Here is a 508,874-nt window from a genome sequence, read left to right as displayed (position 1 = left end):
CTTAGCTAGAAGAAGGAATAATATGGCTGCCAATGTCCAGGGGTTGGATATGACAGTAAGCTGTATGTGAAAAAGATAGAAATTCCTGAACTTACATACTAAGAGCATTTATCATGAATTGTATTAGAATTGTGATTTTCAGGTTAAATTTCTTTCTCAAGTACCACAAAGAACAAGAGATTGATTAAGGAAAAGGCAGGCAGGAGAAGAAAATAGTATAATCAGCCAGCTGAATGGGGCAACTACTCAAATTCTTGCTGCCTCCTATCCTCAAGTTTACAAGATCAAAATCCTGGTGTTGAAGGGCACTTACATGCTACTGTGTAAATACACATTTGAGCATATTAGAAAGGCTTCTTCAGAGCAAAAATATGGTTGCTCTGGATCCCTTGAGACTATTTATAGTTAAAAGACTATGAAACACATACTATCACCCCCTAGTTTACTGTATAATATTTCTGCTGTACTAATATTACCTGCACATATTTCTGAGATTTTTCAGCTGCTGTTCAGTGAACCAGGTGGCAATGGAACCCACAATAATGTAGTACCGTACTTCATATTGAGTTTTCAACATATTTTAGGACAAATTCATAAACACTCAAATGTGTTGTAAATATCAATTACAAGTATAACAATTAGTGCTGAAATTTTTCAATTTCAAGTCACTACTGTTAATTTTGAGTCTATGGAGGAATCATATTTTTGAATGAGGTAATAATTATTTCATCTGTGATGATTTCCAAATAATAATAATAATAATAATAATAATAATAATAATAATAATAATAATCAGGCAAATGATAGGAGATAGAAAAGAATTCAGAAACAAAATTAGAAATACGAAATTTATAGTAAATGAGAAGAAGGAGACAGGAACATTGTGGACAGAACAAAGGAAACAGGAGCACAGCCAAATGATGAAGAGATTTTGGGAAGAGAAAATGAAGAAGGGAAAGAAGTGAAAATTGTGTCATCATGAGATATTCGAGTTCAAACACTGTCAATAAGGGCAAAAATGATATGAATGAATAATAATAATAATAATAATAATCTTCATCTTCTTCTTCAGTCTTTTTTTTTCGGTATCCCTCCCAATTCATGTGAGTAATGGAAGGGAATGCATCAGTACAGTAAAACAGACTGGACCAAAATTTTGTCTGTATCTGGGAGGTGTCCGTTAATTGAAGGAGATGCTTACAGTCCACGAAACTTTTAGTGATACTTCATTTTACTGGGGTGAGGAGTAAGGAGGGAGCTACCCTGGTTCCGGTAATATTGCCAACTGAATAGAAATGAAATCTGAATTGAATCAATAGTATGATCGATATGAATTTTCTAAACAGTCGTTTCTGTGTAGGAGTTCTAGGTTGTTCCGGTGATGTACTTTGATTTTCCTCACTGATGTTCAATCTTAACCTATATTTTGACTCTGCTGTATAAATAACAGCAGTATTTAAAGTGTTGCAATTATACCGCCAGATGTCTCACGGCGATGCATAATCGATTCATATTTTTTGTCTCAGAGGTTGCCAATACAGATCTTGAAGATAACCGAGGTCTTCAGATTCAGCACTAGGGAGCCGAAGTATTACTTAAAATTTTGCGTACTGTACATAAGCAATACTTATCCCTCAAATGCATATACAGTACTATCTAAAAGACATTTTAAGAGATAGTATGTACAGTATTGCAGGTTATTGCAGTTTTTTGAATATTAGAACTCTGTTTCATCATCACTTTTGTAATATACTGCACTTCTCTATTGTTCCATTTTCTTGTACAATTCTTTAGCCTCTTCTATAATCATGAGCCCAGAGACTGCCATACTCATTCATTAATTAACATTAATTAAGGTTTTTGCTATGTTCAAGTCTAGGACATATACCATTTTTTTCTTTTCTTGTTACCACCATTTCTTTCCTCCCCTTACTTTCCTCTTCCGTGAAATTGTAGTTGTGACCAGATGATGAAATGACATAAAACACACCAAGACAAAACTATAATAGCAGAAGCAACAGTTAAATTAGTTACGCCACACCATCTGGCAGGTACTCGTAGAATTGCGTGGTATTTTCAAATTTTTGCTGCCGGTTGATCGGGATCATGAACCAGGATAAAGCACTTGATGATTTTCCAGCTAACAGAACTTTCCAGATGATCGATTACTGGATAAAACAGTTTCTACTGCACTTCATCATCATCATCATCATCAGTCATCTTCTGGGGGTCTTTCCAGCAGACCGGGTAGGATTTGAGTGGACGATATGCCTCCATTGAACTCTAAGACTTCTCCTTAAGTTTCTTGTAATATCGTTCCTCTTGTTAGAAGATCATTTTTAATTTGGTCTAGCCACTTTCTTCTGGGACATCCAACAAGTCTCTTTCCTGGTACCTTCCTTTCCCAAGTACTGTCTGGGAATACGTGTCTCTGGCATCTTTGTACATGGCCAAACAATTTCAGCCTTGCAGTGCGCAGTCTTTCTTCCATTGTTAAGGTCACCTGCATATCCCTCCTTATATAGTCATTTCTGATTCTGTCTTCTTGTCTTCTTCAATGCAGATCTTAGAAATTTCAGTTCACATGCCTGTAATTTGCTGATGTCTCTCTTCAATAAGACATGACTCCCTAAGCTGTATGTCATGATTGATTGAAGGTATTGTCTCTTTAGCTCTTATGGGACCTGTATTATCCCAAACTAGATTCTGTGCTTGGTGGAAGAAAGTAGAGCCCTTTGACACTCTATTTTGGACTTCTAACTTAGCACTTCCATGAATTTGAGATGATGCTTCCATAATAACCAAAACTTTCCACACATTCAATACTTTCTGCCACAAGTTTTAGGTTACACTAGGTAGATGTTCTGCTCATTTTCAATGCCACTGTTTTCTGCTTACTAACCATTAATTTAAACTCATTAAACTTTTTACTCGAACAATCCAACTTCTTCTACACCTTATGCTCTATCTCTCTCCAAATGGCAACGTCATCTGCAAATACTAATGTGTTCAAATTTTTGGAGTCTGCAGCTTTGATTTTCTTTTAATAATAACATCCATGAGAGCAGTGAAAAGAAGTGGAGAGAGTGCACTGTGCTGTTGAACACCTCTCTTAGTTCAAAACCTTTCTGACCTACCATTTCCAATTTGAATACAGCCTTCACAATCTTCATATAACAATAGGATTTTATGGATTAAGTAATTTGGAGCCCCCAGTTGTTGTAAACCTTTCCATAGTTTACTTCTCAGCATGCTGTCATATGCCTGTTTTAAACACAACAATTAGATTCTTTCCCCTTCGCAGTATTTTTCCATTAGTTGTCTTATGGCAAAAACAAGGTCTGCTGTTTCTCTGTTACATCTATATGCTGTTCTTCCTCAAATCAGTGCTCTATCTGTGTTCTTAATCTTTCTCTATGTTCTCTTCTATTATCAGTGTGACAACAGGCCAATTCTACTATAATTCCCTTCTTCCAGTCATCTGGTATCTTATTTTCTTTACAGATTACTCCTAGTGTTTGATGCAACCACTGTAGGCCTTGTATGCCTGCTGCTTTGATATATCTGCTGACAGTCCATCTATTCCTAGTGACTTTTGTTTTCATGAGTTTCAAGGCATTTTCTGTTTCCGCCAATGTAATAAAGCTTCCTTCTTCTTCTTCTTCTTCTTCTTCTTCTTATTTAATTTCATTAGATTCATTAATTTCACTCTCTTATATCTCCCCATTTAACAGTTTGTCAAAATAGTTCTTTATCTCCTCTCTTATATCTTCTACATTCCAGAAAATAGTTCCATCCTCCATTTCAATTGCCTAGATACCCCTTCTGGCTGATCTTCTACTCTTCAGTATTCTGTACAACATTTTCTGATTACCTTTACAATCCTCTTCAAGGTTTTGTGTGAATCTCTCCCAGGTTTTAATCTTCTCCTCCTTCACAATTCTTTTTTTTTCTTTTTTTCCTTATCTCTGTATTCAGCTTTATTTTGGTAATATTGTGGTATGATACCTTGCATTTGTGTTTGTTTTTCATCATCCTTATTTTTCTTTTCTACATTTCATAGCCATTTTCACTTTTTCACTCCACCAACTAACTAGTTTCTTTCTCTTTTATGTTTCCTTTAATTTTGCCATAAGCTTCTACTGCACAGTCCACTAATGTTGTTTTGAACACCTTCTATTCCTCCTGAGCTCTGTGTGTTCCATTCCTTGGTAGCTTTTGGATTATCAGCTTTTTGAACCCCTTTTTATTTACCTCATCTTTAATTTCCACTCCTTTCTTCTGGGTGCTTTTCTTTTACTTGCTGTATGTACAACCTTATAGCTCAAGTCAACCACTAGGAGTCTGTGATCACTATTTAGACACTCCCTGGGGATAACTTTTGTGTCTCTCACGGTTTCTAATGCAGTAGTTTATCTGTTATCACATAGTCAATTACTGTTTTAGATCTTCCATCCCAGCTGTATCTGGTTATTTTATGACTATCTTGTTTCTTTAAGATGGTATTTTTTATTATCAGGTTATTTCTTGCACAAACATCTAGGACATTTTTGCCCTCAGTATTTTTAACACCATAACCAAAGGGCCCCATCACCTCTTCATAACCTGATCTGTCTACTCCAATTTGAGCATTGAAATCCCCTATTATCATGATATTATCTTTTCTTATTTGGTCCTCCAGGTCTTCCAGAAACTCCTCCTCCTCAGCACTGTCACATTCTTGCTGTGGGGCATATATCTGAACAACTGAAAGACTGCTGTTACCCATATTTACTCTAGCTTTGATGATTCTTTCATTTACGTATGAAACATCAGTTACAGCTTCAATATCTGTATGTAGTACAAAACTGACTCCATTCCTGGCTTCTTTGTTGTTCCCGTGCCAGTTTAGCTTGTACCTCTTCTTAGTTTTTTGGAGTTTGCCCCTTTTCATTTTGTCTAGTACGTGTATCTTTCTCCTTTCCATCATTTCAACTATCTCCTCACATTTACCTGTCACTGTGATTATATTCAGAGTTCCTAATCTCAGTTTGTTTTTCTGGTGAAGTTCTATCCTGTTTTTGGGTCTTCTGTTGGTATTTCTTCACATGTTTCTAGGATGAACATAGCCTCCGAAGGGTTATCATTAATTCCAGAAATGCTGGCTCGTCCTTTAGTTGAAAACATTTGCACGAGTACTTCTCTACTGACTCACTAGGCGTAACATAAAGACTACACTTAATTCGGTAAAGATGTATGAAATCACTACTTATATACAGTAAATGAACAGCAGAACAAGACTAATCACAATATCTCCTTTTGCTTTTTTTTGCTTTGCTACCCTCCTCTTCTCGAATAAATCTCACTGGTTTTTTTTATTTTTTAGAGAGAGAGATAATTTTTATTTTCTTTAAGTAAATCATGGGTTCTGTAGATCAATCATCTGTAATAACATGAAAATGAATAAACTTTTATTCCTGTGTTATATAGTGAAAGTATCATTTGGGCCTACTGTAGTAAAAAGTCACCTCTCAGCATTTTTTCTCTCCCTTTGTATACCAGCACTGTTAGTGTAATATGACTTCTCTCTCTTCTCTTTTAGCCAGTTCCAATTATGCATGATAACATATGTTCTGTGTTCTAAGAACGAGATTGGAATAGCAATACATACAACTTAACTTTGAGCTTTAAAATATGTTATGCATAAATCAGAATTCCGTTCAAATCAGTTACATATAACTCTGAAAAATAATGTACTTTAACACAATGCTGTTTTGCCAGAACCTGTTAAACTCTACACTTAATTTAGAACGATGTATCATCATCAGTGTACCTGTCTGCAGACAGTTATCAACAGAACGGCACTCTCCAATTACTTTTATTTCGAGCATATTCTTTCAGCTGAACATATATTTAGCCCCTCTTTAAATCTTTTATCATTCCAATTATTATTCGTCCTCAACCCCGCTTTTCATTTGTCTTTCCCTCTTCTTCTTATTCTTCTTGAACCCCTTGGTTTGTTGATTTCTTGCTAGGAACTGTCCAAGCCTTGCGGTCCTCCCAGTACTTCTTCATACGTGTTGATATTCTTGCCCTTTCTTGTGTAGAGAATATTCTAGTTGGGATTTTCTTCTTTGTAAGTGTAAAGTCTTTCCCTCTACAATAGCATTTTGTATTCATTCTCTCCTCAGTATGTATCCTATCCAACTAGCTTTCCTTTTTCTTACTGTCTCCAATATGCCTCTTTTTTTTTATTAATCCTCCTGAGAACTTCCTCTTTCCTTGTTTCATCTACCCATTTTTATTCTTTCCATCCTTCACCTTAGCCACATTTCAAAACTTTCCAGGTATTTCTCTTTTTTCTTTCTCAACGTCCATTTTTTGCACTACAGTATATGAAATGACATTTCATACAAAATATTTAGCAAATCTTTTTCGTAGCCATAAAATGATAGTTCTTGCCATTAGAAGTTCTTTCATTTTTCCTTATGTGAGTTTTCCTTGTGTTATCCTGCTCTTTATCTCTTCTGTACAGTTTCCATTCCATATAACGACACTTCCAAATATCTGAAAGACCGTACTTGCTCCAACATTTTCTTTCTGTCTCTACGTGGATACTTTTAGGTTGTTTTGAGATTTTCGTCACTTTTGACTTAGTGATGTTAATTTTCATTCTATATCACTGTCCACTATTTCCTGCAATTCTTCTTCACTTTCTGCTAATACTCTCCTCTACCTTTCCTGTAGTCAGATTGGGTTTCTCCCACATATTCCTCTACTTTTCCCTCCATTACTCTCAAAAGATCATTTGGCCCGGTCTCACACTTTCATCATAAATTTTGTTGATTAAGTCTGTAAGCCTTCCTATCACGTTCACTCCCAAAACCTTCCGTACTTCTGCTGATATCTCATCACATCTGACCACTTTTTTATCTCTTAGATCTGCTGTTGCTCTGCTAATCTCTTCCTAAATTATCTTTGGGCCTCTATTATCCTCATTATATTCCTCCTCTTCTTCTAAACCAATGATTAAGTCGTATAGTTCTTCTATGTACATTTTCCACACATCCTTCATCTCTTCTACATCAGATGTGACACCCTTCTTGCTTATTTGTCTTATTTCTCATTTAGTCAGGCTCTTTACTAATCTACAGTGTACATTTTATCCATTTTGCCATTCTTCTCAAATTTTTCTATTCCTAGAACTGATTTTCCACCCATTCTTCTCTATCTGGTGTTCTCCTCTGGTCATTTTTCAGTCTTCTTCCTTCTTCTGTAGGATCACATTGACATTGTCTGACTCGTTGGCTTAATGGTCAGCGTACTGGCCTTTGGTTCATAGGGTCCCAGGTTCGATTCCCGGCCGGGTCGGGAATTTTAACCTTCATTGGTTAATTCCAATGGCCCGGGGGTTGGGTGTTTTTGCTGTCCCCAACATCCCTGCAACTCACACACCACACATAACACTATCCTCCACCACAATAACACGCAGTTACCTACACATGGCAGATGCCGCCCACTCTCATCGGAAAGTCTGCCTTACAAGGGCTGCACTCGGCTAGAAATAGCCACATGAAATTATTATTATACATTGCCATTTCCTCCTTTCCTCCATCTTGTCAAGGATTTCTTGAGTTATCCACTTATTTCTGTTCCTGTGATCTCTTCCATGTCCTGTGTACTAATTCAGTGTTTCTACACAGACATTTTCCATATTATTCCATTTACCTGCCACTCCTCCAGGGGCCTTCATGGCCTGTACAGAGATGACTTGCTTGCTTTTGCTTCTTCCCCCTCATTTCTGTTACCAAGAGAGTAATCTCCGACCACATTACGTTTCCTTTCTTTCCCAACAACACTGTTCCAATCACTCATTTAGAACTTACTTGTCCTTGTACACTTTCTTCATAAATTTGTGAAATTTGTCCTGCTCTGCTGTAGATGTTGGAAAATATACTTGCATTACTATTGTGTCCACTGGATTACTTTTTATTTTAACAGGTAGTACTCTTTTCAGTGTATATCCTCATCATTATACCTATCTTTTGTTCTTGCTCTTTTCCCCTATGTATATCATCTTATAATCTCCCACTGTTCATTCTCATCCTCATCTCTAACTTTGCTGACCTCAAATATATCTATAACTGTAAAGTTTCTCAGTCTGTCAAAAATAATGCAGGAGTAATAAAATTTGAAAATACATGAACAAGAAAACAAGTAATAACAACTATAGATTAAGTCAAAACTAGAAAGAAATGGCTTCCATTTCAACTAAAGATCCCAAGTGTAGCCACTAAAAAAAAAAAAAAAAAAAAGGAATGACTGTATGGTATTGAATGTTCTTCCCTCACATTTAATATTTTATCAGACTTAATTTTAATTATTATCAAAATATAATTCACCTCCTCATGTAGACACAAACCCTGTGGCTGTCCACAACAAACATTATATCTGTAGGATCAGTTGATCTGAGAAAAGTGTACCTGCAAGAAGGTTATACACTACTCATTCTTTCTTTGAGTGACTGTGCAAGTAGGTTACGTATAAATCAGTTTCAACTGTATTTAGTTCCTTTGGTATTTATTCCAATCTGTCCTCCTCTATGTAAAATGATATAGACAGTAAAAAGTTTCTAATAATGGCAACGGTTAATTTGTGTGGATTTACACCTGAGCAAAATAATTGTATTTAGATTTTCTACCTCCCTTGTTGCCGAAAGGGTGAAAAGATACCTTGATGAAAATATCACATCAAAGAAAATTACACATTCAAGAATAAAATATGCATTTAGAAAATAATGCAAATATGGCTACCGAAACTGAGAATTTATTAATTAAGAGTTAAATATATACTTGCAAAATGTAATTATATAATTTATATTCTAGTATAGAGTGACCAGACTTGCTGTGCTATGATTACCTGGTATGCTAACAGTCTTATTGTTACACAGCAAGCACACAGAATCCTAAGGAATACTTTTTCCACTTAAAAATTATATTAGGTCATAAAATAAATTAATTACTGTATTCAAATTATTTTCTAACTATTCATTGAACATTGTATTACCTAAGATATTTAGAAACCAGGAAACTGCAAATCACTTCTTATTCTTCCTCACTTTGTCCCAGTTAAATAATGACAGTTTTCCTAATCACGAGGTGTCACCATTTTCCGTCCGATGCTCTTTCCTCTCCCTGTCCAAGGGTCTTAATTTCTTTCTAGACAGTTGTCAGTCAGATAGCTTGAGATGTACCCTATCTTCTTTTGCTAGTGAGTATGGAGAGGCACTTATTGATTACATAATCTTCTGCTCAGCATGTTATATGACCTTAAGTGTGTCTATGTTTGTTTTCAGTGATGGGTATGACCTTCAAACATACTCTTTCCGTATGTTGGGCCAATGTCCTAGATGTAGGGCCCCTTTAAACAATAAGCATCATCATCATCATCATCTGTACTTGGTCTTTAAGCAAAATTCCTCCTGGCTAGCTCAACATACACATCCCAGGAATGTGGACTTTATTGAAAGAAATGCACATGAATGTGCAAATAATTATAGATTATATAATTATAGATTGTTTACTTGCAACTTTGAGTGTGGTATGATCCCACACTTTGCCGCATAACAAGCAAATGCAGTTCTCGTTCACTTCATGGTATCGGGATATAGCACAAATTTTGTGGTGGAATCTATGGATGGCTACTCTCATGTTTACGTGGCGAAGCTCCTGGTTTGCATCCATCCACTTCTTATTCAGTATGACATCCATTTTGTAAAATTTCATCCAAACGTCCTCTTTTTTCTTGTGTCCTTCGGTAATCATTTATGCGCTTGGTGTCTTGTATGCTAGAGAGCAGTTATACCGTAGATCTTCGAAGTAGAAAGTTTTGTTCGAAAATTCTTAAACCCATATTTAGAAACCAGGAAACTGCAATATCACTTCTTATTCTTCTTCCTCCTCACTTTGTCCCAGTTAAACATTCTCATCTTCAAAGGTCTTAAAACTAATAAAAGGTTCCTCCTCAAATAACACTAAATCATCAATCATCATCACCACCTTCTTTTCTTGGGCTGTTATTTTAATTTCATGAACTAATAGAGGCTTATATCTTTACTTAAATTAGAGCTAAAGGGAACTGGATGAGAAAACAGATGCATGGTATCAGTGCTATGATCAGCCTGTTGTTACATGGAGATTCATTGCATGGTCAAAACTGGAGATACAGTAAATACAAATACAATATTTATATTCTTTGGAGTCTATGCAAGTGGGGTGTAATTGAAAAAATGTGCATCTCTTAATATTTTATGAGACAGGTAAAAGTTAAGAGAAAATCTTGTTAAGTGTGGGATGTCTGGTGTGTTATAAATATAGGAGTAGTGTGTGGGTTTTCCAGAAGTCTGTTATAGGAAAGTTATTCTGGTTTACTTCCATATTAGCTCAAACATTCTACTACAGTTGAGGAGAAATACCAGTAAATTAGTTCATATGTTCACATGTTTAGCATTTATTGAAATTGACAGCTATTACATTCAGTGATTTACAGTATACTGCTTGATATTTTATGTTTCTGTACTACTTTACTTTTTTTTTTCTGCCTGCATTTAAAATGTTAATTGAATGACTATGGTGAAGCAAATGAAATTTTTCAGTTCAAACAACATTCAAGTACCAACAACCCCTCCATATAAGTATAAAATAAGTCACTGTGTTGTGCCTGCCATTTGCCTCTTGTTACTGTTACAGAATACTTTGATGATTATTGAAAAACATTATTTATAAAATCAATCCAAGTATCTATACAGTATTAGTGGGGTTGGGTTGATGTCGCCTTCTGTACTGTTTCAAGTGTAACATTTCTTCAGGCCAAACAAGCGCACAATAATTATATATAAAAGATGAGGAATAATAGTATAGCAATTTTATTCTTACATTTTTTATTCAGTAATGTGAAATTTTAATATGATAAGAACTAGTTGTTTTTTCAGACTTTTGCCTTCTAAAAGTGTTTGAACTGTGATACAGCAGTGGGAAGAGGCTTTTAATTTGGAATGCTGTTAGAGCTATGTTTATTGAAACATTGTTTGAACAGTGCATTGTTATGTCTTTCTATAGTACAATAGAAGAAAATGTAAGTTTGGTGTACTCTTCCCATATAGGAATTTAAGTTTTAGAATAAACCTGTAAGTTATGTGTTGAGTTATTGTCTGTATTGTTTGTTTTTTATTTGTTTTAAAATAAAATAATATATATAGTCTTTCAAGATGGCATCACTAATTTATGAAATGTACTTCATTACCTTTACAAAATAATTTTGGGAACTGTGTATGAAAAGAAAATACTTTTGTTCATTATTTCAAACAGCAGAAGATAAATAACAATAATATTATGCTGAGAATGTGAAATAATGAATACCACAGGTTTTTCTGATGCTATCCCCATAAAGTTGAAGTTTTATCTGTGGTGCATTTCCTTTTCATTACCTATTCATCATTTCAAAATATTTCAACCTTCTGAACATGCATTTAAGAGGGAAAGATGAAATGAATTAACTTTACGTTCAAGGGTAATTCCAAAAATAATTTTTTTTGTATGTATGTATGTATGTATGTATGTATGTGATCAGATAGTTGACTTTAAACAAACGGAAAGTGTGCAGGTTACTGTTCATTGCCAGAGGTGGTATAACTAAATTTATCTACAAGATACTGACCGAACTAGCTCTCCCTATTAACGTCCTCAACAACGTGAGCTTAGATATGATAAAAGATTCCTTGAGTATTCTTCATCACTATCTCAACTTCTACATATCACTCAGTCCATTAATTCATCAATTCCTGTTGGCCAGTCAGTCAGTCACCACTGATCTGCTACCTTTGCATTTAAGAATACGAAGTCAACCGCCTGGTTTGAACATGGCACCCTTCCAAAACAAGAGAACCGATCAACCAATCACGTGCAGAATTTTAACGAGCAGTCTTCGCATCCTCTTACATGAGGGCGGAATATTTCCCACACTCTCTGACAATTGCCAGAACACTGACTCTTGTCAAACCCCAGAATTCTTTCTGGCATCATTCCCACACTCTTTGACACAAACCCGAACACAGTAAACAGAGTTCTTTCTCGTGCCAGCAAGACATGAGAGTAAACTAACCAGGCCTGCTATAGGGTGTTCCAACAGTTGTCACCTCTCTATTTTACTGAGCTGAACAAAGATTCCATTTCTTTCTTCTTCTTCTTCTTCTTGTTGTTATTTTATGACAGCATAGGATCACTTTAGTCAGTCCATCGTTCAGGTCTCTTTGAAGGGATTGTTCAGGCTTTGCGATCCTCCCAGTACTTCTTCAGACGCTCCGATTTTCGTGCCATTTCCTTGGTTGAAAATGTGCATGTTGTTGGTTTGTTTCATGTAAGGGTAAAGCCGAGGTTTGTATTCTTGAGTTTTGTATTCAATTTTATCTTATTTGTAGTGTCTTGTGTTGTAAGGCCTATTTCCTTCAGACCCTTTCTTACTTCCCTGATCCATTTACATCCTGTTGTGTTATTTTTTGAGACAAGATTGTGTTCTACTAGTTGTTTCAGAAGTCTTGAATCCTGCATCCTCAGGATATGTCCAAAAAATCCCAGTCTCCTCTTACGCATAGTATCTCTAATGGGTTCTAGCTCTTTGTACATGACCTTCTTAGGTATTATCCGCAACTGTCCATCTTTCTGGTATTTTTTGTTGATGCAGGTTCTTCCAAACTTCCCTTCAATTTTCTGAAGTCTATCAGTATTTGATTGTTTATTCAGGTGAAAAAGTGTTTCTGCTGCATATGTAGCTTCAGGTTTTATAACTGTGTTGTAGTGTTTTATTTTTGCATTTATTGATAGACATTTCTTTTTGTAGATGTCCCATGTTAATTTTTGTGCTTTAGCTAATCTATTTGTTCTTGTTTGGATTGAGATTTTTTAAATTTAGGTTATGTGTTATTACTTCTCCAAGATATTTAAATTGAATTACTATTTTGATTTTATAACCATTTATGGTAACTTTTATTAGTTCTGTTGGTTTTTGGGACATAATTTCAGTTTTTTCAAATGGCATTTTGAGGCCAATTTTATTTGCAATGTTTTGAAGTTCTTATATCTGGGTTTTTGCATCTTTTATGTCAACTGCTAGTAATGCCAAGTCGTTGGCAAAACCCAGGCAATTGTTTTGATTTTTTTGGCCAATCTGTATTTTTGAGGGACATTTCCTAAACCATTCTCTTATTACCATTTCTAGACCACTATTAAATAATAGTGGTGAGAGCCCATCTCCCTGCCATAATCCAGTTTTAATTTCCATTTCACCCCTAAACTTACTTTTGATTTGGTGTTAGTGAGGGTCAATTTTATCATGTTTATTAATTTGGGATGGATTCCAAGGTGTCTTACAATTTTAAACAGGGATTATCTATGAAAGCAATCATAAGCTTTCTTGAAATCTGCAAGTGTTATTACCATATCTCTGTTTCTTCTCCTATTATAGTCCATTATCAACTTAAGAAAGGTGATAAGAAAGTTTTGAAGAACTACAGGGGAATTACTCTAATATCCCATGTTGCTAAGATAATGGAAAGGATACTGGAAAGTAGAATAAGGTTGAGGGTTGAGAAGCAGATACAGGAAAATCAGTTTGGTTTCAGAAGTGGAAGGTCAACAATAGAGCCCATTTTCATTATGAGACAACTAATGGAAAAGCATTGGGAGTACGGGAATGATATGGTGATGACATTCATTGATATTGAAAAGGCATATGACAGTGTCCCTAGGACGAAAGTTTGGGACAGTCTGGTGCAAAAAGGAATTGGACAGGGATTAATAAAAATGATCATGGCATTGTATAAGGAATGTTGTAGTTGCGTGCAAACACAAGTTGGCAGGACAAGTTGGTTCAAAATAACTAGTGGGCTGAGACAGGGAAGTGTTCTATCACCAATCCTGTTTACAATAGTAATGGATGACATCATGAGAATGGCAAAAGCAGCATATGGAGGAAGAGAAATGAACATGATGTTATTTGCAGATGATATTGTGATTTGGGGAGAAGACGACAGGAAGTTTCAAGAACAGTTGAATGTGGTGAATGGGAAGATTGAAGAATGTGGATTGAAAATAAGTGTAGAAAAGAGTAAAACTCTTGTTATGACTAGAGGGGAGAAAGAAGGGAAAAGTCAGATTAGACTTGCAGACAAGTCCCTGGAAGTAGTGGAAACGTTTAAATACCTAGGGAGTGAATTAATGGAGAATGCTCAACTGGATGCTGAGATTAGTAAAAGGATTCAAGCTGGAAGTTGTTTCTATCATAGTGTAAGAAATATGTTATGGAACAAAGATGTGCCAATGGAAGCAAAGGATACTATGTACAAGATGTATTACGTACCCATAACAACTTACGGAGCAGAGACTTGGACAATGACAAAGAAGGATGAGAGTCGAATACAGGCAGCCGAAATGAAATTCTTGAGGAGTATGATACAGAAGAGTAGAAGAGACAAAATAAGGAATGAGAAAATCCGGGAAGAAATTGGAGTGGAAAAAATGAATGATAGAATAGAGAAGAGCCGACTAAGATGGTTTGGGCACATAAAGCGAATGAGCGACGAAAGAATGCCAAAAAAGGTGATGGAAATGCAAATTCAAGGAAGGAGAGGCCGTGGACGACCACGATTGAGATGGAAGGATACCATCCAACGCAGCATTATAGAAAGAAACCTGGACTGGGACACAGTGTTGGAAGAGGAGTGGTGGAAAGACCGAAGAAAGTGGAGAGGAACCATATTTGCCCCTACCCGGCTACAGCTGGATAAAGGGAAATGATGATGATGATGATGATCAACTTAAGACCCATGATCCGATAAGGACAGCTCCTCCAGGGTCTGAAACCACATTGATATTCTCCTAGTTCTTTCTCAAGTTGTTAACTTATTAAGGATAATTATTGAAAAGATTTTGTATGTTATGTTTAGGAGTGAGATTCCTCTGTAGTTATTAAGGTCAGTTTTGTCTCCTTTTTGTGCAGTGGGTGAATGAGGGCTGTTGTCCAGTGTTCTGGTAGTTCTTCTTTAATCCAGATGGAGAAAAGTTGTTGATGGAGGGCAATGTTTGCTGATCGTCCTGCATATTTCCAGATTTCCACAAAGGTCTGATCTTCTCCTGGCACTTTGTAGTTTTTTAATTTATTCCGTGCTTGGCAAAACTTCCTTTATTGTTGGGGGGAGGATTGATGTCCTCTGGTGGTGTATTTATTGGGGTGTTGGTGTCCAAATGAAGGAGTTCTGTAGGTTCCTCACAATTTAGAAGCTTGTTGAAATATTTGGCCAGAATTTCTGCACTGTCTTTATTGTTATGAGGCAGCTTACCATTTTCATCCTTCATCAGCAGGGTCGGGGGTTCATATTTTCGGAGCTGCTTTCTGAAGGTTTTGTAGTAGTCCCTTGATTGAGTTTTATTGAATTCTTCTTAAGACTTGGGTAGTTTCTTTTCTCTCTTTTACTAGATTTTGATGGGATATTTAATTTTTGGTTGTGTACTAAGTCTTCAAGTTTATTTTTTCTGTTGCTCTTTGGTAATTTGCATTGTTGATTAGCTGGGTACGATCTATTTTTCTTTTAGATTTATGGGCTTGCTTCTGTTGTCTCCTCTGGGGACTGAGCTTAATTTTTATTTTAACTACGTTGTGATCTGAACCTGTGTCTATTCCTCAGAGGATTTTTACGTTATAGATCTCTTTGTGGTGGTATTTGTCCATGCAGATGTGATCCAGTTGCCATTCTCCTTTAGTGTAGTCAGGGTGTTCACATGTTTTGAGTTTTTGAGGTTTTCTCATAAAATATGTAGATTTTGAGATTAAGTTATGGTTTCTACACAGGTCATCTAGTCTCTCTCCATTTTTATTTGTTGTCTTGTGTGCTGGCCATTTTCCGATGGTGTCACGGTACAGTGGCGAAGCATGACGTTTTGAAAAGTTTTATCACACTCCTTCTGAGAGTATATTGTCGCTCACACTCCAGCACTTTTATGAGCAGTACAGATGTCACTTTATAAAAGTGAAAGATTTGATCATTGATATTACTTTTGTAGAAGATAACATCATTTGAAAATGATGAAATGGCACATAATATAATGAACACTACTGAGCATCAACATCGTAGAAATTAGCAGTTACAAGTGATTATTTTCATTGTTTAACATTTAATAAGAAATTAGCAGTCTCGATCATGCACTGATTGAAAATAGTTAACATCATGCAAAGCATATGGCACTCATAAACATAAAGTTTAAAATTAATTTCTAAAGGAGTTTTAAGGCTTACCTCAGTATTTCCTATTTGTACTTCAGGTCAGTATGGCGGCATGCTGTAGCATCTAAAATCTCTATCACAGCATTATAGAAATTAGGCCTCTTCGTTAAGTCACTCAGAAATTTCTTCTCAATCGCAATCAAAGAAAGTGCCGAGAGCCTGTCCTGTACTTGTGAATTTCTTTGGAAGGTGTTGTCCCCGTTTTACCATCAAGGTAATTTGCCCCAGACTAGTCAGCCAATCCCAGGCGTGCTCAGTCCGAAATATGATAAAAATAATGCCATAAAAATACTTACACCCTGGATCGTGATGGGGAACATATAACTAAATACGGACACTGTGAGGTCAATCAAAACTACAAATAACGCAAGGCTAAGCATGACGTCCGTTTTGGAGGAAAATCTGTTTATTAAAAGTAAACAAGATAAATATTTTTTTTAAATACCAAAGTATCAAATAATCCAGATTTACATGACACAGATTTTTTTTCTTTTCATCTTGAGAATCAGAATATATTACAAATTTACAGTGTATGCCGACAGACATACTTAACATATAAAATCAAAGCCGTCATTTTAACACATGGGCTTGCGTGCTCGCACCACGCTCAGTTGTAAAACATACTACGCACAAAATATACCTCTCGAGCCATGAACAATTTCATGAGAATAACAAACAATGTGGATAGGAGCCACACAAACAAAAACATGTAAGTGGCAATATACATTCCAAGAAACAAAAACATGATGTCATATTTTCCAGGGCTCACTAAGAAAAGCATGCGGCATTCACGCAACATGCATCCACTCAAAGCCTCAATGGAAATAAAGGAAACATAATTACACGTTAAGCAACACTTCCTATTCAACGCAGGTTCCTGAAAAATTATACATGGCACAAAATCAATAAACAGGTGAACTTTACAGTATCACGCACACAACGAACGTGGACTCCTGAAATGAAATTTTTGGACACAAATACATAAAAATGATCTAATTCAGCGTTGTATCCTGGAAAAGATGACATGACACAAAATATTCCTCAGCGCGATTCTATCGTAAAACAAAAACTGGAACAAACGTTGTAATATAAAACTCTCGTCAACTACAACAACCATAGAGACATGTACAGAAACAATAAAATCACGAAGTATAGGCCACTCAAATAAAACTCTCCTCGGTACACAAACATATCACACTCACCAACACACGGCGGAATGACTCAAAGTGGAAATCCACGTCTCCCAAAATAAAGCAGCAAATAACAAAACCACAGGGTCCAACCCTTTACACACGCTGCTCAACAGTCTACCCGAGGAAAGTCACACAATCAAAAAATGCAGGCCTTTCAGATGAGGAAGGCGTCCTCTTACTCAAAATCACACAAATAATATCTCATGTCCTAAAGTTGCGTAAAACTTAAGAAATATTAAGGACGTCGTCTAACATCCGCTCCCATGAAAAGAAACAAGACCGCGCTGGTCACAAATAAAGCACTCGTGCACAAAGTAAACATGAATAATAAAGTGGCCAACTCTGTAATAAATATGACGAACTGAAACTAAGAAATTGCCACATTGACAATCGAACATATCTGAACATCAGAAAGTTACTGAAATATCTCAATCCAACATCGCGCGAAGCTCATATTGATGAAAATAATAATAATAATAATAAATATTAAATTGATAATAATAATAACAATAATACATTTTACAGAAATTTTATTCCGATACTTGGAACTCGAAATACGAAACTGCGTTCGTAGAACTCGTGAACCAATAATTAATTTACCACCTAGATATACAAAATAGTTGTGAAGATGACGCTATCAACTTCGTGGATCCACACTCCACCGTCTTCACACTCTCATTCACACATCATGCAATAAATTCCAGAAAACGTGATGGCATGTTTACGTACACTTTGAGCTCCCATTAATAATACATTAATCTAGTCCTTCCTGACTTTAATTTGAATCCTTATATACAATTACAATTAAGCCCCGAGACGTACACAGCGTCTCAAACATCTAAGAAAACAAATCAAAATATTATACCAGGCTAAAATAAGAAACTGACTCGTAAGGAAATGACGCTAACCACTCAGCTAAATAAATCAGAATAAAATGTAAGAAAGCAAGCTGCGACCTCATGCAAACGGTCCACATTTATGTTACAATTTATATTTACATTAACAAGCTTCTTATCATTTACTTTAAATGGGACGTAGTCCTTCCAAACGAAGCTACATTTACAGAAATTAAATATCAAACTAACCTATCCCCTTTTGCAACATTAAACACGTTCACACTCACATAATTACATTAAAACACTGTATCATCTGTTATGTTGACTTATGACCGCTCGTCCTCAGGAGACAGCCAACCCCATCTTGCTTTTAGCCCGCTATATCGATGATAATGCTGCCTTCAGAAAAGACTTGGATCAGTCCTTTTGTCTCCATCGAGGGGTAGAAAGGTGATGCCGTATTTTCCGTTGCTGCTTCTGCTTCAGGATGTCGTCTAAAACATCCCCTCGTTCACAATGTAGAAACTAGGTCAAGATCAACCGCCCGTTACGAGAATACTACAGCCGGGGTAAATTCCACCGACCGTGAATCCAGTTCCCATTCCGTCGCGGAACCGCTTCTCTTATCTACTCCCGTAACTAGGTCAAATATTTTCCATTTATTATAGGCTGGACTGGAAATTGTTAAAGTTTACGCCCTCGGAAAACTATTTACACAGGCAGGCTACTATGCGTTTTGAAATGATTAAATGGAACTGTTCTCTCCCTTTGGTAATCTTAAGTTAAATGCTATTCTCCCAGTATTAGAAAACTTGAGTATATCAAATGCAGACTGAGCGTCTTCCAACAAAATCTTACGAGTCCCCACACGATCACTCGCGTAAATAAAAACTTCTTCTTACGATGTTACCTGCACAGAATCTCGCCGAATAATAGGGTAACTAACTGATGCGGTCATCGTTTTTATTAACTCGTCCTCGAAGACGCCGTCGTATCCTCGATTGGGGCCATGTCTTCCCTAGACCAATGCCTCGCCATATCGACGGTGGCTCTATCGTTTCATTAGCTCAACACATCGCGTACCTGACGCTTACTTCAAACATCTCTTATAAGTGGTCCTAGCCTCTCGCCCGGGCATCCGAAATGTTGTCCGTTGGAATTCAATTCTTCCCTTGTTCGGCTTTGTGTGCGTCATGTCGAAATTCCACCTTCCAAACTTAGCTGGCTATAGTCCATCTTCGTAGTAAGCGTCTTTCTGGACGACCGGAGGTGTGGCCTAGCCTCGTGTGCGAGGAACTATGGGAGCGTTCGCGCTGGTGGTGGGGGAAAAACTTGAACCTTTCCTCCAGCTGACACAGTCGAGTTCAGGCAGCGGACGTAGCCCTGGGAACCGACTGAAATAGTGTGGAAAGCTTAGGCGCGATACGTTCCCGGGTCGGGGTGGTCATTATGCAATGGCTCATCGGTGTACATACATCACACTAACTCAAAGGTGTAGGAATTACTTAATATGATAAACTAGTGAAAATAAAATAGTACCGTACATTGTACAAATCGAGTCATATTTCGATTGTCTGCCTTAAAACTTTGTCAATTAACTACACAGGCCTTTGAGCATAACATTCTAAAATTTCAGTTCTATTCCAGTACGGAAATACTTCGTAACTTTTGTCGTAAATGTTGGTGACGTCAAGAAATCAGAGGGTCATGCCTAAAAGAATTCATATCGGATGATGCTTTCGACACAACGTGAAATAAATCACAGTGTATAGTAAAAGTGGAGGTCAATATTTTGGCACTCTGTAGCCTTTCATTTATTCTTATACATTCTTACGAATATGAAATCTGTTATATAAAATTGAAAGGTTTGAACCATTTGGTAGAAAATCAATTGAACATAAGACAGTAACTTGCAACTGGTAATACTGCGAATAAAGGAAGTTCGTTTGAAACTGTACTGTACTGTATACCAAGGAAAGGCGCATCGGTACGCGCTATCAGTTCATCAATCGCCTAACGAATAGGAGGAAGTTGTTTCCACTGACAGCCTGGAGATATAATCTACTTAACGTGATTTCTAGTGAAATACGTATAAAAGAGATTAATTAATGCAAATTTGTCGGGAAAATGCAGAGAAGAAGCATTAGTAGAAATACTTCAGCTACTTTCATAATAACATTAACAATGTCTACTTTTCTTGTCCATCAGAAGAAATATAATAATATATAATACTCTTGAATAACCTGCTATTGTTATGACTGAGAGAACAGGTCTCTTACAGCAACAGCAGCAACAAAAACAACAACGAAAACAGCAACAAAATGCTCCGGAACAATAGACAATATAAATCTGTCTCATAAAATCAGAGCAAAAATATTATCGGACTTCTTACGTGTTCTATGATCACGTTTGTTTAATATTCGGAGTTCAGGGATCGTATTTACAAATTATTCAGAATAATCTTCACTCTCGTCTGAATCAGTGTCATCTGAAGTTTCACCGAGGTTGATGTCGGACTGGTCTAATTCTAATTCCTTATGCATGGTGTTGTCACGCTCCCAGTATTCCTGCTCAGTGTCTTTTACGTGGTCGCAACATTTTTTCCGTTTGTCATGCGAATACTGTGCAAGCAATATCCGCAAAGAGCTTCAAGACAGAGAAATATTTCGTACAGAATAAGCATTTTTATTTATATTGGGAGTAGGAGCGCCTCATTTATGAACAGTGAAGGCATTAGAGATGCTATGGCACACATTTTTATGCTAAAAAACTAATTATGCTGTATTACTTTTAATTGAGATATATTCTTTTTTTGCTAGGGGCTTTACGTCGCACCGACACAGATAGGTCTTATGGCGACGATGGGATAGGAAAGGCCTAGGAGTTGGAAGGAAGCGGCCGTAGCCTTAATTAAGGTACAGCCCCAGCATTTGCCTGGTGTGAAAATGGGAAACCACGGAAAACCATCTTCAGGGCTGCCGATAGTGGGATTCGAACCTACTATCTCCCGGATGCAAGCTCACAGCCACGCGCCTCTACGCGCACGGCCAACTCGCCCGGTGAGATATATTCTTATCACGGACCTCTCCTTTGATATCTCCCCAAACCGACTCAGTGTGATTGAGATCTGGATGATATGTTTCATATGTTCACTCATGGTATAAACACTTTCACGTGCCTAGCCTCGCAGTGGTCTCCCGGATTTAGAAGAGGACCTAGCAGCCATGCTCGTCACTTCAGTAATTTCAACTTAGCCCGCACGTAACAACACGCGCCGCTTGAGAGACGTTTTCACTTCAGCGCTAGCCTGGCGACTGGACCTGCTGTAGGAGTGGGGGGACGATAGCTCCCACCACTGCATGCGCAACCATTTCTCGCGCAGGACGCTTTCAACCAAAACGGACTATAGCAAACAAACCCGAGCTCCACGCTCCCTGCAGAAATTGTGACTTGTGCTGCTGAATGTAGATGTTTCTTGCCAGTTACTAGTACTTAATAAAATGATTAATATTCTCTGTACATTCGAATAAATAATGATTCATTAAATAAGCACTTCAATAAGGGCTCATATCCTCCGTACTTCGGCAAAACAAGAATCTGGAATGATTTTTTTTCATCTCCATGGTATCTCATTTTAAACTGGGCATGATTCCTGTCTCCCCCTGTGCTGTCTTCTGCTTCCGCTTGAATTCCTCAGCTAATATTAGAAATTGGCATTCTTCCTTAAGACGTGCATTTTCTTCCAGTGCCTGCTTACACCATAGTCGTAGTTGCCTTCGTAACTTCTCGTCGTCCTCACATGCCTCACACTCAGAATTTGTTTCATGCACTTCCTGGTCGAGACGTGCACGTTTACTTGGCTTTGGTCCACAAGCGTTGACCACCGCTCTGATTTCTTCGTCCGCTTCTTTTTCTGCTCCTTCTTCCAGTACATCTTCTTCTTTGTCCCCTTCTTCTACTATGCTGTCAGGTCTATAATAAAGCTTCAAGTTAGCAGCGTTGTGAACTGTTACATTAGCGCCGTCCATGCTCCTGACCGTATAAGCATTGTTGTTTAAGTTCTCTATAACTTCGTAGGGCCCCACATAAAGTTTACAAAATTTGGCATATATCTTGCCTGAGGCATCGCATCCCGTAGGCCTCCTGATTAATACCAACTCTCCGACTCGAAGCGGTCTATGGGAACGATTATGACGTAATCTTAGTTTTTTCTCGGCCTGTTTCTTCGAGTGTTCAGCGGCCGCTTGGATACACAGCTCGTGTGATGGTCTAGGGTCTTGTGGACGTGGAAGTTTCTTATTCCAGGGTCTTTCTGGGTACCGGTTGAAGTGTATAACGACAGGGATTTGACCGGTAGATTCGTGCACCGTGTCATTAATGCACTCTGTAATAATTGGTAATATGTCAATCCAACGGAAGTGGGCTTCGGATACATAAATCCTGCAGAACTTTCCTATCTCAGCCATAATACGTTCGCTAGGATTTCCCTGGGCGTGTCGAATAGAAGACAACACATGCTTAATTCCTAGCTTCTGCGTAGTATCTCGGAAAACTGCTGACGTGAACTGCGAGCCGTGATCCGTTAGCAGGTACTCGGGCGTGCCTAGCTTCGGTACCACGTTGTTCTTGAGACGGCTAATGACTTGCTTGCTGTTGACTCGCTGTATAGGACTAAGTACAGCCATCTTCGAAAATACACCCATTACTACTAGAATATGCTTGCAGTTTCTCCTACTGGCTGGCAACGGACTGTGCAGGTCTGCTGCGAATAGTTCTAGTCGCTTGGTAGGTAGAAGAGGCTTAGATGGTTGTGATAGTTAAAAGGTTTTAGGCTTCACTCGCTGGCAAGTGTCGGCACGTCTTAATTACGCTCCGAATCGTGTCCCTGATCTTGCTCCAAAAGAATGTCTCCTTCACTACATTCATCACCTTGTCAATACCTCCGTGACCGGTTATTCTGTGCCGTTAAGTCTCTCTGTAAATCCTTGGGTACTACAATACGGAATTTAGTGTGATCCGGGCGATAAATTTGTGGAGCATATTGTTATGGTACTGTGGCGCTATCCTTTTCACTAGCAAGAATTCTGGTGCATCTGAATTTAGCTGCTTGGTAAGAAATTAGATCCTCGCGCCGTTAAATGCGTCCCTCTGTTGTTCTCGTCCGTTAGCTCAGTGTGATGGATAATAAGCTCCCCTGGGCTGGGATTCCTGCTCAATGCGTCAGCTAACACGTTCTCCTTGCCTGCACAATGTTATAGGGTTAAATCGAATTGCTGCGCGAACAGCGCCCACCGCTGTACTCTATCGGAGGCCAATTCAGCTTTCAAAATGAAAGTGAGAGCTTTATGGTCCGTGCGGTTAGTCACGGGAAAACCATAAACAACTTTCTTCCATTACTGAAGTGCCGTAACAATGGCTAGCATCTCCAGTTCTGTTACCGTGTATTTCATTTCATGGCTACGTAACTTTCTACTCATGAACCCTAGGTAACTCCGTGTCCGCTCCAGTCCTTCCTCTTCCTGATACATCAGCCCTCCTATTTCTACCCCTGAAGCGTCTGTCTGGATTTCTGTAGTCTGGATACCCTAGCTTTACGCTGCTTGCTAGCATTTCCTTCGTGATGTTGAAAGCCTTAGTGCAGTCTTCATTCCACGCCCATCTTGAATTCTTTCTTAACAGCTCTTGAAGTAGAGCTACAGTTTCGGATTATCCTGGACAGTGATTCGCGAAAAAACTGAGTCATTCCCAGAAACTGACGAGCAGGTTTTACCCTGACTGGTGTGGGAAAATTCTGGATCACCTCGATCTTTAGTGGGTTCGCTCTCACTCCACATCCGTCCACAATGTGTCCCAAAAACAAGACCTCTTCCTGACAAAATTGTGACTTTTTCAGGTTAATCTTGATGTTGGCCTCATTTAAATTTCGCAGCAACTTATCCAGCTGGTCTAAGAGTCCTTCTACGGTCTCATCTGCCAATATGATATCGTCTATATATGTGATGGTGAACTTCCTCACTTCTAGTATTAGGTTCCTATCGAGTGCTCTGATTAGTGCAGAAGAAGCTGTCTTAATACCGAATGGAAGCCGTAATCGTATAGGTCTGTTGGTCAAACAGGAAACCAGTCATCAGTTGTGATTTCCCATCAAGTAAGATGTGGTGGAAAGATGCGGTCAGATCAATGGTAATAAAATGTTTCTTGTTTCTGAATTTCCGTAGGACTTCTCTTATAACCGGAGCTTTGTCATATTCCGGAACTAGGCGCTGATTTATTGCTCTAGCGTCCAATCACACTCGCACAGTGCCATCAGACTTAGGTATCACCACGAGTGGGTTTAGGAACGGGCTGGGGTGTTTACAAATGAGTCCATTCTCCTCCATCTCGCTGATCGTCTTTTTACTGCCGCATAGTGCTTCTCGGGTATTGGATAAATCTTCTTCTTCCACGGACTCCAGTCGTTAACGTTCAGAGAGTATTTATAATTCTTCACCATTCCGGGCTTCGAATCGAAGACATCCATAATGACCTTATAATATAGTCTTCAACTTATCCTTACCAGGCGGGCTGAGTTTCGCTTCGCTAACTTTCTTGTGAATCGTGGTGATGTAATCCGGTTCTTTCTATCCTTCCAACACAGCTACTACCTGCTCGAGCTGACTCATGACCTGTTCCACGTCTCTAGGTAAACATTGCGATCCGGGCTCGTCCTTAATGAGGTGTAATGTCCAGACTTCCTCTCCCTCGGTGGGTTTATCTCCGCTTGAGTCGACCACAACCTGATCTGAGCTCTCCGTCCCTTTAAACTTGATAACGTGCTGCGACATATCTATGACAGCCTGATGTGTCTTCAAAAAGTCTGCCCCAATATTTAAGTGGTAGTGTATCTTCGGCATTACGATGAATGTATGGTTAAAATAGCAGTTTCCAATTTCTAGTTCTAGGAACACCTGTTCCTTACAGACAGGAATCTTATCTGGAATAATCCCTCACATTTTCACACTTGAAAGCGGTATGGTAGGCACATGTATTTCCGTCCTTATGCGTTTTATTAAGTCTAAGGAGATCACGCTAATTGAAGTCCCCGTATCAGTTAAGATTTTAACAAAAATATTGGCAATTTTCACATGTATAATCGGCAATGTTCTCGTGGCTATCTCGTCCTTCCTCTGGATATCGGCAACCAATTCTTCTGGGTCGACTACCCACGCATCAATCTGCGCGATGATCCATACTTCATTCTTCTGCTGCTGTTGCTGTTCCGTCTCCTGCTGCCCTAAGAATATTGGCGTTTTTTCCCTGAGCAGACTCAAATCCCTGAGCTAGCGGAGTTAAATTGCTCCTCCTGTTCCCTTGTTTCTCGTGCTGAAGTGCCTCACTCTCGGCTCACTCACATCCTTCTTGCGCCGCTCTCTCCAGAATTGCCTCCTTCCATTGTGCGTTTTCTCGTTCCTTCCCGGCCAATTCGTCTAAGTATTTCTCGGATTCACTTCGTCTCTCATCGATTTCGTCCCTGAAGTTACGGCGTGGTTGGTTCCATTCTCGGCCTCCCGTCCCTGTGCGGTTTGTGAATACTCTGCCATTTCTGTAGGGGTGGCTAGAATTTTCTTCCCTTCTCGCTGGTCTCCTATCCTGCCATCGCCGATTTCCTGCGTTCCATCGCTCGAATCTAGCGGGCTGCCTACTGTAGCGGTTCCCTTCGTTGTAGCGGTACTCCGGCCTTGACTGCCACATCCCTTCGTGCCTAACGAACGTGTTGGTCCCCTGGTCTCTTCCGTGTGGTTTTTCCTCTTTCACGGTGACGTTAATTAAATTTAGCTGATGGTCGTGATGTCTAACGTTCCTGTGGTGCTATGCGTGAGTCGTCTGGTCTAAGTGCCTCAGAACGGCCTCAGTGTCCACTAGCGTCTTTATAGTCGAAGCGATCATGATCCTTTGAATTTCGACTGGCATCTGCGTCTCTATCGCGCTAATCAATTCCTCCTCCGTGGGTGCATTATCTAATGCTTTGAGCTGTTGCAGCTGTGCCGCAAAGAACTCAGATTACTTAGATGGAGAATTTGCCGGGTACTTTCTGGAATATAGCTCCAATCTTATGGCCTGCTGCGTTTGGGATTCCAATACTTCCGCAGGAACACTTGCTTAAATTCTCGTAGTCACTGAACGAGTAAAGAAACGCCGTAAACCAAGTTAGGCTGTGTCCGTCCAGTAGCTTGTCCACGGTCCTGAGCTGTTTTTCGCGAGGTACTCTGTGGTCGTGCATGTAGTCTTCTAGCTGACACAAGAAATCCTTGGGCGTCACTGCTCCTAATCCGTCAAATTTCCTGGGCACGTCGTCCCCTGTCCGAATAATATTAATTATTGGCGTTGACACCTGTGAATTTCTGGTCATGCGCGCCCTCTCTATGTTACTGGGTATACTCTAACTATCGTGTGCTGTGTCATCTGGCGGCTGTCCTAGCTTACTGGCTTCATTTAATGGTTCCGATCCCAGGTAACATTGCTGGTATGACATAGACTTTATGTTCGTCATGGACCTATCATCCTGCAATCTTTACTGTGTCATCTCCCTCTGGAGGTCTAGTATTATACTAGCGTGCTTCCCTAAATCACGCTTAAGGTCCGTTATCGGGCCGGTGTTGCTATCTATTCTGATCTCGGCCTTCTGCTGTCGCTCACCCCATGACGTTATCCTTTCTCCTAGCTCTGTGCCGTTCTGGCTACTATCTTCCTGGTTTTGAGCGATCCTGCCGTTAACTTTCTTCCAGAGACTAGACTTTTCGCCCCTGATTTCTGTCTTCACACAGCTGACTCCTTCCTCCGCGAACTGTCTCACTTCTTGGACATCTTTCTTGATCTCAGCTGTCATCTCTTCTTTGACCCAGTTTATCTGACCTTATCTCTTCTCTTGTATTGCCTCTACGACCGTCAACATCTCCGTCTTAAAACTTGATATTCTGTATTTAAAACTTGAATTGCGTCATACTTTCTTCGAGTGTCCCTACCTCGTTCCGTACCCCCATTTAAGCTTTTTACGATGACCATTAAGTCAGCCCTAGTATCAGTTATCTCTCCGTTCAGTTGGGCCACCTGCTCTTGACCTTGCGCAAGCTGTTGGGATAGCTCGTCCCTACCGGCGTTATACTCTACTTTCAAGGTCCTTAACTGTTCTAAAAGTTTCTCTTGTGACTGCCTATTCTCCTCTTTAATTCTTTCCTGCGCCTGCCCAATGTTTTCTTGTACCTGCCTAATGTTTTCATCACTCTTCTCCTGTGCCTGCCTAGTGTTTTCATCACTCCTCTCCTGTGCCTGCCTAATGTTTTCATCACTCCTCTCCTGTGCCTGCCTAATGTCTTCGCTTAACTTCCTATTGTTCTCCTCCAACAGCTTCCTAATCTCCTCTAACGTAGCCATTATTAAACACTTATTAAAGAGACATATGGGAATGGCTGTCCTTCAGACATAGCGACCTAGTCATTCAGTCGAAAGAGTCAACAAATAGCCAGTGCCCTCACGTAAAATAGGAAGAAAATCAGCTCACTTAAATATTATTGTTAGTGCCAACGATTATCTCACGAGATAATCGCATACAATTTGGGAAAATAAAATAACCTGTTCGCATAGGTTTTATCAGAGCTGAATAGAAGAAAACGATGAACTCTATCTCGCTGTTATAATCAGAATTATCCTTAAACCTCGACGTCACCTAATAATAATAATAATAATAATAATAATAATAATAATAATAATAATAATAATAATAATAATAATCTGGTCACTTTTATCTCGGGCGCCACCTTCATTCTGCGTCATGCCCTTAATTCTATAGCCTAACTTGAACCAAATTGAAAGAAATACCTCCCGACAGGTTTCATTGCGTTACAATTTACCTGGAGAAAACTAGAAACATACCCTGGTGGGTGAAAATATCAAATCTCTACTCTGCTATACGGTTAGTTCGCGTACTTCATATGTTCAACATGCTTTGTGACATATAACCTGCCTGACTTTACCGTGTCATGTTGCCCATCCTATCCCCAAATTTTGACCTCGTAGCCTCGCTCTAAAAATACTTGAAAACACTCATACTAGGCATAGCCTTTCGTATGGTAAAAGTGAAATAGTATCTAACTGCGATTACACTGGCGTAGCCAAGGGGGGGGGGCAGTGGGGCCGGGCCCCCCCAAAAAAATATTTCCTGAAACTAGAACGATGATCACCCGTTGTTTTACGTACGGTACGAACAACTTAAAAACGTACGCCGAAATGTTAAGTTAACGCAGCGACAAGAATCTACTAGCAGGGCTCAATAGGGCCATACATAAGTCTCCACATTTGTACTGCTTGAATGAAAGGAAGACACTTAGGATTGTGATGCGTGGGGATATTTACCTGTAGATGTCTCAGTATTGAGAATGTAACCGTGTGTTGACAAATGTCAAGACATGGAGAAAGGGGCAATTAGGAAGGGATTACTCAGTAGGGGGCCGGAACGTGACCACCGAGATAACAACATCATGTCAGCTTTTGCATATCGGTTCCAGGAAACAACAATGTCCTAGGGATCCTCGGGTTGTACCGTGGTTGAGAGATGTGCTGTGTTTAAGTTGCAGCGCTGGGAAGACTGTAACAGGATTGTGAGCTCCACGTTAGTTCCTCATTTTGTGCCATATAAGTAACTTTTTTGAAGAGGGGCCGTTCTGTCACTGAGAAGCCAACACCATGTGCATCCTCGGTAAGTTATGAAAAAGTTTTTTTTTTACTTTTAAAATAGCAAGACAATCGTGGAGTCGTGCCTAAGTTCGATAGGTAGGACTATATATTTTATCAAATGCCCGGGGACTGATTGGAACCTCAAATGGCACCATCAAAAGTGCGGGTAACTATTTTGTAATTAGCGGGCGTGATAACTCAGTTCCAATGGTTCTATCTTCTCATCAGGACGGCCCAGGCTTGAATCGCAGTCGATACATGAAACATTTTTAAAATCGAAAGTCACGTTCTATTGATACGGTTTCTACTTAAAACACAGATCCCGTCCCTTACGTTTCCTTACACATTTGAGCCAGAACCGCATCATTTATGGTGGCGAATTTTGAGTATCCAACCATTCTTCGGACTTACCTTGTACCTTAAATGGTGAGTGGATGCAGTGGCCTACCCACAAAATAATTTCAGTGGGTCCAGGCCAGTAGTGTGGATACAACTTTTCCTTGAAAGGGGGGGGGGTGAAAATTTTTTAATTTTTATTTAGAATTTACTTTACGTCGCACCATAGATCTTATGGCGACGATGGGAAAGGAAAGGGCTGAGAGTGGGAAGAAGAGGCCAGGTAGATATTTCGATTACGGGAGATTCAAGAAAAACTCCACTGCACCCCAAAACAAGGTTGTATCCTCCCGATCCCATGACTTTCTTAACTCTGTCAGTGCCGGGAATCGAATGCAGAATGCTTTAAGTCAAATTCGTAAATAAGGAGACCTAAAAGTAACCAGCCGGCCCCACGGTGTAGGTGTAGCGTGCCTGTCTCTTACCGGAGGCCCCGGGTTCGATTCCCGGCCTGGATCTGAGGGCTGGTTCGAGGTACACTCAGCCTACGTATTCGTAATTGAGGAGCTATCTGACGGTGAGATGGCGGCCCCGGTCTAGATCCCCTGTGGGTTGGGGCAGTAGAATAACACCCACGGTATTCCCTGCCTGTCGTAAGAGGCGACTAAAAGGGGCCCCAGGGGCTCTGAACTTTGGAGCGTGGGTTGGCGACCACGGGACCCTCAGCTGAGTCCTTACATTTCTTCCACTTACTTGTGCCAGGCTCCTCACTTTCATCTATCCTATCCGACCTCCCTTGGTCAACTCTTGTTTTTTTCCGACCCCGACGCTATTAGGTTTGCGAGGGCTAGGGAGTCTTTCATTTTCACGCCCTTCGTGGCCCTTGTCTTTCTTTGGTCGATACCTTCATTTTTCGAAGTGTCGGACCCCTTCCATATTTTCCCTGTGATTAGTGTTATATAGAGGATGGTTGCCTAGTTGTACTTCTTCTTAAAACAATAATCACCACCACCACCATCCTGGTCTAGAAAGCCAAGAATAACGGTGGAGAGGATTCGTCGTACTGACCACACGACTCCTCGTAATCTCCAGGCCTCCGGGCTGAACGGCCGTCGCTTGGTAGGCGATGGCGCTTCGGGGCTGTTACGTCATGGAGCTTGGTTTGGAAAAGTGAACAGAGAAGGAAGCGACACCCCTGCAAGGCTCCTTAGCTTCCAGCTAGTTCTTCTGTCCGGCCTCGTGCATTTAGGACAGTAAGAAAACGTACGACTTGATAAATACTCCTCATAAAACTAACTCATACTAACTGCATCTATTTATAACAATAATCACAAACGCCTTCTTTTCATGTGGCTCAGTTGGTTGTGTCTCTGTCCTTCTGAGTCCGAGTTCACAGGTTCAAATCCCGGCTTGGATCGGTAACCCTTAAAACGGTGTTGAAATGGCAACAGCTCAGTGTCGTTTCTGACACGTTAATAAAAATTATACATACGAATATTAGCGTCACAAAACTCTAACTTTATACTACTATATTCTGTATCCCAGGCTTGCGAGGAAAGTAATTAACAATTTACTTTACGTCGCACCGACACAGATAGGTCTTATGGTGACGGTGGGATAGGAAAGGCTTAGGAGTGGGAAGGAAGCGGCCGTGGCCTTAATTAAGGTACAGCTCCAGCATTTGCCTGGTGTGAAAATTGGAAACCACGGGAAAACTTTTCAGGGCTGCCGACAGTGGGGTTCGAACCCACTATCTCCCGGATGCAAGCTCACAGCTGCGTGGCCCTAACCGCGATGGAACTAATAGGACAAGGTAAACCCTACATAGCATATGTTGTAACGCGTGTTTTTCTTTACCAACTAACAAAATATCTATACCCATACGCTTTATATTATATTTATTTATTAGTGCCTTCAGCACAGTGGCGAAGTTAGGGCTCCAGGCCCTCTCGTACACTTAAGCACATACTAATCAGAATCTTAAATAAAATACTGAGACACTTAAAATAGTTAAAAGTACATAAATTAATAGAATTGAAAATACATTTAAATAAATTACTAAATTAATATTAGAACTAATTCATATTTAAAACTCTTAAAAATGGCTAATCCTCAGGAACGCACACACTCATACTTCAACCATTCAGTCAGCTGTCCTCAGCAGGTAGTCTCGGCAGGTGACCTTAAATCGTGATTTTAAAAAGCTAGTTTCTCTGACCTGAACTGGCAGGGAATTACATAATCTGGCGACAGTCACCACAAATTGTCTATTAATTTTGTTTGTGCGGTGCAGTGAAATAGAAATAATGAATCTAGAACGTGTATTTAAGTTGTGAAATGGTGATTAAAGATGAATTTAGAAGAAATATACATTGGCTGACTTTCAGCTACCACTCTGATCACCAACGTTAAAGTGTGTAGCTGCCGACGTTTATCAGACATCAGCCATGAGACAGCCTGATAGTATGGGGTGATATGAACATCGTACGCGATATTGTAAATAAATCGCAGGCAGGAATTCAGTGCTCGTTGAAGTTTAAGTGTTTCTTCTCTCGTCATGTCAACTAAAACAACGTCACAATAACCAACAATAGGGAGAATGAGTGTCTGTATTCGTTTGACCTGTAGGGGCCGCAGAATACTGCCCTGTGGGGCAACACTAAGTTACATTTTCCATTTAGAGGCCTTGTCGTTTACTGTTACACGCTGTTAACGGTTACTCAAATAAGAACTAAAAACCTTAAGCACAGCCAGGTCGAAATTTAGCAGTTCCAGTTTCTTTATAGTCGGAATTACTATAGTGTCAAAGGCGCTACTGAAGTCAAGAAGGATACGTATAGTGAGCAGTCGTTTCTTCCTAGCGTTTCTAATGTCTTCAGTAACCTTCAAAAGTGCTGTAGCGGTACTGTGACCCTTCTCAAATCCAGATGGTAAAGGGTACAAAAGAGCATTTTTATTTAGGTATTCCAGAACTTCCTCGTATACTAAACGTTCAAAGTCTTTAGAAAGCGCAGGGAGTACGGACATAGGTCGATAGTCAGAGGGTGATTGTGGGTCTAAACTCTTATGTTCCGATATAATACTGGCTGTTTTCCAGACAGTAGGGAAAGTTCCGTTTAGCAAACAGTAGTTCAGTATGTGCGTCAGTATAGGCGAGATAGCACCTATAATGTTATGTAAAAAGTAATAGGAATATCATCTACACCTGTAGTCTTTGATTTAATCGAGTACAAAGCCTTTTAACCTGATTTTCTGTGACACTGTGAAATGTGAATGGTGGATTGGCTGGAGGAGAGTGCGTTGAGTCGGTGCAGTTAATTTGGGTAGGTTGATTATTTATTCTACTAAAGTAATCGTTCAGTTTGTCAAGTGGAATGTCAGGAGTTGTCTGTCTGTTGATGTTTTCCTATTCCCAGAGCTCTAAGCTGGTCCCGTGCGCGATTAGAATTTAAGTTGTTAGCTAAATTCCGAAAATATATACATTTTTTAAAATTTCTGGATTAACTGCTTTGTGCGATTTCTTAAGATGCGGTAAGATTCGAAGTCTGTGTCATCTAGGGTTTGTTTATAATGTCGAAATAACGAGTCACGGTGGGCCCTCATTCTCTTGCCTTCATCGTCTAGCCATGGACAAGAAGGACGAGAAACCTGTATTGGACGGGTGTGTGTGTGTATATCTTTGCCGCATTATTTATATAAAATGTCACTTCTTTATTGCTTATCACATGGCCATTATTATAATAACATTACCGTATTTATTCTAAACCAGAATATTGCATCCTTACTCAAACTGTTTATTCTTGCATTCATTTCACTTGTACTCGGAATATGTGAAATGCTGCAGTTATGTTGGGACGGGCGTAACAGAGGTAGCCGTGGGACGGGCGGGGGGGGGGAGGGTTGTCGCTGAAGAAGTCCAGACACCCCAGGAGTTTTAACGAATGTACTTTTATTGAGCATTTTATATATAATGTACATTAATATTAGCTTACGGAGTCCGACTCATTGGCTGAGTGATCAGTGTTGAGGCCTTCGGTTAAGACGGTCCCGGGTTCGATTCTCGGCTCCGTCGGGGATTTCAATCGCGTCTGATTAATTCTTCTGGCTGGAGACTAGGTGTTTGTCCCAACATATTCATATTCAGACAACATACTACACCACCAACCACCAAAGAAACACACAACACTGATTACATCCCTCTATATGGAGCTGGCGTCGGGAAGGACATCCGGCCTAAAACAGGGCCAAATCTACCTGTGCGACACAGTTAGCACCCGCGACCCCACAGATGTGGGAAAAGCGGCGGAAGAAGAAGAAGAAGAAGAAGAAGAAAACTACTATTAGCTTTCGGAATCCGCACGAATCTACCACTCTTACTTGGATCCAAGCACACCCATTTCCTTTTTCGGTATTCTACACCACCTAAACTATGAAAGTTTGGACACCTATCAAAATAAAATTCTGGATGAACGAGCCCCCCCAAACTGAAATCCTGGCTACGCTACTGTGCGATTAATAAGAATTTACATTTTACCTTCACCTCTTGCTTGTCCATCCTATAGGTAGCGTGGATTCTATTTTCAAACCTAACTTTATTTTACTTAATTTCCACGTTCCTCACGTTGTTCGCATCCGGTAAAATGGATAATTCGAATTCAAAAAAAGTACAATAATATCACACATTGGGCAAGCGATTCGTATGACCACCGTGTCCAAAATACTAAAAGGGTGTGAGAAGCAAAAACAAAAGCCCTACGTTGGCTGCGCCACTTATATGTCCCAGTTTTACCATCAAGGTAATTTGTCCCAGACTAGTTAGCCGATCCCAGGCGTGCTCAGTCCGAAATATGATAAAAATAATGCCATAAAAATGCATACACCCTGGATCTTGATGGGGAACATATAACTAAATACGGACATGGTGGGGTCAATTAAAACTACAAATAAAGCAAGGCGAAGCATGACGTTAGTTTTGGAGGAAAATCTGTTTATTAGAAATACACAAGATAAATATTATTAAAAAATAGCAAAAGTATCAAATAATCCAGACTTACATGACTGAGATTGGTTTTTTCTTTCCAGCTGGTTAGAGTCCATCTTGAGAATTAGAATATATTACAAATTTACAGTGTATGCCGACACACATACTTAACATATAAAAACAAATCTTGAAGTTTCACTAATTTTAACACGTGGGTTTGCGTGCTTGCACCACGCTCCTGGCTTTTACTTTTTGTTAACGCTTTTAACTGTAGATGAGTATGTTCCCCATTTCTGTGCACTTGACATTGCAGTGGGGTCCCTAACCTTAAGAAAAGACGTGATCTAATGCGCAAAAGGGGTGGGGGGAACTAACCTTACTGTACAATATACACTGACTGACAGAGCAAATGCAACACCAAGAAGGAGTGGTCAGAACTTTATGCCAATTGCAGGGTAGACTGACGTCACTGAGGTATGCTCCTGATGTGAAATGCGCCGCTGTGCTGCGTACGTAGCGAACGATAAATGGGACACGGCGTTGGCGAATGGCCCACTTCGTACCGTGATTTCTCAGCTGACAGTCATTGTAGAACGTGTTGTCGTGTGCCACAGGACATGTGTATAGCTAAGAATGCCAGGCCGCCGTCAACGGAGGCATTTCCAGCAGACAGACGACTTTACGAGGGGTATGGTGATCGGACTGAGAAGGGCAGGTTGGTCGCTTCGTCAAATCGCAGCCGATACCCATAGGGATGTGTCCACGGTGCAGCGCCTGTGGCGAAGATGGTTGGCGCAGGGACATGTGGCACGTGCGAGGGGTCCAGGCGCAGCCCGAGTGACGTCAGCACGCGAGGATCGGCGCATCCGCCGCCAAGCGGTGGCAGCCCCGCACGCCACGTCAACCGCCATTCTTCAGCATGTGCAAGACACCCTGGCTGTTCCAATATCGACCAGAACAATTTCCCGTCGATTGGTTGAAGGAGGCCTGCACTCCCGGCGTCCGCTCAGAAGACTACCATTGACTCCACAGCATAGACGTGCACGCCTGGCATGGTGCCGGGCTAGAGCGACTTGGATGAGGGAATGGCGGAACGTCGTGTTCTCCGATGAGTCACGCTTCTGTTCTGTCAGTGATAGTCACCGCAGACGAGTGTGGCGTCGGCGTGGAGAAAGGTCAAATCCGGCAGTAACTGTGGAGCGCCCTACCGCTAGACAACGCGGCATCATGGTTTGGGGCGCTATTGCGTATGATTCCACGTCACCTCTAGTGAGTATTCAAGGCACGTTAAATGCCCACCGCTACGTGCAGCATGTGCTGCGGCCGGTGGCACTCCCGTACCTTCAGGGGCTGCCCAGTGCTCTGTTTCAGCAGGATAATGCCCGCCCACACACTGCTCGCATCTCCCAACAGGCTCTACGAGGTGTACAGATGCTTCCGTGGCCAGCGTACTCTCCGGATCTCTCACCAATCGAACACGTGTGGGATCTCATTGGACGCCGTTTGCAAACTCTGCCCCAGCCTCGTACGGACGACCAACTGTGGCAAATGGTTGACAGAGAATGGAGAACCATCCATCAGGACACCATCCGCACTCTTATTGACTCTGTACCTCGACGTGTTTCTGCGTGCATCGCCGCTCGCGGTGGTCCTACATCCTACTGAGTCGATGCCGTGCGCATTGTGTAACCTGCATATCGGTTTGAAATAAACATCAATTATTCGTCCGTGCCGTCTCTGTTTTTTCCCCAACTTTCATCCCTTTCGAACCACTCCTTCTTCTTGGTGTTGCATTTCCTCTGTCAGTCAGTGTATAACACGCTGAGTGGTAAAACATCCTACGCACAAAAGATACCTCTCGAGCCATGAACAATCTCAAGAGCATAACAAAAAATGTGGATTGGAGCCACACAAACAAAAACATGTAAATAGCAGTATATACATTCCAAGAAACAAAAACATGATGTCATATTTTCCAGGGCTCACTAAGAAGAGCATGCGGCATTCACGCAACATGCATCCACTCAAAGCCTCAATGGAAATAAAGGAAACATAATTACACGTTAAGCAATACTTCCTATTCAACGCAGGTTCCTGAAAAATGCTGCATGGCACAAAATCAATAAACAGGTGGACTTTACAGTATCACGCACACAACGAACGTGGACTCCTGAAATGAAATTTTTGGACACAAATACATAACAATGATCTAATTCAACGTTGTATCCTGGAAAAGATGACATGACACAAAATATTCCTCAGCGCGATTCTATCGTAAAACAAAAACCGGAACAGACGTCGCAATATAAAACTCTCGTCAACTACAACAACCGTAGAGACATGGACAGAAACAATAAAATCACGAAGTATAGGCCACTCAAATAAAACTCTCCTCGGTACACAAACATATCACACTCACCAACACACGGCGGAATGACTCAAAGTGGAAATCCACGTCTCCCAAAATAAAGCAGCAAATAACAAAACCACAGGGCCCAACCCTTTACACACGCTGCTCAACAGTCCACCCGAGGCAAGTCACACAATCAAAAAATGCAGGCCTTTCAGATGAGGAAGGCGTCCTCTTACTCAAAATCACACAAATAATATCTCATGTCCTAAAGTTGCGTAAAACTTAAGAAATATGAAGGACGTCGTCTAACATCCGCTCGCATGAAAAGAAACAAGACCGCGCTGGTCACAAATAAAGCACTCGTGCACAAAGTAAACATGAATAATAAAGTGGCCAACTCTGTAATAAATATCATGAACTGAAACTAAGAAATTGCCACATTGACAATCGAACATATCTGAACATCGGAAATTTACTGAAATATCTCAACCCAACATCGCGCAAAACTCATATTATTATTATTATTATTAATAATAATAATAACAACAATAATTCATTTTACAGAAATTTTATTCTGATATTCGAAACTCGAAATACGAAACTGCGTTCGTAGAACTCGTGAACCAATAATTAATTTACCACCTAGATATACAAAATAGTCGTGAAGATGACGCTATCAACTTCGTGGATCCACACTCCACCGTCTTACACACTCTCATTCACACATCATGTAATAAATTCCAGAAAACGTGACGGCAAGTTTCCGTACACTTTGAGCTCCCATTAATAATACATTAATCTAGTCCTTCCTGATTTTAATTTGAATCCTTATATACAATTACAATTAAGCCCCGAGACGTACACAGCGTCTCAAACATCAAAGCAAACAAATCAAAATATTATATCAGGCTAAAATAAACTGACTCGTAAAGAAATGACGCTAACCACTCAGCTAAATAAATCAGAATAAAATGTAAGGAAGCAAGCTGCGACCTCATGCAAACGGTCCACATTTATGTTACAATTTATATTTACATTAACAAGCTTCCTATCATTTACTTTAAATGGGACGTAGTCCTTCCAAACAAAGCTACATCTACAGAAATTAAATATCAAACTAACCTCCAGTGATGTAGTTGGAACAAAATATTTACAGGAACTCACCTTATTAATTCAGCAATTTCCAAATGGACTCGTATTAGGTGTCAAAATCAGCGGCCTTATGTTTCCGACAAGTTGTTTCGTCAGCTGAACGTTTCCCCTTTCGTAGCCATGACTTGACATATGGTTGTGGGTTAAATATATGCACAGGGGGTCCAACGCTGCTTATGAAAATAAGTCCGCTTGATCTTGCAACCAGCAGCCTATTTCTCTTTTCGGCGTGGATCTCATTGTACACCTATGACGTTTCAGTGCTATGTATAGATTATAAGATATTCTTACTGAATGTAAAAATGTTACGTCACTCTAAAGCGGCAAAATATTTTCCGGAACGGCGTTCCGGCCCGTTCCGATCCAACTAAACCACTGAACCTAACCCCCTTTGCAATATTAAACACGTTCACACTCACATAATTACATTAAAACACTGTATCATCTGTTATGTTGACGTATGGTCGCTCGTCCTCAGGCGACAGCCGACCCCATCTTGCTTTTAGCCCGCCATATCGATGATAATGCTACCTTCACAAGAGAAAGGTGATGCCGTATTTTCCGTTGCTGCTTGTGCTTCAAGATGTCGTCTAAAACATCCCCTCGTTCACGATGTAGAAACTAGGTCAAGATCAACCGCCCGTTACGAGAATACTACAGCCGGGGTAAATTCCACCGACCGTGAATCCAGTTCCCATTCCGTCGCGGATCCGTTTCTCTTATCTACTCCCGTAACTAGGTCAAATATTTTCCATTTATTATAGGCTGGACTGGAAATTGTTAAAGTTTACGCCCTCGGAAAACTATTTACACAGGCAGGCTACTATGCGTTTTGAAATGATTAAATGGAACTGTTCTCTCCCTTTGGTAATCGTAAGTTACATGCCATTCTCCCAGTATTAGAAAACTTGAGTATATCAAATGCAGACTGAGCGTCTTCCAACAAAATCTTACGAGTCCCCACACGATCACTCGCGTAAATAAAAACTTCTTCTTACGATGTTACCTGCACAGAATCTCGCCGAATAATAGGGTAACTAACTGATGCGGTCATCGCTTTTATTAACTCGTCCTCGAAGACGCCGTCGTATCCTCGATTGGGGCCATTTCTTCCCTAGACCAATGCCTCGCCATATCGACGGTGGCTCTATCGTTTCATTGGCTCAACACATCGCGTACCTGACGCTTACTCAAACATCTCTTATAAGCGACCCTAGCCTCTTGCCCGGGCATCCAAAATGTTGTCCGTTGGAATTCAATTCTTCCCTTGTTCGGCTTTGTGTGCGTCATGTCGAAATTCCACCTTCCAAACTTAGCTGGCTAGCAAACAAACCCGAGCTCCACGCTCCCTGCAGAAATTGCGACATATGCTGCTGAATGTAGATGTTTCTTGCCAGTTACTAGTACTTAATAAAATGAAATATTCTCTGTACATTCGAATAAATGACTGATTAATTAAATGAGCACTTCAATAAGGGCTCAGTGTGTATCCTTTTTGGAGACCGAGAAGCTTCTTTCAGCAGAAGTGCTTTTGCTGGGATGGTGAGAATAAGGTCAATCAATTTCTTTGTTTCTTCATATGCTTTTTTAAGACCACTGGTGTTCAAATATTGGTAGAGATCATATGCATTATTTTTCACAAGGTCCGGCTTCGTGTAGAAGGCAGACAGTTCACTTTTAAGTTTGATGCAGAACCGGGCGTGTTGGCCGTGCGTGTAGTGGCACGCAGCTGTGGGTTCGTATCCCACTGTAGGCAGCCCTGAAGATGGTTTTCCATGGTTTCCCATTTTCACACCAGGCAAATGCTGGGGCTGTACGTTAATTAAGGCCACGGCCACTCCCAACTGCTAGGCCTTTCCTATCCCATCGTCACCATAAGACCTATCTGTGTCGGTGCGACGTAAGGCCCCTAGCAAAAAAAGTTTCATGCAGTCAAAATTTTGACCATAGGTCTTCACTAACGATTGATAGGCACTGTTTGGGAACTTCTTCACGAAATTGTTAAACTGGTCAATATCAATTAACTGAAGGAACTTCAGCTTGTTAATATCAGAAAATCTATCTGATAGTTGCATGGATATGATGTCAATTATTTCCAAATACAATCAGAGGAATGTTTTCTTGGTTCCTATCAAATCAATTCTCTGGTGCCTTTGAGGATAATCTTGCCTCCCTTCATTGTCTTGCAACTTTCACTACATTGTTTCAAAATTATTTCTGGTTGTCTGTAAAAAATGCTTTAAACTGCTGGATCTCTTTGGAGCGGAAAGCAATATCACATGTTTGCTTCTGAAGGATCTGATACAGAAGATCATATTGAGGGAGCTCTTCAGCAAATAAATTTAATAGGAAATAGAAATCAAAGTCTTACAGGGCAACATAGTAACCCTTAGCTTGCATTCTGGTTCCACCATCCCATTCGCCTGCGTTATCTTTCATTTCTCTGAAGAATTCACGGAGATCTGTATAGACAGAGAACACAACTTCAACCAGCCTACCAGCATATATCCATCGGGTAGGTGCTACTTTGATAATTGTCTCTGTATTACTTTGTCAAGAACAGCAGCCCTTTTAGGGGATGATGACAAAAACCCCGGTAACCTGGACATGGTCTGAAAAAATACTTTGCATTCCTTGATGTGGTTAACAGATTGCTGTAATATCAAGTTAGCCTATGACCAAAGCAGTGAACAAATATAGTCTGGTCATATTTATCCCTGACTAACTTCTGCAACCCACTGTGCTGTCCTGCCATCACTGCTGCGCCATCAAATGTTTCTGCTACTAACTTTTCACCGCACTGAAATTCTTGTAACACTCCAGAGAGATGTTTAGAGAGAGAAACAGCAGAACGTTCACCGCTTACATCACTGAATCTCAAAAATCTCTCTTGAATTTTGCCTATGGAACTAACACATTTAAATACCGTCGAGAGTTGTGTTCTGTTAGAAACGTCCATACTTTCATCCAAAAATTATAGAAATAAAATTTGCTTTCTTAATTGTCTTTAATTTAGCTGGTCATAAAAGCAGCTGTGACTATCAGATGAAAGTCCTGAGAAAACTGTAGATGTTTCTAAGTGGTGCCGAAATACGTCATCTTTCTTAGCAATTAATGCTAGTAACTCCATGTAATTACCTCTGTTACCAGATCCTTCAGTTTCTCGATGACCCCTGAAAGGTAATTCTTGCTTTGAAAGAAAACACACAGTATCTATTAAAGTGCTGACAATATATCTGTTATATTTTACTAGCTCATTATGCTCGTCAATTTTCTTTCTGTAAGCTGTACTCAAACATAACTCTATTCTGGACCTTCCGAACTGAATCATATCGGCAACAGCATTGATGTGTGCTTGAGACACCTCATGGTGTCTCTTTAAAACTCTGAAACTATCTAAATTGTCCACACCGTCTTTATTCCAAGTATTATTTTCTGAGGAAAATAGAATACATGGCCAACAGTACAGTTTATTCATTTTTCCACAACCACATAACCAGTCCAGATTTATGTACCATGAGTTATGAAAATATTGTACTGTTCTTTTTGATTCCTTACTAAATTTTTAAGGGAAGCCATGGGTCTACCTTTTTCAATTATGTTTTTCTTTTCTTCAACATTTCTCAACGAAAACGGTGTTTTCATTAAGCTTTCTATTATTCATGAACATTCTGGGCCTACCAACTCACTTATTTATGAGATGAAAGCGACAGCACTCATTATGATGTTTAATACGTTGTGCAGTCCTATATGCTATCCTTACCTAAAACCAAACCAAACCCCATGGCACTACAGGGCCTTGGCCTACCAAGTCACTGCTGCTCAGCCCGAAGGCCTGCAGATTACGAGGTGTCATGTGGTCAGCACGACGAACCCTCTCGGCCGTTATTCTTGGCTTTCTAGACCGGGGCCGCTATCTCACCATCAGATAGCTCCTCAATTCTAATCACGTAGGCTGAGTGGACCTCGAACCAGCCCTCAGGTCCAGGTAAAAATCCCTGACCTGGCCGGGAATCAAACCCGGGGCCTCCGGGTAAGAGGCAGACACGCTACCCTTACACCACGGGGCCGGCTATCCTTACCTAACATAAATTAAATATAAATTCATACTTTAACAAGAGAAGTCACATCATGTTATAATAGAAAACAATAGCACAATAATATAACAATGCACTGTTGAGCATGGCAGAAAGAATGGACAGAACAGCTCAGCTCCTATGTTATAAGCTTTTGTTTCCACTTTCCACAGTGGTAACATGACCAGAGAACGTTGCAGGATACATCTCAGTGCCGAGGGGAGAGGGGCTTTGCTTGGCACAGGCGCAGCAATACTCGCCTAGCTGTTAGAAGAGATGGAGTGGTAACAGCCTCTCACTCAGCAATCTGATGCAATAGAGTTTTCGCGACACATCCAGGCATAGAAACAAAAATATTCATATTAAAGAATATTCTATTTTTATATTTTCAAACTGTTACCAGTGGTAACAGTGGATACTAGCACACTTCGTCACTGTCTCACCTATTAATAATTTTACATGATGGTTAGAGATGTTATCTATGGTCTGGTCCAACAGGTCACAAAATTCTTCTGTTTTTTCACGGTCTTTTGAGGAGTTGTTTTAATCATTAGTGGAAGCATGGACATTTGTTATAGTATAGATTTTATTAGATGCCTTTAAGGTGAGCATTGAGAGTCGTGGAGACTGTGATTTGAATTCTTGAAGTGAGTTTATTATTTTAAGGCTGACCAAAAATCCTGTTCCAAATTGTGGGACATTCTTCATCACACTCTTCCTGGGTATACCTTTATAAGTCTGTACCCTTGAGATTCCAAGGCTTCCTGGTCAGTGTTTCTCATTTCCTGTAATCCCACGATAAGAATTTATGTTGGTCCATTATGTCGGTGATCACTTTTAGTTTACCAGTTTGCATGAGTGAGTTTATATTGTGTGTAGAGAAGTAGGTCATCTGCTTTGGTTTGATTCTTGATTTTGTCTCGTTCGTGTATGTGGTACTGGGGTATTATTGTGCCTCCAACTTCACGTATATTTTAAGTAGCAGCCCACCATATCCGAATGCTGCCTTCTCTGAACTCTTGGTTCAGCCGGTGGAGTATTCCTTAAAAGACCTTCCATGGTTGACTGTCAAGGTGTCACCTGTGTGGGACTAGGTCCCGAGTTACGACTTTGCAACAAGACTGCATTGTTGAATGCTCTTGAGAACGGTTGGCTGTTGAGAGAGGTCTTGCATTATTGTAGTGATAAAGTATTTAAACCTAGAGAGAGAGAGAGAGAGAGAGAGAGAGAGAGAGAGAGAGAGAGAGAGAGAGAGAGAGAGAGAGAGAGAGAGAGAGAGAGAGAGAGAGAGAGAGAGAGAGAGAGGAGAGAGAGAGAGAGGAGAGAGAGAGAGAGAGAGAGAGAGAGAGAGAGAGAGAGAGTGAAGAGAGAGAGAGAGAGAGAGAGAGAGAGAGAGAGAGAGAGAGAGAGAGAGAGAGAGAGAGAGAGAGAGAGAGAGAGAGAGAGAGGAGATGAGAGGAGAGAGAGAGAGGAGAGAGAGAGAGAGAGAGAGAGTGAGAGAGAGAGAGAGAGAGAGATGAGAGAGAGAGAGAGATAGAGAGATAGAGAGAGAGAGGAGAGAGAGAGAGAGAGAGAGAGAGAGTGTGTGTGTGTGTGTGTTTTTTTCATTTAGTGCTATTTATATATTGGTGTTTAGTGTTTGTTGGTAGAAATTGGGAGTAGTGGTATTTATTTGAATTTTATAACAAGTTACGGTAATTCAGTTGGTGATCAGTAGATTATGTTTTCTAGCTTAAGTAGGCTAGCGAATTTAGGTTTAGGAAATACTTTAGGTAATAACATTAACTTTTAAAACAATATTTTTAAATATCTGTAGGTTCGTTGGTAAAATACTTAAGAAGGTAGATTATCATAAGGAGTTGTAAGATATTGTAACTTCTGCCGCAACTTTTCCGAAATTTCTTATAGATATCCATTCAAACTATCACAAAGATAATCATTTATTAAATCAAATAACACGATACACCTGTAAACTTCAATTTAAAAAGAAGTTAAAGAGAATACTCAGTAATTTCACTGGATAATTATAGTACTTAACAGTTTTTGGATTGTTGGCGATTCTATTAGAATTCTATTAGAATTGTTGACGATTGTTGCTACATGCACATGGTAGTTGTGTAAATAAATAAAAAATCAGCTTAGTTCCCTGCACACTTTGTACTTTCCACCTTCGTTTATTCATTGAGTAAAAGTTAAAAAGTTAATAATCAAAATCCTATATCCCAATAATATTGCAGTTCAAGCCCCCCGGCATAGTTTTGACAGAAATTATTGTAGAGAAACCTCTCATTTTTCAGCATTTAAGGATACTTATTCTCCGTCCCGTGCAGTAGGGAAAATAATAGTAATCCACCAGCGGTAAAATTTCATATAACCACATTTCAGCTGAGAATTGTAGTGTAGATACAGTATATTTAGATAGTAGGTACCGTATCTTGCCTGCTATATTTGTGTGTATCTATTAGAGCATAGTACTAATAATAACCTGTCTTAGCATTTAGCTTTGTTGGTAATCTTTGAGTACATTACGAGTAGTTCTTGCAAATTTCAAACTTGCAATTTTCATTTCTGTTTGTGCTTAGTAGTGACATATGGTACCAGTATTGTAATTAGGATACATCTGAACATAGTTTAAAATTATTTTAGCATACAGCACAGTAGTATATGAGTAAGATCTTATTAGAATTTAGCGTGCTTATTTTATTATTGTAAAATATTTGTGTAGTACCAGTATAGTAGGTGTAATACTAATATAAATGGTCCATTATTGGACATTATAAATTTTCCAGCCAACTCATTCCTGGTTGCCAGCGTTTCGCCCTCGTGTGCTAGGTTGGTCTCATCAGTTGGTACCTAGCACACCTACCAAGACGCTGGCCAGTGCATACCGTGGAGGCCACTGCATAGGCTACTTAGAGCCACTGGCAGTGCCAATGCACTATGAGAGACTTTGTCTTTTTACCAAAAATTGATGCCTGCTTGGCCATCAGATGATATAGATGTTGATTCCCATAGTAACTGATGAGCCCAACCTAGCACACGAGGGTGAAACGCTGGCAACCAGAAATGAGTTAGCTGGAAAATTTACAATGTTCAATAATGGACCATTTAAATTGGTATTATAACTTCACTCATTCGGGACAAATATTTCAGATTCCCTATGGGAAACAACATCTATATCATAGTAGAGGTATCTGTAGAAACTCTCTTACTAAAATTCTGTTGTTGTAATTAGGATAGGCTTAATTGCAGTTTAGAATAGTGTAATTCTTGCCTATTCCTTTCGGTATTCAGTAATTAACAGCAGTTTTTATCCTCTTAGGGTGTTGGATAAAAATAGAGTCGACTAAGTAGTATTGTAGTGTAGTCATATATTAATTACCTTATTGCCATGTGATCTTCGAGTACTATTCCAGACAATATATCCCTTTGTTCGTTTTTTTGCACATAAGTTTTTTTAATTTTCATTTTTCTGTAAAGAATGGCTAAGGAGTGCAAGTGTAGGAACTGTGGGTGTGGCGAGGCATTGAGGGGTATGAGGGAGGAGTTGGAGAGTTTGAGGAAGATAATTAGGATTCTCACAGAAGACAGGAAGGATTATAGGCCTCCCTCAAACAATGTACAGGTTACAGTAGGTGTACAAGAGAGAGAGAGGAAGGAAAGGGGGGAGTTGTAGAAGACAGGTGGTCTAATGTTCTAGGGGAAGGAGATTGCGGGCTAAGGGCTCTCTTCAGAATCAGAATTCAGGACAGGTGACTGTGCGAAATCGGTACAAATCACTCCAGGTAGAACAACAGAGGGAAGATGAGGAACAGGGAACTGTTGCTGAGATGTGTGGAAGTAGGAAGAAGGGAAGAGGTAGGAAAGGGAAATGTAGAGTAGAGGATAGGAAAAGACAGGTGGAACATGGTCATGGGAAGGAGAAAAGGGAGGAGGAAGTAGCTTCTGTAGCTATCAGGAAAGATAGGGCTCACGAGGAGGGGAGGGGATCAAATGAGGTGGGTAGGGTTGAGGCTCTGGTCATGAGGGATTCCATCATTAGACATGTGGGGAAAGTGTGTGGAGGAAAGGGAACCAGGGTAGAGTGTTACCCAGGAATTAGGTTGAGGCAGATGTTGAGGAAAGTAGAAGAGAGGGAGTAGGGGAAGTAGAAGGTGGTAATGTTTCACGTTGGTACCAAGAACGTAAGGCAAGCTGATATAAGTACCAACACAGTTGGGGATGTGTGGGATCTGGTAAATGCAGCACGGATGAAGTTTAAGGAAGCAGAGATTGTTATCATTGGAATACTGTGTAGGAGGAATACTGACTGGAGGGTGATTGGGGATTTAAATGAGACTATGGAGTGGGTATGTGGGAAACTGGGAATGGAATTTCTAGATCTTAATGGGTGGGTAGGAGATAGGGATCTGCGCCTTCACTTAAGCTGCAGTTGTACGTATAAGTTAGGAAATTTCTTTGGAAGGGTAATAGGGAGGTACATTCAGAGAAATGGGGTTATCTAGGGAGCGGTGATAAGGGTACAGAGATCTGGAAGTCAAGCAGGGATGACATAAAAATGTTAGTGTTGAACTGTAGAAGTATTATAAAGAAAGGAATAGAATTAAGTAATTTAACAGATATATATTTACCAGATATTCTAATAGGAGTCTAATCATGGCTGAGAAATGATATACCGGTAATGGATGTAGAAATTTTCTCACGGAACTGGAGAGTGTATCATAGAAATAGGATAGGAATGATGGGAGGGGGAGTATTCATTCTGGTGAAAGAAGAATTTGTAAGCTACGAAAAAGTTAAAGATGAAGAACATGAAATTCTAGGTGTAAGGCTCATTTCTAAAGATAATAGGCAACTTGATGTCTTTGGAGTCTACAGACCGGAAAAGGGTAGTGCTAACACGGATTCAGAATTACTGTAATGTGATTTCATGTAACTTACAGCATAGGTAAAAATATGCACTGTCTGTATCTGCAACTTTGAAAGATTTGTTTCCAAATGTTTCCAAATTCTGAATTTGCTGGCGCTACCTAGAGAATAATCACCAGTTGCCACTGGATATAAATCATAGATAGGAAAGTAGAAACACAGGACACATAGATGCTGATTAGAGGCAACAATAGAAATATAAAAGAACGATGGCAAACTCAACATCTTCATTCAATGTCGCCTTCATATTTGGACTCTCCCCTTATCAAACCTAGTTCTTCTACATCTATTCCTTATCATCATCTGAGAGGCTTGTTTCTGATTTCCAGGTTCATAAGGGGAGCTTGCTTCCACACTTCCTGAGTAGGCCAGTCTTCACTTTTGATTTGAGAAGTGTACAGAGACAAGAAGGACAGATAAATCCAAGAAAAGGGAAAGGTACAAGTAGTAGACAAGGAACACAAGGCAAACACAAGAGGAGAAAAGGAACTGAAGTCAATATGCATAAGGCTATGTGGGTAGAGAGAGCAATAGAAAGGGAAGACAAGGATAAACATGTACATATAAAACAGAAATTTTAAATTTTAAAATGTTCTTTAAGAGCTAGATACTCATTATAGAGGATCCCATGTGTGCTTGGTCAAGTCACTGTTTAAACAAAAAATGTTTACATTGCCTGAAACACCCATTTTCAAAGTACTGGCAGCAAAAGCTTCATCAATTTTACACCCCTCTAACTATTTGTATGGTTTTCAAGGGTGCAGGGGAGCAGGAAATTTTGTCACAATGGACTTCTTTTATATGCCAGTAAATATATCAACATGAGACAGGTATCTTCAAATACAACTGGACTGAAGCCAAAATCAATCTGCTGTCTGAGCCACTCAGCTCAATATTGTTACTGTTGTTACATTTGTAATCATATGTGGGAATGGTATATTAACACATTCATGCCCGTATCCGAGTTACTGCCTATATAGAGCGTGACCATGCTGTGGACCGCATCCGAGTTAGCCCGGATAAGCGCAACCTTGAGCTGGAGCCGTTCCCACGCAGCTGGGATCTATTTTGGTCACAAATATGTGCGAGAGAGATGAAGGTAATACCCTTATGAATGCTTGTACTCACCAGAAACCACATGGCCACGACGATTTTCCCTCCCAATGCACTTCTTTTGTTTTGTTTCTGAAGGTAGCCTAGCACTGACCCAACTAGCTGCGTAGCTGGTTTGTTATTGCACAAGCATGTGCATAATCGCGTTCTGAATTGTAACCATGGCGTGTAGGAACAATATAAATGATGTAAGTGGTGCGAATTTATAAAACATAGTTTTTCAGCTGCTTGAAAATTATCTTGGCCAGGGGTATACAGTCTATATGGACAATTATTACAATAGCGTTGAACTTGCGGAACATTACGGGAATAGAACACTGCCGTATGTGGAGTCAAGTAGGGGTGTACCAAAAGATCTAAAGGAACATAAGGGAATTCTCAAACGGGGGGAAAAGTGAACCCGAAATACAAGTACAGTCACCCCTCTCCGACATCTCAGTTCCATCTACTTCATCAGCTCCAAGTCAGCGTCCCACGATTTTGCCGCCAAAAAGGGCACCGGCCAAGGATAACCATTTAGGTTAGATGGGAAGAGAAAAGAGCATATTCTCTTGAAGATTCCACCATCAAATAAAGTCAAGTTCTTCTCAAGAAGGCGCAAAGTGTGCTTCAAAAATAAAATTATTAGTGAAACATGCTATTTTTGTGGTTCTGAAGCTATGGAAGAAGAAATTATTCATGCAGTGTTTCAAAGAGAAGAAATATGGAACCCAAGACACAAAAACTATAGAAATGTAACTCTTTTGCAAAATAAGTGGACTTAAGTATCTACAACAGTTTTATCGCATTCCTACAGTAAACATATTTCTTCTATTGTCACACTTTACTGGGCTTAACATTGTGACAGGACGAAATTGCGTATGGATTTTAGTGTCGGAAGTGTCCGAGGAGAAGTTCGGCTTGCCAGGTGCAGGTCTTTCGAATTGACTCCCGTAGGTGACCTGCGTCGTGATGAGAATGAAATGATTATGAATACACACATACATCCAGCCCCCGTGCCAATGAAATTTACTAATTATGATTACAATTTCCGACTCTGCCGGGAATCGAACCCGGGACTCCTGTGACCAAAGGCCAGTACGGTAACCATTTAGCCATGTAGCCGGACACTTTGCGACAAAGTGCATACAATCTCCCAGACTCTGTCATATCGGTTTATAATTTTGCCAACGAAGGGTGGTAACGTGAAGAATATCACTCTGCAGGCTAGTAGTGGGGTTGGAAGTAAATATTTCTGTTTATGAATTATATTTGTCACACATTTACTCCACTTTTGTTACGATGATAAATTGTGCATGCTAACTGTAACAATATAGCAAATATTTATAATTATTTGTATTTATAAATAAATAAATAAATACAGTAAATAAATAAGTAAACAAATAAATATAAATAAATATTTGTAATTATTATATAAAGAGCGTGATTTAGTCGGAAATTTATTTTTCACGTGTTTACTGCCCGGTGCTCCTAGACAATTGGGAAAATTGAATTTCTCCCAATATTTCTCTGCTATTAGTCACCACATTTCAGTTGCAGGGTTTGGAAGGTCAAGGGTATTTTTCGTCATTCTTAAATAATAAAAAAATTTATCGTGATAAAGTCTTGCATCTCTGCACAAACGATGGAATTCTCCGAAAATAATTCATGAACCCACTTTCGATTCTCTTTTATCATTTTGAATTTTAGGTAACTGCTATCCTTCAGTAAACAGTTTCTAGTGTACTTGGATAACGGCATTAGTTTGTGACCACCCTAAAACTCCTCGCGCCGAACTAAGCTGAGAGCACGGCGTAGTTTTGGTGTGAACAGCAAGCACGCCTTGCGCTATGCATAGCATTTCACGCTACACGCCACACGCCACACACTATGCGAAGCGCGCACGGTGTGCACGTGGCCTAACAGGTGGAATAGCTGGGCCAGCCCTTTAAATAGTCCGCTCAGATGATGGTCGTGAATGTGTTAATACTCTGGCATATTGCAGTGTTTGTTTCAGGATGTGTAATTTATCACCTAAGGGATGAGAGTGAGAATACTGGCCTTGAAAAAAGATGCTATCCAACCATCTGCATGGAACCATGGAAGAACAGTGTGATATTCACACTCTGCATGACACAAGGCTAGGATTGAAAATCATTTGGGTTTTGCCCACATGTTTAATCACTCAATGTTAGTGTATTTTGTTGCAATAGGTATTTGGTACTTCACTACTATTTAAAATATTTATTCCCTCTCTCTGAACTACTACTACTACTACTACTACTACTACTACTACTACAATAATAATAATAATAATAATAATAATAATAATAATAATAATAATAATAATAATAATAATAATAATGCTGTGTGGTCTCCAGAAAAGTCTGTTGGAAGTCTTTTGAGTTGATGCCATATAGGCGACCTGTATGTCAGTGAGGAAGTGGTCTACGAAGGTGGTTTGAAAAGTCCGTGCAAAGTCTGAGAGATGGCACCAAGGTCATGTTTAGTTAGTAGCATCTCTTGAATGAATGCACACCAAGTTTCAGCCATATTGGTCTATTTCTTTGTGTTTGGCATTCGTGTGAATCAAGGAAGTCGAGTGATTTTCAAGAAGTGGACGAAAAAGAATTTTGTGTGGTGATTAAACATTACTTTATGAAAGGCAAAACGCCTCAGGAGACTAAAGAGAAGCTTGATAAACATTATGGTGACTCTGCACCTTCGATTAGAACAGTTTATAAGTGGTTTCAAAATTTTCGGACTGGCCATATGGGCACAAGTGACGCTGAACGTTCTGGACGGCCTGTGGAGGTTATGAATCCAGAAATCATAGATCAAATCCATGATATGGTGACGGATAACAGAAGAGTTAAGGTGCGTGAGATTGCTAGTGCTGTGGGCATCTCGACTGAACGGGTACATAATATTTTGCATGAACATTTGGACATGAGAAAGCTATCCGCAAGATGGGTGCCACGATTGCTCACACCTGACCAAAAATGGAATCGTGTGAAGTGTTGCAAGGATGGTTTGCAGCTGTTCCAGAAGAATCCAGAGGACTTTAAGCGTCGTTTCATCACTGTGGATGAAACACAGATATATTACTATACTCCTGAGACCAAACAACAATCTAAAGAATGGGTTACCAAGGGGGAATCTGCACCAAAAAAGGCGAAGACCGTTCCTTCGACCGGAAAGATTATGGCGACTGTCTTTTGGGATCCGCAAGGGATAATCCTCATAGACTATCTGGAAAAGGGTAAAACTGTTACAGGTGCATATTATTCATCGTTATTGGACCGTTTGAAAACCGAGCTGCAAGAAAAACGCCCGCGATTGGCCCACAAGAAAGTCCTTTCCCATCACAACAACGCACCAGCACACACCTTAGCAGTTGTGGTCGCAAAATTAATGGAAATAGGATTCCAACTCGTTTCACATCCCCCCTATTCTCCGGACTTGGCTCCCTCGGACTACTATTTGTTCCCCAATTTGAATAAATGGCTTGCGGGACAAAGATTTATTCAAACGAGGAGGCGATTGCAAACACTAATGGATATTTTGCAGACTTGGACAAATCCTATTATTCGGAAGGGATCAACAAACTAGAACATCGTTGGATGAAGTGTATAAGCCTAAAAGGAGACTATGTCGAAAAATAAAAAAGGTTTACCCCAAACACATAAGTAGTTTTTATTTTTGCACGGACTTTTCAAATGTCCCTTGTATATATGATGAATTCTAATGCTGAAAACAGTCCAAACACCTCGCCCCCGATATATCGGAATTAATGAAGGTTAATCTTGGCCAGGAATAGAACCTGGATCCCCTTGAATCAAAGGCCAGCATGTTAACCAGTTTGCCATGGAGCCGGACATTCCTACTGTTACATGGGGTGACAACTTTTCTCCTAGGAAGGATACTTTGCTCCATTTCTTATGTTTTAAAGCCACCTGGATGTGTAAGGAATTTGTCTTAATGTTAGTAGTTTTCACATATTGGCTCGACTGGAAACTCGTAGATAAAATTTCTTTGACTTAGCACACTTTTGGGTGGCGTGTATCTGCTTCAAAACTTTGTGTCTGAATATTCAACTTTTCCGTGCTAAAGAAATTCTTGCTCTGCACAGGATATGTGCAACCTGCCAGACATATCCTTAACGAGCTCGATAGTGCAGTCGCTTAAGTGCGGCCAGCATCCAGTATTCAGCAGATAGTGGATTCGAACCCTACTGATGGCAGCCCTGAAGATGGTTTTCCGTGGTTACCCATTTTTACACCAGAAAAATGCTGGGGCTGTACCTAAATTAAGGCCACGACCGCTTCCTTCCCACTCCTAGCCCTTTCCTGTCCCATCGTCGCCATAAAACCTATCTGTGTTGGTGCGACGAAAAACAAGTTGTAAAAAAAAAAAAAAAAAATCCTTATTCAATTTTAAACGTGATTGATCATCTTTGAAGGTGAAAGGAGCCATCTGTACACCAATACTTATTTTAGACTTAATTATTGTTTTTCTCTCACAAGACTCATTCTTTTATACAATGGGGATACTTTACACCACAATAGAAGTTGTGCAAAATATCCTATATATAAAAGGTTGCGTATTATTGCAAAATTATAGCTACTAACTATATAACTGAAGAAATAGCTGTCTGTTATTGAGATGCTGAACAGACATCAGTTAGACAAATTAAAATGACATTTATCTTTATCTTATGTTTCTTCCCTGTTCCTATCTTTATCCAGCTTTCTTTTTATCATTATATGTAATGAATTAGAAGTTTACTTATATTAATATGTATATACATATAGTATTGAAAAGATGGACGAAATACTTCTCTTTTAAAAAAAAATGCATTTCTTATCTATACTTCCTGCATCAAGACTGAAGATCTGTCAGAGACACCTGTTGTAGGTGTTTGAAGTTGATGCCTTATAGGCGACCTGCATGTCTGTGAAGACAGGGCCGTACTTATCATAAATTCTAATGCTGAAGATAGCACGAACACCCTGCTCCCAACCTATCAGAATTAACCAAAGAAGGTAAAAATCCCTGACCTGGCCTGCCTTCCTGATGAAGCTGGGAAGCAGAAACAAACTTGTCAGGGCTGAGAAGAGATATATGTAGCAAAAATTGGATTGATGAAGGAAGAGCCTACCTATTCAAAGACCAGTGTATGAAGTTTTAGAGATTGTTTTTGTGTTTGTTCATGTTTGTCCTTGATTCCTCTTCCTGTTACCCCCTCTGCCCACATGGACCAGCCCTTGTGTTCATCCTATTATTTGACACTTGCTTATTCCTTTCCAATAGATATATAAATTGTGAGTGATTTTAGATTTCTGATTACTTCATATAATTTGTACAAATCTACCTGGCTCTGATAGGATGATGAGAAAGCAAATTTTGTCGCCATAAGACTTATCTGTGTCAGTGCGATGTAAAGCAAGTTGTAAAAAGAAAAAAAGTAAGCAAATTAAAGGACTACTTTCCTGGTCAGGAGTAGGTTGCAGGATTTCTGCAGTGTCACAAAATACTCTCAGTGTGATTTGCATCTAACATTAAATAGAGTAAGGCTGCAATAAATAAAGAGATTCTGTTAAAATATGTCACAAATCTGGGAGAAGTTTTGATCAATCTTCCAAGTGAAAATATATGGAATTAGGATTAATCAAATATCACCAATAATCCTGGACTAAAGATAGTGATAGTAAGGCATAAAGTATTTAGAAAAGATCTATAATTCTTCCAAACTGAGCAGTGAATGTGATTTTGTCAGGATGTTTTTTCTAGTTTTCTGTACGGAAAAGGCTTAGTATATGTATACCTATACTAGTAAATACTACAATCCTGTGATGCAAATATACTTTCTTGTGAATCAATTATATCATTGTTTCACTTGTAATGTTCTATCATTGGTCCATGCCCTGGAAACTATAGTGACGTTCCATCTGGAGCAAAGTATCCCCACCCCACTTTCTGGTATGGTAGAAAAAATATCCATATCCAATGCTATGTTTACTAGGGGTCTTCCCTTTGATGCTTTTATTATATATTCAGGAAAGTAACTGTCAGCTTGCATTCAGAAGGTAGTGGGTTCGAACCCCATTGTCAGCAGCCCTGATTATTATTATTTTTTTTTTGTGGTTTCCCATTTTCACACCAAGCAAATGCTGGGGCTGTACCTCATTCGAGGCCAGGTTTGATTCCTTCCCACTCCCAGCCCTTTCCTGTTCCAGTATCACCATAAGACATATCTACATCGGAGTGATGTAAAGCAATTGTAAAAAATATATCCCAAAAAAAAAAACAAAATTTCCTCTGACACAATGTGACTTCCATTTCAGGTAGAATATAAAAATTATTCCTTAAAGTGGAGTGAAGTGGAGTATACGATTTTTAAAAATTAAATGTGCCAATGTTTGTGCTTTTTACTAAAGAGGCACAGTAGTTCAGGAAAATATCATTTTTAGATTTTAATCAAATTAGCATAGTTCAAAAAACAGTGTCAAGCTTCTGAAAACGAAGTCACACTTATAATCACCAAACTTTACTTGCATAACAAAGTTTACTTCTGTACTTCAGGTGCAGATGAAGTGAATGCAGACATGATAAAGGCAGCAGTCATCCAGGGTATACAATGGCTGTAGAGAGTACTAAATGCCGTATGGACAGACAACAAATTACCTGCAGATTGGAACAAGGGTGTTATAAACCCCCTGAAGGCAGCAGACAGAAACCCACCAATTATAGAGGAATAATACTGCTGTCTCATGGGCTAAAAATTCTAGAGAAGATCATAGAAAGAAGATTGAGAACCATCATTGAACCACAGTTAGAGGAGGAGCAACATGGATTCAGAACAGTGGCGATTTGTGACATTTTACTCTGGCAGGGCTGTGCCCCGCCATCTCTTTCCCTTCCCCAACCAGTCGAGTTTTCACTGACCAGATTAATAATAATAATAATAATAATAATAATAATAATAATAATAATAATAATAATAATAATAATAATAATAACAACAATCCATTGGCACTAGCTGAATAGAAATCTGCTTGCATTACAACATTAATTAATAAATTAACTATACTACAATGGCATTTATGCACACACATTAATAGGCTAACAGCTAATGCAATCCCGACCATTATGGAACTGCAGTGTTTCATCCCAGTTCCAGGAATATAATCTCAACATCAGTGAGACCAAGACAGTGGTGATGGCAGTGAACAGAAAAGGGCGTCCAGCAAGTGTAAAACTAGGAGACCACCAGCTAGAGTGTGTGGATAGTTTTCCTTACCTTGGAAGTGTAATCTCCAGTGATAATTTGGTTAGAAAGGAAATTACAAACAGGGTGCAAAAGGGATCAGAAGTCTACCAACAAGTAAGAACACTTTTATGGGATGACATGATTTCAAAACCGGCCAAACTGATCATGTTAAACAGCTATTTCATACCAATATTGACCTATGGTATTGAAGCGTGCACCCTCACAAAAAGAGATTTATCAAGACTGCAAGCATCAGAGATGAAATTTCTTAGATCCACTATCCAGAAGACCAAGATGAACAAGTTAAGAAATGAGGAGGTGAGGAAAGAAGCCAGAATAAAGACATCCCTATTAGACCAAATCGGCACACTACGGTGGTATGGGCATGTGATAAGGATGGAGCCTACATGAACAGCCAGAATAAATTTGGAAAGACAGCTGGAGGGGAAGAGACCTCCAGGAAGACCTAAAACCCGATGGATGGACATGATCAAGGTTGATCTAGTTACCAGAGGATGGACAGTGGATGATGTTCTCTAGACAAGTTGTATATGGACAGTAAGAACTGGAAGAGGCTCATTAACAGTACCCAGGAAACTGGAACTGTAAAATGATGATGATGATGATGACTTCTTTGGTCTGTTTTTCAGAAATATTACAGTATGTTGGTAATCTTAAGCTTGGCTACAGAAGCCAATGTAAAAAGAAGATAAGTGATGTCATCCACAATAACATTTATAACAAAACTCTCAAAATATTTTAAAGAATATTCAGTAAATTTATGCTCCTGATGGAAAATGATCTGAAAGTGAGGTTAGATGTTGAACCAATAAAGGCACACACAAAAAAATTTCTTTTAACTTTTGAGATTTTTTCTTCTCCTTTTACTGTACATTTAAATACAATTTTTTACAGTTTTAACTGTACCATTGCTGGTTTCGATTATTTCACTTTATTAAGCCTGAGTTTCTTCTTGTTTTTAGCAAGATTTTACTGTAATGACAAATGATGACAACAAATACAGAAGAATAATGTTGACAGTTTGACACTTAAGCTACATACAGAAAACTTTTTGAATAGCAGACACAGGGAGGGGGAATGGGACTCAAATAATTCCACAACCAGTCAGCATTTTATAAGGCAAATCATACAGTTAATTTAAGTTTCTATTCCCCATAACAATTAACAGAATCTTCTGACTACAGTACCGTACTAAGAAGAAAAATACAGGTAACTGAATTTCAACCATTCGACCAGTTTCAAAGATTCAAAAAACAAAGTAAGCTATACATTAAAGGTATTTTTATAACGATACTCTGTCTGCCCTCAAATGGTTATGTAGGTTGGGAAGGAGAATTCTAATGTTGTTATTCTAAGCATAGCTCACCTTTGCTCCACAGTAGGCTGTGGTATTAAATCCTGGATTATACCACTTCTGCATATAAAAGGGATGAACACCTTACACTATGGATCAATACATTTCTGAAGAAACGCAACATTATAAGTGTGTGTAAAATTCATGTGCCATGTTTTGGAAATTCATGAAGGCAAATGACTTGGATAAATTTTCTTATATTCATTCATTCTTACATTAATCATTCTTGTCTATTAACAATGGCAGATAAATAAATAATGGCATGACAAAGGTTGATTATCGCAGGAGAAAAGATCTTTCAGAAATCCAGTAAAGAGAGGGTTTACATGAAATTCATTCATCACCAGATATGCCTCCACCACCTTAAGAGAAGTCAGCTCTCAAACTTCTAGAAGGGTTTTGGTTTAGAAAGTAGAATCTCTTAATCCAATATTGATTAACTACCACAGGAGAACTTTGGATTAGTGTTATTTTATAGCTTACTTCTATCATGCAATCAAGACTTTCCAGTAGAAAAATTAGCATGTTTAATGTTCCTCCAACTGCTTTCAACTTTAGGAGCTATTGACAGAGTGCCAGGATTTAATCCTGTTCTTTGTATTAGTAGATTTACATACTCACATCCAAGCAACTCTCACAGCCAGCTACTTTGAAATTTGACAGCCTTTGGCAAAGTAGATGAGTATCTAGAAAATCGCACAACACTACCAGTAGAAAAAAAATTCTGTCTACCTGTCATTATTAACAATATTCACTGTATTAACTGAAATGAATTACCTTGGGGTTTAAGGAGTTGCATAGTAGGGATGTATTCTAATAAGTATGCCTCTCAAAATAATTAATTGTAATATAAGAACATGTTAAGAATATCACCAATTTCTAAACATGTAAAAATATTTTCCTCACTAATCCCAAGAATTTTTCTTCCTTTCATGCTACAGAAGCAATGCAGAATGAGGTACCGGTAGATGATCATTTCTGTAAATTAGATTTCAAGAAGCCACCATCATCATCTCCTTCATTCAACCTTGTTAATAACATGTTTCCTCAAATCCAGCTCAAACTGATCCAACCATGGATCTTTCCCAGGATTTTCCCTTTGACTTTCAAATTTAACATTGTTTTTGTGAGCTTTAATTCATACGAATACCATTACAAAGTAACAGAAAATTATTCAACCATGTATAGTAGAAGTCTGATATGGGGGACATTCTTCACTCCAATGTTATAGGTTAACTGCAATATATCAGAAGGGGGCTGTACAGTGACAAATGACAGGACAGGAAGATAAGAAAAAATACAACATACTCCTCACATGATAAATGTGCCTTTGATTGTCTGTTCTTCACACAATCAATTATTTTCAATTCATCACTCGTAGAATATACTTTCCTTTTCTGTGACATCATGCACATGCAGTGAACAATTTTATTCCTTAATAGAAGATAAACTTTCGGATCCACCTATTCAATACTTCATTAGACCATTTATACTTAAACAGTCATTATATAAACTAGGACATGTTTCAGCCCATACTGAGCCATCTTCAGCTAGAAAAATACAGTTGTTCTTGAAATGTTTACAGAACGTTTAGCCAATAAACTGGCATGTTATAATAATGAAAACATATTTAAAAATTACAAAAATGAAATATGTGAGTAATTAAAAGTCTTTAAAATATTCTCTTATTATTAGATGAATGTTTGAGTGTGACACCACTATTAAGGAATAAAATTGTTCACTGCATGTGCATGATGTCACAGAAAAGGAAAGTATATTCTACGAGTGATGAATTCAAAATAATTGATTGTGTGAAGAACAGACAATCAAAGGCACATTTATCATGTGAGTAGTATGTTGTAGTATTTTTTCTTATCTTCCTGTCCTGTCATTAATAACTAGTTTGACAGAAGGCAGTTTGGATTTAGGAAAAGTTATTCCATTGAAGCTCAGCTTGAAGGATTCCAGCAAAATATAGCAGATATCTTGGATTCAGGAGGCCAAATGGACTGTACTGCAATTGACCTACCTAAGGCATTTGATAGGGTAGATCATGGAAGACTACTGGCAAAAATGAGTGCTACTGGACTAGAAAAAAGAGTGACTGAACGGGTGGCTATATTTCTAGAAAATAGAACTCAGAGAATTAGAGTAGGCGATGCTTTATCTGACCCTGTAATAATAAAGAGGAGAATTCCTCAAGGCAGTATTATTGGACCTTTATGTTTTCTTATATATATCAATGATATGTGTAAAGAAGTGGAATCAGAGATAAGGCTGTTTGCAGATGATGTTATTCTGTACAGAGTAATAAACAAGTTAAAGATTGTGAGCGGCTGCAGGGTGACCTCGATAGCGTTGTGAGATGGATGGTGGGCAATGGTATGATGATAAATGGGGTTAAAAGTCAGGTTGTGAGTTTCACAAATAGGGAAAGTCCCCTCAGTTTTAATTAATGCGTAGATGGGGTGAAAGTTCCTTTTGGGAATCATTGTAAGTAGCTAGGTGTGACCTTTATTGGAGTAATCCCATAAATATGATTGTTAATAAAGGGTACAGATCTCTGCACATGGTTATGAGGATATTTAGAGGTTGTAGTAAGGATGTAAAGGAGAGGGCATATAAGTCTCTGGTAAGACCCCAACTAGAGTATGGTTCCACTAGCATTACTTGATTCAAGAACTGGAAAAAATCCAAAGAAAAGCAGCTCGATTTGTTCTGGGTGATTTCCGACAAAAGAGTAGCGTTACAAAAATGTTGCAAAGTTTGGGCTGGGAAGACTTAGGAGAAAGGAGACGGAGCTGCTCGATTAAGTGGTATGTTCCGAGCTGTCAGTGGAGAGATGGCATGGGAGGACATCAGTAGACGAATAAGTTTGAGTGGTGTCTTTAAAAGTAGGAAAGACCACGATATGAAGATAAAGTTGGAATTCAAGAGGACAAATTGGGGCAAATATTCGTTTATAGGAAGTGGAGTTAGGGATTGGAATAGCTTACCAAGGGAAATGTTCAATAATTTTCCAATTTCTTTGCGATCATTTAAGAAAAGGCTAGGAAAACAACAGATAGGGAATCTGCCACCTGGGCGACTGCCCTAAATGCAGATCAGTAGTGATTGATTGATTGATTGATTGATTGATTGATTGATTGATTGATGTGGATAAAAAAATTTTATAGAATGTTCATCTAAGTTAGATCTGAGAACTCTCTCTCTCTTTCCTAGCGTTTATCCCGAAGTATGGGGTCCGCTGCTTTACTACATCTCCTCCATTTCGTCCTATTGCTGACATCTTCAGGTTTTAAACTAACAACGTGCATGTCGGCCTTGATATTGTCAGTCCAGCACTTTAAAGGCCTTCCACGTGGTCGTGTTCCTCCTGGATCAACTTGGAGAGCTGTTTTAGCAACTGAGCCATCCTGCCTTTTCATAACGTGACCGTACCAGCGGAGATGCGCTTCCCTCACTTTCTCCACAATTGGAGCGACGCCAAGCCTTTGTCGAACATCTTCATTTCTTATGTGATTACATCGAGTCAGTCCAAGAGTCCATCGAAGCATCCTCATTATTTTCAGTAAGGAAGCACGTGAAGTTTTTGTTATTGTTAATGATGATGATGATGATGATGATGATGATGATGATGATGATGATGATGATGATGAAATTGGGTAGTTCTTACATAGGTTATGTGAATATTCTGTCTTCTAGCCCCTGTTGCTGTAGTCATCAGATGAATTTAGAACTCAGTATTCAACACTATGTATGTCAATACTACACCTGCAGAAATGAGGCGAAGTGGAATAAGCACTTTGTTGGCTGGTTCCAAGAATACCACTGCTTGCCTTTGACAAGAATATGAAGGCTAAGACATGGACGCCATACTGAAGTATCCTATAAGAATGATAGGATCATTAAATTATCTGTGCAGCTGGAGTGCACAAATTACATGGTAGAGCAGGTATATGCATCATAGGTTGGATGTAGTGCACAAGAGAAGGAACAATTCTGTCAAGATCCTTCTTACGGTGACGATGGGTCAGGAAAGGGCTAACACTGTGAAGGAAACGGCCGTGGCCTTAATTAAGGTACAGCCCCAGCATTTGCCTGGTGTGAAAATGGGAAACCACGGAAAACCATCTTCAGGGCTGCCGACAGTGGGGTTCGAACCTACTATCTCCCGAATACTGGATACTGGCCGCACTTAAGCGACTGCAGCTATCGAGCTCGGTTTGTCAAGATCTAGAAGATATAATTGATGAAGAAAATGTCATCGTCATTGGGGACTTCAATGCACAAGTTGGGACAGACAGACTTGGTTATGAGGAAATCATTGGACCACATGGGTTTGGGAACAGAAATGCAGGTGAAAAAATGCTTGATTTGTGCTGAAGAAATGGATTGATCATCAAAAATACCTTCTTCCAAAAACAAGACAGCCACAAGATAACAAGATATAGCTGGGATGGGAAACATAAGTCTTTCATCGACTATATCATCATTAACAAAGGAGGAGGGAAATATGTAACCGATGTCAAAGTTATTCCCAGTGAGAGTATGGACAGCAGTCATAGATTATTGATTGCAGACGTAAAACATGTGGCTAAGACAACCCCGAAAAAAGAGAAAGAAAACGTTAAGTGAAGACTTGGAAATTAGAAGAAGCCAAGCTGAAGGAAGAATATAAAATAAGGATACAGAGACACTTTCCAAAAGGGGAAATGAATACAGTAGAAGAAGAATGGAACATTTTTAAAAGATACTTTGGTGGGTGAAGCTGAAGACCTATGTGGAGTAACAGGATCGACCATGGAAGAAAAAGAAACACCTTGGTGGAATGACAGTCAGATTGGCTATAAAAGAGAGAAATTGGGCAAAAAAGATACTAGACAAAGAAAAGAAAAGAGATGCACAAAATCCAGGTGGCCAAGAAATAACTAAACTACAGGCACTCTACAGGGCAAAAAATCTTACAGCTAAGTAGTAAGAGAAGAGAAAGAGAAAAAATGGAATGAGTTTGTGGAAAAGCTGGAAGAGGGCAGCAGAGGAAACAAGAAACTTCTTTACAGAGTAATTAAAAACAAGCGAAATAACCTAGAAGACTTCAAGGTAATAGAGAAGGACAATGGATCAGTAGCACGAGAGGAAGAAGGAATCAGGAGAGAATTCTTTGACAAGTTCTTGAATGCAGAGGCATCAAATGTAATTCAAAACAGAGAAAAATCTGGAAAAAGTGAAGAGCCCAGTAAAACTATGGAGTCATTAATCACATGGCTGGAGATAGAGAAGAGCCTTAAAAGTATGAAGAAAGGGAAAGCTGCAGGAATAGACGAGTTAAGTGTGGACATGTTGAAATCTGTCACAGTATAGTTTTTACCTCTCCACTGCATCCCATGTTACTCCCCTCCTCTTGAGATCTTCATTAACCTGGTCTGTCCATCTCTTTCTAGGTCTTCTTCTGGGGACCTCCATCTCCAGATACTGGTGTGGAGTTTGAGTTGGGTGCATTCGCTTCACATGACCAAACCACTTCAATCTCGCAGCACCTGTCCTTTCCTCCATGGTCAAGTTCACCTGCAGGTCTCCCCTTACATATTCTTTCTTGACTCTGTCTCTCCTGGTTTTTTGTAGAGCTGACCTAAGGAATTTCATTTCACATACTTGCCTCACTTCTCTCTTATTTATGACAAAGGTCTCCAGACTACACGTCGATTGCCAGAAGATAGGTTTTATACATTGTCTGTAATAGGTACTATACTGTATTGTTTCCTATTGGCTAGAGCCTTGAAAGGATGAAAGAATTGCTTGAGCTACAGTATTAGCATGATTGTTGTAGCGAATTGACAACATAACATAATAAAACAAGATTTTTTTACTGGTCACCATACCACAGGGCATTGATGCGTTATCTGGAACTACCATACTATACGTATAGCTGGACTCGAGGGAAAGTGTGTTCTAAGTCCACATTGGCTGTCTTGAAAATTGTATTCCATGGTTTACCTTTTTAAGCAGATTAATGTACTGACTACCAAAAGATAAATTTAAAAAATAAATTAATACCATGTATTTTACCATATTAAATCTGAATCCATGGTACAATGGACGATTTTATATTGAGCTTGTACTGTATGTAGAATATTCTCCTACATACAGTACGAATTATTTTGTTTGTTTGTTTGTTTGTTTGTTTGTTTGTAAAGCACAGGAAAAATATGTCCTCCTGGTGCAAGAGGTGTGTGGCACAAGTAAGAACAAGTGCTGGCATGATGAAAAATATACCAGTATGACTAGGTTTGCACCAGACATCACTAAATCCATACATCTTCCTCCTGATGTCGGAGAGAATCAGAGACCTGTCACCCTGCTGCATGGTGTTTGCAGACATCATCATCCAGTTCAGTCTGAAGAAAGCACAGGTAGAAGACAGGCTGGAAAACTGGAGGATGGCTCTTGAAGAGAGAAGACAGAAAACTGAGTATATGGGATTTGGAATGTCTATTGATGGGAATGGAGGGATTCGGATGAATGGAACAAGGCTGAAGAATGCTAACACTTTCAAGTACCTGGGATCAGTTGTGGCCAAAGATGAGATCTAAGTTCAGAAACAGCCAATGGATGAGCTGGAAAAATATATCTGGTATGTTCTGTGGCAAACAACTGACCACTAAACTCGGAGAAATATGGAGATGCTACAGTTGATGTGTATAGGGGATAGAAATATCAAAGAAAGTGCAGGAAAGACAGTTGCAGTAGTAATGACGATCATGGTTATATTATGAGGAAAGTATTTGAAATGAATGTGAATGGATGTAGGAGGAGAGGAAGACGAAGGAGATGGTGGATGTATTTTGTGAGAAAAGAGATATGAAGAAGGAGACTGAAGAAGATGAAGAGGCCCACCAGAAATGCTGACCCCATCTGAACGGGGAAGAGGCGAAGTGAATGAATGATTTAATTAATTACTTCTTCTCTTTTCATCATGCATATACAGTTATTAATTACAAGCATATGAAACAATGAAATATGCTAATAATATCAGCATCTTCATAAATTAGATAACTTTTTTTGTCTAGATAATTCTGCATTTTTAAAACTAATACTGGTTTGTTGCCTTAGGCTAGTTGTAAAATGATCAATTTCATATGTTTAACCGGAGTGGTAATGAGCAAGTTGGCTATGTGGTATGAGTCACATAACTATGAGCTTGCATTTGGAAGATAGTGGATTTGAACCCTACTAACACCGGGCGAGTTGGCCGTGTGGTTAGGAGCGCGCAGCTGTGAGCTTGCACCCGGGAGATAGTGGGTTCGAACCCCACTGTTGGCAGCCCTGAAGATGGTTTTCCGTGGTTCCCCATTTTCACACCAGGCAAATGCTGGGGCTGTACCTTAATTAAGGGCATGACCGCTTCCTTCCCATTCCTAGGCCTTTCCTATCCCATCGTCGCCATAAGACCTATCTGTGTCAGAGTGATGTAAAAAAAAAAACCCTACTATCGGCAGCCCTGAAGATGGTTTCTGTGTTTTTCCATTTTTACACCAGGCAAATGCTGGGACTGTACTTTACATGGCCATGATCTCTTTCCTTCTTAGCCCTTGACCTGTCCTAACCCATCTTCATCATAAGACCTCTCTGAGACAGTGCAACATTTAAAAAAATGCAATGGTACTGCACTAAAATTACCAGAAGAAAGAACATAAAAAGTAGTATATAAGTACAAGACATCCTGAAAAAGGAATGGAAAAAAAGCTAAATTGTTAACAAATATGGCACCTAAGGAAGATGCATCCAAGTAAGCGCTGTACTTCTTTCCAAAACAGTTTTATCTTACGAAGGAACCATAACAACATTTAAAAAAATAATTAAACAATATTGAAAAAATATTTTGATGTTTTACTTCCTTGCAGCACATACTGTTCCCGACATATCAATGGACAATCGTGCCAAAATTGAAGCTGGTATCCCTCTATCTGATGCTTTTCATCTTTTGGCAAAGTTATTATGCAAATGTATTCCAATGAGAACCACAATTAGTTTCTAATGTAACTGACGGAATTCGGTATCTCAACAGTGAAGTTCAGCAAACATTGAATATCGTCCCTGGAAAGGCAAAGTATCGTAAGCGACAAAATATAAATTTTACAGGAGTTGATAAAAACTATTAGTTTAGGCAGTTATGGTTTTTATTCTACTCCAGAAATGAATTTTTCACCTCATTGTCATATTAGGTTACATATTTATTCAATCGTAGCAAAAAGGAACTTATTTTAAAGTTATGAATGTCGCTTACGATTGTTTGCCGGTCATTGTCGAGTGCATTATTTAACAAAGTGGTCCTCTTACGATAGCTTTTGTAGCACTTACATTACTTTGGAAGGATTGGTTTGAAGGAATGTAAGGCATGAGAATAATAAGAGATTCTCTTAAATGATTTTATTAAGAAATGTAGATAAAAAAAACAATAGGAAAATGACTTACTATACTGCAGTAAGAGAATCAAAGTGAAAATTATGACTACAGTACTGTATTTAAAAGGAAAATTTTTATCAGTCCTCCTCGTCTGTTTGTGGTAACAGACCACTGTGTTTGGAGTCGTAAATAAGGTTTAGATACCCATCTTGTGTCACCTAATAATCTCCTTGTTGGATATCACCCATCAGTCGTCAAAAGTGCACTCGGTTTCTGCAGCAACTCACTCACAATTTTATTCACAAGATAACTACTATCATGTCATGGCATGTGACCACACAGAGAGGTCTGGTGCAGGTCTTTCAAGTTGACACCATATAGGCGACCTTGATTAAAACCCTATTATTTCTAATCTTCCAATTGAAGCCTAACTCTTTTACAATACTTCTCAAACTGATACATCCTCCTTGGGAACCAATCCTGTTTTCTGACACAGGTCATCATTTAGTCATTGATGGAGTTGTTTTCTGAAGAATGTAAAATTCAAGGATTGTGCGTCAAAATCTTTAAAATCCGTTCCACACCTTTTCCCTTTCCATGTGTTTCCTGGTGTACTAAATGAAGTTTCTTCGGCCTTGCGCTGTCTCTGTTCTACTATTTTTTTTCTTTTGCTACTTGTTTAACGTCACACTAACACATTGAAGGTTTTTGGCAATGGAGGGGTGGGAGAGGGTTAGGTTTGAGAAAGTAGCGGCTGTGGCCTTAATTAAGGTACAACCCAGCATTTGCCTGGTGTGAAAATGGGAAACCATGCAAAACCATCTTGAGGGTTGACGCTAGTGGGATTCAAATCCACTACCTTCCGAATGCAAACTCACAGCTGCATGACTATAACTGCATGGCCAACTTGATTGGTTAAAATTCTCTTGACCGTCCTCTACAACACTTTTGTTGTATCTGCTATTTTTTGTTGTACTTTCAACTGCTCCCTTCTATACTGTTCTTGTGTTTTATTCTATCTGTCCTCAGCTTCCTTATTCATAAAACTATAAACATTGAACAATCTCTCGTGTTTCTCCTCTTGCTGTCTCAAACTCCAGTTTAGAATTTTGAGCGGCATAATTCACTTCGTGCACGAATGGTAGGAATATGTACTGACAATGAACCGATTTGTTTGGCTACTGATCATACTTGCTCGGTCAAATCTGTCACAAGAAGAAGCCCCTTCTCTTCCCTTCCCATTCCTCCCCTGCTTCTACTAGTATATTAGCTACCGAGCTCGATAGCTGCAGTCGCTTAAGTGTGGCCAGTATCCAGTATTCGGGAGATAGTGGGTTCGAACCCCACTGTCGGCAGCCCTGAAGATGGTTTTCCTGGTTTACCATTTTCACACCAGGCATATGCTGGGTCTGTACCTTAATTAAGACCACGGCCACTTCCTTCCAACTCCTAGCCCTTTCCTGTCCCATCGTCGCAATAAGACCTATCTGTGTCGCTGCGACGTAAAGCAACTTGCAAAAAAAAAGTATATTAGCTGTTAATCAGCATGCGATAGGTCCACCAGCAGGCTTTGCCTTATGTTTCTAGTGCCAAATTGATTTGAGGCAGTTACAAATCCTGTACTACAGCAATGACTGACAACAGTCACAAACAATGAAACTGACGTATCTCACATTCCCTCCAGAATTAAAACTTGTCACTTATGATAATATATGCACAAATTTACAACATTCTAACTCTGGCACTTAAGATGTAACGATTGGTGCTCACAATAACTTGGTGTTTTGTATATTACTGATAGTGAAAATCCTCAGTCTATTTCCAGTCATTCAACTGGGTCAGGAATGGAATGAATGAAACCCCCATCTAGCAGTAAGGATAGGAATTGTGCCGACACCTGTCGCACTCCTCAGGAGCAATGATTAATGGCTGACAGATGAGATGAAATTATATTGGAGAGTGTTGCTGGAATGAAAGATGATAGGGAAAACCGGAGTACCCGGAGGAAAACCTGCCCTGCCTCTGCTTTGTCCAGCACAAATCTCACATGGAGTGACCAGGATTTGAACCATGGAACCCAGCAGTGAGAGGCCGGCGTGCTGCTGCCTGAGCCACGGAGGCTCTATTACTGATAGTGGTTACGATGATTTCTATTTTTACATGGTTTTTACCCTCTACATTCATTTGACTCTTATCTTTTGTTTCTTTATTTATTCGTGTCAGAAGTACTAACTTTACATACAGACAGATTTTTTTTTTTTTTTTGCTTTATGTTGCACTGACACAGATAGGTCTTATAGCGACAATGGGACAGGAAAGGCCTACGAATGGGAAGGAAGCAGCCGTAGTCTTAATTAAGGCACAACCCCAGCATTTGCCTGGTGTGAAAGTGGGAAACCATGGAAAACCATCTTCAGGGTTGCCAGTAGTGGGGTTCAAACTCACTATCTCCCGGATTCGAGCTCACAGCTGAGCACCCCTAACTGCACGGCCAACTCGCCCAGTTTTATACAGATATTTAAAAAACATGATATCTACATTCCTACTATACAAATATACAGGTCTATTATACAATCATAGATAAAGTAACAATTTGAGAGCTAGATGATTCTTGCCCAGTATTGGTCAACATCAATAGAGTTAGGGGAGGCTGCAATCAAGTCTTTCAGAGTGAACATTGAAGGACATAAAACACACTGACATAGATGTTGAATCATCTCCTGCTCTCCGCAATCACAAAGTGATGAATCACTTGAGAACCCCACTTCCGCAAATTAATTTTGTTCTGCCGACTTCTGTATGGAATCTGTTAGGGGCTTTCCAGATTGTCCACTTCTCCTGGTGTCCACATTTTCCTTTGACTCTATCCAGTTGGAAAGGTGGTTGATTCCTTCTTTCTACATTTTGATCCTAGCATTCTGTTTTCCCCTCGAGCTTAACTGATGTGCAGAAAACTTTTTCTAGATTTTAGTCTCTGTGTGGCTGGGTGGTATCCATAGAGAGGATGTGCTTGAAAAAGATGATTGGAGCCTTTCTTTGTTAGCTGCTACCTCTCTACGAATCTCGCCGGGAGCAATACCAGCTTAACATTGGATCTTCTCAACAGAAGTAGGTTTCAAGCATCCAGTAATGATCCTGCAACTTTCGTAGAGAGCAATGTCAACCTGCTTCGTATGCATTGACCTGTACCAAACTGAGGAGGCATATTGACGCTTATGATACTTTGCCAGCATGTGCAGTGGAGGCCGATTGACGTATTAACATAGTAACCGCAATTTTGATAAAAAATGTTGCTTATGATACTTTGCCTTTCCAGGGACAGTATAATGATTCAAGTCTCTGCTTGCAGGATATTCATATTTATAAATTCACAGAGAATCCATAAAATTCAGTGTTAAAAGAATCATTCCCAACTTCATTTTTCCACTTCTAGTAATATTATATCTTCACACAAAAAGCAATCTTCAACATGAAATTCCAAAACAAACATAATAAAAGAAAAATTGAGCAGCTGGAATAACAACATAGAAATCTTCATGAGATGATTTTCTGATGGGATATAATAGGACAGCTTCATCAAGAGGAAAACCCAAAACATGGGAAGGGATACAGGTGCTATCATCAATGGACACAAGTAATATCACACTTAAATTTACAACACAGTACACCCAAGATCATTATGTTTCCATTTTTTACAGATTACCCAAAGATTATAATATAAACATTTTGCAATATTTTTAAATGTATTTATTCTAAAAAATGTAAGTTAAAACAATATTGCAAAGATACAGCAACTGTATGAACAATTTTTACACACTTAAAAAAGAACATTTATTGAGTCTCCTCTGGAATGGCTGGCTCATGACTAATTACAAACATACAGTACGTCCACTGTGATGTATGATACATTGTTATATTACACTACAACAGCATACTGAACAAAGGAGCATTTACCTTGAGTATTAACAGTTCTCAATATTATGAACTTTTAAGATCACAATACAACACTGCTTGTAAGCAGTAGGCAGTGTCCACAAAATTGCAGACACTTTTATCTTTGGCTTGAAAAAGGAGGATGGGAGTTACTTCTTCAACAACCATATCAACTCATAAAAATAAATATGATAGAGCTTGGTTCACTTCACTCCAAAACAAAATATTGATTTATCTATACATTTTAACTACTATGAGCTTGGTAAAAATCATACTGATAATATGAGCTTTCATTCTTATTGTTGCGTTTTCATCCATAAAAGTAAGTAAAGCTCAGCCCTCATGAATATACAGGAATTTTAAGCACATCACTTCCCTAATTCATGGCAGGCATGACTTAATATCATGCTTTAATATTAAATGCAAAAGTTTAAAACATAAAACCAATCAATTTATGAATTATTATATCTTAATAGTGAGTCATTCAAATTTACAATCAACAAGTATAAAAATTTTACAAAATAAGCTATATAAGTTTCATCAGAGACTGTCTCATAAGGTATGACAACTGTGTTATACCTTAGGAACATATGGGAACACAGTAAATCCAGCATATATGTTTGAAAACCTGTGCCACACACTACTGAATTTCGCTGATGGATGACATCTGTGCATTGGTGGCTAGTTAACAACGCATATTTCAGTAGAGTTGAAATGGGAGATATCACACAAAAGAGGAGATGGTGTATATGGTCTTCTGATTTAAGACAGAAAGGAGGGGTACACTGGAACATCCTTTATGTTAAAATAGTATTTACAGTATATATGCGAATACTCTGCACATATTTTTTTTCTGGAATTTAGTGAAGAAAAGCTTGGGTAAATGCATTGTTTAAAACAAGGTTGGCACAACTTTGCTTTAAACAATGGATCCCGTTATACTATACTGTTGTCCGGCCTTGATCTGTGTGGTGTCAGTAACATGTTGCAAGTGGAGTGTGAATCACATATTAAATATGCTTATAAGTTCTCATAATTGCTCATTCATGTCCAAAGATTAGCTTAGGGTTATTAAAAATGCAGAGAACATTGGAAACTGTGCAACAGGAAGAAAGTACGGTCTCAGAGAAATTTGTCCTCAGGACTGGCAAAAAAAAAAGAAAAAAAAAAAAAGTAATCGCCAGGCTTTTTGGTTAACTTTTTCCTACAAAGCTATTACCATACAGCCGATTGCAAATATCAGGGGAGAGTAAGCAAACCACATGACAGTTCTGATCACCAGATTGCCTACCCAACAGCATGTGAAGATAACGTTTCTTAAAAGAAATACTTGATATTTTACTGTATTCAGTTTTTAAATACTGTACATCGTAATGTAGGATTCATTTCTTATAAATGAAACTAAAATTAAAGCCAAATTTTCCTTTTTTAAAATTTCTCTCTTAAAACTAGGGTGCACAAATTATTTGACAGTGTGGATTATTTGCACATATACAGCATTTCCATCAGAAAAAATCCTCACAATATGAAGGGAAAAAAATAAATATTATTCTGGCAAATTTCCTATAGATACAGTTCTATGTTTCTAAGAGTACAACAACAAATGACCAAAAAATTTCAGGGATGAGCTTTACTACTGTATTAGTTTCATACTAAAAAAATCTCACTTCAACCAAGCTCTGATTCTGAAACCTTAAAAACTATACAAAACACCAGGGACATTCAATACAGATATTGTAACATAGTAAATCAAGACTAAAACAGTCTTACCTTTAATAATGGAATTCCCTTATTCCATTGATTACAGCAAGTGCCAGCAAACACTACCCACTAAGTTGTATTTTTCACATATGTAATATGTATATATATATAAAATAATACAAAGGATTCACCCCTTTTAACTCATCATTTGTTAAATGTATGTACAGAAATGTGCCTTGGAATTCTAGATTGCTTCACCTAGTTTTTCAAACGGAAGATTCTTGCTGCACAATGAGGTACAAAATTCTTTTACTAATTAATTGTTCTCTAATATGTTTATGGAATAACAATAAGCATGTATTGTCCATGCACTCTACAAAGGAGAATTACACCTGTATAACAATGGGACTGAAGAAAGACACCGTCTTCCTTCAACTACTCAGTCGGTTATGCACTACTAGTGCAAACCATTTCAGCATTTTGCTCTCAAAATGTACAGAAAACAATTCAGTGAAAGTCTCAGTCTACCATGGCATACAGCAGGCCAGTCAAATCTCTGAGAAGGCAATGCTCAACAGAAGTAGAAAAAATAAGATCAAGTAGAATACATCAACAATAACCCCATTTTAACACTTATTCAATTCATTTGTTTCTAGAAAAGAACTATAAGGTGGGATATATAATGTAGCTCAAAAAACTCAAGAAGAAATATGAGGATTAGAATGTTCCTAATTAATAAGCAGTCACACTTTAGTACCTTCTATTTCTGTCCAAAATCCTTATCAGTAATATTCAAATAATGAAATAAACTAAAGATGAAAGCAATAGTTTAACTCAAAAAATGTGATGAACATTTGCTGTTTGGGGCAAAAGCAGTATCTGTACAGTAAATCCCTGATTATTATTCAAGAACAGATAACAGACAGACTGTCCCGGCATATTGGTGCATTATTTCAATTCTTACTTTTGACTATTTTCTAAGAAAACAACATGATAGATATCTTTTGATCATGTAAAAGCAGAATTGATTTTCCAATTTTAGCATCTGTGATCCATAGATTTCAATTCACAGGAAATTGTCCTCATTATCATGGGCTTTGAAAAAGCAAACAAGTGCCACATCAAATACTTATTCTTTTCTAGAAGAAAGTTAGGCAAACAAATCGAGAATGATAAAGAAGGAGACTTATAGTAGAGAATGAGCATTATCAAAATATTATCCACACATTACTTGATATCACAAAAACCGAGCTCGATAGCTGCAGTCGCTTAAGTGCGGCCAGTATCCAGTAATCGGGAGATAGTGGGTTCGAGCCCCACTGTCGGCAGCTCTGAAGATGGTTTTCCGTGGTTTCCCATTTTCACACCAGGCAAATGCCGGGGCTGTACCTTACTTAAGGCCACGGCCGCTTCCTTCCAATTCCTAGGCCTTTCCTATCCCATCGTTGCCGTAAGACATATCTGTGTCGGTGCGACGTAAAGCAAAATAGCAAAAAAAAAAAAAAAAAAAAAAAAAAAAAAGATATCACAAAACAATAACTATTTTTAAATAAAATTATTGTCAACTAGTATTTCTGATACCACAAGCATACATAATCAACGGACAAGTTTCTGATTACTTACGATTATGAGCAGCTCAAAGCAAAATAGTGTTCTTATGAATTCTTCACTGATAATCAAAATTTCCATAAATAAAGAGTACATCTCGTATCATCATCTTTTAGAATAGCAAGCATCTAGTTGCTTACTGGCTAGTTTTACATATGCTTAAAATTTGATAGGGCACAGTACTAACTGAAATTGCATAACCCACATGGGAGGTAAATCAAAAAACCCAAACCCCACGGCACTGAATGCCCTTGAAAGGGCTCTGGCGTGCTCAGCGACTGCTGCTCAGCCCGAAGGTCTGCGGATTACGAGGGGCCATGTGGTCAGCATGACGCATCCTCTCGGCCATTATTCTGGGCTTTTGAGACCGGGGGTAAATCAAATATAATCAAAATTTCTAAAAACGGTTCTAAAAAAAAAAAAAAAAAAAAACAAGAGATGACTTATATACACTAAATAACTTTAAAACCATCCAACCTAAATTTATGTTACCCTCCTGGTTTGCTTATCTCCATAAACTTTGTACGGTTTCCATTTCTCCTAAATTACTGTGTCAAACCACTTGATCTTCATATTGTGCTTCTCTGCTAGTCATCATCATCATTTCCCCTTATCCAGTTCCTGCCGGGTCAGGGTATTTATGGCACTTCTCCATCTTCCTCTTTCCTTCCACCATTCCTCTTCCACAATCTTGTCTCAGTCTAAATTTTCTCTTCTTATGCCACTCTTCACTAATTCAATCCACCTTGTTCTAGATCATCCTCATGCTCTCTTTCCTTGCACTTTTCATCTGTCTTGGAATTCTATTCTCCTCCATGTTCTTTATATGTCTAAACCACCTTAGTTTATTTTCAACTCTCTCATTTAGCTTTCCTATCACAACTTCCTTCCTAACATCTTCATTTCTCAATCTGTCTTTCCTTCTCTTTCCTATCATACTTCTTAGGAATTTCATCTCACTGGCTTGAATTCTACTCTCTTGCCTGCTAGACAAAGTCCAAGTCTCAGCTGCATGAGTCAGTATGGATAAATAGTACACTTTGTACAATATCTCTTTACTTTTCGTTGGTACTTATTTGCTCCAAACAAGTTTTCTTATACTTTGGCAGAATGCATTACCCTTCTATAACCCCCCCGTGCTAATCTCCATGTCCACCATAGAATTTTGCATTAATTTACTTCCTAGGTATTTAAAGCTGTCCACAATTTGCAGACTCTGACTTCCAATTTTCATAGTGCCCTTCCCTTTTCCCTCTCAACATCACCATAGTCTTTCTTTTCTATGTACTGATTTTCATGCCACACTTCTCAATTTTTTTGTTCAATACATCTAGTTGCTGTTGCACTTCTTTGCTGTTGTAGGTGGATGACGATTCCAAAATGATAAGGAGGTGAGAGCAGCTGTCTCCAGGTGGTTACATAGCACTGGAGGTGATTTCTGCACATCCAGAATCGAAAAGTTGGTTGACCGTTCCTAGAAATGTTTACAGTCTATGTGGAAAAGTGAACTTACATTGTATGTTGTCATAGCCGTGTTGCCTATGTGTAGGGGTTTCAAAAAGGGTCATAACTTGGGTGTGTAACTTTTTGATTCGCCCTCGTATATAGGCTACTGGTATTTTACCTGTCATTTTAATGTTCACTGTAATATCTCACAAAGCAACATTCAGTAATTCTTATAATTTGATAATTAAACTAACACTTTCATAATCGTTCCACAATTCTCTTTGATTTTCACCATTCTTTTAAAAAGGTCTCAGCAACAAACTGTAACTCTACATCATATTTTATGCAGATACCTCTCCATCCTCATGTGATATATAAACTCACTTGTTTTTTCCTTTCATCTTTCCTTTCCATCTTGTTTCAGCCTTGTTAAGAATTGCAAAACAAATCAACAAATTCAAGTTACTCTACTTTAACAAAATATCATAAATTCATGGTTGTTCTCAGATTAGGCCAATTGCTGCCATTATTTCCTATACCTGTTATTTAACTCACTATTGTCCTATCGGTCACAACAAGTTGTTTGACTTTAATGAAAGGAAAATTTGTTCAGGTCTGAATTTCTGACATCTGTCAGTTCAAGCTTTCTTTTATTCTGGATTAAATACACTACTATCCATGTACAAAAACCTCTTGCCTGTTTCACAATTATGTATACAGAAATAAGCTTATCAATGTTCTTTCCTGCATAGAATTTTCTGATAGCAGTGTGTCTTTTATTCTTTTCTAGTCTGCTCATTCTACTTTAATTTGTCTCATTCTCATCATCTTGTTCCTCTTTCTAGCTCTCATTTCCTGTTTGCAGGGAAATGGAAAGGTATGGTGTAAAAGATAGGAAGTTAAAATGAGAAAATAAAACAGGAAGTTATAAGAAACAACAAAAACTATTGGATTAAATACGCTACAAATATAAATCCACTGAGGCAATGCTAGTTTGCTTGTGTGACAATGTAATGGTCCAGATTTATAATGCATTCCAGGGACTGTCTCATTACTGTATATGATATTTACTGAAAGGCCATTCAAGAAAAATACTTCATTTGTAAAAGAGTATGGATTTTAAAAATGACTGACTGAAATGGGAAGGCATTTCAGAAATATTCACTACATAAATAATCATCATAATACACGTTTCTTTTTCCCATGAGGAAGTGTCACTCATTTTGTGTAGGCCTATATCAGAGGAATTAATAAAAATATATTATATCTCATAATCTAAGGCAAAGTGAATGAAAATGCATACAGAACTTCACTGTATTCAAGAAACTATATATTTATACCACAAGGAGAGTGTAAGAGGAAAGACTGATGTTACAGGCCTTGCAAGAAAGCACAGTGCTTGCTTTGTGGATACAGTACTGGGTACAGGGAACTGCCAAGAGGAAGGGCAACTGTAGACACTTTTTTGGGAGGGCTGTAACAAAAACTGATTTGATTTGTTAGAAGCTTGCCAAAAATGAGAATGTAAGAATTTTCAGTCAGTCAAATATATTTTCACAAAATCCTTCCTGTACCCACATTAAAATAAATTAAGAAAGAAAATGAAGCAATTCATTTTTTCCCACTACCATACTATACAGGCCTATTTCAGACAAAGATACGGAAAATCTCAGTGGAAGACAACTACCTCCTCCTAGCATGCAGCCTAGCTGATTCTGAGATGCCTTCAGTTAAGAAGACTTGCCTGCTAGTCCACTCAATCTGGATGGAACTGGCCTCAATGCAGTACTCTCACAGGTTTCACTCACATCATGCCTTCAGTGTTCAAATTCTACACTCAACTGCAGAGATAACTCAATCACAATGACCTCTGCCTGCTGCCAGAGATGATGGAAAGAGTACTATGATGGTAATGAGATGGATCTGTGACACTTCAATTTTAATGCTTCCAACCCTTATCCATATAACTTCTTTAGTTAATTAATACTAATGCCCATTGCGGTTTCACCCTAAAGGAGACAGATAAGTTTTAAAATGGTAGTAATGCTCAATCTGTGGATCACAGTCAACAATTCATCAACAGTGAGACTGCAGGCAGCCAGATTATTACTGCAATATAAACAGTAAATGATACAAGTTTAGTAGTCCATCTTTCAACTGTACAATACTACTATCAGTTCAATACAGCTGTTGTCATGTTGCATTTTTGCAGACACCCTTCTGCAGCATTTCTGAAGTGGGAACAGCTGGGTAATTACTAATTTTGAAAAATTATGACTTTTGCCAATTCCATGCTCATGTTTGTTTCTCAGCAATACTAACTGCATCATCATCATCATCATCATGAAAAAAATATATTAATGCCTACAACAAAATGTTGGCAGTAATCATAAATTCAATTCATCATAATACTATCATACTCATGTGCTCTCTATCATTATTATACTGGCAATGCTGTAGGAATACCAAATTCTATAAATGTGAATCACATTTAAGAAAAAGGCTACTTCTCCACCAGAATATGCACTTGTTTCAAAGGTTGACAGACTGCAACAGTGTTTCAATCAATCGGGAAAGAATAGTTGTTAATAGCCAATTGTCCATAACTCTGGCTGTTATTCCTCTCAGCGATCTCAAGGATCAAGTAAAACATTCTTCACAGGATAAATAAAAACATGACCAGTTCTATCACATGACGGTGATTTAAAACAGTGTTAATCAAAGTCTGTCTCTGGTAACAAACAGTTTTAAACCATCAAAGAACTCAGGACAAAAGTGTCACTTTTCGTACCACAAATGGGTGTATCTGATACACCTACATACATGGCCCACATGGCAATGCTCTTCCACTGCCTTGGATAAACTGTCCGCCTGACCCAAGACTAGAAGTACAGATCGTCACCAATGCTGTAAAGGGCAAGGGTCACACACCCATTAGTGCAAATGATAGAGACAGGAACCAATGCGAGCTGAACCATGCAGACGTTACAGACCCCCTTCTGGGAAACTGAATAGGCTGACTGGAAAGTGCTTAATGTGTGTCTGCCACTGTGCAGACAGTTGGAAGAACTTCACTCCCGACCATTCGGTGCCATCTATCCAGACTGGAACAAAAAAAAAAAATACAATACAAGACTGTGAAACAGTAAGTAAAATGATGATGATGATGATGATGATGATGATGATGATGATGATGATGATGGTGGTGGTACAGGAGAAGTGGAAATGCCTTTACTTCAGCCAATACTGTATCAGAAAATTTGTCATCATGTCATTTGTAGCTTTGGATGTATGCTAGGATAAAGGACATTACTGGATATTTAGGAAAATTTTTTTGAATACAAATTAAAATTAATGGAATTTAACCCCCTGTTTAAAAAAGTATGTATGCAGATTCTGAAATTGGACATGCACATGTGCTCAGGTCTAGGAAAGTGCCCAGTCTTAACCACAACATTTCTTTTCCATTATCCTCTCTCTACTATCCTCCTCTTCTTCACCTGATAGCATTATATATACTTTTCTTACTCTATCCTTCACTAATTAATAAGGCTGCTGCCAAAGATTTTGGACAAGTGTAGTTTCTTTCAGCCAGTCTCATAGTCCCTAGTGACAGTGAGTCTGCCTCTTACCCAGTAGGCTTGGGTTCAAATCCTGGCCAGGTCAAGAATCAAGAATCTTTATTTGCCATGGACCATAAACGTGCGTTCCATAAGTAATGCGACCAATTTTTTTTTCTGACGCAACTGTACACCGCAGCGTGTTCTAACCTGCTGGGCTAGGTGGAGGGGGGGTATTAGCTTCAAACGCTCTTTGTCTCATTCGGCAGCGAGCTGCCGGAGAGTCAGTATGTGCGTTTCCGTCAAGCCCGTTTTGAGTTCATGTAACACGGCATGATGGATCGTTCTGTAGAGCAACGGTACGCTATCAAATTTTGTGTTAAACTTGGGAAGTCTGCCACCGAAACGTTTCCATTACTTCAGCAGGCCTTTGGAACTGATTGCTTGTCCAAATCACAAGTTTTCCAATGGCACAAATCGCTCATGGAGGGCCGAGAGGGGATCACCGCCGAACCTCGCAGTGGACGGCCATCAACCTCACGAGTCGACGAAAATGTGACGCGTGTGCACGACTGTTTGAACTCTGACAGACGGCTGAGCCTTCAATTGATAGCACAAACTCTAAACATGGCAAAAACAACCATTTTCCGCATTGTGACTGAAAAGGAGGGTCATGCGCTGCCGAAGCGACATCAAGGACACGTGGAAAGTTCATCGCGACAACGCGCCGAGTCGCAGCGCCTTCATTGTCAACGACTTCCTCACCAGGACCAACACCCCATTGGTTCCCCAGCCTCCCTACAGTCCTGACCTGACTCCCGCTGACTTTTTTTTTGTTTTTTTTTGTTTCCTCGGTTAAAAGGAGTCATGAAAGGAAAACATTGGGACACGATTGAAAGAATCCAGGCGCATATTACATCGGCTCTGAAGGACATTCCGGAAAAGGCCTTCCAGGCGTGGAAACACCACCTCCAGAAGTATATCGACGCAAGGGGGTGCTATTTTGAAGATTTTTGATTATTTGTACGAATATATTCAATAAATAATTTTTTTAAGAACTTGGTCGCATTATTTATGGAACGCACCTTGTATACAATGAAGTAGGATTCATCAACTGATAATAATTTAGTACTTAATATTCCTAAGGCTAAGTGAACATACCCCTTTTATTAAAACTTAATACTAACATTATGCATTTCTAATCATTTAGAGGTATTATAAAATGTATTTTCTATTAACCAATCATACATTTCCCTTTTAAAATTACTTGAAGGAGTGGACCGTGCAGAATGTGGTAATTTATTAAATAATCTTAAAAAACTGATTTTATGTGAGTGAGCAGTTTTTGACAGCCTGTGAATTGGAATGTCAATGTCTGCCTTGCCCTGAGTATCATGAAGGTGAATGTTTTCCCTAGTACTGAATTCATTTATGTTGTTTTTAACATATGTCAAAGATATATAAATATACAAATTTATAATTGTCAGTATTTTAAGCTTAATGAAGAGAGGTCGACAATGGTCAATTGCACCAGCCCAACACATTGTTCGGACAACCTTTTCCTGTATTAGAAAAATATTATACATGTAAGAAGAATGCCCCCATAATAACAGTCCATAAGTAATGTGTGACTGGAAGAGACCAAAATATGCCGTCCTTAGGTAGTCACTGCTAACTAAGTTCCTCAATTTCCATATCAAATAGGCCACTCGTGGTATTTTTTCACAAACATGATCAATGTGTGTTTCCTAGTTCAATTTGGCATCAATATGAAAACCCAAAAGTTTGAATGACTGACTTTCAATATCTTTGGATAATCCTAGTGTGAGAAATTGAGTTTTATTCTGATTGCACAACAGCCTATTGGATGAAAAGCAATGCATTGCAATTGCAAGAGCTTCCTGCAACATCTGATGCAAACCTGAGATGTTCTGATGTTTTGTAATTAACGTAGTATCGTCCGCATAGGATATAAGAGCATGAGCCGAGACATTTTGCGGTAAATCATCGATTGCAAGATTGAATAAAAATGGACCAAGGACAAAGCCCTGTGGCAAACCAGTTGTAACTTTCTTCAAAGTGGAATACCTATTTTTAATCAAGACAAACTGATATCGATTATTTAAGTATGACTTAATTATATGCAGTGAGGGATACTCGACACCATACACCTCAAGCTTTGCAAGTAAAATTTCATGACTAATACAATCGAAAGCTTTACTTAGATCACATAACACCAAAGAGATGTTTTCAAAAGCTGTTAATATGTGATTAACAATTTCAAGAACAGTAGTAGTAGTACATTTACCTTGTCAAAACCCAAACTGACTGTCAGATAGGAGATTGTAAGTTTCAAAATATTTGCAAAGTTGAGTGTACAAAAGTGATTCAAATATTTTACAAATTATTGGAACAATTGAGACTGCACAACAGTTCTGAAGAAATTGTTTGTCCCCACTTTTATATACTGGAATAACTTTAGAAATTTTAAGTAAATCAGGAAAAACTCCAAACTCTAAACACTTATTAAAAATAAAAGTTAGAGGTTCAGAAATCAAAAGTATTATTTTGGTGATGTAATTAGATAACCAATAACAATCCATACTCTTAGAGTTTGATCATTTTAAGCTAACTTTAATTACTTCATCAGATGTGATGATTGATACTGATTGATTCATATTGATTTTACCTAATCAGAGGTCTGGTTTAGGGTCCATTCAGCCACTTAAGAACTATTAAGGAGGTCTCTGACAAAAAAAAATAGCAGCCCTGGTCTAGAAAGCCCAGAATAATAGCCAAGAGGATACATTGCGTTGACTACATGTCACCTCGTATTCTGCAGGCCTTCAGGCTGAGCAGTGGTCGCTTGGTATGTCAAGACATGTCAGGACTGTAGTGCCACAAGGTTTGTTTTGGATTCTGTAGTTATTTTATGTCTACTCTACCTATGCATGCTAACCTACTAAGTCGCACCTCTCCATCTGTTTCCTATGCATATACTGTAAAGTATATTTTCCTCTTGTTAGCTTTGAAACCTGCACAAGTTCACAGCATTTCTGTGTTCTGCTTTGTAAGATACTAGTAGTCTTCTACTACTACTACTACTACTACTACTACTACTACTACTACTACTACGTTGGATGAGGCGCTGGACATAACCATGGAACTACAGAGTACGAAGACTACAAACCAAAGAGTAGGATTAGAAGAGATGAGACTAGAAATTGAGAAGTTGGTCAAGTATAGTGAAGACTTATTAGCATTTGTTAAGATGATTCCTAATACCAAAGTGGAGATAAAGAAAGGTATTAAAGAAATGGGACAAATGGCAGAAATCATTCGTAATCTTTCGTGGGAATGGGAACAATTTGATATGAATGAAGATCCAAAGGTTAGGAGTGATTTGGAACAGAGCTCTACCTCTAGTAAGAAAATAACCCGTGATGTTGGGACACAGGCCCAATTCAGTGACAGAGTGCTAGATATAGAGCAGACCAACTTGGAAGCTACGTGCTTTGAAGATTTTGCGAAGCTATTGGATAAGGAATGGCCTGACTGTGTTTACGGTAGCACGCACGTCATCTCTGGAAATATAGGGAAATTGACTGATTGGGATATATCAATGGTTGTAAATCCCAAACATCTTACAGAGGAGGATGGAATTATGAGAAGCATGAAGAATATGCATTCAGAAATCTCGGACTTGCTGAACTCTAATCTGGAGGAAGGTAAGACGGAATTCCTGCGCACTGTTACGCAAATCTACCAGAGTCGCGGAGGAGAGCGGGAGAAGCTGTGATATGTGTATGTAATACCATATTCATTTAATCAGGATGGAGTAAATGAGCTGCAGAGCCTGTATTCACGTTTCACCCACTGGAGGGAGATAATTGAGACTCATGCAAGAAAGAAGGTGCTAATAACTATCCCGGACACCCTTGACTGAAATTACACAAGGCAAATCTTGGAATGGATGTTTCATAAGAGTGATATCGAAATAGGATGCTTGGAATCGGGTAAAACACAGGTAAAACAGGCTGTTTCTGTGGGGGTAACATCAAAAAAGAAATCCTTAAATGATAATACTCAGGAAAGAGTTATGTGCAAAGCTGTGGGAAAAACGTATGCCGAATTGCTTAAAACAGTAAAGGAAGGAGTAAACATCGAAAAAATTGGTGTTAAAATAAAACAAATAAGAAAAACAGCAAAAGATGACCTTATACTTACTGTAGAAGGCAAAGGAAAGGCTGACGTATTACAACGTGAGATGACCAAAAATGTCAAGGAAATAGAGGTTTCAACAAAGAGGAAGGAGACAACAATTCTACTGTATGGTATGGATCCAGATTTAAATGAAAATTATCTTAGAGCAGCACTCTCCTTAGAAGCTGCTGTTGAAGAATCACAGATCAATATTACGTTAGTACCGAGCTCGATAGCTGCAGTCGCTTAAGTGCGGCCAGTATCCAGTATTTGGGAGATAGTAGGTTCGAACCCCACTGTCGGCAGTCCTGAAAATGGTTTTCCGTGGTTTCCCATTTTCACACCAGGCAAATGCTGGGGCTGTACCTTAATTAAGGCCACGGCCGCTTTCTTCCCACTCCTACCCTTTTCCTGTCCCATCGTCGCCGTAAGACCCTTTCTGTCGGTGCGACGTCAAGCAACTAGCAAAAAAAAAATATATATATTACGTCAGTAAGACCGGGGAGGTTTGGAAATCTGAATGCTACCGTAATCTTGCCAACGGAACCATCAAAAATACTGTTAAAGAAAAAGAAAAATGTGGGATGAGCAACCTGTATGGTGAAGGAAAAAGTTACAGTTGCAAGGTGTTTTAAATGTCTTGGATTTGGACATAAAGCGCCACACTGTGACGTTAAGGAAGACCGGTCACGGAGCTGTCTAAATTGTGGACAAGAAGGCCATTTGGCGAAGGATTGTGGGAATGATTCGTTTTGCACCACGTGCCAAGTGGAGGGCCACCGCTCAGACCAAATGTAATGCCCTACTTACAGGAAGTTAATATTAGAGGCAAGGAAGTTGAATTTGAACGACCAATAATGGACATACTGCAGGCGAATCTCATGAGAAAACCCAACAGAATATTGGGCGGAATGGATAGTGACCCTAGATTTGGTGGTTCACAACACTGGAATCTTACCAACTTCTTCCAGAGGGAGCTCCGAGTCTTTCATAAACGTCACCTGCTCAACGCATGGTATAGCATTATGCATTGTTGACTGGGAGGTTATGAAAAATGAATCTCTCAGCGACCATCGTTTCATTTATTTTCAAGCTAAGGGATCGAAGAAGCTTAATGATATCATGAAAACGGTGAGGAATTATAACTGGGGAAACTTTTAAAATTGCAATCAAATGGATGTCACAAACTGTAGATACAGTGCAGCATACTCTAAAAGATGTAACAGCTGTTCTTAAAGATGCTTGTAGGACCAGCTGATTGAGGGGATCAACAAAATATAAAACACGTGTCCCTTACTGGTGGAACAATTAAATAGTCATGCGAAGGAAAGACTGCAATCGCAAGAGATGAATTCTTACAAGATCTAGGAAAAGAATCAGCCAGGTCAACTTAATACAAAGAGAAGATGACTATAAGGCATCAAAGAGGCAACTAATGAAGCTAATAAAGGATTCTAAGAGAAATCTCTGGCAAGAGCTATGCGAAGATCTGGACAGTGATATCTGGGGGGCGGGATATAAGATAGTGACTGGTTGATTAATCAACAGGGTACCAGTTCAGCTCCCAGCTGATAGAAGGAAAGCCATAGTGATGGAGTTGTTTCCTTGTACTAATGACAGACTTGAAATGGAATTAGATTTTAGTGTTGCAGAACCGTTTACTGTGGTTGAGTTGCAAGAGGTAGCATGCAATATGAAGACTGGTAAGGCACCAGGTGTAGATGGAATCCCACCAGAAGCCATCAAGTATGCAGTTGAGGTGGCACCTGGCTGGATCTTATCAGTCCTCAATGTTTTACTAAAAAAGCGTGAATTCCCCGATGAATGGAAAGTAGCCAAGCTAGTGCTGTTATTGAAGGCAGGGAAACTATCATTAGATCCATCAGCGTACAGGTCACTTTGCTTATTAAACACCTTGAGCAAACTTTACGAAGGATTGATTAAAATGAGACTGGAGAAAGAATTTGAACAACAGGGAGGACTTTCTTCGAACCAGTTTGCATTTAGAAAGGGCAGAACCACAACCCAAGCTATTGAGAGAGTGATTCAAATACAGGCAGAAAGCAGTGAGAAATGGGCTGTTTTGATAATGCTAGATGTCAAAAATGCTTTTAACATTGCTTCTTGGAGCATTATTTTGAGAGAACTTTGTAGGAAGAACATTTCTCGGTATCTACAACAAATAATTGCTAAGTACTTCAAAGGATAAAGAATACGACTTGATGATTTAGAAGACCTTGAAATGAGTGCTGGCGTTCCACAGGGATCTGTCCTAGGACCCACCTTGTGGAACATTCTATATGATGGCGTCTTACGCCTGCAGCTGATAAAAGGGACAACATCTATCGGTTATGCAGATGACCTTGCAATAGTGATAATATCAGAGAATGTAGAAGAATGACCTTCCGAGTAAATGAATCACTGAGACGAGTTAACCTTTGGATGGTAAATAATAAACTGAGATTGGCTCCACATAAGACTGAGGCTGTAATTTTGAAAGGGTCCAGGAATTGGAAGAATGTCCGCTTCCTTATGAAATGATACAGTGATTATCCCAGGGAAGTCTGTGCGATACCTTGGGGTTCTTATTGACAGGAATTGCACATTTGGTGCACATGTGAAGGCAGTAACTCAAAAGGCAGAGAAGAAGGCATCAGCATTAGCCAGACTTATGACTAACATCGGGGGACCAAGAATAGTTAAAAGACAGATTATCTGCTCTGCAGTATATTCCATTTTACTTTATGCTGCACCTATGTGGCACAATGCACTCAGGAGGAAGATTCACCGAAGAGCTATGGAAAGAGTACAGAGGAAGATGCTGCTCAGAGTTATCTGTGCATATCAAATTGTTTCGAAGCAGCTTTACAAGATGTAGGTGCCAGTATTCCCATAGACCTCCTCGCTGTAGAGAAAAAACTTTGGCATGAAAGGGGTGCGGCTATATCTGCTGAAGAAAAGAAAGCCTTGAGGAACCAACTCGTACTAGACTGGCAAGACCGATGGGATGGCACAACCGATGTTGGCCAATGTACAAAAAAGCTAATACCTGACACAAGAGACTGGCTTAAATGTAGACATCGGCAGGTAGATTACTATCTGTTGCAGATCCTGACAGGACATGGAAGATTCGGCGTATACGCCATGAAGATGGGAAGGACGCAGGGAGATGGTTGTCGGTACTGTTCTGAAAGGGATACAGTAGAACACACTTTTTTCTACTGTGTTCGATGGGAAGAAGAACGAAGGAAAGCCTGCCAACAACTTGGCCGACGACTCACGCCAGGGAATCTGGTTCAGATTATGCTGGAGAGCCCGCTTGCCTGGAACACAGTAAAGGCAATGGCGACAAGCATTATGGTTTACATAAAATCAGCTTCATGGTCCGTATTGCACTTCAATAGATTCTCTTGAGTTATTTGTTTGTTTTAATCTTGTCAATCTTATGTTAATTTTAAGGACACTTCCTCTAAAGCATTACTTTGTCAATTTTATATATTTTTCATCTAAACAGTGTTATGTGGCTGAAGATGTTGATAATATACGAATCATGTACCACTTTTGACCATTAAAAATTGCCTTAAGCAATCATTGTATCGACTAGGTGGAAAATAAATAAATACTTAATTGTGAAGCATTATGGGGACGAAGGAAAAAGAAGAGAAAGGAAGAACTTAATAATATACACCACTCCATTCTGATGTCATGCCGTCAAGCAGTTCCAGAATGGGCTGAGTGAAGAGGGCAGGGGTTTTTAGTTGGTGGAAATCCAACTCCCACACAGAGTGGTGTCTTTAAAAGATTTCCCCTGCAACAACAACAACAACAACAACAACAACAACAACAACAACAACAACAACAACAACAACAACAACAACAACAACAACAACAACAACAACAACAACAACAACAACAACAACAACAACAACAACAACAACAACAACAACAACAACAACAACAACAACAACAACAACAACAACAACAACAACAACAACAACAACAACAACAACAACAACAACAACAAAAAACCACCACCACCACCACTACTACTACTACTTTCACTCCAGAAACATCAACGTATGAGCCCTTTCCAGGGCCACAATTAACTATAATATCTGTCAACATAAAAGGCATAACATCAGCCAAAGAAACAATCCAACAAGAACTTTGTAGTCAGCATAAGAGCCATATATTTTGCACACAGGAGGCACACAGGAGATGTGACATGAGTTGACCCAAAATAAACAGAATGAATCTTGCCATCGAGAGACTGCATTACAAATATGGAAGTGCTATCTTTGTTCATGCAGATATACAGATTCTCTCTACAGTACTTACAGAGGAAAACAACACTGAAATTCTCACTATAGAAACAGCTAATTGTACCATTTCATACCCTTACAAACCACCCAGTACTGAGTTCATTGTTAATAAACCATCCAATTGCCAAAATAAACACGAGCAGATTGTGTTTGGCAACTTCAACAGCCACAGTAATGTTTGGGGTATGATCATGAAGATGAAAATGGGCAGTGGTAAAACAATGGACAGAAATGAATCAACTTGCTCTAATACATGATACAAAACTACCTGCATCATTTAACAGTGCCAGGTGGAGATGGGGCTACAATCCCGACCTCATATTAAGTTCTAGTAATATCAGCCAACAATGTGTAAAATCTGTCTGTTCTCCAATACCAAATTCTCAGAACAGACCTGTGAAATATTTGCTGCTGTTAGATATGAGAAGGTGCCTTTTCAGAAGAGGTTTAATTTTATAAAGGCATAACTTACTGGTCGAAATTTTCAGAATTGCTGGATGCCGAGGTGTCATCTATAGAACCAGTACCGGAATGCTACGACGCCTTCACCATGACTGTGAAGAGAGGTTTCAGAATGTCTATTCCTCGTGGCTGTTGAACATCTAATATCCCCAAGATTAATTCACTTTACTCACAGAATACAGCAACTTATTTGCAGAAAATCCTTTCAGTGCAATAACTGTGGAAGCAGGAAACAAACTCATTTCCACTATAAGAGAGACAAAAAAGGGATGAATGGTTTGAAACAATTTGGATATGAAAAGAGACAAGTCATAAGGCTTGGAGACTTCTGAGATGCCTATGTAATGATCCAACTAATACAATGATCTGTATCATAATATCACTGCCAATCAAATAGCATATCAGTTACTGCTGAACGGGAGAGCCACTCACAAATCCAAAACACCAAAATGGGAAAGAAGTGAACAAGAGGTAAATAACAACCTTGCACCTTCATTCAGTGTGGGAGAATTGGATAAGACTACCAAAGAGAGTAACATTGCAAAAAACCAGCCGGCTTGGATGACATATGAACTGAGCAAATTAAGCACTTTGGCTTAACAACACAGGACTGGATTCACCAACTATTCAACAATTGTACGAACAGTTGTGAAATTCCAAAGATATGATGGAGGAGCCAAGTAACTGCTTTGCTGAAACCTGCTAAAGAAGGAATCAATCCAAAGAATTTTAGACCAGCTGCACCTGTGAAATATTTGCTGCTGTTAGATCTGAGAAGGTGCCTTTTCAGAAGAGGGTTTAATTTTAGAAAGGCATAACTTACTGGTCGAAATTTTCAGAATTGCTGGATGCCGAGGTGTCGTCTATAGAACCAGTGATCTTAAACCATTTCTTGCCTATAACTGATCCCCTGTTTATCCCTCCACAAGCTGGACTTTGTCCTGATAAAAGCTGTACAAGATAACTGCTTTATGTTATGCAGTTTATAGAAGATGGTTTCAAAGCTCGAAAGGTGACGAGTGATATTAGTTGATTTAACAGCAGCGTATGCCACCAATCATCAGCTTTCACTAGTTAAGATCTACAACCTGATGAAGAATTTTAACCTTAACAGGTTCATCACCAGTCTCCTGCAGAACCTCAGGTTCTTCATCAACTTGCAAGGACAGTGCAGTCGATGGAAATTACAGAAGTACAGCCTCCTCCAATTGTGTTCAATATATACACCAATGATCAACCTATCGCCCCCAACAGCAGGAGTTCTTTGGATGCTGATGATCTCGCTCTGGCCACTCAAAGCACAGACTTTGAATCAGTTGAGAACACCCTAACAAATGCACTTGAAGGTATATTAAAATATTACAGTACAAACCAAATCCATCAGACAAAAGCATGTGCTTTTCATTTCAGAAACAGGAAAGCTACTGTAGGTTAAAGATAGTATGGTCAGCAGTCAAACTGGAACACACTGACAATCCAAAATACCTAGGAATGATGCTTGACAGATCTCTTACTTTCAAGAAGCAAGTTGAAAGTTTCTACCAAGAATAACCTGCAAAAACTGGTTGGATCACAGTGGGGCAGTCAACCTGAAACCATCCAAACTTCTGCAATGGCGTTATGTTACTCCGTAGCAGAATAGGCCTGTTCTATCTGATATCATTTGACACATGCCAATCAGGTGGATGTTACAGGTTGTCTGAAATCCACTCCAGTCGAATGGCAGAAATAGCAAAAATAGCATCACCCCGTGCTCATAGAGAAATAGCCACAAATAAGGAAAGACACAAAGTGGAACAGGGAAGAACCAATCCCTGCATGGGCAAGAACCACAAGAAGTCAAGAAAGAGTTTTCTTCGAACATCGAGGGTACCGGTACTTAAGGGGCCCATAGACGTGCAATATTATTGCACAAAATTGATTGTGCAATATATTGTTAGCTGCCCATAGACGTGCAATATCATTGTGCAATATTGGGGTTTGTGCAATATAACTGATAGTGTGTACTTAATATTGAAGGGTTGTACAATATATTGTGCAAAGCGGTCACAGACGTACAATATGCGTTGCAATATATAGTCAGTCCATGCCGTTATTTTGTTTGGTGAACATGTTGAGTGACACTGATCTTTGCTGTGTTTTGCTCGCCGTGGGCGTAAGTGCCAAAAAGAAGCAGAAACGGAAAAGGAGGACATGGGCCAAACAGTGATTCCTGGACAAAGAAAGGTACACTCATGAACATTTACTCACTGAACTGAGAAAATGCGAGCCAAATGATTTTTGAAACTTTCTGCGCATGAATGGTGAATTATTTGATGAACTTATCGCTTTGGTTACGCCTCAAATCGAGAAAAAGAATACTATTACGCAGAGAATTGATTTTTTTAATAACTTCTTGTTTATCGGCGTTCGCGTATTTTTCGCGATATTTATCAATAAGCACCTCGTACTGTTCACTTTTTTAACGCGATTACTGTAATCTTTGCTCTTAACGTCCCATAGAGCCAGAAGGTCATGGTACACTTCGATAAACTCCAAAAGAAACTTTTTCTCCTCCTGTTTGTCTGCCATCGCGATACGTTCTCCCCCACCTGTTGATAACAACTGGCGGGAGGACGGGATATTGCACAATATTGCCAACACACGGCACAGTATTTTGTGGTTTGTGCAATATATTTCAAACTTCTTTGATTTCGTACAATATATTGCACAACCCTTCAATACGAAGTACACACTATCAATTATATTGCACAAACCCCGATATTGCACAATAATATTGCACGTCTATGGGCCCCTTTAGATCCACTGCTGAAAAAACCAGATTGGTACTATGGAGGGCTAGGACATTTCTCCTTCCTGGTTGGAAATGAGTTTCCAAATCTTTACCCCTGGTCTGGCTAACTTGGAAGGTTCTGAATAGGTTGAGATCAGGTGTGGGCAGATTGAGGATTAATTTGGCAAGATGGGGCTACATTGAAGAAAATGGTATTCAGTGTGATTGTGGAGAAGATTAGTCTGTTCAGCATATGCTTCAATGTCAACTGTATCCAGCTTCCTTCACAGAAGATTACCTTGCCACAAAAGTGGCAAAGTTTTGGTCAAAAAAATCTCTCTGTCTGTCTCTCTCTCTCTCTCCCTCTCTCTCTCTCTCTCTCTCTCTCTATATATATATATATATATATATACACACATTACATACATACATTATCATTATAGACTGTTATGCCTTTCAGTGTTCAGTCTGCAAGCTTCTGTGAATTTACTAAACGTCGCCACAATCCTCGATTTGCAACTAGTGTTGTGGCCTCATTTAGTTCTATACCTCTTTTCTTTAAATCGTTAGAAACAGAGTCTAACCATCGTCGTCTTGGTCTCCCTCTACTTCTCTTACCCTCCATAGCAGAGTCCATTATTCTCCTAGGTAACCTATCCTCCTCCATTCGCCTCACATGACCCCACCACCGAAGCCGGTTTATGCGTACAGCTTAATCCATCGCGTTCATTCCTAAATTAGCCTTTATCTCCTCATTCCGAGTACCCTCCTGCCATTGTTCCCACCTGCTTGTACCAGCAATAATTCTTGCTACTTACATGTCTATTACTTCTAACTTATGATTAAGATATCCTGAGTCCACCCAGCTTTCGCTCCCGTAAAGCAAAGTTGGTCTGAAAACAGACCGATGTAAAGATAGTTTCGTGGTAAATGTATATTTCAGGTACAAAAATATATAGACTATTTAATATTAAGTGTTGTCCTACTTCAGTGTTGGATCCGCTACTCTAATCTTGGAACGCTAGTTATCATGGTCATGTGCATCCTCAGGATGAAGGCCAATGATGGATTTCATATCTGCAATGACTGTGTCAATCCAGTGCTGGTTTGGTCAGCCTCAGGGGTGCTGACTGTTAACTTCTAGGTGGTGAGTGGCACCAATGACAGTGGCTGGCGCAGCGCAAGTTACATAACCAAACCAGTGAAGTCTCCATTCTCAAATCTTGTCAGTGATTAGCACAATGCCCATCTACTGTCTAATTTCATTGTTCTGTATGTAGTCGAGCAAGGGGATGCCGAGTGACCATTGGATCATGTGCATCTCCATTATGTGGAGGTGGCGTTCAGTGGATTTGGTGGCTGACCAACACTTCATTCCATACAGTACTACTGGGCAGGAGATTATACAATAGACCTTGGATTTCAGTTGGAACGGCATTTTCTTGTCACACAGGACTCCTTGTGACTTCCTTCCATTGTAGCCAGGTCATCTGACTGTCATTATTGCTTCACCGTCAATATCACTATCACATTGTTGTGTGGATCCCAAGTACCAGAAATAAGTGTCCTTTTTGAGTTCCTCACTGTCTACCATGATGGAGCGGGACTGGTTTCCAGGTATTCAGTTTTAGGAATGCTCAGACGGAGATCGAAAAGGCTGAAACGGTCATGCCAAGCCTGGACTTTTGTTACAATTCTTCTCTGGTGATAGCTGTGTAGAGCAAGTTCCATGGAGCACTGTATTGTACTGTAGGTCTTACAAGATAGTGTCAGGGATCAACATAAAGAGCAGAAGTAAGATGTACTCCTACGTTCACAGGAAAGCTGTCTGATGTTCCAGCTGCACATCTCATTCTGCTGCTGGTATTAACGTACAACATCTGAACCCCATTTACAAGCAGAAAGCTATGTGCAGTGGCATTTTCTTTTCACAATGTTTTTCCAGCACCTCGCAAGAGGCAAAAATTGCATTGGTGATTCTGCAGTCTTTACAAAACCACTCTGGTTGGTGTACAGCTGGACGATTTCATGCATATGCTGATCGATAATCCTTTCAAATATCTTCAGCATATCTGACAGTAACTGGAGTACAGTGCTGGATCACCCTTGTTCTTAAATACAGGCACCTGCGATACTAGTAGCCCAGTCCACGTGCACATGGCCGCAGTCTACAACAGCATTTAAGAAATCTGCCAGCACGGTGGGAGCAGTGTTACTAAGTCCATTCAGTTTCCACAGGTCTGCCAGCAAATCATCATGGCCAGATACTTAGAAAATTTTCATGCTATTGATGGTTCTAGCAACTGAGATTTGAGGACGGGACTCAGCTTATAATACTGGTAGCCTTCTGGTGTTGGTGGATGTTCGAATTCAAGATTGAAAATTTTGCTGAAATGTTGTTGCCATCATTTCAGAATTGTGTGCCTGTCTTGTGTCCTTTGTGCTCAGTATCTTGTGCTGCTTTGGCCCTTGATTTAGTCAGCCGATATATACTTCTTTCACAGTCCTTTGTGTCAAGCTGCTTGTATAGACTTTTGTAGTGGTCAGCTCGAGCTAATGCAACCGACGTTTTTGCATCTCTCCTCATTGCAACATATTTTTGCTAGTTCTCATTGCTCTTATCCTTGTGCCAATTCTTGTACACCATCTACTTTGCCCATACTTTCTGCTGTACCTCCTCATCCAAAGCCATGTTCGTTTGTCTATGATTCAGTGGCTAGGTTTCTTCACTCAAAGGATGGCTTTCGGTGCACATTTAATTGTGCCAGGGCTGGTACTGTTTAGGACCACTGTCTGATAGTTACTGGGCATTTAACACCACCACTTCATCATTTTGTGATCTTCATATCAGTGACTAGCACATAAGTGTTGTGGGGCCAGACATTTAGATAGAAAAACCTTTGTGTTGTAAGATTCACAAGAGGGCTGATGAGTGGTTAAGAAGGTATATGCAGCTCACCTCCACTGAGGGTGTAGGCCTACCTGAAAAGAGCTGCTTCAGCTCAGGACAAGAACGTGAATTTACTTTTTACCTTTGTGTCAACTTGTAACCTGCACTTCTACTTACTTTCATCAAATAAAATATTTACCTAAAATATTAAGTAAATTTAACATGAAACAAGTATCTCTAGGGGTGTATCATGAACTGATAAAATCCAGATCATTCACTTGATCTTACCTGAATTCCTGTTCAAATACATATGTGACTAGAAGTTGTGGCAAAACTGAACATAACTTACTGAGTAAGTTTCAATTGATAACTTTTTATCAATACTTTTATCAATTTTTATAATTTGGAAATAATAAAAATAATAACAATTTATGATCTACTAAACATACCTTGTCCTTATACTTTAAGATAAAGAATCTGTAAGCAATACCTACTTTTGATGATCTTCCAGGAGACTTACTCATGCTGTCAAGAATTATTATTTTAAAAATCCTCATTCCCAATTTATGTCCAGTAATGCAAAATCTCTGCTAAGAAAGTGACCAAAAATTCAGAAGAATGAAAACTTTCTCAGCCCAATGAAATGACAAAGCCTTGATAATAAAAAATTCCTACTGGCATAATTACAAAAGGCACTAGGAAAGTTTTGCAATATGCAAAAACAGTTGGCTGGACACCCCTGTCTTTGTGAGGGATGAAAAGAGGGGTGAAAAGCGGTCTAGAAGACAGCAAGGCATGACCTTCACACCAGTTGTTACCAAGCTTCTTCTTCTTTAAGACGCCGTCTCCGAGCGGAGGTTGGCGATCCACGTAACTAGCTCTGATCTTGACAGCGCAGAATGGAATGCCATTTCTGAAGTACAGCAGTGCCATCTTTGAAGGTCTTTCAGCCATGAATTTCTTCTTCTCCCAACTGATCTCTTCCCCTGTATCTTCCCTTCGATAATAAGCTGTAATAACTGATACCTCTCACCTCTCATGATATGTCCTAGATATTGCGTTTTCCTCTGTTTTGAGATTTTCATTACCCAGGATATCTGCAAGAGACGGCGATACAGGAACATTTCGAAGGCATCAATACGTTTTTCTATGATTGGATCCAGAGTCCAGCTTTCACATCCATATAGGAGAACAGAAAATATATAGCAGCGGATCATACGAATTCGTAGTTGGAGACTGAGATCTGACCTCACAAAGAATTTCTTCATGGCAATGAATTGTTTCCTGGCCTGCTCAATTCTAGATATTATCTCCCGTTTGGAGTTACATTGGTCATCCAAGATGGTACCCAGATATTTGAGAGAAGACACTTGCTCAAATATTTTATCTTTTATTGTGAGATTTGTCCGAATTGTCTTCTTAGAGAACACCATCAGTTTCGTCTTTGAGGGGTTAACATATAATCCAAACTCTTCACTGTGCTGAACTAAGGAGTTTATCATGCACTGAAGTGCAGGCATGTCATCAGCTATGACAACATTATCATCTGCATATCTGATGTTGTTGATGATTTTCCCGTTAATTTTGATCCCACCATAGTCTTCCAATGTTTCTTTGAAGATTGCCTCTGAGTAAATGTTAAACAACAGAGGTGACAGTACACAACCCTGGCGGACGCCCTTCTTGATCGAAGCAGTTTCTGAAGTTCCTTGATCAGTTTTGACATTTGCAAACTGATTCCAGTACAGGTTACTGATTATACATAAGTCGCCCGGAGTCAATACCTGTTGAACTCAGAATCTCTATCAACTTATTGTGCCTGACACAATCAAAAGCTTTTTTATAGTCTATAAAACAGGCATAGACATCAACATTCATATCTCTGCACCTCTGTAACAACACATTTAACGAGAAGAGTGCCTCACGTGTACCAACGCCATTTCGGAAACCGAACTGATTCTGATCCATGTGGGATTCACATTTTTTGTATATTCTAGTGTGAATGATTCGCAACATTGGACAACAATTTCCCGCTGGTACAAAAAGTTCCAGAGGGGAAATTTTGGGGTTGAAGACAATCCTCATTCTGGGCGACCGTCTGAATCAGTGACAGACGAAAACATTGAAGCTGTGAGGAAAATGTTGCAGCAAGAGAGGCGGTTGACATATCGGCAGGCAGAAGAGACCCTTCACATCCCTGCACCAGCTACTCATTCAATTCTACGTGACCATGTTAGAAAGGTTTACTCCCTTTGGTTGCCCCATTCACTTTCAGAGGCACAAAGGGCACACTGAGTGAAATGGTGCCAAGAAATGCTAAAACAGTTTGAAAACGGGACTTCGCATAACGTCAATAGCATCATTACAGGTGACAAAACATGGCTTTATTATAATGATGTCCCGACAAAATCCCAGAACAAGGTGTGGCTGTTTGAAGATGAGGGTACTCTTGTGACTATGTGAAAGTCAAGGTCAGTGAAGAAAAGGGTGATTACAATATTCTTCACTAAACTGGGCATCCTGACTCGGGTTGTGCTAGAAACACAAAGGACCATTACTGCGAAGTGGTACAGTGAGACTTGTCTGCCCCAGGTCATCCAGGCTCTCAAGCAGCTCCGTCCAAGGTCACGGCTCAACCCCTGGCTCTTGCATCACGACAATGCTCCAGCATATCGTGCTAATGTAACAATGGATTTTCTTGCCAGATCAGGGTTGACTGTGCTTGATCACTCTCCATACAGTTCTGATCTTGCCCCATGTGACTTCGCACTCTTTCCAGATGAAGCTGAAAGGGCAGTGTTTTTCATCTGATGAGGAGCTTCTGGCAGCATGTGATCGAGAATGTGAAAATGTAACCGAAGAAAAGTGGCAGAGTAGGTTCAGTGACTGGTTTCAACATATGGAAAAGTGTATCAGGTGTGGTGGAAATTATTTTGAAAAAGTCTAAAGCATCCACTCACATTGCAAAACTTTCCTAGTGCCCTTTGTATTTAAAAATTTAATTCTTCAAATTCTCAATCGATAATCTCATGTAGTAACGAAATGGACTTCAGTTTTTGAAATTCTTTACTTTTTACAGTATTTTTCTAGTATTTTAAAAACACTGAATATGGCAAATAATTTTTGCTTGCAAAGTTAGTCTTCTGTACAACTTGCATACTTCAATCAATGATTTACAGGCTTATCCTAGTACTTACTTAATCACTGTCAAATTATCTTCATGTTGATAGTCTTCAATACAACATTTAATTACCTTTATTGATGACTTACAAGCTTGTTTACCACTGACATCTGTTTAATTATCGTCTGACACATTGATATCCTTCCGCAGAATTATTTTTCTTATTACCTTTGCCGGTGATTCATACGCTTGTCCCACTCACACTGAGATCTACTGGATGACTGTCAATAATAATAATAATAATAATAATAATAATAATAATAATAATAATAATAATAATAATAATTGTACCGGGCGGTACACCTCTACGACGCAAGTTCAAATCTTGCGCCAATTTAATCTACTCTACAGGAGAAACCCTGAACTTTAAAAACCGAACTAACTCTACAGTTTATCAGAAGATGTCACTGAGTGTTTTTGATTTGCTTTTGTTTTCCATGGATCAAGAAGTGTGGACATTCTCTAACAGATGTCTCTACTAAAAACTATGATTATGCACTCTGATGCGAAGGAATGAACTTTCTTGAAGAAATTTTGTATTCAAAAGTTGTTGTCTTTTACTAAATTTTGTTCTTTTATGTTTTGGGTTGGCAATATTAATCCTTCCTTCCGCCAATTTTGAACTTAGCCAATCCCAAATTTCTTTAATTTATTGTCAGCCAATCATGTATGTCTTCTTCGATATGGATATGTAGCTCTAAGCTATCCAATAAAGTTGAGGGGGTGTGTCTACTCATTCTTGAAAGGTCTCGAATTTTCCGCGAGGGTATAAAAACTGCTGATTTTCCTGTCTCCTGGCCACTAGTATAACATCTAACTCAGTGTGTGAATATGTAGCAGGGGGCGGGAAGCGCCTCGTTCTTCAGACAGCAGATCTTCAACAAGGTAATGGCCTTTTAGCATCTTTATTTCTTGCTAGCTCAGCAGTTTAACTCTCGGGGAGGGTTCGAAACCTTTAATATGTGACCTACCACTTTAAAATGTAAATTCCTCTTCTGTCTATGTGAAAACTACAAATCTCTTTCACTGTAAAGCGGGGATAGAGAGTGCTTTACCCTCTCGAACTCCCCTTCATTTTGAAATTGAGGTGCCCACGTTTTTATAACCGTTTCTTCTCTTCCTTAATGTATTAAAGTTTTCTCATAAGGGTCACCTCCCTAGCTTGGGACTAGCCCCTGTGTATTGGCCTAGAACCACTTAGGTTTTAAAGGTGTATTTTGGAGTGCAAGTTCACGCCTCCAGTTCTTTCTGTACTTTGGGCCAGTAACTCATCCTGATGTTTTGTTTTCTTCATGCAAAGGCCCTGTAGGTTGGGTATTAGATACCCCTGTTTCACTGTATGTGTGCCTTGAGGGCAGTTAGGAGTAAGGGTTGTTGGTGGCCTTTGATAAGACTTGTAAAAAATCGAGAGCAGGTCAGCTCTTTCTGGTATTTTGGAAGGTGCCTCTAGGAGGCCTGACATTATTAAGCGGGAGCAAGAGCTCCACGTACTGAAGGGGTTTTCTGCCCTTTGTTAAATTGTGGGTGTGAGCTGGGAGCTCAGACTTTGGGGCTTGTAGCCCAGAATTTGTAAAATTGCTGTGTACCTGATTTAACTGTTGTTATTTGTTGTACGCTCAAAATTCTATGTTACCATTGTTAAGTTTTGAAAATATAACCTTGTTGAAATTTTAATTCGAACTTTGTAGTTGGACCTATTCCAGCCCGCACCTTCTTTCACCTCTAACTACCACGGAGATCTCAATAATAATAATAATAATAATAATAATAATAATAATAATAATAATAATAATAATAATAATAATAATAATAATAATAATAATAATAATAATAATGATAATAATGATAATAATGATAATAATAATAATAATAATAATAATAATAATAATAATAATAATAAAAAACAATAATAATAATGTTTACATCCCACTAACTACTTCTATGGTTTTTTGGAGACACCGAGGTGCCGGAATTTAGTCCCACAGGCGTTCTTTTACATGCCAGTAAATCTACTGACATAAGGCTGACATACTTGAGCACCTTCAAATACCACTGGACTGAGCCAGGATCGAAACTGCCAAGTTGGGATCAGAAGACCAGTGCCCCAACTGTTTGAGCCACTTAGCCCGGCACACTGATAGTCTCTCATACAATTCTTTTATCATCCATTTTTCAATTGAAGACTTTAATTTTTTTACATCGTCGTATGCTGTGAACTTTTCCAAGGCTGCATATATATATATATTGCCCATGCATACAGAAATACAACATGATCACAGTATGACATGAGTATATGTAAATTAATATAAAAATATAATACAAAATCCTAAAATCAATAAACATAACACAAATTATATACAACACAACTGATAACTAATCTGTAACTACCATCAAACATATTGTCCCTAGAAAGGCAAAGTATCGTAAGCGACATTTTTGTCAAAATTGAGGTTACAATGTTTATATGTCAATCCGACTCCACTGCATGTGCTGCCAAGGTATTGTAAGCATCAAATGAATGTAGAGAACAAAAACAATGCTAAATTTTTAAAAATTGTAACCACCATCAGTAATATACAGAACACCAGGTTATCGTATGCACCAGTCATTACATCTTAAGTGCCAGAGTTAAAATCTTGTAATTTGCGTACAGATTATCATAAGTGACAAGTTTTAATTCTGGAAGGAACATCAGATGCGTCAGTTTCATTGTTCCATTGTCCACATTTTATAACTGCCTCAAATCAGTATGGCACTTGAAACATAAGACAAAGCCTGCTGACAGACCTGTCACATGTTGTTTGACAGTATACTAGTGGAATGCAGAAGAGGGGTGGTAAGGGAAGAGAAGGGGCTGCTTCTTGTGACAGACTTGATCATCATCAGACTTGATTGAGCAAGTATGTCAGTAGCTAAACAAATCGATTCATTGTCAGTACATATTTCTACTGTTTGTGCACAAAGTGAATTATGCCACTCAAAATTCTAAACTGAAGTTTGCGACAACAAAGAGAAATGCAAGACTGTTCAGTGTTCATAGTTTTACGAATAAGGAAGCTGAGGACAGAAAGAATAAAACACAAGAATAGTATAGAAGGGAGTTGTTGGAAATACAAAAAAATTAGCAGAAGCAACAAAAGTGTTGTAGAGGACAGTCAAGAGAATTTTAACTGAGCAAGTTGTCCATGCAATTATAGTCGCGCAGCTGTGAGCTTGTATTAGGAAGGTAGTGGGTTTGAATCCCAATGTCGGCAACCCTGAAGACGATTTTCCGTGGTTTCCCATTTCCTCACCTAGCAGATGCTGGGGTTGTACCTTAATAAACACCAAAGGCACTACCTTCCCAATCCTAGCCCTTTCCTATACCTCCATTGCCAAAAACCTTCAATGTGTTAGTGTGACATTAAACAAGTAGCAAAAAAATATATAGTAGAACAGAGACAATACGAGAATGAAAAAACTTCATTTGGTACACCAAGATATACATGGAAAAACAGGGGAAAAGTGTGTAACAGATTTTTAAGGTTTTGATGCACAATCCATGAATTTTACATTCTTCAGAAAACAACTCCATCAATAACTAAATTACGGCCTGTGCCAGGAGGATTGGTTTTGAGGATTGGTTTCCAAGGAGGTTGTACGAGTTTGAGAAGTACTGTAAGAGAGTTAGGCTTCAACTGGATGGAGATTAGAAATAATAGAAGGGTTTTAATCGAGGTCACCTATACAGCAAAAGACCTACAAGAGGCCTGTCTGAAGGCCACACACCATGACATGGCAGTGTAAGTGAGTTGTTGTAGAAACTGAGTGTACTTCTGACAAATGATGGGTGATATCCAACAAGGACAATAGCAGGTGGCACAAGACGAGTGTCTGAACCTTGCTATGACTCCAAACACAATGATCTATTACCACAAACAGATGAGGAGGACTGATAAAAATGTTCCTTTCTAAATACTGTACAGTAATCAGTGTAATTTCCACTTTGATTCTCTTATTGTAATATAGTAAGTCAATTTTCCTATTGTTCTTATCTAGCCCTACATTTCTAAATACAATAATTTAAGAAAAATCTCTTATTATTCTCATGCCTTATATTCCTTCAAACCAATCCCTCCAAAATATTGTGAGTGCTACAGAAGCTATCGTAAGAGGACCACTTAAACAATGCATTCAACAACGACTGGCAAACAATCGTAAGCAACATTCATAACTTTAAAATCAGTTCCTTTTTGCTAAGATTGGTAAAAATACGTAACCTAATAAGACAGTAAGGTGAAAAATTCATTTCTGGAGTAGAATAAAAACCAAAACTGCCTAAACTGCAAGTATTTGACTCATTAATAGTTTTTTATCACCTCCGTTAAAATTCTTATTTTGTCGCTTACGATACTTTTGCCTTTCCAAGGACGGTATGTTCAAATGAATGCCAATTATAAATACATAAATTGTATAACATTTTTTTATTTTTAAGTTGAGATTAGGAGTTTGGTTTCAATTGTCACCACTAGTGTATGTGATCAGATGACCAGGACATTTCTTAAAGGAAATGTTACTGATGACAAGATTGCAAGCTTCAGCAAAACTGAGGATTTGACATCCATGATTGTTGCATGTCGCAGGTCGCCCATGAGCGTCAAGCAGAAAGAGATGCACCAGATGAACCAACATATCTTTGGACACTCCAAACACTAAAAACTATATGTTAAGTAAATTAATTGTGTGTGCTTGCCTCTGTTCCCATGGCAGTCATACCCATCTGTACCAGTTTCAATGTGTCCATTAAGGTCACCACATAGCATTAGCAGGTTTTCAGTGAGGCACACAGCAACTTAATGATACGCCTCTTCCAAAATTGAATCTGCCTGAGGTGCATATGCAAAGGAGATGCACAGCCGACGAGCCCAACATCGATGACCAGTGACATAAAGCGATTGGAATGATGTTTAACCTCAGTGACTTTGTCATGCAGTTTATAACAAATTTTCAGATTTTTAGGATTTATTGCACAGGTGTGATACTAAGTAAAAGCCGTGTGTTACATGTTACCTAGCGGGTCAGTGTGTCGTATATAAATTACTGGGCTGCATGGTTGAATACCCATGGAGGGAACTGGGAGTGGCAACCTGAAGCAACTTCGTCTGCTTGGTTTGGGCTAGCTTCTTCACCTGACTTTGTCCTAGAGTCAGTAGCCCTCGCATATTTCTCACATTAGTTGGTCAAAGTCAGTACATCCTGAAGTGCAGTGCAGTGATTGCTTCTTACACATTATGCATGCAGAATACGTCCTGAAGCTGTAGTGAAGTTATGTGTACAGCAGGTGGTACAAGCCAAGGAGCAAACAAAGCTACAACCTACCTCACAAACGCCACACTCTACTTCAAGCTCTTCATAATTTGAATACAATCAAAGAGTAAAGGCATCAGGGACCACTAAGAGAATTTGTGCAGGTTATGGGAATATTATTTATCATTGATGAACACCATTTAAACATGTTAATTCTGAAGGATATGTCTATAAATTCAAGAAATAATCAATATTACGATTTGAGCGTGGTTCTTACTATTGCGCTCTATCCTTTAATGGGGCCATGCACTGAAAGATGTAAAGTAAGAAAGAATATAATATATATCTGGGACCCTTAAAATTTATTATGGTACACTGTCTAAATAGTTAGTCTTGTTATAAAATGGAGCACACAGACAAACCAGGACTTAAAATTCAATTTCCTACAAGTAAACAACAACAAACAAATCATATGTATTGCCTCCCTTATCAGTTATCAGTTCTGTGTGAAAAAAGCCAAAGCAAGGGGTAAGCAGTTAGTCTTATTAAAAAAAGGAGAATGTTTATAGGATTAAGAATTAAATTTCCTACAACAAGGTTCATATGCATTTTCTTCATAACTCTTGTGATTTGTCAGGAAATTACACCTTTATGTTAAGGGAGCATTTCATGCATGTTGTTTGGAGAGCATGGTATAACTGGGTAGTTTAGGGTAAAAATCATTATTTGTATATGTCAGTAGTGCAGTTCCATCAATCGTTATAATTTTTTATTCTGTGAGAGAAAGTCTGAAAAACAAATGTGGGGGCAATGAAGGACAATGTGGAGCATGCCAAAATAAATAACTGGGATGTTTAAAAGAGAATACACTGCCTGTTTGAAGTACACATTTTGGAACAAGTACTATTCCCTGACTATGACTTTGATGTAGTGGCTAAGAGGAGCGAGATGAAACATGACTGAGAGGTTGACCATAGGTAATTTATTATTGGACTTACAGCGTTTAAATCAGATTTCTAATTAAGTTTGAACTTCAATGCAAATCTGCAGGAGCTGCTAGTGAGAAATAAAAAGGAATGAATTACTATTTGTTTTCCTCAATTGACTGGGTGTTCATATCTCCTTTTATCAATCTTTATTCTTTCCTGCATGTTCCACAAAATTAAAGTCAATGCAGTAATCAGTGAAATAAATATTATTTCCAGTATGATTCATATGTTATTCTGCATTTTTGCCTTGTTTATGTGGTGAGTGAATCTCTAAATTCTACATCTTCACAGAGCCTTATTTTACATTCCAGCCCAAACACTAATCAAGCCCTTTATATGAAACACCATTTGTAGAATTCTATCACTAAGAAATACATGCTATTACAAGAAAATTATGATACTAAATCCCATCAGAGACTATCCAAAAAGTCTTTCAGTACTCAAAAAGTGAGAAAAGGTACAAGAGCATGTAAATAAATCAAGCTAGAAATCAAAAGTTAATCTTTGAAATTAGTCATTCATTCAATTTTAAGGCATTAGAACCTTCAGCTTATTCAGCTTATTGTAACCTCTTCTTTTTCTCTTTTAGCATTTTAGTCTACAGGATTAAGCAAGCGGCTTGGCTCTATAATGCTACAGTAAGTAAATGTATTCTCAGGCATAACAGATTAAATGATCACAACAAAAAGAGTCACAAGGTACAATGTCCACTATAGTCATTTTATGACAAGAGTACAAGATAACATAGGTTATACACTTAACGACGCTACTCAGAGTCTATATAAACACATATAATATTACATAGTGCAAAACAGTACATGGGATGTGTTCAGTTTCCAAATGCTGCCAAATCACCCCCCCCCCCCCCCCCCCACCACGAAGAAGGAAATTTCACAAATCGAATGGATGGGCACAGCAAACTCTTTGTCCTGATCATGTTGTGTACTTCCTGGGTGGTGATAATACATTGGGTAAGTCAGGTAAAAGACAAGTGCTAGGGGATAGTAGAAGTGTCAAGTATGTTGGTGGAGGTAGAAACAGGAATGTTTGTCTCTGTGTATGCCGGCTTCACATGGTCTGTACTTGCTACTACTTCCGTATTTCCTGACATGAGCATAAATATCTTCTCATTATGGCTAACTACAGGCTAAGGACCGCAGTAGGGGGACTAAAAAATAGGTTTTACGTGGCCAGTTCTCAGAGAAACATAAGAAACCATTGCCAAGTCCTTGAAGATGAATACTTTCTCTTGACTATGGTGAGAGGCAGGAAAAGGTCTGAGTTCCATTAACTTACATTAGCCATTACATTACACTTGATCTGCAATATCTGAAGGATCAACTGAAGTGAAAGAAATGGGCAAAGAAACAACCATTTCTCCAGGGAGGTACAGCGGTTCCGCAATTGTTTGGCAGAAGAAGCTTTCTGATCTTCCTTTAGCAACGCACACATACAAAGCAATACTAAGGGTAAGGCTTTAATCCACATTGCACCATAACACATCAGGGAAGCTTTTAATTATATGTGAAGACGCTCTACCACGCCGTTAGCGCATAGTTGGAACCTCGTACAGATTTTTGTTGTATCGAATTGTGTCACAAGTCTGCAAAAGAGTTTCAGTCAGCACAATCTATTGTGTGTTGAGATGTTGGCCACAATAGAATCTCACCATACAATTCTCTAAATTCAAGAGCAACATACACATAAAATCCTTCGCAAATCTAATACTTTCTTTTATTGGAACTATACCTATAGAAAATGCTTTGGTTGATGGTAATTAAATAATACTAGACTTTGTAACAGAAATGAATGAAAATCGTCTGATTCCATCACTTGCTTCAATCACTCCTTGTATTTCTAATGTGTACTCAAGTAGTGAAAATTTAAAATATTGAAAGGTAATCATGTTACTTTCCACTATGTATCTTCTTAGTCTGCAATAAAAATGAGAATGCTGATGTCTAATGCTACCAATATATGAAATGTTCCAGTGAAGCCAACATTCTTCTTCTTCTTGTATGTGGGGTTGCGGGTGTGAACTGTGTCACATGTGGATTTGGCCCTGTTTTACGGCCGGATAACCTTCCTGACGCCAACTCTATGTGGTGGGACGTAATCACTATTGCGTGTTTCTGTGGTCGTTGGTAGTGTAGTATGATGAAGAGGAAATTGTTGGGACAAACACAAACACCCAGTCCGCGAGCCAGAAGAATGAATCAGATGTGATTAAAATCCCCAACCCAGCTGGGAATCAAACCCAGGACCCTCTTAACCGAAGGCTTCAATGCTGACGATTCAGTCAATGAGCTGGGTTGAAGCCAATATAAAGTGTAGAAAGGTATCTAAGTCATTGACTCAGATCCCTTCCTATATTAAACCTCATATACACAAAACACATTTAATTTACTACAGAAGTGTCGACAGAGGCCCTTGTTAACACTCGAACATAAAGCTATCCTAAACAAATATTGATTCAACTCAAAATTACCAATAAGGTTGACTTAGATCCCTTCCTATAATACCAAATTCACTTACAAACTGTGTGCATTTTATTTTAAAAGTTTCATCCTTAGTGTATTCCACTGCAATGGAAAGAATTAAGAACATCAAAGGTACAGTTCCTGTGTTTTTATGACCTGAAGGGGCATTTACATTTTTGGAACCTTGATTATCTCAAATCAAGAAACAAGTTAAATGTACCAAAATACCCAATTAAATATTTTATTACATATATGAAAGGAGACCAGGATTTGGATTTTTCAATGATTTAGACATATTGTGCTGAGCTTGGCTAAAATGGACATAATTGCTGAACCAAAAGCCCAGATAACTCATGTAAGGGTTATTCTACAGTAATAGAAGGAAATATATGCATTATTAGATTTAACTCAGTACACAGAACTTGACAATACAATTTTAGATCAAGAGTTTCTATATCTAGCTACATAATGGTAATTCCTTGATTTGATCAAGAACTTACCTTTAAGGGGAATGTTGTGCGTCTTGGCAGAGCAGATGAGCCTGGACACGCCTTCTACAACCTGACTTTTTGGTTCCGTCTCTTTTTCTTTTTCCTTCTTCTTACCCAACCTCATGACTGAAAAAAAAATATCATCATCTGAAACTTTTTAATAAAACTACTTGTAAGAGTATCATTCCCAACGAGGAACCTATTGCATTTCGAGGTCACGAAAGCATAATGTTGTAGATGTCATTAAAAATGACACAAAACATCTACTTCACTTATGCAATATTAGCTACTAATGGAAAACCTTGTCCACAGCAGAAGGATGGACAGAGAATTTTTTATTAGAATAATAAATTGTAGTGTAGTTCTTTTATCAACTAGTATCTTGCTTGCATTACTGTCATGAAATCTTTGTATAGTATACAATATTTCCTTCCTCTGACATACTTCTATTCATAGAATATGCTTTCTTATTTCTTCACATTTCTTTGAAGAGATTGAAGAGATAAAAGAATTGCTGAGGGAGGCAGGTGTAGGTATTGGGATGCGAGAGGGATTTAAGGAAGATAAGGGAAGAAATAGTGAGTTTGAGGGAGATAATCAGGCCTGTAACGTAAGACAGGAATGAAGGTAGGTTTCCCTTAATCGATGTACAGGATACGGTAGGTAGGCAAGAAGGAGGAGAAGCTGTAGAAGACAAGTGAGCTTATGTTTCAAGGGGAAGAAAAATTAGGGCTAAGGGTTTCCCTCAGGGAACGAGCCCATGAGAGGTATCAGTGGGGAATGTGTACGAGTCACTTCAGGCAGAACAGCAGAGGGAAGATGGAGGTCAGGGAAGTGTTACAGAGGAGGGCAGGGCAAGAGAAAAGGGCAAGATAAGAAACGGAAATACAGAGTAGAACAGGGTAGTGAGAGGGAGAGAAGGGAGGAGGAAGTAGGTTCAGCAGGTATAGGGAAGTTAAGGGAGATCAGAAGCGAAGGGGATTTAATGAGGTGGGAGAGGTTGAGGCTCTGGTCATGAACAACTTAACTGTTAGGCATGTGGAGAAAGTGTGTGGAAGAAAGGGAACCAGGGTAGAGTGTTATTCAAGAATTAAATTAAGGCAATGTTGAGAAGAGCAGAAGGGAAGAAGGAGGGTAAATAGAAGGTGGTAATTTTCCATGTTGGTACCAACAATGTAAGACAAGCAGGAATAGGTACCTACTAACATACAGTAGATGGGAATGTGCAATCTGGTTATGGCAGCGTGGGAGAAGTTTAAGGAAGAAGAGATTGTTATCTATGAGGTACTGTGTAGGAGGGATGCTGACTGGAGGGTGATTTAAATAAACTATGAAGTGGGTATGTGGAAAATTGGGAGTTACATATGTAGATCCTAATGGGGAGTAGGAGATGGAGAACCACTTTGAAATATTATTAAATTAATGTAGTAATGGTCCACCTTTCAATACTATAGTATTTAACCCAAGATCGGTCGAGGGGGGAGCGCAGCACTAACAAAAGATTTTATCTGGCCACTGCTTGCTTTTCTTTTGTTCTGCTGACGTGTGCTGCTATCTAACTGACCGGTGATATGTCAACAATCGAATAGTGCTGTTAACGGCTGCCAAGTTGTCATCAGAATGACCTAGACTGCTTATTTGTGAAGTCGTGAGCGCTGCGCTAACACCTCAACCGATGGTGTTCGTTTGAATTCTAAGTAATGTTGTGTCGTGATTATTGAATTAGAAGAATTTGAGTAGATGTTTTGAGCTCATTGTTTTCTATTTCAGTGCACGTGAAGTTACATGTAGTATTCATCAGGAACTATGGATCGTTCGGATGCTCAGGTAATCCAGTGGCTACTGGAAGAATCTGATAATGACACTGAAATAGGCTCATCTCAAGAGTTAGATGATTCAGTTGATACAGACACAGAACAGTCAAATAACAGTGACCATGACAGTGGAAGTAAACAATCTGCCGGTGATGAGCAGGAAATAACAGACCTCCAGTGGAGTATATTGATAAGGACCAACTGACCGTTTTGCATGCTCATGCATCACGCCAACAAGTACGTAGGAAGCACAGAAATATAGTTATTCATCCACCGGGAGTCAAAGGAGAAATTGTAAAAAACGCTAGCACTGTTCTTGATGCATGGAAAATATTTTTCCCTGACGAAGTGATTGAAGAAATTACTGCGTACACAAACGATTACCTTCATAAAATTTGAAGTAACTACAGCAGGAAAAGTGATGTTATAGATACAAATCCTGATGAAATAAGGGCAGTTCCAATTCTGTTGTATTTAGCAGGCATGCAAAAATCGTCCCACCAGATTGTGAAGGATTTATAGGATAAGGATGGGACTGCTCCAGAATATTTTTGACTTACAATGAGTTACCAAAGATTTCTGTTACTGTTGCGAGGTCTTCGTTTTGATGATGCACGGACAAGGTTGACAAGGAAAGCACTTGATAGACTAGCCCCGATCAGAAGGTTTCATAGTAACATGTGTGAACAGCTACAGCATTTCTGAATACGCTACAGTTGACGAAATGCTTCAATCATTTCGTGGTAGATGTGCATTTAGACAGTTTATGGCAAGGAAGCCAGCCAAATATGGCATAATGAGGCATTATGACTTACGTTACTTAGGGTTTTGAGGCCAAATGTGATAAAAATCAATTAAAGTGCTCCATAAGGTGACAAAAGAAAAAAATAGAAACTTCTTTTACATCAGTGTGAGCGCCGCGCTAACACCTCGACCGATGATGTGACGTTTCTAAGATCGACCGATGTTGGGTTAATAATAGTGTTTAATAATTATATTGATCTGAACTTACCAATGCTAAACTGGGAGGGAATGCAAATGACAGAAAGCATGTCCAACAAATGTTGAATAAATGAATTTGGAAAGGACAGCTGAATCAGAGGGAAAGACAGCTGAACCAGAAAGTGATGGAAACAACTAGAGAGAAAAATATTCTAGATGTGGTGCTGATAAAACCAGATGAACTCTATAGAGAAACTGAAGTGATAGATGATAGAAGTGATCACGAAGCTGTTTTTGTTGTAGTTAAAAATAAACTTGAAAGGGAAGTTGTAAAAGGATTCTTAGGTAGTACGATATCTTTGTCCAGCTCCATGACTACATGTTTGGCATGCTGGCCTTTGCTCACAGGGTTCCTGGGTTTGTTTCCTATCAGGATCGGAAATTTTAACCATAACTGGTTAAATCCCCTGCCACGGGGACTGCGTGTATGTGCTGTCTTCATCATCATTTCATCCTCATCACAATGCGCAGGTCACCTACGGGAGTCAAATCAAAAGACCTGCACCAGGCCTCTCCGGAGGCTAAACGCCATCAAAAATTAACCACATCTTTGATATGAGAGACATGGAAGAATTTTTTAAAAGCAATTATTATGATCAATGGAAAATGGTAAATAAAAATGTAAACAGCCTATGGAATGGGTTTGAACCAATTGTTGAGAAGTATGAAAAACAGGTATGTACCTTTAAAGGTGATAACTGATAAGGAATGGTAAGGATGCACTACAATATAATAAGGAAATAAAGAGATTCAGAATAAGGTGCAGGTTAGAAAGAAACAGAGTTGGGAACGGTTGCAGGTGTAAGGAGAGATTGAAGAAACTTGCTACGAAATTGAATATAGGAATAAAAGTCAGCTAAGGATAACATGATGGCAAACATAACTGTCAGCCTTATGAATTTTAGGGAACAATGGAAGGATACGTATAGGTACTTCAAAGACAGAAACAGGTTCTAGGAAGGACATTCCAGGGATCATTGATGAACAATGTGAGTGTATATGTGAGGACTTATAGAAGGCAGAAGTATTCAGTCGGCAGCATGTAAAGGTAGTTCGGTATAAATTTAATATTCAGGTAGAGGAAACAACTAATTTTGGCAAATTTCTAAAATTTACTTATGAATATAGGTATTTACAAAAAAAATACAAAACTTGAAAGTTAGAAAAGCAGCTGGGATTGATAAGATTTCTGGGGATACACTTACGACAATGGATTGGGATATCTGAAATACTTATTTGAACACTGTTGGAATGAAGGAGCAATACCAAATAAATGGAGAGTTGCTATAGTATCCCCTGTGTATAAAGGAAAGGGCGATAGACATAAAGCTGAAAATTACAGGCCAGTCAGTTTGACATGCATTTAAGCTCTGGGAAAGCATTCTTTCTGATTATATTAGACATGTTTGCGAAACTGAAATTAATAACTGGTTAGATAGAGGGCAGATCGGGTTTAACCTGGTTTAAGAAAGGTTATTCCACTGAAGCTCAACTTGTAGGATTCCAGCAAAATATAGCAGATATCTCATTGAACTCTGTGACAAGTACAACTTAGTCCTGAAATCAACAGCCTTCAAACATCTACCTAGAAAGGCCAAAACATGGAGGAGTCCAAATCCTATGCTTGGTGAATTCCAGTTAGACCCTGTTGCTATAGCACGGCAACATCATACAGACATACAGAACGTCAAGGTATTACGAGGAGCCAACATAGATTCTGATCACTACCTTTCACTTGTTAAGATTAATATGCAACCCTTTAGAAAAACACCAACTCTCCAAAGTAGTCGTAAGATACCCAGGTTCAACACTCTGCGACTGCACGATGAGGATTGTATTTTCAGGATACCCTCAGGAAGAATACAGAGAAAGAAGGATGGCCTGCCTTACAAAAGGCGTTGCTGGATGCCGCTCAAGAAACTATCCCTGCCTCATCAACCAAAGGCAAACACCCATGGTGGAGTTCAAAGTGTGATGAGGCTATAGAAGAAAGGCGTAAAGCCTGGACTAGGTGAAACCAACATAAAACTGAAGCCAATTATGAAGCCTTCCTCATGCAAAGAAAAGCTACAGCTAACACCATCCGCAGTGCCAAGAGAAATTACCTCAGGAGCCTAATGCAAGAGGCTGAAAATAATTTTCAGAGAAACAACTCAAGAGACCTGTACAAAGGACTTAAGAAGCAAACGACCCAGTACACAGCTCCTACCCTCATCCTCCACGGGCCAGATGGAAAACTTCAACTGAACAATAAAGACTGCACCAAAACTCTTGCAGATTATTTCCAGAAGCTACTAAACGCAGAGGAACCTAAAGAAAAGCTTATTTTCCATGAGCCTTCACACAGGAACCCTGATTCTCAACCACCTACGAGAGAAGAAATAAAGGACATCATCGCTGGTCTCAAGAACAACAAGGCTTCAGGTGAAGACGGCATAGTTGCCGAGATGTGGAAACATGCAGATGACCAGTCTTTGGAGAGCATCCATCAAATCATAAAGGACATATGGACAACAGAGTCCCTACCCGAAGGATGGACGTCTGCCGTGATTCACCCCCTCCACAAGAAGGGAAGTAAGACAGATCTCAACAATTTTTTTTTTTTGCTAGGGGCTTTACGTCGCACTGACACAGATAGGTCTTATGGCGACGATGGGATAGGAAAGGCCTAGGAGTTGGAAGGAAGCGGCCGTGGCCTTAATTAAGGTACAGCCCCAGCATTTGCCTGGTGTGAAAATGGGAAACCACGGAAAACCATCTTCAGGGCTGCCGATAGTGGGATTCGAACCTACTATCTCCCGGATGCAAGCTCACAGCCGCGCGCCTCTACGCGCACGGCCAACTCGCCCGGTGATCTCAACAATTATAGAGGTATTTCCTTGTTACAAATTACCTACAAGATCCTCTCTGTAGCTCTGCTTGATAGAGTCACCACACAGCTAGACTCACAGTTAGGTGAATACCAAGCTGGTTTCCGTAAGACTAGATCTTGTCCAGAACAGATACACAATCTTAAGACAGTTCTCAATTACAAAAGCCGAGGTGGACATCCCTGGGTGGTGGTCCTAGTAGATTTTCAGAAAGCTTATGACTCTGTGGACAGAGACACCCTTTTCTCCATACTATGGGAACTTGGTCTGGATGGGAAGACCCTACGATTGATTCAAGCCACTCTGAGGAACACGACGTCCAAGGTCAGGTTCAGAGGTGAACTATCTGAAAGCTTTCCAATCAGAACAGGAGTTAGACAGGGTGATGGTCTCTCCTGCATTCTCTTCAACTGTGTCCTGGAAAAGATCATTAGAGAATGGAGAACTATGCTACCACCGGGAGCTGGACTGAAGCTTGGGTACAAGAGAGACAACCTCATTGTCCCGTGCCTAGCCTTTGCCGATGACCTCATTCTACTGGCAAACAATATAGAGGAGGCTACCTACAACTTACAGAGTCTTTATTGTGTAACAGTTAAGACTGGTCTGAAAATCAGCATCCAGAAGACTGAATTTATGACCAATATCAAGGAGGCCCCTTCTACAATTCCTCTCACAGACGCTACCATACAAAAAGTACCTGCGGTTAAGTACTTGGGAGAATGGATCTCTGCGAATCAGAGCGAGAACCCAGCCATAGATGCCAGATGTACCAAGTTTGAAAGGGCTTATCACTCGTGTCGTAGTATCTATTCATCTAAGTGCTTCTCCAAGAACCTCAAGCTCAGACACTACAACTCGGTAGTCAAACCATCTGTTCTGTATGCTTCTGAGTGCCTTGTAATGGCTAGGAAGGGCCCACTCAGAAAGCTGGAGTTAAAAGAGAGGAAGATGCTGAGGAGGATATTAGGACCAATCAGAGAGGAAGGAGGCACTTACAGAATCTGCCATAATAATGAACTGTATGAACACCAGGAGGACATCGTCACGTCTATAAGGAAAAGGAGCCTGACCTTTTATGGACACTTGGCCCGTCTGGATTCCGAAAGACTCACCAAAAGGATATTCACAGTAACAGGAAGAGGCAAGGCTTCTAAGAACAAATGGATCACGTCAGTTAAGTCAGATATGGAACAACTAGATATCCCACCGGGACAAACTCATGACCGACTACTGTTCCGTCAAGCCATCCGACACAGAGTTTTCCCAACGTCCCTTACAAGTAAGAAGACTACAGGAACTAAGTGGACCGAGGAGAGAAAGCTGGCTCATAGTCAGCAAATGAAGGAGTATTGGAAGAAGAAGAAAGCAACAACTTTACCCAAGAGTAGATACGAGCCCCGTGGTCTTCAGTAGGCCTAAACGACAAAGAAGAAAAAGAAGAAGCAGATATCTTGGATTCAGGAGGTCAAACGGACTGTATCGCGACTGACTTATCTAAGACATTTGATAAGGTAGATCATGGGGAAACTACTGGCAAAAATTAGTGCAATTAGACTAGACAAAAGAGTGACTGAATGGGTGGCTATATTTCTAGAAAACAGAACTCGGAAAATTAGAGTAGGCAAAGCTTTATCTGACCCTGTAATAATTAAGAGGGGAATTCTTTTATGTTCTCTTGTATATATAAATGATATGAGTGAAGAAGTGGAATCAGAGACAAGGGTTTTTGCAGGTGATGTTATTCTGTATAGAGTTATAACTAAGTTACAAGATTGTGAGCAACTGCAAAATGATCTTGATAATGTTGTGAGATGGACAGTACGCAATGGTATGATGATAAACGGGGTCAAAAGCCAGGTTATGAGTTTCACAAATAGGAAAAGTCCTCCCATCTTTAATTACTGCACTGATGGGGTGAAAGTTCCTTATGGGGATCATTGTTAGTACCAAGGTGTTAATATAAGGAAAGATCTTCATTGGGGTAATCACATAAATGGGACTGTGAATAAAAGGTACAGATCTCTTCACATGATTATGAGGGTATTTAGGGGTTGTAGTAAGGATGTAAAGGAGAGGGCATATAAGTCCTTGGTAAGACCCCAACTAGAGTATTGACTCCTGTGTATGGGACTCTCACCAGGGCTACTTTATTCAGGAACTGGAAAAAAATCTAAAGAAAAGCAGCTCGATTTGTTCTGGGTGATTCCCGACAAAAGAGTAGCGTTACAAAAATGTTGCAATGTTTGGGCAGGGAAGACTTGGGAGAAAGGAGAAAAGCCGCTTGACTAAGTGATATGTAAAGTCAAAGAATAATACTAGATTAAATTCCACCTATTCAATACATAAGAGTTTTTTATTTAAATTTAAGAAATAGATCTTAACATATTAGATGGAGGGACATGCTTTGCCCATGTTGTTTGAGTCATCAGTCCATAGACAGGTTTGATCCACCCCTCCATGCCACCCTATCCTGTGCTAACCTTTTCATTTCTATGTAACTATTGCATCCTACATCTGCTCTACTCTGCTTGTCATATTCATACCTTGGTCTACCCCTACCGTTCATACCACCTATACTTCCTTCAAAAACCAACTGAACAAGTCCTGGGTGTCTTAAGATGTGTCCTATCATTCTATCTCTTCTTCTCGTCAAATTTAGCCAAATCGATCTCCTCTCACCAATTCGATTCAGTATCTCTTCATTCGTGATTCGATCTATCCATCTCACCTTCAGCATTCTTCTGTAACACCACATTTCAAAAGCTTCTATTCTCTTTCTTTCTGAGCTAGTTATCATCCATGTTTCACTTCCATACAATGCCACGCTCCACACGAAAGTCTTCAAAAACATCTTTCTAATTCCGAAATCAATGTTTGAAGTGAGCAAATTTCTTTTCTTAAGAAAGCTCTTCCTTGCTTGTGCTAGTCTGCATTCTAAGTCCTCCTTACTTCTGCCATTGTTAGTTATTTTACTACCCAAGTAACAATATTCATCTACTTCCTTTAAGACTTCATTTCCTAATCTAATATTTCCTACATCACCTGACTTTGTTTGACTGCACTCCATTACTTTTGTTTTGGACTTATTTATTTTCATCTGGTACTCCTTACCCAAGACTTCATCCATACCATTCAGCAACTTCTCGAGATCTTCTGCAGTCTCAGATAAAATACAAATATCATCGGCAAATCTCAAGGTTTTGATTTCCTCTCCTTGGACTGTGATTCCCTTTCCAAATTTCTCTTTGATTTCCTTTACTGCCTGTTCTATGTAAACAATGAAAAGGAGAGAGGACAAACTGCAACCTTGCCTCACTCCTTTCTGGATTGCTGCTTCTTTTTCAAAGCCCTCGATTCTTATAACTGCAGACTGATTTTTATACAGATTGTAGATAATTCTTTGTTCTTGGTATCTGATCCCTATCATCTTCAGAATCATAAATATCTTGGTCCAATCAACATTATCGAATGCCTTTTCTAGATCTACGAATGCCATGTACGTGGGCTTGTCCTTCATGATTCGATCCTCTAAGATCAGATATAAAGTCAGGATTGCTTCACGTGTCCCTACATTTCTTCTGAAGCCAAACTGATCTTCTCCCAACTCAGTTTCAACTTGTTTTTCCATTCCTCTGTAAATAATACGTGTTAAAATTTTGCAGGCATGAGATACTAAACTAATGGTGCGGTAGTTTTCACACCTGTCAGCACCGGCTTTCTTGGGAGTTGGTATAACAACATTCTGCCGAAAACCGGATGGGACTTCTCCTGTCTCATACATCTTGCACACTAAATGAAATAACCTTGCCATGCTGGTTTCTCCTAAGGCAGTCAGTAATTCAGAGGAAATGTCATCAATTCCAGGTGCCTTGTTCCTATTTAGGTCTCTCACAGCTCTGTCAAACTCTGACCTAAAAATTGGGTCTCCCATTTCATCAGCATCAACAGCCTCTTCATGTTCCAGAACCAAATTATCTACATCTTTACCTTGATACAACTGTTGGATATGCTCCTGCCATCTTTCTGCTTTGTCTTCTTTCCCTAGAAGTGGTTTTCCATCTGAGCTCTTAATATTCATACACCTAGATTTCCTTTCTCCAAAGGTTACCTTGATTTTCCTGTATGCAGCATCTACCTTTCCCAGGACCATACAGCCTTCGACATCCTTGCACTTCTCCTTCAGCCATTCTTCCTTAGCTACCTTTCACTTTCTATCCACTTGATTCTTTAATCGCCTGTATTCTTTTCTTCCTTCTTCATTTCTAGCATTCTTGTATTTTCGCTGTTCATCAATCATATCTAGTATCTCCTGAGTTATCCACTGATTCTTAGTTGACCTTTTCTTCCTTCCTAACATTTCTTCAGCAGCCCTACTGACTTCATTTTTCATGACTCTCCACTCTTCCTCTATAGTGTTTCCTTCAGCCTTTTCATTTATTCCTTGTGCAACATGTTCCTTGAAACAATCCCTCACACTCTTTTCTTTCAACTTGTCTAGATCCCATCTTTGTGCATTCTTTCCTTTCTTCAATTTCTTCAACTTCAGATGGCATTTCATGACCAACAAGTTGTGGTCAGAGTCCACGTCTGCTGCTGGGAAAGTTTTGCAATCCAACATCTGGTTTCTGAATCTCTGCCTAATCATAATGAAGTCTATTTGATACCTTCCAGTGTCTCCAGGTCTCGTCCACGTATACAGCCATCATTTGTGGTGTTTCAACCAAGTATTGGCAAGGACTAAATTATGATCAGTGCAGAATTCAACTAGCCGACTTCCTCTTTCGTTCCTTTGTCCCAATCCAAATTCTCCCACTGTATTACCTTCTCTTCCTTGGCCTACCACTGCATTCCAGTCTCCCATTACAATTAGATTCTCGTCACCTTTTACATATTGTATTAAATCTTCTATCTCCTCATATATTCTTTCGATTTCTTCATCATCCACTGAACTAGTAGGCATATAGATCTGCACTATTGTGGTGGGCATTGGTTTGGTGTCTATCTTGACGACAATAATTCTTTCACTATGCTGGCCGTAGTAGCTTACCCGCTGCCCTATTTTCTTCTTCAATATTAAACCAACTCCTGCATTTCCCCTGTTTGATTTTGTGTTGATAATTCGGTAGTCGCCTGACCAAAAATCTTGTTCTTCCTGCCAACATACTTCACTTATACCAACTACATCTAACTTTAGCCTATCCATCTCCCTTTTCAGATTCTCTAACCTACCACAACGATTCAAACTTCTAACATTCCACGCTCCGACTCGCAGAATGTCAGTATCCATCTTCCTGATGATCGCCCCCTCTCGTGTAGTCTCCACCCGGAGATCCGAATGGGGGACTAGTTTACCTCCGGAATATTTTACTAATGTCACAAGTGCGAAAGTCAAGAATACAGTTATACTGGAGTAAAAACAGGTGTATAAACACTCCTATTTTTCATGAAACCACGAGCAGGGGAAGATTTATTATAATTTCACAATTTTTACATTTTCTGACGATGAACAAGTCGATAGTAGTGACAAACTAAGAAAGATTAGGCCTATAATACAACATTTCTGCTCCAAATTTTCAGAATTATATTTACCTTCACAAGACATTGCTCTAGATGAAAGTCTAATGAAATTCAGAGGCCGCCTTTCATATGTCCAGTGTAATAGGTCTAAACGTTCTAGGTTTGGAATAAAAATTTACAAAATTTGTGAATCAAGTTCTGGCTACTGTCTGTCTTTCAAAATTTATGTAGGTGATGATGTAACGGATCCAAGTCTGCCAGCAAGTACAAACGTTATGCTCAACATGTGTGAACCCTTGTTAGGCCGAGGACATACATTGTTTTTTAGATAACTGGTATTCTTCCCCAGATTTATTCAAAAGGCTACACGACAAGCAGATGAATGTAATTGGAACTGTTAGACAGAACCAAAAAGACATGCCTCACGACATCAGCAAGACGAAACTAAAATGTGGAGAGTATGAGACGTGGGCTGCCAACAGTATGTTGTGTGTGAAGTGGAAAGATAACAAGGATGTTTACTTTCTCATCACTAAACACAAATCAGCTGACATGACAGGGACAGGCGCAAACTCAGAAAGAAGTGATAAAGCCCAAGTGTGGCCTTGAATACCAGAAGGGGATGGGTGGTGTTGACCTTCAGGATCAGGTTACAGCTCTGTTCCCCGTCATGCGACGCACAGTGAAAGGGTATAGGAAAATATTCTTCTACCTCCTAGATATGTGTATTTTCAATTCCTTCACTGTGTATCATAAGATCGCTGCTAACAGAAAGACGAGCTACATGGACTTCAGAACTAGCATTGCACAGCAGCTACTAGAGACTGTTCAGTTGCCAGAGTACTCAGTTCGAGGTCGACCTTCAGCGAGCACCACTCCCACCAGATTACAAGCTAGATCATGGGCCCACTTTCCCATGCTTATTCCCCCTACAGAGAATAAATCAAAAGTCAAAAGAAGGTGTGTTTTGTGCTACAGCCGGGGTAAAAGAAGTGAAAGTTGCTGGCAGTGCAAAAAGTGTGGTGTAGCTCTTCACTTAGAAGAATGTTTTGAGGTGTACCACACCCAGCAGACGTACTAAAATAGTGGCATTGGTAAGTTTATTACTTCGTTATCATGCAGGCAAATTTTCAGAAAGGAATATTTACTGGTTGATTTTGTATGATTTTCTAAATAATAGTGTGATGACGACAGCTGTAGAGCGGTATTTAAATGTGATTTCTTAGTACACTCCTATTGGTATTTAAATGTGGGGCGAATGGGTTAAAAGTGTCAAAATAGCTCTACAAATATATCTATAAAGTACATGATGCCAACATCCTTTAAGCTGGAAAATGAAAACAGTAAGGGAAAACTCGACCATGATGAAATTTTAACATTCATTACATGTAACATAATTCATCTAGCCCATATTGTCAACTTTGAACAGTTTTATGTTATTATCAATAGAATGTTCAAAATGGACTGAGTTTAAAGTGTGTATTCACACTTCTGTAGATGTATCAAATTACAATGTGCATGACAAAAGTATAGGGTCTTTTTTTTGGCTGGCTCCATGTGTCAGGGGAACATGCATGGAAGGCGATAGCGCAGCCGGGTGACTCATTTGCTGAGAGATATACTGCTTCATGACTGGCTAAGATAATCTAATGCAGTATGGTACCGATAACCATTGCTTCACAGCAATAGTCTAGTTTAACATCTGTGGTATTGGTACCGTGTTCAATGTGTTCACTTTAAAATTGCATCGTTTTCTGTAGGAATATTCCCTGACAACCTCCCTCCCGATAGGAGTACGGTATGTAAATTAGTAAAGAAGTTCCGCACCACTGGGTCCATTCTTAAGAAGAAATCACGCAGGAGACGAACCGATTTAACAGAGGAAAAGCTAGACGAAATAGGAGCTCTCTTGGAAAGAACTCCAACAAAATCCCTGTTGCGCCTCGCTAATGTGTCATTATCTTCTGCCCACAAAGCAACAAAAGTGTTAAAAGCAAAACCGTACAAACCCATCCCTGCCCAACATTTAAGAGGACCTGACAATTTTGCAAGGGTTTGATACTGTAACTGGTTGCTTCAGTCAGTTCACGATGGGTATGTTGACCCAGAACTTTTATTTGTTTAGTGATGAAGCATGGCTACACTTAAGTGGCTATGTAAATAATCAAAACGATTGCTACTTGTATGCAGAAAATCCCCACCAGTTGCATGTCCGTCCACTTCATGATGTAAAGATAGGAGTTTGGTGCGCAATAAGTGCTCAGAGAATTATAAGGCCTATATTTTTCCATGAAACAATAAGCGCTGATCGACATATAGACCTCATTCTCACATCATTCTTTCAGAGCTGATGGAAAAAGAAAGGAGTAATGGTTACTTCCTGCAAGATAATGTGAGGGCACATACTGCTAATCGGTCTATGGAGGTAATATGGGAAGTTTTCGAAGATCACGTGGTTAATTATTCCCCTATATCTCCTGATTTAAATCCCTGTGATTATTACCTGTGGGGGATGCTGAAGGGAAAAGTGTATGCGAACAACCCTCACACAAGAGAAGAACTACAAGAGAACATTACATAAGTTGTTTTTAACATCACATGGGCCGAGATTCGCCAGTGTCTGCAAACCTAGTTACGAGGTGTCAGGCGTGTTTGACAGCTGAGACACAACATTTTGAACATCAAATGTAATGCCAGGTAGGTTTTAGATTAATAGAGTCACTAGAAATGGATTTTTAAAAGTGTGAATTGCCGTGAGTAGTGGGGAGGAAAAGCGTGCGTTATACTGGCTAGCGATGAAGTGTCATAGCACCAAACGTGACGTGCTCTGAGTGGTACTGTGAGCAAGCCAAAAAAAAGACCCTGTAGAACAAAATAGAAATGACAAAGATCAGAAGGAGAATGGCGGTAGTTGGGAGAATACCATTCGTTAGTATGCAGGGTAAGGAAAGCTACTTTACATGAATGTTACTAGAGAGAGATAAGAGAGCAGAAAGATTTAAGATTATGAGGGGGTATCATGGAAGAAACATGCAAACAATGTGGACTTCTTCACGGAAATAAAATTTTACATGATTCTTTATTGAAGCAGGTTACATCATCTTTAAAATAAACTATGCTAACTGCTTCGATCAAACTTGATCAAAGTGTGTATCCACACTTCCACAGATTTACTGAATTACTATGCGTACAGTAAAAGTAGAACAAAATGGGAATGACAACAATGGGGAGGAGAAGGGTTTAATTTACCAGGTGTAAAATTGTACAAATGCAAGCTAGGACCACGAGCAATAGACAGAAACTTATTGAAATTAACGGCTGTTGATGGGAACTTTGATCCAACACTCTATGAAAACCAAATACATTTGTCGAAACAGACCTGTTTTCTTTTAGATGGACCAGCAGGTACAGGTAAAACGCTTATTTAGTGGCATGCTATAGATTATCACAGGAGATGGGAATCAAGGAAATTGCCTAACACGGAAATACGACATGAAGAAGAAGAGTGGAACAATTTAAGACAGATATTTGTGGAAGCAGCAATTGAGGTATGCAGGAAAACAAAAGCAAATGTTAAGGGAAAGGAGACACGGTGGTGGACAGACAAAATAAAAAAAGAAATGAAAGAAAAGAACAAGGTAAAGAAAGAAATGGATAAGGAAAAGCAAAAAACATATCAGAGGAATGGGAATAAGAAAGGTTATATGTGGAATACAAAAGATTGAAACTACAAGTAAAAAGGAGTATCAAAGAAGAAAAGGGAAATGTTGGGGAGAGTATAAGAACAAAATTGAGCAAGATAGTCGAGGAAATCAGAAACTATTACACAGAGTAATAAAATCGAAAAGAATAAATCAAGAAAATATCAAGGCATTAGAGAGGGAAGATCAATCCATAGTACATGAAGGAAAAAAAAAAAAAAAAAAAAAAAGGTCTTCAGAAGGTGATGGCAAAGTATTTTGAAAAACTTTATAATGAGGATGACTGCTTGGAGGAAGAAGGAGATAAGAAAATGGAAATAATAGATGGAGAAGAGAACCCGATAACATGGTTGGAACTTGAAAGGGCAGTGAAAGCAATGAACGAAAGTAAAGCAAGTGGAAAAGATGAATTCAATGCTGATATGATTAAGGCAGCAGGAAGCATTGGACTACAGTGGGTATACCGAACCCTCAATGTCATATGGAAGGATGAAAGGATACTTGAAGAATGGCAACAAGGAAGCAATGTACCGCTGTTCAAAAGAAGAAATAGGAAGAAATGTGAAAATTATAGAGGTATAACCATATTACCACATGGGCTAAAAATAATGGAGAAACTCATAGAAAAAAGACTGAGGGATATAATAGAAACATAGTTAGAGGAAGAACAACATGGCTTTAGACCAAATAGATCAACAATAGACTTGATATTTACAGTGCAAACAATAATGGAAAAACATCTAGAAAGGAACAAGGAAATCATCTTCACATTTTTGGATTTGGAAAAAACTTATGATACAGTTAAGAGAAAACATGTATGGGAATGCCTATTGAAAAGGAATCTACCAAAATCATTAATTAACAAGATAAAAATGTTGTATCATGAGAGTAAAAGCAGTGTACAAGTGAGGAGTGGTGACTCTGAAACATTTTATACAAAAAAAGTCTCAAGCAAGGAAGTGCACTGTCACCATTACTGTTTATTATATTGATGGATGAAATCATAAAACGTGTAAAACAGAGTATCAGTAGTGATGAAGTGAATGCTTTGGTATTTGCAGATGATGTGGTGATTTGGGGAAAGGGAGAAAAGGAAGTACAAAGGAGAATGGACATTTGGAATGAAAATCTGAAGGAGTTTGGAATGGTAATTAGTAAAAAGAAAACTGCAGTCATGCACTGTGGAAAAGAGAAAAAGAGAAGCCAAGTGAACATAGACGGAGAACAGTTAGAGAATGTAGAACAGTTTACATACCTGGGTAGCATTATTAATGCAAGTAATGAAATCAACCCTGAAATTATTACCAGACTAAGTAAAGCTGTAATATTTTTATCATCAAGTCAGAGAGCTTTTATGGGATGACAAAGTACCCAAGAGAATGAAATTAACATTCTATAAACCGTATTTCATACCAATTGTAGCATATGGACTAGAAATGCTGGTAACTAATAAGAGACAAGATAGTAAGATCCAAGCAGAAGAAATGAATTTTTTAAGAACATCGGTTAAAAAGACAAGAAGAGATAGAATTCAAAATATTAAAATCAGAGAAGGGCTAAATATAGAACCGTTAGTACAGAAGATACAGAAAGCAAGACTGAGATAGTTTGGACATGGAAAAAGAATGGGAAAGGAACAGGTAGCAAGAAGGGAACTGGAAAGAGAAGTTAAGGGAAAGAGACCAGTTGGAAGACCGAGAAGAAGGTGGATGGATCAGATTTGGAAGGACATTAGAGAAACTGGATTGGATATGGTGGAAGTAATGGAGCAGGAAAAGTGGAAGGACAGAAAGGAGTGAAGGAGGCTTGTTGAGCACACCCAGACGACTGGAGTGGGACATTGATGATGATGATGATGATGATGATGATGATGATGATGATAATGATGATGGGAATCAATTACTCCAGTAGCATCTACTGGAATACAAGGTATACTTTTACCTGCAGGAAGAAGTGCTCATTCCTTTTACAAAACACCATTGATTCTGAAAGCTAATTCTATCTACATTATAAATCCAAACACACCCACAGCAAGACCCCTTTTATATACAAATTAAAAGTGTGGGATTAAACACCAATGACATATGTGCATACATTTTCAGCAGTAGACAGACACATTAACGATCCCACCCTATGTGCCAAACTCTTTGTTGGTAAGTATTCCTAATGGATAGGGATATCTGTCAAATACTACCTGTAATGAGAGTTTTACGTCCTCTGATTGTTACCAGTTGTCTGAAGCAGCATAAACTATGAAATAAATTTCATGTATTGAAACTCACCCGGAACACACGTGTAGTGGATTCTGAGAGAGAATTTTCAGAATGTGTTTTAGAAGTAGGATAAGGGCAAAAGGCATGACAGAAATGATGATTTCGATACTTTCAAAATGCTACCAACAAACTGAAGATCCATTTGAAATATCATAAAATGATGATACTGACTTCACTACCAAATTGTCACTGCTCAGCAGCTTAAAGCAAGAGCAGTTCTTACTATTACTTACAAAGAATCAAATTGAAACCATCAATTGTGTGCTTCAAGGTTTAATTGGGCATTAGATAATCAACAAAACCGTAGACAGTATTGTGAGTGAAGATAAGAGAAGATAAGTAACTTACCCTAAATAATTTCTCACCAGCTTGACACCAACTGGGATGTTCCACACAAAGTGAAAATAACGAAAGGTGGTATAACAATGTTGCTAAGAAATTTCCTACCCTTCAAGATGATTATGATGATGATGATTGCTGTTTTTTAAAAGGGCTTAACATCTAGGTCATCAGCCCCTCCAAGGCTTAAGAGTCAAACAGTTACAGAGTAATATAACAGGGGCAACTGTTATGAATTCCATTACTAAAGAAACATCCTCATGTAAAATAACATTTAATCCCCTCTGATGCATCCCTTTTAAATGTAACAAAGACAGTTTCCTACACTGTCAGTTTTCTCAATGACGATCAGTAAGTCCAATTCTCGACAAAATCTGTCTTTATTTTCCAAAACTAGTCTTCAACCACAGAAAACTTTACGTTGGTCTTAAATGAGTAAGATGGTTTAGCTCACTGTCTATTGTCCGGAAGTAATAAATTGAGAGGCCTATTCAAAGAAACTTCTGATGGTGATTGTCATGAAATACTTTAGCAGAATTCTAGGATTGAATGTGAATGTAAGTTAAGCTTCAAATATGGTTTCCATCTTCAAAGAGAATAAGAAGGAAAAAGTAAATGTTTGTTATAAGAAAATTTACGTACATCCTTTATAATATTTCCTAATCGTACACGACCTAGTGCACAGATGAAACCTTTTATGGTTTTCAGAGACTCTAAAAATAAATCTAAAAGGTTTGGACTGTATGTCTGATAAAAGTCTTGGATTCAAATTATTATCAAGTATTAAAGGAATACTCACTTTTCTGTTTCTTCTCCTTGGTGGAGTAACTCATTAGAAAATGTTGTGAGGGCGGTTCACCAGGCAGAGGTAGTCGCTGAACTTGTAAAGCACGAAATGTAGTCTTGAGCGTTGACTTAGTTGTGTCGCCTTTGCTGCTTCGACCCTGACCAGGCATCTCGCTAACCTTACCAGGTACAAGCCAGTAGTCTAACTGTAACTCCATGGGCTCAGACAAAGCTTGATCCCTGGATCAATAAGGCACAACAATCAATAAATCTCCTTTCTACAGACACAAAATGAATAGAAGATATTTCTCATTAAAAAATTATACCTGTTCTGACCGATGTATAGGCTGTTAATATTTGGTGAACTTGGTGGAGTAATACGTTCCTTCTTGTCTGGGACAGTCCCTAATGAGGGAGGAGATCCAGACAGGAGAGGCGCAGACAGCTGAGACTCATCCAGATCAACAGATGCTGAGGTTGAGCCATCAGGGGATCCAAGTCGAACATCCTGAGGATATAAATAAATTATAACTCTTATACAAATGTAGTCATCAGGGTTCCATCAATAATTTTCATAAAATCTACCTTTCGATTGGAAACTATCACCAAAAGGATAAATATTTTCCTTTAATTTGAGAAATACCGGGACTATGTAGTACTACCAAGATCTTTCTAGTCAAGATCTTTTCTCTGAAGATCAGAAAGTAGATTATAAGGGAATAGCAAAAGGATTACTTCAGTACTACCAAACAGGAGGAGAGCAGTTTCAAAACAGTAATGGTTTCATAGATGAAACTTGGTTATAAACATTTTAGCCAGAACTGAAATCTCAGTCCTCTCAGAGGAAACATACTTAATCTCCCTGCCTGAAAAAATGCCACTACGAACAATCAAAGGTGAATTAATGATGTTCACGGCTCAAGACAAAAATTGAGTCACACCAAGGAATAACATGCTGCAGAGGATGTCTGTAATAGGGTCATGTGGCAATTAGTTTCTGTAAGATGTTTTATGGCTCAACATGCTCACAGCTTTTGCTTGATAAACAAAGCCATATGTTGCTGAAAGAGTATGAGAAATTTTAAACAAGTACAGATGGGAAGAACTTCCGTACCCACCAAACAATCTAGTACAAGCCTTCCAGACTTCGATTTGTTTCCTAGCAACCACACTATAGAAAATATTTTGGTACAAATGAAAAATCTTCTGGTAAGGTAACTAGAGTTGTTGGACAGCTCAACAGTGAAGGTTTCCTGTCCAGAGTAAAAGACTTGTCCAAACTTTGGGAAGATAAGATAAGGAACAAAAGATATTACTTTGAAGAAGTTGTTTTGTACAATAAGTTTGGTTTTCCAATGTAATTTTAAAGTCTGTAAAACTTCTGATGACCGGGCGAGTTGGTCGTGCGGTCAGGGGCACGCGGCTGTTCGAATCCCACTGTCGGCAGCCCTGAAGATGGTTTTCCGTGGTTTCTCATTTTCACACCAGGCAAATGCTGGGGCTGTACCTTAATTAAGGCCATGGCCGCTTCCTTCCAACTCCTAGGCCTTTCCTATCCCATCGTCGCCATAAGACCTATATGTGTCGGTGTGATGTAAAGCAACTATCAAAAAAGAAAAAAAAAACTTCTGATGCATTTTTATGATTTTTTGAGCATAGTATACTTTCATCTGTTGGCATTTCAAAAATAGATCTGTAGAGACAAGTTGATACTCCAGATACTGATCAGCCAAACATATAGTGAGTGAGTGACTTTGATGGCATGATTATCTCTTAAAAGTTACATTGGGTACTGGTTTAACCAGCTACTTAGAACATGCATGAAACAATTAGCCAGCCAATCACTGAAGAAGCTCACAGCTTCCCACATATCAGACAAAGAATTTGAGATAAAGTCTTGAGTTCATACCATGTGAAATGAAACAAACTGTTGGAAAACTTTATGTTTCATGAATACTTTGCTCTGCTTTCTCCGAAGGGAACACAGGTCTACATGTTCGCTACAAGACCATGTGAAGTATCATATTCTGAACATGACGTGATAGGGATTGCCATATAAATGAAGCATATTTGCTCAAAGACAGCACAGTGGCTGAACACGAAAGTTACTAAAGACTGTGATTAGAAGTCTGGTTAGAACTGGGTGTGATAACAGACAATAATAATTAAAATCATGTTCCCAAATATTCATATCCATTACAGCAGAAGACCCACCCCAATAGAAAAAATGTGTATACACAGGTATTGAAAATGAAATGATGTATGGTAGAAGCAGTATATTTTAAATGCTGCAGTTGGTTCAAGACACATATGAGCAAGACGATGGTCTGAAATTGGAACTGGACTAAGAACAAAGATATGTACCGTCAACTTCATTGTTCATATTAGAGAGAGATGTTATCATAAGAGCAGCAAATGTAGAATACTAACACACAAGAATGAATCTAATGACATTTACCAATGATAAATGATTAGGAATAAGGGTGACAGAAGGATCTAAGGACAGCTTGATAAACTGACTAAACCCTGGAAGTTCATGCCCTAAATATCTAGGAAAAATGCATGCACATACGCTTTTAAAAACCTAAAAATATGCTGATAAATATGCACCGTTAAACTGAAATAATGAATGCCCCTTGGTAGTAGAAAAGATGAGTTGGTATTAAATGAGTAAATTTACATTATTCACTTGAGGATGAAGCTGAAATGGCCCCATTGTTAATGTTGCAGTTCACAACCATGACTTTGCACAAATTTTCAATTAAAAACTTCCATCAGTTGTCTTGCAAAACCCTTTTGTAACTTAAAAAACTTCTCTCTGCATCAATAAGAGGAGGTTAATGGGGCATATTTAAACAATGTTAACCACTCCACAGAGAGAGGCAAGTCTCTTTTGGCATGATAGACATTTTCCTTCGAGAATGTCTCGAATATCACAGATCTGTTTGTAACCAGGATTTTTTGATATTGCATAATTCACTATCTCTTTCACTTTTTGTCCTATACTACCAGGAACAGAACTTACATTGCTTGATGTTTTTTTTTTTAAAGTAGGATCTATCATTAAGGGAAATCCTACAGCTTCCAGTAACGTTATGGCTCTAGGTAAGAAAGAAAAATGAGCAGGTATGAAAACAAGATTCTCTTCCAACTCTATGCATGAGAGAATATTTCAAACTGTTTCTATTAATGCAGCAGCATTCAAGTCCAATGAATTAACAATCTCTTTGACATTCTATATGCTGAGCATAATACAATGCTGCCGGATGCAGTCATGTTTCCCAACAAGTTTGGAACAGGAGGAAGTGGAATATTAAGTGCTGTTGATCTAAACAACTGGACTCTCGAAGGAGATTTAAGAAACATTTTCATTGTAGAGACCACAAATCAATCTACCAGTTGGAAAGAATTGCGTATTGTCTCAGCAATGCAACGAAGAGCATGTGCTAAGCAAATTATGTGAATTAAGTTTGGAAAAATGCCTTTGAGTGTTTGTCCTGATTTTACCACGTAGGTACCAGCATCTGTAACAAATAAAAATAGCCAGTCGTATGGCCATAATAATTTCAAGGAGTCCGTCACACACTCAGTCACAGTTGCATTGATAGTGGCCAGCAATTCATACACATTAAGAAGGTAAGGTATCGTCTTTTGTTCCTTATTTGAGGCACTGACACTTACATTAGCAATAAAACGGCCCTTAAAATCAGTGGTTTCATCAACAGACAACCACACAAATTTATCCACTAGTTTATTCTGTAAATTTGAGATTAAGTTTTTGTAACAATGTAAGTTTTACATAACGTACTTTCTTAAGGCTCCTGCTGTTGAGTGTATTTGGCAAGAAAACACTGTAATGTGGGATTATTAATTTTCCACAACCGAATATCAGCAGCTAAAAAATGCTTGGTACAAGTCGTAAGAAAATTCTGTAACCCTACTTCCTTAAGCACCCTACTTCACAAAGGTAAAATAACCACGATTTTCCGATATTACATAATTAACTTTCTCTTCACTTTTGTCCTATACTACCAGGAACAGAACTTACATTGCTTACTGTATTTTCTAATCTAATATCTTGTAATAAACACCCTACTAGTAGCTTTTGAATTTGAAGAGGCTCTTTATTTGCGAGTTTTCTAGTTAAATTCCCCTCATGTTTTCCTGTGTTTATGTGCTTAACTACTTGAAAACTTTTCTCACTCCTTACATATTTTTCACATGCTTTACAGAACAGTACCCTATTATCTGTAGATCGCCAGAAAACTCTTTCTGTAAATTAGTTAATCTACCACTCAAAGTTGGTCTTATGTTCGGCATTTAAAGGACTTTTAACACACTCTTCATACGCATAACTTAGTATAATTTGTCTGGTACGCAACAATTTCACATCACCGTTACAAACTAGAGCTCTAATGCCAAAGGCCAGTGAAAGCATGGAAGGCTGATGCAGCACTGTCACTGCATGACATGTTAGTGCCAATATGATCCAGATTAAAAACATTAAAATAAAAAGCCTTAAAATTGCTAAAATATGACATATAGGCACTAAAATATTGAAAAATGTTACATTTATCCAAATCAAAAAAATTAAAAACCTGTAAACTCATTAAAATATGCCATATAGGCACTAAAATATTGAAATATGATGCATTTATCAAAATCACAAAAATATGCAAATAACTGAAAAATCCATCATTTGTACACATAATGTATCAGCATACATTTTAAATTCCTAAGAAAAAACATGCAATGAATGAACTTCCGGGTCCTACTCATGACTATTCACATGTTGAGAGATGTATTACAACCACCTTTTCATATAATTTTTGTTGCATTAGACAAAAATTTAACAAAACTTATTTAAAATTGTAGTACATATTTCATCTCTACAAACTGTATTAAAAATGTGCTTCTAATAATAAGTGAATAGTTAATGTCAATATGGAACTTAACATGAAGTCTAACATACACAAACTCATGACTACTTATAGTATGTTATAAAAGCCATCCACAGTTCAAAACATTACAGTTGAGATCTTTATCTCTGAAAGCACAGTAGGTTCTCTCGTGAGTATGACAGAAAAACTAAGCAATTATAAATAGGCAGGTTATGGAACTCCTAATAACTGCATTAGAGAGAAGACAACATGAGGAAGTTTAAAATAAACATGAACTTAACCAGCATCCATTAAGATGAATACTAATATTATAAAGGGCATACTTACATTTACAAATGGAATAAATATTTGGGAAGACTCATCATCTGAACTGAAAGAAAGAAAAAAAGAAAATGTTTACACAATTTACAATAGAAGTTATGGCAGGGAAGGAAAATAAAGATTACTTTTAGCTTTTCACTTGCATGAGAGCTAGATTATAAACAACCAGAATAATGAAAAGGAAAAAATGAGATTTTCAGCATATCAGTGCTCAGTTCAATACTATTACAAGTCTAAAATTGTAATTGTTTTTAGGTCCCTGTACCCCTACAACCTATATATCTTCCTCGTAAAACAAGCTGCCAGTGTTCAGCTGAAAAATGAAGACTTTCAGAAAGATAACTTCTTGATGAACTGAGAAATTAATATCTTAGTTCTAGTACAACAGCCATACAATAGAAATAAATACATGATAAACATGATAAAATAATTTGAAAAATGTTTATTGTTATTTCTGCTGGAAATGGTGAACCTTAAAACCTTTGTACTGGACAATCCCCCTTTTTCTTGAAGGGGTAGTAAGTACTATTGAACTGAACCATCGATATATTCTCATCCTCCCATCTACTGATGAGAGAATATAAGTAATACTCAACTGTACTACATTTCTTCCTGTGTCATTCATAACTGATTCATGCATAAAGGAAATAATTCCCTGCCATTATGTTCCCTTTTGAATGTCTTCTACCAATCTCATGTTTTCATAAATATGGTGAAGTAATAAGTTATTTTACTATTATAATCTATCTTTAAACGAACTAAACACACACAAGCATATTTTTCTTTTGAAATATTGCTACATGAAGGTGGTAGTAGAACCATGAAACTACATGAAATACACCATGACTACGGAGATTTCTGAGGGAGGCATTCACTAATAATTTAAAAATAATTACAAAATTATTAAAATGAAATAATTACTTACATTTATAACTTATAAAGGAAAGTGTACTCTTATGCCTTGTTTGGAATATGCTACAGATCATTCCCAAATGGGAAGAAAAACAATACTCTATACAGCAGGACTGGGGATGAGAGAGACCCTGTATGTGGGACAATTCTATCTACTACTACCTTCATAATTACGGATAATGTATGTGAAATCCCTTACTAAATATTTCACCATTTCCAAAATTCTGGTAATTATGCAGATTTATTCACCAACCAAAACAGCATTCAGAAATCCTAATCCTAACTGGTAAATATTAATCCTCCCTCTGTTATTTCCTGACAACTAGTAACTGTTATTTCAGTCTTAAAATAGGGAAAGTACAGAATCACGCATCAAAAGAACCAGTGACTCATGGAGATTATCTCTCAGTCATATGTTTGGGGAGAGAATAAAACTTCTTTTCAATCTAGTAAGCTTGAGAGAAAATGGAAACCTTCACCATCAATTCAATTGTAGATAACAACAAATAAAAACGTAACTGCTTGCTAACAATGCATTGTATATACAATGGCAAAGTTATTTTAAACAATTTAGGATAACTGACTTAGTTCCTTTATCCACCAACTGAGTCAATTACTATTTAAGTTAGAAACAGAAGGGTTTACCACTACAGCATTGTGAATCAAGCATATTTCACATTTCGCTAAGGAAAAAAAAAAGGTGGTTTAGACAATCATCCTACTTATTACACTGGTAATTCTCAAAGTATGCGCCATGATACCATGGTTTCCTCACTGGTGTGTCGTGGAGTTGTATGAAGTTTAATGTCTCTTTTCTTTCAGTTTCCAAAGCAATATAATAGGGTGCAACATATAACAGTTCTTGTGCAGCCCAATATCTCAACCTGTCACTTCCTTTGCTAAAGCCTCCACTAGATAGTGTTCTGCAATAATTATCTGTGTTCCTAGATTGTTCTAAAAATTTACCAACCTTTTTGTAGATATACAGCTTTCAATTTTACATGGTGGTGTAGAGTTGGTGTTTGAATCAACTAAATGGTGTTCTGATAAAAATGCTAAGAAATTGAAGATACTTTGTATCTTGTGTTGCATCTTTTAAACTGGATTGGTATTTATTGAACAATAATAACTGTTGTGAGAGTGAAATATACCAGTGTGCATAGTATGAAGAAGTATGAATGTAATAAATGAGTTATTTGAACTTTGGTTCTACATTAATAATAGATGAATATTTCTTTCTAAGTAAGAAAAGACTGTACACGTTAGTTTCAGAAAGGGTGGAAAACAATCAGTATTTACATACAAAAACAAACCCCTAGCCACTGTGCTGCACCTAAAATATTTAGGTGTGATTCTTAATCAAGTGGAAATAAATTCTCATTACACATCAAAGACAGAATCACTGCTGCTAACAGAGCTATGTATGATATAAATCAACTGAGGAAATTATCTCTAAAAACTGTGATGCAGTATCTGTTAAAGTATCCCCAGTTTGTTTTTGTCCAGATGCTACTATGAAAATTCCAACTAGAATTCTTACCAAAAGAATATATCAGCTGTCAGACGAACATATCCCGGAAGAACAATGTGGGTTTAGAAGAGGAACCTCAACAAACAATGCGATAAAAGCACTCCTAGAAGATGTCCAGGCAGCACTAGTGACTCCAAGAGGGAAATACTTTACAGTATTTACTCACTTCCAGAAGGCTTTCGATTTGGTAAATATAGAGATCCTACTACAGAAGTTGGAAGCCACAACTCGACAACACAATGAGCTAAAACCCATCATGAGCAGTATTCTAGGAGTGCAGTATTCTAGCCCCGAACAACACAGAAGTCATAGACACAGTAGACAAGTCCAAACCGATCAACCAAACTAAAGGAGTTTTACAAGGGGATCCACTCAGCCCCATTTTATTTAACATATTCACCATGGATATAATAGAAAGCAAAAGGGAAAAGGAAGTACAGTAAATACATACATGTATGCTGATGACATAGCCATAGGCTCAACTAACAAAGAAAAACAACAGGAGGCACTCAATAAAATGTCAGTATGGATAGAGGAGAATGAATCACAAATAAGTAAAAATATAAAAAAAACTGTGCAAATGGTTTTCCGTAAAGGTGGTAATTAGCACACAAAGATCACTTGGAAATAGAAAGCAAACCACTTGAAGTTGCAAATCAGTTCAGGTATCTAGGACTCGCTTTACAAACAACAGCAAGATTATTCAGACTTCACATCATAGAAAGAACAAGCGCATCATTGAGAGCAATCTATGATATAAAGGAACCTACCAAACTGTCAATAAATACAGCCATCAGACTATTCCACGCAAAGATCATACCAATAGTTACCTACTGCCTAGAATGAATATACCGAGCTTGATAGCTGCAGTCACTTAAGTACGGCCAGTATCCAGTATTCGGGAGATAGCGGGTTCGAACCCCACTGTCGGCGGCCCTGAATATGGTTTTTCCGTAGTTCCACATTTACACACAAGGCAAATGATGGGGCTGCACCTTAGTTAAGGCCATGGCTGCTTCCTTCCCACTCCTAGTCCTTTCCTCTCCCATTCCTGCCATAAGACCTATCTGTGTCGGTGCAACATAAAGCAACTTGTAAAAATAAAAAATAAAAATTAATATGGGGAAAAATTAACAGTAAGATATCTGAACTCTATAGAAAATGTAAAAGCAAGATACCCGAAAAGGATTCTGGGAGTATAAAAAATGACATCTTCAAGGGTGGGTTATGAACTGGCGAGGGAACCGTTTCTAATAGAAGAACTAAGGTGGAAGATGTTGCATCTACAAAACAAGAACAGGAGCACCTAAGAATCAGAAGATATAAGCAGAATGAAATTGACCCAGATTTCTATACTTCGGATGCAATGATATAAAGGAACTGGACTGGGCCCAACAACAGTACGAGGAGTGCTATTGACAGACTAGCCATACATGGCTTTCTTCACAAATTATGTACAAGACCAGGATATCACGAACCAACAGAGGAATGCGTGTGTGCGTTATGTCAAAGCAAGTGTGAGCATTATCATTTTGACAAATGTCAGAGGAGAACGAAGTCCCTCAACGAATATAGTACTGAATAGAATGTATGTAAATATGCTGTATTATTACAAAGATTAATTTCTAAACGGAATATGTCACATATATACCACTATGGCCATTCGACCGCAATAAATTCTTTATTTAAAGTATTCCCAGTTGCCACATATTGACTAGAAAATATCTGGCAACACTTCAAAAAAGCTCATCTGAAAAACTTGAGAAAGTAAAGCCAACTTTCCTCAAAAAAGTACAATGTGTGTCCTAGTTCACACTGTCTTGCCTGGTATATGTCCTGGTCAGAGGACAATTTTATGTTGAGGAGTTGAGGTCAAATTTCCTACTCCCAGCTATTATGAGATAATGAAAGAAATTACCAATAAAAGAACAGAAATATGGGATGATTTCTTTGCAACTGATGCAATGATATTAGAAGACAGAAAAGGACCAAATTTTGAGCTAAGACATTTGATGATCAGATTTGCAGCACATGGGTTTCACCACCGAATCTGCAGCACAACAAGGTACCACTTACTAGGTACATGTAAATGCAAATTATGTGGAGATTGGTGCAACAAATATCATGTAATGTGGTGTAGGGAGAGACATGAAACTATGGCACAGTTTTGCACATCAAATCTCTAAAATATCTGTGTGTTTTTGTTTCACTGGAACAAAGAGCTTATAACCTGAATCTGATATGAACATATTTGAAATTCTGTACAATTATGTGTTATATACATTATATTTTACATGGACATTGGCTGCAATAAATACTTCATTCATTTCTAAGTAGTGAAGATCAGCAAATTTGATATTTTATTTATGATTTCTTGTTTGTGCAAAGCTGGGTTTTGGTACTCATTGTGTTGAAAATCAATGTAGAGAAGAAAATGTTGATGCATTTTGTATGATTCCAGGATTTTGATAAAATGGACAGTGAGAAACAGAATTATCCATCCCATAAACTGTGATTAGTTGAATTTGTGATATTTGAAGCCATTTCTTTTCAGTGTTGATGTAGTCAATTTATAACTACTAGGCTCATCAGTCTGTCAAAATTAATTTATGAATAAACAAATTTATAAACTACTTGATAAAGAAAACATATAACAGAATTACATCTATTTAGATCTGTTTTTAATTAAGCTGTTTGATTTTCAGGTATAATTCTGTTATCATATGTTTTCTTTATCAGGTAGTTTATAAATTTTCTCATTCATTAACTCGCAAGATACCTGTGCTTCGCTACGGTATTATACTGACATTTATAACTGAATGCTTAACGTTTTATATATAATTCCCCAAAATTCATGATCTGACTCGTTTTCTGAGAGATTATGGCAAAGTTCCTCCAATTTTTCAATCTTTCTTTCCAGCAGTCGATTTTGTACTTCCCGGGCTAGGTCCAGGTATTCCACCCGGTCAGTTGGGTCCCTAAATCTTTGCCATCTTTTCCTATAAGCATTTTAAATATGGATCAAATCCTTGAGGAGATCCGGCGTGATGTCATCTTGGGTGCCTTGGCGGTACTGAACCCACAGCCGGACTGTATTCGTAGTCATTACCTGGCCAGGACCCGTTTACAACGTGCTCCACACATTTTGACAACAGTCCAGAACATTTTTATTATTATTGATGTTCAGGACCCCACAGCAAGATGCAAGACCGCTACTTGGCAGTAAATTACATCTGCTGCCATTATCATTGCTGACTATGTGACCAGCACCATCGTCGCACGTTGGCAAGTACGCAGGATTTCTGGCGATACGAATGATATACTTCCGTGCATTGCTGACCTTATTACAGAGGTGAACAATTGCACCGTCAATATCATTTCTATTGTTTATTTCAAATATGTTTAAATTTTTATTTATTTGCCAGGAGAATCAACTGTAATCTAAGCACGTTCTCCAAAGGAAAAGGTGGCTCTTGGAAACAAACCCAGGAAAGATTAAAAATAATCATTTTATGATCATAATAAGTACAATGAAAATCCACAGCCTCTTTCCAGTCATTCGACCGGGTCAGGAATCGAATGAATGAAGCCCCATCTAGCGGCAAGGATAGGAATTGTGCCGGCTGCCGAAGCCTGTCACACACCTCTGGGTTAATGATTAATAATAATAATGTTTTAATGCAGCCACTGGCCATAAAACAAGAATACAATCATATATATACATCCATACCTGCTTAGTTAGGGCGGAAATCACTATCACTATCAGGCTTTCACAAATTCACTAATTGAGCACTTTCTCTCGGAGCATTCCTGTATATGATATCGCCCGCAGATTTGACCACAGAGCTTGCACACACACTGATCACTTGGGTCATGGAATTTCTTCTCTGAGCACAACTTAAAATGGAAACCATGGACCGCCATTCTTGTAGCGATGTGACGCAGCTGGTAATTTGTGCCCATCCACCTTCTGTCCATCATGGCTTCGGTAGTGTAGAAGGAATCCCAAATTTCCATTTTCTTGGCTTTCAGATCTTGTAGAAGCTTCTCGTATGCCGCATTAACTGGCAGTATCAGCTCGTTCCGAAGGTCCTCTATCAGGTACGTTTCCCTCATTAGCTCATATACAAACCGTGATCGGGTTGACTTTGATACTCCCAGGACCCTTTTGAGGTAGCGAGCTTTGATTTTCTCCAGTTCCTCCAGTTGTTTATAAGTAAGGTACTCTCCTATGAGTTCGAGACCATATGTCAGCACCGGTATTACCTTTGCCTTAAATAGCTGCATAGCTGTCTCTACTGCAATAAGGGTAATATTCCCTATGTCGTTCATTGCTCTCATCGCAGCAACCATCCTGGATCTGATGTGTATTCAGAAGCAATGCCCACTTGTTTGCAGAGTTAGCCCTAGATATTTGAAATGATTTACTCTTCTTAGACGCGATCCTCTACACATTATTTGGTCAGCCTCCGCGAATTTACCGCCCTTCCTGAAAATCATCATTTCTGTTTTGTCCTCGTTTATCCAGATTTCATTTTCTTCTGCCCATTCCACGAGTAGGTCCATAGCTCATTGCAGTTCATCGATATTCTCTGAAGCGATCGCCATGTCATCCGCGTAGATATACATTTTCGCACTGGTACTTTCTTTTATCTTTACCCCTACAACGCATGTGAAGGCGTTAAACAAGATTGGACTCAGTGGATCTCCTTGGAGGACCCCTATTTTCTGTGGTATCCACTCTGATACGCCTATCCCATCGTCCATTTGCACATAATTTTCCGCTAGTATATTTGATATAAGCGTCGTCATATTAGATCTTCCGGTCAATTTCTCCAGCTTCTTGACTAGGATCTCCCTGTTCACTAAATCGAAAGCCTTCGAGTAGTCTACAAATATCACGTAGAGTTTTCCTCCTGGTGTTTCCAACGTAGATTTGATGTGTCCTAGCAGATTTTCCATAGCCATGATAGTGGACCTTCCTTTTCTGAACCCGAACTGTTCGTCGGGTAGCAATGGATCTATCATTTCCTCTATTCACTTGGTCAGGACTCTTGTTAGCAATTTTAGGCCTGTGGACTCTAAGGCTACTCCTCTGTAGGAGTTAGGGTCATCTGTGTCTCCTTTACCTTTGTATAAAGGCTTTATTGTGGATTTCTTCCATTGTGTTGGTATTCTGCCTAGTTCTAGACACTTATTAAGCAGTGCAGTCCATATAGATCTGTCTTTTGGATATGCTCATTCCTAATACCATCTGTACCTGGAGCCCTGTTTTGCTTAGCTTTACTGATGGCCCAACTTACTTCTTCTGTTGTCAAAGGCTGGGGCTCATGACAGACCTCTGACTGTCTGAACTGAGGCCTGGTTTCCTTCGAGCAGATGACCTTGCGCAGATGCTCCTCCCAAGTTTCCATCGGTATGTTTGCCTGGAATCTTCTTTCTTTGGGGCGTAGTGCTTTATATTGGTCCCTCTTGGCTTCCTCTATAATTTTCTGTTTTTCTCTTTCGATGTTGTAACTTATTTTCTTTTTCAAGAGCTTTTTGTACACCGTTCTTTTGGCTCTATATTCCTCGAGTACTTCTGTAGTTTTTATATTCTTAGCCTTGTGGAGTGACTCTATCGTTTGTTTTCTTTGTAAGTAACACTCTTTGTCAAACCAGGGTTTTCCTTTCCTTTCAGATCGCGGTAATACCGCTGCCTTAAGGAGTCTTTCTAGGGAGAGAGCTGCTTCATCTAAATTTTCCTTCTCTATCAAGTTCTCGATATATCATTTTTGAGTAGCCTCAGCCTTTAATTCCCAATGTCAATTTTCTTACCAAGTGTGTTGTCTTTCATTATTTCTTTAGTCTCGCTTATACTTGAGATGATCTCTGTGCTTACCGGGATGTGTTTTCTCACGACGGCTTCTTCTGAGCAAACTGGTTTAGCCGGGCCAACTATCTTGAATCCCTTAGTAAAGATGAGATCTATAGTACTCCCTCCGTTTGGACAGACATACGTCCAGTCGGATTGTCAGTTTAGCAGCTGTAGGCCTTGTGATTGTAGGAACTCCACAACTTCTCCGGTTTTCCCTTTTTGCTTATCTATGGCACAGTTTAGATCGCCTGCTAATATAATTCTCTCATCTCTTTTTATCTTGTTCAAAGCTATGCCGAGACTGTCAACAATCTCCACTGCGGAGCATTCGGGGTTGAAATACGCTGCCAAAATTACTCCAATCTTAGTCCGTATTACGAGTATGTCACCTTCTCCCATTAGCTGTTTACAGAGGGAGAGATAGGGTTTAACCAATACCAATTGCAGAGTGTTTATGAAATGAATGATGACAGGGAAAACCGGAGTACCCGGAGAAAAAAATGTCCCGCCTCTGCTTTGTCCAGCAATCTCACATCGAAAGACCGGGATTTGAACCACGGAACCCAGCGGTAAGAGGCCGGTGCACTGCCGCCTGAGCCACAAAGGCTCCTAATAAGTACATTATGAACAGTAAAATCAATTTGTTTCAACTCATTTTCACCCCGCCGCCGTTAAGTTGATTCCTCCCCCCCGCCACAAAAAAGAGAGCGTGTTTCTTTATGCTTAAAGGAGATTCCAAATACCAATGTTAACGTCTGTTACCTTCAGTTTTTAGATGTAAGTATCCCCATAAAAATTAACTTTCTTTCACTCCTTTTCACTCTCATCCCCCCCAGAGGATTTACCCCCCAAAACACGTTTTTCTTTGTTTTTAAAGGAGATCCAAATACCAATTTTCCTGTCTGTAACAACTTTAGTTTTTATTAGATGTAAGTATCCTCATACAATTAACTCAATTAATTTTCAATTCTTTGACCTCCCCACCATTCATTGGATTTTCCGAGAATTCGTGTTTCTTTACTTTTAAAGCAGATTCCAAATACCAAATTTCACGCCTGTAACATCTTCACTCCTGTTTAACCCCATTAATTGGATTTTCCAAAATAAAAAAAAATATGTGTTTCTTTATTTGTAAGGAGATCCCTGATACCAATTTTCATTTCTGTAATATCTTCAGCTTCTGAGATAGAAGTATCCTCTTTAAAGGCATGCAACCCATTTTTCTTCCTTTTTCACCCCTCTTATTGGGATTTGCAAAAAAATATGGGTTTCTTTATTTTTAAAGGAGATTCTAAATATCAATTTTTACATCTGAAAACTTTTAAAGTTTTGAGATATAGTTACACTCATTTTAAAATTTTAACCCCTCTTTTCACCCCCCCCCCCCCCCAATATTTGTATTTTCCAAAAATAAAAATTATGTGTTTCTTTATTTTTAAAGGAGATCCCAAATATCAATTTTCACGTCTGTAAAATCTTCAGTTTATGAGATATAAATATCCTCATTAAAGGATTAAACAAAAAATACGTTTAAAAACGAGATTCTAAATACCAAATTTTACATCTGTACACTTTTAAAGTTTTGAGATATAGATACACTCATTTTAAAAATTAACCCCCCTTTTCACCCCCTTAGCGACGGAATATCCAAAAATCCGCCCTTAGCAGGCACCTACATTGTAATATAAATGTATCCTCAAAATTTCATTTCTTTATGTCCAGTAGTTTTGGCTCGACGATGGTCGGTCGGTCGGTCAGTCAGTCAGTCAGGACATGATCTTTTACTTATACAGATTAGTTTTGACAGACTGAAGAACCTAACAGTTATAAATAAGTCAAATTTGTTCGACAGTGCTACTGTTCAATGAAGCCTATGTTTAATAAACTTTTTGTAATGTTGCATACTGCAGTTAGTTTTATCCAACTTACCTAATCACATCAACAAGGTGCAATTATTAGGCATGTTTTGATCTAGGGCACCATGTGAATACTCTTGTTTAGTAAGGCCTCATGAACTCAAGATGTCTGGGAACCACTGCATTATACGGTTGTAACATTACCTACCCAGAATTAATTTCATTTCTATTATTCAAATTATCTGATGGTATTGAGAAAGAAATGAAATGGCGTATGGCTTTTAGTGACGGGAATGTCCGAGGACAAGTTCGGCTTGCCAGATGCAGGCCTTTTGATTTGATGCCCATAGGCAACCTGCACTTCATGATGAGGATGAAATGATGATGAAGACTACCATACACCCAGCCCCCATGCCAGCAAAATTAACCAATTATGGTTAAAATTCCCGAACACGGGACCCCTGTGACCAAAGGCCAGCACGCAAACCATTTAGCCACGGAGCCAGACATAGTATTGAATAATAATAATGTTATTGGTTTTACGTCCCACTAACTACTCTTTCACGGTTTTCGGAGACGCCGAGGTGCTGGAATTTTGTCCCGCAGGTCTTTTACGTGCCAGTAAATCTACCGACACGAGGCTGACGTATTTGAGCACCTTCAAATACCACCGGACTGAGCCAGGATCGAACCTGCCAAGGTGGGGTCAGAAGGCCAGCGCCTCAACCGTCTGAACATAGTATTGAGAAACCTGCCCAGATCCATCTCTGGTGGGATACAATGTGCAGACTGTACTGTGTCTCCTGTTATGGGCTAGACTCAATTTGTTACTTTCATTCATCTATCTCAGTCTCATCCTTGGCTTTGACTATCAGAAAGTGACTGAAGTATGTGCGATGCTAGTAACACCATTCCTTACAAAACCAGCCGCTATGATAAATGATGTGAAAGTGTTGCTTATAGGGTCAGTTGGTGTATGCATTCCACTGGGCTTGGCAGAATGATACATAACAGCTCTGCCTGACTCAGTGATGAAAGCAATGGGAAACTACCTCAGTTCTTATTTCCCTAGTAGACCTCTTCAGTGATTCCTAGGCTACATACAACAGCAGATGGTGGATCTGTTAAGGATCCAACCAGGCTTCAGAATAACGACTCAACATATACTGAGAAACTATGGAGTTTTTTTATTTGAGAATAGGTGTGCCAAATTTTGTTATAAATAATAGAAAATACAAAACAGAGTTATTTTACTAGCAAGCAAACATCATAGTATCAGAAACAGAATATTTAATTTAAGACTGAAAGAACTGCTACAGGGAAAAGAGATTCATATATTTTTCACGTAATTTTGTTAATTCACAACATGAGAAGAAGTGAATTTTATTTGTTTTACTTTGAGGGAAAGGGGGGGGGAATAGCATCAACTCACGTGAACACACATCACAACAACAGGCAACAAAGACAAAAGACAACGAGCATCTTCTCACACCAGCACAAGACACAGAGTTCACTGTTGTTACCACAAACAGGGAAAGGGATTAATACATAACTAACAGAGATGAACCCATTTTAAAGGACTGATTCAGTAATGTAGGATGTATTTTAGAGGTCCCCCTTGAATGAAATATGAAGATGAAATTACATCCTATCCATCTGAAAAGTTGCAGGTAGATAAAAGGAATGAATATTAAGCTTCTTCCATAGAAATCAGACATATGAGAGTAAGTCAAAAGAGGTATGTTTTTTCATTTTAATAATAATGTTATTTGTTTTACATCACATTAACTACATTTTTAAGGTTTTCTGAGATGACGAGGTATAGAATTTCATCCTGCAGGAGTCTTTTAATGTGCTAGTAAATCTACCGACATGAGGTGACATATTTGAGCACCTTCAAGTACCACCAGACTGAGCCGGAAAATTTGAGCTCAGAAGGCCAGTGCTCTACTGCCTGAGCTACTCAGCCTGACTTTCCTAATTTTATTGCTCAGAAACAGACAAATGATGTTCGCTACAACTAATGAATTCACTAGTTTGAAGGTCCACCAATAGGTGATGTACGGGTGTACACTTTGGTGAAACAGAACGTTGGCGCAGTGATGATTGCAAATTGTTGAAGGTTCTGAATGAGAGGTCACAGGAGAATTCCATGTAGTAATCTGTTTTCTGTGGGTCGGAAGCTCAGAACTTCTTAACATTCACCTGACGATTGTGTCTGTATACAGAGAGAAAATTATGTCTGTCCAACAATGCAGAAATGATGCCATGAATTTGCAGAGGGTCGAAAGAAGAGCAGAGCAATCATCCATATAAAACAGAAATATGTACTTGTAATATTAAACATTTCTGAACTTGTATTATAAAGGTGGGACTTTTCTGCTATTAATAAGCCCAGCAATGAGATGGTAGATTCTTCATGAATGCTCTCATGGTCTTCAATATTCTTGGATAGCAATAAAGGCAGTTCTTACTGAATTTTTAAAGATGTTGGCCAAAAGCCAATGGCGAGACATGAAGCTGTTTCTCTGTTGAGCAACCTGGAGCAAATGGAAACTGGAATGATGACAGCTCTTTGGTCAGCAATTCTTGGAAGATTTCACTCTGCTTCAAAACTAATCTAATCAGTCAACATTTCCCTCGAGACTGTCATGGAAGCTTATTGTTCACTTTTATTTTCTTGGATTTTGTGCGAGACAGGTGTGTATGTATTAACAATTATACCAAATGCAAAATAACTACACACATTAGTTATTCACTGAAATATACATTTTAAAAAGGTAAAATTTTAAGGCAAAATTAATATTGATCTTCAGACAGTTAAAGTACAGAATAACTTTCCCCATATCTTTTCATAGATATGCAATGATGGGAAAACTACAAAATAAAAGTAATTGGGCTCAATTACAGTTACTTAAGAACAAATTTACTCAATTACAGTGACTAATTACTTTTTCATAAAGTAATCAGTAAAATTACAATTACTTCACAGAATGCGAGTCTTCAGGCAATCACTGACATTTTTTTTTTACATGGGGATGGAAAGATATGTAAGTTGATAAGGAAAAATACGATACTCAATTTTGTGCTTTTAAGCATACAGCCATTACTGTATGTGGCTATCCTCACTAGGCAAGACTAGTCAAACTTTCAAAATTATTGCCCCCAAGCAAAATTTGAATGTCACTTTCGAGTTTTCAATATTTTCAGGATAACTAATTCAAAGGGAGGAATGGAAATGCCTTAACCCCATCGCTGTCACAGGGTGAGGGTGGTAGAATAGCATCCATGGTATTCCCTGTCTGTCATAAGAGGCGACTAAAACGGAGACCAAGGACTCTCCAACTTGGAAGCGTGGGTTGGCAAGCACGGTTCGGCTAGGTTGAGCATGGCATCGCTTCTACTTACTTGTATCAGTGTTCTTGATTTCATCTTTCCTATCAGACCTCCTTTGGTCAACTCCTTTCTTTCCTGACCTCTATGGTACTGTATTAGGTTTTCAAGGCTTAGGAAGTCTCATTTTCATGATCTTCATGGCCCTTTCTTTCTTTAGCCGATACCTTCACTTTCTGAAGTGTTGGATCTCCTCCATTTTCCTTCTGATTAGTGTTAATAAAAGATGGCTGCCCAGTTGTACTTCCTTAATCATCACCATCCTCACCACTACCATCTCGAAAATGTAGCACATGATTGCCTAAATTTCAACCAGTAACCACAACAACCTGCGAGTAAATGAACGAGTGCACGACGAATCTTGGAATTATACCCTTAGCGCAATGCCTTACGAGTACTGGGGCTCCAAAGTTGCTAGGTTCTCGATGCTACTGTATGTACGTCGATTACTAGAATGTAAAGATTACAATTTTATTTCCAGAAGTAAATTATGAGTAAAAATTACATTTTGTGAAAAGTAACGATTACAAGTAAAAATTACTAAAAAGTAATTGTTACAAATAATTCAATTACTTTTACACAGTTATTTCCCAACTCTGCACATATGACCTCTACGAAAAAACTGGAATCGAGTTTATTTACAAAGTAACATGGTCATAGTCATTTACCTATATATTTGTTGTTATACTGAAGTTCGTATTCTTCAATTCTATTACAGTTGGATTTGGAGACAAAGAAAGTAACATGAGTTGTATCCCATTTACCCAAATTCCTCCTCTCACATAAAATATGTGCACTAATTAAAAAGAAGGTATAAACAATATATTTTGTACAATCAAGTGTTCCGAACAAAATTTTATAAAATTTGATACCGTACATAATTTAGACCAATTTTGTTGTATAAAGTAAGGAAATATGTGATTACATATCTTTATCACGAGTTTTATAAGTACACGGCTAGAAAACAGCTGTTCAAAGACATGCCCCTTTCCGCCATTACACAACAGAAGACAAAAAATGTTCACCGCAAGGTTGTAGTGATTACAGCCGTCCTGTCCATACCGCTTCGTCAAGTACAAGGCATTTAAAATGCATACATTACAGCAATCCAGTACATAAAGCACTTGCACAGGAGAGCCAGCATAGATTTCTTCTTGTCTTTGGATCATATCTTTTCTTTTTTCTTTCATTGCATGGGGTTATGTTTGCCAGTGAGTTAAACAAGTGCATTATTTGAATACTGTAAATGTGCCTTATTGGATACATTTTGGAAATAGTTTTTCAGTGGCATCTGTAAGTTTTAAACTGTGAATCAATGTTAATTGAATGCAGTAACGGGTCTTAGAATATTTAGTTACGCGGCAAAGGTTGGCATTTCTGAATTACAGATTATAAGTTATGAATTTCATTATGGTCCATATTGACAATTGATTACTATCAAAGGGTAGAGAAGGGTCCATCTATTCAATACCATTAGTTTGTATACTGTCCTATAACTGGGTCTAGTTTCGACCCCATATATATTGGGTCATCTTCAGCCATGCTCCGATTGGAAGATATATGCCCAAATATAACCAATAATGAAGTAAACCACTTTGGGAGTGGTGACCCCATCGTACTAATAGCCTATATCTGCTTCATTCATTCCATCCTTGATCCGGTCAATGACTGAAAAACAGCTGGTAGGTAAAAAAAAGAAGTAAACAATCTGATATGTCACAATTTACAATCCAAATTTAAAACACTGATGAAGTCCGAACAACACATCCAAACTTGAAACCAACTGACACATCAAAACTGCTGCGGTTGGTGCCAAACTATGTCGTCGTTCCTACAGCATCCAAACGTTCCCGAGTTGATCTGGGAGTTGGCATGCCTATCTGTATAGACGAGCCACTTGATTTATATTACTACTGTACAAACATAATTTATAAATCAAGTGGCTTGTCAATACAGATGGGGATGCCAGTTCCCAGATCAACTCTGGAACGTTTGATTGCTGTAGGAGCAATAACATAGTTTGGCACCAACCACACCAGTTTTGATGTGTTATTTTGTTTTAAGTTTGGATGTGTTATTCGAACTTCATCAATGTTTTAAATTTGGATTGTAAATTGTGATATACAAGATTGCTTTACAATGGCGAAAAATGAAAGTATCCTCCTATTCAATACATCATATGATCATATGTATTGAATAGGAGGATACTTTCATTTTTCGCCATTGTAAAGTGAAAACCGTCAATACGGAATGATTCTAATATCTTGTAATAATATACAAGATTGTTTACTTTATTATTGGCTGTATGTGAGCATATGTCTTCCAACTGGAGTGTGGCTGAAGATGACCCAATATATATTAGGGTTGTAACTAGTCCCAGTTACATAGGACAATACACAAGCTAATGGTGTTGGATTGGTGGACCCTTCTCTACCCTTTGATAGTGAATTACAAGTTGGCGATTAACTTGAAATCACAAAATTCGAAGTCACATCTTTGCGTCCGTACGACTTTGAATTAACGAGTTTTACTGTATTGCAAAACTAACAAACATGTTTGCAGGTGTGCCCATTTCATGTCTTTACATTGCACGTAAAGAATTATCCACCACTGGTTGTGGTTGTGTTACTATCCAAGTAAAAAGAGACAGCGTGTGAGAAATGTTTTAGACGTGGAGTGTGATGAAGTTGTAAGTAATTTAGGAGAGGATTCTAGTGATGCAAGAGACCAAGAATCTTCCGATCTACAGCGAATCGAGCCTATTGTAAGTTCAGATTAATGAAATACTGGTCATGTAAGACGACTTATTTGCTAATTTTCATGGCAAATATATTTTATAGCAGTGATAATGCATTTTTATCATCTTAAATATGGTCAGGCAAAGTAGCTATATCTGTCATGTTCATATTTGCGTAGTAAAGACCACCTGGAACTCGAGGAGTGATATGAAATGTTTGCTTATGCCTATGTTACTCCTTCAATGGAAGGAATTTTAGTTCATTTCATTTTTTCAAAATGATCCTTTCGAAAATTAGGGTGAAGAGATTATTCGGCGGCAGGGATTATTTGCGTAAATACAGTATTTGGGCCTACACTTGGGACTTGAAATACATTACAGTTCAAAGCTGAGTTACACTCAGGATAGACACTGACAGAGCTATGATTTGATCTCCAGATTTGTCAACAGTATAGTTTTTCAGTCCTATTGAAAAATGTAATTTAAGCATTCAGCTACAAAGATAGTATAAAATAACAATATATCCCATGAATCCAGAATATACCAAGAGATGATTATTTCATTTTTACATTAGTTTTCTTTCATTCTCATCACATGCACGAATGCTAAAAACAAAAGCTACAATAGAGTGGATGCCGCACACTTACCGAGATAGCATCACAGCAGAGAAAATGTACATAATGACAAATGTTCAGCAGTCCTTGTCGCTTTTCCCAGCCGAAAGAGAAGAAGAAATGATGGTGGTTGTTGCCATTATTTATTGTTCAGTACTCTCAATCAAGTCATAAATCAGTCCATGTCTTCACTACCTGTTAGTCAGCATGACTATGTTGGCACTAGATGCTACTCTATGATGTCAGTTTTTAAAACCAATAACAGCTGAAGGAATGTTAAAGCTATAGCATATATTATCTCAGTAGGAGCAGGTATCCCCTTTTCTTCATGCCCCATATAAATCCTGTTATTGCCAGCTTCATCGCTCACAACTCAACTTGCATTTGGCCATTTTTAATTGAGCATTCTTTGCAGATCTCCTTTTTGTAACGCTGAAATATTATAAAGCCTTTCTCAAGTAGAAGGCTTAAGCTATCTAATACTGAAATAATTTTCTAAACCGGTAATGTAGTTTCCATTATCACCGATTTTTAATTTACACTATTACATCATAAATGACAGGAAAGATAAACAAAACTATTGACTGGCAGCTCTGGAAGCAATAACCATTAAGGAGCAATAGCCCACTCAGTTTATAATGAGGAACTTCACAAACTGAAAAGATGTATGAATGTCAGTCTTGAAGAATTTCACTTTAAGCATTTTGTGTTCCCCCACCTTTCTCCTACATGATCAGGTTCTAATTAATGACAAGACCACTAAACTTTAAAAGCTGTTTCAAGAAGAAAGAATCTGGATATAGACTGGTTTCTTCAACACATAAGCTACTCTGAGAAGCTGGGAAACATCTTGTCTTTTTATGAGAATCTTTGATAAGCTCATGAATCCATGAAACAAGTCCTGCAGACTTTCTACAGTAGCATCAACAGTGAACCCTTCTAACACTTCTTGTACTAACATGCACATGTGATTCCCTTTATACAGAGTAGAGTTCTTTAGGTGTTCTCTTAACCAGACATGTCCAAGAGCTCATTATGTTTTATTTTACTCCAATGTTATTATACAGTATTTGTGATTACATTAGGAAGTTGATTATCCAAATGTCAGTTATCCAACACGTCAAATATTCAAACTCACATTTTCCTCCGTTTTCTCTCTGTTATTCTGTAATAGTTTGAGAAATGCGTGTACCAGATGGCAAACACAGTATAACAATTAAATAATTACAGTACAACCACGTGAAAGATTTTGTTTATATTTTCTTGGAAACCTTGAGTGCCAGACCCTAGTGTTCTAAACAGTCAATCATCTGACGCTACTTAGCTTTCGGCCCAGTCAAAAATCTCTCATAAGAACAGCTTAATATCTCTCCATCTGAAGGACTATTGTTTGTGGAAATCCAAGTTCCTATCTCAACCTCTTAGAGCAGGTAGACTATGTACATTGACCATATGACTTCAACAACATTTTAGAAATTTTTCAGTTCAAGAAAGGTACTGTGAGTGAAGTGCTGTGTCATGTTGTGTTTTGTTGTATCCTGTGTATAATAAACTTATGATCTCTGTGTGTCATGTGCAATGCAAGATATGGCATCTTCCATTAAACCTAATGTGCTTACAACAGAAACAAAATTTGAAATACAGTACATTTCAACAGGTAAGCCAACTGTGTAATTTATTTAATTTAGTCAATTTGCATGGCAAAAACATTGAGACAAATTTCGTGCACTTTATGATGTTTGGATATCCAAACAATTGACTATCTAAATTATATCTGGCCCTAACTGGTTCAGATGATGTTCTTTAATATTACTTTCCGAGGCAATTTTATTTTAATAAAGAAATAAAACGTTTATGTTCAATCTATGGTCAGTATCACAGAATTTTACTTGTGGTATATTTCTTGGCATTCTAGTAGCAACATTACACCATTAGCACAGCTTACAAACAGGAGGCAGATTACGTGGATATAGGCATTAGTATATTTTTAAAATTTCAGTCTTCTTTAAATGATGTACCCAACAATGTTCTCATCATTTATCAGATTGTCATGATTATCTGGGAGTGTTTTATACTACAATAACTTGTCACTTTAGTTCTTTTCCATTCTCATTCTTCTTCTTTTCATTTATCCCTAATTTTTCTAATCATATATCTAAGGAACTTGAACCTAAAGACTCCAACATGTCCTGCAAAGTATATCTGATATGGAACTAACAGCTTGAATACCCTCCAAATTTTTTACTTAAAAGATTTCTGGAAATTAATTTATGCATTTAATAAATGTTAACAATATTTTCTTACTTCTGGTTCCCTTCCTGTTGTTAGTTCACAAATAAATGTTTTCAGCCTGAACATGTCTGGTCAAGATGCCTCTCTTCATGCTTTTTAGTAATAATGCTCGTAAGGACAACCAATACCACAACTAATAAAAGTGACAACATAATTGAACATATCTGCCCACCACTGTCCATGTATTAATTGACGTAGACACATATTTATGGTTTCAATTTATACTTTCACAATCCAGTCTGCTTGACACTATAGTCTTTTTGGATTATGATGTGTGAAATACAGACTACTAAGTCTGACACATTTACTGTATCTAAACAAGAAAAAGTTTCAATATTGTGTCTCTTCAAGTGTGGAAAGTATTTTATTCTCATGAACAGCTTTAAAAAAAAGGAGGCATATAACAACAAATATAAAAATAGCACTTATATTAGTTGTGAATCTTATCTAAGTGCAAAAATACCACTATTTCTCATTATTTCTACACAAGTACACTCAAAGTGTGAACTCATGATGCATGGAAAATTATTCTCTTTTTTCATACAACACAAAGGGCATAGATCTACCTAACAAAACCTTACACTATAAATTTGTAAAATCCACTAGAGAATCACAATGAACTGTTTGATAAAGATGTGAATGTATTAATATCAATGACTGTACAACATACTGTGAAGCATATTATTTCATTATGAAAATAGCACATGATTTCAACATGGCTGATAGGTTTCAGAGACTATCTTCTTCATACTTCAATTTCCTATATGATATTTCCTGGTTAGAATGATTTTTAACCGAGTGACCTTCTCACATGAAAGTTCAGAAGCATGGTTTTACAAAACTATTGAGATCGTGATCGCAGCCACAGAACCTCCAGTTTTACATTAAATTCACACCACAAGGATGCAAATTTTCTTTTTCAAAAATACCATTTGTATTGGCCAGGTTTCAAACCACAACCACTTTGGTGAGAAGCCAGTGACTACGATAGAAGTTTAGCTTATATATTACAGATATGATGGGTTAAATAAAATAGTTTTGATGAAGTGACAACAGTAAGTGTGTTTTTATAACATGATACAACCGTTGTTTAAATGTCTTGATGGAGTGAGATGATAATAATAATTACTACTACAACAACAACAACCTCTTCCTTGAGTGGTTCAGCATAGCGGCATTTGATTCAGAAGGTGCCAGATTCGATTCTCAGCCAGGCCGGGGATCTTAGTCACTTCCAGTTAATTCCTCTGGCTTGGGGACTGGATGTTTGTATTAGTCTCAACACTATCTCTTCATTTTCACACAACACACCACACTATTGACCACCACAGAAATGCATAATAGTTGGGTTTTTCCTACCCTCCCCTGCTAGTGGTTTAATGTTCCATTAATTCAGATAGGTTTTTGGTGACAATGGGACAGAAAAGGGTCAGAGGGAAGGAAGTAGCGATGGCTTTAATTAAGGCACATATCCAACATTCACCAGATGTGAAAATAGGTAACCATGGAAAACCATCTTCTGGGCTGCTGATGGTGGAGTTTAAACCTATCCTCTCCTAACAAAAGTTCATAGCTATACACCCACACCACACAGCCATCTCGCTCAATATGTGATGTGAATACATCCCTCCACATAGGGGTGACATCAGGAAGGGCAAGCTTGCACCTGCAACCCCATTAGGATGTGGGAAAATTGGTTCTACCACATTGCAGATCTTTGGAAGAGCACCACTTAGGCAGCCTGTATACCAATTTTGATATTTCAATTGTGTTGCCTTTCAGACATTGAAGCAGAACTCTGCTCCTAAGGCTGAACTAATTTTGTTGGGTGAGTGGAGAGGCTCTACAGTTAGTATTGATGTTTCAGCCAGTAAATGTCTTCCACAATGTCCCCATTTAATGTATCTCAAATTTTAGATATTGCCTGTTTTATTCTTATTCCTCTTAAACTCTTATATTCCTTTGAACCATCAATTTGGTTAAGCCAAATAATCAGTTTTGCTGATTTCTTTTATTGTATCTGCCTACAACTGTTGTTTTTTTTATTTTGTAATGCACGATAAAACATAAATTTGCATCAATGAAGGATAAGTCGGTTTTAAATACATCATCATCATCATCATCATCATCAGTTTTTAAATACAGTTGGCTCATTTGACATCACTCTGCCTACAACTATTCTTTTTTTTTTTTCAAATGTTGTAATGTGCAATGAAACATAAATTTGCATCAATAAAGGGTAAGTCAGTTTTCAATATAGTTACCTCAATTGGCATCTAAGGCTCAGTGCCCACCGAGGTGATGTGGAACGTGGTAGGATACATATCCTGGCAAGTGATGAGTATCTAGCATGCAACTTTAGGTTAAAACAATTTATTTTTTTATTTTATTTATCAGAAGATTTCCTCAAGTATCAGATTGCCTTGATGGACAGATACAAATATACCATTGCCCACAGGACTGATAAGACATGGCATTAACTCACGACATGCTATGTCACTGTCAGATGAATGCCATGTGTTACATCTAGGTCAGCAGGTAGGTGTGAGGATTTCTTATTTGTTTCTGTAAATCACTGTGTCCTTACAGATGAAAGACCCAGATTAACTTCGTCAATCTTGTAGAGAAATATCCATGAGTTAATCTGTAAAATGACTGAAACCTTACAGGATATATTTATTCAAATTTTTTAATATTTTGATGGTACCACATTCACCTAACTTATATTGCAAATAAGCATGTACCCAAAACCATCTTTTACCATTTTGTTTATTATTAACTTTAACTGAATTCACTAACACCTGAATATTTTCAGTGGGTGTTAAGTCATATGCAAGTTACAATATTGTCATACATCTGTCATGCTGCTGCTAGATCATCAGTCATGGCATTTTGGTGTGTCTTGTAGCAATGCAATTGAAGAGCCTATTCTCTATCAAGTCCATGAAATGAAATGGCGCATGGTGGTGTATGGCTTTTAGTACCGGGAGTGTCCGAAAACATGTTCAGCTCGCCAGGTGCAGGTCTTTTGATTTCACGCCCGTAGGCGACCTGTGCATCGTGATGAGGATGAAATGATAAAGAAGATGACACATACACCCAGCCCCCATGCCAGTGAAATTAACCAATTATAATTGAAATTCTCGACCCTGCCGGGAATCGAATCCGCGACCCTTGTGACCAAAGGCCAGCACACTAACCATTTAACCATGGAGCCGGACATCAAGTCCGTGTATCATCAACTCAAGTCTCTGGAGTGGGAGAGAGCAGAGTATCGTACAGTCTGTATTCAAACAGTTCTATTCTGATGGACAATTTCACAAAAATTCTCCTTCCTGTTAAGTAATCAACTTGCTAACAATGAGATTAAGTACACTAATTATTTCACAGACTCTGTGCAGTACATGCGCTAAACATGTTGTGTGGATCGGTTAGAAGTGGCACAGTGAAAGCTTTGTCAGTTAATAATCCTAGGAAGTAATTAAGGAAATATGTTTTCATCCTGAGACTCAACACAGCTTATATGTTCTTTATTTCTTACAGTACAACAATTTCTAGTGCTTGTAATAATGGCCACTTATAGAAAGCTGAAGTTCTAAATTCAAATATAAATTAAGTTAATAGCACATAAACAGAAGAATTCTGAAGCACTGCATGGACCAAAACCTTGGGTATATTGTTAAGTATTCACAGTATATACATAATTTTTACTATACTACTGTATTAGCTCTGACCTTAGTAACTAAACTTAAGTTAAAGGCATGTATAGTGGTATTTAAATCTCTCTGCTACGTTTTACTTTCATATAATGTAAGTCAAAGTACCAAACAGGAGTTATTCAAATATATCTTTGAATCACAGTTTGAGTGCACTTGCCTAGTTACTTCCCTCAAGGGTTTCACTAGGATGATGATGTATTGAATGTCCAAGTTGTCAGAGACAGCCTCTTACAGCTTGGACCATAAAAATGATGTGGATCATGTAAAAATGAAGATGAAATGAATGTGGTGCAATGAAGTCAACACAAGATGAAGTGGGAGTACCCCGAGAAAACCTGCCAAGAGCGATTTTTGTCCACCAAAAATTCCACATGCCGGCGCCTGGGATCGAACCCGGGACCGTAGAGGTGGAAGGAGAGCGCGTTACTGCTGAGCCACCGCTCTGCCATTCTATACAAAATATTAGGGGAAATTATTCATCATTCATGACATAATTATAAGCTATACTAGTTTCACAAATTCATACTACAGTACTTTGGTGAGATGCACAGTTCCTGATGTTTGGAAACAGCCACTTGCACTGACAAGGACAATGAAATGCCACCACCTCTCTCCAATTTACAGTACGTTCTCTTCATCCCTTAGTCTGGATTCTAGCCAATGCTAAAGGGAAATGGTATACCAAGAATAAAAATAAAGTTGTAGTAACCCTCTCCCGATGTATTTTGCTTGAAGACGATTTACTGTATGAGAAATGATATGATCTTTTTATTCAATAGCAATTAACCAGAATTTTGCTTAAGACATAATTGTATCTGGTATGAAAATTGGAGGAAATATAATATTTGTCTTACCTATCTCATTGCAACATGGTATGCACTAATTCAATTAATTGATTGTCCGCCTCCGTAGCATAACGGTTAGTGTTATTAGCTGCCGTCATCGGGGGCCCGGGTTCGATTCCCGGTACTGCCAGGAATTTAAAATTGGCAGGAGGGCTGGTATGTGGTTGAAATGGTACATGCAGCTCACCTCCAATTGGGGTGTGCCTAAAAAGAGCTGCAGCACCTCAGGATGAGGACACGAGTTTACTTATTAATTAATTAATTTTATTTATTTATTTATTTATTTATTTGTTTATTTATTTATTTACTGTTCATATGGAGATTTAAGAATAAAAATGAAATGATAAAGCACTATTTACATACAGTATTTACAAGGTCTATATACAAAATATACAAGTAAAAAGCTATCAAGTTCACAAGTTTGCATGATCAGATCTCCACATCCCCAATCCATTCAATCGCTTTGACTACATCAATGATGGTCAATATTAATGAAGAAAAGGAAATTGTAAAAAAAAAAACTAAAATGGGCTTCACTAGCAGCTATCATCTACACAGGTTTTAAGCAATAATTCTATCAATGTTTAATTTTTTTATGTTTGGCACTAAAGAGAAGTGGAAGTGGGACCCTATCGGAGAGATAACAGAACTATCCTAAACCAACAATCGACCAGCCTAATTTCTTCTAAGAAGCATTAAAGAGAATTTGCCCAGCCACAGAACCTTGTCAGTCATTAATAGCACATGTAACCAACTACTGTGTCACTGTCCCACTAGGAAGAGAATGCATCTTGTTCAAAGAAGACAGTAAAGAAGTACCATACAATATCTTGCAGGTCATAGAAACATGTAGTTAAAACTACTGTAGAATATTAAAATTTGGAGAAAGTTTTCCAAATAAGGATGCAAAATATACTCACATAGTACCATTATTTGTTTGTTAGCTCCCTCCTCTCTTTTTCATATGCATTGTTTTACATGTTTTTACGGCTGACGATGACCTGGACTAGGGTCAAAACCGGTCCCATTTATAGTTACTATTAAATAAGAATGTAATCACTACATTTCTTTCTTTTATGTATTGAATAGGTTGAACCTCTTTTTCAATTATTTAATTTTTAACGTTTTAACTCTTCAGATATTCAATCTCTTTTTGTTCTTTTTCACCTTCTGTGTTTATCCTGCTTTCCTAGAAGTCCATTATCTGCATTATTTGTCATTTTCCTTGTCTATCCTTTTGTTGTAATTAACTGACTTTCTCTTTCCTACATCACTAATGGACATCACTCAAGACTGGCTTCCTAAATGAGCGTCGATGCCCTGTTGAAGTTGGGAAACAGAAATCAGCTTCTTTTACATGCCTGTAAATCAACTGATATGAGAGTGGCATACTGAGCACAGGTAAAAGCCAATGAACTGACCCTGGACCAAGCCCACCACCTTGGGCAAAGAAACCCATTACTGAGCCACTCAGCACAACATTTTTTTCATTTCCTCTGAAGGCAGGGTTTACTCAAAACCAAGTTCAAAAAACTCCTTACTTACGGATTTTCCTTTATATTTCGGATTTTATTTGATGTATTATTCCTTAGTACACATTTTAGAGTTTTCCAATTTTACAATGATAAAATAGTGATTTCTAGATTTTATGCTGGAGAATACATTCACAGCTTCCACAAGGAGAAGAGTACACCACTTGATTCCCAAACAGTGACTCCTACAGAGTATTGCCAAAACCAGCATCATCACCATCATCATTATCATGTCCAGATGAAGTTCAGTTGAATTTGGTTCTCCATTTCATCATTATCATCCTTCAAATCATCATTCAGTCCATATTCTGTAGTCTTAAGCTGTGTTTAACCAAGTCTGTTAGTTATAAACAGATCTTCCTAGGCCTTCGTTTCTTCTTTTCTCACAAGTAGAGCCCGGATTTCCATGCAAATGCATGTTTTTAAATAAGCTGATTACATTTCACAAACTCTGCAAATATTCGTTTTGAGGTTTAATGATTCCAAATAACCGTTCTTTTTCCCTGCATGTTTAATAGTTTTGGCCTTTTTAGGAGAAAATTCATGCATAATGCATATTTTGAATATTTTGGATTTAATAGCGAATATTTGGACGTTTAATATTGCATAATATGACTTTTCTTCTGACTTTGGCACACATAAAATGTTAAATTGCGTGATAGTGCATTTTCGTAAACGTAGACGTAAGCCGGAAGGCCCCACGTCAAACTCTGTAATTCAAGGGAATGAGCTGTCCCAGTTATACGCTGTTAAAAATCGAACCATAAATTGTGCATTACTCACTGAGGGCACATTTTTTCGTCTATGTTAGATGAGAAAACAAAACTTGTATCATACTTCTGTGACGCCGCGTTACTGAACTAGCAGCTTACAAAACCTTGGTTTTGCACTGAACCCTCTTCAGTTGTTATCCTGGATTTTCCTACCCGGAACTCTCACTCGTCGCTTTGTTATTACAGGCAATCATTACCAGTTATTGCGGACATACAAATGTGTCTGCTACCATTGCAAGGAGAAGTAGCTGCGGCAACTAAGATATAAGTTGATCGAAGTGATCCATTCAAATCATGATTTTGAATTCGTCAAGCTTATAAAAGACTTATTGTGGTGAAAATGAAAAAGATGAACAATTTGACCTCACTTTGTCCCAAATGTCTTCGTTTAGATGTGTACCTGTCACTTCTTGTGACGTAGAATGATCATTTTTTGTGCTTAAAGAATGTGCTGACAGCTAAATGGATGAGCTTAAATGAAGGCAATTTGGAGGTGTTTTTTTTTTTTTTTTTTTTTTAAGTTGCTTTACGTCGCACCGACACAGATAGGTCTTATGGTGACGATGGGATAGGAAAGACCTAAGAGTTGGAAGGAACCGGCCGTGGCCTTAATTAAGGTACAGCCCCAGCATGTAACTGGTGTGAAAATGGGCAACCACGGAAAACCATCTTCAGTGGGGCTCGAACCAATGATCTCCCGGATGCAAGCTCACAGCCGCGCACCTCTACGCGCACGGCCAACTCACCTGGTAATTTGATGAAATTTGTTGCTGTACAATCTTTCAAAAGGAACTGAATTTTGATGGTGCATATTATCCAGTTTATCGTGCATGTTTTGCCATATGATAGTGCATGAATGCATGCATATTTTGAGATATGATAGTGCATGGAAATCTGGGCTCTACTCATAAGCAATTCAACAGTTTGTTTTGGATTTCTTCAATGATACTTCCACTTTTAATATGCCCAGTAAAAATAGTCTATTGTTCTACATTTTATCATTTAACTTTTCCACCTTTATTACTCCCTATCTTATGTTCTTCACTACTTCAATAATCCTTATTTCTGTTATTTATTGCACCTTTTACTTTCCTCTGTCTTCCATTGCCTTGCTCTGTTCCCCATTGATTCTCATTCTTCATTTTTCAATTTTCCCTTTTACTCCATCAAACAGCTCATGACTGCATTTTAATTCTTTTCTCTTAACACATTTGGTATTTCAGATTCATTTTTGACCTTCACATACTCCATTTGCTACTTTCATGATTTCATCTATCACTGTTATAAATAATATAAGTAGCACTTCCCTGTCTCAGTTTCAATTCCAATCATCTTGTTTCATAACTTGTTCTTCAGTCTAGTTGTATCACCAGGGTTTCTGTCATGGTAATGCAACAGACCTTACACTCAGAAACTCTACACTGTTGGGTGGCACCTTCATGGTAGTGTGGCAGTAAATGATTTGACATCAAAGAGGGACCATTGGTTTTGCATGAAGGAACCCCTCTAGGTCAGGTGATGGACATTCAGTCCAGGGTTTAATGCAGAAATCCATAAAGCAGCACTGCCTACTTCACGGTGGTAAAGGGATGTCTCACCATATTATACGAGAAAGACTAACAAAAATATGGTCATTGGTATACCTTTGTGAGTGACAGCCTTATCACAATACCAACCTACAATTAAATTAATGGAAATATAATGTATCCTATGGATAATGTGACAGTAAAATATCCAAGACCCACCAAATTACATGAAAATTGAAACTCATAAAAAAAAAAAAAAAGCAAATACAACAACAGTTTCAATACTGCTCCCAAACATCTCTGCTTCCCTAACCCTAAATAGCTTAATTTCAAAGCAGACAATATTCTGTCCAATACAGCACTATGCCAGCTTACCAAGAAGAAAAAGCCACCCTCCAAACATCATGAGCTATGCATCTTACTCTACCACAACAGGGGAACTAATAGATATATTATTTATGATAACACCAGAAAAGTTTAAATCACACAAAATTCACTAACTACAGCTTATCCTCACAGCCTTTTTTCATGGGGTTACTCTAAGTAATTACAAAATCATATATATTCCTATGAGGTGCTTCAAATCAACAAACAATGTATAAAGTACAAACCTCTTCTCCTTGTAAGTTATCATGGCCTCAGCTACTGGAAGCTGCACTGTCGCACTAGCACTATGCAAATATCGATGGACTCTGTTCAGCATCTCTTGACAGTCTGTTTTCTGAAGTTCTGCACGTTCTAAAAGTTCTTTCCAGCTTTCTGCTGCAAATGCAGCAGCATATACACTGTCCAGACTCCCCAAGTAACGTGCTAATGAGTTGGTACCTGTTTATTAGAAGAAAAGCAAGAATAACTTTTAGACATGGGTCGATACCAGTTTTTGTCAACACTTGATAACAATATATGTATTTGTCTTGGTACTCAGTACTCCGATACTTTCATTCTTGAAATAAAATAGTAAAATATAAATTTCTAAATACAATATTATTTATTAAATAGGCATTTTTTTAACATTTCAAAATCTGTACAATTGTAAATTCAATTAAAATATATTGTTGTATGTAGTTCTAGTTAGTAGTTAAATGCTCAGGTAAAGAAGCCAGCTGGAGTGAAATTTATACAGGTTTAGGAAGAAGATGGAGAACAGTGACTTAGCATGTATGACCGCGTGGATAGCATACACATAAAATAAAGACATGGGTCCAAAATTTTCAGCTGCAGCCTTTGTCAGTGAAAGAGAGAATAATAATGGTACAGATCAATGTTGGCCAGTATATGTTGTGTGACGGAAGGGAATCACAGGGACAAACAGACAAGAGAACAGAAAAATGTCCAACTCTGTAATCTGTAAGGGTGGGAGGGTGGGAAGTAGGGTGTAAATATTTGAGGATTTTAATAGTGAAACAATAATCAAATATCGTTTGATGGTGCCTGGTGTGAATGGGGACAGGAAGATCCATGTTAAGGATTTTGCAAGTACTATGGTGGTTGCATATACATTTAGCTAGTATATTGTTAGTTAAGCCAATAGAGAAAGCTAGGCAAAGTCTGCACTGAAAATGATTTTAAAAGAATGTTCAACAGATGAGTTTTGTCAATACATTTTAAATGACAATGTTACACTAAGATTTTAGACAAATGTGTTTTAACTTAAAGACATAATTTTTATTGTTACATGATTTGTAGTATATTATAAGATTTGTCACTCATGTTTACGAAGCATATTTTAGCTCAATAGAATACATTCACAATCTTCTTATACCTTGGGTAAATGTTAATTGGCTGATGATGCTCACAAATTTAATAAGGATACAAGTCCTTATGAGCTTATTATGTATTGAATAGGTGGTATTTAATACAATTATTTGGTATAGTTGGGGACAAAACATGATGGCCTCAGTTCCTAGAAGCGAGCTGGAAGCCAGTAGTCAATCACACCCTGCACCCTGCTGAGTTAACAAGTTGTAAGTGACCCTTGTTTGTTTTGGAGAGGCTGCCAAACCACTTTCTTCCTTACTGTCTGTAGTATTTACCCTTTCTTCGTGTACAGTGCAGTAGCCGATTTGGCAACTTTGGCTGCAGTAGAGGTAGTAAATTCTATAAGTCGCTAATACACACCGAGCTTCTGCTGGAAAGTAGTGGTGTGAGGCGAGGTCTTGGTGTAATTATAACCAAGAATCTTAACTGGGGAGAGCACATTACAAATATCTGTATAAAAGTGTAGACCTCCCTTCACCCACTGAAATATCATCAAAATATGCTGCCATTAACATGAGAATTAGGCTTATAAATACTCTTATCATCCCTATATTTTCCTACTGTGTTGTAGAACTAATTCAATGCCAAAAGAGAACAACTAAATTGATTACAACATGCTATGAACTTATGTATTAAATTTATCTCCTCCTTATGCTATGATGTTCATGTTACCCCTTATTAATGTCAACTTTCCCTTCTAAAATTTGAACAATATAGAAACCTCCACGTGGCAGTATTAATCTTTCGAGTAATAAACGAGAATATCCCATACTACTTATCTTCACAACTCAATTTCCTATCCTCTTTCCACCAGCATAACACATGCTCTGGTAGTACACTTGCTATCCCTCTCAGCAGGTCAGCAGCATTTAGCCGTTCCTTTGTTGTGAATGGAGCTAGAATACAGAATTCTGTCCCCCACAACCATAAAATCCTTAAATTCCTTTAAGTCGTCTTGCCATTCGCATCTCCTCAATGTGTGCCACTAGGCTGAATGAATCTGGTAGAGTGAATGTGTGTGTGAATGTTTGTTTATTGTGCTTATGTTATTTTGTGTCATTCAACTTACTAATCATAACATAAAAAATATTTTCAATAATCATCCTTGAAAGAACTAGGAGAATATAAAGGAGGTTTCAGACCCTGGAGGAGCTGTCCTGATCAGATCATGAGTCTTAAGTTTATAATGGACTATAACAGGAGAAGAAACAGAGATAGGGTGATAACATTTGTAGATTTGAAGAAAGCTTACGATTGCATCCATAAAGAATCCTTATTTAAAATTTTATGACACCTTGGACTACACCTCAAATTAATAAACATGATAAAATTGACTCTCACTAACACCAAATCAAAAATGAAGTTTAGGGGTGATGTCAGAGTCATTTGAAATTAAAACGACTACGGCAGGGAGATGGGCTCTCACCACTATTACTGAATTAAGCTCTAGAAATGATAATGAGGGAATGGTTTACAAAATGTCCCCCAAAAATAAAGATTGGCTGAAAAATCAAAACATATTGCCTGGGATTCACCAATGATTTGGCATTACTAGCAGTTGACATAAAAAGAAGTAAAAACCCAGATATCAGTACTTCAAAACATTGCAAATAAAATTGGCCTCAAAATATCATTTGAAAAAACAGAAATTATACCCACCCCCCCAAAAAATAACACAACTAAAAGAAATTACCATAAATGGTAACAAAATCAAATATTAATTTAACCCTCTTGGAGCCAAGAGCCGATCTGGTCGGCCGCTCCCCATCAGCTGGAAGAGGCCCCAGCTCCGCCTCCACTCTACTACTGTAAATTGCCCGCCGTTTTCAGTGGAAATACATGTATTTTAAAATTCGCGTGTATCTACCGGTGTATAGCAAATACCGGCATGAAATTTTCTACATATCGACTACGTAGAATAAGAAACTGGTTTGGAGTGATATAAAGAGTCAAGGACGTTTTATTGTTGATTTATAGGTGTCGATAACGTTTATTTTTAGGAAGAGAAAAATATTTTCGCACTTTCTCTCTCAATATCTACTTTGAAAAAATAATTTACGATACAAAATAATATACGTAATTATGAAATGTATTTCTAAATACAATTCTTTAGAATAACTAATTTGAAAGAAAAAAAAGAAACGTAAAAAATAAAATTCAAACATACGTCACTAATAAAAACAAGACAATTTTACTCACCGATAAAATTCGCGTGTATGTATCGATGTTTGGCAAATACTGACAACAAATTTTCTACATGCGGACAACACAGTATTAAAATAATTCTGAATTATTAAATAAGTAAAAAATAGTAGTTGATATTATAGTTTTTTGTTTTCAGAAAAAAATAGTCTCTCCTTTTCGGTTGAAGTATATATTAGAAAAATAATTTTACAATACAACAGAATTTACGAAATTAAGAAATGTATGGCACTAAAGCCGTGATTTGCTTTGACCTACTAAGCGACCGCTGCTCAGTTCGGTACCTGCAGCTTACGAGGTGAATCATGGTCAGTGAGACGGATACTCTCAGTAATTATTCTTGGTTTTCCAGACCGGAGTCGCCCTCTCGCCCTCAGATATCTCCTCAATTGCAATCACTTAGGGTTACTTAGATTGAGTGAACCTCGAACCAACCCTCAGGACTAGGCGAAAATTCTTGACCTGGGCGGGAATCGAACCCATGACCTCCGGGTGAGAGGCAGGCACGCTACACTTGGCCTGCGGAGACCGGCATTTAGGTAATGATAGAGGACTATATATCACTATAAGGTTAAGCACAGCGTAAGTTAAAAGTAAATTGAAGTGTGATATGGGCAGAGAATCAGACAGAGGGGCATGTTTAGACCCAAGAACTTCCTTGAAGGAGACAGGAGGTTGAGGAATGTTGTCGGTTTCATCGGGACAAATTTCCACAAAATGTTCTCCAGAGACATCATCATCATATTCGTTATCACTAGTTTCATCTACCATCATATTCAGAGTAGCTTTAGTCCTGTTAGACACAATTAAATGTCTCTTCTGTAGCTGTGGTGATTCCGCGGACGTGTCCGGTATAATTTCGTCGCTGCTCTCTGAACTAAATTCCCTATCGCTATCCAATAAATCATCCGCGTTAACTTCGCACTTTTCTAAATACTGCATTAATTTATTGTCATCAATACCTGCTGAAAAATGATCACGTGAACAACATGCCATTTTCCTGTCACAAATCCACTCACTGCAAGGAGCAATCACTTACTGACCGGTTAGCAGTATTTGTAAACACAGGAAACGACTCTTGTGAAAGGTATAACACCCTCTTAGAACAGCCAAAGCAAGACCAGCCACACAATAACGTGTAGCCCCTTTACTACAGGTTGTGACAAAAGTATGCACGTCACTATAGGTTGCCTCAAAATTATGTATATCACAGAATTTTAAGCCGGCCGATGTAATCGGCTCTGGCAACTTCCGACTGTATTGTTAACGACCGACCAGATCGGCTCTGGCAATTTAAAGGGCGGATGCTTCCACTATCGCCTGGCACCAAGAGAGTTAAATATCTTGGAGAAGTAATAACACATAACCTAAATGAAAAGATCTCAATCCAAACAAGAACAAATAGATTAGCTAAAGCTATGCTATCCTTATGCTATGATGCTCATGTTACTCCTTATTATCGTCAAATTTTCCTTCTAAAATTTGAACAATATAGAAACCTCCACGTGGCAGTATTAATCTTTCGAGTAATAAACGAGAACATCTACAAAAAGAAATGTCTATCAATAAATGCAAAAATAAAACACTACAACACAGTTATAAAACCGGAAGCTACGTATGCAGCAGAAAAACATTTTCACCTGAATAAACAATCAAAGACTGACAGACTTCAGAAAATTGAAAGGAGCATTGGAAGAACCTGCATCAACAAAAAATACCACAAAGATGGACAGTGGCGGATAATACCTAACGAAGTCATGTACAAAGAGCTAGAACCCATTACAGATACTATGCGTAACAGGAGACTGGGATTCTTTGGACATATCATGAGGATGCAGGATTCAAGACTTCCGAAACAAGTACAACACAATCCCATCTCAAAAAATACCACAATAGGATATAAATGGATGAGAGAAGTAGGAGAGGATCTGAATGACATAGGCCTTACAACAGAAGACACCACAAATAAGATAAATTTGAATGCAAAACTCAAGAATACAAACCTCTGCTTTATCCTAACGAGAAGAGAAAAAAAAACCAACAACACGCACATTTTCAACCGAGGAAAGGGCAAGAAGATCGGAGCATCTGAAGAAGTACTAGGAGGACCACAAAGCCCGAACAATCCCTTCAAAGTGACCTGAATGATGGACTGACTAAAGTGATCCTATGCGGTCATAAAACAAGAAGAAGAAGAAGTGTAAGGAAAATCATGAGCTAAGTGGCATTGTAGACTGATCGGCACATTAGATAGGATTATTGGATAATGAAAGAGTTGGGGGAGAAGTTAGCGACAAAAAGAAAGGTGGATAAGGTGAAAGTATCAAGTATGTATCTATCCTAAACTTATAATGAAATAGCGTGAGATCTCGGAGCACCTCAGTGCAGGAAAAGAAGAAAACACAGGTCACCTATTGATGATCTGAACAGTGAAAAGCTTGTCAGAGCTTAGCTAAAGCACAAAAATTACATGGAACATCTACAAAAAGAAATGTCTATGAATAAATGCAAAATAAAACACTACAACACAGTTATAAAACCGGAAGCTACGTATGCAGCAGAAACACTTTTTCACCTGAATAAACAATCAAAGACTGACAGACTTAAGAGAACTGAAGGGAGGATTGGAAGAACCTGCATCAACAAAAATTACCAGAAATACCATTGTGGAAGATGATGATGATGAAGATGCTTGTTGTTTAAAAGGGGACTAACATCTAGGTCATCGGTCCCTAATGGTACGAAATGAGACAAAATGTAATGACAACGTAAAAGTCCAAAATCCTCCACTGACCAGAATTCAAAAGATGAGGATGAATAATGAATGGATGGATATGAATTTAAAACAATCAGTGGATCCAAACTGCAATGCCTCACATTCACATAAACTGACGTAAAAACAATAGTATTACTGACCAAGGGACTGCTACTAAAGCACAATGCTGAATCAATGATGCTTACAGTCTAAAGGGGTCCAAAATCCAAGTCATCGGCCCGTCATAATGGTACTTATCGCTAGGAAAGTAGAATTATGGTATTTGTGATGTTGCGGTACCAGTCAAAAATATCGTAGACTTGCGGTATTCCACACATTATGGTACTTCTCACAGGTAATAAAATCCGCACATGTAATACAGACCTATGGTGTTTCACACATAGCGGCACCATTTACAGGCAACGCAAACCTATGATTTTCATCACATAAGTGTACTAACCACAGGGACTCGTACTATCCCGTGGTGTTCCTTATATAGTGAGTACTAGTCGCAGGCAAACCAGAACCCTGGTGTCGCTCATAAAGTGCTACTAATCACAGGTACCGTAAAAGCCTGACCGTGCAGTGCTCCTGCGTGCTACTAATCACAAACCTATTTGGTACCTGACATAGTGGACTACGCGCAAGTAATTGCGAGCCTTGGTGTTCCCCGCGTGGTGGTACTAATCACAAGTAGTTTCATGCTTCTAATCCAATCATCCCTTGGTCGCCCCTTTTAGTCGCCTCTTACGATAGGCAGGGGATACCTTGGGTGTATTCTTCGTTTGCGTCCCCCACCCACAGGGGGTTGTGTGTTTGTCCGCGAGAGGTATTTTATTTCCCTCAAGTCCGCCGGTAAGCCGGTTAGGACCCCCCCAATCTGCCACCTGGGACGCGCCACGTGGGAGTATCACCTCTCCCCCTGGTACGCCAGCGTAGTAGGTTTGTGGCATTGTGGAAGAAAGTGGGAGAGGAAAAGGGGGAGGTACCTATAATTTTATTTGCATGTACTTTTTTAGTTGTTCATCAGCATGAACAGGACTGTAACAGTTATGGCCGGTTTCTGGAACGACAGTTACCTGTAGATGCGTAGTTATCAGTGACTTAAGATGATGATATGTTCAAAATGAGTTTCCGAAACAACAGTTACCGTCTTCTTCACAGTTAACTGTGCAGTGACTGGTAACTGCAGCTAAAGCTGTGGTTACCTCTATGTTAGAACTGATTCCAACAAATACCGATGTGCAGCGCCACTTCATTACTGTTTCGTACAAGGTCATGTATTAGTTTCGTAAACATTAGTAAGTGATAATAATCTGATTATAATATATTCAGTCATTCATTGTAGTGTTTACGTGCTTTCTTTTCTTTTCTACGTTACGGTAGATAGCCTGCATTTATAGTATTGTAGGTGGTTTTACGATACTAGTTCATATCAGCAAAATGGAATTATTATTATTATCTTCGTCTTCCTCGTAATTATCAAATTCTGTGTTGTCAAACAAAGAAGATTTGCCTGTTTTGGGTGCTCTACCAATGCCACGAGTGTTCAGGGCTTCGAAAAATCCATTTGATCACTTTAATGAAACCGAATTTCAGATGAGGTACAGGTTAAGAAAACAGACAGTGATGAGGTTAGAACATCAAAATGGTCAAAATATTAGACCTGAAACACACCGAAACCAATCTGTAAGTTCATTAAATTAAATTCTGATTACCCTAAGATTTCTAACAACAGGAGCTTTCCAAATTTTATTAGGTGATGACATTAACCTACATAAATCAACGACATGTCGCATATTGCAGAACGTGCTCCCTCAAATTGCTGCTTTGCGGGACAAATTTATTTACATGCCAAGAAATCCAGTGGAAATTGCAGAAACGAAAAGAACCTTCCCTGCCATTTCTGGCTTTCCCTCTGTAATAGGATGCATTGATGGGACACACGTGAAGATTCAGTCTCCGGGTGGTGAAAATGCAGAACGGTATAGAAATAGAAAATCCTACTTTTCCTATAACGTTCAAGTAGTCTGCGATAAAAATCTGCGCATCATGGATATTGTTGCTCGCTGGCCAGGTTCAACCCATGACAGCACAATCTTCAGTGCATCTGCACTGAATCTCAGATTTGTTCGAGGAGAATTTCCAAACTCTTTTTTGCTTGCTGACAGTGCATACCAGCAGAAGAAATTCATTCTTACGCCGATTCTAAACCCTCAAAATAATGCGCAAGAACGATACAATTCAGCACATATACGAACAAGAAATTGTACTGAACGGTGCTTTGGAGTTCTTAAGAGACGTTTCCCTATCCTGGCTTTGGGATTTCGCACCAAACGACAAACAACTTTAACAGCAATAGTGGCAGCTGCTATATTACACAACTTAGTGATAGAAGAAAAAGAGGATATGCCGGTCAAGGAAATGGATGCAGATTATGACGACCCAGTACCCACAGAAAACTACCTGATAATGAGGGTAATGCTGTTCGTGCCGCAATTGTGGAAAGCATTTTCAGATAATGTAAATATGAAACATTTATATTCTAATATAAATTGATATATTAGACTATAGTTTATCACAAATTATAATGTATTAACATAGGCTAATTTTCAGATTAATATGACACGCAAAAAAGGAAAATAGTATTTGTTTTAGATTGTTCTTACATCATTTCAAATTGTTTTAATTTTATTTTGTAATCAAGTTCCTTAATTTTAAATTCATATTCTTGTTTTTCCAACTCCTTAAGAGCACTCTTCTTTTGAATGTCTAATATTTCACATTTTTTATAATGTTTTACTTCCTTCATTTCAAATTCCTTCTTTTTAATTATCGCAAGTTCTTCATCTATATCAGTTTTGGCTTTCTTTCTATTTACAATGCTTTCACTGATGCTGTGGACATAATCTGATTTTCTTTTAGGTGCTGGTTTAGGCCTAGGGAGTGCTGGAGTCGACAACATTTCATTCACTACATGTACGTCCACCTTATCATTGGCTTCAGTCACTGATTCCACTTGGATGGTGTCATCTGTCCTAGCTGTTTCACTTACAACCTCCTCGGTACATGACGCCTCTACTGTAGACATATCTTCAAATACGGGAACTGAATCATTAAACAAAATAGAACTGGAATCAAATGGATTTTCATCCGGTTCAAATTGATCTTTCAGTGCACCTATAATCTTTAGATCTATTTCATCAGCCTTTGTTTCATGAGTCCCACCACCAGTTAGTAAACACCCAATCTGAAATTAAAGAACGTTCACCATTAATATTTACATTTATACTAAATAATCAACATCTTAATTACTGGTATGCACTTAATATAAGCCTGCTGAATAATAAATACAGATTTTTCGTTGCTCTTTTAATTTTATTATATCATTTAAAGGTGATGTGAGGTCTCATATACTCCCACGAAATATAAAACATCTGGACTTCTTTAATTATAAATCTTGCAGGGAGCTGTAGTTTATGTTACCTTCTTATCGGTGTCAACACACTTCATACCCAAGGTCAGGGTTAGCTCACTACGATTAAAATTCTGAAGTGGACATCCAGAGCTCACGTCACCAGTTAGGAGAGTATTTTTGTCAATGCATGTTGCGTGGCCCGCAGAAGTAAAACATATCAAATGGCTGGTCCATTGCAGTTATTAAGATTACAAATCCTCAGTTAGGGGAACAATGTAGTGATAAGGCTGATTTCTTTCGGCTATTGTTGATTGCAGTTTGTAAGGCTTTCGTGTTGTTCAAGTTGCAGCCTGAAAGACCGGATAAAGTGGATTTCTTGAAGGGTTTGGGAGCTTATCGAGTAAAATTACATATAAAAGAAAAGTGCGAGTTGCCAGTTTGTTTGCAGTGTACTAAAAATTTTTGCACCAGTTACATCAAGGACGAATGAGTGTCACATCATCAGTGCAGGAATGATAGGTTCCAAAGTGTGCTACACATTTTCATTTATAGGATTATATTTGTTTACGCTCCTTTTGTTTTGGATCAGTGAAAAGTGATCTGTTTGGTAATTTGAAGAACATTTTTAGTGACGACAACAATCAAGGTGAAATTTACGAGGATGTCTACGTACTGTGAGTAACAAAGAAGGGAATATATATGTAATTTTTGCATTATTAGGTACTACATATATTCATATTATGAGAGATTATTACATGCTGAATCCGATAAAATAATAGTAGTACTTGTATAACATGCCGAATGTTTCTCATTGAACTCTTTTTTTGTCACAAGTCTCAGAGACCTCACGTCACCAGTAAGATGATGTATCAGTACTTACCCTGTCTTCGTTATTGTGCTTTCTTGCTTTCCTTTTCATAACGAAATACAGTTCTTTTAACTGTTTTGCAGTCCGTCCTCCTGTCTGGCTGGAACCAGAAGGATGCACAACACCACAATCGCTTTGTTTTAGATAAGCTTAGGGATGAAATTGCTGCAGATTTTGCATGTACCATGAATTTAAGGTATCTTAATACAATAGTAAAGGGCAAACCCGTCTAATTCCAATATAATAAGCATTAAGTACTTGTTCTTCTCCGTGAGTTAAAAATCCGTAATGCTTCAAATCGTGCGGCAATAACTGGTAATTATAAATTTAAAAAGGGGGAGTTATTTCCCATCACTTGCATCTCATGTAATTCTGTGACATACTTTATGTAGAATATAAATTAATTATGCTATACAGCAGCAATTACAACAACACTTATTGTTGTTGTTATTATTATTATTATTATTACCATTAACAACCTTTAAATGACAGGCATTGAAATCACTTACATACACATGCTGGACAAGCAATTTTAATTGTGCTTATTTATTAAAATGTAATAATAATGTTATTGGCTTTACATCCTACTAATTACTTTTACGATTTTCAGAGATGCCAAGATGCCAGAATTTGGTCTCATAGTAGATCTTTCACGTGCCAGTAAATCTACTGACAGAAAGCTGACATATTTGAGCACCTTCAAATACCACCAGACTTGCTGCTTGCTTGCTTGCTTGTTGTTTTAAGGGGCCTAACATCGAAGGTCATCGGCCCACCACCAGACTAAGCTAGGAACCTGCCAAGATGGGTTCAGAACGCCAGCGCCTCAACCGTCTGAGCCACTCAGCCCGGCTTACTAAAATGTGTGTATTTTCATTATTTATTGGCAAACAAGGTTTTTAAACTTAATAGAGCAATACATCTAACGGTGTTATTACTGCAGTTAAGAACATTCATGTCATTGTCTCCAGGTGGTGGAGCTCTTTTCAGGTACACTATCAATAGAGATGAGCTGCATGTAGCATTTTAACCTCTTCAGTGGCACGCCCGAGAAATTTTCGGGTGGCGCACGCCTGCCCATAATGTCACCGCCCGAGAAATTCTCGTTTAGCTCCCGTGTTCATTTCGCTATCACCCAATAATTTCTCGGGTACTGTAATCTCTTTGGAAAATATTTTCCAGCATTCTCAATAGATGGCAGGAGGATTTCCAGCTGTATTAATGAAGCTTCTGGCCTAAAATATGCCTTATCTTCTCTACTTTACATATACAATCTCTGGCTAGCTGATGAGGTAAACAGAAATGGCGAGTGTGAAGTGGTAGAGAAGTTTGTCTGAAGACAAAATAAGGAACTATCAAAGATGAATCTCTAAGTGACATCAGTATTTCTGATAGCACTCATAATGATTCTATTGATTTTTCAGATGATGACCTTTTTAGTAATTCCAGAGAAAGTGAAGAAGATATTACGTCAGAAGCTAAGGTGATGGTAGACGTTGAATATACATTCGTGTGGAAAAAGTGTAAGCCTGGGGATAGCGTGTGACCTAATATAATTCCATTTACGGGAAATCCTGGTGTGAGGGTTGGATTATTACGAGAGGTGAGTGCGACTGACTGTTTTGAACTGGTTATAACGTATAACGGATAAAGTTGTAAATTTGACAGTGACCGAAAAAAAAACTCATTGGCCCTATGCTGAAAGTGTATGAAAAACTTGTAAATAGATCTCTGCATGCACGGGCACAGTTTTGAAAAAAAAAACTCTTACAAAATTTGGAAATTCATTGCATTAGTGTTGTTGATGGGAATAAGACAAAAGTCTGAAATAAAAATGTATTGCTCACAGGACAGTATTCTCAATACACCAATATTTTATGAAACCTTATTACAGGCCTACTGTAAAAAAATGTATATAGAGTGTAAAGTAAGATTTTATTAAACTTGAATAATATATGAACGTGTTCCCTTAATAATTGTTACTCATTCCTTGCTTCCTAAAAAATAAATAATTTCCTCCAATAAAACCTCACTTTTCTGGCAAAGGAGGTCTGCCAAAACCTGCCACTGAAGGGGTTAATCACATACCTATTGTCAATTTCTGGCTTTTTGGGAAGTGAACCCAAGCCCCCAAGGATGGTAGCTAATAGTGTTAACCGTTATACTGCAGACCATGTTCCATGAATTTAAGGTATCTTAATACAATAGTATAGCTATAATCAACATTATAACAAAAGAGTCCTGACCAAAATCTAGCTCCCATATCTCATTTTTCAAGCAATGGCCATCAACAATGCTACATCCCTTCCATTCATTCCGAGAATACAAGGTTCTTTAGTCACTGACAGATATACATACGAATGTTGGAGAGTAAAGTTTGTTCACCTTTTAAGTAGTCTTTTTTGTATCTGCATTTTGCAGCAAATACCAGATTTTTAATGCACAATTTTCCAGTAACAAAAACTTGTCCATCATTCACTACCTGACTACTCGCTGCTTTGCTCTCCACTCCACTACGAATACCAACCTCTTTCATCGGCATGTTGATAATAAAATGTTTTGCTTGATGCTCTGCTCGCTGCTTTGCTCCCCGCCCCACTATGTTTTCAGCGTATGACTAATGATGTATTGAGCCATATTGTAATATGCCTCAATTTATTTATTAGAACACTACGGCATAAGTTTATTTAGCACATCATAGAGTCGCAGGGAGTGAAGGCAGGAACCCTGGATGGCCGTTCCATAGGCCATGAGAACCCTGTACTGGTCCGAAAGGAACAAATTCCTCGCGTTGGAATTGAACCGCAAGCCGTGATTTCATTCATGTAGACTCCTAATATATTACCAAGCCCAATCGCTGCAACCTGGAGGGGGTGAGATTTGAACGGGGGGATCTACAGAGCAATTGTCACAGGTTGACAAACCTCTCTTCCCCAGGGCTGGAATCATCTGAAATTAAATCAATATATCTGCCACTAAGCCAAATTCCACAGATCTGACTCCACACATAATTAAGAACAGAATTATCAAATGACAGGAGTCGATAATATTATTTACTTGTGCTCGACTGAGAGAAGTGTGTATTTGCAGAAGGGACCGTTGACATCTTCTGGTAGGCCATCACAAAGGTGAACACTCTGTTAGACAGGAAATTACCTCGAGCTCGGCGTCTTCTTAAGGCTATAAAGGGTTGCTTTGAGGGAGGAAGCTTTCTCATTCCCTCAGTGACTCCATCTTATTCACTCACTTTCACCTTTCTTTCTATAGCTAATTTCTCCCCTCTCCACTTTCATGTGTAAGAATAATATCCCAAAGCAAAAACTTACCGAGTGGAACAATAAGGAACTTGATGTAGCTTTGCCAATCAGGAGGTTTGATAGACAACTGCTCGACGTAATGCCGCAATACAGAATTCACAAAGCTGTCTGAACCAGCCAGTAACACTTTAATGGCAGGTGGTGGTTTTGCATTGGTGTTGCAGCTGGACAAAAAAACAAATTCAATTCAATTTTATGTTAGTTTGCAAACAAACAACCAAAAATGAATACATCACTCATTATATAAACTTCATTAGTTCTTAATTTGATATATTTAATCTAATCACAGCAGTGGGTCAGGATAAAGTAACTCCTACCTATACAACATCTCTTATAAAGTGATTAGTCACGTCAATACAGAATTTACTATGGAGTCCATTATATGCAATACACAACATCAGCAAAAAGAATACACCAGTATTAAAAATCCAACCGACCGACCAACCCAAGAACTGAAGAGTAAGGAGTGGGCTGGCATATATTAGTAACGGTATCTAGGAAAGTAAATGAGAAACAACAGTTGATCCACTGACCTACAGCAATTTTAGGCTATAATTTCCAAGTTGCTTTAAGTTGCACCAACAGTGATACGTCTTAAGGCAATGAAGGGATAGGAAAGGGCCTAGGAGTGGGAAGGAAGCGGCCATGGCCTTAATTAAGGTACAGCTCCATCATTTACATGGCGTGAAAATGGGAAAACACAGAAACAGCGGGGTTTGAACCTACGATCTCCTGAAAACTGAATACTGGTCGCACTTAAGCAACTACAGCTATCGAGCTCGGTACTATAATTTTCCAAATCATTTGACCCCTTATTGCCTCTATTACAACCCACCAACACATTAGACTAGGCGATGATATCTGAGAAATATTAAGAAGTATGTTGCCATATAATGACCTACATGTAAGGATATCAACATCATTTAAATGCATGGAAGAGAAAGCAGTCCATTAGGAACTGAGTAGTGAATGGATACCTACATTCCTTGTCCAGTTGCAAGATGCTTGATATTAACTGTTAATAGTTATTGTTATTGGTACTGTATTGTAAACAATTTTCTACATTTTGTTAATTTTTAGAAGATGCATTGTAACATCAAGGATTATTGTGTAGAAACAGCATGTCTCAAAATGGCTGCATCAAATAAATGTGCAGGATAGTAGGCTGATATGATAGTATCCTGTAACTTGTGAAAGTATTAATCTATTCCAGTTGATTATTTGTACTTATGCTTATCTACAGTATATATAATTCTAACCAAACATTAAAAAAGTACTTTTGATGCAGTGATACCAATTACTCTTATCTGGTATTTGTTTTCTAAACTTACAAATTAACCAACATTAATTCAATGTCAAATAACCAAGATTTTAATTTGAGACAAAACTAAGAGTCTCCATAGAAAGATGGAGTTAGTTTTATTAAAAAAATCTTTGGGTATAACGTGTAGTAACTTATTCTCTATAATTGAAGAGAGTTTGTCCTTAGGGCTACCATTTAGCCCATTGATTCACCTGAACCAATCCGATGCTTTGTTTAACCTTCAAGAGGGCACGCACGGTCCAATAAGTGATTTTTAGTGACAGTTTATTTTACATTGAAGTAGTTTTAAGTGATTATTTATTGTGTCTTCCTGGCCATGGACTGACAGAGGGAATATGAAAGAATTCAAAACTTCTCAGCAGTGTAGAAAAAGATTTGCTTCCGTCACATTCGGAGGAACATGGACACGAACCCGGAACATTAGTGAGGCTCAATCTATTATGGACACTGATTAGAGGGAAGCAGGGACTATAAAGAACCAGTTGATTTTATGAGGACAGTGATGAGCCTGATGTAGAATTCAATTTTGGTTTAGCTTCGGATGAAGAAGAAGGTGATGATATTTTGGAAAAGGACGACCGTAAGTCTGATTCCGAACAATCAGATGGCTATGAAGATGTGTCTACCAGATCCAGTGATTTACCACCTCCTGTTTACACTGGTAAGGATGGTCAAACTTTTGGAAAATACAGGGTGGTCCTCAAACACGACAAACCAGTCGTTATGACTTGATGAGCCTAATGCCTATTGTAAAGCAAGTGGCTGCTAGAGCAATTAATCCTCTAGAAGCTGGGAACTTATTTGTTATAGAGGATATACTAGATTGTAGGCTTTACTAATCAAAGAAACAATAGAGTTCAGTCCAATTACTCCCATGATCATTATGCATTAAACATGAATAAAACAGAAAAAAACTGTTATTGGTCTTTTGTATATGGCAGGATTTCTGAAGGCAAGTCACATCAACTTGAAAGATCTTGGAATATTTCCTTATGTGCATGAATATAAAACATTTCAAGTTCCTAGTCAGAGCTCGGAGATTTGATGACGCAAATTCTCGAGCGGATCAAAATGAAACTTGACAAATCTGCCCCTATAAGAGCTATTTTCGAAGCATTTGTGGAAAACTGTATTGGTGCCTATGCTCCGAGTGAGTATGTCACGAGAGATGAAATGTTAGAGCATTTCAAGGGTCAGTGTAGCTTTCAGCAGCACATAAAAGATAAGCCGGCTAAGTATGGACTAAACATTTATGCTCTGTGTTGTGCAAAAATTTTCTACACTACCAAATTGGAGATTTATGTAGAAAAACAACCTCCTGGGCAATACCATTCTGCAAACAGTGTTGTAGAGAGATTGATTCAGCCTATTAGTGGTTCCGGTAGGAATGTAACTACTGACAACTACTACACATCTGTACCTCTCGTCTCTAATCTCCTGAAGAATCATAGACTGACTATCATTGGAACACTCCACAAAAATAAGAAAATCCCTCCGATTTTCTTGCAGACTAAAAGATGAGAAGTTAATCCCAGCATTTTTGGGTTCAGTGAGGAGAAAACTTTGGTCTCGTACTGTACAAAGAAAAATAAAGTAGTTTTGCTGCTGTGTACCTTACCCCACAGTGATGAAATAGATGCTCAACTGAAAGGAAAAAACAAGCCCAAAACACTTGCATCACATTTTGTATCTTCACTAAAGGCAGAGTAGACACGGTTGATCAGTGCAAAGCCCGCTATTTAGCGGCTAGGACATGCAATCGATGGCCACTATCTGTATTTTTCAGGGCTAACAGAGAACATATGTCTGTGGCTCAGAAAAGCCATTGGTAGGAGTTGAAATGGACTTTCTCAAGTGTCTTAGCAAAGACATGTGTGAAGATTACTTGAAACCACATCTTCAGAATGAAAGGTTACCCTAGTCCCTAAAACGTCAGCTGCGGGAAGTGACTGGAACGCTGAAAGTAATCACCCTTCCTCCCAGCGACACAGATGTGCATGGAAGATGTTATATTTGTAAATGAAAGAAAAACTGCAAGTCAAAAACAAAGTGCAGCTTTTGTTCATATTAATTTTGTAAAGAACATACCATGTTCAGGTGTGTTAGTTGTGCTAACTCTGAAGGGGAAATAGATTCTGATGCTGAGTAACTGAAAGAGCGCAAGTTCGAGCGCAAACACTTTCAGAAGCCATTTCAAGATGTTTAAAATTACTTTTCTCTTTTATAAATGTGGTTTTATATTGACAGTTAGTTTGTGTTGTGTTATCATAAACATTACTGTACTTTTCATTATTACCGTACATTTTGAAGTTCTCACGCGGAACAAAGTTTGAGTAAGCTTTTATTCTTTTGTATTCTTCTTCTTTTATTCTAATAACTAAATTTCTGTTCAATATTTATGTTGAGTACTGTTTCATTGTGTTTTCAGCTTGAACTGAGAAATACATTGAGGGCATGTGTTTATTTTCTACCATGTATTACAGTGTGAATGATAATGAACAAACATCTGGAAAGGAAAAAGGAAATTATCTTTGTATTTTTGGATTTGGAAAAATCTAATGATACAGTTAAGAGAAAACATGTATGGGAATGCCTACTGAAAAAGAATGTATCAAAATCATTAATTAACAAGATTAAAATGTTGTATAATGAGAGTAAAAGCAGTGTACAAGTGACTCAAACATTTTATACAAAAAAAGTCTCAAGCAAGGTAGTGCACTGTCGCCATTATTGATTATTACATTGATGGATGAAATCATAAAACATGTAAAACAGAGTATCAGCAGTGATGAATTGAATGCTTTGGTATTTGCAGACGATGTGGTGATTTGGGAAAAGGGAGAAAAGGAAGTACAAAGGAGACCGGACATTTGGAATGAAAATCTGAAGGATTTTGGAATGGTAATTAGTAAAAAGAAAAACTGTAATCATACACTGTGGAAAAGAGAAAAAAGAAGCCAAGTGAACATAGACGGAGAATGGTTAGAGAATGTAGAACAGTTTACATATCTGGATAGTATTATTAATGGAAGAAATGAAATCAACCCTGAAAATAATAACAGACTAAGTAAAGGTACAACATTTTATCATCAAGTCAGAGAGCTTTTATGGGATGACAAAGTACCCAAGAGAACGAAATTAACAGTATTTCATACCAATTGTAACATACGGACTAGAAACACTGGTAACTAATAAGAGACAAGATAGTAAGATCCAATCAGTAGAAATGAAATTTTTGAGAACATTGGTTAAAAAGACAAGAAGAGATAGAATTCAAAATAGTAAAATCAGAGAAGAGCTAAATATAGAACCGTTAGTACACGTAAGATACAGAAAGCAAGACTGAGATGGTTCGGACATGTAAAAAGAATGGGAAAGGAATGGGTAGCAAGAAGGGAATTGTAAAGAGAAGTTAAGGGAAAGAGACAGATGGAAGACCGAGAAGAAGGTGGATGGATCAGATATGGAAGGACATTAGAGAAGCTGGATTGGATGTGGCGAAAGTAATGGAGCAGGAAAAGTGAAAGGACAGAAAAGGAGTGGAGGAGGCTTGTTAACCACACCCGGGCGACTGGAGTGGGACAGTGATGATGATGATGATGATGATGATGATGATTATGTTACTACCATGTTTCTTTGTGATATCACTGTAGAGCATGACACTGTAATAAAATATATTACAGGAGGTAGCAGGTAGGGACCCTCTTCGGAGGCAGCCCTACCCAGGGAGTGGCGCCCCTGCCTATGTGAGTCCCAGAGCACACTGACCCGGTGTGTAACATCTGGTATGGGTCCCAGCTCAGGGTTACGAGTGAAGACCTCAACGGCATCTACGGCGGAGAAGGTGGACTTCGGTACGGCGGAGATGGCGGAAGGGGCATACCCGTAGCGTCTGTACTCCAGAGGAGCGGCTACGAAAGGCGTCTGTCTCCATGTTAGGGGCGGCCTAATTTTGAACCTGGCAGTAGGTATAAAATGCCTTTGGGTGTGGCGAGCCCATCGTAACAATAGCCTATATGGACAAAGCAAATATGGTGCCTCGGAAAAGGTTAGGGCGTCCCCTGCTAAAAGCGACGCGCAGCTCTTCAGGTGCTGGGGGAACTGTGAAAAATGGGCAACCAGCACCAAACTACATCAAAATTGCAACAATTAACGTACTGACACTGACGGGAAAGACAGAAGAACTGGTGGACTTCATGATAGAAAAAGATATAGCCATACTTGGACTGTGCGAGACCAAGAAGAGAGGTACAGGGGAGATCCCTCTGAGAGAAGGATACAGGCTGTATTACAGCGGAGGACCTGAAGCAAAAAATGGAGTGGCCATCATACTTAGAAGAGAAATCCAAGAATATCTGGAATATACAAAGTACGTCAGCGATAGGATGATGATGATGAGACTCCAGTTTGAAAATGGCGTGAAAGATCTATTTCAGTTGTATGCCCCACAAACGGGTTGCATAGATGAACATCTAGAGGACTTCTTAGAGGAAGTGGAGAGACAGATAGAAGATAAGGAAGTACTATTGATGGGAGATCTAAATGCACAAGTTGGAGTGGAAAGACAAGGAAAGGAAGATGTTGTAGGGCCCTTTGGATATGGAAATGTAAATCCAGAAGGCGAGTTGTTGGTGGATTTTTGCATGAGGAATCAAATGATTGTTGGAAACACCTGGTTTAGGAAGAAGAACAGTCAGAAGATTACAAGGTATGGCTGGGGAGACAGACGAACAAAGACCATGATTGATTATATAATCGTAGAGAAAGAACACCGGAAGAACCTTGTAGATGTAACAGCCATGCCTGAAGAAGCCTTTGGTGGAGATCATAGAGTTGTGATAGGAAAATTGAAAGTTGGAAAGATTGAAAAACCCCAATTAAGAAGAGAGAAAAGAATTAAAGTATGGAAGTTGAAGGAGAAAAGCGTACAAGAAGAATTTCAAAGGGAAATAATACCCTTGGTACCCAGGACAGAGGTGGGGAATGTTGAAGAGGAATGGAAAAGATTTAAGGAAGCACTAGTTGGATGTGCAGAAAAGGTGTGTGGTAGAACATCAGGAAATGTGAAAGACAAAGAAACACACTGGTGGAATGATAGGGTAAAGATTAAAGTGAAGGAAAAGAAAATGGCATGGAAGGCATGGAAAACATCTAAGACTGAAGAAAGTAGAAGAAAATACGTGGAGGCAAAGAATTTGGCCAAGAAAGTAGTGGAGGAAGAAAAGAGGAAAAGCTGGGCCTTATTCACACAGAAATTGAGAGATGATACGCAGGGCAGCAAGAAATTACTGTATGGTATCTTAAGAAACAAAAAGAGAGATCAAGTAAACACCAGATTTGTGAAGGATGAAGGTGGCATAATTTTAACAAAGCCGGAAGAAATAAGAAATAGATGGAGAGAGTATTTTCAGAAGCTGCTGAACATAAGAACGGATGACAGTCATTCAATGGACGACCAGGAAAGACAATTAGTTGACGAAGAAATGGATAAAGAAATTACAATGAATGAAATTGAAATGGCAGTAAGAAAGATGAAGAATGGAAAAGCTGCTGGAATAGATGAAATTTCAGTGGAGATGATAAAGGCAGCTGGAGCTGTAGGCCTGCAGTGGACATATCGGGTTCTCAGGAATGTCTGGGAGAATAAGGAGGTCCCTGACGATTGGCAAAAAGGAATAATCATCCCAATTTTCAAGAAAGGTGATAAGAAAGTTTTGAAGAACTACAGGGGAATTACTCTAATATCCCATGTTGCTAAGATAATGGAAAGAATACTGGAAAGTAGAATAAGGTTGAGGGTTGAGAAGCAGATACAGGAAAATCAGTTTGGTTTCAGAAGTGGAAGATCAACAATAGAGCCCATTTTCATTATGAGACAACTAATGGAAAAGCATTGGGAGTACGGGAATGATATGGTGATGACATTCATTGATATTGAAAAGGCATATGACAGTGTCCCTAGGACGAAAGTTTGGGACAGTCTGGTGCAAAAAGGAATTGGACAGGGATTAATAAAAATGATCATGGCATTGTATAAGGAATGTTGTAGTTGCGTGCAAACACAAGTTGGCAGGACAAGTTGGTTCAAAATAACTAGTGGGCTGAGACAGGGAAGTGTTCTATCACCAATCCTGTTTACAATAGTAATGGATGACATCATGAGAACAGCAAAAGCAGCATATAGAGGAAGAGAAATGAACATGATGTTATTTGCAGATGATATTGTGATTTGGGGAGAAGACGACAGGAAGGTTCAAGAACAGTTGAATGTGGTGAATGGGAAGATTGAAGAATGTGGATTGAAAATAAGTGTAGAAAAGAGTAAAACTCTTGTTATGACGAGAGGGGAGAAAGAAGGGAAAGGTCAGATTAGACTTGCAGACAAGCCCCTGGAAGTAGTGGAAACGTTTAAATACCTGGGGAGTGAATTAATGGAGAATGCTCGACTGGATGCTGAGATTAGTAAAAGGATTCAAGCTGGAAGTTGTTTCTATCATAGTGTAAGAAATATGTTATGGGACAAAGATGTGCCAATGGAAGCAAAGGATACTATGTACAAGATGTATTACGTACCCATAACAACTTACGGAGCAGAAACTTGGACAATGACAAAGAAGGATGAGAGTCGAATACAGGCAGCCGAAATGAAATTCTTGAGGAGTATGATACAGAAGAGTAGACGAGACAAAATAAGGAACGAGAAAATCCGGGAAGAAATTGGAGTGGAAAAAATGAATGATAGAATAGAGAAGAGCCGACTAAGATGGTTTGGGCACATAAAGCGAATGAGCGACGAAAGAATGCCAAAAAAGGTGATGGAAATGCAAATCCAAGGAAGGAGAGGCCGTGGACGACCACGATTGAGATGGAAGGATACCATCCAACGCAGCATTATAGAAAGAAACCTGGACTGGGACACAGTGTTGGAGGAGGAGTGGTGGAAAGACCGAAGAAAGTGGAGAGGAACCATATTTGCCCCTACCCGGCTACAGCTGGATAAAGGGAAATGATGATGATGATGATGATGATGACAGTGTTATAAAGCACATTTCTTTAATTCCAAACAATACTTCCTTTCATATGTAACTATAAATTAACATGTTGATAAAATTACATCCATAGTTTTAACTTTACCCTTTCCCAGGCAGAAAGACCGTGCATGCCTCCTCGAGTGACAAAATGTCATTTGCCCTCTTGAGGGTTAATACTAACTGTCCCTCTTATTTTCTACCTTGCATATTCCTTTCCTTTCAGACCTTCTCTCCACCCTAAATGTTATTTTGTCATCATGTATTTTTAAGGTATTTTGGAGAATATACAGTTATTATGCCTGTGAAAATCGCTCGGTGAAATATTTCAGCTAAGAACTATGGCTGGTAACATTCTGACATTTGAGGTTCAATATTGTTCTTAATGATTTGTGCTGTAGGTCACTATTTCTCCAACAACGTCATCACAGAGCAGTTTTTAGAGGCGTAACACAATATGCTAAATATATAACACTACGATCTTGCAGTACTGGTCGTGGCCAGATATATTTGCAATTGTGAAATTCAAGGTAGCACAGTCTGATGGCCAGGTGATGTCACGGACGATGTATTATAGTTTTGGGTAATATCCATGGAAGTGCAGCAGGTAATCTTCCGGTCTGACGTCAAATTTGAGCATTTCAATATTTCTTAGACATACAATTCCTTAAGCCCAGAGTCAATTAGACTCTAAATTGTCTGAGACTCTGTGAGAAGAGAGGTTATGATAATATAATACAGAGATGATTTCGTTAGTATCTCGGCACACTGTTTCTAATGGCCGGAGATTGTTACGTCGATTTGGGTTTTATTTAAAATTTTGAACGTAATATGTTACAAAAATGTGTTTGACAACATTTATTATAGTATATTTTAATGTGAAGGAGCCGATAAATTCAACAGAGTGTCAGTGTGAGCAGAATAACCTGTAAACCATATTATTTCAAGAGCGAAATGCTTATTACTAGTGTTCTCCGTTGTTGTTGAAAGCTTTCACTGTTGACCTCACAACAGGAACCAATACCCGGTCTTTGATTCACCTTGATAAAGGAAGGATGTGTGTAGCAGATTATCAAGTCGTTAGTGTGGGGAAGCCACACCATCTCAACAATACATTGTAGAGGCACAGAAGCCTGGAATTCGGGGCCAAGTTGCTATGATAATTGTGTTACATGAAAACAGACCAAGGTGAAATCTAATTTGGAATAATACAATGCTTTTGAAAGGATATATATGAGTGTGAATTATTATTATTATTATTATTATTATTATTATTATTATTATTATTATTATTATTATTATTATTATTATTATTATTAAAGCAAGTAGAGTGTGAACTCGTGATTATGTGTGTGGGTTTTAATTACTTTGGCTTGTGGTTTACGTGTGTTTCTAAGTTTCAGGTGATCCAGCAGACGATGGAAATAATGGAATATTCTTATAACGGGCCATATATTGATGTGAATATGTTGCGCTGAACATAGGATGGCTTCCCAAAAAGTCTGGAGGACAGACTGGAGTCCATAACCATCCAGGACGACCAGGATGTGTGACAACCAACATCATTGTGGAGCACCTAGTAAACAAATGATGAGTACGGATTCTGTCCTTTTTCTAATTCTCTTAGGTTTTGTACATTGCTTGGACAGATTTGTTCTCTTTAATTGATAATAATAATAATAATCATAATAATAATAATAATAATAATAATAATAATAATAATAATAATAATAATAATAATAATATACAAGTAGGTGCAACTTGAGAGATAATCATAGGATCATCTGACATTCTTTTAGAAAGGTATAAATGCACATAGCATCTTTCAAAGACTGACATTTTTCTTTTGGAATTGAGATCGTCATAAATTATGTGTTGTAAATTGATGGAGGAATAAGTGAAAAGCCCACGCACACTAGGAAAAGTCCTCAAAAGTTAAACTTTAATTACTTGCAGGGAATTTTATTCTCAATCATATCTTAATTTTGAGTTTAACATTTGTGTAACAGAGCTGGTAAATGTAGGTAACTCAGAAGATTAGGATGTCATATTGAGAGCCAGAATTATCCATAATCGCCTGCTTGGCCAAGTCTTCAGAAATGAGACAGTTCTTGGAATGAGATTAGGATAGTTATGAATTTGTGTGAATGGAGAGTGATTCTTCTGTATGACAATTTATAGCCTATGCATTTGAATGAGAAGATTGTTAGATCTGTGTAACTTGATTATAGAGGGCGCAGGTTTCTGAGAGTAACTAATGTCATTGATAATAATTCTATACTAGTGAGAGATGTGTCTACCAACACGAGATGTCTTTATGGGTATCTTATGAAATAGGACATGATCTTCAATACATAATGAGGTATATGCCGTTGAGAATACGATATGGAAATGTGAATGTCTTTTATAATGTGTCAATACAAGATTTTTGTTTTGCAGGCAAGCTGACTGATATTAAATGACATCATAATTGGTGTAAGGATTTCTGCTAAGTGAACTTTCTTTTTTTTTTTTTTTTACAATTGGCTTTACGTCGCACAGACACAGAGAGGTCTTATGGCGCAAATGGGATAGGAAAGGGCTAGGAGTGGGAAGGAAGCAGCTGTGGCCTTAATTAAGGAAAAGCCCCAGCATTTTCCTGGTGTGAAAAAGGGGAAACAACAGAAAACCATCTTCAGAACTGCTGACTGTGGGGTTTGAACCCACTTCCTCCTGAATGCAAGCTCACAGCTGCACACCCCTAACAGCACAGCCAATTCGCTTGGTGATAAGTGAACACTAGGTGTCTATCCATTATTCTAATATTGTAGGCCAAGGGATGGTACTAATCTTCCAAAACGAATCTGAATACGCATAAAATAAGGCTCTAAACATTATAACGAGAGAATTTTCTGAGAAGGAATTTGGACAATGGTATGTTAGGATTAGGGTGCACGTTCTTCAGCAATCTACATTTTGCTTTTCTTCCTTGATTATATTTACAATAGATCTGTGCATATGCTCATCCATTTAGCACTGAGACCCAGGGTGCTGAAGGAGAATGTGAGGCGATCTGCAGATTCACTTGATTTTGTGGTGGCATTTATGACTTTAGTTTTGCCTTGTATATTTGTCATTATTTTCAGGTGGTTTGTGTTGTGAACATGGTGTATTGTTCTTTTTGACATGCAACATAAGTGCTGTTATGGTGATATATGTGGAGTTTAGATTTATTTCGATCCTGTGATTGAGATGTAGGACCTGATTCTTTTGTGTGTAGTAATTGTTTCCTTGTTTACAGGCTCCACAATGTTGTATATGTTTTATTGGTTGTTTTTCTACTCAAGTTGTACATTATGAGTTGCTTATTTATGCAATGTTTGTAGTGTAGTAATTAATAAGAGAAATAATACATGAGAGGGCAGGATTATGTACTAAAGACATGTGCAAGCAGAAGTGATCTGAGTTTCAAAAGCAGATAAAAGAACAATGATGTAATAAAGTAATTGAACCTATAATTTCCTTGTATCTGTGCCTTCATCACCATGATTATTCTTGTGGAAAGGTTTTAATATTATTAAATGCATAAATTGATTTTTGTTCAGATAGATGAATGTCAGTTACACATTTCTGTATCTGAGAGCGAAACCAACCTGAGTCACATTTGATGAAACTTACAGCCATATAAATGTAAGTCCACTGTCATTTAATTTTTATGGCAATAAAATAATAATTAATCATGTTACGTGTAAATTATATTACTGAATGTGTTCAGTGATCAAAATTACACAAAATATATCAAGAACAATGGTGAACATTTCTTGCCTAAGTCAATGCAGAAAAAATGCTCTTCAGGTAACGTGTTTCCTGTCTCCTGCAAAATTACTCAAGTGTGACTTATGTTGGTTTGCCTCTCAGGCACAGATCTCTACATGTTTCTCTCTTCTTTAACATTAATAATAATATTTGGGTCACGTAGCTGCCAGCTTGCATTCGGGAGGTAGTGGGTTGAAACCCCCACTGTTGGCAGATCTGTACATTCGGTATCTGAGAGCTAAATCAACATGTCACATTCCAGTCATTTTACAGGAGAGAGGAGAAAAAAATTGTTGTAGAGCATTTCTGCTGTATTGTGATTTAGACAATAAATGTTCTCGACATATTTTGTGTAATTTTGATCATTGAACACATTTACTAATGTAATTTACACTTAGAATGATTAATTATTATTTGATTGCCATAAAAATAAAATGACAGTGAACTTACATTTATATGGCTCTAAGTTTAATAAAATTAATAAAATGTGACTTACGTTGATTTAGTTCTCAGGTACAGATTTAAAGTTTTGTTTCCTTTGAGAATTGTCAATCATCATTGTTAAATTCAAGATGCAATTGTAGAATAGCAGCAGAGAACTGCACTGCTGAGCCATCAACAGACTAATGATTGAACTGTCAATTGCAATTTGAAATGATGATATATTCATTGCCCACCCACACTGCAATTGTTCATATGAAAATACATGTTTTGCTCTTTTATTCTATTATTAAACTGCAACATCCTTCCAAATGAAAACAACGTTGGTTATCATCATTTCCATGGTATAAGAAAATCCTTTTCTAACCTTGTTCATAAATGAATGCATCTTTCCAATAATAAGAACAACTCAGACTCAGGCAACCTGCAGGTGAATCTTTTGTTGTCCATTGAGTAAATCTGTGGCATGTTATGAACCTTAGAAGGATAGTTAATCTGTAGTGAATGGGTAAAATGCATATAAAAAGTGGAAAGTTTAAAATTGAAATTGAGTCATATTTTGTAACTCTCTGTTTAGAATTGTGTAAGTAAATATCCATTTCCCTACTTGTTATAATCTATATTCATTTGTACTTCTTACCAAATACTGTAGTTCTTACATTTACCTAATTTTTTTCTACAACATCGTACCTATAATTTCTTTCCCTAATAATGCCTTATACTGCCCAATGGTATACTATAGCTTTTCAAGACTATCCTTCATAGTGATCATTTTTAAATAACTGTGGGAGTATTTTCCATAGCATGCAGAACTTACAATTTTTGAATCTTGCTGACAAGACAGGTAACAGTTGCCCTAACGTCTGCAGCACCCATTGTGCTAATGACTTTCTGCTGCCGCTCTTGTAAGCGAGATGCCAACAATCCTCCTTGTGGGTCACATCCATTCACCAGAGTCACATAATCTGGGATTGTGTCATCAGGCGGAAGGATTCGAGACAGTTGCTCCAACAAAATCTTTCGTGGCTGAAATAAAAATGAGATAACTTAGGTACAAGTCCCTCCTTTATGTATCTGCAAGGATACAGGTACAACCGTTTCAATAGCAAAAGAAGTAACACAAAGTTTAGGTTACTTCATGTCGCTATTCATGTTATACTTGGGGTAATATTTTAGCTATGTACCAACTTTATCAACAAAATTTTGTTCTATTTGTGTAAAATGGTCAACTGACTTAAGCACATTGTTCATATCGACTGTCTCTACATTTGCTATTGAAACTGTAAACTTGTTACTTTACAAAAGAGAGCCATACAGCTTTCCCTGAGGAAAATGCTGCTGCATACTGTCAATACATTGCTTGATCATGCTAATTAATGCTTTTCAACATTATGTTTTTTTCATATGGCTAAAGCATATACAAATAGCAGTCATTTGCATTTACAATTTAATTTTTGATAGTATGCCTAGGGACAGAATATATGTTCTACGTTTACATAACTTCCCTCTCTGTTTAGAATTGTGTACAGTAAATATCCAATTCCCTACTTGTTATAATCTATATTCTAAGAGTATAAATGATAGCATTACTGGTATTTAACAGTAACATCATTTTATAACAGTTGAGAGTGTAAGCAAGCAAGCATTTAGTTTTACACAACTGACATTGTGATCACAGCCATGGGACCTCCAGTTTTATAAGGAATCTCAACCACAGGGACATGACTTTTAATTTTGAAAATCCTGCACGCAATGGCCAGTTGACAGTATAACTTATTATTCTTAAAGAGTTCCAAATAGTCTTGGTTTTGTATGAAGTTACTTGCAAAACGTACAGCTCTATAAAAAGAGAAGAGTTTCTTCCATATTAATAGTGTTACAATGATCAATAACATTTATAGATGTAACCAGGTGCCTCAATAACTTTATTCGTTATTCGGAAAAATAACCAGGAAGTTATATTTACAAAAGAGAGTACTAATGGTATTTTTAATCTTTTAGGTGACATATGTCATAAATAGTATTCTTTATTCCTTGGAGTGATGTGTGCTACTGCCACATACTCCCTCCCCAGCAGCAATGGAGAGGTACTGTACTTGGGTGAAAAATGGACAGCACTTCCAGATCTTGGTTGTTGGGTTAGGAGATGACTGGTTATCTGCACTATGCAATTGACTGGGTTGTTGAGTTGTAAACTGATTGAATGTCATGTTAAAACACTGTACATGAATTTGTTGTTGAATTGTAAACTGATAGAATGTCATGTTAAAACATTGTCCATGGATTTGGTGATGAGTGCATGATTGTATTACAATTAATCTAACATTGACATTAATTTAAGAATTCCTAAGAAGGATTCATTATTTTAACATTACTAATTTTAAGTCATCCTCATGAAGGTTCATATGTTTTTAATATATTTTTTATGAATTTATTTCAGTCTATAAGGCTTTGTTCAACTGACAATGGCTTGACACAAGCCGAAACATGTACTGACCAATTGTAACTCATCCGTCAATCACTACTGATCTGCATTTAGGGCAGTCACGCAGGTGGCAGATTCCCTATCTGTTGTTTTCCTAGCCTTTTCTTAAATGATTTCAAAGAAATTGGAAATGTATTGAACATCTCCCTTGGTAAGTTATTCCAATCCCCAACTCCCCTTCCTATGAATGAAATTACGAGTAATACAAGTTATGAAAAGTTATGAGAAGTTTGACCTTAATTAACATTTTACTTTGTAACTGCCAATAAGGATCACAATGAAATTTGTAATGACATGTTCTCTGATGTTACAGTTTCCTTCTGCAAGTTCAAAAAGGAACACCATTTTGGAAGTCAAAAACCTTATTAACACTAGAACGGCCAGAACAGTCATTTTTGACCATTAGCCAATTCCACGCTCTATCTTTTTTTTAGGCAAGAGATTGTGCTTTTGTGACTTTTAATCTTCTATAGCTTTGCAAGTTCATGCCAAAAATTATATCAGTAAATGTTTAGGGAACATCAATATTGTCTGTTATACCTAGGAAGGCCATAAGCGGTCATTTTGACTATTTCACTTCCTTGATATGGAGAGCTTTATTCTGCTCACTTCCTGTGATATATTTTCAAGTGGCACTATAGGAGCGCATGTTGTAACTAAATAGTATGCCTCCATCAGTGGTCGTGAGTGGACAACTTAGTGCCTATCTCTTGTGTAGTCATCATCATCATCATCATCATCATCATCATCATCATTTTCATTTTCCCTTGTCCAGCTCCTGCTAGGTCGAGGTGTTGATGGCACTTCTCCACCATTGCCTCCCCTTCCGCTACTCCTCTTCAGTAATTGTATTCCAGTCCAGTCTCCTTTTTCTTATATTATTTTTGACTGAGTTCAACCTTCTTGCTCTGGGCCTCCCTCTCCCCCTCTTTCCTTCTATCTTAGCCTCCAACACTTGTTTTGGTATCCTTACCTCCTCCATTCTCTTAACATGCCCAAAGCATCTCAATTTATTCTTCTCCACCCTTAGTTTTTCTACCCCTATTGCTTTTCTGTCCTCAACATTTCTTACTCTGTCTCTCCTTGTCTTCCCTACCACACTCCTCAGAAACTTCATCTCAGTGGCCTGAATTTACTCGCATTTCTTGCTGTCAACGTCCAATTCTCTGATGCATACGTTAATATAGGAGTATAGTACATCCTGTACCTTATCTCTTTGCATTTCATAGGAACTTCTCCGTTCCGCACCAGCATTCTGGTAGAACATATTTCCTGCTTGTACTCTTCTGCTGATCTCCTTATCCAACCTTGCATCCTGCATTATTTCACTTCCCAAATATTTGAAGTATTCAAAAAACTCTCAAGGTTTTGTACCCTGATACTAATGATTCCTTTTCCTTCTCTTTCTTCTCTTTCTGATTTTTTTTTGCTATTGGCTTTACGTCACACCGACACAGATAGGTCTTATGGCGACGATGGGGGAGGAAAGGCCTAAGAGTTGGAGGGAAGCAGCTGTGGCCTTAATTAAGGTACAGCCCCAGCATTTTCCTGGTGTGAAAATTGGAAACCACAGAAAACCATCTTCAGGGCTGCCAACAGTGGGATTCGAACCCACTATCTCCCGGATGCAAGCTCACAGCTGTGTGCCTCTAACTGCACGGCCAACTCACCCGGTCTTTCTCCTTTTGTCATCACCAATGTTTTGCTCTTTTCCGCACTGATTTTCATTAATCAAAGTTAAATATGCCTAAATGGAGAAACTCAAACTGTATCCAAGTTTATGCTCCCCAGCAGGGTTGTAGCGATGACCAAAAAGCAAGCGTCCTAGAAAAACTAGAGGACATCATTGATGAAGAGAATATAATGATAACTGGGGATTTTAATGCCCAGGTAGGAACTGATAGGTCAGGTTATGAAGGCATTATGGGTCCATATGGATTTGGTAATAGAAATGAGTAGGGTGAACTTCTGCTTGATCTATGTACACAAAACCAACTTCTGGTGAAGAACTCACGGTTTCAGAAACCGGATAGCCACAAGATAACAGATACAGCTGGGATGGTTAATATAGATCAGTGATAGACCTTATCATCACAGATAGGTCAAGAGGAGTAAAGGTGCATGATGTAAAAGTGATACCTAGTGAGAGCCTTGATAGTGTCCATAGACTCCTCATTGCAGGCCTAAGAGTCACCAAACCTATTATTAAAGTAAACAAGAAAAAAACCACGAATTAAAGACTGAAAATTAAGGGTGTGAGGTCAAACAGCAGTTTCAAGAGAAAATCAGAGCTAAAATACCAAAAACAGACACAAAGAAAGGTAATGAAGAATGGAATGATTTTAAGGCAAGTCTGGTTGGTAGTGCAGATAAAATATGTGGAAGAACAAGCAGAAGAGTGAGAGAGAAAAAAACATCTTGGTGGAATGATAAAGTGAAAGAAGCCATAATGAAAAGGAATAAAGCCAAAAACTTCTTGATGTGGCTAAGTCTGACAGAAGAATCAACAGCGACCAAATAGACAACAATAAATTGGAAGAGATGGCAAAGGAATATAGATACAGAAAGTTAGAAGTCAAGAAAATTGTACAGGAAGAAAAAGATAAAAGCTGGAAAGAATTTACAACTAAACTGGAAGAAGACAGTAAAAGGAATATGAAAATGATATATGGAATAGTAAAAAGTAAAAGATCAGATAAAGAAGCAATTACAGCTCTGGAGACAGCAGATGGGAATATAGTTCGCAATACGAAAGATATCACGGATACAATGGGGTAGTATTATGACAAGCTCCTGAACGGATCTAAAGAGATCTCTGTTGAGGATGTAGGACAGAAAACAATAAAGATATCCCAATTACATGGACAGAAGTAGAGCAAGTTCTCCATAGGATGAGAAGTGGTAAGTCAGCAGGAGCTGATGAAATTACAGCCGACATGATTACAGCTGCTGGTCTGCCAGGAATACAGTGGTTGTATAGAGTTCTCAGAACTATATGGAAGGATAACAAAATACCTGAAGTTTGGACAAAAGGGGTGATAGTTCCTATCTTTAAGAAAGGGAGTAGAAGGAAAAGTGAAAATTACAGAGGCATTACCCTCCTTACATATTCTCTGGAAACCTGCACAGTAACATCAAAGGATTATAGTAGGATTCAAGCCTGTGAAATGAAATTTCTTAGAACTGCCCTCCAAAAGACCGACTTGATCATGTGAAAAATGATGAGATCTGATCTAACCTAGGTCTAAATGAATCGATGGAGGAAAGACTTAGGTCATCTAGACTTAAATGATTTGGGCATGTTAAACAAATGAATAGCACAAGGTTACCATGTACTTATTTGGAAAAGAGAATAACAGGTAGAAAACCAGCTGGAAGACCAAGAAGATGGATGGACCAACTGAGGGAAGACGTGGAGAGAAGAGGATGGAATTGGGAATCTGTCTTGGACAACGAAATGTTTTTGAATAGGCAACTTTGGAAGACGCTCGTTTTCAAACACCCTACCCGGCTCGCTGGAAGGGCAAACCGATGATGATGATGATGATGATGATGATGATGATGATGATGATGATTTATCAATATTGTCATTTAAAGCCTCTAGTTGAATTTGCACTTCTGTATTGTTGATTCCCCAGATCACTATGTCATCTGTAAACAACAATATTTTCATATCCCTCCATATCTTGTCTTTGTTTCCTTTAGAATTTTATCCATACACCATTATAAACATAAGTGGAGAAAATACACTTTCCTGTCTTAGTCCAGTTTGGTTTCTAAATGATCTGTTCTCCCCACTGGAGTCTGGACACAACTGGAACAATTCTTATAGAATGTCTTGTGTAGTATAGTGCATAATAATGGCTCAGCAGCAAAATCTTACTCCTGTTCAATTATTAACAGAACTTGAAAAGCTAGGAGAAGACAAATCAGGTGACGAAGATACAGTATATTATCAGATATAGACGTAATTGAATGACGATAAGGATTTTATACCTCAACAATGTGGTCATATGTCAGATAGTGATAGTGATTCGCCTAATAAAAGTATGTACACGGTGAACTTTGTATCTACAATAGACGCAGTTACTCCTTCAACTAGCTATGATCAATCTCTTGCAGCAGAAGATGATCCCTTATCAGGGGGCAACCTGTTCGAAGAGGAAGGGGATGAGGTGGGACAGGTAAAGCCTCCTTCATTTGCACCAGGGGATCAGTTATATGGTAAGGATGGAACAACTATTTGGATTGTTATCAATGGTAGAAGAAGAAGAAGAAGAAGAATGGAAGAATGGAAGAATGGCTGCGCAGAATGTACTGAAAGAGGCAACAGGGCCTACTTCTCAAGCTAAGCGCAACATAGAGACTATTCATCGATACATCCATGTTGAAGCATATAAAGATGTGTACAGAGACTGAAGCTCATAGACAGACAACGGATAACAATTAGTCTATTTCTTCTTAGTCTATTTCTTTAGAAGAAATAGATGCTTTTATTGCTTTATTATATGCTCATGGAGCTTACAAACTTACTAGTCTTGCCCCCTCTCACAAACACTATGACAAGAAACGGTTCAAAGAAATACTAAGATATCTGCGCTTTGATTTTCGTAAAACAGTCTTACCTAGACAGTCAGCAGGAGTGTGCTGAGTCGGGTGTGCCAGTACAGCGGGAGTGGAGTGCGAGCGGTGCGTGGAAGAAGGAAGACAGGAGTGAAGAGGAAGATGATTGGTGTCAATCAATATCGGACAGTTATCGGAAGTTGGCAGGGGCGAGGGAAGAAGGAAGCAGCCAGGAGTGAAGGAAATAAAGTGGAATCAAGATTGACGGGCGAGATGATATTGGTGGCAATGGTGATTATGCTACTGTTAGTCATACGGGGTGTGGAAGTAAACCCTGGACCGACTCGCAATGGCAACATGAGCTGGGAAGATGTGGAGGTAATAAGGAGGGTGGTTAGGAAGGTTGTGGAAGAAGTATGCCCATTTGAGCAAATTAAAAATATGATGAAGGAACAAATGAAAGAATTTGAGAATATGAGGCGATGGATACAGGGAAAAATAGACAAAACAAGGACCAAAGTAGGAATCAACGAGAGAAAAATTGCGTCACTTAAGGAGAAAATAAGGGACATGGAGGAAGAGGTGGTGAAACTGAAGGCTGAAATAGAAAGCAGCTGCCAAGAACGCAGGAAGAAACGCTTATTTATATATGGAGTGCTGGATGAAAAAGGAGAGGACAAAGTGTTAACAATCTACAAGGTTGGGGATCTCATCCAAAAAAGGATGAAAATTAACTTCAGTGAAGTTGATATAGACGATGTAGAGAGGATAGGTAAAGCACGGGGCAACAGGCTGATAAAAGTGAAGTTGTTTTCCACCCTGATGACGGAAATAGTGATAAGAGGCGCGGATAATCTACGTAGCACAAAAATCTGGATTAAAAGAGACATGGGAAGAGAAGGGATGAGGAATATATATACCCTAAAATAACATTTAGTCTGGGCCAGACTTCACGGGTTTAGAGCGTACATTAAGGGTCAACAACTAGTAGAACCAATGGCCGTTGGACTAGGTTTTGGACAGTGACAAAACTATGGGATTTGGAAGAGAATATGAAGAAAAAAGAAGAAATGGGGAAGAGAGTGGAAGAAAGGCAAGTTATGGACAGCAGTGTTAGAGAAGACGGACATGGTGATAACTAAGGGAAACAGGAAGTTAAGCGAGGGAAGGCAGGGAAATGAGCATAGTGAAAGTGCGATCGTACATAGTGAAAAGGAAAGTGCAGTCGACAACGGGGCGAGAATAGGAAGGCTTAGGGATACAGCTATGGACATAGACAGAGAAGAGGAAAGTTGGAGAGGCGAATGCAGTGAAGGAAGGAATGTGCAGAGTGAAGAGGAGAGAGCAGCGGAAACCAGGCAGAGAATAGAGCTGTATATGAGCAAAGGAAGAAGCAGGAGCTTAAGAGACATGTGGGGAATGAAGAAAAATGAAGAGGGTAGAGTCACAAGAAGTAAAACCTCTAATAAAGTAGTAAGTAAATAAGGGAATAGTGGTTGAAGACATGGTGGTATTATAGGGAAAGATAGTAAAGTAGTTTTAGATCATATGTGTCTGTATTTTAGGGTTTGGTTGGTGAAGAATGATGAAATTATAGTGGAGGGAGGTTTTGATATAGTCAAGATAAAAATAGGATATTTTAAGTGAATGTGTCTTTATGTAAATTGTAATTGTATGGCAATTATGAGCGAGTTATCAGCAAGTTAATGATGGTATTTTAAGTGAATATACCTTTAGCAACTTAATGGTGGACTAAAGTATATTTAATTTATAAGTGGAAGTGTTTAGTAAACAAGTATATGTTGGAAGGTGGCGGAGTGAGGTTGTTTTGGTACAAGAGGTAGATTTGTTGGTATATTGTATGTGAGCTAAGAGAGAGGAAGCCATTGAATTGTAATTTAATATGGAGTTTGGCTTGGTGTAATTGGATTGTTATTCATAAGGGGTTGATTTGGTGATATATGAGAGTGATTATGGTAAGTGGTAGTGTGTTTACGTTAGTTGTATAAGAGGAAGTAAATTTATGTTGGAAATGTATTGTCATTTGAAAGAGAGAGATATGGTGGTGTAGTTGAGATAAGAGTGATTAAATTATAGAGATGGTATGGTAATTATTATAAGGAGTAAGAGGTGGTGGTATAATTTAATGTGGAGGATGATTAAGAGTTGGTATTGGTGGAGCGTAAAGAATGATGATATTTAAGGAAAGGTGAAAAGGATATAGTTGGAAGGTGAGTGGAGTATAGTTGGTAAAGTGCTGAAGGTGGAGAGAATTGGTGATATGTATGTTTATAGTGAGCAACGAGAGGTATCGAGAAAGTTGAAAGTTTGAGATAATGGAGTGATTGTTAATAAGGAAAGATGGTTCAGTTGTTAAGAAGGAGGAAGTTATAGAGGCTGTGATATTATAGTTAAGTATATGTGAACGGTAATAGGGTAAGAAGTCACATAATGAGGACATAGCGAGTAACAGTGAGGATGAAAAAGTGATTTAATGTGTAATTTAATGTGGAGTTTGGGTCATTGCGAATTGGAAGTGTTACCGGTTTGCTAAGAGTGATAAATGTATCTAAATGATAAAAGAAGTTTGGACTAAGAGTGATCAGAGTTGTGTTTGTGAATTGACAGGAGGAAGCAAGATAATGGTGGATGTAGTGTTATTTGTAAGGGGTTGATTTGGTGGTTTGTGAAAGTGATCACTTATGAAGTATGGTGTTATAATGAAGGGCAGCGGCAAGGTGGTTGGAAGTTGGTCTGTGAGTGGTTAGAGGTACTGTTAAGAAGCCAAATTAGGTAGGTAGTGGAGTGTGTTTGTTAATTGTATTTGAGTAAGGAGTGAATAAGTTATACAGTGTGAAATTTAATATGGAGTTTGAGTCATTACGGCCTGGAAGTGTTTCCAGTATGATAAGAGTTAATAATTTAGCTAATTGGTAAGATGTTGGGGATTGAGGTCATAAGGAATAATGAAAGGTAACTTAAAGTAGAACAGTGGATATATTGTTGCATAGGTAAGCACAGGTCAGCACAGGTGAGTTGGTGTCAGCTAGCCTGAGTCAGTGAGGAAGCAGATAGCTGGGTTTGATGACATCACAGGAAAGAACATTATCCTTCCATGGTATGCCGGTGTGCAATTCTTATTTTGTTTTGTTTTGTTTTCTTCTGTTTTACCGGAAGGTAATTTATACTTATGCCGAGTTGCCAGCTACTGTTAAATCAGAGCTTAATTTTGTTTGTTTTGCCATTGCTTGGTTACTGTTTTATTTTAGTTGCCATGTAATTTTGTAATATACTATTTAAATTTTGTTTTAATATGTTGGTTGGTGATGTATTGCCATGGCGATCAGATCTTCGTTAGGAGCTGGCCAGGGGCCACCTTGCCGTGGTGACGATTAATTATCCTAATTTATCTTATTTTGTTAGCTCGCTTATTTAATTTAATATAATTTAGTTTCTCTATCGCTTACGTTAGAGTTAATAATTCATTTAATGTTATTTAATTTATTTTTTGAGAATCTATTATATGTGTATGTTAGTATACAAGCCTGTCTAGGTTGGGCTTATTATTTTTCTCCATTAATGGATCAATACTGGTGATGTGATGTATATTCTTCATGCAACAAAGTAGTCTGCGGAAAATGTCCGTGTAAGGTGATTACTTGTATAAATTGCTTATCAAGTGCTTGAATAGGTCTGTAAACTAATAGAGACTGTTATTTTTATCATCTCTTAAGTTTTCACGAAGGCATTCAATAGGATGTCCGCCAAAATATTTCATTGTTACCTATTAGAAGTGAAAGAAAATGAACAATTATTAATATTTAACAATGGATGGATATGTATACAACATATTCCAATGAATAAGTATGTTGTTTTTTAAATAAATTATTGAAGATTCACATATTTCCCAGACTCTGGATGCTAGAAACATATATCAGTAAACGGCAGCGGTCAAAATGACTGCCTGCTTCCTTTATAGGTATGAGGAAAATTCGGCCGTTCTAGTGTTAAGTCAGATCAATTGGGACCAGAGCCAATCAGGGATAATGAAAATCTGGGTTAATTGGAGATTGTAGGAAAAATCAATAAAAGAGAACTTCCATACTTACAGAAATGAAACATACTTATAGATTACAAACACAATGCCACTAAGCCAAGGACATTTAGGCATTTTCTGTTTTAGGCAGCCTTCTTCTTCTTTTGCTTTTCCTATATCCTGGTGGGATTGCAAGTGCATGTACATGTGGACTTGGCCCTATTTTACAACCGATAGCCCTTCCTGGCACCAACCCTATGGGAAAAGATATATTCAATGGTACCAAAGGGTAGTGACTTGGGGCAAACAAAAACGCCCAGTCCCCAAGTAGGAGGATTAACAGGACACAGTTAAAATCACTGACCTGGTCAAGAATCGAATCCAGGACCCTCTGAACCAAGGGCCGTAATGCTGACCATCCAGCCATGAAGCTGGACTTTGTATTGACTATTTTAAAATGAAATTAACTCTGAACGATGTTCAATAAGGGTTTTACTGTGTTTGGAAGTGCCCATTTGTTATTGAGCTCATGTCTGACAAGACAGACTAAAACCATATTGAAACAATTTACTCCCCAGCTACATTACAGTTAACCACTGTGTAATTTTTCAATTAGAGAGAGAGAGAGAGAGTGTGTGTGTGTATGTATACATTTATGCCTTGCTCTGGTCACGATATTTCTAAATCGAGAGAATGTCCTCTCAACTTCACAGAATGTGATCGTAGTGTTCATAGCTTTTATAGTTCATAGTGTTTATAGTTCATATAAAATATCTGAGGATTGCTACACGTTAGCGGCGTTAATAGTCTTTTATTGTTTTGGTACATGAGTTGAGGCACTTTCTGTAAAGTTGTTCTTTGTTATGGTAAAACTTTGTGAACACGTTAAAATCTTATTCATAAAGAAATACGGCACTGAGGAATAATCTGAGCACTGTTGGTGGCATATGCATTTTAAATGTGTCATCATACGAATTTTACCTAGTTTGTGTGTGTTGCTATATGTAAATTTATTCTCTTGCTTGGTTTTACGTAAGGCTGATGATGACATTGAAAACGTCGAAACCAGCACCTTAATGAAAATTAAAATGTTGTAATATAATTTATGTGCAGCAGTTTTGTATGTATTGAAAAGGTGGATTCCATTATAATAAATTACTTTTGTGATTCTCAGTTCAATATGGAACGGCGATGAAGTTTTTAACTTTAGAAAACTACTGAGATAGTGAAGCAAAAAAGGAAAATAAAATCATCTTCTTCTTGAAGTGCCAAGTCTGCAAGCAGCCAATGGCAATCATTTTGGCTATGTCATCCTCCTGATGGCTGTTCTGAAGAGAGCTGTAGGGGAAAACCACTGACGTTATTTCCCAGCCACGAGATTCTTCTTCTGCCCAGGCTGTCTTCTACATATCTTTCCCTGAAGGATGAGATGGAGTAGACTATACTTCTCAGGGTGTCACATCACATGACCGAAGTAGGCAAATTTCCAGGTCTTGATGGTGTTGATAACTTCTCACCCATTTTTCATCTATGTCAGAACGTCTTCATTTCAAATCCGATCCGCCCAGCTGATCCACAGCATACAGTGATAGTATCATGTCTCGAAGGCCTGAAGCTTTTGTTAAAGAAGTATGGAGTCCCAAAATAAAATAAAATGTAAAGTATTACAAGTAGGCAATTTTCACAAAACAGGCACTAATGATCAAAACAGGCACATACAGGCACTAACAAATGCCTTTTATTCATAATAATTTGACCTAAAATGGACTTTTATCTTTACTTGTACAAACACAAGTAAAGATGAACTTTTTCACTGCAGTAAAAGTTGGCTTACTTTCTTTTTTATTTCTGTACAACCTTAGAACTGTAACTTTAATGAAATGTTATATACTCACCTCCATAATACTGCTATCCCCTTGAACTGGACTAGGAGTTGTCACTGTAGTTCGCTGCTCGAGACTTAATGTCTTTTCTGCTGGTTTCTTATTCTTTCCAGCTGAAGTGTTGCGATCACGTGCAAACAGCCGACTTTTACGATCAGTCCCATCCTATGAACATGAAAATAAGAAGTGGCATTATTAATAAATAGGTTTCCTATTCTAATTATATTCTTTGATGAGTGTTGCTCAATAGCTTAACACAATGAGAGAGAGAGATAGGAAAACAGGAGTGTGCAGCACTTCTTAGTGGAAGGGAGATTACAATCCAGGTCAAAGAAGAGATGACTACACCACAAACAACCTTAGACAAAGGAAAATAATATCAGAATAGAAAGTGTGGCAAGCCTTGACAAGGAGTAGTGACTCCATTTATAAAATGGAAAAGCTTGAGAAAAGGATTTTGGGTACAGGCATAGTGTTGATGAAATTTTCTAATTTTTGTATTGTAAACAAAAAGTACCATCTGCAACAAACTTAAAATATGTTTATACACCCTAAAAGGCTAAATAACCAAGTTATACAAATACACTTGTTGGTAACCAGAGTTGGGAAGTAATTGAGCAAAAGGAAACAGATTACTTGTACTTTCCTAGTAATTTCTAATTGTAAGCATTACTTTATACAAAATGTAATTTTTACTCATAAATGTCCTTAAAATTAAAGACAGATATTCCTTCAAACCTCTGTAGGGCATACTTCCAGCAAATGCAAAGACGTACTTCCCCTCCAACAGGTCGAGGCTAAGCAACGAGAATTTTAAGAACCAATTATTTTGTAAAATGGCAAAGTCTTTGAAATGCTAACATCTACTACTAAAATAAAAATGATAGGTGAAAACTACTTTCAATAATTTGAAGCTATCATGTTTAGACTCACTTAGTGGTGACAGTCACTTAATGTCTATGCTATAAAAAACACAAAGAACTAATACCTTCTTATTTGCAAACTTTGGTATCATGTGAAAAAATGTTGGCTATTTTCTTAAAACTGTCTTTCTGCAAATGTAATTTAATTTTACTGATTACTTTGCTCTACAAGAAATTTCTAATTAAGTAAAATATTTCTTACATAACTCTTAATTCAGCCCAATTACCTTTTTCTTGTACTTTTAACATCACTGTTGATAACCATAATTAGACCTATTGTAATAATGATTTTCTCTGAAATAATTTCTTTACATGTGTATGTATTGTCAAGCACACAGCAAGTCAATTCAGGAAAGCAGGATTAAGTTTTACTCTAAATAAATTAATGTGATTCTTCCTAACTAGTGTCCCTAGTTCCCACACCAACATTATATGCAGTCCGTTTGGCACTGATTTATATTTGAAAATCCATACATCTGATATATGATTTGTGCCTAGATTACTGTCACAAAATGTTGCCACTACTACTATGTGGTCTTCATCAAACATGTTTGGTAGTGCTGTTACAACTGTTTACGATTTGTTTTCTCAACCAAAACATTATCAATAACTGTTTTTAACATTCTTTCACCCCAGCCATATCTAGTTATCTTTCTACTATTCTTCTTTCAAAACCAAGTGTTACCCACAATCATTCAGTTTCTCTCACAAAAGTCAATCAACTCATCTCCCTCGCTATTTCTTTTTCTATATCCAAAAGGACCAATGACTTCTTTCCCAATTATGTCATTTCCAACCTGCACATTGCCATCTCCCATGTCTATCACTTCCACATCAGTGATAATTTTCTCGAGTGTCTCCAAGAATTCCTCTACATTTTCCTCACTGTTTACAGTTTGGGTCTTGGATGAAGTCTTTCACTCCTTCTTTCGTCCTCAGTTGTACTCTGATTATACTGTCACTGACATAGTCACCTTATCTACCTATTCATCCAAGGTTTTGTTAACAGTAACTCCTATCCCATTATTTGCCTTACCTCCACCACTCATGTATACGGTGTAATCCTCTATCTTCTTCACTCCCTTTCCCTTCCACTTGACCTCACTCAATCCCATCATTGCAACATCAACTCTTCTGACCTTCCTGTCAGTGTCATAACATTAATTATTCCCATTTTCATAATACTGGTTGCTGGTCGCCCACTTATCACAGCTCCCCCAGCACAAGAATGGTGCATTGCCTGCATGGTATGCCCTAACCTTTTCCGAGGTTGATATTTACCATCACTCATTTTTAGGCTACTGTTACAATGAGGCCACTGCTCCAAAATGCATTTTAAAGCTACTGCCAGCAATTATTCAGGTCGCCCCTTACATGGGGAAGGTTGATCAAAATTGTCTCCAAATCCACCCTTAGTCTCAGATATAGATGACTAGAACAAAATCAAAATACTCACATACTGCTAATAAAAGGAGGTATGACTAATAAGTAATAAATAACGCTATAATTTAGAAACCAAGCATGCCAAGATCTGCTGCGAGGCCATAGCAGTATGCTAGCATAGCGAAGTCAACAACTCGGCAGTTCGCCAGCCTCACAGAGAACCGTGGCCTCACAATAAAGCAACTCAGCAGTACAATGTACCATTCTGGCAGCTAATGTGTTAAAACTGTCCACTTGGTCGATTTCCTCATCTCCCAGTGTAATAGTGATCTTTTCCTGTTTCACTCCTATGTTCATATATTTTGTCTTAAAAAAATCATTCCATATTTTACACAGGTGTTGTTAAGGTCTTAACATCTGCATAACATGCTTTCCACATTCTACTAGAATTACCATGCCATCTGCAAATCTTATGCACTATATTTTTTCCTCCTCCTTCCATCAAAACAATCTTTAATGATTTCCTCTAAATAAATATTTAAGAGAGTGGGCAACAGGCAACATCCCAATCTCTGCTGTCATTTCCTCTCCAATTTTCACTCTTACAATTTGGTTTAGATACAAGTCTTTGAATTATCTTCTGTATTTTCAATCAGTTCCCATTTTCTTAAGTACTAGCAATAGCTTATTCCATTCCACATGAGCTTTATTTATGTTCATTCCAAATTTTACTCAGGTGTTGTTCAGGTCTTTTAACATCTGCCTAACTTGCTTTCTCCAAATTTACGAATACGGCATATGCTCTCTTTTTCTTCCCCATGTATCTTTCTCTTATAACTCTGTGGTCTAAGAGCATTCCTTGTTCCTACTCCTTTCCTAAAACCATATTGTTCTTTCCTAATACACTTATTTAGTTTCCCATACAATTGATAGTTCTAAGCACTATTTTTTAAAATGTCCTGTGTTTATTATATTTTTTGGTATTTTTCCTCTTTGAAATCTTCCAGCCATTTTCCTCTATCATATCTCATTACATAGTGTTAGCAATTTTTCTTTTCAATCCCCTTTTAAGATCTTTGTACTTCATCTCTTCCCCCTTGGTTTCCCACTTATAATCTTCTTTATGAATTCCCCTAACTCACTTTAATAATAATAATAATAATAATAATAATAATAATAATAATAATAATAATAATAATAATAATAATAATAATAATAATAATAATAATAATAATAATAATAATAATAATAATTTAAAAAACAATTTATCACTTTAATAATGCTTTGTTGCCAGTCTGCACACAGCAGAATGGGCATAGCATCTGCTGAACTGCTTTGTTAGGTAATGATGTCATTATTATGATTCCATTCAATCAAATATGCCTGTTCTTTGCAATTACGCATCCATGGGATGGACCAAAAGTTCTCCCACCCCCACCCCTGCCCCTCTCCCGATATATTAATACAGACTCAAGCTGTAAGATCTACCATATTTCTGAATGAATTTATAAAGCCTGTTACGGACTAATATTTCAGTACTTGACAGTCATTAAGCAACATTTTATGCTTGTATTGGTATTCCTGATGGTACTACATTAGTGCTGACAACTATAAGTTTTGTTATTCTTGTATGTTTAATCTTTTTTGTGGGTTCTGTGGTGGTAGCCAGTCTGTTTACTTTTGTGAAGTACGCGCGCAAGTAACGTCTTGTAGTTGCGTATCAAGATACTGTTATTATTGAAAGACAGTGTGCTGTAATAATTGATAGCTTGTATTCAAGGGAATAAACAATATGTGTAAACATAAATCAGCCTTAGCTAAGCGAAGAATTACTGAACTTTTGATAGGAAAGAGATGGGGATCAGCTATTACCGGACAGGAGTCTCCATTACAGAAATCAGGGACAAAAGGTCATGAAATGTTATTGGAATCAGATTGTTCTCATCAGAAAAGTGTCGCATCAACTTCAAGACATGCAAGTCCTGCACCTATACCCAACAATCATGGTGACAGAAATACAATCCCCATAACTTTGACTAAGGAAAGGTAGCACTGTGAAAAACAAAATGCAGGTGAATCATTTACCATTCTTTGGAGAGGGAGAAGAAGAGACAAGCTTCCAGAGTTACCAGTATTCATACAGAAGCTGCTAAGAAAGGAGGGGAAGGAAAAACATACAGTTCTGGTGACTTCTAGGTAATGAATCAGGAAGAAAATGTCACTTGAACTTTGTATTAATTTTCCCGCCAACTGTAATTTTTACACTTAAATCCCATTTTTCTCCCATAATATCCAGCCAATTGTAACAAAATTAGCATGGTATATGTATCACAACTATATTAAGAAACCTGCGTATGGAATTTTTTATTACAGAATTTTTTCAAGTAGTAGAGATTTATAAGTCCAAAATTTTAGAATGTCAAAATTACACCAAGTTTAGAACGATATATCTTCCTATGTAAATTGTATACAGAAAAACAGATTAGTAGTGCTTTTAAAAGTCATATTATCTACCTAATTACAAATTTACATTAACATGTTAATTAACTTTCATGAAAAAATGGAATTAAAAATTTCAAAAAGATATTCAAAATTTTTTTTTGGAAAAACTATTAATTGTACATGAATGAAATTTTTGTGATATCTCTACTTTTATGTAGGTGACCTTCCCACAAAGTTTCAAGAAAATACATGCATTAGGTAAAAATATCTTTTTATCTCCAGAGTGTTGTCTTAAGCTAAGCCAATTTCCTTTTGCTTTGTCAGTCCCTCTCTGTAACTTATTATTCCCTCTCTCTTCCATTTTATCCAACATTTCCTGCATGGTCCATTCCTTTCGTGATGTTCTCTTTAATTCCCAGGTTTCTTTAAGACAATTCTTGATATTCTCCCATCCCTCATTTATACCTGTAGCTTCATTTTTGTTTGCAACAGTTCATAAACTTCTTTTCAAATTCTTCTGGTTTTGCATCTTCCTTTAGTTCTTGTGTGTTTATTCTTTCCTCTTTCCTTGCTTTGCACATCTTCTTCAGTTTTAGATGCATCTCCCCTGCGACTAGGTTATGATCAGCCTTTCACTTTCTTAATCGGATTAAAATTCAGTACAGTAGATAATGTCATACCAAAGTTTGAACTTATATACATATTTGACATGTATTTATTCTGACTTATATAAATTAGTTTGTATTCCTAACATTTGAATAATCATAAAAATCACACCTTGTTTTTATCCTCAGAACTCTTAGGAGGAGATGATGCCATTTGCTGTGGATCACTGTACTCATGATCAGTCCAGTTCTCTGGGTGTGAGTCAGAATCAGCCTTTTTTGAACTCTCGTCACTGAGACGATCTTGTCCTTTTTCTGAAACATCACATTATGCAGGTTCTTAGAGAATCTGTCATTACAAAGAAAAGCAACATGAAAAATAAGAGGCGGATGCTCAACTGTAAAGTAGTCAACAAACCAAACAAAGAGCAGTTTGTTCACATTTCACAAATAACAAAGGATACATATTAAATGGGAGAGGTAAAATATTGTGATAAAAAACATGACAATGTTATAGTCCATATTCATAAGAAATAAGAAATATATAATAATAGGTACAACACAAAGCCTTTGGCCCAGGGAATAAAAATATTCCTTTTCTCAGCAGTATTCAGTCATACCTGTGAGTATAGAAACTGTTAAAAGATCATTTCAGTACTCCATATACTCTCCCCTAGCAGTAATGCTAACCACACCAATGGCTTGGGAACAATCATAGAGATGACAAAAATATCTTCCTGTGGAATGAAGATCCATGCACATGCTACTGATACTAGGGTCCACAAGAATTGGAGTCTGATGTTCAGCAGAAAAAGTGCTCTTGAAAATGGTCTGCTGCCACAGTAACAATCCCAGTGACGCCACATTTTAGGGATACTATCACAACGTGACTTGGCTTGCTGTCACTTGTGTGATAGAATATTTGCAGTGGTAGTGTGTTACTTGGTATTGCTTTAAGTGTTTGTGGTCTAAATATTATTATTTTTGTTGTTGTTTTCATTGTTGTTAGATTATTTTTGTTAGTTAATTAGTGGGAATTTTTTATTACAGAATTTTTTCAATTTACATTAACATGTTAATTAAATTTCATGAAAAAATAGAATTAAAAATTTCAAAAAGAAATTCAAAACATTTTTTTGTGGAAAAACTAATAATTGCACATGAATGAAATTTTTGTGATATCTCTACTTTTATGTAGATGACATTCCTACAAAGTTTCATGAACATCCATGCATTAGATAAAAATATCTTTTTATCTCCAGAGTGTTGTCTTAAGCTAGTTTTCCTAGTGTTATTCGATTGTAGATTTTAGTGGTCTCCTAGTGTGACTAATGTTTGTTAGAAGTGCTTCATCATTCATTAACGAACTACTATATATAGTTTTATTTTCTTCATTCTTGTGAGTGTATAACAGTGACTTCTAATTACAAGTTATAAATCTCATCGTTAGGTCCGTATTGATCAACATATATGTTTCTGAAATAATGTTTCTTGAGAGTCTACCTTTTCAATACATTATGGGTTTTTATTAACATAAATATTGCTACATCATTAATATGTCTTAAGCGGGACATGTTTCACATATTTTCTAGGCATCTTCAGCCTGCTTAAGACCCTCTTAAGACATATTAATGATGTAGCAATATTTATGTAAATTAATAAAAAAAAACCATAATGTATTGAAAAGGTGGATCCTCCAGAAACATTCTTTCAGAAAGGAATGACTTCTTAGTCGAAGAAAATGGTGAGGAACACAACTGGCAGAGATGCGACTGTTCAAAGCCAGGGAAGGAAAATTGTGTTAGTGTGGAATTTCTTTGAAAGGGAAGTGGACAGCATTCAGTATTCTGTGGACAATATTCAGTATTCTGCCTTAAATACTGAAGTTATTAGAACAAGCTTACACATGGATCACATTTTATTAAATTCCATTAGGTTTACATGTTTTATTAAGCACTCAACCTGCATTAAAGAATGACAACAGGTGGAGGCAACCATGCTTATGCAGCATATACAGTATTGTGGTTGCTCCTTTTGCCAATCAGATGTCAGACTCCACCTCTCATTGCCCCAAGTATAGTGCCACAGTTGCACAAGTGTTGACGCGGATACCATATTTATTTGCATAATTTTTAAGGTTGGAGGATAAGAAAAAATACGTAAATTTAATTTAGAACCTACAATACCAATGGAACTCCACCACTCTTTTGGTATGGTCCTTTGGCAATCACTGGCATCCAGATGCCCTCCTTCAAAGAGAAAAGTTGTTATTATCAGCGGAAAATGGTAAATAAAAATGTAAACAGCTCATGGGATGGGTTTAAAGAAATTGTAGAGGAGTATGAAAACAGGTATGCACGAAGGCGGATCAAAATATAAACGGGAATTTGAATGTACCGTTGCTGTTAGTAATAATTCCGAGGCGGGGCTTTGCCAGGATGTTGGTGGGGGTGTCTGGAGAAGGGGTTTGCACGTGCGAATGATGGTGGAGAGCTGGACTGCTTCAGTACACCATGAGTGAGCAAGAGGTGAACACGTCTGTTGCGTAATGCATCATTATCAAATTTCTCGCAAAAGACGGCACCAAACCTTCCGAAATTTTGAGACAGCTCCGCGCACGGTTTGAGGAAGAAACACTTTTGCAGACTCAAGTGTATGAGAGGACTAAAAAATTTGTGGCAGGAAGAGAAGCTGTGGAAAATGAACCTCATGAAAGGAGATCATGGACAAGCATCACTACAGACAACATTGTTGCTATTTGTGACATTATTAGTGAAGAATGGCGAATACAAATTTCATAAATTGTTTTAGCTGTAAGAATAAGATGATCTCCATTTCACAGAACTGTCTGCCACGTGGGTTCCACGTCTCCTCAACCAGGAACAAAAAACTTTCAGTGGCGAAGCTATTAGTTAATAACGGGTAGGCAGGAAAGCTTTCCTTAAAGTTTATTGTAGAGTAGTTCCAAATGTCAAGTTTTCTTGGTTGCAAAGTGGTCAGTCACAGGGTCCTTCAATACTTGATCACTCATCGATTCCTTCACAAAAGCTTTCTCAATAGAAATAGCTCCAAGACTACTGAGTCTTTCATTGATCATCGTATTACGCAAGTATGTTTGTATCCTCTTCAGAGTGTTCATACTCCTTTCAGAGGAAGCCGTGGTCACAGGAAATGTTAATATTATACGAATCAATTTTGAAACTTACGCATACACTGGTTCTAGATCATTGAGGACAATACAGTAGAACCTCGATTATATGTTCCCAGAAACTACATTTTCCCCGCATTATTCGTTCAAATTACGTGGTCCCGCGAGCATCCTAATCAAATCACGTTGTAAAAACCCCGCATTATCCGTTCCTTGAAGAAACTATTTCCTGGATCAACCATCCAGAAATTTCAGTCCCATCAATGCTAAATCCTTGATCACTCATTTTTCAAGAAACTGTATCTTACAAAAGAACGGCTACGGCTTACTTACGGATCTTGGTGTTGACGTCCCGTCATTGCGGTAATTTGAGGAAGTGCTGAACTGGAAAAGCGATCGGCGGTGAACTTGCATAAGGGACCATCTTAGCATCACATTCAAATAGTATTGTTTAGAGAATCCTCGGAAATCATAAAGCAGAGTGTGCCCACAACAATTGGGAGGAGACAGAACGCATTTCAATAGCTCTATTTGAAGACAGAACAAGTTTCGTCAAATGTTCGTACGTGCAAAACGTCTATATTATGTCCAAGGTTAGATGTTATTTTTTATTTTTTTTATTTTTTTTAGTATATCGCCGAACAGGTCTTCGGCATTTCCCTCAGGGCACCGTATAGTCACTGGGCTTTTAGGCAGGAATTGAAACTGGTCCTTCATAAGTAACAGAAATTTAGTACTGGTACCTTAATATTATTGTACACGATTCTTGGCACAGGCCAGAGCAAAGTGTAGCTTCCATCAAAGTCCCAGTCTCATTCATGGCTGTGACAGTATGGAAGCTGCTGGGGTATGGGTGGTGCTGAGTAATGACATTTGGAGCACAACTAGTGTCTGAGTGTTATGAAAGGTGTTGCTCATAGGATCAGTCGTGCTGCAGTGGCACCTTCTGGTCCAGTGAGGAAAGCAATGGCAAACTACCTCACTCCTCATCTTGCCTAGTACGCCTCATTTGAGCTCTGCCATTGGTTTTTGCAGTTTCCCTATAACTGCATAGCCTTTGGTGGTGCTATTTGAGGATCCAACCAGCCTCTGGGCTAATGACCTAACAGACCTAACAGACAGACGATTATGCTATCGAGACCAGAACAGATGTTGCACCTTACATACATAAAGCCATGGGAGGTTTTGGGATTGCCTATTACTCTTTTCATCCTAATATAAGACTGGGAATTCCATGCTTTTGTGTTAAAATGTTATAAAAACCGCAGTCGTTTTATTTGTGCACGTTACATTTAAAAACTTTGTATCATTTCTCACTCATACCGACTTGTAAGCCGGCATTACACCTACCGAGTACTCGGCCGAGACAGTGCATTCGGCCGAGTACTCGACTAATGTGATAAGTACAGTCAGTACTCAGCCTAGTATTGAGCGAGTGATTTGGGCGAGATAGTGGATAGAAATGTGGCCCAACTGCTCGGTCGAATGAGACAGTGCATTCGGCCGAGTACTCGACTAATGTGATAAGTACAGTCAGTACTCAGCCTAGTATTGAGCGAGTGATTTGGGCGAGACAGTGGACAGAAATGTGGCCCAACTGCTCGGTCGAATGAGTACCCCCAGCACCTGCCCACTCACCTCGGCACTTCAATCGCTCAGATCAAAATTAGATGTATGGCTTTTCAGGCATTTTGCTCTATTAACCAGCATTTCGTCTTAGGTCTGACACTAGACTCTTCAGAGTGGGATGTGTCAGACCCTACCCACTGATGCTGGGGTGTATGCAGGTGAACTTATCAGAAGCCTATTTATGAGGCACAGTCTGATAACTGCATACGGGAGATAAAGTCAATTGTGAAGGAGTGTTCTTGTTTTGCCTGGCACGCTGTGATTTGATTTCTTCAATGACAATGGCTAAATGGAGTAGTGAAACAACGTTAAAATTCTGCTTATGAATCTGCTATGAATTTACCTGACTTTGGTGTACCAGATGTAAAAAGTAAAATTAAAAACTGTTGTTGTTAATCTTTCATTTCCTCTATTATGGCAGGTACGATCATGTTGCAATAGTGTTTAAAACCTCTCCATTTTCCTTCTTCTTCTTTATTTCTTAATCTGCTTACCTTCCAGGGTTGGTTTTTCCCTCGGACTCAGCGAGGGATCCCACCTCCACTGCCTCAAGGGCAGTGTCCTGGAGCTTCAGACTCTAGGTCGGGGGATACAACTGGGAAGGATGACCAGTACCTTGCCCAGACGGTCTCACCTGCTATACTGAACAGGAGCCTTGGTGGGGATGGGATGTTTGGAACGGAGAGACAAGGAAAGGGAAGGATGCGGCCGTGGCTTTAAGCTAGGTACTATCCCGGCATTTTCCTGGAGAAGTGGGAAACCACGAAAATCCACGTCCAGGATGGCTGAGGTGGGAATCGAACCCACTTCTACTCAGTTGACCTCCCAAGGCTGAGGATCCTGTTCCAGCCCCGGTACCACTTTTCAAATTTCATGGCAGAGCCTGGAATCGAACCCGGGCCTCCGGGGGTGGCAGCTAATCACACTAACCACTACACCACAGAGGCGGACCTCATTTTCCTACTTCGCGTAACCATGTTCCCGCACCCTTCAAACGTTTCAATGCACTGCCTCGTCCACTGTCTCTTCCTCGTGTAATCACATCTACTCCTCAATAAGTTAGTCGGCCGAGTAACAAAGCGAGTGACTCTGCCCCGTACTCGGTAGGTGTAATTCCGACTGTACAGCGAGCGCACTTTCCAGTTGAGTTCAAGGTCGCGAATAATCGTAATTTCGGGATTAATGATATTTTTTTCTCTTTCTAATTTGATTGTGATTAATGACGGGCAGAACTGAATATAATGCATTCGAGAACTTGAGGATTGATACTTACATTCGAAACCATATTCTTGAGTTCAACATAACCTTTAAAAGTTGATGTAGGCCTAATTTACGCGCTACAAGATTTCCATAAACTGACTACGAACAATATACCGGTGACCAAATTACAATGGAAGATTAAAAAATAAAGGATTTCTCCATCATGCTGGGCGCTTTTGTATTTAATGTGCTTTATTTTATTAGATTAGAGAATTAAAAACTACTTGTGGTCAATTGTTGTTTGGCTTGGCATTACGGGTATTAGATTTTTCGAAAAGTTTTGCTAATCAAAGTTGCTGAACTGAAAGAAGTTTTCAAAGAAATTTGACGAAGTTTCCCCGGTAAAACTGAATGTAAAGTTTCGAGATTTTTAAGTTGCGTACCGGTAATTAAACTTTTGAAGCCAGCCCCATGGTCTAACTTGCCTGCCTCTCACCCGGAGAGCCCAGGTTCGATTACTGGCCAGGTCAGGCCTTTTTACCTGAATATGAGGGCTGGTTCCAGGTTCAGTCATTCTACGATTACCTTTAATTGAGGAGCTATTTAATAGTGATATGGCGACCCCAGTCTAGAGAGCCAGGAATAACAGTCGAGACGATTCATCACACTGACCATGCGTCACCTTGTAATCTGCAGGCCTTTGGACGGTGGTCGTTTGATAGGCGGAAGGCCCATTGGGGCTGTAGTTTGGTTTGGTTTGGTTTGGTTTGGTTTAGGGGCGTTTGTAAGATTATAAGTGTACATATTCATTTTTGTGATGTTTAGCCAATTCATTTGTTCCTGAGTTTTTCGTTTTCCCATGTTGTACGATTTTTATTTATTTTTTATTTTTTTTCCGTGATCCCTCCAAAAATGGAGAATCGAGGTTCCACTGTATAATGTAAAAGTTTGTTGAGGGGACAAATGTTTCACTATATGGAAATAAATGTTAATGAATTCATTTTCAAATCTTTCTCTATTCAAAAAGGGGAAAATGTTCATAAACTGTTCAGTTTAATAGCAGGGAAGCACTCTTTGTAAACTATGAAGTGAATTGGATCCAACACTCAACAAACTGGATGCGTTCAAAATTGCCAAACCGTATTTCCATTTGCATAATTAAGGTCCCGAGAACTTCATATGTTAACATTTTGAGCGTTTGAAATGTCCTGCCTTCTACAATTATCTTACTGTTTATTTTGCGACATTTTTCAACGCAAGAGGATACTGTGTTTTCTGATCGCATGTCCCTGAGGATACCAGTGGTTTTTCTAATTTCAGTATTGCACAGAATTACATCAGATGTGCTTTTATATTGCAGTAGAGCAAGGAGATGGTCTGTATGAATAAGAATTTCTCTATAGAGACAGAAAAAATAAATGAATTGGGCCTTCTTGAGTATGGTAAGCAAACCGACACCTGAATCGTAAGACTCGCTGTCCCAATCCTCATCATTCTTTGCAATATCTTCAAAAGCCTATCTTAGATCATCATAGTGTGAAAATATTGTGTGGACTGCTCTGGAATGAAAGCTCCAACGAGTAGTGCATGCTTGTGATGGTCTGAATCCTTTGGATTCCAGAAGATGAGCTATTTTTGAGGATCTACTAAAAATGAATGAAACGCTGTCAGATTATGAATGAAGAGCCTGACTGATTTTATTGTTTTGGAGCAATGGAGAAGAACAAGGTTTAACTTGCGGGTATAGGAGTGTAGAAATATTGCCCTTGAGCAAACTTGTTTCAACGTAATGGTGAACACCCCCATTCATTCCTGCCATTGTGGAGCACCCATCATATGTTTGGCATACGTCTTTGTCAATTATTTCTGAGTTTCAAAGAATATCAACAATTAATTCTGATAAATCTCATGCAGTCTTATCAATCAAAACATCATAAAAGCCTATGAATCTTTCAGTGGGACCCTGTTTTGAGCAGAACCAGAATATTACACTAACATGAGATCTGTTTGATACATCTAAGGTCTCATCTGCCTGAATACCAATGAAATCACAAGAATCTAACTCTGCTTTGATTGTCTCCTGAATTAAGGCAGTTACAGACTCAATTCATTCATTTTGTATTTTGCTTGATGTGCCTTTAAAGCCTGATGTGGACTGGAGATGATCTCTAATGTACTGTTCCTGTTTTGAAAGAATATCTAACAACTCAGGTAATTGCCCCTGTTGATCTTGTCTTCCCCTTCAAAATGACTTTGAAATCCTAGCTCCTGTTTCCCAAGAAAACACACAATGTCAACAAGTCTCTTAACAACAAGCCAATTTTGTTTCACCACTTCACTATGTTTATGGATAAGAAAGAAATTCTACCTGTCAATACTGTTTATTGTAAATCTAGACTTACATCAGTACCGGTTTTGACTCTGGTCATCATCAGCTGACAAATCATAATATTACATCTATTAGGCATTGGTTTGTGTTACTTATCTAAAAAGATGTCATCCATTAGCACATCCGGATGTCTAATGGGGATATGAGTTGGATGTTATCGTCATTTCATTCGTGATTCCATGAGATTAAAATTGTTTTTGAGATTAAAATATGGTAGTAAAAAACTTAACCTAAGCTTAAAACTAATTGTACGTGCACATTAAATACATTAAAAACCCTGAAAACATGTATATAAAACACTTGGTGAATTTAAAAGTTCATGTCTTGCGTATTCCTTCTTCAGACTTCCTTGTTAGGGTCTTGTGCGCCTATGTTTATGTTGACTGATTTTGAGCTTGTAACAGTGGTGTAGGTTCTTGAGAAAGTTCTATTTGACTAAAAGATGTCTTCATGTATGCTAGTAATAAAAACCCAAGTCATTAAATGGTCCAATATTGTGGATAGAGACAATATGTGGCTCAGCTGTAAACTTGTTTTCAAAAGTTAGAAGCAGATGATGAAGTCTTGTTTTTGTTGGATATGGTTGAATATAGATTTTTGGTGGTAACTTTTTCTGTGCCTATATTTGTGTACCGGTGCTGTAGTTATTTGTAAAAGATAAACTGATATGAGTAAAGTGTTGTAAGTTTGTAGGAATGCCTGAAGTTGTGTGTGAGAGTGAATTTGTACTTACTGCTGTTGTTGTTGTGGTTGGGTGACGTTCTGTTTGGGAGCTTGCTGCGTACTGCTACATGTTCGCCTTGGACTTATGTTCGCTGTAGTGAGGGGTATGGATGGAGGGGTAGGAGGAGTTGCTATTGTGGGGCTAGGGGTGGAGCTGGGCTTGTCGTTCGTTGGTTTATTGGAGCGTGCTATGTTCTGTTCATTTACTACTTTGAGGTAATCATTTTTAGGGCGGGAATAACTTTGTTGAAGATGATATTGGTTTTCTCCGTAATGTCATTTATATTGTAATTAGGATTAGCGTATTGGTCTAGGGAAATGTAGAAATCTTCAGTTATGTTAAGCAGGGGGCCCTTAGAATTTATGTTTAGTATTTTCATATCATTCTCGATGTCCGTAAACCTGTGTTTGAATTCTTTGATGTGCTGACCTATTGATGAAAAGTGGTTATGTTTTATTGTGTTTAAATGTTCGTTGTTTATCAATAAGGTGGGTGATTTTACTATCCTCAGCCTCAATCATCTTTACTACCATTTTCTCATTTCTATTGCAATATGAGAAGCAACATTTATACATACATTAGTTGAATTAAGAATGTGGCCCATATTAATGCCATTCAACTCCTGTGTATCAATTTGTTTCAAAATTGTGGACGACTTCATTTTTTTTAAACTACTTTATACGGTGTTTGAAACATTGGCATTTACTTCCTTTTTTTTTTTTTTTCAAAAGCCTTAGTGAATGCAGTTTCAAAGTTTTCAGTTTTGCTGTTTAATATTTTAATTGCAGCCAGATGAGCACTAGTGTTAATCGCAGAGCAATGAGTACAATCATCACAAGAGTTTCGTATTAATGACAGAACAGGCATTTTTAAGTGCTAGAAATATAAAAACAATAGGGTGAATTCGGAATGGAATGTGAATTGATTGTTAAGACGCTAACAATTGTTTGATCAAGACTAAAAATGAACCATGAAAACCGTTGGTTGAAGTGTGGTAAAATGTGTGAGGCCTGTCTATTATGAAGGACTGACTGACTGACTGACTGACTGACTGACTACCTGGTGAAAGAACCGGATGACAGAGCACCTAATGTAAATATGCAATAGTTCCTGACATGGCTGAGTGCGATTGTATTTTAAACATGTAATATTCCATTTTATTCATATTATCTGAAAAGCCCCAGCACGTGTGTCTAAAAGTTTTCTCATTTGGCACAAAGTAACATCTTATATAAAGTCAGAAGCATCTGGTAACCCACAAACAGTAATGAATAGCATCCAGATTTGTATGCACTAGTAAGTTAGAATGCAAACTCATTTGGCAAGTAGCAAGTATCATCTAGAATACTATGTAAATTTTGTCTGAAGATAAACCATCCCAGTACAAATCTTATCACCTAAAAGAAATAAGAATAATGATTTACCTGAGGTAGCCAAGTAATTGGTGGATGGTCAATGAGCCAACTCCATGGTAAAAATAGGAATGAGGGATCTTAATAAGTTAAAGAATTCTAAAACATGTAAATATTTTTCTGACCTGTGCTCTGTGAGGTCGGCTCTTGAGTCCTGATGCGGGTGTAACCTTGTGGGCAGCCTGCATGACAACAATTGTACGTCAGCAATACCAAACAAACATACAAACAAGCATCAAACTTCCAATTCAGTAGATTGGAAGTCAACCAAGAAGAAATTAACATTGTTAAACACAACAGTCACATGCTACAAACATACAAACAGACAAAACACAACACCACACAATTTGCATTCAAGAAAACTAAAGTTCAATCCAAGTAATCACAAAAGCTAACATATAACAAAGCCTTAGTAAAGAAACAAGCACTATCCTCAATATGCTCCTTATACAATACGTTGAACTGACTTCTACATGACTTAAGTTCAACTTTGAATCTGTCTCTCATACGTATAAAATATTAAGATGTTTGTTCTTCCTATTAGCATTGAGTACATCAACATGATGAATATGAAAATTTATCTGATAAGTTACCAAGAACTACTGTACAAGTCTGAACTTCTCAGCTGTATTGATCATGTCTGGAATACTTGCAGGAATAGATTACACCAGGGGTCTTCTACCTTTCTGACAGTATTGGGCCCCATTAAAAATTTTGATGAAGCCCTTGGGTCAATAAGTTTTACTGCAGTATTTATAACTGTGCAGTGTTTTTCCAGATTCAATAGAAATGCTGTACATTTGACAGTTCCCATAAAATTCTACCAAAACCAATATTAAATGGATGTGCTTCTTTAACCATCTACCAGTGACAAGCAATACTTAAGTACAAGTATTAACAGTCTGCCTGCCTCCATAACATAATAGTTAGTGCTATTAGCTGCTGTCCTGAAAGGTCCGGGTGTGATTCCTGGCATTACCAAAAATTAAAGAATGGCAGGAGGGCTGGTGTATGGTTACAATGGAACAAGCAACTTACCTCCAACTGGGGTGTGCCTGAAGAGAGCAACACCCTCGGGACGAGGATACGAGTTTACTTTAGTACTAACATTCCAACATTGCAGCTAGATGGTTGAAGTAGTAGTTCATCCAAGAACATTGTCTAAAGCCTTACATACTGTATAACTCTGTTTTCAATATTTTGTTATTATCATATAAATTCAAATTCCAGATTCAATAGGAATGCTGTGCATTTGACATTTCCCTCATCCACAGTCTATTGTGGTACAGTACTATATCGCCAGACCTCTTTCTTACAATGAGATAATATTATTTACATGGCCATTTTGGATCTTTTCTTTTTGATGTTAAACTTCAATTGCTTCTTCTTCTTCTTCTTCTACTTCTTCTTTCAATTTTATGACCGCATAAGATCACTGTAGTCGGTCCATTATCCAAGTCTCTTCAAAGTGGCTGTGTGATTCATGCCAGGCTTTTAAGGGAAATAAATAATAATAATAATAATAATAATAATAATAATAATAATAATAATAATAATAATAATAATACCTGCCCAGTGTATGGGACGCAGAGCTGACTGCGACCAGGCGGGTCCACAGGTGGCGGATAGTGGGCATCCCTCCAGATATGGAGGGCAGCTGCGATATAAGCAGGGAAACCTGACAAATAAGCAGTCCCGGACCAACATCGGCATTGCCACCAGGATGTGGCGGGACTATGGAGGGCACCATAGTCTCTAAAAAATGCCACATAAATCCAGTGACGGCAATGTGACAAGGCGAGTGAGTGCCACCTAAAAAGCACTCTGCCATTCCCGTGGCGTCTGTTCCCCATGTTAGGGGCGGCCTGGAAAACTTCTTGGTGCAGCGAACCAAGTCGTAGCAGATGGAAATGCAAATTTCTAGAAGCACAAGCTCTAAACAAGTATCAGTCATGAAAGGTGCAATGAGTAACTCATATCCTCGTGGTGGCGAAGCTACCGAAGCTGGGCATTCGGATCCGGGGGTCCAGCAGCATTGCGCAAGTCAAGACCAGTCGGAGGGTCTTAGAATCCCAAAGACAAATCACAAATGTAAGCACAGAACGTTCATAGGGACACTGAATGTGAACTCGATGTTGAAAATAGGGAAACAAATGGAACTGACTAAAATGATGGATGAACAAGAGATGAAAATATTAGCTATACAAGAAACAAGATACCGAGACGAAAATACGGTACAAACACACAACTACAGGATTTATAAAGGTAAACCAGCAGAGAAAATACAAAACACTAAAGGTCTCTGGATGTTTGGGACAGCATTTGTAGTACACAATTCAATGGCAGACAAGATAACGGAATTCAAATCCACCTCACCAAGGATGTCAACACTAACTTTCAAAAACAAGAACAAGAAATACACAATAATAAATGCACATGCACCAATAAATAAGGACAACCAACAAAATCCACAGAAAGTAGAAACATTTTGGGAAGGTCTGGAAGAAATTCTAGGAAATACTCCAGAGAAAAATGTTGTAATTCTGCTAGGAGACTTCAATGCACAAATTGGAAGGAATGAACCATCAAGAACCACAGGAAAATTCACGGCTCACAGCAAGACAAACATGAATGGTAAGAGGTTGATAGAGTTGTGTGAAAAATTCAATTTGAACATCATGACCACCAAGTTCCAAAAGAAGCCAAAGAAACAAACAACATGGATATCACCTAACAAATTATTGGGCGAATTTCAGATTGACCATGTTGCAATCAGTTATGAAAACTCCAGAGAAATTCAAGATGTACATGTAGCTAGAGGAGCAAACTTCGACTCTGACCACTATCTGACAAAAATTAAGATGAAATTAACACCAGAAAGGAGAAAAAGTAGTGGTACAAAAATTACAAGATACAGAATAGAAGATCTGAAGTTCAATCAGCAGACTGTGAATGAATACCAGAACAGGATGAATAAGATTCAAAGTCACAGCTGGACTGAGATGGCAACATCAATACAACAAGCAGCGGAACAAACAATCCTACGAAGTAAAAAGAAGAAACATCCGTGGTGGAATGAAGTTTGCGAAGAAGCACTACAAAGAAGGGCTCAGAGATGGAAGAAATGGAATTCAACTAAGAAACCAGAAGACTGGGAGGCATTCAAAGCACAAAGGAAAACAACAGCTAAAACCATAAGAGGTGAACGAAAACATTATGACACACAGCAACTAAAGAAACTAGAAGAAGATTTCGTGAAAAACAATACACGTAATTTCTACCAGACATTCAGGAGGAACTTAACAAGATACAAACCGCCAACCCTATGCTTCAAAGATGACGAAGGAAATCTAATCACTGGAAATGAACAGAATTGCCAACACCTTGCAAATTATTTCCAGAAACTACTGAACTGTAAAAAACCTGAGGAAACTCTAATGTTTGAGAAACCCAAGAACCAGACACCGGACTCAGAACCACCTAATAAAGAAGAAATCAGGGGAATAATAACAGGACTGAAGAATAATAAGACGTCAGGTGAAGATTCAATAGTTGCAGAGTTATTGAAATATGCCGGAGAACACTTAGTGACTCAGTTAGAAGCACTGTTTGAGGAGATTTGGCAGACGGAGAGCATCCCAAAGGAATGGAAGACATCATTAATACACCCGCTGCACAAAAAAGGAGACAGAACAAACGTTAACAATTACAGAGGAATATCATTGCCACCAGTTGCCTCTAAAATTCTATCCAAGGCACTACAAAACAGGACTGAAGGGATAATAGAAAAAGAACTTGGTGAATACCAGGCAGGATTCCGGAAAGGGAGATCATGCAGGGAGCAAATTTTCAACCTAATCTCCATAATACAACTACGTGCACTCACAGCCAAAAATCTAGTGATTGTATTTGTGGATTTTAAGAAAGCCTATGATTCAGTCGACAGAGCAACCTTGATAAGCACGTTAGAAGAGTTTGGGATAGATAAAAAAACTAGAAATTTAATCAAAGAAACTATCACTGACACTACATCACAGGTTAAGTTTATGGGTATGTTGTCAAAACCATTCAAGATCGAAACAGGTGTCCGACAAGGGGACGGGATGTCACCACTTCTGTTTAATGTTATACTTGAAAAAGTGGTCAGAGAGTGGAGGAAGAGACTGACGGAATTAGGGGTGAAAAATGGAATATCACTGGGAAGATCTGGAGACAAAATTGACTGTCTAGCATTCGCAGATGATATGGCAATACTGGCAGAAGACACTGAAACAGCCAAGGTACAAATTGAAACACTTCAAGAGACTGCTGTAAAGACGGGACTTCAGATATCCTTCGAAAAGACGGAACTAATGATTCAGGACAAAAAGGATCCGACACAAAATATTGTCACCAAATATGGAACAATTAAAAGAGTACAGAAGTTTAAATATCTAGGGGAATGGATAACCCCAACAGGACTACCAGGAATAGCATTACAGGAAAGGGCAAGAAAGATGGAAGCAGCATACCAGTTATGTCGAAATGTCTACAATAAAAAATCAGTTTCATTCACTGCAAAAATCAGACATTACAACACTGTCATCAAACCAGAAAGTCTATATGCGATCGAATGTATTCCACTGAACAGGAAGGGCTTACTAGAAAACATTGAAAAGACAGAAAGGAAGATCTTGAGGAAGATACTAGGGCCCAGGAAAGTGGGTCAAGAATTTAGACTGCGACCAAATGAGGAACTATACAAAAGAACCGAAAAAATCACAACATCCTTCAAGAAGAGAAGACTCTGCTTCTACGGACACATTAAAAGAATGCCACCAGAGAGAACAGCCAAGCGAATTCTGGAATACATGGAGAACAGGAAGACACAAACTAGCTGGCTTAAAGGGGTCAAGGAGGATATGGAGGAAAATAATATATCACAGCAGGCAGTGTACAACAGACAGGAATACAGAAAAATCATCAACAAAATTAAGGTATCCCAAGATCAAAGTAGCAAAACACGGACCGGCAACAACTGGTCACGAGAACGTAAAGAAGCCCACTCCGAAAGGATGAAGAAGTACTGGGCCGATCGAAAGAGGAAGAACCGTAAATGAATGATGCTTAACGTGGTCCATAGTAGACCTATTCGAAAACAATAATAATAATAATAATAATAATAATAATAATAATAATAATAATAATAATAATAATAATAATAATAATAATAATAATGTTATTGATTTTACATCCCACTAACTACATTTACTATTTTTGAAGATGCTGAGGTGCCAGAATTTTGTCCTACAGGAGTTCTTTTACATGCTGGTATATCTACCAACATGGGCTGACATATCTGAGCACCTTAAATACCACTAGACTGAGCCAAGATCGAACCTGCCAACTTGGGCTCATAAAGCCAGTGCCGTAACTGTCTGAGCCATTCAGTCTGGCAATGGAAAGTAGACAGGTTCATTACTTTTTATGCCAATCAGCAATAAGCCAATACATTTCATTTTTTCTGAGTCAATGTCAGTATTAAAAGAATGCAAAAAGCAACACTATGGGACCATATGAACAAAATTCTCAAAACTACTTTATTTCTGGGCCCATCTATTCAATACAATATCAACTATTTATTAAAAGTAAATAGTCACGTTAAACATTGGGACATGTTTCGATCATCATTTGGACCATCTTCAGCTAATTGAGAAAAAACCTTAATAAACACCGATTAAAATAAGTTGGATACCAAAATATATTAAAACACGAACATATTTAAAAAACTTTTAAAAATCATGCTATGCTTTTTGTAGTATAAGAATTTTTTCTTGGTTGGATGGTCAATTGGAATGTGATGAATGCACTTGTTAAAATACATGCAAGTAGAAAGATGTCAAATGAGGCTGGAAAGAAACTATTTTCAAGTAGTACAGTGGATATTGTCGTTATTACAGTGTGTTCTTGATAATATGATCGTCAAAATGAAACATGATGTAGTATTTGGTGTTGTGATAATATGATGTTTCTCCAGTTGGCAATAGTGAATCTAGAAAGAAAAGGTAAGAATTGAAATGGTACTTGTGAAAAAGGGGTAAATGATTGAAGAGTTACTCACAAACAAGAACAATTTTTAATTATTTAAAGGTTTCTTTTAATGTGTTTGTGTTTTAATATCTTTTTGTGTCCAACCCATCTTAATCGGTATTTATTAAGATTTTCCTCAACTAGCTGAAGATGATCAAAATGAGGATCAAAACATGTCCTAACATTTAACATGACTATTCATTTTTAATAACTAGTTGATATTGTACTGAATAAAGATTTTTTGAAAATTCTGTTCTTATATTGTAAGTTAATATGGAACCAGAATTATGTTCATTTGTTGCAACACTATGAGACTAAGCCAGCAACTGTGAACACCAAGAAGGTCAGCTTCATGTGGACAAAGTGAACCATCTCCAAATTGAGTTTAAACATCAGTAGGGTATGTTTAAAGAACAAAGGGAAGAGAGTGCAGCATGCATCAAAGTAAGTTATATAATAACTGAAAAAAAAATTGTGAACAAATTCAAAAGCCCTCTTGGATGGAAGTTGGCAAAAGTATGTACATCAGAGCTGGGAAAATTCTATGCCTAAATAATACAGAAGTGTTTAAAAAAATCTAGTTTATCTGAGGTAACTGTAGCATGACATGTCGAAGAACTTACCAATGATATTAAAATAACTTTTAAAAAACTGCCATCTAAATTTACATCATATCCACTTGCTTAAGATGAGAGAACAGATATAAAGGATATAACACAACTGGCTATCCTTGTCCGTGGAATCAATCAACAATTTGCTGAAACAGAAGAATTGCTACCTATGAAGGGAACGACAAAATGCACTGATATTCTTGAAGTTGCCAAGACTAGCTTTTTGACCTGAACTAAACTAACCTCCACCGGGCAAATTAGCCATGCAGTAAGGGGCATGCGGTTGTGAGCTTGCATCCGGAAGATAGTGGGTTCGAATCCCACTGTCAGCAGCCCTGAAGATGGTTTTCCATGGTTTCCCATTTTCACACCAGACAAACGCTGGGGCTGTACCTTAATTAAGGCCACGGCCGCTTCCTTCCAACTCCTAGCCCTTTCCCATCCCATCGTCGCCATAAGACCTATCTGTGTCAGTGCGACATAAAGCCACTAGGGAAAAAAACCCTCCAGAGTGTAGTAATTGATAGTGCCCCACCTAAGGGCTTGTTGAGTGCTGCTAAGGAAAGAACCAGAATTAGAGGGAAAATATTTGATCTCTTATCACTGCTTAATCTATAGGGAGAATTTGTCCACAGAAGCTACTGGATTTCAAAATGTCATGAAAGTTATTGTGATTGTTGGCAACCTTATCAGGACAAAAGGATTGAATCATTTTCAGTTTCCCAAGTTTTTTACCCAAGAACATGAAGCGAACCACGGTAATATGGTTTATTATAGTGTTATCGTTGGCTGAGCAGATGAAAAGCACTTAAAACAGCCTTAAAGTAAAGGAGCAGATTATAGCAGTTTATGCAAACCAGGGCAAAGCCAAATGCTGAACTCAATGGTCCAAAGTGAATGACAGCCTTTACCTATATGACCAACATCTCATAGCTTATAAATGATGGAAATATGTTGCTGAAATCCAAAGATTAACTGGTGCACATAATTTTGTTCGATCATATCAAAATTTTTGAACTTTTGTGGTCATGCTTAAACTTTGGGAGGCAAACAACTTGAGAAGGAGAAAAGGATAAAGATGATGATGATGATGATGATGATGATGATGACTGCGGCATGAGGCCACCGGAGACCGCAGGTCTTTCGAGTAAATATCAAGTGCATCTGCCCGGATGGGGCCCTACCTAGGATGAAATCTAATGTTCAAGACAGCACAAACACCCAGTCTCCAAGCCAGAGGAAATCATAAATGAAGATCATAAATCTGGCTTGAAATCAAAACCAGGACACCCTGAACCATAGGCCAGCATACTAACCTGTTAGCCACAGAGCCAGATGTCGTTAGAGCTGAAATACTAGGCTTAGTATACATGGAGCCGCTTGAACTTCAAAACAACTCTTCTTTGGGAGAAACAAATATACAATGTGCCCGTGCTTACATATTACAAAGACTACATTTCTAAGGATGCATATCCAGAATGCTCTGAAAATGTGTGCTTTGTTAGGAAGCATATACTTAGTGAACAGTTCTTCTCCAGAATGAAGCATGTGAAGTCCAAGACAAACCCTGTCAATGAACCAACATCTCGAGAACACTTCCCATGCATAGCGACTTCCAACGATGATGTCAAAATCGGCAAACTGGTCAAGAAAAAACCATTGCCAGATTTTCTATTTACAAAATAATGTTGAAGAGACATATTTTCTCCAATACATTTTTCAATAATCATAGTATGCAATTATCAAGAATGTTTTCTTCATTAAATTATATTTTCGGGATTTGTTGTATTTACTAATCATGAACCCAAATCCTACTTTTCTTAAAGTTGAGTTTATTCATTTTTGAAGGATCTTATGTACAAATCATTCCTTGTGAAATTGGAAAGCACCTTACAATTCTAAATACCACTCAAAAGCTTAGTGTCTCATGGGCTTCATCTTCTTCTCTTCTCCTTCTTCATTGTCTTCTTATTGTTATTATTATTATTGTTATTATTTTATTCTTATTTTTATTTTATTGCATTCTAATTTACATAGTTACCTTTTACATATGGCCGGTGTATGAGATGTTGAAAACCCCTGGATTACACAGAGCAGATGGTGGAAGTAGTGAATCTTGATAACTTAAGTATTTGTAGTACATCTTCATCATACATTAAACAACAAAATTTCATGTGTTTCTCTTTTACTGAGAAATGACGGATATTTACACAACTGACTAATGAAAAATGCAATTATTATTATTAACATCATTATTATTACTGTTATTATGATGATTATTATCATTATGCTGATGAAATGGGAGACTCAATTTTGAGGTCAGAATTTGACAGAACTTTGAGAGACCTGAATAGGAACAAATCACCTGGAATTTATGACATACCCTCAGAATTACTGACAACATTACGAGAAACTGGCATGGTGAGGTTATTTCATTTAGTGTGTGAGATGTATGATACAGGAGAAGAGCCATCCACTTTTAGACAGAACATTGTTATACCTATTCCCAAAAAAGCAAGTGCTGACAAGAGTGAAAACTACCACACCATTAGTTTAGTACTTCCAAACCAAACCAAACCAAACCAAACCAAACCAAACCAAACCAAACCCCATGGCATTACAGCCCTTAAAGGGCTTTGGCTTACCAAGCGACCGCTGCTCAGCCCAAAAGCCTGCAGATTACGAGGTGTCACGTGGTCAGCACAACGAATACTCTCGGCCGTTATGCTTGGCTTTCTAGACCATTTAGTACTTCACACTTACAAAATGTTAACACACATTATTTACTGAAGAATGGAAAGACAAATTGAAGCTAAGTAGGGATAAGATCAGTTTGGCTTCAGAAGAAATGTAGGAACACCAAAAAGGAATCCTGATTTAACATCTGATGTTGGAGGACTGAATTAAGAAGGACAAGCCCACATATATGACGTTCATAGACCTAGAAAAGGCATTTGATAATGTTGAGATTCTGACGATGATTGGGATCAAATATCGAGAAAGGGGATTATCTACAATCTGTACAAAAATCAGTCTGCACTTATAAGAATCGAGGGCAATGAAAAATCCAGAAAGGAGCGAGGTGAGGTAAGGCTGCCATTTGTACCCTCTCCTTTTCAATGTTTATACAGAACAGGTTGTAAAGGAAATTAAAGAGAAATTTGGAAAGGGAATCACAATCCAAGGAGAGGAAATCATCACTCTGATAATTGCCAATGATATTGTTATTTTATCTGAGTCTGCAGAAGATCTGGAGAAAATTCTGAATGGTATGGACAAAGTCTTGAAGGAGGAGTACAAAATCCAAATCCAAAACAAAAGTAATGGAGTGCAGTTGATTGAAATCAGGTGATGCAAGAAATATTACATTAGCAAATTAAGTCTTAAAGTAGATGAATATTGTTACTTGGGTAGTAGAATTACTGATGATGGCAGAAATAAGGATATAAAATGCAAACTAGCACAAGCCTTTCTTACAAAAGAAAATTGTTCACTTTGAACATTGATACCGAGCCCTTACTGAAGTGCTCATCTAGTTAATCAGTCATCTATTCGAACATATAAAGAAGATTTTATTTTATTTAAGTCTCAGTTACGGCAGGGAACATCTACATTCAGCAGCACGTCGCAATTTCTACAGGAAGGTTGGAGCCCAGGTCTGTTTGCTCGCCAGCTAAGTTTAGAAGGAGGAATTTTGACATGACGTACATGAAGCAGAACAAGGAAACAAAGAACTCCAATGGCAAGACCAACGGAAAACATTTCGGAGGCCCGGGGAGAGGCTAGAGGAGCTGGAAATATACGTTTGAAGTAAGCATCACGAGGGCAATGTGCTGGACCAATGATACAATAGCATCACCATCATTTTGGCTAGGCATTGGTCTATGCGAATGATGGCCCCGATTGACGATACAATAGTGTACGAGAGAAGAAATTAATAAAAGCGATTAGCGCATGGGCAAGCTACCCTATTATTCGGTGAGATTCTGTGCAGGTAACATTGAGAGAAGTATTATTTACATGAGTGTGGGTCAGAACTTGTGTTTCTTGATCGTGTGGGGATTTGAACTTTGGTTTAAGGCGCTCAGTCTGCATTTCATTATTCAAGATGTTAAACTTTTGAAAATGGCTTTTATTTTTCGATTTCTGGAGGGAAGAACAGTTTCCAGATAGTCATTCGATGTTTAGTAACTTTCTGGTGTAAACAGATTTTACGAGGACAGCAAATTCAGTAATTTCCAGTCCTGCATTTAAATGGGAAATGTTTGACCTAGTTATGGGGTAGATAAGAGAAGAGCTGTTCCGCGCCTGAATGGAACTGATTTTCTCACGGTTAGTGGAAAGTACCCAGCCATAGTATTCTAGTAACTGGCTGGTTTAATCTTGATCCAGTATTCTGCATCGTGGACGAGGGGATGTTTTAAGAATAACATCCAGAAGCAGCGACGGAAACTACAAAATCACCACTTCAATGCTAGGAGGATGGAAACCCAAGGGCTGACCCAGTCTTTTACTAAAGCCACCACATTTGATATGGTTAGCTAAAATGATGGGGTGCCGGCTGTCCCAAAGGCAGGCGGCAATAAGTCGACGAAATAGATGAGTACAGAACTTTCAATGTAATTATGTGAGTGTGAATGTGTTTTAATGTTGCAAAAGGGGATAAGTCAGTTTGATATTTAATTTCAGAACATTTAGCTTTTGTTTGGAAGGACTACATCCTATTTAAAGTCAAGGTTAGGAAGCTTGTTAGTGTAAATATGATTGTAACATAAATGTGGACCGATTGCGTAAGGTTGCAGCTTGCTTTCTTATATTTTTATTCATATTTATTGGCTAAGTGGATAACATCCTTTTACGAGTCTGTTTCTTATTTTAGCCTCATTTATTTTGATTTGTTTTGCTTTGATGTTTGAGACGCAGTGTACGTCTCGAGGCGTAAATGTAAATAAGGATTCAAATTAAAGTCAGGAAAGACTAGATTAAAGTATTATTAATGGGAGCTCAAAGTGTACGGAAACATACCGTCACGTTTTCTGGGATTTCTTGCATGTTGTGTGAATGAGTGTGTGTGAGATGGTGGAGTTTGGATCCAAAAATTTTGATAGCATCATCTTCATGACTATTTGAATATCGAGATGAGTGTAAATTAGTGTTTGATCCATGAATTCTGCAAACGCAGTTTCGTATTTCGAGTTCTGAATATCAGAATAAATTTTTTTGTAAAATTTTATTATTATTATTATTATTATTATTATTATTATTATTATTATTATTATTATTATTATTATTATTATTATTTATTCATGCAAGTTTCTTATGTTGTGAGGAAAAGATATTTCATAACTTTCAGATGTTCAGACATCATCGATTGTCTATCTGGCAATTTCTTAGTTTCACATTATGGTATTATTACAGAGTTGGCAACTGTATTATTCACGTTTAACTTTACGAGCTCTAGTGCTTTGATTTGTGACCAGCACGGTCTTGTTTCTTTTCATGCAAGCGAATGTTAGACGACGTCATTTTATATCCTTATTCAGTTTTGGCAACTTTAGGACGTGTGATATGGCTTAGTGTGATTTTGTGTAAGAGGAAACGTTCCTCATTTGGAAAGGCCTGCATTTTCTTGTTTGTGTGACTTGCTTCGGGTAGACTGTTGAGCAGCATGTGTTAAGGGTTGGACCCTGTGTGTTTTTGATATTTGCTGCTTTATTTTGAGTGACTGAATCTCCGCTTTTGAGTCACTCCGCTGTGTGTTGGCGACGGTGAGAAGTGTGTAGGATGCTATTAGCATCCTACATTCAGTATCTTCAATACGGATAACAATGATTTTTATCACTTGCAACGTGAGAAGTGCGTCTACGGAGGAGAGTTTTATTTTAGCAGCCTATACTTCGTGATTTTATTGATTTTTTTGTCCATGTCATTATGGTTGCCAGCCCCATGGTGTAGGGATAGGGTGCCTGCCTCTTACCTGGAGGCCCTGGGTTCAATTCCCGGCCAGGTCAGGGAATTTTACCTGGACCTGAGGGCTGGTTCGAGGTCCACTCAGCCTGCGTGATTAGAATTGAGGAGCTATCTGATGGTGAGATAGCGGCCCCAGTCTAGAAAGCCAAGAATAACGGCTGAGAGGATCCGTCATGTTGACCACACAACACCTCGTGATCTGCAGGCCTTCGGACTGAGCAGTGGTTACTTGGTAGACCAAGGCCCTTCAAGGGCTGTAATGCCATGGGGTTTGGTTTGGTTATGTCACTACAGTTGTTGCAGTAGACAAGATTTTTATATCACAACGTTTAGTTTGGATCTTCTTGTGTGATATAACAGTGCTGAGGAATATTTTTGTGTCATGTAATCTATTTCAGGAACAAACGTTGAATTATATGTTGAAAGTTAAAGCCTACTCTGTTATTTTTATGAATTTGTGTCATGTAATTTATTTCAGGAATCCACGTTGATTTGTGCGTGTTGTTATTAAGTCCACCGGTTGATTGATTTTGTGTCATATAACTTATTTCAGGAACCTACGTTGAATAGGATGTGTTGCCTAAAGTGTAAAATTATGTTTCCTTATATTTTCCATCGAGGCTTTGAGTGAATGAGAGTTGCGTGAATGCCGCATGCTTTCTTGGTGAGCCCTGGAAAATATGACATCATGTTTTTGTGTCTCTGATTGTGTATATTTGCCATTTATGTGATTTTGTAGTGTGCGGTTCCAATCCTCTGTGTTTTGCTGTGATCATGAGAATGCTAATGATTTAGGGTGTATATGTTTGTGCATAGGATGTTTTACTACTCAGCGCGTTCATATTGTACAGTTCGATTAGATTTTTCTCCCCTTTGTGCATTAAATCACATCTTTTCTTAAGGTTAGGGACCCCTACTGCAATGTCAAGTGTGCAGGAAAGGGGAACATACTCATCTACAGTTCAAAGTGTTAACAAAAAGTAAAGCCAGGAGCATGGTGCGAGCACGCAAACTTCAAGATTTGATTTGATATGTTAAGTATGTGTGTCGGCATACATTGTATATTTGTAATATATTTCTTGATTCTCAAGATGGACTTTCAAGCTGAAAGAAAAATTCTGAGTCATGTGAAAATTTGGATCATTTGATACTTTTGCTATTTTTTTCAGTTTTTTCTTGTTTATTTTAATAAACAGATTTTTCTCCATAACTGACTCATGCTTCGCCATACTTTATTTATAGCTTTTAGTTGACCTCACCATGTCCATATTAGTTAAATGTTCCCCATCAAAATCCAGCGAGTATGTATTTTTATGGCATTTTTTAAAATCATAGTTCAAACTGAGCACCCCTGGGAGCGGCTGACTAGTCTGGGGCAAATTACCTTGATGGTAGAAACAGGGACAATATAGGAATTACATTGTTTGGAGCATTGCATGGTACAGAAGTGAAACATAGGCAATAACTAGCTCAGAAATGAAGAGAATAGATACTTTTGAAATGTGATGTTACAGAAGAATGATGAAGGTAAGATGGATAAATCGAATCCCAAATGAAGATATACTGAATCAAATTTGTGAGGGGAGAATGATTTGGCTAAATTTGACCATAAGAATAGAGAGAATGATAGAACATATCTTAATACACCCAGGACCTGTTCAGTTCGTTTTTGAAGGAAATGTAGCTGGTAAGAATGGTAGGGGTAGATCAAAGTATGACAAACAGATTAGAGTAGATGTACTAGTTACATAAAAAAATGAAAAGGTTAGCACAGGATAGGTTTGCATGAAATATACAACCAGACCATGGACTGTGGTTTAGTACTAAATTTCTAGTATCATGTATGTTGTCTGTGTGGTAATGTCCCACTCACCTGTGGTTTCTGAGTATTGGCAGTGAAGTGGTTCAAATCCAACCTTAAGCAATTTTTTTTTTTTCCTCCTGAATGATAGATCATGGCCCATTATAAAGGGTATACGATGTTTATCCATACCTACTAGGCCACATCACAGTACTTATTCATTCATTCATGATGTATTCCAGAGATGAGTACGTTGATATGTCGCCAATTTATGAAGAAACTAGACAGAATGCATTCAAGTCGCAACACCTGTATCACAAGTGGATGGCTGACAGTTAACAACAGATTACCAATACGTCCCAAACCTTGAATGATGACTGCGGTCAACTGGGACACTTGGAAGGGTACCTCCTATAACGTGTGGCCCAAATCAAGAGGCTGTTTTGGACGCTGTTTGGATTAGTACAGGGACACTTGCATGACAGACCAACATCGCATGTTACAATTAAAAAATTGAAACACTCATTGAAAACTGTTTCAGTTGAAACACTCATTGAAAACTGTTTCAGTTTTTTAATTGTAACATTTTTTAGTAATGACCAGGTGGACAAGCAAATGAATACTAAGAATGATGTGATTGTAAATGTTAATACGCAACCGCAATGAAGTTTATCATGTGTAACAACACCAACATCGGCCGGTTGTCTGTTATGCGAATATTGCTAATCAATACATTTCACCCTTATTGTCTGCAGTTACACCAGCAGCTCCACAGACATGATTTCCATGCTCAAGTAACATTTTATCAATGGGCATTACACAGTGTGACCAATGATACAGCCTTTTTTATCAACAGTCCTGTTTTCAGAAGAATCACATTTTTACAACAGCAGCACTGTGAATCGGCATAATATGCACTACTGGAGCACAGAAAGACACGATGCATTTCAAATGCACTGGGGAGTAAATGTGTGGTGTGGGATCTTGGGCGACTATCTAAATGGATCATATTTCTTTGACAGCCATCTGATAGGATCACACTATTTTAATTTTCTTCAAAATGAACTCCCACAGTTGTTGGAGAATGGGCTGCTGCTTGACCGATTATGAATGTGGTTTCAAGAGGATGGGAACCCACTTCACGGATCATTAATCATCCGGAACCATCTCTATAATTCATATCCTAATAAATGGATACAAAAGGGAAGATCTGATCCCTGGCTTGCCAGATCACCGAATCTTATGCCACTTGACTTCGTCCTATGGGGCCACTCAAAGCAGGTAGTGTATGCACAAGAGCCTGAAAATCCTGGTGACCTTCAGCAACTGACCACTAAGGCATGCTAGTCTGTCCCAACTTGTTAAAAAGAGAAAGAATGTCATTACCAAGTCGTGATGAAATCTTATAAACCAAGGTGGTCAATACTTTATTTTGAGCACTTGCTGTGCTGAATATGCTACCTACCTGCAGACCATCCATCATGTTGAAGTCAAATCTGGCTGTGTAACATCCGATAAAAATGGCCCTTTCCAGGACCTTGTAGAAATTCATTTGTTGGAACAAGTTGGTATGTGGCCATAACACATCCACTGTAAATGGCACAAAGTGAGAAAAGTGTATCAGCCTGGGAACTGAACCTATTCCCTGGCAGCTTGGCTCCACAACAGCACTAATGCATGGTTCTGCCACCTTGGTTACGAATAGCCATGGCATATGAATGGCATATATAGAATTTGTTCATAGTCCCTAATACACACTTCCTGTCCAAATATAAGGTTGTTATTTGCAGCTATGGTCATTTTAAACATTCATTATTGTTTACATCATTTAAATAACACTGGCGCTAATTATTTCATCTATATTCTCTACCATAAACTAAATGGTATACTGTAGTTGTAGTAAGACAATATAGGATCAGGTTCCAATTGTTTTAGGTTGGCTATGATATACAAGTTTGTTGGGGTTGCATGTCTCAAAAATAAAAATAAAACGTGGTGGGCAGTTCACCGAGTATAAGAAGACTTGTAATACGATGAACACAATGATGGGTCAGTGTTGGAAGAGGAACAACAGGAAGAGGAGACAAGGAAAAACAGGAAAACATATAAGGATGAGGTCAATCACCACATTTTAATGCACTGTCATTTCAGATAGATGGACTCTGTACTCATCAATAGTGTGACCAAATACTGATGGAAGGAATGTGGGACAAGACAGTAAAAAAATGGGGGCATTCCATAATTGTGGGGGACAACTACATTTTTAGCTGCAATCTGAAAACAACAGAAACTGTAACATTTTCAAAAGCATTGTGTTGCCAGTTTCCCTCTTTTTTAACCAAGAGCACTCTTACTGAAGTAATAAATATAGAAAAATGCATTGCACTCATCTTTATTGTACAGTTTATTTTCCAGAGAAACACTGAACGTCTTCTTCAACGTTTACAAAACACCTTGTGGACATTACTTCAATCAGGAGATAAGTATGGCGTGTTGGTTTCCCACTTTGCACATAAGCGTTTATTTTTCCTTTTTGCCTTCTTGGGTTTAAATGATGGCTTTGTATTTTGTGATGAAACAGAAGTACAGCCATCATTATTTAACACCAAATCCTTTTCAAAAATCACAAAAACTTAAAGAACTCCAGTTAATACAACCCGTCTATGTTGATGTGCTTCGTGCTACAGAAAGGCCACACACGCCACGCTACGGTCTCAGAAGTTGGAAGGTACATCCAGAAAGTTTCTCCAAAGATGATATAACATGCTTCTTTGCACTTTCAAAGATCATACTTTTGGCAAGAATTACGTTATGATTAGTTGAAGCTAGATGGCAGGACAGTTGCATATTGTGAAAATTCATACCAATGACAATAGCATGAAAATTCATTCAGATAGCAAACAAACCAATTACGAAATGAATGACGTCCTGTGTGGGACAATTGACATCCTGCGCAGGACGTTTACAAAATAACTTAATAAGCAGGACGTCCCGCAAAATGTGGGATGATTGGTCACCCTACTCTTCAATCCCAGTTCTTTTATGTCCATTTCATCTCAGCCCCGAACTAGCTCATTTCTGCTCCCCTGCTTAATTGGGGAAAGACTATTTTGACAGTCATGATTCCATTTCCCTGTGTTTACCTGGTTCCTTACACAACACTTCCTGAAGCAAAGATGAAAATCTGTTAGGATGGTCCTTCAATGAGTGTTGATGCCTGCCCTCTCAATGAAGCTCAGGAATCAGAAATGAACTTCTTGGAGGCTGAAAAGAAATGGATGTACAAAAACTAGGACTGATGGAAAGAAAATCCACCTATTTGAAGACAGCAGTGTATGAAGAGATTATCCTTTTCCTTGTCCTTCTGTGTTTTCATGTCAGCCCTTGTCTCTTCTATTTCTAACTCTCCTAACATTGATCTTCCTTTTTTTTTTTTTTTGTCCTGTTATGTGTTACTTTTCATGTTCCTATCTTTACACATGCAAATGATTACTTTTATTTTTTTTAAATTATGATGATCACTGTCATTTTTAACAATTTAAACAAATACTACAGACACCAGTACCACCTGATTTCACCGACATAGCATACAAATTTGATATATCCTGCACAAAATTCAGTGAAAAATTGGCTCAAGCTTTGTTTGAATGAACATAAGTATTGAAATAAATGTTTATTAGTTCACAAAATCTGACAGAGGTAATGGTTCTAATTACCCTCACCAAGTCTCCTTTTCTAAGGGAATAACATTCAACACGTGATCAGAAGTAACTTACAGAACTTTAAAAAAAATGCTTAAGATGTCATATTTTAATAGCAGTTTGTCATAGTGATTATATAAACAAATACAGCTTGTATGGATGTGCCATACTACAAACATTTGAATTTTTGAAGTTTTTGAAATTGAGCTTTAGATATTTAGGTACTAGTTGATTAATCTCCTAAGCCTGTTCCCATCCATATCAGGTAAAGGTCTTAATTAATGCCCAGAGATAGGAATGTGCCAGCTAATGTAGTTAGCTTCACTCCTCTGCTACGATGAGGAATAATTATGGAATGTTATAGGAATGAAAGAAACAGGCAAAGGAGACAGCCAGATATGAATATGGATACAGTACTGAAATGCTGACTTTGAATCATGTACATCACAATGCCACTAATAGATTAGACTGCACAATTTAGAAACTCAAAAAATAGGTACTTTCACTTTGAGTAATCATAATGAATGAAGTCTAGCTGTCCAAGCATGTTGAAAGCACTCTCCACACTCTTTTTTTTTTTTTTTTTTTTTTTGCTAGTGGCTTTACGTCGCACTGACACAGATAGGTCTTATGGCGACGATGGGATAGGAAAGGGCTAGGAGTTGGAAGGAAGTGGCCGTGGCCTTAAGGTACAGCCCCAGCATTTGCCTGGTGTGAAAATGGGAAACCACGGTAAACCATCTTCAGTGCTGTCGACAGTGGGATTTGAACCCACTATCTCCCAGATGCAAACCCACAGAGATTTCTTCATCTTGGATTTGTAGCCACTCATACCTTTGTGCATCATGGTCTTATTTTATTTGGTCGACACATTTCTTCCTTGGCCTATCTATTGGTCTCCCAACTCTTGGCTAACCTTGCCCCTAATACACCTCAACTCCTAGGTACCACTCAGACTGTTCACCAATGCCTCCAACAAAGCCACTGGAGCCAGCCTCCAGTAGTACATACAAGGCATACAAGCAGCCAAAACAAGCTGAGTGGTCGGTGTACTACGGGAGTTAGTCGCCACTAACTCCCATAGTACACCGACTGACAAAGCCGTTTAACATTTCAGGCACACCTTAGAGGCAAACCTCGCCACAATTTACACATATCACAAGCCAATGAAGTACGCTTTCTAACAACAACACAACAAGCTCACACATGTATGACTCAACCCGTTATTCCTCATCGTGCTTTTGACCACTGATTTCCAGAACATCTATGGAGCCTCCAAGTGGTCGCAGACACACTCTTTTGCTTCCATGGAATTGCTTGCAGAAAAATGGACCTGGTGAAATCACGGGAAGAAAATGCCAAGCTGCATGGTGTTATAAATGGTGACCAATCCCTACAACTAGAACAAATCCAGGTTGCAGGAACTGGTATCATCTTGTTCTGTGATACCTCAATCAGTCAACCCAGAATGTTCATTATTGCTCCATACCGCAAATAAGCTTTTGCTTCCCTTTATATTCTGAGACATCATGACACCAGAGCTAGCATTTGTTCAGTTTCAGAATGATTTGTGTGGTCCTATGTGGAGACCCCGCCTGTTGCCATTTCTTGATGGATGCAGTATTTTTGTATCCGTCTCTTGGCACAGGCCAGAGCAAAGTGTAGCTTCCACCAAAGTCCCATTCTCATCCATGGCTGTGACTATATGGAAGCTGCTGGGGGTATGGGTGGTGTTGTGTAATGACATTTGGAGCACATCTAGTGTCGAATGTTATGAAAGGTGTTGCTTATAGGATAAGTCGTGCTGCAGTAGCACCTTCTGGTCCAGTGAGGAAAGCAATGGCAAACTACCTCACTCCTCATCTTGCCTAGTATGCTTCATTTGGGCTCTGCCATTGGTTTTTGCGGTTTCCCTATAACTGTATAGCCTTTGGTGGTGCTATTTGAGGATCCAAACAGCCTCTGGGCTGATGACCTAACTGACTGATGTGGAGACAGGGGACAGCTGTTCATGGAGCTGTACCTATTATTCATGTCAATGCAAGGAGGTCACAAATTCTATCACCACACCAATGGGAAGTTTCAGTCCATCGTCTGTGTGATTCCAGCACTCCTCCTCAACATCATCAGCCCAGTCCTGCCTGCTGAAAACTACCGGTTCTGTTAGACAGCTGTAAGTAGGCTTCCTTGTTGGCTAGAAGTTTGCTCATTTGAATGTACCAGCGCAGAGGACATAGCAAAAGCTTTTGTAGCATGCTTATTTTGGTTCTACAGTTCACAACAAACCATGGGAAAACTATGGATTTTTTTTTGCTTTATGTCGCACCGACACAGATAGGTCTTATGGCGACGATGGGATAGGAAAGGCCTAGAAATGGGAAGGAAGCAGCCGTGGCCTTAATTAAGGTACAGCCCCAGCATTTGCCTGGTGTAAAAATGGGAAACTACGGAAAACAATTTTCAGGGCTGCCGACAGTGGGGTTTGAATCCACTATCTCCCAATTACTGGATACTGGTCACACTTAAGCGACTGCAGCTATCGAGCTCGGTCCAAGGGAAAGCGTTCAAATCTCAGCTGATAAGGCACCTGAGAATTCTCAATGGCACATCACAATCTCTTACTATACATCTAGGTCATCAGCCCCTAATGGTATGAAATGAGATGAGATGTAATGACAATTTAAAAGTTCATCCACTGACCAGAATTCAAAACGTGATGACGAAGAATGAATGGATGGATATGAATTTAAAACAATCAGTGGATCCGACCCACAATGCCCCACATTCCCAGAAACTAGCATTAAACAATAGTATTGCTGATCAAGGGACTGCTTCTACAGTCCTGAATCAATGATGATTGCAGTCTAAAGGGGCCCAAAATCCAGGTCATCTATCCCTCATAATTGTACTTAAAGTAGAACCGTGGTATTTGTCATGTTGCAGTACTAATCAAAAGAAGCGTAGACTCATGTTACTCCACACATTATGGTACTACTCACAGGTTAATGTAATATGCACATGTAACACAGACCTATGGTGTTTCTCACACTGCGGCACCATTTACAGGGAACGCAAATCTATGGTGTTCATAGGTGTAGTAATCAGGGACTCATGTGTGTTCCTCACATAGTGGGTACTAATCATAGGCAAGGTAGACCCATGGTGTCGCTCATATAGTGGTACTAATCGCAGGTACTGTAAAACCCACCCTGATTCACACACTATTGCTACTAATCACAAACCTATTGTGTATCTAACATAGTGGTACTACGCGCAAGTAAAAGCGACCCATGGTGTTCCCCACAGGGTGATACTAAATACAAGTAGTCACATTGTTCTAATTCAATCATTCCTTGGTCGCCCCTTTTAGTCACCTCTTACGACAGGCAGGGGATACTGTGGGTATATTCTTCGCCTGTGTCCCCACTCAAATGGGGCTCTCGGTTCTAGCTTAGCAGGTAGTAAATATCAGTACAATCTCATTTACTTTGGAACCAATAATGGCAACATTGTACAAAAGCGAACACAATGTATTAATTCAAGGGCAGTAAGTTAACAAGATCCTCACCCTGTAGCAAAAGTTAGGCTACTACTAAAAATACACAGATGATCAGTCAATGCATTCATGCAATGCAGAATGGCAGCCTTTATCTTACAATCATGCACAAGATTTCTTAAGAAAAGAAAAGTGTAATGCCAAAAAAGAGGGTGTTATATATACAGTATATGAAGTATCATGCATAAACAAACATAGCTGAACATATAATGTAATAACATTAAAGCTGCATACCTTAGTCTTGTGTCCATTTTATCTTAAGTACCTTACTAGAGCTACTTACAGAAATTAGGTTGTAAGTGGTTATGGCCTGGAAACATGCATGATCTCTAAGGTTTCATTTCTAATGAGAGGACATTTTAAGTCCTATGAATAATCACATTATTATATTGAAATCGCCCCAACTTTACGTCAAATGCCATTACCGGTACTATACAAATAAAATTTCTGAAGCTCCAGCATGTAGCCTAACAACTTGAAGTTATGTATGAGATTAGAATTTAAATCAACAGAATAGAAATATGAAAAATCCCTGAAGCAGTGATAATGTTTATCCTATATAGAGGTGTTATACTTACTGCATCCATTACAGAAGATGCCATTTTAATTTAAGATAAGAAGTGCCACAAAACAAAAATCATTATTTCTCATCTAACATCAACACAGTTGAACTTTTCTTTCACAGTAATCCTTATTGTATCCCACGCCAGAATATATCTTATTTTCTTCCAGCCACAGAGTACTTTGAGACCTTTATATTCTCCTGAAAAGTTTCACAGCTTCCTTTTCCTCTAGGCACTTAGAGGAAAACTGAAGATTAATATTACCAATACAATATAACGTTTACACGCAACCAAAATTCTCTGAGATTCAACTTCATCCATGAAGTATACAAAACTCCAAGGACTCCTTGCGTCTTTCTCCATCAAGTTATAGGTAATGCATTGTATCAAATGTAAGATATTCATAGAAATAAACTAAATCTGTTTTTTAATTAGACTTTATTTTTATGAAACTTTGAATAAAATATAAGCACAGATGACACATGCTAAAACTAACAGTCCAGGAATTATTATATTTGGAATTTACTTGAAAAATTACAACAACAACAAAATTAAAAGGAGAACATGATACATATTCACAAAAAAATTTGAAGAGAGACAATATGAAGTTAGAACATGTGAAATTTTGTGTATTTCTAACTTATATCAGTTATCCCAAGTAAAGATATTTACATTTACTAAAGAAACACCTGTTAATAAATTAATCCAGAAAATATCATCATGGCTCCTTTCAGAAAAAAACAAAATTTAATTTTATAACTATTAAAAAAAATAAACTTTCATTAATAATGTGGTAACACATTACAATGATGTAGGAATCAAACACATGCTCATCACTGATAGACTGTTACTTCATCAGAAGAGAAGCCTTCCTTAAAATTACACAATTTAGAAAGAAGAAAAAAAAGCATTCAAGTAAATAAGAAAACAGATATGTGCTCATAAGAAGACTGCAGCTACAAGTTCTTTCAATATTAAAAAAGTAGGTTTTTATATTTACATTTGATTTTTCTTTCAATGTATGTGGTGCCAGTAGTCTACCTTGCCATTCTTTTGACTGTCTGATTAAACTGTGGTGTCCTAACTGTCAGGCAAAGAATCTTGCATTTAAAAAGAAAATATTGTTGTCTTAACCTGGATGAATAACAGAATGACATAAAAATCTCACTTCTAAGGAGAATAAGCATGTTATTAAACATAACATGCTTCTGAGGTGATATGTAATAATCTTCAACCTGAAATTAGAGCATGTGAAATTTTGTAAATTTTCATGTCAGTTATTCAAAGTAAAAACATTTACATTTTAACCAACAAATATCTGTTAACAAAACAAAATTACTCTACAAAAAGATACCATGCCTCCTTTCAGGAACTGCTTATAATGTTGTATACTAATATCTAAAAAGTGAAGATAATGTCAATTTCCAATCATTCACTGTGCCATCCTTGGTGTAAAACTAATTATTGCAAAATCTATGGATTTAAAAAAATGATAGATGCAAAGAGAAGTACCTAGTAACTTTAAATTTGTTCAGAATGTCATTCAAAATTCAAATAATCTAGGTTCTGCTCCAATCCAGAAACGAAAGGGTGACTGAAAATTTTAAAGAAATGTAATAGCATTTACAGGGTTCACAGCAGACTGCAGGCCAAGCAAGGCAAATAAAGAAGACAACAGAATGCATGTGCAAGATTCTATTTAAGTGAGAGATAACATCAAATAATCACTTCTTCAGAAACCCTGAAGCACTAAAATCCAATGTGGTTCAGTTAACATCAGTGTGCACAATAGAAAAGTACACACTCCTTATTTTATCATATTCTTTTCACATATAAAACTACTTATTTCCTACCAGCAGATTAAACTGAATAGCTGCAGCAAATAGGGCTCATTTTTACAAGTAATTCAAAAGAAGACCTTCATTCCATTTTACACTTAACAATTGATTCAATAAATTTGATCCTTCATTAAATGATGTTTCATCATATGAGAATTACAAATTTTATATGATGTCTATGAAACTAAATGGCAAAAATACAAATTGAACAAATTAACCTAGTCATGTTATTTTCAGTTTTCCAGCAACACTTCAAGCAAAAATTGTATGCTCTAATTATCCATGTTTATGTTCAGACTTACCTGGCACATTGAGTGTCTCCTGCAGCAGAGAACGACTACTGGAGAAAAACGGCCTGAGGGAGGGTTTTGGAGTGGAGGATATACTCATTGTGTCCATCTCAGGCCCAGAGTCACTCAAATCTTCCAGCTCTTCAAACAAATCTTCAATTTCGGTAGGATCCATATCCCCACCTGCAATGATTCAGAGTTTTCATCAAATCCCGTTTTAAAAATGAAGAAACCTACATTACGCCTAATAAAGAAAGTTTATCTTCAATGTAGCACAATATACAGAGTAGGCCACAGGAAGCCAATGGTTTTTCGAGTAGAATAGCACAACAAAGTAGGCATTCAGCCAGAAAGTGGACACATTGAGCGCTTGCATAATGGCTAATAATGGCTACTATTATGACAATGGAACAGTGGACTGTTGTACATCGTGCATTCATGGTGGAAACTTAAAAAATTAACAGTGACTCAGTTGTGATAACACAGCAAATATTCCGTTGCCATTTCCACATTCCACATCTTGATATTGTTCCTAGCTAGATTACAATCAAACTGTGGGTATAGAATTTTAGATCTACCAGTACTTCTTATGCAGCGAAAACAAAATCACCATGTCCCATCCACATCATGAGAAACCCCACCAAATGTTGAAAGAGTGAGGCAAGCATTGGAAAGGAGTCCTCATCATTCATCTAGGAAACATACTGATGCCCTTCGTTTTTCGCATAGCAGCGCAAGAAGAATTGAAGAGCTTGTTTCCAAAGTGATGCAAATCCATGAAATGTAAAACTTCATGAATCATATATTTTTAAATGTTCTTATAATTAAATGCAGATATGACTATGAATATAATGAAGTCTACACTGTGTTTCAGAAATCTTTATCAATGGAAATGGTGGTAATTATCTCATGTAAGTACGAGTTAAGATCATTCTGGAACTAAATAATTTATTGATGTACAGTATGTTTTGAGTGACGTTTACGATCATATAAATGAGACTTAAACCTTTGGTATATGATGAGAGAGCCTATGAAATGAAATAGCGTATGGCTTTTAGTGCTGGGATGTGTCCGAGAACTTCCTGACCCTGCCGGGAATCGAACTCAGGATCCCTGTGACCAAAGGCCATGCTAACCATTTAGCCATGGAGCAAACTACACTGAGCAGTACAAAAAATGCAACCCTTCAATTTCTTTCAAAACTGAAATTTATTTTAAATTTATGACACTTTTATGAGACTAATCCACTATCTTATGATATAATATTGTGGTACGGTCCCAACTAAGTATCTAACAATGAAAATAAAATATAATTATAAAGGAATTGAACAAATTAAGCCAGTGATGCACATTTTAAGGAAATACTGAGTAAGCTCATAAAAGTAATGCACTTCTGTTTCGATGTTATATACTTCACAGACCTCACAGACAATCTCAGGGACCTCTGATTGCATCTTCAAAAATGTCTATTGCCCTGCTTGCAACAATGATGGCATTCAACCTTTCAGGCACACTCCTGACTAATGCGGTAATGTCCTGTTGAGGAATCATCTCCATTCTTCCAGGTGGGCATTCCGTAGGTCCTGTAGGGTCTCTGGATAGTGCTGACGGGCTCTTCTCCCCAGCTGATCCCAAACGTACTCAATAGGATTTAAATCAGGGCTTCAAGCAGGCCAAGCCATAGCACAAATCTATGTTTCATTGAAGAACTCTTGCACAATTCTTGCAACATGTGAGCGTGCATTGTTGTGCATTAGCGTAAAATCATCACCAATAAATGGAGCAAAAGGAATAACATGCTTCAGAAAGATTTCCTTCACATACCAATGTGCGGTAAGGCTCCCATTCTCCACGAATACCAAATCCATCCTTGCAGCTGTACTGATTCCTGCCCACACCATCATTGTTGTACTGCCCAGCCAAGATGTTCCCTTGCGAAACACATTTGAGCTGTACGATGCTCTCTGGTGAGTTCTGGAACTATAGCAGTCTTTTGGACTTAAGATTGGCTTCTTCCAGTCTTCTTTGAACAGTTCTCTCACTAACATTGACCTCTCGAACTTGGTGGAGTCGATTTCGTGTTTCAAAGGCGGTGGCGAGACGGTTGTGGAGAACTTGAAGTTGTAAGAAGCGGTCATCTCTCTCCGATGTTGCTCATTTCAGGCCTGATCCTGGTCTCCTTGCAAAGCTTCCAGTTACACTGTACCTTCATACAGTTCTGGAAATCGTGGCAGGTGTAGTCCTCAACACTTCTGCAACGTAATTCATGCTGCGACCAAATTCTACCAAAGCAACAGCTTTCACAGTTTGTTCAGGGCTTAACAGCATGTTTATTCCAGAAAGCTGATTAAGACAATCACAGAAAGATTCTCCAAACACATGTGATTGAAAGGAGAACAATTAAAGATAGAACAATAAGCGCTATAAGAGCAGGAAAACATCAATGGCTCACATCCAGCGATGTGTTTTCCAGACTGTGCAGGGAAAAAAAAACAATTGGGGCTAGTTCAATAAACAACCAACATTTTACTGTTTGCTCGCAAAGGAATGCCAGTAACATACCCCGTCTTAAAAAATTGGTTGAAGTGCTTCACTTTGATTAAATAGATAATTCTACAATAATTACACATAATTTATTGGGTGTTGTGTTCTTTGCGCTGTTCAGTGTATTTCATGACAGCAAAACTGAAAAATCATCAATTTTGGATTTACGTTACTTTAGAAATAAGCTCTTAAATTCTGCTCAAGTAGTTGCACATTGTTCCAAATAAAATAATATGAGTGCAAGAGTTAAATATGCATGACAAAGCACGATGAGCGCTGAAGTACATTTCCCTTCATGTGGTGCAGTGGACAAATATTTAATTACTAGTCTAATTCAAGACCCTAGCTGTCCTCTGCACAGTTTTCGTGTAACTATTTGGTGTGCGGTGGCACGTTTCAGGACCACAGAGGTGTGTCTCTTTGAATCAAGTTGCCACAGTGACATCTGCTCCATACAAGACAACGTTAAGGAACTTCTTTCCTCCAGAAGTGCATCGTTGTGGAATAGATCTCCAGATGACATGGTTCCAGCAAGATGGAGCAACAGCCCATACTGCCAGAACATCCATGGCTGTAGTTTGAGAAAGGATTCCAAGGTATCTGATTTGTAGATAAGGAGACATTCCATGGCCGGCTCACACCCCAGACTATGTTCTCTGGGGTTCAAATGCATGTGAACAAACCTAGGAACATTAACAAACTCAAAATTACAACACAAGTCTTAAGCTATGGCAGCCAAATCAACCACAACAGTTCAAGCAGTGAAGTGAAACCTGCACGACAGACTGGAGGAGTGTAGGACAAGTGGCTCTACCAAACTGTGTTTTATTTCCTACTGAAATAGAATGTTTAGTTATATCATTTTAATTCCATTCTGAAAACTGTCAGGTTCCCATGGCCTACTCTGTACATTTTTCTAAATACTGATCACATTAACAACTTCCCCTAAAATGACAGTTACCTACAATCATTATGTGTATATAAATTTTAAAAATACAGCATTGTGATTTCCAGATTAATATTATGCTCAGCACTGTTTATAGGTTGTTCGTCAAATCATGTGTAGCTCTATAAAATGAACTATCTAGTTCATGTAATGCCCTTCGGCATCTTTTACCACAAAGTAGTAGTAGTAGTAGTAGTAGTAGTAGTAGTAGTAGTAGTAGTAGTAGTAGTAGTAGTAGTAGTAGTAGTAGTAGTAGTAGTAGTAGTAGTAGTAGTAGTAGTAGTAGTAGTAGTAGTAGTAGTAGTAGTAGTAGTAGTAGTAGTAGTAGTAGTAGTAGTAGTAGTAGTAGTAGTAGTAGTAGTAGTAGTAGTAGTAGTAGTAGTAGTAGTAGTAGTAGTAGTAGTAGTAGTAGTAGTAGTAGTAGTAGTAGTAGTAGTAGTAGTAGTAGTAGTAGTAGTAGTAGTAGTAGTAGTAGTAGTAGTAGTAGTAGTAGTAGTAGTAGTAGTAGTAGTAGTACCGAGCTCGATAGCTGCAGTCGCTTAAGTGCGGCCAGTATCCAGTAATCGGGAGATCGTGGGTTTGAGCCCCACTGTCGCCAGCCCTGAAGATGGTTTTCCGTGGTTTCCCATTTTCACACCAGGCAAATGCCGGGGCTGTACCTTAATTAAGGCCACGGCCGCTTCCTTCCACTTCCTAGGCCTTTCCCGTCCCATCGTCGCCATAAGACATATCTGTGTCGGTGCGACGTAAAATAAATAGCAAAAAAAAAAAAAAAAAAGTAGTAGTAGTAGTAGTAGTAGTAGTAGTAGTAGTAGTAGTAAGCAAGGTCTCATCGGAAGAAAGAGGAATGAATTTTTCATTCTTTGAATATTCATGATGATTTTATTTATTATACAAAGGGGTTCACAACAAGGCTGCTCTTAGCACTGGAACACAAACTCTTCCCTTAAGATTGCCAACATTCCCAAGTGTATAATAATACCGAGATTTTGGTTTAAGGCAGGAATCTAACACGTAAATCCAATGTAGTTGGTTTCACCTTTCATAATCTAAAATGTAAAGAAATAATTGCATTCAACAGTGCTTTTTTTTTTTTTTTCAAGCAAAATAATCGCATGTCAATGGGTTAACAGTTGACAACATGAGATCCATGCACTGTTCCTAGATATCTCTTGGCAATGATCATGAGATCATTTGGTGCAATGCTGAAATCTTTATTATACTCAATTCTATTCACACACAATAAATTGTACATTCTTCTCTATATATAATTTGAACATGTTACACAATATTGTGAGAACACTGCAATACTCACGCCTAGGTGTTATACACCAAAAGAAAGGTCTCATCCCAGGATTACTAGAAAAATATTTTTTATTACATCAAGTCCTTTATCTGTGTAAAATAGTCACTTATTCGGAAATAGGAAGCTTAGGGCATTGCAGCTAAATGTATTCGCCGGTAGATAGCTAAAAATTGTCTCTGCTGATCTTTCTATACCAGCCGATAAAGGGCTCTGTGCAAGTTGTCTATGCAGATCTTTTTATGTTAGTCTAATAGATGGCTCTATGAAATCATGTTATCACCAGAATGTAAGTTGTTGCTCCATGTTAGTTGTAATAAACTCAGGATATTCTGGATTTCAAAAAGTCAAAACATTTATTTGCAAAATACAATGCTGTGGGTGTTTCATTTAACTGCATTTGCCAGTAGGTGGTTGTGCAAGTCTGTGAATGTGTGTCCATGTGATCTGCAGATCATTCAATGCCATGTTTCATCGACTGCCACTGGAGTGTGCTGTCCATGCACAATGTTAGCAATTTCATTACGCACACATACAGCACCACTGTGCCAAGAAATGGGTATTCTCTCAGACAATGGTTTTGTTTGTAGTTCCTTCAGTGCATACAACTAACTTCACTTGCTTATCTCATATCCTCACCTAACAGAAACCTACTTATTGATTCTGTTTGTCATTTTTAGTGATCAGGACCACACTTATATGGTTGTATATTTTCTTCTTCATACCAAATGAACTTCTGTAATTAGGTAAACAAGATTGCAGAGTACATAGAGTGTTAGCTATTTTATTTCACAATGCCATTGTGGAATGTTATACCCACCATGCCATTATGGCACATTTGATTATTTCTTCGTACCAAAAGCGCCATTGTATTAAATTTGGAATGCAGTGACGGAAGGACGTATTATCGATAACTGTGTATATGTGATCTCCGTTTTCTTTTCATGGTTATTTATTCCTTGACTGAATATCCTGCTGTAAAACAGAAAGACAATTATTATTCGGTTCATCATCGTTAGCTTTACAAAGGTGAAAAATGAGAGTATCCTCCTAATTCAATACATTATATATTCCGTTATTAGACGGAGTAAACAAATTCAAACATGTTTCGGCTCGTTTGAGCCATCTTCAGTGAAAAATTAGAGGGGTTGAAATAATTTACATAATATAAGTTGAAAAAATGCTAAAAAAACATAATGAAGGAGCAAATGAAAAAACAAACAAAAGAGAGTCTAGACGGAAACAAAATTAGCACAAATATACAATATTTACATCAATATGCGGAGCAAAAAACAACTTACTGCGACAAAATTCAGTGAAACGGGTGTTAATTTAAAATAATAATTGAAACTAAAAACTGTGTTAACCTAAGAAACAAAGGAATGAAAAAAAAACAAATGATGCAGATGGAAATGAACAATAGTAGCACATTGTGAGGTTGTGGGCCTCATAGTTTACAAAATATTGCTTTAGTAACAATAACTAAACAGGTTGAAATCACTGTCGAAAACCATCCTTGTAGAAACCCATCACATCAAATTGGTCAGGAGGGGAGCGGGAGCAAACATTTTTGAGAAACCAAGCCTGATATAACATGCAGGCGAAAAGCCTGTGACAAGGAAAAAACACCAGTGAAATTTAAAGCTTTAGAAACAGCAGCATTAAACGTGAGGAACTTCATCTTATTTGCCCGTATTGAACTGAGATCACAATTAAAATAAAAAAAAATATTTTAATTTTTAATTTATTTTAATTTTATTTTATTTTAATTTTTAATTTATTTTAATTTTTATTTTAATTGTGAAACAGCAGCATTCTCAATATCTTCTCAATCTAGCGGTCCCTTTCTTGATTATTGTTTCATAATGTTGGCTTGTGTCTTGCCTTATTATAAAGGGTCAGAAGGGCCGCGATATAAAACTGAGAAGCTGTGTTAGGTAGAAGACAGATGCATAGTAAACTGTAAGTGATCTAGTGGAAACCGTCAATGAAGTTCTAATCTGTAATGGAACAAAATGAGGTTGTGTGAGAAACGTAGGGTGATAAGAAAAAGTGTGGAATGGGTGTGAAGAAAGCTTAAACTTACGGTGTTTAGCAGGTGGTTGTCCTCTCGAATGTCCTGGCCTTCTCAAAGTAACGGTCTCGTTCGCGTGATCGAGTCTATTGTTGGTTCGGATGTGTTTGCTAGGATGGAAGGAGCGGAGGGGGAAGGGGCGGTGCAGGGCTGGTGTGAGGAGGGGGGAGTGATGGTGAGGTGGAGAGATGGAGGTGGGGTTTGTTTGTGTTATGGAAATTCTGACAAATATATGGAATGAATGTTTCAAGTAGAATGTTCTTTTTCTCGCTGACTTCATTTAAATTGTGAGAGGGGTTCATAAACTGATCTAAATCGATGTGGATGCTCTCAAGAATGTTGAGCAAGGTGCCTTTTTGCTCATAATGCAAGATCTTGAGGTCTTTATCTATTGAAATGTATTTGTGACTGGATGCTTTTTGATGTTCACTCATAGCTGAAAAACGATTATATTTGAGAGCGTTGCGATGTTCGGCGTATCTTATGACAAAATTGCGGCCTGTTTGACCAATACAGCTGGAATTACAGGATTGGCATTTTAATTTGTAAACTCCAGAGTTCAAATATTTGTTGTTAATATTGTTATTGTTGTTGTTGACAGTGTGTGGATTGAAAATGAGTTTGGAGTTGGTGTGGGAGGTTCTATAAGCTATTTTGATGTTGTGTTTCTTAAAAATATTAGAAATTTGGTAAATGCTACTATTATTGAAAGTGAATGTGGAAAACTTTTCTTTAGGAGCGGAATCTTTTTCTAGGGTAGTCTTGGGTCTGCTTTTATATCTATTGATGATTCTGCTGACGAAGGTTCTACTGAAATCATTGTGTTTTGCAATACTGTAAATGGTATTAATTTCTTTTTTGTAATTCTTGCGAGATAAAGGGACAGTTAATGCTCTGAGGACCATGCTATTGTAAGCTGCTTTCTTATGTATGTCTGGGTACACAGAGGTCTGATGAATGGTATTGATGGTGTGGGTGGGTTTCCTGTATATACTGAAGGATAAAGTGTTGTTGCTGTTGCGCATAATGGTTAAGTCCAGGTAATTAAGGGCTTTATTGTTTTCTGACTCTATGGTGAATTTTATATGTGGGTCAATGGAGTTGAGAAATCCAAGTACTGTGTTGCTGTTAGTAACGTGGGAGTCTAAAATAACAAACGTGTCATCTACAAAGCGTGCCCAGTGTTGAATGCCATAGATCTTGCCAATGATGTGAGAATGCTCTAAATGATCAATGTAGATATCTGCAAGGATTCCTGAAGCTGGTGACCCCATGGGTTGGTAAATGACATTATTGAAAGTGAAGAAATTGTTGTTCAAAGTAAATTCCAGAATCCGAATAAATTCATCTATTTCGCCTATACTTAAATTGCTGAATTTGGAGAGATTGTTCTTGATCAAATGTACGGTGCTGTTAACAGGAACATTAGCATACATGTTAGTAATATCAAAAGAATGAAGAGTGTGGTGTTTGGATAAATTAAAGTGTTTAATCTCGTTGCAGAATTCTAAGGAGTTCTTTACTGATGTGTTGGCTTGAAAACGATAGTGTGACTTGAGGAATTTGTGAATGAACCAAGATACTTCATAGGTCGGACTGTTTCTGAAATTGATAATGGGTCTTATGGGGATGTCTGCTTTATGGATCTTGGGTAGCGTTTTGGCTGTGGGAAGCTTCGGATTCATGATAATCATTTTGGATATTTCAAGGTCATTAAACAGAAATGAAATGTTCTTGATGATGGTTTTTAGGTCTCTCTGTATTTTATTAGTTGGATCTTTTTTAGAGGTTATGAATTTGTTGTCTGCAAAAAAGTGTGTGCTTTATTAACATAGTCACTTCTGTCCATGATTACGGTGGCATTTCCTTTGTCGGCTTTTGTTATAATTAAGTTGTTGGACTTTTTTCTTTAGTTTGTTTACTTTAGCTGTGTGCAATGTGTTAGGTTTAATGGTTTGTTGTTGATTAAGGATGGAAGATAGCTTGCGTTTGACTTCATATCGGACCTCTTCTTGTATGTTTATTGGTAATTTATTAATGGCCAATTCAGATTCAGCTATGGTGAAAATTAAATTATTACGGTTAGAAGGATTACCCCAATTATGTTTAGGTCCCTGCTCAGCACATCGAGATCATCGGCATCAAGATTGATTTTACTTAAGTTTACTACAGGTTGGTGAAAATCATTAGGCCTTGTGTTATTTGGGGTGTTATGTTTGCTAAGCGTTGTTTTTGTTTTTGAAAGAGCATTCCATTTCTTGTCAAGTGTGTTTTGTTTCTTTAACAAAGTGAGGTTAAGTTTGTTAGAGATGTGTAATTGAAACGACGTCCATTCAAGGGGGCAAAGGAGAGTGGAAACTTCTAAATGAGTTCATATAGTTTGTGGTTCAGGAGAGATTTCTTTTTATGGAGAAATTTGATTTCCTCTTTAATCCATTTTTCATTTGCTCCTTCATTTTTTTAGCATTTTTTTCAACTTATATTACCGTATGTAAATTATTTCAACCCCTCTAATTTTTCACTGAAGATGGCTCAAACGAGCCGAAACATGTTTGAATTTGTTTACTCCGTCTAATGGCAGAATATATAATGTATTGAATTAGGAGGATACTCTCATTTTTCACCTTTGTAAAGTGAAAACCATCAATACGGAAGATTCTAATATCTTGTAATCATCATCGTTAGCACTGAAAAGCACACATGCACACACATGCACACACACTTACTCTCTCTCTCTCTCTCATTGATTTTCTTTTGTGAAATGTGAAATGAGTTCTGTTCCTAAGAGAGGACACCCAAGAAGGCATGCTGTTTTACGAAGCACTGCAGATGTCAGAGCTCGAGCTAGGGATTGAGTTAATAATTACCACAATAGGGAACTAAGTCCTTTGGCTTGGAACACTATTTACAATGAAACTTCCATTGAATTATTCAGGGTAGAGTTATTAAATGAAATCTGTATTCACTTTCCAGCATGACATTTTGCTGCGGAAATGGTAAATGGACATTTTAAATCGTGTTGCTACAATGATTTGGTTTATTTTCCACAACCTCGAGTAAACGACACACTTAAAGGTACAGTATATGATAATGATTTCATGAACCATATAAGACAATATAACAGTACAATGCTCTTTGCATCCTTCTCTGCTAATTGTAACAACATTTCAGGATTAGGTCCTTACTGTTTTAAGATTCATGGATGATTCATAGGTACATATCAGATTTAATGCCTACTGAAAATTGCCAAGCATTATACGGCCAGCTGTATGCGATAGATTCAAGTCTCGTGAACAGAATTCATTGTGAAAATTCTATAAATTCCTCTCTTAATTCAGAGACAAGTGGAAGACTCTTCAACAGTGTGCTAAACGACCCATACCTACCCATACACTAGCGTACATCATATCATAATGCTGGCAAAGCAATGTGACAAGAAATAATTTCGCAGCTATTGCTGGGACATGCCATTAGTTAATTTAAGTTTTGGATTTCTTCCACAAATATCACATGTACAAAGAATAGAATGATGCAATATCCATACGTAATATACTAAGCAGGCAATGGTCCATATACAATACCATAAGTCCGAAAGAAAAGATGGAGCCGTTACTAGCCATACAGTCTAACAACTCCAAGAACATTGTTCAAGCTTCCTGTGTATATAACCTATGGAAAATATTGACATTGACTTTTTAAAAGTCAACATTTGAGAAAGAAAGTATTACTGAATATTGTACATTAACAAAGAATCCTATAAGCAGACTACAGTGTTCAACTATTTTCAGTCTTTCTCTCAATATTCACTATGGTACAGTAAGCTAAATTAAATATATTATTCTTCAAATTAGAAAGTATGGTAACTATGATTTTAAATTACTCAACACTGGTATGTGTTCACAGTTACATGCAAAAAATTCCAGAGCCTTGCCATGTACAAGATTCTTTAAGGGGTCACTAAATATATTGACATGAGAATGTTGTACGTAGGCACTCATACAGCCCCAGCCAAATGAGAAATTTGTAACCTTGACCACAAGGAGACAGCACTGAACCAACCATGTTACCCAGCCAGTATGTCTGCAGAAGTTCAACTATATGTTACGTCCCACTTACGAACCCTTAAATACTTGTTTATAAGAGTTTTGCTGAATACTGCAAGAGAAGCTCCTTCTCCCAACCTATGTTACTATTGTGTACACAAAGGTATTCACTGTGACACTCAACTTACCAGACAATTTTTGACCAATTTCCTCCTGATCGTTGTCCAGTCCTTGGAGGTCTTCGCTGACACGAAATCTCTTGAGCAGAGCAATGAATTTCTGCTTTAAATTTCGTTGCTATAATCAGAGGAAAAAAACCATTACAAAAGCTTAAATTCTACAAATACATTCTAACATTATCAAGAGTAAAAACTCCAAGGCGAGAAGAAAAAAGAAAAACAGTATTTAAGAGTATAGTTAAGGAATATATATTATTTTAACCCTCCAAGTGGCAAGCGCCTGATGTCAGGCGTTTTATGCGTTTGCCCAGTGGCAACGCCTGATATCAGGCGTTTTGACATGCTCTTTATTTTATTTCGATAATCTTATTATTATTCATCGAAATGTGCTAATTACGAATCAACTGAAGGAGAAATGTTCGGCCATAATCATGAAATAGTTTGTATAATAACATCTTACACTAATCTAGTGTAAATCGTTGCCAAAGTAGCGTCATAATTCCGCTGTCTTGTGCTAGCTGCTACATACTCAGCGGCCGGCCACACGAATGTCTCAGCTGAGCCAGCTATATTTAGTCGCCAGTTTTCCTTCTGATATCAATCTGAAGTGTTGATATGCACTCATCTCAGCAATACTGAATCATTTCCTCACAGGAACAGTGAATAAATCTTCAAAGGTACTGTCTCAGATTGTTTTAGGTACAAAACTTGAACCTAGGCAAATCGTTTACTCTAGGGCAAGGTGACGTTCTACTGGTTGCTTATAAAGAGGCGAAAACAAGGAAACCAGTTTATTGTCTCACAACGGGATGTTACACTGAGGGAAATGAGGGGTTGAAACCACTAATGATTCATAAGTACAATAACTTCATGGGAGGTGTAGATAATAAAAGTAAGTGCATTTTCCATGCCACTTGTTCCAGACCCACTAGAAGGTACTGGAAGCAGTTTTTTTTTTTTTCAAATCTTCTAGATATGACATTATTTGACACATACGTCCTGTACATAAAGAACACTGATAAGCCTTTAGCAAGATGAGACTTCATGATCACTATAGTTAGGGGATTGCTAAATGCACAGTTCCCAATTCCAGTTGTAAGGCCAAGAGTTCATGCAGGAGGCCCCTCTCATGCTCTCGAAAAATTGCCACAGAACAACAATCGCCTATGTGTTGTGTGCTTGAAAGTAAAGAAGAAGAAGGAGAAGAAGTCTACATTCTGGTGTCGAGGATATAATGGTGGTATTCACCAGGGGTGTCATAAACTGGTGCACTTCTGGAGACCTCACAATCATGGAGTTAAAAGAAAGACCCACCCAAGAGACTCTGAGTGAAATGTACAAGTGGTAGCATACAATTGTTGTATACATTGTTGTATAATTTTCCAGCTAAGATCAGTATTATAAACTGTATACTGGTACGCACCTACTTACTATGAAATGGTGCTTCTTTTGTATATGTCATTTTTTAAATTTGCCTAAATATAAACATATTATATATAGCAAAACTTTTGCAAAAATAAGTAATGTAAACAAATTCAACATAATTTTGGTCTTACACTTTGTGGATGATAAATAACAGCTTTAGTATCATCATCATCTTATTCCTTGTACTTTTGAGGATAAAAGGGTGTGCTGTTTATGTATGTATAATATGTCAAAGATTTTTAACACAATTTATACTAAGAGTCTGCAACACCGGTAAAATATCGCTGCCATTACAGGATAAATGACCGCCACTTCGAGGGTTAAAGTTCCGTTTGGGTCTGCTATGGACCACATGGTTCTTATTTCTAGCAGGTTTCTTCCTAGACCAGTACTCCTTCATTCTTGCACTGTAAACGTCTTGAGTCCATTTCACACCTCCTCCCAGACACACTGTTTTTTCTGTTAGTTACCGGAGAGAGTTTGATGTTCTGATCAATGTTCTGTACCTATTCTTGTCATAGATTTCACTGGGAGCAATGTCCAATTGCTGAAGGTCTTTTCAGACAAGTCTTGCCCACTTGGCATTAGTCACTTTCCCTCTAGAGATGGTGTGGAAGATTCTGGAAGTGAGCCTCTCATGACCACAGAAGTTCAATCTCCTCTTCCTCATAGATGTTGTAATGCTCTCTAATTGTTGGTACAGTTCATTGTTGGGCCTGATTCTGCACTTCCTTTCTTCTTTAATAGGGCCAATGATTTTTCTCAGTATCTTCCTTTCCTTCAGCTCCAGTTTTCCGAGTTGCCTTTTTCTTACCATATTTACGCATTCTGAGGTGTATAGTGCCGACGGTCTCACTACAGTACTGTAATGCTTGATTCTGAGTTTAAGGGAGAGGGATTTGGATTTGTACATACTTTTACATATGTGGTAGGTGCATTCCAATTTGATGCAACTGCTGTTCATGGCCTGATCTTCATTCATGTTTGGGGTTATCCATTTACCTAGGTATTTGAAGGAGTTAGTCCTTTGTACTTATTTATTTTATTTATTTATTTAAACCCGCCAGGTGGCTAATGTCCTAAAGACATGAAGAATATATGGACTGACACCGTGGTTAGCTGTTTTGAGTCCCGTTGGTCTAATTGAATTTCACCATCAGAATGTTGGCCGGTAGGGTAGGAGATGTGGTGGTATACAATTTCTAATCACTACATTGCGTGCTAAAATCCTGGCTTAAATTCCAAACCTTTCTGCAGTGCTCATATGGAGTAAGGGCACAAGATTCTGTTAACGATGATTCATCCGTCGGATGGGGACATAAAGCCTTGAGCAGACTGCTTGGTGCTATCTGACAGGAGTAGGTTATGTGCTGGTACTGGGTTTCACCCTTTCCTTCCTACTATCATCATATCACATCATTAGTTTCATCTCATTAACTCCTCTGATGAGGCTGACGTCAGGAAGGACTTCCGGTTGTAAAAACTCACTACAAAGATTCATCTACTTTATACCCAACCCCACAGAGAAACTGAACAAGCGTTCGACATTTATTAATTTATTTAATATTTAATTAATAAAAGGAAGATTTCTACCATTCCCATAATTGAAGAAAACAGAATCACAATTCAAGAAATATACACATATATTATGTTAATTTATTTCCATTTAAATTGCAGTATAGAAGCAAATAGTAAGAAGTTATTCTTATAAATATACACTCATGAGCAACTAAATCAGCTGCCGTAGTGGGGAAATGGCACTGTGCTCAGCCTACTGAAAGTAACAGAAAGGAATGGCATGTAACAATGAGGAAGACAGACCTCGCATAAGCTGTATGAGTAACAGTTTACTACACGATGGGTAAGACGAGACTTCAGCACATATGATCGCAGCCAGACTGTCAGTGCCAGATGTATGGGCCACTCAATTTCTGAAGTCATGCAGACTCTAGGCTTTCCAAGGGCCACCGTATCAAGAGTGTACCAAGAGTAAGTGAATTAAGCAAACCCAGCACAAGCATGGTCAACTATAGTGGTGTATGATGCGCTGATGACAGGGTTCAATGGTGGCTAGTTTGGATCATACAAGCAGATAGATGGGCCACAGTGCAGCAGATCACTTGCCAATTCAGTGCTGGACAACGACGATGTGAGAATAGCCATACCATCCAGAAACATCTCCTTGCAATGGGGTACAGAAGCAATTGTCTCGCGAGGGTAGCTCTGCTCAACACCTGTCACAAGGCACAATGGCTGACATGGGCAAAGAAACACCACAACTGGATTTCAAAGCATGAGAAAAGGTCACATGGCCAGATGAGTCGAGGTACCAGTTGGAACACGCCATCAACCATATAAAGCAATGGATCCCTCTTGCCAGCTGGGTAGAGTTCAGGCTGGTGGTTGTGGAATCCTCATATGGGGATTGTTCACATGGAATAAACCAGAACACCTGATACATATGACAATGTCCCTCACCAGTGATTGTTACAGCAACCTGCTGGCAGATCATGTTCACCCCTTTGTTAAACCCCCAGCACCCTGCAGCAAGACAATGTTCCAGCCCATTGATCCCAAACTGTGGCTGACAGGTTCAAGGAGCATTTCCCGGATGTGAAGTTGTTTGCGTGCCCCCCAAAGAGCACCAATATCAATCTCACTGAGCACATCTGTGATGTTGTTGAGAGGGATATGCGTACCCTGGACCCTACTATGACCAAACTACATGGATTGTGGGAGGCTGTGCAGCAATCATGGATCGGTTTATCGCTGTTTTGGTTTCCCAAATAAATAAAAATGAAGTATGGCTCCCCAATGCTTCTGGTGTATTGTGGAGTCCATGCCATGCCACACTGCCACTGTCATCAAGGCAAAAGGGAGTGCTACATGCTACTAGCCAAGTTGCTCTAACTGCTCATGAGTGTATAAATGATAGGTTAGGAATGAATACGGTGACAGAAGTTTATGCATATGAACTGGTCTAGGTAGGAACAAATGGGCCAAATGGAAGAAAACAGGCTCTCTAGGCGACCACAGGTCTCAAGTCTAGAAGGCACGAGAACCAAAGGGAGGTGTATAAAAAATAATAAAAAAGCAACACATCGATTCCTTGAAAATGAGATTTCTTTTGAATTCCAGTTACTTCTATGGCATTAACCTACTATTTTATGATAAAATATTTGTGGTATGGACTCCTTTAGCTGTATGACAATGAAAAAGAATGGAATGATTTTTATGAACAATTTGATTAAGCCAGGGACATGCAAGTATCATGTAGGTATTTATAGTTCAAGCAAATTTTGATGAAGCTCATGTTAACTTTTCAGGCCACGCTCCTGATTAATGCTACAATGTCCTCTTGAGTAATCATCTCATATTCTTCCAGGACAGCCTCCTGTAGATCCTGCAGGGTGTATGGATAGTGCTGACAGGCCCTTCTCCTGAGCTGGTTCCATAGATGTTCAATAGGATTCAAATCGTGGCTTCGAGCAAGCCAAACAAAACATGAATCTCTGTTTGAAAGAACATATGGGCATCCACTGTCCTGCATTAATGTGAAACCATTTCCAACAAATGGAGCAAAAGGCACAACATGCTCCAGAAGGACTTCCTCCACATACCGATGTGGTGTAAGACTCCCATGCTCCACGAAGAACAAATCCGTCCTTGCAATCATATTGACTCCAGCCAAATTGCTCGCCACGTGAACCATTCTGACTACATTGTACGTAAGTTTTGGACACAATGGGAACGTGAGGACACACACACATGTGCGCACGCTGAGAAGGCTTGAGTTGGCAGGGATCATTTCATCATACAACAGGCTGTAAGCATTCCATGGTCATAAGTGTGTGCCATCCAGACATGTCAAATCCACCAGTACCATACCAAGGCAGCTAGCAAAGCAAGATCTGTTGTCATGGTGTCCATTATGACATCTACCATTACAACCTGAGCATCACCAAACACATTTAAACTTCTGCGAGGAACAGATAGCATGGCAGCTTGTGGATTGGCAACGAGTGGTGTTCAGCAATGAGTCGTGGTACTGACTGAATACAGATGACCACCAAATGTGAGTCTAGAAACATCCTGGCCAGTGCAGTTGTCCATGCTTCATTGTCGGATGTCACCCCCCACCCCGCAAAGAGAGGTGCCATTGCATGGGGTGTCATTTTCTATGATTCCTGCTCCCCACTGGTGGTGAATGAAGACACTCTGATGGCACTGAAATAATTCCAGATATTCTGTGACCATGTGTCACCCTTTCTAGTACAGCTCAACAATCCCATTTTTCAGCAGGATAATGCTCGGCCTCACACAGCAAGAGTATCACTGACTGCCTCCGTAATGTCAACACGCTTCCTTGGCCAGCAAGCAAGTTTTTCTGACCTCTCAGTCACTTAGAATGTTTCAGACCAAACTGAATTTAATTTTGGCCAGTGGCAACTAAGGCAGATTTGGAGGGTCAGGGGCAACAGCTATTGCAAAATCTTCCTCAGGAGGTGTTTGTATGCTACCATGCCCGATCGTATCACCTCTGTTGTTCTGTAACAACCTTAATGACGACAAGGAAATTAAGAGTCCTTTGTACGCATTAATACCTAAGTTGTTGAAAACAGTTATCCCACTGTTCTGTAACAACCAATACTACGCAGAACATATTTTTTAATTATAATAAAATAAATAATAATAACAGCAAATATCAGAATTCAGGAGTTTATAGGTTGACTTGTTCACAGTGTGGTTATTCATACGTTGGTCAAACTGGGCGAAGTTTTATTACAAGGTATTTGGAACATTTCAATGCCGAAAAACATAACAAATATTCCGCTATGAGTACACACATGAAGGAAACAGGCCACCATTTTACCACAATAGAAACAGATCTAACAATAATAAAGAATACTAACAAGGGAAAACTGCTAAACGAATTTGAAAATATCTATATTTATTTGGACAAAATGTTTAATGAGGATTATAACCTTAATGACGACACGGAAATTAAGAGTCCTTTGTACACATTAATACCTAAGTTGTTGAAAACAGTTACCCCAAATCAAAAGAGAATCCCGCATATTTTAAAATTACCAATACAACTCCAAACACGCCCCCAGATACCATACCTACAATTCCCCCTCCGAATAATCCCCCTTCCATATCGACACCAGTATGTACCAATCCGCCCAGTTCTTCCCTTTCTCAACTCGTCCCCCTCCCTCCGCCACACCCATACAATACACGTAGTAGAAACGCCAGTCAGATTACCGCTAGCAACAGAACAAGTTAGACACTCTACGGCATTCGAGTAAGTACGCATTTTAACGTAACCCATAACCGTATACAACCACAACTGTTATTTTTGTACATACACTTTAAATGCATTTTTAAATATTTTTCTTTACAGTCTATCCAACATTCTAATCATTGAAAATTTACACAACAGAGGGGATACTACAATTATATTGATAAATATCTTCAATCCAGTGCATTGTCGTGAATTTACGACGTGTATTTTTAATTCAACGTATTCTTATTCGACTGGTTACATAACCAATTTAACTCAGGAAGAATTACCATGATCATCGCTGACCTAATCTTCTACTATATGATTAATTAGAGCCCTTGTTTTATATATATTTTGTTCTTCGAATTTCTACTTGCTGATGAATACAGTTTAATATGGACCTCCACCAAATGTTAAAGAAAATGGATCCATTTCAATTTCAGACGAATGCCGTTTGACAATCTTCCTACCAACATTAACATATATATTTTTTAGACTGACTATGAGATTGACCTACAATTGTTTTAACTTGTTGTTTATAAGATTTACTTATAACTTTTTAATAATGGTATCAAAAACAACTTTTAATGTCACATTTTATTCCAATCTTATATGACTGATTATTGTAAGACAGTCTTAAATGTAACTATTATTTTTAAAGTTGTTCATAGTGCTGATGATGCCCGTTAAGAAGGGTGAAACATGTTCACGATTTTTCAATTATTTATGATCATTTAACCACAATAGTGGTAATTGTAAGTACTGACTAGGTTGACATTAAACAAATATTTTTTAAAAAATTATATGTAATCACTGTCGTCAATACGGACCAAATATGAGATTAATGACTTGTAACATACTGGATACTGGCCGCACTTAAGTGACTGCATCTGTCGAGCTTGGTTACGGGTGGTTCAACACCATACCATGATGAATAGAATACCTATGTGATCACTACACTCTGTTAACATTGTCATTGGTGGCCGTGCCGGAGTATGGCGCTGCAGTCACAACGAACCAGCTGCAACAAAACATGTGCGCCAAATTGTCGACTAAGGTAATAGTGTGCATGTGTGAAGTCATGGTGATAATTTTAATGCCTATTGAGGGAATTAGTTTGTTTTGATATTTTTCAGAAGTCTGTATTAATATCTGTGCAGTGTTTTGTGTGTGCAAAAAAGTAGTTTTTTTATTATTTCGAGAAAATGTCGTACTGTTTCGTTCCTGGCTGTAAATTGGGTTACGGAAGGAAGCCTGATCGTAGACGATTTTTATACCGCCAAAAGAAAATAATCTGTTTGCGAAGTGGATGAGAGTTATTCCGCGGAAAGATAAGCAATTTTCAGCCAAAAGCAGAATATGTGACCTGCATTTTTCAGCAGATTTAATTAACATAAAGGTGGACCGTTTTGTTGTGAATGGTAAAAATGTTGAACTTCCCAGTGTGAGGTGGAAATTCCAGGAGCAGTGCCTCATATTTTTTCCAAATTTACCGAAATACCTATCCACTGAGGTAAAATTGCGAAAGGCACCCAGTAGGAAAAGAAATGGAGACGCTATCAAGAGGATAAGGAATAAGAATCACGATGTGTGTGAAGCAGTGATGGCAACATTGAGCGGTAAGGTTTAAGGTCAGCCTAGTTGTAGTCAAATTCACGGCTAGTCTAGTTCTCTTACCAATGCCGAAAAGCCAACAGTGTCTCTTAAAAGGTGACTAAAAAAAAGCAAGTCATAATTTAATGAGAGCTAAATGTCTCCTTCCTCAGTGAGAGCTAGGATTAATTTCTTACAGGGGTAGATTAAGAAAACGGAATGTTTAATGTGCTTTGTATGGGAATAAATTAACAAGAGTTATGCAATATCATTTACTTGATATCTTATAATTGCCCTTCAATACTGAACAAAAATGACATTTTTTAGCTTATAATAATGTTTAAAAAGAGCTGCCTCTGTAGATCAGTGGTAGAATGTTGGCCTCTGAATCCCAAGATAGCGGGTTCAAACCCGGCAGAGGTAGTCAGATTTTTGAAGGGCCATATGATTATTATTATTATTATTATTATTATTATTATTATTATTATTATTATTATTATTATTATTATTATTATTATTATTATTATTATTATTATTATTATCTGCCTTTGCTGGCAGGACCTAGTGTTTACTGTGCACTATGTCTTCTGGTATGGGCTAGAGCAATTTTGTTACTTTCATTGATCTGTCTCTGTCTTATCCTTGGCTTTGACAATATGAAAGTGACTGAGGTATGAGCGATGCTAGTAATGCCATTCCTTATGCAGCCAGTCCCTGTTATGAATGGTGTGAAAACGTTGCTCATAGGATCGTTTGGTGCATGCATTTCAGTGGGCTTGGCAGACTGATATGTAATAGCAACTTCTGGCTCGGTGAGGAAAGCAACGGGAAACTACCTCACTCCTCATTTCCCTAGTACGCCTCTTCAGTAATGCCTAGGCCATCTATGACAGCTGATGGCAGAGCTGTTGAGGATCCAACCAGCCTTAGGGCTGAAGACTGAACATACATTATTATTATTATTATTATTATTATTATTATTATTATTATTATTATTATTATTATTGTTTAAAAAGAGCCCGCCTGGTGGCCATGATCGTCAAGGCGCTGAAGTCTAAAGGGTCTGAACCGAGGTTAGCCGGTTCGAGTCCCGTTGGTCGAAAAAATTTTCACTATCAGAATGTTGGCCGGCAGGGTAGGGGAGGTGGTGGTAAACAATTTCTAATCACTAGATTGCATGCCAAAAGCCTGGATTAAATTCCAAACCTCTCTGCAGTGTTCATATGGAGTGAGGGCATATGACACTGTTGATGGTGATTCGACCGTCGGATGGAGACGTTAAGCCTTGAGCAGACCCCTTGGTGCTATTCGACAGGAGTAGGCTATGTGCCGGCACCGGGTTTCACCCTCTCCCTACTATCATATATCACGTCATTCATTTCATCTCATTAACTCCTCTGATGAGGTTGACGTCAGGAAGGGCATCCGGTCATAAAAAACCCACCACAACAGATTCATCTCACCTCGTACCCAACCCCGTAGGGAAATGGAACAAGGGTTAGACAAACAATAATGTTTAAAAAGGTTTTTTTAAGGAACTTATGTAAAGCACAATATTGCTTTCGCTTTTCATAATGTTCCATTTTTTCTCATGTGTTCTCTTGTTCCATTTTATCTTGTGTGTTCTCTTATTAAAGTCCAAAGATATTTCTTCGTAGGGACTGATAATATTACAGTATTTACAACTCCCCAACAGTATTATTCAGAAGTCTCTAAACAATTTGGTGTTGTATTTGTATATTATCATACCAGTGTAACCTCCTCTAAAACAGATGACCGTGTAGCACTGGTGATTGGCTCCACTAGCACCCGCTCTGCAGGAGTGTGCTTTAACTCAGTGAGTCATCTCGTCAGGTATTCTATTCGTCATGACCATACCAAGTGTTTGTTACCTTGCTATAAATGCCTAGTGTGATACAATATTTTGATGTTTACTTTTTATACTACCACATCCTCTGCAAACACTCACTTATATGCCCCTATGAGGACTCCTTCATGGTGTGCATTATTTTATTTATTTTCAAATGAGTGTATAATTTTTCTTGGAACTTCTAAATTGATGTCAAAAGATATATAGATTATAACTAGGTTCCTACCCAGAGGAGTGGCCGCATGTTTTAACTCACTATGGCTGTGGAGCCAAGCTATCCATTCGGAAGACATGTGGGTTTGAACTCCACCATCAGCTATCCTGAGAATGGTTTTATATGGTTTCCCATCTTTGCATACAGGCAAATGCCATGACAATTCCTATTCATAAGCCACAGCCGATTCCCTCCCCCTTCTTACCTAATTTCCTTCACCCTCATTCATTTCCATCTTCATTGCCTGCTCAACTGAGGTTGGCGTCAGGAAAGGGATCCAGCCATAAAAACATGCCATAAATTTTATCTCACCTATCCCCAACCCCATATGAGGAATGGGGACAATGAGGTAGATATACATGTATGCAACTAGGTCCCCCCATTAGTCCTTAAGTGATATCTGACAAAGTGTACCTTAAATGTAAGGAACTTCATATTAAACGTAAGGAACTTCTTATGGGAAAACTTAAAATAAATGTTAATCCACTAGTCACGCTGAAATACGAAGTATTAGTACAGTGTTGCACCCAAGAGTTGTAGTATATTATTGGTTGACTACTGGCAGAAAGCTGGTGCCTGCCTCATTTAGTAAGAATGCAAAAGTAATATGAGTAGACTCGATGAATGTACTTGCAATAAAATGCACACTTATAACAAATTTAAACATGATCGACACTGAGCAAAAAAGTATTTATTGCATAGACTGGGATATACCTCTTAAGGAGGACTCCTATGACAAGTTTGTGTAGAAGATTCTTCCAGATTTTCCTAAGAAAACACTATTATGAAAGTTTTATGTCCACAGTTTTAAAGGTAGCATGAGATGGGTTTTGTCTTGTGCAAAAAGAGGGATTGCATAAAGAGAGTCCTTAGAGAAGGAAGACTTCAAGATATACAAGCTAGGATTGATGCAAGCCCCTCTAAACCTACAAAGGCATCTTGAACACACAAACAAACTAATAAGCAAGCAGAAAACAAACAAATAAACAAAGTCAACCTAATGTGTTATTTAATAATATCTGTCTTTAAAGGTAATTTATAAAGTATTGTGCATTAGAGGACAAAAGAAAGTTCATCTTGTAAGACAGAAAGGGTTCATTTTTGAACACATTCTATGTGTGCATCATGTTTCTCCTGAAACACCCTTACCAAAATAAAAAGCAATTCTAAAAATATATAATTAAGCATGTCCACAGTGCCATTCATATTTTATTCATTATGTGCTATTTCATTTTCCACATTATTTTCACTTTAACATCAAAATTGGCTTTTTAGTACTAGTCTTTGATGGACCTGACCTAAATCCTGCTTTGTGTGTCAAGCGGTTAAGCTTGCAGTATCAGCAGAGATGATCAAAATGAGAACATACAAAAGCATTGCACCTAACCCTGAAAGATGAGGCATCACTGATGTTAAAGTAAACAAGAAGATAGAGAATCTTGGAAGTACATTGTCAGTAACATAAATTGAAATTCTCCTCCTTTGGATAAACATTGACTTTATACAAAACTTCTTATAAGTTATACAAAATGTAAACCAAAAATGTACATTACACTTTTAATTTATGTCACGTTAACAATATTACTGAACAGTACTGACGATTAATCTAAGTGAACTTCCTGAAAAAATAGTTTAAAATGACTTGACGATTATGATAATGTAATGCCTTTCTCAAAATCTGTAACTCCAAATATTAAAACACAATTAGTAATCAACAAAGGTAAGAAAATATTTTAGATTAGTTCTTTCATTTTCTCTGGCAATTGCTCTGTATTCATACATTTGAATCTCACAAAGTATGGAACAAGATTACTCACCCTGACATTGCCTGGTAGTTTGACACGAGATGATTTGCGTGCTCGCCGACCCATGGGATCTTCAGGCATTGGCTCCGAATCTGAACCTTCAGCTTCCCCATCTTCATTACTGCTGAATTCCTCATCGTCATCAGAGTAATCAGCTACACGATCTAAGAATGGATAAATACCTGTTATCAGTATATTAATGATCACAGTGGTCTGTATGTATTCACCACATAAAGGAGACAACAATGAGGTAGACAAGTTTTATAGACATTGAGCAAAGTAGCAAATACAATGCAATACTAAAGGATGAATTTAACACAAGGAATGGAAACAGATCAGAAGAATATAGAAGGTGATAGGCAAGTATGGAGAAGATATGGAAGCTACCAAGAATAGGCATTACCACATCATTTCTAAGCATGTAGCAAATTTGTCCTAAGTATTCACTACTATAGGCTATTTGAGAAGACAGGTTTGCTTATATCATAAATTACTTCATAGCAAATAAGCAAGTACTACCACAGCCTGATTAGCAGTGAAATAAGTGGTGCTATATCTGAGGCACAGAAAGTAAAGTCTGACTAAAGGTAGATAAGGGTCAAAAGAAATCACCAACATAAGGAAATTCGACAGACAGACAGACAGACAGACAGACAGACAGACAGACAGACAGACAGACAGACAGACAGACAGATGGCAATGATAATAATGAAAATAGTAATAACATAAACATTATTGATTTTAAAGTCCCATTTAGTATGGTTTTTGAAGATGCTGAGGTGCAGCAATTTTGGCCCAAAGGACTAACGTACCATTCAATGTAACAACATGAGGTTGAAATATCTCAGCAAGTGCAAATACCACTACACAAATCCAGCCAACTTGGACTCTGAAAGCCAATGTTCTACTATCTGAGCCACTCATCCCAGTTAAAAGTAGAAAATGAAGATGGTTGCCTACTTGTTCTTCTTCTTAAAAAACAATAACACCATCACCACATAGTAACCTACAAGATCATACTTAAACTCTCCATTAAAGATTTCAATTTAAGAGGACTAGAGGTTCGGCTTCTTGGCTAAATTTGCAGCGTTCATAGTGGCCCATGATGAATTCCCGGCAGGGCAATACATAACATTGCCAATCACCATGCACGAGCGAATAAATTCCTCCTCATAGGGTTGTCACCAGGAAAGGCATTCGGTCGTAAAACTGAATTTAATCCACAATAGTACTGACCCCAGATAATTGGAAAAAGATCAGTAAGAAGAAGACGTGCTAGAGGTAAGAGAGACCTCCACGCAAGCTGTCAATAGCAGAGGCCTAAGATTGAACATCGATTCCTTGAGGGTTTTTTTTTTTTTTTTTGCTAGTTGCTTTACGTCGCACCAACACAGATAGGTCTTATGGCTACGATGGGACAGGGAAGGGCTAGGAGTGGGAAGGAAGCGGCCGTGGCCTTAATTAAGGTACAGCCCCAGCATTTGCCTGGTGTGAAAATGAGAAACCATGGAAAACAATTTTCAGGGCTGCCGACAGTGGGGTTCGAACCTACTATCTCCCAAATACTGGATACTGGCCGCACTTAAGCGACTGCAGCTATCGAGCTCAGTTCTGAGGGGTTTTAAACCTGCAAACATGGAGTAGCGAGACCGTAGCCTGAGCCAAGACTAGCATTGTCCCCACTTGCACCAGGCTCCTCTCTTTCATCTTTCCCATCCGATCTCTCTTGGTCAACTCTTATTCTCTATCAGCTTACAACACAAAGGTAAGGTAAGGGTTATTCTGCCTGAAGGCAGGTCCGAACCTCCGCAGAGGTGTTCCTGAGCCGGAGTTTACGTGCGGTAGGGTGGCCAGTTCCTTTCTGCTCCTCCATTCCCTTACCCCCCACCAACGGCGCGTGGCAACCCATCCAACTCCTGACCACGCCCAATGTTGCTTAACTTCGGAGATCTCACGGGATCCGGTGTTTCAACACGGCTACGGCCGTTGGCTTTACAACACATAGGGAGTCATTAATTTTTCATATGTTCATGGCTTTCCGTTTTCTTTAGTCAATGTGTTTATTCTTCCAGGAGGCCAGGCTTCTTCCTGTATGCTCTCAGGGTGTTAAGAGAGGATGATAATTCTGTTGTCTTGTCCCTTCAAAACAACAATGACCCGGCTGAGTGGCTCAGACGGTTGAGGCGCTGGTCTTCTGACCCAAACTTGGCAGGTTCGATCCTGGCCGAGTCCGGTGGTATTTGAAGGTGCTCAAATGCGCCAGCCTCGTGTCCGTAGATTTATTGGTACGTAAAAGAACTCATGCGGGACTAAATTCCGGCACCTCGGCGTCTCCGAAAAAGTAGTTCGTGGGACGTGAAGCCAATAACATTACTAAAGCAACAATCACCACCTTCATTAAATGCTATCAGGCATAACAGTTTTATAAGCTGAATATAATAATAATAATAATAATAATAATAATAATAATAATAATAATAATAATTTACTTCCCAGCTTCTGTCCCGAAGAAGTTCTCTTACATGCCAGTAAATGTACCAACACGAGGCTGATGTATCTGAGCACCTTAAAATACCACCGTACTGAGCCAGGATCGAACCTACCAAGTTGTGCGCAGAAAGCCAGAGCTCTATCGTCTGAGCTACTCAGCCCGGCGTATGTGTACGATCAACCGCACAATGGTCGGCCGGCAAAGAAATATTTTATGCATTCTCGAAACGCGAGGATATTCATAAACTGTGGATAGCCGGTGGCTGAAGAGATGTTAATTGGAATCCTACCACCTGCATAATATGTTCATCCTAAAACAAGAGAATTTTGAAACAAAGCTGTCTTCTGCGACGGCCAACTTCTGTGCGGTTGAGCGAGTGTGTGTGTGTATGTATGTATGTATGTATGTATGTATGTATGTATGTATGTATGTATGTATGTATGTATTCTATACCGGTACGGAAATAATGTCTGAACAATACCAATGCATGTGTGGTCAATCAACATTTAACTGCGTTCATAGATTATGATGATCTTTCCTAGGCCTGTTGAAACATCTTCCTTAATACACCGGTAGTACCGTAGTAGATCCAAACTAAGGCTCAAGATTCTGCGAATCGTAGGACATATGGACGACTGCATTCAAGCCTTTATGCAATTTTCGTGATGTCTCCCAAAATGAGAGTCTTGCAAATGACGTTCAGGACAGCGCCACACAAAGCGGAAGCAGGACGGAGGACTTGTTTATGACCTTGGCCTCTGTACTCACAGCGCCGCGTCGTGACGTTTATCGTTAGTTCAGTACAAAGCTGAGTAGACTATAGCCTTGCTTATCGTCAGACATGCATTATCATAGTACTAACAATAGTGCACCTCGGCTGACTTTCCATTCCGAGCCAAGAGCATACAATTCCTACACAGGAGCTTACAAAATCTTCAACTTTCTGTGATGTAATAACTGAATCGCTTTCAGAATAGCTCGCCATTATAGTATATGGTTTAGCGTCAGGTTTGCCAACAATCCGCGGTAAATTATGAACTTTTCTTTTTCTTTTTCTCTTTTTTTCTCCCTAATGGTTTAAAGTCGGACTGACACATCGAAGGTTTTCGGCGACGGAAGGATGGGAAAGATTGGGAAGGTAGCGATTGTGGCTTTAATTAAGGTACAGCCCCAGCATTTGCTTTGAAAGATTTCAGTCACAGTATGATGCAAATAGATACCGGAACATGTACCGCACATACATTATCACAATCATATTTCGGTTAGCATGAACAACCAACCACTTTCTAGTTTCTTGCGCTTCATTACATTTCATTTAGCCTAACACGAATCACCGGTGCTTTCCACAAGCCGTTTCTCTACTAGTAACGCAAGAAATAAAGTTAAAAATAAAATAACAATCCAAAATTAACTGGATTATTGGGCTTTGAGATATCAGTTTGTAAGTTTTGTTCTACGGCATTTATTGCAATTAACTCGACAATCATAAAATCCGCTGTGACAGCAATCAGCTTATTTTTAAAGTTAATGTCTTATAATGTGCACCAAACGAACTCAACGATAGTCTCAATTTCTCCATGATTGGCATTCCTGGTAGTATTCCTCTATCAGTTCTGAGTCTATTGGTCTATGCTCAGTTCTCTGTGAAGTTATTGCGCTTTTATAATGAAGTCACAAACGTTATTTTCTTTCCCTCCGAAGAAACAACGTTTCGCAAAGAATAGTAATAAGGTGAAAGTGAAACAAGTCATTCGGTTATTCTTCCGCGTTGTTCTAACGAGGATCAATCAATTAATCACCACTGATCTGCATTTAGGGCAGTCACACAGGTGACAGATAACCTATCAATTGATGATGATCATGATGATGCCAGCGTAGTAAGTTCAAGGACCTATCAATTGTTTACCTACTATTTTATTAAATACTAGCTGATGTACCCGTGCTTCGCTACGGGATTCTCAGAAAGACTGTCGTTGTGATTTCCCTAACTGAAGTCAATATAGGTCATTACAAAAAAGTCAATAGGAATGTTATCATATAAATAATACTCGATCAAATGAAAAACCGCACATTTTCTCACTTTTAACGAACAGTACTTCGGTGCCGATCTAACAGTCCAAAGTTCCTGAGCTGGAGTGACCAGACCGCAGACAGCCGCGAACTCTCCTCTAACATTATTCCGTTAAATATGAACACTGCTGATTCCAATCAGTGCCTCAGAGTATGGATTGAATTGCTCGAATGCCATGATGAACCAGTGTGTTACGTACCAGTATCAGAAAATGTATGAACGAGAGAAATGGTACCTATGCTAACGAAGAAAGTTACCTAACTCCCAATCTAATTTCCGCCAATATTCAGGCAGGCTGTTACACTCTGTACGACTGGGCGAGTTGGCCGTGTAGTTAGGGGCGCGCAGCTGTGAGCTTGCATCCGGGAGATAGTGGATTCGAACCCCATTGTCGACAGCCCTGAAGATGGTATTCGATTTTCACACCAGGCAAATGCTGGGGCTGTACCTTAATTCAGGCCACGGCTACTTCCTTCGCATTCCTAGGCCTTTCCTGTCCCATCGTCGCCATAAGACCACATGTTCCTAAGCTCGTGCTAATAATTCCGGTATTTAAGACGGAACACGTCATTGCCGATAGATACGAGATTTCATGTTCAATAAACTGACATTAATCTCAAAAAATGCACATGTTAAATAGAGAATAGGACTGTACAACTTGCCACTGATTAAGTTAGAAAAAATAAACTAACAACAAAAATAATATTCAGGAAACAAACATTTAAATTATTACATAAACCAGCAACAACTAACACAGCTAATACAGTACCACTCGGAATAATATCACAAAAGCCACTGAGAGCAAGCCAACCCACGTGGCGATAGCATCTTTAAATGTGGCATCTCTGTTATTGTTGCCATAGCAACAGACCATTTTTGAGCAGCGTTAGTCAACCCTTCCTCGCGGGTGGCGCTGAACGTCAGACTCCAACTCTCGTGGGCCCAACTATATATAACTTTAGTTATGTAGTATTTATCGATACGACCACTAATAACATAAATATTTGAGAATTAAATTTTAGGCCTTCCCCTAAACTACCATTTCACTCAGCGTGAATAAAAATTTTTATGGCCTAGAATGTAGCGAGTTATTCCCAGACTTCTCATATCCGTTTTCATTAAGATAGGGCCACTAATAACATAAATATTTGAGAATTAAATGTTAGGCCTTCCCCTAAACTACAATTTCTCTCAGAGTGAATAAAGTTATTTATGGCCTAGATTGTAGCGACGTTTTCCCCGACTTTTCATACCGATTTTCATTCAATTCTCTTCAACCGTTTTCTCGTGATGCGTATACATACATACATACATACATACATACAGACAGACAGACAGACAGACAGACAGAAATTACGGAAAATTAAAAAGTGCATTTCCTTGTTACTGTGGACACGACCGATACAGAAATACCATCGTTTTTAAATTCTAAGCAATGTACAGACAAAACTCTATAAGAATTTAGAAATTTATCGAACACACCCCTTGGTAAATTATTCCAATCCCTAACTCCTTTTACTATAAACGAACATTCGCCTCAATGTGTCGTCTTGAATTCCAACTTTATCTTCATACTGTGATATGTCCTACTTTTAAAAACACCACAAAAAATTATTCGTCAATTAATGACATTCCACGCAATTTATCCACTGACAGCTTGGAACATGCCGCTTAGTCGAGCGGCTCGTCTCCTTTTTTTTCAAGTCTTCCCAGCCCAAACTTTGCCGGAAATCACCCAGAACAAATCGAGCTGCTTTGGATTGTTTTCTATTCTAGAATGAAGTAATCCTCGTGTGGGTCCCATACTCTAAGTGTGGTCTCACCAGAGATTTATATGTCCTCTCCTTTACATCCTTACTACAACCCCTTAAAACCTTAATAACCAAATGACGAGATCCGTAACCTTTAATTACAATTCCCTTTGTATGTTTACACCAATGAAGATATTTCCTTATATTAACGCCTAGGTACTTACAATCGTCCCCATGGGAAACTATTACCTCCATCAACGCAGTAAATAAAACCTGGAGGACTTTTCCTCTAAGAAACTCACAACCTGACGTTTCATCCCGTTTACCATCAAACCATTGCCTGCTGTCCATCTCACAACATCGTCGAGGTATTTTTGTAGTCGCTCACAATATTGTATCTTATTACCCTACATAGTACTGGTTGGGCAAAATGAAACTGGCCCAGAAAATATGTATAGGACTGATGCAGAATATGACCCTTGTTAATGAACAGAACTGCCAATCACAAAAAATGCTGAAAACCGTGATTTCGATGCACCAATCGGTTACTGTCACGTGTCCCCGCGTTCGCATCTCCCGAGTACGTCGCTGTGTTTACGTGTGAGTGAGTGAGTGAGTGAGTGAGTGAGTGAGGATGATGATGATGACGACGATGCTTGTTGTTTAAAGGGGCCTAACATCCAGGTCATCGGCCCCTAATGGTACGAAATGATATGACAAATTAAAAGCCCCAAAACATCCACTGACCACAATACAAAACACGAGGACAAAGAATGAATGGATGGATGGATATGAATTTAAAACGATCAATGGAACTGACCCACAGTGCCTCACATGCACAGAAGCTGGCGTAGAACAATAGTATTACTGACCAAGGGACTGCTTTTCTATAGCACAATACTGAATCGATGATTCTTGTAGTCGAAAGGGGTCCAAAATCCAAGTCAGCGGTCCCTCACAATTGTACTTATCGCTAGGAAAGTAGAACCAAGGCATTTGTCATGTTGCGGTACTAATCAAGAGCAGCGTAGACTCGCGGTATTCCACACATCATGGTACTACTCACAGGTAATGAAATTCGCACATGTATTACAGAACTACGCCGTTTCGCACATTGCGGCGCCATTTACAGGCAACGCAAACCTATGGTGTTCATCACATAAGGGTACTTAACCACAGGGTCTCCCTGGCTCTGGTCTCCCTTCAGATCGCATATATCTTTCAGTAGTGATTGATTGATTGATTGATTGATTGATTGATTGATTGATTGATTGATTGATTGATTGATTGATTGATTGATTGATTGATTGACAGGGACTCGTACTATCCCGCGGTGTTCCTCATATAGCGGGTAGGCCTACTAATCATAGGCAATCCAGAACCATGGGTTCCCCCATCCCATGGTGTCGCTCATATAGTGCTACTGTAAAAGGTACTGTAAAAGCCGTCGCGCTCTCGTTTGCTACTAATCACAAACCTATTTAGTGCCCAACACAGTGTTACTAGGCGCAAGTAAAAGCGACCCATGGTGTTCCCCGCGTGGTGGCACTAATCACAAGTAGTTTCATGGTTCTAATTTGATCATCCCTTGCTCCCCACTATCCGCCACCTGGAACGCACCACATGGGAGTATCACCTCTCCCCCTGCTACGCCAGCTAGTAGGTTCGTGGTGTGAGTGAGAAGAGGAGATGTGTTTAGTGACCAGCTGAATGCAACACAAAATGGTCCTCGCGATAAAACAGCGCGTTGTCATTGTCGAGTGTCATGCGAAGCACGATTCGTGGAAAACCTACACGGAACTGTTTGCGCTAGAGTTTGAGACTGGAAGTGTTCAGGCAAAACCTCCAGCAAAGTCTGCAATGCAAAATTTAGTGCCAAAATGGCGTGAAACGGGCTCTGTAGCGAATAAAAACCGTTAACTATCCAAAAAGAGTTCGAACACCAGAAAACATTGCTCCAGTGAAGGAAAGCTTGGAACGAAGTCCGACGAAATCTCAACGCCGTTTATCTGTGCAAGTGGGAATGAAAAGATCGTAATGTCGAAACATCAAAAAGGACCTGTATCTTTACAAATTCACTGTTGTGCATGCGTTGAAGTGTCCAGACGAACTTTCGCGGGTTGAGTTCTGCCGGTGGTTTCTCAGCGAAGTAGATTCCGGACTTTTGGATCCTCAGTTATTCATTTCTTCAGATGAGGCCATTTCCGGCCTCTTCTGTAACGTTCACCAACAAGGGGCGACGTAAAGAAAATTTTTAAAAAAATAAGTGTCAATCCCGCGTCAGTCCTATTGTAAATATTTTCTGAGCCAGTTTATTAAAATCGGCTTTACGTCACACCGACACAGATAGATCTTATGGTGACGATGGGATAGGAAAGGCCAAGGAGTGGGGAAGAAAGCGGCCGTAGCCTTAATTAAGGTACAGCCCCAGCATTTGGCTGGTATGAAAATGGTAAACCACGGAACGCCATCTTCAGGGCTGCCAACAGTGGGGTTCGAACCCACTATCTCCCAGATGCAAGCTCACAACTGCGCGACCCTATCCGCGCGGTCCACTCGCTCGGGAGTATAACATTAATTGGGATAGAGCATTCAGCGTTTACCAACCATGATGTGTAAATAATTGGACTAAGATGATCAGTGAACGAAATCACCAATGACGAAGAACTGCAATGCGCCTAGTTGCAAAGCTAATTTATAAACGAGGAGGGTATACTCGAGTATTTGTTTCCTTCTGACGAAGAACGAGTTAGATTATGGAAGAAAGCTATTCCTAGGAGGACTTGAATAGTTAATCTGAACAATGTTGTATGTTTCAACCACTTTCTTGAAAACCAAATCCTGAGGGAAATACGAGTCTCGTTCAGATGGTGAGTTAAAATTTGTTATTATGCCATAAATATGGATAACGTTAGGCATATTTTTATGTAATCAGACTTACGGCTTTTCTGAGTTCGGCGTATTTGAAAATTCAGGACCAATTTATGCATAGGCCTATCCAAAATATAGTATGGAATGAGATTGCTGAGATTTTTCCTATCACACTTCATATCATAGGCTACGGTAATGGGTTGAAAAAGAAAACTGAAGCTGAAAATAACTGAATAGGCGTAATTTGCTCCTTCGAAATCTACATTTTTTAGCAATAGCTGAATTTCATTACCATGGCAGTAAACATTTTGTTTTGCTATAGCTGGAGGTTAGCTTACTCGTAATCTATCTTGTTGGTACTGAATTGGTGGTACTGGTACGACGCAAAAAACTGGTGCTGTACAGTCCATATTACCTAACTTACCAATATATCTATCGTAAGATGCTTGTGTGCCTCGTAGTGATCCGGACGACAGAAGGAGAAAGCATATCGAGTGAAAATCAGAATCATTCTGAGTGGTTGTTAAAAGATAGTACTTCATGACGTGTAGGAGATATTTTGGCCAACACAGCCAGAGGATATGCATTGTATGCCAGAATTAACAAATATTCATGGATACTTTTTGGTTTTATAAAGTGTTAACAGTTTCTTAAGTGATTTAAACGAGTATGTTATGCAAGCGGAGCGGTTGCGTATCGCCTCCAAACCATCCAAGTGTGACGTCATCACAGCTACAGTATGGCCTGGACATCACAAAGGCACATCAAGTCGCCTATTATCTTTAGAGACAAGCCCTGCACGTACAATCTCACATTTCTCATCCTTAACTTCTTCGCAGCTTACACATTCTTATTGCACCAGTATGAATACTCCCCTCCTACCATTCCTATCCTGTATCTACGAGTGTTAACAGTTTCTTAAGTGATTTAAACGAGTATGTTATGCAAGCGGAGCGGTTGCGTATCGCCTCCAAACCATCCAAGTGTGACGTCATCGCAGCTACAGTACGGCCTGGACATCACAAAGGCACATCAAGTCGCCTATTATCTTTAGAGATAAGCCCTGCACGTACAATCTCACATTTCTCATCCTTAACTTCTTCGCAGCTTACACATTCTTATTGCACCAGTATGAATACTCCCCTCCTACCATTCCTATCCTGTATCTACGATAAACCCCCCAATACCGTGAGAAAATGTCGCCATTTATAATATCACTTCTCAGTAACGATTCAACTCCTATCAAAATATCTGGTAATATATTTTTATTAATTTGCTTCACAATACTGGGAGACTATGGGATTGAGGATAGATTATTAACATCAATCAAAGACATTTATGTTGACAATTCTGTTGCAGTGAGAATTGATAGTAGAATGAGTTCTTGGTTCAAGGTACTTACAGGGGTTAGACAAGGCTGTAATCTTTCACATTTATAGTTCATTTAAATGGATCATCTGCCGAAAGGTATTAAGTGGCAGGGAGAGATTCAGTTAGGTGAAAATGTAGAAAGCAGTCTAGCCTATGCTGACGACTTGGTCTTAATGACACATTGTGCCGAAAGCCTGCAGTCTAATATCTTGGAACTTGGAAAACAGGTCCACTGAGTATGGTATGAAAATTAGCCTCTAAGACTAAATTGATGCCAGTAGGTAAATAATCCAAAAGAACTGAATGTCATATTGGCAATACAAAGCTGGAACAGATACATAATTTCAAGTATTTAGGAAGTGCCTTCTCCCGGGATGGTGGTATAGTAAGTGAGATTGATTCAAGGTGCAGTAAAGCTAATCCAGTGAGGTCGCAGTTGCGATCAACAGTATTCTGTAAGAAGGAAGTCAGCTCCCAGACGAAACTATCTTTACATCGGTCTGTTTTGAGACCAACTTTGCTTTATGGAAGTGAAAGCTCGGTGGACTCAGGATATCTTATTCATAAGTTAGAAGTAACAGACATGAAAGTAGCGAGAATGATTGCTGGTACAGCCAGGAGGGTACTCGGAATGTGGAAATAAAGGCTAAGTTAGGAATGAGCTCGATGGATGAAGCTGTACGCATAAACTGGCTTCGGTCGGTGGTGGGGTCATGTGAGGTAACCATCAACGCTATGTCACCGAAGAAGATTCCATTAAGAAAAAGCACTCAAGGCCCGAAAGGGGTCGAAGGGCTAAATTCCTCACGGTGTAAGGCCTCGCCTGCGCCAGTGAGAAAGGCTGCTGCTGTGAGGTGAACAGAGGAGGATAGGTTATGTAGGAAAATAGTGGACTCTGTTATGGAGGATAAGAGGGGTAGAGGGAGACCAAACCGACGATGGTTAAACTCATTCCAACGATTTAAAGATAGGAGGTATAGGAAGAACTAAAAGAGGCCACAGAACTAGTTACAAATTGAGGATGTATGTATGTATGTATGTATGTATGTATAAAATTCTATTCCTTTCTTTACAACATTTATACAATTTGACACTAGCATTTTTATATCATCCTTACTTGATTTCTAGCTTCATGTAATCGTATCACCGCTCCCTAGACCACCCCATTTCCTGCATGTACCTGTCTATAACCCTTCTAAAGAAGCCTCCTAACTTATAGGTACCACTGAGGTTCAAGTAAAGGCAATCTGAGCGTCTATTCCTATCTGCTATCCACCCATCAGCGACTACAAATCTCACGCCCCGTTTCCTACATACTCATTCCACAGTCCATTTAAATCCTCGATCACTTTTCAGTCAGTATCCCCCTACACTGTATTCGACTGATAACAATCTGCACTCCCTTAAACTTCTCCCTTGCTGCGTTAACCCGATCCTCAACACGTTGGTAATACCTGCTTGCCTTTCATCGTTGGTAACGACTTGAAAGACTACCATCTTCTCCTTACCCTTCTCCTCCCCTCAACGTCTGCCGTAACTAATTCCTGGATAACACACTATCCTGGTTCCCTTTCTTCCACACACTTTCCCAACATTCCGAACAATGGAGCCCCCATAACAAGAGCCTCTACCCCACCCATCTCATTCGAGCCTCTCGCGTCTTGGTCTCCCCTACCTTTGCTGACGGCTACAGAACCTACCCCCCCCCCCCCCCAGCATGATCCTGTTCCATCTAGCGTACTGTATATTGGATATTATTGCTGCCACAAGTATACAAGAACAAAGCGGTCGTGAACGTGAATTCAGATATCGGCATAAATGGGAGGGTAAGTACGAATAGCTATGTTTTGATCAGAATCGGGGTAGTGCATTTTGCAAATTATGTGAGACTCATTTAAAAACTGGTCTTAAAGGTATACAAAAAATCGATGGTGTGTTCATAACGGTGCCTGTTATTAAGTTTTGGAAAGCTACGGGAAGTACGGGGAAATTAGAGAAGCAGGCACATTGGAATGAATGCGAAAGTTATGGTTCTTGAAACCTGTTATGTTACAGGGATCGAATAATCCTGTCCGTGCACAGTTAATTAATTTAACAACCTGACGAAGAAAAAGCTTTGAATCGTCAAGCTCTCTCAACTTTAATCGATGCGTTAGTGCGACATTAAATAAGTAGCCCAAAAATGTGTTTGAATGGAAAGAGATAACAGAGCAAACTTCAAAGAAATTTGAACGAACATGATCAGTTTAATTGAGCAAAAGTTTAATGACAAGGCCGTGGAGTCAATCCAGTTAATTTAACATTTGGAAATTTTTAAAACTTTTCAACGACTTACAGGAAACGACTGTAAAGAAATGTGCTTATATTCGGGGGGGCACAAAAATGTTGATGCTGTTATTGCAGACTTCCAGTCTTTTAAGTATGTGGCTCGCAATATATCAGAATCGGGAGGCAGATGTTATCTTAAATACCGATATTGGTTATGAAGCTCGAAAGACACTTGCTGAAGTGCGTTATGCATTCCTGTTTCCACCGCCAGTGAAAGCATCGAGGTCATTCAGCACTATGCATAGGGTGATGACGAAATTAAGAAACAGAATGGGTCAGGATACACTTCAAGCTTGTGTAAAGGCGCCAATCGAGGGGTACGAGGAACCGACAAAAAGTTTCGTCGATGATGCAGTCAACAGATATGCTGTAAAGAAACCTCGGCGAATTCGTCTCCTGTGAAACATGTAAGTTACTGCATGTATTTACAACTAAATTTATTGTAGGGCACTCTAATAATATTTAGCTGTAAAGTTCATGAAACTGTGCAGTTCCATTTAAAAGTGTTGCATTAGAACATTTTTTTTTTTTTTTTTTTTTTTGCTATGGGCTTTACGTCGCACCGACACAGATAGGTCTTATGGCGACGATGGGATGGGAAAGGCCTAGGAGTTGGAAGGAAGCGGCCGTGGCCTTAATTAAGGTACAGCCCCAGCATTTGCCTGGTGTGAAAATGGGAAACCACGGAAAACCATTTTCAGGGCTGCCGATAGAGGGATTCGAACCTACTATCTCCCGGATAGAACATGTTTATATCGGGACATAATGTAATACTTTTGTCCCCCTCCCGCGTTAAGCTTGAATTCCCCCGGAGTAAAGTGGATGGAATGAACACTGATATCTTGTGATCAGGATATATAAACAACAGCCGGTTGGAGCCGAATTTATTCATGCCATCTTTCTGATTTCCTCTGTTGGAGCTAAACTCGTTAGTTGCCGAAGGGAAGTCATGTGGTGAGGGGCGTCCCAGATACTCTTCTTCAGGTCAAACTGAGCAAATTTCAGGCCCTCGATTACCCTCTGGAGGCATCGGTAATAAAATAAACATCACCTTTCCTTCGGTTCTTTTATCAGCAATGTCTTGCTTAAGTATACTGTTCTCGAAAACAGTGGGACACCGTAAAAAGAAAGAGGGCGGTCCCTTAGCGTCAGCAGTAAACCGAGCGTAATAAAGAGGGCTGGGGCGTTATGTCTTAACGACCCGGCTTCTGGAGCGTCGAGCTCGTTAACACGGTCAACGAGATGGAAAGCAGCACAGGTGGGACTGTCACGAACAGGAAGTTCTACAGTATTCAGACTGGAGGGATTCTCAAACAGGACATTTCGCGCGGTACGACAAACAAATTCTAATTCCATTCAGTAATTATATGATTGCCGATGGAGCAAAGTTCTATCCTATCGATTGAAATGCCAGACTACGAGAGTTCGTGAGCACTTGTCCTTGGTATGATAGCACAACAATTATAAAACGAATAGATTGTTCCCAAATTTGGTATACGTATTATTATTTGTTTTACGTCGCACCGACACAGATAGGTCTTATGGCGACGATGGGATAGGAAAGGCCTAGGAAGTAGAAGGAAGCGGCCGTGGCCTCAATTAAGGTACAGCCCCGGCATTTGCCTGGTGTGAAAATGGGAAACCACGGAAAACCATCTTCAGGGCTGCCGACAGTGGGGCTCGAACCCACTATCTCCCGATTACTGGATACTGGCCGCACTTAAGCGACTGCAGCTATCGAGCTCGGTACGTATTACTTAAACATATACGTAGAACTGCAGACCTGGTGATTGCTTGTCTTCGGAAAGCATGTATGTATGTATGTTGGGTATTCAGCCCGAAGGCTGGTTTGATCCTCCACAGCTCCGCCAACAGCTGTCACAAAAGCCTAGGCGTCACTGAAAAGGCATACTAGGGAAATGAGGAGTGAGGCAGTTTCCCGTTGCTTTCCTCACCGAGCCAGAAGTTGCTATTACATATCAGTCTGCCAAGCCCACTGAAATGCATGCACCAACTGACCCTATGAGCGATATTTTCACACCATTCATAACAGGGACTGGCTGCATAAGGAACTGTATTACTAGCATCGCCCATACCTCAGTCACTTTCATACTGTCAAAGCCAAGGATGAGACAGAGACAGGGCAATGAAAGTAACAAATTTATTCTAGCCCATACCAGAAGACATAGTGCACTGTAAACACTACATCTCGCCAGCAAAGGCATGAAAGCATGTAAGTTTATTTTATAAAACTACATTCTGCGTTTTGTATTTCAGCGTTTTCTGGTCTTAAATGCATCGTCTCGAAATGTGATACACAAAGGCCGAGAATATGGACTTCGGAACATAGACTTAATATGCCTGCTAAATAGGAATAAGGGAACAATTCCTAAGATCGTTGAAATACTGTGCGACATTCAACTTTCCTGCACCTCTTAACACATTGTTGTCCGGGCGCGCGCTACTCCATTCTTTCGTGTGCACCGGCAACACAAGCACACCTAGCATGAGAAGTAGGATGAAAATATAAATACCTGTAAAACCTGTAAATGGTTCTAAGACTGTTTTCATCCTTATTTCTCCATCCATCAATCTCACTGTCACTGCAATCACTGGCATCTCCACCCGTATTATTGCCGCCGTCAACAGACACATCTGAACTGATGTCGCACTTTCACTTCCGCGCGTATATTTTGATGTTGGCGCACACACATCTTCACAATCACTAATACTTACATTTTCGCAATCACTAGGGACATCAGATAAACTATCAGCATGCAATTCTCCAAATATTTCATCATCGATCAAGCTGTCTTTGCTACGGCGCGCCATGCTGACACCTGGCAATACACTCGGTCACGCGGTACTGAGGGTTATGAAACCACACTTCCTGTGCTGAAAGCATTGTGAAGGAAAGAATATATCTATCTAAATTCAGATCAACAAAGACTTGAGTTTGTAAACAACCCGAAATACTTCGATTAATAAACGGCGGAGAGGATAAAAACACACAAGAATGAAGCAATGTGAGAAAACGTTAATTTACGTAGCCGGTCACCCGCGCACCAATACGAAACTACGTTAAATAACATAGCCCGTCATTGATGTGTTAAAAAGAGTATGGTTTTGTCAGCCCTGAAAGGGTCTCTTTCAATATCAAGACACCATTTGTATAGCAATATATAAATTGCACAAGTATACTTTGTCCTTTAGGGAAACATCCTTATGGGGAAGTGTTTGTTCTAATACAAATTGTATATATTTGCGACTGCTGGTCTGCGTGAATTGTTTTTAAATATATGCCCTACATTTTACGTATGACCTGGTTAGTTTCTGAGGACCACTATTTTTCGCAAAACGTATGATGCTAATCACACGACTCAAAGTAAAATGTACAGTATAACGAAAGAATTTACACACGAAGTATGCAGGGCTAGTCACAGATATACACGTCACTCGATTCACCCGCTATGGTAGTGACGGTGCGTAGCGATGAAGAGCAAATATGTGAAAAGAAATGGAAAATTCATCTTTAAATTTGGTTACCCTCAATTTTGATTCCCACGCAACGAAAACATAAAATGAACTTTGTCCTGTCTTTCAGTAACTACTGCAATTCAACAATTTGAACTTCCATGAGCCAAGAAAGTGAAGTTCAGAGAAGATAATAGAAGCGCTCCTCAACTAAGACACCACCGTTGCCGAAAGTCCAATAATAATCGCACAATTAATGTAAACCAACAGCATGTGAATATTAATGTTTACCTAAGCAGGTTATGGGTTTATTTGATCAATTTATTTTGTCAGTTCGCTTCACCGTTTTTTCACTGATGGCTACAATAGAGCGGTCATCTCACGTTAAAATGTACAATTTCTTAACGAGACATTTTTTTTTGCCGAAGTGAGGCATTTATCTACGCCATAAAAATAATAGTAATAACAATAATAGCCGCAACATAGTTGCATGCATAAATAAATAAATAAAACATAAATAAATAAATAAATAAATAAATAAATAAATAAATACATTAATTACACCTTCATTATAGACTATTATGTCTTTTAGCGTTCAGTTTGCAAGCCCTGTGAATCCATTAAATATCTCCACAATCATCTATTTACAACTAGCACTGTAGTCTCGTTTTGTTCCAGACCCTTTATCTTTAAGTCATTAAAAACTGAGCCCAACCATCATCACCTTGGTCTCCCTCTACATTCTCCTACCCTCTATGACCGAGTCCATTATTCTCGTAGGTAAGCTATCCTCTTCCATTCGCATAATCCAACGACCGAGTCCAGTTTATACGCATAGCTTCATCCACTGAGTTTATTCGTAACTTACCATTCATCTCCTCATTTCAAGTATCCTTCTGCCATTGTTCCCACCTATTTGTACCAGCAATAATTCTCCCTACTTTCATGACTGTTACTTCCAGCTTTCCTTCCCATACAGCAGACTCGGTCCGAAAACAGACCGTTGCAAAGTTAGTTTCGTCCGAGAACTCACTTCCTTCTTCCGAGAACTCACTTCCTTCTTACACAATATCGTTGAACGTAACCGCAAACTCACTGCAATAGCCTTGCTGCACCTATATTCAATTTCACCTTGTACATTGTCCAGCTCCATGGTTAAATGATTAGTGTGCTGGCTATTCGTCAAAGGGGTCCTGGGCTCGATTCCCGGCAGGGTCGGGAATTTTATCCATAATTGGTTAATTCCGCTGACACTGGGGCTGGGTGCATGTGTCGTCTTCATCATTGCATCCTCATCACGACACGCAGGTTGCCTACGGGTATCAAATCAAAAGACTTGTCCTCGGACACTCCCGACATTAAAAGCCATACGCAATTTCCATTTTTCCTTGTTAATTACGATATTATCATCCAGGGAGAATACACATCCTGTACTTGAAATGATCTAGGGCCTACCCGCTCAAGTTTCGTATTTCCTACCTAGCATTCAATCCTTTAGGTTACTTTGTTACCGACATCATTTTAGTCTTGGAAAGGCTAATTTTATACCATGCTCTCTGCACCTCATTTCAAGCTCCAAGATCAGATTTCAGGCTTTCAGCACAACCTGCCATCAAGACCAAGTCAGTAACATTTGCCAAACTGCTTCCTACATTTTCACCAAATTGAATCCCCCCCTCATGTTATACCCTGATCCATGTATACTAATGAACAACAGAAGTGAAATATTACAGCCTTGTCTGCACCCTGTCACTACTTTGAACCAAGAATTTATTCTGCCATCAAGTCTCACTGTGGCCAAATCGTCAACATAAATGCCTTTGATTGCCTATTATAAATAACCTACCCTTAATCCCATCATCCCCCAGTACGGCTAATATATTTTCTCTTGGTACTCTGTCATATGTCTTCTCTAGATCTACGAAACATAAACGTAACTGTAATTCCTCTCATAGCATTTTAAAATTATGTACCTGACGCATACCGAAAATCAGGTTCTGAAACCACACTTAGTTTTCATCTAACTTACTCTTCGACACTAATCTCACCCTCCCTTCCAAATTGGCTGCGAAGGACTTGCCTGTTATACTGATCAACAAAATACCCCGACAGTTGTAATATTTCCTATTCTATTCCCTTCCTGTTAGACAGGTCCCTACACACTTATTGCTAATCCTATTACTCTATGAAGACATTTCATTCCTGCCTTTCCACTAGTTTCAACATTTCAGGTCTAATTTCATCTATCCCTGCTGCTTTATGATAATGGAGTTTATCTGCCATACTTTCCATTTCCTCAAGGGTAATTTAACTTCCACTGTTCCCTTCCTCATGAGCTCTATTGTTTGGGAATTCCTAGATAAGATTTTCAAAACATTCCTTCCACCTGCTCAGTGATTCCCTTGGATCTACAGTGAGTTCACTTAATTTATCCAATGCACTATTAATTTCCTTTTCCCCTCCCTTTCTAAGGCTTTTTATTACAGTCCAGAAAGGGTTGCCTGCCGCTTGACCAAGCCTTTCTAGGTTATTACAAAAATCTTCCTCCAAGCGCTAAATCTATCCGCGTCATTCGCTCATTTAACGTGCCTAACAGAGAAGATGCTGCGTGCAATATTGTTCTTGATGAACAGTCCTACCCCACACTCGGCCCTTCCCTTTTAACACCTGTTAAGAACACTTTATTATCTTCCTCCTTATCTTCCCTTACTCGAAAATCATTAATACTCAATACATCCAGACGTATCCTCTTCGCTGACTCAGCCAGTTGTACTTTCTTTCTTTCTTTCTTTCTTTCTTTCTTTCTTTCTTTCTTTCTTCCATAAGCCTCAACATTGATAGCTCCCCATCGAATTCCATTTCTTTCGCAAAGTTGTTTCCGATGAGTCCTTTGCCTGTCAAAGTTCTTCGAAACCAGTTAAGAAAAGATTAGGTAAACGATCTCCCTACTTGTTTAATGTTACACTAACATCGGGAAAGTTTTCGGCGACGGAAGGATAAGAAAGGGCTAGGATTGGGACGGTAGCGGGTGCGGCTTTAATTAAGGCCTTAATTGCCTGGTGTGAAAATGGGAAACCACTGAAAACCTTTCTCAGGGCTGTCGACGGTGTGATTCGAACCCACTATCTCCCGAATGCAAGCGCACAGCTACACAATCCTAGGTAAACAATCGATAGGGTATCTACCACCAGGGCGACAGCCTTAAACACAGATCAATGACGATTGTTTGCTTGGCTGATTGATCATGGAAATAATAATAATAATAATAATAATAATAATAATAATAATAATAATCGTACGGCTCCATGGATGGGTAGTCAGTGTCTTGGCTTTTGGTCATCGGAACCTCGGGTTCGATTCTCGACTGGGCTGAGGAATTTAAACCGTTAACTATTAATTCCCTTCACTCACAGACTGGGCAATTGTGCTGTTCCCAATATTTCTGAAACTCATACACCACACCATCTTTCACCACCTTAACACAACAGACGCTGCCCACCATCATCAGCGGGTCTGCCCTACAAGGGCTGTACTAGGCTAACAATTGCCACGCGGATTTTATTATTATTATTATTATTATTATTATTATTACGTCGGAGTTACGAGCCGCCATTAATCCTGAATAACGGAATAAGGAAGCCATTAAATCTTCTGTCATGAGTATCTCTCGCATTCATGAACCCTTAGATGTCAACCGGCGGCACCGAAATTTGATCCCACAAAGCGAGCCAGAGCTTACAAACTACGCTAAGTAGCGAGGTATTTCATTTATATCATGATAAGATTTCGTTGAAAATCGGCCATATTGTTACGTGCCAGCTCCGTGGTAGCCCCTCTCGGTACTTCCAGGAAGGGGCTGTAGGTTTCTTGGAGAGTCAACGGGAATGTTCTGCCTCTAGTCACCTTGTAAGCATTCTGGCTCAAATCATCCGAGCTATAAAAAGGGAGGTTAACCGCGGACAGTAAGTCACAGCTGGGCTCCGTGATGGAGTCAGTGTTTGACTCGGGATCAATGTTGGAGTCCGTGGTGCGCTCTGTGTGAGACACAGTGTGTTAGGGTTCGGTGGCTGGGCTGAGGGCGACAGAGGTGTTAGCAGTCGCTAGTGACCCACTGAGGTTTGAACCAGGAGCTGCTGTTGTGGCGTCGGAGAATCCAGTGAGTAGGTGTACTACGGAAAACGTGTACTACCTGAGAATACTGTGTGCTTGTGTATTTTTGTGGACTGAAGATCGTCGTGACTTAGCGAGGAAACTCACTATCGTGAGCGCGAGGATAAATTGACCTGTGTTAATGTTCGCTGTTGTAAGTATCGTCCTGCGGTTGACTACTGTTGAGCTGTTTTGTTGTTCGCTGCATGTGACAGTGTGAATTACTGGACTGTCTGTGGAGCCGCACCAGCGAACAGTCGTCGTGTGTTGAGTGGCCCGTAGCCCTGTGTTCAGATCCAGCGGTCTACACACAGCTGCTGTATGAGGTGACTGGACTTGGAGAAGTGAAAGTAAGGATTAAGCGTCCCCAGGTAGAGCAACGGGCTGGACCGACTGCTGCGCCATAAGGAAGAGACAGTAATTAGTAAATGTGGCAATTCTTAGCTGATTAGAATTTTGTGTGTGTATATGTGTGTGTGCATTTATTGGGTCACCCTGAAATAAATTAGAGTAATGAATCAGACGGAGTTTTATTCGTAACAATATTAGCATACGGCTATGAACGATGAATGGATTTCATTTCTTCGAAAGGAAAACCAAAATCCCAGGACTAATTAAACAACCCCCCTTGGCGCTACTGCCTGATGGGCTGTAAAGCAACCACAAATCACCTCGAAGGCCTGCAGACTACGAGGTGATACGTGGTCAGCGCGATGAATCCTTTCGGCACTATTTTTGGCCGGGACCGCTAAATCCCCGCCATACGGCTACTCAATTGTTTTCACGTAGGCTGAGTGAACCTAGAATTAGCCCTCAGATTAAAGTAAGAATCCCTGACCTAGCCGAGAACTGAACTAGGGGCTCGCTACCCGCCCTGCAGGATGAATGAACATGTACAAATTACAAATCACGAGTAATACTGAGCGCCAGTATAATAATGTACGACAGTACATGGAGAATCGCAAGTTACAGAAGTGTGCTGCCGGCAATACCACATCGATCGTGGTAACATCTACCTGGGAATATGCACCAGCGGCGTTACACAGCAGCTAGGATTTAGTGGACTGTACCCAACCTGTTTGGCGAGGGTGTGATCCCCATTTGGGATGTGAACGTACCTGTATATCCACCAGGGACCAACAGATGGCCCTCTGCGGTAATTAACAATGTTGTAATTTCAGGACACGGCAACAAGCATTTGCTTATTCTTGTGCACATACTTATACTAGGAATTCCTTTAACCTCTATCCGGCTAAATGGTTAGCGTGCTGGCCTTTGGTCACAGGGGTCCCGGGTTCGATTACCGACAGGGTCGGGAATTTTAACCTTAGTTGGTTAATTTCGCTGGCACGGGGGCTGGGTGTATGTACCATCTTCATCATCATTTCATCCTCATCACGACGCGCAGCTCGCCTACGAGCGTCAAATCAAAAGACCTGCATCTGACGAGCCGAACTTGTCCTCGGACACTTCCGGCACTAAAAGCCATACGCCATTTCATTTCACGGTACCACTGCCTGTAAAACGGGAACCCCATCGGCTTTATTCTTTCTTCAATTTGCTTTACGTCCCACCGACACATGACGACGATGGGATAGGAAAGGACTAGGAGTGGGAAGGAAGCGGCCGTGATTTTAATTAAGGCACAGTCCCAGCATTTGCCTCATGTGAAAATGGGAAACCACGGAAAACCCTCTTCAGGGCTGTCAACAGTGGGGTTCCAACCCACTAGGCTACCTCCCGAATGCAAGTTCACAGCGAGCGACCCTAACCGCACGGCAAACTCACTCGGTGGACTGGAGAAGAATAAACGTGACGTCTTTTTGCTGGTGGCTTTACGTCGCACCGACACAGATAGGTCTTATGGCGACGATTGGATAGAAAAGACCTAGGGTTGTAAGGAAGCGGCCGTGGCCTTAATTAAGGTACAGCCCCAGGCATTTGCCTGGTGTGAAAATGGGAAACCACGGAAAACCATTTTCAGGGCTGCCGACAGTGAGATTCGAAACCACTATCTCCCGGATACAAGCTGACAGCTGCGCGCCCCTAACCGCACGGCCAACCCGCCCAGTAAACGTGACGTCTCTGATGGTGTGAAGCAGCAGTTTGGTGCGAACTGGTTATTTACGTGTCACCCATAATCAGTGGCGGCGCGTGGATAAAATATTTGGGAGTTCACTGCTTTGAAAAATAACGTATTCAATTTTTTTTAACTTGATGTTTACATGGATGTTAGTAACACTGCCTAATTAGCAACGCGACTTTTCTTTGAAGGCATACACCGCAGCTCGAAGAATTTACCAAACAATGAGAAATGAATGAGAGAGAATATGAGATGTAATTACGTAAGCTGATCCAGTTTCGTCTGATTCTGAAGACGTTCTTGGCGTTGGAATAACTGCATCAGGAACGTGTTAGGCAGACTATTGTTATTTCTCCTATTGTTTTGACGTATTTTGCTAATTACTTTTTATGAAACACTTCTTACTAATTAAAAGTCCATACTGCCCACCTCTGTGATGTAGTGGTTAGTGTGATTAGCTGCCATCCCCGGAGGCCCGGGTTCAATTTCCGGCTCTGCCACGAAATTTGAAAAGTGGTACGAGGGCTCGAACGGGGTCCACTCAGCCTCGGGAGGTCAACTGAGTAGAGGTGGGTTCGATTCCCACCTCAGCCATCCTGGAAATGGTTTTCCGTGGTTTCCCACTTCTCCTCCAGGCAAATGCCGGGATGGTACCTAACCTAAGGCGGCGGCCGCTTCCTTCCCTCTTCCTTGTCTATCCCTTCCAATCTTCCCATCCTACAGCAAGGCCCCTATTCAGCATACCAGGTGAGGCACTGGTCATCCTCCCCAGTTGTATCCCCTGACCCGGAGTTTGAAGCTCCAGGACACTGCCCTTGAGGCGACAGAGGTGGGATCCCCTCGCTGAGTCCGAGGGAAAAACCAATCCTGGAGGGTAAAGAGATTAAGAAGAAGAAGAAGAAGAATTAATTTCATAAAGTTAGACTACTTACACCTTCTGATACTATAAAGATCGCAATTCCCATATTATTCTGATTCACTGCGGCTAATTATATCAAACACGCAAAATCGTGAAATTAAAATCCCCTCAAAACCTACAGCATACGGCAAATTTTAACCACTGGTCCACTCACCAGCAATACCTGGGCGATGTTCTCGTCCTCGCCTGCTTGCTTCTCATACCCTCGTGCCTTGCGCACCCTCCTTACTTCCCAGAACCCAGCGCCATCAGTCTAAAAATTGAACCTCTTCGCTGGTTCCAGCGAGCAACCGACTGTCGAAATTATCGCTACGTGAGCGAATATAGGCTCTTATTAGCCATTTTACTAAGAGTTATCTACCTAAGGACTTCACGTAACCCCTGCCTATACTAGATTACCGTATACGAGTGCAATTGTGTACGCTCTGTGCAAGTATATTTATGTCTAATATTCGAAGGTAAGTAAGGCTGTATTCTGCCCGAAGGCAGGTCCGAACCTCCGCAGAGGTGTGCCTGAGCGGAGTTTACGTACGGTAGGGTGGCCAGTTCCTTCCCGCTCCTCCATTCCCTTACCCTCCACGAACAGCCGGTGGCAACCCATCCACTCGTTGACCACGCCCAATGTTGCTTAACTTCGGAGATCTCACGGGATCCGGTGTGTCAAGACGGCTACGGCCGTTGGCAATATTCGAAGAGGAGACTCGAAATAAACTACCATCCTAGCATTTTCCTGGAGAAAAATCCGATCGAATAAACTCCCTTGAGTGTAAAACCATGCAACAAAATGTGCACGATTAATGCAGAAAGTAAAAAACTCAACATTTTTATGGTTCAGTCAAATGGGGCATTGAAAATAAAATAGGTATGTTGAAAGGAAGAAATTTATCATAGGTCTTAAAAAATGCCAAAGCACCTGAAATTTGTCCTGAAAAGAGGCTTTCTAATAAGCCAGTACATGATATGATCCGGGTTTCTCACATCTAAGCACTCTTTCATGCCAGTCGACTGTACTGGGATTAGATTCCGCAACAGAAAGCACAAACGGCGAGAGCCAATGAATTTTCCTGAGGTGAATGTGGGAAAAAAATACATGGAATGATCATACTCAGAACAATCGATGGTCTTGAGTTGCCGTATGGCTCGGCATGATAGCCAGGCTTATTTTAAGTCTCACCTGCGGCCTCGCTCAATGCTACATTCTTGACTGCGTCCTCGTGGTCCACAGGTTGACTGTTGAGGGCGTGAACGGACACCCTGCCAACTACGTTGCTCATGAGGCCCAGGCCCTTGTCCTTCGGGTCGGAACACAGATCCAATTCCAGGTCCATCTGTCGTTGAAGTACCTAAAACAATGCATAACGTCCTAATTAGACTTCATACTGACGTTCCATAACATAATTATCAATTCTGTTGGTGGAGCTTGGTGCCTTATACGCGAAAACAAAACGATTACCAGCCCCTCTTGACATTAATCAAAAGGGAAGAGGACGAGTTCTACTCATTTTCTGAGTCCAAACTGATTCGATACCGATTCAATCTGGCAGTATTCGATGAGACTCAAATACGCCAGCCTTGTATCAGTAAATTTACTGGAACGTAGAAGAACTCTTGCAGGACCAAATTTCCAGTATTTCGGCCATAACAATAGTCAATGGGACTAAAATTTTTACTCTTGTTGTTTGTCCAGCCCTTGTCCCGTTTCCCTACGGGTTCGAGTATGAGGTGAGATAAATCTGTCGTGGCGGGTTTTATGACCGGATGCCCTTCCTGACGTCAACCTCATCAGAGGAGTTAATGAGATGAAATGAATGACGTGATATACGATAGTAGGGAGAGGGTGAAGCCCGGTGCCGGCACATAACCTACTCCTGTCGAATGGCACCAAGGGGTCTGCTCAAGGCTTAACGTCTCCATTCGACGGACGAATCCCCATCAACAGCGTCATATGCCTTCACTCCATATGAGCACTGCGGAGAGGTCTGGAATTTAATCCAGGCTTTTGGCACGCAATCTAGTGATCAGAAATTGTATACCACCACCTCCCCTGCCCAGCCGACCAACATTCTGATGGTGAAATTTTTTTCGACCAACGGGACTCGAACCGGCTAACCTCGGTATCAGACCGTTTAGACTTAACGATCATGGCCACCAGGCGGGCTACTAAAATTTTTACTCTGATCCACTTTAAACAATCATTTTTCATGTTGTGTCTTAGCCACATTGTCAAGGGAAATAATCTTTCTTCGTAAAAGAAGAATAAAGACGTCAAAGAAGGGGAGCCCTAGCAAACATAGCATTGGATATGTATATTTTATCTACTATAAGCCTACTAGAAAGTAAAATGGTGTAAAGTATCCTCATAGGAGGAGGATACTTCACATGGCGTATCACTGTAATTTCCACGGGAACAGTGGGAATGGAGCAAAGAATATTACAAGTGAAGCAATCATCTAATTCATTCAAAAGAAGGTACAGTATATTGACATCACAGAGTAGTAGTACTTTAAGGATTGATAAACCTCCTGATAAAAAAAAAAAAAAAAATTAGAAGCATCCAGAAGGGGAGGAGAAAACGAAATTAAACTTCACGTGCTGAGAGGGTATGTGAAGTTATTTCAGTAATTACAAAATGGAGTCAAATTTACAAATAACTTGGCAGCACGAGGCAACTTAATAGTAGTGTACGACGTTGCACCCCTTCTGGCCTAGATGCATATACAGATTCCGTTAGGAAGGATGTCATAAAGGCGTTGTATCCTCTCCTTAGGTAAGCTGGCCCACAATTGTTGTAACTGTGTAATGGTACATATCATAGCCCCACGCTGTATTATTCACAACGTATTATTATTATTATTATTATTATTATTATTATTATTATTATTATTATTCTACCGTTGTACTAATATAAGAATAGTGGAAGCTGGAAGGTCTCCATGTTAAGATACTAGTAATTTATTTTGTACAGGCAGTTGGGAAACAAACAACTATTTTCAGGTTTGGAAAAACATCCAGAGAAAGTCTGGTGAGTCGTACAGAGAGTCCAAGTCATGAAACATGGATGCCCTGAAGTCATAAGTTCGGGCGTAGTCGGGATTTAGCCAAGTGTTACTTCAGCGCGGGGAATCTCTCACTCATAATTGGACAGGCATACCCGAACGAGCTTGGACACATCGAGACTAAGGAATGAGGAAGTAAACATACTGTATACTTTGGGAGGACGCGATCCAGGGAACATTACTATTACTTGGAGATTACTGTGAATATTAATGAGAGTACGATTGATTGTTGATCAACGGAATACTGATGTTTACTTGCTAATACTTATGAAACTCTAGTGCTAGTGTACTCATCTAGTACATGTACTTGGTCTTCTATATATCATGGCAACTTTCGCGCGCGCGCGCGCGCGCGCGCGCGTGTGTGTGTGTGTGTGTGTGTGTGTGTGTGTGTGTGCAAACGAAAGAGTCTCTAAAACTAAGTGTTAGCTAGCGTCAGTGTTTAAAGAGGTAGAGCATCTAAGTGGTATACCATGTACCGTGTCCGCCTTCGTAGCGTAATGGTTAGTGTTATTAGCTGCCGTCCTCGGGGGCCCGGGTTGGATTCCCGGTACTACCAGGAATTTAAAAAACTAGCAGGAGGGCTGGTATGTGGTTGAAATGGTACATGCAGCTCACCTCCAATGGAGGTGTGCCTGAAAAGAGATGCACCACCTCGGGATGAGGACACGAGTTTATTTGTTACCATGTACCGTGTATTGATGGTGAGAGCCGGCAATTTGTGATGATACACAAAAACAGTGAAAAGCAATATATGCATTGTAACTATTGGTCATCGGGCTCACTACGAATGGTGGTGCAGTCCTCGCTGTCGTTCCCATTGGTTTTTGTTCTAAGATTATTTAATGTACATAGGGAATCTTCCAGCAGTTGTAAATATCGAGTGTGTTGTTATTTTATATTTATTGTGTGTTGAGGTACTAACGCACAGATTATGGTTAGGTCAGAATAGAGATAGTTCATTTTAAATTAATTAAGACGTTACTGGAGAACCTAGGTACAGTTTCTACATGTTTAATCGTTTAAAAGCGGTTAGGTAAGACCCAAAGCAGATGCACCAGTACGCAGCTTTATGTAAACGTCCTGAGAGAGAGAATTATCATGCTCTATCAAAATTCGAGGGATCCATTTTAGTGAACTCTCGCGCCCAAATTCCGGACCTTTCAGTTAGTAATTTTATTCACTCCATGCTTATTTATTATTTATCTTATTTATATTACAGCGGCTAATATTTTATTTACATTAATATTACAACTGTCCTCGATAACCTGGATACTGGCACTGGGATGGAGTTGACGTCCGAACTGGTCTCACACATGTTCTCTCGGGGACAGATCTGGGAATCTTGCTGGCTACGGGAGTACCTCAACATCACGCAGATAGTTCCTAGACACTCGTGCCGTGTGTGGACGAACAATGACCTGTTGAAAAATGGCACCACGATACTGTCGCATGAGAGGTAACACATGAGAACGCAGGATGCCCGTTGTGCCGTCAGAGTTCCCTCAATCACTATCACCCGAGGCCTGAATTCATAACCGATGGCTCCCCACACCATGATGTCAGGAGTAACACCGCCCAGAACATTGGAAGAATAGGACCTCTTCCCAGGTCACCGCCATACTCGCAGACGATGGCTATCCGGGATAGTGCAGAACCGCGATTCATCGCTGAACACAATGCGACGCATTTCATCAGCAGTCCATGATTTTCGGTCGCGGTACCACTCCCAACGCAGCCGTTTGTGTTGTGGTGTTAACGGCAGCCTACGCATGGGGCGGTAATTCCTTAGTCCGTCTCCGACCAATGGTGCGAGATGATATATGATGTTGCAGGCAAGCAGATGTGAAGGGGTTACGATGTGCTTGGTGCATTAACGGTGATCCTCCCTTGTGGTGGTCAGATGTGGTCGACCAGAGTCTTGACGACGAGTATGCCTGCCCTCACCCTCCAACATCGGGCTACTGTCACATCCAAATGCCTCATAAATCTGGATACTGCACGATTCGACCAGCTGGCCAAACGGAGACCCACAACGAGGGCCCTTTCAAACCCTGTCTGGTGCTGATAACGCTGTCTCACACGAGTATGCGTCATCTCCGTGTCCTTCCAGTGATCACTCAAAATCTGACGCTGTTCACGCACCTTATATACCCTACAAGGCCTGGTAACAACACTAAACACGAGCGACACTAACGCATTCTGATGGTCGTTTTACCTGTAACAAAGAATTGCAACTTCATTTACTATACGCGAACCTTTTCTTGAGCCCGATTTTTACGGGGTGAGGAGTAAGGAGGGAGCGCTGCCGGTTCCGGTTATACTGTCAAATGGATGGAAATGTAATCTGAATTGAATCGATAATATGATCGATCGATATGAATTATCTAAACATTTATTATCTTACGTCAACAACTGTGTCACACATACATTATTTAACATCATATAACATTTCTCGATGCGAATCTTGTTACTAGCATGAATTATATAGTTTGGCTTTGCTGTGTAAACAACAACAGTACTAGTTCGTAAAGTGTACGCCAGATGTCGCACAGCGATAAATAAGCGATTGTGTTCCAAAAGTTGCCTATATGGATGTCGAAGATAACCGAGGTCTACCGATTCAGCACTAGGGAGTTCAGGGCTCAAGAAAAGGTTCGCGTATAGTACATATCCGTCGATGGTGTGTACGTGTTCGAAATTATGTTGACATCCGACCATTTCTTCTGGGTGCTTCATTATTTTTTGTCAGGCAGTGTATATTTAAGCCTTTTTCTTATAGAAAATTGGAAATTCAAGAACAATTCCTGACTGCTCGGTTTGGAAGAATTATCGATCTTTTCTGGATACACAGTGCCGCCTTCTTTCGTCCAGTAATATCAGTGAGGTCTGATCAGAGTAATTCCATACATTTTCATTTGGAACACTGGCTAAAACGTCTCCCGGATTTGTAATATATTCCAACAGAATGTCCTTATTTATGTCAGCCCCGCTGAGTTTTATGTTCGATGCAAATCACACTGATAGTCTCGTAGCGATACAGAAATTCTGCAATCCACTCCTGACCTCGCGAATCATTCTTGATTTTGCTTACTTCTCCTATTCACATCAGACAGGTTCGTAATATATGCAAATGATATAAAGCAATCAGAAATCCAAAATTACTCACGATTTCATAAACAAACAAAAAAAACTTGCCCTCCTCTTCCTGTATGAATATACGTGGCTATCCAGTCTTTCTCACATTAATATATTCACAATCGTTCTTCTTGGAATAAATATTAAATGTGACTGATGCTTTCTCCTGATAAAGCTTACAATTCCATTTTTTGCTGATAAAAACTATCGGTTATCATTTGGCATTTCCTCGCATCTGCATACAAAGAACACGCTATATAAGACCACATGATAGGACGGGCATGTGGGTTCACACATCTCAATAACAGACAGCTGTATCACTCTGTATCACCATGTGGTGCCAAGTATCGCCATTTTATAAAGGAACAGTCTTGTGGGAGAAAATCAATAATAAAGTCTAAAATAAGCATTATATTACAGAAGGCTCACCTTTGAAGATAATACAAATCACGTTTAAAAGTGAATCACTATACCTCTAGCAGGTTGCCCCTATTCTGTATAGAGTAAAATTTTCTTCAGCGTAGACAACTCGAATATTCAAACACAAGTTTCGAAGAACATGTGTGCCGCTCAAAAGCGACTGTATATTTGTTACCAGTTGAGCCACCATCTTAGAACTACTATCATTACAATCTTTACCTCGAGATGACTTTCAAACACTGTGGGAAATGGTGCTAAGTATTCCCCCCAGGAGCAAAGTCACTCCATGTTACTGTATATTAGAGACTAATAATCTTGATTTTATGTATACATAACCAACAACCATAAGCGAGCAATCCTGTGTAAATACAACATACACGATTATTAGGGTGTGATTCTCTCACTAAGTTCTTAGTTGTCGATGTTACATACTAGTCTTGTATAACAACTGGACGATATCAATGCTTTTCTGCACATAATCTCTGCAAGTTGAATCGATATGATTTCACAAGTTTAAAAATCAGCCAGCCACCTGCATTTTAATCCAGCGTACTGCGTGCCATTGCAGACACAATTGGACGGTGTTATGCACAACAAGGAACCAACCCTCAAAAATCTCTATTTTCATCAACAAGCTGATTTCCATGTTTTTGACTCTTCAACATACGAAATTATCGATTTTTTTTGGGGGGGGGGGAATCTAAATTCTTCGGATGACATTTATGCTGTGCCGCCATCTATACCCTCCGACTTAACCAACTTCAATATAAAGTGGTAGTTTTTATTTTGCATCAAGAGTCCAAGCCATAGATAATTCAATAGATAATTACAAAAACTGATGCATGTAATGCAGAAGTAAACTGGCTCCAAACAAGAGAAACAGTTCTATGGAAGTCACTGACAATGTCCTTTTGGTCAAATTTAGCCAAGTCGACCTTCTCTCACGAATTCTATTCAGTATCTCTTCATTCGTGATTCTATCTACCCAACTCACCTTCAGCATTCTCCTGAAACACCACATTTCAAAAGCTTGTCTTTCTTTCTGAGCCATTTATCGTCCATGTTTCACTTCCATACAATGCCACGCTCCAGACGAAAGTCTTCAAAAGCATCTATCTATATCAATGTTCGAGGTGAACAAATTTCTTATCCTAAGAAAGGCCTTCCTTGCTTGTGCTAGTCTGCATTCTATGTCCTCCTTACTTCTACCATCGTTAGTTATTTTACTACCCAAGCAACAATACTCATCTACTTCCTTTAAGACTTCATTTTCTAATCTAATATTTCCTGCATCACCTGATTTTGTTCGACCGAACTCCATTACTTCTGTTTTGGACATTTATTTTCATCTTGCAGTCCTTACCCAGGACTCTGTCCAAACCATTCAGCAATTTTTCAAATCTTTTGTAGAGTCAGATAAAACAATATCATCGGCAAATTTCAGGGCTTTGATTTCCTCTCCTTGGATCGTGATTACCTTTCCAAATTCCTCTTTGATTTCCTTTACCGCCTGTTCTATGTAAACATTGAAAAGGAGAGGGGACAAACTGCAGCCTTGCCTCACTCCTTTCTGGATTGATGCCTCTTTATCAAAGCCCTCGATTCTTATCACTGCAGACTGATGTTTGTACAGATTGTAGATAATTTCCCTTTCTCGGTACCTGATTCCGATCACCTTCAGAATCTCAAATAGCTTGGTCCAATCAACATTATCGAATGCCTTTCCCAGATCTACGAACGCCATGTTCGTGGGATTGTCTTTCTTAATCCGATCCTCTAAGATCCGACCTAATGTCAGTATTGCTTCACGTGTTCCTACATTTCTTCTGAAGCCCAATTGATCTTCTCCCAACTCAGTTTCAACTTGTCATTTTTCTGTGAATAATACGTGTTAAAATTTTGCAGGCCTGAGATACTAAACTGGGGGCCGAAGGGGTAGTATGTGGTCCTGTGGGTTCACTTCTTGCTGGTGGAAGTGTACTAGTAAAGCACAGGAAATGCCATTTATTCCTACCAAGTCCGATACATGCATGTCCACGCCATGGCCCCTGGGCAACGGGCACACTGCGTGTACACGGCTAAGTCATGTAAGTGCGAAAAAGCGAGTTCCCGACGCTTCAAAATGGGGACCCACCAGCTAAGGTAGACACTCCCGAAAGAAAAAATCGGCCCTCCAGCATTGCTGGGAGTTGGCGTTGGGCTGACAACCCAATCTGTAAAAAACTCTCGTTACGAAATCTGAAGAAGAAATAGCCGGCCTGACCTTTTTACGACGACCTCGCAAACGTGTGAAGGACTTGAGAATTGGTTCGTGGAGTGTTTTAACTCTTTACCAAGCTGGAAACCTCAGAAAGTTGCTCGATCAGCTGGATGAATATCGACTAGATATTACTGCTATTCAAGAAGTGAGATGGATGGGTAAAGGGGTGATACAGAGAAAAAATCACATGGTATTCTATAGTTGCCACATGAAGAATCAAATGTTTGGTACTGGTTTTAAATAAGCAGATAAAACACCTAATCATGGATTTTCGGGCAAAATCGCATAGATTGTGCAGACTTAGAATTAGAGGGAAGTTCTTCAATTACAGCCTTATCTGTACACATGCTCCAACTGAAGAGAAGAGCGACGAAGATAAAGATTCATTTTACGATGAATTGGATGAAATTTATAATGAGTGCCCAAGAGCAGACTGTAAAATAATCTTCGGTGATTTGAATACGAAGATAGGAAAGGAAGACGAATACAGACCTTGTATTGGAAAATATAGCTTGCATGATATTTCTAATGATAATGGAATCAGGCTTATACATTTTGCATCCTCGAGAAATATGGCAGTGGGAAGTACAACTTTTAATCACAAGGACATACATAAAATGACATGGAAGTCTCCAGATGGAAGTACTTTTAACCAAATTGACCACCTCCTAATAGATGCAAGACACTTCTCTAACTTGATGGATGTTAGAAGGTATAGGGGGGCTAATATTGACTCTGACAACTACCTTGTGGTAGCAGCTATTAGAAAGGTACATGGATCCAATGCAAGAAAGTTCAACAGTGCTCGGCTGAAGGATTCCGAAACTGCTCTCAGATATGCTAGCTTGCTTAATGAGGCCCTGACCGATTTACCTAATAGTGAGAGTATTGATGAAATCTGGAAGAATCTTAAAGACGCACTATCAAAAACTGCAAATGAAGTTTTAAGAAGGGAAGAGAAAGTCTGGCACAACGCTTGGTTTGATGAAGAGTGTGCACGAGCAACAACCTTAAAAAATGAAGCATACAAGAGAATGCAACAGAGGAACCACACCCGCAAAGCAGTGGAAGAGTATAGAACGTCCAGAAGAGAAGAAAAGATATTGCACAAGAAGAAAAAGAGACAGTATGAGAGGAAAGAATTAAAAGAAATGGAACGGTTGAAAGGGATGAATGATGTGAGAGCTTTCTATCAGAAGTTAAATAAAAATCGTAAGGATTTCCAGCCTAGAACAAGTCTGTGTAAAGATAAAGATGGTATAATACTGGGCAGTGAGGAAGCAATACTAGAAAGATGGACCCAATATTTTGACGAACTGTTGAATGAAAGTCTAGGTGATAACCAAGTAACCTTACCTCCTGTAAATACAAGAAAATCAGACATAGAAGTTCCGACACCTACCGTTGAGGAAGTTGAGCTTGGCATTAAGAAGTTAAAGAATAACAAAGCCCAGGGAATGGATTTAATACAATCAGAGCTTGTGAAAAATGCTGGAAAAGAATTTGTTAAACACTTCCACAAACTAGTGGCCAAGATATGGGTAGCTGAAACAATCACTGATGAATGGAACGTAGGTATCATCTGCCCGATACATAAGAAAGGTGATATCATGATGTGCTCTCACTATAGAGGTATCTGCTTACTATCCATTGCTTATAAAATATTTTCCAATATTCTCTTTAACAGATTGGTGCCTTACGTGGAAAATGCGGTTGGTGACTATCAATGAGGATTTCGCCAAGGAAGATCTACTATTGATCAGATCTTCATAATTCGCCAGATACTTGAAAAATGTACAGAATTTGGAATTGATACACACCATCTCTTCATTGACTTCAGATCAGCCTATGACAGCATTGATAGAAGTAATCTCTATGTAGCAATGGAAGAGTTTGAGATCCCTAAGAAATTGATCGCCCTTGTGAAAGCTACCATGGAAAATACTCGGAATCAAATTAAGATCCAGAATATGTTTTCAAGTGCTGTAACGATCAAGAACGCAGTTAGGCAAGGAGATTCATTATCATGCCTTTTGTTCAATATAGCCCTGGAGAAAGTTGTTAGAGATGTACGTATCAACACAAGGGGAACCATCTTATATAAATCAGTTCAAATTTTGGCATATGCAGATGATATTGATTTAATCGCAAGAACACCAAGAGCATTGAAAGAAGCTTTCACAAGCCTCGAAAAAGCAGCAAGAAAGATGAATTTACAGATTAATGAAGGAAAAACTAAGTATATGCCCGTAACCAAGAAAGACTACCTGAGTGGGTCTACATTCATAGAAATTGGCTCGTATAAGTTTGATGTTGTGCGTAGCTTTACCTACCTTGGATCAGAAGTTAACTCCAAGAACAATGTTAGTTCTGAAATCCAAAAACGTATACTGTCTGCTAACAAGTGCTATCATGGCCTCAGAAAACATCTGAAGTCTAAGTTGCTGTTTAGGAAAACTAAAGTTCTGATGTATAAAGTTTCAGTAAAGCCTGTATTAACATATGGTGCTGAGACCTAGGCACACTCAAAATCTGATGAAAGACAGCTCGGCATATTTGAAAGAAGGATTTTGAGGCAACTTTTTGGGCCAGTGGAAGAAAATGGTTTCTGGAGAAGAAGATACAATCATGAATTGTATAATTTATATAACGAACCAAACATTGTTAACTGTATAAAGATCAGAAGGTTGGAGTGGGTAGGAGATGTGCTGCGTGCTAATGACAGAATGATAAAGAAGATATTTAATGCAGTGCCAGAAGGAATCAGGAAAGTTGGCAGGCCAAAGTTAAGGTGGGAAGAAGGGCTGAGAGAGGATGTAAACATAATTGGAGTCAAGAACTGGAGGAGCTCTGCACTTAACAGGAAAGAATGGGGAAAACTTCTTCAGAGGGCCAAGGCCCACAAAGGGCTGTCGAGTCAGTGATGATGATGATGATGATGATGATGATGATGAGATACTAAAGGCGCGGTATTCACACTTGTCAGCACCGGCTTTTATGGGAATAGGTATAACAACATTCTGCCGAAAATCGGATGGCACTTTCCCTCATACATCTCACACACTAAACGGAATAACTTCGCCATGCTGGTTTCTCCTAAGGCAGCCGGTAATTCTGAAGGTATATCATCAATTACCCGTGCCTTGTTCCTATTTAGATCTCTCACAGCTATATCGAATTCTCACCTCAAAATTGGGTCTCCCATTCCATCAGCATCAACAGCCTCTTCTTGTTCCAGAACCATATCATTACGTCTTTACCTTGATACAACTGTTGGATATGTTCCTGCCATCTTTCTACCTTGTCTCTTTCCCTGATGATGATGATGATGATGATGATGATGATGATGATGATGATGATGATGATTGTTGTTTTAAGGGCCTAACACCGAGGTCATCGGCCCCTGATGGTACGAAATGAGACGAAATGCAATGACAAAATAAAAATCCAAAATCCTACACTGACCAGAATTCAAAGCGTGAGGACGAAAAATTAACGGATGGATATGAAGTTAAAACAATCAGTGGAGACGACCCGCAATGCCTCAGTCTCAGAAACTGACGGAAGACAATTGTAATACTGACCAAGGGACTACTTCTATAGCTCAATACTGAATCGATGATGCTTGCAAGCTAAAGGGGTCCAAAATATAGGTCATCGGCCTCTCATAATGGTACTTATCGCTTGGAAAGTAGAACCATAGTATATGACATGGTGCGGTACTAATCAAAAGTATCGCAGACTCGCGGTATTCCATACATTATGGTACTACTCACAGGTAATGGAATTCGCACATGTAGTACAGACCTATGGTGTTTCACACATAGCGGCGCCATTTACAAGCAACGCAAACCTATGGTTTTCATCACATAAGTGTACTAACCACAGGGACTCATACTATCCCGTGGTGTTCCTTATATAGTGGGCACTAATCATAGGCAAGCCAGAACCCTGGTGTCGCTCATATAGTGCTACTAATCACAGGTACCGTAAAAGCCTGACGCATGGTGCTCCTGATTGCTACTAATCACAAACCTATTTGGTACCTAACATAGTGGTACTACGCGCAAGTAATAGCGACCCATGGTGTTCCCCGCGTGGTGGTACTAATCACAAGTAGTTTCATGGTTCTAATCCAATCATCCCTTGGTCGCCCCTTTTAGCCGCCTCTTACGACAGGCAATATGTTCCTTGAAACAATCCCTCACACTCTTTTCTTTCAACTTGACTAGATCCCATCTCCTTGCGTTCCTTCCTTTATTCAATTCCCTCAACTTCAGATGGCATTTCATGACCAACAGTTTGTGGTCAGAGTCCACGTCTGCTCGTGGTAGATGATGGTTTCTGAATCTCTGCCTAATCATAATGAAGTCTATTTGATACTTTCCAGTGTCTCCAAGTCTCGTCCGCGTATATAGCCGTCGTTCGTGGGGTTTAAACCAAGTGTTAGCAAGGACTAAATTATGGTCAGTGCAGAATTGAACCAGCCGGCTTCCACTGTCATTCCATTGTTTCAATCCGAATTCTCCTACCGTATTAGGTTCTCTTCCTTGGTCTACCACTGAATTCTAGTCTCCCATCACAATAAAATTCTCGTCACCTTTGACATATTGTATTAAATCGTCTATCTCTTCATATATTCTTTCGATTCGTTCACCATCCCCTGAACTAGTAGGCATATAGACCTGCACTATTGCACTATCTACTTTAATTGCTTTATGGTCGTTTCTATGGATGGACATGAGGTCTACATAGGGTCTGGTCTAGATACGCAATGAACCTTCTCGTGCATTTTACATCCAAGCTACATCACGGACTGAGAAACTGATGATTTTTATTTTATGACGACGATTGTTTTGCAGTAGTTCGGTGTTTCGGCAGTACCCCCAACACATATCCTAGGGTTTCAGTGTTGCTACAATCATTTCAGCGGCAACAAGTTGTGCAGACAGGCGTACCAGGAACCGATGTTATGCAACAAGGTACCAATCCACATCAGCAAATTTCTGAGAAAAATGAACTTCAGTGAATGCTTACAAAGGAACTCCACTCATAAAGGCACAAAGTGGGCTAAAAATACGAGAAGGAAAATAAATCTTTCAGACTCAACATTATCCTTTATCGAATCTTCTCAGCTTCCTCCATAAACTTTCGTTACTTGATTCATAGAAATATCCTTATAATCAATTTCGTGCATTATACCAACTTAACCTTGCAACATGTGGTTATGCAGTATATGCACAAGTTTCGCGTACAGTTTCACCCCTCTCTAATAGTTACAGTATGATGATATAGTGTTAAGTGTTTCTTCAATTAGGATACATTTTAAGAGATGCATTTTTTTCTGAATTGAGTATCTTTAACGTATCAGTAAATGAAATAATATAGGCCTCTCCTATTTAAATAAAGCTAAATGTCAACTGAATGTGCTGGGGTTCAACCCCGCAATCTTGAGCGTAGAGAGTAATGCTCTATCTCTCAGTCCCCCATAATATCGTGTATGTTGCTTCTTACTGTAAGGGTGGTGACAGTGCAGTCATCATTGCTGGGTAGCAACAGTAAAATCTTGTCTGATTGCCTAAATTAATTAAGTGGCCACATTTTTAACTAACGGAAACAAGATTTGACAAAGACGTCCAGCACTAAGAATACGGCACAATCGCGGCATCTTCCTGACACGAGAGAACAAACTCCCGAAGAAAATTTATCCACGGGACAACTGACGGAGCCCTGAATCCGGATAAATGAAAAAGAGTATCAGTAGTTTGAGCAAGGGATGTTCTTGAACAATGGGTGCTGAATCAGCATTTTTCCACGTTTTTGGCGGTAAATTTGAATGTTTGCTGAGTCAGCACTATTTTGGCTGTAGACAAGGTCTTTGATACCTGGATGAGGTTAAGACATCATAATAAATTCATAACCTTACCTACGAGGGCAATTCTAGCCTCCAAGGTTCCCCTTAGAGGAGCCCAATCGGTCATGTAACCTGTAGGTGAGGTTAGGACGCCATTATGACGTTAGCGACAGGTTGTTTTGAGGTGTCTCAACTTGAGAGTGTAGGTCCATGACTACAGTCTCTCTTGTGATGAGCCTGCTTCATTAATTTTATGTCTAACCTCTATTAATCAACTATCGTCATCTTCCTGAATGTTAACTTCGCAACTCTAAGCACAAAGCACATCTATCAAACGTTAATAACAAGTTATGAACGCAGCATAAATAGGCGAGCGTGAATATATTTCCTTGCAATCTCCCGGTCTCGGGAGAGCAGTCAGCTGTTTCCAGCTCCTAGGAAGCCAGCAATGTTTTGGTCGTGTAGAGAGATGGCTCAAGGGAGAGAGAACCCTCTATCCCTTCATTATTTTGGACGGGGACGGGAGGTGATCCCAAGGGGGAAAGGACCCCAATAATGACGTCCGACCCTCACCTACAGGTAAGGTTATGAGGTTATTATAGCGTCTTAACCTCATAAAGGGTTAAAGACCCCCAGGTCAATGACCTTATCTGAACAAAAAATGCTGACTCAGCAAAAATTCAAATCTCCCGCCAAAAGTGTGGGGAAATGTTGATTCAGCACCACTGTTCCAGAACATACTTTGCTCATACTACTAAAATCCTCTCGTCTAAATCATTTTCTTTTTGCATTGTATAGATGCACGCGTCTATCGAATTCAATAAGAAAAAATTACGTTAAACAGATTTTCTCTCACATATTAGATTGAAATTTTCTATTAACTGATTGATTATCTGAATACATTCATTCTGTATTAACTGACTGATTATCTGAATACATTCACGCTGCATTAACATCGTTGTGGCAGTACAGATAATACAACCAGAAGATACGCATATCATTACGTCTATTTTGTATACATTTATTTCATTATGTTAAATGTAGAATCTGAAAGGCTTTCCATATTAGTAATGTTTGTTTATATGTGAGTATAGTACTTGGGAAATATGAGCTAATTATGGACATTAATCACAACACTGGGAACTTCGATGATTCACCGTATGAGTTAAGTACGAAGACTAAACCACAACACCCAGAAGGTCTATTATCACTAGTGTTGACACGCCCCGGGAATTTGGTGAATCCGTCACGATAAGGTGGAGGAGGATTGTGATACCGTTATAAATGTGTGTTTAACGCGGAAAACTGTTTGCTCACTATTTTCTATCGTCGATAGTCTTTATTTTCTATTGTCGATAGAACACAGTACTATTTGTCACGTACTAAACGTTACCTGTTACCAATTACCTGATCCGTACTCGTATCTTGAATGTGTCATAGGCCTACTATACTTGTTTGGAACTCCGCTTACGCAGGCGAACGTTTCTTTTTTTTTTTTTGCTAGTTGTTTTACGTCGCACCGACACAGATAGGTCTTACGGTGACGATGGGACAGGAAAGGGCTAGGAGTGGGAAGGAAGCGGCCGTGGCCTTAATTAAGGTACAGCCCCAGCATCTGCCTGGTGTGAAAATGGGAAACCACGGAAAACCATTTTCAGGGCTGCCGACAGTGGGGTTCGAACCTACTATCTCCCGAATACTGGATACTGGCCGCACTTAAGCGACTGCAGCTATCCAGCTCGGTGGCGAACGTTTCTTGTTGGGCAGAATTCCTCATACATATACTTCTCCACGATGTGCTTTTACGGCCCAGATGAGTGCTGAAGAGATGACTTGTGTTTTGTAAAGTGAACAGTACATTTAAAACTGTTAAAATCAGTGTGTGACGGTAAGGTACAGTATGAGAGATATTATCTGGATCAGGATACCGTGTGTCGATGGTATGATCTCTGAGATTGTGTATCGTTACACAAGTTCATCGAAATGTAACACTTTTGAAATTGCTCGTCGTTGTCATTGTCAGTCGACTACCAAAAATGGTAGTAAATAGTTGTCATCTTGAGTCGGTAACGAAGAGGAACCACATTTTCCCGTGTACGCTTCTTTCAAGATTAGTTTTATTGTAAATGTTTCAAGTTACGAGCGAACTTTCCAGTATTTTTTGTAAATTTAAGCAGGACCGACTGATACGTAGCTTCATGTAGAATTATTATGCTCTATCAAAATTTAATTCTCGAAGAATCCATTCTCGGTGAACTCTGGTGCCCAATTCTCCGGATTTTTTTATTATATTACTAGCTGATGTACCCGTGCTTCGCTACGGGATTCTCAGAAAGACTTACTTTGTGGTTTTCCTAACTGAAGTCAACATAGGTCATTACAAAAATGTCAGTAGGAAAGCTAGCGATTAAAAGCAATGTTATCGTATAAAATACTCGATCAAATGAAAACCCACACATTTTCTCACTTTTAATGAACAGTACTACGGTGCCGATCTAACAGTCCAAAGTTCCAGAGCTGGAATGAACAGGCCGCAAACAGCCGTGAACACTCCTCTGCCATTATTACTTTAAATACGCACACTGCTCATTCCAATCAGTGCCTCGGAGTAGGGATTGAATAGCTCGAATGCTATTATGAATCAGTGTGTTGCGTACCACTAGTATCAAAAATGTATGAATCAGAGGAATGGCATGCTAAAGAAGAAAGTTATCAAATTCCTGAGCTACTTCCCGCCAATATTCAGGCAGGCTGTTACACACGGTACGGCCGGGCGAGTTGACCGTGTGGTTGCGGGCACGCAGTTTGAGTTTGCATCCGGGAGATAGTGGATTTGAACCCCACTATCGGCAGCCCTGAAGATAGTATTCCGTGGTTTCCCCATTTTCATACCAGGCAAATGCTGGGGCTGTTCTTTAATTAAGACCAACGCCGCTTCCTTCACACTCCTAGCCTTTTCCTATCCTATCGTCGCCATAAGACCTATCTGTGTCGGTGCGACGTAAGGCAAATGAAAAAAGAACACGGTACGCAACAGTAATCCTATCTATCGGAGGTGAGTGGCAACAGAAGACACAAAGCAACTCACAGCAAATAATGGTCAATGTAATGTTATTGTTGATCAATTTTATGAGCTTTCTATATTGTAGTTTCCTTTCGACTCTGTAATATTAAGGCGCCTTAAAAGATTTTTTTTTCTAGTTGCTTTACGTCGCACCGACACAGATAGGTCTTATGTCGACGATGGGACAGGAAAGGGCTAGGAGTGGGAAGGAAGCGGCCGTGGCCTTAGTTAAGGTACAGCCCCAGCATTTGCCTTGTGTGAAAATGGGAAACCACGGAAAACCATCTTCAGGGCTGCCGACAGTGGGGTTCGAACCTACTATCTCCCGAATACTGGATACTGGTCGCAAGACTGCGGCTATCGAGCTCGGTAAAAGATTATTTATAGCGTAGACTGTAGTTCCTTATTCTCCGACTTTACATACCGATTTTCATTAAATTCGGTTTACCCATTTTATCATGACTCGACGCTGATATGGACTTAGTAACAAAAATCCAAATTCATGAATATCTCTTTGATCATAGCCGGTATGGTAACAATTTATAAACATAAATGATCGAAAATGTAATCTATATATATCGTCGCTTCACCGGTAAAACGTTGTATCCCTCAATACTCTTCCTATCCATTATTCTCCTTAAGACTGGTCACGCCTCCCAGCCACATATGGATACGCAGTCCATCAGAACAATGTCCGTTGTGTTCGTTTTCCTATGTCGACGATTAAACAAAAATGAACCTTACATGCATTGTACAATAGGAGTGCGTAAATACGTAATGCAAACGTACATTCGTACAGTACGGTACTGTAAGGTTTATTTTCCTTTACACATGGGCATAGGAAAATGAACACAACCAAATTTGTTCTGAAGGACTGCATTTCCATACGTGGCTGGGAGGCGTGACCAGTCTTAAGGAGAATAATTGATAGGAAGAGCTTTGTGGAATACAACCTTTTACCGGTCGAGCGACGATATAAAATTGGATGTTGGTATATTTGTAATTAATAGACTCAAAAACTACTGGAACGATTTCGCTGAAATTTTCACAGTTTGTTCTTATTACATCTGAGAGGGATTATGAAGTGGTTTGAACGAAATCTAATTGGTAGTTCGGCACTAATGGGTGAAAAATAAAATAGGGGAAGAAAATAAATAAAGCAAACCGCAAGGCAAGTCCGATCAGCGGGTTGGCTACCCAACAGTATGTGAAGATTATGATGTGTTCCTTAAAACTTATTTCTGCTTTTATCAAATAGTGTGGGGGCAGGACACCCCTCCCAGCCCAAGGGGAGAGGATGAAATGTAAAAGTAATCGAAAACGACCGATATTAGTGTCATATCTACAGTTTTCGGGATCACTGAGATGAACTATGACACTCAAAATGCTGTTGAAGTCAAGTTCATCCCGAATAGCACACCTAGGGGTGGGGATGAAAGGGGGGTGAAATATTAATGTAGAATCCATAGTTTTCGGGGTCGCTGAGATGAATAACGTGAGCGCGAAAATGACTCCCAAATCACTTATGAAACTCCATTCTAAGAGTAATGTCCCTAGAGGCCATGCACTCCTTGAAGAACGTTTTGTTGTGTACGGGTCGATGTGTGTGAGCAGTTGAATGTAGCATTAGCACCGTAAGTAGAATCAAGTGTTTGATAAGTTTAACTGCAGTTTATAATTGTAGCATAACTATTCTTATTAGACAATATCTTGCTTGCTGTTTCTGTATGAAAGTAGTTGCAATAAAAATCTGTGCACTGACTGGAGGGTAATTGGAAATTCAAACGAGACTATGGAATGAGTATATGGGAAAGTGGGTGTGAGATTTGTTGATACTAGGGCCGATTCCTAGGTCTTTCCTACCCCATCGTCGCCATAAGACCTATCTCTGTCGGTGCGACATAAAAGCAAAATAGCAAAAAAAAAAAAACCTTAGTATTTGGAAAGTCCTTTAAAAATACAGGAACACATACTTTTTCTTTTCGGAAAAGGCACTTAACGGAGGTGAAAAGAAGTGATAAAAGAAGTGAATAATTTTTAATGAGGATGCTTATATCTCACAAACTGATGATGTTACAGACGCGAAAATTAGCATTTGGAATCTCTTTTAAAAGTAAAGGACCGAGCTCGATAGCTGCAGTCGCTTAAGTGCGGCCAGTATCCAGTATTCGGGAGATACTAGGTTCGAACCCCACTGTCGGCAGCCCTGAAGATGGTTTTCCGTGCTTTCCTATTTTCACACGAGGCAAATGCTGGGGCTGTACCTTAATTAAGGCTATGACCGCTTCCTTCCCACTCCTAGCCCATTCCTGTCCCATCGTCGCCATAAGACCTATCTGTGTCGGTCGGACGTAAAGCAACTAGCAAAAAAAAAAGTAAAGGGGTTAAATTCTTTTTATGGGGATTCTTATAGCCTATCTCAAAAATTGAAAATGTTACTTTTTTTTTTTCGATTTCAAAGAAGACTGTTTCTCATATGTACCGTTCTATGTTGCATGGTCATCTTAGCCCCAACAGGCAATAACGTGGTTTACAAAGCGTTTCCGGGAAATGAAACTCAATTTGTCGGTGAATGTTTATACTTTAGGGATTTTCAGATAATGTCTTAGTACAGTACCGAGGAACGATTACTTTTATTAATTTACGAAATTCACGCGAGCGAAGCCGCGGGTCCTGCTAGTACTATATCACTTTAGTTATATAGTATTTATCGATACGATCATTAATAACATAAATATTTGAAAATTAAACTTTATGCCTTCCATTTAACCATTTCACTACCATTTCACTCAGCGTGAATAATATTACTTATGGCCTAAATTATAGCGACTTAACTTTGCATACCGATTTTCATTAAGATAGGACCACTAATAACAAATATTTGAGAATTAAATTTTAGGCCTTCCTCTAAACTACCATTTCAGTCAGCGTGAATAAAATTATTTACGGCCTAGATTGTAGCGACTTGTTCCCCGACTTTGCATACCGATTGTCATTAAATTATCTTCAGCCGTTTTCTCGTGATGCGTGTACAGACAGACAGAAAATACTGAAAATTAAAAAGTGCATTTCCTTGTTACTGTGGACACGACTGATACAGAAATACCATCTTTTTTAAAAAATTCTGAGTAATGTACAGACAAAACTCGTATATATATGTGTGTATGTATGTATGTATGTTGGGTATTCAGCCCGAAGGCTGGTTGGATCCTCAACAGGTTCACCATTAGCTGTCATAGATGGCCTAGGTGTCATTGAAGAGGCGTACTAGGGAAATGAGAAGTGAGGTAGTTTCCCGTTGCTTTCCTCACCGAGCCAGAAGTTGCTACTGCACATCAGTCTGCCAAGCCCACTGAAATGCCTGCACCAACCGAGCCTATGAGCGACATTTTCACACCATTCATAGCAGGGACTGGCTGCATAAGGAATGGCATTACTAGCGTCACTCATACTTCAGCCACTTTCATATTGTCAAAGCCAAGGAAGTTATTATTATTATTATTATTATTATTATTATTATTATTATTATTATTATTATTATTGGGAAAGACCTAGCAGTGGGAAGGAAGCGCCGTGGCCTTAATTAAGGTACAGCCCCAACATTTGCCTCGTGTGAAAATGGAAAACCATCTTGAGCTGCCGACAGTGGGGTTCGAACCCACTATCTCCTGGATGCAAGCCCACAGCTGTGCGGCCCTAAATGCACGGCCAATTCGTCCGGTATTATGATTATTATTATTATTATTATTATTATTATTATTTCTTTTTACAATTTGTTTTACGTCACATCGACACACATATGTCTTATGGTGACGATGGTATGGGAAAGACCTAGCAGTGGGAAGGAAGCGCCGTGGCCTTAATTAAGGTACAGCCCCAGCATTTGCCTGGTGTAAAAATGGAAAACCATCTTGAGCTGCCGACAGTGGGGTTCGAACCCACTATCTCCTGGATGCAAGCCCACAGCTGTGCGGCCCTAACCGCACACACCATCTTGCCAGCAAAGGCATATAATAATAATAATAATAATAATAATAATAATAATAATAATAATAATAATTTTATTCGTCCGGTATTATTATTATCTATATACATATTTAAAAAGTTTATGAAAAATAAATTCAGTCAGTCCGGCCATTCTATCCGGTCTATTTCCTTCATTTTTTTAACTGAAAGGTATTCATGCACAGATTTGTCATCAGGTACAATAAATCACTTAACTTCCGCCTCCCTCAAATTATTTGATTTTTCAATTTTTTTGTCTCTTTGAAGCAATAATATCTTTGGTTCTAATTGAGGTACGGAATTCGTTTTGACCTAAGAACACTCAGTGGATCATGCTCTTTCATTTCAGCTCTTAACTATTCAAATTGGTTGATTCTGAGGAAAGTTGTGAGTGCACATTCAATTTGACGTCTCATTTCTTCAACTTTTTTTCTCGTTGAAGCAATCATATCTTTCGTTCTAATTGAGGTACGCAGTTCGTTTTCGTCTAAAAACACTGAGTGGATCAAGCTATTTCCTTTGAGGTGATAAATACTTAAATTGGTAGATTCTGAGAAAAGTTATTAGTACATTTGTCTCCATGACGAAGATCTTTGAAGGACTTTTTAACAGTTCGGTGCGTAGTGTTGTTCCAAGGAACGTTTAATTCAATTTCTTTGTGTGATGTATTTTCAAGTGTTTTGTTGACATAATATTACATTCTATTACCACAGCAGATCATGTGCTTTATTTCATTAACTCGAAACTTTGCAAATACATCCGTGAGGATAGTAACGAACAACACCATACTTTGTACATTGCGGGCGGAGCCAGCGGGAAACTGCTAGTTATTATTATTATTATTATTATTATTATTATTATTATTAATTTGCCAACTGTAATGTGGGTATAGAAGGTACAAGGTAGTTACAAGGTAATCGGACCAATTTGCAATTCGCTGGTCAATAAAAAACAAGAGGTTTCTGGCTGAGGCCAAGCCGCTAATATTGACCGAAATACTGTTCGTTAGACCTAGGAGTTTCAACCAGCATAGTTTTTATATACGACCATTAACAGATAGTACCACGGCATTGCATTTTCGCTATCAGAGCGAACAACTGTGAGAAAGATCAAAATCGTCAAGAGTATTTGGCTCGCAAGCACATTACGGTATATGTTTTTCGACTATTAGTATACCATCTAATTTATTAAGTACGACTATGAAAGTTAGTTGCTGAAAGAACAAACACAATTTTGTAATAACATTGCACAGGCGTCAACCAACGTACCGTATCTCTAATTCACACCCCTAATCAATATGTTCTCTGATACTCCCCTAATGGAAGCATGGGTATTGTAGTTGGGAATTCATTTTGGCTGATGATATCGAGAACTAATTTCCAATTTCCAATTAGCAAAATTTGTTCGTTCAAAATGTATATTCACTGATTTCGTTCTGCGTATACCTGCGATCAATACACTCATTAGGGAACGGGTTATGACATGAGAAACGTTTTCATGCATGAAACCTAGGACCTAGTGAAGGTTTTCGTTTTCCTCCCCGAAGGTAACGCCTTCTCTCTGGCCAGGATGAAACCTCCACGTACTTCTACGAGAGATTTACGAACTGAGTGTTACTATTTTCAACACGTTTCCGAACGCAGCAGTTGCCCTGATTTTGACAGACAAACGAGATTTTGGCACAATAATTAACTTTCAGATACTCGACAAGAAAGAATTTGCCCGAGCAAGAACTTTAGAGTAAATGCACAAACATATGACCCTATATCTCCCAATAAACCCACTACTCTTTGTTTATGACATAATTTATAAGAAGACAAACAGAAGGAATATCCACACTTGCCGTTAACAAGAGCGATGGTTATTTACAGGTAAAATAACAAAGAAATGTGACATTTTGATACTGAGGTCCGTCAGTGAGACGTCCGTTCTCACAGCTATCGTAGGAACATCCCCGCCGTGAAGGTGTTCATCCATCGCTATTACAAGATATTTCTAAGAAACAAACAAACAAAGTTTGGCTTTCGCCCATAATGTTATTAGATCGGAAGAAAATTCTACGTGTTTCTACACTTCGGAACTTAATACTAATGCTTTGTTATTAAAATGCTTCAACTATTAGAAGTCTTAAGGTACATCTGACTCAGAATTTTGCCCTAAAAGTATTTTTAACGCGTCATTAAATCATACGACATGTGTCTTCCGCAGTTTAACATATCACGCAATATTATTTACAGGAGGCCAGAGCCTATCTAGCTGAACTACACAGCCGACAACTACAGAATTTGTACAGAACTGACGGCATTCATAATTTTACACCATACAGTTATATATCCGAGTATTTGTGTAAAATCTCCTCTTTTTATACCCTCCATCAACAAACAGTACATGGTCCCATATCTTCACCCACTAATAGGTAACTCTACAAATTTCATCACCTTCATTGTTTCAGCGCAGCCTACTAGCTAAGTCGTGAAGTTACTCTTTTCAAACATTATGACATCAATAAACAGTATTATCATTATTATTACTGTACATATAGTAAACTTCAAACCATTACGTATAGGCCTGCTACAGTATATATATTTACGTCGCACCGACACAGACAGGTCTTACGGCGACGATGGGATAGGGCAAGGAATGCGAGTGAGAAGGAAGCGATTGTGGCCTTAATTACGACACTTCCCGGCATTTGCCTGGTGTGAAAATGGGCAATCACGGAACCTCTTCAGAGTTGCTCGAACTGCAAGCTGATAGCTACGTGACCTAAACCGCACAGTCATGTGCTCGGTAGGCTTACTATATCCTCCGTACAAGTTTTAGAAGTTGCTAATATATATCAGGTCTGCCAAACCCACTGAATTTCACGCACCGACCGACCCTATACGTGACATTTTCACACAATTCATCACAGGGACAGGCTGATGAAGAAATGGCCTTAATAACATCTTTCATACCATATTGCCAAAGTTGAAACTGAGACAAGTCAATGAAAGTAACAAATTTGTTCTATCCCTTACCAGAAGACACAGCGTACGGTAAATAGGAGGTTTTACCCAGCAAAGGCACCAAGTTACAGCACTATAATGATGATGATAATAATAATAATAATAATGCAGACATTGAAAACATTGAAAAAAAGGAACGCAAAATCATAAGAAAAATTCTAGACCCAAAACTCACCGACGGGCAATATCGACTCAGAGGTAGACAGGAAATTAAACAATACACAAATATTCACAGTGATATTCGAAAACGCAGGATAAGATTCTATGTACACATTAAAAGAATGCGCACAGACAGACTTACAAAACAAATAGTCGAATTCTATGAAAACATTAGTGAAGACAAAACAGACACCATGAAATTGATTGGCGAAATGAAAACTGATCTGAAACAGGCACAAATTACACCAGCAGATGTCCAAAACCGGGTAATTTTCATGTCCAAAATTAGCAAATGGCAAGTTGACCAAGAGGACAGACCAAAGAAGAAGACCGGAACAACTTGGTCTGAAGGTAGAAACGAAGCCCACAATAAAAGTATGAAAGAAGTATGAGCACAAAGGAAGGCAAACAGACGCCTCTTACGCAGTCCTAATGGACTTTTTCGCATATATATTGCTCAGCATTATAAACATCATATTATTTTTGTATTATGCGGAATGAGACGGGACAAACTGCAGGGAAACTTTATGTTTCGTGAAGACTTTGCTCCGCTCCCTCAGAAGTGAACCACAACTGACTGACCGAGCAAACTAGCTGCGCGGTTAGGATCCCGTACCTGCATTTTGCATTCGGAAGATGGTGGGTTCCAATCTCACCGCTGGCAGCCCTGAAGATAGTTTTCCGTGAGAAATTCTTGGGCTTTACCTTAATTAAGATGATGATGATGATGCTTGTTGTTTAAAGGGGCCTAACATCTAGGTCATCGGCCCCTAATGGTACGAAATGAGACGAAATGTGATGACAATGTAAAAATCCATAATCCTCCACTGACCAGAACTCGAAAAAGCGAGGACGAAGAATGAATGGATGGATGTGAAATTAAAACAATCAGTGGATCCGACCCGCAATGCTCCACATTCCCAGAAACTAGCGCTAAACGGTAGTATTACTGACCAAGGGACTGCTACTAATGCACAATACTGAATCGATTATGCTTGTAGTCGAAACGGGTCCAAAATCCAGGTCATCGGCCCCTCATAATGGTACTTATCGCTAGGAAAGTAGAACCATGCTATTTGTCATGTACCTTAATTGAATCGATTATTTCAGAAAGCAGTCAAGCGCCAAGTCTGTCATGTTTGGGAAAATGAAAAAAACTGTCTAGCGTCAGACAAAATGTTATGGTAGGGGTTTTAATATTTTAGCTTGAAAGTATTATATCTCTTAATACTTTTTATCTAAGGAAAAATATTTTGTGCTTATTAACTTTGCTGTAAAAAATTCCGAAAAATTTTCCACTTAACTGGTTTCTGAAATAAACGAGTGTTGCAAACATATTTTTATGGGATAATTCTTGAATTTTGAAAGGATTTTGTCATAAAACCCACATTTGTGAAAACAGAAAATATTTTAATAGGTTTAGACTGCATTGCTGATACAAGTATAATAATTAAAAGGATGAAATCAGCAATGTCTGCTTATCATGACAGGAGGTAATCAATCCTTATAAACAAACTCCACAGCACATTCTGTCTCTGTAGTAGGCCATTGTAAAATGCTCTCATAAAAATATTCATATTCCATCAGGCAAGGTTTTAAGGCATGTAGGTCACATATCTTCTTGATATTGATAGGTACCTAAAACAAACAATAATAAAGTATAATGTAGGGTTCAAACCAGGTACTTCCTTGCCTGAGTAAGAAATTTAACATTCTCCTTTTACTCTTGCATTCCGAATATTAGTATGCGTGTGAGTTTGTTTGTCTACCACTCCTCGTTTGTTTTTAGATGCAGGTTCGCCTTGTGAACTTTCAGATATGTCACTACGATTATAAAAACACTGCACTAAAGAAAAGAAACTCTTTTTGAATCAGTTGTTCACAAAACTACGAACATACGATTCCAGAAACAACAATAAAAATAGCTGAACAGCTGGGATTGTGGATTCAGAACAGCGCCAACCGGAAAGGTGCGGCACATCACAAAATGTACCGTACCAGCAGTTTACTGCAGAAACCAGCCAAGCGGTGTCACTTAACTGGTTTCTGAACTAAATACGAAATTCAACGTAATGCCTGACCATTATAGGAGGACGTTTCTTGACTTGTTTCAGTACCAAAATGTGCGTATACCCTCTTAGTAACATATTCTGCCATTAACTCATTTTTTTTTATTTTTTGGCACTTGACTGCTTTCTGAAATAATCGATTCAATTAAGACCACGGCCGCTACCTTCCTTCACCTTTCCCAACCGTGCGTCGCCGAAACCCTTGGTGTGTTAGGGGACGTTAAACCATCAGCAAAATAAAACCCACAACCAACTGTTATATCCAATTGTAAATAACTGGAGCGGGGATAGGGAGAGAAAACCGATAGAATTAACAGGGTGGTGTGAGCTGTATAGCGTTACCCTGTATTCGGGAGATGGTGGGTTCAAATTCCACTGTTGTTTCTTTCCCATTCCAAGTCCTTTAATATCCCATCGTCACTGAAAACCCTAATAGTGCAACATTAAAACCAATCACAAATCAAAAGGGAAGAGGAGGAAATGACCGTAGCCTATACACTGGGTACCATTCTGGCTTTCAACTGAACCGGAAAATCAAGGTAAACCTCTTCCAGAATGGGCGAGGTAGGAGTTTTAACTTCCTTCTCTCCAATATGTTAGCCGAAGTCGAAACGTCTTAAATTCATTGCAGGGCCAGAAATCAAGCCTGAATTTGCCATGCTAACTCTCTACTATCCATTTGAAAAACACTGACGGAGAGGGACACTTGAGGTTCCATATCGCTTCCTTCTGCCATTCAAACATAGTAGTATTGTCATGCAGTGAAGGCTAACTTGCATACAACAAGGGGAGTGAGTAGCCCACACGATTACCAGCCTTTCCGAGGTAAGTGAATGTAACAAGACCCTGTACAAGTACTGAAAAACAGCATTTTGGTGACATGGACTACGTATCAGCCGCACTAAGAGTACAAGAATGTAGCAACACAAGATGAGCACACGTGGCGCCGCAGTACGAGGAGACTCGACCCTAAATGAATTAGGAGAAGGGAAAGGACAAAGAAGAATTTGGTGACCGACGAAGACGTACGAAAAATATTTTGTCAATGCTCTGATCACAACCCTTTAAGTACGAAAAAATAGACGGAGCCAACACAAGGTCTAATGGACAAGATGGCGGCTATACATGGGCTCTTATGGGACTAACTCCTGGGGAACTGGCACAGTAGCAAGTGGGCAAGATGGCCGCCACGCGCAATCCACCTCTAGCTACGCGTTACGACCTGACACCTTCAGACAATAGGATGTCGTCATCTTATGGAATACTGTTGAAAGAGGCTATTAAAGGGGGTACCTGACTTGAGAGAGCATGAGTCAGCGGACTCGAAGGTCTTTAGCTGAGTCTAGGCATGATGTGTGTTCTAAGCTGTTGTCTATCTACCCTCCCTTGGCGAAATCTTGTAGAACACTTCATTGATGGGGTGGGGGTTTAGCAGAGTAAAGCTCCTCCAGGGGCACCCTTGCCTTAGGTAGAAGCCGAGCAACTTGTGCTGTTGCTGTGTCTGCATTGGTGAACTCGGAAGGGGGGTCTTTAGCTGAGTCTACGCATGTTGTGTGCTAAGCTGTCGTCTATCTAACCTCCTTGGCCAATTCTTGTAGGGGACACTTCAGCCTTAGGGGAACACCATCCCAAAGGAAGCCTTCTTGCAAAGTTTCCATGACATGTATCCATGCTTTGCCGTTTCGTTTCAGGGTCGTACCTGAGACATCAGGTTTCATCCTCAGTGACAATACATTTCAAGAAATTTGATGTCGCATCCGCAGTTTCGACAAAATCCTGTGAAGCCCTTAACGTGCCTGCTTCTGATCGTCAGTCAAGTGATGTGGCACAAGACGAGAACATATTTTCCTCTTCCCTAACTTCTGGGTAACGATTTGTCGCACGGATTCACCGTTAATCTGCAGTTCATCCGCTATCATGCGCACAGTTAATCGCCGATCGTTCATGATTAATGTCCTCACCTTCTCAATGTTTTCATCACTGACGGCGGTCGCCGGTCTTCCGTTACGGGGGTTGTCAGAAACACTTTCTCGAAAACGGACGAACCACTTATACACACACTTCAAGGACAGTGCTTGAGCTTCATAAACACGTACCAGCATCGCATGCGTTTCTTTCGGTGTCTTGCCAAGCTTAAAACAAAACTGTACATTGATATTTTGGTCGTTCATGTTTCTGTTCGCAGTTCAGAACCAACGCACTAAACACGCACTGTGTCAAACAGGTCTTACACGGCACCCACACGATGCTCAACTGAACAATGTTGGGAACAGGTGGTCAAAATCTGCTGCTACACAGGTGCAGCATTGTGTTTCGCCAGTGTTGCCGGATCGACCGTTCTAACTTAATTCACCGAACTTTATTGTCAAATGTTGTAAAACTCGCTTCCGAAGCAACCGAGCTACAAGAAGAGTTAGTGGATATTATAGTGATTGTTGTTTGAAGAGACAAAGAACCGGGATTATTCTTTCCTGACCTTTTTCCTAGATATCTGGGGTTGGTACAAATGTGGACTAAGCCCACTTACACGTCCTGACACCCTTCCTGACGCCAACCCTGTGTGGAGGGATGTATTCATAATTGCGAGTATCTATCGTGGATGGTAGTGTTATGTGTTCTATGCAGATAATAATAATAATAATAATAATAATAATAATAATAATAATAATAATAATAATAATAATAATAATAATAATAATAATAATAATAATTTCGTGTGGCTATTTCTAGCCGAGCGCAGCCCTTGTAAGGCAGACCCTCCGATGAGGTTGGGCGGCATCTGCCATGTGTAGGTAACTGCGTGTTATTGTGGTGGTGGATAGCATTATGTGTGGTGTGTGAGTTGCGGGGATGTTGGGGACAACACAAACACCCAACCACCGAGTCATTGGAATTAACCAATGAAGGTTAAAATCCCCGACCCGGCCGGGAATCGAACCCGGGACCATTTGAACCGAAGACCAGTACGCTGACCATTCAGCCAACGAGTCGGACTTCTATGCAGATGATGTGTGTTAAGATACTCAGCCCCTGAACTAGAGGAAATAACCAAACGTGGCTACAATCCACCTGGAATCGAGCTGGGACCCTCTGGATCGAAGGCCCCCACGATGACCGTTCAGCAAGAAGCTAAATGGACAAAACGACGATATTATCAGCCCCAAAGGCAAAGATTATGAGAAGATGAAGTTCAGGAGACAGTTTATCAGCAATGGTGGCTTTCGATTTTCCTTCATGAATATTTTTCTATGCTGGTATAGAAAATAAGTGTCTAGAGGCCCCTATCCGAAACATAAGCCCAAGTATTTAAAGTTATATACACTAAATAACCATATTATCAAACGAGTTGCACATATTCTCGAGGATGGGTTAAAGTTATTACCACTGCTGCCATGCACAGCCACGAATGAAGCACTAATTTCCACAGTATTTGTCAATATCCAGTCACAACTTCATTAGCACAGCAGAACTAACCGACTGCCGTTAAGAGAATAAGCATAAAAAAGCGATAATGAATACGCGAGCAACATTTTCAAAGAGTTAACATGTTATAAGAGAAATGACAGGCTGTTAACTAGCAGTTACATTGTGTCAGGAAAGTCAAAACATACGTTCGCCATGAATTTAATAGAACGATCCTTTGATACAATTAATTCTCCATGTGGAATGACGCTGTTATTTCAAAGAAACAGTTCTCATTCAGTAATTTAAATTTGTACATCGCATCCTGTGTTTGATGGAAAAGACGTCTAAAAGGGCTGTGATAATGATACAAGATGCACTGCGAAAATATATATATATATCTGGATACCATTGGACAGAAATTGGCTTCAGGTACTGACACTGACGAGTACATTGAAAATATTGGGCTTTTCTCTTCATATAATATCAATACTCTACAATTATCTATTGTGTGAATTCCCTCGTGATATAAATCTAATTAATACTGTAATTAGCTGGTGAATTATCACCAAAGAGCTACTTATATTGTATTTCAGCATGCTGTTATTGTGACTTAAGCTGACAGTAGTCCAGCTTCTTTGTTGAATGGTCAATGTAGTGGCCTTCGGTTCGGAGTGCCCCGGGCTCGATTCCCGACCGGATCGGGGATTTTAATCTTAAATTAATTACCTTGGCTCGGGGACTGGCTATTTGTACTGTCCCTAACATCTCTGCAAATCAAACACAACACTACCCTCCATCAGAATAAAGCACAGTTTCTCATAAACGGCAAATGCCATCCACCGTCCCCGGAGAGTCTACCAGGCTAATAATAGTCACACGAAATTATTATTATTATTATTATTATTATTATTATTATTATTATTATTATTATTATTATTATTATATTATTATCAGACAGCAGGGAAACGAGCCACTAAAATCTGTGAATACTGCCTTATATACAAATTTTGGTTTTAGTAATTAGCCTCTATTAAAAAAGTCACCTTCTGCGTTTTGCCGATGCCATTGTGCTCACAAGTGAAAATATAGAAGAGCTAGAAAACATGATCCAAGAATTAAAAACTACCTTTGCTAAGATTGGTTTGGAAATGAACATTGGTAAAACGAAAATACTAAGCCCCGAGAGTCAACCACTTAAAATGGGAAACCAATATATAGAAGCTGTCGATGAGTACATCTATCTCGGACACAAGATAGAACTTGAAAACGACAATCAACATGCAGAATTTCCTCACAGAATAGGTATGAGTCGGATAGCATTCCGAAAACTAAGATTCATCCTGACCAACAAGGGTATTCCAATTAACCTGAAGACTAAGTTTGATAATACGTGCGTGCTGCCAGTTACTACTTACGGTCTAGAAACATTGACTCTTAAGGCAAGTGCTAGCAAGCTTCAGCGAACACAACGAGCATGGAGCGACAGATGGTAGGGATCAGACTTAGGGATAAGATCCGTTCAGAGGACATCAGGAGAAGAACGAATGTAACAGACATCCTGGAGAGAGTAGCAAGACTAAAATGACAATGGGTAGGACACTTTTTTGTTTACAATTTGTTTTACGTTGCACCGACACAGATGGGTCTTATGGCGACGTTGGGATAGGAAAGGCCTAGGAGTGGGAAGGAAGCGGCCGTGGCCTTAATTAGAGCACACCCCCAGCATTTGCCTGGTGTGAAAATAGGACACAACGTAAACTCATCTTCAGGGCTGCCGACAATGGGATTCGAACCCACTATCTCCCGGATGCAAGCTCACAGCTGCACACCCCTAAACGCACGGCCAACTCGCCGGGTGGTAGGACACATAGCTCGACAAGACTACAACAGGTTGACATCTAGGATTGTTCAGCGGAGACCATGGGAACACAAGAGAGGCATTGGAAGACCCCAGAAGAGATGGTTCGATGACATAAAGCTTTTGGCTGGAACAAGCTGGTTCCAAGCAAGGCCCCACACCGCTGACTGCGCTGAAGCGTGTGACTGGGGAAGATATGTCTATACGCGTACCGCCATGTTGTGGGCACTCCTCAGCTTGACGAGGAGATCGTATGGAATTCAACCATTAACTTACATTTCGTACATATGAAAACACCCGCCCTAGTAAATTAATGACAGTCTACACCGACTACCGTGCACACACGCAATAAATATACATAATATCAAGACTGGTAATATTAAAAGTATAAAAACTGAATCTACACAAATCCTTTGGATAGCCTACAGGTGGTGCACAAAAAAATAAAATTAAAAAAAACCTTTAGGAGACCGAATGAGAAGAATGAAAAACACACTACTACAAAAATATATAAATAAACAAATATTTGAATTTCAGTCCCCCAAAACAGAAAAAAACAGTATATATGCCTAGATCATGTCGCTCACAAGGGGTCATGTTGTAACTGAGTTGTTTTAACATTCAGAACAGATACCTGTAATTGAAACCTAGGCTCTACACTTTAGCTTTATTGAAAATATGAAGACATGTGCAAATGTCAACAGTCTACAACTTATGTATGATTACATATCGTCAAATAAAACTTGCCTGCCTCTCAGCAGACTGGAGAACACATTAATGAAATATTTATAAACTCCTGTATCGATAGCAATTATCTTCAATATATAGGCCTATATACGAGTATATTTACGATTTGTTTTACGTCGCACCTACACAGATGGGTCTTATGGCGACAATGGGACAGGAAAGGCCTAGGAGTGGGAAGGAAGCGGCCGTGGCCTGATTTAAGGTACAGCCTGGTGTGAAAATGGGAAACCACGGAAAACCATCTTCAGGGCTGCCGACTATCTCCCGGATGCAAAGCTCACAGTTGCGCTCTCCTAACCGCACGGCCAACTCGCCCGGTAATCTTCAATATCAACATAAAGGAAATTTGCGAAATAAAATTTTTCTATGAAAGGTACATAGCTTATGATTCCTCTCTGATAAGTCATTACAGCAAATTTTACCAAATTTTCTGAACAGATTGTTTAAAAAGTACATGACTGCAGAAATCTTTCTAAAAGAATCAGATACGTTTTTTATCATTTTCTGAATATGAAATGCCGGCTCCGCGATGTAGGGGTAGCGTGTCTACCTCTTACCCGGAGACCCCAGGTTCAATCCCCGGCCAGGTCAGAGACTTATACCTGGATCTGAGGGCTTGTTCGAGGTCCACTCAGCCTACGTGATTTGATTACAATTGCGGAGCTATCTGACGGTGAGATGGCGGCTCCGGTCTAGAAAGCGAGGAATAACGGCCGAGAGGATTTGTCGTGCTGACCACATGACACCTCGTAATCTACAAGCCTTCACAGGCTGAGCAGCGGTCGCTTAGTAGGCCATGGCCTTTAGGGCCTGTTGTGCCATGGGGTTTGGTTTGGTTTGGATATGAAATACCGTAAATTGATGAGTAGACGTTAAATTATCATTTCTGATTTGGATTTAGGTAAATGCTGCCTGATATTCGTTACATTGGTGCTGGTCTGCCTCTGTTGTGTATTTCTGAAAATGAATGTCTAGGGTTAGTTTGAGTTTCTCTGAGTGGTTTAGGTTTTAGTAAGAATGTTAAAATTTAAGATGTAAAAACCGTCCTCAAAATATTATCTTCTTAAATAATTGTATAACAGCTTTTATAAACTGAATTAACATTATCTAAAAAAAAAAAAAAAAATTGAAAGTCCGTTCTAATTTTTCTCTAACCTGCCACCACGATTAACACCAGAAAGGGAATACAGTAAATGAATTTGAAAGTAAAGCATTAGCAAAAATATTAATATCATATTTAAACAGTTATTTTGATTAGCGTCTTCTAATGCAGACTAGAATTGTCAAGATTGTAATGATCTTTGTTTAGACTTTATATTGTCAGGTTTTTCTGGAATAGCGTATTTAACAATTGTATTCTTTTATTATAAAGCAAGTGTGAACAAATGGAGAACTTACGACATTTTTCAAATAATTGATAATAATTTGAAGCAATACCTTACCCTAATATTAAAAGGATTTTATCAAGCTTTATTAACCATATCTTACGGATTCCAGGCCCAGGATTATCAAATTTGTAATACCGGTACACAGTCTCTATGAAAAATATGTAGTCTTTTTTAGAACAGTTGTTTAGTTCTAAACAATTGTCCCCGATGAATTGGAAAAAGGCAAACAAGAAAAAAATAAAATGAAATGGCATATGGCTGAATGGTCAGCATTGAGGCCTTCGGTTCAGAGGGTCCCGGGTTCGATTCCCGGCCGGGTAGGGGATTTTAATCGCCTTTGATTAATTCTTCTGGCCCGAGGACTAGGTGTTTGTCTTTGTCACAACACTTTCCTCTTCATATTCAGAAAACACACTGCACTACCAACCACCACAAAAATACGCAATAGTGATTATAGCCTTCATATTGGGTTGGCGTCAGGAAGGGCATCTGGCCGTAAAACATGGCCAAATCTACACGTGCGACACAGCTCGCACCCGCGACCAAACAGGTGTGGGAAAAGCGATAGAAAAAGAAGACGAAGAAGTTTGGCTTTTAGTAGCGGGAGGTGTTCGAGGACCGGCTCGTCAGATACAGGTTTTTGATTTGACTCCCGTAAGCGACCTGCGCGTCGTGATGAGAATGAAATGATGATGAAGACTACATATACATCCAGCCCCCGTGCCAACGGAATTAAGCAATGATGGTTAAAATTCCCGACCCTGCCGGGAATCGAACCCGCGACCCCTGTGACCAAAGGCCAGCACGCTAACCATTTAGCCATGGAGCCGGACAGCAAATCACGAAAAAGAAGAAGCCTAAACATTCTAAATTTCCTATCCATACGTTCTCTGAATCAACCACTCTATAGCCTATTTAGTTCTTGATTATGGCAATTGAAAGTTATTTTAGAACAGTTCAGTTTCTAGTCATATGTGAAAAGAAATACCAGAACCCTTCGATAGCAATCTATACAAATGAGGGCTGCACACGAATTCACCCTCGTGAATATCTTCCCATTCCACACGTAAGCCCTAACTTTAGGCGTAATATTGTCGATCAATTTAACTACAGTAATGTATCAGCTCCCACATTCCTTGAAAATATTTGACAATATATTATCACTCATCACATGTATTACTAAAACAGATCCACTAACAGCTACGATTCAAATCGAAAACATGCAAGGGACTGTAAACATTACCACGCGCTCACCATGAATTCAAAGCTGAAGCGCCCACAACACGGCGATGCGCGAAAGTCTTCAATATTCCGCATAGCATCAGCGCGCTCTGTGAGTCTAGGTAAGTAATATTAAAGTCTTTGGTTCCAAATGGGTCAAGACCGAAGACGACGGAAGCACATGGAAGAGGACTAAATCCAGCAGTGGGTTGAAATAGGCTAGAAAAAGAAAGAAGCAGAAAAAGTCAACTATTATATTGTTGATCCCTAGCATCTTAAGTTCTTCATCAACTTCTGATAGCTCACACCTTTTTTATCGCCTTTATACGATTCTTGTGTTTATGATCACGATGGTCATCTACTTACCTTACTGAATTTGTGTAAATACAAATACCGAGTGAGCAAAATAGAATTGAGCGACAAATATTTATAATAGGACAGACGCGGGATTGACCCTTGCTAATGAAAATCACAGATGACGCTGGAAATTACCTCATCTATAGAAATGAAAAATTGAGGGTCCAAAAGTCCTGACTCTACTTCACTCAGAAACCACCGGCAGAACTCAACACGCTAAGGTTAGTGTGGACGCTTTAACGCATGCACCACAGCAACTTTCTAAGGATACAGATGCAGGTCCTTTTTTTAATAATGTTTCGACACGACGATCTCTTAATTCCGACTTCCACAGATGAATGGCGTTGAGATTTCATCGGACTTTGTTCCAGGCTTTCCTTCAGTCGAGCTATGTTTTCTGGTGTTCGAACTCTTTTCGGGTAGTTATGGTTTTTATTCGCTACAGCGCTCGTTTCACGCCATTTTGCCACTTAGTTTTGCATCGCAGACTTTGCTGGAGGTTTTTCACGAATCGTGCTTCGCGTAACAGTCGATAATGAACACGCGCTGTTTCATCGTGAGCGCCATTTTGTGTAGCATTCAATGGTCACTAAACACGTCTGCTCCTCTCTCTCACTCTCACGTAACGGCACAGCGACGTACTCTAGAGATGCACACGCGCAGACGGCAACCGATTGGTGCATCAAAATCACGGTTTCCAGCATTTCCTGTTCATTAACAAGGGTCAGTTCCACGTCAGTTTTATAAACATAGCTTTCCGTGACTGCAGAGTAAATAAGTAGTAACTCTTCATCAGCACACGACCTAAACTACAGTGTCTGTCAAAAGTTTAAGGACCGGGCGAGTTGGCCACGCGGTTAGGGGCGCGCAGCTGTGAGCTTACATCCGGGAGATAGTGGGTTCGAATCTCACTGTCGGCAGCCCTGAAGATTTTCACACCAGGCCGCTTCTAACTCCTAGCCCCTTCCTATCCCATCATCGCCATAAGACCTATCTGTGTCGGTGCGACATAAAGCCACTAGCAAAAAAAATATAAGTTTAAGGACACCTCTTCAAAAACCGAATGTTCTCTCCTGTCCTTAAAGTAATGCAGGATATTGTTCCTACATCAATCAAATGCTTACCACAAGTGAACGTTTTTGCCAAAAATCCAAATTTCTATCTTTAAAATTATGGGTGACACTACGATATTCCTATTATGAAAATACCTTTAAAATTACATACTTTTGTTGGGAAAAAAATCAATTACTCCGGAATGGGTGCAGCTGTACCAATGCTTTTTGGAATGGGTACAAACGTACCTATGAGGATTTCTGTGCACTTATCACTTTTTATTTTTGACAATTGTGAAGGCCATTTCACGCATTCTATTTCAGATTTCTTCTTCTTCTTCTTCTTCTTCTTCTTCTTCTTCTTCTTATCTTCTTCTTCTTCTTCCAGAGGGAAAATGTCCGTTTTCTAAAATTCTCCTGCATTCGAAATTCGCTGCAAATGAACTTGGGACTGTCACGGTCACTTAGATTGTAATCTCAAGAGTTGATAAACCTGGTCAAACACCTAATTCCCTCCTTTTTCAAACAATCACTGTTGTTTTGTTGGAAATGTGTAAAGGTTAGATCGATTTTCCTAAAAAAAAAAAAAAAGCTAAGAAGGAAGCATAGCGGAGATGTGTTTTCTCAGACGAAAGCAGATTCGAATTGTATCCTCGACGACAAATGCGAGTAAGACGCACAAAACAGACAAGTCTCTGCCAGCCTGTCTTGCACCTGCTGTTCAAGGAGGAGGAGAGGCGATGATGATTTGGGGCTGCATAACATACGATGGTCCTTGAGGATTCTAAATGTTTGATGGTACTGTTGACAGTCAGAGACACGTGCAAATCTTAGGGGAAGTCATGGTTCCATCTGTCACTAGGCTAATGGGAGAACATTTTCTTTTCCAACAAGACAATGCTCCCTGTCACCGGAGTCGCCTCACAATGAACTGGTTGAAGGATCAGGATATCGAATTGCTACCATGGCCAATACGTCCTCCTGATCTTAATCCCATAGAGGATCTATGCAATTCTATGGCACTGAAGTTGGCGAAAGGGAAACCCAAATCCAAGGAAGAGCTGAAGCTGAATCTAGCTGACTTGTGGCGAGAGATCACCATCCAGGACTGCAGGAAGTCAATCGACACCATGCCAGACCGAGTGAGAGCATGCCGAAAAGCCCAAGGAGGTCACATTGAGTACTAACAAGGTTAGCACTTTCCAGGAATTTTTGTAGAATTTTTCAATAAATGTGTTGCTAGAAAATCTGAATTTTGTGTTGTTGTTTTTTTCATGGTGTCCTTAAACTTTTGACAGACACTGTATGCACAGTAAACTTGACTGCTTAATTGACTGCTCCCTTCAGATGTTCATAAAATCCTTATCCTTCTTCTTCTTCTTGTGCCGTCTCCTTACAGAAGATTGGCATCCATTGTGGAGTATCTTTTCCCATTTTGTATTTTCCATATCAGAGAAGAACTGTCGAAAGTTCAGCGCCATGGTTAATCTCGGCCCATGCTGGCGCTTGCCTTCTAGTGTATAGTCAGTCGTATGAGACCGTGCTTGTCATTTCAGAAGATGTGGCAGAAATAGACCATTGTTCTGCGTTTCGTAAGGATTTAGATTTCAGATCTTGAACAGTCTGCAATTCATCCACATTTCAAAGGCCTGCATTCTGTTCACTGAGGAAGCCTTTGGTATCCATCCTTTGATAGTGAAAGTAGCGCCGATAACGCAACACTTCACAACATGCCAAAGAGTTTCGAATCGGAGGTCACACGAGATGTTTTTATGTTAGAAATCCACTTCGTGCAAAATATCAGTTTTTGTTTTGATTTCTATATCTCGATCGAAGCCTTATGTTATCCAGAATTTATACAATCAAAATGAAAATCCAAAGCCTGTTTCCAGTTATTTCACCGGGTCAGGAATGAAATGAATGAAGCCCGCATCTAGCGACGAGGATAGGAATTGTGCCGGCTGCCGAAGCCTGTCGCACTCCTCTGGAGCAATGATTAACGACTGACAGATGAAATGAAATGATATTGGAGAATGTCGCTGGAATGAAAGATGACAGGGAAAACCGGAGTACCCGGAGAAAAACCTGTCTCGCTTTGCCCAGCACAAATCTCACATGGAGTGCCTGGGATTTGAACCACGGAACCCAGCGATGAGAGGCCGGTGCGCTGCCGCCTGAGCCAAGGAGGCTCAGAATTTATACAATGCATTCAATAATTCAAATTCAATTTATTGTGCAAAGAAGGCCGGTTGTTGTGAACCTGTATAACAGTAACTACATCCAAGCTTGGACTGGAATATTACGATTCTACCATGGTTATTTGTATGTCTTATGACATGAGGCTGAAGTTCGATCAATGAATAGCCTCAAACGATAAGGATTTTTCCTATTTTTTCGGCTTTCTCCTCCCCCCCCCCCCACACACACACACACCTCGATTGTATACTATCTGTCCAATTCAATTCCGAGGAAAGAATTCATCCAACTCACCTGAGACATGTTGATGACTCCTTCAGCCAAAGTCTTGAAACCAAGAATGGTCCTGTTCTTGTAGCGCTTTCGACGCTGAAGCATCACGTGCAACTTGTTGCCGTCCCTCTTGAGGAAATGAGGGTACTGTAACAAACAAGCCATGTCAAATACACCTGCTATCTCATTAGCAAGCTTCTTCTTTAACATAACAGGAGGGTAAATGAGTTGTTAAATGGATACAAAAATAAAATTAACTTCATTAAAAAAGGAAATGAAGGACAGAATGGGCACAACAAAAGAGCACCTTAGCCCAGTAGCTCAGAAGGATGAAGGTGTTTAAAGCTCCGCATTTCTTGACCTCAGAACTGCAAGAAGTGCTAATATGGTCAGAATTGCACTACTTAGCAATCGCTAGTTTTACCGGTTGAAATCTTTCCAAGATCTGCCTGACACTAATCTAGGAGCACCTTGACAGAAGAAAACAAGACAAAACGCGTTTTCACTCGTCTGCCATTCAAGTGACCAATGCCTCTACAATAGTTCAAAAATAAATTAATTACATGTATAACTGTAACAGGCAAATTAAGGTAAATTACTTTCGATAAAAGTAGTTTTTAAATGAGAGATAAATTGGAGGGGCTTTGTTTGATCTTGTACAAGAAAGCACTTACCGTCAAGTGAGATTTAAGCCAGAGGTATCTTACTGTATAATAAGCTCCAAATACATATACGGGGTAGGGTGTGTCGTCTCTACAGTCTTCGGTATTTAAGCGTGACAAGGTGTGTGGGCGGTAAGAAAAACGAGAGCCTGGATGGGTTTGGCAGAATCAATTTATTTGTTCGTGGGGTGGAAGGGAGTGCAGCGGTGGTGGGCAATTGGGTATTGGGCAATAGTACGATAAGTAGGATATGGAGCGCACAGTCTCGGTGATAATGTGCCTGGCGAAGGTGAGATCCAGCAAGTGCCTCCCAAAATCGTCTGTGTTAATGTATAGTAGGTGCGTTCTAGGCAGAAGGTCGCACGAATTCGGGTTGGACGATGACATCAATGAAAAATCGCCGCAGAGCAGAAGGGGAATGTCGGAGTCCACGCTGATATATGTCAGCACATGCTGGCAGTTGTATGTGTACGGGAAGAGGATCTGGCGCATGAGCATCAAGGCAGTAAGTACCTTGATGACCATGGCGATGTTCTGCAGAGTTGACACGGAATTAGTTAAGTCTTTTTATTGACGCACAAAAGACACCAGAATTGCTCCGATCAGGTGAACCGTTATTTATTTAGTGTGAAATAACTGATATGGCTTTTCGCCTAGTAACACGGGTGGCTAATTATATAACACGAGCATTTCCAAACCATTTCAAATTAACTAACTGGTGACCGGCTCCATGGCTAAATGGGTAGAGTGCTGGTCTTTGCTCCAAGGGGTCCCAGGTTCGATTCCCGCCCGGGTAGGGCATTTTAACCTTCATAAATAGAGTCCCATCCTCACAGGCGAGCAGGTCTCCTGTAAGGTGTCAAGTTGAAAGAACCTGCACCAGGCCTCTCCGGAGGCCACACGTCATTATTATTATTATTATTATTATTATTATTATTATTATTATTATTATTATTATTATTATTATTATTATTATTATTATTATTGCCTGACTGGTCGCCTCAAGACACGGATAGCTAATATCGTAATTATATAGCCCAAGCATGCATTTCGTATCATTCCGCACCAGTCAGCGCGTGAGCTTACGTCAATCGAAAGCCATCTAACATCATGGTTTGGAATTTTCATTCAAAAGTCTATATGAAGCATATTAAGAAATTCTCACATTTTCTACTCCTACGGGTCATTGTGGCACCACCAAGTCGGGCTCAGAGACAACCTTCTAACAGTATCTCACATGCGTATGTGTGTGTGAATGGATATTTCGACTGTCAAATTACCTATTTGGATTGTAACTTGCAAAGAAAATCTTTATTTTGGTAAAAGGTTCATTGCGTGCATTTGTTATTTATGTTTGTTGGTTACTGTATTAGTTAATTCATTTGTTTACGCACAAATTGATAACAGCCTTGCTCAAAGCAGATGACCGTTCGCTCACTGCAGAGGTTCGAAGCGTACTGAACCATTCGAAATCAGAGTTTCGCGGCACCCCGCGAGACTGAGAAAGGATCGAATCCGTCACACTGGTCTCTCAGAAAGCTAGCGCTTAACCCTCTAAGCCACATAAGCCCGGTGACTAGTATTTAATTAGTAGTCTAACGGCCATAGCTGGTCTCTGTCTCTAGTATCTCGTCTTGTTCACCAAAGCTGGTGGGATAGATGTAGTGTGTGATATCGCAGTGATGAAAAAATATATTATTATTATTATTATTATTATTATTATTATTATTATTATTATTATTATTACATACATATGTACGTGCAGATGAAGAGTAGTTTTTTTTTAAATTATCTTCAGTTCACAAAGTAATTCACCATTAGGTGAACTAACCAACACCAAACATTTTACAAATGACATAGTTAAGTTTTATCATCACATACTTGCTCAACCTATCTATTCTTTCCCCGTCAGTCTAATTCAGTTAAGTCTGTTAAGAAACCGGCTCGTGAAACGAAACCACCAATTCTTGTGCCAAAATCCTTCGTTCACATTTCACGACAGTTATGTACTAGTCTGCATGTGCTAGTTCACTTCTCTAAAAATTGTACGACGAAGTTTGACTCAGCTAAACTCAGAGCTTTTTTCCCTACCGGTTTAATGTCGCACTAATATCCATGCAGCTGGGATGGATACTTTTTTTTTTTTTTTTGCTATTTGTTTTAAGTCGCACCGACACAGATAGGTCTTATGGCGACGATGGGACAGGAAAGGCGTCCCACCAACTACTTTTACGGTTTTCGGAGACGCCGAGGTGCCAGAATGCAGTCCCGCAGGAGTTCTTTAACGTGCCAGTAAATCTACCGACACGAGGCTGACGTATTTAAGCACTTCCAAATATCACCGGACTGAGCCAGGATCGAATCCACCAACTCGAACTCTGAAGATCAGCGCTCTACCGTCTGAGCTACCCAGCCTGGCTAAATGTTTCATAACTGACACTCCATGCCTGTGTCCGTAGACACTCTGAGTGAGTGAGTGTGTGTGTGTGTGTGTGTGTGTGTGTGTGTGTGTGTGTGTGTGTGTGTGTGTGTGAGAGAGAGAGAGAGAGAGAGAGAGAGAGAGCACCAAGGGGTCTGCTCAAGGCTTATCATCGTCATCCGAAGGGAAGGAAGCGGCCGTGGCCTTAATTAAGGTAACGTAACGGCTGTATTACTGTATTTAAGGCATAGTTCCACCATTTGCCTCGTAAGAAAATGGTAAAGTACGGGAAACCTTATTCAGAATATTGGGGGTGGGTTTCGAAATAATAATAATAATAATAATAATAATAATAATAATAATAATAATAATAATAATAATAATAATAACCAGGAAAGCAACCACAGTGCAAAGCTGGAAGAATGCTGAGCTAAGAAGAAAACTCGGTACCGAAACGTTATCAGCAATTATATGCCGATGAAACACCAAATCCTCTCTTCCTTCCTAGTTTCTTTCCCAAGTTCATTGCGGTCGGTACTTTATGGGGATTTGCCAGTTTTACGACAGGATGCCCTTCCTTATGTCAAATGTGCGTATTTATTGTATTTATGTATTTATTGTCTGTTTCAGTGCTGAGGGGTACTGCGATGCGATATATGTAGATGAAGACGTGTGTATTAAGACGAACACGAACACCTCGTCCCCGAAACATAGGAATTAACAATATGGAGTTAAAATCCTTAACCCGGTCGAGAATTAAAACCGGGGCCTTCTGAAACTTAGGCTACTATGCTGATCATTCACGCAAAAGGAATCAGACCTTAAATGGCAAATATATAGATGAAAAGCAGCACATGATACTAGAGAGGGAGATTCATGTTCAAAATGTCACATTATTGTATCTTCATATGAAAACTAAAATGGGAAGTTCTTAACTGAACTTTACATTTCTTAGTTAATGATGTTATTGGTTTTGCGTCCCACCAACTACTTTTACGGTTTTCGAAGACGCCGAGGTGCCAGAATGTTGTCGCGCAGGAGTTCTTTAACATGCCAGTAAATCTACCGATACGAAGCTGACGTATTTAAACACTTCCAAATATCACCGGACTGAGCCAGGATCAAATCCACCAACTCGAACTCAGATCAGCGCTCTACCGTCCGAGCTACCCAGCCTGGCTAAATGTTTCATAACTGACACTCCATACCTGTGTCCGGAGACATTCTGAGTGTGTGTGTGTGTGTGTGTGTGTGTGAGAGAGAGAGAGAGAGAGAGAGAGAGAGAGAGAGAGAACACCAAGGGGTCTGCTCAAGGCTTATCATCGTCATCCGAAATCAACAGCGTTAGATGCCCTCACTCCATATGAACAATGCGGAGAGATTTGGAACTGAAGCCGGGTTTTTGGTATGTAATTGAGTGATTAGAAACGTACACCACCAACTATCTTACTCTGTCGCTAACATTCTGATGTTTTTTTGTTTTTTTTTAATTTAAACCAACGGAACTAGATTCAACTAACTACGGTATCAGACCTTACAAGACACCTCGACGATGTCCACCAGCTAGGCAATATACAGATGAAAAACAGTTGTTAGCAAAATATGAGGACAACTCGTTTTTACTATGTGACGATATTTATCTTCATCTGAAAACTGAAAGAAAATAAGCTGACGATTTTCTGGATGATAGTCTTCATTACTGGACAAAAAATTAATTATATGTGGAGTCATGAGGTTGTCCTACACAATTCTTCGTTTAACTTTTAATGTTTCTTAACTGTCGTATAGTATACAAACAGGCATACTGTAAGTAACTATCAGCTCTCTTCACAACACATGCACTTCGCCCGGTCGACATAATTTACTCACAGTCAAGAGAAAATTGCTTTAAATTCTGATCACTCAACTCCGTCGGCATCATCATCCTCTAACGAGGCGTTCCACTGGAGCATTCCAAGCATTTCCGATATCTGCCGATAAGATATAGCATAGTTTACCATAAAGCACACACGGCACTAAGTGCCAAGCCATGCCGCCAAGCCGAAAAAAAAAATCAAAAAAGTTTAATCGCTTACTTGCACATGCAATAATACCACAACTCATTCTATTTTAAGTTTTGTGGCATATGGTTTCCGTTACAGAGCAGTAGATTAAAAGAACGTGCCCGTGCACACCAGCCTTAGCTCCGAATGAAGGACTTAAGGTGGTACAAATAGCACTTTCAAAATATGATTTTATGAAATTGAACCTTCAAAAAGTTGCTGTGTGTGTTTAATAACGCACTACCTTATGCAGGTTTCTGACGAAGATTGAATAGGAAAGAACTACGACTAGGAAGGAAGCGCCCATGCACTTAATTAAGGTACAACCACAATCGCCTGATGTGAAAACAGAAAACCATGGAAAAACGTAAGGGCTGCAGATGTTAGGATTCGAACCCACCATCTCGTAAATGCAAGCTTACAGCTACACTACCCTACTGTGCAGGCAGGTAACTCTGTATCTTCAACGAAACACTAAAAATAATCGTAATGGCTACCAACTGCTAAAGAAGTAAAAACACACATACCTAATATTCTATTTAATAAATTATATACAAAATGATCCCAGATCATAACTAATCACGGGATAAGAGAATGTAGCCTGACAAGTCGTGCTTATTTTCAACAAGAACTCCACGTAACAAAAATAGGCGACCAGTGATTAACAGGTAATTGACGTCTAAAGAAACGATCTACCAGACTACTTATTTTAAAATACATCAAAATGTTTATATAAGCTGTATTAATTACCCTAAATATTATTCACAAACTATGGACTAGCTTTATTAAAACCCAAATGCGACAATCAACTAGTAACTAAAATCGACCAAAATGGACGTACTAGCTGTTTTTTCCTACAATCGATCAAACTCGATGTGCTGCCTTTATTAATTACCCCAACATCGAATAATAAAATGCCTGTACTAGCTTCATAATTGTCCTAAAATCGATCAAAATGACCTTACTAGCTTTATTCATTTTCCTACACTCATTCGAAATTAGCCCAAAAACGGATCGAAAAATCTACACTATGCAACTTCTACTTTCATTCTGCAGGAGACTCCGTTGAGTTGGCGATCTCGTCATTTAGCCCATAGGCCTAAATATCAATCTTCGAACAATTTCTTTGTGATTGTTTGATCTTAACATTAAAGTTAGAAAAAAGCACGGTTTAACTTCGACGTAAAACTACAGAGGTCACATACAACCATGTACGGAAATAATAATAATAATAATAATAATAATAATAATAATAATAATAATAATAATAATAATAATAATAATAATAAAACGGATGAATGGTCCGCGTTGAGGCCTTAGGTTCAGGCGGTTCCGGGTTCGATTCCCGGCCGGGTCGGGGATTTTAATCGCGTCTAGTTAACTCTTCTGGCTCGGGAACTCGGTGTTTGTCCCAACACTTTCCTCCTCATATTCAGACAACATACTACAATAACAACCACCACTAAAACACGCAATGGTGATTACATTCTTCCATACAGGGTTGGCGTCAGGAAGGGCATCCGGCCGTAAAACAAAGCCAAATCCACATGAGCGACACAGTTCGCACCCGCGACCCCTCAAATGTGGGAAAAGCGGTAGAATAATAATAATAATAATAATAATAATAATAATAATAATAATAATACTTTTCTTTTCTAAAATTAATACAAGAAACAGTTTGATATACTGTATTCCCGGGAAGTCCATTACAGATGCTATCCAAACAGTTTGCTTACTGATCGAAAAACACCGGTTCAACGAAGAAAACCTGTATTTACTTTTCATACTTTTCGTGTGGCAGTATTTAAGACATCAGGAGATTCCAGTGCTTATATTGCTATTCTTCAAGATATGTACCAAAGAAACACTTAAATCAGAAGCCCTGTCGGTCTAAGCAAATCATTTCACGTCAAGGCCGGACTTCAACACAAAAAGGCGCAGAGTCACCTGCTTTTCAGCTCGGTGATGGACCATGTGACCATTTGAGAAGCAATTGGCCGCACAGCAGAACAGGATAGGACAGCGCGGGGCTGACGAAATGCAAAACTGCATGTGAGTGCACACTGACACGCGGTGTTTCCCCAGTTTTTAAAAAGAGAGAAAGAATAAAAAGGGAGTCCTTCCTCCTCCTTTCATGACTCCGTCTTTTCTTATTCTTCAAGCGTTCGTTCCTTCACGATTTTATTCTCTGGTCATCACAATTTTCCCTGTCAATACGGGCTGATGACCACACGGTTTTCTACCTTAGTAAATGAAATGGTGTATGGCTTTTAGTGCCGGGAGTGTCCGATGACAAGTTCGGCTCCCCAGATGCAGGTCTTTTGATTTGACTCCCGTAGGGGACCTGAGCGTCGTGATGAGGATGAAATGATGATGAAGACGACACATAGGCTACACCCAGCCCCCGTGCCAGCGGAATTAACCAATTATGGTTAAAATTCCCGACCCTGCCGGGAATCCAACCCGGGACCCCTGTGACCCAAGGCCAGCACGCTAACCATTTAGCCATGGAGAAGGACCCACCTTAAGACAATCACGACAACAGCCACCATCGCCAGTTAATACGATTGTACAATATTGTCATGTTAGCGATGCTTAGTGTCCATACGGACTAAGCATCGCAAGTCTAAATTCAAAAATATCTATCACAGCCGGTACGGTAAAACTGTATAGGGCCTACATCACTTTGATGTGTAGTCCGTGTTTTATCGACAGGACCACTAATAACACAGATATTAGAGAATTACATTTTAAGCCTTCCCTAAACCTCTTTCCTCGCGCGTTCCCCTTACTACATATTTCACTACTCTCCATTTTTACCACATCCCCACATAGGCCTAAGTTGCACATAATCTACATAACGTATATAAAATAAAGAGTTTTGTCTGTACATCGCTCAGAATTTAAAAATAATGGGCTATAAAACATTTTATTCATACTGAGTGGAATGGTAGTTTAGGGGAAGGCCTAAAATTTAATTCACAAATATATACATGTTATAATACGACATAACTAAATTTATATAGAATTAAATTTCCGATAATTTATGTCATACATTTTTACCGTACCGGCTATGATAACAGAAATATTCATGACATTTTATTTTTGTTGCTTAAGGGGACCCGGACCTTCCTATACCGCCAATGTTAAATGTAAGGAACATTTCCTTATAAACTATTAACACCAGAATGATGAAACTTTTACAGCAGCACAATACACTTATTTAACATCATGTATCATAGGGATTTTGATTTATTTCTATTTTCTGGAAAGATACTAATTATTTTGTTACTGAAAATAATCGGCACATTTTTTGACATAGTTTCTTTGACATAAAATGCATAATCAATTAAGTAGAACAATAAGGCTATGAAAAAAGGTGTATATTGTTATTGTTTATAATCCCTGAAAATTTGAGGTTTGTATCTCCAATAGTTTAGGAGAAAATGTTCCTTATGTGGCAAAAAAGTAAACTTGTGGGAAACGAGGTTCAAAGTTTCAATTAGCTTTCTAGTGGAGTCCAGCACCATAAGAGGGGTTTTCACTGTCACTAGACATTTCGTCATCTAGCCTTCTTTTAACAGCTTTCATTGTTTGTCTGGCTTGCCTCTCACACTCCTTTTCTTTCCTTTCAGCATTCCGTTTCCTTTCATTGTCTATCGACATCATAGCACGGACCATGTACTTCCCGGGCGTCACTCCCAACTTCTGCAGTACATCACACTTTACAATGTTACCTTTGTTATATGTAGCAATGGCATCATATGCACCAAAATGAAGAGTAAATATTTCCACAAACACATTTTTGGGGATTCTGGTCCAAATGACATTATTCACACTTTCATTTTGATTTTGCGTACGTCCATGGAGACATTTCTTCAAGAGTTCAGTTGTGGAAAGATCGCGGAAAATTGGCTTTATAGTCTTCATGACAGCTTCTGGTAGATTATGATGATGCGTGTATACACGTTCAGATCCCTGATATTTGTTGTACTTGCACCAGGAATTGGGTCCCTTTGGGCATAGTCCATGTAGTGGTTTCTCGTCAGTCGATAGGGTGTGGTAGAACAATGCCATTACAGCTTTCTTCATTGCCTCAACACAGTGGGTATTTTGCCTTATCGCCAGTCCATAGTCTCTCTGCAGTCTGTTGATTGTCTCATCTGTCAGTCTTTTAGCTCCACCCAAAGGTTTTCCATCACTTAGTATCTGGCCCTTCATTGTGGTCTTCAGTCGACGCAATCTTGCTCCCATACGTTTCTGAACGTGCCCTATGCACTCCTGTTTAATAATGGTGACATCATTTCCATAAGGTTTCAACGCAGATACAGCAGCAAATGACCTGGAATCACCATCACCCAGGAACTGTACGTATCTGACATTGTACCACTGGAGAGAGCGACTGAAAATATCTTTCACACCAGCAACTTCCATGCCTCCACTAGATCCACTGTAATTCTTTCGACACATGTCTTCATGCTCATCCTTTAGTCTTTTAGAACACCTACAGTGCTTAGATTTAATTACAACATCTATAACCTTTCCAGTATCAACACTTGTCGCCGTAATCACCCCATTTTGTGAAGTGTGACCGCGTTTCTGCCAAGTACCGTCTAGTGCGACAGTCAGGTCCCGAGGATTCTGAGCATCAGGGTTTTCTTTATTTAGTTCCACAGCCTCTTCCACTGCTTCTTTCATGGATTCTTGGGCAATATCTTCAACACAGGATCCAACAACAAAGTTATATTTTGAGAATTTCCTTGGTGGTGGTGGTAGATTCATTACACCGCAAAACATTTGACCTGCAGTTGAGCCCTTACCGATTGACCTCAGAGCATAAACACATCTAATATTTACATCATAGTACGTGCTTTTCTCACTACCAGTTTCATCTTGGCCTATTTGTACATGTTCTGAACTCCAAAATGAAACACTGTGATGACAGTCAGTACAATGGAGACAGATTTCTGCAGCAAGTCCTTTGTGACGCTTGACAGTCAGTGACATACTCATTTTGAAACATTCCTTACATAGTACTGAATTCTCTATCGCCTTTGAGAGTAATGAAATGTTTATTATTTCATTCACATTATCCTCACTGCACTGTTCCAATAAACTGGAATATTTTTCAGTTGATCCATATAACTTCTTGCTTGTGCTAGGCACCAAAGTTGATAACACTTCATGCATAACCTCACTATTTTCAGAATTATTACCTACGGTATGAGAAATTGTCACAGTTCCACTAGTGTACCTCCCAGGAGGCTTCTTTTTCTTATAAACTCTATTACTAAATCGAGGCATGTTTGATAAGTTCCAGTTACACAACAGAAAAGTAGCACAATACTTGCAATAACCACCAAATTACTCAATGTAAACAAGAATATCCAAGGAATAAAGCAATGCTATAAAACAATTGCCTATCAAATCATGTAGCCAACACAAGAAACATGTCCTACATACATAATACAATCACTTTGGAAAGACAGAGGTATGAATAAGAATATTTTCACTGAATACGTATCCATGGAAATTATGTGTGGTGACACGCCCATTACAACACATTATTAAAAAATATGTTTTTAATACTTGGAATTGAGCTACTGGGAAGATTGATATGTCATTTTAAAGAGGAAAAGCTGTAGTATTTTTGTCCACAATAAACTGAAAATCGAAAATTTCATCATTTCTAGGGTCCGGGTCCCCTAGTCCATATCAACGCCGAGTTACGAGAAAATGTTTTTAACAGAATTTAATGAAAATTGGCATATAGAGGCGGGGAATCAAAAACTGTCCAACCTAACACCATGGCACCAAGGGCCTTGACCTACCAAGCGACAGCTACTCAGCCCGAAGGCGTGCAGATTACGAGGTGTCATGTGGTTAGCACGACGAATCGTCTCGGCCGTTATTCTTGGCTTTCTAGACCGGGACCGCTATCTCACCGTCAAATAGCCCCTCAATTGTAATTACGTAGGCCGAGTTGACCTCGAACCAGCCCTCAGATCCAGGTAAAAGTCCCTGACCATGTCGTGAATCGAACCCGGAGCCTCCGGGTAAGAGGCAGGCACGCTACCACTACACCGCGGGGCCGGCGTAACAAAAAACTACAGTCTAAGCTTTCAACAATTTTATTCACACTGTATGAAATAGTAGTTTAGGGGAAGGTGCCTAAAATGTTATTTTTTAAATACCTATGCTATTGGTCCTGTAGAAAAGTACTACATAGAGAATACAATTTCTGATCATTTATGTTATATTCAGTTTTATCGTACCAACTACAGTATGATAAGAGTGGTATTTCAGAGTCGGAAGAAAACTAAATGTGAAGGCCTACAATATCGAAAGCTCATAAAATTGATCAACAATAACAGTACATTGACCATTGTTTGTTGTGATATTCTTTGTCTCCGATAGATGAGATTACTGCTGCGTACCGAGTATAACAGCCTGCCTGAATACTGGCGGGAAATAGCTGGGGTGTTAGATAACATTCTTCTTTAGTATGCTATTCCTCTGCTTCATACGTACGTAGCACACTGGTTCATTATAGTATTCCGGTTATTGGCAGAGGCTCACTTATGACCTGGTCTAGAATTACAATTTCGGCCTATTCCAAATTATAGCACCGCAGCATACTAAAATCTCCAAGTCAGATAGTTCCCCCCCCCCCCCCCCGCCAGTGTAGTGAATTGAGATTTTCCGACTCATCGGGTGTTCTATTAAACAGATGAGTAAAAGGTCATCGTTTTCGCCCTGGGACTCTACACTACACTATTCGCCCACCCCCCACCAAAAAAAAAAAAAACAAATTAAAGAGAGTTCACGGCTCACGGCTATCTGCGGCCTGGCCATTCCATATCTGGAACTTTGGACTACTAGATCGGCAGCATAGTACTGTTCGTTAAAAGTGAAAAAAGTGGTTTTTCATTTGAATGAGTATTTCATATTATATCATTGCTTTTATTCGCGACATTCCTACTGGCGTCATTGCAATGACCTATTGATTTCAGTAGGGAAAACCACTAAGACAGTCTTTCTGAGGGTGTAAAAAAGGCAGGTGGAGAGTGAGTGTCATTATAATGAAAACGCCCCAACTTGACTGTGACTGATGGTAGGCAAGAGGGCCTACCATTACAATGAAAATTCCCCAACCCAGTCTTCACATTAGAGAAGACGTTTGGTGGCTTCCCCGTCGTGTTTCTAGGGTAACGTTAAGAGCTATGCAATTTAATACAATCTTACTTGCAACGTGTACACTACGTAACATAGAATTCTGTATACAATATAGTATTCCGTGGCGAAACACAGGCACATCAGCTAGTGGTTTTAATAAAATGCAATTTCAGTAGCCTAATATACACAAAACATAGGTAGGCCTATGTAATTTTTGTTTGAAGATTCATTGCTATTGTCCGTTATTTCATTAGGCACTATCTTAAAAAATAATGAAGTACAAAAATTAAAGCCGTATTACATTTCGCCTCTTGCCTTATCGAAATATAATGCAATTTTAGTAGTTCCTACAGTTCAGTTCGTTTTGAAGATAATGGCTAATAAAATAATAGCCATTTCTATAGCTCGCGGGTATATTTTAGAGCCCTGATAAATGCCTTTCATTTACTAATGCTAATGTTGGAATAAATGCTTTTGTTGTGGGCACATATTATTTACACAGCAGATACAAAACAAGTCTCACAGGTGTTTCTCAGAGCTTTGGACCAGTCTCACGAGTTATGTGCATGGGTAGTTTTATGAGTGGGAAAACTGAAATAAAATCGTCGACGAGGCATTCTTATTTTGCATTTTATTGAACACTAACAATTGTAACTTGGCTTCATTTTACAGTATCTTATGTACTGTTATCAAGTATAGCAAATAAAACAATTACATATTATGTGCGAAGAAAAGTGAGACATTTAAAATACGGTACTTAAGATTTAATGTTCTGTCATTTGTAGAGTACATTATTATTATTATTATTATTATTATTATTATTATTATTATTATTATTATTATTATTATTATTATTAATGTGATCCTTGAGCCTGTTTGGAGATACTTAGCATTTAGAAATCAGGTTCAAATGATGATAAGTACACCCTTAAATCAAGGTTTGCATTGAGGTTGTTCCGGTATTTGTTTTGAATGTAAGAATACGAAGAGCAAACTCTCTCTACTAGTCGAGTATTAGTAAATGCTACTAAATCTTGAAGTGCTTTCTTACTTAAGAGGTCCATATTCCTCACTGATACTTGCCCAGAAATTTCGAAGGGATTCTTTTTTTAATCAGACGTTAACGAAGAATCTGTTGAACTTTGAATTTTTTTTTTTTTTCCTTTCATGAATGATAGCTTGGCGGTCTTGACGTTGTCATCATTAAACGGGTCTGCAATTCAGTTGTCTTCGTTACACGGGTCTTCTATTCAGTTGTCTCCATCTTCACGTTTAGGGAACTACTGACCTAAAAGAAACCATGAGTAACACTAAGTTATCTCTGACCTCATGAGATAGGCCCAGGCTATTGTCATTTAAGAAGCCGTGCAGTGTTTCAAAAACTTTAGGTTTATTGTTTTCAACGCAGGATTTTCGAAAGTCTTTTCCTGACATAGATTCAATTTTAAGTTTATTTGACTCTGAAAACAATATCACCTAAATAAGCAAGTTGCTGAACCCAGTCACTGCCGTGGAACTATGAAGCCAGATAAAAAGAGTATTCTTCAAGATAATACTTGTAGTTTATGTTTGAGTTCAAATTATCGTGTAAGCACTTATCCTCGAGAAAGTCACTTTACTTTGGAATGCAAAAACAAATTGAAGTGAATACCGTACAAAGTGCTTTCGCGTTGGTTTTGACAAAGTTTACAACGTTTACGGCTTCGTTAAGAATGTAATCCATTTTCTTCGGCGTTGTTTTCAATTACGCAAGGCTTTGGCTATGGATGCAGCAATGGTTTTCATGCTACGTGAGATGCCACAACTCTCGTATGTTCACAAAGGCCTATGTAGCAGCCAGACATTGGCTTTCAGCCATTAGTGCAAATGCCACAATTAGCCCAACTAATTTCCTATTCACAGAAAGTTTAAAATCATGTTGAACATGTCTTCCCCTATAGTTCGTTCAGTCGACGCATGACACTGTAAAATATTTTCTTGAAATCTTTATTGTTCTTAAGATACTTGCAGTAACAAGTAAGATGGATAGGCTAGCAACGTTTGTGCTTTCATCAACATGAATAGAAAAAGATTTAATTTTTAATTGTTGTATTTCTTGTATGTTATCTGGCATGTCTTTAATTCGTCGTGAAACTGTGTACTTTGAATACAGGAAGTATTAAATTTGTAAACATACCCTGTCCGAACATAGATTGTAGTCTACAGCATTTATATATTATACACATAGCTATCAAATTCTCAGCAATTGTGTCGTTTTTACCGTGCTTAGCAATGTTATAGCTAATAAGAGGCTTCAACACAATTTTCACTATCTTTATTAACTGCCACAAGATACGATGAAACATGCGCATCTCTTTTTATAGTTTACTAACTAAACCCGGCCACGCTTCGTTGTGGCTGAGTCGGAATGAAATGAATGGATAAGTAAATAAATGTATTGTAGCGAACATAGATTTATCGAGAAAATACGTCATGCAGTTCAATAACCTGCCTCGCGTTGCTGTGGCTATGGTGTGGAAAGGAAAGGAAGAAAAAAGATGTTTTTCACAGAAAATCATTTTTTTAACTGTAAGGCAGTGGAATTACTACATTTTTTGTTTGCCCGCTTTTTGCATAAATAAAAAGATCAGACGATTTAACGACTCTGGATCACACTTGCGCTTTATTGATAGTCATAGCGAACATAAGGAGTATTGGAAATTGAAGTCGTTTGAACTCGAACGCCATGTCGATCGGAATGAGTGGTAGGCCCTATTCGTGGAAGTAGTACGTCTTCACCTTTATGCGGTCCAATCAGAAATGTTGTTTCAATTAGACTGCACATCCACTTTGTAACTACTAATCGTGTGCCATTGCATAACTTGGCCGATTGATGTTTCGGAGTAATATAACCGGAGCTTCAATTTTCAAATTCAGAATGTGTGACTGTAATCTGGGAACATCGAGAGAATTAAGAAATTCCGTTGGAAATTTGGTTCATCACGGAGTCAGTGGATTTGTTTTTGCCATTTGCTTTACGTCGCACCGACACAGATAGGTGTTATGGCGACTATTGGACAGGAAAGGCCTAGGAATGGGAATGAAGCGGCCGTTGCCTTAATTAAGGTACAGCCCCAGCATTTGCTGGTGTGAAAATGGGAAACCACGGAAAACCATCTTCAGGGCTGCCGACAGTGGGGTCCGAACCCACTATCTCCCGGATGCGAGCTCACAGCTGCACGCTCCTGACCGCACGGCCAACTCGCCCGGTCAATGGATTCGTACTCACTGTTTCACCTGTGATTCTTTTTAGAATGATGATGTTCATATCGTGTACGTCGACATTTTTTAGCTGCTAAATTGTCTCTTCCGCTCAACCATGCGTGGTTTTGATAATTTGTTTCCATGCTTTGGAAAAACCGTGTCTACTAATTCTTCCTTTGAATTCACGATGTTGCAGAAATTAGACGGGAAAGTGACTTTTCCTGTTTCTGGATTTGTAGGTACGGTGCCGTTATCGACCTCGAGTAATTATTTTAAAAATATGTTAGCTGTTGAATTGGTTAGAAGCTGAACTGTCATATTTGTTGTTAAATGTATTTTTTTCTATTGTGCTCCAAAAAGTTAACATTTAAAGCGGGCATGTTGGTGCTGAGCGAGGTATAACTGGAAGCGTTTGCCTGAAGTCACCGGATAGTAACACCAATGCTCCACCAAATGGAACCTGATTATTTCGTAAGTCTTTCAATGTATGATCTAATGCCTCCACCGATTTCTTATAAGCCATTGTACACTCATCCCATACAATGACTTTGCATGCCTGAAGAACCTTTCCCATTCCCGATGTTTTTGAAATGTTACATGTTGGCAGTGGCGTATCGTATAATTCGCCACTGAGGCATGCAACTAGTAACGATGCAGTATCACAACGTAGTACCGTAAGCAAATTCCAATTCTACTCCCCCTAATTACTTGATCCTACGATTCTCTTTGCAGAATTCCTTGGTGACGTCACTGCAGAAGTGCTCACGCGATTTCAACAAGATGATTCCTTTCCATAGACATCATTCTTAATGCAGAGAGACGACTCTGACTTATAAAGCTCGAGAAGACCGCTGTGGAGACCACTGGTCAATAGGAATTTCTGGCTTTGAGCCACAGTCTTATCTTTGAACTGTTCAGAAGTTAACATTCCCCTCAATTCGGATTTAAGTCGTACTATATCAAAATATTTTCCATAGACTTCAATCAGTTTACTGAATTGCTCTTTAGGAAAATCGCCAGAAAAAATAAAAATGTCTTACACTCAAGCATTTTAGTGAAGGACAAATCTCCTAATGAACAGAAGCGATATTTTAACCGTGCTAGAATTTTCATTGGTGGATCAAATGTCTCTTTTGTTCTGTCCCAGACATTAGCAAATCCACTGTTTCGCATTATTGACACTTTAAGTTTCTAATGAATTCCCTTCGCTGATGCAAAATGCGATGTTTAGGGTCTTAGATTGAAGGATGTTAGGCCTATACGTGACATCAGTCAATGAAAACATTTCATTAAAAATATTCAGAAGAAAATTGAACTAAAATTCCGTTAACTTCGCAAGAAACCCGCTTGCCTCATTGATTCTAATGTTATCCCAGTTCCCAGGTTCCTCCAAAATACTTTCGTAAAGCTCTTGGAGAGGAGCACGATATTCCGCGATGGTCTGTACTAATCGGTTGGAATAGTTCAATCTTGATGGAGCTAGCCAAGGAAATCTTTTCTTGAGGACACTGTCCAGCAGGTTAGCTCTCTTAGATGAACTACTAAAAAATGTCGCAAAACCACTCATCATTGCGAAGAACATACGACATACTTTCGCGCATGATACAGCTTGAGAAATAATCAAATTAAGTTTGTGCGCGTAGCAGGGGGTGAATACAGCGTCAAGAACCACTTCTTTTAATTTAGCATGCACACCATTCAGCTGACCAGCAAGAACCACCGCTCCATCGAAAGTCTGCACAACTACATTTTCGCGACAGTCAAAGTTATCCATTCACTCACTCAATCAATCAATCAATACTGATCTGCATTTAGGGCAGTCGCCCAGGTGGCAGATTCCCTATCTGCTGCTTTCCTAGCCTTTTCCGAAATGATTTCAAAGAAATTGGAAATTTATTGAACATCTCCCTTGGTAAGTTATTCCAATCCCTAACTCCCCTTCCTATAAATGAATATTTGCCCCAGTTTGTCCTCTTGAATTCCAACTTTATCTTCATATCGTGATCTTTCCTACTTTTATAAACGCCATTCAAACCTATTCGTCTACTAATGTCATTCCACGCCATCTCTCCGCTGACAGCTCGGAACATACCACTTAGTCGAGCAGCTCTTCTTCTTTCTCTCAATTCTTCCCAACCCAAACATTGCAACATTTTTGTAACGCTGCTCTTTTGTCGGAAATCACCCAGAACAAATCGAGCTGCTTTTCTTTGGATTTTTTCCAGTTCTTGAATCAGGTAATCCTGGTGAGGGTCCCATACACTGGAACCATACTCTAGATGGGGTCTTACCAGAGACTTATATGCACTCTCCTTTACATCCTTACTACAACCCCTAAACACCCTCATAACCATGTGTAGAGATCGGTACCCTTTATTTACAATCCCATTTATGTGATTACCCCAATGAAGATCTTTCCTTATATTAACACCTAGATACTTACAATGATCCCCAAAAGGAACTTTCAACCCATCAACGCAGTAATTAAAACTGAGAGGACTTTTCCTATTTGTGAAACTCACAACCTGACTTTTAGCCCCGTTTATCAACATACCATTGCCTGCTGTCCATCTCACAACATTTTCGAGGTCACGTTGCAGTTGCTCACAATCTTGTAACTTATTTATCACTCTATAGAGAATAACATCATCCGCAAAAAGCCTTACCTCCGATTCCACTCCTTTACTCATATCATTTATATAAATAAGAAAACATAAAGGTCCGATAACACTGCCCTGAGGAACTCCCCTCTCAACTATTACAGGGTCAGACAAAGCTTCACCTACTCTAACTCTCTGAGATCTATTTTCTAGAAATATAGCAACCCATTCAGTCACTCTTTTGTCTAGTCCAATTGCACTCATTTTTGCCAGTAGTCTCCCATGATCCACCCTATCAAATGCTTTAGACATGTCAATCGCGATACAGTCCATTTGACCTCCAGAATCCAAGATATCTGCTATATCTTGCTGGAATCCTACAAGTTGAGCTTCAGTGGAATAACCTTTCCTAAAACCGAATTGCCTTCTATCGAACCAGTTATTAATTTCACAAACATGTCTAATATAATCAGAAAGAATGCCTTCCCAAAGCTTACATACAATGCATGTCAAACTTACTGGCCTGTAATTTTCAGCTTTATGTCTATCACCCTTTCCTTTATACACAGGGACTACTATAGCAACTCTCCATTCATCTGGTATAGCTCCTTCGACCAAACAATAATCAAATAAGTACTTCAGATATGGTACTACATTCCAACCCATTGTCTTTAGTATATCCCCAGAAATCTGATCAATTCCAGCCGCTTTTCTAGTTTTCAACTTTTGTATCTTATTGTAAATGTCATTGTTATCATATGTAAATTTTATTACTTCTTTGGCCTTAGTCTCTTCCTCTATCTCGACATTATCCTTGTAACCAACAATCTTTACATACTGCTGACTGAATACTTCTGCCTTTTGAAGATCCTCACATACACACTCCCCTTCTTCATTAATTATTCCTGGAATGTCCTTCTTGGAACCTGTTTCTGCCTTAAAATACCTATACATACCCTTCCATTTTTCACTAAAATTTGTATGACTGCCAATTATGCTTGCCATCATGTTATCCTTAGCTGCCTTCTTTGCTAGATTCAATTTTCTAGTAAGTTCCTTCAATTTCTCCTTACTTCCACAGCCATTTTTAACTCTATTTCTTTCCAGTCTGCACCTCCTTCTTAGTCTCTTTATTTCTCTATTATAATAAGGTGGGTCTTTACCATTCCTTACCACCCTTAAAGGTACAAACCTGTTTTCGCATTCCTCAACAATTTCTTTAAACCCATCCCAGAGTCTGTTTACATTTGTATTTACCGTTTTCCACCGATCATAGTTACTTTTTAGAAACTGCCTCATACCTGCTTTATCAGCCATATGGTACTGCCTAACAGTCCTACTTTTAAGACCTTCCTTTCTATCGCATTTATTTTTAACTACCACAAAAACAGCTTCATGATCACTAATACCATCTATTACTTCAGTTTCCCTATAGAGCTCATCTGGTTTTATCAGCACCACATCCAGGATATTTTTCCCTCTGGTTGGTTCCATCACTTTCTGAATCAGCTGTCCTTCCCATATTAACTTATTTGCCATTTGTTGGTCATGCTTCCTGTCGTTCGCATTTCCTTCCCAATTGACATCTGGCAAATTCAGATCTCCCGCTACAATCACATTTCTTTCCATGTCGTTTCCCACATAGCTGACTATCCTATCAAATAATTCCGAATCCGCATCAGTGCTACCCTTTCCCGATCTGTACACTCCAAATATATCAAGTTGCCTATTATCTTTAGAAATGAGCCTTACACCTAGAATTTCATGTGTCTCATCTTTAACTTTTTCGTAGGTTACAAATTCTTCTTTCACCAGAATGAAAACTCCCCCTCCCACCTTTCCTATCCTATCTCTACGATACACACTCCAGTGCCGTGAGAAAATTTCTGCATCCATTATATCATTTCTCAGCCATGATTCAACTCCTATTACAATATCTGGTAAATATATATCTATTAAATTACTTAATTCTATTCCTTTCTTTACAATACTTCTACAGTTCAGCACTAACAATTTTAGGTCATCCCTACTTGATTTCCAGTTCCCTGTTCCCTTATCACCGCTCCCTAGGCCATCCCGTTTCCCTGAATGTACCTCCCTATTACCCTTCCAAACAAATTTCCTAACTTATACGTACCACTGCGGTTTAAATGAAGGCCATCCGAGCGCAGATCCCTATCTCCTACCCACCCATTAGGATCTAGAAATTTCACTCCCAGTTTCCCACATACCCACTCCATAGTCTCATTTAAATCCCCAATCACCCTCCAGTCAGTATCCCTCCTACACAGTATTCCACTAATAACAATCTCCGCTTTCTTAAACTTCACCCGTGCTGCATTTACCAGATCCCACACATCTCCAACTATGTCGGTACTTGTATCAGCTTGCCTTACGTTGTTGGTACCAACGTGAAACACTACCACCTTCTCCTTCCCCTCCTCCCTCTCTTCTACTTTCCTCAACATCTGCCTCAACCTAATTCCTGGATAACATTCTACCCTGGTTCCCTTTCCTCCACACACTTTTCCCACGTGTCTAACGATGGAATCCCCCATGACCAGAGCCTCAACCCTACCCACCTCATTTGATCCCCTCCCCTCCTGGTCAGCCCTATCTTTCCTGATAGCTGCAGAAGCTACTTCCTCCTCCCTTTTCTCCTTCTCATGACCCTGTTCCACCTGTCTTTTCCTATCCTCTACTCTACTTTTTTCTTTCCTACCTTTTCCCTTCCTCCTACTTCCATGCATCTCAGCAACAGTTCCCTGCCCCTCATCTTCCCTCTGTTGTTCTACCTGGAGTGACTCGTACCGATTTCGCACAGACACCTGTCCTGAATTCTGATCCTGAATAGAGCCCTTGGCCTGCAATCTCCTTCCCCTTAGAATATTAGACCACCTGTCTTCTACAACTCCTCCCTTTCCTTCCCCTCCCTCTTGTACACCTACTGTAACCTGTACATTGTTTGAGGGAGTCCTATCTTCCTTCCTGTCTTCTGTGAGAATCCTAATTATCTCCCTCAAACTTTCCAACTCCTCCCTCATACCCCTCAATGCCTCACCACACCCACAATAAGTACACTCGCGCTCCTTAGCCATTCTTTACGGGGGGAAAATTATAAATTAAAAAAATAAGTAACTTATTTGCAAAAAAATAAATGAACGGAGGGATATATTGTCTGGGATAGTACACAACAATAAGGTAATTAATATACGACTACACTAAAATACTACTTAGTCGTGCTCTATTTTTTTTATCCTACAACCCCTAACAGGATAAAAACTGCTGTTAATTACTGAATATCGAAAGTAATACACAAGAACTACACAATTCCAAACTGCAATTAAGCCTATCCTAATTTCAACAATATTTAATAAGAGTTTCTACGGATACCTCTACTACACCAGTACTACACAAATATTTTACAATAATAAAATAAGCACACAATTCTAATAGGATATTACTCGTATACTACTGTACAGTACACTACAGTAATTTTTAAACTACTTTCAGACGTATCCTAATTACGATACCGGTACCGTACCGTATGTCACTACTAAGCACAACAGAAATGAAATTTGCAAGAACTACTGTACTCAAAGATTACCAACGAAGCTAAATGCTTAGACAAATTATTATTAGTATTAGGGTCTAATAGATACACACGAAAGATAACACACGAATATAGCAGGCAAGATACGGCACTATCAAAATGTACCCTACTGTATCTATACTACAATGTATCTACACTACACTATACTGCGTTTGGTTAAATGCTTAAGTATCAAAAGGATTGCCGTACACGAAGAAAAACACGAATATAACTGGCAAGATACTATCTAATATATTATACCTTATCTTCACTACAATTCTACTGAAATGTGGTTATGTGATTATTACAGCTGGTGGATTACTATTATTTTCCCTACTCCACGGGACGGAGGAGAAAAAAAAAGTGTCCTTAATTAGGCCTACTGAAAAATACGAGGTTGTCTACAATAATTTCTCAAATATTTCTGTCAAAACTACTACTACTATTACTCCAGGGACTTGAACTGCAATTACTGGGATCGCAAGTCTCACCAATGCATTCACTGTCCTATCAGTACTCACATTATAGGAACCAAGCAACCTTTCAACGTGACTGAGAGCCAAGCAGTTTTACTGTAAGTTTCTGAATTGAACGTGCGAACATAGAATTCTTGTTTGTTTTCTTTTTGTTCGTTTTTTTAAGATGTTAAATTTGCATCAAACGAACGGGTTGTAAACGACTTTTCAGAGACTCTTTCTTTCCTTATTTCTTTCTTAATCCGTTTGCCCTCCAGGGTCGGCTTTTCCCTCGGACTCAACGAAGGATCCCATCTCTACCGCCTCAAGGGCAGTGCTCTGGAGCGTGAGACATTTAATCGGGGATACAGCTGAGGAGGAGGAGTAGTACCTCGCCCAGACGGCCTCACCTGCTATGCTGAACAGGGGCTTTGTGGGGGGGGGGGCAGGGGGTGGGGGGAAGGAAGCGGCCGTGGCCTTAAGTTAGGTTCTATCCCGGCATTTGCCTGGAGGAGAAATGGGAAAACACTGAAAGCTTCTTCAAGGATGGCTGAGATGGGAATCAAACTCAGTTGACCTCCCGAGGCTGAGTGGATCCCGTTCCAGTCCTCGTACAACTTTTCAAATTTCGTGGCAGAGCCAAGAATCACACTAACCACTACACCACAGAGGCAGGGCGTTTTAGACTCATCCATCGTTAATACATAAAACACTGAGCACGAGGAATAGCACAGAAAAAACACACACAATTAATGAATTCACTAATCAACAAAACAAACACTGAATGAACCCCTAGTCAGCCACTACTCAAGCACTGGAAGTAAATCACCCCAGTGACGTCCGACTCGTTGGCTGAACGGTCAGCGTACTGGTCTTCGGTTCAGAGGGTCCCGGGTTCGATTCCCGGCCGGGTCGGGGATTTTAACCTTAATTGGTTAATTCCAATGGCACGGGGGCTAGGTGTATGTGTTGTCTTCATCATCATTTCATCCTCATCACGACAAGCAGGTCGCCTACGGAAGTCAAATAGAAAGACCTGCACCTGGCGAGCCGAACCCGTCCTGGGATATCCCGGCACTAAAAGCCATACGACATTTCATTTTACCCCAGTGACAGTGGTCACTTTCGTCACGTTGGGTTCTCGCTAGGGGGTAATCAGTGGTTCCCGCTCGCTCTAATCTTGGACATGCACACTTTCTCCCAGTAGTTAACAGATGGCAGAGGTTAGCACATGGATGGTGACGAAATTTCATATGCAGCGATATTATTCGCAGGGTTTCAGAACTACGTCTGCAACCGAATGCAATTTAAAGATCGAATGCGTTACGTCCTTAACTTCTCCATTTCTTTCTCTTTCTATCTACAGTGGATTAGATGGCGAGACTACACCAGCACCACACGTAGTCAAGCAACGGAACTAATGCAGATGCGCGGAAATTTTGAACTTCTGAGAGATGAAACTGTCAATATCTGACTTGAAACAACCTCAAATCGTACTTCAGACAGTTCTTCGCCCTATCATAGCGCATGCAATGAATGTCTTGCATTCAAGGAGAATACGTCCCTGCATGTTGGTTTTTCTTTGGATTGCAAGATTAGTGCCAATTTAAGAGCTGAATGCTCTGATCTCCCTCCTTAAATCAACGTTGCAGCAATGCCTGAAGAAGCAAGAGTTAACGCAATATGGCCGTTCGAACGGATTTTAGCCGGGATCAAGGAAATTAAGAACGTTTTTCCAATTCCACCTGGAGCGTCCAAAAAGTACACTCCACCGTATTGGTTGGCCACAGCTTTTATGATGGTATCTAACGTTATCTTTTGTTCTGAAAGTAGTTTCGGTGTATTTTCTAGGACGAACAGCTGTTAAGTCATTTTCGTTGTATGATTGTTCTCTGAGCAGTTTTCTGTCGAATGTTGCATTGATGGACCGATTTGGTGCTGCCATTCCCAACTGTGCCAACAACTTGCCGCACATTGCAAGGCAAAGATTCTCAATGAAGATTAGGGTTTCATTGTATAATTCTTCTGTGAAAACCAAGCCATGATGTTGTGTTTCTTGATGCATTCTGTGCAGAATATCTTCGGCCATGCAATCTTTGTATTTCTCCCACAATTGTACTAGTTGTGACGAGGAACATGTGCTACTCTTCTTCTCGATTCAACTCATAAAACTCGTACTATAACTGACAAAAATACAGACGAAGACCGACTACTTTTAGAGTTTTGCGAGCACAGGACACATCTATATATATAAAATAAGAGTTTTGTCTGTACATTGCTCAGAATTTGAAAAGAATGGTATTTCTGTATCGGTCATGTCCACAGTAACAAGAAAATGCATTTTTTACTTTTCCGTAATTTCTGTCTGTCTGTATGTCTGTCTGTCTGTCTGTCTATCTGTCTGTATTTATGTACACGCATCACGAGAAAACGGCTGAAGAGAATTTTATGAAAATCGGAGATGTAAAGTCGGGTCATGAACCGCTACAATCTAGGCTATAAATTATTTTAATCACGCTGAGTGAAATGGTAGTTTAGGGGAAGGCCTGAAATTTAATTGTCAAATATTTATTTTATTAGTGGTCGTGTCTTAATGAAAATCGCTAGACAAAGATGGAAAATAAGTCGCTACAATATAGGCTATACACGCTGAGAAAAATGGTAGTTTAGGGGAAGGCATAAATTTAATTGTCAAATATTTATTTTATTAGTGGCCATATCTTCACGAAAATTGGTATGCAAAGTCGGGGAATAAAACCAAACCCCATGGCACTACAGCCCTTGAAGGGCCTTGGCCTACCAAGCGACCGCTGCTCAGCCCGAAGGCCTGCAGATTACGAGGTGTCGTGTGGTCAGCACGACGAATCCTCTCGGCCGTTATTCTTGGCTTTCTAGACCGGGGCCGCTATCTCACCGTCAGATAGCTCCTCAATTCTAATCACGTAGGCTGAGTGGACCTCGAGCCAGCCCTCAGGTCCAGGTAAAAATCCCTGACCTGGCCGGGAATCGAACCCGGGGCCTCCGGGTGAGAGGCAGGCACGCTACCCCTACACCACGGGGAAAGTCGGGGAATAGGTCGCTATAATCTAGGCTATCGATAATGTTATTCGCACTGAGTGAAATGGTAGTTTAGGGGAAGGCCTGAAATGTAATCTATATATAAAAATATAAAATAAGTGTTTTGCCTGTACATTGCTCAGAATTTGAAATGAATGGTATTTCTGTATCTGTCATGACCACAATAACAAAGAAATGTCTGTCTGTCTGTCTGTCTGTCTGTCTGTCTGTCTGTCTGTCTGTCTGTCTGTCTGTCTGTCTGTCTGTCTGTACACGCATCAATAGAAAACGGCTGAAGAGAATTTAATGAAAATCGGTACGTAATGTCGGGTGATGAACCACTACAAGCTCGGCTATAAATTATTTTATTCACGCCGAGTGAAATGGTAGTTTAGGGGAAGGCCTGAAATGTAATTCTCAAATAATTTATGTTATTAGTGGTCGTATAGATAAATCTATATATATAAAATAAGAGTTTTGTCTGTACATTACTTAGAATTTGAAAAGAATGGTATTTCTGTGTCGGTTATGTCCACAGTGACAAAGAAATGCATTTTTTACTTTTCCGTAATGTCTGTCTGTCTGTCTGTCTGTCTGTCTGTCTGTCTGTCTGTCTGTCTGTACACGCATCACGATAAAACGGCTGAAGAGAATTTAATGAAAATCGGTATGTAATGACGGGTGATGAACCACTGCAATCTAGGCTACAAATTATTTTATTCACGCTGAGTGAAATGGTAGTTTAGGGGAAGGTCTGAAATGTAGTTCTCAAATAGGTTATTTATGTTGTTAGTGGTCGTATCGATAAATACTACATAACTAACCTAACTTTAGTTATGTCGTAAGTTAGTAGTAGTTATGTAAGAAGTTATTAAATTTCCGATCACTTATGTCTTATACATTGTTACCGTACCGCATATAATCGGAGATATTCATGAATTTGGCCTTTTGTTACTAAGTCCATATCAGCGCCGAGTCGCGAGAAAATGGGTCTTCTCTTTCCTCTCATCCCCGATAGATAGGATTACTGCAGCGTACCGAGTTTTTTTTTTTTAAATTTGCTTGACGTCGCGCCGACGCAGGTAGGTCTTATGGCGACGATGGGATAGGAAATGAATAGTGGTGTGAAGGAAGCGGCCTTGGCTTTAAGGTACAGCCTGGTGTGACTGGTGTGAAAATGGGAAACCACGGAATACCATTTTTTTTTGCTTAACGTCGCACCGACACAGATATGTCTTATGTGACGATGGGATAGGAAAGGTCTAGGAAGTGGAAGGAAGCGGCCGTGGCTTTAATTAAGGTACAGTCCCGGCATTTGCCTGGTGTGAAAATGGGAAACCACGGAGAACCATCGTCAGGGCTGCCGACAGTGGGGCTCGAACCCACCATCTCCCGAATACCATCTTCAGGGTTGCCGGCGGTGGGGTTCGAAACCACTATCTCCCGGATGCAATCTTACAGCTGCGCGCCCGTAACCACACGGCCAACTCGCTTGGTCGTACCGACTGTAACAGCCTGCCTGTATATTAGTGGGAAGTAGCTGGGGTGTAAGATAACTTTCTTCTTTAGCATGCCATTCCTCTGGTTGATACATTTTCTGATATATATCTGGTACGTATCACACTGGTTCATCATAGTATTCGAGCTATACAATCCCTACTCTGAGCCACTGATTGGAATGAGTAGTGTGCATATTTAACGGAATAATGACAGAGGAGTGTTCACGGCAGTCTGCGACCAGGTTATTCCAGCTCTTGAACTTTGGACTCTTAGATCGGCACCGTAGTACTGTTCGTTGAAAGTGAGAAAGTGTGCGGTTTTTCATTTGATCGAGTATTTTATATCATAACATTGCTTTCAATCGCTACATTCCTACTGACATTTTTGTAATGACCTATGTTGAATTCAGTTAGGAAAACCACCAAGTCAGTCTTGCTGAGAATCCCGTAGCGAAGCACGGGTACATCAGCTAGTTTATAACAGGCAATGAGTTGCCTAATTATATGAACCTCCTAGCAAAAAAAAGTCCTCCAAAAACAAGCGGCGTGTTCCCATCCTCTATATACAGCCACGGTAGTGAACCTCCTCGCAAGAAAGGTACCCCATAAAACATAGCGACGTGTTCCCATCCCCCTATATACAGCAATTCTGACCGGACTGTAATGATACAGAGTAAGTCGTCGTCACCTAGAGACAATATGTTCATCAAGACCAAATCTTGGTGCGGCGTTGTAATTAAATTAATTCCACGAAATTACCCATTACAAAAATACCTATCCGATTTCGTTCAAACCACGTCCTAAGCACGCGCGTATTCGAGTGCAACGTTTTGTCAAAATTCCAAGTCAATCGGCCGACTACTTTTCGAGTTTTTCGATCACAAACATACGCAGGCTGAATTTTAATATATAAAAAGAAGATTGGCAGTCGCTCGACAAAACTAACTTCCTTCCTTTTGTATTGAGCGTGCTTAGTATTTAAATGGCGCAAAAGTCACGAGGGTTCCATGTTAACGTTACTTAAAATCCTCCCCGCATGCAATACACAATACATTAGGATTCTCCTCCTTCCGAAAAATGAAAAATCCATATTTTAAATACTTATCTGAATATCCCCGTTTCTTACGATCAGCTCCGGTACCTGAAATACGAGTTTTACTACCATCACTTACGTGCATAACAACCATATCCTGGGATGTGCCCTAGGAAACAAGTGTACTAGGTTCCTGACCACTACATAACGCAGGGTGATCGTTCTTCAGAGTTTAAATTTTTATCCACTTATCCATAACCGATTACACTCAATAATAATGTATGGGAGACATTTCATTATAATGCCACCTTTTGTAAAATAACAGCACGCAAAACTATATTCTCCACACACGGACACACAACTCTATTATCGACAACCTTCTAAGAATCTTAGCCATTCAACGTCAAATAGAAACATAAACTATTGTTGAGGAGGTTTGTATTTATATCAGTTCTAGAATATTGCTGTTCTCATAATGTCTGCGGGTGTTTTGAGAAATTTCTGGAGAAAGAGAACAGAGAAAAGAACAAAGCTAAAGTGATTTGCAGTTGGCAGCCGAAACAAGTCATTACGACTTGTGTACTGAAAAATTGGTTACCACTGGTTGGGGTGTCCGGCTCCGTGGCTAAATGGTTAGCGAGCTGGCCTTTGGTCACAGGGGTCCCGGGTTCAATTCCCGACAGGGTCGAGAATTTTCACCATAATTGGTTAATTCCGCTGGCCCGGGGGCTGGGTGTATAAGTCGTCTCCATCATCATTTCATCCTCATCACGACGCGCAGGTCGCCTGCGCGTATCAAATCAAAAGACCTGCACCTGGCGAACCAAAGTCCTCGGACACATCCCGGGACTAAAAGCCATACGCCATTTCATTTCACTGGTTGCGGTGGGGCTAGATTTAACTAAGATGGGTGAAAGGGAGAGGGATGTGGCCGTCCGCCCACTGCTGTTATTGAGCGAGCACAGGCGCATGGTTTACGTACGACGAGTAGACGACAGGTTACTCGCGGCGCGTGATGAGAGAAATACACTGGTGTGCGAAACTTAAGGACCAAAGTAACTTTCGCCTGTTGTGTCACTGCGAAGTAACATAGCTCGATGAAACTTGAACCATACCTAGGAATTGCTACAGTATGGTACGGTAGGCAACTGAAAGGAATATGCGATGAGACGAACAGAAATGACACTTTTATACAGAGACAATAAATGAAGCGTAAGTCATTGCGACTCATGATGGTCCCCTGGGCATCACAAAAGAAGGGATATAATTCTTAAAAGGGTGTGTGATCACCACGGACAGCGATACAGGCTCTACAACGTGTTCTCATGCTGGTCACACGATTGGCAAGGAGTTCTAGCGGTAGGGCGTTCCATTTCTCCACCAGCGCGGTTGACTACTGCTGGATGGCCGTTGGTGCATGTGGATGTGCTACAATATGTCTGCCCAACATGTTCCACGCGTGTTCGATGGGATTTAAGTCGAGAGAACGGGCAGGCCAGTCCATTCGCCGAATATTCTCTCGTTTCAAGAGCTCCTCCACCTCCGCTGTTCGATGCGGTCGTGCATTGTTATCCATAAAAATGAAAGGAGGGCCGAATGCATCCCTACCAACACGCACATAGGGGAAGGAGTACACTGTCACAATAGCGTTGACCGGTGAGTGTACCCCGTTCAAAGATTTGGAGGCCATGCAACATCACGCCTTCCCACACCATAACACTTGGCCCAGCACAATGATCATGTTCGATAATGTTCCCGGGTGCATTAGGTGTTCCCACCTCTCGCCAGATGAGAGTACATGTAGAATCACTACTCAGACTGACACTGCTCTCATCTGAGAAGAGCACGCAACCCCACTCCTCGTCGGTCCGGACCTGATGCTCTTGGCACCATCCCAAACGGTGTCGCCGATATGCGGGTGTCAACGGAACACAACGTAATGGTCGTCGGGCAAACAGATCAACCCCATGCAGTCGCCGTGCCACTGTGGAGCGTGAGATTGCGTGCCTTGCAGTCCTGTTAAATGTTGTTGCAACTGCACCCACAGTTTGGCGTGAGTCTCTTCCTGCCTGCTGCATAATGTACCGGTCATCTGCTGCCGTAGTTGACAGTGGTCGACCCCTCCTGTTCTTCGGGCAGCAGTACCTGTGGTTTGGAATGCTCTCCATGCTGTGAGCAATAAAAAAAACCTCCTGGGCTACACTCGTCCACTTCGTCCTTCTTCCAGTTTACCGATGATTTTTTCCCGTGTGAAATCATCGAAATGTTGTCCCCGGGCTATGTTGTAATGAATAACACCACCACAGTGCACCGTAACCGCTCGCTGATTGATTCACACGTCACGTCCCGTTCCTTCAACTGCCTCGTTTTGTGGGGCCAGACCCATGTGGCACTATAGTCGCGCTGACCTCACTCCAGGTTTCTTTGCACGTGTGGGAGACCTCTGGCAACATGCTGTCACACTTGTATTTGATCTCTTGCGTTGCTTTATCTGTCTCGTCCTTAAGTTTTTCACAGCAGTGTACATAGCGCCCGCTATTGCCGTTTATTTTTGGAGTACCCCAGAGAGGTCCGTTGCGTAACACCAAGGGGTACGCGCACTTCATGTTGAGAACCACTGTTGTAGCCCATGATGTAAAATGTCCACGTAATTTCGGCTTCCTCTTAATACTTTGTAGTTCGGCATTTGGTCTGAAAATAAACCTGAGAATAACAATAGGCATGCTATGTGTTTAACGATTATATTCAACGACAGTCGCCTTCAAGAAATCCTGAAGGCTGAATTTTTCTCAGGAAATGTATCCTTTAACGTGGAAGTAAATCTAATACTACAGATCGCGTGGATTATGAACTCTTAAATGTTATCTGACTATACCAGGATTCAATCCCGTGAGGCTTAACACCAGTCGTTTAAAATGAAGGTTGCCATCTTCACATAGCGTCAATTAAAAGTTGCATATAATTCCATCTTTATCACTATGTAAGTCAACTTTACGAGTTAGAAGTGTTATTCTCAGCGCTACTACCTTTCCGTCTAGTCAGGCTGCCGCAGTCCGTTAGTCCATCTGACTACCATTTTGTAAGATTGGGAGCTCATGAGAGTCAAGCTCACTGTTTCTACACAAAAGCCCCATACACTGAGATGGCTCGAGTTTTGTCTGTACATTGCTCAGAATTTGAAAAGAATCTTCTGTATCGTTCATGTCCACAGCAACAAGGAAATGCACTTTTTACTTTTCCGTAATTTCTGTCTGTCTGTCTGTCTGTCTGTCTGTTTTTTTTTTGCTATTGGCTTTACTTCGCACCGACACAGATAGGTCTTATGGCGACGATGGGACAGGAAAGGGCTAGGAGTGGGAAGGAAGCGGCCGTGGCCTTAATCAAGGTACAGCCCCAGCATTTGCCTGGTGTGAAAATGGGAAACCACGGAAAACCATCTTCAGGGCTGCCGACAGTGGGGTTCGAACCCACTATCTCCCGAATACTGGATACTGGCCGCACTTAGCGGCTGCAGCTATCGAGCTCGGTCTGTCTGTCTGTCTGTCTGTCTGTCTGTCTGTCTGTCTGTCTGTCTGTCTGTCTGTCTGTCTGTCTGTCTGTCTGTCTGTCTGTCTGTCTGTCTGTCTGTCTGTCTGTCTGTCTGTATATATGTATGTACCGGCTATGACAACACAGATATTCATGAAATTGTATTTTTGTTGCTAAGTCCATATCAACGCCGAGCCACGAGAAAATCGGCAAACAGAATTTAATGAAAATCGGTAAGCAGAGGCGGGGAATAAGAAACTACAGTCTAGGCTACTCATAATTTTATTCACCCTGGATGAAATGGTAGTTTAGGGGAAGGCGCCTAAAATTTAATTTTTAAATGCTTATGTTATTGGTCCTATCGAAAAGTACTACATAAAAAAAGTTATAGAGAATGCCATTTCCGATCATTTACGTTTTATTCAGTTTTACCGTACCGACAATATCGAAAGTGCATAACGTTGATCAACAATAATATTGCATTTACCATTGTTTGCTGTGATGTTCTTTGTCTCTTATGCTGCCACTCAACTCTGATAGATGTGATTACTGCTGCGTATAACAGCCTGACTGAATATAGACGGGAAATAGCTGGGGAGTTAGGAAAGTTTCGTCTTTAGCATGGCATTCCTATGGTTCATACATTTTCTGATACTGCTGGTACGTAACTCACTGGTTCATCATTCCAGCTATTCGATTCCTACTCTGACGCACTGTTTTGAATGAGCAGTGTGCACACTTAAGGCAGAAGCTCACTTAGTAGTGGTGGTAGCAATATGACCTGGTCCAGAATTACAATTTAGACATATTCCAAATTATAGCACCACAATTCACTAAATAACTCAACATTCAACCTTGAAAAGAACCGTTTCTTACGAAAAGCTTCTTCCTCTTCACTTCTATTAAATTCTACATTCATTTTATTCCAATTAGCAGTGAAGAGTGGACTTCTCTTCTGCCTTGGAGGAAAAATTTGACTCAAGTCAGATTTTTCCGTCGCCAGTGTAGTGAACTGATATTTTCCGACTCATCTGGTACTCCTAGGAAACAGATTAGTAAAAGAGCATAGTTTTTGCCCAGTGACTCTCCACTATTCGACCCCACACCCCATCCCACCGAAAAAAGCCGAAGGGTGTTCACTGATCACGACTGTCTGCGGCTTGGTCATTCCAGCTCTGGAACTTTGGACTGTTAGATCGGCAGCGTAATACTGTTCGTTAAAAGTGAGAAAAGTGGTGTTTTTTTTCATTGGATCGAGGCACTGGATCGAGTATTCATACGAAAGCATTGCTTTTAACTGCGCATTCCTACTTACGTCACTAATGACCTATGTTGCTTCCAGTTGGGAAAACCACTAAAAGAGTCTTTCTGAGGATATAACAAGGCAGGTGGAGAGTGAGTGTCTGCCATTATAATGAAAACTCTCCAACCTGATTGTGACAGATGGCAGTCAAGAGGGCCTACCAATACAATGAAAATTCCCGAACCTATTCTTCGTTTCTAGGGTAACGTTAATAGAGCTATGCACTTTTATACAATCTTGCTCACAACATGTACACTACCTAACCTAGAATTATGTATACAATGTAGAATTCCGTAGCGAAGCACGGGTATATCAGCTAGTACTTTAATAAACTGTAAGGTACTTACTCATCTCTCACCATGCACCATTTCAAGAGAATGCATTTTTTCCTCTTATAGCAACCTTAAATCTAATCTGTTATACGTTTAATGCAATAACACGCCAGAGACACAATAGCGAGACATAAAAGGGAACTTCTTACGTTCTAAAACAAGAACAGACTCCATAAAAACGAGCTTCATTATCAGAAAGCGTTGCTTTATTTCTATCATACTCGAACGGCCTTTGTAAGAGACTGATGAACACCACTCCAGACATACTTAACATGCAATGTCACGTAATCCATAACGGCAAAAAATTATAAAGGCCATACCTTCACACGGGAAACCTGCCTCAAATATTCACAGAAGAGCGACATCGTTAACTCACAACATGATTCCAGGAAAAACAAAAACTTAAGGAAACAATTCATTCTCGCCCGTGTTTTCATTAGAGGGCACAATGTGGCGATATCGATATTCGTTCGCGATGCCACGAAAGGACGAACACTGAGCTGTAGTCAGGTGATAATATCGTACGACTTCCATTCCAATTCTTTTGAGAAATTGCACCACCTGACGACAAGAGTGCCAATCTCTAACTCCTCCCCACCATGTCAATGCTACGATCGTGCTTCATGACGGCTAATTATAGAGCGCCGAGACCAACAATCACCAAGTGGTCATTAATGTACGCACCTAGGTTAATTACTTGCCGACACGAAAGACATGCTGAGTTACGGATTTTCTCGTCTTCAAGCTCTAGAATCTGCAACAAAAGGTACCGAAAGCAGCCAAAGGACGAGTGGAATTGAGAAACTCGTACTTTATCCACGTTTCCGACCACCAACCTCATTTACAACCACAACTACAGACACAATTCTATACAATTCAATACCGATCACACAGGTACTGTACAAATCGTATGGGATCATATAATTCTGAATCTCTTCGTCAATATATCTACGAACTGTAACTGTCCACCTTAGTTAAAAGCGTTCCTCATCATCATCATCATCATTATTAAAATCTATATAAATACAGTTTTAGGGGGTCAGCTGTCTGTAATGTTGTCTGTTTTGCTAATTTTTTCAATATTTATCCGTTTTAGGTCAACTCAAGACCGTATCAGTGGTTTTTATTTGTCGTGTCTGTTTGTTCCACCATCACAACGAAACGGCTGGATAGATCTCTACCAAACTTCATATTTAGCGTACACTCATCCCGTGGAAGGTTTTAATATGCATATGATTTAAAAATCTCTGAACAGACAGGGGGTTTATAGGAAACCCAGAACAGTTTTCTTCCATTTTATCTTATACTGTTGATTTTCTGTCAAATCCGTGGACTATATGGGAAACGTCCCTTCATTATGTGCAATTGCATTTTCTGCCACGTTAAAAAATTTCGCCGAGTTAAATGAATAGATTACGCGAGACGAAATTTATGTAAAGCGAACTGTGATTCGGAAGTTCACAGGGGGCCGAACTCGAGAAAAGAGAGCATGATCGCTAAGGCAGTGGAAGAAAATAACATGAAATACCAGGTAGATTGTTTAAATATATATATAATATATTATTAACAACTAACTGCTAAAATAGTAAATGGAGGACAAGGTCGCCATCTGCGTCTGATCGCAAGGAAGCAAAATAAATAAATACAGATATTCTACAAATAAGAAGAGAAAGTAGAAAGCATAGCAGAACATTACATATTTATATGAAAAGAACAGCGTTCTTGAATAACAAGAAGAGAAATAATCAACAAGCAAAACAAGTGGTCAGAAAAGGGCCAGAGTAGCAGTTACCGATAGGATAATAAGATTGCCAAGGGAATTCCAGACAGTAATTTCAAGAAGGAACAAGAAATAAAACGGCAGGAAACGAGCAGTTAACCGAAATCATCTGTTATATATAGAATTGATACTGAAGCAGTATTGGAGCTAACAGAATATAATATAACTTAATATGTAATATAATGTAATATAATTGAATTGATAATTGAATATAATTGAAAGCAGTCTTAACGGATATCAAGAATAAGAAGAGCAATTATAGAATGTCGAATTACTGGAGATATTGATATGGATTCTCGCGTATCATATTTGTATTTTGTTAAGCTTAGCTCAAGAAAGAAGGTCGACATAATGTGTAACTAGACCTGCAGTGGGCAATCTTGGAGATGAGTGTGACACGGAGGATCCAGCTCACTTGATGTGGAACGGGAGAGCTGATCTATGGTTTCCAGTCGGCCGAGTGCAGCAGCCTAGAATGGATGGCCGAGGAATCGTCGTTGAACCGGAGAATGATAAGCTAAGTTTTCCTAAATTACAGTTCTTAATTAAATTGATGCAGAATAATGTTAAGAAATTATGGCCTAAGATAGGTAATTATAATATTAATACAGTAATTGAAGTGTAGCCTAACCTTAAAATCTAGCTCTCATGATCGAGATATGTTAGGATCGATATACATCGATTGGAAGAATTGACAATGTGTATTAACGAGAATGTGATGCAATAACTATGGTAATTTTGCTTCTGATATCAGGAATGAGTAGAGTTCACTACTACATAAAAGGATCCTGTGATGAGAAGTGGATATCACAAATGGGTCAAATAACCTAATGTATATGCTGAAAGTCACTGTAATATGGTTGGGTAGAGATATGCAGCAAACCTATGTTATTTCTTGTCAGTGCAGAAACAGGAAGGAGTATCATAGTATACTAGCAGCTTAGATATCGTCATGGAAAGTAATATGTGATTCAGTGAAGTGAAGATGATTTTAGTTGATTAAAATACGTCGTGGGAAATGAATTTACGAGAAGAGATTATGGTATTTAAGAAGAATGGCTACGATATGAAGGTATTAGGGTTGAATTAAATGAGCTATGTGTTTTAATGAAAGAAATGAGAAATCGTCGAAGAGAATTGATAGGTATAAAGAAAGCAAAGAAGAGAGAGAATGAGTGTGAAATATATATTAAGACTGGATCGTGTATATGAAGTATTGTCTTGAAAAGAAATCTCATCGACGGAGTAGATAAATATATAATGTAGGCATATCTAACCAAGACTGGTGAATATGATGTCAGATAATCCTTACTACTGTATAACCATATGTTGAAAAAAGTTATTATGTTAGGAATTACCCTTAATAAACATCCCATATATGCATGTCACCAAGTAATATGCAGAGTATGATATGGAAATGATCAATATTTATATCAGACTTAAATGAGAGTTGTAATTAATTAAGAACTGACATAATTAGAATTCAGTCATAGATATTTATTGCCAGAGCTTTTGAGATACGGTTGAAATAATTTAATGCGGCATGGTCAGGCCAGTAGATGCCAGAATTTTATATGGCACGGAAACTAGAAAGCTTTACAGGTATACTTACAGTGCTTTAAGTTGCATTTGAAATTGTTGAGTGTCTGACAGACTAGAAGGGGCCCCGGGGGCTCTGAACTTTGGACCGTGGGTTGGCGACCACGAGGCCCTTAGCTGAGTGCTGGCATTGCTTCCACTTGTGCCGGGCTCCTCACTACCAACTATTCTATCCGACCTCTCTTGGTCAACTCTTGTTCTTTTCCGACCCCGACGCTATTAGGTTTGCGAGGGCTGGGGAGTCTTTCATTTTTACGCCCTTCGCGGCCCTTGTCTTCCTTTGACCGGTATCTTCATTTTTCGAAATGTCGGATCCCTTCCATGTTATATAGTGTTATATAGAGGATGGTTGCCCAGTTGTACTTCCTCTTAAAACAATCACCACCACCACCACTGACAGACTAGAAAGTTTTTAATTACACTTAATAAGTCGACACTGAAAATTATGGTTTCTCTCTTAACAAATCTTTAGGCTTATGTACAGGTAATAACATCATAAGTCATCTTCGTATCTGTTTACCTGAGAATCCCTGCACCTACATTTCTCCTCTGTTTTAGCCGTCTTATATCCGTAACTCATACCATAACAATTTATTGAGGGGTATTTTATTTTCAAATATATCCTTTTGGTATTTACATATTTGTCCTACACGGCTGCCCTCAGTTATGATCCTATTTTCTATTAATTTCAACTTTAACTGTATTACTTTCTTCCTTAATTACAGATAACACAAACGTTCTTCAATTTAGAGAGATTTACAACTTTGGTCCTACGACTTTTTGTCCTATCTCCATCCCTTATACGTTAAATAGAGCTATATTTCTCGTTTTCAAGTTAATTTTGTACTTTTTACATGTAGGCCTATATGTTATCGTTAAACACACTTATGAGATAGATTAATTATATGTGCTTATTAGAATTAAGGGTAAAAACTTGTATTTACGGTGAGATTTGTTGAATAATGTAAAATACAATCATATTCAGCACGCACATTTACACGACCAGTGACCATATGTCAATCGAATTTTATGATTCCAGCTGTCACATGAATATTAAAAAATAAAGTAATAATGTGAAAACTCTACCAAATTTCACATTATTTAATGTTTATAACTCAATCTACCCAAGAAGTCAGGAATTAAGTCAGGAAACAAAGCCTATACACAAATTAATGCACATGCACCTACAGACAACTACAATCAAAAAGATCCACAGAAGGTAGACGACTACTGGGAACAACTAAGGGAAGCTACAGCCAAAATTCCTAAGCATCATGTCAAAATCATTTTGGGAGATTTTAAAGCCCAATTTGGCAAGGAAAAGAAGTTCAGAACCATCGTGGGACTCTATCCAGCTCACCAGAGAACCAACAGAAACGGAGAAAGATTAACTGGCTCCTGCGAGAGTTTTGATTTAAATTACCACGAAAGAAAACGACTTGGAGATTCTCTAACTTCCTTTAGGGGAATTTCAGTTAGATCATGTAGTGATTTCAAGAAAAATCAAAGGTAAATTATGAATGTTAAGTCAAGAAAGGAGTTATTGACTCTGATAACCACTTATCTCTAGTTAAAGTCAAATTTCAACCTGACAGACCCAAAATCAGAACAAACAGGAAACTGCGAATCGACCCGGAACACTTAAAGAAAACTCGGGCTCGTTTATTGAAAATATATCAAACCAGAATCCATCCAACTGGTTAGAACTCAAAGAAGCATTTGTAGAAGCTTCCAAAAGTATAGGTATCCCTCCCAGGAAACGCAAACACAGATGGTGGAATGAAACTTGCGACAAGGCCATAGAACTTAGAACGAGAGCCTGGAGAGATTGGAATTCCCATACAACTGGAAAAACTGAGCAGGAACCAGAAACAAACCTCAAAAATCATCAGATGTGAGAAACGCAAATATAAACACAGAAGATTGGCAGAAATTGAACTGGAATTCAAAAAACCCACAAGAAAGTTTTACAGAACTTTCAGAGAAGAAATATCAAATTACCAGGTACCTAGTCTTTGTTTCAAATGTTCGAATGGAACTCTAGAAACAAATAACTAGGAAAATTGCAAACTGTTAGCAAACCATTTTCAGAAACTTTTAAACTGTGAATCTCCTGGAGAAAACTCACCTTTGAAAAATCCACACCAAATCCAGATTCAGAACCATCTACTTTAGAAGAAATCAAACAAATTATCAGTGAACTGAAAAATAACAAAGATCCAGGTGAGGACGGTATACTCGCCGAAATGTGGAAAATTGGTGGCGAAAGTCTTGCCTCGAAACTTCATGCTATTTATTCTCAGCGATATCTGGATCACGGAAAAGATTACTGAGAACTGGAAATGTGCAGTAATTCACCCACTTCACAACATTGTGACGTACCCACTTGGCCCACAGATGTATGACAAATTTATAACGTGGCGGGTCACTTTAATATTAAAATAAATAAATGATATGTCATTGTTTCTCCAGAAACAGTATCCGAAGGGCGCCAGTCTTCAAGCTTATGGCTTGAAAACAAAAGTAGATAATAAATAATAATAATAATAATAATAATAATAATAATAATAATAATAATAATAATAATAATAATAATAATAATGCGTAATGAGACTCAAAAAAACTCCCAGGGGTGAGGTGAACGGAACACAAATCATTAAGTACACTAACTTGGAATTTAAGGATCATTAATAATCATTTCGTAAAATACAAATTAAAACAGCTATTTATTAAGATGAACGGCGTTTTAACGACATCTGAACTTACGGAAGCAAAATAAAAATTGAATGAAATTAATTTTAAAAATGAACTGTTGCGCGAAGACTTGCAGTAACTTATGCAATAAGCTCACCATATGTAGACTCTGTTGTCTTGAAGCTGATGATATGTGGATCTCGTACCGGCTGCCTTCTCTGTTGTTGGATTCCAGTCCTACTTCTACATTTCCTGTCCTTAACACTTCCTACTGTACTCCTTACATAAAGTCGTAATGAGTCCTAATTTTAAGTGCAAAACCACCATGGGTTATGTTCATTCGTATTCTTCCGTATTACGGAACAGTAGCGTAGCTAAATTCATAATAATGGCTCTTCTGCCCTATACTAGTCAAAAACCGGTCTCCCGTTGACTACCTCTCGTCATTGAGATAACAAGTCCCAATGAGAGTAACTTTTGAGTAGAATATACTCAGATGCGAAGTGAACTAAGTTAAAATCTTCTCCGACGTGCAGACGTAGAATCGTAGTAAGAGTCTCTTCCAAGAGTGAGAATCAGAATGTCCAATAAGAATGTGAAAACGACTGCTAATGCTAATAAGAATCTGAATGTCTTCTCCAGCTCTTGTCGGTGGTATATATCGGTTCAAAAGTCTCCTTCCATCAGCCATATCACATGGTCCAGTAAGATTCGAGGTCTCATCCCTTCTCCGATGTATAGCTGTGAATCCATCATGTTGCTTCATTACGTTCATTCACATAGGATGAACTTTCCCGCTGAAATAAAGCGTCCCGAAGCGGAGTTTGAAAAGTGGGTGTAAATAATGTATCAACTGTCTCTTCATGAGGTGGAGAGGGTAAGATCTCTCGTAACCTCGATGACGTACTTTTCCTGGAATTGGGCTGAAATTAGCCTGCTGACTCTGGTCACCTCACAACGGCTATTGGAAAATTTACTGCAAGTTATAAATATGCATGATGTTGAAATACTTTACCCAATAATTTGTTCGTTCAGAATACGTTATAGCCGCGATACAAAGAAATGAAATGATGATTGAAATGGATGATAAAAACCCTATATATATATACAGATATTAATTTAAACATGACCTATCAGTGATTAAATATACACATCTTATCAATTAATTACATAGTTCAATAATTGAAAACATTCAGTGATGTCCCAAACATCACAACATCAACAACTATAGGGGTATCTCCTTAGCATCGGTTACCTACAGCATTTTCTCCAAAGTTCTACTGAGAAGACTTGAAAGACAAACAGATCATCTCGTTGGAGAATACCAGAGAGATCATGCACAAATGCGCAAAACTAGCAAACAGTGATCACCTTCGTAGACTTTAGAAAAGCATATGACTCCACAGACCGACAGACACTTTTCAAAGAACTCGAAGAATTTAAAGAAGACAGAAAAACAAGAGAATTGATCAAACAAACATTAACTGACACTACTTCCAAAGTTAAATTCTTAGGAGAAATATCTGAGACTTTCGATGTCAACACAGGGGTTCGACAAGGAGATGGACTGTCATCTCTCTTGTTCAATCTTGTTCTAGGAAAAGTAATCAGAAGCTGGGAAAAAGAAGTGAAAAGAATAAGTCTTGGTAGACAACTGAAAAACAGAATTCGCGTGTGGTGTCTAGCTTTTTGCAGACGACCTACTATCTCCCGGATGCAAGCTCACAGCTGCGCGCCCCTAACCGCACGGCCAACTCACCCGGTTTTGGCAGTTTCTAATACTTTCATAAAATAGTCAGATGGATTAACAGGCATCTGGCTATCTAGACGCAAGGATGACAAACCTTTTCCGACAAGCGTGTCAACTAAGGTCCTTTTTATTACTTTTTACTGCCTAGTGTGCCACCGGTTAATTTTATTTAATATCATCATCAAATGCCCTCATTTCACCTCGTTTAGGTATATGATTGCATTGCATATAAATCCATTGGAGTGGATGTTTCATTTTATTTTGCAAACATCAATGAAAATTGCAATTCAAAAAAGTAAATTTTATGAATAACATTATTTTGATTCAACCTAATAAAATGTATGAAAATTAATTGTGACATACTTCTTTATTAATTTTATTAAAGCGTAATGCCAAAAATATAAAAACTTGTTAATAATTAATAATGTTACTGGCTTTACGTCCCAGTAACTACTTTTTCTGTTTTCGGAGACGCCGGAATTTAGTCCCGCAGGAGTTCTTTTACGTGTCAGTATATCTACCGACACGAGGCTGACGTATTTGAGCACCTTCAAATACCACCGGACTGAACCAGGATCGAACCTGCCAAGTTGGGGTCAGAAAGGCCAGCGCCTCAACCGTCTGAGCCACTCAGCCCGGCGATATACCACAGTTAGGCACACACGAACGAGAGAGAGAGATTTTAAAGGACCTCGGTGAACTGATCGAATAGCCCGTTCATTGTGAAAAATGAAATGTTTGAGAGGACAGCAATTCAAAAATTATCCGAGAGATAACATGCATTTCATGGATATTAGAACTGCCATAATTTTACTACCTCTGATGAAATGTAGATGGTGATTTAAAATATCCATGAATAAATAAACTAAATTCACTCCTGAAAGAGTAATTGTTGTTGTAGCAGAAACGTGAGACGGGAAAGTACCGTACTGAACACTTCATTGACAGTAACTATGCGAAGGAGCATATACTGTGCACTAATATTTTACAACAGTCATTTTATACGCAACGCTACCTGTAACGAAGAAATCTCAACGTGCTTACTAAGGCTCTACAGAGTCCTTACATTTAGTTTCAAGCGAACCTGTTCTCTGGTTCTCAGCTTCGATATGGAACTTCAACTGTGAACTTGAGATGGTTGTTGTACATATTCTATATAAAAATGTATTCATCATATGATAAATAAATAAATAAATAAATAAATAAATAAATAAATAAGTAAATAAATAAAGATAATGACAATATAGTAAAGTATAAAAACCTCTTCAAAAAACTTTATTTTAGAAGAATAAATCAATAAATTCGTGAATTTTATATTGACTGCAATGTGTATTATAACTACTGTAAAGATCCAATCTAACTTTTTAAACATATCAAGGTAACCTTCTAATTACACGAGGCATAACAAAAGGCCATGTTATGCATACAATTCGAATTGCAAGAGCGCAACATGGAAGCTCGATATGTGCCCAATACAGGTGAGTACAAGCAAGCACTGATCACTGATCCAATGAGTTTTTAAGCTAAGTTTTTCAAGTCCTACGCTTTTAATAAAATAAAATATAACAAAATAGAATAAAATAAAAGTCGATACTTTTGAGATCATTCATAAAACGCTGAGGCTAGTCTCTGTAAGGTCATTGCGAAAGAAACCATGGAGAGTTTCCTAAGTCATGGTTGCTAGGTACGAAGGATCTTTTAACCTACATGTGCCTGATCAACTAGTAGTATGTATCAGAATGTCACACTATGCTTGAGTGAAGCTTTGGATAATTGGTATCCGAAGACTTCTTTCCAATGGAACTAGCAAGGATAGTACTCGGTATTACCGAAATACACAAAAGGAGCAATAACCTACCTGAAGGCAAAAGTTGAGCTCTAGTTCGGTGTCCAACAAACCATTGGGAGGTAGAAGCATCTCGTTGGAACGCAGCGTCCTCTTCGAACTCTGTAAAAGAAAAAAATGACCGTGTAAAAAAGGGGTATATTTTTAAAATGGTTAAAAAGGATCTGTAATCAGTCCAAATAATCAGAGATGTTTAAAACGAATTGGGTGTATGAGAGGTAAGGAAATGGCAGTTCTTGTACGTTAGGTGTCATTCCAACATGCGTCAGTTGAAGTGTACTCACATAAAAAAAAAATTCCAGGGTGCACAAGAGCCTAATTCGAAATTTCTTCCTCTTCTCATCTATTCTTACGAGTTCAAGTAAATCTTATTTCAACCATCCTATGCCTTAAAAACTCACTGTTTCTTCAAGAAATTAACCCTTTTCTGTCTAATAATATTTGTAAAATAAATAAATAAGCCTTGTGGCGACATCATCTCAATCTACAAGGATATAGTTTTATGGTAATTGTGTTTAGATTGTTAGAACCTATAGTTCAGTTATTATGAGTTTCGACTTGAAGTTTGAGCGCTGCCTTTTGGCGGAGGGTAAGTGAATTAATCAACAGCCAATCATAGGCAACTGATCGCTTCGATAGAGCGCGTTAGATTCCAGTTCCGGTTAGCAATGTTGTCAATCTGTTGTTTACTGTAACCACGTGCTATCAGCTGTGTGTTGTATTGTGCTCAGTTCTTTAGGCGGCCTTTGTGTGTTTTTGTGCTCGGTTGTTCGTTTATATTTCGTAGTGTAGAATTTATAGATTTATTGTTTTGTATTTTAATAGTATAGCGCGTTATATTGTAGTGAATAGTGTGTAACAAGGTACAATAGTGATCTAGTTTATAGTAGCTTAGTTTAATATTTCGTTCGATAGTTATATAGTAGGTTAATTTTAGGCCTGTGTGTGAATTTCATATTCTGTCATGTCGATGCCTACGTCTAAGGATGAAGCTCCCAAGAGAAGAACGCCGTTCGGACGCGGTACCAGCGCGCTGGCGGTACTCCACTAAAGAGCCAGGCCCGGGAAATTGTCTGCAATTGCCATTTTAACGCCATAGAACTGATTTTGGGCCAACTGAAGGATTATGTAGCCGAGAATAACCGACTCTTCTCAGTTTCGGAAGTTGAAAGACTTATTTTCGAAATCGTAGGCCGTATAAGTGCGGAGGACTGGAGCAACGTTTTGACACACACGAAATCCGAGATGATTAAAGCTTGGGAGAAAAAAAGTCTCACAAACGATTACAATGCCGATAGTGTCTCAGAAATGAGTGGTGTGTTCCCTTTGTAGGATTATTTCCTTCCTTAGGGGAAATTGAATCGAACAGCAACGCGAGGTCTTCTACATGGTGAGTAGAAATTTAATTTAATTTTCTCACGTTTTATCTGTTCGAGCATTAACATATTTTTATCCTGTAGCGTTATCCTACATGTGTTGTGTATTGCTGTTCATCTCACGTGAATTATGTATGTTACTACAAAGAATAAATGATTATGGACATATTCCAGTATATACATTTCCGTTCGTGTTGTGTATTGTAAATCAGCTGTTTGTATTCGTAGAAGTTTGGCACCACCATCTGACTTCCGGTTAACTGTCAAGTCGAAACTCATAAAAACGGAACTATACTGATGACAACTAAGCTTTCACCCGCTTACGTGGTGAATATTTTATATTTTGATTGTGATAACTGCCTGAAAATGACTGGCTCTTGTTCAAGTTTGTCGAAGCTTGTAGCTTACTACATAGAACGTAAGTATTATTCGGTGGCTGAAATGCTATTTACTTACAGTCTAACCTTCACATATTTACCAAGCGAGTTGGCCGTGCGGTTAGGGGCGCACAACTGTGAGCTTGCATTCGGGAGATAGTGGGTTCGAACCCGACTGTCAGCAGCCCTGAAATTGCTTTCCGTGATTTCCCATTCACACCCTAGGCAAATGCTGGGGCTGTACCTTAATTAAGGCCACGGTCAGTTCCTTCCCACTCCCAGTCCTTTCCTATCCCATCGTCGCCATAAGACCTATCTGTGTCGGTGCGACGTAAAGCAAACTGTAAACTTCACGTATTTAAAGAAGGTATGGAAATCAACACTCAATTTAGTGACTTAAATACTTTCTTCGGACGTACATGCACATGCGTATGTATGTATGTATGTATGTCAGTAATCAATATTATATGATATCCATAACCATGTGGACGTATATTACGTGTATAACATGAAAATAATTACTCATTTTAGGCCTATACGTTGTTGTTTGCCAGTAAAATTAATTCCGGCAGTTACGGATTAATAACGGTATTCTAATATGAAGCACATTTACATATTCCAGCAGCCAGAGTAAGTTACTTTATGGGAATATTTCTGTCAGAAATCGCTATCCATAACTATGTGTACTCACACACGTACTACGAGAAATGGTGGGATATATGTTAGGTATTTTGCCCGTAGGCTGGTTTGATCCTTAACAGCTCCGCCATCAGCTGCCACAGATGGCCTACGCCTCACTGATAGCACATACTAGGGAAATGAGGAGAGAGGTAGGAGTAAGGCCACGGGATTATCAGCCTTTTCAAACATAAATCATTGGGTTGTATATATAAAAGCAGGCATCAGTTCAAAACATTCTACACCTGGCGACACTTCGGCTACATAAGCACGAAAAATGAGCAGTTGCTGGACATTTATATGACACAGGTCAAAAGTATAAAATATACAAAAAAAAATCATTATTTTACAAACACATCCAAAAGGGATCAAATTTTAAAAACTCGATTAATATATTAATATATCTCAACACATACTCAATGATAACATTGAAAATGATTATTTAAAAACAATATTAAGATTTTCTTTTAGAATTTTGCTTTACGTCGCACCGACACAGACAGGTCTTACGGGGACGATGTGATAGGAAAGGGCAATAGGAAGGAAGCTGCCGTAGCTTTAATTAAGGTACAGTCCCAGCATTTGCCTGGTGTGAAAATGGGAAACTACGGGAAACCATCTTCAGGGCTGTCGGCAGTGGGGTTGGAACCCACCATCTGCCGCATGCATCTACACAGCTGGGCGCCCCTAACCTCACGGCCAATTACAATCAATTTTTATTGCTTTTACAAGACGCCGACTGCTAAGTGTTTTGGTCTGAAAAAGGATTCATCACCATCCTGTAAATCTTTCAACGAAGGTCTCACGCAATTCTCAATTGCCAACTGCATAAAGATTCTACCCCGTAACCTTCGGCAAAGAATCTGCGCTAAGCAACTAGCTGCTTACTAACTTAAATGTAACATGAGTAATTTGTGCATGACAGGCAGCACAGTTATATCGTCCGTCTGCTCGCAAGCAACCGCAATGGCGTCAAATCAAAATGGTTGTACACTGTACCTGAGGCATACGATTTTAAACACCACCACCCCGACGTCCTTCTATAAACAAATGGTTTTTCATCACACGGAGCGTTAGTCCACAAGAGAGGCTTCATACCAATCAATCATTCACTAGTGATCTGCAATTAGGACCGCCCAGGTGGCAGATTCCCTATCTATTGTTTCCCTAGCCTTCCTCTTAAATGACTGCAAAGAAATTGGAAATTTATTGACTATCTCCTTTAGTAAGTTAATCCAATCCCTAACTTACCTCCTTTTAAACGAATACTTGCCCCAATTTGTCCTCTTGAATTCCAACTTTATCTTCATGTTGTGATCTTTCCTACTTTTAAAGACACCACTCACACTTATTCGTCTACTGATGTCATTTCACGTCATCTCTCCACTGACAGCTCGGAACATACCACTTAGTCGAGCAGCTCGTCTCTTTTCTCCCAAGTCTTCCAGCCCAAATATTGCAACATTTTTGTAACGCTATTTTGTCGGAAACCACCCAGAACAAATGGAGCTGGCGCCTCGTAATAACAAGTGCATTATTAGTGGAAACTAAGTCGAAAAGCATATGCAGATTGAAACAGGCACTCAAGAAGTGAAAATACCGTTTTTACTTCTGTAATACAATCGAAGCTTACTTTCTGGATATGTCTTGTTTGTCAAAATATTCGTTCAAACTTGGTGCTTCCAAACTAGCACTCAATATGCTTCCTGCTTAGAAGACTTCTAATTCCAATACATCAATGTACAGTAACAGCAAGCAAGAGGCTGGGGCTGTACCCTACCATTAAGGCCACGGCCGCTACCTTCCCAATCTTAGCCCTTTCCCATCCTTACGTCGCCAAAAACCTGCGATGTGTCAGTGCGACGTTAAACCGCTAGCAGAAATTAATCTTTTACTGCAGAATGTCATAACAACTCGCATTACGACACTCGACAGCTGTATGTTGATGGGTTCAACCATCAACACGTGCCATGCGAGTAATAAACTACATTTGGTCGAGGAGGAACTGGTAAATTGCTTCCAAAGCCACTAACATTCACCCAGTTGCACTCTAGGGCCGCTCTCTGACATGAAGATATTACAACTAGTACATGAAGGTCGATAGAAGCGGTCGGCACTTCACTTGGCCACTTGAGATCATCGCGTGGGCGATAACAATACAGCGCCGGAGTGTGCAACTCATTCTCATATAGCTTAGCTCTAGAATTACTCCTCTGAATTAAAAAAGGATGCATTTGTAGGCACCGTCTATTAATACATCCAAGTTAATTTCAGTACAATTAATGACTTAAATAGTGTAGTCGCCGCTAGATTTAGAAAAACTGAACGTCATAGCACGAAAGTATCAGTAATATCTGATGAAAGGCGGATAGCTTTCACTTGATAGAATGACACGATGATTACTATTTGGAGGGGAATATTACGAGTACACCCCTTTTTGAAGTCTGTCCGTCGATCAGCCGAAGATCGATTCATATTTCCCAGCATGTTGGATTGCCGACCGACACGGTGCATTCGTATGTAAAGGAATGTGAAGGAAAATCAAAATATGTATGCATATCGTTGCACCTTTCATCACAAGAAATGAACAGAATAACCCCTTTCCTGCTCTACACACACAACGCTACTCCTCTCATTAAGCTCTATCGTACTCTCGTCAAAACTGCCGGTGTGATACTTGTCATCGGTCTGCTTACAGGCAGTGTTGCATAAATTTTATCGCGCAAATAGCACTACAAAAGTACTTCTTCTTTTTCTATCGCCTTTCCCACACCCGTTGGGTCGCGGGTGCGAACTGTGTCGCACATGTGGATATGGCCCTGTTTTACGGCCGGGTGCCCTTCCTGACGCCAACTCTATATGGAGGGATGTAATCTATATAGCGTGTTTCTGTGGTGGTTGATAGTGTAGTGTGTATATGAAGAGGAAAATGTTGGGACGAACACACACACACACTCAGTCCCCGGGCCAGAAGAATTAATTCGAGGCGATTAAAATCTCCGACCAGGTCGGGAATCGAATCCGTGACCCTCTGGACCGAAAGCCTCAACGCTGAACATTCAGGCAATGAGTCGGAAAACACTACAGAAGTACATGGGGGTTAAGTCTGGCGATCTTGGAGGCCACTCGTACAATGCCCCGCACTCTGATGACCATCCTGGTAGACGCTGAGCTGTGTGCCGTTTGAACAGGTGCTAGTGCAGATTACGTTTAATAATTCTATGCACTTTAACATGATCTATTCTCAGTGTGTGTGCGCTACAACTCTGGTACTTGAACGAATATCTGCGCCAACAGCTTTTCGAATATTCACTTCCTCCAGATCGCTTTGCTGTGTCCTCAATCGACGCGTTGACACATGAAGCGTACCATGTTAACGTATACTATTCTGGAGCATATTATGATCTGGACGTCGTACATTTGGATATAGTCGTACATAAAGTACAGCTGCTTCTCGTTCACTGCCTTAACACACCCCGAATATTTTGTACGCAGCATAACAAGTTCATCATTTGTATAACAGGGCCACTCCATTGCTATGCATTTGACTAAACTGAGTGTTTACGCGCTAGAACTGTTTGTACTGAGAAATGCATAACACACTCCTGTAGCGTTTCAGTAAACTGCGTTTCCGTTCAATCTGAGTCACTCCAACATTCGGCAGGTTCCCCAGCTTTACGCTGTTGCATGTAGCCGTTTCGTGCATCGCAATGAAAGCCCCTGAAACGGACCAGAAAGACCACCCTCTCCATTGCGGAGTATGTATCCGAAGCACCCGGTACACTGCTATCTAAGTGTCACTCTTAGTAAGTTTATTCTTTTAACCAGACTCCATCTATAAAAAATGATCTCTAAATATACAGGGCCCATAATAGATAATAATAAAAAGGCAAACATAAACACGGTGTGGCAATTTACAGTTCATCGTTGTTGATAAAATTTTTTATACATCAATTACGTTGAATCAAAATATAATTTGCAACTATTACCGTATATAAAACCTGGCATTCGAAACAAGAAATAATAGAAAGTGACATCGTTCACCAATTTTAGATTTAATATAATGCATGTTACCATAAATGGAGAATATATACAGAAAGTGCAACAGTTCAAGTACCTCGGACAAATATCGATTGAAATTTTTCGGTACGAAACTGGTATAAGAAGTCAAAGCTGCGGCTAAGCATGCATTTCGCGAGAAACAGCCTCTGATATGTTGGAAGAGAAGAATATATCGTTCTACGATGCGATTTTATTTGACGTAAATAAATATCACACGAGAACACGTTCACTTCCTTGTATAAATTACTTTATTTACACTGTACGTCACAACATACAATTATACACAGTAGTAAATGATACTATATACAACACTCAATAGCGGAGTACCCTGAAGTTGATTCTGACAAGTATAGATATCAACAACACTGACGCGCGCACTATACCATACTCTCTCTTGAATTCCCCGTCTCACTCACTCGAGTCCAATGATCTGACTGACTCACTGATTTGACAGCTCGATATTTATATTATTCGATCAACCATCTAGAATGATCGACTTCTGGAAGAGTTCTTACAACACTCTAATGAAACACACTCGAAACATCGATCGACCAGCTAGTCGAATGGGTACTCGAATGTTCTTTCAATATTTAAAAATGTACATGGAAATATCTACAACATTCGTAATGTCTCTACATGTATCTGGATAATAAAACCTTACAGTAAGTTTCCAGAACCCTTCATATATACCAAATATAGTACAATAAGACTAACACACGAACATTATGGAATTTTCTACCGCTTTCGACCATTTGGATTTTGAGGTTAAACAATACGTATTTGAGGTTATCCAATTCTATACTACTGTATATATTTACAGGGAAATCATATATTAATCATATTTAACATTTAATAAAAGATACGTTAGCATTAAATAACCTACAATTAAAATATATTAAACATACTAATTGAAGGTTTTACACCAATTACGATTTCGTACCTACGACAAATACCATGCCCTTCAGCTAAAGAAAACAGTCTACACGTATAAAGAACTACGTGTGGCCAGTTGCTGTATTCTGTGGCGGGACCTGAACTTTCAACAAAGGCAACATTACTAAATAACAAACCTTCGAGATGTCGTGCAGGCGCCGTTTGAGGGAAATAAGTTGAGTGCAGAAGATGGCCGCTACACATCTGTTAGACCCGGTTAGCGAGGAACATCAACTTACTGATCCACCAGATCTTGAAGATGAGATCGTCGTCGCTGGGGCACAGATGGCGACAGGTCGGCCTGGTAACCGAAATACTAGAGGGCAAAATACCTGGAAAATACCCTCATGGAAGGCCAAGAAACACACGAAGACTTGCTTCGCTGGCAAATGCTTGAAGAGATATAAATAGGCTAAAAGGAGAGCTCAAAACGGATTCACTTGTGTGAGACTCATCAAAGGGACAAACCAATCGTCGGACTGAATATATGTCATGACGATGATCACAATTCAGCGTAACATGGCTCTTTACCTCTATAGAAGACGAGAAATTCACAATATTCTATTCTATAAAGAGTAGTGAGGAGCTTGTGTGAAAATATCTCCGAAGAAAAGAATGGGAAGAATACAATTAACAAGAGAAAGTATATGAACACAGCAGTGTAAATGTAACGCCGAGTAAATCAGTATATAAACGCAAACGAAGTTATTCTACGTTCAAACGTATTGCACATATAATTCTTACTACCTAACGCTCACCTCTCACGAAAATTAATCGAAAGGTCTATTAAAATGAGGAGAAACTTTGACATTCATATGTTAAGGGAGAATCTGTTACTTTGAACTAATGTACGTTTGAGATTTTTCTGATCAACATCATTCAGATCGTTGCGGTGCAAATATTATGTACGTAAAATACAAAACATATTTTTGGCCATGAGAACAGTTTATCGTTGAAGTTATTTATACAGAATGACATTAAATTTTGGTTAACATTTGACGAGGCAATACTTCACGGAACATTGGAGGTAGATAGGTAATAATTGACACACATGCTTGACATGACATGGAGTTTCATAGACACTCATAACGAGTGCACAAAAGACAACATCCGACGGCAATTTCTCACCATACCTACGGATATGCTGTACCGTGCTATTCACAACATTGTCTCTCGACTCCAGGTATTGTTGATGAATGACGATCGACATGCTGAGCATGCGTCATAAAGAACATCGCCTTTGCTAAACCTCGATTGTTATACTAATTATTGCTTGTGTATCGCATAAAGCGCCATCTCTAGGTCATTTTGTGCACTTTATTTTGGTGGAAATAAAACTCCATGCCATGCCAATCATGTGTGCCAATTATTACCTCTCTACCTCTAATATTCCGTTAAGTATTGACTCGTCAAATGTGAACGGACATATTTTACTGTATACACTGACCACCGTACGTGGTGCTCAATTCTATCGTTTCCCTGACAGCACGGAGATATTCAGTGGTATTGTAACACTGCCCTGTAGGTATCAGCATTTCTATCGGCCTCCTTGCCTTTCATCTGGATTTGAAATGGGGTTCACACGATCTCTACCGATCAACTGAAGAGCTGTCTGTTGTGAAGGGCAGTTAACACGATCATAGAAGCGTAGAAGTGTCGTCACCTTGACCATGTGCTGCAGTTATCCTGGATTGTAGGAGTAACGGGTTAAATTTCATTATGTAATGCTTCAGTACATTACAGAGAAGAATAAGCGGTAGTCATTTTAGAATTCATTTCAGAACAAAACTGACGATATGAAAAAATCTCAGTATAAAAACGCTACATTTTCTGATTATAGCATCAATAGGCAATAACATCAGTGGAACAGAATTAATAATGACATATCGTGAAAGCGTCAGAGTGATGCCGCCATTCTGACCACATAAATAGCGGTAACGACCCTCGATGATGATGATGATAATAATGATGATGATGCTTGTTGTTTAAAGGGACCTAACATCGAGGTCATCGGCCCCTAATGGTACGAAATGAGACGAAATGGAATGACAAATTAAAAGTCAAAAGGTCTCCACTGACCAGAATTCAAAACGTGAGGACGGAGAATGAATGGATGGACAGAAATTTCAAACAATCAGTGGATGCGACCCGCAATGCCTTACATTCACAGAAACTGACGTAAAACAATAGGGTTACTGACCAAGGGACTGCTGCTATAGCATAACACTGAATTGATGATGCTTGTAGTCTAAAGGGGGTCCAAAATCAAAGTTATCGGCCCCTCATAACGGTACTTATCGCTAGGAAAGTAGATTTTTTTTGCTACTGGCTTTACGTCGCACCGACACAGATAGGTCTTACGGCGACGATGGGACAGGAAGGGGCTAGGACTGGGAAGGAAGCGGCCGTGGCCTTAATTAAGGTACAGCCCCAGCATTTGCCTGGTGTGAAAATGGGAAACCACGGAAAACCATCTTCAGGGCTGCCGACAGTGGGGCTCGAACCCACTATCTCCCGAATACTGGATACTGGTCGCACTTAAGCGAGTGCAGCTATCGAGCTCGGTAGAGGAAAGTAGAACCATGGTATTTGTCATGTTGCGGTATTAATGAAAAGTAGCAGAGACTCGCGGTATTCCACACTTTATGGTACTACTCACAGGTTAGGAAATTCGACATATAATACAGACCTATGGTTTTTCTTACTTTGCGGCGCCATTTACAGGCAACGCAAATCTATGGTGGTCATCACATAAGAGTACTAAAAACAGGGACCTGCACTATCCCGTGGCGTTCCTCATATAGTGGGTACTAATCATAGGCAAGACAGAACCATGGTAGCTATCATCCCATGGTCCTGCACATATGGTGGTACTACTGATCTCTATACATGGATCGCTGATGGCAGCTCACCGCTGCAGGAGAAAGTCCGCCAAGTTGAGCGCGCGGTTCGCCATGTTGGCGTACCCATCCTAGAGCTCTCATTATGGGGAAGCAATGATAATATAGTCAATTTTAAATCGCAATTAATGGCGCGTTGGAATAATTAAAAATATAGGAACATGTTCACTCAAAGCATAAGGACATTGGGATCACTGACACGTCGTTCCGAGGTCAGTAAATCTCCGGGGTAGCAATAAAAATGAGTGTATGATAACGGCCGACTAATATTAACTTAGGTGCTGAATACATGCAATTAGCGATCGGTAAAACAATACGAGTGAAAATCAGTTTCTGGAAACATTGCTGTAAATTGTATACATGTATGTCACGAAATTATGCATTCTTAAAATGATGTACCTATAAACGTGGCTCACTATACAGGCCTAGATTCGACATACCATAATCGGTGCTTGATAATGAATTCCTGTTTCCTGTTTCTATGAAATAACGCACAGTTTATCAAATTAAAATATAATTGAAACAAATGTACACATTTATAAAACCAGCAAATATTCAAAACTTGTCAATATATCACATTACCTGCCGCTTAATTTACTATTACAGACCTCTTTAATTAAATTCAGCTACCAAAGCAATATTGATGGTCATCATCAGAAATATGTAACACCCGTTAAATGAGCCCCAAATACCACAACTAGTATAATGGGATAGCCTAAAACACCCACCACACTTTGGCTTCTCCCACCACTCCAGTGTCTGAAACCCATAATTATTACTGATGTAAATAAGGTCTAGAATTCCTCCAGACTTCATTTTCTAAGATTGTTATAAGGTCACGTCAATTATTTCATCAAAACCGTCAGTTTAATTATGACAAATAAATAAAAATATAAATCTTTACTTGCAGTTAATGTTCAGTAAAATTGAAAACAGCTGGCTATACATCACTTCTAAGGCGTGCAGTTTGTCCATTTTTATCTAAACAGTCTTCCTCAAAGTGATGGGAGCAGAGAACGGCTGTTTTAGAAGGCTCCCAAGTCTCCCGCCTGATACTCCTAATCCATGATCTTAGATGTTCGGGTTTCGAGAAAGGAAACCTAGAAAAATTGCCATTTTGCTCCCAGAATATGCGAAATAAGATACAACAACCTAAAACTCAAAACACTACCCTAGGAAGATTATTACGTACAGTATAAAACTCACCGATGAAATGATTTCTCCTTCTGCTGATCGTTTCTGTTTGTACATCCATAAGCTGAACACTGCGGTATGTTAATACCCGGTAGGATGTTTCTTCATTCGGATTTCACATAAATACATGCACATTTAAATTTAATTTTGTAATTTACAAGCAGTGTCCGCCTCTGTGGTGTAGTGGTTAGTGTAATTAGCTGCCACCCCCAGAGGCCCGGGTTCGATTCCCGGCTCTGCCACGAAATTTGAAAAGTGGTATGAGGGCTGGAACGGAGTCCACTCAGCCTCGGGAGGTCAACTGAGTACAGGGGGGTTCGATTCCCTCCTCAGCCATTCTGGAAGTGGTTTTCCGTGGTTTCCCACTTCTAACTTAAGGCCACGGCCGCTTCCTTCCCTCTTCCTTGTCTCTATCCCTTTCAAACTTCCCATCCCCCAACAAAGCCCCTGTTCAGCATAGCAGGTGAAGCCGTCTGTGCGAGGTACTGGCCATACTCCCCAGTTGTACCCCCGACCGAAAGTCTGAATCTCCAGGACACTGCCCTTGAGGCGGTAGAGGTGGGATCCCTCGCTGAGTCCGAGGGAAAAACCAACCCTGGAGGATGAACAGATTACGAACGAACGAATTTACAAGCATACTACAAGGCAACAAACCTAAATTCATAAAATACACTACTATTTCTTTTGAACACAGCACAGAACACCCGTGGAACTACAATCAAGGGGGTTGGCGTCACTGAACTAAGCATAAACAAAGCAAGCGCGCTCCTCGTGGTCTATTCAATGGGTCTACTGCACCGTGCGCTCGCTGCCATCTTACTACGCCAGTCATCTTCTATTCGGCTTACTGCTACCCAAGCCACCAGCTATCCATGTATAGAGATCAGTGGGTGGTACTAATCACAGGTACTGCAAAAGCCGACCACACGGTGCTCCTGTGTGCTACTAACCACAAACCTATTTGGAACCTAATATAGTGGTACTACGCGCAAATAAAAGCGACCCATGATGTTCTCCGCGTGGTGGTACTAATCACAAGTACTTTCATGGTTCCAAGACAATCATCCCCCCTGGTCGCCCCTTTTAGTCGCCTCTTACGACAGGCAGGGGATACCGTGGGTGTATTCTACGTCTGCGTCCCCCACCTACAAGGGCTTGTGTGTTTGGTCCGCGAGAAGTATTTTATTTCCCTCAAGTCCGCCGGCAAGCCGGTTAGAACCCTCCTATCCGCCACCTGGGACACGCCACGCGGGAGTATCACCTCTCCCCCTGCTACGGCAGCGTAGTAGGTTCGTGGTAACGACCCTCACTCTTACAAAACGATGTTGGTAAAGATTATCATATCTGCACCATTCCAAATTACTGAAACATATTTTATGACTAAGAAATCTTTATTAATCATCTCATTTTTCAATCATTTCAAAGTTCCCACGAAGTAAACTAAAGTAGTTTGAAAACGATAAAAGTCACGCGAGTAATATTTAATATCTCAGAAATCATTAAATTATATTTATTCAATGAATTCTGTGAGGATATAAACAAGAGTTAAATCCACACAAGACAGGTATATGCATAAGTTTTTGCCGGTTTTATGGTAAAGAAAACATGTAATTTTCAAGGAAAAATCCTTTTTTTTTTTTTTTTTAATTCAACACATTGGCCATCGCTTCTACACATTTCGCCCATCTTTCAGGTAAGTTATGAATACCATGCCAGAAAAACTGCTTGTCTTTTGCGGCAAACCATTCGTCGAGCCATTTTCCAACTTCCTTGAAGTTGCTGAAGAGCTGCTCCGTGATGCGAAGAGGTAATAGTCAGATGGCCCCAGGTCGGGGCAGTATGGCGGGTGTGGAAGGAAATCCCATCCAAGCGATTTCAAGGTGTCTTTCACTGGTTTTGCTGTGTGAGATGGCGGATTGTCGTGGAACAAAATCACTTTGCCATGTCTTCTAGCCCATTCCGGTCGTCTTTCGATCAATTCGTGATTTAAACTAAGTATTAGTTGGCGACAGCGTTGTGCATTAACGGTTTCGCCGGACTTCAAGAGTTCATAACACACAATACAGCTCTGGTCACAACAAACCCAAAGCATGGTCTTCTTGCCAAAGCGATTTCGCCTTGGTGTTGAAGGACCGGCTTCGCCAGGTGACAGCCACGGTTTTCTCAGCTTCGGGTTTTCAAAATAAATCCATTTTTTGTCACCCGTCAATTCGGTACATAAATGAATTTCTTTTGTAGTGTTGAAGCAGCATTTCACAAGTGACTGCTATTTTCCATTCGCCGTTCATTCAAATCGTGTGGGGCCCATTTACCGAGTTTACTGATCTTCCCCATTGCTCGTAAACGTCTGCTGATTGTCTCTTGTGACACATTTAATGCTTGTGGCAATTGCTATTGAGTTTTAGTCCAGAGTACTCACTGTCTTTTACATTGAAATCACCACGTTTAAATTGTCGAAACCATGTCTCAGATCTTATAATCGATGGAGCGTGTGCACCATATGTTTCTACTAGCAAACCATTACTTTCCACAGCCTTTTTCTTTTGATTAAATAAGAAAAGCAATGCATGCCGCAAATGTTCTCTTTTAGGCCCAAACGTCGACATGATCACTGAACGATACTACACTAGTGTTTGGCGGACTCAACGTGTGTGTGTTGGTAGGTTAATATCAGACGAACACACTGAAGTATGTGTCAAATTCAAACACTGCGTACTGTTCGCTAGCGCCATCCCTTAGTGTAACCGGAAAAGACTTATGGATGCACCTGGTATAAAGGATGCTTTAACACATTTGCCAGATCCGTGGAGTAGGCCTAAGCGTGCCTGCTTCTCACACGGAGGCCCCAGGTTCGATTCCCAGCCAGTCCAAGGATTTTATTCTGGACTGGGGGCTGAGATGGTTCACTCAGCAGGCCTCGATCATGAAAGACAAGCAACACGTCTGGGTATGTCGTAACGCTGACCACGAATTTGCAGTATCGGCAGCCCAACTGACTGGGGAACAATCGTTCTGGCAGTCAAGGCTCTTAATGGGCCATGCGCTATGGGTTTATTACATTATTAATTCTCTGTCTCCAGCACACTTCGAACCGATCGCCCCTACGTTCATGTAAGTCCAGACTCCAGAGTAAAGAATATCCTTAAAATCCGGGGAAGCATCTGTATGAATGCTTCGTTGCTGGTTTAGTTTGGCCTCTGAACGAAGATATCTGGAAATGTTTCCTCCTGAGAAAATGAATTGGAGGGTGGCGTGGGCAGTGGCCTTCATTACATGAACTGGTACTTCTGAGGTCCGGTTATAAAATATGCCAGTATCGTATGATCACTTGAGACTAAATAAGCTTCACTCCAGAATATCATTGCCATAACTTAAGAGTACACAGGTTAATAGCTTCAAATAAAGCCAATCCATCCACACATCCAACCTCTGAATTGTGATTTATGGGTAGCAAATGAAAGAGACAGGACAACACTGGGTGTCGCGACAGTTTCTCCATGCAACGTGAACAAACCAAAATAATATTGTCAGATAATACATCACCACGTGCATTTTCTTGATAAAACAATAAATAATTAGGTGGATTAAACGGATTAACGAAAAGAAAACGTTTGTTATGAAGTTCCACAAAGGTCCACATCTGTGTTTCTAGTAATAAAAACATTGAATGGAACTTCTCACGTCTAAAGACAGCAATAGGGGCAATGGATTATTTGCTAATGAGAAATATCTTGACGGACACCCAACTTACGAGTTGTATGACCACCACGGTCTACCTCTTGAGTCGAGTATTGCTTCCACTTACTAGTGGCCCTTCATATTCACCTTCGCAAGAGAGCACGACAAACTTATGCTGCACGACAAGACTAGGGATTAGTACATTTTGGTTATCCCACGTTTGTCTTTTTGCACTGACGGCGACTATTCTACAGTTTGTGAACATGTTTTCCGAGCATTTTCACATTGTCCACTGCATGAAAACATAAGGATACAATCTCTTATCAATTCCCAGGATATCTAATCTAGTCTCAGACCAATATAATTATAGTAAAACCTCTCAATTATTCAGATATTAGACAGTTGCATATATAGGGGCCGTATAGCCGAGGCGGTAAAGCCGTGCTCGGTTCGATGCTCCGTCAGAAACTCAATCAATTCAGAAACGAGACTTCCACTTCTGTAGAGGCACATGGACCAGGAGTTCCTTTAAACTATTAAAAGAAATGAGTACGAGATTAATTCCTGGGAGTAAAAGGACATACAGCTAACTACCAAGCCAGGGAATAGTTGCGTAGTTTGGGTCGCTTAGCTGTCAGCTTGCATTCGGGAGATAGTGGGTTCGAATCCCACTGTCACCGGCCCGAAGATAGTTTTCCGTGGTTTCCCATTTTCACACAAGACAAATCAAGACCAACTTGTAAAAAATAATACAACTAACTATTCAATCCCAATTAGTGCTGAGTATACAGGTAATATTTTACAATTTGCTTTACGTCGCACCGACATTGTCCGACATCGCATAGCTAACTCTTGTTCTCCTTCTCTTTGTCTTGCAAGGTCTGCAAGACCTATTAATTAATTTATTCCACTTTCGAATATCTTCTCTTTCTTTAGCCGATACCGTCATTCTTCCGGGATAAAAGAAACGAGGAAGAATGCATTACACCAGCCAGGAAGAGAAAACAACTATTGATGAAGAGACTAAAACCGACCAGAGGAAACATCCGAAGTACATGAACTTTCATCATAACCCCAGCAGAAGATAAGAAAAAGCAGACGATGAAAGAAAATGCAGACACAACATTAATAAAATAATTTGGTTTCGGAATGTGGAACGCCCAAATTTTTTGAAAATGAGAAGAAGACTACTGCCTTTATCCTTACGTTGTCCACAATGTTCACCCTCACACTTTTTCCAGCATGGTATCAAGGTTACTTTATTCCCCTTCCCCTCTTCGAACTGTGAACTACTGATCTGCGGAGCTACTGGAGGTAATTTTGGGAACAAGACATATTTCGTATGTGCTACAAGATGTTCACAGAATAACCTTTAAACGCAGTTGCCGGAAGTAACCTGCACGTCGGTACCACTGATGAGCGGGACGAGCCAATATTTTGATTTGTGGTGCATATTGGATTTGCGATTTGCTTTACGTCACACCGACACAGGTAGGTCTTATGGCTACGATGGGCCTAGGAATGGGAAGGAAGCGGCCGTGGCCTTCACTAAGGTACAACCCCAGCATTTGCTTGGTGTGAAAATGGGAAACCACGGAAAACCATCTTCAGGACTGCCGACAGTGGGATTCGTACCCACTCTCTCTCGGATGCAAGCTCACAGCTGCGCGCCCCAAACCGCACGGCAAATCTCGCCCGGTATATATTGGATTTAAGGGGAAGGATAACGAGATAACCATCCCCTCTTATTCCTAATCGGAAGGAGAAAGAAGGAGAGATACGACCTTTCAAAGAATCAAAGTATCGGCAAACGAGCAGGAAGGGTCGTGTAAAGTGCAAAAAATTAAAGACTCACTAGGCCTCGCAAACATAATATCGTGGAGTCATAAGAGAGCTACAGTCGACCAATGGCAGGCGGACAGGGTCTCGCCGTTACCAACTCACGCTCCCAAGCCGATAGACATCGCGGAGTCTCCCGCCTTATTCACCTCTTTCTACAGGCAGAGGATGCCGTAGATGTATTCTGTACCAATGCAGAAGGAGTAATATTTCACGTTGGACTGAACTACGGATTTTTTTTTTACATTATTAAAGGTTGATTTGTGAAGATAAACATTTCTATGTACTAAATAAAGTAAGAAGCTATATATACAAAAACGTTAATTCGTAATTTACCATAGTGGGTATGGAATAGAGATATAACCCCCCTTTACCGCCCTGTAAGTAAATAGGTACAAGAAAAGTAACTACAAAGGAGAGATTTTTTTCTTTCTAATAATAATTATCTTTCACATAAGTCAAAATTAATAAATTTAAGGTTTGAATGAAAACCTACAACCTGTTTTCCAGTCAATGACCGGGTCAGGGATGTAATGAAATGAATCAGATATAGGCTATTAGTATGATGGGGTCGCCACTCCCAAAGTGATTAATGACTGATAGATGCTAAGAAATGAGAATGGAGAGTGTTGTTGGAATGAAAGTTGACAGTTAAAACCGGAGTACCCGGAAAAAAACCTGTCCCGCCTCCGCTTTGTCCAGCACAAATCTCACATGGAGTGACCGGGATTTGAACCACCGTATCTAGCGGTGAGAGGCCGACGCGCTGCCGTCTGAGCCACGGAGGCTCTCATATTTAAGGTGTACATCCCGAAAAGCTAATATTGGTAATAAAGAATATATTATTCCAATTTCATATGTATAATGTAATTTAGCGTACATCTACTCTACTGTGTAACTAATGTGTTACAATATTACACGAGAAGGAAACCATCCTCTGATATATTTTACATCGCATGTGACGATACTCTTTGATCCATAGGTTGAGTTATGATGTACTTTTACAGCGACTTTACCGTGGTCACATACCACCAATAAGCTGGATGACCATACGGCTTTTTTCGAGTACCGTTACTACAGTGGACGGGTGGGTGGAAGTCAACATAACAGTGAGGCCATCGACCTGGTTCGATCCCCGTGCAGACAAGTAGGTCGAGCCGGCTGGCGAGGTGGCTGGGTTACTGCACTAGATGCACTTCCTAAAACATTTTATGACAATCTGATCGGAACAAGACACAACGTTTCAATACTCCTTTATTTCACTAGAAGCCCTTCCTTGTTCTACTTAGAGGAAGAAGAATAGTATGCCCTTTCGCATTACTATTTCAGCAACTGTAATAAAAGAAACGTACGCCCACAATTCATGGGGTCCTTTTATTTTTATTTTTACAATCTGCTTTACATCGCACCGACACAGATCGGTCTTATGGCAACGATGAGATAGAGGTCTAGCAGTGCGAAGTAACTGACCATGGCCTTACTTACGGTACATCCCCAGCATTTTCCTGGCGTAAAAATGGGAAACCACGGAAAACCATCTTCAGGGCTGCCGACAGTGGGAATTCATGGTATTAAATACGTAAACTCGTGTCCTCGTCCCGAGGTGGTGCAATTCTTTTCAGGCACACCCTCAATGGAGGTGAGCTGCATGTACCATTTTAACCACATACGACCCTCTCCCCTGCCATTCTTAAATATCCGGTAGTACCGGGAACCGAACCCAGGCCCCAGTGGACGGCAGTTAATAGTGCTAACCGTTACGCTACGGAGGCGGACGTCAAGTACCAGTAAATGCTGATAAGATTCGCAGGTAAGGGAATCTTAAACAGCGCACACTCATAGAAATCATCACAAATGTTATCGAACATTTTGACATTCATAGAAAATAGGCATTTCTACAAATTTAATACATAATTAATTATTTAATATTTACATTTCAGACTGTCTAATTCATCTTGACTTCCAGCTACTCGTTCAACGTAGTTACAGTACTCGAAAGGCAAGTGAGTATTCAACGTATTCAACTATTGGAAGTATGGTACGTGAATGATAACTTCAGATAAATTATCTAACTGTAGGATTCTAATTAGATGAAACAATCAGGCACTGCATTAGTTGTTGTTTAACAGGCTAAACAACAAGATTATCAGGCTCTAAACAAAACATAAATAGTAATATTAAGTCTCAAGTCTCAACAGCCGCCGAACATTGTACTCTTATATACAATGATGCATGCTTGCCACATTTAAACATCCTAAAATGCCACCGATCTTGGCCAGAATCGAAGGTGATATATTGGGAACAGAAAGTCCCAAAGCTAACCTCTAGCGGACTGCGCCACGGACGTCGGACAAAGCGAATTATCCCGGAAGAATGACGGTATCGGCTAAAGAAAGAGAAGAAATTCAACAGTGGAATCAATTAATGGAAAGGTCTCGCAGATCTTACAAGGCGACGAGGAGGAAGAGAAGAAGAGTTAGCTGTACGATGTCGGACAGCAAGAATAACAGAGAATCGGGGCGGGTGCACACGGCGAAAGGATTGACACTTCCACTCACAATGAACGTTTAGTCCACGAAACGTCATGGCGAGGTACACCTTGCATATTATTTCATAATCATTGTTTTATGACATCATTACAGAAGATTTACACAAGTGTAGTCCTTTGTTAACCTGTCACCTGTCTCTGTATTTTATAATGAAGCCCTTAGTATTTTATAACGAACTGAAGTACAATCCAACTATTGAAATTTCTGGATGCACGCCAGTTGTCTGATGCATATCTTCAGGTCGCTATTTACTTTGTTTTCCTAATGATTTTTTTCTTTCTCTCGCCCAGCATGGTTTCTCTTTTTCTTCCCTCATTAAAACTGATGTCAAAATAAAATATATAGAACTCTACCTCGTTTTTCAACATATTTACTGGAATATAGGCCTACTTTATTGAACTCAAATGTTAAGTCTCTTGTTTCAACCTTCGACAATGTTGCTCATAGTTCCCTGCCTTCCGTAGCAGTTTCGGACAACGTTTCACCATAGGCCCTACACACATGGCTTTTATAAGATTTTCACTGCATAGCCAGCACCATTTTAAACTTTTGTCAGCTGAAAAGTGAGCTAATGTAGTACACATGGGTACCCGCAACTCATATTTCCTCTCATACACTACACCCCACGATATACGTTTATACTAGTATTTTACGTAAAGCTTGTTCATTCGTTAGGCCTTTTGATCTTCGCATGCGATAGAGTAAGTACATGGAGGTCGATGATGAGATTTGTCAGTTACTTGTCAATTAAACAAAGAACCTGTTTACAGATCACAAATTGTGATATATTGTCAAACTTTTCGCTTGCTTCATTTTTTTGGAGAGAGAACAAAGCAAATCCATCTCCATGTTGTTGTTGTTGTTGTCATTGTTGTTTCAGTCATCGGTCCATAGGCTGGTTTGATACAGCTCTCCATGCCACCACATTCTGTGCTAACCTTTTTCATTTCTTCATAACTACTACATCCTACAGCTGCTCTAATATGCTTGTCATATTCTTGTCTCGGTCTCCCCCTACCATTATTACCACCTACACATCCCTCAGAAACCAACTGTACAAGTCTTGGATGTCTTAAGATTTGCCCTATCAATCTATCTCTTCTTCTGGTCAAATTTAGCCAAATCGATCTCCTCTCACCAATTCGATTCAGTATCTCTTCATTCGTGATTCGATCTACCCATCTCACCTTCAGCATTCTCCTGTAACACCACATTTCAAAAGCGTCTATTCTCTCTGTTTCTGAGCTAGTTAACGTTCAATGTTTCACTTCCATACAATGCCACGGTCCAGGCGAAATACTTCAAAAACACCTTTCTAATTCCTATATCAAAGTATGCGGTGAGCAAATTTCCTTTCTTAAGAAAGGTCTTGTGCTAGTCTGCATTTTATGCCCTCCTCACTTCTACCATCATTAGTTATTTTACTACCCAAGTAACAATATTCAAATACTTCCTTTAAGACTTCATTTCCTAATCTAATTAATATTTCTGCATCACCTGATTTTGTTCGACCGCACTTCTTTACTTTTGTTTTGGACTTCCTTATTTTCATCTTGTATTCCTTCTCCAAGACTCTGTTCATACCATTCAGCAATTTCTCCATATCTTTTGCAGAGTCAGAAAAAAATAACAATCTCATCGGCAAATCTCAGGGTTTTGATATCCTCTCCTTGGACTTTGATACCCTTTCCAAATTCCTCTTTGATTTCCTTTATCGCCTGTTCTATGCAAACACTGAAAAGGAGAGGGGACAAACTGCAGTCTTGCCTCACCACTCCTTTCTGGATTGCTGCTTTCTTTTTCAAAACCTTCGATTCTTATTCCTGCAGACAGACTTTTGCATAGGTTGTAGATAATCCTTCTTTCTCGGTATATGATCCCGATCTTCTTCAGAATCTCAAACAGCTTGATCCAATCAATATTATCGAATGCCTTTTCTAGATCTACGAAAGCCATGCACTTGGGCTTGTCTTTCTTAATTCGGTCCTCTAAGATCAGACGTAAAGTCAGGATTGCTTCACGTGTTACCACATTTCTTCTGAAGCCAAACTGATCTTCTCCCAACTCAGTTTCAACTTTTCTTTCCATTCTTTTGTAAATAATACGTGTTAAAATTTGGCAGGCGTGAGATACTAAAGTAATGGTGCAGTAGCTTTCACACTTGTCAGCACCGGCTTTCTTGGGAATAGGTATAACAACATTCTGCCGAAAATCGGATGGCACTTCTCCTGCATCATACATCTTACACACTAAACGGAATAACCTCTCCATGCTGGTTTCTCCTAAGGCAGTCAGTAATTCTGAGGGTATGTCATCAATTTCTGGTGCCTTGCTCCTACTTACGTCTCTCAAAGCCCTGTCGAATTCTGACCTCAAAATTGAGTCTCCCATGTCATCAGCATCAACAGCCTCTTCTTGTTCTAGAACTCTATCATCTAATTCTTTACCTTGATACAACTATTGGATATGTTCATGCCATCTTTCTGGCTTGTCTTCTTTCCCCAGAAGTGGTTTTCAATCTAAGCTTTTAATATTCATACACTAGTCTCCCTTTCTCCAGAGGTTTCCTTGATTATCCTGTATACAGCATATACATGTCCTAGGACCACACAACCTTCAACATCCTTGCACTTCTCTTTCAGCCATTCTTCCTTAAATGTCCTGCACTTTCGATCTACTTCATTCTTTATTCGCCTGTATTCTTTTCTGCCCTCCTCATGTTTTGCATTATTGTACTGTACTTTCATCGTTCGTCAATCAGGTGTAGTATCTCTTGAGTTATCCACTGTTCCTTAGGTGATCATTCCTTTCTTCCTAACTTTTCTTCAGCTGCCTTACTGATCTCATTCCGCATGACGGTCCCTTCTTCCTCTACCCTGTTTCCTTCAGCCTTTTCATTTAGTCCTTGTGTTATATGTTCCTTGAAACAGTCCCTCGACTTGTCTAGATCCCATCTCCTAACATTCCTTCCTTTCTTCAATTTCAGATGGCATTTCATGACCAACAGGTTGTGGTCAGAGCCCACATCTGCTCTTGGGAAAGTCCTGCAATCGAACACCTGGTTTCTGAATCTCTGCCTAATCATAATGAAGTCTATTTGATACCTTCCAGTGTCTCCAGGTCTCGTCCATGTATACAGTCGTCGTTTGTGGTGTTCGAACCAAGTGTTAGCAAGGATTAACTTATAATCGGTGCAGAATTCAACCAGCCGGCTTCCTCTTTCATTGTTTTGTCCCAATCCGATTTCTCCTACTGTATTACCTTCTCTTCCTTGGCCTACCACTGCATTCCAGTCTCCCAATACAATTAGATTTTCGTCACCTTTACATATTGTATTAAATCTTCTTTGTATATGTTTCGATTTCTTCATTATCCGCTGAACTTGTAGCCATACAGACCTGCACTATTGTGGTGGGCATTGGCTTGGTGTCTATCTTAACAATAATCCTTTCACTATGCTTACGTAGTAGCTTAACCACTGCCCTATTTTCTTATTAATTATTACACCAACTCCTACATTTTCCCGGTTTGATTTTGTGTTGATAATTCCGTAGTCGCCTGTCCGAAAATCGTGCTCTCCTGCCAACGTACTTCACTTATACCAATCTACATCTAACTTTAGTCTATCCATCTCCCTTTTCAGATTCTCTAATCTACCACAACGATTAAAACTTCTAACATTCCACGCTCCGACTCGCAGAATGTCAGTATCCATCTTCCTGATGATTACGCCCTCTCATGTAGCCACCACCCGGAGATCCGAATGGGGGACTCTTTTACCTCCGGAATATTTTACCCAGGAGGAAGCCATCATCAGCACATCATTCATACAGAGAGAGCTGCATGTCCTCGGGAGTTAGTTACGGCTTTTAGCCGTAGTGTCAACATGGCTAAGCCATGTTAAGTAATATTACAAGACCATATCCGTCAATCATCCAGACTGCCGCCCTTGCAACTTCCGAAAGGCTGCTAACCCCCTTTCGATGAACCATTCGATAGTCTGGTCTCTCGACAGGTACCCATCCGATATGGTTGCACCTACGGCTGGGCTATCTGCTTCATTGGGACACGCAAGCCTCTCAACCGCGGCAAGGTCACATGGTTCCGAGGCACCGCTGGGTTCCGTGGTACAAATCCCGGTCACTCCATGTGAGATTTGTGCTGGATAAGTGTTATATAGGTCTCGTAAGGAGCATGTTAAATGGTTAGCGGAGCATTTCCTTGGGCACTCCAAAGAAACATGAGGTGGTACACTAACAAACGAGAAAAAATTTAAAATAATCTTGCATTATGTTGGTGACACTGGGTTTCAGAGTGCAGTTGGTGAAGACATCTCGGAACATTGTGTCAAAAACATTTTCACAGGTTTTTGACACGTATAGAAATGAAAGAAGATTGAAAATGAAAACCTACAACCTATTTTCCAGTCAGTGATCGGGTCAGGGATGGAATGAATGATGGCCCCCAACTTGCGGCGAGGATAGTATTTGTGCCGGCTGCCGAAGCCTGTCGCACTGCTCTGGGGCAGTGACTGACAGATGCAATGAAATGATAGTGGAGAGTGTTGCTGGAATGAAAGATGACAGGAAAACCCGGAGTACCCGAAGAAAAACCTGTCCCGCCTTGGTTTTACAATCACCGTCTCGAGTAAAAATTACACAATAACGTACGAAATATACTAATATTTATGTTGAGTAACCGTTTGAATAATACTGAGAATGAGTATTTTTACAGCATGTTAGTTCAACATTATTTTCTAGTGTGGAGAACAGTAAGAAAGAGGGATATACAAAGCTGGGGCCGTCAGCTGCCTTACCAACGTAGTGCAGGAATGAACCATAATGGCGGGCGAGCAAACCTAGTCTTTAGAGAGCCCTAATATAGACTAGCAAGACGAAAGTTATCAAACTTCCGACTACGGAAAAACAAAATTAAAGTAATTTATCACACAGAAAATGTCTCTTTAAAACTGTCGTTTTCAGATTTATACATATGAGCAGCGGTCACTTTGTAGGCCAAGACCCGTCAGGGCTGTAGCACCATGGCGTTTAGTCTGGATTTAGAGGATTTTTTTCTTACAATTTGTTTTACGTCACACCAACACAGACAAGTCTTATAGCGATGATTGTATAGGAAACGGCTAGGAGTGGGAAGGAAACGGCCGTGGCCTTAATTGAGGTACAGCCCCAGCATTTGCCTGGTATGAAAGAAACTGGGAAACCACGGGAAACCATCTTCAGGGTTGCCAACAGTTGGATTCGAACCCACGATCTCCCGAATGCAAACTCTCAGCTGCGCGCCCCTAACCGCTTGGCCACTCATTCGATGTTGTTTTCAGAAAACAGGTGGAAAGTCATATCATCCCCATACTCCTTGCACAACAGTCATGTAGGTTTTCGGTAAAACTACCGATAGCTGTTTTCCTTGGAGCAGAACTCACTTGTGGTACTGCAGTGAATCTTACCACCGTAATGTTAGTATCCGGGAGAGAAGTGAAAACATTCCGTATTAATTAACATTTCAGATTTTATGATAGAACTAACTGAACCCAGGCTCTGAAGAATGTAATGAGGGTTAGAAAAACTAAATGAACCCGGCCCTGAAGAATGTAATGAGGGTTCGACTCCCAACCGGGCCAGGAGTTTTAAGCGCATCTGATTAATGCCTCTGACCAAATACTTTAATACACCAATAACGGACAGCTCTATCTCAACAGCATTGAGCAAAATGCGAACAGCGATTGTGGTGGCATCTAGCGTGTAGGTGTGACAAGCCCAGGAAGTGCATACTTCTTTATGCTACAGTTCAGAAAAATGCGTCTCCACTGATTGGAAATATTTTTGTTAAAGTAATTGAACGATCTTAATCATTAAAGAATGAAATTTTAAAATATGGAATACCTCCTTCATAAACCTCCATGTGAGCATTATGCTAGCAGTGCCTTTCGCTAGGTCTTAAAAATTAAAAGCCGAATTCTTTTGAGGATCCACCCAGTCTCAGGTCTTTTCCCAGCTACTTGGGACTAGCACCTTGAATGAAACTAGTCTAGATTTACGACCGGATGCCATTCCTGTCGTCAAACCTACGTTTTCACTACTGCGTGTTTCTGTGCTGATTTGTTGTGTTACGTGTGTATTAAGACGAACACGAATGCATCGTCCCCGAGCTACATGGATTAAGAGACGCGATTAAAATTCCCGCTCAGCCGGCCCTCTGAAATGAGTAGTAGTAGTATTACTACTATTACTATTACTACTACCACTTCAAGTTTGCTTTACATCGCAGCGACACAGATAGGTCTTATGGCGACGATGGGACAGGAAAGGCGTAGGAATGAAAAGGAAGCGGCCGTGGCCTTAATTATGGTACAGCCCAAACATTTACCTGGTGTGAAAATGGGAAACCTTGGAAAAACGATATTCAGGGCTGCCGACAGTAGGGTTCGAACCCACTATCTCCTGGATGCAACCTCACAGCTGCGCGCCCCTAACCACACGGTCAACTCGACCGGTACTACTACTACTACTATTACTACTAGGCTACTATTAATAATAATAATAATAATAATAATAATAATAATAATAATAATAATAATAATAATAATAATAGTAAACGAGGGCGAGTACGCTGACCATTCAGTCAAAGCACCAGGTGGGGAGGAGATGAGAAGCTGTAATTGAGGAAGAGAAGTGACAAAGGCCAAAGTAACGCAATAATTTATAAGATCTGCATGTTTAAATAGTCCGCCTCTGTGGTGCAGTGGTTAGTGTGATTAGCTGCCACCCCCGGAGGCTCGGGTTCAATTCCCGGCTCTGCCACGAAATTTTAAAAGTGATTCGAGGGCTGGAACGGGGTTCACTCAGCCTCGGGAGGCCAACTGAGTAGAGGTGGGTTCGATTCCCACCTCAGCCATCCTGGAAATGGTTTTCTGTGGTTTCTCGCTTCTCCTCCAGGCAAATACCGGGATGGTACCTAACTTAAGGCCACGGTCGCTTCCTTCCCTCTTCTTTGTCTATCCCTTTCAATCTCCCCCCCCCCCCACAAGGCCCCTGTTCAGCATAGCAGGTGAGGCCGCCTGGGCGAGGTACTGGTCATCCTCCCCAGTTGTACCCCGACACTGAGTCTGAAGCTCCAGGACACTGCCCTTGAGGCGGTAGAGGTGGGATCGCCTCGCTGAGTCAGAGGGAAAACTCAACCCTGGAGGGTAAACCGATAAAGAAGAAGAAGAAGATATGTTTAAATAACTTGTGGCTATTGATGTTTAAATTATGTTTTATACATTTACTACATACAACACCCTGCGGGTGCGAGCGGTAGAATGCATCCATGGTAGGTGGTGGTTCTGATTACTCTTTTAAGAGGAAGTACAACTGAGCAATCGTCTTCTGTTACCTCTAATAAGAATTGACCAAGGATGGTCGGTTAGTAAAGGTAAAGGAATTCGAAGCAATACCAGACTCGGCAAAGGAAACCGTGGTCGCCAACCCACGCTCCCAAGGTTAGAGTTCCTGGTCCATTTTTCAGCCGCCTTTTACGACAGGCTTGCATACGATGCATTAGATGTGGGCTGTAGAATAATATCCACGGCATCTCCTGCCTGTCGTAAAAGGCAACTAAAATGGGGACCAGGGACTCTCAAGTTAGGAGCGTGGATTGGTGACCACGGTTCACCGAGTTGAGTTTGACATTGTTTCCAATTAATAGTGTCAGACTCTTCACTTTGTCCGACTCATTGGGTGAATGGTCAGCGTTGAAGCCTTCGGTTCTGAGGGTCCCGGGTTCAATTCCCAGCCGGGTCGGGGATTTTAATCGCCTCTGATTAATTATTCTGGCCCGGAGACTGGGTGTTTGCGTTTGTGCCAACACTTTCCTCTTCATATTCACACAACACGCTACACTACCAACCAGCACAGAAACACGCAATAGTGATAACTAGGGCCCGGATTTTTAGGTTCTTAAAAACCACGTTTTAGTTTTTTTAATAGCTCAGAATAGTTTTTTTTAGGTTTTTATCTTCCTGAAATAGTTTTTAATGATCATTTCCATCATTACTAAAATTCATTCTATTTTTTTGTACTTTATTGTAACCTTCACGCCTCTCTAGTACAAAACTATACCACTCATTTCAAAATATGGGACAGAATGGCTTAATGAAAGCATTTCAAATACATCATACCAACTGAAATTAAAAATAACATAAAATATTTTTGCGCAAATACAATGAATGGTTCAATGTAGGTTAAATTTTTGTCACTTCCAATGCATCAAGAAACATTTTCAGAAGCACAGAACACAGTTTTCACTTGCTGTTACATTGTACAACTAAATACATTTCCAGATTTTTCAGAGTAAAACTTTTTCTGTTATCTCTCAAAATATTCTTATAGCAGGAAAATGTACGCTCCACACAACAAGAAGTCCTTGGAGCAAGCTTCATTGAAGCAATAGCTCTCGGTCCCCATGGTACCTCGCCAGCAATTTCTTCTCCCTGAAGTATTGCAGACACACTGTTCACTGCTGAAAATCGAGGGTTCCGCTGTAGAATTTTGGTGAGCTTGAGTGAATAGGCTTCACCCACTGGTCCTGGTATTTCCTTCTTCGAAATGGAGTCCACAACTTCTATTGAATCTTTTAATGGCAACGATGCAGAATCAACACGCTCAATAGCTGCAAGAAGATCAGCAAAGTGTGCCCTAATGAAGGCAAGTGAAACAGCGTTCTTGTTCGTGAGAGCTGTCTAAGCCTACACTATGCAGAGTGCATCATCGACATCAAAAGAATTTATAACATTTTTAATGTCTTCAAAGTGATTGGCATAGTATAGGGCTGCATTGAGCCCTGTCTCCCGAGTGATTATGGGTTTGGGAGGAAGAGGAGTTTGAGGCAACATTTCCTTGAATGTGAGAATGCAGCTAGGAGCTTTAAGAAACACCTTTCTCACAGAATAAACAATACTGTTTACTCATGGACAATTATTTCTAACCTCTTCAGCCAATCTGTGTAAGCCATGGCCTATGCAAGTTACACGCAGCATGTTAGGGCAGAAACTCTTCAATACTTCACCAGCTTTGATCATATATGCCGCACTATCACTCAAAAGAAGTAAAAACTTGCCATCCTGTTTTTCTCTTGGCCAAAGAATGCGAAGAGCATCTCGGACGGTGCAAGCTATGGTGAGCGTATTCCACGCCACTTTTGCCGAAACCAGCGCTTCACATAAACGGATATTACCGAGCTCGATAGCTGCAGACACTTAAGTGCGGCTAGTATCCAGTAATCGGGGGAGAGTGGGTTCGAACCCCACTGTCGGCAGCCCTGAAGATGGTTTTCCATTTTCACACCAGGCAAATGCCGGGGCTGTACCTTAATTAAGGCCACGGCCGCTTCCTTCCAGTTCCTAGGCCTTTCCTATCCCATCGTCGCAGTAAGACATATCTGTGTCGATGCGACGTAAAGCAAATAGCAAAAAAAAACTTACTTTTCATTATAGTAATGGGGATTTTTTTTATTGGAGGTATGCTAAATAATTCCTTACCTGCTTTTGGCAGACTTGGCAAAATTATATTTTGTCATCTGTAGTAAAGTCCGGATCGTTACCAATCCACTGGCGAATCAACCAACTTCGAGAAGACTTGCCTTTAGGCATCGCTACTTCTGAGATGCGTAAGCTTCTTAAACTGCCTTCAATAATAAATTGATTTATAGGGAAAATTAATTTTAGTCTGTCGCATAATAATGTGTATAGAGCTAAACAGTGAACAGCGCCGTAGCTGGCGGTAGTCGTCCGTACACAATGAGAGATGCACTGAAGCTGGCAAGTTAGGCGGGCTTGTACCTGATAGATACAGGTCAGGGGGTTGTCTCTTGATTTGTGCTGTACCCTAGTGGAATAGTACCGTATCACGTTGTTTCGCTCGCACTAGTTATACTTACAAACCACTTCCAGTTCCAAACCATGAAGTCATTTCAAAAAGTCTTGAATGTTTATTTAAAAAAAACATTCAATTTCATTAATATTTGGTACTTCTATTTCAAAATAACGTAATACTGTCTTGAATAGCCCATTTAGTTTTTTTAGGTTTTAATGTCTTATTTAGTTATTTTTAGGTTTTATAAGATTCGAGTAATTTACTCCATTGGTAATGAAATGGATAAGTAAGTTAAAATACTAACTAGCAAGGAATAAAATAGTTTAAAACCTAAAAATCCGGGCCCTAGTGATCACATCCCTCCATATAGGGTTGCGTCAGGAAGGGTATCCGGTCGTAAAACAGGGCAAATCTACATGTGCGACACAGTTCGCACTCGCGACCCCACAAGTATGGGAAAAGCGGTAGAAAAGAAGAAGAAGAAGAGTGTCAGGCTCTTCACTTTCATCTTACTTGTATGACCTCTCTTGGTCAATTTTTGTTCTCATCCTACCCCGATGGTGTTAGGATTGCCAGGCCTGGGGTGTAATTCATTTTCACGGCCTTCATGAGTCTTCCCTCCCTTTCGCCAATACCTTCATTCTCCGCAGCGTCGGACCTCTCCATTTTTTTTCTGATTAATGTTAATAGAGGATGGTTGTCCAGCTGTATTTTTTCTAACAATAGAATCACCATGTATTTTGTAGAAACAAAGTCACTTAGTGCATGATACAAGTGCATTAAATTATCATACTTTTTTACTCGATTTTTCCCCTCCTGTCTTCCACATAGGTACGACATTCGCTTCTTTAAACAATAAATCATTACACAGAAATACTTCTTAACGTAAGCATTAAAACAATCTTGACATATATAAAGCTCATTTGGCTTGTCAACCATATGACTTCGAACAGTTTGCAGTGCCGTAATTGCTGCAGTTATAATCTGCACAAATAATGGCAGCCGTAATACTTGCATTAGTAAACTGCAATTTAAGATGATTTAGTGAAACACGCTAATAAATAATGATAAACACACCAGTGCGCCAAGAATCATACAAGTGGTAATTGAATTGTACTTCACACCAAGCCACGCATGTAGCAGCACTACTGACTTTCTCGCTGAAAACCGCCAAGCTGTCCGGTATTGGTCTATTCAAGTATTTGCTCTGACTCAAAGATCGGGCTTTTGTGTTTGTCAAAGTGCACTACAAATAGCTTCATATACACACAACACATTGCACCACCGAACACTACAGATACACTAACAGAGAATATATTCCTCCACACGGCATTGACGTCAGGAAGAGGATACCACCGTATACCACAAGGCCATGACCACGTGTGCGACACTGTACGCACCCGTGACCTCATCATGGTATGAGACAAAGTGGAGGAAGAAGAAGAGCTTGATCATCAGCTCTTCTGAATTAAACTGTGTTAAATACAGAGAACCTAATAAAAAATGGCACACTTACAAGGGAACATTTAGGTAGGAGGGTCATAGATTTTTTCATACAGTATGCCATGGTGAATCCTCGAATATGATCCTCCCAACCTCAATGGGCCAGATATCTGGACATTCCTGAAAAAAATCAGCTTTGGCAAATTTTAAGTGCCTTATATCAACTACACGTTAACGAAATGACAAGCGAGCGCGTGGCTCAGCGTGTAGCGGCCGTCTACTAATCGAGGGATCTCTGGTTCAAGTTCTCCTGCGTGCATGTATTCCTTTTCACGTTTTTTTTTCCTTGCTTACGTTTCATTCCGCCTATACAGTATGTTAGGCAATAATAACTGCAATGGCTCAAACGGTTGATACAAAAATTATAAACGTCGGGTGGGAACATTAAATCACAGCAATATTGGTTGTGACATGTTAGCCTTTAATTTTTGCTTCGATATGAAATAATGCAAACATGTTCTATTTCCACCGCCAACTTTTTTTTATTTGTGTAACAAACGTTTGAACCATTATAAAATATATATTCCTAACTAGAATATCCGTAGAGTGGAACATAAGAAGAGAAAAACTTTTTTAAAAAATGTGCACGCAGCGGGACTTGAACCAGTGACTCCTCGATTACTAAACTCGAGAGCTACACACTGAGTCACGCAGTTGCTTTTCAGTTCGTTAACATTTAGTTAACCAAAGGTAATTGGAATTTGTCAAAGACAATTTTCTAGACATTGCCTGCGTATAGCCTATGAACCAATGGGTTCGGCACTTTTATATTCGAAGGTTCATCTTCACGTATTATAAGTAAGAAAAAAATCCGTGACCCGTCTATCTGAAGAGCTCTTTTTTAGTTCTCTTAAAGTCGTAGATAAGCAGCTGCACCTTGATTCAATTTCACTCACTATACTACCATTCTACGGGAATACACATCCCAAATACTTGAAATGATCTAATTGTTCCAGGTTTGTATTTCCAACCTGGCATTCAATTCTCTTTGGTTCCTTTCCTACTGACATCACTTTGATCTTGGTAAGATTAATTTTCATGTCATACTCATTGCACCTACTTTCAGGTTCCAAGATATTACGTTGCAGGCTTTCAGCACAGTCCGCCATTAAGACGAAGCCGTCGGCATAGGTGAAACTGCTTACTACATTTCCTCTCCGTCCACATTAGGAAATGCTTTCCATTAATCTCTGTAATTGGACCTAGTCTCAATTTCCTTACAAACTAGCTCGGTGACATCTGGTGCGCATACGAGAATGAATAGAGAACTAATACAATTTAGGATTCTAACTACGCGTACGCGGTAAACAATGAATATTTAGTAGCAGTAATGTATATGAATGCATCCTACCATCACTCCTCTCCACAACGGGAATAGTTTTTCGCCCGTGAAGAGCTAAACAGCGGTGCGCGCAAATGCTTTCTTATATTGTCAGTTGTGTTTGTACTGAGAAGTACGATTTTTCAAGAGCAGCGAGCGCGATGAAACTTGATGTTACTTGTTCAATATTCAGTCTAAGAGCCCTTTTTTCAACGTGAAAATCAAGTCTTCACGGCTATCGAAGAAAATTCGGCAATATAAAAGTAACAGGAAAGTCTTGCTGGAGGTTTCCTTTCTTCGTAGGGAATTATTTGTCCACATCCATAGTAATTGCAGTGCACTTTGTCTTCTGGTATGTGCTAGAACAAATTTGTTACGTTTATTGATCTGTCTCAGTCTGATCACATACTTTGACGATATGAAAGTGACTGACGTATGAGCAATGCTAGGAACATTCCTTACGCAACCAGTCCCTCTTATGAATGGTGTGGAAGCGTTGCCCATGCGTTGATTCGTGTGCACATTTCAGCGGACTTGGCAGACAACAGCTCATTCAGGGTCGCTGAAACTACTCCACTCACATTTCCCTATTACGCCTCAGACTACTGATGACCACAGGTGGTAGATATGAACAGAGCAGCACAAGACTGGGGCTACCGAAGAACTGAAAGCCAATTTTAGAAGGAAAATGGCGGAACTGTCAAGGATCCCAACCAGCCTTAAGGCTATTAGACACCAAGATCTCAAAGGTTTGGATCCTACCTAGCAGTAGATTACCTGTAGACTACGGTCCATCATCACCGGCACAAATGTTTGCCACTGATTAATTACTGAATCATCACGTATTGTATTTTTATCAGCCCATTCGAGGTCCACTCAGTCTACGTGAGAACAACTGAGGAGCTACTGACGGTGAGATAGCGGTCGTGGTCTAGAGAACATAGAACAACAGTCGAGAAGATTCGTCGAGCTGACCTAGTACTTTGCAGGCCTTCCGGTTGAGCAGAGGTCGCTTGGTAGGTAAACTCCCATCAGGGCTGTGGTACCATGGGGTTTTTGTATCTTTCTCATCATCATTACCAACTTCAACACATATGTGTTAAAATGTATACCGTAAAACGTTCAGTATACAGTATAACAATTAACTATTAACATCCTATGTCAAAATATACGGTTAGAAGCATAGACACAAGAGGACTACTTCGTTATTTATGTTATTGTTGTTTCTTGCATGGGTTTTATAACCTGTGAGGTTCTAGTGTCGCTAATTACAAATGTTATCAAAATAATTAAACTTCTCGACAATCACAAATAAGGGAATCCAGACTAGAAATGGCTTTACGTATACACTTTTGGACAAAACCGATAACATCCCATGAATAGTCCAAAGGAAAAATATTTAATTCTAAAGGACCTCCGGAAACAAGTTGGAATACTGTTAAAAAGAAAGAAGTCCGTAACACGCAAACGTCAGCCTTCAGTACAGATTGAACTTGTTTCCGAACAAAGGGCACAAGTCAAGAACCAAATCTTCGCTATGTTCTTGAAGAAGATGGTTGTCAAGTTGCACTTTCTCTTAAAACAACATTCTCCACTGATGTGTGTTTGAAAATAAACCGTAACACGCATAATATTGTTACTTCTATACTGAACGTCCCCTATTACTGAATACGTAATTATTATTATTATTTTTTTTTTTTTGCTAGTTGCTTTACGTCGCACCGACACAGATAGGTCTTATGGCGACGACGGGATAGGACAGGGCTAGGAGTGGGAAGGAAGCGGTCGTGGCCTTCATTAAGGTACAGCTCCAGCATTTGCCTGGTGTGAAAATGGGAAACCACGGAAAACCATTTTCAGGGCTGCCGACAGTGGGATTCGAACCTACTATCTCCCGAATACTGGATACTGGCCGCACTTAAGCGACTGCAGCTATCGAGCTCGGTGAATCCGTAATTATCATCATCGAACAAACTGTAACCAACACCTATGCATATATGAAGGGCGGAAATTTCCAAAACCTTTTCAAATTAAGATAGGCGTTCGTTATAGCGAAGGCTCTCGCCCATTCTCTTCAACTACTTCTTTGATAGGATCGTCAAACAGACTACATGATGATGTTAAACTAACATTGGATCCGAACCAGTTAACAACGATTGCACCGGGCGAGTTCGCCGTGCGGTTAGGGGCGCGCAGCTGTGAGCTTTCATCCGGGAGAGAGTGGGTTCAAACCCCACTGTCGGTAGCCCTGAAGATGGTTTTCCGTGGTTTCCCATTTTCACACCAGACAAATTCTAGGACTGTACCTTAATTAAGGCCACGGACGCTTCCTTCCCACTCCTAGCCCTTTCCTCCCATCGTCGCCATAAGACCTATCTGTGTCGGTGCGACGTAAAGCAACTAGCAAAAAATAATAAAAATTACATCGATTGCCTTGATTTTGGATGTAAAATAGCCCTAAGACAGACTCCCGACTACGTGGCTTTCTGGTTAACAGCTGGCCTTTTACAAGTGATTATTTTCATTTTGACCGTATTGAAAATTCAATTATTAATGTTAAACAATTAATTTATTGAAACCACCTATTCAATACTAGTTAAGTCTTTATGACTATAACAATGTCATTACATTAAGTTTGAGTATGGTACATGTTTCGCCTGGCATTGCAGGCATCATCAGCCATGAATTCTATCTCCAAGTCAGAGCTCTGAGTGGATGCTATATTAGGATTAATCCTAGTAAATATTATTTACGTAACAATTGCAATGGAGTGATCAAGCCATCCATGTTTTAAAGTACTAATGTGACGTCCAAATCTTGTTCACATTTAATGGAGATAATATTAACTGTCAACATTCATGAGTTAGTAATGAGAACGGCATGATACATGGGTTTAAACCATCTGTACATTTTTTACAACTTATTGGAGATTAACTTGTGCTAGAACTATTCTTAAAAACTATTTTTTACACAATTTACGCTAATGTATACGAACTTATGTTACGTTTTGGAACTGAACTGGTCGATCTGGCCTTTGTTCCAAGGCGCCCCAGGTTTGATTCCCGGCCGGGTCGGAGATTTTAATTTTAATTGATTAATTCCTCTGGACTGGGTGAGCGTGCTATCTTCAAAATTAGATTTCTTCACAATTAGATTTCATCCTAGGTACAGCCCCATTTTCAGATGGGCAGTTCGCCCATGGGCGTCAAACCGAAAGAATCGCACCAAGCCTTTCCGGAGGGCTACGCCATTATTATTATTATTATTATTATTATTATTATTATTATTATTATTATTATTATTATTATTATTATTATTATTATAGATTACCTCAACATCGTTCATCGCCGAGTTGAAACATTGCAAGAAGTAGCTGAGCTATAGGTATCCACATTTCCTTTGAAAAAAAAATGTATGATCACTATAATAGCCTTTTCTCAATACTAAATATGGAAAATCAAACGTTGTATTCAAGTGTCTTGCAGAATTTATTTACTTTTAATGCTTCAGCGAAAGAAGCCTTGAAATACCCGGCCAAAGCATGGAAACAGTTTTTCACCTCTGTAAACAGTCTAAGTCGATCTCATGGCAGATCGAATATCACAACTACACCAGAGTTGTGTGCCTTATTTAAGTCTTATACGCCACCGAGTGCTTGGCCCTCACTTCACCACAGTGAGACAAAGAGGATCCAATTAAAAGAGAGGAAAATCCTAAGAACGATTTTCAGCCCATGTCAAACTTCTGAGGGTGAATATCGCCTGAGGTAAAATACAAAGATGTACTCAAGTCTGAGCAGTTCTTGTTATGAGAAGGCACCGTCTCATGCTTTATGACCATCTCTTTCGAATGCATAACACCGGGATATCATGGATAATTCTTGACCTTCTCATAACTTCGGAATGTACCTCTCCACGGGCAACTGCAGTGAAGGGGGATCTGACGGGTGCCTCTAAGGCACAGGGTTCAGAAAAGAAGTAAGTTCAGGAACGGGGCACAAGGGATGAAGGGTCTTACGGGAAGTGTGAGAAGAAAAATTGGAAAAATGGTGTGAAGAGCGAAAAACTGGTTTCTCCACCAAGACGGAATAGTGGGAATCCAGAAAGGCTAAAAAGTGTCGTGGTCCTAAGAGGGAGAAATGGTATGTGAAATAAATAAATAAATAAATAAATAAATAAATAAATAAATAAATAAATAAATAAATAAATAAATAAATAAATGTTCAACAGACTATTAATGGTCGTAATACACTTCAGAATGCCATAATGTGGGTCTGAAGAAAAACTGTTTACCGTGTCAATGAAGTTGGCGTCACAAGTCATACAAATATAAGCACTCTTAAATGCCAACCAACAGCGTCAAGAGCCGATCCCCAAAAACTGAGTCCAGAAGGTGGCGTCTAACCAACGGTGTACTCAGGCAGTGGTACCAAGTGAAACTGTTAGGTTCCATAGAGGTCCATGAGCATGAGTAGATATTAATGTATCTTTCGGCACCTATACTTCTCTCTAATACCACCAGTAAAACCAGCGTATTTATACACGTTCATGTTACACAATGGCAGTGGGTGAAACAATGGTCAGGCACTGTGACGCATTTGATCAGAACAATAGACGAGAACATAGTCCCTCAGTAGCCCCTCTCCACTGGAACAGAGAGTAAATAGCATCTTGCAGCCGAGTTTAACCTGTATTTGACTATTATCGTCACACCAAAACACATATGATGAGCACGGGTATGATTTACAAACCCTAGTTCGCCAAGGTGCCATGCATAATGGAGGAAATAGTTGTGTCTGTTGACGACTGGTGATGTTACATGCTCCACAAACAATTTATTTCATATATGAAATAAGTCTAACTGACTTTAGTTTTCTATCATCCATAAGTAAGTCAAGTCTCATTCAATCTCTAATGGCTCAACTTAGAATTTACATAGCAGTCCTGCATGTCGTTCTACCCCTACGCCCTAAATCGAACTCCTGCATACGTTGAATGACGACCACAAAACTTCAACTATGCCTGGCATTTCTCCCACTTACTTTCTTATCAGGCAAACAAACGAAAGCAGTTTTCTGTGACTGTTGATATCATGATCATGGGACTTCAATCACGCGGAGTCCAAACCACAGCGACGTAACTTCTCATTTCAAAAATCCCACAAGCATTACCTGGGGTTCAAACCGCAGCCACCTTGATGAGGAGCCAGTGACTATGTCCTCCGACCTCTCTTCGTCAACATTTGGTCTCTTCCTACCCTGACAGTATTAAGTTTGCAAAACATAGAGAATCTTTAATATTCCCCTATCTCTGGGTCATTCCCTTTCTTCAGCCGATATCTTCATTCATCGAAACTCGGAACTCTTTTTGAGAATGGATGTTGTTTTACCCCCTTAAAAGAACAATCTCACTTGGCGAGAGGTACACAATGTGGCACCGCTCTCGCTCGCCACAGGCACAATACTGCCCACAGTAAAATTGATCCCTACTTCGCCAATCTTGCGAACGCAGTGTTAAAAGAGCGTTAAATCCGTCTTAGTTCCAACTCACTGCACTCTCTCTGATGCCAGGAACACGGAAAATCAACACTATTACGCAGTCTCACTGCTGCTGACAAGAGCGCATGACGTTTATCTTTTCTAAATTTATCAAGAATAGCAGCTTCGTTAAGAACCAATCTGCGAGATTTGACACTTACCTGAAACGTGGACGACAACCTGAGTGGAATCGCCATTTTTTGCTTTCAACCTCATGAAAGATACAGTATTCCCAGTACAGAGCACAAAGGAGACGAAATTTAACAAACCAACCAATAAGCGAATACGTAATCTGCTTTTTTCTTCATAACTACCTGCCTCACGCGATATATCTCTTTTTTTTTTTTTTTTTTTACATCATAACAACAGCATTCTGCCGACCCCGCGGTTTAGCGGTAACGAGCCTCCCTCTTACTCGTAGGACCCGGATTTGATTTCCGGCCAGGTCAGGGATCTGATGGCCGATTCAACCTACGAGAGAACAATTGAGGAGCTATCTGACGGTGAGTTAGCGGTCCTGATCTCGAAAATCAAGATTAACGGCAGGGAGGAAGTAGTGCTTACCAAGCGTCACTTCCTAATCTGCAGGTTTCAGGCTGAGTAGCGTTCGTTTGGTAGGCCAAGGGCCATCAGGGCTGTAACATCATGGGGCTTGCTTTGAAAGCAGCATTTTGCAATCCATCTGAAAAAGTAAACTCAACTGAACTTTAATTAACGACCTTACTTTATACTGAGAATAACATCTCTTCCACTTACTTGCGCCAGGCTCTTCATTTTCATCTTGCCGGGTTGAGTGGCTCAGACGGTTGAGGCGCTGGCCTTCTGACCCCAACTTGGCAGGTTCGATCCTGGCTCAGTCTGGTAGTATTTGAAGGTGTTCAAATACGTCAGCCTCGTGTCGGTAGATTTACAGGCACGTAAAAGAACTCCTGCGGAACAACATTCCGGCACCTCGGCGTCTCCGAAAACCGTAAAGCCAATAACATATTCCTTTGATCTTAGTTATACAAACTCCCGCGGGCAACTTAGGTTCCTTTCAAGTATGACGGCCTTCATAATATCTTCTACCTTCGAATCGAAATATTGGTCTTTATTCTTGATGAAAAAGGGATAAAGCCTCCTAGTTAAACCTAATAATAATAATAATAATAATAATAATAATAATAATAATAATAATAATAATAATAATAAACGTATGACCTCAACTACCATGTTGCATTGTCTTTACCCGTCAGCGATGGATTGTGCGTCCAGCTTTCGAAATAAACGGGAAAGACAGAAAACTGTAACAGAGAGTATCCGAACGCGGAACTGAAATATAAACTACGAGAAGCTGCATACAATACAATCTCACTAGTTAATTTTCCTCAGAGTTAGTACCGCCAGATGGCCTTGATCGCTAAGGTGTGTCACCGTGGTTAGCAGGTTCGAGTCCCGTTGGTCGAAAAAAATTCACCATCAATATGTTGGCCAGCAGTCATTGGATTGTGTGCCAAAAGCTTGGATTCAATTCCAAAGCTCTCCGCAGTGTTTATATGGAATGAGGGCATATGACAATGTTGATGGTGATTCGTCTGTCGGATGGAGACATTAAGCCTTGAGGAAACCGCATGGTGTTATCCGAGACGAGTAGGCTATGTGTCGACACTGGGTTTCTCTCTCTTCCTACCTCATATCGTCATCATCCGACATCCACCCCGCCTCCGTAGTGCAACGATTAGCACTATTAGCCGCTGTCCTCGGTCGAGGCTCCATTCCCTCATTGCTGTACTTACCTGGATCTGAGAGCTGATTCGAGGTCGTACTTTATACTGAGCATGACATTTCTGTCCGCCACTCTGGTGTAGTGGGTAAGTGTGATCAGCTGCCACCCTCGGAGGCTCGGGTTCGATTCCCGGCTCTGCCACGTAATTGTAAAATTGGTACGGGGGCTGGAACGGGGTCCACTCAGCCTCGGGAGGTCAACTGAGTAGAAGGGATTCGATTCCCACCTCAGTTAAAATGGTTTTCCGTGGTTTCACACTTCTCTCCCAGGAAAATGCCGGGATGGTACCTAACTTAAGGCCACGGCCGCTTCCTTCCCTCTTCTTTGTCTATCCCTTCCGATCTTTCCATCCCCCACTAGGCCCCTGTTCCGCACAGCAGGTGAGGCCGCCTGGACGAGGTAATGGTCCTCCTCCCCAGCTATATCCCCCCGACCCAAAGTCTCACGCTCCAGGACACTGCTCTTGAGGCGGTAGAGGGGGATCCCTGGCTAAGCTCGAGGGAAAAACCAACCCTGCCGAATAAACGGATTAAGAAAGAAAGAAAGAAAGAAAGAAAGAAAGAAAGAAAGAAAGAAAGAAAATTGCATTTTTCCAATTTACTTGCGTCAGATAATAATAATAATAATAATAATAATAATAATAATAATAATAATAATAATCGTACGACTTCAACTGCCATGTTCCAGACGTTTTCTTTAGCCGCCAGCGATGGATTGTGTATGTAGCGTCTCTCTCTCTCTCTCTCTCTCTCTATATATATATATATATATATATATATATAACTGGCTTTACGTCGCACCGACAGAGATAGGTCCTAAGGCGGCGATGGGATAGGAAAGGGCTAGGAGTGGGAAGGACGCGGCTTTGGCCTTAATTAAGGCACAGCCTCAGCATTTGCCTGGTGTAAAAATGGGAAACCACGGAAAACCATCATCAGGGTTGCTGACAGTGGGATTCGAATCCACTATTTCCCGAATGCAAGCTCATAGCTGCGCGCCACTAACCGTACAGCCAATTCGCTCGGTACGGATGTATGTATGCATGTATGTGGCCTATGAATTCTTTCTTTGCGGTGATTTGCAGTGTGGGAGTGTAGCGGCTATGGCCTGCAAAAGATACTGTCCCGGCATATGCCTGAAGGTGAGCATAGGAAAAAAACAGAAAAGTGTGCTGAAGTGGCCATGGCAGGAGGGCTGGTATGTGGCTAAAATGGTACATGCAGCTCACCTCCATTGGAGGAGTACTAGAAAAGAGCTGCATCACCTCGGGAATGACTTTACTTAATGCCACATCCAGATGCGCAAGACGCCCATGGGAATCAAATAGAAAGACCTGCACCAGGTGAGGCGAACATATCCTCAAACACTCCTGGCACTAATAATCAGACGATAATAGTAATATTATGCAACGAGACTATAATGCCATTTATTAAGAAGCTCGTATGACAATTGAGAGGCACGATGCAAACGATTGCTTTTGTTCGACCATAATTAAATATCAAGTTTTGAACTTTTACAATATATCTTACCCTATTACTTTGATGAATTCTATATGTATGTATGTACGTATGCATGTACGTATTTTTCTAATTTTTATGCGGTGATTTGAAGGGTGAGAAGGGAGCTGCTATGGGCTACAAAAGAAATTGTCCCGGCATTTGCCTGGAGATGAGAGTAGGAAAACACAGAAAACCATTCTCTGGTCACCCGGCGGTGGGGTTTGAACCCGCAGAGTTGTACCATAGCGATCAGCTCGGTGTACTTTATTGCCAGGGGGGCGGGAGTAAATGTACAGGCTATATCGGGCCTAGCCGCCGTAAATCCGAAGCCTACTCTTTTTTATTTTTACTAGTTGCTTTACGTCACACCGACACAGATACGTCTTATGGGGCGACGATGAGATAGGAAAGGTCTGAGTAGGAAGGAAGTGGCCGTGGCCTTAATTAAGATACAGCCCCAGCGTTTGCCTGGTGTGAAAATGGGAAACCACGGAAAACTATTTTCAGAGCTGCCGACAGTGGGGTTCGAACCCACTACCCCCAGATGCAAGCTCGCAGCTGCTCGCCTATTCTTCTAGGATAACGATAATCCTTAAGTGCAAGACTATGTGCATACGATCTACGAGTATACGGATAAAATCTATATTAAAAAATACCTTGTAACAAGACGTACATAACTGAAATAAAAATTCTGATATTCATGAAATACCTTTAATGGTTTTATCAGAAATTACTAAATTATCCACCATAGTGGAATATACAGTGGTTTGAAAAATATCCGGCTTCGACGTTCGAAGGATAATGTTCTCGATTATTGAGACAAACGGCAGGCTTGATATATACAGTACTAGCCACGAGTGTTCCCGAGTAGTTCCACAGATGGCCTGAACGGAGTAGCCCTGTGGCTTGGAGATCCTAATGTCAGAGCAAGACACATTAAAACACACGAAATGGACAGAAGTAGCTGGGATAAGCTGCAGAAGTAACAGCAAGATAAAATAGACAAGAGTATTTATTTTTTATTAATGAAAACGTATTGCAGATGATTAGATCTTATTTTTCATTACATTTTAATACTTGATGAAACATGTGATGAAACTGACAATTGGATTACTGCTTACAAGGCTTGAGTATTGTTCTGGTTAGTCGTATCGGATATGGTTAGTTGGAAATCGATAGTTGGTATAACAACAGTACTTTAAGGTATACCATTAACATATAGTTACGTCACATGCAATTAGCATAGCAGAATAAAAATAATACATAAGAGGTAGCATCACGCTGCTATGGATTTTATGAGACTCAATATCACATAATGCCGTGCTAAGTCCCCGTGTATCACAACGTACAAACGTCCAATAACTCAAGCAATGGTTACACTGCACGACAATCTAGGTGGTGGTGGGCGGGGGATGAGGGGATGGGTGGAAGAATCGAGCAACAACGCTTCTCACAGCGGTATGATATTGAAAAGTGGATGCTTTCCGATGCAATTCATTCTTTCCTCATATAAACGGCAACAATACAGAGATATATCCCTACTTATTCTGACTCTCGTCACGCCAAATTCGCCTTTATTCAAGGAGCTTACGATATTGGGCAAATCACTTTAATAATAATAATAATAATAATAATAATAATATTGTTTAACTGGTTCCCTTACAATGATGGATACAACCGTTACGTGCATTTAAATCGGGAATTCTGTGACTACTGAAAAGTTCCTATTTTTCAAGATGAATATTACATTCACATATAGCACTAGTGTATTTACGGACGTTAGGCCTATCATTATCCGAAAACTATTTCTCAAGGTATACATTGCTATATAAACGTGGATATCTAGTTCATAGAATGTCTTTTTCATACTGTACCATGGTTTTCGGATAACGATGATGAGAAGAAGAAGAAGAAGAAGAAGAAGAAGAAGAAGAAGAAGAAGAAGAAGAAGAAAGGAAAGAAATGCTAGTAGGAAAGATGTCTTATCATCGCGATGAAGAAGAAATTATTTTCGAATTTCTCCTTGATGACAGACGGCAGCTCAGAAACATCTTGAGCAATCGCGGCGATTCTGTTTGCAAATGACAGTGGTTGAAAAAACGCGGCAGCTCTCGGGAGTCGAACACTAATGGTCTTCCCTTAGGATCGCCAACGGACGGGAAAGGATCATAAAACTACGTCTTGGCCGTGCGGTTAGACTCGCGCAGCTGTGAGCTTGCATTCGGGAGATAGGGGGTTCGAATCCCATCGTCGGCAGCCCTGAAGATGGTTTTTCGTGGTGTTCTATTTTCATACCTGGCAAATACTGGGGCTGTGCCTTAATCAAGGCCACGGCCGCTACCTTTCTAATCCTAGCCGTTTTTCATTCCTCCGTCACCGAAAACCTTCGACGTATTAGTGGGACGTTAAACAAGTGTTAAAAAAACCACTACGACTTCAGTTTAAGACCGAAATTTAAAATGTAAATCCATTCCTCTGGTTCCTACAAGTTCTGATAATTACCGGTACGTGGCACACTTAAGGTGGGCCCCACGAGAGTTTAAGTCTGGCGTTTAGCGCCACCGGCGAGAAAAAGTTGACTAACGCTGCTCGAAAATTGTCTGTTGCTATGGCAATGATAACGGAGATGCCACATTTAAGGAAGCTATTGCCACGCGGGTTGGGTTGCTCTCAGTCGCTTTTGTGATATTATTCGGAGTGATTCTCTATTTAACATGGGAATGTATTGTTGTCAGTTTAGTGAATATGAAATCTCATATTTATCGGCAATGACGTGTTCTGTCTTAAATGCCGGAATTATTAGCATGAGCTTAGGACCGGGTCAAAGTTTATTGAAGCTTCCACGGTGTGAAGAATTATTGAATTTAATTTCCGGGTTGAACCGTGTTGCAGTTGTCTGTACATCACGTACAGTTTGCCGACGTTTCGAATACATTGCAGTATTCTTTATCAAGGCGACTGAAATACCCCTACTCGATCCGAGGTAATCAGTCTCCCAGGCAGCAATTTACACTGCTAGAGTGGCCCTAACCTTGGCGTTTTATATCCTAGCCTTTCTGGCTGACGTAAGCCCTGGCTGTCTCGTGAGCATTCTGGAAGGTATGTGTCACAGCCAGGTAGTGGGGGCTTGCCCGCGCTGTTATGTAATGGGGTTTCGGTCCGTGTGTTTATGTTGTGGTCTGTATGTCAAACTATGAATGATAGGCATCCAAGAATTACTGATTTTATATCCTTCTTCTAAATTTATGTTGTTCGGATGTTTCTTGATTTCGATAGCCTCGCGGATTTTCCTCTCCAGATTCCAAGGGATAGCTGCTAGGATCTTGGTCTTGTCAAATGATATTCCGTGCCTTGTTTCGTAGGAATGCTTGGCTACCGCTGAAATATCTGTTTTGGTTCTTGGTGTGACGGATATGTTCTTTTAGGCGGGTGGAGATCAGACGTTTTGTTTCACCAACATAACAAGCTCCGTAGCTACATTCAATGTGATATACTCCAGGAGCCTGTAATTATATTGTGGTAGATAATGGGCTAGCTTCCGGTGAGGTTTATAGATAGTTTTTATGTCGTATTTGTCCAGTATCTTGCTGATCCTGTCTGTAGTATTTTTAATGTATGGCAGTATCGCTGTTTTAGGGCGAGTCAGTTCTTCTTTCCCGTTGTTTTCTCCTACGGCGGCCTTTTCTTTGTTCTCCTCTGATTTTTTAAAGACTCGTCGGATGTTATTGAGCGAGTAGCCATTTTTCCTTAGGGTTTTCGTGAGGTGTTTTTTCTCTTCCTCGAGGTGCTCTGCGTCCGATATCGCTATGGCCCTGTTCACCAGTGATGTTAGGACAGCCTGCTTTTGTGATGGGTGATGATGAGACGAGGCGTGTAGGTACCTGTCTGTGTGAGTGGGTTTCCTGTATACTGCGTGACTCAGAGTCCCATTGGAGTTGCGTTTTACTAGGACATCCAGGAACGGTAGTTTTCCGTCTACTTCTATTTCCATGGTGAACTGAATATTTACGCGAATAGAGTTGAGATGGTCGAGAAATAGCTGTAGGTTATTGCTCCCGTGAGGCCAGATTACGAATGTGTCGTCCACAAAACGGAGAAAACATTTCGGTTTCAGGTTAGATGTGGCTAAGGCTTTCTGTTCGAAGTGTTCTATATACATGTTTGCTATTATTGGAGAGAGTGGCGACCCCATCGCGGCCCCTTCTGTCTGTTCGTAGAACTCTCCGTTTAAAAAACAGTGCATAACAGTCTTGTTTGTACACCAACTTATTGCAACGAAGTAATGGTTCAACTTATGCATACCGAGCTCCATAGCTGCAGTCGCTTAAGTGTGGCCAGTATCCAGTATTCGGGAGATAGTAGGTTCGAACCCCACTGTCGGCAGCCCTGAAAATGGTTTTCCGTGGTTTCCCATTTTCACACCAGGCAAATGCTGGGGCTGTACCTTAATGAAGGCCACGGCCGCTTCCTTCCCACTCCTAGCCCTTCCCTGTCCCATCGTCGCCACAAGACCTATCTGTGTCGGTGCAATGTAAAGCAACTGGTAAAAAAAAAAAAAAAAAAAAAACAACGTATGTATACAATTACTGCGTTGTATTTTATTGCCCATATCGTAATAGATACACTAATAAACAACATAAATAATACAAAACCGATCTGTGATCTTACAATTTAACACAAATACAAGCAATGTACCAAAACCGGGCGTTTCATAGTGCAACAATCCTGTTTGTACACTAACAGAATGAAATGAAAAGTTCACTCGTAAACACTTGTTAACTTGTATTTAATAATCCGATGAGTATCCTCTGGCCTTGAGAACTGCCTTGCACCTTCACTTCATGGAACGAACCAGTTTCTCACATTTTTTTCGATCAGTTTTACGCCATTCTTCGTTGACTATACTTCTTAACTGTTTGATGTTTCCTTGCATGAACCCTTCTTTTTAGATCGACCCAAAAATGTTCAATGGAGTTCAAGTCAGCTGATTAGGCATGAGTTCGCAGTTGCGTTGGTACGTTCCATATCAGCCACTGCTTGCAAACATCAGCTGTGTGCTTGGGGTCATTGGATTGCTGAAATATGTAGCGAGACCCCAACCTCATTTTTACTGCACTCTGTTTAACATTGTTCTTTAAAATGTTTAAATGACCCCATCTCTCCATGATGCCATTGATGATTTCTACATTCCCCACTCCACAAAACGACATGTACCCCCAAATCATAATTGATCCACTCCATGTTTTACGGTAGGTAGCGTATTTGCACGTGTATTGACTGTATTTACTTTTCTCCATGCATAACTGTTTCCATCCGAGCCGTATAGAGATATTTTGGTCTCATCTGACCTAATAACTTTGTTCCAGAACGTACAATCCTTGTTTCTAATACTCTTTGCAAAATTTAATTCTGTCTTGTCGATTTTCCTTAGGGACAAACGGCCTTTTCCATGGTCGTCTACCGTGATAATCATATTTCCACAATACCATACGAATTGTCTGACTTGACATTTTCTTCTTAGTATTTCCTTCCAGCATTGTGCAAATCTTAGACGCACTTAATGTGGATTCTGTTTTACTAGTTTCACAATATAACGTTCATCTCGCTTATTCAGTATCTTTTCTTTTGCTTTTCTTGGCAAATTCTTTGTGGTTCCTCTATATCTGAATTCGTTCAACACATAGTGTATTTTGTAATGCGGTTTATTTACTTTGCATCCAATTTCACACAGTGAATACCCTTTCAATCCGAGAGATACAATTACATTTTCAAGTTCATCATTTAACTCTGTTCTTTTACCCATTATGTAACACACGGCCTGGTGCACTAACTGCGAAACTATACATACTAGCACTGCACAGATACACACTAGCTAACTAGAAATGTTCCTGAGCAAATACGATGTAGTGAACGTGTACAAACAAGACTGTTGCAAACAATTAGGCCACTACGCAACCTATTTCACTCCTATTCTTTTAAAATGATGTACCGAGACTTTTGATCACTAACATCAAGCTCCCAACAACTTGTGCAATAACTCATCCAAGTCTCGTGCATTGATTATGTACTATTTAGAAATTATGAGGACATTATATCTGCTAAGTTTTTTTTTTTTTTTTTTGCTAGGGGGCTTTACGTCGCACCGACACAGATAGGTCTTATGGCGACGATGGGATAGGAAAGGCCTAGGAGTTGGAAGGAAGCGGCCGTGGCCTTAATTAAGGTACAGCCCCAGCATTTGCCTGGTGTGAAAATGGGAAACCACGGAAAACCATTTTCAGGGCTGCCGATAGTGGGATTCGAACCTACTATCTCCCGGATGCAAGCTCACAGCCGCGCGCCTCTACGCGCACGGCCAACTCGCCCGGTCACGTAGGTTTCAGGGTGTCCTGTGTGTCCTGTATGTGGCTGAAGTAGTCCGGCTAGATAACGGGCGATATCGTGCGTCGGAGATCCTATAGCGCTCACGATAGGTCGCAGAGGTATGCCTTCTTTATGGATTTTAGGAAGGCCATACAATTTAGGAGGTATCGGGTCCGAGGATATCAGCTTCTTCTGTATTTCGGCTGGGATACTGGAATATTTTACTAGTATGTGGAGTTCGTTCTTAATGCGGTTGGTAGGGTTTCTTACTTTTCTGTATATAGAATCGGTGAGTAATTGTTCTATTTTCCGAGTGTAGTCGGTGCGTGTCATTATCACCGTAGCGTTGCCTTCATCTGCGGGTAGGATAATTGTTTGCGTATCTTGACGTAGTGTTTTTAGGTCATGAATTTCTTCTTTGGTCAAATTGGATGGCGGCGGCTTTGCGGTTCTCAGTAGACATGATATATCCTGTCTGATCTCCTCTGCAGATTCGGTAGGAAGGTGTCGGATTGCAATTTCAACTTTGCTAATTATTTCTTCCACCGGTATACTATTCGGAGCTACTGCGTAGTTGAGTCCTTTTTTCAAGACCGAGGTAGTAGGTTCAGTGAGTGGCTTGTCTGTGAGGTTTACTATTACATTCTTCTGCAGTGGGACAGGTGGTTTCGGTTTCTGTTTTTGTACGAGGCGGTTGAATTTTTTGTTTTCCTTGGCAGTGGCTAGTTCCAGTGTACGCTGAGATGTGTGTTGTTAATGCTGTCTAATGTGGTCCAGTCATTGAGAGACAAAGTGCTGGCAAGTTGCAGGTGGAGGTGAAATAATTTATTGTTGAGGTGGTCCAGAGTCTGTCTGGTGTCACTGATCCGTTCTCTGAGGAGTTTTGTGCTGGTTTCGTGAAGAATATGGTCTGTCCGTCGGTTCTTGGTGTGATATTTCAGTCTCACACGTGCTGGTATAATGCTGTTGTCCCTGCAGCGTTTCAGAAAGGTAAGTCGAGCCAGGTAGTTACTCATTATCTTTCGAAGGTTGTCGAACTGCCTAGTAGCTTTGAGAATATCCTCCCCGTAAAGGTTTCGTATCTTAGAAGTGAAGCTTCCACGGTGTGAAGAATTATTTAATTTAATTTCCGGGTTGAACCGTGTTCTAGTTGTCTGTACATCACGTACAGTTTGCCGATGTCTCGAATACATTGCAGTATCCGCGAGGCTATCGAAATCAAGAAACATCCGAACAATATAAATTTAGAAGAAGGATATAAAATCAGTAATTCGCTTATCATTCATAGTTTAAGACATACAGACCACAACATAAACACACGGGCCGAAACCCCATTACATAACAGCGCGGGCAAGCCCCCACTACCTGGCTGTGACACATACCTTCCAGAATGCTCACGAGACAGCCAGGGCTTACGTCAGCCAGAAAGGCTAGGACATAAAACGCCAAGGTTAGGGCCACTCTAAAGGAGCAGCTGGCTGTCGTAGCGAGAGGTCGTACGTGCCTGTCGCTCCGTTGTCTCTCTCCTTGCCAGGCGCTCAGTACTTTCAAGTGCTAACCAGGCAGCTGTACTTATTAGTACAACTTCGAAAGGGCTTTTGTCTGAGCTGAGCACTTCTCAGTGCTCGCTTATTCTTATTCTCTTTCAGGAGTACCAGGATGAAGAATACGGACGTGTGGCGAGCAGCAGACTACTGCTGGGCATCGGAGGAACGAGCCGCCTGCACCCGAGCCGGAGCCGGAGACCGAGGTGGAGACGGAGCCGTACAGGGACGGGTGCGACCCCCCTGACGGCTTTCTCTTCTCCGAAGGCCACACCGAACCGGAGTACGAGGCGCTGCTCGTGTACTACAGGCCAGGGCGCCCTGTAACTTCTGAACGGGGCCTCGTCCTGGACAGAATGCGGCGCCCTCGCCGAGGAGGCAGGATCATCTCGACAACCATGGCCGTCGAGAGCTTCCTACCAGGAGGCCTCATTATCCGGCACCATGACCAGGAGAGGATGCGCGACGCAGAGAAGGAGCTTTCTACTCTGTTCCAGGTCATCCGTCTACCAGGGAGGGACGGCGTGCCAGGGATGAACACCGGCGCAGTCAGGGCCGCGACGGAGACCAGGGAGACGCCGAGGAGGCTAAGGAATAGGGCGGTTAATACCGACCTAGTCCTGGCCACCCAGCCGGCGACCAGCGACGCCATCACGGAGGTGGGGCATGACGCCCCCTGGCGCCGCGACGGTGCGACTTCTGTGGAGGAGGACGCCCCCTGGCGTTCTGAGGCTGCTGTCCAGGCCCAGCCTGACAGCACGTCTGTCGAGCTGCAGACCTCGATGTGCGCCCCACAGGACAGGGAATGCACTCAGGCGTTAGCACCGACCGACGCCGCCGCCGCCGCCAGCCAGGAGAAGGAAGAAGACGGCGACGCAGCGGAGCCATCAGAAACCCTGGGGTCACCAGGCCGGGAGGAGGGCCACCAGGACGAGGCCTCTTCCCCCGCCGAGAAGCAACCCCCGGGAAGAAGAAGAAGACGACGCCGCACCAGGAAGCAGAAGGCGTCGCTGGCTCACCAGGAGAGGACCGCCAAGCCGCAACCCAGGACTGCTCCCAGGACAGCAGTCAACCGAGGAGCCAACCAGGAGAGGACCTCAGCGGGTAGCGGCAGTCAGGTGAGAGTAAAACGTCCCCCTCAGCAGCTCTTGCAGTGTTTCCGCTGTCTGAGGTGGGGCCACCGTCAAGTTAGCTGTGGACTCCAAGTGAAGTGCAACCGCTGTGGTGGTGATCACCACTACACGGCCTGCGCAACACTTAAGGAGGCGCCGGTGTGCGCCAATTGCGCGGGGGGCCACCCGGCCTCCCACCGCAGTTGCCCAGTCTACAGGGCCATGGCGCGGGCAGAGAGGAGGGAGGCCCGGCGCCATGACCCACCCCATTCCAGGAGGCCCCCGCCTCGGCGGGCTTGGCCTCATTCTCCGGGATCGGAGACTGGGTACGAGGTACCCCAAGGAGGTGGAGTCGTGCGACAGGCCCTAGTGGTACTTGACGCATGGCTCCGCAGCCGGCAAGGACCGCGCTAGTCCCAGCAGTGCCCAGACGGACTGATCCCCAGGCGATGGAATGGCGAGGAATTGGTTTATGTTTTGTGCATGTTACCTGTTCCTAACTAACACAACCTCTGGTCTTTTTCCAGCCCACATCCTTGCATGTGCTATCACAAGATGTCAGGTTTTACATGTAGGCTCTTTCTTCTTTCTGCCTATGTGGTTTTTCCCTGACCCTTCAATACCAAACTTCAATACCATATACCTAATACAATATCGCCTGGTAGCGTGTTTGACATGGAAACAGGCAGATACTCCTTGTATCACTTCCCACTCTTCCCTGCTATCTCTTTCTTCTTCTTAGAAATAATAGCATGTCGGAGGCCATGTAGATTGAGTCGTTGGTCACGCGGGGGGAGCGGGCTTCGGGGGCCCCCCCGAAGAAAAAAAAAAAAAAAAAAAAAGGCCACTCTAGCAGTGTAAATAGCTGCCTGGGAGACTGATTACCTCGAATCGAGTAGGGGTATTTCAGTCACCTTGACAAAAAATACTGCAATGTATTCGAAACGTCGGCAAACTTTGCGTGATGTACAGGCAACTACAACACGGTTCAACCTGGGAATTAAATTAAATAAAAGTTTATTGAATTGCATTTGGCCAACATACAGTAGTTGATTAAATATTCTGTCTGTATGAAAGGATGATATGCCGCAAATTGAGGTAACTGACAATGCAGCGTACTTCGTAGTTACTGCTTTCGCCGCTCAAATGTCGGACTTTCCGTCCGACCAACCGAGTAGAGGAGGGGTGGCTACGACTCTACCGTGACTTTACTCCTCTGTAGTCGGGAAACGGAGAAGGACTCGCCCTCACTATCGGCTGTCCTGAGAATGGTTTTCCGTGGTTTTCTATTCTGATTTAATGACACTAATGACCTATGTCGAATTTAGTTTAATCGTTGTGTTACTGCAACACGGGAAGAAACGGATGTGTACATTTAAATGAAACCAGGTATTCGGTTCAGAATAGGGTTGACTATGATCTTAGATATAAGTTATTCAAATCATTTCAGCAGGGCGGGGGTGCTTATCGTTGGTTTTACACGAAAATAGCTCAAGGCGATTTTTCGTTCTATACTTTTTTCCGATACAGCCAAAATAAGGAAAATATCAATGGCAGTCGTGTGAGAGCAGGTGACTAACTTTATAGACTGAAAAGAGAGTTACTGTGGAGATCGTTCCGGCAACGTTTTAAAGGCTTTGTACGTCTGTTAGTAGTTTTTGATTATTAACTCAATACATGGCTTTCTTTTATACGGAATTGAAGAGATCAAATCAAGATCGGTAATAATGCACAAGAATATGAAAGTCCAAAGGATTACAAAGAGCAAGGAAGCGAGTAAATAACAACAAGCCGCTGACAGGTAGAGGCATGCCCACTAATGCATCTCAAAATCAGAGGGAACAATACGAGGGGTGGACACAAATATGATAATACACATTGTGATTGTCCCGTCAGGTGGTGATTATTATTGTTATTTTAAGAAAAAGTCCTACTAGGCAACCGTCCTCTATATAGGCCTAACACTAATCAGAGAGAACAAATGGTAGGGATCCGACCCCTTGAAAAATGAAGATATCGGCCGAAGAAAGAAAGGAACGCGAAGGCCGTGAAAATGAAAGACTCCCTAGGCCTCGATACCTAATACCGTCGGGGTCGGAAAAGAAGAGTTGACCAAGGGAGGTCGAATAGGACAGATGAAAGTAAGGAGCCTGACACAAGTAAGTGTAAGCAATGCCAGGACTCAGCTAAGAGCCCCGTAGTCGCCAACCCACGCTCCAAAGTTCAGACCCCCTGGGGCCCCTATTAGTTGCCTCTTACGACAGGCGGGGGATACCGCCCCCACCCACAGGGGCTGACTGTCCCGTCAACGACGGATACTACAGCTAATGAATTAAGTACGTAAAATGTGGTAAGTGATCGTAATTAATACTGGTCGGAACACATGGCTCAACATTGGTCATTAACGAGTGCGGCTACGGAGAAGTCAGCTGCATTTCTTCTTCTTCTTTTTCTTCTGCTTTGAATCTGTCTTGAGACAGGTATCAGCAGGACATCCTCCATGATTCTCTGTCCTGAGCAACTTGTTTCAGATGTTCATAGATTTTACTTTGCTTGACATCTTATTATGGTGTATTTTATTCTATCAATATTTTCCTATGTTTGTAATGTGATCTCTATTTGTAGCATTATTTTATTGTGATTTTGCCTTGTGTTGGCTGTTTTGTAATAATAATAACAAGAAGATATCCCCAAAAATAAGGAGTAAATATTAAACACAAGAATCCCAAATATATTTTAAAACTTATGGTATGACTTTTACACTCATGGACCCAAATACCGCGATCCCAAATTACCTCAGTTATCCCATTAATAATATAATTACTTTCACATAACATGGTTTCAGATATATTTTTTCTACAACCAGAAGTCACGAGTTAATGCATGTTAAACAATGTTTCGATCGCTGAAAAATATTCCAACAAAATCAAGTGCTGAAAATCTTGTCGATAAGTCCTTTTAAGGTAGGTACATATTAACTTTGCTTTCTTCCCGCGGCGTCATAAATTACTTGAATTGATTCCATAACGGTTTTCTTTGTTGAGTCATTTTAAGATAATATCTTATTGAATAAACCAACGGATAGTAGAGTTTCAGTTCTAAATATATAATAAATTGAGATTACTTACATCAGTCAATATGAATACTTTTTTCTTTGCTAGTGGCTTTACGTCGCACCGACACAGATAGGTCTTATGGCGACGATAGGATAGGATAGGATAGGATAGGATAGGATAGGATAGGATAGGATAGGATAGGATAGGCCTAGGAGTTGGAAGGAAGCGGCCGTGGCCTTAATTAAGGTACAGCCCCAGCATTTGCCTGCTGTGAAAATGGGAAACCACGGAAAACCATCTTCAGGGCTGCCGACAGTGGGATTCGAACCCACTATCACCCGGATGCAAGCTCACACTCTTACTTTACCAGCTCATTGTCTTCTGCGCTTAAAACGTATTACACCGTAAGTTTTCATGCTATTGACAATTTCACACACTTCCACTTCGTTTGAAAAGCATGTATAAAATACTTCAATGTACTTTTTAGAATTTTAGGGTTTATCTTCTTCTTTGCTTCTCTCTCTCTAAATCTTTGTCTCGTCTTCATTTCTATACGCCAGAAGCCGAAAATATTGAACAATTTGTACACCTCAATTTTACAAGATTAGGGCCTATCTATTTCTTTTATGTTGAACGGTTAATTATCTCTAAGAGAAGGCAATCCTAAACTTCATCAGCATGCACTCATTGGCCAGGACTCCTGCCACGGTACAGAACTAGGCACGCCATGAAATTTTGGACACCCCTGAAAGAAAAAAGTAACTCCACGCATACATCGGTCATGATTCCTTCTGTCACATAGTGCTTAAACGAAAGTCCCTTAGATTTAAAACAATGACTTGGTCAACTTATTAGTAAATATAATGAGTTAAAAGCTATTAAATTTAAAAAATAGGTGAGTAAACAAAGGAAATGTTTCATATTTTCTTATATTACTAGCAGCTGCTGAAGCTTTCCATTAATTAATTGAAGGCTTACTGTACAATCAAAGTGAAAGCAACGTTCTTTTCAAAGGGAATTCATCAACACGTATCTGGCCGATCTCTCCAGCACCTACTGTAATATCACTCCAATCCAGTGCGTTCAATTGACTCCTTTGTTACGGACGGAATCATTCGTTTTAATTCCACCAAATGCACAGTCACATTTGAACGCTGGCGGCGCTGGCATGGATGTACTGGCCAATGGTACGCAGTCTTCTCATAGGAACTTTTTTTCTTTTTACAATTTCCTTTAGGTCGCACCGACACAAATAGGTTTTATGGCGACGATGGGATAGGAAACTGCTAGGAGTGGGAAGCGGTCGTGGCATGAATTAACGTATAGCCCCAGCATTTTCCTGGTGTGAAAACGGTAAACCACGGAAAACCATCTTCACGGCTGCCGACAGAGGGATTCGAACCCACTATCTACCGAATGCAAGCTCACAGCTGCGCGACCCTAACCGAAAGCCCAATTCGCACGCTATTCTGATACAAGACAGAAAAGAGAGGCTCCACATAGCTTCTGGAAACTCACAAAACCAATGACGTCTTGTTTACAATCCTCCAATTCAAGTGGTATTTTTCTGTATACCCTGAAAGCTACTGAAGAGAACTTGAGTTGCGTGGCAATACAGGGAGAATGGGTCAAGGATTTGAACTGAAGACGAAGATGATAATCAGCCATAGGAAGCCTATTTGAAAAGCGAAAGCACGGGTTGGGGTGAAGGTCTAGGTGAAGTAATTTGTACATGCACATACTAAAGCTTCTCTAGACGAACTGAGAACATCTAAAAGCCTCGGCTAGGTAGCCAATAATAATAATAATTATTATTATTATTATAATAGTATGCTCTCAGCTACCGATCTTCTGCAGTGTGCCATCTAGGCGGCCTGCTTACCAATTTCGACTTTCCGATTGTGTTGCTATCGAGCAACGAACGCAGAATTTTACTGGAATGGACACTATGGCTGTTTTAACTGTGCCATCAAGAGAAACTGGGCTTCACATGCCAACGGCAATGACACAGGTGCCAAGATTTTCGACTACCTCCGCCGGGATCGAAACCGCAAACTTGGGATCAAGAGACGAACATTCTACTACTGATCCACGAAGAAAGTTATTTTCGCTAATGATGAACGGTAACATATAAATTAGTTATCTTATGGAAGAATGCTTAGTAGGCATCATACCCTTCGCTAACAATATCTGCGAACTCGGTCGAGACATTCACAACAGAATACGCCTTGTTGCAGGAAGAAACGACTGATTTGTTCCACACACAAATAATCAATCCCTGCAGTTCCCTCGAAAGTCACAGTAGTCTTTGTATTTAAATTAATGCCTTCACCGCCAGGAAACCAACTCCACAGGCTCAGAGTAGCTCTTCAGGCTTATACATGTACCGTACGGATATGGAGGAATGCTTCTTTACTATTCTAACTTCCGGCGATGAAGGCGAGGATACGTTGATCACCACGACATTCGTTGGCTTTAAAAAAATATCTGATAATCATTATGAAGAAGGGTGGATCGACTAAAAGTCGTCTGAAAAGTAGAGTAAATGAAGAAGTGCTCTACTGGGAAGTAGAGGCGAGTCCTTTCAGGAAAATAATGTACCCAGTCAAACCACCGTTGCTTTCAAATATCAGCTTAAAGTAGGCCTACATTATACACAAAGACTAACCTGCATTTTGACGGCAATGATGATAGAGGCGAGGTCTGGACCTAGGGGCTTCAGCACCACGAGCCGGGAGAGTGTGAGCGAACATAGTCTGGAACAAAACAGAGAAATGAGCACAACAACGAAACGAACTATATGTTGTAAACTGAAAGAAGAAGGGATTCACATAAACTTCAATTAAATAAACAACTTGTTGATTTTGTATGTTGTTCAAAAGACCTCTCATTCTCATCTTCTGTCGAGCTGGATTATACTACGACATAAAGCTTTTCAACATGTTCCCAATAAATTAATAATAATAATAATAATAATAATAATAATAATAATAATAATAATAATAATATCATAAATATGCAGGTGCTTTTAAATACAGTATGTGTCCCTGTTATTCGTACAGGCTTCAGTTTCTCATTAAGTCTCGTATATTCACAGTAACGATTGAAAAACTGAAATAAAACGTACATTACGGGTAAAAATATGATTTGTCAATGATAATTCGTTAGTCAAAACCATACTTATCTACATACAGGCAGGAAGATTTTATATGAATATGCCGGCATCGACAAACGGGTGTACCAGTTGAATTCGTACACTTGGACAGGATGATGCTCACCGTTTACTTGCGATGCACTGAAAAGTCTCAGTGACGGCATACGACTAGTCAAGTTTGTTAGTCTCCTTCCAAATGTATCTGTGGTGGACATGGGTAGGAGTGCAGAGTTAAGTACGGAGCTTAAGAATACTATATATCAACTGCCACTTCAAGGATTTTCATTACGAAAAATTTGACAAGTGGTCAATAGAACACATTCTTCGGTGCAATATGCGGTTGATAAATGTAAATATACTCTACAGTAAAAGAGGTCCAAGAACACTCCAAGGAAACCCAAGAGAAAGTGTTTAACTGAAAGGAAAGAATATTTTTTGTTGGGCTGCTAAAGTCAGATTCCAAATTAAGTACACCAGTACTGATGCAACTCACGGAGGAACGACCTGGAAAGAAGATCAGCAACTCCACCATCCGTCGGATACTGTATCGGCATAGATACTATGGAAGAATTCCCTGGAAAAAGGCCATTCGTAAGTTGAAAAACAGACGGCTTAGACTGTCATTCGCTAAGGAGCATGTGTATAAAGAGAAAGAATTCTTGACTGACGTTATTTTGTATGGTGAGACAAAAATTAATCTTTTCGGGTCAGATGGCATCCACAGAATATGGATAAAAATTGAAACGGGCAATGAATTGGCAAACACACTCTACAACTGTAAAATACGGTTTGGGTCTGTAATGTTTTGGGGCTCTATGTTAGCCAGAGGTGTTGGTAAAATATATTTCATTGACGGAATAATGAACAAGGAGGGCTATAATGCAATCCTAGGGTAAACGTTAAGCAGTGTGCCGAAAAAAATGGGGTTTCCACCTGTTTATATGTTCCAGCATGATAATGACCCAAAACACTCTTGCTGATATTGATAAGACATGGTTGATCTGGGATATTCCTAAGCAACTAAGAACACCTCCCAAGTCTCCGGATTAAAATCCCATCGAAGATCTTTGGGCTACGTTAAAGAGGAATATCCGTAGGCAACGTGTGCGTACAAAGGAGGAACTTAAAAGCGTGATTCTTCAGGAATGGCAGAAAATCAGCTCCGACATGTGCAAGAAATTAGTGCATCTATGCTGCGACGATGTCAGGAAGTTACAAATGCTAGGGGACATTCCACTAGATACTAACATGTTCCAGGAACCCTTTATTTTTTGTTTATTTCAAGTGTTCAGTTTGCTTGTACGAATAGGAAAGATACAAGATTATGGACGCGCTTTTCTTTATTAGAAGCTGTATGTTTTGTTAACATGATTGCAAACAGATACAGTAGGTATATGTTTTCTGAAGGCTTTTTTGAATATATGTTCAGTGAATAAAATCATTTTCAGTTTATTATTTGCTGGCAGTGCGTTGAGGTACTAAAGCAAACAGCTGGCAGTGCGTTGAGGTACTAAAGCAAACAGCCCGTACGGATAGAATAGGTACATACTGTAGCTCAAAGAAGTGCAGACGGTCTTTTCCCATCTTTACACACAGTTGTTCCTAGGCATTTCCGTGCTGTTATACTACAGCATCCCTGTATGCCACCCATTCACTTTCTATATCCTGAACCTGCTTACTGTCTACTGTTCGAAACTCCTCACCAATCATATCCATGTACTTCTGTCTATTTTCCTCGTCCTGGAATTTTCTACCCTTATTCGTTTGCAGACAGATTTCACTTTCTCTACCCTAGGCCTAGAGATACTTAGTTCACTACAGATCAGATAGTGGTCAGTATCATCGAAGAATCCGCGAAAAACTCGTACATTCCTAACAGATTTCCTGAATTCAAAGTCTGTTAAGATATAGTCTATTATGGATCTGGTACCCCCAGCCTCCCATGTATAGCGGTGAATAGCCTTATGCTTGAAGAATATATTAGGTATTAGGTAAACCCAGTCCAGCAAACTCTTCCCATTTCCATTAGCTTCCATATCTTCCCCACATTTACCAATCACCCTTTCGTATTCTTCAGTTCTATTCCCAATTCTCGCATTGAAATCGCCCATTAGCACTATTCTATCCTTGCTGTTGACCCTGACCACGATGTCACCTAATGCTCCATAAAACTTGTCAACTTCATCCTCATCTGCACCCTCACATGGTGAATACACGGACACAATTCTTGTCCTAATTTCTCCAACTATCAAATCTACCCACATCATTAGCTCATTTACTTGCCTAACAGAAACTATGTTGCGTGCAATGGTGTTCCTGATAAAGAGCCCTACCCCAGACCCTGCCCTTCCCTTTCTAACACCCGTAAAGTACACTTTATAATCTCCTATCTCTTCCCGAATATCACTTACTCCTAGCACATCCAGATGCATCCTCTTTGCTGACTCAGTCAGTTCTACCTTCTTTCTTCCATAAGCCCCATTAATATTGATAGCTCCCCATCGAATTCCATTTCGTTCGCCAAGTTGTTTCCAAGGAGTCCCTCGCCTGTCAAATGGGAGTGGGACTCCATTACTCCCATAGGTCCGAGGCTTGTTTAAAATGTTCTGAGCTCGGTAAATTCATGAAGCAGGATGTTACCCTACTTGCACAGAATATGTCCGAGATGCCCACTGCCATTCCATAGCAACTGGTATCCCGACTCTCAGGACCACTTACTAGGCTACTCAGCCGTTGCCCATGGTTCACGAACTAGGACGTGACTACAGTAACCTACAAACATGAACCACAAACTGATAGTTTATAATAAACAACATTTCGTTTGCTTTACAATGCGTGAAGTATTACAAAGGTATATGCGTGAATGTCGGTCAATGTATTATTATTATTATTATTATTATTATTATTATTATTATTATTATTATTATTATTATTATTTCTTGCTCAAAAATGAGCGAATTCGAACAAACATCAAGGGCAGTGCCTGTCCACTGTATGTCCTGCAATAACTACCAAATGGCATGTTTCATAATGAACTTCATGCAATGCTCTCACTCATAGTATGAATTATGGTACTGGTTCGGTCTCAAGTCGGATCGTGTTTCCATTTGATGCATACCAACAATTTCCACCTCTAGTCAAAAATAATGTTCAATATCCATTCATCCGTCTACAAACATGCACGCCCCAGTTAAAATATGATTAAACTCAGTTAACAAAGCGGTTCGAGGGAAATTTAGTTACAGTACTTTCAATGGTGTTAGTTTCAACCACTGCCTGCTCGATCTGCATCCGATGGCTGCTTATACTGCCTGCTCATTACAACATTTTAACATGGCACTAAATGAAACACTCCATTTACAAATACCCACAGCAGGTGGCAGCACCAACCGGCTCCAGACCTGTCGGAATGAAATAGCGGGAAATAGGATAGGCTGTACTTGTTTTCAGTGAAAATGGTGTACTGCTGCGTGCCTTTCTGCAAATCAAAGAAAGGGAAACTAGAATGCCGTGATATTTCATTCCATGATATACCTTCAAGTACACAACTGCGTCGAAAGTGGTTAAGTATTATATCCAGGGAAGGAAACAGCAAGGGAAGTAAATGGATTCCTTCTGATTATTCCGTGGTTTGCAGTCTACATTTCGTAAATGACGATTTCAAAGTGACCAGCAAAACGCGAAAATTAAAAACAGGATCTGTACCCAGCCCTTTCCCTGATTATCCAGCTTATAAACAACCGCTAATTTCAGCGATGATTAAGAGAAGGGATTCAAGCACAGAGACGTCTAACAAGAGCTCTTCAAACACCATTGCAGAAAATGGTAAGCGTAAGGTTTGAAGTATTACATACTAAGTAATATAATATCTGGGGACATTGTACTGTTAATGTGAAGGTACAAAACAGAATAATACGCTGTCATAGATTCCATTGTCCGCCTCTGTGGTGTAGTGGTTAGTGTGATTAGCTGGTAACGCCGGAGGCCCGGGTTCGATTCCCGACTCTGCTACGAAATTTAAAAAGTAGCACGAGGGCTGGAACGGGGTCTGTCATATATCCTACGATTAAGCAGTTATCAGATATCCCCTTTATCCTTTTTCTATAAACTATACTTTATTATTCCGTCCCATACTATGTGAACAGATCTTCAAAAATATACAGGTTTTTATTACAAAGGAGATTACACACAGAAACAAAACACACTAGCTCCTCCCAAAGAGGTCCAAGAAGTACAATTAAAGTTCTGTGATTCACGCTGGTGCTGCCACAGGGTCCACTCAGCCTCGGGAGGTCAACTGAGTAGAGGTGGGATCGATTCCCACCTCAGCCATCCTGGAAATGGTTTTCCGTGGTTTCCCACTTCTCCTCCAGGCAAATGCCGGGAGCTTCCTTCACCCTACCTTGTCTATCCCTTCCAATCTTCCCATCCCCGCAAAGCCCCTGTTCAGCATAGCAGGTGAGGCCGCCTGGGCGAGGTACTGGTCATCCTCCCCAGTTTCATCCCCCGACCCAGAGTCTGAAGTTCCAGGACACTGCCCTTGAGGCGGTAGAGGTGGGATCCTTCGCTGAGGGAAAAGCCAACCCTGGAGGTTAAGCAGATTAAGATTCCATTACGAGTCTTTTGCTAGCAGTATAAAATCGTGTCAATATACTGCTCTTTTTATTACTATTATTATTTACGCAAGTAGGGACTATATAGTTAATTGGTTAATTCCATTGGCTCGGGGGCTGGGTGTGTGTGGCATCTTCAGCATTAGAAATCATCCTCGGTAGGGCTTTCATCTTCACAGATATGCAAGTCACCTAATAGGCCGTCTATTATTATTATTATTATTATTATTATTATTATTATTATTATTATTATTATTATTATTATTATTATTCCCTGAGTATGTACTTGATTTACTGGAAGATTTTCGTGAGCCCCCTGAGTCAGTGTGTGTCACTTCGGAAACTGCTTACCAGGGATTAGTGTGCGGTTATTTAGTGCGTGTAATAGAAGAAAAAACAGAATGCAGCACGTGCTTGAATAACGTTTCTACCTCATTTAATGCATCCCCATTGATAGCTGAGCTATCCCTAGCAACGATTTATTGGCCTAATTATGGGGCTTCAGAAATTTGTTGAGGCGGCTCTACCGTACTGCAAGAAATCTGCAAGTCTGCTCCAGACTATAAAAAAACTATGTTCTACCTTCTTTGTGCCAATGTAAGTTTTTAAATTGTTTTAGTAACAATAAGCACCAGGAACTTGTGTCAGAAACTGTGGTGGCCAAAGTCGTGAAACCTCTACTTAGTAATGTAGTGAAGTACCATACAGACAAAGTTTCCAGGTTTTCTTGTTCGTCGAAACCTCTTTCTCGAAGAGTGCTGAAGCTATAACTCTCTAGAACACCACTTTATACGTAAAATTCTTTAATTTTTCTCTTACTTTCAGATTTTAAATTTTGCTGGTATGCTTCCCGCGGTAAATGGGTACGTCTGGTGCTGCCATCTAGCGGCAGATTGTTTGTAAGGCGTGTTACACGTTTGAGTATGGAATGAGCAGGCAGTATAAGCAGCCATCGGATGCAGATCGAGCAGGCAGTGGTTTCAACTCCAAGCTCGAGTCATTGTTTGCTTTATTTTCAACAAAATAAACTTGCTCAGTGATTTCATTTGTAATCAATAGTCTATTACCAAATCTCTTACCCAACAATAGCCCTCACATTACAATACAGTACAATTATTTGTTACATACTAGCTGATGTACCCGTGCTTCGCTACGGGATTCTCAGAAAGACTGACTTGGTGGTTTTCCTAACTTAATCCAACATAGGTCATTACAAAAACGTCAGTAGGAATGTAGCGATTGAAAGCAATGTTATCATATAAAATACTCGATCAAATGAAACACCGCAAACTTTCTCACTTTCAACGAACAGTACTACGGTGCCGATCTAAGAGTCCGAAGTTCCAGAGCTGGAATAACCAGGTCGCAGACTGCCGTGAACACTCCTCTGTCATTATTCCGTTAAACATGCACACTACTCATTCCAATCAGTGCCTCCGAGTAGGGATTGAATAGCTCGAATACTATGATGAATCAATGTGTTACAAACCAGATATATCAGAAAATGTATGAACCAGAGGAATGGCATGCTACTTCCCGCCAATATACAGGCAGGCTGTTTCAGTCGGTACGACCAGGCGAGTTGGCCGTGTGGTTAGGGGCGCGCAGCTGTGAGATTGATATATATAGATTTATCTATACGACCACTAATGACATAAATAACTTATTTGAGAATTACATTTCAGGCCTTCCCCTAAACTACCATTTCACTCAGCATGATTAAAATAATTTATAGCCTAGATTGTAGCGGTTCATCACCCGACTTTACATTCCGATTTTCATTAAATTCTCTTCAGCCGTTTTCTCGTGATGCGTGTACATACATACAGACAGACAGACAGACAGAAATTACGGAAAAGTAAAAAATGCATTTTCATGTTACTGTGGACATGACCGATACAGAAATACCATTCTTTTTAAATTCTGAGCAATGTACAGACAAAACTCTTATTTTATATATATAGATTTAAACTGCCATTACATGGAACATTATAAACACAGCAAATTATGAAGGATTTTCCTTATACAGTTCAGATAAAGTATTATGTTTCACCCGCACAAGACATTTACTTATGTATCTCTCAACGGAAGTAACAAACCCATCTACCTCTAGTATAGCAGGTGTCTCGCAGTAAAGTCTATCCTAATGAATAAAATTACCAAATGATCTTCATTTTCACCTTCATGGGCTGATAGTCAAGACCTACCACAGCAGTATTTGAACAGTTTTTTCATAAAATAAGAGGTTTGGCACAGAGTACCGAGAACAACTAATATTTTCTGTTCAATTTTATTTGGAATAGCCATGCGTACAGTACATGAAGAGATATGTAACCTTTATTTACAATCAGTGATCCGCATGAGTTACTGTCACCCCGTGAACACAGTAATTAAAACTGCGACGACTTTTCCTCCTGGCGAAACTTACAAACTTATTTTTCACCCCATTTACCATTCTACCATTATCTACTGTCCATTTCACAACTTTTTAAAGGTCCTTTTGCAGTCGCTCACAATCCTGTAACATTTACTATACCGTACATTATAATATCATTCGCCAAAGCCTTATTTGTGATTCCACTTCTGTATACACAAGAAGTCCAGTAAGACAGCCTTGCGGGATGGATACCCCTCTTAATCATTACTGGATCAGATAATGCTTCACCTGCCCTAATTCTCCGAGTTGTATTTTAGCAAGCCACTGAAATTTAGAAATATAGCTGTGAAAATCAATTCACACTCCATCGAAATTTAACTATCGTACTTTGTTCCTTCGTTGAAGACTACGCCAGGAACCCACTGTTTTCCTCGCATACACGTGGAGATTCCCTTATGTTAATCGCATCGAGAAACCGGAGGGTCCTTATTTTTGTAAACGTGCTTACAATGAATGCTAGAAGACACAACAGTCCAAAAAAGCAACGTATGCGTGTGGGGTCGGGTCTGGGAGTTGGGGATGTGTATAGAACTGTTTTATGGAAATGATTTATTGAATTATGATAAGGACCTATAGGAACTAAAGTTTTAAAATATATCCGAACCACAGAGATGCGATTCCTCATTTCATGGATTCTGCCCCACGAACAACAATGAAATGGAGGTGAAAAAACACACACACACACACACACACACACACAACGTATAGGGCAATTATTTTTGTTTTGGAAAGCATGCTAAACCTCGTATCCGTGTGAATTTAAAGTAGGCCTAGCTAGAATAAATCTCACCCACGGAGTTTTAGGAAATTGACCTTCTTTGTGTATATTTTGGTGTGTTGTATATGACATCGCTATTATTTTTGTATTGTAATGAAATTGTAATTTATTTCATACATGCAGAATATATCTTATTCCAAGGAATTTACATTAAGATAGCATGTGTCAGGTGTGATAAAAATGTAGGCAGAATAATATCGCAAAAGACGACACCGTCCAATTACATACACCTCATCACATCTGACGCCCGATTTCGTATCACTGTCCACTCCACTTCGTGCACAGAAGGTCCTCCACCGATGTGTGTGCGTTAAACGGTATTAGGACACTAAAAGGTCTGAATCTTAACCACTCTTCTGTTAGCCAGGCAAACCGAGAATTTAAAAGCTCACCAGAAAATTGGGAAATAAAATCAATTTGAACCGAGATCAAAACATACACACTACACTACTGTATTATGAGCAATCTGTAATTGCAAAGGAAGAGAACAAGAAAAATAATACTTATTTAATGTTCGTTTATCCAGAAACTTCTGAAGGAAACAAGCCTCTATTTATAATACGCTCTTTGAACATTTCTGATACTATCTCGTCAATCTGTATGCAAGAATAGGACCTCAACCATGATGTTTACAACATGAGCTCATTGTGTACATTTTGTGTGATATATATGTATATATTCTGTTCATTTGCTGTGTATTTTGATGTGTTTCAGATTATGTATCTGTATTGGCTGTATGGTCGTCATCTGGCTGAAAGTCATAAATACACTTTTTTTAAGAAAAACTTTCGTTCTACCTGTTGCCGTAACAGATGGTGGGAAGTGGGAATTTCCTCCCCTACAAGGACCGCTTCACACTAGGTGATAGGAATCGGCGACCGGAATCGGCTACAGAGTAGCTCAGGTGAATTCCGTGTCGCCGGGCGGTAGCCGGCAGCGCTACTTAGCCGCCATCTCAGTTCATCATGAGTTCTCAGCAGAGAATTGTCTCTTGCTGCTCTTATTATTGTAGAAAAGAAAGAAAAAAAAAGGATCGTAGATTTCATTCACATCCCATGTTGAAAGATAGTTTGGAAAAGGGACTTTTCTATAAACTACTCAATTATTTATGTCATGATGGTACCAAGTGTTTAGTTACTTCATTTTTCTCTGTAGACTACCGAGAGGACGGTACTGTGGAGTTGTTCGTACACACGACAACATTTTGACGATTATTGGCTGATTCCCTTCAAACCTATTTTTTTAAAGTAAAGTCAAGAATACTCGCAACGAGATACCTTAAATATTGTTCTCCACAACTTAATAATAAAAAAATGCCTGTCTGCCCTTGTATTGGCAAAATTTCCATTATCCTCTCCTTATTCCGCATGGCATTTTCCCAATCAATTGAGGTCGGGACCTTATGTGGATCTGACCCAATTTTATGGAGCGATGTCTTTACTAGTACGTGTATCTGTGATGGTTGGTAGTGTGGTGTGTTGTGTGTACAGACGAACTAAAGCACCCAGTTCCAGAGGCAGTGGTATTAACCATACGTGATAAAAATCCCCGACCGAGCAAATGGCCGGGCAGTGTGAGCCGCGTAGCTAACATTTTGCGTTCGGATGATAGTGCGTTCGAACCCCACTGTCGGCAGCCCAATGAAGCAGATCGCTGAGCCGCAGGTGCAACCATACCCGAAAGATACCTTTGAGAGGCCAGACTAACGGATGGTTCATCAAAACAGGAGTAGCAGTCTTACGCAAGTTGCAAGGGCGGCAGTCTAGATGATTGACTGATATGGCCTTGTAATAATACTCGACATGGCTTAGCTGTGTTGATACTGCTACTCGGCTGAAAGCAACCGGAAACTACAGCCGTAACTAACTCCCGAGGACATGCAGCTCTCTCTGTATGAATGATGTACTGATGATGGCAACTTCCCGGGTAAAATATTCCGGAGGTAAAATAGTCCGCCATTCGGATCTCCGGGTGGGGACTGCACCAGAGGGGGCGATCAATCAGGAAGATAGATACTGACATTCTGCGAGTCGGAGCATGGAATGTTAGAAGTTTGAATCGTTGTGGTAGGTTAGAGAATCTGAAGAGGGAGATGGATAGACTAAAGTTAGATGCAGTTGGTATAAGTGAAGTACGTTGGCAGGAAGAACAGGATTTTTGGTCAGGCGACTACAGAATTGTCAAAACAAAATCAAACAGGGGAAATGCAGGCGTTAGTTAAATAATGAATAAGAAAACAGGGCAGCGGGTAAGCTACTACGACCAGCATAGTGAAAGAATTATTGTTGTCAAGATAGACACCAAAGCAATGCCCACCACAATAGTGCAGGTCTATATGCCTACTAGTTCAGCGGATGATGAGGAAATCGAAAGAATATATGAAGAGATTTAATACAAAATGTAAAAGGTGACGAGAAACTAATTGTGATGGGAGACTGGAATGCAGTAGTAGGCGAAGGAAGAGAAAGTAATACAGTAGAAGAATTCGGATTGGGCCAGAGGAACGAAAGAGGAAGTCGCCTGGTTGAATTCTGTACTGATCATACTTTAGTCCTTGCCAATACTTGATTCAAACACCACAAACGACGGCTGTATACGTGAACGAGACCTGGAGACACTGGAAGGTATCAAATAGACTTCATTATGATTAGGCAGAGATTCAGAAACCAGGTGTTGAATTGCAAAACTTTCCCATGAAATGCATGAAATGCCATCTGAAGTAGAAGAAATTGAAGAAAGAAAGGAATGCAAGGAAATGGGATCTAGACAAATTGCAAGAAAAGAGTGTGAGAGATTGTTTTAGGAACATGTTGCACAAGGACTAAATGAAAAGGCTGAAGGAAACACAATAGAGAAAGAGTGGATAGTCATGAAAAATGAAGTCAGTAGGGCTGCTGAAGAATTGTTAGGAAGGAAGAAAAGATCAACTAAGAATCAGTAGATAACTCAGGAAATACTGGACCTGATTGAACGACGAAAATACAAGAATGCTAGAAATGAAAAGGACAGAAAAGAATACTGGCGATTAAAGAATGAAGTGGATAAAAAGTGCAAGGTAGCTAAGGAAGAATGGTTGAAGGAGAAGTGCAAGGATGTCGAAGGTCGTATGGTCCTAGGAAAGGTAGATGCTGCATACAGGAAAATTAAGGAAACCTTTGGAGAAAAGTAATCTAGGTGTAAGAATATTAAGAGCTCATATGGAGAGCCACTTATAGGGAATGAAGACAAAGCAGAAAGATGGCAGGAACATATCCAACAGCTGTATCAAGGTAAATATGTAGATAATTTGGTTCTGGAACAAGAAGAGGCTGTTGATGCTGATGACATGGGAAACCCAATTTTGAGGTAAGAGTTTGACAGAGCTGTGAGAGATCTAAATAGGAACAAGGCACATGGAATTGATGGCATTCCCTCTAAATTACTGACTGCCTTAGGAGAAACCAGCATAGCAAGGTTATTCCATCTAGTGTGTAAGATGTATGAGACAGAAGTGCCATCCGACTTTCGGCAGAATGTTGCTATACCTATTCCCAAGAAAGCCGGTGCTGACAAGTGTGAAAACTACCCGCACCATTAGTTTAGAATTTCATACCTGAACATTTTTAACACGTATTATTTAAAGAAGAATGGAAAGACAAGTTGAAGTTGAGTTGGGAGAAGATCAATTTTGCCTTCAGAAGAAATGGAGGAACACGTGAAACAATCCTGACTTTACGTCTGATATTAGAGGATCGAATTAAGAAGGACAAGCCCACGTACATGGCGTTATTAGATCTAGAAAAACCGAGCTCGACAGCTGCAGTCGCTTAAGTGCGGCCAGTATCCAGTATTCGGGAGATAGTAGGTTGGAACCCCACTGTCGGCAGCCCTGAAGAGGTTTTCCGTGGTTTCCCATTTTCACACCAGGCAAATGCTGGGACTGTATCTTAATTAAGGCCACGGCCGCTTCCTTCCCAGTCCTAGCCCTTTCCTGTCCCATCGTCGCCATAAGACATATCTGTGTCGGTGCGACGTTAAGCCAATAGAAAAAAAGATCTAGAAAAGACATTCGATAATGTTGATTGGACTAAGCTATTTCAGATTCTGAAGGTGATTGGGATCAGATACCGAGAACGAAGAATTATCTACAATCTGTAGTGATAAGAATCGAGGGCTTTGAAAAAGAAGCAGCTATCCAGAAAGGAGTGAGGCAAGGCTGCATTCTGTCCCCCCCCTCCTCTGCAATGTCCAAAACAAAATTAATGGCGTGCAGTCGAACGAAGGCAGGTGATGCAGGTAATATTCGATTAGGAAATGAAGTCTTAAAGGAGGTAGATGAATACTGTTCCTCGGGTAGTAAAATAACTAACGGTGGCAGAAGTAAGGAGGGCATATAATGCAGACTAGCACAAGCAAGGAAGAACTTTCTAAAGAAACTAAATCTGTTCACTTCAAACATTGATATAGGAATTAGAAAGATGTTCTGAAGACTCTGATCTGGAGCGTGGTATTGTATGGAAGTGAAACATGGACGATAACTAGCTCAGAAATAAAGAGAATAGATGCTTTTGAAATGTGGTGTTACAGAAGAATTTTGAAGGTGAGACGGATAGTTCGAATCACGAATGAAGAGATACTGAATCGAATTGGTGAGAGGAGATCGATTTGGCTAAATATGACGAGAAGAGAAGAAGAGATAGATTGATAAGACACATCTTAAGACACCCAGGACTTGTTCAGTTGGTTTTTGAAGGAAGTGTAGGCGGTAAGAACAGTAGGGGTAGACCAAGGTATGTGATAAGCAGATTAGAGCAGATGTAAGATGCAATATTTACGTCGAAATTAAAAGGTTAGCACAGGACAGGGTGACACGGATAGCTGCTTCAAACCAGTCTCTGGACTGATGACACAAACAACAACATGAATGAATGAATAATCATATGGCCTCAGGTACAATATGCAAGCATTCTGAATTGACGCCATCTAGACTGCCAGGGTGTCAATTTCGCCGGTGTCTTTCACTTCTACTAGATGGCTAAGAAACAGACCTCTGTTGGGCGATCCGTGGCTGAGTGCGGAATTAATTCTGTCGGTTTAACACCGTAGTAGCCAAGTTCGTACGGCATGGCGTGCCGAATGAAATATTTTCCGGCCTTCAAAAATCTGACTACATCTCCAGGGTTTCACCCCGCGATCTTGAGATCCGGAGGCCGACACTCTACCGCCGATCGACTGAGGGAACGCAAGAGAATAAGATATGAACTAAATTTAGAATCAAACTTATCAAACACTCAGACATTTTTCTTTTTCTCTTTGCTTCACGTCGTACCGATACAGACAGATCTTCTGATGGTGGTGGGAATGGAAAGAGCTAGGACTAGTAAAGAAACGACCTTGGACTTAATTACCATGCAACCCACCATGAACCACAAAAAACGTCTTCCGAGCTCCTGACAGAGGGGTTCGAACCCACTATTCCCGAATACGAGCTGACGGCTCAGATATATGTAATAATCAATATTAAGGAATAATATATGTATGCCTATGCACAGAATGACGTTAATAATCACAGATATTAGACTACTTCTAAGCTGGTCTGGTCTAAAAACAAACTATAAAATTCAAAAATGATGACCATACTAAGCAGCAAACATAACAGGCGACATAACACCCGCAAAAGCACAGTGCCTTTCAACAAGGAGAACAAACCTTTACGCACTGCTTGGGCTGCTTTAGTAATCACAAATACATTTCTCTTCTCGCCCCAAAAATTCCCTGATGTGTGCGACTATGTTCCTTCCCTGGCTTTGAATAATCACACCGCGGCCTGCTTTGTTCTTCGGAATTTCTTATAATTCATGGTTTAAACACACGCAAACAACACACAAACAGAAATAACACAACACGAAACTTGAAATTTAAAAAATCTAGCACTAAAGCAGAATCACTCCAATACTAAACCTTACAACCTAAATATTAAACTGAACTAAGACAAGACATAACACACGAATCAACGGGAATAACAACAATAATATTAAATATTTTTTTAAAAAAATACGAGATAATAATTGTAAACGAGGGACGTAGGTAACACCGCAACCAGAAAAGGGACTGAATCACGTGGATTTGGTCGGGTAAAACACAGCTGAGGGAGGGATCGTAGCGCTCAAATGTCGAAACCCTTCTCTTATTGAACTATTTTCAGAAACTACCATCAGATGGTAAATGTTTGCGCGTCTAATATTCTTATCTAATTCCACACTTGCTGAAAACCTATTTGCCAAAGCAATATTACTGACAGTCCATTGAAAAGTTTCTGGCGTAAGCTATTATTATTATTATTATTATTATTATTATTATTATTATTATTATTATTATTATTATTATTATTGCCGTAATTCATGGTGGCGTAGTTAGGACTCATCGTTCTCTCTTCCACCTAATCCCACTTCTCTAACAGTGTACATGATTCTGAGAAAAATATTCTGAACCTTAAAAAGAACGGTTACAAACTAGAAGTAATATGACACAAAATAACACAAGCACAGTAAACGCATATTCATACACAAATTCACTCCTCAAGATTCATTCAACCTAACGACACGAGACGAGGAGATGCTCAAGGCAATACGACCTAAATTAATTTAAGCTATTTATGGCTCTAATGTTATGGGGGTGGGGGTGGGGGTGGAGGAAGTTCCATATTCTAGCTCAATTACCAACAATGGAACGGCTATATGCTCCTGACCTACCGAGAGGAACAGAGTGCGTTGTTTCAAGGGACAAAAACACGTGATTATTAACTCCGCTATTGTAGATCACGAAAAATCACAAGATTTCGTGCCATTGCCGTAACACTGTTTATGTAAAAAATTTGAATATCTTGAGCGATGTTTCCTGGTGATTAATAATCATAATGCTTTAACGTCCACTCAATCATTACAACTTTTAAGAGGCGCCGGTGTATTACAAAATTGCTCTGTACGAATAACTGGAAACGTGTTATACACAGCAATTGCATTTAAACGTTCTTAAAATTTAAGATCTCAGTTGAGATCGATCCCATGCAAAATTAGCGAATTAGTTACCCTCCACTAGTGGGTGGATTCCAGGTTCAAATCTGGGTCATTCCATACTTTCCACTTAGTGTCATAACAGTGAGGGGAAACAATACGTTACTCCAATAATAAAAAAACTGTAAACAGCACTGCTCGTTCTTTGTTAATTCAAAGTGATCTGAAAAAGTCATTTTATAAAACCTTCAGGTTGAGCATGACAGGATACATGAATGTAATTCAACAAGTTCCCAAAAATCTCTAACTATTTTTACAGTTCCACTTGTTCCATAGTACGTATCTGAACAAGCATGGATATGGGGTAAGTTTTTTTTTTTTTTTGCTACTTGCTTTACGTCGACACAGATAGGTCTTATGGCGACGATGGGACAGGGAAGGGCTAGGAGTGGGAAGGAAGCGGCCATGGCCTTAATTAAGGTACAGCCCCAGCATTTGCCTGGTGTGAACATGAAAAACCACGGAAAACCACCGCCAGGGGTAAGTTTATACATAAGGAAGTGTAACAGGAGGAAATGTAAAAAGAAACAAGCATTCTCAACGAAAACCGTCTGGTGAACGGGTCGTTGCTCACTGTAATTGCGCGGTCGTGACATCTCAGGTTGGCAGCCAAGAGACTGGTCTCACCAACCTCACTTCAGCGATTCTCGCTCGTTCTGTATAACGTCGCAGAATAAATTAAAACTACGTTCTCACTGAGCACTTCGTTTAATTGGAATTCGTGCTGCTCTGCCACTAATATATAATAGCTGTTAAGTGCTTGTTGCGATAGACCCCTGCAGGAAATACTACACAGCATCTCGCCACAGCCAGAAGAGAAAAAGAATGTACAGCAGTCAGAAAGAGGAAGTTTGATTACGAATCATTTACATTAGCCAGGCTTTGCGAAGTATCATGACTGGCTACAACTCGAACATTAGGTACATGCTTGTCCTTGTTTGCACAAATGACCATATTCTAGCCATATTACTTGAGGTTACATCCAAACAAGATAACCTGACATATGATGAAACTGCATCTTTACAATGACAGCTCATAGTGAGGGAAACAATAGGCCTACAGGATGCCTCCGAGAGACCCTCTAAACTCAGAGTCTAACTACTTCTTCGTCTTCTAATTATTATTATTATTATTATTATGTCCGCCTCCGTAGCGTAACGGTTAGTGTTATTAGCTGCCGTCCTCGGGGGCCCGGGTTCGATTCCCGGTACTGCCAGAAATTTAAGAATGGCAGGAGGGCTGGTATGTGGTTGGAATGGTACGTGCAGCTCACCTCCAATGGGGGTGTGCCTAAAAAGAGCTGCACCACCTCAGGATGAGGACACGAGTTTACTTTTATTATTATTATTAATCCTTCAACGTCCACTCAATCATTACAACTTTTAAGAGGTGCCGGTGTATTACAAAATTGTTCTGTACGAATAATTGGAAACGTGTTATACAGAGCTGTTGCATTTAAAAGTTCTTAAATGTTTAAGATCTCAGTTGAGATCGATCCCATGCAAAATTGTCAACGGACGTTATCAATCATGCTCGTTGTATCACAATCGACTGCTACGCAGGAGAGCTGTAACGTGGAGGCCGAACCACTCACGTAGATTTCCCTGCCAAAAGAATCTCCTTCGTTTGAGAATTTGCTTTACGTCGCACCGACACAGATAGGTCTCATGGAAACGATGGGATAGGAAAGGCGTAGGAGTGGGAAGGAAGCGGCCGCGGCCTTGAATAAGGTGCAGCCCCAGCATGTGCCTGATGTGAACATGAAAAACCACCGCCAGGGCTGCCGAAAGTGGGGCTCGAACCCACCACCTCCCGGATGCAAGCTCAGAGCTGCGCCCCCCCCCCCCCCCCCCAATCGCACGACCAACTCGCCCGGTGAGAAGAATCTTCTTCTACTCGGGCTGCGTCTTCTGCATCCCTTGAAAGATGAGACAGAAAACCACATATTTTTCAGAGTACTACAACCCAAGACCGAAGTAGTCGAGCTTTATTCCGTTCCTCTCTCATCCATGTCAAACCATCTTCATCCCAGAACCTACATGCCTTGCTCATCCGGATATTATACAACGGGTCAAAATATATATCTGAATGCGTGTCTCTTTACATCAATCATCTTAGGTATATTATTTTCTACTAGCTGAAACCCGTCAAGACATGACAGCCAATGTGGTAAAAATTTCTTGAAGGATTCTCTTATATCCGACATTCGCTCTACTTTATTTTCTTACAGTTTTCTTTACGTCGCGCCGACACAGCTAGGTCTTGCGGAGACGATGGGATAGGGATTGGCTAGAAGTGGGAAGGAAGCGGCCGTGGCCGTAATTAAGGTGGTGTGGAAAATGGAAAACAACGGAAAACCATTTCAGGGCTGTCGACAGCGGGGTTCGAACCCACTATCTCCCGAATGCAATCTGATAGCTACACATAGCCACTTGCAATGTGCATTCCTTGTACACTTTATCTTTTGGCACTATTGAATATTGCAATATTTAACTCGCCATGGCTCAAAACTGGCTGAGGTAAATAGAGAACTTCACGTCCCTTGAGGTTTATTGAACGTGATACAAAATGCCAAGCCAAATAGACACTGATGCGTCTTGAATTAAAATGGAAGTGTTTTATCGGATATCGTTAAGTCAATTCGAGGGATTAGAGCTCTCTATCCAGCTTTTCCCACTTATTTCCAAATCTACACAATTTTCGTTCATACTTCTTAGAATTAGGCTTGAGTATGGTTCCGTTTAGGAGCCGTTGGGAAAATGTTCCGACTTCCAAGGAAATCAAGAATAATATAGGAAATTTAAGTAGCTAGCTTTCATCTTCAGTAATAGTCTGTTGACATTAGTGTATGGTTTTGAATTACCGGGTACAAGCCCAATGACATTTAAATTAATTAAGAAAGGCAACTTTCGAGAAAATTACACCTTTTGCAGAAGTGCAAGTTTTGCTATAAATTTCAATCACGATATCATCATGTGTTAAAGGACTGGCATGTAGTTCAATAATATTTGCTCCGTCACAATCTACAGTGGGGTAGTCGCCGTTACCGTTTTCTTGCAAAAAAAAACCAGTCAATTCCATTTATTTATTTTTGTGATTTTGCCCACACATTTTTATGTAAACGGGGTATTTTGAAGAAGGGTCAAAGAGTAGAGTATTTAATACAATTATAAATAAATAAATAAATAAATAAATAAATAAATAAATAAATAAATAAATAAATAAATTGTTTGGCGATAAGCATGTGGCAAAACAGGCAAAACCTTTATGAAATATTCCCCCCCAAAAATAATTTTCCCACCAAAAGGAATGGAATTTCGTTACCTATAAAATATTTCAGAACACGATTCGCACACATTAATTGCCATTGGGGCTTTATCCCATACTGAGTCGTGCTAATGGAATATTGTCAGCTGCTTTGGAATTTAATTTTAATCCAGACACCGAACTTTCATTTAATTTTAGAGGAAGTTTGTAATGTGCACTGTTCAACCGCTGGACAGCAAAACAGCGGCTATTACTGTTCACGAAGTACATGTGTCCAGGAAGACGGTTGACTGAGCATGCGTGCCTACCCCCTTCCATCTTCCCTAACGTGCCACCTACTCAGCGCTCTTACGGTTCAGAGGCGGCGTTGAAGTACTGGCGAGCGCATTGGCCAATCAGAATGCTACGTTTTTCTTCAATAATTTAAAAATATACGGCCAGATTTTTAATGCTTTAATGACACACTGCAAATCTGCAGGCCAAGAGCTTTTGTCAGAATGCTTTACGGCGTCATTTGGTTCAGCCGTTCCCTCAAACTCGCGGACACAAGAATCAGCCTAGTATTTCCAATATATAGCTGCCGCTGGACGAATCAAACCTTCCAGATTGTAAGTAAATAACCTGTTTCTACCATAATTTTCCAAAAACTTATATCCCTTGAATGAACATGCGTACAATCTCCGTCATCAGAGGGATTATTAAAAAATATTCAAATGTTATACTTTATGTTTACAGACAAGTTTCTAAATAATCTAATGTCTTGGTTTTAGCCCCACTAATCACTTTTGCTCTTTACAAAGGCACCAAGGTACCGAAAATTTGTCTCCCAATCGTTATTTTACGTGTCGGGACATCTACCGACACGATACCACCAGACTGAGTTATGATCTAACTCACCTTCCTGGACTCAGAAAGCCACCGGTCTACCATGTGAGCCGCTCAGCCTGGTTTAAAAGCAAGCATCCACTTGCTTAATGGAGGTGCTACCTGGCTCTTTGTAGACTTTAGCAAGCATGGATTCCGTATTTTATTCGTCATCTTAGATGGTCATCCTAAGATCTATCATCTCCTCAAGTTGTTCTCAGACAACCCAGAGGATTTAAATGCGAATTGCAGGATGGCCATATGATCAGGATGTAAGGCAGGCCAGTTGACCTGAGGATAAGAAATTGTATTCCTAGCCTTAAGCAAAGATAGAACATTTTGCATAAAAACGTAATCCAGCATTTTGAATTATACGTCAAGTAGAACTAAATTATGCCCAGTCTCACAGTATCGGCTACTTATCCCTTTTACCCAAAGTTCTCCCCAACAACTCTCAATGTTTCATTTAATATCCCATAAATGTTATAAAAAGACGCATTAGGTGTATAAACATATTGTACGATAATTGCACTTCTCAACGGTATATATAGAGCATTCGTAAGATATGAAATACTTCCATTTTTGGTTTACTGTGCACAAATGACGAAAAACGCTTTCGCAACCCAAGCAAGGCAATACTATAAGTGCAGAATAAATAGATCACCAAACCAAGTGCCAATATATATTAGCAAGCAACTGACACAAATTAAACTGAAAAGTAAAAGAGACTCATACTACTGTCTCGCAGATACCTAAACAGAAAGAAATCCACAATCAACGAGGAGATGTCTCGGGTGTCGCAGACTGGGTCGAGCCAACGCATTTATTACACACTACAGTTAGAACAAGGACATCACTAACACAACCAGTTGATAATCATGAGGACTGGGGAAGCATAAATACATGTCTTTCTTTCTTTCTTTCTTTCTTTCTTTCTTTCTTTCTTTCTTTCTTTCTCAATTCAAATAAGAGAAATGACCTAAGTTACTCTTTGCGGGAGGTAATTCGAGGAGATAAGAGGCGGACTTCATATCACGTGAAATTATTATCTGATAAATCATACGTTGCCAAACCAAAACTCTGCCTATTACATTCAGCCCCTCTACAAACTCCGGAAGACAGAATGGAAATTGCTTAACCCTCTTAATACGTATGCATTTTTTTTAATGATAACAGAGAGACTTCATCGCTTTCTTTTCAAGGTAGCCTCAGTTCGTATTCGGATCATCGCAAGTGAGATTTTCAAACTGGAAAATCGAAGAGCGGTAGGTCGGATCCTAAGTACAGTTGAGACCAGCGGCTGATTTAAGATTAATTGAGCAATAAAAGGTCAAGTTTATTTGCTTGCTTGCGTTTATTAACAGATGTAGATATGATCGTTTGGCCACGGAATGGAAGTAGTGCACCTCTACTTGAAATAAGATACATTTCTATTTGCTGCCGTGAATCAGAAAATACAAGAGGAGAACCCATTGTATCTTGTTCTCTTCTCAACGTACAACTTCGTAATAATAATAATAATAATAATAATAATAATAATAATAATAATAATAATAATAATAATAATTTATTATTATTATTATTATTATTAAGGTTTTCGGAGACGCCGACGTGCTGGAATTTTGTCTGTGTAGAAGTTCCTTCACGTGCTCGTAAAACTACCGACTCGAGGCTGGCGCAACTGAGCACCTTCAATTACTATCGAACTGATTCGGGATGGAACCCACCAATTTGGTCTCAGTCCGTCATGTGCAACTTCACAGTAGTATTGAAGAGTTCACTTAACCTGAGCTACGTATACTGGTAAATAGTTGTTACAATTAAATACATTCTTCAACGTCCGCAACTGGGCGTCATTAGGATCTCGAAGATTACTTTGTCCTTAATTTTTCGTCCTTAATTATAAGCATTTTATACTTCAAAAGCCTATCCCCTTTTAAGTCAGCCTCTGAGCAGTCAAGTCACTTATCGAGTGAAAAATAACTGGTTACCTCGACTGTATGTCCCTGGGTATCAAAATATTAAACAGAGCTGAAGAAAATGCCAAAACCGGAGCCGTCGATTCTATTTCCTCTACTTGCTTGTTCCAGGTTCCACCCACCACATTTTCAACCCAACCACTCTCGGCCAGCTTGTGTTCTTTCCCCGCAAGGCTTAAAGGAGTCTCGATTTTTTATTCCGCAAGGCTTAAAGGAGTCTCGATTTTTAATTCTAAGTTTGGGTCAAAATCCTCATTGTTACGTGGGTCTGATGACTCCAAAGCTTTGTTCTTTAAAAACATCAATATCGTCACCTCATTCATTAATCCACAAAGGTCTCGGAACACGGTCACTTCAAAACGGGAACCCGGAAGAACAAATGACTGGGTCGAACTGAAGTTCACCCAACGAGGATAATAGTATTGTTTCTCCTGAAATCATATTTGTAATTTCAAGTTGTCAATAATATGCTCATAACATCCATTATATCCGGCTCCGTGGCTAAATCAACAAACCGTCCCGGGCTCGATTCTCAGTTGAGTCGGGGATTTTAACCTTCATTAGTTATTTCCTCTGGTTCGGAGACTGGGTGTTTGTGTCGTCTTCAACATTAGATTTCATCCTAGGCAGGGCCCCATTCTCATAAACACGAACACGCAGTGAACCTAAGGCATCAACACGAAAGACCTGCGCCAAGCTCCTGCGGAAGCCGCATGCATTTGTAGTAGTAGTAGTAGCAGTAAACGAGACTCCTGATTATGGAGAGACACGTGGCTCCAGAGTCCATTCTGTCTACAACAGGAACCAGTACCAAGTTAATAAAAGACGGAAAAGATGGCGTTGGCATTATCATATTCCGCCTAGTATCGAAACCTCCAGGAGCTTTCGTGGGCTGCAGGGAGATGGTTCTGATAAGCTGTAAACTTATTCTGGTGTCATGAAATGGATAATTGCAGCGAGTGGAGCACTCGAGTGATCGATCCCAGGTGGAGTTCTTACTTGCTGCCAGCCATCACGTCGCACTCCATGTTTTACGACACGATCTCCTTCCATACGACCGCAGTGTGCTGGCACAGCAGCTCGGGGCAAGAGAGCACGACGCCACACAGCCTATACAAGTTTTAACAATGTGTCCCCAGTAACAACAGGGTCTCTCTGAATAATGAAACAATATTGTAGTCAAGACGTTCAGAAGAAATAAAAGTATAGAAACTACAAACAATTCCCGATTTATGCAAAAAGATCGTTGCTCTTTGCACAAGTCGCAATTTACGTAAGTCGAATTTGTACCATAACGTAAGATTTGTGGCAAACACGTATGAAAAAATCGAAGAAATACTGTTCAATAGTACTACAATGCAAAAACTCAATTGCATATTATGCTTTCTAATAGAATACAAAATCTTATACCGAGCGAGTTGGCCGTGCGGTTAGGGGCGCGCGCAGCTGTGAGCTTGCGTTCGGGAGATAGTGGGTTTGAACCCCACTGATGGCAGCCCTGAAGATGGCGGTTTCCCATTTTCACACCGGGCAAATGCTGGGGCTGTACCTTAATTAAGGCCATAGCCGCTTCCTCCCCACTCGTAGCCCTTTCCTATCGCATCGTCGCCATAAGACCTATCTGTGTCGTACAACTTAAAGAAACGTCTTTTTAAGAAAAAACATATTCTTGCGTTACTTGTTTAGCGTCGCACCAACACATCGAAGGTTTTCGGTGTGAGACAAACATGCCTTTAACGAGACGAAGAAGGCAGTATCGGCAGATTACTGAGCTTGAACGAGGCCGTGTAATAGGGCTGCATCCGCAGTGCATCGTTGTTGGCAACAATGGTCACGGGAAGGCACTGACTCAAGAAGACACGAGTCCGGCCGCACACGAGCCAATACGGAGAGGGAAGACCGCCGTATTCGCCGCATGTCTTTGGTGGATCATACTGCAACTGCAGCAGCCATTAGGGCGTCAGTTGGCGCCAGTGTGACACAGCGAACTGTAACACGTCGATTACTTGAGGGACAGCTCCGAGCCACACGTCCTGTAGCGTTCATGACACACTTGCAATCACTGGCATCTGCAACTCGAGTGGTGTCATTGGAAGGCGGAGTGGTGATCTGTTGTGTTCTAAGACGAGAGCTGTTTCTGTCTTGGTGCCGGTGATGACCGTAGGCTGGTAAGGAGGAGTCCAAGTGAGCACTTGGAACAAAGCTGTCTGCGGCGTCGACACACTGGACCTGCACTAGAAGTCATGGTCTGGGGAACAGTTTCCTTTGACAGCAAGAGCACTTTCGTCGTTATCCCAAGAACCTTGATAGCGGATCTGTATGTCAGACTGGTGTGAGAAACCGGTTATGTTGCCTTTCATTCGCAGTACTCAAAGGGGTGTTTTCCAACTGAATAACGCTCGTCCTCATACCAGTGTCGACCAGTTGCCTTAGCCTGGCAGATTATTAGACCTTTCGACTTTTGAGCACGTATGCAGCGTCATCCAGTACCAGCATTAGCCGCTGCTCATTGACTAAGTGTAACAGGCGTGGAACTCCATCTCACAGAATGACATACGGCTCCTGTACGACACAATGCTTGTAGGTTTGCATACCACCATGTTACATGTCTCCTCGCGCATACTTGAATCTGTGACCTGGAAACTTTAATAAATTAAATGTTTCCTACACAACTACTTAGCCTAAATTGCATTTATTTAAACAAATGTCTTCTTAGCGTTGAGATTTCGTTTTCTGTCAGTGTATAATTCAAACAAATATTTAGAATATACTTTTTAATGTTTGTAGACAACGGTAAAAGTCATTATTGATACACTGGATCTGATTTAGAATATGAAAAGAATTAAGTAACATAAAATATAATTTTTAACAAACGTTCTAGTTACGAAATACTACTTTCAAGCGAATATATTTTGAGCCCTAGAAGTAATACAAAATATTTATCTATTTTATTTCCTTATTCTTTGCTAGAAATTGCATTTACAATGCAGCTAACGTTGGAGGCCGAAAGAATCTTGACTTATCATGTTTTTATTTATACTCAACACTCTAAGATTAATATGAAACTTGCATATGACTAACCAAATCTATAAGCGTCTTGAAAAGAGAAAAGAGCAACGCAACTTGCAGTTTTACGTAAATGATGGTAACGCAATCATAGTCACGGGTCCTCTGGTTTCACGTGGAAGCCGGACCACAAGAACGTGATATTTAATTTTAAAATGCCGCATGCAATGGCGGGGATTCGAACTATGGCCGCGTTAATGTCACTCGGCTATTATGGCCGCGAGTAGAAAAGAATATCACGAAGCCTGTATTTCAAATATCAAAAAGTCTGAGTCTTATTCAGTTCTCATGGTATAAGAGAGTTCACCTGCGCGGTTCTCGAACTGTTTCTTTAATTACAGTAAAGTGATTGTAACTATCAATCTCTACGGTCGCCACATAAGACGAAAAGCGTGATATAATTGAGTTTCGCTAGCGGTGTTGCCCCTTGCCCGAAATCATACTGACTATGAATTTTCAGCTACGCATGTGCATGGTTACTTTGGTGGTTTTCAGGTATTTCTTTCTTTATATTTAGTAACATTCTCCACCTGAATATTTCATCGGTTGTTTGTGATTCATAGCAGTATGTACATTACAAGGTTATGTGCCAAACTGTCTTCATGTATTCAAGTCTTAGAAAACGTTGTGATTATCACGCAGTGGGGAACAATGTTTGTTACGTTATAGAAAGAAAAAACGAACATCGTCATTCGCCACACAGCGCCGACAGTGGCACGACAGAAGAGAAGCAAGCTTGTAGTTTTCCGAGGCTGTTAATAACGCGCTCATATCCATGGAAACTTCATTTTCACGTGGAATCCGAACCACAGGGCCGGGATTCGAACCAGTTACAACCACCCAATATTTAGCGACTACACCGATAAACCACTCCATTATGACAACCCTGACCCGGGAATATCAAGCGCGCCTAGAGCGAGGAAAGTAAAATATGGTATACTGATAGAATAGTATCTACACAGCTAGAAATGCCACCTGCAGAGCGTAGCTCATGACGTATGTCCCTTGACGTGGGCTAGTGAAGCAGGTATACAACGCGACCGACAGGTTGGCTGTACACGTTGCACTTCCTGCTGCCATGGATAAGGGAAGCGATTTTACAGGGTTGCAAAACAGGATGATCATAGTCTTTCGGGCCAGGGGAGGTCGCATTTCGGAAACAGCGACGTTTGTGACTGTTCATGTGCCTCTGCGGTAAAAGTGTATCGTGAGTGGAAGAATGGCACCACTGGAAATAAACATCGTGGAAACTGCTCCATGATATCCGGTGTGTGAGGCCAACCGACAGTCTTCCGTGGAACAGCTTACCGTACAAGTGAATCAGGAGGCACCCAGACATGTTTCTACCGCAACAGTTCAGCGAAGCCTTCTGCGAATGGGGCTCCAGAGAACGAGAAACGTGACTGTACCCGAGTTAACACAGGTGCATCAACGAAATTAACCGGAATGTGCTCGACAGTATGGCGACTGGACCGTTGCTGATTGCCAACGGGTAGCCTTCTCCGACGAGAACCTCCATAGAACGAATGGACATCAGCGAGTCCTGCGAGAAACATGGAAGAACCAACATCCTGCACCACTGTTAGATGAACAAACGGCGGGGGCAGTGTTATGGTCTGGGGTATGTTGTGGTATTCTCTAGATCCTACCATCCGCGAGGAAGACACTCTTGATCGATATGGATATGAATCTTTCCTCGGCGATCACATTCACCCGTACATGATGATTGTCTTTCCTCGGGAGGATGTGATCTTCCATCACGATAATGCGTCTTGTCACACGGCTAGAAGTGTTTGCACGTGACTAAGAGTACAATCAAGACTTCAAAGTTCTCCCTGGGCCCCAAACAGTCCCAATCTCAATCCAATTGAACATCTGTCGGACCACCTCGAGCTTCGTGTTCACTGTCTGGCGCCTTCGCCACGCACCCTTCAACAGTTGTGGGCAGCACTGCAGAGAGCGTATCTCCAGATAATGGAGACCTATCAGCACTTGAGTGAGTCATGCCAGCATATCTAGCTGCTGTCCGTGCCGCGAAGGGCGGTTACTCTGGATAGTAGCAGCTGGTCATAATAATGTGATTCGACTATGTAAGGGGCAGGTCTACAAGCTCGCAGTTAGTAGTGTCTCCAGCATCAGAATGGGAAAAGCGGCCGAACGTCGAACCAGGCTTCACTAAAGCAAAATATATAAAATGGCGGACTCTGGTGAATATTTTGATAAAATGCAAAATATTGTTCATTTTTGTGAAGCCGCACTTTTCTCAGCATGAACCGCTCCATTGTTATACTGGTATTTTTACTGATTGCCTAATACTTTTGTCTTGTTTACTGAACTATGAGAAATGTATTTATATTTTTTTTCTCATGTAATACCATGAACTTATTTGGCATACTAAAACCAGTAGATATTCGTTCATACTGTCTGAAAATCTCACCATTTATTTTGATACATGTATTTTTACTCCTTTCTGAAAATGGAAATACATAAATACGAGTCCTCTTTTTGACTTGAAATTTTGTGAAGACTTTAATACCATTAGGTTTACTCCCATCCTTTTCTCTTTCTTCTGTTCAGCCATTTTGTAACTCTCATTCGTATTTATCTGTAGTTCCATTTTTTTTTTTTTTTTTGCTAATTGCTTTACGTCGCACCGACACAGATAGGTCTTATGGCAACGATGGGACAGGAAAGGGCTAGGAGTGGGAAGGAAGCGGCCGTGGCCTTAATTAAGGTACAGCCCCAGCATTTGCCTGGTGTGAAAATGGGAAACCACGGAAAACCATCTTCAGGGCTGCCGACAGTGGGGTTCGAACCTACTGTCTCCCGAATGCTGGATACTGGCCGCACTTAAGCGACTGCAGCTATCGAGCTCGGTTAGTTCCATTTCAACATGTTTGCAAATGTTTATCAATTGTTAATTGGCGTGACCCTTTTCTTTCTTTGAATTTACGGTTTTCAAATGTATGTACGATGTATTGTAAAGATGAATTCCCCAAATATAGACAAACAAAATAAAAATGTCCATTACAACATGAGTGCGGAAATGCTTGATTTTCAGGTTAATTCCACCCAAACTGTGATATGAACCCGAACGTGTCCCATCATGCAGGTGGTTGGCGTTACAGCAGATGTTAACCTAAGACACTCTGACAGTTACTTCAGAGGCGAACGGTACACCGAGCGTCGTGTTTGAAGTTATACTGAGCGACATGCATCAACATCAAGAGCTAGCAAAAGTCATTTCATGTACGGTAAGGCGGATGACAATGCCGCGCTGGCCCATCGTTTATATCAGGAAAAGTACCCACAATGGAAATCTCTAAATCGGAAGACGCTTGAATGTCTCCAGCGTCGTCTGTGCGAGCGTGGAACGTTTGCACCTCGTGCTTTCGAAAAGGAACGACCAAGATCTACAAGTTCAGATGTAGAGGAGGGGATTTTGGATACCGTACAGACGATTCCTTCTAACAGCACAAGAAGGTTAACGATGCAAGTGAAAATCCCTCATTCGATATCTCGTAACGGTTGTACCTATTCTTACCATTGCTTCACGTCGCACCGACACAGATAGGTCTTATGGTGACGATTAAACGGGAAAGGGTTAGACGTGGGAAGGAAGCAGCCGTGGCCTTAATTACGGTACAGCCCCAGCATTTGCTTGGTATGAAAATGGAAAACCGCGGAAAACCATCCTGAGGGCTGCCGACAGTGGAGTTCGAACCCACTATCTTCCGAATGCTAGCTGACAGCTACGTGACTCAAACCGCGCAGCCACTCGCTCGCTACATGCCAATCTTCCTTTCAGTCACCAACCGCGGTTCTTTTCCAATGTGTGGGCCGCTGTCGTTGCAGATCGGTTAATCGAATCCCATGTACTTCCAAGCAGATTTACAGGGCAGGTGTACAGAAAATTTCTCGAAAACACCAAACCTGATTTTTTAAAAAGACAATCCACTGATCATTCAACAGGCTCACTTCATCCATGATGGCACAGTTGCACTTGCTCGTCGGTGCTTTGAATGAAGGTTTCTTGATTGATGAACAGGTAGATAGATGTGGGCCTATTGCCTGTCCTCCACGCTCATGTGATCCGAAACCCCTCCATTTCTACCTGTGCGGTCATTTGAAATCAATGGTGTATTAATCTCTAGTGCTTGATATGGAAACCATTCGGAATCGAATTGTAAGAGGTTGTCAGGACATACGCAATACAGTACTCCGAAAATTTGTGATCGTCTTGGAAGGGCCATGCGATATTGAGGTGAGGTCTGTGGACGTTTTGAACATCTTCTGTACGAAAATGCGAAAAGGTACGTGTCATGGATTCACCTTTGTAACGCGGAAACCAATAATTTCCGATCCAAGATGTAACGGATTATTTTGATGGGGAATGTATCCCTGAAGCTGTGCCCACTATTTTTGATCATCCTGTATATACAGAATTAGTTTAAAATGGAATCACTCTTGCTTGTCCTAAACTCTTTCCTCTGTTTACATTACTGAGGTTGTTCTTCAAATACGCACGCAGTTACCCGGCTCTGCGTGACATCGCGTGCTATCTTAATGCGTATTATAACAGAATACACTGTGGTGCCTTGTATATTTGACTCCACGGACAATTTCTCTGGGTCAGAAATGGTATGTGAAAGTTGGGTATATTACACCCAGCCAAAATGTCGAGTAAGATTCTCCAACTGTAATCTATTGTAATCCTAATGTGTACATATTTCATATGAAGTGCGTTCATGATTACATAGTCGTCGGTACGACCCCAATGATTTGGCAGTTGGACCTGCCTTCCACTTGTCATCGTGTACATAACAAAAACTACGTTACACACACTACAGAAACTAGAACAATGCCACAAATAACATCGTACACAAGGCTACTAATCCCTAGAAGCAGGAGCAATAACAACAGAAATGCCTCATAGGATTTACCGACAGAGAGGGTCATCTATGGAAGGTATGGCTAATATCACATAATTGCCGTCACTTTCAACATTCTTTATCTACAACAGAAGATGTTTACGCAGAATGGATTGTGGAAGATCTGAACGATATTACACTGTTCGACCGAGGAATCGTAATGTGCACATAAGAGCGTGAACACAGATTTCTAACCAGGCAATACAGCACATTTCTAGCGAGTTCAAATTACATTTGCTCCCATCGTAAGGGAACACCACAGAGTGTCATCTGAACGGCCCAACCACTTCAGTCCTTTGACGCGTTAATAGAGTCTGCTTTTCTCGAAGAGAAAAATCGTTTTTCGTTTAGGTCATCAGTCTATTGACTGGTTTGATGCAGCCCTCCATGCTACCCTATCAGTTTGCTAAACTTTTCACTTTTACGAAACTGCTACATCCTACATCACATCTAACGTAATCTGTTTGACATGTTCATGGGTTCGAGCCCCACTGTCGGAAGTCCTGAAAAAAGTTTTCCGTGGTTTCCGATTTTTACACCAGGCAAATGATGGGGCTGTATCTTAATTAAGGCCACGGCAATTTTCTTCCCACTCCTAGGCCTTTTCCATCCCATCGTTGCCATAAGACCTATCTGTGTGGGTGCGACGTTAAGCCAATTGTCGCATCGACACAGATAGGTCTTACGGCGCCGATGAGACGGGAAAGGGTTAGGAGTGAGAAGGAAGCAGCCGCGGCCTTAATTAAGATACAGCCCCAGCATTTGCCTAGTGTGAAAATGGGAAACCACGGACACCTATCTTCAGAGCTGCCGAACCCTTATCTCCCTAATGCAAGCATTTACATTCGTAAATACCATAATTAGACAAAATATGAGCGGCCGTTAAGTATATTACAATTTGCACACTAATAATATTAAGATATTCGATCAGAACATGAATGGCTCAGACGGTAGTGGCTTTCTGAGGCCATGTTGATGGGTTCGATCTCGGTTCAGTCCTATGTTATTTCAAGGTGCTCAAGTATGTCAGTCTTGTATCGGCAGATTTACCATGGCACGTGGTTCCTTCGCCTTATTTTGTTAATTTCTCCCTTCCTAAGATGGTGTTATTAGGTTTGCGATACCTACGGTGTCTTTCTTTTCTTCGTCTTTCGTGGTTATACCACTCTTGTTGGAAATCCGAAGGTTCGCTTGAATTCTTCAAAAGGGGTACACTGCAAAGACAAACACATTCATGCAGCACAAACTTTGACCCAAGTAGCTCCTGTCAAAAGCAGTTATTCTCATTTTCCTTAACGGCTATCACGTCTACATATTATTAACATATCTGTAACCTATTGTGGATGCTGAATAACAAAAGCTTTCTAAATATATTTAAGTAGACTACTTTTTTAAATGTACTTAATATTGAAGTGTGGTAGAACATCACTAACAGGTAAACAAGGAGAATGCAGATCGAATTCCGGTCAGGATAGAGAAATTTTTCGAAATACAGTAGAATGTTCCTCCCTCCGCTCTGATTCGGATTCCAAATAGAAGTGTGTTCTGAGGCTCATGATCACAAAATTATCAGTCGTCTCCGAAGTTTTTTTGCTTTTCCATATAAATTCAGCTCACCAACGTCGTATGTGGAAGGGCCTTCTGATATCGAAAGAGCTACATTCCACATGGTGTTCTACCAGAATGAGTTTAAATAAAGTGATTAGTTCGAAATATTTTGTTACTTTTCAGAATCAAAATGTTGAAATCTTTACTTTGGCGTTATAGGGATGTGTGCAAGAACCACGCTACTGCGACCTCTGTAGTAATATCTCTATTCCATTATGTGTAGAAATGGAAGAGATACCACAGCTCAAAAACTGGTGCTTTCTCACCATTTCCTGGAATGAATGTGGAATAAACTGGACGGACGGACACACACACACGCATACGCACACGCACTCTCTCTCTCTGCAAACAAATAATAATCATAGCTCCATAATTCAATCAACAACTTCTGAGGTTTCATAGTGGTGATCAGTGCGTCAATCACTTTGACGGCGTCAAGACCTAGGCTCCATTAAGAGCGGATTTCGCCTACAACATGAGCAGGATATTCTTCCCAATAGGGCTAATTGTGAAGACAACTGCAAAACTGGTACTGAAAAGGTCCTCGAGCGACTGAAATTCCCTTTGAATAGGACGGGATAAGAAATAATAAAGCGACAAGCTTTCAAAAGAGTTGTAGGGGAAGCCCGACGAGTGCGCGGAAGCCCCTCGTGTAAGACAGCTTATTACAGTAAACAACAACACAGAGTGAACACACCGCACCACGGAGATACACAACAAATCTGTCCTCAAACCGAATTATTTTACTGTTGTTGCTATTGTTTTTCAGGATATCGAGCAGAATACCAACAGGAGAGGCTCTCAAACTTCTAAAAGTTGGTATCACATACTTGCTGGGCTGAGTGGCAGTGTCGGTTGAGGCGCTAGCTTCTGACCCCAACCTGACTGATTCGATCATGGCTCAGTCCGGTGGTATTTGAAGGTGCCCAAATACGTCAGCCTCGTGTCGGTAGATTTACTGGCACGTAAAGTAACTCCTGCGGGACTAAATTCCGGCACCTCGGCGTCTCCGAAAACAGAAAAAGTAGTTAGTGGGACGTAAAGCCATTATTATTATTATTATTATTATTATTATTATTATTATTATTATTATTATTATTCTTATTATTATTATATGCCTTTGCTGGCAGGACCTAGTGTTTACAGTACACTATGTCTTCTGGTATGGGCTAGAACAATTTTGTTACTTTCATTGATCTGTCTCTGTCTTATCCTTGACTTTGACAATGTGAAAGTGACTGAGGTATGAGCGATGCTAGTAATGTCATTCCTTATGCAGCCAGTCCCTGCTATGAATGGTGTGAAAATGTTGCTCATAGGGTCAGTTGGTGCATGCATTTCAGTGGGCTTGGCAGACTGATTGTAACAGCAACTTCTGGTTCGGTGAGGAAAGCAACGGGAAACTACATCACTCCTCATTTCCCTAGTACGCCTCTTCAGTGATGCCTAGGCCATCTATGACAGCTGATGGCATAGCTGTTGAGGATCCAACCAGCCTTAGGGCTGAAGACTGAACATACATTATTATTATTATTATTATTATTATTATTATTATTATTATCACATACTCATGACTAAAAGTTTAATAGAGTTCCCGTGAGAACCGTGATTTGAACCATTTGGCACATTAGCACAAGCCAGTACTGAGCAAATATCGAATTAGTCGTACACGGATGAGGCAAAGCTCATTTTAAGCCTCACGACGAGAAGAACAAACTCTGTAACTAGTTAAGTCCCTGCGGGATACCGGAAACGATATTTTAAGCCCTTAATCCAACCGTTCTCGAGATACTGACACCACACCGGCCGTAACCATGGCAACGTCAACTCAAGGGTTGTAGAATGAAAGCCTGGTGTTCGAAATAGGCACGTGCATGATTGTGGCACGGTCAAAGAGAGTTCCTGTTTATATTTTAAACTCACACCTAGCGTTAATGTGCCAGGTACGTATTATTTCTGGATCCACATTTCCATACTGTTATTGTCATAATGATTGTGAATAGCATCAAAGCGCTTTCGCTATTTACCAGGCCGATTTCTAACTAGCGTTAATCTGCCGAGATCCTTACGGGTATTGGATCCACCTTTCCATACTCTTAATCAGCGAAATGATTTTATATAGTAGCAGAGTGTTCTTTCGCTATTTACAAGAGATTATGTTCAAACTTACCAAGTACGGTGGTAGGTCATCTTGGACAAACCGCAGACAGCGTTCTCTAGTCAGAGATCCTCCAAAGAAATGGGCACCAAGGAGGTGATCACGCACGATGCCACACCATACGTTCACGCCCCACTGTACCTGAAAAACTACCAGTCGTACCCAAATGGGATATCCACATCCCAGTAGTGTATATTATATCGATTAACAGTTTCATTGTTGTAGAAACGCGCTTCGTTGGTAAATAAAATGGTTGCTAAACAGGCAGGACCTGTGTTTACATGCTGTAGGGTCCATTGACATAACGCTACCCGGGCTTCGAAATCATGACCGTGTCCTTCCAGGGACGCAGTAGCCCGCAGACGTCTTTCCACACTCCGAAATGTCATGCCTGTCGGTTGTCGTCTATCCGGATATCGTTCTTGATCGAGGCGTTGTGCCTGATATGCATTCTGTCTAGTTTCTTCACAGTTGAATAAAATATCCACATCTCGTCGTGGAATACACCACGAGGCAGTGAATAAGCTTTGTGTTGTGACTTGGCTCGAAGAAGGGAAGTTCGCAACTATATACCTACCTGACATCGCATGCTGTTATCGTTCCAATAGGGTAAAATTTGCCATGTTTGTGGTCTACGAAGCTTGGACCATGTAGGACGTAGCTAACTGTCTGTCCGTGTCCTAGCCACAGACCATCACGGCCTCATCCTCGTCCAACCCAGCTCAATACCCTATGCCACGATACATACGGCCTATTACAGGGCCAAATAAACAAAGCAACCTTACCATGTACCACGCACTTGGTGGCAAAATAAAAAATAAAAAATGCTTCCGTGGGATTAGAAATTTCGAGCATCGTCCACCATCACAACTCCCACCGCGCCCCTGCTATTGCGAGGCTTGACATGCAGCGTGCAGGTTCCAGCCTATACAATACCTGCTCCTGGTGTGTTGTCGCAGTTCTATAAAACTAACTACATGAAATCCTCTTTCTTTCACATATATTAGAGTTAGCAAGTGAATGAGAATATGAACATCAAGTTTTGGCCATAACCACGATAGCTAGAGGCATCAACTTGTTGCTGATAGAAAAACGTCACCAAATTGTGAAATCAGCGTCTCTACAACTGCATCCCCACCTTTTAGCAGGGAGTCTTCCCGATCTGTTCTGATGTAACTCGATAAAGTATTTACAAAATCTTCATATCATTTGAAAATCTCGATTGCGAGTCTCGAAGTGTCCAAAGACCATGGGTTCTCTTGTTCTTCGTGATGATTATGATAATAGTAATAATTTTTAAAAACCAGGCCAGTTGGCCGTGCGGTTAGGGGCGCGCAGCTGTAAGCTTGCATCCGGGAGATAGTGGGCCCGACCCCCCCTCCCCTCCAGTCGGCAGCCCTGAATATGGTTTCCAATTTTCACACCAGGCAAACGCGGGGGCTGCACCTTAACTAAGGCCGCGACCACTTCCTTCCCACTCCTAGGCCTTTCCTATCCCATCGTCGCTATAAGACTTATCTGTGTTGGTCGACGTAAAGCCAAATTCTAATAATAATAATAATAATAATAATAATAATATGGTCTCAACTATCGTGTTACAAATATTTCATTTTGAAGCCGTTTACAAACACACTGTCAAAACGACTGCTGCCTAGCCAGACAGCCTGCCTGTAGTGGCATGTAGTCTGTGTATCGACATCCTTAGCCGCATTGCTGGGCTTTCGTAAGAGGTCTGCCGCCTCTATATAGTATCAGACAACTCCTCAGTCTCACGAAGCTCAATGAACCCTGCTCCACTTTTCAGTGCAGAATTAAAATCCCCAGACCGGCTGGGCAACGAACTCGGGGCTTCCGGGTAATAGGCAGGCACGCTTCCCCTACAGCTTGGTTTGGCGCCGTTTAGGATGCCTGTAATACTCAAGAATCCGTTCAACGTAGGAGTTCGTTCAAGAACGTTTTGTTACTACACGTCCCTGCAGTGCATACAACCGTACTCACGCAGTAGTTACGACGATAGAGATAGAAAAATGGCGATAGAAAATAAAACATGCCACTGATTCGCAGGAAGTACATACGGTAATCATTTTAATGTCCATATGCAAAAATCGAAGCTGAGAACATCGAGGATTTGATCTGATACTTCAGACGCCTCACAATCGCAACAACCACATCCTTCTCCACCTGTCAAATATATCAAGAGGCTCGATATTTTGCTTACTCATTACTCTTATTAGTTTAAGTCAAATATGTATGACGATGTAGAGTCCAGCCAACTTCTCATCTAGGTGTTTGGGGTTCGTTAATCATACAAATAGAGCGAAACAAATAGTTGTTGAATCCAAATAGAAGTCACGGGAAGATTTTGGTAATAACCTGGAAAGGCTAGGTCAAGCAGCAGGGAAACCTTTCTGGACAGTAATAAAGAATCTTAGGAAGGGAGGGAAGAAGGAAATGAACAGTGTTTTTAGTGATTCAGGTGAACTCATAATAGATCCCAGAGAATCACTGGAGAGGTGGAGGGAATATTTTGAACATCTTCTCAACGTAAAAGGAAATCTTCCTGTGGTGTTGCGAACAGTCAAGCTCATGGGGAGGAGGAAAATGATGTTGGTGAAATTACACTTGAGGAAGTGGAAAGGATGGCAAATAAACTCCATTGTCATAAAGCAGCTGGAATAGATGAAATTAGACCTGAAATTGTGAAGTATAGTGGTAAGACAGGGATGAAATGCCTTCATAGAGTAGTAGGATTAGCAAGGAGTGTTGGTTAGGTACCTTCAGATTGGACAAAAGCAGTAATTGCACCTATCTATCAGCAAGGGAATAGGAAGGATTTAACAACTATCCATGTATCTCACTGATTAGTATACCAGGCAAAGTACTCACTAGCATTCTGGAAGGGAGGGTGCGGTCAATCGTTGAGAGGAAGTTGGATGAAAACCAGTGTGGTTTCAGACCACAAAGAGGCTGTCAGAATCAGATTTTCAGTATGTGCCAGGTAATTAAAAATGCTACGAGAAGAATAGGCAGTTGTGTGTATGTTTCGTAGATCTAGAGAAAGCATATGGGAGGGTACCAAGGGAAAAGATGTTCACCATACTTGGGGACTATGAAATTAAGGGTAGATTATTAAAATCAATCAAAGGCATTTATGTTGACAATTGGGCTTCAGTGAGAATTGACGGTAGAATGAATTCTTGGTGCAGGGTACTTACAGGGGTTAGACAAGGTTGTAATCTTTCACCTTTGCTGTTTGTAGTTTACATGGATCATCTGCTGAAAGGTATAAAATGGCAGGGAGGGATTTAGTTAGGTGGAAATGCAGTAAGCAGTCTGGCCTATGCTGACGACTTGGTCGTAATGGCAGATTGTGCCGAAAGCCTCCAGTCTAATATCTTGGAACTTGAAAAGAGGTGCAATGAGTATGGTATGAAAATTAGCCTTTCGAAGACTAAATTGATGTCAGTAGGTAAAAAATTCAACAGGGCTGAATGTCAGATTGGTGATGCAAAGCTAGAACAGATCGATAATTTCAAGTATTTAGGTTGTGTGTTCTCCCAGGATGGTAATATAGTAAGTGAGATCGAATCAAGGTGTAGTAAAACTAATGTAGTGAGCTCGCAGTTGCGATCAACAGTATTCTGTAAGAAGGAAGTTAGCTCCCAGATGAAACTATCTTTACATCGGTCTGTTTTCAGACCAACTTTGCTTTACGGGAGCGAAAGCTGGGTAGACTCAGGATATCTTATGAATAAGTTAGAAATAACAGACATGAAAGTAGCGAGAATGATTGCTGGTACAAACAGGTGGGAACAATGGCAGAAAGGTACTCGGAATGAGGAGATAAAGGCTCATTTAGGAATGAACTCGATGGATGAAGCTGTACGCATAAACCGGCTTCGGTGGCGGGGTCATGTGAGGCGAATGGAGGAGGATAGGTTACCTAGGAGTATAATGGACTCTGTTATGGAGGGTAAGAGAAAAAGAGGTAGACCAAGACGACGATGGTTAGACTCAGTTTGTAACGATTTAAAGATAAGAGGTATAGAACTCAATGAGGCTACAGCAGTAGTTGCAAATAGAGGATTGTGGCGACATTTAGTAAATTCACAGAGGCTTGCAGACTGAACGCTGAAAGGCATAACAGTCTATAATGATAATGTATGTATGCATGTATGTATCAATGGCTAAGTAGACTAATTTTCGCAATAAACAAGCTCAACACCTGTATTAAACAGGTTTCTATATTTATTGCTCTATATTTTGGACGTGAAAGCGATATCAACGCTTAGAAATTTTTCACATATGCTGTGATAAATCATACTCTGTTCTTCTAATGAAACGGACCATTAATTGATGAGCCGTGAATCACACACGAATGTGTGCTCCCGTTCTCGAATTAAATGGTGCAGCTTCCGCCATTTTGTGGCTTATATTATTAGTTCAAAGTAAGGACATCACACTCCAACACTCAAAAGTATACGCCCAAACATAGGAAAGTATACTTTTCTCGAAAATTATTAGAGTAACGAAGAAAATACACATAGGACACTTACTATCTTTTAAGTGGGCTATGTGTGTGTAGCGAAGAAAATGTTCCAGCTAGTCTTCCTAAAACATACCTTTCCGTCTAACAAAATGGCGTCGTTCTTCCGTCCATATGACGTACAATGGTTGCCTGGTTACGATCCACGCTAATTTCAATACACATCCAGCCAAAAAAAGAACATTTCCACGTGAAGACAGAAACATAAACGATGAGCTTTCATGTCATGGAGGTTCACTGTAAGATACTGCTCTAATATAACATAACGGAGATCGTTTTACTTCTCGTTCAGTCACAGCCTTCCTGAGTCTCAACATTATGCAAGTTTTTATGACAAATTTTAGCGATATGTCCTGGAAACATATTATTACTTAGGGAATCGTTTTACACGATATCTAGTTTTATAAGTTGCTTTACGTCGCACCGACATAGATAGGTCTTATGGCGATGATGGGATAGGAAAGGGCTAGGAGTGTGAAGGGAGCGGCCGTGGCTCAATTAAGGCACAGCCTCAGCTACACGATATCTATATGGAGGCCAATTATCCCATATATATTCCAATAATAAATGATATCAATGATTAATAATGTTTCCTTTGAATGTGTACTTACACAGATACGTATTAAAAACCGTTTTATTGTTTTAATATTGCTGTCATATTGGTTTTGTCATTGTGCATTAAGACTTTCGGAAAACCACAGAGACAGTCTTTGTGAGAATATAAAATGGTAGGTAGAAAGTGAGTGTCAGCCATTATATCGAAAACTACCCAACTCGATTTTGACTGGCAGCAGGCAAGGGAGCCTGTCATCATAATGAAACCTCCCAAACTCGATTGTGACTGGCAGTCGGCAAGAGGGCCTGTCATCATAATAAAAAACTCCCCAACTCGATTGTGACTGCCATTACAATGTGAACTCCCTAACCTGATATTCACATGAAAAACGATGTATGGTGACCTCTTAATCGTGTTTCTGGGGTAACGCTAAGAGCTATGCATTTTAATAAAATCTTACTCACTACGCGTTCACTACTTCTAGAATTTTGTATTCAATATAGATTTCCGAAGCGAAGCACGAATGTGCAATAAAGATATTGTTAGTCTACATCACACGAAATCTTAGTAAAGTGTTCCATAGTTATTCAAGTGTATCTATTTAGCAATGTTCTAGATTGCAATTTACTCGAAAATACATCCCCAACTGGAGGGCACAGTACAAAGTTCGCAACAAAACTGCTGGGCCATTTGTTCTAAAGTTCGAGCAGCCTTTTAAGTAGCACTTCGCGTGCAGGGTTTAGTTCAAATGAGATAATGTAAGATGGGATTACAGACCAAAATCCACCCTCTATTACCCTACATCTTAATGCTGAGAGCTCAGGGACAAAGTGCGTCAGGGAACGAGATGGTATACAGTGCAGCCACCACCATGTTAAGATTATGAAAGTGGGGACTGTTGTTCAAAAGTGTAAAATATAGATCCCCCACCTCCAGTTTATACTCTACAGAGCCAAACTATTAAAATATTCTTTGAAACTGAGGTTTCTATTACATTGCCTATGCCCATTCTTCGTATTCAGTATGCACGCCCTTGTAATAAACCAACAAAGTTCATCCATAATTCCCTATTCGCAGCAAGCACTGATTTTCCTTCTCCCCCTTGTATTAACACACTGAGTCCAACCAACTTTTCCTAGATCTGTAAGCCGCCTAGGTGAACAACCTCCACCATTTGCCTCGTATGACCCCACAACCAGAACCAAGTCTCACGCACACCACCACCACCACCACACTATCATCATCGAACATGTTCATTCTCAGCGTTGAACACTTTATTAAATACACAATGATACGCGTAAATAATATATTAACGAAACTAAGTTTATACACGATTTTCCTTCACTTACTTTACAGTCCTATGAAAGTCAAGAGTTTTCTACATCGATCTGAACATTTTGTTCATTAAGCTTAGTGGTGAAAAATCAGAAGCCAACCGTATATGTACACAACAAGGAAAAAAATTGACTAAATTTTTTGTTGTTAAAGTTGAAAATGAAATTTGACTCTTAAAATTATGCCCGTATACGCAAATTTATCAACACTGGGATGTTGTTTATCTATACATAAACAGATAATTGCATCCACGTAAGGTATACTTACTTGTTGCAGGGTGAGGGCAGTTTTATTTTTAATTTCATAACATATCTCACGCAAAATAATAACCTGCTCATTTACCACTCGACTCACCGTAATCATTATCTCGATACTCAGCTTGAGAAGGTCACGGACTGATATTAATACACTGGTACAAATAAGTGAATGAAACTGGAGCTTTGTTTCCTATAACATTAACAAGTATAATGACAATAATCAGCAATTGTCTGCACCTTTACTAAAAGCAAAGAAACTGTTTTGGAAAATCGTAAGTCTGTAGTAAAATGTCAATATTCATATAATATTATGCACAGCTAAAACTGTTGCTGGTGGGCCGATGGCCTAGATTTTAGGCCCATTTAAACAAGCATCATCATCATCATCATCATCATCATCATCATTATTGCTGGTTTACTACATCTGATGTACTGCGAAGGTTTTTTCCTAAATCTTTCAGGATTTCAGCGTAGCGTTCCTTGTTAAACGCTCATTTTATATGCGGAAAGAATATGGATTGGATCCCTTCTCAGTCGCAGGCATTTAAGATTTTTTTTACAACTGGCTTTATGTTGCACCGACACCGGTAGGTCTTATGACGACGGTGGGACAGGAAAGGGCTAGGAGTGGGACAGAAAGGGCCGTAGCCTTAACTGATTGATGATTGATGCTTGTTTAAAGGGGCCTAACATCGAGGTCATCGGCCCCTAATGGTACAAAATGAAATGACAAAGTAAAAGTTCGAAATCATCCACTGACCAAAATAAAAAATGTCACGAAGAATGAATGGATGGACATTAATTTAAAACAATCAGTGGATCCGAGTCAAAAAAACTACTTCTAAAGCACAAGTCTGAATCGAGGATGCTTGATGTCTAAAGGAGTCCAAAATCCAGGTCAAAGGCCCCTCAGAATGGTACTTATCGCTAGTAAAGTAGAACCATGGTATGTGTCATGTTCGGGTACTAATCAAAAGGAGCGAAGACTCACGGTGCTACGCACATGATGGTACTACTCACAAGTATAGTACGTCGTACAGGTAACGCAGACCTAGGGTGTTTCTCACACAATGGCGCCAAACATAGCCAACGCAAACCGATGAGGTACCTCACCTAGGTGCACTTATCACGGGCGCCGGTATTCCCGTGGTGTTCCTCACATAGTAGTTACTAATCACAGACCACGCAGACCCACAGTGTCGCTTATATAGTGGTACTAATCACAGGCAACGCCCAGACCCGTGGTGTTGCTCACATGGGTACGACTCACGGGTACTGGAAACCCACAGTCTACACCCTCTGCTGCTACTAAGCACAAACCTATTTCGTACCTAATATCCGAGTGGTACTACTCGCAAGTAAAGGCGACCCATGGTGTTCCCCGCGTGATGGTACTAATCAAAAGTAGTTTCATGGTTCTAAGACATCCCTTGGTCGAAGAAAGGCAAGGGCCACGAAGGGCGTGAAAATGAAAGACTCCCTAGGCCTCGAATGTTCTAATACCGTCGGGGTCGGAAAAAAACAAGAGTTGACCAAGGGAGGTCGGGCAGGATGGACGAAAGTGAGGAACCTGGCACAAGTAAGTGGAAGCAATGCCAAGACTCAGCTAAGGGCCCCGTGGTCGCCAATCCACACTCCCAAGTTGAGAGCCTCTTGGGCCCGTTTTAGTCGCCTCTTACGACAGGCAGGGGATACCGCGGGTGTATTCTACATGTGCGTCCCCCACCCGCAGGGGATAGTGTGTTTGGTCCGCGAGAGGTATTTTATTTCCCTCAAGTCCTCCGGCAAGCCGGTTAGGAGCCCCCTATCCGCCACCTGGGACGCGCCACGTGGGAGTATCACCTCTCCCCCTGCTACGCCAGCGTAGTAGGTTCGTGGTGGCCTTAATTAAGGTACAGTCCTATCATTTGCCTGATGTCAGAATGAAAAACCCTACGAAAAACCATCTTCAGGACTGCCAACAGTGGGGTTCGAATCCATTATCTCCAGCTTGCAAGCTCATAGCTGCGCGCCCCTAACCGTACGGCCAACTCGCTCAGTCAGGCATTTAAGAGTGCTTTCGAGCGAAAGAGCCATCTGATTAGCTTAACGGACACATCTCCGAATAAAACTTCAGCACTGATACGTTTCTTAAAATGTATAGGAACTGAAGAGACATTGATGGGGGACCCTACTGAAATATTGGCCTAGAAATGGTTTAAAACCCGTATTTTGTTCCTAGTAGGTACTTCTAACCTCGGAGTACACGATAATATCATTATTTTAAAGTGGGACCATTTTAAAAGATACCGCGAAGACGAATCACATTTGTGGTTTAGAACATCATCTGAGTTATAATGCGATGCAGCGTAAAACACATTCTCGTCATAATCTCTGGAGAATAACTAATGGCAGAAAAAGCAAAAGAAGTGAACGCGCTCGTCCGGTTAATAAGAAACAATGAGATGAGGCATATAACTTCAGTAATTTTAACTCTAAATAGAAATTAACCGACCTCGATAGCTGCAGTCGCTTCAATGTGGCCAGTATCCAGTATTCGGGAGATAGTGGGTTCACTGTCAGCAGCCCTGAAGATGGTTTTTCGTGGTTTCCCATTTTCACACTAGGCAAATGCTGGGGCTGTACCTTAATTAAGACCACGGCTACTTCCTTCCCATTCCCATCGTCGCCGTAAGACCTATCTGTGTCATTGCGACATAAGGCAACTTGCAAACAACAATAATAATAATAATAATAATAATAATAATAATAATAATAATAATAATAATAATAATAATAATAATAATACTGGCGCTTTCCGTCAGTGTAAATAACTCGAAAGTAAGTAGTAAAGAATTCAAAATAACGCTTGTGCAATAGTTTTCATATGACTGCCTTCACATTTTGCACGAATGTGTACTCATCATTCCTAGTAGAACTAACCATTTGAATAACAGTTTGTAACTGTCATAGTTATTATATTAAAATATGAGAACATAATTTTTAATACAAATTTTGTAAAAATCCCAGTTTTACGGCTGGATGCCCTCCCGGACGCCAACCTTACGTTGAGGGACGTATTTACTTTTGCGTTTTTCTATGGTAGTTGGTATGTGCTGTATGTAAATTAATATATGTATTAGGACGATCACAAACACTCAGTCCCCGAACCAGCGGAATTAACTACAGGCAGATAAAATCCTCGGCACGGTCGAGAATCGAATCCGGGACCCTCTGAACCGCAGGCCAGTACGCTGACTATTCAGCCAATGAGCCAAACTGAGACCAGAATCTTCTTTTCCTTCTACGGCTTTTCCCACACCTGTGGGGTCGCGGGCGCGAACTGTGACGCACATGTGGGTTTGGCCCTGTTTTACGACCGCATGCTCTTCCTGACACCAACCCTATGTGAAGGTATATACGTTTCTGTGGTGGTTGGTAGTGTGGTGTGTTGTCTGAATCTGAAGAGAATAGTCTTGGAACAAACACAAACACTTAGTCCCCGAGCCAGAAAAATTAATAAGATGCGATTAAAATCCCAGATCGACCGGGAATCGAACGCGGGATCCTCTGAACCGAAGGTCTCAATGCTGACCATTCAGCCAAGGAGTCTGACGTTGAGACCAAATGAATATAACAATTTCTTCCGTTATCTTCTCAAACCTACATCTGTCTATCTGTTAGGTCATCAGCCCAGAGGAGGGTTGGATCCTCAAATAGCACCACCAAAGGTTATGCGGTTATAAGGAAACCGCAAAAACCAATGGCAGCACCAAAATGAGGCGTACTAGGCAAGACGAGGAGTGAGGTAGTTTGCCATTGCTTTCCTCAGAGTCAGAAAGTGCTATTGCAGCCTCTGGCCTGTGCCAAGAGATGGATACAAACCTACACATCTAAGTGTAAAAATAATAAACAAAAAATTGTTGCAACTGGAACATTTTGAAAATAGACCGAATTGTTTCTTTTAAATACCGTAATTTCGGAAATATTTCCCCTATTTAGCCAAAACTTATAGGTTTTCTTAATTCCACGAAAACCAGACTAAAATTACAGACAAATATAAATTTCAGTACGGTATTCCCTCTTAAGCACATAATATTATTATTATTATTATTATTATTATTATTATTATTATTATTATTATTATTATTATTATTATTATTATTATTATTATTATTATTATTATTATTATTATTATTGAACGTTTAACATTTACTCGCAGACAATGAAGCAATAAGGAAATAAAAGAAGTGTGAGATGTATTCAACACTTCTGTAAGAAAATAAGATTAGTACGAAGATAGCCCACTTTGCCCACAATGCGACGTATGGTCGAGCTATCCTTCACTACAAGGATGGTATTGTCCATACATCAACGCTTAACTATTACGATGCACCAATGTACTGAAAGGAAAGTAGACAGACATATTACATCAACGTGTAACAGAAAGCCAATCACCAACCTATCACGTTATAAACAGCCACAAAAACTTAGGATTTCCCGAAAAAACTGGGAAGAACCACAATCCTGTATTCTCAAATTCACGTTTTCACTCGAAACTGCCTTAAAGCAATTTATCACGAGTGACGAATAATCCTGTAAGGAACTATCATCTCTAACAGAATAAGACTTTCACTCGAAAATATCATAATACACTCAATCCGAAGTGCAGAAACACCAAAATGACAAGATCACAGACACTGGAAAACGCAGGCACACACCTCATCTCATGATTGTCGCTATCTGAGTCGTCGTGAACCCGCTGGTACCGACGCGGCGAACCGAGACGGTGCGGGCAGAACATGGTTAAATAGTAGACAGGTAGCACGACTACTGGCCAGCTGACAGGGTACACTACAGTGCGCCACCAATCAACGATCGATGACGCCAACCTGTCGACAGGTGCGGCGCCACGTGCACCACTACTACAGTGCCCCTTCACTTCAATGAGATTTCAGCCACATTGTCTCTCGAACTTATGTAAAGTGCGGCCTTCAGCATTCATTGTGACAAACACAGCAGTCAAATTCATTGAATACGAAAGCTGCACGCTTATACGACTTCCAACTTAACGGCACTAAGTTCGGCACAAGCGTGGGAGTTTAAAAAAAGTTCTATCTAATGTTCCGCTGATCAGTGACGTACTTTAACTTGTACCTTTACCGAAAGAAGAAGAAAATAAGCACTATGAAAGGCAACTCAACATTTCTTGTTTTGAGAGTGCAATCTGTATCTACAGTGTATATATATGTCAGTGGAGCAAAGCACGCCAACTACCCGAGCACGCACCGAGCCGATTACTGCCTCGCTCCACCTCACAAACAGCCTAAATATACACAATATTGATCGATGATGTCGTGAAGCCGTCTAACAAGTATCGCAGACAGAACATGGGTTTCCTAGTGGCCTCGCACACTACACTAGGCCCGTAATCAGCCAATTTAAAATTATTCTCAATTGCCAACTCCATTCGCTGAACTGAATATTTCGCGCTTGTTTAAGGAGGACGTTCACTCAACCCACATTCTGTTCAGTGCTCATCACTATTGCACCATCAAGAGCTCCACTGACACACGACAATTATCCTGGCAGCTCCGAAACATTTTAAAACAGTGGGAGGACACTGGGAGAGGGAATGAATCACTACAGGAAACCCCAAGAGTGGAAATACTTTATCCTTGAACAACTGGGCGATTGTTCTTATTATTATAATACATCATCATTATAGACCGTCATGCCTTTCAGCGTTCAGTCTGCAAGCCTCTGTGAATTTACTAAACGTCACCACAATGCTCAATTTGCAACTAGTGCTGTGGCCTCATTTACTTCTATACCTCTTATGATTAAATCGTTAGAAACGGAGTCTAACTACTGTCCTCGTGGTCTCCCTCTACTTCTCTTACCCTCCATAACAGAGTCCATTATTCTCCTAGGTAATCTATCCTCCTCCATTCGCCTGATATGATCCCACCACCGAAGCCGGTTTAAGCGTACAGCTTCATTCATCGAGTTCATTCCTAACTTAGCCTTTATCTCCTCAGTCCGAGGACCCTCCTGCCATTGTTCCCACCTGTTTGTACCAGAAATCATTCTCGCCATGTCTGTTACTTCTAACTTATTCATACGATATCCTGAGTCCACACAACTTTCGCTCCCGTAAAACAAAGTTGGCCTGAGAACGGACCGATGTAAAGATAATTTCGCCCGGGAGCTAACTTCTTGCAGAACACTGTTGATCGCAACTGCGAGCTCACTGCATTAGCTTTACCCCACCTTGATTCACTCTCAATTACTATATTACCATCCTGGGAGAACAAACATCCTAAATACTTGAACTTACAACCTATTTCAGCTTTGTATCACCAATATGACATTCAGTTCTCTTGGATTTCTTACCTACTGACATCAACTTAGTCTCCGAAAGGCTAATTTTCATACCATACTCATTGCATCTATTTTCAGGTTCCAACATATTAGACTGCAGGCTACATTTCGACCTACCTGAATCTCTCCCTGCCATTTTATACCTTTAAGCAGATGATCTATGTAAATTACGAACCCCTGCAAGTACTCTGAACCAAGAACTCATTCTACCGTCAATTCTCACTGCAACCCAATTGGCAACATAAATGCCTTTGATTGATTTTAATAATCTACCCTTAATCCCATAGTCTCATAGTATGGCGAACATCATTTCCCTCGGTTCCCTGCCTTTCTCTAGATCTACGAAGAATAAACATAACTGTCTATTCCTCTCGTAGCATTTTTAATTACCAGGCGCCTACTGAAAATCTGATCTTGACAGCCCCTCTGTGGTCTGAAACCACACTGGTTTTCATCCAACTTCTTCTCAACCACTGATCGCACCCTCCCATCCAAGATGCCAGTGAATACGTTGCCTGGTATAATAATCAATGAGATATCTCGATAGTTGTTGCAATCCTTCCTGTTCTCTTGCTTATAGATAGGTGCAGTTACTGCTTTTGTCCAATCTGAAGGTACCTTACCAACACTCCATGTTAATTTTATTACTAAAGCCCGGATTTTTATGCAGTAACAGGTTAGATTGCAAACTAATTTGGTTAGTAGAAAGAGTCGGCCACCCGCCCTTTCATAATGTAGCAAGAGTAACAAATTATACGGGTTCTGATGGGCCGTACCCTTAATGTTTATGCAATCCCCATAGCATAATCGGTGTGAAAGTAGACTATACTTGCTGCTCGCTTCAGTAACTTTGCATTCTAACCTATTAATGCATGGAAATTCGGACTCTATTTATTACTCTATGATGCCATTTTATCCCTGCCTTCCCACTATACTTCACCATTTCAGGTCTAATTTCATCTATTCCTGATGCATTATGACAATGGAGTTTATTTACAATCCTTTCCACTTCCTCAAGCGTAATTTCACCAACATCATTTTCTTCCTCCCCGTGAGCTTGGTTGTTCGCGACACCACCAGGAATATTTCGTTTTAAGTTGAGCAGACATTCAAAATATTCATTCCACCTATCCAGTGATTCCCTGGAACCTATTGTCAGTTAATGTGAATTACACAAAACACTGTTCATCTCCTTTTTTCCTCCCTTTCCAAGATTCTTTATTATTGTCCAGAAAGATTTCCCCGCTGATTGACCTAGCCTTTCCAGGTTATAACCACAATCTTACGACGATTTCTTTTTGGATTCAACAGCTATTAGTTTCTCTCTGATTCTTTCATCTACGTACAATTCCCCGTCTGCATCAGCCTTTGTTTAGACCAATTTCTCATAAACCTTCTTTTTATGTTTGCAAGCTGCTCTCACTTCATCATTCCACCAAGATGTTCGTTTTTTCCCGAACACAGTTGCTCCTAGGCATCCCATTGCTGTTTCTACTACAGCATCCCTGTACGCCACCCGTTCTCTTCCTATATCCTGAGCGTGCTTGCTGTCCACTCATCGAAACTTCTCACTAATACTATCCATGTACTTCTGTCTAATTTCCTCGACCTGGAGATTTTCTATCTTTATTCGTTTGCAGAAAGATCTCACTTTCTCTATCCAAGGCCTAGAGATACTTAGTTCACTACAGATCAGATAGTGGTCTGTATCATCAAAAAATCTCCGGAAAACCTGTACATTCCTCATAGATTTCCTGAATTCGAAGTCGGTTAAGATATAGTTTATTATGGATCTGGTACCCCTACCCTCCCATGTGCAACGGTGAATAGCCTTATGCGTGAAGAATGTATTCGTAACTGCTAAACCCATACTAGCACAGAAGTCCAGCAAACGCTTCCCATTCCCATTAGCTTCCATATATTTCCCACATTTACCAATCACCCTTACGTATCCTTCAGCTCTATTTCCAACTCTCGCATTGAAATCACCCATTAGCACTATTCCATCCTCGCAGTTGACACTGGCTACGATGTCATTCAATGCTTCATAAAACTTGTCAACTTCATCCTCATCTTCACCCTCACATGGTGAACACACGGAGACAATTCTCGTCCTAATTCCTCTAACTGCCAAATCTACCCACATCATTCGCTCATTTACGTGCCTAATAGAAACTGTTGCGTGCAATAGTCTTCCTGATGAACAACTCTATCCCCCCAATCTGCCCATCCCTTTTCAACACCCGTCAAGTACACTTTATATTCGCCTATCTCTTCCTCGTTATCTCCCTTACCGAATATCACTTACTCCTAGTAGTACATCCAGGTGCATCCTTTTTGCTGACTCAGCCAATTCTACTTTCTTTCTTCCCTAAGCCCCATTAGCACTGATAGCTCCCCATCGAATTCCAAGGAGTCCATCGCCTGTCAAATGGGAGTGGGACTCCGTTACTCCCATAGGTCCGAGGCTTGCTTAAGATGCTCTGAGCTCGGTAAATTTGTGACGCAGGATGCGACCCTACTTACACGTAGTCCAAGTGAGGATCTCTCCTCTAACGGGTTAGGGACCTCCGGTGGATTGTATAGTCCTAACCATGACTCAGAATATGTCCGAGGTGCCTACTCCCAATCCACAGCAACTGATACCCCGACTCTCAGGACCACTTACTGGGCCACTCAGCAGTTGCCCATGGTTCACGAACTAGGACGTGACTACATTAATCCACGAGAATTATTATTATTATTATTATTATTATTATTATTATTATTATTATTATTATTATTATTATTATTATTATTATTTCGAATTTCGATCATGTAAAATTTCTGTAAATATGCATGCATGTATATCCTAACGATACCAATATATATACAGTATATAAAGCAGAATGTCTGTCTGACCATCTGTCTGTCCGTCCGTCCATCCGTCTGTTCCTTACACAAATCCATACCGTTCCACCAATCCGAATCAAATTTTGTACACTTACCTTATAGGACCCTGCGGGTAACCCCATCTACAAGACATTTTAACAGCCCTCTCCATTACCTACATTTGGGCCCTTTAGGCCTCACGACGCGAAGAAGAAAACTCGACGGGCCCCGTAAACAATGTTTTGAGAGCCTAAAACCAACCGTTACGGAGATATTGGTATCACACTACCCCGCTCTAGGAATCGAATGAAGAAATGACCATCCGTAACCATGGTAACATCAGCTCATGGATTCTACAGTATAATACACGCCTGGAGTTCGAAGTACACACGTCCGTAAATATAAGCTAGGCAAAGAGAGATTCTGCTATACATATGACTGTCCGGAAAAACGCCCTGTGTTGGTAAGCCACCCCCAGGTGTGGAGGTGGGGAGTGGGTGGCATATAAAAATGATCGAATATAGTGTCGAATCCATAGGTTTCGGGGTTGCTGAGATGAACAATGACACTCCAGATGTCGTTTAAGTCCTTTTTGAGCCGCATTAGCAGTGGAGTGAGAAGGGGTGAAAAAAAAATAAACAAGAACCATCAACACGGTGAATCAGAAGAGGTGGAAATGAAAATGTCCAAACTGACCGAGATTACTTTTGATTACACAGTTTTCAGGGCCCGTCGGCTGATTGGTGACAGTCCCATTGACAGGTGGAATAGTGTACATCATATCTACAATGCGACGCGTTGTAACTTATTTTTACTATTATTTGTTTGAAACGATCAACTACTTCCCAGACAATTTGGGCTGCCACAATGAATACTTTGATGCGAAACTAAATAAACTGAAACTAAAATATAAAATTATACACATAACAATATCTCTAAATCTACAAATGAGTTCCCAAACTAACATTCAACGTCACAATTAAGAAAACTTTTAAAAATAACTTCAGACAGGTAACACAAATCCTAAAAGTAAAAAGTTGTGAGAGAAAATGGCCAAAATGACCGAGATTGTAGATGAATGTGTGCGCAGTATCTTTCAGAATAGCTCTAAACCAAACTTCGTACAAATAAGAATTACTATCTCGAAAAGATACTGGAGGGGTAAAACACCCCTAGCAATCCTAGGGGAAGGAATGACATTAATGGAAAACGACCAAAATTGGCCTCCAATCAATAGTTTTCGCAGTCGCTGAGATGTAATGTGACACTCTGGATGCCGTTTAAATACCAGTTCAGCTGAATACGCATGGTGAGAAGTGGTGATGACGAAAATGTCCAAATTGATCGAGATGAGTTTAAATAACGAGAATCTAAATGAACTTGAAATTGAACACACAACAATAATTCTTAAATTACAAAATGGTTCTTGAAATATCAATCATTGTCGCAATAAAGAAATCTACAAACATTCGCGTCACACATAATTGATGCTGCTTGTTGTTTTAAGGGGCCTAACATCTAGGTCATCGGCCCCTCACACATAATTAACATGTAACAAAATACCTAAAAGTAAACAACCAATAAAGTGCCCGGACTGCGCCAGGTAATACAGCTAGTAAACATAAAACGAAATACGACGCGAAAGAAATTAAATGTCGCCCAAAAATTGCTTAGAAGACATTTTATTTACCATTCTACAACTAACTGGTTTACGCGTATGAGGAAGTAAAACTAGGCAGCCATCCTCGCAGTAATGTTAACGGGTCGCTGACTGCTCAGAATCACTATCTGGCTACCGCGGGTTTGATACCTCTAAACAGGGAATGTTTAACCGAGCGAGTGGCTGCGCGGTTTGAGTCACGTAGCTGTCAGCTTACATTCGGGAAATGGTTTGAATCCCACTGTCACAAGCCCTGAAGATGGTTTTCCTTGGTTTCCCACTTCCGCACCAGGAAAATGCCTGGGGCTGTACATTAATTAAGGCCACGGTCGCTTTCTTCCCGATCCTAGCACTTTCCTATCCCATCGTTGCCATAAGACCTATCTTTGTCGGAGCAACGTAAAGCAAATTGTAAAAAGGGAATGTTTGGGAATGGTGAAAGGGGTGTAGGTGAGTTCGACCAGCAGCAAACTGGCCACATTACTTCGTCCTTCCTATTTTTATACCTTCAATCTTCACTTAACCACGGAATACTTCTAAGAAAAGGAAATCAAACAAACGAAACCACTTGCTGTCAGCGACACAAAACACTGAACAATACTTGAAGAACGGATAAAACAACTGTAATATAACCCAAAACATGCTTTCTACCATTTTCTTTGGTCAAATATGACTTAATGATAATGTATCTATATGACCAATAAAACCGGTGTTATAATGTTCATATAAGCAAGAATGTACTTAATTTAATTTTGTAAAATGAGTTCAGGATAAGTACATGATATGTCATAGAAATGGGAATAATAATAATAATAATAATAATAATAATAATAATAATAATAATAATACTAATATGCATCTAGAAAGGGAGGAGAAATCAATACTAAGGAGCATAATCCTCAGAGCCAACTAACGGAACAAAAGCATTGCTTTGGTAGATTTTTCAAAATTTACCTTAAAACACCAATACAGTATGATAGAAAGGCTTTCCGAAAAGTGATACAAGAAAATGCACAAATTAAGTTTAGGAGGGAATTGAGACGAAAAAGATGAGAAGAAACTAAAAAGGAAAAAAGATAGCTAAGAAAGGGAAAGCTCTCAAGAATGTACAGTACAAACAATCCCAACAAACAAAGCTTCAAATCATTGACATTCCGTTTCGTAGCCCCTAGTTGGTTCATCAATAATAATAATAATAATAATAATAATAATAATAATAATAATAATAATAATAATAATGTAATATTTTTCCTACTTACAGAACCTAGTCATTCTCGTCACTTGTGTCGGATGTTCTACTGTGCATCGTCCTTCATGAGTACTTACTTGTCTCAAATCACATCGTTCAAGATGTCATTAATTTATTCCACTATCGTATACTCAAATTGCCAAAACCCTGCGCCAAACAGGATTTTGGGGGCAATATACCATTGCCTGCTAATGTCTATTACTATTTCCTGCATTATTACTAATGTGGTTATTACTTCTATCAATTTCTACATAGGTGTTTGTACTGTACGTATATTTTTCTGGTGAAGTGTAACACAGGTGCCAGTGACCCTAGCTTTATCAAATGAAATAATCTATCTATTAGGACGAGTGAAATGATACAATTTTACATTTCTTAGGTCAACTGATGTGACCACGGTCAAAAACCGGTATTAATGTACGAAGGTGTAGGTTCACGTGTTTATTATATAAAAGAGAAATTTAGGAATTAAAAAAAATACAGGTTTGAAAAGTGTATAGCATACATAGGCCTCACTACTTTTAACAAGATTTTGACTTTAGTCAGCCCGTTTGACAGTATTTTTAAAGTATCATCTTGATCAGCGAGCATCGACCGTAAGAAATTAACAAACAAATAAGGGCAATATATTTCCTAACGCAACAAAGTTCAGAGGTCTAAATTCCAGGTTCTCTCTTCGTAGGTATGTAAAATATGTTTGGAGAACAATTAATAACGGAACTCATAGGCTAATAAAGACACCGAATAGAACATTCAAGCGATCCAGCAGGACTGGGTGACTCACAGCTGGCTGACTCAGCACTGCTAGGACAGACCCGTGTTCGACATCCACTAGGTAGCCGACTAAATGGTTATCAAGGGGGAACCGTTGTCATGTCATCACCCGGTTGTACCGATTGAATGTAGCGAAAAGTATGAACATGTTGCTGGTACGACTGTATGAAGGTATTTCGCACACCTATTCCATGTCCTTTCCTCACAATGTACCTATAACCGTAACAGATCTGTTCTACACGTAAGTCCTACAAACAGAAGGTAGTACGTGGCGTAACTGTTAGGAACACATTCTAATAATGAAACAGACTATGGTACATGGGTGAAAGAATAGGTTTGTGAACAACGCATCTCGGAATTTAATAGACAATTAATTTATTAATAAAGTTCCGTAATTTTATTTGATTCACGAAAGTACTTCGTAAATATAAAGAGACTGATAATTAACAGAAATCGCTTTACGTCGCACCGACACAGACAGATCCTACGGATTTAACAGAAAGTAATGAACAAGAATGGAAATACTTTCATGTACAAAACGGCAAAAGGAATTACCTACATCGACATGTAATTGTGACCAAACTGCTATTCAATTATTCTTTTTTCAACACTCGTTTTGCCGAATAAAGCACTGTTATTTTCTGCTGGGGAAGCCCACCTGCTCAATTCATCCTCATGATGTCTCTTAATGTGATCCCACTAATTGAATGTGCTACCACCCGAAGATATTTTTGCGCCCGCAAAAATTGTACGAACCTGAGCCTCGCGGAGCGACTCGAGCGGCAGCTGTGGTTTGCTTGAGATTCCCGACCTCATTGGGTCCTTAATCTCAATTTAACTTGTGGGCCTATGAGCATGAAATTTTGGTTTTATTTCATATATATTTGTGCTTATTTACATGTGAGAATTGTGATTGGTTTATTTACATGTGAAAATGTTAGCAATTGGTAGTTGGAAGGTGGTGGGTGGGTCTCGACAAGGCATGTAGTATTTTAAAAATAAGTTGAAGTGAATAGGGAAGGTTGTTGCTGTACAGTTATTTACAATTATGTAGAGTGGTGCTGTATTGTAGTGTGATTAGCTTACTTCCTATGGTATTTACAATAAGCACAGTATTAACATGATACATGGTTCTGTGTTTGTGTTTTCTATTGTGCAATATTTACAAGTAGTTTTAGGGTGGTGTGTTTCTTAGGGGGATTCAGTCGTTGATAAGTGTTTTAGGGCGTTTATAACGGTAGTACATGCCTTCGTCCATTTTGTGAAGTTGCTGTATTAGAGGATTAGTGTGTTCTTGATCTGGGCGCTAGAAATGTTTTGCAGTATTTTTGATTTCTTCCTTGACAGAGGTAATATTTAATTGTCTGTGGATTTCTGTATTCCCTAGGTGGTAGGGGCACTGACGACCAGTCGTATCACTTTGTTTCGAAATTTCTGCAATTTTTTGCTGTAACACTCCTTGGCTGTGCCCCATAATGTGGACGCGTACAGTGTTACAGTCCGAAGAAGTGTTTTATATATTAGGATCTTGTTCTTTACGTTGAGCTTTGATCTTTTGTTAATGAGGCATTCAATAGATCTAAATGCTTAGTGCGTTCGTGATCTGGGTGTCGTCGGCGTATAATGCTAACTCTGTTTCTTGTGTGGTTGGAATGTCTGAAAAGAAGAGCAGGTACAGGTATGGCCCAATAATGGATCCTTGAGGTACACCGGCTCTCACTGTTTTTAGGCCTGACTTTTCACCTATTATTTCAACGTAAAACTGTCGATTTGTTAGGTAGTTGGCAATAAGGTTCCAGTATACTTTCTGCAGTCCTTTCTGATGGAGCTTGTAGAGTAGGCCTTCGTGCCAGACTCTATCAAAGGCCTGTGCAACATCAAGAAATAAGATACCACGTCCTCTTTTGGTGTTTAAAGTCTTGGTGATACTGTTTACCATTCTAACGAGTTGTTGGACCGAAGAGTGTCCTTTCCGGAATCCAAATTGTTGTGGGGGAAGAGAGTCGTTTAGGGAAGTATTGTTAATAAGTTGTCGGTAAAGTAGTCTTTCCATGACTTTGCCAAGTCCGTCTATTAGGCTGATTGGCTTGTAGCTTTTAGGGTCTGGTTTTGGTTTTACCAGTTTGTGGAGGGTTATGATTTTGGCAAGTTTTCATTTTGTAGGAAAGTGACCGGGGCGAAGGATGGCGTTATGGACATATGTTAGGTGCTCTAGCGTTGTGCGAGGCAGTTACTTCATTTCGCTTATTTTTTGTCATCAATACTTGCAAAGAATTGCCATGTATGAGAAGATATTCTCAGATCAGTGTTATAAATTTTTGTGAACGTTTCTTTAAAAGAATTACCTTTCAAAATTCTATAATTATATACGCCAATTTGATAAGCACAGATCAAATACTTTCAAACAGGTGCCCACGTCCTCAGCGCGTACTTACAGTTGAAAGCGGAGGGTGATCGGCGGTGCGCTCTACCGCTACAACCGGATTACTCGTTGGTATAACCCACAGACATATAGATTTAGACTGGCAATGAGCAGTAGGATTCTGAAGCCGAAAGCGTGCGGCCGCCGCCATCTTACGTCACTACACTACCCCGATGCATTAATGTAAAACAGTAGCCGAAACGGGAATACTAAACCGGAGATAATTAAAAGAACATCGGAATAATAACAATAACATTGATTAATTAGACCTATTAGGTCCTTTATTTTACTCTTAAAAAAAGGAAGGTTGGTATATCAATTTACCAACGCTTAAAATATCCAACCTGTTTTAGACCGATCTTTGGTGAAATCTGCTTCCAGTCTACTCTCTTACAGCGTGATTCACACGCATTTTCAGGTGTGTTTGTTTGTCCAGTCCTTGCCCGTTTCTCCACGGGGTCAGGTATGAGGTGAGATGAATCTGCCGAGTTTTTATGACCGGATGGCTTTCCTGACGCCAACCTCTCAGAGGAGTTAATGAGATGAAATGAATCACGTGATGTGCTGGCATATAGCCTACTCATGTCGAATAGCACAGATGGGTCTGCTCAAAGCTTAACGTTTCCATCTGACGAACGAATCATCACCAACAGCGTCATATGCCCTCACTCTCTATGAGTATTGCGGAAAGGTTTGGAATTTAATCCAGGCTTTTATCGCACAATTTAGCGATTATAAATTTTATACCACATGTAACCACGGTGTCAGACCGTTTAGACTTCAACGCCTTAAAGATCGTGGTTACCAGGCGGGCTCTCCCACGTATTTTCAGGCACAATGAAGAAATTGCATTAATAAGGCGGTAATCGTGCGTGTTCTTTGATTTTAGGTCTAAAGTATGTGAGCTTTAACATGAAAAAAGAGTTACCTACAACTGAGCTGTGACTTCATTTGGTGTGTTCACTTTCATGACTGAGCGTAAACCATTTCACTTATTCTCTCCGAAATACATCTGAGTAAGTTTGCACACATAAACATCTTTCGTAGGAACATGCAGATTACCTCTATTTTGGAAAGAAATGAATGGATAAGGATTTTCTAATATTAATGTTTAATGTTATTTATTTTACGTCCCACTAACTACTCTTACGGTTTTTGGAATCGCCGAGGTGCCGGAATTTTTCCTCGCAGGAGTTTTACGTGTCAGTAAATGTACCGACACGAGTCTGACATATTTGAATAACGGTACCTTTAAAAATCACGGGACTGAGCCAGGATCGAACCTGCCAAGATGGGGTCAGAAGGCCAGCGCCTCAACCGTCTGAGCCACTCAGCCATCTAAGGATTTCCTTTTTGTACAACAGCTTTCTCACAAGTGTCACATTATAGAGAATAGGCTAACATCATTACTACAAATCCTGAGATGTTTTCAATAATATTCCGTGATAATAAACCTAACACACTATTTTGATTGATGAAAGCTTAAAAATCCTTCCACTCTAAATTTAACAGTAATTTTGACATCTTTATATTATACCTTTAAAGACTAAAAGAGACCGAGACCGCTGTTATTCAATTTCTTACACCAGCAGAACAAAAACTGAACATGTAACCAAATGTTGTAGTAACATTATTATTATTATTATTATTATTATTATTATTATTATTATTATTATTATTATTATTATGCCCTAAGCCGCACTCAATCACAAGGGGGCTAACGCCAACAAATGTACACAGGAAGGAAGTGAATTAGGCATCTTTAATCGTAAATTTAATTGCATTAATAAGTAGGTAACAAGTGTACATGAGCACAAGTACGCCACTTACCGGTGTATTGAAACTCCTATTCCTTCTTCTTTCTTCGTGAATGGGAAAACTCACACCCAAACACTACACGGCCACACAGTAGTTTTCCGAAACATTAGTGTGAAATGTACATAAAAACGACATAAAACAAAACTGTACGTAAAATAGTGACATGCATGTTTACAGTGAATCTGTAGTGACGTAAGATGGCGGTGGCCTCAAGTTTCCGGCTTCACTAGCACCAATGCTACGAGATGCGGCGCTGCCAGTCTATTTAGTATATGTCTGTGGTATAACCACGGCCGACTCCTGTAGATACGTCGATCTAGCTAGCTCTTGGAGCTCAGCGAGGGATCCAGTCGGTCGTGGAATAACTCGCTCAGCTCCCACCTCTAGTAAGTTCGTAATATTGAAAGATGCTCTGTGACAGTTCTTAGGGAGAGGTCCGTTCACTGCCAGCCTGGGTGAGGAGAAGAGAGAACGGGGGTATGGTTGTCATGGAAACGGAGGGCGGATCCACTGCGGTTGCCATGGAGATAAGCCTGCTGGCCGGCTCGTGTTGCTTGGAGTTGCTAAACCTCTCACTTCTGAGTTACGTAATACAGAACACAACAGTCTGAAGGAACGAACAAGTGAGCCGGAAGCGAAGGGAAGGAGAAAGGAATACAGGAATGTGGCAACATGTACAATAGCACTTGGGCCGATGACCTTAGATGTTAGAGGATGGTTGCCTAGTTGTACTTCCTCTTAAAACGATAATTATCACCACCACCACCTTAGATGTTAGGCCCCTTTAAACAACAAGTGTCATCATCACAAGCAGCAAAGGTACGTGCAATGCTCCTCCCTCCAGCCCTCTTTCAAAATGCTTCTTTTAATAATTACGGGTATAATGAATAGTACTTGAACTTGGCATTCAGCCGGCGAGTGGTAACAGTCTGAACACTGACACACAAGAGAACACGGGCGTCGTTAGGGAAAGAGACAGATGGGTCGTGTTCCATGCAATAATTTTCCGTGTTATGTCCCCTACCAATGTTTTATTTCTTATAGCTGTACAATGCTAAATGCAGTTTCGATAAATTACAGTTGAAAAAACTAAAATATAACAGATTTAACCGTTACTACTAACTTATTTTTGTACGTTGAACCGTGTTGTTGTTTCGAACACAGTGCAGTATCTTTTGTCAGGGCGAAAGATGTATCAACTTGATCCCAGGTAATCAGTCTAATTAATATACCCAGAGAGCCAAAATCAACTACGGTTGTTCTCATCATAGAAAATTTACATTCCTTACCGCTACAGGCCACCGAGAAGGTAACGTACACTCACTCTTTCTCTCTCTCTGGCCAGGAGATGTTAAGGAATGAGGAGTTGGCTAAAAGAAAGTGAGAAGTTTTGGGGAGAGAGATGTGGGCCTTTTGGCTAATGAGATTTGACGGATAGCTGAGTAATTCTTGTAATGTGATATAAGGTGATGTGTGATTGATTGGGAAAGAGCATGGTTTCGCAATGAATAAGCTGACAGAGAGTAACTCGATGATGATGCTTGTTGTTTAAGGGGGCCTAATATCTAGGTTAACGGCTCCTAATGGCACGAAATGAGACGAAATGCAATGACTATTTAAAAATACAAAATTCATCCACTGACCAGAATTCAAAACGTGATGATGAAGAATGAATAGATTAATATGAATTTCAAACAATCAGTGGATCCGACCCGTAATGCCTCACCTTCCCAGAAGCAATATTACTCACCAAGGGACTGCTTCCAAAGCACAATCCTGAAGCAATGATGATAGATATCTAAAGGGGTTCAATATCCAGGTGAATGGTTCCTCACAATGGCACTTACCACTAGTAACATAGAACCATGGTATTTCTCAAGATGCTGTACTATTCAAAGGTAGCATAAACTTACGGTGTTCCAAACATTATGGTACTACTCACAAGTATTGTACGTCGTACAAGTAACGCAGACCTATGGTGTTTCTCACATAATGGCGCCACTCGTAGGCAACGCAAGCCAATGGTGCACCTCACATAGGTGTACTTATCAGAGGGACTCGTGCTATCCCGTGGTGTTCCTCACATAGTGGGTACAAATCTCAGGCAACGCGGACCAACAGTGTCGCTCATACAGTGGTATTAATCACAGGCAACGCCCAGACCTGTGGTGTTTCTCATATTATTGTACAAATCGCAGGCAACGTAAGCCCGTGATGTTCTGCATATAGTGGTACTAATCACAGGCACTGGAAACCCACAGTGAACCTCTCTCTGCAACTACTAATCACATACCTATTGTGTACCTAACATAGTGGTACTACTCGCAAGTAAGGGCGATCAAAGGCTTTCCCCTCGTGATGGTACTAATTACAGTAGTTTCATGGTTCTAATACAATCATCCCTTGGTCGCCCCTTTTAGTCGCCTCTTATGACAGGCAGGCGATACCGTGGGTGCATTCTTCGTCTGCGTCCCCCACCCACAGGGGGTAAGAGAGTAACACGTGGACGATTGAGTGTGAGGGTCTAAGGTAGGTTGATGAGTGCTGGGCAGTGAAATGTATGAATGAGAATGGAGTTCGATTTGTAAAATGTGTTTCTTTAGATTTATATGAAGTTGGTGGCGAGTAGTTGAAATGTAGGTGTGTTGTCTGGTGTGTGAATAATAAGCATGATATATATATCCCACCGACCCTCCCTTTTTCCCCGTTAGCTAGAATGAATTCTTTCCAGTACGGAGGTAGGTATCCCGCCCACAGTTTTTAACATTTGAGAATGCAGGTGGAAGAAGTGGGAATGGAGAAGAGTGGATCCCGTGGCTGTTTAAACTAAGTTTCCAGTGGTGTGAAATAGAAGTGATTATTAAATCCGGAATGTGATGTTTGGAGGTGAAGGTTTACTGTCTGATTAGCGGCTGCTAATAAATGGCGATGGGATGGGTGAATTTTGGGCAGTGCAATAGTAATGAATCGGATCGTATCCTCAACGGTTGGTAGGGGAAAGAGTGGCCGGGTAGGAGTAGTAGGGACATCGATGGTACGTAATGGAGCGACAATTCGGGCTGATTAGGGATGGGGCGCGGCGTGCTTTGCACCACCTAGAATAAGTTGCATGAGGTTCCCCGCAAGTGTTGCAATGGGGAAGCTGAACTATATTAGGGCATCTGGAGATTGGGAGGCAGAAATGGATGTTCTGCCGTACACTGGGTGGTGTTGTGTCTGTTGTAGGTTAAGCAGTACTCGCAACGGACTGGCTGTAGAGGGAGAGCCTTAGATGGCTCCACCTTGTGGTGATGGCGGTGGATCGCTACTCCAATCGCGAGAACCGATCAAGGTCCTTGAGAGTGAGGAGAAGAATCCTCACCATGTAGAAGGGCCCGTTTGTACTGGACCCGTGAGTCGGGGGCGGTAGGATGGTTTGGCATGAGTAGACATTAAGGCATTAATGATAAGCAATGGAGGCCACTGATTGGGTGGTAGTGATAGTTGAGGGGGAGGCGACTGGGCTATATGGTGCATAAGGATATATAATAAATTAATGAGCTGAGAAAAAAGAAAAGAAAAACGTCAGCCTGGTCGGTAGTGGGGAGTTGGGGGAGACAGCAAACACAATCCAACAACAACCCAATTCTTGAAAAGGGGGAAAGAACCCACCCAGAACCCACGAGGGAATAAGACTGAAATCCCGAAGCGAAGCGGTGGAGTCCGGAGATGACATCCCACGCCTAGCTGTATATCTTTTCAGATGGCAATAAACCACCCTTTCAGATTTGGGCGTGAGAGTGATCACAGGACTCGCAAAAGTTCGTAGACGTGCCACAGAGCGCTCTTGACGATGAAGGATGAAGGTGCAACCTTCCAATTCTTTCGTCGGCTTTGTGGCCTGTCGATCGGTAATCTACCGGTCTTGAGAGCGATATCTTGATGAGTTAATATCCTGACTTACATTCCTTACTAATGAATGGGAGGTTGAGAACTTGAGATCATGGCTGGTCTGAGTTTGGTCTGGCGCTAGGTGCGGGTGTTAATGCAGGATGACCGTTGGCCTCTTATGCTTGAGCCCTTGGATCTTGTAGTTGCCTAACTGTGCGGTGAGTGGTTTGCCTGTGTTGGGTAACCTACTGTATAGTTTAGTAGCCATGTCCTCCGTCTCTCCTTTAGGGTCGTTATCTGACATTCGTCAGAAGATAATGTTTCACGCAGTTTTGTCTCGTCAGTAACACATTTCCCAGCGCAGCGGTTAATTTAACACTTGGTGCAGAGTACCAGCTCAGTATTGTTTCGATTTGCCTCTCAACACCACCGTCTTATAAATGTAATCAGAATATAAATATGCGAATGGGGCTCCTAAGTAGGCGGAAGTCCATCTTCTGTGTTGAACGCACTCTTGATCGATTTAGTTATGAATCAGTCCTCGTCGATCATGTCCATCTGTACATTATGATTGTCTTTCCTCGGGAGGATGGGATCTTCCTGCACGATAATACGCCGTGCACATGAGATCACTCTTTTTTTTAATGGTGTCCACACATGGACACAATCAAGACTTAAGTTCTTCCCAGGCCCCCAAACAGCACCGATCTCAAACCAACATCTGTGGAATCATCTCTATCATCGTGTTCACCGCCTGTCTCCTCGGCCACGGACCTTTCAATAGTTGTGGGCCGCACCGCAGACACCATGACTCCAGATAACCGTGATGTGAGGGTTTCGGTTACCGATCTAGTTAGACAGGAATTTTTACGTAGTTACATTTTAATACAATGTAATGAACACAAACTTAAGTTAGCCAGTTCTTTCGTTCCCTTCAGAACCGCCTGTGATTTCTACGAACTTCACAGCATGCCTTTATTACATTGCCCAATCAGTATTCAGTGTCCATATAGTTTCAATCAAACTGAACCCAGAAAATCTAGTATGTATTGCTCGCGAATACCGAGAAATAAGGGCCCAATAGAATGTCAGAGAAAAAAATGATAAACCAAGACTGAATTCGGTAATCTGCCAGGGTTGAACCATAATTAAGACAATGGTCTCTACAATCCCAGGTCTAGCCCTTACCTATACAATCGTCGTGATGGTGTGACGTTAAACAAGCTGAAAAGGATATCCCATTCTAATCTCGAGGAACAAAAAGGAAAGAAAGAAATATCAATTGTGAATTTTTGTACATGCTTTCTCATAATTAAGGTGGTGGAATGGTTAATGCTTTTCTTCAACAGCTCATTTCTGTGATTCATTTCGACGTGCCTTTCCACTCGGACAAGCAGAATCTTTACACATTTTAATGCTTTCTTGGGTTCTCCCATCGCATATCCACAGCCCCAGACGTCACCTTTTCCACGAGGCCTGCATACTAACAACTCTGTCATCAGTGCTAATGTTTCCGTGCTCGATCATCGTGCGACTCTGTGTCCTTCAGGGTGGCTAATTAACAATGCAGCTCTTTAAAGAGATGAAACTTCAGAAAATTGGAATAAAATTGTCCATGCTAGGGGAGGCAGTATAACTGCCACGTTTGCATTTCCTCATATTGGTTAATTAGAAGAGACATGTTCCACTCATGATGACCAGGCCTGCGTGCTCTATTGTACAGGGCACGTTTATCAGTTCTAGCATATAAAACGTCGTGCGTGTCAGCCTACATTCCAGAGAATGTTAGTTCAGTTCAACACGAACAAATTTTCCAAGAAATGTAAGATATTTTAAGACCTTACAAGTCCTGAAAGTGACTTCTTTTTACACTATGCTGTGATACTATCGTTCACCATCATGGTTTGACATATAACCAGCCGAATTAGAAATCTTCATTTCATCAGAGTCTACAGACGACATGAACAGAATTAAAAGGGTAATGTGCTGACGGTCAATGTGAAAAGAAAATGTTAACAGTGGATATTCATTCGAAACCATGAAATACATTGACCCTTTAACTGTTAACCTTCTTAAAGAAACGTCTAGATGCCGGAATGTTGTCCTGAAGAGAGAATGCAGAATGCTAGTAAAAAAAATGACATGCGTCACTGACATTTAAGCACGCCTAAAGCCGACCAACTGCTAGGGGAATCGTCCTGCAACGTTTAACGCACAAGGTGAACGCCTAATCCAGGGCCTCTCAGTGTGCATGCGCACGGTGCATAAGACGACTTCGCTTGGTTGACCAGAGTGCAGACCCCCCACTCCTCGATTTGGAGCAATAGCGCTTACTCTCTCTTTCCTCACGTCTGTCTCGCTCGCTCCCACTGCCTCCCTCTTCCCCACCTGCCCCGTAGCGCTCAAATCCGAGCCGAGTAGAGCCGAGCTTAGCCGAGTAGCCAAGAGACGAAGCGTTGGTTGGAGCCAGCCGAGCGGGACCGATGCACAGTGCACGGAGCTCTTGCGCCTCGATTTGCACGCGTGAGATTTTGGGCGTTTGAGAGGCCCTGGTCTAATCTGTTACGCGATATACCCTAACTCCATTCGAGATTCTGCTGTACTGTGATAACGTAATATCTTAATATCAGATAAGTTTTAAGAAGGAAGGCCTGGGCCGGAATTAAAACACTGTCCCGGACGTTCCGCAGGGTTAGTAGGCCCTACAGAAAGCCGGGGAAGGAAAGATGGAACCACTTATGTCAGCGTTGGGTTTGAGAATAGGCAAAAGTATGTGTATGTGGAAGTAAAGTATATGGATATCTTAACAACAAAAGAACAGTATTTATTTTAAGGCTTGCCAGAAGAGTCCATTTTTTCTAAAACCCACCGAAAAATGACTGAAAGAAAAATAATGCCTGATGAAAGTCAATGTATCGATAGTATACAAATTTGTACCAAGAGACCTTTGTAACTAAGCATAGCTAATCTATTAGATACAAAGCTGAAGCTTGCCGGCAGTATTTATTTAGAAAGGCAGCCTTCTTCACTGCGAGAGAATTAATAACGTTATTGGATTATGTCCCATTAACCACTTGTACGGTTGTTGGAGACGCAGAAGTACCGAAATTTTTTTACGCAGGAGTCATATTACTTCACAAGGTCGGCGAATTTCAGCACATTCAAATACAATCAGGCTGAGCTAGGATCGAACCCGCGACTTGGAGCCAAAGAGCCAGCGCTCTACCATATGCGTGACTCGGCCCTTCTCGAGAGAAGTAAATAACATTTACTACCACGCCAGTGTTGTAATTAAGTATCAATTCTGTACAAGTACAACTTGTACTACGCTATATTTCTTTGAATTAGCCCGTTATTAGATGTGGCTTTCGCAACCGAGCCATTCTCCGCTGGATGAAACAGCTAACGGAGGCTATGTAATTAACCACCAACACATTAGAGACAATCTCAGCCCAGCAATCATACAATATCCGCGACAGACAATCCAATTATCGAGCAAAGAATAAACTGAGCTCCTCTGTTCTGCTTGACAGCGCAGATAAATGATAACGATAAACTTATAGCAGAGCAGAGGAAGGAAGGACAAAAGGCATCTCTGATCAGCCATTAGAAATGGCATGGCCTGTGAAATTGTTACAATATTCACGAAGATGGCATAAGCTTATAAAGAGGGAACTGAGGACCATACATACATTTCCTGAAAGAAAATGGGTTCTAGTCCAAGCTTGAAATGATTACGAATGCCATACTAATACAATTATCTATCTACAGTGTATCTACAGTCATTCACAGTGACATTGAGAAGACGGCAACGTTTCAGCGGTTGAAATTGACATCAGACAGAAGCTATCTCTACAAATAAACTCTCGCAACAATTAATTTTGTACTTTTTAAAAGAAAATTACGTTTCTTTGAGTGAAGTCGTTAATCCATATGCACAATGTTGACACGCATATCTTCACCTCGTCGTTTATTTTCCACGGGACGTGCGTGGCCTTCTCTTTGGCGCTCACGGGTCTTCATTCAAGTGGACAAAGAGAGATGGCGGTACATACCAAAATGGATTTCTCGCTGAAGTTGAGTTCGGTGCACGTCACCATATCAGCAATATTATCACTGCCAGCTGGTGCCAGTCAACGGGAACAGAAATAAGATAGAACACATCAGAGATGTCAGAGATGATGAAAACGGACACGTGTGGCCGCCATATTGCTTGCGCCCATACCGTTTGCTCCCCATTACTGATCAATCTACGACGTTTAAAGCAAATACAAGAATTCCATAACCGGGCAAGTTGGCCGTGCGGTTAGTAGTGCGCAGCTGTGAACTCGCATCCGGGAGATAGTGGGTTCGAATCCCACTGTCGGCAGCCCTGAAGATGTTTTTCCGTGGTTTCCCATTTTCACACCAGGCAAAGACTGGGGCTGTACCTTAATTAAGGCCACGGCCGCTTCCTTCCCATTCCTAGGCCTTTGCTGTCCCATCGTCGCCATAAGACCTATCTGTGTCAGTGCGACGTAAAACAAATAGCAAAAAAAAATGTCCATGTTTTGATTTGAATTTATTGGGATGCTGAAAGGAGTTGCAACAAAGAGCAGGCACTTAGGAAAGAAAATTTAAAAATGTACATAGGAACGACAAGAAACTGAGCACGACAATCAAATTAGCTCCAGATGTTTTGAACCACTTCAAACGATTTCATATGTCAGTGCCAGCAGGAATTTATCTGTTTCCGACCCATGTTCAGCCAGTTTTAAAATATTCTACCCTCCGGTACAACATGACGATTTTAAAACTTAAAAAAGTGTAACTTGCTGGAGATCCCTACTATAGCAAATGGAAACTACAACTCGGCAATGGAGAACTACGCCAAAATGGTATTAGTGAGATTTCACAAAACTAGATTTCAAAAAATACTATGCAATATTCTGTTTTCTTCACATCGTAATGAGAATTTAATTATTTTCCCGAAAGTAACAGAACAAGTTAACGTCATTAACCAGCAGGTTCTTAACATTATGAAACATGATCAAATAACGTGCAGTCGTTAAAAAACGTAATGAGAGTACGGTATTGTATAATTCCCTTGCAGGTACACTTTTATCAGAAACTATACTGAACCTAAAGATATGATATTTGTTGTCGGTATCCACAGGGTTTGTATCTACGTGAGAGGTGAATTATATTTTGATAATAATTAAAATTAAGTCGCATACAATGCCATGCGCTAGTCCTTCTTTCGGGGATGTGAGGGAGTGGGGTGCGATTTTACATTAGAATTGATTTCGTAGAATACGATGATGTTTATTAAGTAGTACATTATCTTATTGGATTTCTGAACTTTATTCATCCTTCATGAATTCCAGCTCAGAAGTTAGACATAAAGGTAGGAATCTAAATACTGATGCTGGTCTGTGCAACGGAATGAGACTGATCGACGTAAAGCTAGACAAAAATATTGTTCATGCAAAAATTCTCATGGACTCAACTTCACTAAGAACGTGTTCTATTCCAAGAATAGGTTTGAAAAGTTTGTCATGGATTGAAATAAGTACTTCCTTTGTCTTCTGGATCCACTCGGTCATCTGCAAATGCGTTCGGAAGTGTCTATTTGATATATCGCACTTTGGGAAGAAGAGGGCCACAAGTGCAAAAATCATACTTCTGAGATAAGTGCAATGTAGGAACGTAAAACATAAAAATATACAAAAATATATAAAATACATTAAAACTAAATTTACTAGACCTTTTTAAATCGTGCATTGCAATTATCTCAGCAATATCATTTTTGCACTTGTGGCCCTCTCCTTCACACGGTGCTATATACACAAAAGAAATGTCATAATACCTGTTATGATCCCTTACAACGGACAGGTATGTAACATAAGAAAATGTAACTTCTTTTCGTAAGATACAAGCATTAACACGTTCATTTCAATTTTCGAATTATATTTTGCCTGCTAATTGTGACTGTTGAAGACAGGTTTACATACTAGTGTGTTATAGTTCCCCAAATCCATACAGATCAGAAATCCTAAGTCATAACAAATAGATTGGAAAAATCAATCGGTTAATTTGAAGTAAATATGATGCTGTGAGATATTCAATGAATCTCTGAAAAAAAAAGAAGAACGGAAAGAGGCATAATTTGACACGCCTATCGAATCTCGAGTATGATGATAATAATAACAATAAGTTCATGTGGCTATTTCTAGCCGAATGCAGCCCCAGCAAGGCAGACCCTCCGATGAGAGTGGGCGGCATCTGCCATGTGTAGGTAACTGCGTGTTACTGTGGTGGAGGATAGTGTTGTGTGTGGTGTGTGAGTTGCAGGGATGTTGCGGACACCACAAACACCCAGCCCCCGAGCCACTGGAATTAACCAATGAAGGTTAAAATCGCCGACCCGGCCGGGAATCGAAGCCGGGACCCTCTGAACCGAAGGCCAGTACGCTGACCATTCAGCCAACGAGTCGGACGTTGATGATGGTAAACAATTCCATGTGGCTATTCCTAGCCTGGTGGAATTTTTCTAAGGCAGACCCTCCGAGGAGGATGGGCGACATCTGCCGTGTATGAGAAACTGCGTGTTAGTATGGTGGAAGATAGAGTTGTGTGGGGGGTGCGAGTTGTAGGAATGTTGGGGACATCACAAACAATCATTTAAGATTAAAATCCCTCGAACTTAGGGTCCCGAGGACCGAAGCTCAAGACCCTGACCACTCTGCCATGGAGACGAACACCAAGTCTCCAATAAAATACAGCACTGAAGTTATTGAAAAATACGATACAAATTATGTTATTTAACGACCTATTGCTATGAAGTTTTAGAGACATCAGAGTACCAGAATTTCGTCCTGCATGAGTTCTTTAATGTGTCGCATTGAAACATCCTCAAATGGTACTGACCACAGCCGAGATCGAACCCGCTATCTTTGGAACAGAACGACAATGATTAACCGGTTGCCTCACTGAGTTCCGTAAATGTAAGAGACTAGCCACTGAGCATTGTCCAAAAGCTTCTAGAAAGGCTCAATAGGTATAACTCGTCAGTGAAAAATTCGGTGGAGAGGAACGTTTCATTAACAAGAAAAGAGAGGTTAGTATCGCAGTAAAATTAGTGAATAGGAAAGGTGCTTACTAAAATTAACAATTTTTTTTTAAAGAAGAGTAGGCAAAGAAAATAATGGGGAAAGGAGAACGTGGACGCTAGAAATAAACCGTAAGAAAGAACAGAAACGAATTTCTTATGATAAATATTTAACGTCAAGTTCTCCTTTTGGTCATAAATAATGAAAGTTCTCCTTTTGGTCACAAATAATAAATGGGAAGACACACAAAATAATTACACTGGTTATTCAGAGAACTAATCAGCCAACATCCTTAACTTCCAGATGTGGAGTTTTGTTACTAATACATATACGGCATTTAGGACATCTTAAGCATTAGCTTCGTGATAGCGTGTGTGTCAAGTGTGCTGTTGTGGGTCTAGATCGGGGCCTCTCAGAGTGCATGCGCCTGGTGCCTGCTCTGTACACAGTGCAAAAGACGACTTTGCTTGGCTGACCAGAGTGCAAACCCCCACTCCTCGATTTGGAGCAATAGCGCTGTCTCCCTCTTTCCCCACGCCTGTCTCGCTCGCTCCACCTGTCTCCCTCTTCCTCACTTGCTCCGTAGCGCTCCGAATCCGAGCTGAGTTGAGCCGAGCTTAGCCGGGTAGCCCAGAGACGAAGTGTTGGTCCGAGCCGAGCCGAGCCGAGCCGAGCCGAGGGGACTGATGCACTGTGCACAGGAACTCTGCGCCGCTGTTTGCACGCGTGAGATTTTGGGCGTTTGAGAGGCCCCGGTCTAGAACATACGAGAGTTGCAAATAAAGTAGTGGCAATATTGATAGAACGCAATATATAATGACCTAACAAGTACAATTGCATTACATTCCCTCAATGTAGTCACCTACAAAGTCTATTGTCAAATGTCGGGAAGCCGTTGGCAAAGCGTTCTCTCTTGATGACAGCGACGGATCGCCCTACTGTGTGGAGTACAGATGTCACGTCAGGAAATCGGCAGCCTCCGAGGGGTTTCTTCAACATCGGAAAGAGGTCGAAGTCAGAAGGACTCATGTCTGGTGAGTACGGAGGGTGTTCCAAGACCTCATTCCGACCCTCCAGAAACGCCTTGGCCCATCATGCAACAGTCCTATACAATAATGCATTCTCACCACAGGCTTCACGTAATCCTCGACAACATCCTAACGCTTTTTTTCCACGGGCAACCTCGATTTTAATGCACGAACAATGATCACCTTTTGAAAACATGCTTTTGAGCGGTGAAATCGACACACTTCGCTTGAACGCCACACAGCAACAACATTCCCACCTGGATGACCGTCAAACGCACATTACACATCGACAACAGCGCCATCTGACCGCTCCCATTTCCTATTTGCGCATCCCCGATATCTTCCGAGTGTCTGGAATACGTTTACAACTCTCCTATAAGCTTGTAACGTGACTGTTGATATCGAAGTCACAACCCATGGGACTTTCAGTTTTATGTGGAATCCTAACCACAGGAACACGCTTTCCGTTTCAAAAATCCCACAAGCATTAGCCCAGATTCAAACCGCGGTTGCCTTGATGAGGTGACGATGTCACTCGGATCTCATGCCCCTGCTGTGAGTCTGCTGCAGTAAGTGTATCTAAGGGGCTGGACGGCCTAACAACGTACACTACTTTTAAGCTGTTAGTCTACCCACTACATTTTCCAATCCACACGGTATTTGAAACACCACAAAATTTGGTTTCTCTATTCTGTTCCTAAAAAGCAGCAGCATGCTTTTTTTTTTTTTTTTTTTGCAGAGCTGCACTTATTTACGTTATTTACACGTGTTAGTAAGTTTGTAGTGTGCAAATAAAGAGGGCACTGCCATTTTTGTATTATATATATTAGACTGAAAATTTGACAATCCCAAGACTAAATGTAACATCAGTTTGTTTTAAGAGATTGTGTGTGTTCAGAACCCACTGCCACACTGATGGCTATAGTTCATTCCATTATTTTCTGAAGTGTAATGCACAAAGGCTCAGTATTATCTCCTCTTAAAACATGTTTAAAAATAAACTTGTGTTGCTGAAAAGTGCGAAAAGTGTTGCATTATTTTCAAATTCGTGTACAAGCGACAATAACAATAAGGCAACTATCAAGTTCTTCGTGTGGCTGTCCTAATATTGCAGCAGTATGGGGCATTTATACAGTCAAAATGACACAAATCTTGACTTCATGGACAGCTACAAACATGTGGTCAAACAAAGAACAACTTGATCAGTATTTCATAACTTATAAATAATTGCCAAACTAAAGTCAACTTCATTCACTGTATCCATTTGAAGATTGGTTAAGTATTTTTAATACAAGACTGCGTAATTCTGAATACCATTCGGAATTGTTTCACGGACTCTGAATCACACTGTATAATAGTGGATTCCTTCATTACAAAACAAAGGTGAATTCATTTCACAAAAATGCAACTTACTTCTTGCAAATAGAATTCCGTCTGTACTGAAAACGAAAATAGTTCAAACGTCAAAATTCTTTCAAAATGAATGATAAATGTACCTGCAGTAAATTTGAAAAATAATTATAAAGGGAGAGGCAGCGAAAAGTTACCGCACTGCGCAGGGGACGTCGGGGAACAGATTGCCCGGAATCGATTCTTACCGGTAGGAGCGCGAACAGGCGTTCAGTTTCATTATGAAAATCCACAGCCTGTTTCCAGTTATTCGACCGGGTCAGGAATGTAATGAATGAAGCCCCCATCTAGCGGCGAGGATAGGAATTGTTCTGGCTGCCGTACTCCTCTGGGGCCATGATTAATAAATGACAGATGAAATGAAATGAAATGCTACTGGAGAGTGTTGCTGGAATGAATTATGACAGGGAAAACCCGAGTACCCGGAGAAAAATCTGTCCCGCCTTCGCTCTGTCCAGCACAAATCTCACATGGAGTGACGGGGATTTGAACTCAGCGATGAGAGGCTCTCGGTTTCATTCTGACAGGCCTAAAGAGTTAAGAATTAATAACGAATAAAATTGAAACTAATGTGCATATTACCTTCCATCAAAACGGCTAAATCTGCTCGTCCCTTAACACCGAGAAATCAGCATCAAATACATTGTGGGTTTCAGTGGGTATCGCCGCGGCATACTTGGTATGGCGCGATCCTATCAGTTCGGAGGTTAGTGTTCAAATCTCTCCCCGGCGAAGATTGTCTTCGATTGGTGCTCTCAAGCCTTGCATTATTTACCCATGGGTTAAAGAATATTTTTTTCAAGTTATATCAGTTTATCACACTTCGTCAAACATAGACTCGGTAGCTGCAGTCGCTTAAGTGCGGCCAGTATCTAGTATTCGGGAGATAGTAGGTTGCATTATGAAGAATTATTTAAAAGGTTATTATTCAAAGACTGAAATTAGACATATAAACAAGGTGTGAAATGGACTGCTGTGAAATGACTTGATCTTTCATTTATGCATTACTTTTTTAGCTTTAGCATACCTGCCTGAAATCTTACGGTTGGATTTGTCTTTTTTCCTCATTTAAAAACATTGTATCATCACATTAAGACATTTGTCAATAAAAATATCGGCACATTCCTCACACATATGATGCAATGAATTAACATTTAATAGCTGTACAATTTTCCTCGTAACATGAAGCCTACTAACAGAAAGAAAATCTATAAAATCCCGGCTTTAATCTGAGAAGAAAGATAAAAGAAAGAAAAGTTTGAAAATGTTGTTGATAGTGATGCTTTGAGGAATATTTACGTACAATTAGAGTAAAAATGTAACATACCCTTGGCTGTATAGTCGAGGATTTTTAAAGTCGCTGGCCTGGAAATGATCTGAACAGATCTTATAATTCTTATACAAGCGTAACGTCCCTTCTTTCTTGTACACTTTATCCAAATCGCTTCTGTGACATTTCAAAACCCACAGATCACACCTACAACAACACATCGGTATTGAAGGTTAACTGCTGCACTATACAATAAAATATGCGTATTATATTTTAAGCCCGTTAAAACATGGGTCGAGCAGGTCAGAAGATTATGAAGTACTATAAAAATCTCTGTCACTGGAACAATATATATGCAAACACAATATTACTTACATGTTCTTGTCACGAGGGAACCTGAAGAACGACCGCGCATTTTTCTCTACTTCGTAATTACTGCAGCCAAACACAGCACATACCTTTCCCCTCATGTTGAGAGGAGATATCAAGGAATGACACACGCTACTATTTAATTATATCAACTCACTGAAAACGCATAAATAACACCAAAAACTTCACACAAAAATACACATGCTTTTATGACAGAATCAGTACCGTTCAGGTCTATCCGCTAGAGTGAGCTCCAATAGCTGTCCCTCGATATCTCGCTCAGTGTCGCGTATTGTCTCTACAGTATTTGAGCGTAGTGAACTGACGTCACACTGGCGCTTCCTGCCCTCAACTGCTGTACACTTTCTGCTTTAAATTTCCCCACAAATAAATACAGAAATGCAAATCACAGGCACCACATTGCGGGAACGAGAGTGCCAAAGTCCACGACTAATTATTCAGGCATCGATCATCTGTTCTAATGCATGCATTGACTGATGATGTCTACGAGCAGTGGCGTTATCCTGCTGGAAGCGTCTTCCTCAGCCAACATTTCAAAAACTGGCTGCAGTATGCTTTGCACGTTCTAAAAATAAGACAATAGGGCCAATTATTCTGGGTGCAGTAATGCCAAACCAAGCACAGACTTTCTGATCGTGAAGAGGAACTTCATGCACTACATGAGGAATATCAGTGTCCCAATAACTTGAATTCTGCGATTTTACATATCCCCTTCAATGGAAATAAGCTTCGTCCGTCATAATTAAAGGAGAAGGATCCACAATACCAGTATGGACAGATTGCAGAATCCACCGACAGAAATGTATGCGGGCACCTGGATCCCATGGTGTTAACTGATGAACCAAAGACACTCTGTAATGATAAAAGCGTAAGTTTTTCAGTCCCCGTAATGCCGATCTTTGTGATCCTGCGCCAAACGACGTAATTATTTTCTCGGAATGATATTCAGTCTTGAATGTCTCAAAGCATCTCCTCTGTTAAAACCCTCTTCTGTGGTTCTATCTTTTTGTGTGACAAGGTTTCTCGGCACTTACTGAATGATTTGGTTCTTTATTGTTTCGAAGGCTTTGAAGCGCCACGGAAACGACGTAGAATTTTGCGAATGGTTCTGTCATGTGATTTCTTCTTTAGTAGAAATGCCTCAACTAGCAATATCCATTGTCCAATACTATACGGCACCGCACAGATAGCGAACACAAATAGCGTTCAACAACGAGTGTAAGAATTTAACACTGATAACGTGCACTCAACTAGAACTCCACACGTAGAAACCATTCATCCCGTACGCTTACCGCTAACCACGCTCGCTGCGTTACTCGACCACGCACTCAACCCCCGCCACTCGGGAACAAAAACATTTTCCCAGTCAACCTGAGCGGCATTACCGGCTAAAGTTCCATAATATTTCACTCCCTCTCTCCGTAGAAGTAGGTATAATGATCAATCTGATATTATACGTGGCCAATGTGACTGATTAAGCTTTGCAATTGCTTAAAAAAAAACAATAATTCCGTCTTTTTGTTGTGTTGTTTCTCAATGTGAGTTAACAAAATCGTGATTATATACTGATATTTAACCCAAGAAGAAAGATGAAATTCCACGGAAACATAGGAAATAATAATATGAAACTTTTCTACTCAAATGTAATGAACTGGAGCAAGGATTGGCGCAGGTGTTCTGGGAATTGCATATGAGGGAAATTTCAGGTGGATATCGTACTCAGGATGGCCACAGCACGAGCCGAGATTCGAAACTTGGTTTTCTGAAAGGCTAATACTAATTAATAATAATGCTATTTGCTTTACGTCCCACTAAATACTTTTACGGTCTTCGGAGACGCCGAGGTGCCGGCATTTAGTACCACAGGAGTTCTTTTACGTGCCAGTAAATCTACCGACACGAGGCTGTCGTATTCGAGCACCTTCAAATACCACTGGACTGAGCCAGGATCGAACCTGCCAAGTTGGGGTCAGAAGGCCAGCGCCTTAACCGTCTGAGCCACTCAGCCCGGCTTTCTGACAGGCGTAGGTTACAGTGTACAGATGTGTTTGCGAATACTAAATATTAGTATTTGTAAATAGGATCTGCGAAAACGAAAGATACCCGCTTGATTAGACGAAACATGCCATTCTGTTGCAAGTTTCAGCGTTTAAGTTGGATGCAAGAAAACAGTTAAAGTGAGGTTCTCAAGAAATATTTCTATCCTCATGGCATGGCACATAAACTTCACAACCAGTGTACGGCAGGGAAATTGGAGTATCATGGACGGGCGATATCCTTACTTCCTTCCAAGCACGAGCTGACAAATACAGCCGGGCACCCATTTTTTAAAATTTAACACACACAAGTAATTATTAACTTCATAGTGCATGTCCATAATACGTTTTTCCGTAGTAGTTGACTGTATAGCTCCGTAGTGTGACAGTTAGTGCTATGCCTATCAGCTGTCGTCCTCGGACGCCCTTGTTCGATTTCTGGCCCTGTCATAGAATAAGACTGAGAGGGGTGTGTTGATATGCTGAAAAGATCTGCACCACATCAGTGAATATGAGGACACGAATTTACTCAGTTGATTAAACAGCCTGCCCATCACAGAGAAAACTGTTTTTAGGAATTATCAATTCATCAAAAGTTAGAATAGATCACTTACAAAATGAACACAAGCACTATCTATAACAACATCGTGACCTGTCAAAAGAGCCCATTTTGATGCAAGTATAGCTTCATTAGACAAACTTCCGCTACGTTTGACCGAACAGACCACAAGTTAAAACGATAATTTATAAAAAGAGAATCAGTGCTCGTGCGCCATCTATATATATATAAAATAAGAGTCTTGTCTGTACATTGCTCAGAATTTGAAAAGTATGGTATTTCTGTATCGGTCATGTCCACAGTAACAAGGAAATGCACTTTTTACTTTTCCGTAATTTCTGTCTGTCTGTCTGTCTGTCTGTCTGTCTGTCTGTCTGTCTGTCGGTCTGTCTGTCGGTCTGTGTGTCTGTACACGCATCACTAGAAAACAGCCAAAGAGAATTTAATGAAAATCGGTATGCAAACGAAATAGAATTCAATGAGGAGCTATCAATATTAATGGGGCTTATGGAAGAAAGAAAGTAGAACTTGCTGAGTCAGCAAAGAGGATGCATCTGGATGTACTACTAGGAGTAAGTGTTATTCGGGTAAGGGGAGATAACGAGGAAGAGATAGAAGATTATGAAGTGTACTTGACGGGTGTTAAAAAGGGAAGGACAGAGTCTGGGGTAGGGCTCTTTATCAGGAATACTATTGCACGCAACATAGTTTCTATTAGACACGTAAATGACCGAATGATGTGGGTAGATTTGGAGTTCGAGGAATTAGGATGAGAATTGTCTCAGTGTATTCACCATGTGAGGGTGAAGATGAGGATGAAGTTGACAAGTTTTATGAAGCATTGAGTGACTTCGTCGTCAGGATCAACAGCAAGGATAGGACAGTGCTAATGGGCGATTTCAATGCGAGAGTTGGAAATAGAACTGAAGATTACGAAAGAACGATTGGTAAATGTGGGGAAGATATGGAAGTTAATAGGAATGGGAAGCGTTTGCTGGACTTCTGTGCTAGTATGGGTTTAACAGTTACGAACACATTCTTCAAGCATAAGGCTATTCACCGCTACGCATGGGAGGGTAGCGGAACCAGATCCATAATGGACTATATCTTAACCGACTTCGAATTAAGGACATCTCTTAGGAATATACGGGTTTTCCGGGAATTTTTTGATGATACAGACCACTATCTGATCTGTAGTGAACTAAGTATCTCCAAACCTAGGACAGAGAAAGTGAAATCTGTCTGCAAACGAATAAAGATAGAAAATATCCAGGTCGAGGAAATTAGACAGAAGTACATGGATAGGATTAGTGAGAAGTTTCGATCAGTGGACAGTAAACACGCTCAGGATACAGAAAGAGAATGGGTGGCATACAGGGATGCTGTAGTAGAAACAGCAAGGGAATGCCTAGGAACAACTGTGTGTAAAGATGGGATAAGGCGACCATCTTGGTGGAATGATGAAGTGAGAGCAGCTTGTACACGTAAAAAGAAGGCTTATCAGAAATGGCTCCAAACAAGGGCTGATGCAAACAGAGAATTTTGCATACTGTAGATGAAAGAAACAGAGCGAAACAAATAGCTGCTGAATCCAAAAAGAAGTCGTGGGAGATTGTGGTAATAACTTAGAAAGGCTAGTCAAGGAGCAGGGAAACCTTCCTGGACAGTAATAAAGAATTTTAGGAAGGGAGGGAAAAAGGAAATGAACAGTGAGTGTTTTGGGTCATTCAGGCGAACACACAATAGATCCCACGGAATCACTGAACAGGTGGAGGGAATATTTTGAAAATCTTCTCACCGTAAAAGGAAATCTTTCTGGTGGTATCCCGAACAACCGAGCTCATAGGAAGGAGGAAAATAACGGTGAAATTACGCTTGAGGAAGTGGAAAAGGGGGTAAATAAACTCCATTGTCGCAAAGCAGCAGGAATAGATGAAATTAGACCTGAAATGGTGAAGTATAGTAGGAAGGCAGGGATGAAATGGCCTCAGAGAGTAATAAGATCAGCAGGGAGTGTTGGTAAGATACCTTCAGATTGGACAAAAGCAGTAATCGCACCTATCTATAAGCAAGGAAACAGGAAGGATAGTAACAACTATTGAGGTATCTCATTGATTAGCATCCCAGGCGAAGTATTCACTGGCATCTTGGAAAGAAGTGTGCGATCAGTGGTTGAGAGGAAGTTGGATGAAAACCAGTTTCGTTTCACACCAAAGAGGTGCTGTCAGCATCAGATTTTCAGTATGCGCCAGGTAACTGAAAAACGCTACGCGAGGAATAGACAGTTATGTTTATGTTTCGTAGGTCTAGATAAAGCATATGACAGGGTAGCGAGAGAAAAGGTGTTCGCCGTACTGGGGGACTACGGGATTAAGGGTAAAGTACTACAATCAATCAAAGGCATTGGGCTGCAGTGGAAATTGATGGTAGAATGAGTTCTTGGTTCAGGGTACGTACAGGGATTAGACAAGGCTGTAACCTTTCACCCTTGTTGTTCGTAGTTTACATTGATCATCTGCTGAAAGGTATAAAGTGGCAGGGAGGGATTCAGATAGGTGGGAATGTAGTAAGCAGTCTGGCCTATGCTGACGACTTGGTCTTAATGGCAGATTGTGCTGAAAGCCTGCAATCTAATATCTTGGAACTTGAAAATAGGTGCAATGAGTATGGTATGAAAATTAGCCTTTCGAAGACTAAACTGATGTCAGTAGGTAAGAAACCCAAGAGAACTGAATGTCAGATTGGTGATACAAAGCTGGAACAGGTAGAGAATTTCAAGTATTTAGGATGTGTGTTCTCCCAGGATAGTAATATAGTGAGATTGAATCAAGGTGCAGTAAAGCTAATGCAGTGAGTTCGCACTTGCGATCGACAGTATTCTGTAAAAAGGAAGTCAGCTCCCGGACGAAACTATCTTTAGCCTACATCTGTCTGTTTTCAGACCAACTTTGCTTTACGGGAGCGAAAGTTGGGTGGACTCACAATATTTTATTCATAAGTTAGAAATAACAGACATGAAAATTGCGAGGATGATTGCTGGTACAAACAGGCGGGAAAAGTTGCAGGAGGGTACTCGGAATGGGGAGATAAAGGCTAAGTAGGAATGAACTCGATGGAAGAAGCTGTGCGCATAACCCGGCTTCGGTGGTGGGGTCATGTGAGGCTAATGGAGGATAGATTACCTAGGAGAATAATGGACTCTGTTATGGCGGGTAAGAGAAGTAGAGAAAGACCAAGACGGCGATGGTTAGACTCAGTTTCTAACGATTTAAATATAGGAGGTATAGAACTAAATGAGACCACAGCGCTAGTTGTGGTGACGTTCAGTAAATTCACAGAGGCGCGCAGACTGAACGCTGACAGGCATTAACGGTGTATAATGATCATATATGAATCTATGTATGCACGTATGTAATATAAGGTATAACAAATAACTGTCATAATAATACAGACTAAACAGAATCACTAGTCATATAAGTGACCAAGCTATTCACACATTTAACATACTCAACAGCCTGTCGTTTATAGTCCATATCTACATATGCGTCTCTCATGTTCCTGCGTGAGCGGTCACGTGCAATAAAATTATCATCATCTTCAGGGTTGTTTGCGTTACTGCCATATGATAGGTCATTTGAGGCGACAGTAGAAGAACAGCTGCCCACGTTTATGTTACTGATTTCCATGCAACAGTTAATTATCCCTGTAAATATCAATAAGCCCAAGAAATAACCACACTGTACAAGAGACGAAAGCCACACAGGAAACCAAAGCATCAACATACCATCCCAATTGTCCAACAGCTCCTGTTCTTGAATGCTGAGACGCATTTCAAGAAATCTTTCGTATTTTTCCTCCAGTCAACTTTTCCAATGTTGACATTCATTATTAAAAAATCGGGACACTTCCCGTATACGAATATATTGTAAGCGTTTGCCGCGTCTGTCGTCTCCCATCAAGTGACAACGCCAGTGTACGAAGAACACCACTGTAGCGAAGCGATCCTCGGGCGCTGTCAAAATCATGCACGCGTCACCGGTGCACCAATATAAACATCTTAATTGTGCCTTCTAGTACGATGGGAACTTAATTTCGGAAATATTCTCTTCACGGTTCTGCCCAGTTGGGCTCACCCAACGTGTGTGCAGATTTTCAGCGCGATAGACACTACCCTCGCCAGTCTACTATGCTACACTAATATATTTAACAGCCAAACTCATCAGTAACCATAGGCAAGTGAGTCATGAATAGTCACCCATTTATTCACTTTCGCAAATATAGAAATCTACCGGGTTTTTTTAAATTTGCTTTACGTCGTACCGACACGGATAGGTCTTATGGCGAAGATGGGATAGAAAAGGGTTAGGAGTGGGAAGGGAGCGGCCGTGGCCTTAATTAAGGTACAGCCCCAGCATTTGCCTGGTCTGAAAATGGGAAACCACGGAAAACCATCTTCAGGGCTGCCGACAGTGGGGTTCGAACCCACTATCTCTCGGATGCAAGCTCATCTGCCGTTATTTAGCCGTGTAGTCAGCAGACTCCCTCTTCCTATTCGACTTCTCTAATATAAGTCATGGGATTATTCGTTGGATTGTCATGTGAATTTTCTCTGCGTGTACCTGATTTCAAATCAATGGGTATTAGGTTACCGTTTAAGAGTGCTTACAGGCGAGGGACCTGATCTGTAGATTTGTTAGCATGTTTCTTTTATGGCGACGATGGGATAGGAAAGGGCTAGGAGCGGGAAGGAAGTGGCCATGGCCTTAACTAAGGTAGAGTCCTAGCATTTTGCCTGGTGTGAAAATGGGGAACCACGGAGAACCATCTTCAAGGTTGCCGACAGTGGGGTTCGAACCCACTATCTCCCGAATGCAAGTTCAAGCTGCGCGCCCCTAACCGCACGGCCAACTCGCTCTCTTGTTAACATATTAAAGAACCCTGTTTTTATGATAAAATTCTCAACAATCTGGTGTCTCTCAACATCTGTAGCAAAAGGGACGCTATAACATTGTTAATATTCTCTCCGACGTCTCACAATGTCGCAATTCGTTTTACAGCATGAAAATTAACAATTTAAAACGTGCTCCTAACACATACAATGTGATCACGTTACGCTGAAAAACAGAATCTAAAATGAAATTCATGTCGACCATTTCAGTACGAAAGATGAGGCAATTTACATACAATGATTCTGCTCTCATGATGCCACAATACATACAAAGCATTGTGGTACCACGGCACGACAGAACAAGGCTACGACAATAACTGTGCGATATAAGACGCGTATCATAAGTCAAATAGGAAGCAAAAGGCGGCGCTAACTTAAGTTTGCGTGATTAATATACTTCACTGTATGCCTCGGATTCACATAAAGGCTACATTTTTCTGGAAAAATCACTAAATATATTAACATTGTTGTTAAAATTTTAAATACTGTTTTCCGACGGCCATTTACCAAACTTTCATTTTCACAAGAATAAGGTACATTATCTCAAAACCTACAGCACCAATCAACTTGGAATCATTATATTATGTTTTGTGCATTAATCCGCTGAACAATTAACAGCTGTACTATTCACAGACCTTGAGAAAAAATAATTTATTCTTGATTATGCCACTTTTTTTGGAAATAAATGAAGAACTTGAGGCATTAGACTAACATTTTTTTCATTGGATTGTCATGAGAATTTTCTCTGCGTGTAACTGATTTCAAATCTCTGACTTTAAGCTCATGAATGTACACTCAACCGCACAAAAACTGGCCGCCTCAGAAGGTAACTTTCTTTTAAAATCCTTTTGTTTGAAATAGACTGAATATATTATGCACATGACAGGATTCTAAGTATGATCTCTTTGGCCTTCGCCTATCCACAGTTTACGAATATCTTCGCTCGTTGCTTGTAGTTTTATATGTGATTAGAGCGGAATGGGATCTCCAGTTTTGTGTGTTTTTTAATCCAAACCACGGATGGGATTTTTGACTCCAAAAATTCCATATGAATTGACTGGGACTCGAACCATGGCCACCTTCGTGAGAAGCCAGTCAGTGTCACGTCCCTCACTTGATGTTAATGAATTTCGTAAAACAGAGTTTTGAAAAAAATAGTACTGGGCTATTGTAAAGCATTCATGACAATTTCATCTACAACCATCTGGTGTTATCGCATCACCAAATCTCTCATATGAAGGTGGTGCCGGTGAAATTGTTCTCGCATCCATTTAGGAACGAGGATGATTCGGTTTCGAGTCTCGAGTGCGTCTAATATTTTATGATCATTTACATTAACAAATTACATCACTATTTCACAAGCACCTAATTCTTATAAGATGAAAGAAGGCATTTATTTCTTCTTCGCCAAATTATGAAATACATCACCCACAACAGTTGAGGTAACCTGTGAACAACGGGAATAAAAAAAAGTGAAGGAAGGTTCCCCGACAGGGAAAGCACTACCGCGAAGACCGAGTGCATTAACCAGAAAATGATGTCAATAAAAACCACAATTCATGTAGCTCAAATTGATTCTCCAGGAAGAGGTCGCCCAGGCGCATTGCGGCTGCAGTCGGTATGTCGCCCACCGGGAATCGATAGACTTAACCCTTAATCAACAAGCGGGCTGCATAGGCTGGCCGGCACCCAGGTTCTCCTAGCTAGTAAGAAACCAACATCTTGCGGCGCTAAGTGCAGAAGTAGGCCTATAAACCATGACAACAATATACGTAACAATTTAGTAGTGGATAGGTAGCACCTACTGAACTTAAGAATGGTACTATGCCAGTGCTTTCCTGTGGAAGCTAGGGAAAGAAAAATCACTTCAACGAAGGGCAATGGAGAATCTGAATCCAATTGTTTCCCCGAGTCTATAATCTAAATTGCATGCGGAGTACATTGAACAGACTGAGGGAGTTTATAGGTTTTTTTCTTATTTTGCATTGTATCGTAAATATGAATTATAATTTTACATCAGTAATTATCTATTTATTGTAAAGATGACTCATCACATAAACAAACTGCAATTATTTATAAAATTTACTATTTTACACAGAATCCATTCCCATAGAGACATACAATATTAACTGTACTACTTCAACTCCCATATGACAATCGTGATTTTAAGTTCAAAAGAGTAGTCAAGCTATCTCAACAAATAGCTTAATTGTAGCGAGTCGTCTCAAAACTCACGAATTGCTGGAAGAGGATTAGTAAGAATAGGTTTCTCTACCTGGACCAGTCTCAAAACTCAGGAGCAGGGCCAGTTCTTCTTTGAATGGATAAATGTCCACCCTATTAGTGATGGGATAATGCTTTTAATAATCGAATAACTTCCATCCGATAATTTAAATAATCGAATGAATAATCAAATCAAATTATCGAATGAGTTTCAAATATCATTCAGTTCTATCGCGATATGAATACAATTTTCGGTTTAAGTGTGTCAGGTAGATAATAGATCGAAGTAAGCGAATAGATGAACGCTTACGAAAAATAGAAATACGCCTTTTTCCAAATGAATCTCCAAATGTTGAAACTAAATGAGTGAAGTGACTGTCTTGATCTCTAATATCTCTAAATAAAATTCCTTATTTAAGTAAATGCCGCCTTATGGTCGCATAATGGAACTAAGCCCCAGTACCACCAACTGACAGTTTCTTTTAACAAGCAGCGGGCAATATACCTACTTTAATTTTATGTCGTCCGGCTGCAAGCATAAATGGTTAGCATGCTGGCCTTTGGTCCAAGGGGTCCAGGGAGTCCCGAGTTCGGTTTCAGGTCGGGTGGGAGATTTTAACTATCATTAGTTAATTCCTATGGCTCGGGGACTGGGTATTCGTGCCATCTTCAGCATTAAACTTCTTCTTAGGTAGGACCTCATCCTCACAGACGTGCAGGTCGCCTATACGGCGTCAACTCAAATCGTTACGGCGTCAAGTCCATGTAGTATGACGACAAGGTTTGCCGGCTCGAGTCCCGTTGGTCGAAAGGTTCACCATCAGAATGTTGGCTGGCAGCGTAGGAGAGGCGGTGGTATACAATATACAATTTATAATCACTAAACTGCGTGCCAAAAGCCTGGACTCAACTCCAAACCTCTCCATCACGTAATTCATTTCATCTCGTTAATTCCTCTTATGAGCCTGACGACAGGAAGAGCATCCGGTCGTAAAAACTCGCTACGAAAATTCATCTCATATCATACCCGTACAGAAACGAGTCAAGGGTTGGACAGTATTATTATTATTATTATTATTATTATTATTATTATTATTATTATTATTATTATTATTATTATTATCATCATCATCATCTATATTTAAAATAGAGCCTCCGTACCTCAGGCGGCAGCGCGCCGGCCTCTCACAGCTGGGTTCCGTGATTCAAATCCTGGTCACTCCATGTGAGATTTGTGCTGGACAAAGCGGAGGCGGGACAGGTTTTTCTCCGGGTACTCTGGTTTTCCCCGTCATAATTCATTCCAGCAACACTCTCCAATATCATTTCATTTCATTTGCCATCCATTAATCATTGCCCCAGAGGAGTGCGACAGGCTTCGGCAGCCGGCAGAATTCCTATCCTCGCCGCTAGATGGGGGCTTCATTCATTCCAATCCTGACCCGGTCGAATGACTGGAAACAGGCTGTGGATTTTCATTTTTTTTTCATATGTAAAATTCTAGGCTCATTTTTGTTACCACCAGTTTGAGAGAACGATTGAACAGATTTAAATCGTAAAACATTTTAACGAAATCTCTTGGCCTCCAGATTTGCAGAGTGTCTTTAAAAGCATAAGAATTCCTTGCCGTATATTTTTGAAGTATTAAATAATAATGAAGCATCTTGATTGGCCAAAGCGCTCACCAGTACTTCAAGGCCATCTATTGGTCCACTGCCGGCCATGTGCGTGATGGAAATTCTAAAGGGCGCATGCGGCGTCTGGTATGACGTCTCCTCGCTGTAGTCTACATAACTGAGCGGTCAGTCATGGACTCGTGGATTGTCAAGAGTATTTCACGTTGACTACAGTAACATTCATCATCATTTTTCAGCTCCAGTTTCCCAGGTGTGGTGTACAAGCGGTCGCCATTTCCTTCTGTCAGAGTAGAGTTTCTGTTCCTCTGAACCTTCCCATTTCACATGTTGGCCTTCCTGCTTATCTTTTCCCTCACACTCCCCTTCAGAAACACTGTCCACTGTTATGGAAACCAGAAGGATTATAGCTATACCAGGTGAATGAAATTCCTTATTTAGAGCAGTTTCGTACTGTTTATACCAAAATTAAAAACGTCATCATGAGCTGCGTTTGCAGAATGTTGCAAAACAATGTTGCTGATTGGGATAATTATAAGGATTTTATTTTTGGCGATAAGTCTTACCGCCTTCCCCTCAAAAACAACGTGAGTATGAAAGTTTCATGTCTCTGGAGCACACAAAAGTGAATATATCCCTCCACATGCGATTAGAAAATATGTCGAAATATTTCAGTAATATATTAGTAATAAATTAGTACTTATATGTTAAAAACCTTACTAAAAACAGCTTTGTCCAGTCCGTCCGGCCGTTATACTGGACCGAAATTCTCTCCGGAATTTTCAGCCGGTGAATCACCAGGCATGGATAGGTCTCTAATTTCAGTCAACTTTAAGTGATCGTAATCACTAAATGACCACTCCAATAATTGCTGGCGAATGATTGCCGTAGCCCGCAATACATTCTGTACTTAGCGGGTTTCACAGAATGAAAGAGTAATATCTTTACGTAAAGATGCTGACGAAGCTAAACGATTAAACATGACAAGCGTCTATAGGCAAACCTGTAGTTTCAACCAAACTTGGTACACACGTAACTTACTACGGTTGGGGGACGGGAAGGAGTAACATCAAAAAATCATCGAAAATGACCAATACTAGTGTCAAATCATAATTTTCGGGATAGTTGAGATGAACAGTGAAACTCCAGATGTCATTATGCCTCTATCGGCATTGGGGCTTAAGAAGAAAATGTCGAAAATGACCGAAATTTTGGATTGTGTGTGTATGTTCCAAGACACCTTTCAACCAAACTTGGTGCATACATGACTTACTATCTGGAGAAAAATACTGCGGGGGGGGGGGGGGTAAAACACCGCCTGCATCCCTACGTTTTGGGGTTGGGAAGAAGTGACATGTAAAAATCACTTAAATATATGTCTCGGATCCATACTTTCCAGGATTGCTAAGATGAATTGTGACACTCTGGATGACGTTTAAGTCCACGTTAAGCCTGCATCGTCATGGGAGTCAGAAGGATTGAAAAATAAAATTTCCAAAATGACCGAGATTATTGTTGAGTCCAGAGTTCTCGGGTTCGCTAGACTAATTGGTGACAGTCCCAATGACAATTGGAATCGTGTACATCATACCTATAGCGCAAAGCGTAAACTCACGCAATTATAACTTATTTTTATTAATTGATTTAAGGACCGGCAACTTTTCAAAGAATATGAGCTTCAACTTCCTCGCGAAATAAAATCATTTGAAACTAAAAGTTTTAATTAAACATGCAATAATAACTTTAAAACGCCAAAATACTTCGTAAAATATCAATCGTCATAAAGAAATCTACATTCATTCATTAGCCACAAAAATTAGCAGGTAATATAAATCCTAAAAGTATTCATGAAAGTACCCGGGCAACGCATGGAACAATTTCATATCAAGACAAGTTATTTCACCTACTCATAATGAATGCTGCGGAGCTGCACGGGTCCTCTAGTCAGTCAGTCAGTCAGCCGGCCAGTCAGCCGGCCAGCCAGCCAACCAGCCAGACAGTCGTAGTAATAACAGAAGCAGCATATAGAGGTTTCAATGAGATTCGTGTTCCATATCAACTTTGCAATAAAGATCAGTAGAAGAATCGGGAACTAATCTGATTCATCCCAAGGACTCCATACGACCTAAGCATTCCGTAGGGTAGAGTGAAAGACTGATAATCAGACAGTAAAAGTGAACTTATTCCACCCCTAATGCCGAAATTGTTTACGTTAATGAACTGAAACTTTATGGATTTATAAACGTTAGTTAAGATCAGTAACTAACAACCGTAGTAGTATCGGGAGTATGGACCCCAGGTTAACGTCAAAGCTCAATTTCTGACATTCATTACAGCCCGCACATCAGTGAACAGCGGAAAAGATGGTGAATGTTTTTTATGTGTTTGAATTGGCGGAAATAACAGTGTAATTTCACTGCTGAGTAGCAGTGGATTAATTACAGGGACCGTGCATATGTACGTGACGCCAGCTATTCGCGTGGGCATGATTAAGCGAAATGTACGGCTGCTGTATATCCGTAGCACAGAAATCTGAAACCGCGCCCTTCTGCTCCGCGATAAAGCCGCCAATGAATGGATCCAAGAGCACGGAGCTATTCAGTCAAAGTAAGAGAGAATTACTACTAGCTGTTCGCGGAGACAGCAATAGCTTCAGATTGTATTACAGATTACAGTACTGCCATCAATTAGGTAGATTAAAAATTTGTGACAGGGCCCACCTAAAGTTTTGTACGTTATATTTAAGTGATAAGAATACACTGAAAACGTACAACAATCCAGATCAAACAAAATCCAGTCTGTCTATAAAAAAAATCCCCAGCCTGTTTCAAGTCATTCGACTGGGTCAGGAATAAATGAAGACTCCATGTAGTGGCGAGGATAGGAATTGTGCCGTATGCCGAAGCCTGTCACACTCCTCTGGGGCGAAGATTAATGAATGACAGATGAAATGATATTGAAGAGGGTTGCTGGAATAAATTATGACAGGGAAAACCGGAGTACCCGGAGATAAAAACCTGTCCCGCCTCCGCTTTGCCCAGCACAAATCTCCCATGGAGCGACCGGGATTTGAACCACGGAACCCAGCGGTGAGAGGCTGGCGCGCTGCCGCCTAAGCCACGGAGGCTCACACAGTCTGCCTATAATGGTGGCTAATTTACTCAATGTATGACCTTACGAGTATTTACAACTACTATAACATACATACATACTGAATCCGTACAGGGTCCTGTACAGCTCACTGACAGCATCTACGTCTTTCCATCCCATTAAAATCACTTCAGAAATCGCGTTATTTGTAGCATGGTAGGCAAAAGGAACATCTTCGGGACTCGAGCGGCGTGTGGCCGGAACCAGACCAGCAAAAGATAGCCTGGCAAACAATGGAGAAAAAAGCCCTCTCAAGTGTGAGAGACAGATTTGGAGAGAGGACGCGACGCAATGACAGTCTAATACGCCCAGAGATGTGGCCTATTTTCACAGGGTTTCACACTAACAGAAGAAACGTCCTGTTTTTTCTGCACATTTCAAGGGTGCCAACGTCAAATTTTGGCGCGTACAATGATCTGATATTTTGATCCAGACATAGGAAAAATGTGTGATGCACACCAATGAATAGAGCTGAATTTTCGGTGTATCCCAGACTGAAAATATGGAATACTTTATTCAAGGGGCGAATTGAGATCACCAGATGTCCAGCTGTAATGTATTGCTAACACGTATGAATGTAGAGCGTCTCCCAAGCTAAGAATTGCACTCAAAGTTAGCTCCTCCCTCGATAGGACGCGAGTGGTATAATTAATGGTGGGAGCTTGATTACGTAAGAACTGCCGATCTGACTGCTCTTCCGCTAGGAGACAACCTAGGAGCACAGCAACCACCTTACGGAGGGAGCTTCGAGCGGCTACAGGAGTGAATGTGTCTCCACAAAATGTTCAAAATCGACTCCACATTGTAGGACCACGTTCTCGAAGGCTACTCAGGGTGCCAATTGTTCGTGGATTTAGAGCTGACATTGCAGCAGATTTCACTTTAATGGACGACAATGCTCATGCCCTCCGCGCACAATCTGCGAGTAGTTTTAGGAAAGACATGGTATTCAAAGGATGGTCTGGCCACCATCGTCTCCTGATTTGAATTGTGTGGAGCATGCATGGAGATTACTGGAAACAGCAATTTCCAACCGTCCTCTACCACCACGAGCCCTACCAGACCTTATCCCTGCTGCCATAGAAGAATAGGACAAATATTCCGCAAGATGTACTGGATATCCTGGTATTGAGCATGCCACACAGCCTCCAAGAATGTCGCAGGGCTCATGGAGAGAACACACATGACTGATTACACAGAAAATAGACTTTAATTGTGGTTTAAGGATTAAGTAGTGAGTTTTTGTTTAAATTGGTGTATATCGAAATATTCTTTTTTTGCACACTGACTCATGTGTTATCTCTAAGATGAAGTGGTTTTATGTTTGTACTGTACATTATTATAGGATAAACAACGTTGTATTATATTTGGTCCAGAAATACAGAATCTTGGAAATATGCAAATCTTTTTTTTGTACAACTTTTTCAGGGGTGTGTTGTAATTCTTTCGGTCTTCTAGTGGAGTTTTGCTACCTCCTTTCTGACAAGTAATGGTAATTATTTAGCTACTTTGTGACTATACGCTTTTGATGGAAGCAAGTATTTTGCAATCTTCGTAACTTTAAAATTTCTGTCCTTTTTACATACTCTCTTAGGACTAGGCCCTGCGTAACTGGAATTCTGTATTCCACCTAGGTGCCGGGCCCAGAGCCATAATTTATTTCCTTTCTTAAGCTGCTTCTTGCCTTCTTTCTGGTAATGTCTGTTTAAAGCGACTACGTGGGTGCTTCATTTGAAGGTAACCTACAAATCCGATTATAATTTTAATGCCTTCATTACCTTGTGTGTTACGTTTGATTTGTGATAAATCTGTGAATTCTTTTGGAATTGCCCA

The 508,874-nt window shown here is 39.8% G+C and overlaps 1 protein-coding gene across 1 annotated transcript; it reads right to left on the bottom strand.

Moving 5' to 3' along the window:
• Window positions 1–74,947: 74,947 nt before the first annotated feature.
• On the bottom strand, window positions 74,948–443,735 carry KrT95D (phosphofurin acidic cluster sorting protein KrT95D). The gene is made up of 18 exons (XM_068225917.1): window positions 443,668–443,735; window positions 420,343–420,430; window positions 364,533–364,622; window positions 321,932–322,057; window positions 283,555–283,723; window positions 258,885–259,036; window positions 246,688–246,796; window positions 235,602–235,772; window positions 200,861–201,003; window positions 195,348–195,500; window positions 183,186–183,394; window positions 169,790–169,944; window positions 156,074–156,287; window positions 127,882–127,924; window positions 122,980–123,161; window positions 122,667–122,893; window positions 104,358–104,474; window positions 74,948–76,815 (listed from the first exon to the last, which is right to left on the bottom strand). The coding sequence occupies exons 1-18, from the start codon at window positions 443,733–443,735 to the stop codon at window positions 76,697–76,699; spliced, it is 2,535 nt and encodes an 844-aa protein (XP_068082018.1). The 3' UTR covers window positions 74,948–76,696.
• Window positions 443,736–508,874: the final 65,139 nt, after the last annotated feature.

This window comes from Anabrus simplex, chromosome 1 (genome assembly GCF_040414725.1).
Source record: "Anabrus simplex isolate iqAnaSimp1 chromosome 1, ASM4041472v1, whole genome shotgun sequence".
NCBI classification, from domain to species: domain Eukaryota; kingdom Metazoa; phylum Arthropoda; class Insecta; order Orthoptera; family Tettigoniidae; genus Anabrus; species Anabrus simplex.
Note: the sequence above shows the minus strand (reverse complement) of the source record. Positions and strands in the feature narration are given on the sequence as shown.

Excerpts from the sequence above, each read along its gene's own strand:
- KrT95D (XM_068225917.1), bottom strand. The coding sequence starts at position 443,735 with ATGCGGCGAATACGGCGGTCTTCCCTCTCCGTATTGGCTCGTGTGCGG. Across the intron at positions 169,945-183,185 it reads GTCAGCAAGATTCAAAAATT|CTGCAACACCAATGCAAAAC; the intron begins GTAAGTTCTGCA and ends TTTTTTGTCCAG. Across the intron at positions 76,816-104,357 it reads GCACAACATTCCCCTTAAAG|TCTGGATAGATGGCACCGAA; the intron begins GTAAGTTCTTGA and ends TTTTTGTTCCAG.